This window comes from Serinus canaria, chromosome 2 (assembly GCF_022539315.1).
Source record: "Serinus canaria isolate serCan28SL12 chromosome 2, serCan2020, whole genome shotgun sequence".
Taxonomy (NCBI): Eukaryota; Metazoa; Chordata; class Aves; order Passeriformes; family Fringillidae; genus Serinus; species Serinus canaria.
The window spans coordinates 80,301,644-80,878,359 of NC_066315.1; the positions used below are offsets into that span (position 1 = coordinate 80,301,644).

General features: G+C 37.9%; 1 protein-coding gene, 1 long non-coding RNA gene and 1 other non-coding gene across 8 annotated transcripts; 1 reads left to right on the plus strand and 2 right to left on the minus strand.

The window, feature by feature from the left end:
- Window positions 1-136,046: 136,046 nt before the first annotated feature.
- Window positions 136,047-139,996, minus strand: LOC108962092 (uncharacterized). Its single transcript, XR_001990600.3, has 2 exons — window positions 139,866-139,996; window positions 136,047-136,298 (listed from the first exon to the last, which is right to left on the minus strand). It is a non-coding gene; the product is annotated as an uncharacterized LOC108962092 (long non-coding RNA).
- Window positions 136,390-136,458, minus strand: LOC115485424 (small nucleolar RNA SNORD123). The gene has a single exon (XR_003946178.1). It is a non-coding gene; the product is annotated as a small nucleolar RNA SNORD123 (small nucleolar RNA).
- Window positions 139,997-140,883: 887 nt separating the features above from the next.
- SEMA5A (semaphorin 5A) lies at window positions 140,884-454,964 on the plus strand. Of its 6 annotated transcripts, none has more exons than XM_030230394.2 (24): window positions 140,884-140,960; window positions 158,219-158,294; window positions 221,425-221,514; window positions 238,592-238,790; window positions 256,226-256,325; window positions 268,621-268,666; window positions 310,109-310,171; window positions 315,971-316,069; window positions 317,207-317,420; window positions 330,520-330,805; window positions 334,067-334,202; window positions 337,508-337,712; window positions 360,270-360,477; window positions 371,812-371,929; window positions 377,413-377,594; window positions 379,871-380,014; window positions 387,729-387,876; window positions 420,011-420,236; window positions 429,748-429,966; window positions 438,891-439,061; window positions 444,023-444,178; window positions 446,204-446,251; window positions 448,508-448,719; window positions 450,081-454,964. In XM_030230394.2, exons 4-24 carry the CDS (start codon window positions 238,658-238,660, stop codon window positions 450,198-450,200), a joined length of 3,234 nt encoding a protein of 1,077 aa, XP_030086254.1. In that variant the 5' UTR covers window positions 140,884-140,960; window positions 158,219-158,294; window positions 221,425-221,514; window positions 238,592-238,657; the 3' UTR covers window positions 450,201-454,964. The 6 variants fall into 6 exon arrangements, with proteins under 6 accessions (XP_030086254.1, XP_030086286.1, XP_018762690.1 ...); XM_018907145.3 differs by lacking the exon at window positions 140,884-140,960 and adding an exon at window positions 141,263-141,482; XM_030230415.2 differs by lacking the exon at window positions 140,884-140,960 and adding an exon at window positions 143,177-143,301.
- The last annotated feature ends 121,752 nt before the right edge of the window (window positions 454,965-576,716 follow it).

Below are 576,716 nucleotides of genomic sequence, written 5' to 3' on the forward strand. Positions count from 1 at the left end.
TTGCAAGTCTTTTGTATTTGTGGCAGAGGTTATTTCTTGCCATTTTAATTTACAGCTTTTTAAAATAACTAGTCTGCAGCAGCTGCTGTGTTGTTGATTCTTCAGGTATCATGATAAATTGCATTTTGTGTCTGTAATATTCCTATATCTATTTTTAAAATTCATGCTGTTTCACAGACATTTGTGAAGTTCAGTTTGTTCTGAGGGGTCTTTTAATCGAAGCTAAACACTCATCCCTCTGTCTCCCATTTGCACCCTTGTCTGTTAGCAGGACAGATTTAAACATTACAATGTTCATAGCATAATGTGAAATCCTTTTGCTGTTTTCATTCTTCTCCTTCATATATTGTGGTTTCCTTCCTGAACAAACTTATTTTCCAGAGCTACAAATACTACTTGTATAATGACACAGGGGCCATTCTGTTAGAAAATGCAATCTTTCAGATTGTGGTTTCAGCAAAGAAATGAATTTTACTGGCCACCCAAACGTAATACATCTGTTGTAGTGTGTCTGTCTTTTATTTATCAAGGAGTGTTGGAATGGTTCAGCATTTAGCTGCAGGGCTTTTAGTCTCAGAACAATTTGTGTATGTGAATACAGTGATTAAGTCTAAAGGAGAGCAATGGCAGGGCATGTTGGACACCACAATCACTTAAGCATCAGAAGCCATTGTGTTTTGGGGGAAGAAATGGATCTCACACTTTACTTAGAATGTTGTTGGGAACTAATTTTTATAACAACTGATTAAGAATTCCGTCCTAAATTAACACACTGCAATCAGAACATTAATCTCAGAGTCTTAATGTGCTGCTGTCCATGAGTTAGACCTCAACCAGGCTGAATCAGGGAGAGGAGGTTCTCCAGGTACCAGGCAGAGATTCTCCCACAGCTCTTGGCATAGACCGTGGTGAGGCAGCAGTTCCCCTGCAGGCTGCAGAGTTCCAGAGGGGAGCAGAGATGCACCTGCAGCCCCTGGAGGACTCCACAGCAGAGCAGGTGGATGTTCAAAGGAGGCTGTGGCCCTGTAGGAAGCCCTTGCTGGAGCAGGCTCATGGCAGGACCAGTGGGCCAGTGGAGAGAGGAGCCCATGCTGTAGCAGGTTTGCTGACAGGACTTGTGACCCCAAAGGGAACCCACAGTAGAGCTGCACATTCCTGAAGGACTGTGCTGCATGGAAAGAGACCCACACCTGAGGAGTTGCTCTGCTGTGGAAGGATTGCAGCCTGTGGGAAGGACCCACCCTGGAAATGTTCATGGGGAGCTCTCTTCCAATGGGAGTGACCCCACGCTGGAGCAGGGGAAGAGTGTGAAGAGTCCTCCTGCTGAGGACAAGGGAGTGGCAAAGGCAACGTGTGATGAAGTGACTACTCCCATTCCCTGTCCTGCACTGATGGGTGAGAGGTGATAGAGAATTTGACAGTGATGTTGAGCCTAGGAAGAAGGGAGGAGTGGGCAGGAGAAAGAAGTTTTTAAGATTGGGGGTTTATTCTTGTTATCCTACTCTGATTTAATTGGTGATAAATTGAATAAATTTTCCCAGGCTGCATCTGTTTTGCCTGTAGTGGTACCTGGTGTGTGATTTCTCCTTGTCTTTATCTAGACCCACAAGCCTTTTGGTAAACTTTCTGTCCCCTGCCCAGGTGAGGAGAGGATGACAAAGCAGCTTTTGGTGAGTAATCATCATCCAGTCAGGATCAGTCCACCAAAAATAGGGAGGTGCTTACCATTCTTAGAAGCCAGCAATTGTATTTCTCTCCATGTTTCTACCAAAAAATTATCTTGAATTTATTCAGAATGCTCCTGTGCAATTATATATTCTTTATTTCTGAATTGCAAGAGTAAACACCAGTAAATTTAAAAGTGAAATGAAGCACATACTGTTGAAAATGGGCAGAATACTAGTATATTTTAGCAAAAGATCACAGTATAGAAGTGCAGCATTGTGACTAAAATGTAAATCTACCAATTTTAGTTTTATCTCAAATATATGTTTACTTCACATTGCAGATGCCCAACTTCTTAATTGACTACTGGAAGGAATGGTGTATACAGCATATCAATGTGCTTTGTGTCTTAGAAAAGTGATGCTAGTTCTGTTACTTTACTGAGGTTTAATTAAAACACCAGAAACTAGTATTTTGGAAATTCGAAAATAAAGTTTTTAAAGATATCCACAAATACAAAAGCTACATGATGCAGATATTGAATCAAAGATAGCTTAGAAAAGTTTTAATGGCATATTTTGTACATAACATGGTATTAAATGGTGAACATTTTGCAGGGAAAGTTGATTAATTCCCTGTGGGAGTTTTCTTTTAATTTTAAAGTCTGTAAAATCTCCACCAGTTGTCCTTTTCATTGATTTATTGGACTGCATTGTTGCTATCATTAACAAAAGACTTTTTTTTCTACACAGGCATTAGCAAGCTCAGTTTTTGTACAAAAATGAAACTCTTCAGTTCTTTGTCTTTTTAAAACTTCTTTCCTCAGTTATACCTCCCCCAGCTTTTAGGTGCCATATTGAAATTTGATGTACATATTGTCTTCACAAACTCAATGAAATATTTGATATGATGGAGCTCCACCCCCCTTCCCTCTTACCCTTTTTTGTTTTCAATGTCACATCTGACCTAGCCATACCTTACTGTTGAAAAATGCTATCTGCAGCAGCCATTATATATATGCCCCTTGAAGAGGACAGAGAGCTGCTGCCTCTCAGCATTCAGAGGAAGGAATTGTCTTAACCAATTTTCAGGGCATTGTTTCTGCAGTGTTTCTCACCAGGTGTCTTAGTTTTGCTCTGTTAAGTGGTTTGGGTTTTTTTCTCTTCCCTGTTTTCTTAAGTGTTGTACTATTTCTTTTATCATCCTTTTCTGCCAGAGGCAAAGGGGCACTAAACAGCACGGCTCTGTGGATGAAAGCAGATCTGTGTGCAAAGTGCTTCATGAAGTACTGCTTTTGGCTATATTTTTGGGTTCCACCATGAGCCTGCTTGCTTCTCCTGAGACCTAAATTTGACACTTGCTTCCTGAATATCTGGTTGAGGAAGGTAGCTTTTGAATTTTTTAAAGTCTATCAGTCTATTTTTTAAGTTAATCAGAACAAGTACCTTTGGTTTGTGTCTCAATTTTTGTGCCAGTCTAGTTTAATTTTTTTATTTTTTATTAAAATGCCTTTTGCTGCCTTGCTTGTTAACTTTCAGAGGCAGAAGCATCAAATGAAGTCTGCAACAGAGGCATGCTGAACTCATCCATCTTCCTTCCTCCCCTGTCCCGTGCTCTTATCTGGAGAACAAGCAAAAAGAGCAGAGAGAGCAGAACAATCTGGGGGCCCACTTAGCTGGCAAGTGATGAAGACAAGTTTGCTCTCTTCTTCTTCAACATTTAGTGAAGGCAGGGAGTTGGAGGTTCTGCTAAGACTTTCCATTACCTGGGAGAGCACAGTGAGGAGTCCTTGGAGAAGAACTGAGGCTGAGATTTAGTCAGAACTGTTGAGTTAAAGTCAGGGTTCAAAACACTCGGAGAAGTTTGGGATAGGAACCAGGCAGGTGTGCAAATTAGAGTTTAGAAGGGAAAGTTATATATAAAACCATTTATATTACTTATATATGGAAAAAGTAGGTCTGCTTTGGAGGTTTGGCAGTAAAATAAAATGGTTAGCAGGGAGCTGATGGTATTTTGACACTATTGGCAGTACTGCAGCTGTGTTGGGCAGCCTTGTGAAAAACTCTGTGTGTGCAAAGCTCTGATATACTGGGGCTGGCAGCAGGCCCCCCATGCCCTTGGCTGGGATGAACTAAGCCCAACAGAGCCGGTGTCCCTGCGTGTCTCTGTTTGCTGGGATGAGCTGAGCCAGAGTCCCTGAGTGTCTGCGCTGCCCAGCGCTGTCAGGGAGGCAAGCAGACAAATCCACTCTGCATTTCAGCCCTGGTTCGGTGGTCAGCCTGGTTACCTGTGGTGTGCATTCACACAGCATCCCCACCTGCTGGAGGGGTGCAAGGGGAGGGCTGGCCTCCAGTGGGGAGCCAACCCTTCCCTGCAAAGATGGGTGAAAGGCATCCCTCCCAAAGCCCAGCTGGTGCACAGGCAGGGAACGGGCAGCGTCTCCACCCATGCCAACCACCCTCACCCTCACAGCACCTCCCAGCTTGGCAGTGCCCATACACCTCCACAGGCAGCTGCTCCCAAACTTCCAGAGCCTGCTGGAGCAGCAGGCAGCAACAGGTTCATCCCTCTGGCCCGCTTGTTCCTGCCAGTGCTCAGCAGCCAAAGCCCTTGCGGTCTCCAGTGTGCTGCTTATGCCTCTCCACCGCATTTTGGGACTTTTCCATGCGGACTGGGATGTCACACTAGTACATCCATGCAGCCAGAAACCCCTAGGGTCTGGCCTGCCTCTCTGGTGTTGTCCATAGTTTACAATGCCCATGAAGGGTACAAATGCCCTCTGCATAAGGTTGTGTGGGGAAAACATCTAGGAGACATGAAGAGATTTTAAAAACAAATAAAAAAAAAGAGGAATAACAAGATTTGGAGATTCCATTACTTAACAGATACTTCTGTGACTTAAGTAGCAAAGTTTATTAAGACTGCAGAAATGCAGTCCAAATAAATTGTGTTGATTGCTTCTCAGGCATTTGGTGTTCTTCACTCTGCAAGAGGTTAATAGACTGAAGGATTTTTTTTGAGCTTCATCAGAACTAAGAGATCCTATGGGCCTGTACATGTGAGAAGATTCATATCATAATTATTTTTATATGCCTCTGGGGCTTTTTTTTCCCCCAACATGTTTTTCTTTATGTCTCTGCTCATTTGTAGGGGCAAAGGGGAGACACATTTACGGAAAACCCAATATTTTTCCCCTAACAGTGGTACCCATATAATAGGATTTCTGTTTGTATGCAATATTTTTATGGGTGTGCTGCTCTGAAACACAGCAAAGACCTGACTTGCTGATGATGGATTTTGACTTCTGAAATGTATGTCTTGTATTAGTCCTGCACAGATGTCTTCCTTCAACAATTCTGAATCATATTAATTGTAATCACGTGGGTGCTACAGATAAATTTCAATTAGAGACTATTATTTAGTGTCTACAATAAGGTTCTTATATGGTTTGTAGAGAAAATCTTCATGTGAACTGTGCTTATGATATTGTGTAATTCACTGTTTTCCTAGATGTAATTCTGGTGAAACACCATAAAATATAGTAATTTTTATTATTTAGATTTTATTCTTTTTTAAAATTTATATTAAAGTCTCACCTCAAAATACTTCATAATAATTTAATTGCAGTTATTAAAATGTATTTTGCTAAATATAATTCCTGTGCTTTTGTCATACATATTACCTTTTTTATGTAGTTAGGATTCTCCTAAATTGCATTTTCTCTGTATTTTGTTTAAGAAGCAACCTTACACTCCTCCATAGTAAAGACTATTCTTCCTGTGTTTTCCTGTACCATGAATTCTTGAATCAATCTCTACTTTGAGAAGAACATCAAAAGCTTAGGCCTCACTTAACTGATTCCGAGTCTGTTTCTAAGGAGAAAGAAGTCTCTTTCTGATTTTGGTCATGTTGGTCTGAATAAGGACCTTTTTTATCCCAATCAGAGATGCAACTAAAGGGAAGATGTGCTAAAATAAATGAAAATACTGTCAAACCGTAGGTTTCCTGTCTAGTAGTTATTTTTACCAGGTAAATCCAAGGTTTTTTTCTTGGGACAGTATAATTATTCTATGAATGGATTGCTTGGGGGTTGTATGAAAGGTGTAGTAAAGACAAACTAAAATTAATCAGGTGAAATAAAAAATAGTTTGATTGTCTAAGGCTGACAAAATTATTTACTAGAATTTAAGTAGTATGTTATTAGAGATTTCTGTTGTCTTGTGCTGTTTTGGAGCAGTTGAGGTACAAGATCGACTTTGTGTGGGTTTTTGGCAGTGCTTTGTTGAGAAACAGGGTTCCTGTGTTCCAATGAGACTTTATCTGAGGATTTCAGTGGTTTCATCCAGCCACAGTGCTGACTCTCTCATCAGTCTTTGTACTCCGTGTTACTGTTTGCAGGATTTTGCTGCACCTGGTAATGAACAAGGTCACATACTAACTTGTTTCTTTCTATTATCAAGAAAACAATTCTTAAAGTTATGCAGTGGAACAGGAATTTATTGTCAATAAATTTACAAGATGTTATCAATAGTAATTTAGCAGAGAGAAAGTGGCCATTTTAGAAGGTGTTTATGATTTTTCCTGACAGCATCTTCCCATCCATGATGCAGCTGGAGTACCAGTAAATGGGCTTTACGGAGATCTACAGAGTAAAATGACAGCAGGACAGAGATTTCCTAGATTAAGCAAAGGAAGGCATTCCTGTATGCAACACAACATGGATATTACTCCCTAGAAAACCTGCAGACTTGGAGGTATATCTTGGGAGATGCTGAGGATTCTCTCAGAAGTGCTGTCAAGCTCCTTTCTGCCCTACTAACACTCCTTGGTTTGATCTTTGCCTGTGCTCTAAGCATAGTCAAAGCAAGACTTAAACTTGGTGTGAGAATTCCTTTGTGCAATAGGAAATATTGGGTTGACATGGTGACTTTAGTAAGTCTATTGCCCTATCCTCAAGATATCATCAGATTATGGGTGCCCAGTAGGAACACTGATGTATGAGCTTTGTCCTGGCCATTGAGTTGATATTTTGTTGGACCAATGTGAAAGCCATTTCCTCACATTCACAAAGTCTGATTTAAAGCTTCATTGAAAACTTTGGCTCCATACGGTTTCTTGTGTGCACATTGCAGTGTGTGTACTGTGATGTCACAGAGTGCCTTATGGGCAATAAATGTAGAGCAGGAAACCCTCATTTATGCTTCTCTCTGTGTGTTTTGTTTTTCTCTTCAACGCAGATGATCTCAGTTATTGCTTTCATGTCTTCTGTTGGCTGCCACAGAGGAAATCTGAGTTGTATTTTCTAGGTAGTTACAGTCAGCTCAGAACCTGTCACTTTATGTCAATTCTCTTTGCTTTTTCCATGTACAAAACTTTACATTTATCTTTAATTTCAATTTTAGAAGTGAATGTTGTTTGCTGTGAAACTCTCCAATCTTGTAAGGCAGCTGTGTGAGGACAAAACAATGCTGAACTGTGTGTCCTTTACAGGGCTTATTTGGGGGGCATTTTTTCATATGAAATCTTGCAAGCTGTTTTTTTAGAATTATCCTTCCCCTTCAAAGTTCAAATGCAATTTATTTAAGAGACCCTCTGCCCCATCCCTCTTGAGGCTTGCTCTCCAATTTCCTAACCTCAGTGTTAAATAATTAGTTTTGGAAGGCTGAGCAGGAAATAAAACTAAATTAAAATATGCATTTGAATGGTAGCTTTGTGCAGTTCCTCTTCTGCAATTAGAAAATTGTCTCAAGTGCTGGTCTACCAAAGGTAATTATGTGCAAAAGGTTGAGTTCTCTTTTTTAATGAGTTCTGCCTGATGCTGAGAGGAAAATCTAGTCTGGTGCAGAGTATATTCAATAGTGCTAATTAAACCATTCCTCCCACTTACTTTAAGTCAAATTAGTTTGATCCAATTGAGAAACTAATGTTTCACTAAGGCAGGTCTTTAAGGCTTAATAGAATAGCTCCATGTTACCTTAAATGAGAGGGCTTTTTTTGTGAAGGGACTATGAATTTCCATTGAGTGAAATATAGCTTTTCTTCTTTTTTTTTAATTAGTGTTATAAGTGCTACTCAAGTGTGGTGATGCCAATTGGAATTCTGGGTGTGTTGCATTTCCCCCCCATTTCTGCATAGAATAACTGTTTTTTATTTTATTAGAAGGAAAATGAAAAAAAAGCACTTTTGGTGCTTGTTCCTAACTCTGAGGCATGACTTTTTTAATCTACTTACAGGAAAGTAATAAAACTTTATTATCAGAACTTCAGGAGATGACTTATTGAAGGCATCACCCTGAAAACTCTTCAGGGTGTTAAGGACCAGAAGTTAAAATGCTTAGAAGTGTTGGATTTTTTTTTTTTTTTTTTGAGGCAGTTAAACCCAGTCATGTATTGCTTACTGAATTTCATTGGTTTGATGGGATTATGCACCATGAAGTATTTTTCTGTTATGATTATAAACATATTATCAGGAAGTGGATTGTTCCTATCAGTATCATGGACAAAATTTGCCTTTATTGCTATTCAGACCTGCTCAGGCATATTGGTTTCAGGTAGGGATGCTGCAGTACTTTTTAAGGTACACTGTGTTGATCTGGATGTTCTTCTTTGGGAGGACATGTAATGCTTCTCCTGCTCAAGTTGTATGATTGCATATCCACATGGTTAAAACTACTTCCCCTATGCCAAATATCGCTGGAGAAAAACCCTCTGGTGTGACAGAGGGGGGAATCTTTTACCTCCCTGTTCACCTGTGGGACTGACCCCTGGGTGTGCTCAGTCTTTGGGTACAGTTTGGGCCTGAGGAGGTGCCACTGAGGATCTCTGTCAATGCTGTGGGCGCTTCACGTGACCCCAGCTTCTGTTTCACAAAGGCAGGTTATGAGCTGTTCTCTGTGTGTCCTGTGAGCTCCAACCAGCCTGGACTCCAGGGCTGGCCAGCAGCTGAGAGAAGCCTTTGAAGATCCCTGGCTTCTGAAAGCCGGACTTGGTGGTAAGCCTGTGTTATAGCAGCTGCAGCTGGGGTTAATGAGTTGAGTTCGCTCAAAGCTGCTGAGCTCAGGTACTGTCGATATGACTGCTGCAGCAGGAAAGCCACACGATGGAAACTGGTTACAGACTCTACCCACTTGGGTTGGCTCTGTCTTGCTGTGGCTGCACTGTCAGCAGTACAGTACCCAGGCTCTGCATTTTTGACTTATTGGGAATGTTTTTGTGAGCTGTGGTTGCAGCAGTGAATGCCAGACACACTGCTCCTTGGAGGAGCAGTGTGGTGTTGTAATGAACACGTGCTAAAGAATAAAGAGCACTGGAGAACGAATTCTGGAGTAAGGACAAACTGGTTGCATTGGTGCTACCTGATGCCATCTGTGGCTTTGATATCCATTCTGATTCTGGGCCATTGGAGAGTGTAATGCTGATTCTCGTTTTGAACAGCTTTCTTGAAGAGTCTTGTGCCTATGGTAGAAAATAGAAGGGACCGTGCTGCATTTATGCATTCACAACACACTGTCCCTGACCTCTCTTATCCTGCAGACTGTGCTTAATCTCCCACTGTCTGGGAGAATATTAATTAGCAACTGTTGATGTAGTATACATGTTAGCAATTAAATGTTATGGATGAGTGTAGGCTGGTATTTGAGCCCTTGCCTTGGCTTGAATTCATTGATATAGGCACATGCAGTTAATTCAGTACCTTTTCACAAGTTCTGAGTATTCTCTATGAGTTCCCAGAAATTTTCTATAAAATATTTTATAATTCCACCACAAGTGGGCTTTTTTATTTTGTTTTCTCTCAATATGTTGCTTTGTATACTATTGAAGTCAGCATGACTGAATGGCTGCAGCAGCAGTACTAAGTAGCTCATTAGCTTTATAAACATGAGCGGCTTGATTTAGGTGCAGTGATTAAAAAGAAAACTGTTTTGCCAAAGGAGATAAGGAGGGTCCCACAAATTATGTGGTTTACATACCAATTTATTTGTTAAAAATTATTTGAAAACACTGACCAACAGCAAGAAAAAGCACTTTTACATTTGATGTGATACTGGCATATGCAGATATTAAATAATGTGCATGGTAGGAGGCAGGCTTTTTAGCTGAGAGTTTGCCAGGACAGGCATCATATCCAGGGGTTTCCTTTATAGTCAGGAAGAAGAAACCAAATACTGCAAGTTGATTTGCAGTTTATTTTTACTTAGTTCATTTTTATTTGGTGGCAGACCCTTTTCTGTCTCGTAAAAAAAAAAAAAAAAGAATCTTGCAAGGGAGAGGTGCCAAAAAGCTGACAGATTAATGCTCATGATCCTTTTCTCTGAACAGATATTAGACTCTTTTGGACCGCCTGTGTTGAAGGTGCTGTGACAGTAAAACGAAAAATATGTTAATACATCATAGAAGGGGAATGGCATTCCATGCTGTTCTCTGATTAAAGTCTAGGCCACATTCTGCCGATGGAAAACTGCCTTTCCATGTTGATTGGTAATTCAGTAAATGCTTGCTGTTCCTGAACAGGTGAAGAATTGTCAGATACAACTTTCATTGTAGGTAATATGAAGGGAGATCTTACTATTTTGGGGTAGTCCTTACTCTTACTGGTTGCATTTATTCAAGAAACTTCATGAACAGAGGCCATATTCCATAACTCTTCTAAGCATTACTCTAAAAAGCTAGTTGTACTTGTCAGTGTGACTTCTTTCAAAACTTTTCACAGAATCATTAAAATTTTGTTTGGATTCACAGAATCATTAAAATTTTGTTTGATGGACTTCATGGCCCCTGGAGGCCATGAATGCCATCCTTCTCCTTGAAGCCAGTCTGGTTCTGTTTTGTCTGACAACTTTGGAAACCTCTGAGGCTGGAGATTCCACCTATGTGAATAATATGCTATAGAGCTCATCTTTCTAGTGAAGATTTTTTTCTTAATGTCCTTCAGTCTTCCTAACTGCAACCACTCCCCATTGGCCCTTGTTTTGCCATCAGCCATATCTGATGAGATGTTGTCTCTTTGGTCACTGGAGCTACCTCTCAAGCAGCTGTGGGCTGTTGTTAGCTCTCCCTCTCTGCCAGACTGAACAAGCCCAGCTCTCTCAATCTCTTCTAGGGGGCCAAGTGATGGCCATCTTTGTAGCCTTCTGCTGGACCTTAACCCCTCATGATCCTTCATGAGTGGCAGAGCCCCAGACTGAGCACAGCCTTCCAGACATGGTCTCTTTAGTGCAGGAGCTGCCTTGACCTGCTGGCTGCACCTTCCTCAGTGTGGCTCAGTATTGGCTTTCCAGCTTCCCAGGGAGACTGCACCAAGGCTCATATTCCCATTGGCACCTGCCATGGTCCCTGGTACTCTCAGCAGGGCTGTCAGTCAGGCAGCCCCTTTCCAGCTGTACTTGTGTGTGAGGTTATTCTTCCCCAAGAGCAGAACATTGCAGTTCTGCTTATTAAGTTTTGGGAAATTCCTCTTGCTCTAGTTCACAGGTTTCTCAAACTGCTATGAATTAACACTCTACAACTCAATGTTTCAACTTTTCCTCCCTTTGCTACTGTACTTGCATTTTCTAGTAAGGGCATTCTTCCTTATGACCCAGGTAGCTGATGAAGATGAGGAACAATGTCAGGCCCAGAATAAACTCCCTGATTTTCTTTGTGGTATTGACTGCTGTCTGGACTTTGAGCCATTGATTACTGTGAGCCCACAGTGCTCAGGCAGTTTTCAATGCATCTCACAGTTCACTCAGCTCAGTTTCTCAGCTTTCTGAGCTTCTGTGGAAGACTGTGTCAAAATTCTTATGAAAGCCAAAGTGGATCATATCCAGTGTTCTCCCCTGGTCCAGGGGATGCAGCTCATCATTTCATCATAGAAAGCAATTGGGTTGGTCACGGATGATTTGCACTTGGTAAATCTCTGCTGATTATTCCAGATTAACATTTTGTCCTTCACACACTTGAAAATCTATTTCCTTTTATCTTAATATGAGTTGGTGGAAAAAGCATATCATCTCTTTGAGACAAAGGCACATGAATGCAATGTTCCACTGGCAGCAGCAGAGGTATTTCATGTCCAGAGGAGAGAAGCAGGGATAAGCTGCTTTATTGGTAGAGATAACATTTATTTTAATGAGGAAGAGAGATAACTGCATATATGCCAGAGATTAGTCACCGTTTCGCTAAGGTAAGATTTATCCAGGAATAAAGTGACACCTTAGGAAACTCAGCTTTGAAGAGAGCCCTAGGAGTAGTATAAAGTCTTTATTTATAATTCACTTAGGAAATATTATACTACATGGTAGATACAGAAGAATTCATTGACATCTCAATTATAATTATAGTCCTTGAGTTGTGAAAGCAAAAGAGTAAATCTCCAGATCTTTAATAAGAACAATGATAACTTTCTCTATTTTAGGTGAAATAATGGCTAGAAATCATGAAATTAAAAGTTAATCAGTTGCTAAGTAAATCATTTGGCACTTCAAGTAAAAAAGTATAAATTTTTTTGAGGGAAAAATGTACTGTCTCAAGATATAGAAAGTTGTAATTTTATTCTGCAGTATATTTAAATTTCACCCTCCCAAGTAAATTTAGGGAAACCTTTAAATCCTTGCTCCATATTGTTTAATTAATTGCTTTTTTACTTCCTCCTATGCCTTTATTAAGGTGAGCAGAAACTGTCATTCAGAATGTATGAAGACAAATGGGTATCAAGTCCCGAGTAACACATCAAATTCAAAAAAGTCTTGATCTACTCTGCTATTAGAGCACCTGACAATTCCAGCCTGGGGATCCATAGCATTATTTTCAGTTGCTCTACTCAACACAGCTACAAATGCTGCAGATATGTTTCTATGAGTTGAAAGAAACTAAGCCACTGAAAGTTTGCCTGACACCAGTTCCATTTTCTTTTCCATGTGTCTTTGCTTTAGTCATCTTCTGTCAGACTTTCACAGTCCTGAGACTTCACCAAGTTTGTTAGGAATTCTTAGTGTATTTTTGCTGCTCTTCAGATGAGATGATTGATTGATTTCTGTGTTGGTATTTGCAGGTAAAGAAGTCACTGGATGCTGTGGCATTTTGTTTTGTTTTGTTTTGTTTTGTTTTAAATAAGAGTTTCTGAAGAGGAGAGGAATTCCCTTTAATGGCAGAGTGAGTGAAAAATTTCTCTGTAAATGTTTCCTTTCCTGGGAAGCCTGGTCCTCCTGACCCAACTTGAGCAGAAGGATTTGACCAGACATCTTGAGAGGTCCCTTCTAACCTTAATCTTAACCTTTTGCGATTCTGTGATTTAGCTGTGATTTCCAATTTTGATTCCTCATAGAGGTTGTATGATGTAGCATATAATGATAATATGTGCTTGTATGGAGTCCAAAGCCTTAAGGCAAAGAGATTTTGAGACCTTCTGTTCTGGATAGAAAATATACTCACAGCATCACAGGATAATTGATTTTGGAAGGAACTAAACAGGTGTCTAGTTCAACCTCATGTTCAAAGTAGGATCAGCTATGAGGTCAAACCAGATTACTTGGAATTTTATATACTTTGTATACTTAAAAATCTCCAAGGAGGGAGACTGCACAACTTTTCTGAGTAACCTGTGCCTATGACTCTCTGCCCCTGTGGTGAAAAAAAATTCCCTTCAGCCAGTCTCAGTCTCTCATTTGAAATGCTTGCTGTGTCTCTTCTTCCCATCATGCACCATTTTGCAGAACCTGTCTCCATCATCTCTGTGACCTCTATGTAGATATTAGAAGGCTGCAGCTAGGTTCCTCTGATGCTTTGTCTCCAGGCTGAGCAAGCCAAATTAGCTCAGTTTCTAATAAGAGGGTGAATTCTCCACACCCTTGAGTGTCTCAGGAGCTCTCTGCTGAGCTCTGCTAAACTTGCTCCAGTTCTTCAGTGTCTGTATTGAGGGGGGGATATTGGATATTGGAGTGTTTGAGGTGTGGTCTATGAAGTGCTTTTGTCTGCTAGCTATGATAATACAACCTAGGATGCCAGGGTACACTGCTGGCTATTTGCCCAGGTCCTTTCCAGTACAGCTCTTTCCCAGCCTATCACTCCCTGTCTGCTTTCATGCAGGGGCTCATTTCTTCCCTGGTGCAGGACTTTGAATTTTTCATTCTTGAAATTATAAAGTTCCTGCTAGCCAATTCCTCTAGTCTGTCTAGATGCCTTTTAACAAAGACTTGCTCTTAAGCATATCAGCTATTTCTCCTAATTTGGTGCATGTGCAAACTTGGTCAAAGTGTGTACAACCACTCACCTCCAAGTCACTGATAAGTGTATTAGAAAGGACAGGTCCCAGGATAGACCTCTGTGGTGCTCCAGTTGTTGCTAGCCTCCAGACTCAGTAGGATGGGCCATCTACTGTCTGCTGAGACTGATCCTTCAAGCAGGTTTTCTCATTTCTAATTGCCTACCAATACAGATCATAACATCATAAATTGCACTCAAGATTATTGTGAGAGTCAGGAATATCTCTGAAGATGAAAGTAAATGACATCCACTGCTCTCCCTCCCCCCACCAAATCTAGTAATTTTACCCTAGATGACAATCTGTGTTAAATAGATCATCACCTTATTTACTTCATGTGCCCAGAAACACTCTTGAAAAAGACTTGCTTTGTGATTTTTTTTTTCCAGACATCAAAATGAGACTTCAAGTTCCCTTACCTTTTGACTTTTTTGAAGATTGATACCACATTTGCCCTCCTCCAGTCACGTGGGACCACTTGATCTCTATGAGCTTTCAAGGATGATAGAGAGCAGCCTTGCAAGGATAGAGCCTGTTGGATCCCATGAGCTTGTGTGGGCTGAATTCTCTCAATTAATCCCTGAGTCCTAATGGACTGCTGGTAGATCTCCATGATCCCTTTCACTAATCACAGAGGTATGGTAGACCTTAGTGAGACAGATGGCATTAAATACATCGATGTTATTTGTGCCTGCTCTTGCTAAATCACCTGTCTCCTTCAGCAGCTCACGTATTCCTTGCTCAGCCTTACAGCTATTTTTCTACTTCTAGGCTCCAATGAGACCTTGCCTTTCACTGAAGCCACTGTAATCAAAGCACTTCTTACAGCAGAAAAACAAATAAATGTGAGGACCTGTAACAAGGTGTTACAGGGTTTACAAGTAGCAAGTAAAATTTTATTAGGTACCTGTGAAACCTGGAAAATTTAAACCAAAAACTGCAATGGGCTTCTTGTTTACAGTTCTTGCTGATGGTGCTGTGCAAGTTGTGGTGGCCATGGGGTGCCAGCTGCCTTGACTATCCCTGCCCAGCCCTGCCTCAGCAATGCCCCAGCAGAGTCTGGTCTCCAGCTGAATTCAGCCCTGCCCTGCTGTGCCCAGCCATGGGTCCCACCAAGCTGGGCCCACATCCCAGCTCATCCTGGTCCCATCCCCAGGAAGGTGCCCAATGCCCAGAACTGGGGGTTTCCTGGTGCCCCGTAGCTGCCCTGCTCGTGGCTGGGGTGGTGGGATGGGCACACACAGAGCCATGGGCAGCCACTGCTCTTCTGCTGCTCCCTGCCACAAGTTGTCTTTTTAGAGGAGTCTTTTGGGGATCCACTCCGATTTCCCTCTAAAAGCAATGAATTCAAACTTTTCTGCAAAAACTGTTACCAGGTCCTGCATCTTGTGTCTCAACAGAGTATTTTGAAGACACTGCTGAAAATATCTTTCAGTTTTGTTGGACAGGTACTTCCTCCCACCTGAGGCATATGCTAGCTGTTTGTGTCACGTAGGGAATCTACTGCATTTTGTATTCCTGCTTCTCAGTTTAGCCCTGTGCTGGGAAAGGGACGGAATCTGAACCCAGGAGAACTTGCTGAAAAGCAGCTTTTAATGCCTTCAGATCTTAGTCTCCCTCTTGACTCTTTCACTTTCTTTGGTGATGTCACATGTTTTGCAGTGTTAACTATGATCCTTGTACTGTAAGCAAGGACCTTTCCTTAAACAGGTCAGCTATCATATTGCCTTTTTAGTACTCATCTCAATCATCCAGAGACATCTCAACCTCTGGCAGTAATGATGAAGGCAGATGGGCTGTACAGCCTGGCCTTTTCAGCTTTGGAAATGCTTTGGAAATGTGACCCCTGTGCTATGACTACCATGCATCTCTCCTGCCCTTCTGATGGCAGTGCTTAACAGGAGATGGAATAAGGACAAGCCTTGTAGGATATCTCCATTGCACTGTCCTTGAATGCCAAACACTCCATCTTCATCCAAACTAGATAAAATAAAGGTTTTTTTTTCACTGGGAACCTCTGTTGGGCCTGTTAATTTGCAGCATTAAGTGATGTGTTGCTCATAGAATAACTTTGCCAATCATGGATTTGCTGTCCCTGTACACAAATGGGTTTGTGATCCTTCTGAACTCCATTCGTCTTGAGACAGAGGTTTCCTTCTTTTCTGCTCATCCTGCCCTGGGACTTGGCCTGTTTGGTACAGTGTGCCTGGTTCTGCCCTCTGGAAATGAAACAGATTACACCCACCAGTACAGAAATCTTTTTACACAGCTACAGAATAAGGCTGTCCACCTATGACTAGGCTTCTGAAGAAGATAAGCTGTGTCTCAAAGTCACAATGTCCCTGCAGTTTCTATTGATTTCAGCAGTATTTGTGGGTGCTCAGCAGTTTTGTTCTGCTTGCTGACTGCACATGCATGGGCTAAATCACACTCAGCTGCATAATGAGACAAGCTATAGAGGCAAAAATCCCCAAACCTTTTTGCCTTCATATTCTCTTTCAAATGCAAGTGAAGAAAAGTCTGAATTAATTAGTGGAGAAGCTGCAGAACACCCAAGAGCATGTCTTGATCCATTTGTTTTAGAACTGTTAGATGTAGAACAACTCATGGAGAATGACAGTGAAGTGGGTGGCTTCTAGGGAGCCAATACTAATTTTTCACTAAATGCTCAAAATGATGCACATTAGTAATATCTTTATTACCTGTATGCAATGCAGTGGATCAGAGCCAGGCTTCTATATGAGGATTGCAAAAATATCTCCGGTATTATTTTTATTTGTTGTGAACTGTTAATCTTAGTAAATAATGCAACAGTTTTGGAGTCTCTTCCTTCTTCCTCTTCCCCTGGGCCTCACATGCCTTCTGGACTCCTTCCCCATCCCTTATACATTTAGATATTGAAATGAGGAAGTTCAGAAGCCTGATATCTTCCTCATTATTGAGGCAGAAGTTATTGTGAATATTTCTCTCTGCAAAGTACTGTGAGGTAGGGTCTATGCTCTTTGAATAAATCTTTGAATAAAGATATGTCTGAACATTTGATGCACATGCATTGGCTATGCACAAAGGCCTCAGGCAGTGTATAAATACAAGTCACTGAGTGCTCAACTGCACAGAATCTCATGGTTGTCCCCCAGCATTCCCAACACACAGACACTTAGCCCTGATAGGCCAAGGAAACAAAACACCATCACTTTGGGCAAGCAATCCCCATATTGCATTCTACTTTGGCACAAACACAGGCACAGAAAATGATAAGAATTGTTTTTCCTTTGTCTGAGGTTCAGAGAATGTGAATCCCAGAAATATTCTTGGGAAGAATTGTGCCTTGCTTTTCTCTGTGAGGAGAAATGTGGCTACAGATCTGTTGTTTTATTTGTTCCAAGTTTTTTTTTAATAACAATAAACTGTGAGTAAGTACTTTCTGAGGTGCCACTCGGATTTCTGCTGGCACCAGACTGTTAAGTGTCTTTCAATAGGGAGCAAAACTTTGGCAGCAGAAGTAATAAATATACTGTGGGTATCTAGTATTTATCAGTTAGGTGCTCATGCAACAAAGTTTTCTTCTTAAGGCCCTCCAGCTGTGTCCATAGCTTTTTTCTAAAAAAAGGGATTCTACCACCCAGAAAGAGGAGAGATTTTAACAGAGAATATTTCATGTTGCTCTTATGTTATAGTCATTGACAAGGGTGTTGGCCAACCAAATATCTCCCAATGCTACAGGCACCTCACTGGCCAGGACCTGAAGGGGTGAAGGGACATGGAATTCAAACCAATGAGAACATCCAGACTGGGTCTTTCAAATGTCATATATAAAGGAGGGGTTGGAAAATGAAAGCTCTCTGTGCCACATGAATATCCGGGGTGAGTGGTCTCTGTCTCTCCCAATATGTGACCTAACATTCTTACATGGTTTCCTCTGAGTTTTCTCTTCTTCCTTATCAGTATCCCTATTCAGGGAAGGCTTTTTCCTTTTTTTGAAGGTGTCCATCATACTCTGCACTTAATTCTAGTTTTCTACCTATTACTAATTAATTTTCTTAATGATTAGGGCTGCCTGGGAGCAGATATTGGCTTCTTAAGCCTATATCAGACCTGATGAATTTAATGAATGACACTGAGAATCTCTTTTTTCTTCCTACTTGGCTGCACAGGTTCTCTGCTATTTTCCATCTCAGATAACTTGATCTAGTTCTAGTTTCCAATCTAAAACTGGGGGCCTATAGTCATGTATGTCTGCCTTGATATAAAATGAAGTCTAATTATTAGGTTTATTTTTTTTACGTGGTAGGTTGACCCTATCCAGAGACTGAGCCTCTTAATGAGTCACTTACTCATTAAGCCCAGCTGTGTTGTGGGGACAGAGGGGGAGAATTAGAGGGGCAAAAGTGAGAGAACTCAAGGTAAAGAAAGCTTGATAGGTGAGACAAAACTGCAAGCAGAAGCAACCCAAAATTGCTTCACTCACTACTTCTCATCTAGAGGCAGAGGTTTGGTCACTTCCCAGAAAGCAAAGCTACATCATGCTCAACAATTCTTGGGGATGATAAACTCTCTAGCCCCAGAGAGTCCTCCTTCCTCCTCCTTTTGCTGAGCTTTTACTGGGGGGCACGTGGTTGTCTGGTTTGAAGTTTCTCTCTGGTGGTAACTTTAGGTCACCTGTCTTGGCTGTGCTCACTCCCAGTTTCTTCCACCCCCCCCCAGCCTACTTGTCTGCAAGTGCAGAATGAGAAGAAAAGTTAAAAAAAAAAACAACCACAAAACCCCCTCAATGCTCTACAAGCAGTGCTCAGTGACAGCCAAAACACTGGTGTGTTATCAATGCTGTTTTAGCTTTTAATCACAAATTTCCAGACTAAAAACACACCACCATACAGGCTGCTATGAAGACAATTAAATCCATCCCAACCAGAACCATTAAACTTTTGAGTCAAACAGTATGTGCAGATGGATTTAATTAAGGTAGTTTTGGTTTGATCCATAATCATGAGTAATTTCAATTAAAACTCAGCTTTTTTTATAGGACTTATTTTATTTTGAGCTGGATGGTTGAGAAATGGTATTTTTAATGAGTTTATATTTTAGAACTTCTGGGGGAAAACATCATAAATTTTAGTGTTCCCTTCTTTATTGACTGAGTTCATTAACTCAGAGATGCTGTTAAATAGAAGTGGATCAAAATTCATCTGCAATCATCATTGGTCAGGTCAGCTATATATTTTCAGGCCTTAAAAATGCAAAAATGTCTTTCAATGCTGGACTCTTGGTAAAGAAATCTCTCTGCCAAACTGAAGTAATGCAGACAAGTTCTGCAAAGATCCTCATTTAGTATTTCCTTACTTCAAAAATTCCTCTGCAGGTGAAATAGAGGAAGAGAAGACAGACCAACAGGATTTATCAGGCAAGAGAGTAAAACCTGAGCTTTGGAAGAAAATAAAATACCATAGTTTGAATTAAAGTATTAACTCCAGTGTAATTTGTCCTGCATTTAATTAATGCATCATTCTGACTCTTTTGTGTTCCCTTCATTTAGGGATACATGGTTTACTTCCATGGCTTTTAGATTTTGGAATTAGAAAAATTCATACCCTGAAGCAGTAATAATATTAACTCTAAGGGAATGCCTAGCAGTGCTCCTTGTGAGCAGATGACTTTCAGATGTATTGCTTTCTAGACAACTTTGTGGCTCACAAATTACAGAAACAAAAATGAACTCTTGTATGAACAGATCACCAACAGGCTGGAACACAATTTTTTTTTGATATCTGGAATATGTTGTAAAATCACAATGCCATTTTGCATTTGTAGGTCAGAATATATTACTATTGTGTCTCTGAAGTGGCAAGACAGAGAACTGCCCATCTTTCAGACATTTCTAGAAGGCCACAAGTGTGGGTGTCAGGGAAGGAAAATGCTGTTGCATTCTCTTCAGCTTGATTTCATCAGGTGTTTTATGGTGGATATGAGCATCAGCAGCTGAGCTGCATCAGCAGCTGAGACAAAACAGGTGCTGTGGGGAGAACTAAAATGAGAAAGTCTACATCAGCTGTGAAAGTATCTAACTTGTTTTACTTCTCTGATGGTTTGGCCTGTATTTCTCAGCAAAACATTGAGTAGCTGCTCAAAAAGTTGGAAGTCCTCCACAGCACCAGCACTGAAGGACTATAAGCAGGGCAGGCTCACCAAGGGAGTGGGTATTTGTAAGTATTATGGGCTTATTCACTGGACTTCCACAGATGAGAATTCCTTTTTCTTTCCTTTCTGAGATGATGAACATTTTGCAAATTTTTGCTTTTTTTATCAGGAGTATCCCATTAATATGATCTTAGTTTCAACAATATATGACCGGGATGTTTTTTGATTTGATGATGGTAATTTTTATTTCTGTTTTTAAGAAATTTTTGTCAATTGAACTGAATCTGGGATTTTGGGAATGCAAGTTCTGTACAGTAATTCTTCCTGAAAAGATTGGTTGCTTAATTTGCCAGAATTTGTAGCATTTTGCCTCCTCCTTTTACACTAACTCTTGATGATTAAATGGAAATGTGTATTCCTGTTATGTCCAAACTTTCAGCTTTGAGGTGCTTTTATTGTTATAAAGTGGAACACACCTTCTGAACCTTTTAAAAGTTTTAGAAGAGTTCCTGAAACGGTTTCTGTTTATTTTGACAGAAATGCCCCAAATTTTCATTAGTAATTCACTCTCTAGTTTCAAGTCACTTGTTGCTGAGAACTTGGGAAAGCTCCTAAAGTTTACCTTCTCTAGTAAAAACATCCCAAATTCTCCGTATTTGGTAGTGCCAATAGTGGAGTGTATTGGAGTAAGCCAGAGTATATTGTAAAATTATAACATAAAGCAGAGAAAATTTAAATTATTTTAATACAACAATTAAACCATATAGATAAAAAATGTGTAAATAAAAACTATAAGGTTTGCATCGTAGCAATTGCTTGGCTATGCTGAGTGATTTATATAAAATTGTTGCTATAATATACATGCATACAATTATTTGTAAAGTGTGTTCAGTGTGGTAAATCAATATAGCTCTGGGAACAATAACCTTGTATTATCTTGACTTCTGCATATTGATGTTTGCCTTTACTGTTCCACAAAGTCTGTTATAATTTTTATTTTTATTTAAAAATAAATAAAATAGTGCTGAGGAGGTGGGGCAGGGGTAAGGAGCAGAAAAAACCCAGCTCAGAAGGTGATACAATTATAAACCTCAACAGAAATGAAAGTAAACTAGGCTTTAATGCTGTAGGATTTTGTGTTTTGTGTTGATGTTGATTTCTCACTCAGTAGTTCCCTGATAGGTAAGATCATGTTGCACAGGAAACACACAGGTCAACAAGAAACTTGTGAATTTTTTTTTTTTTAATATGGTGATGGATGTAGTGAATCTCTTGGAATCTCATAATTTTAAACTGTGTCATGACAAATATCCATCATTTTTCAGTGAGACTTAACTAAATTACTGAACTGGATATGGGATGTCTAAAAGTGGATGAAAGCAAAGTGTTAGCAAATTTGCTTTCAGCCTTCTAGCTGTGGTTCACATGGATTTTGGTAGGGTCTACACTTGTATAAACTGCAGAAAATTGTTTTTGTACTACCGTGTACTTAGGTGTCATAGTTTTCCTAATGGTTTATTCCATGACCCTCAGATATGCTGCTTTTACATACTGGATATACCTTGCCATTCACTCAAATGTTTGTGGAATAAAGTATTTTTCAGCCAGAAAAATAGTGTAGAACATTCCCCTAAACTTATCAGTGGGCATTGTTCTTTATGGGTCTCCATTTGCAAGTACAGATCAGAGAACATCTCTTACCTGTATCTTCAGGCACAAGAGCAAAACAGAAATGCTTTGCTGGGTTGGTTTTGGTTTGGGTTTTTGGGGGGGGGGGTTTTTTGGGGGGGGGTTTGGGGGGGTTTTTTTTTGGGGGGGTTTTTTTTGGGGGGGGTTTTTTTGGGGGGGTTTTTTGGGGGGGTTTTTTTTGGGGGGGTTTTTTTGGGGGGGTTTTTTTTTTTTGGGGGGGTTTTTTTGGGGGGGGTTTTTTGGGGGGGTTTTTTGGGGGGGGTTTTTTGGTGGGGTTTTTTTTGGTTTTTTTTTGGGGGGGGTTTTTTGGGGGTTTTTTGGGTTTTTTTTTCTTTTTGATAGAAAAATCCCAGCCTTCAGGGATTTGTCAGCCTGTGTACCTCCCTATATTCTCTCCCTTTTTGCTGTACTTATAAAACAGCCTTTTTTTCACAAATAGAAGAAGCCATCCCAACACAGGGATCAACTATCATGTTGATGACTGCTAAAATAGAGTTCAGTACCTCAGGACTTTAATATAAATAATATTGATGAAATGTAAGCCAGCCCTTCACTTGAGCATTGTCACAGTAATTTAGACCCTTAGAAATGGGCAGCGTGAGTGGACACGTAGGGTAGAAAAGTGACAGAACAGTGATGCTTCAATTTTCAAACATTCAGATGCAGACCACAAATCCTTTCCCACATGTTACCACAGATCCAGAGTTTACAGCAAAATCAGCATTTGTGGTCTCTGACTCATCTTTGCTTTCTGTAACAGAGAATCCTCTCCTGTGACAGACATCCTTTCCTCGGGGGGAGGATCCTAATATGCCATAGATGACCTTAAAGTCAGCTTTCTTCACAAGGACAAGAGAATGTGTCACTTGGACTTACAGTCCCATTTTGAAAAAAATCCACATTGTTAAAGCAGGGAGAAGGGAAATGCTCATGACTGCATAAGAATTCAGATGTCTTAAACCTTTTGATCTGAAGACATATGCTAGTTATTTCACTTTCCATTGAAAGCCAATGACCATTAGTGGGTATTGAGCACAGAGCCAGTTTTGGGGCAGGAGCTGGAAGGAAGCTGTGTTTGCCCTCTTTTGTTGTACACAAACACACCACTGGACACATCATTTTCTTCCATGTTATGTCTTGGCTTCATACTTTAACTGTTTCTTTGCTACCAATAGCCTTTGTTTCACAAAGAAAATATCTGATCTTGCTTTTGAAGCTGCTTTATGCATAGTGACATAGCTCTGTTCTGTGTGGAGGACAGAGATGAGGCTCTAGTTTAACTCAGGACAGGCAGAATATTTTACATGTTCAAAGTCCACCAGTGCCTATTGCATAAACTCCCACAAATTATAAACAAGTTTGTTGTAAGTGATAAGGAAATGCTCAAATGAACTCTTTGGAGAAACCAGCGAGTGAGTGAGGTTGCAGTGATGCACATAAAGCTTTGCAGTGGATGCTCTTGCTTGTGATGAGCTCAAGGGATGGGGGTTGCCCAGTTTATAAACTCTCCAGTAGAGTCATAAACTCTCCTATGGGACAGAGACTGAGCTTTAAGGAAGAAAGGAATGAGTTTGAGGAGCTGTGAGAAGTGGACTGCAAACTCTTCCCTAGAAGGCTGTAGGCAGCATTATGTGCATCAACACTTTGTCCAAGTCAGCTGCTGAAGCAGGGTTTAGGACCCAGTGCAGTGAAGCAAAATGGAAAAAACAAGCACATGAAAAAAAAAAAAATAGAAGCTGACTGGGAAATCAAGGAAATGCTTTGGTGACTGGAAGGATTTTTTGCAACCTTAAACAGACTGTTTATTTTGTTTACTTGTAATAAAAGCAAGGGTAATATAGTTGTCCATGCCACAAACAGGAGGTCAAGGAGAGGCCAGTGGCCTGCAGAGAGGGGCATTAACAGATGTCTGAAACACAGAGTGTCAGTTTGGCCCTCTGACCAGTTGGACTGGTATCCACAATTCCAGGGCTGGGGACATGCTGGGTGTGATGCTCTCTGCATTACACCAGCAATGCATTGCACCAGTAATGCAGTACCCAGGTGCTGCTGGAAGTCACTTTTGCACTGGCTCCCTAAACAGCCAGCACATGTGAGTAGGAAGGACTAATCCCATTGCTTTGGGTTCTTCTGGAAGAATGAGAGATGTAGCAGGCTTCTCTTCAGAGGGTAGAGAAAAGAATCCACACACCTCCTATTAATGATGGAGATAATGGGAATGCTTGTCCTCCTCAGCTACAGCTTGGAATCTTGATGTGGATTTTTCTTATGTGACTTTTATTAGCGTTTTCCCAAATAAAATACTTTGAAAAATTCAGACATTCAGAACATAAAAAAAAAAAAAAAAAAAAAAAAAAAAAGGCTAGAACCCTAAGTAGAGATGGAAAAACCTGTTTTGTTTTTTTTTGTTTGGTTTTTTGGGGGCTTTTTTCTGTGGCTAGCAGTTAAATTCTGTATTTTTATGGGAAGATTTTTTTTGGACAGAAATTCTTTTTTTTATGTAGCCACAGATTTCACTTGAAAAAGTGTTCACATATGGTATGTAGAATGTTTTCAGTGAGATAAAACTCTGATGTACTCTGCTGTTTTCTCAAAAACTGTGTATCTATATTAGTTTTAGTAAAATTTTTCTATCCTTTCTACTAAGGTCTTTGTTTTGCTGCTAGTTTCTGATCAGAAATCCAGATAGCTGAAATAATCCTTTGTGAAACATTTGGAGTTTTTTATGTTTCAACAAGAAGGGAAAATTCGGTGTTTAAATGTTGATAAGAAATGGAGTGCTCCTGCTGGAATATGTGTTATTATTTAGTTTGTGGACCAAATGGTGATTGACATTGTTAGTATGTGTTTGAAGTAGAGCCTAAAACTCTGTGGCAGCTCTTTTGTGATAGCATGTCTTAATAAACAATTTTTGTTTTTTTCTCACACCCTCCAGCATCGTTGATCTCTATTCTGGCTGGGGACTTCAAATAAGAAATAACAAAATACCTTGAGGGAAATATTCTCATGGTGTTAGTTAACTTAGCTGAATTAACTCACCATCACAAAATGTGCTTGAAGAGGAGAGAAATGAAATATTGCTTGACTGCTGCATGCTGAAAACTCTGCTGTTAGTAGCTGAAGGATTTGTAGTGTTCAATAAAGAAGTAACCTCTAGTAGTTATAGTTGTGCATGGCACGATGAATTGTGGTGAAGTGATTGCTCACCTAAGGCTGAAATTGCCAGTGATGCATTTCTTGGGGCAGCTCTACCAGGAGGATAGTTTTTATAGGCACGTAAAAGACACCAGCTCTGGGAATAGCCCCAGAGCAACAACACTGAGAGTGGTGTGCTGTCATAAAATATGTGAAGGAGCAGAGGGAGTGGGACAGAGGTAGAAAAGGACCATCAGTTGTGCTGTACTGTTGGCAGAAGAACTATACTGATGGATGCATATGGCTCTCCTCTGCTCCAATTTGAGGAGCAATCAGCAGAATGCACTTTCTGGAAGTGTCCTTCTGTGGTGATAAGTCTGTTAACTTCAGAAAAAACACCCAAAAGAGAGCTGTGATTCAAAATGCTCTGCAGGTGATGTCCCTTCTGTCCCAGCAGCACCATTTTCAACACTACTGCCTCTGTTCATGAGGCCATTAAACAGAGGAAAAAAATCAATACATAATTTATCTTCCCACATGTGGCAGAGTTCAACAAAGTGGAAGAAGCTGATAGTAACTGAAGAAAAAAGCTGTGGTTTTGGTATTATGCTGGGAAAGTAATTCAGTTTTATAGAAGCAGTTTTAATGTGCTTTTGTACCTGTTGTATAAGTCATTGTCATATGTGAATGTTGCATGCATAGATTTGATAGCTGGCTTTGTGCAGAGGTTTCAGGAAAAAAATCAAGACTGACATGGACTACTAGGAATGGGAGGTGATAAAAGTAACATTATTGTAATCAGGAGTGCAAATCTTTGTTCATGAAAAGGTCAGAGTCAAGTCTTTCTCTGCCTAATGAGGCTTTAAAACTCATGTTTTGCCTTCCAAGAAAAAAAAAGTAATCATCTCCAGAGAGACAGGTTGGTTTCTTTCATCATATATCTTTATAGTCCTGGATTCACCTCCATGAGTGTGATGTGGGGGCTGAGGAACAAGATAACGAGATACAGCTCCATGGGAATTCTGTATGCAGGAGTGTTTCTCTGGGAAAGGAAATAAACTGGAGGATCTCCAGGTGGCTTCCTCAGAGGCTTGTTTGTGGACTCATGAGCTCAGAATTTTGAGAAGCTCCTGAACAACCTATGGAAAGTAGTCAGCTCTCCAGACTTTTAAAAATCCCTGCTGCTGCTAGGAGAAGGGCTTCCTCATAACTGTCTGACAATGGCTGTGCCTAATGAATGAGTAGTCCTGTAATTGTGTCTATTGCAAGTGATCATTTCACTGCCAGCTGTAAAGCATTAGGAATTGTAGTTTGTGCACAGTGTGTGCTCTGCAGCTCTCTGGCTAGAGTCAGAATTAAAATGCTTTGTATTTTGTTCAGCTCATTGTACTTTATGCAGCAGAAATATTTAACAGCATTTAGGCTGTTGTGAAAAATGCTACTGTATTTATTCATCTTTGCATGTCTCTGACTGTTCAGGGGCATGGGAGACATATGTCTGGTGCATCTTGGAGTCTCTCTTCAGTTCTGGGCAGCTGGTGCTGCAAAATTCAGGTCAGTTTTTCTGGCAGTCAGTTGCTATGAAAGTATCACTTTACCTCCAGGATTTCCTCATTTAGGTGTATTGTTTATTGCTTTGTGGGATCTCAAGAGCTCCCTGTAATTGTCTCTCTCCAAATACTTTGACTGTGAATCTTTATCCTTTTCTTGCAAGCACAATATAAAAGCTGAAGTGTAATAGTTCTTTATATGATGTTATCTAATTCCCTTCACTGCTGTTTTGAATTGAGGTAAACAAACTCATTAGACTGGCAAACTGATGTTCTGAAATAGGTCAGGAGTGTGGAATTTATGCCAGACCTTCACTCTTGGCCCTGGCTGTGACCATATTTTAATTTTTCAATTGGAGTTTACTGGTTTGGGCTTTGCAAGTATCTGAGGATATTTTGAGGACAAGATATTCAGGTTTGGAAACTGTTGGAAAATGAACCAGTGCCTATACTTTATCATACAGCTTTAAATGCTTGAAGGAAGAATTTCCTGCATTTCTCATTTAAGGATTTTTCAGATTGAGTGACCTGGTACCAACATTCAACTCATATTTATAGTTCTGCTTTAACAATAGCCTGATCTCAGCTCAGTGAGTGCAGAAGTTTTTATTCTGCATGCTTGAGTGATTTTCAGCCTCACTACTGAAGTAATTTAGACCTTCCAAATAGGCTTTAAATGTTTCCTGAGATAATACCTATATTTACATAATTTAGGGTTGTTTTGGTTGAGTCTACTTAACTGATGTATGAGGAGAGAACTTCTGTATCCAGCCATGAGTAGAAGACAATAGCACTTTCTTTTCCAATTAAGAAACTTATTGCCATGAAGTTATCAAATCGAGGTTAATTGTTTAGGGGCTGCATCAATATGTGCCCCTCCAAGCATTTATATTGGTTTTCCTCTGTGTTTAGGTGTCAGCATTTTAAGCAGACAATAGCTGAACATTGATCGTGCTCTCTGAGGCTGTGTGTACATTAGCAGTCAGTTATCAAGCAGGAAAATACATTTCTGAAGCAACCTTCCTGACTGTCTCCATTCACAATGGTCTTTGTTTTCAGAGTGGTCATGATGCACGTGAGCTAGATCTCTTTCAGAGGAAATTAATCCAGAATAACTCCTCAGGCACTGGAGTCCCTAACCAAGAAATATGCCAGCTCACCATGAAGTACCTAACATAGAGCAAGAGGTCCTTGAACCACTGAGAACTCGTTCAATATGTTGGAGATGTTCTTGTACAGTATCAAGGACTAAATGCCATCTGTATCTGTCCTTCTCCAGCTCTCAGTGCTTTGTTTTGACTGATGCTCCTTCCTCGTTCACCTTTTCCTGGGTAAAACCTTCCCTCCTTTTGCCTGTTTCACCTTCTGCTCCCCTGGTCCTTTGTCAAATCCCTTTTTAATATTCTCACAATTTTTTAAATTATTTTTTTTCTCCCCACCACCCCTCCTGTGTCAAAGTCACATATAGAATCTTTTAGTGGAGACTTACTGTTCAAAAGATGTAATATGTCACAGCCAGGCCCTATGACCTGTAAAATGCAGCAGATGAAAACTGACTCTGCTAGCCTCTTCCACTGGTTTAGGTGGCTATTTTGTCTGGTGTCTGATGCATAATCTCTCTTTTTAAAAATTATTTCCCCCCCAACAGGTTGGAATTATTGTATCACTGAAATGTGTTAGTCACACACCAAAATTCACATTGTTAAATCAATGTGCTGGAATCAGGAGTGTGTTCACATATGCAAAAAATAGAGAGGCTAGGTGCTCTCTGCCCTTTGTTTTATCCTAAGAGGCCATGGTTAGCCTTTTAAAATTGACTGAATAATCACTGGAACTCTGCTATTTATCCAAATCATGGTCTTAGAGAAGATGCAGAAGTAATGTAGCAATGTGCTCCATTCTAAAGAAAGCCCCAACCAGAAAATACTGGCAATTGAATATCTACATAAAACATTTATGCTGTATTTTTGAATCTTCTTGGGCCTGTCAATTAAACCTAAATAATAAATTAATGATGCTATGATGTCTGTAGGTTCTGTGTCTGACATGGTTAAGGTAAAACACCATGACGTCTATTTTCCATGCAGAGGGAAAAATACTGGTTTGTAAGGGCTTTCTCTTTCAACAAAATAGCACAGCCTACTTTAAAAGCAAGTTGCTTGCTTTGAGATATTTTGTATGCCATCTTTGTAGCCCTTTGATTTTATACAATAGCCTGCATCACTCACAGAGGATAACAGAAACTCAGAGAGGCTGGGGAGAGCCAGAGCACAGGCAAAGTTTAATCAGCTCTGCCAAGCCTGTCAAATGTTGTTTGTAGGCATGCACCAGTTTAGTACATGTAAATGAGTTTTGCAACTTTTTGTGTCTCAGACATGTTGATTTAAGGCATGTGTGTTTCATGATGGTGCTGCTGTTCCAAACAGTCTCAAAATATTGTAGGGAAGGATAAATGTGTTCGGTAGAAGAATTTCACAGCCCTTACATTTAGCAAACTGCCCATTTTTTTTTCAATAAAAAAGCTATACTCATCAGAAAATGTTAAGGTGCTTGCCATGCTGCTGAGCTGAAGTGAGCAAAACAGGAGGAATGGAAGAGGAATGGAGTTGCTTGTGAATTGTATCTGTGGCAGTGGAGTCATGATCAAGAATGACTCCACCACTAGTAAATTCTGCTGTGCCAAGCTTTGACATTAAAACGTAGCAAAGGCAATAAAGTTTTCATTTCACTTTCATTCATAAGGCAAAGCAATGCTCATTAATTGTTTGATTATTGTGAGAAAAATAAATAAATAACCCCCTCAGTGAAGGTTTTAAGGTGTTGGAGATTGTAAACTATTATAAAAGATAGTGGTTCTGGAGGCTCTTATGGGCTGTTGAACCTTGTTTTTCCATCAAACCCCAAGTTCTTCTAGTACTTGGCTAAATTTTCTATTTATTCATTGATGTTAAGAGACATTGAGGGACAAACTAACAGAAGATGGCACAGGTGCTCTTTGAGGCACACAGAGGCAGTTTGTGTGTATTGTGGTTATCATGTGCAAGGGAGTTTCAGAATGTGACTAAACAGAGACACTGGCACTATGGATGATAGCAGTGCTCCAGCTTTGACTGATGTTGGATGTACTGTGCTGTGGAGTATTCAAAAGCAACCTCATTGTCTGCTTAGTGCTTGGAGAGAGTTAGAAGCTTTTCATGTTACTTCATTCTCAGCAGCCTTCTCCACCCAAAACATAGGTGCAGGAAATCAGAGATTTTGAACTGCACATCTGCTGCTCTGATAGCTGTCAATTTGTCCTGATTTTTTTTTTTTTTGACAGTCCCTGCCAGTTGCTGACAGTTGTTAGAAGCTGTGATTTGCAAAGTGTTACTGGGTTCTAAGCAGCCATCGTGGGAAAATATGTGATGTTACTGTCTGAGGAGTAGGGCATGGTGCCTCTTTAATAATCTTATATCCTTCTCCTGAATGGTAATTTTAGGTGCACTAGGGCTCTTTATGGAAAAAGATGTTAATAAGAAAAATGGGCAAAACCACTTTTCATATGTAAGCATTAAAAGAGTTGATAGAATATTGATTTAATAAGAAAGTGAAAAATCTTTTATGGCCTTTCTTTTGAAAAACAAGATAAAAATGCATTAATTGATTAGTAATTAGAAATAATTAACACTTAAACATGCAAAACTCATTTATGTACTTAATCCTAATCACACTGCCACAGAGCATGGGATTATATTTTACAACTTCTTACCTAATTATATGGATCCAGAATATAAAATGACAGTGCCTTAATCAGGGTAAATGAAAAGTGCTCACATAACTGACTTTCATATTTTTACTGCCTATAAGATAGTATAATGTTTGGAACTAGAAAGTTTTTCATGGATTGTTTATGCATTATTTATATTCTTTTCTACCAAATGAAGGTGTTGATGACTGTATGAAAGTTTTATTATTCTACTTTGTTAATTTTTAAACTCATAAAAAGCTCCAAAATTATATAAAAATGCTGCATCGTCTTGTCTTTATTGTGTAGACTAACTTCACATTTTCTTGTTAAGTCTGAGCTGCTTCATGGTTTTTCTTTCTATTTTTTACGTTCTTTTTCACTCAGTTCTGTAGTTATTTTACTTTTGCAGATCAAGTGCTGATCCACTCTGTCTCACTTTTTAAAGTGTTATTAACACTTTTTTTGACTTATTGGATAGAATAATGTAAAGCTGTCAGGGAAATTCTCATAATTAGAGTATTTTCATTTTCTCAGTGTGTTTTCGAATTAATTATTAATTAAGGATGGCTTCTACTGCTGGAGCCATGGCCTTTGAAACTTGTATCTAAATTAGTAAGTTGCAAATACTCTATGACAGGTTTTTTTGTTTCTATTTGGTTGTTTTACCAGTATGGAAATCAAGAAATGTACCATGCTTATTCTATTTGCTATCTAACTTTATACAATTTTTACATTTTTGTGTACTCCAGCGAGTGTGATTGTTGGCCTTGAGTTAAACCTGATGAGTGAATGTATATGCAAATCCTGGTTGTTTATGCACAACCACCATGAACAGTTTAATAAGCAATTAATTAGATTTTGTTCTAACCCGGCAGCAGGTCACTAGCAATTTTGCTTACCACTTCTCCAAGTTCTAGTTGAACATGTATCATTACTGTTGTATTGCATCTCATTATAAAGTATAAGCTGTGACTGGGTAAAAACATAAAATGGACTTGAGCTGGGTGTAGTGGTACTTATCCTTATAGATATTTATTTTAACCTTGGGTACAACATGGAGGCAAGGAACTGAATTAATTAAAAGTTTTCTTTTTCTGTACATAAGACTGGAGCTAAGAGAAAGCTTCAGATGCCCTAAAGATGTTGTTGATTCATCATTTAAGCCTATCTTTCCTTCATCTTACTTCTAAATACTTTAAAGAAGCATCCAGAGTTAAGACCTTGAAAATTCTCCTCATACAAAAAACAAGCTCTATTAGACAGATGCAAATCCAATTCCCACTTTCCTAGATTAGTTCGAAAAGCAGTAAGCTTAAATGAGCATTGAGCACTAGGTTTTACTGGTTCCCACAAATACAACTGAAGGAAAGTAGCAACAGTTAGGTTGTGAAAACAAGTTAGCTTTGGAAAAATGAGTAGCTACTTTAGATAAATGGGCTGAGATTTTTACAGTTGCAATACGACATATGAAAGCTGAGAAAAACAGTGGAAACAAATTCTTTCACAAATTTCCCCATTAAAATATAATCTATTGATTTGTCCAATGGGAATAAAGTGAATTGTTTTCAAATGAGGCTTGCTATAAAATCTGGGTCTAATGGCACTTGATGTTAATCAGCATAATCAATCCCTGATCCATGCTGGATGAAGCTCAAACAAATGAGACATTGCTCTCATTTTCGTGGCCCTGAGTTAGGCGTGTCATTTTGCTCCTGGAGGAAAGGTCTGTCCTAAGGCTGGAATTCAGCAAAACTTCCTCATCAGTGCACAGAGGAGCACAGAGAAAAGTGACACAATCTGCTTTAGACTAAGACTGATGTCTCTTCTTCCAGCTAAAGCAGAAACATTATATAAAATAACTTCCTTTGAGTAGGTGTTTGAAATTATCCATAAATATCTCTTGATCTCTGACAGGCTTCAACAGAAAGGACAGTAATTTTAGATCAAGTGTGTTTAGGGCAGTCAAATCTCCAGCTAATAGAAGGGGAATATTTCTGCAAAAATGAATTGCACTTTTTTGCTCTACAATGTGAAGAACATCAACATTGGTTTCTAAAAATATATATAATAATCTTAGAACACTTTATCCTTTGTGCCTATTTGAAGGCCCTTACCCAGAAACCAAATGGTGATTTCAGGACCAAATAAATTTTTTGTAGTGTGTCTGAAAAACTGATTATAATAAATGTGACTGGACTAGATCTGTCAATGCTTACATCATCCAGGAGACACTGCCTGGGATACATTTCAAAATGGAGACACTTTGCTCTTTAGAAGGGACACTTGTTTGGTAACTCATGTATGGTGGCATTAGTGAGGATTCTGTGTCTTAGCCAATGGATATTTTAGTTTTTTACTGCTTGAGTTGTGGGGACTAGGGGCTTACATTACACCCTGGGCCAAAATTCCAGGCAGACATAGGAAGATTTGGCCACCGTTTGTGGACACACAAATTATCTAAGGCAATCTGATTACATGACTAGGTCTTTCCAGGTCCTGCTGCAAGTTTTGTGTCACAAGAAGAGGTCTCCAGGTTAGCTAAGCCAACATTTTTCATTCATACAACCTCACCACTGCACAAAACCATACACTACTGAGCTAGGAATCAGTCACAGAAACAAAATGTCCCTAATATTTCTTGTAGCAAGGCTCTCCTTCAGCATTGTGTTTCCTTCATCAGCAGTAAAAAGGTAGGGCTAGAACACATCCCAGGAGGCCAAATAATTCAAACTCCTTCCATAATAGATTTTCCCCCCTCTAAGTGGATTTCAGCTGTATGTTTTAAGCTAACAGATGATCAGCTGATCTGTTCTAGCTGTCTCCAATACTAGGGATTTTCATGCCCGAATATTCTTATTGTTTTTGTAATACTCAGACTGACCCTTCCTTGCTGTGGTTTCTTATTTTACTGTCTGCTGTGGGCATAGAGAGAAGTTTGTCCTGAGTAATTTTAATACTAAGCTTATCTTTTGCTACATTTGTTTTCCCCTAGAGTATGAACATGCATGCACATGCACATATACATCCGTGTAAATGAACACAATTTAGTCTTTTGTCTTAGTTTTTTTTTTCCCAGGAAGTCTCTTTTTAGTCGAAAAATTGTGGTCAATAATACTGCTCTCTTCCTCCCAGTTCTGGAGAGAAGGCAAAATTTCATTTTTCTTTATAAATATGTCCACACTGGGACTGTATCTATATGTAAGCATTGCAGAAAATCTTTTCTCCTGGGAATACCTGTGGGAAGGATCCCAAGCTCATCTCTCTCCCTGCATGCATAACCCATGAGTCACTTTTGGGAGGGACAAAGTAGATAAAGATCTGCTTAGATAAAAGTGTTCTGAATGTGATTTAAATAAAAATTATCCTCACTGTCCAAGCTGCCAGGTGTTTTTTTCACTTTTTTTTTTCTCACCCTCTATTTTTAAACTTTACATCCAAGATAAAATTTTTCAGATATGAGTTCAAAGTAGAAGCATGTATTTCATTGTAGCCTTGGCTTGGGTGCTTAGCCCAGGGTGCTAGCACTTCTCTGAATTTCACTCTGGGGATGTTTGTTCTCCCTGTGAGATTTTTTTTGTGATCTGTGTCTATTGCATTGCTGGAGTCACTGGGGCCCAGCCCCTCTTTGGTTAATCCCTTCACAGATCTGAGCATTAAGCTCAGTGTAGGCACCCTCCATCTCACAGTGAAGTATTTACAAGGATAACTGCATCTAACTCGTGTCTGAAGGCCTAACATTATAAATCAACAGAAAACTAAATATAAACTGGATTTTATATGTGAAGCATAGGTCTTCTAGCAGATGCACACTGCATCTGAAGAAAGGATAGCAGTGACAGCAGTACACTTACAAGCATCTACAGACTAGAGTGTATGTGGAAATGATGATAAATTATCAGTTTTGCATAAAACAGTGCCTGACAGATATTTTCTCATCTTCTGTCTCATTACTGCTTGCAAGTTGTAATGCTGAAACCTGTCAGAGGATGGGCTCTGAACAGCCATAACTTTATGCCCTTATCCTAATTCTGAACAGGTGGACACGAAAGTGATGAAATATATGTGTGTGCAAACACAGATATATATGTGTCCATTCAGTGTTCAAACTCTATCAGGTAAGTTCTGTGCTGCTCCTTAGTTTGGCTGTAAGTTTTTAGGGAACAAGATGAGTCTATTTTAGAAGACTGTTCTTCAATATGATAAGTAACGTAGCTTCTCCCTTTGTCTTATGAGAAGCACATTAAGTAAACCTTAAAATAGAAAACAAGATACTCTCCTTCAATTTCTTCTATGAGTTTTCTGAGGGTCTGGAAGACTTTTTTTGAGTTTTCTATTTTTTTTAATAGTAGAAATAAATCTGATTTTCAGTCTTATTTCAACATGTTTGTTACTTGTTCCATGTGTTATAAAAGCCTTTTCAAATACATAGGTTTCTCATCCATGTCATTTAATTGCAGTGAATGTTCTCATGCCCTCCAGAAAGTCCTTTATACATGGATAATCACCAACTTTGACATTACTTGTATCATATTATTCCAAAATATGGAATAACATAACTTTCATAACATAACATCCTTTCTTACATGTGCTCATGACCTTTCTTCATTTCCCATATGAGAGCAAGAAACTCAAATCTGTTTGGTTTTTTACATGCTATCTTTTAAATTGGGTGGGCAAAAAAAAATCAATAGGTCCTCTAGTTCCTGCAATCTTCATTCAGCAAGTTCACTTCTTCTCATCAGAAATGAATGCTGGTTGCAATCTAGGAATAAATATGTGTGCAGGACTGGTGTAAGTGAACTTGTTATCAGAATATTGACAGAAAATCCCTGACCTGCTTAACCATTAGGACAAGCAACCTAATTTTAAGGAGTAGTGTCCAAAGAATGGGAGACAAATCCAAATGGGAAGATAAGGGGTACTCTTTTAATGAAGGACAAATGGAAGAGGCATCTTGGCAGCCAATGTTGAAATACTATTTTCCTGCCTAAGCAGAAGTCTTTCCTGTCTAAATGCATGTTAAAGATAGTATTTAATCAGGAGAGGTCCTCACAGCTCCATCTTTTCTGTTTTTATTAATTTTAAAATCCCAATTTGTGCTCTTGAACTTTTTTTTTTTGGTGTTTAATCAAATTTTTTCATTTCAGGCAACATTTGCCTTCTTTAAATGAGTCATATTGGTTTTAGACTGCAGAATAAATAGTACATGATTATAATCTTATTTAATTATCTATCTCACAATATTGTATAGTAGCTTCAAAGACTCCTTCTATCTACAGGAATTTCAGTCAAATCCCTGATTGAAGTTTACTGTTTACTAAAAAATTTCCTGAATAAAGTCTGTAAGTATGCAAGATATGATGAGTTTCTCTTTTTAAGGGCAATATATGACATAGTCTGGAAATTTCTCTTCATATTCTCAGCCACGCCTTAGGAAAACCATAAGACTTCCTCATGAATACCTTTATTTGATTGTATAGCATGGAAATCTAAAATTTTGGGATGGCTTTTGTTTTTTGACTTCAGAGATCCCCAAAACTGCAAGCACATTTGTTTCACTGTGTTTTCATTTGTTTCACTGTGACCTTCATACAAAGGTTTCATTTTGTTCCATTTCTGTCATGCTGCTCAGAGGAGTTGGGGGGGTCACGTTATGATGAATTGTTTTTAGTTGTGAAGAACAGCCATCAAGTAATTGTTGTTAGTACCAGATGGGGGGGGCTGTTTATGGTTGGCATGAAGGAGTGAAAGTCATTGCATTTCAGATCCGTAAGATCACCCCTGGTTTCTGAACCTCCAGCACTCCCCACTCCTCAGAATGTCTGCTTCAGCTGTGTTGCACCTGTGTAACACCTTTGGGCTTCATGCTTCTTGTTGTAAGAGTAGGGTTGGGTAGGCTGACATGACAGGTCTTTTCTTGGTTTGATGCTGCCTTTTCTTCAAATGTCAAATTACTTCTTCAAGATTTTTGTTAAAAGTGATTTATTTTGTGCAACCTTCTATTCACCATTTCTTGGATTATCTTGTGTAGTTTCTCTGTGTTAGCCTTTTCCCTGTGTTAGCCTTTTGAAGTCATCAAAATGATGTCTAAAAGAAACTACAAATGGAAACTATACTGAAAACTTTCTGATGAATGGGTGATATCAGCTAATCCTTTGTCACAAAACAGGTCATTCTGCAGTAAGCCATCGAATGATACATTGCACATCTGTGATAACACCATTTGTTCTTGGGAGTACTTCTGAATGTCTTAATGCGAAGAGCATGTCCTTTATCCTGCTGTAAGTGTGTGTCAGAGAAACTGAAGACTCACAAAAGGAAAAGAATCACATTTTTTGTGTATATTTTATTGCTTTCACAGAGAGGATGTTAAAGATTGTAGCAGTTTAGAAATGTTCTAGGACTTGTTGCTTTGAAGGAAAAAGGCAGAAAAAGGTCAGGTAACAGCTCTAGGTGACGGGGGTGTATAGGGAAAACTCTTTGAAAACAGTAAACTCCCAGCCTGCTGAGTTATGGCACAAACCACAGCAGGACACTCCATTGCATCTCTCTGCAGAGCAGATGTAGACAGTGTTTCTGTTTTGGAACACAAAGTACAAATTGTGATCAATCCCCTAGGTTTGGAGAAAGAATTTTTGAAATTTATGAAGTGTCATCAGCATCACAGTCTTCCAGATGAAAATGATAGTTAACTATTCAAAGAAATAGTTCATATTACCATGTACATTATATTTGCATTCAAGTGGCAGGTGTGACAGGTTGCAGAGCAGAAAAAAAGGTCAGCTCAGATATTTCATGCTTGTACTCATAGACTGAAACATTTGGATGACTTTATGTGAGAAGAACATCTGTCAGACATGTCTGTAAAACAGGTGTCACTTCCCACTATTAAAATGGCATTTCCAGGCCTTCAGTGGACTCTCTTCCTTTTATCTCTTCCACATTTTTGACTAATGTGTTTCCTGTGATGCCCGCTTGTTCAAAAAATGTCATATTCCCTCTTCATTCTGAGTCTTTTCTCCACTCTTCTTCCAGGGTCCCTGATTATTTTGACTTAGTGTTTGTTTGAGATCACTCCTGTAGTCTCTTTTGAAAAGAGGTAGCTGAAAGATCCAATTCTCAGGTAGTTGCGGGGGTTTTTTAATGTGCTTTTTAGTAATTTATTCTCCAAGTTAAATTATTCCTCGTGCAACTGAATGTGCAGGTTTTTTGGAAGTAATCATGGCTGCAATGAGTTCATATAAATCAGCATCTTTATTGGGCCACTATTTATATTTCTGCTTTTGCATTTGAAATACAGCACTTAACATGGCATTTGAAGTCAAGCTCTGATAAAGTTCATAAGTAACTATAGAGTAAATGGCAGTTTAGAAGCATTCATTGAAATGCACAGCTATGAGAACATCACTTTCATCAATTAGTGTTTGTAGATTGGTGAGCAGCCTGAATAAATTCCCTCCTCCTCTCACAGTTTTTAATTTTTTTTTCTCTGATGTTCGGCTTGCCTCTTTCATAATATTTAAAGAATGATAATTCTAAGCTGTAGTTGGAGGCTTCTTAATCTTGGGAGTCTTTTGTTACTTACAAATTAATATTGGCTTAGCTTTGGTGTGGGAAAATCTTTCTTTATTGAAGTCTGATGTTGTAAAGGGAAAAAGTGATATGAGAGTAATTTGAAATACTGTTTTTATTTTTTAGGACAGTTTATTAGGGTTTTTTTAAGGCTTTTATGTCTTAATACCCAGGTTTTGCTGTTTATTTCTTGAATTTTACATCTGTGTTAAGAGGAAAGCAACTTTATTTGTAAGTATTTCCCAATGGCATTGAATTCTGTTTATGTGTTATTTATTCTAATTGTAATAGGTGAACTTTCTGAAGGAAAGTAGTTTTGATAGCAGGACTTGCAGCAGACATCTGTGCATTCCTGTCTCAACTTCAGTGTACTGAAAGCAAATCAATATGTTTCTTCTGTACTGCAATTTTATAACAACTCTCAGTTTACTGTGTGTAAGCTGCAAAATTTATTTTCTAAAACAAGAAGAAAAGCAATTTGAGACACCAAATTCTATAAAAAAAAAAAAAAGGTGTATTTAGGTTACTGACTTAATACTACTACTCTAGTATGCTGTGTTACATGAACAAATTGAATTACAGGACTCAAAATTTTCAATATACAGCTTTTACAATAATTATGGTTTTTTATTCATTTATTTAGCAGATATGTACTTTTAAAAAGTACATATAAGTTCATAAGTTCTCTTTCTTTTCTCTGTTGTCCTAAATGAATCTAAGAGATTCAGAGAAAAGATATTGTAATACAGAGATCCTCTCTGCAATGTAAGAAACAGCAGCCTTTGTCAAACTCTTAAGGCAATTTATCACAAGGGCACTGTTTGACAGAAGTGACAGCAGGAGTTCCTGAACCAAGTCTCTTTTGGACTGGCAAGTTGATCCTTTCTGGGCCATCTGGAAATAAACCTGAGCAATATGTCATCTCTATGAGCCCAGATTTTTTTTTTTTGGAAGATTTTGTTTTTTGATAAGTCTTGCTAAGAAGTGCCAGCATTCTGCCAGTGCTCCCAAGAGATTTATTTGCTCTTCCTTTAAAATACTGATCATATGAAATGGCAGTTTAGGCATTGAGTAATGAAACAGCAGCAGGTTGGCCTGTCAGTAGAAGGGTACTCCTCCTGGTTAATCATAATTTGCATACATGTTCCATTTGCATAAATGGTCCATTTTTCTCAGCTTTTTTGTTCTCTGGACACATCAATCAGGGTTATCAAAAGTGCAAAGGTTTACTTTAGAAGATAAGATTCCTGGCACCTTTTCCTTGACTGATTTCTGTACATTCATATTTTCAGCAAAGCTGCAATGTGAATCTGGAGTAAATTTGGCATAATTTCAATAAATTGGCAGAATTACTGTTGATAAACAGACTGTTAATTTGGTTTGAATTTGTCCCTCCTCTGACTCCATCCCTTGTGGTTCTTTGGAGAGAAGAGATGACTTATGGGGGGTTGTTGTAGAGTTTTGGGGGTTTTTGCTTTTAAGCAGACTGTGATTGACAGGGCTTTACTCACAGGAATACAGCTGATACCTATGCCTTTCCCAAAGCAGTGCATTTGTGAAACACCCAGCTTCAAAGCATTCTGGGTCTGAACATTTCCAACACATCCCTCAAACTGGGTTTTGATAGAGTGTGCCTGTCTTTGCCACTGGGTAGTTATTTGTGAGCATTGTTATGCTGTGCATACAGTCTTGAAGTTGTTCTGAGAATTGTGCTGATGACCTACATTGGAAGGCAACATTTGATTCCAGATTTTTAAATGAGGCATGCAATTTTTTAAAAATTTTGAATAAAATTACATTCTGGATCGATGTGAGCAAGGAGATCAGTAAAGCTCCTATTTATCTCTTCCAACACATCCAAAAAAGAGTGAGAAATAAAGGTTCAAAAGCCTGGGATTTATTATTTTCTGTGCCAATTGAAGGCTCTCTTCATGAGCAGCGCACAAAAGGCCATTGGTTGTTACTGAAATTGCTGACTAAACTGCCCATAGCTGACACATTTGTCAGAAGACTGACGAGCATCTGATTCAATAAAGTTTTCCAGCCTTTTGTTTGACATTTTGGTGATTGGTTAGCATTGTGAAGGGGATTGTTAGTGAATTATTTTCATTCTGTAGTGCATACAGATAAAACTTTTTTATAGCTCTGCCATTGCTATAACCTAAAGTAACATTTTCTTACTCTCTACATGCACTTAGGTGAACTTTGGTTTTAGTACTACCACTGTTTTGAGAGAAAATAATTTAAAATCTGTAAGTTCTCGACACTGCAGGCAGATGATAGCTAAATCTGAGGGTCTTTGCCCAGCATTTCATTTATTTAATATCTTCATGTGACAGTACAGGTACTTCATGGATCCCACAGAATGCCCATGACAACGAAAATGAAGTACAAGCCTCATGCAAATATTATAACTCCTGTGGCAGAAAGTCAATCTTTGAGGTTCAACAGGTATTGACAGATTTTAATATATTAGCTAAGAAAGGATTTGTAAAGGGGTTTAATCCTTGATGCAATACAGCAAGTATGGTGGGGACTGTGATGGGCTTTCTTTGTCTTCTCCTAACAGAACACCAGGTCTGGGTGAAAAGTATTAGTACAAAAGTATGCTAGAGTGTGTTAAATTAAACCAGAACAAAAGAAAACTGTCTTCCTAGGTTCTTGTACTGCACCAGCTATATCAGGTCTCCAGTATCCTATTTGTAGGCAATCTTTCATTGTGCAAAGAATGCAGGAAATGTAGCTTTGGAGGGCATAGGAAGCATCCCTTTCCAATTGTACAGCGTTCTGTGTGTGCGACCTAAGTGACAAAGATGATGGAATCACAGAGGCATAGAATGTAAATGTTGGAAAGAACCTCTAAATTCATTGAGTCCAATGGCTAACCCAGCACTGTCATGCTCAGCACTGAACCTTATCCCTGAGAGCCACATCCATGTGGTTTTTGAATATTTAAGTTTCCTTAAACTAATTCTACAAGGTACTTTATAATTTAGTCACTGCTCTATCTCCACTGTGTTTCAAGATAGGGTGTACATTTATAATGTCTTAGGGTTACTGTGCCTTCAGATTCTTTGATGAATTTGGCTAAGAATCACCCATTCTTCAGACAGGTATCATCTCTATCAAACACACCAGTTCTCACAATGCTGCACTCTGAATTTTTGAGTAGCTCAAGCCAGCTCAGTAAGCATCAGTGCCCTTTTCAGCATCTCCCACAGTCCTGATTTGATGTGCCAGACCCCCACAGACCTTCTGCTTTTGTGATCTGTTTTAGCAGCCAGGAGGATGACATTGGCTCTGAGGGGAATGAAAACCCAACATGAATATGCAATTTCAGAGCCTATAGAACGTTTGGGATCTGCTTCTGAGGTTGTCCTGTTTTATGGTGACAATACTGTTATGTTCAATGCTTAGAAACTGGTACAGGGTTCCTGCTTTTCTTCAGGTGCAGGAGAACATCCTTTGGCAAAATGGGAATCTGAAATGAGTAACCTGGGACAGGGAACCTATCTGATAAATACAAAGAAGAAATGGTTAGAGTTCCAGATTCTTGGATCAGATGGTGTCAGGAGTAATCTCAGATGTATTTCTGACATCAAGCCTGTATCTTTGCTTCTCCTTTGCCTGCTGCCACCTAAAGACAATATTCAAGGCTAAATTTAATTCCTGTGAGAGTGAAGTCACACCTTATGACTTCGGTTTTAAGAGAATTTTTTCTTGTTATGTTTACAATGCTCACTCCTAGACTTGAGAAGTTCTGTTTGTATTAATATCTACAGATCCAAAGGAAAATCCATTTTCACACAGCCAAAGCATTTTGTACCTTGACAAAATGCTGCATTCGAGCTCAAGCTGTGTCTGGAACCTCACTGAAAAATGTCTTCTATTACAGCATTTACTTAGTGCAGCTCTGGAGCTGAATCCCAGTCTTTAAAGGTTTGCATTTTTGCAGAGATGTTCACTGTGGACATGACTTAGGAGGATGATCCTTCAGTTACTGTCTCAATGAAGGACATCAAGATCCTGATAGCTGAGCCTGGAGTTCTTTCAAAGCACCGTTTGTGTGGATGGGCAGCCACTGGAAGAAAGATGGAAATTACATCCTAGTAAGTGCAGTTTGCTGATAAATGGAGCATGTATATGTAAATGTTTTGAAGAATTCCAGTTGCTGATAATAAACTTATTTTATGAAATAAGGACTGGGAAAAAGAATTTGAACAACATAATATGTATATACCTTGACAGGCCTGGAAAAAATCCTAGGGCTAGAACTTCTGGATAGTGCTCAGGAGAAATGTTTTACAATTTTGTCTTTGCTTAAATGCATTCATATGAAGCTCAGGAGTGGGGAGAAGATGAATATGGGCCTCTGATGCTTTCTCATAGGGCACTGATTACATGTCTTTCTCCCACATGTTGGTTTTGTATTTCTAAAAAAGAGTGAGAGAAGTACACGTCCTCCTTTTAGTCCCCATTCCAGACTGGTAGTTTCTCCACTGGTACTCTCTTCCTGGTTGAGTGTCTGGGATGCTTTCTCCATTTCTTCGATAGCCCCATTAGAAGTGACTGGAAAGTTTAAAAAAGTTTGAAAGAAAGGCTGAAAAAATCAAAGTTTTTTTAAGGTTAATAAATAATTTAATTAGGATATCATAAAACAGCATTATAAAGCTTAAATGAATGTAAGTCTTGTTTTTCAATAATTTGCAAAGATTTCTGCTTTTCAGGACTCTGTGATAGGATTTTTATTCCTAATCACTATCTTGCCTCAGCAAACTGTCGTAAAATTTTTATGATTGCATAAAGACATTGAGAAAAATGTCTAGCGACTATAATTTGTGATAGAGTTAGAACTGTTTTATTGTACTGCAGCTTTACTTTAGCTTTTCCACTACTGACCAGACTGCAAAATTAAAGTTTGGACCAGGACTTGTTTTGAATTAAATCTGTATGGTGACCTTTGAGTCCTCTTAAGTCAGGTATGGATGAAACCCTTGGTACATTGTGAACTAAGAATGTATGGGGAAAATGCGTCCTTGGGAAGCTGTCAGGGAGGATGTGACTACTCATTCAATTTCCTCAGGAGCTGTAACAGGTTCCCCAAAACCAGGAAATAATGAGAAAGTAAAGATTTTAATAAAAGCACCGACTTTAATAGGAACCTTTCCTGCTTTAAGAAAGTTTGGCAGGTATTGGCTTTTCTGATTTTAACCTACCACAGATTGATTGCTGTCAAGGGTCATCTTAAGGCAGCACTGATGGGGTAAGACAGCACTGTAGTTGACCTAGAGGTTGTTGAGACTGGAACTTGAGAGATAATCTAAATAAAGTGCTATTTACATGAAACTCCTATTGAACTTGAAACAGTGTTCCTGCTTTGTGATGGAACTCATTTTATACCTGCAGCACCCAAGGGGTCACTTAGCTTTGTCTACCCCCGTATTTGCTGTTATATACAACATTCACCTTTGGGATGTGTGCATGAAAATCTATTTCAAAAAAGGAAAGTCTGAGGCAGATAGTCCTTGCCTTTATGTCCATCTATTCAGCTGACCCAATGCCCTTTAAGAAGTGTGACTTTGCTGCATGTTTCAGAAAGATATTTCCCAGCCAAGACTGACTTAAGAGAAATCTGCAAAACACAAGCAACAGCAGCTTCCAGGAGAACCTTAGTGTGACAGCAGCACCAGACTGGGACCATGACACAGAGAATTGCATCTGCCAGTGGGCTGTGACTGTGCCAAGGATTATCTTTTGGATGTTTCCTTTCTGTGGTCTTCTCTCTGAGCTTGGGGTGGAGTTTGTGATTGGCCTAAGAACAATGAAGACATGGTAAATTTCCTTTGTAGACCCTGAAAATTCTTCTAACAACCATTCCCATTTTTGCAGTTCAGAATGTAGTTTTGCAGCAGGTTCTGTCACACTGAAAAGAGAAGAGCTTCTCTTTTCTTTTAGTTGTGCTTGACAGAGAGAAAGTTGCTTTTGTCTTGGGAATGGTTAGCATCTACCTTAAGCATCTAAGCCTCAAACCAATTTCTTCTTCCATCACTGCTGACTTGGAGCTTTTTTCTCTGTCTGAAGATGATGGACTTACCTTCATCTTGAGTGTTTTCTTTTATTATTGTTTCTTTCTATTTCTGACATAGCGCCCTCTCAGGATGTGTCTTGGAGCTTCATCTGTGGCAAAGAACTTGGGCTCTTGAGGCATCTGACTCTCTCCAGCTGCTAGATTGACAAGTGGTCTTTTTCTGTCTTGAATTAACCTGGATTCTAGTTCCTGCAATTCAAATTCTCTACCGAGAACTTTTTAGTGTCTACCACCGCTTTAATCTCTTGTCTCTGTGGTTGCTGACTGTAAGGAAAACAAACAAACAAACAATGAAAAACCTCCAAACCTTGTAGGCTTGAATCCCATCCTTATATTTCAGGGAATAATCTGCAAAGTTTTAGAAGCTTTGGTTTTTCCAGAACCATGGAAACATTTGGAAGGTTTTATTGATTTGAGTCAAAGATACAAATTTATTCATACTAACATATTTATAGAAAGGTCAAACCCTGAAGTTACATCTTCTCTCTGATGAAGAAATGCAACAGAAGTAGAAGCACTGTGGTCATATGGTAGAATGCCTAGTCTCGTCTTCTCACTGCAATTTCAGTCTGCTGATCTGAATGCTAAGCAGCCAATTAAGTGGTGTCAATCACAATGCTGCCATCCTGCAGTAAGACAAAATGAATTTCTTCCATTTGCTCTGTTGTGTGCTGCATGGTTGGCATCAGTTATTTTCCTTCCTTTCTACGGCATTTTCTGGATTTCTGTGATGTTACAAAAGGCAAATTTGCATAGCTAGTGAACAAAAACATTTGTGGATCGGCCTGTGCTCCACAAAATTAGCGAGAAAATTACTTTTGTACTTATTCTAGAAATGTCTTGCACAGAAAACGGTGCATTGCTGAAATTATCTATGAGTGAATGATAGCTGGGACGTATGTTTACATTGTCTGTTTCTCTCAGCCCTGCTTTCTGTTGTACTTCAGGTAGTAACATGACTGCTGCTGCTATTCTGTTCTGCTAGTTGAACAATTCTCATAGTGTTAAGTCTTGGAATGATTGCACTTTTAGTGACTCCTAGCTAAGAATAAATATTGCTGTGCCTTTTGAATACAAAATGTAAATGACAGCATTCTATTCATATTTTAACTTGACTTTTTATGTAGAATTGCCATGTGAGAATAGTAACATAATTTCTCTTATTTAGGCATTATTTTTAAAAAAGTTTGTATATAAATATTGAAGGATTGCTTTCCTCATAGTAATCAACTTTAAAAGAGATGATAGTAATTTTAATGATCTAATAATTTAAAAAATAGCTTCAGTAATATTGTTGACATTTTCTTTCTCCACGTATGCTAATCAAGGATGTTAGTGGCCCTGATTTTAGTGACTGTGAGTTTCTTACCAACTAGGGTGTGGGGATTTTGTGTGGTATAAGCCTGTACTTATTCACTGACTGAATGCATGGTAACATTGAAGATTTTCTTGGTAGCTCCTTTGCACTTAATTTCTTTTGATTTCTTTGTAACTCTAATGAGTCATAGGTATTTTCTATGGAAGTCATGTAATTTTATGTTGAGGTCTCTCACATTTTCCTACAGATTTATGTCCCATATCTTCATAAAATCAAGTATTTATAGCTTGAAATTGACTTTTATCTGGACTACCATGAGATAAAAAGTCATGTAATAAGCAATCATTAATGAGTATAAAACTGTTGACACTGACATGGAGTTTAATTTAGAAGTATTCATATTCTCCATTTCTACAGGTATAGCTTTGTGGGCAAAATGATTTCAGGTGGGATTTTGTGTAATGATGAACTGTGAGTACAAGACTCCTCATCTAGACATCCTGTGTAGATAGGCATATTATGAAGTTAAATATTTAAGTGTTACTATTGAAAGTGCCTCCATGTAATTGCAGGTACCTGTAACATATGGGTGCAAAAGTAAAGGCAAAGCTTAAAAAAAAAAAATCTGTATTTCTTTTATCTCATAAAAAGCTGGATACCAATGTACTCTTTTTCCTTCTTCTTTTTTTTCCAAAATACATTCTGTGCAAATGCATTTAAATTCTAAGAAACACTTCTCACCACATGAAGATCTAGGCTAATGTCTCAGCAAAATGGATATAGATTTTTTTTCCTGTAATAGTAATAACATTAGCAGAGATGAAATTGTCAGGATAGCTATTAATACCCCAAATTAAGTCTTACTCATAATCTTCAACATGCTGAAGATTATTCTTGATATATCCTTTGGGAAATCCATGCAAAATACTTTGCATTGTTTATGTCTGCTGAGTTGTAACAAACCTGCACACTTCTTACTCTCCCTCCTATTAACTGGTTTTTGGCAGTTGGAAATTTTTGTAGCCCTGTGGAAAAAAAAAATGGAATGCATACCTTAAGCTATGCAATAACATCCCATATTTGGGGTTTATTTATTGGTTATTTATGTGTTAATTAGAAAGGCTCAATTTAGTCCATTTATTTGGGAGCTACTGGAAAGGAGAAGTGGCAGCAGTTGGCAAGTTGAATGTTGGAAAAAGAGAAATGGATGTACTGGGTATATGGGTAGATTAATTTGGGATAGGAAAACCTGAGTTTTGTTTATTTCCCCTATCAGAGTACAGATTTAAAGAGTAGCAAACTAATGTAATTTGTGAGCATAATCAGCAGCACTCATTACTGCTAACTGATCTGAATTTTAACTGATGGAGGCATATGTGTGCAAAGGTTTAGATGTCAGCAAAGCTCAACAATAAAAAAGGATCTATCTAAGATATTTTCAGCATCTACTATTGTTCACTGAGGCACCCTCTGCATATCTCGGTTGAAATTCCTGTGGAAATTTTACCCATCAGCTGCCTTCCCCTTGATGCAAACAATTAAGCAGCTTTAATTTTCAATAGATGTTATCATCTGTCTGTGTCTCACTCTCCTATGAATTAGAGGTGGTCTGGATGGTCCTGATAACATAAGATATGGTTTAAATCTTTACTTGAAGATCAAGTCAAATGTTAATTGGTGCTTGAATAATTTGGATTTAATTATTTGGTCTGCCATATCTCTTTCAAAACAGACGCTGTGCTAAGCAATGCTCTTCTTTTCTGCAGTTTAATTGGGCACATGATAGACTTGAATTTTTAAAGTAAAACCTTTCTTTGGTGGAATTCTCTCTCACTACCTAAGTCTAAATTTTATACACTTCTGAAAAAGCATGAAAACCAAGCAAAAGTTAACAAGTTTGTGTTTTTCTTTAATGCAGTATGGAAGAATAAATGTATGGTGCTTCAAACAGAACAATGCAAATATAATATAATTCAGATTGTGTTAGCACTCATATATCCTGAGTTCTAGAAATGAGTATGTGTGGATTTAGTGGCCTGCCTATGCAGGAAAACTTGCAGAACTAGGTCTTTAAACATTTCAAGGATCTCAAGATATGAGTCAGATAAAACTGTAAGTTTCCAGATAATGTTAATGAAAATGTTAAATAATTCACAAAAATCATTACATAGAAAATACTTAGAATAGGTTTTGTGAAATTTATTTTCAGTTTTGTAATATACCCACTGCCTTTTTTTTGAAAATTGTAATTTAAAATGCATAATTCAGTGATGTTTAGAGGAGTTATTACCCTGAATTAATACTTCAACATTTTAGAATGTTCAGTATAAAACTTTAATGTCTTTGTTTTTATTAAAGTGGTTTCAGAAAAAAACCCATAATTTCCTTCTATTTGAGAGATCTTTATGCCTACTATTCTTAAAGAAATAAATTAGTATGAAAAAATAAGTCAGTATTTAAGCCATGGTCTGGCAATGCCCTATTAACAAGTATCACTAGTTCAAAAAGTCTTTACACTTTCATGACAGGGTTTATTGTGTGGGTCTGCTGTGGTGGGGGATTACTACCAAAGTGCACTGCATTTATTGCTGTCAATGTAATTTCTACTTGGCACCTCTTGGAACTTAACTCTCATTTGCTCTAATGAGAGGGTTTGTAAGGAGTCATTCTACTGGCAGTAGTTTGAAAATATCTTCAGTTTAATTGTTGAAATGCTCTGAAGCTGGTTTGTGTCCACAGAGTAAGAGGTAAAATTGTGCTGGTAAAATCAGCACATCTCTTGGCTGTAAGCAAAGACTCAGGTATAAGTATGTGGAGAAATTGAGCCAGCTCTTCCTGGTTGTATTTAAAACACTGACAATCCCTGTGCAGGATGTTATTTAGTTTTGAATGTCTTATTTTTGGTTGCAGTGAACTAAAGATTTAGAAATGGAATTGAAATCTGATCAGAATAGAAATAAACCTAATTAAAAAAAAAAAAAAACAAAAGGCCAATCAAGTAAAGCACCAAAGACCAGCCACTTCCTGGGATTGTATCAGTATGAATATATCCAGAATGAATATATCATTTCCAGGGAAGTGATCTTTCACCTCTGTGACACTCGTGGGGTCATATCTGGAGTATGGTGTCAATTTTTGGGTTTCCCAACATAAGGTATTGACATATGGAAATGAGTCCACTGAAGGGCCATCAAGATTGCTGGGGAAGTGGAGCGCATGAAATATGAGGAGATGACTTGGTAAGGGAAGTTTTGGGAGAGATCTTCCTGATCCTTCAACTGACTAATTGGAAAATATAGAGAAGGTGGAGCCAGAGTCCTCTTAGTGGTGTGCACTAGTAGGATGATATGCAAAAGCTGAAAAATGGGAAACTATTATCAGACATAGTTTTTTACTATGTTATCAGAAATATTTTTTTTATTTTATAGTTTTTTATAGGTTTTTTATATTTTTTTATAAGTGTTATATACACAGGAACAGGTTGCCTGGAAGACTCTAGAATCTCCACTGATTTCAGGGCTTGATGGGTCGCAGCCCTGAGCAACCTCATCCAATGAGACCTGCTTTGAACAAGTGTTTGGACTAGATAACTCAAGCCTGTATTCTGCATTTGTGTGAAAACCTGCTACTTTGGAAACTGAATGAGCATCCATGCTATGCTTTGCTTTGGCTCACAGAATGATCTTAAAATCATTGGAATTTAATGTATAGTTGGGATCTTCACTAACTCTTTTTTTCCCCCACCAGTTTTTCAAGTCAAAAGATAATAAGAAAGTACTTGTAGGTTACTGAGCAAGAATGGAAAGTTGGAGGGTTTTCTGTCCACATTACACTCTGCCAGTGCTCTTCATTCAGTGGCTGTGATTGCATGAATTTCCCAAACTGACCAAAGCAAGCAGGGATGTGAGCAGTGGAAAAGTAATTTAGGAAAAAATGTATGAAACTTCCAAACCCTATTAACATAGCACGTGTGATTCTTATGAAAAGCTGAATAGGTCCTGAAGACAAAGGGTAAATTGCAGGCATGAGAACTTCTCTTATGTGTGACCCAAACAATGTTGTATCAATGTGAAAAATATTTGACCTCCTTGCAGATGGTGTCAGTCTGGAAGAATTGTGAACAGTAAGAACAGGGGCATAAATTTAGGCAGCCAGCAAAGGGTACTGTCCCGCTTGCTGCATCTGCATTTCATACCTAGGATTGCAATTCTAGGATTAAGGTGATTAAAGCATACTTAGTAAGTAGTTTTGTGTCACTAAAGATAGACTTCTAAAACTGTACAGTGACCCAGGGACCTTTCAGTCTCTCTGGGATCTATAGGAAATCACAATATTCAGACTCAGACTTGTGCTGCCCCATCCTCTGTGGCTTCAGGCTGCGAGGCTGAGGCAAAGATTACCATACCTGGGGGAAATCCTATTCCTCTCTGTGTTTCTGGTGCTGCCAAGAGCGACCCTGACCAAAGCTGTTCCACTGACACTGGCTGAACCCACTCCTAGTCTGTCTTTCACTGGTCCTTGCTGAGGTGGCATTGTCCTCCTGTTCTGCAGTATGGGATCTCATACCACCTCTGCTCCAGTCTGTCATCTGAGTAGCTGGTTCTCCTGTTCTATTTCACACTTTGCCCCCAGTCATTTGATATAGATTCTCCTTGGCAATATTTACATCATTTTCTGTGACTGGTGTGATGCTGTTTACTGAAATGTGTTTTCAGCCTTCAACCAGCTCTAGACCATCCTGCAGTTTCACTATCACAATGAATTATTCTCACTTTCACTCTTTCACTCCCTTTCTCTCTCTCCCCCTTTTTTTTTTTTCCCCTTTTTAGTTTTGACCGTGTTTGAAGGAGAAATCCTCCACTGAAACCGGGAAATTCTCACATCCTACATAGTGCAAGTTAGTTACAGCATTGCTGTCATCTTTATTCAGACACTACCCTGGTCCTGCCCTCAAGGCTCCAGTCAAGTTCCTTGACCTTTGGACTTCTCTTCAAGTGTGCACAGGAATTGCTAGTTTATATTATTTTGTTGGATGAACAACACTTGTTTGAAGATGTATTTTCTGAGAGATTTTAGAGCACTAAAGAAAGTGCCGCAGCCTCATCTGGTGGAAGCAAATACTCACATAGATAGATGTAGCATTTAATAGTGATCTTGAGCCCCTTGCCCATCAATGAGGAATCACTGATCATGCCCAGAGGAAGTTCCTTCATTCAGTTTTCTGAGGTAGACATGAATAAGCATTTTCTCATTTAAGCTGTTAACTGTACACAGATGTACATTTAAATGCCATTTCACTGGTCCTTTTGCAGAGGTGAGATATAGTGACATTATTCAAAGAGATAAATATGTCACATAAAATCATGAAAAAGCTTTGAAAAGATTGGTGTTTCACTTAATTAATAGTTCAATATATTTAATAATCAACTTTTTGGACAGTATTTTGACAATATTTTATGCTGGGTTTGGTCTTATTTTCCTGAGTTCCAGGGCCAACTTGCTTGAGATAAGATGACATTAAAAAATTATCTGTGAGCTTTTTCACTCTTCCAGACTTTTCTGGGAGTTGGTTTCCTGTTTGTTTTCATATCAGGACTGACGTTAGAATTTCTGCTCTAACAAAAAGGATGCTATTATAAAAAAGAAAAGAAAAAACAAATGGGTGGCAATAGAATAAGTTTGAGCCTGTTTATGGCGTAAGTTAAACCTTAATATTGCCGACCTTTATCTCACTGTAACAAAGGCAGAAAGCAGCAGGCACTGTATGACTCATTTCACCTCCCAGAGCTTGACTGTGTTTCTCATCATGCTGGATTTTAGAAGGGAAGAGGGAACATGAGCACTTTGCAGCAGAAGCATTGTGCCCCTAAAGCTGAAGTGATGTTTGAGGAGGGCAGGCTCTGTCTTGCAACAAATGTCACTTCACACAGGTCATGTTCAGTGCATTGCTTATGTGACTAATTGTTGTGGTTTAGGAATGGCATTCTCCAGTTTAGTGCTTCCACTAAGACTCTAAATCACCATCACTCACTCCCTGTGGTGGGATGGAGTGGAGAACTGGAGGCACAAAAGGCAAAGGTCTTGTTGAGATAAGAACAATTTACTGGAAACAGCAATGAGATAAGAAAACATGAAAATATGAATATGAAACCAGCAAAAATATGAATAACAAAAGTGTGCATGAGAGAGGTGAGTGATTCACATTCAAAATGCTCAGGATTGGGTCTACCCCACTTCTCCCTCCATCACGCTTACGTGACCAGAAGGAACTCCTCCTCCCCAGAGGAGACTCTCTTCTCCATGCCCTCAGCAATGACATGATGTAGTACAAAATAACCTGAGGGTGGTGGCTATGGCCCCTCCTGCCTACTGCAAGAACTAAACACATGTCTTGGTCAGAAGCAGGACTCTAATTTAACAGTTAGTTTTGATAAGAGCAGGAAAAATTGCTGCTGGCAACAATGAGCTTGAAAGATCACAGGCAATTTTTCCATGAGTTTCTTCCTGTACCCAAGATTTTAGCAGCAGAAAAGAGATGCTTAGTCATATGTCAGAGGGTGTTGTATTTTAAAATCAGTCCCTGATTGCTCCTTTCTTTTTTCTTTTTTTCTTTTTGTTGCAGAAATCCATAATAATGAAGGAAATGATAGAATTTATCTTTCTGTAATCAGCATCTTTATTCATGTACTCCTGAAATAGGCTTTAAGTTTTCTTCAAGCTTAGGTTTGAATTATTTCACCAGCAGTGCGTCAAAGCACCACCAGTAAGAGATGTGAAGCTAAAAACCCAAGGCAGTGAAAGCTTAAAGAAGGAAAGGCAATGCCAGTAATTTTGTTGGCAATGTCTGGAAATTTCTTCTTTCCCTTTCCTCTGCAAAATTCAGAGAAATACTCCTGAAACTGAGTGCTTCACACAATGTGTCCTACTGCTATTGGAAGAGATTTACATTTTTTAACTGACCAGAACAACTGCAGTTACTTTGTTATATGCATTTGTCTTCAACTTAAATAATGAAAGATTCAAACTTCATGTTGTCAGTTTTATCCTAATAATTTTTTTTCTTTGTTTGTTCCCTACAGGTTTTTCCCTTAAAGAATTTTATAGAACTTTTGTTTGTCTATTTTATTTTGTTTTTATTTACTTTTCCTCTGCAAGATGAAGATGACTAGTGAGTTAGGAGTACAGATTCTACTGAATTTTGACTACTGAGTCAAAGGCTCCTTCTTGCAGGCTTTAGACTAAAGCCCAACCATAATCTAATCACAGCCCAGGTCTTGAATCAGGTTATTGAACCTGACTCTGTGACATTGTCATGTTTAAGCTGATTTACCCAGAGCTGTGGCTGCATCCAGATCTGTATTGCTGCAATATTTCTAGGTGAAATTTATTATTCCAATACCTAATATAAAAGTGCTTGAGGTTTAAATAAACTTATGAGCTACCCTCATTTTGTTTTTTTTTTTTTTTAAGAATTTAATACTTTCTTGGAAGTTTTTAAGCATTTAAGAGTTAAACAAGTTTGATGTTAGGTATCTGTCAGGGATATTGAAGCTGTGATTGCCCTTAAGTTGTAGCATTTTGTTATTGTTGAACTTCTTTTTCTTTCTTAAAAATTGCCCTCAGGCATTTTTACCAAAATACATAATTAATTGATGCTTACTTTGTGTTATTCCATTTCACTAAACAGAATGTAGAAAATATTTGCCAGTTTAGGAATTCCATGAGGTAATACAGCTTTCAAAGGTCCATCTGGACCTTTAAAGTTATGGAAGAATGCTTCTCTCCCCTTCCCACCATGAAGTTACTTTACTGTGGAGGTACAAGTGTCTGTATTACAAAGGGAAATGGGAACAGTATCAACAGTATCAGAGATGGAATCTCAGTGTGAAAATGCCTGCGATTTTCTCTCTTCTGGTATTCTCAAAACTCTTCATTTCATGATGAAGGAAATTACTGAATGTGAAAATTGGAAGGGTTGCGGTAAGGGATCTCAGCTTCAGAGGCAAATAATATTATTTTATCCTATTTCTTAATCACTAGTAGTTTATTACCATTATGGATAACTTTATGGATAAGTTTAGTTACTTCAATTGAGTTCTGCTAACACTATGAGGTGTACTGAAAAGAGAAAAAATATTTATGCCTAGATATGTGTAAAAGTAGATTCAAATTAATGCCATATAACTATAATTGAAAGTGTATATGTTGAATAAATTAATGCTTCATAATTATAACTGAAAGTTGTATATGTTGATTAGGTGGTACTGCTATTGTATAATCCTTCCAATATTTATCCACATTTACTTTCTTCTAGTTTTGTTTTACCTACTCATTCTTAAAGCAGAGCACCTTTAGGAAAACAATCACCAAGGTATGTATCAAAAGGTCTGGTTACTTCAGGTGGCTATTTTGTATTACAGCAGGTATGGAATGCTAAATTAAAAAAAATTGGGCAAGTAAGGAATAACATATTATTGTAGATATTGGTCATTAGGTAGAGAAACCTATTTTTCAATTTCCATTTTGTGCTTTGAAAGAGGGGACAATTGATGGTGAGCAGTTTTGGACTGCATGCATATGCAAATTTATTCTTCTCTCTTCTGTCTGACTAGTATCTGGAGAACTGTTATGTGGCCTCCATTTTCCTGGGAGTCTTGGAATCTTTTTTATGCTTTAGTCTTTGAGAAGACTTAATTTTGTATGTGGAGCAATTTCAGGATTACTTCAAGTTCCTCTAGTGCATTCTTTGAAAACTAGGTATGATAATTCCTCCAAAGCAAGAAAGTAATACAATATTGGTGAGAATTTTAAAATAAACTAATTCTTCATGGGAGTATATGTTGTGCTTCAGGGCTCTTTGGGATGATATTAACAACACGACCCTAAAGCCCAAATTTTAACCCAAAGGAGAGCTCTTTATTTCTGCCACTGTGCCAAGGACATGAGTGATAATGCCCTGGGAAATTATAAGTCCAGTACCTATGCTTTCCAGAGATCATACATTGTAATAATGTGTCTCTGTTTATCTTCAGAAAAGAGGGGAAGAAACCATTTATTTGTCCTTTAGGACCGTTTTCTCCAGGCACTCAAAATCATGCCTTTTTCATGTATTCTGCCAACATAGCACATTAGCAGTATCTGGTGGCACAACTAGATTTTTCTTTCCCTAAGTGCAGAAAGTATTGATGTTGGGGGTTTACCTGATCTTCAGAAATTCATGCCTCTGAGAAGAATGGGCCACTGTGAGGAAAAAAAAAAATCATGCATTTTTTAAACAAAATGTACTATTTTTGAACATTTGAAATGTTTGAAAATAGTATAGATTGTTAGAAAAATGCATGAAAAAATCAAAGAGAAGTCATCTGAAAGTAATGTCTCCCATGAAGATCAAAACCTCTACTGTCAAACAGGATATATACAGTAGTCAGAGCTGGAGCTATGGCCTCAGTATTGCACAGCCCCATGTTCTCATTCTCAGAAACCCACTCCTGGATATTTCAAGGGCTACTGTTCTGTGCTCTGCTTGCTGTCCTATAACTTACTATGCTGTTGTATGGATGGTCTGTATGGTTAAGTTCATAATCCTTTACAAAGTCACTCAGTTTGCTTTTACAATCAAGTAAAAAATGGTAAAGCTTCACTTGTAACTCTGTATTTCATGCAAATTTCAATAATCCTTTTTACCAAAGTTTTATTTGTTACATTTACAGCCACAGTTGTCCTCAGTTCTTCAGCACATGAATGAAATAGGAGAAAAGATGATGTGGTATGTTTTGTTTTGTCTCCAAAATCACTCTTGTGGATTTTTGAGGTCTTGAAGTCAATGAGAATTGGAAGTAGCTGTTGTATGGAATTAAAGGGATATGTATAAAACTACCCCTGAAATACAGAGTGTTGTCTTGTCTCACCTACAAATCAGGAGTATTGGTGAAAAGCATCCACTCATATTCCCCAAACCTCCTACTCTCCTACTTGGAAGAGCTAGCTCAGTTTCCCCCTGAGTACACAGCGTTGAGCAGTATTTGAAAGCTGCACTCAAAAGTGGGTATCACTAACAAATGGGCACAACATGAGAAGATACCTTTCTGAAGAACAGGTGGCAGCTGTTTTATTCTGATCACTCTAAGGTGCTGTTGATTTTTATTACCCATTTTAGTGGTTAAATATAAATTTTTATAAATTGGTGACAATAATCATCCAACGGTTTGTCTCTACTGAAAATGTATGTTAGAGAAGAACTTGGGAAGAAGACTCCTCTTTTTGAGTTCTCTGTACAATGCTGAGCATCACACCTGATGTTTATTCATGCCCAAAACCTGTGTGAGGGAAATTTCAGTGCTACTGAAATCAAAGGCAAGGCTAATCTTGGTGGAAGAGTTTGAGCCATGACAATGTTGCCCTCTCCCAAACCATCTGATAGACAAGTAAACTGTGGCAGAAGGGGATCAAACAGGGAATTTCATCCAAAAGTAGCACAAAAATCCATGTCTGTGATTGCAGAAACCACAGAAAGCTCAGAGAGCCAGGATGTAAGCTGTCTGCTTTGGAAAAAAAATGAGCTCAGAGTTATTAAGGCACATTTATGACTCTGCGTGACCTGCTTCCACCTAACTGGCAACATAAATCTGGTCTGAAAACAGCAGCCTGGGGTCTTCATTTGTTTTGTAGTAACCTAGATTAAAAAAAAAAAACAAAAAAAACAACAAACCCAGAACTGTGTCACCACTCTGATGTTCTTATGACAACATGGATGATTCAGAGCTTCTGCCTAAATACTGAGGACAAGATTCTCTCCTCTTTAACTTCAGGTGTCTAATTTTGCAGTCTTCTGCACTTGTGTAACTTCAGAGCTAGCTGTGCAATCTGCCTTGTGATTCATGGAGAGAAGAGTCCAGCACTAGGGTATGACTCACGGTCAGGTGTGTATCCTAGGATGAGATAAACTCCACTTTGATGTGCCTGTGTCTGCTTATTGGCTATAAAGGTGCCCTAGGCAGCTGTCTCAGATGTGATTTTGTGTTCAGTAGACTTCCAAAGGCGAACAAGAATAAGTTGTATCCTTACGCCTGACTTAAATCCATTTCTAAGTGCTTGCTGTGACCTTGTATTTCTGTTTTATCGTCATTTTTCGTTGATTAGACCAGTATATTAGATCAGAGCATGAGAGCTTTACCTAGTAACTTTGGAAACAGCCTGAAATGCAACATAAATCTTGTGGTTTTTTGTGTTGTTGTACTTTCCTCCTGCCAGTGCAGTTTGTATGAAACAGAAACGAACATGACTTTAAATATGTCAGTTTCCTCTTAACACTCTTGTAACACTCTAAATACTTCCAACATTAGCATGGTAAGGATGCTTATACTGAGGTTTGCCATCCCAGTAATTGCACTGTACCAGTGGATATTAATCACTACTGGATAGACATATCTTAAGAGCCTTCTGAATCCATTCATTCCTACAAACCCAGCTTGCTGACGTCTTTGAATTTAGTAACAATAGACTTTCTCTTGCATTATTTAGATGATTAATGAAAATCTCCAACAATACTGTGCAGACAAATGTGGAGTCTTGTTAACCATGTAGCAGCACTGTGACTATCAGTTTCACACCCTTTGCAGATTTTTGATCTTTGTTGCCTCATATCCTTGTGAAAATTTCACATGAGATCCTGCCAAAATCTTTATAATTTATAATTTCCATTTCCTTTCCACTATTCACAGGGCATAACATTCTGCTAAAGATGCACATTACTTTGATTTCATGTGACTTATGCATAGAAGGAAACTGTCCTAGCTATGATTTATTTTTTGTGCTATTTTTGCACTTACGATATTTTTTATCCTAACTCTTCTCTAGGAATTTATCTTAATTCAAAGTTCCCCCAATCTTTCCTTACATCCTTTGTAAAGATATGTGCTGTGGAGTTTTTTTCCTAGATATTTTGTTTTTCCATGAGCTCCTAGAGATAGTAATTTAATTGTTGTACTTCAGCCAGATTTTTCAGTATTTTTACATGAAATTTATCCAAACTGAACAGCCGGAGAATATTTAATTTAGCTGAGCTGTTTCATCGCTCTTTAATGCTGAATTTTTATGCTACTAATATAGCCTCTTATAAAGCTGAACAGTTATCATGGATAATACCTTTTTTTCTTTATGTTTTATTAAAATATTCTCCTTTCTGGTGCCATATGTCAGTTATTTCCTGTCTTGAATAATGAACTCATGATATAACTCTTTTTTTTTCTATTTTATTAATAATGAAGAAGGGAATGAACTGTTTACTGTATCTGGAAAAGGTACAAATGGGCCTAAATTTCAGTAAGGAAAATTCAGATTAAATGTTAGTAAATTTTTTTTAATGATAAAGGCACTGAAAAAGATTGTCAAGAAAAGACATAGAAAAGATTGTCTAGTGAGGCTCTGGAGTTACCTCTCACTATGTATCTGAAAACAGGCTGGTCTAATTCTCTTCTGGTTTTTTCTTGTTGGTTTGCTTGGGGATTTTTTGTTCTTTTAGGATTTTTGTTTTAGTTTGTTTTTGCAATGGCAGAGGAATGGACTATTTACTGAAGTTCTTTTTCTGGGGCTCTATGAAAGCTAATCTAATTTTTCTGGTGAAAAATCAGACTGCAGATATTGTGAATAAAAACTGGGAGCTGTAGGTTGTATTTGCTGCTTTGTATTCTTCAGGCAACTCTGCAAAAATGAGCCAGTTTGTCCATCTGCCTCTTGTGTGACACTCTGGCTGCTGAAGGCAATGTCAGGCTACATAACGGAGACTTCTGCTGGGGTGACCCATATATCCTAGAACAGACACTCTGAATCTACAGAGGAGTTGAGATCTGAGAAAGGAGAAGAGAGTGAAGCTCACAAGAAAAGTGCAGACACCTGTAAAATGTTTATATCTATGACCGTGACAGATTTGCTTTGGTTTCCACAAACCTCTTACATGAGACCTCCTTTTCAGATCTCTTGAGTAGGGGGCAATGTAAAGGTCACATTAGTCCCCTTTCAACCTTCCTTGTGCTATGAGCTAATAATGAAATTATGTTTTCCAGACATTTTAATTCAAATCTGCATGTTATCTGCAACACTTTTAATCTTGGCTAAGACTTCTGCAGCTATTGCTGCATGAAGCATTTGATTTTGGTAACACCTTCATTCTACAGTTTGATTATGTATGGAGATACAAACCAACTCCCTAGTTCTGCCATGTTTGAATTGGCTTGGCTGTAGAGAACAGCTTTTTATTTTTTAAACCTTTTTTTGGTCATGGTATGTGAGACTGAAACAGAGCTCTTTCTTATGGACATGCGCAGGGAAAGGAGGATGGAGGGGGCTTCCTTTCACTCTTTCAGAGGTTAGGCTTAATTACAGCCTTTCCAATAGGACACAGGGAAAAGGGCAATCAGGGCTGTGGCTATGCTAAGCTGAGCTGGCCAGTAGGACATGCTGCTCACTTGAAAACATGGTGACAGTATTCTTCCCCATTCCACCTTTGCCACGGAACTTGGTATCTCAGTTTCATGTTCAGCAGAGAACTGTGGCTCAACACTCCTCCATTAACTTTCTTAAAGTTCAGGTTATCACATTAACCAGGCTTGATCAATCCTGAATGGGTTGGGATTCATTTTGAAATATCTTCTATGCTTTTTCTGACTGACATTGTTGCAGTAGGAACTAGCCCAATGCATCTTCAATTATCATTTAAAAATCTGGCATGCTTTTGTGTGTTTCAAATAGCAGAACTCCATAAGGAAAATTAAAACAAAGAAGAAAAAACTGGCATATGGGAGGCCTGTCTCTCCTGTAAAACACTGAATTGTCATGAAAAAACAACTATTTTTGTGTTATTTTGTATGAATTCTCATCATCTCTTGGAATAGTTTTTCCCAGACTTTAATATTTTAGAAATTCAGTTAAATTCCTCTCATAATTAACTATCAATCAATCAATCATATAAAGTATCACAAAATTTATTTTTTATGTTAAACCTATTTTGAAAAAAAGTGAAAATTTGGGTGCATGAGAGCACTAGGATTTATAATCTTTAAATATCATCATAATATGTATTTAAAAGATCTAAGTGGCCTTTTGATGGGACACACATAAAACATTTAAGTAAAGTCTGGATTGAGTAGAAGATTGGCCAAGTAAACATGTATCACCTTAAAAACTGTTCTTACAGTACAAATCTCACTTATTTCAGAGGTATCCACCATTATCATAACAATAGCTCACCATTCTGGGCTCTCAAGTATGATGTGATTATTTACTGCTTGAGTATTCAGAAACCACAGAGGCTCTTTCTGCCTTTCAGACATTCATATCTTTATAACTTTCTGGGTCAGAGGGAAGAGTGAATAGAAGTATTCATTTTTGTAAGTCATCTGCAAACTCTGTCATGTAAATAAAATCTAGGACTCTTGAATTTTTTGAATGGTTATTTATCGGTGGCTTAATGGTGGCAGGACATGCCACCCCTTTTGCAATCTTTTCAATGTGCAGAGTGGCTGTTTTGCCTAACAATGTAATTTATTTGTTTATTTTTCAGTTATTTTTGATCTCTGTCATTGTAATGCTGCTTTGTATTTATGTTTTTATTCCTGTAAATACACTCTGCATTTTTCCATAGCAAAAGTATGTATATCAATAAAGACACTATCTTAACCCTGTATAGTTTGTAATCTAAACATGTCTCTGGCTCCTTTTGAGAGCCAACTCAGATTTGTTGATTTTCCTCAGTTATCCAAGAGCTCAGTCCACTTTGTATATCTGTGCCACATGCACTGGTGGAACAGTAGTTGTACAAGAAGATAAGTAGCAGAACCTATAAATTAGAAGAGTTAAGAAGCTGAGGGGAGAATGTCTCCAGGTATTGTGGTCACTCTCTTACAGTCAAGCAAAAAAGGATTCAGCCACAGTCCATGGATCACTTCACAGCCCTCCCACCACTCCTGTGGGACCCCCAGAACATCCTGCAGGGGACTGTGGCTAGAGTGCAGGGGGCAGCTTGCAGCCTGTGTGCCCTCTTCAGTACCCTCTGCACCCAAACTAATCCCTGCTTCTTCAGCTCATTTTGGGCGAGGTCATGGGGATTTTAAGTTGCCTGTAGCCAACATTTGCTGCCTTCCCAATGCCCAACCCAGTGGATATTAGCTGCTCAGCAGAAATTACTTAACAGCCCTCGGTGGCAGTCCTAGATGGGGCCACCCTCTGCCATGCAGCTGCTCAGTGGCCCCATGCTCCAGGAGCCTGATGTCCTGTTCAGTGCTTCAGAGCAGCTTTCTGGGACTGCATTCATGCAACTGTGTCTCAGGCTGTCTTCCTGGAGCTCTAGCAAGGGAGGCACTTGGCTGCTGGCAGCATTCGTGAAGCTGGATGTGGAACCTGCATCTCTGTAATTGCTGGAAATTGTTGCTTTGCTCCACAAGCCCCTATGTTTTTCACTTTGATGCCGGATTCCTTGCTCAGCTTGATAATATCATTATCTATATGAAGGTAATTTCTTGTTCCCCAAAAGTGGTCTGGGTTGTTTCTCAACAGTGGGACATTTGCTTTAAAGGTTAAGCTGTGAAGCAGAAAGATAATTGTCTTTACATCTCTTCACTCATGGTTGAGTTTATTCATAAACCTTTGTGACTTCTGTTCATAATGTGCTCATTCCTGGCATGAAATAAAACTGTTTACTTTAGAAATTGTGTACTATGGATAAAGCTGTCCAGCCATTAAGTTACTCAGAAAAAACTGGCTTTCAACACAGCAAAAAAAGACTCTGGAACTGTTATTACTTGACCAGACAGGAATATCTTAATTTTTAAGATATCCACTAATTTACGGGAGCATTTGTTCAATGTCTTTCCATTCTTAAAAAAATCTTTACAGGTTCGTGTCTTGACTTATTTATGGATTAATTTCACCAATGCTGTCTCTGTTTCTTTGAACTTTCTTCCTAAAGAGGAAAAGTAAGTTCCTTCTAGTACCATACAGAATTTGAAAATAAGTGGCACAAGTTGAATTTATTAACTTTGGGAGCAATAGTAGTGCTTTGCAAGCTGATGTTCTAGGCAGGCTTCCTTGGCATTTCCAAGAAATTAATAGCTGAAGACTAAGCTAGGATCAGCTTCTCTTGTGTTGTCATGGGACATTTTTTTACTTTTTTTAGCCCAACATGAAAATATGAACATCTATTATTCAGCTGAGTCTGGGAGGGCCACTGAATGTGACATTGCATTGTTCGTGAGGCTGATCAGTAATTATGGTTCACAATGAAGTGTTTCAAATTAAAAAGATACTGGTTCATCATTTTTATACTGCAGTTCTGTGTAGTGATCAAGTTTATTAATACTTGGAAAAGATAGATTTAGACTGTGATTTTATTCCTATAAAAATGAAAGTTAACATTCCTCCACAAGTTCATTCTGCCCCAGTAAAGGGGTATGTGGGAGGATTCTTCATCACTTGTTTATGCAAAGCTGTGTAGTGTGATGTATTCTTAGGTAATCCGTGCATAAAGCAAGGGAATAACAGTACATAAAAAACTGTGTTATATTTTGTAAATATTAATAAGTTTAACTTAGTCTGTGTTTCAGAATTGCAGTCCAGTAACTGATTTTGTAAATGTCAAGTAGTGCATTCTGTGACTAATGCTGACTGTGGGTAGGGTTGGGCTTTTTTGCTTGTTTGAATTCTAGCAGTAACTCCTTATTTCTCCTGGAGAATTCTTGTTTCTCTATGTTTTTCTCTCTGGGTAATGAAGGAGTTTGCCACCCTCAGGACAGAGATTGAATATCTGCAATGAGGAGGAAGGAACTTTCTATGTGTACATTATTGTTCTGCATTTGGAAAGGCACCAATCACCTAAAACATGCACTAGAAAGTTACAAAAAGCATTGTTTATAGGTGACAGGACTGAAATCTGATTTGTTACATGAAACAATACACTCTTCTGTTTTGATGATGGCCCTTAATGATATCCCTTTAAGTTTGGGTAGTCCCTGTCTCAAATCACCCTCTGTTGCATGGCAGATGTCATACAAATGTTGTATTCTATGTCTTTAGTATCAGGACAAAGACCTAATTTTTTTTTTTTTTTTTAATCTAAAATATTCTAAAAAAGTTTGAAGATATGGATCACTGCCTTTCTATAACAAACTTGTGTTGAGAAAGACCAGAAAAGCCTTTTTGTTCGCTATCTGTCCTATTTTTCTCTTTCACCAGGATTTAAGGGCAATGCATACAATTGAAAAGGTAACAATGTTGTCTGCAAGAAGGCTGATGACTTTGTCCATTAATAGCAAAGGCTGGAACAGGAACTTCCCACCTGAGTTGCAAAACAGTTTGCCATTCTGTGCCATGAGCATTCTGCATTGGGCTCTCACTTTCTGGAGAACGTTGATTGTCTGGTACAATGTGCTTTAACTCTGCCCATGTTACCAGGTACAGGTAAAGGTTCTGGGAGTCTCCAGAAGTGGTGACTATTTGTGGACTAAATTCTCTTCTGCCAGGATTGGGGTGTGAAGCTCACCAGGTGGGTATCATTCACCCTTGCCAGCTCACCTCAGATAGATTGTTCCTTGGCATCTCTTAACTCTTGCAGCCTTACACTATAAATTCTGTGCCAGTTCCTGTCTGTTTCCTTTCCTCCCAGCCTCTTGTCAAACTGTTCTATAAAAGGTTGTGGACTTTTGCTAATGGTCTGGCAATTCTTTCTCTAAGGCATTGTCTTTTAAGTCAGCAGTTTTAAATGCCAGCTTGTGGTTGCAGTGGACTCTCTGGCTTCTCATCCTTCAAGCAATTATCTCCTTCCCCTCACCTTTCTGCAACCTCTTTCTACAGCTGGTTGATGACAGATCCTTCATGTTTACCAGTCTGGATTACTCTTCCAGTTTTCCAGACACTATGTTTCTCCCATAATGCATCCAGAAAATTGTTGTTATTAATTAACTAATAATACCAACATGACTGGCTCATTCTGAAACTTCTGACAGCATTTATTGTTGAAAGTTCTCTATCCAGGACAGAACATCAGGTTTTATTTTATACAGAAAAAAGTAAATATTGATATAATACATACTATATAAAGTATAAATATAGATAAATAGATAAAAGCCATGTCTATAACTCAGCTCTATCTTCCTCATTCAAAATAACTTGTACAGCTCCTCCAAAAGTCAGCATTTCTGTCTGAACTGTGAGAGTCCTCTATAGACATGGTATCAACTAAACCTCTGTGTTGTCTTCTTCTTTACCTTAGAAATAATCATGGAACCACTTTATGCTTTCTTTGTGGGAAGACTGTGTAGAAGTGTGTGAAACAGCTTCTCCCAGAACTGTTTTTGCTCAGTGTTACTGTCTATACTCTTAGTTATCTTTCCTTCAGGATTTTATTTTTCAGATCAAAGTGAGAGCTGATTCAGGTCCAGCCACCTCTTTTTGCCAAATAACCTCTAGAGATGTTCATGCTGGACAAGTACAGGGCACTTCTCAACTGTTCTATCAGTGAATTCAAGAGCAGGATGCCTAGGATTTCAGTTTTGTCTTCATCCCTGAACTGAAATGAATTAAACAACTGATGTGCATTTTCTTAACAAAGAAGTGGGGATACTTTTTCAGAATAAGGAAAACTTGTGGTGTGGCTACATTACTTGTTGAAAGGGATCATAACTTTATTTCTTGTCTGATATTGATGTGCACTTGTTACCACACAAGTCTTGGATAAGAAACTTCTTCCCTCCAGCTGCATGTCTACCATTGTACAACAAGGAAGGTGACCTTTTCTGGATGTGAGTGAGTGAATCCAGGGACAATTAATCTACAGCAGATTACCTAGGAAAGGTAGGGGTTTAGGTGCCAGCTTGTGGGTGTTAATTCCAGGCTGGTGTTGAAACTCTGCCACAGTCAGTGATGGGGTGAGCAGTGATTCATTTGCCTGACATGTCTGCTGTAGGATGAGTGGGTTGCTGTCTGGAACCCCCTGGCTGTGCCCCTGCCTGACTGCAGAGGAGCCCAGACATCTGCCTTAGGAGGTGAATTCCATGCTTGCAGTTCAGCTGGGAATGCATGGCCTTTCTGTCCTTGCTTCCAGGTCAATTTCTGTATTTTCTCTGAGGCCTGCTTAACACAAAAATCAATATAAAAATCCTCAAGCCAGGCAGAGAGCTGCAGTTGCATTCTCAGAGTTGTGGTTGTTTTACCATACTCTGAGACAGTAATCATGCTATTGCTTAGCAAACTGGAGTGGTGCAGAACTCCCACTTTCTGAACTTGTTCAAGCTGTGGCATGAATGATGTACCAACAAGAGAGCTGGTGTGGAAAAGGCTGATGCACAGACCTGGGACACCTCTGGACATGCAGTTACTCTTCCTGGATTTGAGATCAGAGACTGAACTGCACGTAGTGTTTAGATGCCTTGGAGATTAGGTGTCAGCTGAGTGCAAAGCAGAGAAGGCACAATTCTGGATTCTAGTTGCTTTCAGTTTTGCTTTAGTCCCATTTTATGTGCCTCCAGAAGTACAAATCTGCAGTGAGTAGATTTGTTATTAAGCATTTCAGTACCAATACCTTTCTGAAATGTGCTCAATTTTTTTCCACTGTGAAAGCTCTATAAATTTTTTAAAGTTATGTTACACAGTTACTTCAGAAAGTATTTCTTCAGCCTGTGTTAATTTAAGACAATAGTGAAAAACAAGGGATCTTTAAATTGTCTTATTTCATCTCAATTTTATAGTGAGTAAAATTGTGCACTCATAGTGCACTTTCTCTTTCAATTCTCCTGTTCTCACTGCTGCCCTTCATGGGCTTTTTCCTTTCTTGTGATGCTGTCACATGTCATATTCTCTATTTATTTATTTATAGTTTTTTTTATAATTTGGCTAATATTTGCCTTTCAAACTTTTAATTAAGGTTCCACTTGTATGCTGCACTTACAACTTTTTTTTTTTTTCCCTGGAGGGAACTATAGCTCATTTATTGTCATTTTCTTACTATTTTTTTTCAGAAGGTTTTTTCTCAAAAAAACCCCAAAGACATGTGTTTGCCTATATTGTTATATTGCTATTGACATTATTCAATCTAGTGGGCATTATTATTGTCAACTATTGATTAAATCCTCTTTGTAAATGGTTCTTCTGGATATATATTTGGCATGGTACTATACTGTCTAACTGGGATGCAGATTTTGATCCTTAATACTGCTTGCTCTGTTCAGATGACTTAAATCATCATAATTTTTTAAGTGATTAATTGAATTAAATAATTTACAATTGTATGCCATCAGCAATTTTTTTCTGCCTTGCTGTTGGCCTCTTTTTTGCTGTGTATTATAGCTGTAATCACCAAAACACCTACTGAGATGATAGATGGGCACAAGACCTGAGTCACCCTAGGGAAAATAATTATTGGATATCTTTTTATTCTGGATTTCTTTTTGTGTTGGGTTTGGGTTTTGTTTGTACATTTTGTTTTCTTTTTGTCCTGGTGGATATAACTGGTTATGCAAGCTGGGCAGAATCTTGCCCAAGGCTGATTTATGTTTGGGAATGGGATTACTGCATGTTTCTGGGCAGAAGAGCTTCTGCTTGACACTAGCTGATGTCCTGGTAGTAAATTCCAGCTCCCTTCTACAGACAACCTTTATGTGGAAAAGAGGCCATTGTAGTTTTGAGTGTATGACTTCTCTCATAAACACACATTTAGTTTAGCTTTACAAAAATACACTTGGATATGTAAATTAAGGCAGCTTGGAGCCAAGTTGAAGCTGCTTTCTGGATGTTATGCAAGGTTTATGCAGTGATTACTGAGCATTTCCACAGAAGGGGAGCAATTACCACTGCAACCCCTGCATTAGATGACACATACACAAATAGTGGAATACTGGAAGAGAAAAATAAACCTAGTCTGAACAATACCCACAGATTAAAACTACTATGAGTAATGCATAATGAGGGGATCAGTGAAAATGAAGTGCTAAACTTTTAACCTAAAGGATGAGTAGAGGACAGCTGTGGAAAGGAGAGGGATATCTGCAAGTTTAGGGTGCAAAAGCAAAACATGCCTCACCTGATGGCAGATCTTTCCTCCTGGGTGCTCCTCTGTGAAGTCTGTGTGCATTTCCTTTCCTCTGGCTGTGCACCTCTTGTAGGAGAAGTCCACTTCTGATCCTATTGACAGATGAAAAATGACAGAATGGATAGGACTGGGAACTGTTGGAAGCAGTCCATCACCTACACCCATGTGTTTCCCTAAAATTCTTAACCTTAATAAAATAAGATTGAGAAGGAAGGGAATGGGACACACAAGGACACCACAAACTGAGCTAGGTTAGCTAGATCTGGAGCCCATCTCCTTGAGAAATGTGAAGGTATCTATGGGTCTGTGCTAGCAGACTTCTGAGGATGGGCTTAGGAAAGGTCTGAGCTGGAGACAGGAGGGTTCTTTGATCCAAGTGAGTAAGCTGGCTGCAAAACCAGCGTCTTCCCTTCATGAGCACCTGAGTTTTTATTACTGTGTTTTAGGCACTAGCTGTGCTTTTGTTCAGCACGTGAAAAAAGATGTTTTACTCCTCTTAGTGGTTGATAATTGACTTTTTTTCCAGATGTCTACTTGAACTTCACCGCTCTTCCTTTCCAGACTTGTAAATACACTTCAGGGAAGCTATTCTTTTCTGGTGACATTAGGGACAGGAAGGCAGAAGAAAATGTGGATGTTCCCAGTTATCCCTTGCTCCCCCTTTTTAGTGTCTTTTTGCCTTTTTTTGTTTAAAGCTATAATTTAATGACAAACAGGTTTTGATCTGGGAGCAGATGCAGACCTTTCAGCTTTCAGTAGCACTGGGCACAAAACTGTGTGTGCAAGAGAAGTGAAAAGGGAAACAGAGAGGGTAGGACTGGAAAGATACTCTGCAGCTGAGAGATACTGGTACAACTACACCAACTCTAAAGATTTCACCCCTTCTCTGCTGCCTTTTCTGGCTGAGTGTTCATGCCATGAGAGATACAGAGAAAGAAGGGAATTACAAGGCATGCTGAATTCTACTTTGATTCTAAACACAAAATGTGTTTTACTTCAAATATTTGGTCTACCAATTTCATCACTACTTTTTTTCCCTTTTCTTTATATCTGTATTAATGCAGAGTAGTTTACCTTCTTACAGTTGTAGTTTTTGTATCTACTGTTTCTTGGGAGAATAGGGAAAAATCTTCACCTAGGTTTTGCCTGGTAAATTCAATGAATTTTACATAGCTTATATAAACCTACATAGTATATTTTATCAGTGATTTTGTGTGCTATCAGCATTATTATGTATAAGATTTTGTGCGTTATAAGTGAACTGTTATTTTACTGAATGCATGAGTAGCAGTCGTTTAGGATACTACTTAGAGACTTTGACAATTCAGCATTGCAGAGGAATAAATAAAAATGAAGGAGATTAGCTGGGATTGAGCAAGACTGACAGCAGAATGATATTCATTATTTGAACACTAAACAAATTCTAGTCACACGAGGTTTTAAATTTACTTTCTTCCTCTTACAGAAAATTGGTTAAAACCACTTTTTATCTACATCCAACGAGTTATATTGAGGAAGGATGAACTGCCATGGAGCTTGCTAAGGCCTTTTACATTTTAATTTGAATTTTCCAACTAATTCTTTTGTAGCTCAATGGATTTTTCACCTGAAAATAAGTTTGGATTTTTGACTAAGTTAATGCATTTCAGTATCTCTGCTTCTAAACGTAATTCCATGTATGAGTATAGATGTGAAAAATAGAAATAAAAAAAAAATTATTTTCTTAATTTTTTCTCAGATATTTTTTAAACAGAATTCTCTATTTAGAGACTGAATTTGAAAGCAAGCAGAACCTATCTCTGCTAACTACTGGTTATCTTTTCAATTTTTCTGGGGACATTTATGGGAAATTGGGGAGAAATTAATCAGAAAGTGTTAGAATAGACTTGAAATATTCATCCTTCAGTCATAACATGCACTTAGAAATTATGAAAAATGGAGGCACTCTAGATGTGACAGTAGGAAACAGGACATAGAAATTTAAGCAGTAACTAGTTTTCTGATTTCCCTCTCAGAAAAATCTATTTCTGAACTATTTACAATGACTAATTTATAGATGTATTTTTAATGATTTTTTATCAACTAGTGAAAGCCTTGGGAGTTCTGACTTGTGCTTAGCCTTTTGCAGGAGATACCAACCAGCCCAGTGAGCCAGCTGAAATAAAGGGATGAACAGCACATATGGCCAGTTAGGAAACTGGACAATGCAAGTGTTGCCAGCTCATCTCAGAGGTGTTCCCATCTGGCTGAGGGGTCCTGCTCTCCTTTGCTGAGTGGATAAAGATGCTGTTGTATCTAGTTTGCCATCCCAGAATTTGCCATCACCTCTCCAGACTTGGTGAAACCTGTGTGCCCAGCATTTTTAGGTTCAGTTCATGGTCTGATGTCTTAGGACAAACCACACCTTCATTAGTGCTTTAAGCTGATATTCTGCACTGTGAACTGGAATAATTGAGTCATGCATTTCTGTCTGTTAGTGTGCTAATCTCAGTAGAAAAATGACATGGGGAGTTAGGAATGGTGATAGATTAAAACTTCTAGATTTGTCAAAGTTCATCTGTCAGAACTCCAATTCATGAGTCACTCTAAATCACTCTACTCTTAAACCCCACTCCCCAACAACCAAAAAACCACCAGGAAACAAAAATCCCACAAAGTATCACCCAACCCCCTCCATGTGTCTGCTCAATTAATTAAATATAATGTTTTTTCAAATGGAGCTTGATATTACATGTTTATATGATGTGGCACCAGCACAAAGCAGAGTGCAGCCTGGAGAGGAGAAAGTTCCTGGGTCACCCTTTAGCACCTTCCAACACCTAAAGAGGACCTACATGAAAGCTGGAGAGAGATTTTTAAAAGGATATGTAGTGATAGAACAAGAGGGAATGGCTTCAAACTGAATTAGATTAGATGTTGGGATGAAATTCTTTACTGTGAGGGTGGTGAGGTACTGGCACAAGTTATCCAAGGCAGCTGTGGCTGCCCTGTCCCTGAAGGTGTCCAAGGTGGGGTTGGATGGGGCTCTCAACCTCCTAGTGAGGGTGTCCCTGCCCGTGGCAGGGACTTAGAACTGGATGATCTTTATGGCCCCTTCCAACCCAGGCCATTTTATGATTTTTTGATTCTGTGGTTTTATGATTAGTCCTGATGACCAGAAAATGCTCCTAAGGATGTTTTAGAGAGTCAATGCCAGTTGTGTAATCAGTTTTTCTGTTTCATTTATACATTCTGGTTACTTGTGTGAATGTTTATCTGTGGGCCTTGTGTGTGGTTTTCCCCCTTCAAGTGTCAGGTTGCTAGAATTAACGCCATGCACAGTTTTCACTTCTGTTTTGTAAGATTTGTTTTCCAGATGCTTTTTAAGGTTCCTGAGCTACCATTTGCACAGTTGTACTCCAGATTTACTTTCACGTGTCACAAATCTTTCTTCAGCAGGTCCTTTTCACTTCTACTGACAAGTGCAGTCAGAAAAATTAGATGGTTCCCAGATGGCTTTTTTTATAGCCCAGCAAAAAGATAAGCCCCCTAACTATGGTAGCTCTAGAAAGGGTGCATCAAGAAACTTGTATTTGCAGCTCTGCACCAGAGAGGGAGAGAGAGAAATTTGAAGTACTGGGTTGTTGGCCAGAACTCCCTGTAACCCTCAGCCTGGGTGCAGTTGGACCAGCTGCTTATTTTAGGTTTCTCCAAGAGTAGCCTCTGCCTGGCTATTTTGCACAACGCAGCATGTTGGACCTTTCATGAGAAATGTAAGCCAAATCCTAGGCTGAAATGGCAAAGCATCCTTGAGTGTCTGCAGTGGCTGAGTAGATGCCCCACTCTCTCCCTCTGCCCCAGTGGAGCCTGAGCATCCATTTGTTTTCATGTTCTGCTGAAACAGGGGAACTGAAGCTGCCAAATGCTGCCAGGAGAAAATCCTTGGGAAAATGGATGCTCAGCTGGATGGGAATCTGTACAACAGGCAGGGAAAGAAGGTATAAAGCAAAGGTAGGAGGGAGGAAGGAGGAACAAAATATAAGTCATGTTTCAAACAATTCTTTTGGGAAGCTGCTGATTTTGGTAGCTTCTGAAAGCATTTAGAGCAGCAAAGTGCTTTGCAGTTTATTTCAAGATGTGAACTCAACTAAATGACCAGCCTATTCATGGGGACCTGCTTTAACCACATCTAACTGATATTTTCTGGGGATCTTTTGTATTCTTTCTGTGGAAAGATTTTTTATTGACTAACTTTCCACAATACTCCCTTGTAATGACAAAGATGTCTGTTCCTCCTGTTTCATAAAGCGAACAACATTCATTTCTTTCTCACTTGTGCCTGTGAATCTAATATTTAAAATGGTCTAATTCTCCTCACAGCAAGACAAATAGGCTCCAGGAAATGGGTAAAAATGACTAAACCTCCTAATCTTGCAAAGTAGTTCTATTTTTCTTCAAAAACTTCTGCCAACAAAAGCTAAACCCAAAATGTCTGTAGTGACTTACCCATTTCTTAAAATTGGGAACCATAACTTTACTTTGTATGAATGGTGATTAATTCATAAGATGTACTGGATGGTTTGAAGCACAGGTGGCATGGGTTAAAAAAGCTGGAAACCATTCTTTATTGCAGGATATTCCAAAAAGGAGTGCATGAATAAATTTATTGTAGATATGGAAGTACCTTGGCTGGAAAAAAGTCTTTACAGCTGTGTTTAGGTAGACTTAAAATAATACTGCCCATTTGTGCTGTACTTTAATGTAATTTGACCAGTTAGTAAAACTGAAAGTACATTATTAGAAATATATCCCTTCTACTGTACAACTTTTCCAGAAATAACCACTACTGCTTATGCTGATAAGATATTGCATTAAAAATTCTCCATTAGACTAAAAAACAATCTCCCTCGTTGTCTCAGCCTCCTTCATAGAATAAGATAGATCTGTAACTTTTAGCTGGATGTGGATACCTCTTTCCTCCTCTTTTTTTTTTTTCCATTTTCCTTTTACTTGCTGGTAAACTTGGTGGGTAAGCATGAAAATATTTAGCCCCTCCCAAAAAGCTTCCTTTCCTACCTCATTTTGGAAAATGAAGAATTGTTTTAAATGAGTTCATGGCAGAGCACCATTTTTTTGTGGTCCTGTTGTAGATGCTTGAGGTGGGCATCAAAATCAAGCAGGTTTTGAAAGATGCTTTTCCTTCTCTTCCCTCTCAGCTGCTCTGTTCTGAGAGAGTAAAGCTATTGTGCTGTTGTCAGGCTTTGAGAAAATGGTTGAATCACTAGTAGAGACTTATGAAAATTAAGTCTGAACATGTGTGGAAAATGAGGATGTACGTATGCATGCAGTGTTTATGTGTGGTGGTTTTCTGTTGGGACATTTTGTTGTTGGTTTGGTAGAACAGCCATAGGTAAATAGGTATGTAGTGAGCATTTTAAACAACAGTTATGAGCTGAGTCTATTCATACAATTTCATAAATTCATAAAAATTCCAACATATAACAAGGGAAGAAAAAGAAAATAGTGCTTCTGTCTTGACCAGCTAAGGCACAATTGTAAATTCAGCTAGTACTGCAGTGTGTGAGAATATTGAGGGTCAGCATTGATCAGCTTTTCTTATAAAACAAGATTTTTTTTAAAGAACTCCATTGAAACTAGAAATTGATAATGGTCCCCTTGATTATTTTTATTAAAACTTAAAATCCAGCCTCAAGCCTAAGAACTACTGTCACAGAGGCCATTGGGGGAAGATACTGCTTGAGGCATACTTGGCAAAAGCCTACATTTTTTACAGAAGATTTTACTGGAATTTCACAAAAGCAGAAAGAACTTGAAAGTTTTAAATTCTTTTATTCTTTTCTGTCTGCTGTAGCTGGGGAATCAAAATCAATCATGCTCTTATTTTTAACTCTGATACAGTTGCTGTTCTTCCAATTGTTGTAACTTATTGTAATGCTATTTTATGTAACTAGACAAAAGGTATCTCTTCATCATCTCACAGATGTGTCCTCACCAGGTTGCCCCTGTTGTCTTAGGAAATATTTTCTTTCTGCAAAAACTTTCTACTTCTTTTTTTTCCTTCCTTGATTTGTCACTTGCAGCTTATCTCTTTTCAAAGACACGTTCTGTAACAGAATAAAGCCAATTTCTGATGATCTTTTAGGAAATGGAAAAATAAAGGTAGATCAAGTTGAAATGTAGAGCTTTGAGAAATTATATAAAAACACGCAAAAGTCACAAGCATCAGAAACGCTATTTCCCTCTCTTCCCCAAGAGAATCTTGCCTAAAAAAAAATAAGAAAAAAAATCTTACATTTATATTGCTTTTTAACTTGGTCTAAGCCAAGAAGAACTGTTATATTTTCAGTTTACCATTAGAGAGCAAAGATACTAATCTATGTTTAGATCCATGGTTTGAATTCATGTTAATTTATGACTCTGGAATAGGCTCACAAGATAACAACTTTTTGAGCTGACATCCAGCTGTGGGATCTTGGCAGGTATCAGGAGAACACGACCAGATTTTCTGGCTTCCACCAATTCTTATGGTTTTTACTTCAAAATAACTTAAATTCCATTATTATATCCTGTGTAAGGCTGCAGCAAGTGTAGTGTGGGGTCAGGAGTTGGTAACACCCTGCCTGTGTTATTTCTTGTGTGTTTCCTATCCTCAGGTGTTTCCAAGGGAGATGTGACTGCAGGGAAAGTTATTTTCAGTATCAGGGTTATTCCTAAGTACACTGATAGCTTTTTGTAATCTGCTCACTGTGGAACATACCCTCTGTGTCCCTGAGCCACTCTTCTGTGCTTGGTGAAATCACCCAAGGATCATGATGAATTTCAATAGACTTGTTGTTTTTTAATGAACATTCAAATGCATGAGTAAGGATTGCATTTTCAGGGCTTTAGATTTGTGCAATTTCTATCCACATTAACCTGGTTCCTCCTATTAGCAATTTGAAAAAGTGAAGGATGCAAAAAACTGGAGATTATTAACAGGAAAGATGTTTTGAACAGAAGTAAAAAAGTCACACATTTTCACTAGCAGTAATTACTAGTAAAATATTGCTAGAGATAAAGTCTAATTTTAAATTCTGTGAGCAGAATTATTGTCTTGTTGTTTTAGGGAAAAAGAGACAAAGTGCATCTATAAAATCCAACAGCAAATGTTTTCCTGTGCTGCCTCATTGATTCACAATGTCTTGCTGGGCATCCTTTATGATTAGGGATTTACCAACTGTGTGGGTCACAGCATTATTCTCAGCTTTGGTTAATTCCTCTCTGCTGAGGGCACTGGGTGTGCTGTACAGCAAATATCCTTGGGCTCTTCAACTCAGAGATTTCTACAACAACTTCTCATGTTTGCATTATAGTCTTCAGCAAAACACCATCAACATATCTGCTGGGGAATTCAGCTTTACTTTTTTGTGTGATTCCACTATGTCTTGAAATTTTTGACTGTGCCATAAAAATATTGGGTGAAAGGTAGCTGAAGACATTGGCAGCTGCTTGTGTTTCTGTTGGATCTTTTCTCTCAGAGAAGTTCTAGATGGAGTTAACTTTAGACTGTGTAGTGAGCTCACTGGTAGAATGCTACTGCTAAAATCATCAGCAATGAAGAGGCCAAATTCACAAACCCCATATTGTTAACAGGCCATTAAAGCTGACAGGAGCCATATTTATCTTTTCTGCCCCTGCTGTTTCAGACTCTCTACAAGTGAATGACACCCTGAGTTGATTTAGGCTGCTGTTGTACAAATCTAATTTAATTTTAGCCTTTCATTTTCCAGGTCCCTTTCTCTTCCCACTCCTGCTGTTACCTAGACTATTGCCACCATGATGGAATACAGTTGCTCTGTCAATTATGTAGTTTGGGGTTTGGGGTTTTTGGTGTTGGGGTTTTTTTGGTGGGTTTTTGTTTGTTTGTTTGTTTTTATTTTTTGTTTGGTTTTTTTTTTTTTTTTTGTGACACCTGTCTAAACTCTTCCATGAAAATTGTCTGGTTTAGAAATAAGCAATCAATCACTCTCCCTTCTTTGGGACAGACTATGCATTCTGTGCTTCTTTTTTTTCTGAAGGCATAATGGCAGTTCCTTCCTTTTCTGTTTTTGAGTGCAAAAGATTCTTGCTAAAGCATGGTGCAGATGGGGATTATAAAATGTGACTTGTTCTGTTATGTTCAACAACTCTTGTCGTGGGGCACACATGCGCTCAAGGCTGATGCTGTTCTCCATCAGGGATTTATGTAGTACTGAAAATTATCATTATGGATTCTCTGGTATTCTAGTTAATTTTCCTAAAGGCAGAAGTTAAATGCCTATTTATCATTTAGCTTGAAATATCAGATCAGTGTCAGTCAGTTGGAGCAGTGTTAGTACAGTATCACTAACACAGATCATCCCAGTTATTGGTTTGCCAAAAAGAAGAGGAAAGCTGTTACAGTTCTATAACTTCTCTCTTTTCCCACTTACATTGCATCATCTGGTGCCAGTCACCTCTCCTCGCATGGGGTTGCTGCCTACATACATAAAGATCTAATTTAATAGTCTCATTGAAATTATCAAGGGCATAATAAGAATTTGAAAATATAAGTCTATATCAACTAAATACTTTGATAGTAGCTTTACAGAAAAAAAAGTTCCTTCACTGACAAAAAGACCTGATTTTCATTGAGATTGCAGAAGGTTACTGGTACTGGTTTATGGTGTGTAAAATGTTTAGAAACAATGTGTTTTTATCAGATAGAGGAGGAAAACAAAGATATCAACAACAACCACAAAAAAAGTAAAAATAAATTTAAAAAAACCCAAAAAAAACAAACCAAAAAAGCTTCATACTTGCAACAAAACTTTTATACTTACAACAAATGGCAAAGAAATGCTCTTCTCAAGGAAAAGTTATGACACTTGTTGTTCATGTTGTCCAGCCTACTAAAAGTGCAGGCTTCATTTTAGAGCTGTATTTGACTTTAACACTGAAGATAATTCTCTTATTAATTAAAATTCTATCTTCTGTTGGCTAAATGATTACCTTGCTTCTTATGCTAGGTAATCTGTATTCTCAGTGTTTCTCTTCTTCTGAGTGGCTGCGTTTCTTGGGTTGGTGGTCTGTGAGTTGGTGGCTGCTGCAATCTGCCCCTCCAGAATTACCCTTTACCAGACAGAGCTGATTTCAGTACAGCTGGTGAGTTACTGTTAGTTACTTCATTGTCTTGGGAGCTCTGGCAGATGACCCTGTGGTCTGCAAATTCTGCATTCTGTGTGTCCACTGTTAGTGGTACATCCACCTCCCCAGGCTTTGTCAGTCTCCCCCTAGGTCTGAGATCACTGAAGCGTGTCCAGCCCTAAATCTTAACAAGAGAATTCTACTGACATGTTGTTTATCTCTCTAACACCTGGACATTGAATCCCTGCTGAGTCTGGGACAGAGTGGGAAGGGGAGGATGCTGCCCCTCCTGAAGATCTTCCAGCACAGCCACATCCCTCCCCATGGGCTGAGGGCTGCTGTCCCAGCCCCTGTTGGGGTTTTGCTGCTGCTGGAGATGAGCTCTGACCAGTTTGCTGACAAAGCTCCCAGTGCAAGGCTGCTCAGTGGCAAATGTGGGACAATGCCCCTCTTTCTTCCTACTCTTAATCCAATCTTCCAAAGGTGACTGCCCATGACTGCTCTGCAAATTGATGCGATTGTGTTTGGCAAGCATTTATTTTGTGAAGTAAATAGAAGTTATTTTACGCTTTTTTTTGTTTTATTCTGCTGTACTGATCTGTAGGGGACTAGTCCCATTACTAACTAGAAAATTTTATCTTAGAGCATCTTTAAACTAGAGTAGAGGGGCTGTTGGCAACTCCAGCTGAGGCTGCATCTGGTCCAGGCTTCTCTCCTGCCATGAAGCAATTTAAGTGCCTTCCTGTGAGTCATTACCCGAGGTGAATCGATGTGTACTTCTGTGAGTGTTAGAATTAATGAAGATTGGTCTCTGAAGGATTTGTGTCTTATGACTACAACCTCTGATGTCTACTGGAGTACAAACACCAGATGAAACTTCTTGTGCAATTGAGATCCTGAAAGCCTCTTTCTGTGCAGAATTTTTTCTAAGGATCACTGCGTGTTTTAGCTTGTCCTTTAGTGGAGGCCTCTTTTTCTTTCCAGTTTTCTGGTTCCATGATACTTAAGGATACAATGGCTTGAGATTTTTATTCTCCTGTTTAATGTGTTTGAAATTGGCTAGTACATAGAAAGGTAACTGGGGAATGGAATTACAAATTCTCACATGCATACATAGTGTAATTGAATGAGATTTCCTCCTTCAAGAAGCCAGGTTAAGAAGAGGTGAGACAGGCAATCCTGCAGAAAGATTGCCTAGACTGTGAGGACCAGAGGGCTGGGGTACAAGGCTGTCTGTAAATAGAAGATAAGCTCAAATAAACAAGTGTACTTTAACTCTGCACAGCCCAACATTTCGTTGACAGAGCAGGTTTGGAAAGGCAGGGGCTTATTACTAAATCTTTACTGATGAGGTTGGGACACTCTGAAAATAATATTTAATGTACTCATAACTGGCAGTTGCAGCTCAGGAAGGGGCACTTGGAGTTTTTATGACTGCTTTCACAGTTCTCTGAAATCCATTAGCTCATTTTGAAGCAGAAGCCAAAACCAGGTTTTTAAAAATACAAAGATCTTGGCCATGATCAAGAAGGATTTTAAAGATAGAATGGACTGCATGATTTTGCTGCTGTGTAAGATCATCATGCACTTGCATCTTGAGAACTGTGCAGTTTTGGCATCCTGACCCAAAAGAAGATAAAGTACCACTTCAGAAAGAACAGAGGGAAGGGCAACTAAAATGATAAAGTGGATGAAACAGACTGAGGAGGGACTTACAAAGATCCAGGTTTCTTCAGTTTGGAGTGAAGGTTGAGGCGTGAGGTCTCCAAACAATACACCATCACAAAGGCAGCACACAGGAGTTATTGGAAGTGTCATTCATCAATTTCAAATGGCAAGAATTGAAGGACACTAGACAAAACCAGCAGAAAATAAATTTCAAGCACTCAAAAGAAAGTATTTTGCACTGAAGGTTGCAAACTCTTCGCATTTACTAGTAGAGGAAACAGTGGAGGTGGATGGTATTAGCAGGTTCAAAAAAGTTGCTTGAATTTATGAGCAGCAGCTCCATAGATGGATAGTACACAGGGGAGGTTAGTCCTGTCCACCATTTCTAATTAATGGAGTTTGGAGATGGAAGATGGAATAGATTGTATAAAAAGCGTCTCTTACTGCTCTGTTGCAGAGGTAATACTGGGCTTGATGAACCATTGCTCTGAACTGTTGGGACATTCCTTAAATTCCTGTAGTGTCCTGAACTGACTACAAGGCAAAAACTAGACTGTAGATTTGAAGTGATGGTGTGTGAAACAACAATTAAATTCCCTAGTTTTATCTGGTCTGTGTCAAAGGCAATAATATTCTGACCCTAAATGTCAGTCTGGGGTGATCATAAAGCCAGGAGGGAACAAGTGAAACTGTGTTAGCATTATTGCTGGAAGAGTAGATTAAAGATTTTTCTCAGTCTGCTTTTGCATATTTTTCAGAGCTGCATGTTGAATTGTGGTTGATGATGGAACTAAGTGCAGAAGACAGAGGTTGGTGACAATTTCCTTTTACAGTGAAACCTGTGAATTTGCTTAAACATACACTGTTAACTGATTTTCCTCTTTGACAATGAAACCCCCCCATTTCATCACTGTAATATAGCATTATTTAGTTAAATGATGAAGTATATAGAGTACAGTGAGTAATTTGAGAGAGACGAGGCCATTGTATTCGTCCTCTGGTAAGCAAAATTAGCACAATGCATTTTGTGTGTGTAATCATAACACTTTGACCTCAAAGTAAAAATGCCTGATAGTTTGGGGGTGGCAACTGTTTCTGAAGCAAGCCTTGAAATATTTACTATGTGGTATTACTCAAGAAATAGCAACAAAAAAAGAATTAATTTCTAATCCAAGTGATGAAATGAAATAACAAAATAAATTTTAAAAAAATCTGTTTTCTTACATTATGGCTCTCAATGTTTTATTTTATCAAAGACAAGAAAGAAAAACAACAGAAAAAAACCTTCTTTTTTGTATGTTGTACATTACAAGGTGTTGCTTTCCCTGTCCTACATCGTGCTAATTATTTTATGTGGTTTTTTTATATAAAATGAGTTTTTCATCATCTTCAATGGCCACTGTAGGGTGCATTTAAAATAACATGAAAGACTGAAATACTTTGGAAATGTCAGCGGGTACAAGTCTCTAATTATTTATTGGTTGATACTTTGAACATTCTTTGGGCTCAAGAAATTCTTTCACCTGCTTATTTTAGGTACTTTACACATGTTGAGCATTTTTTTCACTACTCAGTGAAACTTTACATGGAGTAAAATAAGTCTTGGAGAAATATGTTCTTTCACAAGCAGCTGTTCTCTCTGCAAATGTTAGTCTTCCAACTGTTTTTTGCTATCTATCAGTCCATTTTAGGGCCAAACTAGGCTGGCTTTACACTGACTGGTTCTTAATGCTGTGAGTCATTCACTATAATGGGATGTTGCTAAGGTGAATAAGGATACAGATCAGAAGGGAAGCATATGGTTATTGCTCTCTTTTTGTTTTTTTAATGTATGTGTCTCCTGGAAGAAGTAAAGTAAAGAATATGAACAAATAAAGAGAGACTGAGACATGGAAAACGAGAAAAATGTGTATAAAGGATGCTTCAGAAAATAATTGGAAGGGAGCAAGGGGAGAGAAATAATTTAACTATAACAAGGGATTTAAAAATATTTCTGTTGTAAGAACCTGCAAATCTAGCAGTGTCACGAAGAGTAAGTGGTTAACCTTGTCTCTGAGATGGCATACAAGAGAATGGGACAAAAAGAGAGCACTAACAGGCAGAGGGAAAAGAATGATGTCTGGGAGCTGAGAGGACTTCAGCTCTGGAGGGGGACTGTGCCAAGCACTAGTTCTTACTGCTAGACCAGCCTGAAAGTCTGCAAAGAGCAGCAAGTTCCTTACTTTCCTTGAGATACCAGGGTCATACCGGATCCTGGCATGCCTGTTGCCATCATGATTTTCCTTAAATTCAGGTGTTCTGCATCAGATGTAGCCAGTAGATCTGGTCCAAAGTGTGCAGAGATGGCTAATGTGGTGGTAGAGGCTGGGCAGTCTGCCCCTGGCTTGGCAGTAGTGCTGTTAGGGGGAAGCTGAGCTGCCCCAACAGGGCAAGTCAGGAAAAAAGAATTAGTTAAATACATTTTCTTTCTACCAAAAGAAACATTTTTACTGTCAAGGCCAAACTTCTTTTGCTCCTGATATTTACATCAGCAGTGAGGATAAATTTTCTTTACTGAGTCCTTGTGTGAATAGTGCAGGGGCTGTCCCTCTGTCCTTCTCTTGCTGTGGGTGTAGCAGGGTGGGTGAGCAAGCACAGCAGGGGACTTGAATGGTCCATCTTAAATGTGCCCCAAAGTTTTCAGAAGTCTGTCCTTGCGTTGAGGGGTGTGGGGAGTGATGGCCAGGCCCAGGGATGTTGATGGTGGGGATTTCAATGAGAAGTGTGTGTGCTCCAGGCTGGTTCTATGGGGCTGTTGTGCTGTCTTGTGAAGGCCTGGGAGGTGTCCTCTGCGGGACACCAAATCCCAAGGGTTTCCTCCTTGGTGAGTTATTCAGGAATGTGCCCTGCTTTTGCCAGGCTGGCAAGCTCTGCAACACAGAGGACGGGATAGATTTTGATGAAGAAGGATTGCAGCAGGGAAAGAAAGTGATGTTCTCTGCCTGTGGATGACTTTTTGTAGAGTTTCTGGTCTCACAGAAACTACTGCTGGCAGGCAGAAAGCAGAGCTTTAGTTTGGGTCCCTTAGGATGTGATGAGCGGGGAGTAGGGAAAGCAACTGCAGAAACAGCAGGCACTAAAGTAAATGAAGAGCCATGCTGGGACATTGCTCTTGCAGTTTATGGAAAATAGCAGGAAAATACATACAGTCAGTAACCACAAAAGGATTTTCAATAGATGACGACTGAACACAGATAAGGTGGCTTAAAAACATTAGATACAATTTTGGTTGAGTGACTTGACTGTACTACATTTTAGATTACTCAGCTGATAACTAATAAGAAGCAGAAAAACAGATTTTGAAAGTATAAAAATGGTGAAAGGAAGCATGACTAGAGGTGGGGTTAATAGGGGCAGAATTAAGAACAGTACAGCATGCTCCCAAAAGGAATAAGGAAAAGAAATGGAAGAGGATGAGACAGTAAGAACAGTGAGAGTGAGAAAACAAGAACAATAATTTAGTAGCTTGATGCTAAAAAGCCGATTGAAGATATGAAGTGGATTAGAATTAGTAGTGTTATAATTGATGAAGCCTTGTTCAGTAAGAAAAGCTCCTAATTCAAACTTCCAATAGCATTAACAATGTATTTTTCTATCATGGTATTTTTAGTAAGTATTTAGTTTGTATTTACTGCACCATTAATGTAGGGCAAGCATCTGAAAAAGCAAGACACTGTCTGTCTGGAAGTTAAAGAGATTTTTGTGTTTCTCCTTTGATTGCTGTTTGCCTTCTCTCTTCAGTCTTAAAAGCCTTAAAACATCTGATTAGATGTATCCTTCATGGCTTGAAGGTGGCTGCACTCTGCCATATCTACTTTTTACAGAGAATAATCCTCTGTCTCCACATGTTCCCATGTTCCTGTCAAAAGGGAAAATTCAGGCATGCTAAGCATGACTTTACAGTTTCCCATGGGGGCATAGTATCTCTAGGTAAGAAGGGATTTTATCACAGAAGCAATAGAAATTACAACATGGGGTGTTTACATTACATGTAAGACAGTTGAATTATTTATTCATTTAATTGTACCGATGCAGTTAAAAGGCAAAGTTCTTTCTTCCTTTACTCATTACAGAGTAAGAATCAATTTCTCTGTGCATCAGTGCATCCAGGCATCTAGAAGAGCTAAAGTTATAATCCAAACCCCATAAAATCTACAGGTTCCTGAATCCTATTGAATTCAATTCTATAAAGTATAAACTGGAAGGATAAAGTTCTGAAATCATTTCTCTTCATGATAAATTTGCTGCTGAATGTCAATCATAGTGTTGTGTTGCTTAGACGTGGCATTGGTATGCATGTTGTGGGGCAGACATGAAAAATTTTATCAGTGTTTGTTGGAATTGGTTTCTTGGCTACCACCAAAACTTGACCAAATTATCCATTTTTCTGTCATCAATTTTTAAGGCTGTGAAGCCAGCCTGAGTCCTGATCTTTTGTGTAGTATGAATCTGCACTTTGCAGAACTCTGGCACGACTGATGTGTGTCTGTTCCCTCGCAGTTACCTCGGCATTGTAATGAGATGAAGGTTTTGTGTACATGGAAATACATACAGGTGGAGTCTTTGTTGCAAAAAGCAGCGATGGGTGTCAGGCAGGCCAGTGAAACAGAACCATTGCCAGAACATATTCCCATGTGAGTCTTAAAGCAACTGATGTGGGCAATGTCTATCATTGTGTCCCATGTAGCATGAACATACTGCTGATATTTATTAAAGAGGTATCTGAAAAAATAATCATTTTTGTTCTGCTTTTGGGTGAAATTCAAATGCAGAACACAAAAAATGATGAAATCATTTTATTCAGCTGTTATTCAGATTCGACAAGTTTAAAGAATGTCTAGTGCTTTGGAGGTTTGAGAGAAATTTTATCTGAGCTCTCTTTGCTCATGTAATCAGTTCAGGATTGGGGGAGAAATAGAAAAGGATGGGAAAGTGAAATATGATGTATATATCCAAGTTAATACTGACTGTTGAAATGCTCTTTACCCATGTTATTCTTCTGGGGCTTGAACTTTAAGTCTCAAAGTAAAATCAGCATGTATTTCAGTCTTAAAATTTGCTGAGAACATGGAATGTAAAACACAGAAAGAAGGCCATGAGCTGTATGCATTTTCCTGTGGAAGAAACCACCAAGGAGAAAAGCCAAATAGAGAATGCACAGACTGGACATGCAATAACCCTGATCCAGGTATCTTCCCCATTCACTTCCCTGTCGAGTGACAGCAGAAAGAAAAGCTTCCATGAATTCTGCTGCCACTGCTCAGAAGTGGCCCTCAGAAAGATGTTAGGAACAGGACTCTGCTCTGTGTATCCACACTGGGAACTGCTGTGTGTGTTACTTCACCTCCTCTTTCCCCAGTCTTTGCTCAGCCAACAGGAGAATTCTCAAGATGCTGTGAATTGAGTGCCCAGCAGCAAGCAGGCCACTTACTGTGCTGCAAAATGGAGCTTCAGGAAGGGAAGGGTGCTGACAGTAGACATCACCAAAATGAAGGCAAAGAGATAAAATCCAGGAAAGATGATAGTGTATTTCTAGAGTTGCATGTAAAACAGGTAGTACATTTATCTAACTATGAGATGCATTCAGTGGATGCTGTTTTAGGGGCTGATTAATGAAGCACATAACGTTGGAAGGACTATTATGGATCTCTTGTCACTGTAGTGCTGTGACATGTTGTATTGGCTTTCTGTAAGTGGCAATAAAAATAGGGAAAAAATTCCCTCTGTAAAGGAAGGAGATGTCTTGCACTAATCCTCACTGCTTTTGAAATGGTATTTGGTAAGCCTAGGAAGTCAGAAGCATACCTAAATAGTCTGTCAGAAGAAACAAACTTGTGGGCTTCGATAAAATTTCTTAAGAGCCTCCATAAGTTATATAGGAGTTCATAACTTATATTTCTAAAGTTACTTTACCAGTAGATTTTCAGCACTTCTTTGTCTGAGAAACAACAGATAGTATTGTAGTGGTTTAAGCTTAAGAAGAAATGTTTTTGTTAAGATATCTGGGCTCAACTGACCTCCACAAGACGAAAACATACTATGGTGTAATGAAATGTTTAAATTTCATTAATTTAAATTCTTACTGTCTGAATTCTCTAGGCCAGAAGCAGAGTATTTTATGTGTCTCTGGAAGAGTGCTTCTATTTATGTTGATAATTATTTTCTAGAAATATAATTTCCTTTAACCAGAACTACTTCAAATTCTATCTGAAATAAAAAAAAAGAAAATTAATGGAAAGCCTAGGAGACTTCTAGATTGCAAAACCTGAAAGGAAAGATTATATTCCTCTATCCTCCTTTTACTCAGTGATTAGCTCAACCACCTGGGGTATGGAAAGACTGCCTGAGGTGATCTGCAGTTATATTAGAGTGCAGCAGTTGGTTTCAGCAATTTCCCTTGGTTAAATAAGCTAAAATTGGTGTTTTAAGTGCATCTGTTGAAGAGCCAGGGGCATATTTTGTAGCTCAGCAGAAGTAAGGAGCCCAAGGTACAGGTTGTAAGGTACGTGAAGGCACTCTGAAATCTGTGCTTAGTGGAGACTAGGAAAGAGCAGTCCCATTCCTCATTTGGGGTCTCCTGGTCAGAGGCAGTGGCACCAACCTGGTGGATCCAGTGCCCTTAGAGCTGAGCCTGATTTAGTTTACGGATTGCTCTGGGTGAAATGAAACAGTTCCTTGTTATTATTGTCAGGGTTTGTCAAGGAAATAATTTAGATTTACAGTTTGGACCTAGCTGAACTGAGGTGTGTGTAACTTCTGTGCAGGCTGGTGCTTGTTGACACACCCGATGGATCAGTTCAGTCACCGAGTCCCACAGGTGAGTCTTGTGTCTCTGGCTCCAAGCTGGTTTTTGGTGCTTGCTGGTGAGCCACCCCTCGCAGCCCTGCACTGCCAGGATCAACATCCAGCCCCTCATCCTTGACTTTGTAGTTCCCACACATTCTGGAACTGAGCTGGCCATTGTTATAAAGGTTTAAGTTCTAAGCTAGGTGCTGTTTGAAACAATTTATAAACAATGAACTTCTTAGTCCTAGTCACTCTTTGGTAACTGATTGACAATATATTTATCACTACACTTATGCCTGATGACTATTTAGAATAACAAAGCAGTATTAGCATTGCTTCATGGTTTTGTAGCCAGGTTCAGGTTTTATGGTATTACAGAAAGAATGTAAACAAAGCCCGACCTTAAACTTGTGACTTTTCTGTTTGGGTGTGAGTGAGAGGAACCTTGGGAAAATTGGTATTGGCACAGGTATCTTAATTTAGAAGTCTAAAGCCTGCAAGGTATGAAACTGATACATTTTTCCTCTGCGATTAATTTTGGTCCCAAACCTGTGAATTTTCCCATTAAACTCTGTAAATAACTGAGCCAAGTAATATACAAAATTGAGTAAGTTCATTTCTCTATGATGACATTGATTTCAGCAGCTTTTTGACATTAAGAAGCTGCATGAATTAAAACCAAAGGGCCTTGCAATTGATTTTCTCTACTTTCTTGCCAAATTTCTGTGTGGTTTTTAAGTGAAACAAATGAACTTGTAATTTGCCTGAAAAATATACAAAAAGTATATGTAATTTGAGAAGAAATAATAATAAAAAAGTCCCTGCTTTGGAGCAATAATACATAACATGATTGAAAGCCATGGACATTAAAGGAAAGACTTTCACAGATTTTTCAGGCTTTTGGTGAGACCCTTGTGTTGATAGTTAATCTGTGCAGAAATGCAAAGGGTAAAATAATTCTTTCCTCAACATGCACAAAATGAGGAATGAATATTAGAATGCATGGTGTCACCTCAGTAACTCTGTTCTCAGGTGTCACGTACAGTTCCTTGTCAATAAGGAGATGTGGCACACAGCACAACATTTAAATGGTGCTATGCAACCTTAAGCAGCACCAGAACTGCATTTCCTGTCCCTCATTATATTTTAATTAAATATTGATGGACAGTTTGTTTACATCAGGATTTTATTCTGTTAAAAGTAATGACAGCTTAGGACTATTGTTAGTGAAATAGCTGGAGCAGCAAGTTGGTGATTAGTGTCAATTTCTCTATTGACCCAAGAAACATGATATAAATAAATTAATTTGTACTTGTCAGTTGAGCTGCTTTGCTGGGCTGGAATAGATTAGGTTTAGCTAAGGCCAGTTGAATAACCCTAAAACATTTTGCTGTATGTACCTTATGTACTTAAAAAGCTTATGTGTGTTGTAATGACTTGTGTGAACTGTGCTATATAGACAGTGCATAACAGAAAAACAAAATTGCAAACATTATGCAATGCATAGTTTTAGGTACAAGTCTGAGCCCAGGAACACTGCTTTTGATGTTCTTAATTGCTCTCCTGTCTACTGGTTACACTGCATGTTTTGGTTTTTCTCTGACGACCTAATGCATTCCTTACTTTCACGAGATTTGTATCTCGCTTCTTAAATTACTAAATGAAATGAAAATAAAAAAAACCACCTAAAATATATTACAGAAAATACAATTCTACTAACAGTTGGAACTGTCTATCCTATATTTTTTCTCATATCTAATTCTTGTCATAATTTTGCAGGAAATAAATCCTGATCTCAATATGTTGATTTTAGCAGCAACCCAGAAGAATTTGAAGTGCATGATAAAGAGAGAAATCCAAAGCAGACCAAAAGAAACCCTTAAAACACAAAGTTACTAATAAAAAAAGAGGCATTTGTCCTGGGCAGATGAAAGTAGTGCGGTAACTGAGAGTAATTTGTAATACAGAATATCATTCATCTTGCTCTGCAATGACATTGCAGGCATTGCTGTACATGGAAATATTTGTACTGATTGTGTACTGGGCTAATTAAATATCTTGTTCCATGTTACAAAATGCACAGTAAATAGTGATGAAAGAAAGATGAAGTTTTGAAGCAGAAACCCCACTTTCAGTTTGTTGAAGAATTATTTTCTCAGCTAGCAAGGGAAACACTGTACATCAACCATAATTCTCATAATCATCAGTGAAGTTACTTAAGAAACAATTACCTGTCCTTCTTAAAATACCTTCCAAATGATAGAAGAACAGCTTCTAACAAGCTAAGTCACCTTTACAGTTTAGTCTTGGCTCTTAAGTCATGTAATCCTTTTGAGGTGGCTAGATGCTAATGGCTTCCTTAGCTGTCAGAGATGTGCTGTTAGTTGGCACGCCAGGGTGCGCAGCCAAGGAGATTGCAAAGAACTTCTCTGATACAAGAAGGTGCTTTGATACTTCATGTAAGAAGCAAAAGAAAAAATGAAAATGTGGGAGAGATTTTATGAGGTTTTGGTTTTTTTAGTGTTTTGGTGGTGGTGGTGGTTGGCTGGGTTTTGGGGTTATTTTAAGCAAAGTAAGTAAATGGAAGTAGAAAAAACATTTATTTGAAATCAAGGTTGTATTCTAGAGAATTTGAAAGAAGCGTATTAATGGTTTGCTGTTATTATCAAACACTGATATTGCTTGGAAATGACCTATGAAGATCCTATTTGAGGGTCCAATCCTCAAAGAAAGAAGGAAAATCTAAGGTGAGGTTGCTTATAATAGCTTTGTCTAGCTGAGGTTTCAGTATCTTTAGGGATGGATATTTCACAGCATCTCTGGGCAACTGTGCCAGTGTGTAACTAACTTCATGGTTAGATAAAATGCTTGTTAATGCTTGTTGCATTAACAGCAAATGCTTTAATGCTTGTTGTCTTGTCTCTGGCTCTTCTTGGATGCCATGTGTTCCAGCTGCCCACTCATCTTAGTGACCATTTATCAGGCTAACTTCAACATGTCAATGGCTTTCTTGTCCTGGGGATGCCAAAACTGAATGTGGGACTCCTGGTGCAGTCTCAGGGGGGTTGACTAGAAGGGAATAACCCCTTCTCTTGCCATTTAGTTGCTAATGCAGCCTTGTCCATATTTAGCCCTCTTCAGCACAAGGGCATGTTGCTAACTCAGCTTTAAGTTGTGAACTTTACCTTTTTGCAGAGCACTTCCTTAGCCAGCAGGTGCCCAGGCTGAGGGTTTTTCTCTCTTGGCTGCAGGATTTTTACTTTCCCATTGGTGTACTGCTGCTGAGCTTTTTGAGGCTAATGTCAGCCTTATGTCCAGCCTTGAGGTGTGACAAAAGACCAGCACTGCCCTCAAGGTTGTTGATCACTCCCTTGAGCTTAGTATCTTCTGATGGACATACCCATTGACACATATGGTTGATGGCTCATGCTTACCTGGATGCTCAGTTATTTCTCCTGTCTTGGCCTTTGAGCTGTGTATTAAAAATGTTACTCTGTGTGACGAACAAAAAAAACCAAAAACAAAACCCAAAGCCCCCACTACCTTGTTCTTAATGTTCTTCATTAAGCTTTGTCTGTGAAAATCTACAGTGACTTTCTTTAGGTGTCTCTTTTACTTCCCACCAGAGTAGAGATGCAAGGCTTAGGAGAAATAGTTGTTATTCAGATAACTGGTTTTCAAGTGATGGCCAGGCAAGCATGATAAAGTTGTGCAGGATTTTGAACTGAAAAGAGGAAAAAATCTGAAACTTTTTGTTCTGGGATTCTCTATATGCTTTTCAATGGCATCTCACCTATGGTTTCAGAACAGGGAAACCAGTAGGTGGGATACTGAGCCCTGCCTGCTATACATGCCTTTCGTGCACATGAGCCATCACTTGGAATAAATCTTGTGAGATGAGTTCAGTCAGGGTTTGTTTGGGTTTGGTTTGCTTTTTTCTTTCGTCAGTGAGCTCTCAATAAATACAAAAAGTTATTTTCACCCTTTTCTAATTGAAGTATTGGGTTTGCTTTGGTGGGCTTATACAGCATGCTGCCCTTAGGGGACTGGCAGTGGGACTCTGGCTGTGCTGGCCTCTGCCAGTTTTTTTGGTTTGTTTAGGAGAGAAGGAACAAGAGTCATTTGCTTGTAGCAAAATTTACAGTTTTTATTATCTGAAACTGGTTTTCTTTCCCTTTTGGGACAACCACTTCAAGCAAACTAAACTAGGCTATCTCCCACCTCTTTTTTAAGCTGCTCATGCTAGTATGCCTGACTGGTTAGGAGATGCCCACAGGAACCTCGCTGCTGGCAGTGGCATGGTGTGGCTGGCACAGACCTCGATGTCATGGCCAACTGTGTCTGCTGCCAGCCACCAGCACGTGCTCACTTCACCTTCAGGTCCATCACTGCAGTGGGTGCAGTCCTTACACCAGTGGTAACTACGCCTCTCTGCTGAAGCTGTTGGTATGTGAGCTAGTGAAATTAAATCAGGTGTGGCAGCATGGGCTTCACTGTTGGTTTTTACTGCTGGACAGGTGCTCCCTCCAGGTAGTGCATGCACCTTCTGATTTAAGCCCAAAACAACCTGGTTTGTAGATGGGGCCTTTCTCACAGCTTGATAAGAAGAGGTATCTTTTCAACCAGCCTTCTCACTCTCCCTTTTGAACCCTATGGCAGCTGCCCCTGAGGGGACTGCTGTAGATTTGTGTTGGCTATTGCACATTTGCCTCTAAATTTTTATTAGGTTTTTTTTTTTTGGTGTCACATTTATATATTGACCATGATGTCAAATGATCTGGAACATCCCTTTGGGTCATTTGGGGTCACCTGTCCTGCCTGTGTTTCCTCCCAGCCTCCCAAGCTTCCTCACCATTGTGGAAATGAGAGAAGCAGAAAAGTGCTTGGCTCTGAGCAAGCCCTGCTCAGCAATAACAAAAACAGCTCCATATTTTCAACCCTGTGTTCTACACAAATCCAAAACCACAGCCCCCTACCAGCTGCTGTGAAGAAAATTAGCTACCCCAGTCAAAATCAGCACACACCTTTACTGCTCTTGCTAATGTTACAACATTTTCAAAGTATTTAAATGCATTGACTTTTATGGGGGATGTTTTTGTTACCTGCATTGTCACTTACCATGCACCACCTGTTTGTTCTTGCCCAGACTTGTACATTGGTAAGCTCTGATCATTCCAGGGTCAGCTCTTTCCACTTTAGGTTTTTATGCCCTTTTTTCTGATCAACACATTTGTAACAATAGGACTACTAGGAGAGAAAAAGAACATGATATTAAGTATTCTATGCAAACACAGTTTAAATCTATAATTAATTCTTTTTTTCTAATTAACATTTAACTTATGCTTTTGGAATAATATGAAGTTTGGTCATGCTTTTCAAGATGAGTTCTAAAAAAACACCCTTAAAAACATTAGTGAGTGTAATTGAAAATTATATGTAAATTGCCTAAAATCACTTGGAGCAAAAATAAGAGATAACTGTGGCCAGCTGGTGTTTTAAAAGAAAAAAAGTTTAAATTAAGGGCCTCAAAAAATAAAAATAAAAGTTAAGAATCAGAAAGCAGACCTCTTAGGTTTGCTTTAGGTTTTCATAACTTCTTTCATAAAGTGTTTTTGCTTCTTGTCATTTGACCTGTGAGAGGATATGTGTACTGATGCATATGTTTATAACCTAAAAAAAATGGAAAAACAGATTAGAAATTCAGTGTTGGCCTTTCATTCTCTTTATATTTGAATTACCTTAATAAAGTCATACCAAGCTGAGGTGCAGCACTGTGTTTTCAGCACTGTTGAAAAAAGCTCCACATTGAAAACTGAAGTGGATAGCAAGCAATATTTTTCTTAAAACTACTGCGTTTTCAATGTCAATGGAATCTTAAGGTAAATAAGTTTTGATTTGAAGGTCTAGCTTAGATTTGGGCAACTGAGCCTTTGCACTGCCAGTATGGATATCAGGGAAGGATGGTTGTTAATTTGCTTTAGAAGTAACTCCCTTCCTTTCTCTTTTTCCTCCTCCTTAATGCCCTTCATGACATCACTGCCAGTTTCAAATGGGCCCTTGTCATGTGCAGCTGAACTCACCAGAGCATCTCATACAGTAACACCCACAGTGAAACTTTAATTCAGTCTTTGGCATTCAACCTGTCATTCCTTGTAAGGTAAATTTGTTCCTTTTTGAGGGCAATCTGGAGTGTTTATTCCACATATACAGTTGCTGAGATCTGTCATTAATTTGAATTTACTGTTCAAGCTGACTCTGTATTTTCATTTGCCACATTCTCTATGATACATAAACGTAAATTCTCTACCACACAGGTATTGTCCTGACACAGCATGTTAACACTTCATATTTTCTACTTGTGAGACAAAGGGATAAGAGACAGCTTAAGATATATAAACACACTTATTTTGATAATATTTGAACTATGTCAAGTTGACTATTTCAGACTGGTATATTTCTATATCTAAAAAGTGATCTTTTATCTTGATAGGTGTGTGTATATCAGGACTTTGATATATTTTGTTCTATCCTTATATCTAAGGATCCATAAACCAATCCTCGGTATGCTGCATTTTTTTCAAAATACATGTCTCTTCCTGGTTTTGTATTTTCCTGAAGGTTTGAGCAATGAGCCTTGAGGTGGTATCCGACTGTAATCTAGATTTTGTAACATGTTTGTTTCATTGTAACATGATTCTGCCAGTGTCCTGCAGGCTGAAAGTACACACAGCTCACGGGATCTGTGGGTAAATACATGATTCAAAACCCAATATACTCAACTGAAATCAGCCCCTAACAGGTCCCAACAAAGTAAGGTTGCATGACCTCACTGGTTAAGTTTTTTAGAGTACGGGAAAAGAATAAGTTATTCCTTAGAAAGCTCAGTCATGCTATACAGGAGTATATGAAGGCAGTATTAACTCTGATTTATGTATATGGGGAATAGACAGTGAGGAAATCTAGAGGGACTTGGTGTAATGTTGCTGGGGTTTAATCCCAGTAAGAACTAAGCCCCACACAGCTGCTCCTCCCCTCCCAACATCTGCTCCCAGAGGGATGGGGAGAGAGCTGGAAGGGTAAAAGTGAGAAAACCCGTGGGCTGGGGTAAAGACAGTTTAAGAGGTAAGCATGCAAGAAAAGCAAGACAAGGAGCTCATTCACCTCTTCCCACGGGCAGGCAGGTGTTCAGGCTTTCCCAGGGAAGCAGGGCTCCATCACTTCTAACAGTGACTTGGGAAGAAAATGTTATTGCTCCGTTTACCTTCTTCTTCTTCCTACAGCTTTATGTACTGAACAAGATGCCATATGGCATGTGATGTCCCTTGGATCAGTTGGGGCCAGCTGTCCTGGCTGTGTCCCCTCTTGTGCACCCTTCCTTGTGCACCCCCAGCCTCCTTGCTGGTGGGCTGAGGAGAGGAGTAGAAAATGCCTTGGCTCTGTGTAAAAACTGCACAGCAATGGCTAAAACATTTCTGAGTTATCAGACCTGTTTCCAGCACAAATCCCAAACATAGCCCCATATTAGCTGTTAAGAAGAAATTTAACTTTTTTTTTTTCCAGCTAAAATCAGCACATATGTCAGCTCAGTATCAGGAAGGCGACCCTGTTCTCCACCAGCAGTGTCATATTTTTCAAGCAAAATTAGAACTCTTGAGTCTCAATAAGATCTCAGCTGACAGAAAAGCAGACTCTTATTTTTTTAAACTAGGGAAAAAAACCTATCAAAAGTATATTTTTGCATACAAATGGACCTAAAATATTGCATTTAGTAGCTAATAAAATTTTCCTTGAATTGGCTAGTTGCTTGGTGAGGGACAAAACCCTGTTATTAGTAATAGGAAGTTAAATCTTGACACGTATTCTCAAGGCCTTACTTGAATAAATAAGACATTTCTTATGTAGCATTAAAGTACCTAACACTGGAACAGTACTTTGAGCAAGTTGCCACCATCCTAAGAAAACATGGGCAATAAGACTTCTGATGGAAATATAACCAGACTGTCAACAGAGACCAATCTCCTTCCCCTTCCCATTTTTCAAAAAAGAAAAAAAAAAAAAGAGAATGTGTATTGAGCTGTAAGTCATTAAAAGCTCATAAAATGATCTTATAGAAATCTTGCAAAGAGGGTCATCAGGAAAACACAGAGACACTTCTGTAAGAGACACCTTTTAGAACTGTTCTAATAATTCTGTTTTAATTTCTGCTACCTTACTCAAATTATTCCATCATTGTCTCAAAATAGGGCTGCTCTGTCAGGTTCATTTTTATAGGCTGACAATCAGAAAAGAAGTATTTAATTCATAGATTTCAATACAGTCTCTGCTTTTTGTAAAATATTTTATCTCTGTTTTTTAAGTGAGATAACTAAAGCAAGAAGCATGCAAGGGAGTTTTGCAGTAATCAGCAGCAGAGCTAAAAAGGGGAGGATGAAGTTTTCTTGATTTTCAAAATAATGCCCTGGCTACTAAGCTGTGAATTAATTTCTGCTGAGACTGTGTCCCATGCAAAATTTCTATGAACTGTAAAGTAAAAGGGTTTTGTAATATCCCAGAATTTCCTCCTGACTCTGCTTCAAATTGTTGTACTCTCGCTCTGTGTGAATTGTTGTCCTGATGAGATTTTTCAGATTCCCTGCTGTTTATTTCAGTTGTGGAGCAAAAGTAATGTAATTTTAAATATAAGACCAGTTCTGCACTTTGATTTTTAAATTCAGAGTATTGTATGCTTCTAGATATAATCCTGTTGGATTCCTGCAAATTTACAAAGCTAAGTTTGCACTAGATTTGAATACTCATTCATAGTAATTGCACTACAGTTTCCCTCAAACTGCTGTAAGGATTTCTTGAGCCAGTGTTCATAGCATGTTATGTTTTACTGTTCCAGATTAATTTATCTTCCATTGGTTTGTCTAATACTTTTTTTTTTTTTAAATAATTTTTAGTATTCTAGAAAATCCTAATACAACCAGGCTGCTTGATTGTGCTCCGTGAAAAGAATAATTAGGTGTATTTGGTTTGAGCTTAATGACTGACATTTTTCATCAGGTACCACAGCACTTAAATTACCATCAGCTAGTGAGTAGCTACTCCCTATTCATTGCTGCATGCTGCTCTTCATTTTACAGATTTCTGTTGTGTCCCTTTTATCATTCCTTCTCCTCTTGGCATCATCTAATTGTGTTCCATTGTTTTTTTTTGTTGTTGTTTTTTACTCAGAGGTGTTACCACATTTTTTTCTTTCTGTAGTAATAGTCTTTTTGTTGAATGCAGAGGAGCAGATAATTGTGGATTTGAGCACATTACTGATATATGCCATGGCATAGCAGTCTTGGTTTTGTGCTCTACTTATTTCCTGATGTTCTGTTGTCTTTCTGGTCACCAGTGAGCATTTCACCATTTGTTTTCACAGAGCTATCTGCAGGGAATAGGAGACCTCCTGCTTGAGAACATGAACCTCATTTGTTACTGCGTGTGCAGGCAGGCTTGCCCATTACATGTATTTATTGAGGCTGAGTTTCAGCTGCTCTTCTATTGCCCAGTTGCTCATCATCATGAGATCCTTCTGCAACAGCTGGCAAATTCACCAGTGTTTAGAGCACCAAGGAAATGTCAGATGCAGATAAACTCACTGCTTGCTTAAATAGAAGAATTAGACACACAGTAATGTGTGTTCTTTCATGTCAGGTTTCTCATGAAACTTTCTGGGTATGGACAGAGTTCTTCTTTAGCTCCTGCTGCTGCTGAACAAGGCACTAATTTTAATTTAGTTCTACTCTACTGTAACTACATCTTTTTCTGAACTTCTCTGTCCATCACAGAGAGCCTTGAGGGTATGATGGGAGAAACTTTGATAAACATGGTTTATGTATTGGCCAGGAGGCAGGATATTTTGTAGCCTCTGAGGAGCTTTGGGAAGCATTAGATCAATGTGCAAATTGCTGTAGTCAGGGCTGTGCATCTCACTGGCTCCCACCTGCCTTAAGAATGGAGCTGTTTTCAGTCAGGCACTGAAATTGAAGGAGAAATACATCATGACAGCGAGGGAAAAAGCAAAACATGGTGCATGAAGTACGCTTCAGTAAGTTGAAGGGTAATGTGTCCATGATTGCTTTGGGGGGACAGATGGTCAGATAGTGCCAAACAATTGCCATGTCTCACAAGTTCTCTTCACTGACACCATACACTGACCACACTATTGACTAGACTAATGTCAGATTTTAGGGAACAGGAGTGAGAGATGCTTTCAAGATCATCCCGAGTTTTATCATGGTTCTTGAAGACTGTGCATGTAATGTTTTTTCCAGTGGCTGCTGACTGGGGATCCTCCTAAGTCTGGGGATCCAGACTTAGGAGTTTTGGGCAATTTTGGGGTCTTCTGATCTACTTAGTTCCAGCCACCAGACCACAGGGTCTCCTGGAGAGCCTGTGTTACTTTTGCCTTCTTCCTTTTTGAAACAATGTTTCCTTCCTAGCATGTGAATGACTATGGAGACTGAATAGTTATAGCCAATTCTATTGCACAGAATGCTTAAAAAGAGCTTAGCACAGTAACAGCAAAGCACAATTCAGGGAAAACCTTTAATGCAGGGAAACACTTGTGTATCAAAGTGGATATTTAATTTATATGAAGCAGAATATATTGGGTAAGAAATATGAAATTTAGTTACTGTGATCATTTTCCTCAAAAGATATCTTATGACATTATTCTTGGGTAATTTTCCTCCCCTGTGCTCCCCAAATCTTCAGCTCCAGTGAACAGTATTTCCCTCTTTAACAGGAAGAAGAAAAATACTCCCCTTATTCTGGGCAGGAACTGACTGGAAATTAATTTACCCACTGGAAATGCTTGTATAATTCTTCTGAATTTTCATAGTGACTGTTCTCCTCTGTGCATCATACCACATTTTTCTACAACAGTTGTAACAAAAAACCCTTTCAGATTTATTTTCATCTTTGTGCAAGTTCATTAAAAACATGGCTTTGAAGATTGTAATGTCTTGTTATTCAAAACAGTGGGAAAAAGACTCCATTTATGATTTATGATGACTCCATTTCCAGTCAAAGAAAAAATCTTCATTTCTCATATAAGATTTCAGAAGGCAGAGTTGATTTGTTTTTTTGGTTTAGATGTTATGGTTTGTTTTTCTTTTTCCAAGAATTTTTGGGGGTAGGGTTTTTTTGGGTTTTTTTTTTTTTTTTTTTTCTTTTTTTGGTAACAATCTGAGCTATAGCCTTTTGTAAAGGCTATAACTCAGACTATTACATTTCAGTGGTTCATCAGAAGGCTTTGCTTCTAAACTTTTTAGCTACACCAGACACAAAATGAATTCCATGTTGGAATTTATTGGATGCAGTGTGTTCCATTGCTTACTGTTAATAAACAAAAAGGTATTGCCAGAAAAAGATATTGTGACTGAGATTACCTTCACAGTCAGCAACTTCAGCTGTGACAGGGTATGTTTTGCAAAGACAGAAGCTGTCACACAACCATCTTTTTGGTTTGTTTTGTGTTTGTTTGCTTTACTCGGTCTCTGCGCAGCACAAATCACTTTACATTTTACAGAATGGTTTCTGTAAAATCAAGTAACAAAAAGAACCTGGGTGATACCTGCTCAAATCCTAGAGATAACTTAGCTTGCAAGGAATGGGGAAAGAAGGGATTGCAGAAAGAAAACAGTTACAATGCTCTGTGACAGAAACTGGTTGTAGGGTAGGTAGCTGGGCTCCATTTAAGTTCATTCCTTGTCCAAGTCTTTATGCATCTCCTGAGCACAGCATTAGTTTGCATTTTATAGAGACTTCCTTCAAGAAAATTGAGAATTTTAGTAAATGGTTTGCAGCTTGTTGAAAGTTAAGTTTCAAATCCGACCTTCTTCCCCCACTGTGAGAGCCCAGAGAATTAGGCATGAACTACCAGAGAGATTGTACAGAAAAAAAGCTGGAGTGCTGAGAGATTTGAGTTCCCAACAAATCAGTCACAAAGTTAAAATTAGAGCCTGTTATTTCCAACTTGTTTGTTCAATTTATGGTAAGTTTAAGACTGGCATTAAGAGTAGAGAATAATAACAATTGTGTTGTGCAAGTCTCTATTCTCTCTCTCTCTGTATTCTCTACACTTGTATTGAGGGCACCCCAGTGCCTTCATTTACTCCTGTTGATAAATATCTTTGAAAATATAATTTTAGGTTGTTCAGTTGTTCTGTCCTTGTGTCTTTTAACTCTGAAGCTTCTCAGCACAGGGACAGAAGAAAAGAAATGGTTTTACCACTGTCTCAGGAGGCAAGTTCTGACAGGTGTCTGTCTTTAAATTGGTGACTTGGGAGCAGAAGCACAGCTGGAGTAGGGAGCCATTCTGAAGTAAGAGTGGCAACCGTCATAACTTTATGTCAGCAGTGAAATTAATGAGTGTATTCTCATTTCATAGCCCGTGGAGGGAGCATTATGTACAATTACTTGCCTTTGCAGCTAACAACAAAATATGACAGGGAAAACATTAAATTGGAGCCACATAAAATTCTGTTTCGAGAACCTCTGACATATCTGCTGAAAGGATCTTTTTTTCCCAAAGTATTTAGAAATTGCTACTGAGAAGAATTATAAGACAGGCTGGAATACCTAGGAATAAACTTTGAAAAAATTGGTAGCTTTTGATCCCTCTAACCAGCTAATAACTTCTCTGCATATATTCTCTGAAAAACATTATAAGTAATTATATTTGTTAAATAATGTAATAAACTTATTTTATATCAGGATTATTTTTGAAAGAAAGTTTTATTTGGCAAATCAAAGAGTATTTTACTTTAGTCTTCACCTGTAGACCAAGCTAAAAAATAAGCATTAAGCTGTATAGTGTATAAAATAGCTTAAATTAATGACAAAAAATATAAAATTTCTTATACTCCTTCTGAGATCTTATCTTAGGGGTCTTTCCCAGCTGAATGCTTCTTTTTTTTCTCACTCAGCCTCTTTGAGGAGTAGAAGATAAACATTCTTAAGCAGAGAGAGGGCAGTTTTCAAAGTGGGATGTTATACCCACTGTCTAGGTGGAACATCATACTTAAAAACTGCGCTCTCTCTGCAGAGGAGCCATCTATCACCAGCCTCTGAACTGGTGCCTGGAAAAAGACTTTTTATTCTTAAAGTGTGCCCAGGTCCAAAGCCTTAGAGATATTCTGAGCTAGATCATTGATAGCTCAATCACTAGAAAAAGGAAATTAAATTTTACCTCAAAGTGCTGACAGGTCAGGTTCTTCAAATCATAACTCTGAAAAATGTTGCATCCTGTGTAATCTCTTCTGAGTGACATTGCATCAAAGACACTGCACTAAGTTACAAGCCCTTTCTGGAAGTCAGTTCCCTTCTTCCTTGATAGTTTTGCTTTGACTTTTGTACTTTTGAGGCACTACTTCCTTGCCAAACACTTCGTGGCTGTATTATGTTGGGGTTTGTTGTGTGCCATTCAGCCTGGAAGAGGAGATTAATGTATTGTTCCTAAATTCCATCTCCTTGGAGGTAGGGCTCTCAGTCTTTCTGCTGGCAGTAAGAAAATGGACCAGACTCCTTCAAACTGGGCACAACAGCATGAAGGCAAAGCTTCTGATGCTATGGCAGGCCACTCCAGTTCATCCAGTTCTTCTCCCCATTTTCTACAAAGCAAAAGAGGATGTGATTTCAGAACTAAGGCAACCTGGAAAGAGTAGAAAGCTTATAGTCCCTGGAGCTCTCAAGGCACCCATTCTATGCTATGCTCTTTGACAGGTCTAATATTCTAAATCACCACTGCCATGAAGTTGGTCTTTATTCATCCCTGGATACAAGAGTTTAGAGCAGCCTTCTCCTGTTAGCAGAAAAATGGCCAGAGCGTGGCATTAGACTTCAGAGGTTTATAACTTGACTTTCCTCAGACAAAAAGTTACAACAGTACCAGCAGTACCAGGGCTGGTAACAGAGGAGGGAGTTGGTTGTGGGCCACAAGAAGGTCTGCACTGGGAATGGTTTTGCTTCATGATGGGCTAATGCACTTATGATGTTTCTACCTTTCCATGTCTCTGTGGTCCTTGGATTTTCTCATAGATCTGGGCATCAGAGAGCACATCTGCAGAAAGGATGTTATTTCACTCCTGCAAATAGTCAGTTCTTTCATGTTTTATTACATTTTGTTGTTGCTTGGTTTGTGGCGGGGGGGGGGGGGTTATGCATGTTCCTATTCCTTTCTTTTTTAAAACCTGTTGAGTACCCCCTTTACTTCCCAGCTGAGTTAAGACAGCTATACTTGACATTTTCAAATATGACATGCAATGCTGATCTCAAATCTAGATAGCAAGTGTAAGAAAAGTCCTATTTGTGTCATGGACCAGGTACAGGTACCACTCAACTATCTATTCTATGAATGCACAACAGTAAACATAAAATATGAAAAAATTTTGCATGTTGTGAAGTTCTGCTGACACTGGCCTGATGAACATCAACACCCACCTGCACAGAATGCAGTGAGGAATAAACTGTCTCACCAGCCTTTATTTTATTTGCTCCTTGGGAAAGAGCTTGGAGTTGGAAGAGACCCACAAAAAATTGTATGAAAATTTCTTCAGAAATGAGGTTCATGTTTGGAACTCTATTGACTCCTTTTGTTGACAATTTGGAGAATTTGGTGTTGTGTAGGCTGGAGATTCAAGCAAGCTGTTCAATCAAGGGTGAGAGTTTGGCCTCCAGCTGCAGAACAGTATAGTCTAGTCGTTAAAAACCCACAAAATAATAACAAAAAACCATTCCAATTGCAAGTGAGTAGTATTTTAAATCACCATCTGATATTTGCTCCAGTTTTGTGATTGTTTTCATAAAAAGACTGCACTGTCAAAATCTGGCATTTTCAATGAAATTTGAAGAGAGCCCAGTATTTTCCAGATTTGAGACTTGAGAGTTAATATTAAATTATTAGTATTAGTTGGTAGTTTTATTTAACTACTGTATCTTGAACTGTTTAATTTTGAACTGCAAACAAGTATTGTGCTGGGGTAACTTAAATATTTTAGGGATCATATCTCTTGTCACCATATCAATTACTGGAAGATCATTAGATGTTTTGTGTCCTCTTGCTTTGGGAATGTTTAATGACACCAAACTACGAAGTCCCAAGGCATTGTTGAATGTTCTCACTCTGTCAGAGTCAGGAAATGCTGGTGCTCTGTCAGTACTTCTATTACAGTACTTTCTTTCCTTTTTTGGTGGTGTAAAATATATTCTAAGTTTTATTTCCCTTAAAAAAACATTTCACTTGCATATTTCTCTGGTGAACATCTGGTCTGTAGTCCTGTTGCTTGTGTTCTCTCATTCTTCCAAGTGGTGACAAATGATCTTTGGCACCACTTCCATAAAGAGCTAAATCTTGCGTGCAGGTGATTCCCTTAGCCTCAATGTACTTATTTACTTAGTCAAAACTAGACTCTGTAAATTTTTGTTTATTTGTTGGGTTTTCTTTGTAAAAGTTGTAAAAGGAGCAGTTGAAGTCAATCATCACAAAACCATGTTAAATAAGGACCGTGAGCTTGGGCTTTAAAAAATAAGTGCCTTTCCCTCCTAATTTTGATGGAAGATGTATTTTGAAAGAAATTTTCATTGAAGATGGAGATACTTAATAGCAACATATAGTGATATTATCTTATTATTTTCTATTAAAGAATTTAAAACTTTTGAAAAATGTTAGCCTTATATTCTTTAGGTTATAAAAGCAATTGTGTTCTCATGAAAGCAGTGAATTATTGTCATTTCTTTGGACAAACTACAGAAAAATAATAAATAACAAATAAAACCCAGATATTTTTTCTTGAATTTTAATTTAGGGGAAATAATGCTGCTCTTATTAAAATGTCTGGTAGTGTTTTTGTTTCTGTGGGTCCTAGCTCTAGAGCTGTGTCCTTGAAGTCAGATCTTGAAGGCTGCAGGTGGGTCAGTCCGTGTCTCTCCAGAGGAGCACTCTGGCAGTGCATCCATGAGGGCAGGCTTTCCCACATGCATTGTTTCCCACTTCACATCAGGGATGCTTCTGCCTTTCTGCCATAATCTCCTTTGTGCACTGCTCAATCTGCCTACCCAGCTTTTTTTGGCAACCTGCACTGTCCTTTGCCCTAAGGCAGCTCTGCTCAGAGCTGTGCTGGGGTGTGTGCAATCAGCACTTTTTGAATCGGAGCTGCTTCTGTCCACCTTGGCAAGATTGCCAGAAAATCTTACAGACAGCCCAGCTGTTTTTAGTGTGCAAGGCCTGAGACTCAACTTTAGCTATTCAAGGCTCTGTTGGGAGTGGATTAGAATTCAAAATTTGGGGTGTGAACATTATTCATGTTTAGTTTTAATCACATTTACACTGCTCTTTTCATAACTCTTCTAGATTAATTGCAATGAGGTCAGTCAGCAGCAGGGAATTTGTTCTGAACAAGGTAAAACTTCACACCTTCCTGCCTGGAAAAGGGCAGAGTATCACAGAGAGCCATAAAATCAGGACCAGCATGAAAAATGGGAATGTGGAATAATTTAATCACTGTTTCTCAAAATACAGGGACTCAAGTCAGTCAATGGAACTATTTGATTTAAAAATAAATTAAGTATACTTTTTCACACAATGTACCATTATGTTGTGAATTCATTCCCAGTGCAATCTTGAGAGGGCTAAAAGCATAAATAGGTTTCTAAAACAAAATGTGAATTCATAAAGAATAACTCAGTTGGTTACTAGAAGAAAATCTGCTCTAGATGCAGACTCAGAAGGCACGTGTCTGGCTACTATGTAGATATATATAGACTTTATTTTTATAGCAATCTCCAGACATTTTCAGCTGACCACTTTCAGAGGAGAGGATCCAGGTTCAGCAGACCAGTGTTGTGTTCTTGTTCTTCCTGAGTCCCCATCTGCTCTGCCACCTGACAGCACAGTCCCTGAATGTGGGTGTGTGTGTCTGCTTGCTGCTGGAAGGGACCCAGATGAGCACCCCACAGCAGAGAGAGTGATGTAGGGCTAGACCTGCCTGCCAGGTTTCGAGGGGTGCAGTAAAAACACAACCTGGGTGACAATCCAGCTTTTTAGGCTTTTCAGATGAACCTTCAGAGAGTGGTTTTGTTGAGCTGTAAAGTGAGATGGGTGATGTGGAAGCTGGCACTTGATTTGACCCTCAAATGCAGGTGGTTTCATTTATATGCTGGTAACCAGGCATGTTGCTGTCTTATGCTAGACTGGGAAATCATGAGGAACTTTCTTTTGGAAATGGAACTCTACAAAACAATGTAGCTGCCACAGGCTTCGTACCTGCTAGACTTGACTATGACCACTGCATGGCTGGATAAATAAATTCTCTGTGTATAATGTGTATTCCAGCTGCCTTTATCCTTCTAAATGTACAGTTTGTGCATTTGATGTTTGTAGAATAGAGCTTGGAGAAAGAAAAGGTAAACATTAGGAACAAAGCATAGGGGTATACTGGGAGACATGGACTCAGAATTATTTTTCTTAAGGCTTCTGGGGAGGAACTGGGATTGCTCTCAAACATTAACATAATCAAGAAAAAGTCATTACTTGCCACCAGCTTTGTTTCATCTCTCCCAACCTACACTACTAGGCTTAAAAATTGGTAGTGTTGAATGACTTACCAATAGCAGTTATAATTTCTATATTCAAGGTATATATATTCAAAACTAGTGTATTCAAAATATAACTCACCTTGATTTCAAAGCATGCTTAGGTGCCCTTGAAATCCTCAGTAGCACATTCATTAGGAAAAATGGGGCCATGACACAATGGAAAGTGAAGGTTTCTTTGTGGGAGTTTATTTTCTTTACTGTGCATAATTTCTTTTATATTTCATAAAATTTTAGAGTGTCTAGAATTATGCTGTGTACATTATGAAACAAAATACTAGCTCTGTGAGGTTATTTGTCTGTTAATAGGAAAGACTTAAGGGAGGATCTAGGTGAGCCAGGGATGTTGGAGTTCACCACTGTGATCTGGAAAACTCTGCTTGTGTTAAGGTAATCCTAGAACTGTCTCAGATAAGTGTCTCTGAAGTAGTGGCTTGTTCTGCTGATGGGAGCAATGGGTGTCAGTCTCACAGCCAGAAGTGCCTCCCTGCCTTGGTTGGACTGCAATAGAGCAATGTCTGTCCTGGTGTAATTCCTGAGCTTGCTGATTGCACAGTCAGCACTGTCCTGGTCTGTGTCAGTGCTCAGCCCCTACCCAGAGCTTACTGGCAGCAGGAGCTTTCCTGGTTACAGCACCTAACGAGGAAAGAGGGGCCATGGGATCTGCTTTTCTCTTTATCCTGAGGGTACTCCCCCACTGTCAGGGCCTGCCCTGCATGTTAGGCTGCCACCTGCACTGAATGCAAGCATTTTCCACTTCTCCTGACAAGCTGGACCACTGGAGAAGGAGGGAATTAAAAAATTCCTCTAATTATACCAGCAGGCATAGGAGGATATAGTATTTCAGGTAGGTGATTGAACAGTGTGGATCTTTGGACTCCAATCGCTGTTCACAAGATCCTCAGTTTTCTATTTCTGGACTCTTTATGTATTTTGTTTTAAAATAGTCACTGGGTAAAATCCTTTCAAAGTTCTTTAAACATTTGCCTTTCATGCAAGCATGAAAGAGAATTTGTAAATATATGTAAAAAATAATTAGGGTTATTCTCTGTAATGACCAGTACTTAAAAACTATGTGAAGTTCTTAGTCTCACTGTCAAAACCAAAATTTGCTGCAAAAAAAATATGTTTCTAATCGATTTTCTTTTTTATTAATCCTTAACTAGCTGTTAAGTGGTAGTGTGTAGTGCTTACAGTAAAGAGTGGAGCCATATTTCTTTTGATACAAAATCTCCAGTCCTCAGTTTGCTCTGTGTGTGTCCTTGTTCCGCAATGGACACAGAGACTATGCTAGTTGGAGAGTGTGATGGCAGAAACACATAGAAAATCTGCTGTCTCAATGCACATATTTCTAGCCATGGCTAGGGCAATAAAGTATTCCCTGGCCTCCGTGGAATGAAGATAAATGCATGCCTTTCCTTAGGATTTCAAGAAAACTGGAGTTTATCTTCATTCTGGCCTCAGCCTTTCCAGTTGTTGGCCACTTGAATGTAAAACCACATGACTGTGTTTGAAATTGCATATACTTACATATTTGTGTAAGAACATGTTATGCATATATAAAGATGTGCTAGATCTAGTCTAGTCTATGACTAGTTATCTGGAATGTTTATTTATCTTTTCCAGAGAAAAATCAGAGTGTAATTCAAACACACAGAGTGAAGCTTCTGAACTTTTTTTGCCTATAATAACAGAGGGTTGGACAATTGTTGGATGAATAGTGTGAAAGAATGAAAGGTGAACTTACAGAGAAAAGGTCTGAGACATCAAAAGACACACTTGTAAGCAATAAAGGATACTGTAAAAGGGAAAATTATATTACATTCAGAAAGATCAGACACCTTTGAGAGAAAGAAAAAGTGAATAGTATCGAAGACAATGAACTAAAAATAGAAGAAAATTAAAGGGAAAGATGTACGTACTAAAGGGAGCAAAGAAAATACTTATTGTACACCTTTTACTTTTTTCCCCTTTAACACTATTTAGGCAAATTAAAGGAGTTCAGACACCAAAGCTGAGATAGGTTTCACACTATCCTTTTGGAAAAGATAATGGGAGTGAAGATGAGTTTGAAGACCAAAGAAAGAGTACTGAGAGAGGCTAAGAGAACATACATAAAATGGAGTATTATGAAAAGGGTTGTTTGGGTTTTTTTTTCTTTGATATTTGAGAAGAGTATTTAGGATTTTTAAATAGTCTGTCTGACTAGCAGTAGTGAGCCTCAGTAACTGAGCTTCTCCATTTTCTTGTTTTGAAAGGACATTAGAAGCAATCCAGTTCCCCTACTCACTACTTCGGTACATGATAAATCTAGACACAGAAATACAGGCAAGGCCTACAGAAGACCGCTTGTTCATCAAATGGGGACAGAAAAAGACTGGTTCAACATTCAGGTTATGGCATCAAAGAGAGACTCCATATATTAGCTCTCCCCAGAAGAGCAGTTTCAGAGTGGTTTTATGGTCCCTCTGTGTTCTCTGTTGCCCTGTCACAGAACATTGCAGCACAGGGAGTCTACATGCTTTTCAGAAGGTTCTCATGAAAATAGAAATGGTGAAAAGCTGAACTGGCACCATTCACTGTTCAAAGGCTTCCTGTCAGGCTGTTCCTGAGTGAATGCTTAATTTCAAGTATGCTTAGAGCTTAAATATAGGGTAGAAAATTTAGAAAATAAAGCAAGTGATTACTGGGAAAGCAGACAGATCACAGGAGAGCAAGGAGAAGGAAGCTGTCACATGGCACTTTTGGGAGCTGTTGGAACCAAAGGATAAATGCAAAACATAGAGTAGCCTTAAATAATTATTCATCAAACATAAAAGAAGACAACAACTTTTTCTTCCTGACTTTTCCTTCCTTAAAAATAGAATTTTCATTTATTTGAAGAGATTGGAGGTTTTTTTACTGAGGTACATGCTGTGAGAACTAGAGGCAGTGCTTATTTAATGAAATGGGACTGTCTGACTGGATATAAGGTTGGTTTGTGGTTTGTTTTCTTTTGTGGGGATTGCCAGGTACTTTAACAGGTTGTGCAGAGGGGCTGTGGAGTCTGTGACCCTGGAAGCTTTGAAAACCCTGAGATTCTGAAGGGAATTCCGTGTTAGCTTTGATTTTTGGAGGAAGCTGGACCTCCAGAGGTTTCTTCGGACTTCAGTTATTCTGTGAGTCTACTGATTACACCTCTGTCCTCTCTATCATGCAGGAAAAAAGTGGGATGTGGGGCCACATGGTTGTGTCCACACTGCATCTTGCATATGGAGCTTTACATGCTTTCTTGCACATGGAACTTTACATGCTTTCAAAAACAAACAAACAAAAGTGACATTCCTTTTCCCATAAGTTATGATTGTCCTTGGTTCTCATATGTGAAATAAATGCAGAATTAGAGAGTATTTGTTTGTTTATTTTTATTTATTTGTTTGTTTTTTTATCCTAAATCCACTGCAGACCTCAGAAGCTTTCCTTTGGAGAGCTTCTCTGTAAAGGCCTGTTACAGCAGCCTAGCAAAATCAAAGGATAACAATTATGGAAAGCTTCAATAGCACATTTGTAGCAGTGTTGGATACACCTCTGGCTGACAATGGCACTGCTGGTGTGAATTGTCCCATCTGCCCACTTACTCTGCTTGCATGAGATATCAACAATGCTGTGCTGTACAACAGAACCTGGCAGGCAAAAATGCAATTGAAAAGGTGTTGAAGGGTGATAATAGGGTAGATTATCTTATCAGAGCCATCTGATTATGTGGAATATCATAGATATAGGGACCCTGATTTAAAAGGATACTCTGGTAGTGCATGTCCTTGATAAGTATTGCCTGATGGCATGTCTCTGGAGGAACAAGCAGAAGAAAATATTAAAATTTACTAAAAAAAACCCCAAAACCCTCAGGAAAGAGATTAATGGAAAATAATGTATGTGTTCCTTGCTGTGTCATTTATAAGGATTTAGACTGGATAAGTAGTCAGAGACTGTCACATGTGAAATGTCACAGCTGGTAAAACCTGAAGCTGATCTTTCTAAAGAGCTGAGTAATTCACTGGGTGCTTTCCATTTCAGATTGTGGGTTAGTGAAATCACACACTCTTTGGCATTAGTTCCCAGTGCATGAAAAGCTTCTGCTCTTTATGGCACATTAACATACATGAACAACTGGGCTGAGAAAGAGGATTAAGTGTAGGGTTTTGTAAATTTTATTACAAATATAGCACCTAGGCCATTTTACTGACAGACTCTTTGCACCAGGAGTCCTGCACAATTGCATGAGGGGTTTTGTCAAGGTCTGGTCCAGAAATACCCCTACATTTTTCCTAAAACAGTTTCAAAAGCTTTTCCTCCCCTTTTCATCAATTCTCTGAAAAAGAATCTCCACAGTTTGAGGTTGCTCTTTTGTAGAATTACCTCACTTTTACTTCCCTCACAAAGCCACCTCTTTGTTTTTACTGTTTTTAGTGAAATCATTGCTGTATTTTTCAGTTGGAACCTAGAGGATAACTTACTGAAAATCCCATTTTTCTGGTAGAATATATTTCGATGAAAAATCATTGATCAACTTTAGTTTTTATGTCTTTCTTTAAAGCATCCAGTATTGACTGGCTACTCATGCATACATCATGTTGGCTCAGTAGAAAAATAGCTATAACAAAAACATATGTTCCTTCATAATGGAAAGGTTGGCTATATACTAGTCAAATTTCAGATGAAAATTTTTAAATATCTTTTTCAAAATAAGAGTTTGATTATGGGTCAGAGGCAGAAAGTTAGAATGGCCAGCTCAAACAACAGCTGTCTTATCAAGGAAGAGGGTAAGTCACCCTCAGTCTTACTAGAACTACAGTTCTTTCTTCTTCCCTTGGTCAAATATTCCCTTGGTCCTGATGGTTAATATTCTTCTTTCCTTGGTCCTGATAGTTAATCCAGGATCACTGTACATCTGTGAAAAACTACATCCACTGTATAGAAGATCTTTTACCAGGGGTGCTTTTGGATTTGATAAGGCTGAAGTTACTTAGAGATGAGAGAGTTGAGGGAACGATTATCAAAAAGGAACTGCAAGCAGTTCAGCATTTCTCATCTTGCTTTTTTTTTCACTCTTCTAGGAAATACAGTTGTAGCAACAGATATTGATCTAGCTTGTGACACCAGTTCTACTTTGTTGCTAGAGTGAATGTTGTGAGTTTCTTAATACTTAGTGGTGTTTATGTTTCCACAATAAGGTTCAGTTTCATTTGGCAAAAGGTAGCACTTCAACTAGGCTGAACTTTGGGATGTGTCAAAATGTAAAGCCTGAGGGCCTTTTGCATGTTTATGTTGCTTTTGCAAACATGCTCAATGCCAGCTGTGCAAAATGTCCCTTCTGCCTGAGGCTGGACAGGAAACTGCTCCCTGCCTTCCTACGCTTGGCTATGCTCATCCACGTTTGTGATTGCCAAGTGTGATTACTGCAACGTGTTGCACTGAAAAATCAAACTGCTAGCCAAGTCAATAGATCTAAAGGGAGAAATGGAAGTTTACAGAGACGTCCCTGGTCTTATTGAAATACCACCAAGGAGTGCTAGGTTGAATGTTAACAAGAGACATGTCTATCCCATAGCAACCTCCTGGCTTCTGCATGAGCAGCCTTCACAAATCTTAAAAACACACTAAAACAAAAATCAAACCAAAACCTCTAGTTCTGTTAAAAAAAATTCCTATATCACAAATTAGCAGAGAAGTCTTAGGTGATTTCATGCTGTGTAAAATCCAGCAAGGAAATGTGTCCTTCTCTGCAGCTGCTTTGCAGTTCTGTTACTCATGGAAGCCTGTAAATATTCTTCCTACACTTGATAAAGCTGGCTGGAACTCTGTAAAGCTAAGCCGTGTTTCTTGGTTGGTGGACTCAGCAGCTGAACAATGTAGGTGAAACCAGAGGTGCTAATACATTTTTACTCTTTTACATTTCATGCATGATGCATTTTCTTTTTGACTCACCCTGGCAGACTGTTGCAGCCCCCAGCCCTTCTTGTGTTCAAGAAGAGTAGGCAAGAGTAAGCCACGTCTTCCTCACAGCCTTGCCTTTAGAGCCATAACTTGCTATGTGCAATATTTTTACCTATCTGAAGCTTTTTTTATTAACATAATGATATAAATCCTGGACTGTCTTGTTACTGCTGGTGAATAGATTAATTATTTTTACATATGTCTATTACAAAATCTTCTTTCTTGAGAAAATTTTGAGTGAACAAGCCTGCAAATAATCTTCCCAGTGTGAAATAAAATGCCATGAATGAACACTTACAAACAGTTGAAATGTTCTCTTGACCATCTGAAATTTTGCATGTCACCATTGTATTTGTGACCTTTGCTCTTCTTTTTCTTTTATGTTCTGTGAATGATTCATATTTTTCTTGTTGCTGCCAAAAACTCAGTTCCCAGTGCCAGTTCCAAAGCTGTCATCCAGTTTCAAGTACTTTTGCTCATATATAAAATAAGCTCGAACTATTGAATATCCCTGTTTAATTTCTCACTCAGGGAAGTGGGTTAAAAATAGCTAACAGGTCTCATGCAGCTCCTAAGGAAGCAGGTTGGGACTTTGAAACTGTAATCAGTTTAAATTGCTACTTTTTCATATTTTAACCTCTTTCTTTTTCATATTTTAACCTCTTACTCCCTGCTTGTCTTTGCCTCCTGTTCCCTCCAGGATACTTTATTCTTTAATTGTTTTTAAGTGTTTGCTTTCCTTCACAATCAGCTATGGAAGGGGAATGTGCATAGACACTGACAAGATATATTTGTTGGTGACACATGATATAAAATATGCTGTCCACCTTTTAATATCCTATTTTTGTGGACGTATTGTCTCAGGAGCAACTGGTGAAAAATGACCCTGGCTGGCTGAGAACCAGGATTGTATTGTGTAATAATTGGGCAGTCATTTCTCTTGGAAGTTATTAATTTTGCCTATGTATACAGAAACTTTGGGGGTTTTAACCTAGGGTGCATTTCACTTGAAATATCTTAGAATCTGAACAAAAACAGAAGGGCAGATACTGGAAACAAACATGACAAGCAAGCATGAAGAAGTTTATAGAGTTGAAACATCAAAATACAGTACATTTTCAGTTTGATTCGTGTCCAGCATTTTTTTTTATTTTCTTTGGTAAACAATTTGAAAGATTATCACATGGTCTTTCTGCCTAGTAAAATTATGGAGTAATACCTATCAAAGAATTGCTATGGAAGTATGTTTCAAGAAATGTATATTTCCAATAGAACTGCAAAATTAAATGAATCCCAGCATTACTTTCTTTTGTCTAGGGGCTGTTCTTAAAGTACTGTCTATTTTGCCTTTTTTTCCCCTGTGAATGCTCATGGCAGATGGCTGGAAATGTGTATTTTGTTTGATCAGAGTAATGCCATAGCTACTATCACACATTTTGAACATTCAATTGGAAGTCTTGTGCCATGTGTACAGTTTACATGTGCACACAATTCCAGATTCCCGTGTTATGCGATTGATATCTGAGGTATGGTACTTTAAGAAGTTAAACGCAGAAGGAAGATGGAACAGGAACACCAAGGTGTGAATTATTGATAGTTTTTTCTCTCTTTGGGGTTTTGGTGTTCTAATAAAAACTAATAAAAAGCACTGTTTAATTCCTTTATGTCATATTTTTTTTGTTAAAAAAAGTCTTAGTTTTAAGTGTTCTAGTTATCTTGCCTTGAGATGAACCACAAGATCTCTTATTTTTCATATTCAAACAAAACCATGCAAAATGAATACAAATCCTCAAGTTGTATGTGAATGTCAGTGTTGCAGAATGCCAGAAGTCTGTTGGCAATTTGTGTGAAAATGTCCCAGCTGTGAGCTTGCTGGCTCAGGTGCTTCCAGCTGTGCTGCTGCTGCTGCTGTGGCATGAAGTGCAGTGCAAGCTGCGAGCTCTCCAGATCTGTGTGAATACTTAACTCAAAGCTGCACTGTGCCTTGGCTGTGTCTGTATGGTTGCCACCCAGTGCAGACAGTGAAGAGCTGGTTTTCCAGTTTCTACATTAGTTATAGTCATCCTTTTTTTTCAGTAGTCATACTTTTTATTACTGTGTAGACCTATTACTGTAAGGCTTTGTACCCTACATGTAGTCAGGGCAAGCTAAAACAGGGAACCTCAATTATTGCTCATTATATCTGTTGGTTTGGGTTTGCTTTTACATGTGTTTTACACATCTAATTCCATATAAAATAAGATGCTGTGGCAGGTTCTCTCTGTTTTACAAGGTTAAAGTTAAAAATAGTCATAATGACATAACTGAAATGAGGTCATTCAAACATGAAAATAAAAAGTGTTTATTAAGATCCACTTCTCTGAAACTATGGTGCCTTGGTACCACTTTGCCACTAGTTTCTCCTCACCAGTGGTGAAGGATCAGAACATCACTGTGGGAAAGGATCATCTATTTCTGTAACATACATTTTTCCCCCCTACCTTTGATCACTTAGTTTTTTTCTCAATACCTGTTATTAAAACAAAAACCCAGGAAAGATTGAGATGATTCAGTCACTGTGCATTCCTGCTAAACCTTACTTGGTGGAGATGACTGTCTTTTACTGGGTTCTGGGGTTCTGTGAAACACTGATTTTTAAATGGCATGGATAAAATGAACAATTTCTGTTTTGTCAAAACCTTTGCTGTCTTTAGACCTGCTAATTAGTGTTTTGTTTATTTTTATTTTTTCCTCTTTGGACTTCAATATAGAGATTACTAGGAATGCAGGTAAAAGGAAAAACCTCTACTAGCCATCAGTCACTGCTGTTTGTCCTCTGTTCTTTAGGTTTCCATTTCAAAATCCACATTATTAATTCCCATCTGGCTGGTCTTTGGTCAGCTCCTTTTTTCTTTCTGCACCTTCCATGCTTGTGTTGAAAAATGCCACTGATGCTGTTATGAGACATTTTCTTTCTGCAGACTTTGTCCCATCCTCTTCAAAAAAAAATAAATGTTGGTCCATTGTAAGTCCCCAGTGACATTCTCTGGCCTCCCCAAATATCCTGTCTTTTAGCACGGTTATTCAGAATAAACCTCTCCTTGTGCAATGTAAGAAAAACCATTTCTGCTTACAAAGTTCAGATGGAAAGGCTATTTAGGGTATGGTGGGTCATTCTCTTAAAGACTTTTTAATCCTCTACATAATTCAACTCCACCATGCATTGCCATCACCCGGGGTTACTTTCTCCATCACAACAATTATGTCCTTCCTATTTGCTTCCTTCAAACTGACAGACAGTTTTCCAAGTCTCTGAACTTGAAAATGAGACCAATATTTCCAATTCAGTTTTCCCTGTTCTTTTAGAAACATCTCTATAAGTGATTTCACCACAAGGAACAAATGGAATTTCTTGTAAACAGTGGCACAGAGTCACAGTACATGAACGCCTTCACCATATGGGGTCTGATTTTTAACCCATAGTGCATCATACTAAAGCACCCCTAAAGAAACTTGGTTCAGTGTTTTCAGTCATTAATTTTGACAGCCTGCTCTAGAAAGTTGGATTTTATAAATCAAATCTCTCAATTGTGTTTCTTTGACTGCGTTTAGTAGCCTATATTTAGAGAAGATTTTTAGCAACCTTTTTGGCAGCCAAGGAAATGAGACTGGAGAGAGAGAGACTCTGAAGAGCAGCATGGAGCTGTCATTGGGAGGAGGTGGCTGGGTCTTCTGATCTGTGGCTACTCTTCAGGGGAGCTCTCTGTGTTGGTCTGAGCATCTGTTTCAGTATTGATTTTTATTGAGTGTTTTTTCTCTAACCTGTTATTACTTCTCCATTAAGCATGCTAACAAAGCTCCCAGTTACACAGCGAGAGCAAAGTTAAATCCTAAATTAAATAATTAAATTATTAAATGCAGTTTGATGGTCAGGATATTGTCTTGAAAGCTTTGGTTGGAAGATCTTCTTTCCTCTCCAGGAAGATATATTGCACTTCTCACTGTTATCTCCAGAGTAATATAATTATCTATTTATTACTTAGGTGAGAAAATTGGCTCTTCAGACATAATGGTCACTCACATCTGTGAGCACCAGTGAAATGGACTTGTGACTGTCAACCTGCTCTAATTATGTGCTGCTGATAGTGAAACACATCATGATTTAGTTAGATGTAGCAAATTAGAAACCCAAAGTAGGTAAAAAATGACAGATACAGTTATGAACTTTTTAATTCAGAGTCTCTTTCTCATCCTATTTCCCAGCTTTTAGGGGGGAAAAAAATTGCAATGACTGCCACCAAACAAATCCAAAAAAAACCCACAAAAACCCTCACACCTCAAAAACACAGAGACTGCAGGATTTGAAAATATTAAAAAGGACGTACTTTGCATGTGTCTCAAATTTTTGTGACTGAGAGAATGTAGATCCATAAAAAGGCCTTTGCATTTACATCTCACTAAATTTGTTATCAAAAGTGGTTATATACCTGTTCTTAATTATATTTGAATACCCACACATATGTATGTTAGCAGTGCTAAAGAGATTTCTAAGATCTAACGGTGTCTGTGGGGATGCATTGTGCTGAGTGTTCAGAGAGCCCAATCCAACAAGACATACTTGGATTATCATGTGAAATGCTGCTGACAAAGGGGAAAGATGGAGAAAGTATCCTCTATTTTAAATAAGGTGGGATAATTTGGAGAGATATCGGCTGTGTTGGAAACTCTGGTTCCTTTTCCTCTTCATCCTCTGTAGAGGTTTAAAGCCACAGGTCCCATAAATATTTTAGTTACTGAGTTCTAGGGATTGCATTTGTCCTAGCTGGGCTTTGCAAGGAGCTGTGGTTCCTTCAGTCACTGTTTATGATTTATAGGAAACGGTTGGGAACTTAGCTCTTGAAAAAATAAGGACACTTCATTAAAAGTAGGTGCTTTCTTATTTTAAGGAATTAGATACCAAAGACTCTGAAAGAAGGCATGCTAACTCATAAGCTTCATGTTTGCTAATTTCCCTGTCTCTGCACATGTTGCTTTCTGTGGACCTTCTTCTGTTCAGTCCCTGTTTTGCAGCATGGCTGCAGCTTCCACCAGACAGAAGTTACCTAGGTCCCTGATAGCATAATGCTTAGTATGACTGCAATTTTCTGTGTAAAAGTCTTCATCATTGAGCAGCTACTGCTCGTGACAATTCTTCTCTTTTTAGAAGGGCCACCTATGAAAGTTCTTCTCTTTTGAAAATGCCTACCACTTCTGACCTCTTGAATCCATTTTAAATATGCCCATTGTATGTCATATCTGACCATTTAAGTGAGACATATTGAAGGCTTTGCAATAGCATTTAGAAAGACCTCAGGCTCACCAGCACTTCCATCTGGAAAACATCTTTCAGGCCCTGGGGTATAAACTGCCATGGTACCTCAAGGGTTTAGAATACTCTCTGGCAGTGTAGACTGCAGAATTTGAACTGAAGAAGTTTAGATCGTTCTGTCTGACCAGAATCTGGGCACTTGTAATCAACCCCAACAGTGTTATGCACTAGAGGCAGACAACTGAAATGTGTTAAAATATTGTTGAAATAAAAATGTGTCAGAAATGAACACTGAAATGAATATTTAAGGCACTGTAACTGTAAATTCTGATATATTTCTTCCTGATGGGCCATTCAGGTACAGCTTTTTATTGTTCTTTGTAGAAAGTTCATTTTGACTTTGTCACATTTTCTGCTCATTTAATGTGTCCCTTTTGAATTTTATTTTGTTTAAATTAGTGCCTGTAGTGTGTCTGTTGATCATTCTCTTACTCTAGTTCATAGGTAGAGACTTTAAGTAACTTCAGCTGTCTTTGAGTTTTTCAGGTGCTTTCCTAATTCAGCAGACAAAGAAATAGTGTAATTTCTCAGTTTCTTCCAACTCCAGCTTCACTCAGACGACGAGGATAGAAAGCAGCAAAGTTTTCCTGGTGTGAAAGCATGTTCATTAAATTGCATTACACTTCTAAGTTATATTACCACTTTCAGTAGTACTGCATGAATGATTGTGATTGTGGGATCAAAGGCTCAAAGCTTTATGCATTTGGAAACCATGATTATGTTTATGTCCTAGAACACCATAAAAATCTTAACATAAGATTCAGTGGCTGATGGAAAAATGACTGCATGGATTTAATGTGAATTGATCTTAACAACAGGCAGAGATTATGTTTATTTTTCTGTGCAAGAAGCTGGGTAGAAATCTGAGTGACATTGATCATAGTATTCAAGAGAAACATAATTTTCCATAGAGTGTTAAGGGAAAGTGACTTATTTTGTGTTCCATATACAGTGAAAATCTTTTACATGAGACACCAATAGGCACAAAAGGAGAATAAAACAACACTACCAAGACTTGTTTTGCTTAACTGGAGCAGGAAAGACTATCAGGAACATCCTTTGATTCTCTTTGAGGCAATCATATTTCTGCATAGAAGAAAACATAAGTGAACAATTATTTGCCCAAATCAAGAAACCTGGATTAGGAAAATTAACAGTTTAACCTAGCATATCGAAAATACTGGAACAAATTATATATACTACAGGAACAAGCAGCATAAACTAGCAACTGAGTAAATTTTATGGGGTAAGGCTCTGGGGCACTGCATGCTGGCAAAACTAACTCAGCTAATCACTGGGAACCCCAAATGTGTTATGTTTTGACTTGAAAGGCTTGATTGAGGAGTTAAACCTGAGTAACATTTCAAATATTTGAGTTGTCATTACCCTACCCTAAATAGGTTCATAGATCTCAACTGTGGCAGTAAACAATTTGCCATAGTTCAGGCTATATTTATCATAGACCCATAGAATTTAATGACAGAAGGAAGCACTGGATCACACTGGCTGATCCTATCACCCAGGTCTGTGAGTCTGTGTTGCCCGTGGTATAGATGCTTTTGCATGCACAGAAATCCATGCCACTGGTCTCACCTTCAATTTTGTCAGACTTACTGAAATCAGGTGCTGGAGCCCTTTTTGCAGTGTGGTCCCCATGAGCCCACGCTGTAAAATGACCCTTTGGTGCATCCCATTCTGTTTTGTTACCTACTGTCTCTCTTGATCTGAATATTCTGTGTCTGAGGAAATTTACACTTGACTAGTATATGGTTTTCCAAAGAGGACACATTAGGCAAAAGCTGTGTCTAATTTCTATTATATTTTTTTATTCTGATATCAGATTCTGAATGCTAGTATACTTTTTTTCCTTTCCTTTCAGTGTCAGAGCTGCATTAGTATTCACTAATTTTTCCACAATAAAGACAGCTGTACTGCATGCACGTTACCTTTATTTCTCACCTGTGATGAAGTGACAGTTTGAATTATTTAAAGCCCTTTTTTCTCAGACTACAGACTGATTTTGTGGCTCTTGATCATCTTCAATTCTCAAAGCTCTTTTTAAAAAGCACAAATATTGACAGTGGTTGTGTAATCTGAATTAGTTTACTGCTAGTATCACTAAAGTCACAGTCAGGTATAATTTCAGCTTGCTGCTGGTGATCACAGCTTTCCTCTTTATCTGTCCTTATGGCATAGCATGGCACTGGGAGTTACTGCTGGGCCTTTTGTGCTCTCCCACGAGGGCTGTCTGATGTTTCGTGCTAGCCAGATGACTTAGGTGAAAATGTGTCTTGTTTGAATGGCCTGCTCTGATGTGGGGCTGTTTGCTCTGTGTGATGGACCCCTCTTTGTTTTGTGCTCCCTTACATGGAAAGAGCAGCTTTCCCAGCCAACACCACAAGCCAGCTCCCATCCAATGAACACCCCTACACTCTGCTGGTCTGGTCAGGTGAAGTATGGGCAAAGGGACCTCCCAGACAATAGCAACCATGCCCTCACCTACCTGTCCTATACCACACAGACATACCTGTTGTCATTTGTCCTTTTGCTGGTTTTTGTTTCCTCTGAATTTATTACTGCACTCCTGGTTCTCACTGAAAATTAATAGTGTGAAGCAAGGTCATTTTGCAGTCTTTTCCTGTCAATTCTCTTGAGGAAAGAAAGTCCCCTACTAGTCTACGAGATTTCTATAAATCTCTGTCTCTTGTTAGGTATTTCTCAGTCAGCTTTCTTATTTTTCCTGATAAACTATGCATAAAATTATACTGTGTAGCACTGGCTGTTTGATTAGTATGTCAAAGGACACTAAATAAAATACCTTGCAGAGTTCTGTGTTTATGAGCTCTCCACTCCCCAAATTTTTATCTCCTAAAAGTATGAAATGAGACCTGGGAAGGACAATATTCATTTGAAAAAAACATAACTCTTGTTTTTCAAGACTCAACAGTGTCCTCTCCTTTCTTGCTTTGGCATCAATGTCACATTCAATGGCCCATTGAAGTATAACTCATTCTGTCTTTTCTGACTTTAACTATGCAGAGAGCAAATTTATTTTTCCTCCGTATCTGTGGAGTGATGGATGGGCCCTTTTGTGTGAATATTTTCTGAAAATTTCTTTTATTTTGCTGCGAAATGAATAAAAGCAATACAGAGACAGGAGATGGGATAAGAAATGTACCCTCCTGCCAGGAAGCTTGAACTCCTTTTGTACATGTCACTGGAGAATTGCTGCAGCTGGTTTGCTGTGGGTGAGCAGTGTAGCAAGCACCGTAATGTTTCAGAAATATCCTGTGCTCATTTCGGCTGCTTGATGTGCAATGGGCAGCTTTTAGGAGAATCAGTGCAGAAACTATTTTCAGGTGCATGAGAGGGCAGTGTTTATCTCATCCTGCTGTGAAATGTTATGATGTAAAATCAATGTAGCTTGCCATGGAGTAGTCCCATAACAATTATTGGCTTCATAACATATTTTTCTCTGCAGTGTCTGAGACATATGTTACATTACAGGCAAGTGGCCATTTCCATAGGCAGATCAGTATCCAATCAGAGCAAAAGGTACCCTCCTTGAAGCAGACAAGTAGCTTCTTCCCACAGGAAGGCTGGCAGGAAACAGCTTCACAGCCTGCAGCTGTTCAGAGTATCAGCAGTAGAATGTTCAAATGACAAAAGGGCACATGATGATCTTTACCTCAGTGGGATCCTCTGTAGTTCCTACTACAAAGGCTTTTTCATCATGTGATCTCTGCCACATTTGGATAGTGCATGAAAAACTGGGTGAGTACATGGCTTACTTTTTGTCTATTTTTCTAGTCAGGAGAAGCTGAATAAATTTGAATGTAGTTGAGAATCTTTATAGAAAATCCCCTCTGGGAAGGGCAATTCTGCACCAATACCTCCGTTAAAGATCTCTGTCAGCTAATTCTTAATCAATAGTGTGTGCATAAAGGGAGATTTGGCCTTTATAAAAACACACTAAATTTGCATTTGAAGTAAGTGCAATACATCAAGCATCTTCTTTTGCCACCTTTTCCCACTAGGATCATGGTATTGTACCACGAAGTAAAAGGAGATAAAACGTTTCTTTTGAACACTGGTTTGGAAGGAACCCTTGTGTTTGAGCTCCAGATTAATATGTGGCCTGTCTTGTTAAAAAGTAAGGGAGCTGTAAAGCAACTGTGGTAAGATCAGCATCAGGGAAAAGTCACAACAGGACTGAGAGAGAGATATGGCTCATTATCCCAGCACAGCAAAAAAATCCCTTCTCCAGCCTTGCTGGGGCAGAAAGGGAAGGGAAAGTGATGATCCCTCTGGAATCTGGCTATTAACACCTATCTGAACTGTATGAGCTCCTTTAAAGAGAAGAACTTTCCTCAGAGGAACTTGCTCCCCAGGAGTCAGATGATGATGAAATGCACTGAAGCTCTTTGGAAAAGTCTTTTTGCATAAGGTCTCATTTACACAACAGAATCTGGAGCTGATCAAGGGTCAGCAACACACTGGTGAGCCATGCTGGATGCTGTCTGGCTGCATCTGCAGGCACAAGCCATCTCCCACTACTGCTGCATCAGAAGAGACACCTGAGACTCATTGCTGAAGGGTGACAACCAGATGCTGGCCAGGGCTTGGGCCTTTCAGTCTTTATCTAGTACACATTGTTGTTGGCATAAGTTGCTAGCCACATGTCACACTTTTGTAAGCTTTGTTAAGAAGGAAAACAATTTTTAATGCATTTATCAGGTCTGATTCCATTGTGCATGAACAGGTGAAAGGATAAAAATATTTACATGAAGGAATTAATGTATTTTCCCTTCATAAAGAAAAGGCATAAAGCCTGTTCCACTGTCTGTGTAGGAATAAAATATGCAATAAATTTACAGCAAAATAAACCAGTCCTATGATCTTGAATCAAAAAACCCCAATAGTTCAATGTAAGTTGATTTTGTGATCAAATAAATTTTGAACCTTGCTAATTTTGCACACTTATGAAAAATACCTCTTCTGATATTAGGCAATCATAGCTATGAATTGAGGTCTCTGTTGTCTGTGTACATGGTTGCTATTTCTTGTTTTGGCAAGAGAGATGGAGGTGGTCCAAGGACTGGGATATATGCTCTGGATCATTGAGTACATTTCAGAGAAGTTTGGCCAGAACTAAATATTGTGCTTGACTTCCTTACTTACAGAAAAATGAGAAATGTTTCTCCTCTGGGACCATCTCCCTCCACTCACTCAAATGTGACTTTGTTAGAGATAGTGGTCCTATGTCTTGTGCATGAAACAGAGTAGCACAAGAGTGTCTGCTCCTCAGTCCTCATCCAGCGGCAATTGGAAATGGTGGAGTGGGACAAAGAATGTGGAGTTTGTGCTCTGGCCATACCAAGCACTGGTTTTTAGTTGGAGGACTAGGCATTAGGAAGTTAAACATATCTTTCAGGTATATCATAGTTTTTTGTAACTATCACAACACCCTTCTTTTCCTAATGTGGTGTAATTCTGATGTAAATAGTTAAAACTGTCCAAGGCATCCTGTCCAATTCTGTGTGATTTGTGCAGCCTACACCACCAACAGAGGGGTGGCTAAAACTTTTGTAGGCGATGGTGAGAAGAGGCTGAGACAAGAACCTCTCCTACAAGCACCTTGATTTAGAAGGGGATGATTATCCACTAAGACTAGCATAGGACTTGTGTCACAGGCTCAACTTTTCCTTTCTTAGGAATTATTCATTTCTTAGAATAATTCTTGGGGATTATTCATTTCTTTCTGATTCTTCTACCACGTAGCCTATGATGGTGTTTAATTGTCCTTTCTGTGTAATCTGAAATATAAATTTTGCAAGTAGGGTATGCATAATCACTAGAAAGTGCATTCTCTGTGCTGCTATGCTGCACCAGATCATTTGAGTGTTATGGTTACCTTCCAAAACTGCAAGTTGTCATCATTTAGGAATAGTACTCTCCATTCCATGTCCTCACTGGGACTCTCCCAAACCAGATGCCGCTTACTTACTCCCTGCCCCTTCCTCTCCCCTTTCCCACTCTGGGGATGGAGTTGAGAGCTGGAGGCATGAAAGATAAAATTGTGTGTTGAGATAAGAGCAATTTACTGGAAACAGCCATGGAATAAGAAAACTGACAGTAACAGCAACAATTTTAATAACGAAAGGTATAAGACAAAAAAATTATTTACATGGAAAGTAAAACAGTACAGGATCATTTTGCCCACCATGATTTTTCCTCCAACAAAAAACAAGAGAGAGAATCCCTTACTCCTGCTCCTGGCAAGAAACCTGACAAAAGTGACTGAATAACACAAGGGTCTGGCCACATTCCCCTCCTGCATAGTGTAAAAAACTAATCCTGTCCTGGCTGAATCCAGGACAGTAGTGAAATCTGAGCTCATCAGAAATATAATTCAGCTCTCCTTTATCCTATCTATGGAATGTTCTCTAGGACATACCTGCCAGAAATCAGAGTCTTTACAAATTTCTATATAATTCTGGAAAAATTACAAGAAAATTGATCATACATAGATCTTTGATCTTTGTATGAAGGCACTTTAGATTTTTTCATTTGGAACAACAAGCATTTGTCATATTAAAATAAACTAACAAAGCAAAACCAAAAACCAACCCAAACCAAAGCCCAGCAATCTGTCCAAAGTCAATATCATAAGAAAAATTGGCTTGAGGAGCTAAGCTGTCAGTGCTGAGCTCAGTGATACAGAAAAAGTGTCTATTTAAACCTCCTGCTCTCTGAACAGATGCTATTTACTTCGCAGGAGGACCTTTTTCAACCTTTGTTTTTAAGTCTCAAACTCTTTGGTCCTTCAATAAGAGCTCATCTGTTTAGAAACCACTCTAGCTATAGTTCAGTGAATACTACACTGAAGCCTTCAAACAGTACTGTTGTTTGGCCCAAATGTATGATCAGTAATTCTTTCAGCTCTTCATCCAGTGAGGTCATAAAAGAAAGAATGACAGGAGTTCCAGAACTCCCTCATACTGCCCCTGAATGTCTATTCATCTGTCATTCATTCTGCAACCTGCTGTCTTCAAGCCAACAGGCATTAATTCCTTGCAAAATCTGCCAATTGTAATTCTGATTTTTAAATTTTTTTGTAAAGAAAATATTTTCCAGCATATTTGGCATCACAGTGGTTTCAGAAGTTGGATTCAAAACATGAGGGACTTGTGCCTCTCCAGAGAGGCAAAGCTTCTGTCTACATTGTTTTAAGAAAAACACTCAGCTGCTTCATCTGTCAGTCATTCTTTCCAGGAGAATAAAATACAGGCACTAACAACAAAATGAGATTGCTCTCTGAAAGCAAAAAGTAAAAACTTAAAGCTTTTTTATCTTTTTCTATGATCTTCCATTATCTGTGTCTTGCTGTCAGTAAGGATATAGTTCTAAAAGCAGGGAATTGGATGAGCTTGGCTTTTTGTGCCAAACTTCCACTGCTGATGCAGAGAAAGTACAGAGGTGTAAAAACAGAAAAAAAGAAAACAGAAGAAAGGAAGATCATATATGCCTATATTTCCTGATTGAGAGCAGAGCTCAAAGTACCATTTTGGTAGCAGCACCACTGAGGAGTGTTCCCCAACCAGCTCAGCTTTTAAGGGTACTCTAGTCTATTAATAACCAGAATTCTGCAAAGAATAAAACAAAACAAAACATTTAATACAATTTCTTCATTTCTAAAGATAATTGCAACACTGACACAGGCTCTACATTATCATCTTAAACTTAAATCATCATTCTAAAGATGACTATAGTAATTTATTGCTGGTGCAAATTATTTCCTCTTCAGTACTTTCCATAGTAAATATACTGCTGAGTTTATTAAAGCTTAGAAGCAAATTTTCTTCCCATGTATCTGCTGTGTACTGCTAATTAGAATGGCCTAATACTCCTGGGTCCTCAGGTTTCAAGTACTCTCAGACAAGTTTTTAGGGACAGAGATGATGAACACCTAGTAAGCAAAGAAGACAGAGAACTTGAATCATGAGGACATACCCTGCAGCTTCTCCCAAGAACCCTTCATCTTTATCATCATGACACGAGTACACACTGTTCTGCTCTTACATTGCTCCCAATTGATCTCAAAGCTTTGCAAGAGGTGCCATCCATAGCTGGTACTACCCTGAAGACTGAAAAATCAATGATCAGAGGAAAAAGGGCCATCAATTACCAACCCATTTAGATCCTGGAGACAAGTTAGTGGTGTTGTTTTAGAGAAGACATCTTGAAGTCATTTTAAAATGACACCAGGTACCATCATTCCAGATGCTAAGAAAACTAAACAGCTTTCTCTAATGACAGCTATTCCCAGGGACAAATAACTCCAAAGGCCAGACTAAAATAAGTAAAATACTCCTCTATTTCACTCCAACTGTGCCTACCAAAATAACATTATGTAAATACTGCTTACTGACAGAACAAAGCATCTGCCTTTGTGAACAGATTTCACTCTCAAGCTAAATAATACAAGGCTTCGTTTGCTGAAGGTTGTTTACATTTCCATGAGTAACACTGGAAGTTGAGTCCTCACAATTACTTATTTTCCATATAATTTGCCATAATGATTGTGATGATAAAGGGTTCTTCAAAAATTCTGAAGAGAACTCAGTGCAGTTTTTTCTCTTTTGAAGGCAGAAGTCTTTTAAGTGGCTTAACATATAGAATGCAAAGTCCTAAGAAAAATATCTGCCCAAATGTATCTTGGTCTTTTGGTGGAGGCCATTTAAATATCAGGGCCAGACAGCTACAGAGTACGGACATGTTTGCAGTAAAAACCAAGTGTTAATGTTTTAAGAAAATAGTTTTCATTTTAAAAAGCTGCCATCATTTACAAATGCAACCAATCTGTGAGATAACCAAGATAGCCCAAGTTGATATCTGGAAGAACAGTGACAGTTTTTTCCAAACAGTGTCTTCAAATTTCATCTTTACCTTTGTTTAAGGTTTGAGATAGAATAATCTTTAGCCAAGCCCTAGAATTCATCCCTTTTGGGCTTCCTCATCAATTACAGATTCTTTTTGTGTCTTTTTTCATCTTTTTCATGAATGTCTTTCATGAATAGCATATGAAAAAATATAACCTTGCTTTATTGGATACCTGATTGGTAGGCAATTGGTGTTTTGTAAATCAAGGGGAAAAGTCTACTGGTAACAATTAATTTCTCCAAAATAGAAATACAAATATTTATTTCTATCTTTGGCTTGAGGAAACTGGACTGCCTCAGTCTCAAGATCGTTTTCTTCTTTCTCTTTTTATAATGCTGAGGACACTTTTTAGCTCCCTTCCAGATGCATGCTTCCATACTGTGACCTCTCTCTTTGCCATAAAATATCTGTGATTCACAGCAAAGTAACAGTCAGGCTCTCCCTGGTGCTAAGGATTTTTATAGAAAGTGTTCATCAACTCATTGTGCTCATGGAGTTAATGCAGTTAAGTCTGTTCAATTGCTTACTCAAAGCCACAGATTTCTGGGCAGCGCTACAAACCTTGAACTTCAGTTTTGTTGCAAACAGCTGAATCAGAGGAGAAACCGAAGCAAATTGTCACTCACTGGAGTTCAAATGGACTACAAATAGCAATTGTATACCTTCCAGAGGAGAGATTTCCAGTCCATCTGGACAGTCATCTGTAACCTCAAGATAAATCTGTCAGAGACAGATTTCAGACTGTTTCAGACTGTTACACCACATGTCAGCTTGCACTCATGCAATGCCTGAAGCCAGACCTCACCCTTCCTCCTCTGCAGAGCTGGCAGAGGTTGGTATATCAAGCTGTGGAATGTCAAACAGCTTTATAAGTCTCCTGTCTCGGCTTAAACTGACAAGGTTTGTAAAGATGCATCTTTCTCATAAAACCCCTGTTGCTGGCTTACAGAAAGGGCTGCTCACTGGGACCATTGGATGGTCCCTGCTACATGATCCCTGTATGTGCACCCAGATGGAGACAATACATGAACATTGTAAGCAAGGAAATCAGTGGAAAACATTCAGTCTTCTTTTAAAGGTTTCCACAGATCAGATGTTACCAGAAAACACCTCACTAAGTGATTGTATGCACAAGTATGAAAGAGCCCATTAGTGTTGGTTTTCTTTTTTTCCCAAAGCAATGGCTGGCAACTATTTACATGTTCTTTTCCTTTCAGGATGCAATCTCTTGTCAGTTTGTGCATGATTTGTCCTTGGATCAATGTCTTAACCGTAAGTCCAGCTAAAGACCTATTCACTATCAAAAATACCTCAAGTGTTTTGTTTTGTTGTGTTTCTGCAGAAAGACTCTGATCTCAGAATGCTTGCAAATACAAGGAATAAGGAATTGTGCATGAGTTTCCTCTGATCCCCCACCAGAGTATAAGAAAAAGGAGAAGGAAGGAATTTAACTATGTTTATCCTAATAGGTTCTAAGTGTCCAGGACAGTTTTACGGAATGGATTTCTTGCAATTCATCCCAGCCTCTATAAACAAATGAGAGGAATATTTTCTATGTAGTTTGAGATTAAATAGGCATAACCCTGAGCCTTCATTGCCTGAGAAAGCCTAATCAATGTGAATCAGGCCATGGCACTGACCACTTAATCAGGAATTATCTATCAGAAGAAACAGTACCAAGGCATATGAGAGAGGCTTTTGCCTCCCTCCTTATGACTGAATTCTTTCTTAATGCTCTACCAGTAAATTTTCTGGAGGTGTGTGTTTATTTAAGGTGGAAAACCCATGTTTCTTAACTCCAGCTTATTTTTACTGTCTTCTATTCCTAATTACTAGTATTCCTCTTTGAGATGCAGAATACCCAATATACATTTCCTTTTTTTGCTAAAGAATATGCTTGCTTCTAGGAAATACTATCCTTAAAAAAATAAGTTTCAGGACTACATCACTATATGAAGTTATGTCACCATATGTAAGGGGATCTGCAAGTGTATAGAAGTAAGTATTACAGTCTGGGGAATAATAAAAAAAGCATAGGTAATGGAAGTTATATGAGAATGGGAACAGAAAAGCTGGATTTCATGGCAGAGATCAAGAGTAAGATAAAGAGAGATGATGCAAAAGCCTGAACCTGCAATATGTGCCCACTAGATCCAGGCTACTGCTGTTCCTCCAAAAGAAAGCTTATGGGCAGCATGGAAAATTGGGAGTACTAAGATTAAAAAAACCAAAAAGAACAAACAAACAAAAAAAAAAAAAAAAAAAAACCCAAACCAAAAAAACTCAAAAAACCAAAAACCACTATGCAAATAGAAATAGGCTTCTATTCAGTGGCACAGACTTCTTTAATTACTTCTTGTTCAAGACACATCACACTCATAGGCGCACTGGAATGAACATTGTGGAAGTAGACTTAGTCCCTTAAGTTTTGGAAACAGGAACAAAATGACAAATGAATTAAAATATTAGTAAGTTAAGGAAATATACAGCATCTGATACAAGGCAGTTCAGCTGAATTGCCTAGATAGTCTGAGTGATTGGAAACTTAATTAAAAACTTAGGTACTATCTCTGTTCAATACTAGAAGATGGTCCTTTCAGACAAAACAGAGAAACACACTTCACTAAAAAGAATTTCACATTTATTTGCAAACTGATGGTGCAAAACCTGCTGAGGATATGGAGAACAGGAAACATCTGGTTCTGACCTTCTGACACATTTTGTGAAGTCTGCCAGCATCATTTATATGTAATTATACTAGTTTTAGCAGGACTACTGCCTCTGCAACTCTAATGAGAACAAATATATTGCAATGTTGGCAGATGTTTGTGCTTTTCTAAACTTTCTGAACTACAATGCTTGTGCAAGATCCTATCTTAGGAATTTATTTGCTGGGTTGCATCATTCAATTTCTGTGTGAGATAATATAAGTACTAATTTTGTTATCATTATTTTTCTTAGGACACCCAAGCCCAGATCAGGCACTCGCTACATAACAGAGCCTATTGTCCATCTAAAATAAAGGGTGAGAAACTGAAGACAAACCAATGTTCCAGGAGATTAGGAGACAATGTCAATTAAATGTGCTTGTCTTTGACACAATACCAGATTAAAAATTATCAGTTGTTTTTTTGGGGGGGAGAATTATTAGGCACTACAACAAAGATGTGTGCATGAAGGGACCAGGGAAGTGAAAAGCCTAAAGTTGTGTATATTTATAGGTAGCTCCATATAGGCTTTTTGAACAAATAAGCAGATGGGGCAATAGGTGGACTAATTAAAGATTGAACCTCATTCCTAGATAATAAATGAAAAATTATTCATAGAATGAAAATAGCTGTTGATTTCCTTAAAAATGATTTTTTTTTTGTTTGTTGTGATGGCTACTGTTGACCTTGCAAAGAGCTGCATGAGCAAATCAAACTGGTGGGTTTTGAAGACAGTCTTGGCAGCAGTGTATAAATAGATGTGCCCAAGACAAAAATGCCTTTTCTGGGGCCAAGATGTTACAGTAAGTAAGCTGTAAATTAACTGAGTCCTTAATGAGAACTTTAACAACATGAGTGGATGAAAAAGGCCAAGTTTTAGAGATGGTTCTGCAGGCATAGCAAAGAGTCTAAATTAAACCTGGCATCCAAGTTATGGTGTTTTTAGCAGGACAGGAAGAGTCCTTTCAGAATCTGGAGAAGAGGCAGGGAAGAGATACCTTGAAGAAGAGAGACAGCACTCTGTTTTAGATGTACTGAACTTGAGATGACAGCCAAGGGCAGATCAGCAAGGCATGCCTTCATCTTACCCTATGAAGGTAATATTTTGGGGAAGAGAAGTCTGGAATGCAGCAGAAACTTAGGTAGTCAGGTTAAGATGATAATGGAGTTTGTAGGTGAGATGAAACCAGGAGGGAATCAGAAAGAAAGGGACAAGAACTATTGGAAGTGCAGAAAATTTGAACTATGAGAAAATGATGAAGGAATAAAGATGTTTTTTCCTTAAAAAGAAAGCACTGTCTACATAAGCATTAAAGGTAACTGGACAATGGAGAAAATAAATTGCTCTCCATCTCAATTGGGAAAAGAAAGTGTCAGTTTAAGGTAAAGGAGCACAAAAAACATTTGCAATAATATGGGTAGAAATCCAAGAAGACTGTGATGTCTTCCTTAGCTGGATGCTTTTAAAAACAGATAGATGTCTACCAAGAAAAGCAGGTACCAAAGCTAGCTACAGCTGAATTTACCAAGGTAAGATGGTTCTAATGGTTTCTTGCAGGCTCTTCCAAGTCTGACAAAATTGAAGGCCCATGAAAAGTGCAAAAATGGGAAACCTTTCATGTATTCTTCACCCTTTGAAATGTTCATATGCATCCAATATTATATGTGTGGGTTTCACTGACATTTAGGACTTTTCCCCATCTAATGTTATTTGAAAGTCTAGGTGATACTTATGAACTTCTGTAGTCATTAACCAGTAAATATGGGTTTTTTTCACCCATAGCAGAAGGTCACAGGCCTGGTGGGCACCTGGGAACGTGGGGGCTTAGGACATGTCTGGCTCTGCCCTGGTGGGAGCTGGTCTTAGCTGTGGTAGAAATTGCCTGGTGGACCCTTGCCTGACGCTTGTCTACTTTGGTTTCACTTTGGGAATGCCCCGGGCTGGGGGTGTAGTCACTTAGATTTTTCTGTATATTTTCTGATTTTTATAGTCATCATCATCATCATCATCATCATCATCATTGTTACTACTATAAATTTTAGTAATATTTTTACTAGATGATTTAGATAGCAGGCTCATCATAAATGACTTGTTGCATGTGTGTGGTATATTGCCTCTTGCATGTAAGCATAATCTTTTCATATAAGAGTCCGATGCCTTCTTCTGATTTAGAATTGCTCTATGTATTCAATGCATCATTGTTTTAATTTTGATCAGATACCTGATCAAAATTTGATGGATAAGATAGAGAGTTTTAGTGCCATATTTCTAAGATCGAATGTAAAAATTTTTTAAATATTGAAGAACTGGGACATGGATATGTGTATATGGATATGGGTATTTTCTGTGGCCCTCCTATTTATTAATAAAAAAAAGAAATTAGCCTAAAATAGTGGTGTTAGAAGCCTGTTACATCATGACTGATGTATAAATAATTGGAGCCTTTACAGTATGAAGAGCCACAACTCTTCTGCAGAGGCCACAATTAATTAAACTGATAAAAAGTAACAACTTCTCTTAAAAGCCCAGCCTTGTCCTCTGGCTACTTGCTAAAAATAGAATTTGACTCCCAAGTAACTACCTGTACAGATTTTTTCTTAAATCTCTGAATAATGGGGAAGGAAATGCAGACAGCTGTGAACCCACTGTGTCTACTGGAAACAATGACCCAGTCACACTTTCATACTCATTAACTGAATCCCTGAAAATGGAATAATCAGAAGATAATATGGCCTTGAAGGAATATTAATCCTTTTTTTTTTTTCTGTTTGTTTTTATCAATATATTTTTCCTCTAATTTTTACAACTTTTTATGCTTCTTCTTTTGTTTATAAAGATTTATGCCAAATTTTTTCAATGTGTTCAAAAGCCAGAGAGGCTTATTACACAAGGAATTTAATTAAGCTGTTCCAGAAAAACAGTTATTTTTTTCATCCAGTATTTTTTTCATCATGACCTCTTCAATTAGTTTTCTTTATTTACCTCAGATTGTAGAGAGGGGACTTTGGAAATTGTATTTTTATATAAATTAACTTACTCATATTTGCTTTGTTAAAATGAAGAAAAAAATGGGGAAGTGCCAACCTATTATCTATGAGGTAAGGGTGTCTGAAATTTTAACATTCAACAGACATTGACCAAAAGCATTATATTATGTATTCCTTACTTGTTTTAAATTGTGGCCAGTTAGAGCTGTAACCAGAAGCTGAAATGAGCTGCAAGCTGTGAGCTGGTTTGGCACTGTGCATTCACACTTAATTGTGTTCTCTGGTGCAGTTCTGTCATTGTACTGCTTTCAGTTCCTCAGTAACCTCAGCAGAACTCTAGAAATAACAAGGCTCACTGACTGACTATTGTTGAAAACACTTGAATGCCAGTTGTACTTCTGGCTTGTATTTCTTTGACAAAACATCAAACTCAAAAAGGTCTTGTCAGTCATCAGATCCTATCAAAAGGTCTTATTCACCATCAGATCCCAAACTTATGGCTCAAAATGGTCACTTCAAACTGAATTGGCAATAGTATCTTCCATTCTGATACTGCTGATCAAAGAAATAATCCAATCTGTAGAAAATTGTTTGGAAACCAAAACTCCAAAACTCTCCTGTGTAAAGGTGGTAATCATGACAAGTTTTATAGATTTTCCCCCACTCCCCCAAAGATCAGCGGAATGCTGTTTTCATTTGTGGCCATAGCATTTTGTTACATTGCTCTCAAGTGCTTGTAATGCTAATTTTAGCTTTTCTGTTTAATAAAAACTGATGAAAATTGTTCTGTTATTCTTCATGTACAGCAAGAGGTACTGAAGCACATGCAGATGATGTAGAGTTATTTTGGGTAGCAAAGATAAAGACCAGCTACAAATTCTGCAGAAAGACCTCAGAATTTGGAGTGAATGGATGATATGAGAGAAGGTGAAATTCCATGTGTGCAACCATAATGGTACACACAGAGAAGGAAGGGATCCTAACTTCACAAGTGATGGATTCTGAACTTGCTGTTGACACTCAGAAGCAAGATGCTGGAATTGCAATAACTACTTTTGTGAAAACATCAGGCCAGCTCTCTGTGGTGGTCAAAATAAGTACTGAATGTTAGGAATTAGTAGAAAAGCATAGAGAGAAACCAAGATAACCTCCTATTGCTTCTCTCTGAGGTTTAGTACTATGCAATTCCATAGCATGCCTAAGCCTAAAAGGCTGCTTACACTCTTGATTCTTTCTTTTTCAGGACAGACATAAAATCTGGATTCAGAGAAGTGGATGTGGTCTGGAGAGGACAAACAGGTAATGACTAATCACTTTGCCTTATGATAAAATGATGAGGGAAACTAGGTGGGAAGCTGTTCAAAACAAATGGGAGTGCACCCTTTCAAAGCACACCTCAGCTGGGGCATTCCTCAGCCTAAGAGGCTGTAGGTGCATCAGTGATGGAAGAAATTTTGGAAACATAGGTCTATGAAGGACTGTATAGATGTACTGAGATCTTGCACTACTGGATGTCTGTAAGCCACTAACTGATGGGCAGCTGTATGCCTGCCTTGCTGAACTCCTTCTTAAGAATCTCATATGGTGACCATCAGAGACAGGTTAATTAGGCTAGTTGGACCACTATTCCATCTCCTACACTAAAGAATTTGAGTGCTCTGGGTGGAGGGACTATCTGAATATTGTTTGGCAAAGGGTGGGTGGATTTCAGGTGTAGTACTGAGGAAACATTTTATTATTTGGTTGACACAATGAAGGACAACATAATTTTTCCTTTTCTTTTTTTCCTTACCCTTCATTTTGTTTTTATCTTTCTGCTTTTCCTTATCTGCTTGCTTTTCATCTCTGCTTCTCTTTAAATAATTTTGCCTTTGTACCAAACAATCCTCCAGCCCTAAAGAAAAACAGGGCTAAAAAAAGTAAGCACCCACACTGGTGAATAAACTCTGTGAAGCATTTCCAGCTTTCTTTCTTTGTTCTTGGCTCTCTACTGTGGAGCTGAGCTCAGAGTTTTTGTTCACCCAGCTATCAGACAGAATCAGGAGATGCCATAGGGTGAGATTTGAAGGTAGTTATGATTCTTGTTTAATGTTGTTCTCTTTTATTACTATCTACTGAAGAACTTCCAGTTTGTTGTATGCTTGTTCATCAGCTGTTCAGAGATCAGGTTAAAAAGTGGTTCCAGAGCAACAGCACTGTCTGAGCTCCTGGTCCAGCATTGGTGGGATGCTGGTGGCATCAGCCTTTTTTGAGCTGGGTCTGTTGTGCTTTCCCTGTGTTTTCAGTGTTAAGATAGCAATAACAAACATTTGGAGGGATAAAAGTGTTTCTGTTTCGATCCAGACAGTGGTGCAAGACTCTTGGTTTTTCCCAAGATGAAAGTTTTCTGATCAGGTCACCTTGAATTGAACTCATATAAACAAGTGGGACATTGATGAATTTTTGGAAGTGCTGTACTGCTTCCTTCAAGTGGGTGGAATTGAATTTGTCCCATGACAAGCTCCATTGAAAATTCAGAATTTCTTGTTATGCTCTTACTAATCTTTTTAGAAAGTGCTTTAAGTGATATATACATATCACAACATTTTCCTCCTTCTCTATTCTAAAATAATCAAAAGGACTTTGGTAAAAGACAGGGAATGTGTTTGAAATGAGATATGAGATGTTAATTTGGCCTCTACTCTGCCTTGGCATTGGAATAGCAATTCATTGGCAAGTTAAAACATTCCCTTTTAGCTCCTGATGACCCAAACCAGTTTGAGCCCCCAAGCTTTCAGTCTTTCTTCATTGAGCCTTCCTTCCTTGAGGCCATTGCTACTGGTTTTATAACAAATAGGGTCTGGTATCATCAAACCCAGCTGTACACATGCTGAGTGATTGCTGTGACATAACAAATTACATTTCCACAGGCTTTAGTAAAATGCATTTTCATTTATAATGTTACCAGAAAAAAACCCCAAATCTCAAAACAATCAGCATGACTTGTTCTTCAGCACTTCACTTGCAAAGAAGGGAGTTAAAAAGAATAAATACCTAGGAAAGATGTATGTTTGTTAGATAATTAATTTCTGAGAAAGCAAATATACCCTTAAAGATATTTTAATCAGACATAGTTAGACACTCCATTCCTAGGTCTTGGCAGTGTTAAGGGATTCTCAGATCTTTCTATCTGATTATAGTAGCTGAACATCTTTGGCTTTTTTCCCCATCAGATTTGTAGAGTTTATCTGTAGCAGCCTCCAGAGAAAATCACAGTGTGTAACTTTCTATCAAACAGAAGGACTGTCATTGATTTTTTTTTTTTTTTTTTGCTATAACATTAATGCTGTTGGTAGATCCAAATGAAACCAGTCCTGCTGTGCTAACCACTGAGTAAAAACACAGAATAGAAACTCATCTGTGGTTTCCTCAGGTATGGTATTTGTAGATGACAACACATTATCAGCAGTAACTGGTATTGTTGTGCTCTTAAGTAGATGAAAACCCCCAGTACTCCTGATGCTGAACAGTCAGGCAACATAGGATATAAGTTAGTTATCTGTATTTTTGCATGAGTGATTTGAATTTGAGAACTGAAAGGAAAATTATAATTTAAAATGAAAAGACTCAATTTTGGTTTTCTTTCATGATCTCAGCTAACAAATCCAAGTAGTATTTTGGAACACTTCAAGATCTTTCCTGCTGGTTTTTCAGCTGTATTTGGTATACAGAATATACATTTGAATTTTGTTTTGTGTGATTCTTCATAGAGAGTTCCAAACAGAATGTAATTGATTCAGGTTTAAAGGACACTTCTCATGCCGTGTCACTTTTAAGACTTGTGGTGTACTGCAAGATGCCACTAAATACAGCAGGAACTTTGAGCTTTATTTATTTTTACTATTTATTAGTTTTCCTCTAATTGCAAATCCCACTGGTGTGAAAGAAAATTGCAAGCACTTAATTTCCTTAAAAGGGTCTTGGTTGTATCAACACAGAAATGCTACAATCCATTCTTGCTCCCACTCAAGTCAGAATAAAAAAAATCTTTCCCAAGTATTTGCTACTGAACAAAACTCCTAAATACTTACAGGTGTTCATCCTGCATCTAATGAAGACCTATCCTGTTAAATTGGGAGGCTTTGCCTGAAAATCTGCTGTAAGGAATATCTAAGGCATTCCTGATGGCAGGTCCATGTCTGCTGATCTGGGAACATTAACCATTAAATGTTGAGTAGAAGTGTTTGGGAACTAATTTCCTCAAACATTGTGAAATAAAAATTTAAACCAGCAGTATTTTGTCCATTCACAATGCTTTGGATCACAGCAGCAGAATGAAAGCGTTTATGACCATACAGAAATTTTCCAGTTCATCCAATTTTCCTCTCAAGTAATAGAGCATCTCTCCAATTCGCTCCCTTAAACAAAAGAAGTAAATATGTGAGTAGTCTAGAAAACTTTAGACAAAACCTGAGGTCCTTTACTGAACAACCTGAACAAGTAAAAAGGCAATAAAATCAATCATACCATATGCCTAGTGGAGCTGATCTGGGCTTATCTTCTCCAAAGATGCCGGGGGATGTGGTGGAAGCAGCATGATGAGGAGGGATGGAGGAACATAGTTCACACCTCTTCCAGGGAATGGAAAGCAGGGGGAGCTGAGGGTGTCACCATTCAGACATAGGAGACAGCCTAGGGAAAACAGTCTTCACTTATCTTTCCATGGAGCTTCTTGCTTCCATGTGCAGCTGCTGTGACTTTGCATTTGCTTTTGTCTCATGGAGAAGTTACTATGCAAAACTCTATGCTAATGAATATGTGTCAGACTGGTTATTGTTTTTGGTTACATGATTTACCATGCTATAACTGGAAACTCCCAGTTGTCTACCATGTTGAATGACTGCTTGCTATTGTCCCATGCACACACACTTTGGAATGAATGTGTCTCTTCCTTTGTGCTAGTTATCCACTTTCACTCAAAATGAACAGCTTTGGGGAGACTTTCTCTCAGAAAAGCCCTTAACTTGTGAATTAGCTTTTATCTTCTGGTCCAAGTTGCTGTGTCTTTGGGACATAATACATAGCCTATTTTTGTGAAAAGTCAAGGATGTTGGCAGGCATGGCAGCTTTGGGTTGCAGCTGGATGACTGTTATGTTTTTCTTGGGATAATTCCAGAATTTTTTCCATTTTTCAACTGAGTTCTATTATCAATGCTTTCATTTTGATAGTACAAGGAAGTGATTATTACAAAAAAGAAGAAAGCATTACACATGTAGCTCCTGTGTATTTCTTCCTTTACTTGCTCTCGTCTTTTTAATTAGAATCTCTATCCCCTGCTGACAAACCCAATTGAATTCTGATATTTTAATGCAAATTCTTTCATTAATTTCTTCTTCTATTTATTTCTATCGCACTACAACTATTTTTAAAATTATAGCCTTTGAATTCTTTGTAAACATATGCCTGATGGAAGAACAAATGGTGAATGGCCCTATTTTGTTTACACAGCAGCATCAGTGCGCACACCAATCCCCCAGCCCTCAGCTTCTGGATTGAGAATGTCCACTAGAGACAAGAGGTACTCCAAGGTGTGTAGATATTAGCCCTTGGTCTCCTTTTGTCATCTTCTGGTACTTTTTAAAGTATGACAGTGGACTTAGAAGGCTAACATGGGTTTTGGTCTCCTTCATGTCAACTTGTGTCTTTAATGAACCCCCAAGTCTGAATAAGTAGTAAAACCACTTAATAATTGAATTAGATCTTGGCATAACTGAAAAAAATAATGGCTTTTTTTTCTTCAATAGCTTGTCTGCACATCCCTCCTCCTGCTTGAGTGTTCTGCAATGAGGCTTATTTATGAAACTTCAAGTTTTACAAGTCAAATTCTGGCTTCCTAGAGCAGACTTAGACTAGGTGTCCTCTTCTGAAGCAAAACCTCTTACAAGTTTTCAGTGTGTCCAATCAAAAAATTATTATGCAATATTTTTAACAAAGCAGTTTTTATTATGCAAAATGAAAAGAAAAAATATTTTGAACATGGTACTTCTGATTTAAATAATTTCAATAACTACAATGTTTTCAGGCTATGGAGAGGAATAAGAGTGATACATATATAATAACTGAACTTATACTATACAGAATACTAATTATTGTTGAGGGCAATAAGTGAACCACTCAAATGTTAAGTAGTAATAGTTGGTGATTTGACTCTAGCTGGACACTGGGTAAGCACCAAAGCCACTCTGCCACTCCTCTCCTCAGGTGGGCAGGAGAGAAAAAATATAATGAAGGGCTCATGGGTTGGGATGAGGTTAGGGAGAGATCACTTGTTGCTATCACAGGCAAAACACAGACAACACAGCTTTGGGAAATTACCTGAACTCATTATTTATTACTTATTGCTGCCAAGCAAAATAGGAGTAGGGTAACAAGAAGTACAATAAAAACACCTTCCAGCCATCACTCCTTCCTTCCTGGACTTAACTTTATTACTGGTTTTATACTGCAGCCCCAGCAGTGCAGGAAGATGGGAAAAGTTCTCCGTGGACTTGTCAAACATGAGCCCATCCCACAGGCTGCAGTTCTTCTCAGACTGCTCCAGTGTGAGTCCCTTCCATGCAATGCAGCCCTGCAGGAGCAGGCTGCTCCAGTGGGACCCCTGTGGGCTCACACATCCTGTCAAACACCTGTTCCAGCTTGGGCCTCATTCTCTATGGGCCACAGGTCCTGCCATGAGCCTGCTCCAGCCTGGGCTTCTCATTGACAGCCCCATTTGGACATCCCCCTGCTCTGGGATGGGGCCCTCCAGGGGATCTCTGCTCCCCTGTGAACCTCTGTGGGCTGCAGGTGGATCTCTGCTCCCCCTGGACCTCCACTGCCTGCAGGGGAAACTCAGCTCCAGCACCTGGAGCACCTCCTCCCTCTCCTTCCTCACTCACCTTGGTGTCTGCAGGGCTGCTGCTCTCGTGTATTCTCACTCCTCTCTTCTCTGGCCACAACTACTTTTGTGCAATGACTTTTTTTCTAGTTTGACAGCAGAGAGTTCAGCCCAACACAGATTCTTAGCAGATTTTTGGTATTGCTTATAAGCAACTTTTGAAACACACAAAAAAATAAAAAAAATACACTAAATTCTCAAGTGATACCAAGATGCACAAAAACTTTGTAAAACAGTGGGCTGGGCTTCCTTTCAAGCTAAGAAAGACATAGGTACCTCCTTATACTCTCATTGCTCTAGTCTGGCCTGAGTTCAACTAGCAACAAAACAGCAGACCAGACTGTGAGGAGGGTGCTTTAGTGTCTGAGTAAAATCACCAAAGTAACTAAGTTCAGTCAGGTTTGCAGTGTGTGCCTTGGTGTATGTGTGTGTCGGTTACTTGTTTCTATTTCTCAGTAACAAACACTCACGCATTTAATCAATTTTCTCTTTTGTCTTTGCCTACTACTGCTTCTATAGCCACTTTTAAGTTGTTAAGCATTTTGCTCTGTAACAATTCCAAATTACAAAGACTGGATTCAAACAACTCCATCTAGTTCTTTCCTAACAGGCCTCTGCATACAGTGTAGGAACAACTGAGGAAAATACCACTTCAACTGGACTTGTAACTTTTATTGCTGCTATCAAATGATCTGACAGCAAGTGCATGGCTGGGAAAATGCTTACAATATGTCAGGCAGCTTGTTAAGATGCTGACTCTCTTCCCTCCTACAAAACCCCCCTTGACAAGTACATCTACCTTACTGTGTTCACTGTCAGTCTTAGAGAGTGAAAAGGCAGAGAGCAAGTGAGATCTCATATGGTCACATAAATATGCTGTCTGTGCCTACCTAAAGGGGTAAATGAACTCTCATTAAAGACAGTCAAACACTTTATAAGAAAACCCATTACTGATCAGTCTTTTTTTTTTTTTTTTGTTGATGTCTATTTAATTTATGTGCATTTTTTAGTGGATTTAAGATATGCTCAAATCAAAACAATAAGGTTCACACAGGGGTTTGCAGTAATTTAGATAAATCACTTTTTAAAAGTGACTTTGATGCTGGCCTACTTCAGGAATTTACTATTAAAGAAAATTAAATAGCACGGACAATTCCACCACCACTTGGTAAGCTTCTTATAGGGCTCCTAGTGCTAGATCAGTGCCACTGAAATGTTGTCTGAGTTATGAGGACTTCACAGCTCGTTAAAACTCCTTTTAGAAACTGCAAAACTCTAATTCTATGACAGCAGGAGTTATGCCAAGTATCCTTTCTATCCACTCATCCCCCAAAAAAGGCCAGCACAAAACTGAAGTCTACATGAGCTCTATGTCCTGTGTTTTAATTTCTTTGCAGTGATAGTCTCTCTTTTTTTCTCTCTCTCTCTATATATATACATATAAATATATATATATCTGTTTGTATGTGTGTTGTGATGTGTTTGTGCTCTTCCAAATTCCACTTGTACTGCTGGGTGATGTAGTAACACAGGAATTCAATATTAATGATTAGGGACAAGCAGACAGAGAGGAGCAACTAATGGATTGCTAATATATACCCTGGCTTAGCTTGAAGAGGTGTCTTGGGGCTAATATAAATAAAAATGAAAACTTAAATTAGTCTATATAAGAAAGTTGTATAAGGCAGCAGAATATATATTACCATCCAAAGGTAGAAGGGAAAAAAGCAAGTATTTTTATTATGCATTGATTTAAAAATCTGTGAATCTTGATTCAAATTTAATAGCCCTTATGTCTCAGGTTTGTAACTTTACATCATTTCAGTCTAAATTCTGACCTATGTAAGAGACCAGAGTTATTAATATTTCCTCTCCTCAAACTTTATGACTGGATTTCTCCAAGGCATTCTTCATTCCCACTCTTATCTTCCTCTTCATTTTGAAAGTATCAGTTCAGGGAATTGGCTGAAAGATAGAAAAACAGACACATAAAAATTGTTTGACTGACGGTATTCATTGTAAAATACTTTTTTTTTTTTCCTGGAGGAGATATGAAGGTGAATCAGGAAATGGATGGCATTTTCAGATCACATGAATCAGTACCCAAAAATTCATCATTTTCACCAAATATTTAACTACTTTTAGGGACTTGAAGTTAGATGGTCCTTATTTAGAATTCATAGAATAGCTTCTTTAACTGTCTTATCAGTCAGAGACTTTAATGGAAAGAAAGCAGCAATTACTAAAAAATCAGGTTAGAGATTTATAAATGTAAGTGCACATTTATTTATATAGCTGTGTTGAAAATATCTTATGCATTCACAAAAACAAACCATTTTGTTTATAAAGAGCTTTAATAATAGAAATGCTATAAGAAATATTATTTTGCTTTTTGACCACAGTGGTAAACATAAACTGATCAGAAGAATGTATAGTTCTCAAAAGCTAGGTTTTAGACTCTCACCTAGCTTTTCCTATTTCATAGATATTATGGAGACCAGTCAGCTTAACCTTTAAATACAGAACATAACATCAGACTGTAACTTAATGGAAAACAACAAAGTTTGTAACTATTGACATTTACTTCCCTATTATTTCAAGGAAGAATTGCAATGGTGTCTTTTGCCAGGTCAATTGAAATGATGCTCATTCTGACCTTGCCCTGTGTCTCCTACTGGCCATACACAGCTACAGCCTTTCCTGGCCTTCTTTTTAACAGTGTACTTCCCTACCAGACCCATCTGAGGATGTAGATGGCAAACTTAAATCCTCTGGGTCATCTGCTTTCCTGGGATGAAGATGTCATTCCTATTTTTACACACAACAGCAGCACAAGTCCCTGGTATTTAAATATCTTGTGATGACTTGTGATGATCCAGCCTTGCAAGGTGTTGCTCAGTGCAGGTGGGAATGCTAAGGGCTCACTCAACTCAAATGCAGCAGGGCAAATACTTTCCTGAATCTCAGTGGGAAAGAAGAAACAAACAGTAATGTAGAGCTGATGATTGGGTATTTCAACAAGGTTGTGTAAGTCAGGTAAATTCAAGACACCAGACTGCACAAACTCTCTGTTCTTAAGCACTGATTCAGGAAAGGGTGCTTGTTTGTATGTGACATTCTTCTGCCTGGTCTGCTCTGGAAAGGCTCTGGTCACCAGTAGAGTTTCTCCTCAGTAATAAATGATGTGGTTAGAAAACACAAAAGTAGGCAATTAACTGTGAGACTTCAAAGTTTTCCTCTGCTTGTTTTTCATGAATTAAACAAAAATGACTAATGTTTTCAATGGTCTGGAAAAAGTAACATGCAGTTGTAATAAAGACTTTGGACTCTGTGATCATGAAGCAAGCAAAGTCCTTTTCCTATGATGAAAGTATAACTCAAGGTTCAGTTTTACTGAAGCTAACACCTTCTTCTTTTTCTATTTTTTTTCCTTTTAACCTGACAAACTTTCAATTTACTTATCTGACTGTTTTTCTAAATGGTGAAAGAGATGCTTACTATCCAAGGTGCTTTTGATGGGTAATGTGAAGACAGGCCTTCCCTTATACTGCGACTTTCCCACCTAAACAGATGGGAATCCACCCCCTTCCCTGCTTTCTAACACTCTTTATATCCTGCCACCACAGGAATGAGCTGAAATCTGGCTTCCCACCAAACTGGCCAAAAGCCTGAAGGTGCTGTGCAGCTTTTCCTCTTCCAACTGCAGTACCATGACTGCTTCCACATGCTGCCATCCCTTAATATGCTGGGTCTGTTTTGTTGGAAGGAGAGATTAAAAACTAACAGTGAGAAATATACGTCAGGAAAATACGAGGCAGAAGAGAAAGATGAGACTCCATACTGGAAGAAAAGCTGGATGCAATGGACTTGGCCTTTTTTTTTCCTCCTTCCTTAAATCAGATAGCAGAGCTTCTCCTGCTGCTTTCTTCCCTGCCCTTTGCATAATATTCCTAGATTATATTAGAATATCTTTATTTATTTTGGATATAGTAACACAATGAGGCTTAGACTAGGATTGAGACACTGTGCAATTTATGAAGAAACAAAAACCATCAGCACCTACTAGCAAGGGTACATCTGGGGATTGCATCACCTAAAATTGCTGGGCTCACTCACTCAACTCATCTGGTTTAACTCTGTAACTTAGACATAGCAGTGTTACATGTAATATTAAAAATGTTACAGTTTTTAGACTTAATTTCAAACATGATTAATCTCACAGGCAGTTTCAGACATTTTTGCCCTTGAGCTTTTAAAATAAAATTAAATAAAATTAAGCATTGACATCATGACTATTCTTCCGTGAAACTGGTACAGAACTATAAAGCGCATGACTAAATCTCTGTGGGTGATATAGAGTCAATATGATTCCAGTGGAATTTTTCTCAGAATGCACTGTATGTCATTAACACAGTATGATATAAAGATATAAATGTGGTGAGTTTTGGGATTTTGGATTGGTTTTTCTTTTTTTTTTACTTATGTGCCTATTGTTTCATAGCCAAACTGCAGAGGAATTTTTAGAGGCTAAAATGTACATCACTCAGGTGGCTAGACTTTTGATAGGTTTTTTTGCTGGCAGTTGGTTTTGGATACAGGGTGCTTACTTTCCAGATAAAGTAGGGATGTTTTATTTTTTTTACACAGCAGTTGGAAAAACAAATATATCTCCTCTTTAAAAAGAAAGTCTAAATGTATTGTAATAGGTGGAGGTACATAAGAAGTGTAGGACTTGCTGATCTGAAGATGTCTTAATAACACTCCAAAGAAGTTACAGTGTGGGTATGTGAATCATCTTATATCTGCACTTACTTTGATGGCAATTTTTAGATGTAAAATGAATTCTTATATTTTCTGTACAAGTATTTTCTGGATCAGAAGGAAATCACATGAGAAAGTGACCCCAGATATTACAGTAATCACTTCTTAAACACTATTGTTATAAATAAGGAAATATCCTTGAGTGTCAGGGTTACATGAGTTTATGAAAAAAAAAAAGTTTGGCCTTTAGTATTTGGGTTGGGTTTTTTTAATATCAAAAATAATCAGAAAGAATGTTCCAAATTCCAGGACTTCATTTTAATGATAATTTCCAACTTCTGTTAATGTTTCTACTTGAACAAGTTTCTTTTATATCCTAGCCAAAGTAAAATTGAGCTCGAAGTTTAAGGCAATTTGGATTTGGAACATTTGGCATACTGATAAGTTTTGATGCTGGTTGTTTTAATTAGCTAATTTTTATAAGATTACTCTAGCATGGATGAATTCCATGGTTTTGTTTGTTTTAATAAACTCTTACTGCTTTTAGTCTTCTAAATTGCTTGGTCTTGCTGTGAACGACAAAAGTCCCTTTCTACTGCAGTTTGTAGTAGAAATGAGCAAATGCTGTCATAAAAAAAAAAAAAAAACTACTCTGGAATTAATTACAATGCACACATGAACAGAAATAACCTAGTTTAATGCAGGTGAGCTGACAAAACAGAAAGGCATGCGCCGAAAACCCGGTGAGCGCGAAAATGCGAACGCACGTACCTGGGGAGATGCCTGTGCGCCCCGGCTGCAGCCCCGCAGTGCCACGTCTCACTGTCCCACGCACGCCCCGGGACCTTTATAGGGGACTCTCCCAGGGCCTGGAAATGAACTTTTGGGGCTGACACGTCGATCGGGCCATGGGGGGGAGGGAGGGGACTGGAGGGGGCGGGAGGGACTCTCCGGAGGCTCTTACGTGGCGGCAGAAATGTCAGTACCCCACTCCCCCTCGCAGCGGGGCCGGGGCGGCTGCTGCGGGTCTCCTGTTGCCTACGCGGTTGCTCGCCGGACCCCGGAGGCCCGGGGCCGGGACACTGGGGCTGGCTGGCCGGCTGTGGCATGGCAGGAGAGGGGTGCGGAGAGCCGGCCGGCCGCTTGGGAGCTCCCGGGGCGCTCCCGTGCCCTTTCCGTCCCGGGGCAGCCGCTGGCGCCCAGCCCTCCTTCGCCTCCTCTATCTGCTGCTCCCCGGTTTTGGTACATTGCCCGACACCGGAGCCCTGGGCAGCGGTCGGGAGCCCCTGCGGACCTGGCACCGGCGGCGCTGCCCGTGTACCACCGCCTCCCCTCCCTCTTGCCGCCGCTCGCTGCAGCTCGCCAGGATTTGTTGTGCTTAGTTGTACTGGCGCTGAGGCGCCCCTGCTCAGATCTGATGGAAGAGGAGCAGCCTCAGGTCATGTTTTTGTGAGCTGAGGTGATTAAGGAATAAAAGGAAATAAAAATAAAAAACCCAAACCCCAAGGACAAATATCTCAACCAGTTGCAACTTCTCAGCTGGCCCGGAGGGGGGAGCGCGGGGGAGGGCAAGGAGTAATACGAGATCGCCCCAGCCCGGGGCAGCGCCGGCTGCGGGACGAGCCGAGCCGCTCACCGCACCGCATCGCCGGGGCCGGGCGGCCGTGGCTGCTCCGCCCCCGCGGCGGGGCGCTGGGTCCGGCCGCCGGGCGAGGCGCAGCTGCCGCGCCGCAAACTTGGTGAGAGCGAGCGGAGCACGGGCGGCTCGGCGGGGCTGCGGCCATGGCGGCGTGAGGCGGGGAGCGGGCATCAGCGCGGCGGCGGAGCCCCCGCCCGCCCGCGGCGAGCAGCCCACGGCGCCTCCAGGTAACCCTGCCGCCCCTATCCTTTCCTCTCCGCAGCGGCGCTTTGGGAACGCCGCGGGCGTTGCGCGTTCCCGGCCGCCCTGTCCGTGACCGGGGCCGCCTCCCCGGTCCTCCACCGGCTGCGCCCCCGTGTCCGCCGGGCGCCCCGGGGGGCTCGGAGGCCGGGCGGGCTGGGGTCCGGGCGGGAGCGGCGCAGGGTGCCGGCAGGGGGAGCCGGCAGCGAGGCGGAGCACCGCTGCCGCTGGGCTCCGGTGCCGGGGAGCGCTGCCGGCGCTCGGAGCCCGTCTCGGGCATTGCCCGGCCCCACCCCCGAAAGTCCACCGAGCCTTTCAGAACGGGCGGGCGTCCTCGCCGTAGACGGTGCTGTCCGCTCGGGACCAGAAAAAAAACCAGACGGACAGGGAGCCGCATTTGCAGAGGGGTCGGAACCCGGACCGCGGGTACCCCGCGCTGCGGGACCCCCGCGCCGCTCTTGCCCTCGGGGTCGCGCCCGCGGGAGCGCGTTCTCGCCCAGGAGAGTGAGGTGCGTTGCTGTCGCTGAGCCCTGGCTGCGGAGAGGCAGCCGCTGGCTCGGGAGCGTTTCGGAGGGTTTTGTCACACTTCAGCAAGTGAAGTTTGCTGAGGCTCATCTTCTGGTGAGAGAAGTGGCGTGAAAGGCACCGTCAATTGTCTGAGAAACGTGGGTCTTCAGCGGGATGTTCGTGTGCTTTTATTGTCGCTGTTTTATTTAACTGCACTGTCTTCGGTCTGTGGCGTGACTGTATTTTGGCACTTTCTGAATTGGGGAGTTAGAGTTTACCATTCCACAACGATGCAGATGGAAACACCTCAGTCAATTGTATACATATATCGTTCTGTGAGGATTGCTTACCAGATAAATGACAACTATTAGGGTTTGTTGTATCATTCCAGATGCTGAGTCTGCATTGTAGATTGACACAACGATAATCTGCCCGGGATTATTCCTGGGGGGCAGCTGGAGTGGGGGGAGCTGTCAGTGCATCTGCTACTCCGGCAAACCGGACTATTGGCAGGAGAGGTCTGTGCACACAGGAACGTGCAGCCTTGTGAAGATGGTTAGAATTTGCAAGATTATAGCTGCGACAAACAAAACTAAAACGAGGTGTTAAAGTTATAGTGATAGCATGTTCCGGGAGCCCTAAGGAAGTGCATCTGGAGGTCTTACTTTCTGAAAGCTGAGTAACCACTCTTGGTTTGAATTCTGGTGTAAAAGCCTGATGTGGTGCTAGCCCAGCTAGAGTGATCTGCATCACTCTACATCACTAGATTTTTTTTTTTCATAGTGGAAATTGCACTCAAATCTTATTTCTAGGAGTTTGAGCATCTCCTGGTTGTTATATAAGGCTGACTCAGTTCAGTAAAGTTTGACTTATAATTGTTGAACTTGCTGATATCATATATGTAACACATAGTCAATCAAAAGTGTATTGCTGCCTTGAAAGGCTGAGGTATGGCCTTGGCTACTTTGCTTAGTAGAGTGAAAGGTGTTGGTAAATTTCTGGATTTTGTGCTGTGTTCCCACCTTCCTCTCCAGCAGGTACCAATAATATAACTTTATTACATTTACTAATGAATTAATCTCATTTTCTTATTTTAATGCTGAACAGCTGTGAGGAGTCCTGCTGAGAGCTAAGGTTTTGCCCTGGAGTGTGGCAGTTTACTTCTCTGTTCAAGAGGTTCTTTTGAACTAAGTAGTGTAAACACTGGCTTCTGAGTTGTACTGCTTATTCCTTGGGATGTTGTTACAGATTTGTTTTGGTTGACAAAGCTGAAGGCATTAATATCTGAAGTGTCTAATTTCTTTTAATCTTTAACCAGTGCTGTTTTCATAAAATACTTACAGGTAGTAGGAGTGCCTGTGCACTTTGTAATGATCCATAAACATGGTTGTAGCACATTTGTTGTACTCATTTCCTGCTGGGCAGAGATGCAGAGGGTGGTAACTGTATTGCTCCTGTTTTCAGAAGAAAGAGTTGTGTGGTCGTTTGTTTTTCACTTTCTTTTCCCCCCAGCTACTTAGTGAAACCACGTGGATTCTGACTTCTGTTGATATAGTCTTGTACAAACACAGGATTTTCAATGAATGAAGTTCATTACTTTTCAGGGAGTAGCTGTACACTACAATCTGTGAACTGCAGAAATACAACATAATTCTTCTGCAAATTTTGGCTCTTATGTTAGAGGTTGCATGCAGGAATTCAGCCAAGGGAGCAGCTGAGCTCCTGGGGTGAGCAGGAGCAGAGAGACCCGTTTCTGCCCTCTGGTCTGCAGCAGCTTTATCAGCAGTGTTGGCTGGGTCTGATTTCTGTGCTGTGGGACACGTAAGTGGATTGCTGATACTGCTATCAGTTGATAGTAGGTGTGTACTACCAGTACTATCTGTTGATAGTGGGGAGGAGGGTGTGTGAAATCTGATACTGTGCTACTTCATGTAAAGCAGTATCTAGTAATTGGTTAGTGTGTTGTGATGATGGACTTCTGAATAGCAGTGAAATATGATTCAACTTTAGATTTAACATCTGGTTTATAAAATTCTGATATGCTTTTGATGTTTGGTAATGTATGTTCTGAAGTTACTATGGCTCCTGAGATGAATTGCTATTGCTGTGGCCATAATTATAGGAAGCAGCATGAGGAGCTTCTTTTCTGTAACATCATTTTATGGAAATGTTTAATGGGCATTCTTGTCAATGCAGACTTCTCCAAATTATTGTTAATCAGTCTGTTTCTCTTTATTATCATCCTTTTATCCTCTCTGGCATGTGCATGCATTCCGATTTGGAAACGGTGTTAAGTTACAGCCCATGTGTTCGTTCTGTCATAACGTGTTTTGCAAAGCTGTAGCTGCTTCCAAAGAACGAGTTCTTGGGGTTTTTTGTTTTTTTTTTTTATTTTGTTCTGATTTGTCAAGCACTATAAACATTTTTCAAACTGACCCTTTTGAGGTATGTTTGCCAACTATTGGCGGTAGTCTGGATTTATTTCCAGGCTGCAGCATTGCAGCTGTGACCCGTGAAAGGCAGGTGGCACTCTGCTATCTGCAGTTCTTACAGACACCTGGGGAATGCCACGGCCCGAGCTGTGCACTTCAGGTATGGTTTGCTGTGAAATCTGCTGTTGCTAAAATGGCAAATCTTTTAAAAAAAAAAAAAAAAGGTTAAGTCTTTTATTTTAGTTTTCTATATAAATATGTCCTCTGATTTATTTAGGAAATTTGCCAGTTTGCATCTAAATATAGCAGAATTGCTTAACATTTGTCAGGAAGGTAGCAAATGTAACCCAAGTTAATGATCCCCAAACTGCAGTCTAATTAGTGTCCTCTTGTTTTTTTGCTGGAATGTGTATTCCAAAGTATGAAACACTCAAATCTTTTGTCATTTAGTGGATTTGTTCATGCATCTGTTCTCAAATTTGTCTTTTCCCACAGATACTTTGATGTAATCCAGTTGTCTGCTGTGTAGTATCAGCTCTACATAATAAATATATTAATAAAATTCATCTCTGGGGAGACTGATTTTGGAAGAAATTTCCTGGTGTCCCATTATATATTAGAGAACCAGGCAACTCACAGTAAAGCTGATGTTTGTTAATGATAGTAACAGGAGTCTGGGGTTGATACTTAGTCTGCACTGAGGCCTTTGCAATGAAACTCTTGAGTTTAACTCAACTGTTGAAACTTATCTTTTCAAATATTATCATTTCTTTGCCAAGAGTTTGAATGGCTTGTTCAGAAAGTTTAAATGCAGTGTAGCACGTTAGCTGTGCTATCATTTCCAGACTTATCTTCAATTAGCTTATCTGTTATGAAATTTCTTGCATGATAGCCATATAATACAGCTTTAAAATCCTTTTCCATTGTTTCTTTTTAAAATCAGGATATATCCTTGAGCTCCAGCATACCTTAGAATTGTTGGATCTTAATTTCTGACAGAACTTGTCAATCTTTTCATGATTACCAATGTCAGTAGTGGAGATTAGTTTCATTTAGGGGATGTTGATTGAGCAGCTCTGAATCTTTGGCATATAATATTCTGATTCTTTAATCCCTTGCTAGATTAATAGCAACACCCATCCATTTTGCAGTTTTTGTTTAGTTTAGAAGAAGCTCAGAGAAATTATAACTTTGAAAGTATTGAAATGTAGCTTTTTACTTTCCTCTCTCTGTAATACTGGGATACATTCTTAGGCATTACTAAATATATGTGATGAACAAATTAGAGCACATGTGATGGCTGCAGGATTGGCTTATAATGTGAATTGGGTGGGCTGAAGAAATGAGCTATATTGTGAATTGTGTTGTTTTCCCACTTCTTTTCCCCACCTCTCTCCAAATTTCAAAATTGAGCTGCTGTCTTTTGTGCTATTGTCCTTCTCTGAATTTCTTATAAAAGCACATATTGAAATGTGCTTTCTTGTTGGACTTAGGTTTAACTGGGAATCAGGAATGCTTAAAGTGAAGTTAACTATAAGGCCTCTGTAGCTAAGGAGAGAATATTTTAATAATTTGGGTCCCTGTTCTTCTGACCCACAGTAATCTTATTGCAGAATCAGTCATTTCTGTTAGTGGTGAACTTTACAGACAAAGGCATGAGGATAATTGTTTGTTTGTAGTTTTAAAAGTTGTTAAGCAGTTGTTCTCCACTGTGTTTTCTTCAGCATACAGTCTCTTCAGAAGTTCCCGTTGCCTTTTTCTGTCATTCCTTATGTATGTTTTTTCACTGTGTCATTTTAGTGACCTGCTTTCACTGGAAACCCACAAACATTTGCATTGGCGAATGTTTTGAAGGGCTCCCTGGGAGCATGGCTGAAATGACCTTCTTGTGGGAGAAAATGTATGGGATGAAACAATTTCTGTTGACCTTGTCTGACAGTGAAATGGCCAAGTACCTGAGGAAAAACTCCTGGCTCTGCCAATATTAGGAATATGGGTTATGTGTATTGCTTTGTCTCTCTCAATGTCTGGCACAGTTTTAGGGTTTCTTCACTGAGTAGTAGTCAAAGCTGAAGACTAGAAAGAAATTATCCACAGTCGTTGGGCTGTTACATTACTTGACATGAGTTCAGTTGCTAATGGTCTCTTCTCTTAATGGTCTTGCTTGCTTTCTCATTCTGCACTCGCAATAGGGATATATGGTTGTTGTCTTAGTTTTTGTCATATAAACTGTGTGTGTGTAGTCCAAATTTTAGCTCCTTCTCATGCTCCATTGCATGCTTTTCCTTGTTGCTTTTTAAATCTAAGCAATGAGACAGTATGTACACAAAGTTGTTACTAGTGTCACATGTTACATTACCCAGTGCTGCAAAAAGGGACTCCTAGCTTAGCCAAAAGATGGGACCTCAGCTTTGGATAGTTTTCTGATAGTGCTCTTCAAGGTGTGTCAGCCTGGGGTAGCCAAGAGCCTGCTGACTCCAGCGATACTCATCAGTAGCTGATGCGAAGGTTGCTAAAGATGATGTTGGTACTGTTGTTGTCTGTGTGCTTGTTTTCTGACCCTGTAAATCCATGTCCTAGCTTTCACTTGATAAAATACTTCAGAAAAACCCAGCCAAGCAGAGAACCCCCCTTGATTCCTGTCCACTGTTAACAACTTCTCTTTGTGCCCTGAGCACCATGGTATGCTGTGATTTCTGAAGGCAGGCAGATATGGATGGAGGATGCTGTGCCATCAGAGTCAGAGAGTGCTGTTGTTTGCTGTCCTCCTTGGAAATTTTGGGACTGTGTCAAACCATTGCCTGGTGTGTCCTTTCAGTTGTGCCAGTGTACCTATTTATGTGGAGCCAGAGTGTAAACAAAATTAGGGAACTGATCATCTTAACACTTTACCCATGGCCACCAATCCCAGTAAAATCCCACAGGCTCTGGTCTCAGTGTAACTGCAGGTGTGCAGTCGCCATTGTCAGGTGAGGAAGGAGAGGAGGATTGTGTGTGCAGAATAAAATTCTGATAGCAATGAAATGTGGAGGATTTTGCCTCGGTGTTTTAGAGTGTATCCAGCCAGCTTTATTTAATGCCAGCATTATAGCAGGCAGCAAGCTCCTTGAGGAGGCTGCAGATGAACTGAGGCACAGCTGTGTGCCTGTCTTCAGCAGCAGTCTAAACTCGCCTCCTGGGGGGTGAGGTACCTGAGCGGCAACGCCTCATTGCACTGCCCTTCAGTGTGTCAGAAGTGGGGAAATTCAGGGTAATAACCTGTTAAACACTGAAGTTCAGTCTTCCAGAGCTTATCTGCCAGACCTTATTCTGCTGAAGAATGGTAATGGGTTTGGATACATGCTGTTGGACTTGATAGTAGAAAGCCACAAAACCCTTCTACATTTATGTGCCAGGAGCATGAGTTCATGCGTACAGTTCTAGAGACATGCAAGAGGTTAAGTTGGTGTTTGTGGGAAGAAAAACTTCTCTTGGTGCATATGGGTAGAAGTCTGAAAATGCTGCTACCCTGGCCTCTGGAGACTTGTCTAACTGATGAATTTTGAAGAAAATTAATCTTGAACTAGAGGTAAACACTTAATTCTGATATTTAGCTTGAGTCATTATATTTTTCTCTCGAACCCACAATCATAAAGTGCTCTTAAAATAACTTGAGCAAGCATGTTATTTTTCTTAGAGTATCCCTGTGAACTCATTGCTGGCAATGGCTCTCTGCCTCTTGGGAAAAGGACACGTTAGGCTTTTTATAGGATGGCTGTTGACAAAGCTTGTCCTTCAGCTTCACATGTAGAGCTGCTGTGTTGTAATTGTTTTTTTACCAAAAGGCTAAAAAAAGAACTAGTTTGCTGTGGTGGCATATCACTAATATTTTAATAAGAGGAAATATGGGGAACTCCATTTGTTTGTTTGTGAGGAACAGTTCATGTGCTTAACTTACCTTTCAGATTTACTGTGAATTCTGTATAAACTAGACCTGATTTATAACTGCATGTGTTTGGGTTTTTTTGGGGGGGGGATTTAGCATTTCCCTTAAAAAAGTAATTTAAATAAGAGGTTTGGGGTTTTTTTTCCTGGTATCTCATCAACCTTGATCTTTTTTATAAACTCCAAATTTCTAACTGTGCCAACACTGAAAATTTTGGAAATGGCATGCAAAATAAGTGGAGCAGTGGACACCAGGTCTGTTCCCAGCTCTGTGCACACACTGACACCTTCAAATATTTATCTGTAGCTGTAGAGCTAGTCCAGACAACCTGGTTACAGATGAAACCTGTGGATCCAGAGATTTCTGGTTTTAACTACCAGCTTTAGTTTGTGTCTTGCTAAGTTGGTTGCTTGTCTTCCCTTGCTCCTTTCTAAGTTGTGAAAAGTGTTGCTTTATGATGTCTGATACCTTGTCTCCTTCTTGAGTATTTGGGGACTAAAACAACTTTCTAAGCCTTAGAAGAAATTTTGCACACGTTGAATGTTTTTGCTTCTACATAAAAACTTATTTTCTACAAATCAATCTTCATCTGAAGAATAGTGTTTCTGTGTTTGTATTAATATCTACAGATAGTTGATAACTGGAATGATCAGTCTTTGACAAAAATTGTCGGTTCCTGAATATCATTCATGTTGCCTGTTAGGTACTTTAATGCCAACCTTTCATCCCAAAATATTAACAAGAGAAAAAAACCACAACCTTTGGCTTAATAGTAGCATCTGCTTTTACTTCCATAATTGTCGTAGTTGTCCTAAAATAATTAGGGTTGTGTGAACTGGAGTGCTCATAGGAGCCTTACTTTTGTGACTGAATGGTGAGGGTTTGAGTTAACAGGACAGTATTATATTGTTCAGATTTACATGTTATGTTGTGACTGAAATGAGTTTGGAATTGCTCTGCCAGGCAGCTGACTAGGGAGAAAGTGAGGAGCAGAAGATAATCTCTTCAGCTTTAGCAATGGCAACTGGTATATAAACTAGTGGTTTCTTCTTCTGAAATGTTTCATTTGACTTCTTTTTGCCACAGTAGTTCCCAAGATTCACCATTTAAACAGCATTCGGGCTTATAACTGTAGTCTTTATTTTGCAACATGTGGAATATGTAAAATTTTCTTGAGAAAGAAATTGATTGTCCTTGATGTTTCATCTTTCTATAGTTTTAAGCCTAATCAACAAGAAGGGAGATGTAATCCATGAAAGAGCTAACATGTAAGTGATGTCCAGGTGTTAGAAGAACAAATTACTTGTTGGTAGAATTGCCTTGTTAAGATTTAGGGCTGGGCAGGCTGCAGTGATCTCAGGCCGAGGGGGAGGTTAACAAAGCTTGGGAAGAAGGATGTACCACTGATAGTGAACACACAGAATGCAGAATTTAAGGGCCATGAAGGCATCTGGCAGAACTCCCAAGACAATGAAGAAACTATTAAACAACTATGCTTTGTTAATCAGCTCTGTCTGGGTAAAGGGTAATTCTGGCAGGGGCAGAATTCAGCTCTGTCTGGGTAAAGGGTAATTCTGGCAGGGGCAGATTGTGGCCACCAACTCACAGACTGCTGACCCAAGAAACCCTGTGACTCAGAAGAAGAGAAGCACTGAGCACAGGACTAATTAGCATGGGAAACAAGAGAATAATTTACCAATAGACAGAATACTAATTAATAAGAGAACTATGTAGCTTGTAGCCAATGAACACTAATTTCTTTGTTTGCTAAAATGTATAAATAATAAAAAGTTTCGATGGTTGGCATGCTTGATTTGAGCAGTATCTCTGAGCACCCAGGCTTGTGCAACTCTGATATAAATAAGCAATATCTCCCTTGAGTGTGTAATTATTGGCTTGTTGCACACTGGGTAATGAATCCAATTTTTCTGGACAACGGTTGCATGTTGGTCCCAGGAACTCATCAACAGAGAAAGTTGTTGCATCAATTTTCCATAATCCAGTTTTTCTAGGGGGTATACCCAGGTGTTCAAAAGTGAATGGAAGTATAGCATCCTTGCCCCCAGGCATCTGTGGATGGAGTCGGTTTGGTCTGGCAAGATCACTCCCAGTGCATTCCACTGTAGCACAGCATGGGAAGTGAAGGATGCAAGTCAGTATTCAGACTCATTGAAATGGTAAGATACTTCTCATACTTCTGGCAGTAATATTTTCATGCCTGCAGTCCTATAGAAAAGATTTTGTAGACTGTATTTAAATATCATCTGTGAACTATGTTTTCTTTAAACCTTCTTTACTCAAAGTTCTACTTCAGTAACTCCTGAAAGATTTACTGCTAACTCTTGCCAAGTTTCTAATATTTCCAGACCTGTTGGAATGAGTCCAGAGGAGAGCAGAGCTGGAGCACCTCTCCTGTGAGGGCTGACTAAGAGAGTTGGAGCTGTTCAGCCTGGAGAGGAGAGGGCTCTGGGGAGACCTTGTGGCACCTCACAGTACCTAAAAGGGGCCTGCAAGAAAGCTGGAGTGGGACTCTTTGCAAGGACATGTAGTGACTAAACAAGAGGGAAGACTGAACCTGTAGGTCACATGTTCCATTCGTTCAAGGTTCTGACCCATCAAGGGAAAATGAGGTATAACACATATCTGAAGTAAAACTAGAGTGCTGATAGTTACTTTAGTAATGTGTGACAAATCTTTATGAATTAAATGAACAATGTGCTAGACAGAACTCATCTGAGCAATAATTTCTGTGTCGAAATTGCTGGATGGGGCTCAGTGACCAAAATAATTCTAGCTAGATAACTGGTTCAGAGTAATGTTCCTTCTTTACAGTAAAACTTATCTATAATTTAAAAGATTCATATTAATAGTAAAATGTATCTATGCCACTAGTAATTTTCTAAAGAACTCCTTGCAAACACAGTTTATAAATGCTTCCTGGTTTTCTCTATGAGTGTTCAAAATTAACCTCACCTTACAGTTCTTCCACATATTTGTAGGGGTGCTTGCTTGGGGTGCTTCCTTTCCCCTCTCTGCATACAAGCATTCACCTCAGTTTTGCAGTCTATTCTAGTTTGTCAGGCAGTGGCACGGGCTAGATAATAGATGGTAATCTCTTCATTTTTATAGTCAGATTGCTGCTGTAGTATCCCACAAAGTAATTGTGGAAGGACAGAGAGGCCTTTCTGCTGGGAAGAGCTTATCAGCTTCAGTCCAGTGGTTAGTGTGCAAGATTGTTCTGAAGACAAAGTGAATTGAAACAGAGATCAGGACACTGTTCTGATAGTTCTATTTTGAGCTCTGAAGAGCTCATCTTTTTGAAGAAAAAAGAAATATTGGTATCAAATATTGATTGTGTAATATCCAAAATTCATAAACTTCTTAATTTTATTCTGGCAAGCTGGACTGCAGGGATAAATGCAGCAACATTTGCTGGAGAATGAAAACAAGTTAATAAAAGAAATACCATTTGAATTAATCTTTCATTATTAGTGGGATCTTTTAAAGGCAGATGTGATTAAATGATTTAACTGGATTTAGAAAATATAATTGAATCAGAAGAATTTTTGTCAATTATGAAGTTACGTTAATTTAGATGATCCAGAAGCATGGATAGGCCAATTGGACTATGCTAATGTACACATATACTGTTTTGAAAGCTGATGAACACTTGGTAAGTGCAAATCTTTCTCCATACTTTGATTTGATGGTATGTCTTGCCATGCTCTTACTATAGGCTGTGATTAAGTGTCTGTGTTCTGTAAGATTTAAGTGCAGTTGTTATGTTTTACTTTCTAAATTCTTCAGGTTCTGCTGCTTCAAACTGCAGCTGTAGTTCTGAAAGTGGCATCAGTAGGTCCTTGTATGGTAATTCAGATAATGTGCAGTAATATGTTGCTTTTGTAGGGCTCTTAATTAAACGTTAGGTTGCTTAATGTTAATGAAGAAGGGTGGAATATTTATGGTTGACATTTAGCAGTACTTCATTAAAAGAAAAATTGGAAATAAAAGTTCTACACTGTTTGTTATCTTCATTTTAGATTAGCATGGTAATAAAATGAGCTCTTATGCTCTGTTGAGTTCCTTTATGCTGTGTGTACATTTTAATGCAAAGCCAAATCAGAATATCCCTTGCTTTACTGTTTAGTAATTTGGCTCAGTTCTTCTGGATCTGTCCTGTGCAGGATAATGCCTAAGGTGTAAGGCAGGTTGGGGCACTCCTGCATTCTGCTTCTGGGTTAAATGTGTGTAACTGTATTGAGGAACAAATAGTTCCCTTGCACTATTCATGCTGGTGTAGCTAGCTGATCCCTCTCTGCTTAATCCATCAGTAGTAAGAACCTGTTGTGAATTTTGTAGGTGGAATTACTCTTCTCTGCTTTCACTCTGCAGTGAGTCAGCCAAGATGGTGTCCCAGCAGGGGAAATTGTGTCTGTGAGCAAGCTGAAGGTTGCCATCAGGAGGTTGCCAAACGTCCTGTTAGTGCTATCACATCCAAGATGTGCAGGTCACCTTTTCTGCATTCCCAAAGCCCAGGCTGAGTGTATTGCTGTCACTGAACTCTGAGCAAGCAGGGGGCTTGGGCTGGCAGGAACCTGCTGGCACTCACAGAGCTGTCAGGTTTTTTTCTGCTGCTTTGTGTCCTGAAGCTCAGGACAGAGAAGGGCAGCTGCTGGTGTGTAGGTGGGTGAGGTCTTTTCGAGGAGCAAAGATAATGATGTAGGTGGTGGGCAAGAGGGGAGAAACAGCTGGTAGAAATAGCAGGTGGGATAGGATGTTTTGGGTGAGTGGGAATAGAAGGCTTCAGAAGAAACCAGAGCTATGTGCCATTGGAGAGCAATGTGGTGGGAGCTAGTAGATGGGCAACTGCAAAATTGTGAAAGCCTTTTTCTCCAGCTCTACACACCTGGCACCTCACTGGGGGCACGGTGTCACCCTCTTAGTCCCACCCTGACTGCTCCAGCATCAGACTCCTTTTGGATTAGATCAAAAACCAAGGTGCCAGCTAACCATTTCCACTGCTGCTGCACTGCTTTTCTGAAGTGCTTAGAGGTATACAATTAGCTAATGAATGCTAACACAGAGTTTCACACAGCTGCATGAAACTTGATGGCTGTGTTAATGTCAATAATTGGCAGGCAGGAGGAGTTGCTATATAATAGGAACTACAGAAACCAAATTCCAAGTTGGAAAACTGGGTCAGGCTAATTGAAGTAATGTCAGCAGCTCTGAGGGTGGACAGTGTTCTCCTTTGCATGTTGAAGGTCTTTGGATCTACAGGGCTTTCGGCTGTTCTCCAGGTATGAACTTCCATGTACCTTGTTTTGAATTTGTGTTGTGTTTCTTTTGTGAATTAATATCTGCTTTGCAGTTGAAGTCTAACGTGGATGATATGATCCTATGGATGTGTTATGGAAATAAGTTAATTTTTCAAAATTATAAAATGCATCCTGGGTTGTGGAACCCAAAAGAGATCATCAAAACCATCCCATAAATTAAAGCATGCACTCAGTGTGAAATAACAACAACTTTGTTTTATATCTTGGATCTTGGACAGAGATCTTTGGTTTAGTATGGCTGCTTCATAACCCAGACTCTTTACTCTCCACCTTTTATTTCTGGAAAAATAAAAATGTAATGTCTTTTGCCAAAGCAATCAAAAAGACAATATTTTCATTTGTCTGAGAACTTGTGATCATCAGAAGACTTATGAAGTATTAATGCTTAGTTTGGTGTGGGAACACAGTTGAAATAGGTTGGAAAATCATGGTGGACTTCTGCCTGAGACCTATTTATTGTGGAGAATACAGAACACAAAATATTTGCTTAAATTATCTGTAATACAAAGTGTACTCGGAGATAAAAAATTCAATTCAGCTTCTTTATTCCACTGTCAGCACATCCAGACTTTCCTTTTTCCCCCCGTGTCTTTAAATATCTTCTTGAAAACCTTTCAAAGGTAGTTTTATTAACCTAACATAGTGCAGATGTTGCTAGCTTGAGAAATAAGTCACAATGACTTGTAGTGTTGTGTCAAAAATATCATTTCGAGGTTTAGAAGGAGGGTAGCAATTAATGAAGAGTCTTCACTACAAACAAATGTCAGAGACTCCTCCAGGGCTAAGCTGCTTCTGTGCCATATGCATTAATTGCTCTTTTGAGGAAAGTTGGTGTTGATGAGTGGGTTTAATTAAGTATACCTGAGAAAATCCACAATACCAGATCAGAAGTATTAGAATGAAAGATTTGCATTTGATTTAATAAATAAAGACCTTTTCATTCTCAGGGGGTTTTATGCTTCATGTAACTGTTTCTGGCTGACATTTCTCTCTGACTGCTGTGTTGTCCTCACTGGAGAGTGGCAGACTTGTCTTATGGTTTGCTTCAGGATGCATGCCAAATACCATGCCCATATTTAAGTCTCTATTATTAAATATGTATTAAATCTGTCATAATGGAAGATATCTCTCAGAACACTCTCACTCTACCTGTTGAAAAATGGCAGGAGAGGGAAGAAGCACATGTGAGTAGAAAGATAGAAATCTTAAACTGCTAAAACTCAGTCCAAACTTGCTAACCCTATAACCTCGCTAAAAATACCTCCTTGGGAAAAATCTCTGTATTCATATGTTAAAAAAAAATCATATGTAAAGCTGGATTTTTTCAATGTTCTTTGTGGTTTATAGGTCTAAATTGAAACTTGATGAGTGGTGGCCCCCAAAATCCATGTTATTATGTGAAATACAGTAATACATGTATCAGCATGGGATTTTTTGTTACATTTTTGTTCTATTTTGACACGTGGAGAGTCTGCCTAGAAGGAGAAGGCTACTTTTGTATCTTTTTTCTGTGCAAATACTATTATAAAAAAATACTATTATTTTGTGTTTTGATGAGAGGTTTCAGGGGGAGGTGGACCTTTTTTAGTTATACTGATTTGAGGTATTTGTTTTGGTTTTATTTGTACGTTCTATTGTGTGAAGTCAATCAGAATGTGAAGAGCACTTTGGTGAAAGTACTTGTAATTTGCAGTTTTGAGCCAAGTGGTAACTGGAAGCTTTAATAGCCTTTCAGTCTCACTTCAGAAATGGAGATGTGCTATTGGACAGACATGTCAGAACTTAGTAAAAATAGCATATCCTGCAGTGGGCATTCATCCAGAAATCTAAATTTAGCATTGTATCCTGGATATTGTACTGCAGGTGGTCACAAGCACTAAATTGTATTCAGCACCCTCTGTTATTCAAGCAGGTCTCAACATACTTATTTTAAACATTTTATGGTTTTATGCAAGGCTACCTTACTGTTATTACTGTGGTTCTTTATATGGCATCAAAATGTGAGACGTGTTTCGTAGGAATTAAAACAAAGCCTTAGCCAGAGATGTTTAGTGTCATGGTTCTGCGTGAATGGAAGTCAGTGGCACAATTCCAGCTGACTTCAGCTGGGAGTATTAGTAGATCCTGACTTCTTTCTGATAATACATATAAACACACAGCCAGTTGGCAGGTTTGAGTGTGATTTATTTCACTTTATTCTCTTTTGCTTGTAGCATTCCAGTAGAGTTTGGCCAAATAAGCTTGAAAGAAAGTTCTATCCGTGCATCAGGGGAATGTAAAGTTTGAGGAGAAACAGAGCTCGGGTATTATGGTTTGATTAATTACTTGAATATTTATGCAAATTACAGTAGGTTCTGATGAGTTTTATATGGGGAAAGTCTGTACTGACCTTTTCTTTCCATTATTCTACCTTCTTCCTGTTTCTGGAGCAATAGCAGGACACAGGATTTTTCATAGCTGTGGGCAGCAGGTTTCTTTGAAACCCATTGGAATGACTTGTAGAAATAAGACAGAATTTTCTTATGGCATAATTACTGAGTACAGGTGTTGGTTATTGTGTTTGTTTTCAGATAGGGAAACAAGAGCATATGTTTCTCACTCTCTCTGTGGAAGACTGTGTGTGTGTGGGCAGGGTGTGGGAGAGAGACGACAGAACTCTGTGTCTATGTAAATATCCTCCTAGAGGACAAACACCTAGGAAAAAGATGGTTTCCTTTATTTATTTGTATTTTAACAATATGTGATCATAATTTTTTATTCAGAGAGAATTACTTAATGTTTTGGAGATTATAAATAGACTTCTGACTTTTTAACATGATCTGTAAGGTGAGAGACTGCTGCTTCACATTTTCAGATTCATCTGCAGATCATTATTGCTTTGGTCACAGTTTTGTTTATTTTTACAGCAATTCCTTGTCATATTGAATACTTGAGAGTATTTCAACAGTTTCTTGGGTGATAAATAAATTATTCATTCTTAATTTGGATGATGTCTGAAATTTTCATTACTTGTAAGAGTTTAGGTAATGCTGGGATGAAGAGGCTGGATTTTTAGGTTTCATTTTCATGACTAGAGTGAAGAGAAAGCCATTCATGTGTACTGAAGGGGACACAACGAGTACAGTGGGTAAGATAGAAGTGTGATTTCTCCAAAGATTTATAGCAGAAGCTTATTCTGTTAATTTGCCATAGTAGACTAGTGGCAGGCTTCAGAGCAGTGGTAAGATTGAGTAGTACTTGTGCTTTAAAAAAGCTGTCAAGGAAAACCCCGCACACGTAAAATGTTTAATAAAGGTAATTTTAAGTGATTGCGAATGCATCATGTCTTTATGAAAATGGAAGTGCTCAGTAAACCTAAACCCAGTGGCCTAAGCAAGTTTGCTTTTTTAATTATAATTATTTGCTATGGTAGGAACAATAAATAAAAAAAAAAAAAAATCAGGAAGAAAAGCTTTTGCCCTGCATTACAAACCTGGCATTAACGGGTCTGTAGTGTGGTGTGGTATCACAAGGATCTCTGCTTCTCATTTGCATCTTGGAGGAGCAAATGTTACAGCCATGAAAGTGAATGGTGTTACAAGGGCAGCAGCCACAGTGAAACTTGGTGCATTAGCCAGAAGCAGAAATGAGTTCTGCGCATCTGGTTTACTTTCCAAGTGAAATTGATGAATGTGGGTAAATGCAAGCCCCCAAAATTGACCTTCTAAGAAAGTATTCTGTACAGGATGAATTTTGGGAAAGCTGAATGATGTGTCATGAGATCAATGAAGTTGTAGTTATTGTCTTAGCATGACACCTATTATAAAGGCACAAAAAGAAAAGATTAAGAAAAATATGGGCCTATAATGCCTTTCTCCTGTCTAAGGGAGAAAACAGTATGTACAAGCCTGTGAAACCTTTTGTAAACTGCTGTGGTGGAAGGTGCTGTATGGGTAAATAGGTCAATAATATCCAAATTCAGTGAATTTATTTAAAAAATAATTTAAAAAATTGAGCACTAATAAGCTTCTAATACTCTGATAAAGAAAAAAACCCATGCTGTTCTAGTCTTAGCTTGGACAGCAACATGAACAGTTGAAAAATGAATTTAAGATAGCCAGAATTTTATAAAAAGAAAGACTGGAGATACTAAAATGGTTCTAAATTCTTCTATGTTCTAAGATTTAGGGGGAAAAAAAAGGCAACAGCACCTTTATTTCAATTACAACAGTTGTGCTTGCCTAGATGGGGTCTAGAGAAAAGAAAACTCCTGAAGGCTGAGCTTATTCATGGACTCCTCTTTCCCCTCAGCTTCTGTGCTTCTCAGTAAAGGCACCCTGTGCGGGCAAAGCATTTTTGATTCATCTCTCTGAACAACCACATCTGTGGCTTGGATGCTTCATCTCTTTTTATAAAAAGGATTTAAGCTTTACAGAAATAAATTATTCCCATATTGTTGTGAGTTTTGCGCTAATTTTAGACAAAGATGCTTTAGATGTGGGCAAGAAAGTTCTCTGTCTTGTTTAGGTGACAACTGGAGACTTGCATGAGAAGCAGAAAATATGACTAGCTCTTTATGATATGACATTTTAGGACAGATTGACAAACAGCTTGAATGACATTTGAAATGTGAGATGTTGTAAGAACTCACTGCCTTTGCTTTATGTAAACACTGCTGTGAGAAAAACAAGCTTTTATTTAAAAAAGAAAAACGATGAGGGAGAGAAGTGCAAGTTATGCCTTGAGCTATTTCCTTGTATGATTAACACCTGGACTGTCTTCAGAAAATGGCATGTCTTTCTGATTTTATAATTTCAGAGTGGTTATTGACTGAGCAGTAGGGGCCTTTTTTTCTTTATCTGGTGCCTTACTGAGTTCCTTGCTGCCTCCTGACTCTGTTAGGAAGCCAAAATTGCAATTTTAGCTATCAGGCATAGAAATCATTAACAACATTTATTGACTTCTAAACACTCTTCTGTTATCTTGATGCTGTCAGATCACCTTTGCCCACTTTCTACAAAACATAATTGAAAACAATGAAATTTCTCAACTTTTGTGGACAGGTTACAGACTGGAGAAGATTTTTATCTGGGAAGACATCATTCAAGATGAAGCTATAAGAAGCGGCATGTGCTAGTGGTAAGGACAGCTTTAACAAAGAAATTGTGACAAAAAACCCCATGTGCCTTGTCTGCTTTTTCCTTTGCAATAAACTAAGGGATGTTTTGCAGAGGTCAAATGAAAAAGTTGTAGTGGAAATGACACTGAAATCCATTCATGCTGACTTGAGTTTTCTAGGTTTCAGTATCTGTAGCTTCCTTGCATAGCTCAGTTCAGTTTTACAGTCACAATTTATGCTCTGGTTTTGATTCTTTAGGTTTGAGTTATGTATGAAGCTCCTCTGAAAGAATGGGATAGATAGCTTTGCAACTGCTTCAGGTGAGGAAATGAGTTAGAATAATTAAACGCAGCTTTAAAGTAGTCTTATGTATCGAAGAGCATTCTCCATGAGGAGTAATAATATCCTGTCAACTAAGAAATGAAGAAAGGGTAAAGAGAAGATAATTTAAATTAAAAAGCTAAGAAATCTTTTAATAGACCAGAAAGTAGGACACAAAGCTTAAAAGCTAAAAAGGAAGCGTACTGTAAAATGTAAACTCTTTTTTAATACATTAGCAAGTCAACATATTCTCTTGTATTTCACTTTGTATTTGGAACTAAAGCTACACACAGATACATCTTGCTGGAAATATATGATTATTTTTAATTAGAACCTTGCAAGTTTCTTTGCATATTAAGTACAACAGAGGAGTTAGTAAATTGATATATGAGAATGTTAGAAATAAGGTAAAAAGTAACCTAGATGGTTATGGTTGTTACATACTGACTTTGACAGTCTGGGTACTGTAAGTTCTCCCATGTTTTGGAGTACTTGTGAAAATTAGGAGTGGTGACAAAAAATCTGCTTTCCAATGCTGTATAATAATATCAGTTGGAGCCAGCCTTTGGCCTTCTTGATATGGAATATATCTGTTCTGAGGATGACATGGCTGGAACTGTCTCCCAGCCTCCCCCCCAAATTATGTGTTGATAAAGAAAATAAAATACTACCCCTGTTTGCTAAGTTTTGTTTCTTTTTGTCATTTTTGTGTGCTTTTTGTTTCATAGATTGTCCCTCCTCTGTAAATGTACCAGACAGTAACATCTTCTACATAGAAGTCCTGTACCATGAGACACTGGGAGCTAAAAATACTCATCAGATATATGTATTATTTGAGCTGTATTATTTGTCTGGATCTGGAATCTGTCTTTATTATTATACTTTTTGAATGATGAATGTGTCATCAAAGGAAAATAATTCTCCCTGCCATCCATTGTGTTTGGTTCAATTTAAGCAGGTTTTACCAAGTTCCTATTAGGTTGCGGTGCAGCGGCTTTGTGTAGATTAAGTACTAAAAGTTCTGTGAGAAGGATAAAAGAAAGGTTGAGAGAAGTGGTCAGGAAGTAGCAGGGTGTTAGGAGATGGGTTTGGAGTGAGTTCAGAGTGAAGAGGCTGATCAGGATGTGTGGGAAACGGATCCGTTGTTCTCAGACATGAGATGCGGAAGGCTGGTATCAATTTGTTGGGAGGAATGTGATGAAAAATGAGACTCTGATAACTGTTTGAAGGTTTGAAAGCAATCTTTGATGTATTGTGAAATACGTGTCCAGTGACATTTTCTAAAACCAAGGGTGGCAATGCTGTCAGCTCCACTTCAGATGAGGTCTTGTAATTTTTTGATGTTGCTACTCTGTGAATAACCTAAAGTAACACCTCTGCTAAGCAGTAGAATTGTTCAGGCTGTGGGCTGCACAGGGAAGGTGCTTGAGCCGTGCTGTAAAGTGTCGTACCTGAGGCTGTGGTGTGGCACAGGAAGCCACCTCACAGCCACTGCTGCAGCCAGCTGTCAGGGGCCAGGACCGGTGGGGGACTTCACGCAGAGCTGGTGGCGTTAGCACCGTAAATAGCTCTGGGGCACCGTCCTGTGGCATCACCTCAAAAAGAGCTGAAGTGGTCATCAGGCCATGCCCACAGTGGGTACTCCCTCCAGTTCTCCTTGGGCAGAGGTTTGCCTTCAGCTTTGCTGAAGTGCCTGGGTTCTCCCTCTGATTCCTGAGGTAGTTCTCTGTCACAGAACGTGCATAGAGCACAAAGGCAGCCATACACTCACAGGTACTGTGAACTCAAATTTACTGCCAGAACAGTGAATTCCAATCACAATGGGGCACCTGACATTTAAATAAAGAAAAAAAATGCTTCAGCTTTGATAATTCAACTTGCTGCATTCATATTCATCATTTTGGTTGTGCAAGGGAGGGAAGGAAAACTTGCCCTGACATGAAGTGCCAAGCTCAACTGGACATCAAACTGCAGCAGGTGTTCTCAAGGGATGAAGGACCTGCAATTTGCAGGAAGCCTGCTTGGGAGGAGTAGAGGGCTGTCTGCTTTTGAACAGCAAATTTGCAGCTACTTGCTGAAACTTTTGCCTGGTGACTGTAGTTGCTGTTGGCCTCTTTGAAACATACAGAAGCTTGCTTGCTGTACCGTGGTGTTTAGAAAATATTAATTTTGTTACACACAAAAATCCATAATGAAAGTCCCTAATGAAAGGTTGACCATTTTCTGCTACTGTTAATTTCTAAGCTTTTTTTTTTGCAAATGTAATTGCTGCTGTGATTACAGAATGCCAAATTGAGTTTGGGGACATATGCAATATTCTTTTACCACTAGTCTAGTCAAATAATTTTAAATGATACAAAGAGCTCATTGAACACCCAAATTGGTTTGTTTACTTCAGTAGCTTAACTGCATTAAAATCAAAGAGCTTTCATGGGCAGGGGGTAATCTGTGTCATTGCTGGACACCATTAATCACTCCCTCGACTGAATACAACACTTTTGAAAAGTGACTTACAGATGATTGAATAACTTTACTCTCTACACCATTAATGGCTCCCAGCAGGCTGCTAGTGTGCAATCACAAACATCTGTGCATTTGAAAGTTTCCACTTCCCCAAACAGAGACATATTTTACAAAGAAAAAAAGAAAAGGGAAGAAATAGGAGAATTTGTTTTTGCGCGACTGGCCTTTTGGAAAAAGGGCTAGTGGAAAATGTTCATGCTGTAATTCTTGTACATTATGGTATCAACTGAGTTTACCTTGAGATCTTCATGCTCTTAATGGCATTAGAAGAATTTTTAGGTTTTAATTTGTTTTTGTTGTTTTTACTCCATAGGATCTTTCTGACATTTGATATCCAGTAGTGAAAGAAAGTGTATCCTGCTTGCCTAGTAACTCAAGGATGTTTTTGTTTTAACTGTGTTTAAAGTAAGTGTAGCCACTTACCCCTAGACACTGCAGAATTGCATTACTTATTCAAAGCTGATTTCTCTTTTGGAAACCAGCTTAACAGAACAGAGAGCAAGAATCCTTTCTCCAGGCACTCTGCTACTTCTGAAGTGGTCTTTTAGACAAGCATTTAATTATTCAGGGAAAGAGTGCTGGGCATTGGCTGTGTTTCCTCTCTACGCAGTGTCGCTGTAGTTCCTCACCACAACTGACCCAGGTGGGCCCTGCATAGCTGTTGTGACCATCACAGAATCACTGACTGAAGGTTGCTTGGGACTGGAACAGATCCTCCAATCAACCACCCATGTTCAAACTGTGTTTGTTTTCATTTAACCTCTTCTAAGACATTTTGCAGGCTATCTCAGCTTTTTACTTTTGAGGACTTCAAGTACTTTTATATGTATCCTGTAGAGTATTAATCCAAGACTAACAAATTAAAAGCATGAGATTGATGGTGCTGTTTCACAGTGCACTTTTCACTGTTCTTGCAGTGAAAAGACCTCACCTAAAAGGACTTGATAGGTAGAAAAAAAAAGAAGGATGACCCAAAGGAAATAAGAAGAAGGAAGGATGCCTCCTTTATCGGTCAAAGATAATTGGTTCTGTACTGAAGACGTGTTTTAAGTTATCTATGGGTAAGAATATGACAGGAATAATCAGTTTCATGAAGCAGTGAAAATTTACTGTGTAATTGAAAGGTGAAAGGTTTGCATCCGTTAATCAGATTGGCACTGGGGTAAGATAAAGATAGCCTTGAGTTAGAAGTCTAACAATTAATAATGAAAAGGAAAGTGAGATGAATTGTGTGTGTTCCCTAACAGCTATGCAGAATGGGACTCCTAGGTAAGTGTCTGTTACCCCAGAGCATGTTATAAACAAAAGCTGATGTATAGTGGGAGGATAGGACACCTGAAGCTTCTGTTAAGAACCTCTTTGACAAAGCTAACTATGATTTTAGAAGACTGGGTATCTTTGCCTATTCCAGGATTGCTACTACGAGTGAGAAATATTAGATGGGTCCACAGTTCCCACTTTGCTATCAGGTGGGGAGGCAAATTTTTTGTGCTGTCTCAATTAACTTGTCCAGCTACTTAGACTATGCACCCTGTAAGTTGCAACCTAGTGGGTCTTGTGTCCCTGAAAATTCTTCCTATCAGATTATTTTATTTTTATGTGAGCTTCTAATCTGTTTAACTTCTGTGGCCTGTAGTTTAAATGTACTCATCACTGTTTTTCTGGACTGAACACCCAAGGGGTGAGGTCCAATTCTGAGAAGAAGATATGACTTTTGAGCTTCCTGAATGTATTCTGGCTTGTCATCTGACCGGGTGATTCCTACTCACGGTAAGAAAATGGTAGGAAAAAAGCGTGGCTGACAGAGTGATTATATTGAGCAATTTTTTTGTCCGCTACACTCGAGTATTTTCTTTGTACATGTGTTGCACTACCTGTTTCCTTTTTTTTTTTTTTTTAGTTTCAGAAAATTACCTGATTATTAAAAGCAAATCCACAGTAAGATGGAACTATCCCATGGACAAATACTTCCCTGTAGAATTCCTGTAGCCAGAGGAATTAAGCAGCTACAGTAGTAGTGAAGTGGCAAGGATTGGTCACAAAACTTCTTTGCCAAAAGGGGTTTTGTTTGGCCTGATGTCTGGCCATACTGCTGGTCCTGATCTTGTTAAATGCTTTCCACTACCCAAATTATTTTGTATGTATATATTTGAAATATACAAGAGAGCGGCTTTGTGTGTCAAGAGCAGGAAAATGAGTTTTCATTCCAGCAAGGCAGAATCGATAAGAGGAGGATCATTAGCTACTGGCACTTGTCCTGGAACATAAACTACAATTGCTATTAAAAGAAGGTGGCTGGAGATTAAACCTGTCTCTAGCATGAGCATCCAATAGAACATCATGAGTAAAGCGCATAAATCATAATAACATTTTAAAATCCGTTTCCTTTATAAATTAAAGGAAATTAAGAAACCTTACTTGTTCTGTGTGATTTTTTTCTTTCTTCCCTCCCACCTCCCCTAGTGTTTGTAGGTAGTGTTGGATTATTCAGCTGCAAATAGTTTGTTGCAAATTTATCCCTAATATTCAAACTTTCATTTATTCTTTTTTTTTTTTCATTGTTAGTGACTGAAACTTGGTTACTTAACTGCTCTTTGTATTCTTGGCTGCAATTGTCAATGCTGGTGCCCAATTCTGCTGATGGATTTCGTGGTACAAAGCTGGGGTAGTGTTGGATTATTCAGCTGCAGGTAGGTAGTGCTTGTAGGTAGTGTTGGATTATTCAGCTGCAAATAGTTTGTTGCAAATTTATCCCTAATATTCAAACTTTCATTTATTTTTTTTTTTCATTGTTAGTGACTGAAACTTGGTTACTTAACTGCTCTTTGTATTTTTGGCTGCAATTGTCAGTGCTGGTGCCCAATTCTGCTGATGGATTTCGTGGTACAAAGCTGGGCTCCGATCACCAGTGTTTTCTGTAGGCAGTGGGCAAATGGTGATAGCCAAGATCCATGAGGAGCTGAGGCTGGATCCGTGCAGGCACTGGTAGGCACTGGCTGTGGATGCCACATTCACTCTTCCCTTGTGAGTTGGAGTTGCTGGTTTATGTCAGCTCTGAGCTTGTCCAGGGAAATTTTTTTGTAACAGCTTCTGAGCAGCCGTGCTCTCTAGCGGGTGGGGAGGTCTCCCTGTGCCAGCCCCAGTGCTCTGGCTGTGCCTCCCGTGATGTCTCCATACAAGTGAGACCCTGTGGCTTAGCTGCAGGAAACTCTGGGATAGTGGCAGAAATGGGAGATTGCAGTAAGTGAAATGTGCTCCACACGGTTCTACAAGTCCTCTAATTAGGAGCCTGTGTGTTTACAGACCATGATAACTGAAGCTAAAGAAAGCCAAGCAGCCTTTAAGAGATGTAATAAAAACAAACAGGCGTGTACATCTCTTCCTAGGTGCCTTCATTACGGCAATGGCTTGGAAGTGAGGCTGTAATTAATCCTCCAAAGTGTCAGCCTCCATTATTTATCTGATTGATGGAGTCCCACCCTCTCTCATGCTTCCAGCAAAGTTGATTTGGGTTTTATTCCCCTGTCGTCTAAGTCAGTAATAAAATGTACAATCATACGTTGTGCTCTTGACTAAGTTTCTTCTGTGTCTATCTTTGTTGACATCAAACATTAATAACAAAATTTTTTCTCCTGTTTTTGTAGAGAATTGTCTAACTGAAAACTGAACTGTGTAGGAGCAGGGGGAAAAATACCATGTGTGAGCAAAACCAAGCCTACATATTTAAAAAAATTCCAAAACCTATTAGTAATTAACTAATTATAATCAATCTGAGCTATACATAGAAGGAGGTCTTGTATTTTGTGACAACATGCTTATAGTGTTCTGAACCCTTTGTCTTTGGTTATTGTCTGGCCTAGGTGTGGCAGCAAAAGCTGTTTGCTGTCTTGTGCTTGGCATGGCAGCGGCCAACGGGTTGCAAACCAACAGGTTTTATGTATCGCTGCTGAATACCACACTACAGCGTTACTTTTAAAACAGTAGGTTTGTGCTGATACATGAGTCAGCTTCGGGTAAAGCAAGGGCCTGGAAGAAAGATTTTTTTTTTTTTTTTTTTGAAACAGTACTTGTAAAGGACTGATTGAGGAGTAAGGTACTAGTTAGGGCTTTTTAAAAATAATAAGAGTTGCCTTTTAATAAGATATGATCAACTCTGTAAGATACATTTGTGATATAGCTCTGAAGTGTATATGTTCCTAAATCATTACTATTTTATTATTTTCATCCTCGGATGTGAAGTTTAAGTACAAACATCTGTATTTAATACTCAGCACTAAAAGTAAAGTGTATGTTTGGTCAATAAATTAAGGAATTATGGAAGGAATTTTGGATAGTCTGAGTTCACATGTCATACAAAGCCAACATGACCAATTTTGTATGAAAAAAATTGATCTTTTTGTCTACCAGAGGAAAAAGAGTAACTTCTAATCAAAACTACAATGGGGTAGTAACAAGAAATAAATTGGAAAGACTTATTTTACTATGGGTCAATTATGCCACATTAAAAAAAAGTACAACTTCCCTAGGTGTATTAATATAATACAACACTGGGGTTGTCACCAGTGTTCACTTTCACACTTAATTACACCAGTTTTTCCTGGAAACTATTCAGTAATCACAGAATCAGAGACTGTCCTAAGCTGCAAGGGACCCACAGGCATCCTCAAGTCCAAATCCTAATAATAATGGCATCCAGGTTTTGAGGTTTTTTCTCTCTCTCTTTTTTTTTCTTAATCACAAGGATTATTCAACAGGGAAGAGTAAAATTGTTCTGAAAGCTAAATATTCTGGTTCAGAAAATTTAGCACTTTTTATGTCGTGGTAAGTGCAGGGAAGTCCTTCTTACACCGTGGATAAGTGTCCAGGGAAGTCTGGCCTGGCTGCAGTGTGAGCCAGGGATGCAGAGTGATCTGCACTTGTACTGCAAAGTGTTGTCCAGAGGAGCCCAGTGTTGCAGCCACCATGGGTTGTGTAGCAAAGGAGCTGGGAGCCCTTTTCCAGTGGCAGCTGGAGTCCTGCCTCTTGGGCTTATGCATGGAGATGCCAGTGAGAGTTTCCTGGCACAGGAGTTTCTTTCTGCCAACATTTTAAGCACTTTTTGTTTTCAGTCATGTAAATAGTGTGTGAGCTACAGAACAAGATCAACTATGGTATAAAAATGGGAAAAGATATTAATATTTTCTGCTTTGCTAAAGAACAGGTGGTGGAAATGACACACCTAGCTAGTGTGCTAGTCAGAATTGGGCTGTTGTCATCTGGTTTGCATTAGAAACTGTGAATGATACTGGAAAAATAAGTGAATAGAAGAAACTGGAATCAAAGCTACCTACTTTCCCATATCTTAAGGTAAAAATTAAAAACTGACTTTTTTGTTTTATGCTTGCAAGCATAATTACAGCTTGACTAGTATCCTTATAGAAAACAGATTTTCGGCATTGGGTTACTTATTCTGGAAGATAGGCGTCCAGAATAAAAACAACATGCTCAGGCATTTTAAAAAGTTCATTTTTTTTTTAAGAATATGCAATAATGATTTCTTAGCTTCAAGGCTTTAGGATAAAAATAGATAAAATTGTGAGTTGAAAAAGTCTTTTGTGTCCTGGCTAATGGGTTATTGTCTGCTCTATATATTTAGCTGTATACAAACAGAGATACAACGATAAACCTTCCTCCTTTGCTCCCCCCAAAAAATTTTGAAGGGTGCCATTCTTTGTTTCTGAGTGAGCTAGAAAAAAGAGTATTGCTCAGCTTCAAGTCTTGGCTGTCATCTCTTTTGGCATTTGTGGAAATACTCCCCAGCTTCCAGGAACAGACCTGTGAAATCTGTGAGATGAAGGCTGTTTTTTAACAAATGTAGTCCTGGCATTGGTTTGTGTACTTACTAAGTTACATTTTGACTATAAATTCTTATTTTGCAAAGTGCAGAACATAATTTGTTGCTAAACAAATTATAAGCTAATGTAGGCTCTTTTTTTTTTGCAACAAGTAATTTTTGATGCTCTTATTTATTTACTTTTATATCAAATACCATCTGTGTTCTTTATTATAATACTGTAGTTTTAGCAATTAGCACTACATTGCTAGTGCTGTACCACATATGTTAATAATTTCTTTCCTAGTTGGCATTGATCTTTTGTTCCATGCTGTTAGTTCTGAAATCTGGAACTCTGTTGCTTACCTCTAAATTACTGATCCTTGAGCCATGAAGTATGTTTCAGGTTGTTTTGATATTACGTACATTAAGTTTAGAATATTTTAAACTCCACAGTGCTGTGTGTGTTGATTTATTTATTATTTAAATACAACACAACTTACCTGAGGTAGTGCAGTTTTTTTCAAATGCAGAGGAATTTGTAGTGTCTCCTGCCCTGTCTGGGAGTGACTGCTCCTTGGATAATTAGTGTGGATTCATTCACTGTAATCCTTATGCAAGTAACTTCTGGATGAATTGGTGTGTTTTATAGTCAGACCTCTGCAGGAAATTATCTGATTTCCTCATTCCCACTTCTGTAACACTGAAGATGATGGCTAGCTAAGGGCACTTCCAGAACATGGAAATACCATTTCCATGTTGAACTCAGCTGTGTTGAATGCATCCTGGTATTAAACAAAAAAACAGAACAGCTTTGTATGATCAGAAGCACAGAGGTATGACTTCTTTCTTGGTGTCCTCTCATGCCTCTTGCTATCATGTTCTGAATGTGCCCACACAACACTTAAAGGCAGAAGGAAGCTTGTTCTGTTTATGGTTCACGCTGGCTGGCAGGGAGCCAGCTCCCATCTGAAGGCTGCGCAAACTTTTCAGTTCATTGCAGTGTCAGACTTAAGTTAACACAATTCTGCTGTGTCTACAAGTCTTATTTTTTCCCCTGGGTTTGTTGGGCAGCTTGGAGCCCCTGAGGTATGACCTTTTCTTCAATACATGACATAACTGTACTCTTTATCACATATACCTTTTTTTCCTTTGGCAGGCGATGAATTGCGATTCTGCTCAGAAACTTTAAGACTCTTCACTTTTTCTGCTCTACCTACATGCCCAAACCCATTTGCTGTTTGGAACTTTTAACAACAACAGTTCATGGTTTTGGCTTTTTTTTTTTTTGTGTTCAGTAGCTCTGTTACTGCAACACTTGAAAAATGGGGTATGGAAAAAAAACCAAAGTAAAGAATTTGCAATTTAGAAAATTTGTAGCTAGCTTTAAAATTGGAAAATCTAACCCAGAGGTTTTATATTTGTGTCATGACTGTTTAATTCTCATTCCACCTTGCAAGCTGGGCACTCAGAAAACAAGGGTGGGAAGTTATGTATGTGACTTGCTAATCATGGTGGAGTAAAGGGGTAGTACTGTCCCCAAACTTTGGTTGGAAACCTCAACTCCATTGTTCTCTCCTCTATAACCCTTGGTGTTACTAAAGTGAGAATCTGCCTGTAAATGGCTTCTCCCTCCTCCAGCCTCTTCAGCTATAAACAGGTGTGTAATGAACGTGCAGGACTGAAAATGAGAGGTGTTGGAAAAGGACAGAGCTTCAAAAACAGTCTGGGGAGTGAAACTGTGCAACTCAAGCAGCTTCCAGCACTGGCTGATGAGCTCGTGCATGTGCAACCAAGACCAAGCATCAAGTGACAGACCAGTGATGGCTGAGAAACAGGGAGTGGAAGCAAGAATTTGAAGTACCTGTTGTTAGCTTGAGATTTGCAAGGGCCATCATTCAAAAATGATTTTCTGCTCTACATGAAAATTTTGGGTCTATGGACTGGCTGCACTCTTTTCATATTTGTCAGGAAAGACCACTAGTTGAAAGAACTGAGTTGATGGCAGGCCACCTAATTCCTTTGGCCCTTCAACTGGAATAGCAAAAGAAGCCAAAGTCACATTTTGCTTACTTTTTTATTGCCTCTCTTTAAAGCAGTCGTGATATTCTTAAGACTACAAACAGAATTAATTTTCATCATCAACACTAACTTTAAGCTGGTTTCAGAAGCTTGGAAGTGATCTTTATCAGAAACTGGAGGCTGATCCTTTTCAAAAAAGGAGTGATGAAGTCACAAGGGTACAGGCATTTATCAGATCTGCTTGCTGTCAAGCAGGTTCTGTGTTCCCTGGATAATTGGAAACCTTGGACGCTGCTTTGTCTCTCTGCAAGGCTAGCTATGCTTTTACAACTAGAGAAGAGAGAAACTACTTTTGTCTTTTCTCAAGGTAGTCTAGATAGCTCTGGTGCTTTCTACACATCTGTTAGCTGAGGCTGAAAGTCATTCATTAATTAGCAATGTTCTCTGTAGCAAGGAAATATTATCCCAGTTGTAAGATTAAAGTATGACCTGCTCCTTTTTAGCACCAGATCTATATTTCAATATTTGTAGTAATTTGTTTGAAGGGCTTAGCCTGGACACCCATTAAAATGCATTTTTTTTAACACTTGCTCCAAAACCTTATTACAGTTTCTTTTTTAAAATGTGCAAGGCTGTGATTTACAGCCCCTGCTCTCCAGCTCTGTTGGCGCTGTCAAGACCTATGGTTGCTTCAGCTCGTGGGTGGGTTGGCAGGTGTGATAGCAGTGCCTGGACTGTGTCTTTTGATTCCACAACAGTTTCTTGACAATCAAAGGTGGTGTTAACCATGAATTTCATTATAAAAAGTGTTTTGTGTGTGTGTGTTGGTTCAATTTTAACACTTTTAACTTTGGATTCTGAAAAGTGTGTTGTTGTTGTGACTTATTTTAAGGAAATCTGCTTGAGATGAGAGGGTGTTAAGTAGCCACTCTTTTAATTGATTGCCTATTTTTAGTTTCTGTTGTTGTGGTTGGAGGAATAGAGTTGATATGCATGCAACATCAGCCTTTTGCTTGTCTTTGGTTCCTGTGTGCATAAGAACTCAGGGGAGTTGCAGATTTAGTGGTTTGTTCTCCCTGGTTGAAAGGTCTAATGTTAAGCATGAGAGATATAAATATAACCTCTGCCTGCTCTCCACATCAAGGAAGAAGATAAGCTATGGATTTTGGTTCTTTGGCTTCAACTGGGGCTGGATTAGAGAACATGGAAATAGAAGATAACCGTGTTCTTCACTATTGTTTTTCTTTCACTTGTCTTTGTGATTGTTTCTAACAATCTTTGTGATTGTTTCTATGTGTGGAAGTCCCAAGACCAAGTCTTCAGTGATCTTGACTTTTCAGCTGTTGTATGACTGAAGTTCAAAAGTTTTTGATTCAAACTCCTTTAAAAATTCTTATGGGTGGAGGAGGTATTAATCATATCATTCAGAATTTGGTATTTGGTTTTGTAGCTTACTTGTAATGAGTGTTGCCATCTCTTGCAGAATTTAGTATGCCTCTTTTACTGGAGATTATGGAATGCATGTTATGGTTGGGGAGGAGGAAGCTGCAGGGGAGTGCATTTAATTTTTTCTGCCACCAAGTCAGAGGAGCTCATTTCCCAGACACAAGGCTCTATTACCATTCTTCATCTCCTGTTTTTTATAATTGCACGGCTACCACCTCAGTTTGATTTGGAAGACTTCACCAGAAATTGGCAGTCACAGGAGGGAAGCTCCTTCCTGTCTGTCTGCTGAGGGCTTGTCCTCACATGTACCTCTGGCATACTGTGTGCCAGGCTTGATGCTGGATTGGAAAGGACCTTGCTTCTGTGAACTGGATGTGCTCTGTCTGTCTGTCTGGGGCATTTCAAATTTGTATTCAAAGTCACCCAGTCACTGGCAGATGTTGATCAAAAAACAATCTGAATTCTTTTTCAAGACATGTAGCCTACATTTATGCAGCCTTTAGCCTCTTCTCTAAACCTTATAAAAAGCTTAAAAATGTGGGAATTTCCTTAGATGATGATGATATTATTAATTATTACTATTATTAGTTTTTTGTGGTGTGTTGTACTAAATTTTAAGCGCTGCAGAGTAAAGGAAAAGATAGATGTGACAGAAAATGAACGGGATATGATCAGACAAAGTATATGCTGTTGATGATTGTGTGACGGCTAAATGAAAACAAAGCAAAATAGGAGAAGAAGAGTAGGTAAATAAGGATTGTTTTATAGAACACTGACAGGAACCTAACTTATCAGGATGGAAAATCATACATAACTTTAGAGAATCTTTCAAGGAGGTTTTTGGAGTATCTGCAGGATGAACATAAATAGGTATTCTGTGCCAGAGGAATGTTTTCCTGGTGCCAGGTAATATTTTTGTTGTCCTGACTTTTTTTTTTTTTTAATACTTCTAATCTAAATGAGATTTTAAAAAGCCACAAAACCCTCTTGACCACATTGTTTTCAATATGTTTTTTTTCTAGTTCTGTCTATTGACATCCCTTTGTTATTGTGGTTCTGAAACTCTGATGTTATCTAGTCATGTCATTGAACTAAACTATATATTGAGGCTTGCTGTAAGGTTTAGAATTAAAGGAGACATTTACCAGAGGCCAGTTTTCCAGTGCTACAGGTGATTCTTATACTTGTGAAAATATTATTTTCTTCACTTTTCTGTGTCTCTCTTTGCTCCAATAAAGTGTATATATCCTACCTTTATTATATCTGTTTTTTTTCTTCCTTTTTAATCCAGCATGTCTGCCCTGAACATCAGGAGAAAGGCATCATGTGTTTGTTAAAAAGTGTGTGATATGGATCATTATCAGTGGTGAATCTGTCATTCAGGCCACCCTTCCATGAGTTATTGGAGGATATTATAAGAAATTAATTTGCTGCTCTGTGAAGCAAATTATAAGAAATTAATTTGCTGCTCTGGTCTGTCAGCTTTGGGATAGACCAGAACACAGCCACTGAATTTCAGGATTGTTTGCTAAGGGGACACAGGGGTGGAGGTTGGAAGTCACTATAGAGTCATAAGTGGTAGAGTTAGAAGGAACCTTTGAAGATCATCTCTTCCAATCCCACTGCTGTGGACAGGAGCAACTTCTACTAGACCAGGTTGCTCAAACCCATCCAGCCTGACCTTGATAACTTCCAGTCATGGAGCACCCAGAACTTCTCTGGGCAGCCTGTTCCAGTGTTTCACTGCCCTCGTGATTACAAATTTGTTCTTTATGTCCAGTCTAAATCTTCCAATTAAAAAATATTGCCTCCTGCCCGGTCATGGAGATCTTGGCAAGAAGTCTCCAGCTGTCTTTATTTCAGCCCTCTTTGTATACTGAAAGGCCAAAATTTTGGTTTCCTTTGCAGCTTCTGTATGGAATTTGCTGTCTGGGTCACCAGTTATTGTTTTGTTTGTTGCCAACACAGCCCTGTAAATATATACTATCTCTACTGTTTCTTTAACTTGTCCTCACTTTTGTGCTGTTTCTGCTCCCCTAACCATCCTGTCTTGCCTCTGCAGGCTTTCTGTGCAGGTCTGCTTTGTGTTGTTCAGTCCTGACCTGACCTCCTGAAGCCTTGCTGTCCTGTCTCCTCATAGTCCTTCCTTCCCTTCTGTTCCTGTTAAACCTAACTTCATTACCCTTGTTAATCTGGTTTTTATTCTTTTTCTTCCTTCAGTAATGCAATGTCCTTAAGTTGTTTTTTACAGGCCAGCCTTTGGATTTCTTTTCTGTGTGACTTCTGGTTTCTCATCAAAATTGTTTTCTTCCTCCTTCCCTTCCTTTTATCTCAGGTCTAATAGACTGGCAGATCTGATTACATTTTTCCCTCCCTTATGCTTTTCTTCCTGGGCCTTATGAGGCTGTGATGGTCTCTTTAAACAGCCAAAAGAATCTGAGTTTTAAATGAACCCATCTTGTGGGGATATTTAGTTCTCTGCTTAGAGCTTTTTTTTTTTTTTTTCAAGAGCTGCTGCCTCAACTAAACCATTTGGTCCCTCTGCATATCTTCCTATCCCTCTTTTCTTCCTTTTTCCCCAAGCAGCTTCTTTCTCTCCTTGGGCGCCACAAGAAAGAGTCGCTGCTAATGCAGGAAAGCCCCTGCCTCCCATTCTCAGTCCTTTCTTGTTTTCATCCTTGGTGCAGCTGGATCTACGGGCTGACTTCACTGGTTATGGCCTGAGGGAGTGTGCTCTGCAGCATCCACATGTCAGCGAGCTGGCCAACTGTTGCTGCTGAAAGATGTGATTTATAAGAGATATATTTGTCTCATAGCGTTTGACTTGGGCCTGAAGAGAGAGCTAAGTGGAGGAAGGATAGACCTTAGCTGAGATATAATGTGCAGCTGTTCTCCAAACATACTGTGTTTATGACCCAGGATAATTCAGCTAAAACGATCTGGAAACCTTCAGAGATAAAATGCGTCATTTGATGGTTATACTTCTTCCTTTGTGAAGCAGCAGTAAGCTTGCACTCTTTCACTTTCTGATAGGTGAACCAGCTGGAACTTAAGAGTCTTGGAAAGGCTGGTTTGTAAGAAGAAAAGATCTCAGTTAATTTGGACAGGCTATGTTTGCTCCAAGAGCTGGGCCATATACCTGGTGGATGGCAACTTTTCCAAAGGAGCCAGAGTATGGCTGGAAAAAACTTCATTCCACCCTGTCAAGTAATAGTGTTGTCCTGACAGAGGGGAAAAAAGATCAGTGTGATAAATACCACTCAAGATCACTCTGGACATTTTTGTTTTCACCAGCATGTGAGGAAGAATCAGCTCATAGTGCAAGGACTGGAATGTGGCCAGGACCATGGAGATGGCTCGACAAGTTACTTATGTGCCTGGGATGCTTGTCCTGAGCCTGATGTTGCTTTTTTCCCCCCTCTGTAACCTCTACAGAGTGGAACTGACACGCTTCTTATTAATAGTGCACTGTAACAGTGGTATGGAAAGGAGGTAAATAACATTTGTTCTCCCATCCCTTAACACACATATTCAATACAAATGCCAAAATATGTGACTAATAAACAGTGCAAAGTTTCTGTGAAGAATGCTTAATAGGTTTTCTGTGTTCTCACTTCCACTTGAAAGTTACTTCTAATACTCCAAACAGACACCGCTGTGCAGGGCAGTAATTTTCTGTGTGTTTACGAGAAAACCTCAGTGTAGTATCTGTTTATAACCTCTCTGTCAGCTTCAATCTGAAGCTGAATTTTAAGCCTAGAACACTTTGACTCATGAGGAAGATTATGATCTCTGGCCTGTGCTCCAGAACAGAGGGAAATTTAAATGGTGGACTGTCACGATAAGGCACGAAATGATGACACAGACACTGCTGCTCTCGAGGGGAACAAAAAAGAGCACCTTTATTTTCTGACTCCAACATTTATAGTTTTCCAAAGGTGACAGTGGATTGGAGGGTGACAGTGCCACCTCTCCAATGCCACTGGACAGACCAAGGGTCCATCAATTCTCTCCACCTCCATGAAAGAATGCAAAACATAGGTTATTTACAGAATGGTGTGTGAGAAAGTTTGTTGAGAGAATATAAACATCAGAAGGCTTACAAAGTTTTACAAAATCAGGGCGACAGTGGACTTGTAAAAATATTATGTCAGCCAATATTTGTCTTTACACAAACATACTGAGGTTGGAGGGGTTTGTAGGTGTTCAGCTCTAGGAGGTGTCTAATAATTATGTGGCAGTAGATTTTGCTTTTCCTTCTCCAGCTTGGCTCAAGGTGCTGCCTAGAGAGATTATCTGTGTGCCTGCTGCCACTAGCAGGGCAGTCCTTGTTCTGGCTGTGTGCTGGGTCTTCCTCTGCTGAAGGTGACCTGATTCACCCCAAAATGAGAAGTTTTCTGTTGCTCAGAGGAGTGAACTGGCTTGCAAAGCATCCCAGTGAGCTCCAAGGAATGGACAAAGAAGGGTGAGAGTGGAGTCGATCCATCTACTTGCTCTACAGCAGTAGACTCTGCTTAGCTCAGCCTCTTTGGTTGACACAGCAAATTTAGGTGAAATTCAGAGCAGCAATAGGAAGATGCTGGGTGCCCTATCCTTCCCCTGTTGCCAGAGGCAATGGTGTTTCTCAGAAAATTGTCTAGAGTAGTCTTTACAATGGTGCAGCGTGAGCAAGACCCTGTATCTGCCATGACCTTGGTCCAGGCAGTGACTGAACTGTTCAGCTGCAAGTTCCCTCCACTGTTCAGTCTGCACTTGCCATAGGAGGCTGCATTTCAAGTGGGTGAAAACAGAACCTGATCGTGTGAGGTGTCAGACAGCCCTAACAGTTGGCAGGGCCATCCCACCGGATCCAGCAGCTCTGCTGGTGCACAGTGCAGGCAGGAAGGAGCTGGGCCTTAGGGGAATGGGGGGAGAAGTGAGGAGAGGAAAGGATAGAGTGAAACATGGTAGGGGAAGAAGTAAAAACAAATGGTGAAACAGAAAAATGGAGTAGAAAAAAAAGCTCTTGCATGAGTTTTATGTTGCCTTATGATTTTGTAAAGGACAATGTAGTAAAAAAATTATGAGAAAAGGTAATTTCTCAGATTCTCAGAACTCTGGTCTGATTGCCCTGCACTGCAGTCCTTGATAGATTCTCCTTTATATTTCACTGAATATGTTTTGAATGGTCAGCTGGTTTTGGTGTGAGGTGGTAGGTAGGGTCACACTGTCTGTGTGACAGCTGGCAAGAGCACTCCCACTGTCACTCCTCCAGCCCAGCCTTAGGTAGGAGACAATACCAGAGTTATGCCTGGCCTTTTTGCTTGCTTGTTCTGTGTGTCTCTGTAGGAGCTGGGCACTTGGGATTGGTTGTCTTTGTCATTCTGGGGTTGGTTTGTTTATCCACTGGCTGTAGCAGGGATCAAGGAGAAGGGTGGATATTTTTAAACATGGTAGAATGGATGTGTGGTGAGAGGAATTGTTATGTACCAGTCTGACCCGAACAAAGATTTGAGGTCCAGCAGTTGGCTTTGGGGGAGCCATTTTTCATGGAAGTTTTCTGGGAAGGCTTGCACCTAGATTGCTGTTCTAGTCCCTGGCTGCTTAGCTGAAGCAAACCTCTTACTACAGTTTTAACTTGCATTTTTAATCACAGATCTTGAATCACAGACACTGGATTCCTCACCAATAAAACTAAACAAAAAACATGCTCTTTATCTACTAATGAATGTTCACACCATGAGAACAGACTAGAAATAGAATGAAGTGAAGCAACCCAAAATGTATATGGTATGCTTGTGGACATTGTGTTTTTATTGTGGGGGAAAAACTTTAATACAGAAAAATAGCCTCTGTATATTTCTTCACCAATTTTCAGTGTCTCAATGTCCTTCTCATTTCAAGGGTATGCATCTATAGTTACAGGTGGTGAAACCTAGACTGGGGAACAGCCTGTGGATGAAGGGCTGGTGGTAGAGGAGGTCTATTTTGTGTGAAATGCCAATTCACAAGTGGATCCACAGATTTCTACGGACTGAACTACGTGATACCTGTGCCAGACAGCGAGAGTGTTGCCGTGTTAATGTCTCTTTATACCAGCATTCCACTTTTGACTTTGTTATTTATAATTTGACTGGATTTCTATAATTATTACTCACTCTTAGGCCAATAGCTATTGCACCAGATGGCAAAAGTGATCACGCTATGACTCTGCTTTTCCTTGTTTAAGAGTTCTCAGCATCCAACTGTGCCTGCAGAAAAATGTAATCCACTTACTACTGAGAATTTCTGGAGGTTTGACTGCTTTATTGAGGTAGTTTGATAAGAATAAAGTTGCAAAAATCTAACTAGATTTTTTTAATCTGCATGTACTATGCCATATGAATTTAGTAGTTTGCATATTCCATGCAGTGCATCCAAGCTTGATCTCTAGATGGATTGTGGAAAGTCGTGTCAGCTATTCTGGGCGTATGCACACTCACACAAGATCCAGCCTGAAGAAATTTTGTTCCTGCTGTGGAAATGGATGAATTGCAAAAAGGTTAATTTGATTCCAGTGCTGGGAATATTCATTGGTACTGTTTAATCAGCTTGTGCAGATATAATGTTGGGGGCTTCTACTAGATCACACACAACTAGATAAAAATGTTGGAACAAATGATAATTGTGTTCCAATGGTGATAAAATTGCAAGTGGTACTGATGATGCTTTCATGTAATAAGGTACAACTTATTAATTGGGCCTCATGCCAACCTATGGCAGTCTGATTTTAGGTTCATTTTTAATAGATTGATACATGCAGTAGGTTGGTTTGGAGTACACATATGTGGCATTTGTGCTCTGTAAAATCTTGTAATGGAAATGGGTTCAAGGTGTGACTGAATTCTGTGTCAAAGGTTAGAGGTGTCTCTAAACAAAACCAGCTGTATCCCCTAGCTAGATCCCCATAATTCTAAATAAGCAGCTAGGGAGTATATACCAGGTATTTAGACAAGCTAAATCTTCTGGATATATTTCACAGGATTAATCTATTTGTGTGAAAATTAAACTTCATGTTATTTTTATTCTTTGTTGAAGCACATGAAAATTCTTGATCAAATTTAGATGTATCAACTTGGTTGTGGTAGGTGGAGCTTTGTGGACAATGTGTTATTTGGAGCTGTCACATTCGGAGCTGCAGGGAGGCTGGCCTGGGTTATAAATTTGTGCATGAGGACTCTGCTAGGCTTTCTCTTAACCTGGCAAGAAGGGGGTGAAGAAGCTTTGGGTGCCAGCATCTTATGGGGAACAGAGCTCATTGTAGGTTTTGGAGGGAGATGCTGGAGATGTCCCTTAGCAGGGGGGTTGATGTAAAGGAAGAATGGGGTGGAGGAGGTCACTTCCTTACAGCAGCAGGAGCAGATGTCAGAAGAGAGGTGTAGTCTATCACTGTATTTAGATGAGCACAGCTTTTACCAAACTGGCTATGCCCTCTGCTATCTGTATGTGTTGTTGTTTTTTTTTAAACAGGGAGAAGAAATTACAATGCTCTTAGTTGTACTCTGAGACTGTGATTCCCTTTTCAGACTGTTTTCAGAGCTGCTTTGAAGCAGTTTCCAAAACAGTATTTAAAGAAAAATTTGATTAAGGTTTCTGTTAAAAAAGTGTAACAAATTTCTCTGCTTTATTTAATAAAATTCAAGCAGGTATGCATTTGAACCAGTGAAATATTAGATTGAATTTTTATATCTGTGCTGAGTCTGTCTGAAGGGCAGACGTGGGAACAGAATACTGTCACTAAGTTCTGCCTTCAGGGACTACAGTTGCACATTTCAGAGCTGTCTCCAGGCCACCATTGCAATCAATATTTGCTGTAATCACAAATGAAATGAGGGAGTCTTAAAGTGGTGGGTGCATTTAATAAGATGTTATAATAACACAGCTATGAATTGAGGATCAATTGAAACTTTTTAAACTGGTGCTGAATTGATTTAGTGATTTGCATTTGGCTTAGTACTGTATGAGTGTTGACAATAATTTATTAAAAAAATTGCATTGCAATTTCCTCTTAATTGCACATGGTATGCTTCAGGGTGGCAGGGAAGATATTAAAATATGAGTAACAGATGTGATGTTTGCTAATGGAGCATCACATCCTGTATATCTTCCTCATCCTGTTATTTATTTATCTTTTAGAAAGAAAAAATTCACTTCTTCCTATGAAGTATCTGTTTTGGTTTTTTTTTTTTTTTTCCAGAGGGCTGAACTAGTCATTGTTTCTCATAAATCAGTAAGTGGAGAACAGCCAAGTATAGCAGTTATGTACCATAACATTATTATTACTGTAGGGTTATTAAGTCTCAATTTGGCCTTCAGAATTTTAGATAATGTTTGGGATCTGAGCTAAACATGCCTGGATAGAATTAAAACTTCTGCATTCATGTCTGTGAACTCTCTAAGGAATCCTTTATAGATGTATTCTGCCAGATGTGCTCTGTTCCAGATGTGACCAGGTAGACTTGCTCTTGTCCTAGGGTAGCTCTAGGGAAATTCTGTTTGCAAGGGCACTGTTGTTATATAGACCAGCTCTGACAACGTGTGCAGATCTATATGTTCTGTGTCCTGTTGCTGCTGACACTCTTGCTCTTCCTTCTCAGTGCAGACACTGTCTCTCTTTTGTGCCATGGGATCACACAGCACCTGAAGGAAGCCACAATTCTTGTTGTTTTTTTTTTTTTAAAGCAGATACAGTTTTGGAGATCTGGTGATGGGAAGGTACTAACCATGGTTCCCAGGCTCTTCTCTTGCAGCCTCTTACCCTTTCCCTCGATGACAGCAGTGTCTTGGTTAAAGACTTGAAGTAAATTCTTACTTTAACTCATTGTTGATTCAACTTGGATTGTACTTATTCTAAGATAAGTTGTATGTCTTTGCCTGAAAGTATGGCAAACTTGAGATTTTCAAAGACTTTTTCTCCCCCTTATTTAAGAAAAAGGAGAAAAACCCAATGCCCAGCATGCCTCATGCCTCCCAACCAACCATTAATAATTATTGGTTATTACCAGCAAATGTTTTCTGTACATTTACTTCTTTCCTCAAATATCATAAAGCTTGAAAGAAAACTGTTTAATAAAACTTGGATATGAGAGAAAATGACTTTTCTGAAAACATAGGAACTTTTTAGCTATTTTGGTTTTGGGTTCCTTTTAGTTTTCTCTGAAGATCTACTGAGAAGGAAAATGCCCTCTAAGACAGAGTGCTAGTTGTGTTGTGATGAAATAATATCCATCCTTTAAAGTCTTTTTTGTATTCTAATATAAGAGTTGTCTTTACTACCTCTGCTGATACTTAGAACTTTAGCCGAGTGTCTTCTGCTGGTGGGAACCTGGTGTTCCTATTTTGTGAAAAGTAATCTGAGTCTGTTGCAGTTCATCTTCACGGTCCATGTAACTTCTTGCTAAGAACACATATTTTAAATACTTTTAATAGTTTCTGTTAGCTATTCCTGTGTGTTTCCATGGAGACAAAATGGTGCTTTTGAAATAGTATTTTTCATGGAGGAATGCTGCAGTTTTGTGCTCTCTTTTGTTAATAATTCTGATTAATTCCTGGTAATTTCTATGACATCATATGAGTTTTCTCATTTGTCTCCTCCCAAGTTGTACCATTCAAATGATCATAACACAATTTCTTTACTATTCCTTAATGGCCTTATAGGACCACACAATGCATACTGCAGGAAGTAAAGGTAGACCAGCAGGTACTAGAAAAGTGGCATTAGGCAATAGATGTCAGGAAAACCTTCACCCAAAGATAGTTGCTACTCCTGCAAATGGAAAATAACAAGGCACTACTTCTTCATTGCAGTGATCATCTGTATAATCCTAGGTGAGCTGAGTAGGACCACTCTGTGCTGAGATGAATATCCTGTATTAGAATAGTCCTAATGTAATCACAAATTTATCATTGGAGAATCCTTCTCACCTGTTGTAGATGGAATTAGTGTGATAGTTGCCAGTGATGAGCAGCTATGTAGGAATAGTATTCCACTCATGGGCTTTCCACTCTTTAGGGCAGTGCAGGCTCGGTGCCTGGGTATCCATGTGGATGATGTCATTGCTTGATGGTGGAGCAAATTGATATTTGCCATCACCTTTATCTACCTGCACGACCTCTGTGTAGCACAGGAGTGATTTAGTTGAGCAGAAAGATGGAAAGGTGTGCTGTGTTACCACTACATTTTTGCTAGGAACAGCCTTTAGAACATTAAAGTGGATCCTAAACTGGCTTTCTGTGGTTTGTATTACAGCTTTGCTGTATTGATACAGAGTGTAACACAGAGTATAAGATCCCAGGGGTGGCTGTGGAGTCTCCATCCTTGGAGTTACTCAAAAGCTGCTTGGACCCTGTCATGGCTCAACTTATACAGGGTTTTGGACCAGATGACCTCTAGAGGTCCCTGGCAACTTCAGCCTTTCAGTGATTCTGTGATATTTTTGCCAGTGTAGCTGCCTCTTGAATGAAAGAGTAAAGTGGCTAAATTGGTAAGGTGCTCCTAATGTAGACCTCACCTGGAATAATTTTGTGCATGGTTTGCTATACTGTACCTTTTTTGTCTGTGTGGCATTGCAGTAACTGCTTTGTTTCATCAAGAATTTAGGCACAGAATGAGGGTACTGTATACTAAGCTGCATTTTGGTTGTCTGTGCATTCTCTGGTCTGAAATTTAACAGACCTTCTTGTTCTGACATCTGGAGTTTTTGTGACCACCGACATCCAAGAGAGCTTAAAAACTGAAAAACATAAAAGTGCCTATAGGTAAAAAACACAGAGGAATTTTTATACTGTGTTGTACTTCTGCTGGTGAAAAAAGTATTTCTGGAAATTGTTTCTGGCAGGTGTGTGGCAAGAGAAATCCATTAATGTGAAAACCAGTAGCATTTTTATATAGCTGATAACAGCATTCCAAAACCAAGATTGCTAGCTTCTGATAAAATAAAATACAGAAATACCGGTTTACCACTTTCCATTTTGGCAAATGGACAAATTTGACTTCATTTAAGTGAAGTGCTCCTCAACCCTACCCTCCTGTGTTGATAAACTTCAGTAGTTGAGCCTTGCCAAGATGAACTTTTGTAGTGTTCTTAAGGTCCTTAGTAAAGTTGTTCCTAAATTGACCAGCTTTTTTTGGAAATGAACAATAAAAATAACTTTGGACAGGTAGTAGTTAGATGAGACCTTAAAACAGAGTTTATTGTAGGAGCAAACTGTCCTTGACAGTCCAGCTGCTTTTCTCATAAAAAACTTCTGCAGACTTTCCTGGGTGTGGACAGTGAACAAGTTGTGAATCTTTGATGTTTGTGGCCTTGATGCCTGGCTGGGTGAAAAGCTGTCTGGAAGAGAAATGAGAGGAGCTACAGTTCTCCTACCCAGATCCTGACCCCTCTTTAACCTGCCAGCGGGGGGACTCGCTGCATCTGCAAGCTGGTAAACAACTGCAGGGTAGATGGCAGAGAGGTTCAAAGGAGGGACCTCTCTGCAGGCACTTCCTAGGTGATTTTTCCTTGATGCCTATCACTTTGTTATTAAAATCTGTCTGCTTTGTGCTGCATAAAACATTCGTGTGTGTGTTCTAGGGACTGCTATGTTCAGTGCAGTCTCGTGTACGGTAAGCGCAGAGCTCGTTGTTGAGCAAGGCACTTGTGTAGCTGTTCAAAACAGCCCATGCAATACACACAGAGACAGGAGAAAAGTATATTTTGTCTTAGGACATCCAGGAATCGCTTGTCTAGCTGACTCCAAGGAAAATAATTTTCTGCTGGAAACAGTTCATATTATCGTGTATTTCTGAATTTCATGACAATTTGTAGGGTTTTTGTAACTCTCCTGCTGTGAAACTGGGCTCTGAATTGCATCATGCACTTCAGTGCTACTGTGAGTGGCACTTGTTGTGTTTTTATATTTACAAAATAAGACACCTGAATTAACTGTTAACACCTGATCTGGAACAAGTCTTGGTTACAGAATGCTGGGTGAGCCACCCAGTCATTTCACTCTCCCAAGAACCAATACTGGTTGTCTTTTGTTAGAATTTTTTTTTTGTACTTGGATAACAATTTATTTTTTGTGTTTTTATCTTAAAATACCTACAAGTTTAAACAATCCTTCCGCAACTGGATAGTCAAGATAGGATTTTATTTAGACATTTTCAAATAGAAGGTTTCAAATATAAGTCTTTGATACTTTCTTTTATAAAACAAAAGCATGTTGAAATGAATAAAGTGATTTTTGGGGGAAATCAGGGTAAAAGAAAAGTTTTCAAGCCTCCAAATCTGTTTATATAAAAATCATTTTCATTGACTCTTTTGTAATGCCATGTGTCAAAAATAGCCATTTAGCAAAAAAGTAATCTGATTTTATGGCCTTCAAGGAAAAAGCTATTTGTAATTGTGAAATTTTAAAAAATTAGTAGAGCTTGGGAATATGTGTGGGACAATATAGTAGTGTATTGAGGTAAAATTTTGCTGATGCAGTGAATGAATAAATACTTGATTAGATAATGGCTGATTAACATGTTCTGGCATATCTAGAAGTGTGTACTTGAACCAGAAGGATTGTGAGGGTTTACTCTGCTTTGTACTTCATAGAGAAGGTATTTTAACCCTCCAATGTGCAAAATATCCCAGAGTGAAAATTATTTCATTTTAAGTTCAAAGTAGCAACTTGTACATTCTTCCTGAATTTATAGGGCAAAAAGGTAGAAAAGGTTGGGATCAAGATTTTTGCAAAGCTTTTTAATGAAACAGGAAAGAATCAGTAATTTGGAAGTAACCAAAATGACCCTCCTAGTATAAAGGCTTGTAGTTTTTTTCTGCACACATGTTTATTACTTACTATTAATCATTACCTTAAAAGTCTGCCTGTGCTTTCAAAGTGTGTCTTGAAGGTTTGTGCACAAAGGAATACAAACACAGTGTTTCCAAAATGAAAAATAATTAAGATAAATGTTGAGAGAGGAGCCAAGTATTCGAATTTGGCTTCGGTTGAATTACTGCTGTCTCAGGACCTGTGGCGCGGTTCCTTTGTGTAATAAATTATTCTGCCTAATGTGTTTAATTTTCATAGAATCATACAATATTCTGAGTTTGAAAGGACCCACTAATCATAATATTTGAGGACTAGTCTTTAAGCACTCATTAATAAAATGAAAATAGTTATAAAGATGGCCCTCAGTAATAGATTAAGTAGCAATTCATTAATAGTGGGTCTTGCTGAGTTGCCAAATCTGACTTCTCCAGGTACCAAGCTGTGGGTACTGGGGAAGTGTGATTGACATGCACACACATATTCCCAGGCTGGTTTTCCCATATCTATTTCAGGGACTGATGGGTTGGAAACATTGGTGACTTGAGCTTCACCCCTAGTGTAGATTTGCTGGGATGTGATCAGATTCATGCCTGTCCTGCTATTGATACCTATGCTAACCAACATTAAACTCAATTGATATGTCTGCAGCATAGATAAACTCTGAAAAGAAAGTGGTGAAATGCTGCCCTAAGCAAATTGACCAAGCCTTTCCACTGGGAAATAGCTTGCAGCAGCAAGTGAGGAGAAAGGAGCATTTTTGTCTGGTCTATTTACAAGAAGTTCCACCATAACCATAGCCACAGAACTGTGTGGGCATTTCCTTGGGTAAACAAGCCCTGCCCTGTGTTTCAAGAGGATAAGTGTGCAGTCTTTTGCTATGTAAGTGAGACTTTGGCCGTAGAATGTTGCAGATAAGGAAGTATGTTTACTCTATATCTTAGATTTGCCTTGTGAATTCTGAGTCACAGCTCAGTTTATGGGTATTTAGTGAGTGAGGAATAGCAGTATTTGGTTTATAATTCAAACTGAAATGATTTCTTTACTGCTTGTTAATTGTGTGTGTTCACGTAAAGAGACTGGAAAAGTGATGTTGACAGAAGCTTGGAGTAACTCTGCCTGGAGTCATAGGTGTTAAATGTACAAATTTGATTAGAAGAACTGAGTCACTGGTTAAAGGAAAAAAACCCCAAAACTAAAACCTTAAAAACCAAAATTAAAAAATTAAGGTGATTCTCTTATAGATTGAGGTTAAACATTTGGATTTCTAGCTGATGACATTTTTGGGTCCAAAATACTATTCTGTTTCACAGAACATAAACATTTATTATCTTTCTGGTGCACAAAACACCTCTGTGCCCATTCTGTGGTTCATGGGAAAATTATTTGACCAGGAACTAGTTTTTTGGCCAATACTTGTCTGTACAACATAGAACATCTTGCAACAGTACTCATTTTTAGGAAATTTAGTGAGAAAACTAGGAAAATATTTCTAAAATTTTGTATTTAAAGTCATGTGGAACATCCCATATGAAGTAAATCTACTGTAGATTTGGCACACACAGACATGAATATTTTAAGTTTTTGTTTCTATTCTACTTAAAGTGCACTTCCCAACTGCCAAAGTATTTTTTGCTTTCCAGTTTCCTTTAAGGGCATGAGTGTTCTTTTAATCTCGAGCTGGCTGCTCACAGCCTTCTTTAAAACACTTGCTCAGCTGCTTCCTAACTCAGGATCAATAACTTCATAGATAATTAAACTAACCATCTCTTAAAAATAGATGCCATCTTCCATATCCCCTGTACCCCCAACCTCCCACTTATCCTGTCTGACAGTCTCTGCCTATGCTGGTTTGCCAAGCTGGGTATTAATACACCAGTGCCAGAATGCCTGGCTCGAGCCAGCGAGGGATCCTGTGCAGACAGCTGCACTGCAGGCATTGTAACTTCATAGCTTGAAATGCAGGCACTTATTTATTTATCCTATATATAACTAACAGCAGTAGAAATACATTTTTAAAAAATGCACTTAATTATCAGCCCAGCTGTTGCTGTTATGAGCATTTTCTCAGAAATACTGTTTCAGAAGTTCTGATTTAGTTTTTTTTTTCCTTTAAAAGTAAAACTAGTATACACTAACAATATTTTTGAACCTTTAGACACAATATTGAATTTGTGATTTCTATCAAAACACAACTAGATGACTGTCACAAATGTATAACCTTGAATAGCTAAATTGACCTGAAATTTATAATTATTGTTATGAAACATGACACTGTTCTGCCACAAAAGACATTAAGCTGGTGTAATAAATGCAGTCTTCATTTATCATTCATACTGAGTTGTGTTATCAGCTTTCCTGGAATAAATCATACCTTCTCTATCGATATTTTCAATTGGAAGACAAGCAAGTATATTACTTAAGGTAATTCCTGTGCTCTTAGAATTTTTACTTTCCAAAGTTTAACATTGTCCACTCAAATTGCCTCAAAGAAGTATGGAATTGAAATCCAGACTTTGTCTGTTAAAGATTGAGAGATGTTGATGATGGGGATTAGACAAAATCTCTCAAGAGGTTGTCTATAAAGGGAAGATTATAGGACTTTTGGTGGTGTTTTGTAAGAGTATAGATATTCACTTTTTCTTCTGTGAAATGTTATAAACAAACTTTTTACACAATCAAAAAAACATTTTACAAAGAAAGTTCTAGGCGCAAAGCAGAGTGGTGTAATTTTGTACAGGAGGAAAAAAACATTTTTGGGTTTCAGTTTGAAAACTCTTCTTTCAGTCAGTGATTGCTCATCAGTGCCATTTTACTGTTGTGTGACTTGCTGTGATGCCTAAGATTTCTGGGGGAAATATTGCATAAGAGTGAGATTATTCTTAAAAGACATTTAAAATTTTTTATTCTGACATACAGAAGACTGTTGCTCCTAAAGTACCTTGAAATGTAGAGGTTTTTGTCAGTGAAGCTCCAAGTTTGCATCGTGTAATTTAAAGGGTTTTTTATTGTTTGCAAGATTTGGATGAATAGTAGAATAGTATGTTCAAAAGTCAGTATCACTCTTACAGGAAACCCTACTTGGTTTCTCTGTAAAAACTCTGATAAAACAAATTAGAGTGGCTCGTATGTGGGCCATGATGAAAGACCTGGTAGCATTTGAGTTGTTGTCTTAAGTACTTAAAATTACCAATGACATTGAGAAATTATGACTCAGAGAATAGTAGGAACATGGGTTTTATAAAGTCACTGTGTATTTTGATATGTGTAGATAAGTTAATGGTTTTTTGTTTATATACAGTTGTCTCAAAAAGCATTTAGGAACAAATTGCCAAATGTAAAGGAAATATGTGTTTAATATGTTAAAGAAATGCATCTTTTTTGTTAGTGGAACCTTTTTTAATATTCCAAAATACTGAAGCTGATACAAAACTAATTTGTATAAATTGTTCCATGAATACATATTAGAACATTCAGATGTAGTGTGAACATTCTTAAATTACAATTGCATGGTTGGGGTGAACACTTTTATTTTACTTAATTAAATTTAAATCTTAATATGGTCATTTGGACCTAAGCTAGGGAGGGAGGTGGGGTGAAGGGAATCAGTTTTCTCTGTAACAAAATGAACTTGTTTTTCTGCCCCTCTCAGCTTCCTTGCAGATTAAATTTTAATAAAATGTTAGTAACATAAGAACTTTTTAGACATCTTGTTTTTTAAAGAACTTAACTGTTAGCACTATTCCAGTTGACTTTAAAGAAACAGTTGAAGAATTTCTAATTAGTAAGTAACTTCAACTCAAGTGGTGACAGGTTTTTAATGAGCTTTTAAATAATATGCAGTGAAATATTTTTTGTTCCCAATATAAAATACATTAGAGGAAAACTATATTAAATAAAATTTAAATTAATGCCTTAAAAATCTTATCTATTGGACTAGTAAAGTTAATAAATATCTACTGATGGCTTATGTTATGTTCTGATATGACTGCCAATACTCAGTTGTTGCAGATGATGGAGTTGTTTTCTGAGATGGTTGTGTTTGTAAATGAGAGTGCAACATTTTTCAAACTGCATTGGCAGTTACTCAATACATTTCTCCATGAAGTCTCTTTTACTAATGGAAATACTTGTTAGTGGAAAGGATAAATTATTGTTTGCTCAGATGTTTAGGGTTCAGGCTAATAAAAGTAAATTAGTTTAAAAAGTAGTGGAAATGCCTGGCCTGGGATACACACAGGACTAAACCCCACTGCTCTTTCTTGTGGGAGAAGTTTTTCTTACCCTCTTGTGTCAGGAGTGTTTGGTGGGTCTCAGCAATTCCAATCTCCTCCCTCCCTGCATGAGCAGCAGATATTCCTGCACTGAAGAGACTCAATGGCATGTTAACAACTCCCAAAATATTTTTGGCAGCTAAGTACTATCATACTGGGTGACTTGAGGAGGACTCTAGGAGCATTGTAGGAGTAGCTTACTAGTTTGGCTGGGAATTCATTTGGGATAGCAAATTAGTCAGAGGGCACAAGCACCTGTAATACAGATGAGAGTAATATTCTCTTGAAATCAAAGCCTTATTTCATTTGAAATTAATGGTATTTATGATACTGGATGATGGACTTTGGTAGGGATAGGCTGAAGAAATAGGGAAGGGGAGAAGGAAAAAATCAGGGCTGTTATTTTAAAAAAACCCACAAATCAACAAAATACTTTTCAATAAGAGATACTTGGGAAAATGTGGAAGGTGGGCTGCAAACAAAGGGCTTATTTGTTTGAGATCTAATGAATCTGATTTGGTTGCAGAGGTTATATGTGGCCTTGAGTCTCTGGTTAATTTTTGTACCTTTATAGCCACAGTATTTCTAATGAGAGCAAGGAATTCTAATTAATCTCTAAATTTGTAAAACTGGGATATGTCCTTTAAAAGCCAGCACTGTTTGCCACACCATTTGCCAAAACTGGTGGCTTAACACAGAAACCTGAAATGATCTTCTTGTTTTATAATTTGATGCTGCACCTGTGTCTGCCTTTGAGTATGTGTGGATGATGACCCCAAGGGTGAAAGCAACATTTGAGTGTGGTGTAGTGCTTTCAGCATTGCTCTCAGCTAATCTAGGGGCGTTCACCACAGCTGTGTGATGGGTTGACCATGCCAGCTGCCCATCCAGCTGCTCCTGGGGTCTCCAAGTCCCTGCTATGTCCCGATGGGGGTCTCTGTGTCCCCAGGCAGCGTTTTGCCCTCCCTTGCCCAGGCTTTTCCCGGGGCTGAGGGGCTCAGCCGTGCCCTGTGCTGGGGCTGCTGCAGCTGTGTCAGTGTGGGAGCTCCAGACAGATGCTCCACTTGTGGAATGCCCTGCAGGTGAAAAAAGCAGCAGGGAGGAGCAGTTGTTCTGCAAGCTGTGTCCCCCCAGGTTGTACTTGCCAAGCAGCAGTGGTCTGCACAAATGCCAGTAGATGCTGTCCCTGGTGGCCTTTTTGTTCATCTCTAGGAACAGGGAAGAGCAGGAGCAGAAATAGGCTAGTTTTCTGTTTAGTACCTGGTCTCCCTGATTTCATGGCTTTGCCAGTGATGGTGCCTGCCCTGCCCTGGTAGCTCAGGATCAGAGGGTTCCTGCGAGTTTCAAGGGCTTCTTTTGGCAAGCCTTACCCAGGGCAGAAGGTGGCTGGCCTCCCAGAGGCACTGCACCCTCCATCTCTGCATCTAAGGTGTCCCTTCTCCAGTTAGAACATTTTACATCTCAAGGACCTAAGTGGATAAATTTTGCATCTTGTTCTACTTGCTTTGCTTGATTTTTGTACAGTGTTTTTCTTGCATGATGGAACTGAGCAGCTTCTTAAGGTGATGGGTACAAAAGTAGAATGTTTCCCCACTAAATCCTGATTTTGAATTTCTAAGTATACATTCTGGAAGACAGAAGAATTCACAAATGTTAAAAGAGTTAAAAGAGATGATCCTGTTTTTCTTGCAGAGATACTGCTGGGTTAGGACTTCAAAGAATGCTTGTCACTATCAGACTGTTCTTGGGTAGATACCATCTTTTGTTTGTGTGTGTTTGGCCTGAAAGTGTATCCCAGAGTTCACTCTCACTATGGTATGTTACTCTGTTACAAGCACATAATTATTTTAGAACTAAATACAAAGTTCTCATTGCATTTTAGTCAAAGGGACCTGCGAGTATTTCCTTATGGCTGCAGTGTGAAATATTCTCAGCACCCAGCTTTTCTTCTTTCTACATCCATGCATCTAGATTGCCAGTGAACAGAAGCTCAGCTGAGATCTGCTTTGGAGTGGGCTCACTTTTGGAAGGAGGGCAGAAAGCTGCAGTCTTTTCTTTCTTTTCCCACTGGCCAGGTTGTTCTTATATTTCCTCACTGGATCGTGGTGTTGGGGACATAAAAATTGCCTGGAGTAAGAGTCACTGTTCTTATTTCATATAAAATGGTACACAGGTATTGAAATTGTGGAGTAGTAGTTCTGGCAATACAGACCTCTGAAAATGATTTGGTTTTAATGTACTCAAAGAATGCTGTATGTTTAAATAGTTAGACTCTAGTTTAAGAAAAATAACAGAAAAAATAGTACTTACTTTTCAAAAAACAGTATTTGCAGTCTGATGGTGTTTTTTTATGTCAACACTTTTGAGACCAAGATTGTGATTTGTTTGAAGTTTATTGGTCAGTGTGAAAATTTACTGTGAAAACTGTCTGTGTTTGTCAAGTTAATTTTTCAGGGGTATGAAATTCAAACTTTGCAAGTTTAAATATTTAGCCTAGAGACTGGAAGCTAGTGCAGTTCCCATCAAAAATGTTGTAACTCAAATTGTAAGCATAGTGAATTATCCCAGCATTCGTATGGGTAATTTTTATTCTGTTTATGTGATTAATTAACGCTTGTTATGATCCAATGAACTGCAGGATGCTAAAATAAAGAAAAAATATTATAGGTATTGATTTAAACTGATTATTTAAATGTATTCCATTAATTGAATTAAGAAATTACTTGGATATCTTGAAAGCAATTTTAATCCATTTTAGTCCATCACATTTTTTATCTATTAGCCTTCAGAATATGTTTGCATGTTTGTTAAATTGTTAATGGCTTGTTCAGATGTCCCCATGCTTTGACATTCTTTGGAATACTGAAATGGCTGCATGTTAAAATGGGATAACAAAGCTCTCCAGAGCTTGTCAAATATGAAAGAAGAGTTATAAATTGGAACTGCTTAATGATTTATGCACACACAACTCACCAGAAGTTTTGGGAAAAATTTTAAATTTTATGGACTCTTGTGAATGATTACTTAAAAGTTAATTTGAAAATACTTCTGCAGCTGAGAAATCTGACTCTGACTGGAACTGCAAGGTGTTGCAGTCACAGGAAGTGATAATATGGTAACTTGGCTTCATTTCTCTAATTTGTGGTCCACAAAATCCCAGTACTGTAAAAGTGGAAAAATCAGTTTCAGAGTGCCTGTTGATTTGTGTAAAGTTTTTGATTTATTCATTATACTGTATCTTTGTGTTTTGGTTAGCTTTTGTATTCAAATAGCTCTTTTGAAACTAAATGTGTTCTTTGTTCTCTTAGCCAGCCTGTTTTTACAAATGTGAAATAGTTTTCATTAAATAGTTTATAGTTGTAGTTCAGGGTATCAGTTTTGCATCTGGGAGTATCTGGATGAATATACAGATCAGTATAATTGTGAGGACAAGAATCATAATGCAACTAAGATGGCTTAGAGTCAATTGATCTGGGGGTGGGTTGAGAGAACTCTAAACACAGCAGCTGTGTGCCCTGACAATGTTCTTGGTCACATCAGTGGGAGTAGAGGCAGTAGGTGAAGTGATTATTCCCCATTATTCGACACCTATTAGACCATGTGTGGAGTCCTGTGTCAGGTTTTGGCTCTCCTGGTACAAGAATGCTGATAAGCTTGGGTGAATCTCACAGCCAGTGAGACTATCAGAGGCCTGGAGCATGGAAGAGAGGGAGGAGACTGGGTCAGTTCTGCTTGAGTGGTGCAGACTGCAGAGGAGGTGATGTGAGGAGGCCTTGTACATGCAGACATATATGCAGAAGAAGTGAGAGGTAAGTCCTAAATTGAAGCATGGAGCTTCCAGTTCTGAGTGGAGAACAAAATCACTATGAAGATATTTAAGGACTGGAACCTGCTGCTGAGAGACAGTGTGAGGTCTCCACACTGGGACACTGTCAGGACCATGCTGGATGAAGCCCTGAGCAGCCTGGACTAAATTCACTGTTGTCCCTGCTTCGAGCAGAACATTGAACTAGGTCATCCTACATTTCCAAGCTGGATGGTGTTGTGATTTTATGGAATGCAAAGTGACGAGTGCAGGGCAGGACACGCTGTAGCTATTGTGCAAGGGCTGTAAACTGCTGAGAAGAGTTTGGTGCAGAGCTGCAAAAACTTGTTAGAGCAGATCTGCAGGTAGAATTCCTGTTGTGAGGCTTCACAGTTTGCAACTGTAGAAATCTGAAGGAAAAGTTCATATTATTCAGAATAGATTTTGCATCTAATAGATAAAGCTATGTGATTACTGAAAGGTTTTATAGAAATTACCTGCAAATTCTGCTCCATACTAAAGAGTTTCTTGCCTTCTTTTCTCTAAGGCAAGGAATGTATTTTTCTTTAAATGTCATACACATGCACATTTGAATGGATTTGGTTTATTCTCATTTGTGTCCTTTTTAGGTTTCTATTCCACTTCTGGTTCTTAACCATCTTCCATCTTGAAAGAAAGTAGCTCCCTGGATGCCTGACTGCTTTTGATTTTGGAATACTTCACTTTTTTTCTCTCCTGCCTGGCTTGAGATAGGTGGTGGTTTTTTGTTTCTCATTCACCATTTTTTTCCACTTAAGTATTTGTGTTTGTCTTGATAGATTGGTTGTTAAAACTCCTTGCTGTCACACCAGTGACTTCCTGGGCCAATTCTGTCAGAATTCTGGGGTGCAAGCTACCATATTTCTTCAGCTAAAACTAATTTTGTTGTTAAAGGTTTGTTTCCTACATGGACAGTTACTGCTTCCTTGAAGTAATTTTCTTTTTTTCTGATAATAAGAAAAAGAAACATCTTCAAATCACATCCAGATTAATCAGTGTTACTACAAGTAATCGTTATCATTATTATTATTATTATTATTATTATTATTATTATTATTATTATTATTATTATTATTATTATTATTTATTATTATTATTATTATTATTATTATTATTAATTTCATGTTTCCCTTCTATTGAAGGCTAAAGGAGAGAAGGAAGAAAACCCTCTATGTCTGTTCCACTTATGACATATAATAGGATCCCTGCAGAATAAGAATTGTTGGGTGGTGAGGAGAAACAGGAGAAAAACAGGAATGGGAAGGGAGGTATTTTGGATGTGGAAAGGGGGAAAATCTGCTGGTTGACACATGGTGTTGGTGACTTGAAAGCTTTGAGGTATGCACACTTAGTTTGGGCATCAGTGAGAAACAGGACAGAATGAATCATGGTCCTTTAGCAGAACAGATGCTGAAGATCAGTTCTGGAATCAGCACCACATTGACTTCATCATGAGAGTTGAAGAGAGCAATTTAAAAAGCCAAAGGTATCTCCTAAAACACCTGTGTACTTTGGTGGCTTGAAAGACTATGCAAGTATATTGTCACCATGGTGCTATTTATTCAGCTCTTTGCTTTTTGTATTTTCCTTTTTGTCTTAGTTCAAGCTTCTGTCTTCTGTTGTGGTCCTAGGTTTTGAATGGGAACCATATAACATACTTTCTAGATGCCTGAACAATAAGTAATAATAGGAATATTATTTCTGTGACCTGTTAAATGTTTGCTACATTTACACCTCTGCTGAGATGTCCGGGTTGTGGAATTGCAGGTGTGTTGTGCTCCTGCTCTGGGTTTACTGATATGAATCTGTTCATTTTTTTCATGCTCCTTGCTCAGAACTCACACTTACTCTCTCTATCTTCTAAAATCCTTCTTAGAGAAGAGAAATTTTTGGTGTAGAATATGTATGGGTCTCTTGTTCTAGGATGCAGTTTCAAAAAGTACCAAGTCCTTCTTTTATACATTTGAGATTTGAAGCATTTCCTGCCTCTTCTTGCACAGGGGATTAATTAAAAACCCAAAAAGCCAACCAAAACTCACAACTGTTAGTTCTGTGAAGTAATACCAAATTTTTAAACTGAGGGCTGATTGAATAGTAATGAGAAAAGCAGATTAATTTTAAATAAGAAGATAATTTTTAAAAAATGAGATGTTCATTAATTGGGGGATGCATTTCATTCCCTAAAGCTGTCTCCCTCTGCATATAGAAGTAAATGTCTAGAAGTTTGGATGTTTTCAGTTGCAGAGACCAAAAAGTCCCCTGTTCATGCTAGTTGCTCAGATGTTTCCCCTCAAAAAACTGGGATGTATGGATAGGTGATTAGATATGGATGTGATATAAGCATATCTTATTGAAAGTGCTGATTTAGAAGGTGACAGTGTTGAAATACTTAATGTTTACTTCAAAAGAACAAAAAAATCTGGCCTGAACCTGTTAAGCCCCCAAAATGCTAGAGAAATGAGATACTGACAGTTAAAATGAACTTAATGCCCCATCTCCTGAACCAGAATTAGGAATCTTACTGGACTGAAATAACACACAATAGTTTTGTGGTCTAATTTTAGTTTACTCTGAAAAAAAAAAAAAAAGGAAAACAATGTAGATATCTTTGGTGGTTTTTGTTGTGGGTGTCTTTTTTCTTTCTTTTAGTTTACTCTTATTCTTCAGGTCTATATATAAGATCTACTTTGAGTTAGCATTCATTGATTTCTCTCAAAAGCAAGTTTGACACATCTTAGTCTGTTTAATGAAATTGTGAAATTTTCTTTTGAAAATAATCATTATAAAGATTGGTTTTCAACTTGTGAAGCATTACTTCTGGGATGACCTCTGTTTTTTTTTTTATGAAATCCCAGTTTAAATGTCAGAAGACTGAATTATAAGAACACAACTTCATTATGAGATGTGGAAGAGATGGACATGTTTTATATTTTTCTTTCATTCATTTGCTAAAGCCACTTTAGGTATCAGATAGAAGCAGATTTTTAGATTTTTTTGGGGTTTTTGTCTGAAAAAGCAAAGACAATCTGAATCTCAAGATATATCTGATATTATATCTGGAAGATATAAAATTGAGCATTTGGCTTGTAACTCCAGTTGAGGGTGCACTCTGGAGAGTTTGGCTTGGTGAAAAAAGGGGCCCCAAACAGGGATTTTGAATTGGACAGTATTTTAAGGAATTTAGAATTTATAGTAGAGAATTAAGAGTTTATGTGGACTGTGAAAAATGCACTGATTCCCTGTAGAAACATCAAAACCTAAGCATTCAAAACACTGAACCCCTGGCCCTTGACTTTAGACTGCCAGGGTGGTAATGGTTTGTCACAGGGAGGTTTCTGAATAAAATAAAGCTGTTAATAAATGACATCCATGGTAATTCAGTGTAGTGTTCTGGTTAAACATTTGCATCTTTCTGCCACTCTCAAAAATTAGAGGGGACTGTTGAAGATTAGTGGTAACAAGATGCACCTCATATGCATGCTAATGGATTATAACTTTTTATAGGTGCAATTTGTACCTGTCTCTCAGTGGACTGGGAAAGTGGTGCATGAGGAACAGATCGTTAAGCATCAGTAGCCAAGCTTTGCTAATTAGCACATCTTCCAGTGCCAACTCTCTTTGTCCACAGAGAATGTAAATTATTCTTATTTTCTCCCTCAGTCTTTTGGGCTTCTTAAGCAATGTGTCTCTTCGACTGGGAGATAGAGACTGCAGATTTGTAGTTTTCAATTCTCATGATTAATTGAAGAACGTGCATGATTTATTCAAAAGCAGGGATGCTGCCAAAAATGATCTAATTGGTTAAATAAATAATCCTAAGCTTTTATTACTCAATGTGTTTTTCATTGAATTATTAATGCTATATCACCCTCCAAATCAGCAAGAGTTAATGACTGATTTGCCTGAGGCTATTAATATTTTTCCAATCAGTGGTAAACTGCTATGACGACTTCTTTTGCTGACTTGTATCTCACTGTATTTGTTCATTTGGTAAAATGGTGTTGATCACAAGAGAAAGGATTGAAAAACAGCATCTCAATTTCAGCTTTAGTTGTTTTATTTTTTGGGGGGCCTGATGAAATACGTAAGTAATTCTGTTCATAAAATAGATTATGAAGTATGTTCTAGGATAGGGGAAACAAAAAAGAGGAAACATTTTTTGAGAACCATTGTGTGAGGGATTCAAAGAAATAGAAGCATAATGCATTTATTTAGCACCTTTGCTGTGAAAAAGAAGGAGGAATTTGAGCATTATATGATTTTGTATTGTTAAATAATATTCCCATATATGAACAGGGGTGTGCTCAAAGAGGTGCTTCAATGTAGTATGGAATGGTCCTGAGCAAGTGCCCAGAAAAAAAAAGATGAAATAAAAGATGAAATAGGCTCTGACTTTAGCAAGGCACTAAAGATATTGAAAATTAAGCTTGAATCCTGTTTCATTGTATCTGTTTAGTTCTGAAACAGAACACCATCACTAACTGTTTCTAAATACAGAAATAAGATAAGTAATCATCTAGTTAACTGTATCAGATGGCCATTATGAATGTGTATGAATATGTGGGTGTATCTCTGAAAACTAATTAAATAAAACTGTTTTAAAACCAGAAAAATGCTTCATGTTATTGACTACTAGTGGATGATATTACCCTGTGTTTATCCAAGCTAGTGTTGCTTAGACCTTTTTGTTTCAAATGTTAGCTTTTGTCCAACACATCAGGTGCAATTCAGGTGGCTGAGAAATGCACTTTTTTCATATCAGATGTTCAAATGTTTTTTCCTTTTGAAACTTTTCCAAGTGGGTTACATTGCAGAAAATGACTGAGCCTTTTCCCTTTTCTCAAACCTTTATTTGAGAGTAGGGTTGGATGAGTAGTCACTAAGAGATGGATAAATAGAGTACGAGGAAGGAATAAAGCCATGAACTCTTCAAGATGGAGAGGAACAGACTGTGTGTGGGGAAGACAGCTGAGTTTTAGGAAATCACAATATGGCATTTGGGAACTGTCATTTGTTAATTCCTGCAATAGAAGAAGAGAGAGAAACTTGAAGCACAATGATATCCAGGCAGCAGTGAACTCCTGGCACTTGCTACGGCATGAGGTAGTGGAGGCTAATGGTGACAGATCAGATCAGGAAGGGAGTCTGTCTAATTCACAGGCAACAGCTCAGTAAGGAGCCATCAAAAATATTGCCATCCAACATCTCTGGTTCAAGAGCTACAGAAATTGGCAAGCCTGTGGTATTCCTGAGGCTCACCTCTAACTGCTCTTGGAGATGCAGCTCTGCACTAGACACACCTTGCCAGCTACTTAGGGGCAGTAGCATTGATGCGTGGAACCCATTTGTGCAAAGAGAATTTGGACTTCCCTCAGCTGCTGGCCAATTAAATTTTGGATGCCACTGTAGCTTCTAACCTGAATTTGGGATTGTCTTTGAGAGGAAAGAGTGTAAAAGTGCTTCAGCATTCTGGTAGTCTATTAGCTTCCAATGCAGCTTCTTGGGGTCATTGAAAAGGTGAATATACCATAGAGTAACTTTGAGCATGCAGAGTCAGAAAATACCCGAAGGCTGGGAGGGGGAAACTCACCTGGTCACATTTGTCTTTGTCTTCCATTCTTGTCTTTTCTATGTTTATAGGATAATACTGTTGCCACCAGAGGGTATTGGAGTCTGAATAACTACTTAGAGACTAAAGGAGAAACAGTAAATTAGATTAGAGTTCCTATGGCAGATTTGTGCATTTGCATTTTTCATGCAGTCCCTATAAACTATTTTTTTTTTCTATTTCTTGTTGCTAGGTGAAAGACCCAGGGGGAAAAAAAAGATGGTGCCTGCCCTCTCAAATTGTTATGCTCAAGAAACAGTAGTTTGGTGTGTGGAGGGAAAACTTGGAGTGGTCTAATATTTTTTTTACCAATGGCCTGGGTTTATTTATAATAACAACAACTAAGTCGTATTTTTAGAAATAAATACTTTAAATTGCTTACTGTATTAAACTGTTTCATTAATAACCTGGTATAAGAAGTCTATTGTTTGCATTAAGAATCAGGCTTGGTTTTGTCACAGAGACCTAGTGAGGTTGAAAAATAAACAGTATTTTATTCAGTGCAATAGAGGGAGTTGTTTTCTTGGCTTTTATAGTTAGCTTTTGCACAGACTTTTATGAAGTTCACATGCATAAGCCAATCTAATCAGAAATGTTCCACATTAGAAAAATATTGCAGTGGCCCTCAGAGAATCCAGAGGTGAGGTTTAATGACTTGATGCGTCTTTTGCATTTTCAGTTTAATATTTATGGTTTTGTGAGGTAGTTTTGCTACTGGAAGAAATTGAAAAGTGTGTGTACAGAGAAAGAGACAAAGGTAGGGCATGCTGTATTCTTTTTAAAATACTAGTAGTTCTTTGCTAAATGCATTCTTTCGGTTGCTACCTGGATTTTGGTTTTTTTTTTTTTTTTTTTTTTTTTTTTTTTTTTTTTTTTTGATAGTGCAAAGGTAAGTGGATTTTTGCATACTTAGTTTCCTGTATAATGGGGTCTTAAATCCTTTTCATCTTATAAAGAAACTTAGCGAATGACACTCATGTTTCTTTAAAATAAAGGGTTGATTTTGAGTTAGAAGACCACTGTCATCATAGCAGTTGATTTGCTGGGTGATCTGCCGGTGCCTTTGGGATGGAGCCACTTAGAATGCAGCACTCTACAAGTGTTTTAAACTCTTGCAATGGATATTATTGCAATGGTTTTAATTTTAAGATTTTGGCTATTACAAGAATACATCTACCTGAAAACATAATTTCTAGGCTGTTGTAATCAGGAATTTGAGTTTTTCGCAGTTCTGCTCAAAGATGTTCTGATCCTAAAAAAAAATCCTTTTTCAAAAAAAATGCAGTGATATGGTCATGTCTGTGAAGGTTTTTTTCCAAGTCACATCTGGGTTGTCCATGTGTAGAAACTCTCTCTAACTCCCCACGGAACAGACTTCATCATCATGAGGAATTGGATTGTGGATCAAACCTGTAGAGAGAGAGGAATGTGTACCAATATTTGCATTGCTGAGCTTTTACATCAAGGTTATTGTCTGAAGGGACATACCTCTCCTGAGGAGCTACAAAATATCCAATGTCTGGAGCTGGCACCTAGAATAGGAAAAAAACCTCAAAAAATAAAACAAGAAAATAAAAAAACCCAAACCAAACAGAAAAAAAAAAAACAAACCCAAAAACCAAAACCCATCAACCAAAAAAAGCCTCAAACTTTGTTGCAACTTGCTTTTATTAAAGAAGATAGTGGGAACTTTCTTGAAACAAATAATGAGAATGAACTAGTTGATGACACAATGGATTAGTCATAGCAGCAATACCACTGAGACTTCTGAATCTGAAAGCCTTGAATTCAAACAATGGAAAATGGCATGCTGCCCGCCCATATTTGCCCTGTAAACATCACGATCTGTCATCTTTGTATGGCTCTGCAGCTGATAAGGGTTTAAATCTCCATTTTTTTATTGTTTGGCTTTACATTTTGGGGAATAATCCTAATAAACATATTTCTTATCAGACAAAAATTTGCCTATGTATTTTATTATATTCTCTCTATTTTTACTTCGTGGTATTTATTTGCCCACCCTAAACACATAGTATAATTTTTTTCCCCATATAATAATACAACCTGAAGGTTCTTTTGTTTTTAGCCACGTTTGTGCAGATAGAGAAGGTTCATAAAGCCAGTAAGTTATTTTGCACGGAATTTTGTTCAGTACTTTAAAAGGAGTTTTTTACAGCTATATCAAAATTCTAGTAATAGCTGGTCTGGTCACTTCCCTTGTTTCTGTGTAGCCCTTTGACAAGTCAGAGTAAGAACTTTAAGTGAGGATTTCCTTTCTGTGACCAGTGACTTGCCACAGAACCACTGGGTCCATCACACAGTTGATTTTCAACTGTTCTTGATCAGCTGACACTTGGCCATGCCCTCCTGGCTGCTCCTGTGAGACAGTCCAAGTAGGACACCTTAGTGTATGTTTTGCTATGGGATTTAATTTTTTTTTTCTTACAAAATGGGGGAAAAGGCTTTTCTATCCCTTGCTCACCTCCCTCCTCTCATTATCTGACAAATCACATTAATGCTATTGACCTACACTTTAAAGAGCAGTTTTCCAGTGCTTGAAGGCTGATTGTTTTCATGCATATGAAATGGAGGTAATGCAAAAATCTGCCTCATGTGCCTCGTGTGAATGAGTTTATGTGAGTGTAGGCACTTTTCCACTCACTGTTTTACTGACTATATCAAAGGATATGCCACAGAAAGCTTTTAATATTTCATTCTCAGTTAGTAGGAAATAATGGAGGAAATTTGTGCCAGGCTGTAGTTGCTGTCTAAATCAATGGCCTCTCTGCTTACCTGGAAATTTTTCTTTTCTTCCTTTTCCCCCAGGTGTCCTTGCAGCTTGTGCTGCTGAGGACCCCACAAGAGAGAAACCATATCTGGTGTATGCAGACATAACAGTGTCAGTGAAATGGACTTGTTTTTTTTCTCTTGCATTTTAACAAAAGCCATATCTCACTTTTAATCTTTCCCTCTGATTTCTTCTTGTTAGTTTTGGACTTTGTTTTTTTTTCTGTACGTGCATGTGCCCCCTTCTGATTAGAGTACTGCTGACTAAGGGTACTGAATGCAAAACAAATCTATTAACTTAGTTCAGTGATGTGCAAATGCTTTTGCTCTTATTCTGCTGGACACAAGCTATCTGTAAGTATGACCATTTGGAGTGTATTTTCAGTGCTCTGGACTTTGGAGAAATTGATTGGATCAACTCTGATGCCAAGCCAGCATAGGTGGTTTTTTGGAAGTGTTTGGATTTTTGCTGGAACTATCAAAAAAAAAAAAAAACTCAAAAAGCTTTTGTGTTTAAGAACACTGAGAAATGTGAAAAGAGAAACCTGGAGATTAGAGCTACCTGCCAGTTAAGAGCTAAAATCTGATTTGAAACTTCAAATACTAACTTGGATTAAGCAGTTTTAAAATACTACTTTTTCTTTTTTTTTAAAGCAAGTTTGCTTTGACTTTCAAAACCAGTGAGGTTGCTGAATTCTACTCTGGTCAAAACTGGATGAGGTATTTAGTCAGAACTTCTATTTCAGTATACTGGCAGTAGTTCAGGTGTTGGCATGTGCTCTACTGTCCCTGCTTGAACTGTGACCCTACCAGGAACTGCATCTCAGCATGGGCTGCATCAAACTTTGTGCCTTCCTCTGAGTTGCTGGTCTGGCTATTCTAAATATAAAAGTGAAACCTGTATTGGTAACTTCCCTAATTAATTTTAGGTAGGTGAAAGCTGTTATGAGTAAATCAATTTAGTGGTATTTTTTTCTCTTTTTTAAATTTTTCCCTCTGGGATGATATATTTACATAGTTTTTTTTTGTTTTTTGTTTTTTTTTATGAGTAACTGCTTCCAAAATGCAAAAAGTGAAAAGATGAACATCTACCTTTAATAATTGGCTGGTTACCTTATTTTTTAGATTCTCATCAGGATTTTAAGTATTGACAAATAGTAACTATTGCATAATTTTTTTTTTTTAAAGTACAAAAATGAGTTTGGGAACGGTGACTTTTAACCTTGTTATTTTACAAACAAGCAACTCTTTCCATTGTTAGAGATGTATTTTGGATACTCTGACACCAGCTTTAGTCAGGAGCAAATATGCAGCTGAGTGTGTTTAGGCCTAATACAGGGTGTTGTTAGCACATCCTGAATGCTTTGGCACTTTCCCAAATTTTTCAGCTGGAAATCATGAGACAAATGAAAATAGTTCATTACTACTCTGTGGTAATTGTGTCTTCCATCCCTCCTTCTTGATTTCCAGCTTCAAAAGAATGCAGTTGATGGTCTGTACATGCATTTTTTGGGTTGCACTTGCTTCTTCCTCAGTCATGTGCATTGGTTAGACTACTTATATCTATGTTTTACTGAAATATCTGCATGAAAGAGAGATGTTTGCTCTGATATAGAGGGGATAAGATAGCAGAGTCCAATTACAGGGACTTATGGTTTGTACATTTTAGGCTAATTATGCAGTGGTTTCATGGCAGTAAACTGGTTGACTCAAGAGGAATAATGCTGTAAAGCTGATTATCATAAAAACATGGAGTTTAATATAGAAGTTTGGAAGATAAGAAAAAGTGGAGCCTGTGTAATCTCTTGTCCTTTGATTGTTATCCTTGCTTTTCAATGCAAAGTCGGAAGTGGCAAGTGTTATGTTTACAGTGAATTTTTGAACAGCTTGAACTGACTGGATTTTATTTTGTTCTATATAAGAGCTTGCTCCCATCTAGACTAAAGGAAGCAGAAAGCACTGTATGGGTCCTCAGAAGGGCATCAGCCTGTCCATTGTGTGCATGTGTCTGTAGGCTTGGTGTGTGAAATGTTTGCACTGCAGGGATGTCAGGAGATGTGAACACAAGTTGAGCCACCTTTGTCTAGAGTCTGTGGTGACTCAGGAGATCAAGATGTTGGAGGTGCAGGGGGTGCAAGATGACAGAAATCTTATGACTGAGGATTAAAACTCAGCAAAAAGGTGAAGCCTCTGAGATTCCTAAAGTATCTTTGATCTGTTCAATATATGCAGCTGGAGAAAAATTAAACTAGGAAGGGTTTTATGAGCTTTAGTCTCAATAAAAATAATTTTTAAAAAAAGAACATTAAAAAAGAAAGAAAAGGAAACAGGATGTGGGGAAAAAGCTATGAGATAACCAAGATAGTCAAGTTGGAATAATTTGTGAGTCTAGAATAAATCTAGATAATATTAGTGCAGAACCCAGTAAGGTCATTGCACATGCACCACAGATAAATTTATATTGTTAATAAATGTTAGTTTCCAAGGCACTCTTGAGAAGTTTTAGTCTAGAGTTTAATTTCTGTTGTCCGAGATGAAATTTCTGTGGTCATAATAGATGCCAAATCCTCCATTAAAGAATCAGAACACACACCTCCCCCCCCACTCCCTGCCCTTAACCCCTAAAAAAGCAAATGTACTTTGGTTGTTATTGTTTGGGAAGTGAAGATATAAATGTCAGTGAGCTGCTCTATCAATATTGCTGGAAATGGAAATGATAGGGTGTGATTTGCTATATGAGGAATAACTGATCTTGTCTTTCCCACAAACAGTATGTGGGCTTTGGAAGTGGCCTTTTTGAAGGGCTAGTTCTTTCCCTGGTTTCACTCACATCACAGGAACACATTTTTCTAGAATCTGGTGTTGAGTTGATGTGGTGTGGTATTGCAGACTTATATGTGTGTTCTGAAGATGGTTGTATTATTTCACTGCTCTTTACATTTCTCAAGTCTCCTCTGACTATTAGAAGACCTGGAATTGCTGTTTGTTTTGACTGGTAGTTGTATTAACAGGCTGATGCTGTTACAGATATTTAATGAGGAATATTTTAATGGTTGATAACATTACAATCAATGCTTTGAATTTTATAAGCATTAAGTAAATATTCACTGTTCAGTGCTAAATGTTAAGGGGAAAATATGAAGGCTTGTGTTTTAAAAGAACTTCTCAATGAGGAGAAAATTTCTGTAGGTACTCTTTCAATTGCTTGGTGATAATAAATGCTGAACGACATTTGCTTCTTTTTACCCCCAGTATCAGTTGCTTTATGCATATATTTTAAAAAATACCTGCATATAGATAATTAAGAGTACATTGTATTTGCCCTGAGTTAGCTATGGAATGTTCTTTCTATTAGAAACTATTAGATGCTGAGCTAGTCTCATAAAATCAAATACTGTTGGTATGTAGTTACTTATGGTGAGACAGATTTTTAAAAATGGAAATAGAATTAAGTTTAGTTTTCATATTACATGCATCTCAGCAAATTTGTGTTTTCTGTAATTATATAAATTGTTAGGTATTACTCATTTTTGGCTGTGTGCCTCATAAAAGCGTGCCTGTTCCTGTTTTTCATAATGCAAGCCAAGATGGCCAGTTTAGCAGGCAATCTCTAAGCTGACAATGCCAGCTTCATAAAGAAAAACACTTCAAATGCATCAGTGATGAGCAGAACACTTTTTTATTAAGCCGGGTGAGTTCAATGAATAGAAAATGCAAGTTAGAGACAACTGAGTAACATCTTCTTTGTAACCTTTAAAGCAGCCATCACACTGAAAACTCTGTTACTGTGCAGAGAAACAGCCCTGGTGTGGCTTTTTTTTTCACCTGCTGTATGCTTAAGAGTAGCAAGCCATCTGTGGCTTTTCATGGTAGGTGTTTGCACTGTTTTAGAAGGTACAGAGGAAATTTGTGCAGCTCTGTCTCAGGTTAAAAGCACAAAGATGGTAAGTCATGAGGTTGCTGTCTTTTTAAATAGAAAAATCCCATTTAAACTGGAAATACTGTGAGCTGTCTTCTCCTACAGGCACTTCTAATAAATAGGTAATATTTATATTTCTTTGAGTTGCTTAATGACAGAGAAGAATATTTTTTTGATAAACTAAAATGGTTAATTTTATTTTAATGGTTTTAGGTTGGTTTTTTTTTTGTGTAGCTGTCAAAGTTTTGTATATGCATGTTTTTAATATATAACACATATACAGTAAGTGAGTAGACATTGTTTTATGTAGGAAAAAAGTACTACAGAAACAGAGTTATAAGATAAATTCTAGTGAAGATAAGTGGTGAGCTGGTAGAATTTTACATTGCTTACTTGGTTCTTGATGAGAAAGATAAAAGAGGAAGGAAAAATGCAAGTCCTTTGTTTCTGCTTTGGCCAAATAAAAAAGAATTGTAGTGTTGTACAGAGATATCAGATCATATTTTTATGTAAAAAATTATTTCCTGGAGACAGTCTTATAAATCTCAAAGTCTTGTAGTATTGTTTTGTTTCTTTGCTCTAGGGTACACAGAGAAGTTGTGTTGTGTGGCTTTCCTGGTGTGTCCTTTTGGATGTGCCTGGCCTTGTGGCTTTGAGAGCAGCTGCCATCCATCCAATCTTGCTTGATGCCATTGCTTCCACAGCAGCCAGGTCTCAGCCTCTCTGTCTTTTTAACTTCTCTTGGGAGTGATCCTCTGTGACCCACCCAGACACATAATTTATTAGTTTATGAACTGTAAAAGTTAATTATCTGTGGTTTATAGGAGGTCATCCTCTCTGAAGCATTGCTTATTTCTGAATTACAGCTGGTCATTTCTAATTGCACAGGCCTGTTGTACTGATCAGTGTGACTCCAGTTTCACAGGATGACCATGCCTTTTCCTAATATAAATCAGCTACATTAAATAGAATATTTTACTGAGCTTCTTGGAATCAGTGAAATGACTGAAATGCTTAGCACTGAATACAGAGTTGCTTTTCTTTCTGATGTTCTTGTGATGTTGTAGAATGCTTTTCATTGAGATAGGGATGAAATTGTCTCTCTCTAATGAGTACTTAATTAATATGAAACCACTTCATCTTCATTGTTGTTGAGACTTTCTTTAATCATTGTGGTATAACAGTAGAATAAATAGGAAATAATAAGTCTCATTTCTTGCTTAAAGGGATTTTGGATTTAAATTGAAAAAAGAATTATAGTCTTTATATGAAGAATCTCTTGCTTGTTGTTGTTGTTCCTCTTTTAGGGATTTGGACTTATTTACTAGGAATTTTAATGTAGGAAGGCAGGGTCTGGCAAGTTTATAAAGCATGATATTTCTTTTTATTCTGATGATTTTATTGTTGTGTTTTCTTGCCATGTGGAGCTTCAGTTTTATTTTCATGATACATCTTTTCATCCACAATCCAACCATGTATTTATGGTGTTCTGCTTTCATAAAAAGTGAACCTTTTCATCTTATATGATTGTATCTCTTTAAAGATCTTATCTTCTGACAGAAACAAATAAAATAGATTGCCAGTATTTCCTGGGTTCCACACTTCTGATGGGAACTGAAATCAGTCTGCTGTTTTCCTGTGATTTCCCTTCTGACATATATTGCTTACGTTGGGTTACCTGCACTTACTGGATTTCTCACCTCACACTCAATTGCATTGACATATATCCATGGAAACTATTTTCTCCATGGGCATGCTCACTATAATATTGTATGCAGATTTTTATGAAGAATATTTTATTATTTAATATTTTATTTTATGGCAATTCCCATAAGAATTGGTTTCTGTCACGTTTGTGCCCTCAAGCAGGGGAAGAAAGGGAGATGTTTAATAATGAAGAGCTGTGATAACCATAGAGGAAGCCTGGAACGAGGCAAAATGTTTCTACCTTAAAACAAAATGATGGATGGTGACTTGAAGGGAGTACCCAGGAAAAGTGAAACAAGTCTGACTTAGTTGTAAGCAACTGTGCTCTTGCAAGTTTGTTTTTAAGGCATCAGCAAATTAGAGTAGGAAGGGACAGGAGAACAGGGAATGGATTTGCAGATGCTGATGTGCAGCTTCTCTGAAGAGAGATGGAGTGGGAGGAAGGCCTGGTGATAAATTAGCAGCAGGGGCTGGTTGAAAAGGCAGGTTAGAGGTAAAACTGGCAGTAGGTTTGGGAAAAAGACCCAAAATGCTAGGAAAATGCTTTTTTACAGTCATGTACCTGAATGTGTTAGAAGAGGCCACAACTGCATTTCCCAGCTGTAAAAGATGTTGCAATAATTTCACTTTGCATTTCACCTCTCAAGCCTATTTGGTATGGATATCAAGGATCAGGCTTTAGAAAATGTGTGTACTTTAGATAAAAGGCCTTCAGTGCTTTGAGTACTTCAGCATGAGAGAATTGCCTGCATGCAATGTTGCTGACCCTGATGTCTGTCATGTTTGAACTCTGAAAAAGTCTCCAGCACATCGAAATATCAAGTGGCTTTGGCAACTGCCTTATTTGTGAAAAGCACATGTTGCACTTTTTGCTCACCTGCTGTGTAGAGGTAGTGGAGATGAGAGGGGAGAGGGTGCTTTAGAAAAGAGGCTGCTGAGGTAAGAAGTTACTCAGAACTGCATCCTGAAAGAGGAACACCCTTGCCCATTGGAAAAAACCCCAAACTTACAAAATATTTTGAAAGTTTAAAGAATTCTAGTGCATTTGGACAATAATGCCTTTGGCACTTACAGTCCTCTGGGAATTTTTTGATTTCTTTGGGAATTTTCCTACAAGGTAATTAGGTAATTGTTTCACAAAACATGCTTAGATAAACTTTTCAATGCTTTCAGTGTGGATTCAGCTATAGGCTTTTGTGGTTTAGGAGTATTCACATTTATGCACCTTTTTCACTTTGCTTTTAAAAGCCTTTTCTGCTGTTGTATGCAAGAAACAAACATAAAAATGTGTAAGCCGGAAATTCCGTATATAGAAGCTGTATGAAGAAAATGATAAAGCTTTTTAAACCAGTAGGGTTTTTTTTAGAGTAAAAAATTATTGAGTTGTAAGCCTGTGTGCTTTTGTTATTACAGCTGGGTTAGTTTAAGCTTGTTTTTGACCTTAGGTTCTCTTGTTCCCTATAAACTTTTTGAGGCCTCAGAGCTCTCTCAGTTCATGGGAAGTCTGGCAGAGAGGAGGAGGACACTGGCAGTGTTTGGACAGGCTCTCTGAGTATTTCTAGATACCCAGCTGTCAAAAATTGTTCTTCTTTGTATACTTAGGAGGAGAAAAGCTCCAGTATTTTTTGCTAAATGTTTTATTTCCCTTCCCTTTTTTTCAGTTTTTACCTTTTTAACAGGAAGTAAATTGTGAAGTTGTGTTTTGCTTCAAGTACCCTTCTGCTGGTCCTGCTTCACCTGGTGAAGTGCTGGACTATTGATGACTGTGAGCAGTGCTTAGAAAAAGTTTTAAACAATGAAGCAGCTGCTCTTTCCAGCCATTTTGCTGGAGTTTAAGTTTTTCAAAATCCATCTTGAAAAGCTCATGTTCGTGTCAGGAAAAGAGCAGCTTCTTCTACAGCCTCTGTATAGTATGCCAAGAGCTGCCACTGATTTAAAACAAAGGTTCATAAAGTCCAACAAGGTCTATTCTAAATAGGCTCTAGGTGTAGGCTCTGTGCTCTTCAGGCACATCAGAGGTGAAGATTCTGTCCCATCATCATGTGTCTAGAAGTTGAGGGAGTTGCAACTAGTGATCAGGCCTTCTGCAAAAGAGAGTGCAAAGCAGTCATTGCTGGTGTTTTTCCTTGTGTTCAGGATGGCATTTTTGCACTGCATTTACAGTCTGAGGACTGCTAGCAGGGAAAATAACAGATCAAACAGAGAGCATACAGTAGTCCATGTCCTCAGGCCATTGTTTCTTCATGGGTTTGTAATTTATGACTGCTGCTTTGCAAGTGAAATACTATAAACATCTTGATGGTCATGTGTGTGATTAATTTCTGTGGTCCCTCCATTCTTATCTTCAGTTTCCAGATTGTTCTGAATCATGGCTGTGACTTTCATATTTTTCACCTTTCTCTGAATGTGTGCTCTTTATTGACAGCAGTTTTAATTGTGGGGTCCATAGTGTTCAGTTCTTCACAAGGAAGGGACAGGAACAGAAGGCAATTGTCCTGCGGAGTGACTTTGTTCCTTGACTCTAAATGCATCTCAGATTCTGAACTTCAGTATCCTGGTAGCATCCTAGGCAAGGATGAAGTAGTGTCTCTGGAGATGCCTTCTATTTTAGAAGCCAAAAAGAAACTGCAGTGTGTGTATGCTTGGATATCAGAAAACTGAAGTTCTCTAAAATATTGCCTTGGGACTTCGGCTGTTGTCTTTCTTTTATATGTATGCTGCAGCATTTTATTTTTAAATGAAAAATGTTTCTTGATGAGAGTTCTCAACTAAACTATATGTGATGCTTATGACTAGGGATAAAAGTTAAAGCAGTTTTCTGCAGCTGATTTTTCCCCACTGCTTGATAATAAAATATTTAAAGATCTGTAATTGTTTGAATGACCATGATAAGTGATTCTGTTATTGCTCTGTGTTTTATATATGTACATGTGTGTGTTATGAATACTTCAATTTTAAGGGTGATGGGAGATAAAGTTGGAAATAGTACCTACAAATTTCTTCTGTTTAACTGTAGATAACCTGTTCAAGCATGCACAATAAAGTACAATTAAATGGTTGTCTGTGTTTAGGATTGGTGGTGATGGTTTTACTTGTGCTTTCTTTTATTTATCTATTCCTTAGTATTAATGTTGATGTTCTAGGAAAGGGAAATAAAGTGTAACAAAAAGGGAATTAGCATCCAGAGAAATAATTGTAAATATTGTCTCCTTTTGTAGCTGGACGTGACCAGGTTTTCTTAGGACTTTAGTGAGAGTTTATTAGAAATAAATGCTGGATTGGATTAAGGGATGATTTTTATCAAGTTTCATATTTATGTTGTATTTTGGTTTTGGTTCAATTTAATAATCTATGACGTAGAATTTCTTAGAGCTGTTTTGTAGGACTAAGTTATGGGGTTTCTTTTAATGAAAAACCATGAGGGCACTCAAAGCTTGTCATCTGCAGAGTGAGGTACTAGCATTTTAAATTAGGTTTTAATTTGAGTGTGTGCTGGATCAACCTCTTTCAAAAAATGGCAGATGATGTTTTTAAAAAGAATTTCAGAAGAGTTTGAAGTCTAATTTGGCCAGCCTTGCTATTCAGAAAAGCGTTTGAGAACTCCATGAGACTACTTTGTTTTTGTTGCTCTTTGAAATGAGAAGCTAACAGGATAATGCAAGATAAGTAATGAAGAATTACATTGTAAAATTAGATAATTAAAAGAAGGCAATAAAACCCTGAAAAACTTTGAAGCATGGGCCATTTGCTACTTTTACCACATGTCTGAAGTTCTAGTAGACCAAAGCCTACAGTTAATATCAAAACAGAATCAATGTCTTTAAGCAGAAGTATTAGTTCTGTGGAGATGGAAGAACATCCAGTATTCAGTAATCTAAAGAATTTATATTCAAATCCATCCGGAGGCGTTGTGTCATAGTTCTCCCTTCTCCATGTATCAGGTCTACCTTGATTCAGAGGACTTTAATGCATTTTGTAATATATGTATATATAAATAGAACCCTTTTGTGATACAGTTGATTTAAAATAGAACTGTCCAGGAAGAAAGGCAGAGCAGATGAATGCTCTTCTGCTGTAGGATGAAATGATTGGAAATGTTAGATCCATTAAAAATTTAGTTCCCTCACTAGCTCTCTCAGTATTTTAAGGGTGAGCTTCATCCTGCACTGTCAGTATTTCTTATGAGATGGACTATTCCTCATTAGTCCTTTGGGAATATTTATAGGTATTCAAAGGCTGAAATTGGAATTGAATCACTTCCAGTCCTGTTTATTTGGTGTTTTGTGGATACCAGTGGAAATGCTTACAGTAATCTGAATGAAATTTTTACCATGGATCCTACTCTCCAGCTCTCCACGTTCATTTGCCATCAAGGGGACATCTCTGGCATCCTTATGGAATCTTTTTTCCTTAAAGAAGTGGATCACACATCACAAGTAATATGTCTGTAAAAACAAATTGAAAGAAAGTAAAAGCTGCTCCCCTTGGTTGTGCTGTTGCAAATGAAAGTGATTCTTCTGAGGCAATTTTTTAGAGTACATCCTAAAAAACGGGTGCTAAACTTACATTGTTTTTCTGACTTTTTCCATTTTTTTCTGCCTTTGACTCTTTTACATGGAGGCAAATAAAAGAGCAAAATATGCTTGACAGTAAACTAATGCAGAATGGGAGAAAATACCTGAAGAAATTGTGTTCCTGTGCAGCATATAGCATGCACAGTTAGCAGGACTGGGTGGGCAACTAATGAGGTTTTAGACAGGTTTCCTCCCATGATTTCCACTCTGCAGTTTGGGAAGACAGAATTTAAGTGCTCTTGAGCAGCTTTTCTTGATGTTGCATCCCATTGTACTGATAAGATGCCTTGAAAATGAGCTTTGCTAATTTTGCCATATTGCTGTCAAAAGACATTGACATTTCTAAAGGTGTCACTGAATAGTATATTGGGAAGATATTATGATAACTGTAATTTTCTCCTTGACCTTCCCCTTATTAATTTTAGCTTTTATTTAGAAAACTGATTTTAACTTGTAAACCACAAGCTCAGAACCTGAAAAAAACCCAACAGAAATCTTAAATTCTGGTCATATATCTTCTCTAAAAATTGAAGGAAATTTTACTGTATCAAAAAAAAAAAAAAAAAAAAAAAAAGGAAAGCACACTGAACATAGGCTACCCACCCAGTACTACTTTCTGTAGTGACTTTTCTGACTTAGAGATGTTTCAAGACCTGCAGAAATGGGGCATGAATTGGAACATTGTCAGGAAACGTCACATAGCACTGCCTCCCGTGGTGGTTTTAAGCATGTAAGAATGTATAAACAAGAATGAGATTCATGGTGCTGAGTTTATAATCCTCCCACTTGATGATTTGTCTTATCCTTTCCATTCCAGTATTAGTTTTTATTTCCTACAGTTACTGAATCCTGATTTCCCCCTCTTCTCTCCCTTAATTCTTGCCTCTCAAGTGGGCTCTGCTTTTGTGCTTACAGACTATGCATTTCTTTCCCACTAATGCTCTATAAATGAAAATGAGGTGTTTTCTTGACTACCTGATGAAAAAGAAGGTGATTTTAAAACTTTGTGAAATAGGAAGGCAGCCTGTAACCTAAAACCAGTTTTCAAGAGATGTTTATTGGAGTCTTTCATTCTTGGTATTTTTCTGTGCTGTCCTTCAGTGGATAGGAGGACAAGGAATTACTGAGCTACAGGAAGGTACTGATTTGTGTTTTGTGCCTGTAAGCTGCATTCTAACAGCTGCATATCACCAGCCTGCCATAACAAGATGTGTGAAATAAAGTTAAAGCAGAGTGCTCATCTTTTATTTTTTCCCTGAGGTTTGGTCTCTGCCTTGAGATCTGCCCTGTGCTTCATCCCCAACCACTCTGTCTGATTCGCTTTACAAACTTTGAGACTTTAGCCATGAAGTACAAGGCCGATAGGTGTTCTGACAAACAGCATGTTCCAACAAGGAAATAGAAAAACCTTTCCCATTTTTTCCCAGTATTACCCAGTAGTAGCACACAAAGCAGTGTGAAAGATCTGTTCCTGGGTAGAGAAAATTTTCTTCAAATGCTGCATCTGAACCGTGACCTTCAGAGAATTTTTTGGGTAAGAGGAGGGACTGTAACGTAGGTTAAACCTGTATAAAGAATAATGTTTTTCTGAATTAGGAGCCTAATTTTGGGCAGCTGGGGAGGTGTATTTGATCTCTCAAAGAGCAAGTTCTCCAGATGTAACACAGTTGAATCTTAATAGAGGAGATATTTGAAGAAATCTCTTTGCATAGAAATGTGTGGATGCAAACAAAAGCAAAGGGCATCTTTTAGCTTTAGTTTTGACTGGCAGTGGAGGGTAACAATAAACTGGTTTTTTGTTTCTTTTCCATCACCAAAGGAGAAGGGGTATGAGAAATTAACAGAACTGAAGGTGGAGGTATTGCTTTTTTTTTTTTTTCCTAATAGATTGATTTTGGTAAAGAAAAGACTTCTATTAACAGTAAAATGTAATCCTCAAACCAGTTCAAACAGTTGTATTATTTTAAGTTGATTAAGGCAGAGCAGAACAAAGAAGCTTCTACCAGAGTATCTGCTGATTGCCCTGCTAGGATGCTCACACTTTCAGTAAATCAAGGTTGCGTATTTGAAAAGAAACATTCCCTTTGCATTAAGTCCTTTTTCCTGTGGCTAAAAGGAAGATGAAGTTTAAGCTGGAATTTTGTTTAACTGGGGCCTTTACCATTGCTCAGAGTTTCTGAGTGAGAGAACCAGTGAGGCCTCCTGATTTGCAAAATGATGTGCATTTCTGAGCCAGCACTGACTGTGTGGTGTCACGATGGCAGAATGTCTCACCATGCTAACACATTTTTGTTCAATTTTGTCTTATCTGTGGTGATGGTAAGGTAATACAATTTTTTTCAAAGTGCTATGCATTTTTTCAAATCCTATTACTTTAATTTTATACTGTTTAAATCCCATTTTATCATTGTGTTTATATGGGAAAATGTAGTATTACCTTCTGTGTGGTCTAATTTTCGTTTGTGATCTTTGTGTATCCAGCACAGTGTAATGTGAGAGCCAAATTAATTTGTTTTGGAGAAATTCAGACCTTGGGGTAGAAAGTGAGAAAATAAGTTGTGGGTAAAAGCCCTGACAATTGCAGCCTGGGCACCAGCTATATGTATTTAGTCTGTGGTAGAGTTTGAAGATTATCTTAGACAAAGTGTGATTATCTCTCAAATTTATCTGTGGTGCAGCTTCTCTTGGCTTTGTTGCATTGTTTCAAGTTATTTTACCTTTGAAAGATGATGAGAACTTTGGAATATGGCAGCTTTTCCAGAAGTATTGTTTGTATTTCTGGAGGGAGTACCAGTCTTAAAATCAGGATTTCCATATGAAATTTGGGTGTGTCTTTGATGTTTCTTCTGCTTGTTTGCACTATTTATTTCCTGCAGTCGTTCTAGGAAAATTTTAGTGGCTTGCTCTGATGCAGGTGTTCTAAACCAAATATCTCTTTCTTCATATATAATTACATGAGATCAGAAATAACAGAATAATACAAATCCTTGCAGATAAATTCAAACACAATGTGCATCTGTACTAGTAAGCAAAATCTTTGTTTCATGATTCAAATTCCTGGACATTCCTAATGGTATTTTAATAGGAGTTTCCTGTTAATTGGTGAGTTTACTGCAGTTAGTTGTGTGTGTATTACTGATTCATACAATTACATTGTGAATTAACATCAGAATTGTGAGTGTTGCTTGGTGAATTGTCAAAGACAATGACAGCCAATACCTGGTACTGAAGTTAACACTGCATTTTAATAAACGTGCCTCAGGACAAGGTGCCTGTGCCTCTGTTTACTTCCAGTATAAGTTCTCCCAAAGCCTGAGTACCAAAACTCCAGATGAACCCCAGCTGCAGCTACCAAAATCTCCTGCTGTCTTTTGTGTTCTGTTTTTGTGTGAAAATGGAATCTCAAACAAACTTGAAATACAGTAACCAAAATCAGATCCAGGTGTTCTTTCTCAGCTGCCTGAGGTGAATGCGGAATTCTGTACTTCATGCTCTACTTAGTGTGGATGTACTAAGTTAATTGAAGTAAGTGTAGATTCTGTGGATTGGAGATACAGGAGGAAGGCAAGCTGTGAAAGGAAGTTCACTGTGGGCACAGTGCTGGGCAGTTCTGGGATCTGCTGCCTGCTGTTTTAATTCCAGTGCACAGCAAAGCATTGAAGGAGTTTGTTTTCAGCGATGGCTTATGATGAACTAGGCATTGTAATCAAAGTCTTGACAGGGATCCTACTTGGATTAAAACTCCTCTTCCTTAATCTTGTTAGTACCAAACACAAGAAAAAAAATCTGCTGAGGAGCTTGGAAATTATTGTGTGTGTCCTCCCTGGGATGGTGCCCAGGACTGAAGTGTTTACCTCTTTCTATTTGCTTAGCCTGAGGCATTTGTGATTGCTTCAGCACGGTGAGCAGCCAGGGAGATGGGAGTTTGCAAGCATGTTGTGTGGCAAAGTGAGGGATAGGCTGCTAGAAGAATGCCAAAGCATTGCATGCTTTCATTGTTGATGGGGAAAACATTTGGCCCTGGGTAAGATTATTTCAGACAAGGCTTAGAATATGTTCACATCACAACAACCATATTTTTGCTATCTCTACAGTCACCTAAAATAATGAACCCTGAACTCCACAGTGTTCAACTTCATGCTGAAGAGAGAGAGGAAGAGCTAAGAATCTTGCTGGGGGAAGCAGGGAGCATCTATCACTTTGGGATTTATGGTACCAGATGGAGTGTGCTGTGTGTTCTGGCTCCAGTGATGGATATGTTAAGTTTTGTCTTTCTCTCATGCATGCTGAGATGGAAGAAGGGAACGCATCCATCACTGAAGGAGAACAATCAAAGCCAGAAAAAAAAAAAAAATAGCACAGAATATGAAAGCACTGTAGACAAAGAAACTGTTGTTACTTCTCTCTCTCGTGTCATAAATGATTTCAGTGCATTTGGGCTAGGAACCTAAATGTTATAAACTTTGTTGATGAGTTGTGCCAACCAATGTACACATACACTCCCCTCCCCTCCCCAGCCCCCCTTCCCGTAAGGTTTAAGAAGTCTCCCCCCATTTGGAAAAGCAGATTACAAGTAAAATTTTTCCCTGATATATAACAAAAAAAAATTTATAGACTTACCTAGGATTTAATATGATCTCCTGTACTTAAAATGGAATGGATATGATTTCTTTAAATAATTTTGGAACACTTAGACTGACAAAGTGGATAAGCCAGCTTTTGGAATAAACTGGCGTGTAAAAACTGGCAGAGTTTTTAAACACTGTACATTGTAATTGCATTTTGTTGGGATAATATTACTTCAGCTGCACAATTATGGGAGTCTGCTGCATATTAGCAGACACTTTTTCCAATAACCTCAGGCTATATGCACTGAGTTGGATTTTCCTCTTCAGACTATCATCTTGGATTCTCCCAGACTACATACCACTGCTTTTTTTTTTTTTTTCTTTTTTTTTTTTTCTTTCTGTGTAGCAATGCATGCTGTAAGCAATGGTGAGTGTAATACTTTCTGCATTGTTAGGCAGTGAACATTATCAGCAGCTGCAATATTCAGGATTAGCCTTTTTGTTATTATTTGGCACCTGCAGTACCTACATGAATCTGTTCAGTCCTGTTTCTCCAGGAGGCAGCTGGGCTCTCTGACTGAGAGAACACAACCATAAAGGTTTCCTGTAATTGTCACTATCCTCAGGAGTTCAGTCTTAATTGGAGCTGCGGTGTTTCCAGTGCAGTTCACTTAGATGTATAAAAACTTGCATTTTATTTAAAAATATGGATTATATAAAAAGATGCCTTCACATTTTATAATGGTGAAATAAGGTCAGATCAAGGTTCTCAAAGATACACCACAAATCAGTTCCTGAGTGAGAACTATAATCCAGGTCTCATAACCCCAGCTTCATCCTTGGTCTGCTACCAAGCAGATGTCTCTGAATTAATTATGCTGCAGAAAACATATCAGCTGGTATCCTGAAGTTCAGCAAATGTATTTCAGAATAGTAAATAAAATCTAGGACTTCCCTGGGGCTTGTGAATTTTTTTTTTTCTCTTGGAGGTGGCTGTCATCTAAGCTTCATTGGAATTTTTTAAAACTGAAATGAAAAGCCTCACTGGCTTTTGCCAAAGGTCAGAGAAAACATTATTTCTATAGTTATGTATTTAAAGATGCATTTGCTAAGGACTGATCTTTCATGATACCCATAGTTTTGGTTTTATCTTTCTTAGCTTACTTGTTGCCTTTGAAAATAAAGGAGCCATGTACTGGTTAATGAAAGAAAGAAGCAGCTATTTCGTCCAGGCTAAATTACATGGAATTCAGTTTTGACTTTTTTCATAAATTTTCATAGGTTTTGGAAAACATGATCAATGAAATTTAAGATTTATGTGCTAGCATCAGCTACCAGCATGTCACTTAAATCAGAGAATAGGTTAAGACATGAAATTACTTGGAAGAATTCCAGAAAAGGAATGATGTTTTATTCCAAGAATAGTTGTGCTCCTGTCAGGGTGGGTGGAGTGATGCTGAGACTATTTATCTTACAGGTGAGAATGGTAGAAGAGGTAGAAGCTGTACAGTGTTACATATTGGGGAAGAAAGGAGATTTCTTAAGGACACCATTGCATGGTTTCCTTCAGCAATATTAAAATGAATATGCACACAGACACACAAAACCAAACCAAAATGAACAAAAAACCCTCCAAACCAAGCACAATACATCTACTGAGTTTTAGCTTAAGGACACCCAAAAATGCTAGAAACATTGATTTTTTTTCTAAGTCTTGTAGAGATACACACAGAAACAAATTTTGTATACATATGCTAAAGTGTTCAGTAATTCTTTTCTTTGACTTGCATAATGGAGTTGATTTCTCTGGTCATGACACTCTTGTCCTTTTGTGTCCTCAGTACTAAGACTGTTTGGCTGAAAGTTACTAAAAAGTGTTATTCTTGTCAGTATCCTGGAACTGGAAAGGTCTGCCTGGATCATCAAACCAGTGAAATTCAGGTTCAGAAAATCATGTAAAAGTTTGGAGACATGTAGGCAACAAATACCAGTGGCAACAGAGCACTATAGACTTCAGTAAAAGACCTGAGAAGCACAAGGATAAATGGCATCACGCTCAAGAATAAAGATTTTCAGAGGTTTTGCTGTCAAACTCAAGGAGATCAGAGTTGGATCAGAAGTGATTTATTTTAAATAAAATTACTCAGTTGTGTAATTTGCAGAAAGTTGGATAAAGGCCATGTTTTCCCTACTCTTTGAAGTCTTCATGAAAAACATGACTTCAGTGGGAGCAAGACCACAATAATTTCTCTTTTATTACTGTTTTTCTCCATCTCTTCCATTTTAAACAAGGTAATACTGTTTGTTCTGTCAGAAGTCTTAATAATGTATTATACTTTTCAAATGACTGTTTTGGGATCACGGTGGGGTTTTTGGAAGACCAAAGTGCTGCTGCTCTTGGACTATAAATCTGTGGTGGTTGGTTAAAAGGCTAAATGAACATTAACAGGCCCAGTCACTTTGACCTCGATGGAGTTAAAACAAGTAGCAGGGCAAGTTCAGTGGCTTTAAAGGAGTTATTATTAGTCAAATCCCTGCTAAACCAGATAAATGTTGTGTCATTCTGTTTTGTAATTTTTATCCATGGAACTCTGGCTGACTGGTGACTTCACATATTCTGGTCTGTGCTTTCCTGCTAGCAATATATTTCCTGTCCTGGCACTCCAGTCTCTGCATTTCTTCTATTTTGGCCTAAAGGAGTCTGTTCTGGTTATTTTGACTTAACCATGCCTATGGAGTCAGCCTGACAAAGTCAGGATGAGCCACATGTACTGCGCACGTGATTTGCATGCACCCGTGTGTGTGTGCACCTTTCCACAACGAGTTTGTGCCTGGGAGTTTGTGCTCAGCAAGGTGAGAGCAAAGCTGGAATTTAAGAGAGTCCAGGTACTGCTCCTGTTTTGATTGGATGTAATTTCTGAGTTGAACCAGAAGACATGTGTCAGGACCTGGAGGTTTCCCAGCCCCGCACGTGAAGCAGGAACAGGCATAGCACTCTGAACACCGAGCTCCTGCTCTGCAGTGTTTGATTGCAGGTGTCTGTCAGTTTGGGATGCATTTGTATGGGCTGGTTCTGTGATCTCAAGCAGTGGTGGCTGGGACATGTTCAAGGATGTTTTTGATTTTTCCTTTGTTCCGCTTTTCCCCCCCTAAAAATACCTACAGTTATTTTAGTTTGGTTTTATTCTGCCCAATATTGTTATTTGGAAAGCATATAAACAAAATGCAGATTTATAAGAAGGCTATTCCTATTTCTTTCATGTTTCTTATGCCTAGATTCTGCTCAATAATTGCCATCTTTCGATGTGCATTCTTTAGTCAAGCAAATAAGCTGGATTTAATGAGATCTTTCTCCTTATGCAAGGAACTCTTCAGCATAAACAGAGAAAGATAAGTAGTAATATTTGATAGCATATATCATAAGGAGTAATGTTAGTATTTGTAGAAGGAACACAAGGTAGTGGCTTGCAACCATTCATCCTTCATTGATTCCTGAAAGTAAGATATGTTTGCATAACGCAGGCATGCTTTGGAGGAGGGAGAAAGGAAGGAGAATATTTTTATCTTTTTATTCTTACTCCTGTTTTCCTTTCCCTTTCTTAGTTTTGACACATTTTCAGTTTTGAAAAAATTTTCTTTCTTGCCAAATAGCAACAAAAGCAAAGAATGTGTTCAGTAGTATTTTAATTAGTAAGTGAAGTTTAGTTATATTTGTTTAGTTCTCTTGTGCATAGATGGTGAGAACACTGAAGTCTGGAAAAGCCCCATCTACCTGATGTCCCTGACACTTGTACTTTAGCTTCACTGACATCATCCAGGGTCACTTGGAGCACCTTCTTTAACTCAGGTTGCCAACTTTGTGGAGTAAAAGCCAAGACTGGCTGGTGAAATGATGTGGGGCTGGCTTGTTCTTATCCCACTCAGTGTCCTTTTTTGTCTTGTGAGGTGAGCAGGGGTTGTCATTAGGTGTTGTGTGAAGATCCTGAGTGCCTGGGCAAACTCCCAGGTGTCTGGGTGAGGCGAGGTTCTGCTGTGGCGCCCTGCCTGAGCAGTGCCGTGCAGCTGCAGCAGAAGTGGGAAGCCTCGACATGCAGATGAGCCACAGTGTCTAGACATGATTGTTTCTTTGCTCAGTTCCTTGTGGAGCCAAATATCTTTCCAGGTGTAGCAGACAGAGGTGAGCGCAGTGCCCGCACCCACGCAGCAGCAAAGGCGGTAACTGCGTGTGTGCTCTCCGTGGTGCCCCCACCACATTCAATCACACTGCTTGCTCCTAACACTGACTTTTGTACCGTGTCCTATCAGCAGCTGGAGCCAGCGCTCCCACGTGCTTTGCTTTAAATCTTGTGATGATGTCTTGGAACCTTCCACTAGTGTACACCTGTGTCTATTTTTATCCGTTTGCAGAAGTCCCGTCGCTGCCCCGTTCTTTTAAATTAGTTGGCTTCTGGGAAATAAAATGTACCACAGCTGAATTCCCCTCTTGTGTACCTGTCATTGAGAGTAGGTGTGACAGCTTTTGGGGAGGTGAGTTTGTCTGTTGCTTTTCCTGACCATTTTCACAGAAGTTTTTGTGTTAGACTGAAATTGATCATCCATTCCAGAAGTCAGTTTGAAAGGAAAGAGTGGGAGACAGAGGCATGAAGCAAAGCCACTCTAGCCTTTTTACTTTAGCAACTGATGCTAAACCAAAGCAAAAGCAAACTAAAACATGACTGCATACCTTCCAGTAAAATAATTGATGGGGGTTTTTTTTGCAGTTAGACTTCTAATTTTGGTGGCTTTATTTACAGTTTCTGTGAGACTGGTTTGGTGTGGGCTGTGTAGTCTGCGTTAGCCTAATTTTAGCTTAAATAAGTGAATACTCATGGTGGTTTCTGGTGTTATCCTACCCACAGCATGTACTATATTGTGCTTGATGAGGGTGCTTCCGCAGTCACAGGAGCTGCAGAGTTCCCATATGAAGAAGTGTAAGGGAAGAAAGACATGAATCTGTAGAAATCTAAGTTTCCTGTATTAGTTTTTGTGTGTGTTCATGTTTTCCCTAAATCAATAAGATGGATTCATACCCTGCTCTCCAGTTTTGTTCAGGTAATTAAGATTAGAATAAAATAACCTTGTTCAAGCCTTTATTTTGGTCTAATAAAATCTGATACGTTTATGTAGGAATAAGAATCATGAAGTGAGCAGGTTCAGGTGCTTATAGAAAGCACTATCAGTGTTAGGCTTGTTTAGAAAAATTGAGGTATACAGCCTTCTTTGTAATGCTTCAAAGTCTAATAATTCAGCTGCTCATTCTGGTGTAGTGAGTGCATACATAAATCACTAGCACACTGCATCTTGGAGATGGGTTGCTTGTAGTTGTCTGTAGAGCTCACTGCACAGTAACAGTTATAATTAATTACTTGACAGACTGAATATCTCAGAGTAGTTTGTCATCAACACGCACTGGTGACGGGTGGTTTGAGTGCTGAGGTGTTTGAGTATTCTCTGGGACACAGTAGTATAAAAAGCAGAATTTGGTCCTCTTCCAAGTTTTAAATTTGTCCTTGCTTCTGAAAAGTGGGAGGCAAAGAAAAGGTGATGCAACGTCTTGCTGAAAATATAAGCTTCTCCTACCACCTTGGACTATGAAATTGAAAGTGACTTTCTATACTTCAGCTTCTCTTGATCCCTTGGTGCCTTGGAGAATGCCATCTAAATCTGCTTTTGGCAACTTCTACAGCAGAGTTTGACATCACTGAATTTCACAGAGGGGTTTGTATATGTGCACATATGATATAAACAATATGATATAAATTCTTAATTTAGGATAAAATATGTAAATTGTAATCTGAGGTACTTGATGATAGGGAGAATGGGATTCTTGAGAAATTTTGATGTGATAAACATAAATCTGAATCTTTGTTGGCCAGTCTGGAGAGTTCTTCTTGTTCATATGATGCTTCCAAACATTTCTATGGTTATACATTTGGCAGACTTCCTGAGACTTTCATAGGTCAGGAAAGCATTGGGAAAAAATCACAAACACTTCCAGTCATCTAGTGCAGTCATTTCACATAAGTGAGTAAACAGAGTGGAACAATGACTCCTTTTTTGCCTCACGTCTCTGTTTAGGTTCAAGGGTGAGCTGTTGATTGCTGGTGTATTTGTTCTGTTCTGTTGACGTTCTCAACCTAGGAGACGAACGCTTTAATTGGACAGAGTACTACTGTTTTTTCTTGTGAAGTGCCTTTTTCTTGCAGTGCTGAGAGCAGGAAACTTCTGTGTGATTCCTGTCTTGCTGTTTCAAGTAGAGATAGCACTTGATTGATTAGCAGTACTTTCTTTGGTTCAATAAATAAAAAAGAAAGATAATTTTTTGAATATTTATCTTGTATCTGTCATTCCTACAAGATGGGTTAATGTCTTGAAATGTCCTTAATGATGCATCACTCTCTCGAAAATGCCTTTTTGTATTGTTTTGAGATGTTAAAGAGTAACTATGTTTTTCTTTTGAACTTTATCTATTATGGAAAGGTGGAAGAATACTGAAGTTATACCCACCTGAATTTTGTTATGGATTTTACTCAGGGACAAATTTAAGTCCATGTGTTAGACATGTTTAATTTCAGTGGCATTAAGGCACCAAGGCAAAGTTTTATAGTAAGGATTTTTCTAAAATTCATGTCTCATGTATTTTGAGAATTCTGTGGCAAGTATTCCTCTTCTGATTCTCATCCCAAGCTGCCAGGTATTTTAAAAAATGATTTTTTTTCTTTCCATTTGGTTCTTGTTCACACTGTGTAGTTAAGGTGCCTTACATTTCTAATTTATTGACTTGAGAGACATATTTTATGTCTACAGTAAATGTCTGAGAGTTGCTGATGAGCTGCCTCCTCAATACCTGTTATCTCTCTTCTGTGTTTTTCATTAACATCTAGGAGCCTCCAAGGAAGACCCAGGACCCCACTGACTCTGCACAAAGGCTGAACAGAGGCACTACATGATTACAGAGGGATGGTGACTAAAAGGTGGGTGAGAGACTGTATTTTGTTAGGTCAGTAGATGATAATTTCATGGAGAGATGATGTCTGGAAAAAGACTTGTGATGTGGCTTTATAACCATACAGTTCTGCCTTTCTCTTTTCCCTGAGCTAGGGAAGTCCAACAAATGGAAATGGGAGGAATGAAAGAAAAAGAACCTGCAATTCTCCTTTCTTCTTACCTCTCTTGAATTATGCTCAACCTCAAAAAGGGAAACTATGTAAAAATAGGGATGTTTGTTTACAGTGACACTGAAAGAGTAGTGTGTTTGAAGGTCACTGTTTCAAGATGCTGTTCTGGAGGCTCCACACAAACACTTACCATCAGTCTAAAAATGTCTTAGGAAAAGGAAACTGTATAGCTAAATGACCAGGTAGAGGAGACTATTAAAAGCAAGAGGACATCTTAAAAAAAGCTGTGTCTATGTTCAAAGAAGGAAATAAAACCAAAACATTCCCCTATCAGGCTAAACAGAAAGTTAATGAATGCTTTTTTCAACCACACCAAGAGCAGGAGGCCAGCTGGAGACTCTGTGTGGCCTGTGTGTGTAATGACTCTATGACAGGAACAATCCAAGATAAAGCCATGGCAGAAAACTGAGTAATTCTTGTGCAAATGTGCTCACCACTGAAAAGTGTGGGGTGGTTCCTGTTTTGGAAACCTTCTTAGGTTAGGAGAAATCTTCTTAGATTTAGGAGGTTGTCTTTCTGGAACTAATTTAATGTTCTCAATTTAGCAGGTCCAGATGTATTTTATCCTGTTAAGACCAGCTACTTACTGTGGCATGCAGCCCATTGTTTTTAAGTGTCTCACCAGCTGAATACTTGAAGATGTCTAATTTCATACCACATTTCAGAAAGCATTCATGTGGACTCAGGGAGTCTAAAAACCAGTGGGTCACTTGTTTAAACTGAGTGGATTAATTAAAAAATTAGATTAGTATCTCTGTTTCAGAAAGAACATTGAGTATTACAGTGGAGATACTGAGAAAGGATTGATTTCTCTGAATAAAAGCCTGATTAAGAGGATGTTTAAGACCTGGTGAACTGGTTAATATTAGCCTTCAACTACTTGAAGGATGTTTACAAAGCTGATGGAGCCAGTGTTCCTAGTTGTGGCAAACCAATAGCAGGAGGTTAACATACACAGATTGCAAATTGAAATACTCTGATTGGACATTGTAGGTAACCTTTTTCTGTAGGAGTGTAGTGCAGCACTGAAAAAAACACGGGTTTGTGGTGGGGGTGGCACCTCTCCCAGTGGAGCTTTCAAGTCTTAGTTGTGCAGTGCTATGGCTGACTTGATCTTCTGTGGCTTTTAATGGCTAGCCAAACTGTCTGATCTCTGGAGGACTCCCAGAGATCTTCTGTAGCTGGCATTTTTGTGATTTGAAGTCAAATCACAGAAATAGCCTGTGGTCTTTGAAGGAGACAACTGGTATGCAGGTGAAAGACAGCATTGGATGCATTGTTTTACTTAAATTATGAAAATTTACTTCATATTGAAAGTTCTCTTGAATTTTTTTTAAAGGAACTAAACAGGCACATGTTAAGGAGTTAACTTATAAACTGTTTTAAAAATTGTTTAAATAGTAAAGGAAAAAACTTCAGGGGAGAAGTGTGTTGGAAATCACCAGTGGATTCCCATAGATAGCTCTGTGAGTGCCCAGGGGTATTTTCATATTTACAAGTGACTTGGGACAAAAGTGTGGTGACAAGGTTTATTTCTGAAACTAAGTTTTATAGGACAAAAGAGGTAAACAAAAAGGGGGCAGACTGAAACAAACACAAAAGAACGAGTGAAAACCAAATGGCCATTACAATGGTGGGAGAAATTCAGGATCAGTAATGTTAAAGTATTTTAAGTAAGCTTGAGGTCTTGGGACTATAAGCAGCAATTTATTGAAAAAAATCAGCTCTATATTTTAGTAGCAATCAGGAAGCAAATTTATATCAGTAATTGTTCTGAAAGGAGAGAAATATGAGACCACTTTCTAAATCTTGGAAATGTTTGTGTCTTAAAGATGGTGTGCTGTCCTGGTCTCCTTATCTCAGAACAAGTGGAGTAGAACAGGAAAAGTTTCAGAGAAAGGCAACAAAAACGAAGAAGGGCAGCAAAATGCAGAAGACATCCATGGGCAGCATCCATAGAAGAACAACTAATTAGATGAGAGTTTCCAGACTGGAAAAGAGAGAATGGCCAGGTGCTAATGCTAGGTGTTTATAAAATTATGGGAACTGTGAGGTGTGTGGATGGAAAATGAATACTCAGTGCCCCCTAATTTTGTATTAGAAGAGACGTGAGGTGAAACAGGCAAGGAACAGTTTTAAAGCTAAGAAAAGACGTGTTTTGTTTTGGGATTTTTTTGTTTTTCATAGTTTGTAAGTTCTGAAATTCCTTGCCACAAGATGCTGTGTTTGCTGCATGGGTATAAAGAGCTTCTGAACAAAGATGGAAAAGGAGGTGGAAGAAAATAAAAAAAGAGTTGATACACAAAAGTACTATCCCTAGGTAAGAAAGTTACTCAGCTGCAAATTATGGAAAGTATGAAGTGTTTTGGGGAGAGTGGAAGAGAATTTTTGTATGTGGCTACTCGAAACATCTGCTCTTAGCTGCTTCTGAAGACAGAGTAGTGGGTCAGGCTGGATGTTTTGTCATTTCAGTTGGGCTAAACAGCCAGCCTGACCCACTGTGGTGGTTCTTCAATGCTATTTTATGAACAGAAAGGGTGCAGGGTGCAGTCCCAGAAGAGAAATCTGTTACTGACACTATTTTAAAAAATGCTAAGCTGTTATGTAATTTGAGGTCTCCCACAGAGCTTGAAGCCTTTTCCCTCATTTTAAGATAAATGCTTTTAATCTTGTTTTGGCACTTGATAAATGACAATTAAATTTGTTTTAATATGTTCAAGCTGTTTCTTTGAGAGTTCAATTCTTAGTCCCCAAAATCTTCGTTTTCTGTTTACCCTGTTCTCTGTACAGTCTGTAGCTCCTGTCAGGGAGTGAGGAGTTACCAGAACACCTTTTCTCAATCTGTGAGTTCTAGTGACACCCATCTTGGGGTAGAGACAGTAAACTTCAAGGGGAGAGATAAGCAGGATGAAATGGCAAAGCCTAAAGGAAGTGCAAAGAGAATGAGAAAACACTGATAAATTTGGAGATACTTTTGTGCTTGAGAGTTAGCTTGAGAAGCAAAGTGTTGGAGTTATATTATCGTGATCAAAGGGGAAAGGCTTAGAGTGACAGCATTTCATAATGGTAGCAGTTTAAATGGCTGGAACAGATAAGGGTACTGGAAGGAAGATGGTCATGGGAGAAAATTAGGGGAAAGTAGGTAAGTTGATCTTAAGGAATTGAATGAAAAGATGTAAAGAAAGTTGGGGAACTATTGGATAGAGTTCTGAAGAGTTAACAGAATTTTAGGAGCTTAGAGAGGAGTGGATACTGGGAATGAAAGCAGCAGTATGCTTGGTTTTTCCATCAGTGGTTTACACATGTGAGATAGATGGATCCATGCAAGTTTTAAAGAGTATTCCAACTTCCTGTACCAGTATATGCACTTCCTCTGGGAAGTTTTCCAAGGGGACTTGAAATAAAAAAATTCTGAAGGGGAAATTTTTTTTTTTTCATTAGGTCAGAGAGGTTAGTTGCTCTTGGCAAAAATAAATTTTGTTTAAACTGTAGCAAAAATGAATATAAAGAAGATGAAATGAAGACTGAGAATTTCTAAGTAAGATGGCCAAGATTTGCAAGGACAGAAATGATACAAAAATTTCAAATAGTAATATACAGTCCTGAGGAAAGGGTATTTTTCTAGCAGGAAGAGGGAATACAAAGGTGTGGATTTAGATAAGGGTGGATGAGAATTGCAGAATAAGAGCAGTTAAGAGGTAAAGAAGAGGAATTATATAACATAAGTCATTACCAAGCTAAAGTAATGCTTAGGTCAGCCGTGTCTCCACCCACCTGATTCTTTGACCTCATCCATTTAAGAAAAAAAGTTCTTCTTGGGCTTCTGGCTCTTCTGTTGTCTTCCTTGTGGCACTGTGTGTGTAGTGGTGAGGATTTCCCTTTGTGCAGGACCTGTGGAATTTTAACAAATGGAGCATAACAATGAACAGCTCATTAGTAGTAGTTGTTCTTTGTTACAAGAAACCTGCATTGCTTCAAAGCAGCAGTAGCAATTTCAGAGTAGAAGGAGTTTCATTCTCTTTCAGAAACTTTGTGCCTGGTGTGTACCATAACTGCAGATCACTGAGCTGCAAACAGCTTTGTACTGAAGTGATGGATTGTGCTGTGCTTGAATCTGCATACGAGGTGAAGAAGGATCAGGGAGGGATGGATGAGGTCATTGTGCCTAATGGAAAACTCTTTGTTTCTTGCTGCAGAGGATGAGTCTCTTCCCATTAAAGCCAGTTAAATCTCTGAGATTAATGGCATCCAGAAGCAAGGTTTTAACACCTGGTGTGAAGCTTAATAGTCTTTGATTTATAATTTTAATCTCTCTGTTTTTTTCTTATGCTTAAAATTCTAGTTAGGGGTAAGGTTCAGCTTCCCCCCCACTGGCAAAACTGCCCTCCTTCAGGTCACACTCCTTGCAAGATGTGAGTGAAATGCTACCTTTAGTTATTCCAGATATCTCTCATTTGTCTAAAATCTCATGGGATGCTTTCTTTTGTTGTGATGATTAAAAATGTCATAAGAATTTGTAGAAAAGGGCACTGTTTTGAGACCTTTTGAGCTCTGTTGATCCAGGTTTGGTGGAATTTTTTTTTTCACATGACAGATTTTTATACTTGCAGTCTGTGCATTAAAATATGTATAATCTGTTTGCTCTGGAAGCCCTTTTGGCAACACCGCTGAAGCAGTTTGAATTATTTTTCACTCGGATTCAGATTGTATCTTTATAAAATGTGGTGAAATCCAGTGCTGGAAAACATGCAAGATTGACAGCCCTGGAAATTGAAATCCCTGTTAATCCATGTACTAGCTAGCACAGCCTAGCTGGAGCAGACTCTCTATCTTGGCAGCACGGCTCATGGTTAACCTGATGAGATGACCTCTGTTTCAGTTATTTATTGTTTACAGAGCACTGAAGGTTTGCAAAGATTTTTCACAGTAAAAGCAAAGTGTTTCGATTTCTGTTTTCAACATCTTTCTACGTGATGTGTTTATTACAGTATAAATACAGGTTTGTGTCTTTTAAAAAAGCAGAGCTATGAACTCTGCCCCGAATTTCTTCTGTAAAAGTGGTGTTTGTGTATGGCTGTATTATCGGTTGTAGAAATTGGTAGGGCTGTAGTGAAAGAAACAGAATGCATCATGGTGACATGAGCAATTTGGGATTTCTGCTAGATCGTTCTGCAACTGCCTCATCAGCATCATAGTGAAAGGAGAAAGAGTTGGCCACAGATGAAAAGTTGGGTGGAATTTGTTCCTGTATCCAAAGTGTGCACCTCAGAGAGAGTGCCGTCCTCTCTCTGGGGGGAAGCATGCAGGGGTAGAGCATAGCAACCACATCATGCTAGGAAGTTTGGTATTACTCTTTGGTAAGTTGAGTGTCATTCTCGTGTTAAATGTCTGTCTTCTCAAGTGACACATTCCCTAACACTGCCAGAAATTGCCAGTTTTTACTTGGCCAGATGTGTACAATATATGCAAGTTGCCTTGTTTGGGGTGGTGGGGTTTTTTGTGTGTCCAGTCCCTTTTCTTTTTGAACCTCTCTATATCAAATCCTGCATTTTATTATTGTATAAAGTACCCAGTGGAAAGGCATTTCATCATCAGCATTTTTCTTTCTGAGCACTTTATTTTGAATTCCAACAATAGATTCTGTAGACCCTTCTTTTACCTGTGATACTTGTAGCTATTTGCTCCACTGCTGCATAAAATGACACTTTTCTGCTCTGACTTTTCAACACCACACCCACAGCCAAAGGGAAGGTTTTACTTGTAAAATATTTTATTGTACTTGTGTTTTGCCTTGTGTCATTAGTAGACACCATTTCCAAGGATTCCTTTTCATTTGTTTGGTTAGGTTTTTATTGTTTTGGTGTTCCTTCTAAGGCTTTGATCTTGGACTGTTGTCCTGGAAGTAGATTTAACAACATGTCTTTCTGTAGCAATATGTAATTGACATCAATGCAGAGATTTAGTAAATAAAGGAGAAAGACTATAACTGCAAAAGGCTTACAGTAGAAGAGATGGAGACGGTGAGATTTCAATATAGTGAGAGCATTTTCAGTACCACTGTCAGGTGAAGAACAGAAATAAAAGCAAATGCAGGAAAGGAAAGGTAGTGTTGTAGCATTTTATTGGTGCTTACATGAATACCCTCTTCTGCTGAGGACAACATGTTTTGGTTACCTTAAAAAGGAGAGGAACTGAGGTCTAAAGAGTCTAGGAGGATGAGGATGGATGAACGTAGGGGAGCACAAAAATGGGTACAGGCCCTTCTGTATACGTTTTGGTGGTGTGTATACATAATATGTATTTTTTATAGTCTTGGGCAGCTCTAAGGATCTTGGACTGCACATCATCCAGCCTTGGCATAAAATGAAGGGATGGTCGGGAAATTTCCCTTGAAGCAGCTGTGTGGGTTCTAGAAAAATTGGATACAAACTAACCAGCCCAAGAAAGCTGAATCTGTGCCTTTACTGTTAGTAAAATCTAAGCAAAGATGCAATCATCCTATGTGTTTCTATTTAAGGGCTGAAGGTGACCTTGACACATTTGGTCTCTGAAGTGTAGATTCCTCAAAAGGAGCAGTCAGAGCTATGTTTCAGTGTATGCAATCTGTGCATACATACTGTAGGCTCATAAGATTCCAAAGTGATAAATGAAAAATGATGGCTACAAAGCTACCAAAGTGATTTTGTATATGATGGAGACATCAGTGACACTTCATGTAATTTAGTCTTTGACTGATGAAAGCTGTCAGCCACTGAGAAACCATTGGGATAGATGTCACTAAAGAAATTGAATTTTCACGACATTGTTAGTTTTTTGGGTTTTTTTAATGGAATAGATTTTTTTTTCCTTGTAAATGCAAAAGCTTGTAAATGCAAATCATTAAAAAGAGCATCATCATTAAGAATTAGATAAACCATGCAAATCAAAATAATCGAAGTAAAATAAAAGGATTTTTCCGGCTGGGAAAAAATAGAGTCTATTCACTTTATTATTTTTGATACCCAAATGCACAGAGCAGGACAGTGCTCTGAAGAAAACCCAAAAGAGGCTCTCCTTTATTGAAACAAGTAAGTCAAGAGCCATTCATTCCTCATTTAGCTTTAGGCTATTTGACATTTCCTTATTTGTTGTTTCACATTGAGAGCATAACACCAGATAGTATATGATTTCTGTTGTGTTAAGTTTTACTACTTTTAAACAGACTTAAAAGTAGAACTTAAATTCTCAGCCATTGTGTTGGAGGAAGAAAAGAAAGTTATGATTTATTCTCTTTAGAAGAACTTTTTCTTTCTCTCCCTTTTTTTTTGTTACTTTTTTTTTTTTTGGTGCGATATATTTTAGGATCTAGTAAAAAATAAGCAAGTTTTTTAACAAGTGCAGGGATGTTCCTCATATGTGTAAAACCTCTGTATGTGACTACATGGGGTCTTGAGTATAAGCATTGTAGTAATAAAGAATTTGACCTTTTGTATTTGCAAACTGATGGTTTGGATATTTTAGCTGTAGAATGGTCTTTGAAAATCTTTGTGCCTTCCATTGTTTTTAATTTTAGGTGGTTTATTTCAGGAAAAGATTTATTAACTTGATATTTCACAGAAACTTTAAAATACCTGTATCTTACTTCAGGATTTAGTGAGTAACTAAAAATGTGGATGAACTTTTAGAAATATCTAATAGAAACAATTTTTTTTTTCCTTCTGGCTTCTCACTACAGGATTCTGATAGCTGTGTCAGGTTTCCTATGTTTCTGATTAACATCTTCATAAGACAGAACTGATGCAGAGGGGAGCTGTCTGATTTTTCTTTTGCAGTTCTAACTGAATCAGAGATGTGTATCCAAGATCTGATAGAGAAGAGTCATTTGGATTCATGGAACACCCTTTGCTTATAGTCATGGGAGTTAATTGTGGGATTAGAGGAAACATTAAACAGTGCTTTCATGTGTGGGTTCAATCTTTGTAAGTGTGTGGTAAAAATCTTGTTGGTGTAGAAATTAGAGAAATCATCATCTTTGCACGATAGTGTTAAAGGGCAACAAATTGAAGTAGCAGCCGACTTGCCCCTTATGCAATCTGCCCTGGTGGGAGGTGCCTTTGCCTATGGGATGCCATGACCAGGGTTGGAGCTAGATGATCTTTTAGGTCACTTTTAACCAAAACCATTCTGTCATTGCCTGATACTGATTGTATGTTATCTGTACTAATTTGCATAATCAGTGCAGACTGAACTCTTGGATGGTTCAGGCCACCTATCCCATTGGATGCTCTGTTGCTTATCCAAGAATTGGGAAAAGAATCCAGAAGCTTGGTGAGATGCCTGTGTGTTTTGAATGCTTACCTTGATAGAAAAGCTGCACATAAATGAATAAGTGGGGAACAGAAGTGTTCTGTAGCAGAGATGTGGGATGGGAGCTCTGACCTGCCTAACTTCTCCTTGTCCTTCATATCAGTCTGCTAAGCCTTGCTGTCACTTAAACTGTTGCTATGAAAGCAGAATATATTGGTTATTGATGGAAAGAAACAAATCAAAAGCCGGTAATTAGATGGGAGTTGAGAGGAGTTGGGTGTCTGAAGGGCATTTGCAGATGGGGCTGAGTGGATTTGCCATAAAAGTTGTGCTCTCCTCCAATGTATTTTGGTTATCTTAGTTGTGACCACCCTACATTTGCTGAGAAGAGTTTATTTAATACCCAATGCCCATTAAAACTCTACCAAAGAACTTCAGGACTGAACCCACTGCATAAGATGAATTGCCTGTATTATCTAACTGAAGCAGACTGTCACAATAGTCATTTCATGACACTTTGGAGCTCATCCAGCAGTTCTTTAAGGTAGTAACTGCTTTAATATAATCTTTATTTTGGATGTTTGCCTAGTATTAATGTGCAGAATACCCACTAATAGTTTTGTTTTAACAGTAAAATTTTGTCTTTTAGGTTGCTGATTCACATTTAAAATGTGTTATATTAAGTTTCTATGAAAGCTAAATACCAGGTACTGTCAAGTACTTTTATACAGTGATACACTAAATGACAGAGAACTGTTTTAAGTTGAATTTAATTTTTTTAAAAAAAACCCACAGCTATTTGAAATTGCTGTATCACTGCCTTCCTTCTGGTTTCTCTTTACATTCATGTACAAATTTTGGCACATTTTTTAGTACAGTTTACAAATATAAAAAAGTATGTCCAGATGGCTACAGCAATAATCTGTGATGTGATTATCTTCTTTTTTAATTATTCAACGCACGTGACTCCAATCTCTGTGTTGCCTTTTCCCAATTTATATAGAATGCAACAGCTAAGCTTGCATTACTTACTTATTGCCTCTTTTTTACCTGCTTCAATTAGCTTTGCCTTTGCTTGAAACTACTTTTGTACATCTTCCAGATTTGACCTTCTCCCAGTCCTGAACTTGTGCTTTTAGTTCAATCAAGCCATGTTTCTAAACGGGTTTTTTGGTGCTTTTTTTTTAGGGTTTTTTTGACAGCTTTCAGAATACAAGCTTTTGTAATTTAAGAGTATTTTATTTATAATGAAGTTTCAGCACAATGTTAATGAAAATTAAGTCACAGCTTTACTTGTAGTTGGTTCCACATAGATTCTTAATTCTCATTGGTGAAATTTCACTTTTTCTGTGACTGAAAAGCTTGCAGTATGAGACTCAGACCTTAGCAGAAAATGGAAACATGTCTGTGCTTGGTCAGAGGGGCATCCAGCCCAGCATCTGCTCTTAGTCAGGAGCAGACAGCACATGGCTCAGGGAAGAGGGTAAAACCACAGCAAGCAGCTAGTGGGATTTTTCCAGAACATTGTTTCAGTTTTGGGCTCAGGAAGTTCCTGAATTTCACGCTGCAGAATGGGAGTTTCTAGATATTTTATAGCTAGCAGCGGGTCCATTTTCTGAAAGTCTTCCTGACCCCATTTTGAAACTCTGTAATTTTTTAAAATGAACAGGACCCTGTTGTATGGGCTCTGTTCTGAACTCCTATTACTCTCAGCACTTGAAACTGTATTTCTGCAGAACAGCTTGTGTTCTGTGTCGTTGATGGTGTTGACAATCTGTTGGGCCAGAAGAAAATGTGTTTGGTTTGCCAATAATAGTACCAACTGGAAAAGGAGCAGGCAAGTGTTGTGTAGAGAGAAAAGAGAAGATGAAATGCAAGGCTATATGCGTTGATCCCTTATTTGCTACAGTTTTTCCTTCTCCATTTCCTTTTCCTGCTCTAGCTGACACTTTTGGCTTTTCCTGGATCATTTTCTTTCACTTCATGTCTTTCCCTTGTTAAACCTATTCTGTTTCTTCATTCACTTTTCAGACTTTTATTTGTAAAATTTATTATCATTTCATTTTTTACATTATTTTGTAAAAGAAAACTTTGCTGGGTTTGTAGTTTGTTTGAGCTGGAGAATCCTTCCTTTTATTGCCTCGTTTCTGATGGCTAGTCTAAGGATCCAAGTTCAGTGGATGTTCCAAGCGTGGCATGGGGAAAGGCTCTCTCAATGACTGGAACAGGGCACTAGATATGAGTGGAAGAAAACTTTAGGAATCTGTGTCTTGGGAGGATAGCAAAAAGGCTGAGGAGTTAATGGATAGCTAAGAAAAAAAGGGATTTCAAAAGAGATTTTGTTGGAACTTGGGCTTAGTCTGTGCTGATTTGACTTTATTCTTACCCCTGAATTGCCTGTGGTTCTTGCCTGCATGGTCCTGCTGGGTTGACCTGTGCTTGCTCAGGGAGCTGAAGTCCCCTGGCTCTACACCCCACTGATGAGGCAGAGAAGCCCACAATGTAATAATTGAGTTTCAAGGCGTTACAAACTCCTGGCTTCACTCAGGCCAGCCAGTGTTCTTGAAGCAGAGCTTCCTTTGCTGAAATCACAAATATCAGCTCTGTGAGAAGTGCTGGGGAAATAGTTTGATGGCAGATTCTTGTTTTATGACTTGTCACCCCTAGCTACAGTTATTAGCTGTCTTTTGGCAGAATGTCACTATGAATTCAAGGACTGATTTTTGACTGTGCTAGTCAATGACAGCTGATGGCTGTCTGCCTCTTGCAGAACTTAAAATTCATGCCACTGCAGAAGTGAGTGACAGTACTAAAAAAAAGTTGAAGGTACTCAGTAATCATTTTTTTAGTTGAAGCTGACTCTCACTTTATGCAAATACAAATTAGAATATGCTACTCTGCTGCATAGTAAACAGTCTGCATGGCTGGGTCCAGTGATGACACGTGATGGTGTATGGCTGGATTATTTCACTGAAGAAGATCTGTAGCTTCCAGTCTCACCTCAATGTTTAGTCAGGGGATCTTTGAGCTATTGCTCTAATCTAATTGTGTATCTGACTGATATGCAAATTGTTTTTCTAAAGGTATACTGAGTAATTTCAAAGTAATAATTATAATTTCTAAGTAATTATACTATAAAGAGATATAGATTTGGGGGTTTTGGGCATTTGACAGAAAATAGTATGTGCTACACTAAAAACAACTGCTTGGGGGACTTTTTTGGCTTTTTTGTTTCTTTTTTTTTGAGAGAGCCCTCTTGGTGCCTGCTTCTGGCCTGATCCCTTTTTTCTTTTGAGCTCCAGGACTTGTCACTACTGGTGAATTTGAAGCAGACATATTGCCTTAGAATTTAGCTAATTTTTTTGGTAGGTGTGGTGACAGAGTCTTTTTTTATGTATTCTTTTCTCTAACTATCTTCCTCTCAAATGTTTTGCATTAGTTTAAGGAGTTTGGCTTTAAAAAATCAAGAATTACAGAAAGAGGCACTGAGCTACATTACAGGATTACACATGATGCCTTCTTTCCTGATTTGTCTACATGCTTACTAGTGATGCACAACAGTGTGGCCTTTTTTTTTGGTGAAGAGGAAACAACAGTTCTCCCCATTTTCTTGTCACTTGCAGCAGCAAGGAAGTGTTCTCTTCTTTTAATGAATGGTAAAAAAGGTACCACTAGCAATACAGTAGACAAACTAGGTATTTTTCATAAAATTGTCATGACCAAAGATGAAATAGTCACTACTGTTTTAAAGTGTATGCAGTAGCAACATGGAGCAACATTTTTCTTTGTACTCATAATTCTGTTCTAATGAACCCAGAGAATGTGCAGTTTGTTTCATTAGTTAAATACTTTTTTCCCCAGGCTTGTGCTAGTGCAAAAAGGTCATTTGGAGTTGTTACTTCACATGAGCAATTTTTTTTCCAAGTCTTCCCTGTTTTGCAAAGATGTGGAGCAAAGTGCCCAGGGAAAGTGGAATGGGTCTCCTGCAACAAATTACATGAGCAGCATCTGCAAGAGGAACCCTTAAAGAAAGCCCAGACTGGCTCGTGAATGCCTGTACCCAGAACCAGTCCTGAAACTGGCATCTTTAAAACATGCAAAACCCTGCTGTTTGTACACTTTATATAGACATAGGCTCACTTGATATTTTACTCAAAGTGTAGTTTAAATCTGTCACTTATAGAATCAGCAAAGATAATTATTTGAAAGCATCTTTGCTTTGGAGCAGCTGCAGCTAGTGTGGCAGCTTTTGCATACAGTGGCTTATTTTGATTGAACAAAGGAAGATGGAGTTTATAATTCAGAGGTAAATTGTACTTTCAACACAGTGTACATTAAGTGATCTAGAAATATTGACATCCTGATTATTTGACTTTACATATATGGCTTCAGGGCCTGGAGGGAATAGTCTTTAAATGAATCTGCTTGGATCTAGCAGTAGCAGTTACATGCTTAGCTGTACATGCTTTTTGTCTTTAGCAAGAGGTGTCTTTTTTTGGTTCATTTGAAACAGAAAATCTTGAATTGCTGGGTTTTTTCTTCATCAATTATTGTTGTTTGAGAAACCAAAGGCTCCATTTGTAAAATATAGTACCTTTGCCTAATGGGCCTCATTCATCTTTATATTTCTTCTAGGCAAACTGGATCAAAAGAAAGGGAATGAAAGATAGAGTACAAGACCCTTTACATACAGGAATAAAATAATATATTGAAATAAATTGCATCTTATAGCACTGCTTATTCTGCTTTCTTTTTCATTTTGCACCTCCAGATTGTTTTACAAACTTGTAAAATGCAATTTGTTGAAAGTTTGAATAAAGGTCTCTGATAGAAAAGTTATGCAAATAACAGGTCAATGTGCAAATATTTAGCAATGGTTAAAAAGCTGGTCACTGTCACTATTTGGATATATGTTTGAAAGAGTTTTGACTGACCATTATTGTCATTGTTGAGAGAGATTTACGTATGGAAATTATAGAGAAATCAAGGAAACTGGCCGAATCTTTTCATGTTTAGGTTTTTCTTGGCTTTGTCTTGTCTTGTCATATTGCTTCAGGCTAGCTATCCCTTCTTGGCATGAAAGCTGCACTTTCAGTAAGGAGAGGGGGTGATTTCAGGAGAGATTACTTTGTCTGCTTCAGGCCTTCTGACTTGTTGCAGTGTTTCAGGTCTGTGTAGGATGCTTCCACGAGCTCACTCTTACAGCTGCTGTCTCGGGCAGCCATGGAGCTGCTGCAGTGGTCCTTGCTCAAGCAGGTACAGAAGGGAGCAATCTAGCCTGTACCAGTTATGTGGAAAAAGATTCAGTTTTGAAGCCTTTTCTAAGGTGTCCGTCACTTTATGCTGTGGGTATATGTTGAAGGTGTGTTCCTTTGGAGGAGGTTTAATTGTATTTTTTGTAGGGGTTGGGGTTGTATGGGTTTTTTGGTTCCTGGGGGAAGAGTTTTGTTTGATTGGTTTTCCTTGTTTTGTTTGTGGATCTTTAAAAAATACATTTTTTATTTTTTACTCTAGCAGTGAATTAGATGCAGCCTCCAGACTCCTTTCTCCTTCCATGCATAAACAAGTCTAGTGAAATGGGGAGAAACTTGGATAACTTGTGATAAGGTTTCTATCTACTGCCTTGATTTACTGTTCTTCTGTCAGTTAGGGCCTCTGAAGATTCTCCTCTAAGTTGTTGCAAGTAAGCCTCTCCTCATAGTTCCCTACAATAATGTGTTTAAATTAATACATTAGTCTATGAATGATCAAAAATCATAGACTTAAATTAATAAAATTGTGAAATACACATAAATAGCTAGAGGTTGAGGTAGAGAGTAGTTTAGGCTGTTACTGTTTTTTTCTGAGATATATGGTCAGAAGTGTATTTACACCTTTCTTTTTTCCTCCTCCTTTCTTCTTGTTTTTGGATATTCTAAATGAGAGAGTGTTTCCTGTCTCAGTTCTTGCCATGTGAGATACATGCAGTGAAGATACATGCAGGAAGAGTTCAGCTAGTAAGGAAAAAACTCCTTGGCCCCAAAATTCTTCCACAGCATGACTATAACATGTGTCAGAGACCACCTATGGCATGTAAGTAGTTTGTCATGAAAGAGAATGCTGCTTGGATTTAGAGGCCAAGGAAAAGTGGTGGTGTGAAGGAACCTTTGCTTCTGCTACTGAGTTTTGTTCACAGGGGACAGATGGGAGGAGTCCTCTTGATACCTACAGGGTGCAAGATATCAGACGTGTTAACATTTACATCTTAGTCCTTACTAATACCACTATTAGTCCCATGAAATGAATTATCCTTCTTGTAATGGAAACCAAGCCATCCATACCTATGTGTGTATTTAATATTTGGGTGAAGGGTGGTGGTCCTTTTCTTTCTTTCTGGAGAAACAACAGGATTATCTTTTTGCTGTGTTTGCTGAGTAGAGCTGGTTTTTTTGAAACTTGGCTGGGATATGGAAGCTTGGTACCATAAAGGCCATGAGCTTCATTTACAGCCCTAGAGACAAAGAAGGCTGTGATTTCAGTGCAAATGTTTCATTTTAGCCTTGTTTAATTATTTTCCATTATATTCACACATCTATGAGTATTTATGAGACTTTCAAAATGAAAAGAAATAAAGATTTTTTGCTGTTTTTTTTTGTTTTTGTTTTGTTTTGTTTAGCATGGAATTACTGTATTCCTAGGTCTTGGGATACTTGCTGATGTACTGTGTGCAAGAAAAACATTTTTTTTGAGACCTTATGATGGCATCAGGTCTTCATTTTGCTTCCTAAATGCACAAACACAATCTTACAGAAATGTGAATTAGAAGTAGCCGTTAGTAGTGTATTTGTATGACCTTTAAGTTAGGAATAGGAACACTACAACCACATAAACTACTTGAATTTGTGTAAGAATAGTGCATCGTACGTATAAAGGTCAATCTTACAGGTAATGGACTATAAAACATTGGAACCAAGTGCTTTATGCACTACATGCATTAGTATCCAGAATTTCTATGACCAGATACTGCCTGTTGTGAGCCACCAGCAATTTGTAGGGCCAGATTCTTATTGGTAAATGACATCATAAGACACTACTTAGGAAGGTAAGGATATGAATCTAACTACCTCAAAGCTTCTCCTTTTTTTTTGCAGTAACTTAAGAAAATATGGCAAAGAAGCTAAAATTGCCTATTAAATTTACTGCTCAGATGTATTATGCCTTTGATCTATTTATTTTAGTTTAAATGAATGAGGATTAGAGGTGTCCACATCTAGGCTGGAAGACTACCAAAGGCAGCAAAATAAGGTGATAAGAGAAGAGCAGTTAGTCTTATGAAATCTGGTGCTAGTGATGCTAGGGACCAGAGTTTACTATCCATTCTGCCTTCTGCATGTAGCTTTTAGAACACACTGCTGTTATTGTGGAGTGTCTTTTCATTAACAGCCCTTTGTTTTGTGCATTTAGGATGTTTATTTTATGCAAATAGAAAGTTTCCACCTTATTAAACAGCACACTACAATTCAGTGAGATCAAGCATATTAGAACTCAAAATTGCTGATTTTCTTTTCCTGAATGTCTCCATTAATTAGCAGAGTGACATTTCTGCCTTTATGGAGCTGTCTTAAATCTCTGGTCTTCCTCCATGAAAGGCAGTGATGTCTCATTTCTGCATGTCATCAGCATGCAAGCCTGTGTGACTCACTAAAGCTGCTAGTGGTGAAGGTTTCTTTTGGGTTGTATGATTAGGTTGTAACTGCTTGGCACATTTTTAGTGAGGAAACTAAACGAACTCAGTTGGATCTAAAATTATATTGACAGTGTACATATTCTATTACTTATAAAAGGGTCTGGGTATTGGATATTTCAAGAAATCAGGGAGTTGAACTTCAACTTTTTTCTGATTCAGAATAAAAACCATTGCAATGTTCATTGGTATCTAAATTTTATTAGAAAGGGGTCTTCATCATTTGAGTCTGCAATTCACAGCCTTGTCATCAGTCCGGAAATGGATGGGGACTAAGCCAGTGTTAGAACCAGTGACCCTCACTGCTGTAAAGCAAAAGTGTGTGTCAGAGCATTGAGGTGAATCTTGTCCTACCCCTTTCTGTGCTGTTCCATGCAAACTCTACTCTAGATAGGCAAAAAATAAATGCTCTAGGGCTGTTGTTCTCGCAAAGTAGTCACTCACATGAGGGAGCAATTCTTCTTCTACCTTGTACTTGCAAGAATTCAAAGCACTCCTTCGTTTCTGAGGAAAGCAAGGCAGTGGATCAAAGTGAACAGGGAAGATCAATTTAAATATATTTGCTCTATTTAAGAGGATAAAATAAAAAATGTTGGAGAACATTCTTTTCCCCTCATGTCACAAAATAAAGGAGGGGGGTAATGAATATCATTTTTTTAATCCTGCTGGGTGATCCATTTTCCTAAATTGGGTAACTGATGATAGGTTTGTGAAGTAATTAGAGGAGCAGCTGACAGCATAATTTTGAGTAGTCAGATGCTAAACAAAAAGGAAGCAATGTTGTTTTGTTTTAAACTTCAAGAATTATCTATTATTTTCTATGAATTGCTCTCATTCTTAAATAAATTTCCTTGAATTCTCCAGGTGCTTTGCCCACATGAATGCAAGAAGAGCAGACAGTTAAAAGAAGTGACTGCTGTGGAGGACAGCATGACCACCATGAAAGGTAGCTGCTTCCTCACACTGCTCTTGGCAGGCCTCGGAGTGTTAGGAATACTGGAGTCAACAACAACAGAAGATACCCACTGCCACAGAGCTGAGCACCCAATTATTGCATACAAAGGTAAGATGTAAATTCCAAAAGTCTTTTCCAGTAGTAGCTAAGTATTGTGTAATCACTTCATGGAAACCTCTGCTTTTAATGTAGAATGACATGGGGAAGAAAGGTGCATTCAGTGCTATTATATAAAAATCTGGGCTGTATTCTATGCAAATTAGATGCAATTAGGCTTTCGAATTTTGTTCAGCATTTGTAGCTGAATGTATCATTTAAAGGTAGGTGACTCATCTTCCTTTGTGATTTAGACCAGCCTGTACTGTTGCATGAAGTTATTCCTTTCCAAGTGCACAATTTTCCGTGTGTGCACCTAATTTCATGAAGATGCTCTTCCTTCACTCCAAGCAGGTGTCTCTGGGTGGCAGCCCCACCCTCCAGCTTAACACCAAATCCAGAGAACCAGTTGATATCTACAAACTTCACAGACTCTGTTCTATTGCCTCCCATTCCTTATTAAGGCGTTAAACAGGATGGGTCCAAGGATCAACCCTTGTGTTATTCCACTTGTTGGTGGCTCAGATGGAGTAAGGGGTATCAAACATTTAGTCTCCAAATGGTAGTTCTTGAATACCTTCTGCTAAACAGCAGATGCCTTCTTTGGTACCTTAGTGGTGGTATAGAGTCCCTCAGCATCATCCATTTCTCCTGCCAGTAGGTCGGATCTGCCCAAGTTGGATGTTTTCCCTGTTCAACCTTTCATCCTTGTTCAAACTTCCATTACTGCTGGAGTAGTTGAAGCTGTTCCTGTTTTCCTTGACATTTCATGCAAATAGAAACTCCCACTGAACTTTGTTTAACCTGACATAATCCTAGCATGCCCATATGGTCTTTCTAAATTCCTCCTTGTCCCTGCTTATGCCTGATACATCCCTTTTTGGATTGGAGCTGCACAAGTTCCTTCTTTCACCAGGACAGTCTCTTCATACATGTGGTTGTCATCTTGAGTATTGGGGTGGAATGCTGAGGAACAGTTGGAACAAAGCAAAGAATACTTGGAGGATGTTTTCTGTAAAAACCTGAGGCATTAATAACTTATCTGCCTTTTTTTTGTTTATTTGAATTGAGAATTTTCCATTACTGTCACAACTTAGAGGGAGTTCCAAATAGTTTCTAGTTATGAGGATGTAGGGATTAAGATGTATTATATTACACACTGCATTCCTCCTGTTTCTCTAAGAAAGCACATGTGTAAGTTTTTTATTTCAATGAGTTAGAATTTATTGAATTTTAATTGGAAAAAGATTTGTTTCCATTCTTTTCATAAACTTTGAGAAAATAATGCTGTGTTTTTTCCAGAACCTATTTTGTTCTTGCACTTAATGGTTTAATAATAGCAATGGTACCAGCTGTCCTGTTCTTCAGTACACTGGAGAATGAACTCTGTACCTCAGAACAGCAAACCACCAGTGTATTGTGAAGGAGGGACCTTAATCACTCCCTTATTGATGGGCTAAATAGTGTGAGTTATTCTGATGAAATACCTGGTTTCCTTAGCATTCGTATTGTGGTATGATTTAGTTTAAAGTACTATTTTTTTATCAGAACACGCATACACAATACTCTAAATTAAAGTAATTAAAGTAGAACGGTTAAAATTCTGGTACTTCTTAATTTCACAAATCAAGAGATCACTGCATGTACTTTTTGGTTTTGTATATGCAACTGCAAAAGAAAATAATTGAGACTCATTAGCAGTGCTATGATCCAAGAGTTGATTAAAAATGTGTCATTTTATGAATCTAATTCAGCAAATATTTAGGAGGCTTTTGTGAATTTAGACTGATCCTGCCTTCTAGACCTCTCTTGTTCTCTGTCATATTTTATTTCTTGTGATGTCCTTCCAGTTCTAAGTCACTATGCTAACGCCTTTTGGGAGTAGAGGCCATATTGTTCCAGTTGCATTTTTTGATATAGCCAAAGATAGTGTCACAGTTTGAGTTTACTGAAAAAAAACCAATTTATTTTTACTGTAAATATATTCAGGAAACATATTATATAGGAACATTAATGCTCAGATCTTTAGTATAAGATCTAGTAAGATTTTGAATACCAGAGTCCCTCTTGACCTTTATGGTAAAAATACCATTAACTTGTACATATCCATGACATGCCTTAGACTTTATGAACTGACATCTCTTGAAAAATATTCTGACAAGCTGTAGTTCATACTTCACACAATGATCCTTTATGGTCCTTAATAACTCTTGAAAAGTACAGGTAGAAACACATTTGCAGTGCAGTATACAGCGTGGGATAGTTGGGTAACCTAGTTGGTGTGGGCACACAGCATTTAACTTGTAGCTGCATGACCACAAGTTAATGGAAAACAGAAGTTTTGAGACCCCAGGATAAAGTGCCTGAGAGATTTATCTTTGAATCTGTATGATAGGAATTGATTAATTGGGGTATCAAATATAAGAAGAGAGATGTGTGTGAGAAACCACTCTCTGAATGAGTCATGCAATAGGAGTTGGCAGGTTTCAACCAGCCACCTTATTGATATCCATATCCTTCCTGAGACATTTGCTGATTTCATGAATGCCTATAGGAAAATGCTCTCTGTATCTATTGATGTCGTTAGTACTGCTAGACCAGTGTTGAGTTGAGAAATCAATTTGTAAAGTTAAAATCCCTTTGAGTGCTGCATTAATGCCCTGGTCTGTAAAGTCATCTTGTAGCAGTGTTAGATCCACCAGAGCTAAATACTGTGTGGCAGGCTGAACATCAACCAAGGCTGAGTGCTATTGAGTGGTAGGTGCTTTAGAGCTTGTAAACTCAGTACTCACTTTACAGAGATATCAACACTTTTATTTTACTTATAACTGATCAAAGCCCTCTTTTTTGTACTTTCTGGTATGCCAAAGTAGCAATGTACTTATTTGATTTGTCTTCCTTTGAGAGGTAAGGTAGATGAAGTATAAACTATTAAATAAAACTAATGGAGTGAGAGTCTGGTGTAGTGTATGGGTGAACAGCTAAAAAAAAAAAACCTAATAAAAAGACAAAATAGTCCCCAGGAGTTGTCACAGTGAAATATGAAATGGGAGTATATCTCCTGAAAGAGCTTGCTTTCTTTCCCACTGCTCATCAAAAATTGCTCACTTAGGTGATGATTCTGTCAGGGTACCTTGTGTAGAGATGCATATACTATTTCTAGCTCTGATTTTTCCAGCTAAATAGTTTTAGTTGAAGACTGTGATGTATCTCCTGATAGGAAATGGCAAGAATTTCACCCACCTGTTGAGAACTTTTACTCAAGTACTTTGTTAGCTGGTGAAAGAGGAAAAAGAAGATGCAGTAGCAGGAAATGCACACACTTTGAAAGGATACTTGACATGATCTCAAAGATTTCATTTAATGTCTCTCATACACAGTTTTATTAACCATTTTGTAACAACCATGTTGTTTTTCTGCATAAATAATATTTGGACTGTAAAATGCACATTTTTGCTTCCCCAGAATCTATAAGTAAGAAAGTCTGCTATAGAAAATGTTGGCAGCTCTAAAATTTCTTATCATAGAGCTTCCTTAAACTAGAATAAGGTGCTTTGTGTCTTCCTTGGAAGCTGAGAATTTCCTTTTCTCATTATTTCAAGTTGTTAGGAATTATCACAGAAAACAGATTTATATAAAATAGACCTCTAAGTATTGGGTTGACAGGATCAGCCCAGGAGTGAGCTGTTGAGTGTTTCATGTGGTGAAACTGACTGATGGTTCGTGGTCCCTCTTTGAAGTTCCTTTCTCTCTCTCTCTCTCTAAGGAGGAGTCTGCATCTAGAAGTGCAAAAAATGTGCTAATCTGTTGAAATGCAGGCTTAAAGAAAAAGTAAATTAAAAAAAAAAAAAAGATAAAAAATCTGTCTTCATATGCTAAGAATTCATCAGCTATACTAACTAATTCCAATAGTTGGAGTCAAGAGCTTATAAATCAAATATAACTTAGAACTGGGTGAAAGAGGGTGCAGATCATGGAATGGATACACAGAGACTCACTGTGAAAATCCTTGATCTTTGCACAGTTTTCCAAATGCTTACAATGCAAAAAAAAAAAAAAAGGAAATTATGCTTGAGGCAGCTCAAGATTTAGGACAGAAAAAGGGCTTAAATAAGCTGCTCATTAAAGATAGTCTTACAAATTTTATCTGTATTAAATTTCATTTTATTTGGATATATTTCTTTGCATGCAGAAATTAAATGTTAGCTCTGTAGGTGTATTAGGGTTTACTGATGGTCAGCTACTTGGAAAAAAAACACTCTCCTAGTACAGTGAAGGAACTATAGTATTTAACTTGAGAAGTTAGAAAAGGCTGTAAAAACCACATTTGCTCTACGGGAAACAACGACGCTTTATAAAGGTTGAACTATTCTTAAGCAAAAAACCTAAAGCAAAACAGTTTAGTGGTGTTATGTTTGTCTAAATATTTCCAGTATTTCATAGTCCACCTGCTCTACAGAACCTTTGTGGTAGCTCTCTGTGGACCTGACCTTTTATTAGATCATAAAAAACCCAACAAAACCAAACCAAAAATGAAAACAATCAACAAAAAGGATAGAAGTAGTTACAGTAGCAGCTTGTTTCCCCAGACACACACTTTCACTGAACTTTGAAACACCAGACCTTTCAAAACTCAGCTGAAGGCTCGTTCTGTAGACAGACCCTATCCATGAGGTAGAAGTAAAGGGGCCATCACAACTGCTTAGCAGCGTGTGAGTGAGCTGGAAAAAAAGTTGACACAAATACAGCTTCAGGTGTGAAATTTTAGGTCTGACCTGCAGTTTACCTGCATAAAGGTGAATTTCTTAGGTTTTTCTATAAGAAATAAAGTGCAGTTGTGAACTTGACTTAATTGAAACTGGGAGAACAGAGGAGATCATTTGCTCTGGGGCAAGTCTCATTCTTCTAGGCTCTCATGAAATAATCAGAATTTAAAGTTTGCTGTCTCAACAAAAAAGCATCAATTTACATAATTTTAGAAGCTATATTTAGGAATAATTTAAATACATACTATGCTGTAACAAAGTTATCTGTTGAATAAACATGCTCAAAAATAGCATGTCTCAATCCATACAAGAAATGAACTTAAACCCTTCATTTCAACTTGAGGTTAACCAGAAAAGAAAAATAGCATAGTTATTTTTGATTCCTTGGTTAGAGAATCCTAAGAAATATATTTTCTTAACCTTATTGTCTGACCACCACAAAACTCCCTTAGTTGATGTTTGTCTAAGTAATATAGACTCAGTACATTGCCCTGCTCATTTTATCCTGTGGTTTTGTATGGAGTGCATGCACTTAACATGTGCCAAGAGGAAATAATGTGTGGGCTGAATGAAGGAGGATAAATGGCATATGAACTTGGTTTTGTTTGTACTCTTCTCTTTCTCCTAATCTTGTTGGAAGTTTCCTTTTAAACTAACAGTGGTCTAGTAAGCTGCTTAGTTTTTTCTTTTTTTTTCTAATTTTTCATAAATACATTTCAGAGATGATCTGCCAGAATCTGCAATGGATTAACGTGTATTGCTTTCCATTCTGTATCATCTTTTGGGTTTTTCTTTAAATGAAGATGATTCATCAGTGAAGAAACATGGATTGCTCGATGTTGCAGCTTTGGTTTGTTTAGATGATAGGACTACGAGATTGTTTGCACTACTTTGCCAAGAACCAGCCCCTCTTAAAGAAGGAAATAATTCCTTTACCAGTTCTATACTATTTTGTATTGAATCAGGTTTGCTTTTACTTTTGTATAGGTGATTAGGCTTCTGGTAGGGAACAGCAACCTTCAACTCTTTACTGTTAATTAAAAAAATATCTTTGGAGACTGAAGGTTACTCTCCTCCTATTATTCCCTGAATCACCCAGTGTCATTGGTGCCCATTCCCATAAAAATGAAAGAATGTCAGGAGATGAATTCTCTAAGCAAAGGACTTGCATACAGCTACTTTTTTTCCCCCTCTGAAAATGATCATTTTTAAAGCAAGCATCAATTCACAATTATTTTGGCATCCCAGTCAAGTTCTGGACCTCCATGGAATGCTAATAATTTTCATAGATTTTGGTAATATAAAATTATCAGGGGCCGCAATGGCCAGTGAGCTGTGCAGACATGTCCTGTGAGCCTTTCCATGGCTGATTTGTTCCTTATTGCCCTAATGTGGCTCTTTAGGGCATGTGCAGTTCTGTGGTTGTTAACAAAGAGCAAAATGAGTGAGAGGCTCCTGTTGTGTTCTACTATCTTTACAAAGTGGTCAGATGGACTTAAAATCTGGAATTTTTGTTCTTTTTCTTTTTTTCTTCTTCTTCAAAAGACCTGTGTTTTTGATAAAATGTTGTAAATCATCCAGAGTGGGATATGTTAAATAAACAGATCAGCAATCAAGAAATGTAGCTCATATGCAGATGAAGTTCTGTCAATTTTTTTTTGTATGTTGCTTAGAGCAAGAGGGAGCACAATATTGCTCTCATTTTTTCTTTTGTTTCATTTTTTCCCCACCAGATAGATTTTCAATTCTTTTCATAAGAAAAGACTGTAGAAAAGGGGGCTCAGGGGTGACCTTATCATGCCCTACAACTGTCTGACAGGAGGCTGTAGCAGGGTGAAGGTTGGTCTCTTCTCCAAAGACACAAGTGGTGGGACAGGAGGAAGCAGCCTCAAGTTGTGTCAGGGAAGACTTATATTAGATATTAGGGAGAGCTTTTTCATTGAAAGCACTGTTGTGCATTGAGCCAGGCTGCCCAGGGAGTCACCATATCTGGATGTATTCAGTGGAGAAGTGGTGCCTGGGGAATTGGTTTAGTGGTGAACTTGGCAGTGCTGGGTTAACAGTTGGACTCGATGATCTTAGCGATTTTTTCCAACCCAAACCATTCTATAATTCTAAGCAACTCAGCCTGCTAGGTCAGAAAAGATGTTAACAATGGCTGTTACTGACCATCTGATCCTGGGCAGCTTTGTTTTCATACTTTGTAATGACACAGTTACTGGAATGACTCATCCCAGTGGTCTTCCCTTCCAGATCCTGTCCAGTGTTTATGGAGCCTATATTGCTGTCACTTGATGGCACCTGCTGCCCTTACTGCCTGTCACCAAATGTCACCTTCTGCTGCCTGTCACTTTGGATGAAGGACTGGGGAAACCCTGGCCCATCCTTTGGCCTTGCTTCAAGTTCTAAAGTTTGAAGAATTTTAAGAGGTTGGGAGGAAAATCATTACTTAAATTTTGGTTTTCTTCCTAATTTCTTAAACAGCTAGAGCCTTGCCAATAACCTTACCAAGATATATTCTGTTTTTTAGATAGCTTGGGTGGAAATAGAGAACCACAGTCAGTGTTTCTTCAAAGTGTTGTTTGGTTTTTATTCACATGCTTTCTTCCCTGTCTTCCTTCTGTGGCAGTGCTTGTCTGCTGTTGACAAGACTTCAGAACACTGGGTAGCAGCTGATTTTGTGTGGCTGAGTGTGGTAGATACTTACTTGTTACATGACAATTTGTCATTTTCAGGTTGGACCAAACCTTGACTTGTCATAAGCTTGTCTTTCCATTTCCAGTGCTCACTTCAGATTTTGTTTTGATGGATTTATAGCTATTTTCTACCATTTCTGAGAATTAGGACCTGACTGTTTTACAGCCAGCTCTACAATAAACCTACTATAGGAGTTGTTAATAGTGACAAACCCTGGAGTTTAGCAGTGTCTTTTAGAATAAAACTAAGTTCTATAAAGAGAAGTGTTGATTGCAGTGTTGTGCTTCTTTCTTTTTTTTCTTGCATGTTGCTTTCTTTTTTTGGCTTTGGGGCATCCTTTTATTTTTGTGGTGGGGGAGTGGAGGAGGTGGGGAATATATTCCTCTTTGAAGTCCTGTCTCGAAACTCTTAAAAAGATGAGTGTCAGGCTTTGTTCTCTATACCCTTTGTCTTTACAATATGTCTTATTTTGTTGGGTTTTGTATTTCTTCATGAAATATTATCTGACCTTTATTTTGTGAGCTACAGTCTTGGGCAGAATTGATAGATCAAGAAATTTTATTTTGCTGAAACAGTGTAAATAAAAAGGTTTATTATGTTCAAATACCAACACAAGTAAGAATGCATCATTGCAGAATGGTCAGTTCTAGCAAAAAAAGCAAAAATTGAAGTATAGATATTTCAAACAAAAGTAACAGTGCATGCTGTCTATGGGCAGTCTGTATTCTGTTTCTGCTCCCAACAGTACATGTATTAAAATTGAGCAGATTTCTTTAGAAAACTCTGTCTTGAGACTAAATAATGATTTCCCATCACTATACAACACGATTTCCTTCAACATGAATTCTTTGGCTGGCTGCCAAAGTCAGCATGTAAGTGTTAAAATGCAAAAGATTTTATAAAATCCTTTGGATGCACCCATCTGAAGAGAGTGCATGACTGAGGATGGCAAATGCTTTTCATGGTGAGTCTGTCCCTCTGTTACATTCAGAAAGATTGGCAGCAGCAGCAGCACAGGGACCAGAGGTGGTAACTGTAAGGAGTAGCTGCTCTCCCTGGGAAGAGCATTAGGGCTCTGTGCTGGATGAGGTGTGAACTTGGTGTTTTTTGATTGTGCTGGAAGCACTGAAACCACTTTCATCTAGGTGGGGGTTCAGTCTTTTTTGCCTTACACTTTCTTGTATTTGTATGCAATATGTGTGTTTGAACAATGAAGCATAAACAATTCCAAACCCTTGTTCAGAAAAATAAGAAATAAGTAGGCATTGCAGCAGATGTTCCTGTCTCTTCCCTGAGGGCGCAGACAGTCAGAACCCAAATTCCCTTTAATTATCCCAGTAATAGACATATGCACACACATAAGAATGCAGCAATATGTACTTCTAGCTGGGAAGCTCTGGCAGGGCAGAGAAAACAGGAATGCAGGCTAGATTTTAGATCTTGAAGGTTAGAGTGCATTGCTCAAGCAGGTGAGGGAGCTGGGGCAGGGCAACTGCTGTGGCTGCATCTGCCCTGCCTGGAGAGCAGTGGACAGGTGGCCAGGGCAGCCACTTTGTGCCTTCTGGGAAAATCAATGAGAGATGAGAGTAGTTGGGTAAAAGGAAGCAAGTGTACCATAGGCTTAAGAAAGAAGTTCAAGCTTTCATGTATTCAAAGTCAAGAAACATATACTGTAGCAAGTATGTTCGTTTTCTCTTTTCCCCATTAATAATAAATTACTTACAGCCCTGGCTCATTACCTCCAAAATTGTTCTGAAGCTGTAATAGCTGTTCATAAAATGAATGCGCAGTAAACAGGTGGTGAACTTTCTGGAGAATATCAAGAGGTTTATGGTCTTGGGATTTGTTTTATTACAAATGATTTCAAGTGGAGAGGAGCACGAGAAGCTAGCAGAGCTTATAGGCAAGGCTAGATATAGATATTTGTTTCTTGGCTTCTGCAGTTCTCTTTGTATGGAAAAGCAAGCTTCAGGACTGTATTAAGCTTTAATGCTTAGTAGAAGGAAGGCAGCTGGTTTGTTTATGGGATCTAGAGACCTCCAGAATACTGCATCTTGAAAGGGATCTGTAGTTTTGAGGTTGCTTTGTCTTTTTGTTGGTTCTTTTTTTTCTTTCATTTTTTTCTTCCCCCACCCTATAAGCAAAGATGAGCTATGAACTGCAGATGGAGATCTGACATGTTTTCATGTTTCCAAAGGAGAACCAAATGTAGTGTGGTTAGACTTAAAAGAGGAATCTTTTAGTTTGTGGTTGCTGATTTAATTATTTTGGGCAACTTTGTAACTTCATCTTTTCCTTCATAGAGGACTGGATTGCATTAAATAACCCTGCCTAGACAAAATTTTTTTTTTTTTTTTTTCTTGGAAGGAAGAAGTGATATGTTTTGTTTTCTTATATCTTCCTAGACACCGTTTTGGAAGCTGTAGAGTTCCTGCTGTCTAATCACTAATTACCAGAATGCCTATATTTTTCAGTGTTACTCAGATTAAAACATATTCATAATTTCTATAGGAAACATTTTGAATTTTCAATTTTATTAAAAAAGGGTTTACTAAACCTATAAACATATATTCTCTCATGTCCCAGTTATGATTTCCATCCAAATACTCCTAATTCTGTACACAGCCCTGTTATAAATAAGTTCTGTATTGCAAATGAAATGTCCTTTTCATTAAAATGCAGTACTGCGTACTGTAACAGATCCATCTGTCCTAATCCTTCCATTTTACAGAAAAGCATTAAATGGTGTTGGACATTAAATGCTGTCGTGTTGTTGTTGAACTACCGCTCTTCTCCTCATATGTTGTGTCCAGCCTGCTTCTGATGTACTCCATTTAGATTGTTAGAGCCTTCTGCAGCACAGAGCATTAGATTTACTTACATCTTGTGGCCCTCCCTAGGCCTGACATATGAATATTTGTACCTTATCTATGAAAAAGTGGGCAGGCCAACTACATTCTAGTAACAGGTGGAGCAGGAATTTTGCAGGAGCATTGAGCTGGGATTGTCTTTTCAATTTGTATTTTTTCTTCCAGAAAACATTTGTCTCTTTCTGTGAGGTTTAAATGTTAGAGAGTTGCTTACTCCTTGTTTATTTAGTTGGCTAAGGTTCTCAATGCAGTAGTTTTTCCTTCTTGTGTATGAAAAATTACAGAAAAAGCCCCTTCCTGGTGCCTTCTAATTTATCCTGGTGGTGTACATAAGTACGTGATGTTGTGTTACTTGGGCATTTTCTTTCTCCTACTTAAGTTCAACTCTGGAACCAAAACTGAAGTGTTGGTCCTACCTTTAAGCTCTACTGTTGTAGGATGCATTAATAATTATTTTGCCTGCTCCTGCAGTGCATGCTAAAGGAGGACAGCAATAGGAGCAAGGAAGGGTTAATGGATACCCAGACTGTTGCCCCAGGGATGTAATTGTATTTGCTTTGCATCCCACAGCACCTCTGGATGTACAACTTAAGCAAGGGGCACTCTACAGAGTCTCCCTGTGGGATTTTCTCCAGACCTGTGGAATAAGGCTCCATAGCATGGGCAAGGCACTCACCTTGGGGTTACAATTCTGTAATAAGCAATTAGGATCATAAAGCTGAGGAGATGTATGGTCCTGGAAGCAGGTCTGCCAACGTAACACTGGATATAGAAAGCATATGTCTGGAATGAAAGGAAAAGCAGCCTGCAATGGGCAGGCCTTCTCTGCTTGGCAGTGAGCTGCTGTCTTCCAAGTGCTTGGCTTCTACCATGGGCCTTATGGAAGAAGAGCAGGGCAGATGTTTGTGCTTAGATTTTGTAATGAATATGGTTTAGCATATTGATTTTGCTGGAGTACTGTAACCCATAGAATGAATCTTTTCTGTAAGAGAAATCAAAAAATATTTGCTGTGTTAATAATAGTTGTTTGATGAGGGATTTCTGGTTTATGATTCTTTTATCGTATTTTGATTTTCTTTCTCAAAAGAAAAGGCACTTTTTTATTGATTTCATGGTTAATGCATCCAACAGAAATTAACTAATTGGGAAAAGTCTACTCTGCCTGTTTTGCAACTGTTAAGCTAAGGTTAGAGTAGGAATTTGCTTCAAAGCAAGTAAAAATAAAGCATGACTTTACAAGTCTAAAAAGAGTAAGTTCCATTTGTATGGATTTAAACACTTTGTACCAGCAATAGAACCACCACAGTTGTGGTGGAGCTTCATGGTACTGCAGCCTGGGGAGTGCACAAAGTAGTTTGTTCAGGTGCAGCAATGGGTTTCTTTCCATTGCAATGACAACCAGACAAGCCCTGATGCCTAATCCAGAGGTTTGTTTGCAGCTGTATTTTCAGAAGGTCACGTGAGGAAAAAACCCCCTGTATATGATATCTTATATTGTCAGTTACGTGTTTGTAACTATAGCTGCTCTCTACCCAGTATTTCCTTTCTTTTTTAAACTTAATGATGAAAATTATTTAAAACATAGGAGTCATCGCACGCAAATGCTGAGAAACACATGCCTTGAACAAATTCTAAAAAATGAGTTATATTTTTGACAAAATTGGCCTCAGCTCCTTTCTGGTAAGCAGGGGTGTGAATAGTGATTGGTTTCAGAAGTGATAAATGCTTTTGCTGAACTTTCTTGATGGAGTCCTCCTTTTAGTTCAAACCTGTGGAACAGTGTTGGCATGTATTTTCTTTCTTCACTGGAGCTGTGGCGCCTTTTTTCCTTTCATCTGCAGTGAGTCAATGACTTACCAGCAAGGGTGTGTTCAATGTATCTCTGTGAGGAGAGAATACAGTGTGAAAGAGGTAGGAAAACTGGTCATTGGAAGCGTAAGAAAAAAGCATAGGTGAAAGTGAATTGTAAAATATTCCGCTACAGTCTCTGTCTATGCCATTTTTCTTGCCAGTTTTCCCAACACGGAGCAATGCTTGTTAACCTAAAGTTGTTCTGAGTGAATTTACTATTCACAGATATATTTATAACATAACATTATTTTAAGATGAGAACTGTCACACTGAACCAATACCAATGGTACACAGAAATTGCTGAAGAAAATCTTGTTTTTGTCAGTTCTGGTTTTAACATAGAGACTGCGGAGTCCTGAAGCAGCACAGCAGAGTGTTTACAAGCGCTCCTAGCTGTGTCCTTCAAGCACCAATGTTGTAAAGAAATCCCATGCAGGACATGCTGAATGAATGAACAGGTGGATTTCCTCTTGCCAGCCCTGACACCTTGCTTAATAGATTCCCCTGGGGTTAATGGGACTGTCACCAGGGCACTGGGGGTGATGTGATGGAGTCAGCGTGGCACATCCCTGGGGAGACTTGTGGCGTGAATCGCTGCCTTTGAAGAGGATAGTGGTGTAACTTGAGTGTCACAGGAAGAGATCTAAGGCTAAAATTATTACACAGCTTCAGGAAGATGGAGTTATTGCATCATCCTTAGATTAGATACATTGAATTGTAAAATAGCTTTAGCATGCAGAAATATATTTTTATTTTTTTCTGATAAGATTAGTGAGTTTGTTGTACTGATGCCACCCAGAGACTTCTGTTAATATTGCAAATCTGCTCGTTTCCAACTATAGTGTTATTGTTGCTGCTGTTATTGGGGTGCTCTTGTTGTTGTGGTATTAATATTATTATTGCTTTTGTTGTTATTTTGCTAACACAGTTTCTTCAAGAAGGTGATGCTGTGCCTATGTTTAACTTTGTGCTCACTATTTTCAAAAAAGACACCGTGGCTCAAGGTGTCACATACACCATAAACCATACTGAAACTTTTAATCTCTATGTTAATTTATTAAATGAAATCGGGAGGTCGTCATTGTCTTTTGACTTTGTTATTTGCCAAGTTGAATTGGGTTCTAAACATACCATTCTATTCCTTGAAAGTAATTTCTCAATTTATTTTGCTGTGTACTGTAGCTCCACTTTGAAGTAATGAAGAATGAAACTTAGGTTAGAGGCAACTTTACAATTTCATTTGCAAAGAACTGTAGAGCTCAACCCTTGGGGAGTCCTTGGAACAATGTAAACCAAGCAAGTCATGGCCTGTTGGGCAGATACTAAATTTAAAGTAAAACAGAGACAGGTTTCTGGTCTTTCATTTTTTATAATATGAGTATCTAATGTCCTTCTGCACAGCTTTGATTGGTAACCTCCTTTGTCTTAAAAGCTCTTTAAGAGAATTCCTTGACCTTTCCTCTGAGCTGGGTGGAATCCTGTGTTTGCCTTGCTGTTGATTTATGGACCATGACAAACTTTGTTTTATATTAAATCGAAGCTATTAACCCTCCCTCCCAAAACCCAAACCCCCCAGGAAACCCACAACATCCGATTCCCAGCATGTGAAAGACAGCTGTAGCCTTCTGAGGAAGATTTTTTTTTCCAACATCCATCTTTTAGTTCCATCAGAAAGTATTTTTCTTGGGAACATTTTTGAGTTATAAGGCCTGCAGATTTCAGTCCTATAAGAGCAATGAAAAATTTTTTTTGAATGTTGTTGCTAAGGGTAAGTATGTCTTGGATGTACCAAAAGGACACAGTGAGTATTGGCAATCACCTGCTGTCATGACTGTCTGTGTGCCATGACAGTTTTCCCTGGACAGCTTTGAGTCCTAGACCGATGTCTGCAGAATGGCAAACACACCCACTTAGTTTTAAGGGAAAAACAAATTCAGGCTGAAGGTGTGTTTCAGTTATTGTTCTCAGTATCAGGAGTAAGAAGAGAGAAGTCAATAAAGGGCTTGGTGTTTTACTGTAATTCACATGGAGTGAGGGCAGAGAACAGGAGGGAAATGTCAGAAAGGGGATGGTTAGGATTGGAAAGTGTAGGGATGTTGCTGTTTGTCACCTGTGACAGCAAGCAATACTATTAGGTTACATGTTGGCAGGGCAGCTTAATTGCCTCACACATTTATTTATGCTACTGTTGTAGTACACAAAATGTACTGCTATGTTATTGTGTAAAGCTTGTCATGCTGCATCTGCATGAAAACCATGAAGAAATTTAAATTATTACTTTTTACTACTTTACTATTATAGTTTTAATTGGAAGAAAAACAATGTGTAGGCCTTTAGTAGCTAACTATGAATTTTTGACTCTAAGGAGATATTTCAAAGCAAAACAAAAAAAGTCTTGTTTCACCTATGGGTTTTCAGCAAGATTTCACTATTTTGGTGAAAAGAAACTTAATTATTCTGTTAATTAGTTACATAACCTTTTTTTTTTTTTTTTCAGTGTACATGGGGTTGGATTGCCTTTTTAAAATTTTTTTTGCAGGCACTGTTTTTGTTCATTTTCCCTTGCAAAAGTGTCATGAAGTTGTAGCTTTATCTCATAAATACTGATTTCTGTGTGACACATGCTGCCACTGTGACACACAAGAGATAACAGTTTCAGAGTGTTTTCTGAAAAAGAAGAGCTCTAGCAGCCATTTGCTCTTCCTGACCTTATTCCCTCAAGCAAGAGCACTGCTGAATGCAACAAAGACAGGATAAAAAAACTCATATTTTGAAGGGGATTCAGATTTCATAGAGATTTCTTAGCAGGTCCTCATTCTTGTTCTCTAGCCTGGGCTTGCCTTCCTGGCCCCTGCTCCCTTGCTCCAAACCTGGAAGTGGTCTCAATCACCTGCCTGCTGTACCTTGAAGCTTTATTGTGTCTTGCTGAGACAGCAGGAAAAGTGGAAGAGAATTGAGTCTTTGAATTTCAGTCTTCCCTACAGATAACTTCTGGCACTGCAGGACTTCTGTGTACTGAGCTGTCCCTGGCCTCTCATGCTGCGGGGAGACACTCCTCTCCTCTTCTTTCAGAAGACCAAGGATCTCACTTGTCCTGCCAATATAGAGCTGGGATAATTCCATTCTCAGCTGCTTACCTTGTCACTCTTTCAGAGACTGATGTTTCCACAGTGGGTCTGGCTGTTTTTTTGTTTTGTTCTCTTTTTTTTTTTTCCCCCTTCTTTTACCAGTAAGTGAGATTCTTGGTGATTTACTTCTGGATTTCCTCATCTTCATGTCCTACCTAATTTCTTAATGTTTTAGAACTTGATTGTTTCATATGAAATGCATGATTGAAAAGTTAAGGTGGCAAAATCAAGTGCAAAACATTTAGGAAACACCTCTTTTATGCTTGCCTGTTTAGCCATATATATATTTAAATAAAAATAGATAAGTAAGTATGAATAAGGCTATATATGCAGGTCTGTAAAGTATATCAGTGTTTTTCCTCTCTCAGAATCCTGCTGGTTCTCTGCACAGCATCTGAAGTAAGGGTTGATGGCAGCTGTAATCACAGTTATCTAATATGTGGCCATATCTCCTTTCCACCCCAGTGCTTGAATCCTGGTTTGAGCACCCATCCAATGCAGATGGAAAGCAACAGTGAATTTAGCTACAAGTCCTGCAGATCATGTACAAACTGGCATCGCGAGCCTGAAATTGCCCAGATGCAAATGGGCTGACATTAAAAATGCAGAAGTCACTTTTCTGACACCCAAGTGATTCTATTTCACAGTTCCATCTGTTTTTCCAAAGTATATGATGATACAGCTTCTGCACACTGCATTTAATGGTTGTCTGCAATGGCTGAACACGTTCTGACACAGAATAACATTTTTCTCCTGGGCCCATTCCTTAGGAATGGATAGCCCACTTGTGCTAAAACTTTAAATTAGGAACAAATCATCCTGAAACAGGCACCAGACATGGATTATTTCGACTGAGACATTTGCAGAAGCAAAAATATGCTTGTGAGGAAAGAAGAGAGCTGAGTGTTTTTAACCTGAGCTGCAACTAATGATACCATTGTCAAAAATTGCACTTCTGCAGCACCTTCAGGGGGTTGGGTTGGTTTTGACTCCATGTTCTAAATGATCATGACCGTGGGCTTCCCTTTGATCTTTCAAGGGGCTGCTTCACACCTGTAATCTTCAAACAAGGCCACAGCCCGTACATACTCAGCCCTCTTCACCTTTCCTGTAAGCTCCAGCCCACTGCTTTGTGACTACATTAAAAAAAAAACAAAACCAAAAACCAACCAAACAAAAAAGCTTCAATCAATGTCTTGACAATTGCAGAATTCTAGAAAATGAGATTTTTGTACAACTGGACTTTTTTTTTAGTGAGCCATTTCTACCATTTCTATTTTTACAGAAATTTTATATGTTCTATATGGCTATTTTAAAAAAGTAAAAATAAAGGATAATTATGCTCTGCTCCCACAAATTTTGTGGATTTGTTTAGCCAAGCTGTTTAGTGCCCAGTTAGTTATATGAATGAAAAAATTATCTACTAGTAATGAAAATATTTGAGGATTTGATTTGCAACTATTTATGTGTGCTTAAGTTTGAAAGTAGGAACAAGTTTGTATTCTGAATACAAGTAATGCCCCTTGCTGATTTTCAGTAATTCACATGCTTGTCTGCCCTGCTTAATGTAGCACTAAATTGGTCTGAGAAAGGAAAGTAAAAAAAAAAAACCAAAAACAAGGAATGTCAAACAATTTTCCTTTTTCATCCCTCATTTCTCAACCTTTTTATTGTGAAAAATGATGAAAAGTCAAACCTGCTTGTTTTCCTCATTGCTTTTCACTTAATCAGATCCTTTTGTAAAGAAAATAAATAACTAAGTAGCAAACTAAAAAAAAACCTCTAGTCCTCAGCTGGTTTTGATGCATGGAAATTTAATTTAGCTTTACTTGAGTATGTCCCAGTGAATTGCAGCTGTACTGTGGTGTTTTCTGCTTTACCCAAGGAGAAAAAAAAATCAGAACAAAATATGGATACTTGATTCAAATGTGTATCAGGTGGCTGCCCTAAATATTTTACAGGCCTGTATTATAAATTAAATGGCATGGTGGTGAAAGTCTCCTGTGTTTCCTTAGAAGGCCATAAGGAGAAAACTTGCAGACCCACATGAAATATCTGCAGATTTAATGGTGGCTACTTGATGTACTAGACCTATAACATTTATAGTAAAAGTTGTATTTCTTGATTTTTTTTAGAAATTGCCCCTTGGCTACACGTATTCAAAGCAGATGATGCTGTGGACTTCTCACAGTTAACATTTGACCCAGGACAAAAAGAGCTTATTGCTGGAGCAAGGTGAGAAATCTGTTTTCTTTTTTATGTTGCACCAGACTGGATTTTGTTCTTTGTTAATAAGCAATATTTAGCCAATATCAGTGTGATCTTGTGTGACTCCTCTGCTTTCTAGAGCCACTAAACTGAATGTTATGTATGTTTATTTCTCTAATCCCTGAGAACCAGAGTTAAAGATGGACTGCCTGCCTGGCTGCAAAGTTTAAAATAGCTCACACTGTCCTAATTTTTAGGAGGACTGTCCTGGAGTGCACAATCTTTGTGTGCATATGGCAGAACAAACAGGTGCTGTATGGCAATGTGACAAAAGTTGCCATTGCATGAGGCTTAGAATGATACCAAACTTGGCTAGACAATGTGGCTCTTTGTGTTGGGATGTCTCTAATTATCATTCTCTACATGCTAGGAGCGATCTGTTAAAGAGTGCAGAATTAGTGGTAAAGTTGGTGATAGTCACTGTTTGCACAGTAGGAGAGCACTCTGCAAGCTGTGATCAACAGTGACACTGTCTTAGATGTCAACATTGCAGCAGTGACAGTCCTTAAATACTATTTTTTTTCCCCTCTTAGCATATGAGGCGTAGTAAAACATCTTGGTTGTCCAAAAAAATGTAACCATCTAAACCTATTATTCACACCCACCTTCTGAATATATTTTACTTTTGAATTAACAAAGTTCTAGTCACTTCTCTTATCTGCTAGGTTTAGCATTGGAATATATTTCTGTTTCCCAGTTTGCTTCTTAGATGGAAATGAGGTTCAAAATGCAGAGTCATGAAAGGCACTGCAAGAAAACTGTTTTCCATGGACTGGTGGAAGTTGCTTATCTACAGGGGAAAACTTTCTGAGTGTGGAAATAGGCATGTGTGTGTGTATATATATTCATATATCTTTGGTCCACATGAAGTGGGGTCTTCAGTGCCTTGATGATGATTTTTCAATTCTATAAGCTACCCAATGAAACAAGGTGTGAGGTTATCAACTGCTGCAACTCAGTAAGGACTGCATCATAAGTTGTCTGAGCCTCTCCCCAGACCCATGGAAATGTGTGTTGGATTACTGCACTCTGTATAGATATTCCAATAACTGTTAAAAAAAAAGAAAAAGAAAGAAGAATACTTTTCCCTCCTTGGTCTCTAATTTTATTCTTTAAACTGTTTATCTGGAGTCCAAATCTGAGCAAAAAATAAGCTCATTTGAACCAGTGCTTTTGATGAAGCTTTTTAAATCACTATGGGATAAGCTTGGGATGATTTTGTTGAATAAGCAGTGACTACAAAAAAAAAAATCAGTGGTTAATTCTGCTTTTTGCTAAAGATCCCATATATCAAAATATGTATTTTTCCTAAAAGTTAATGATGCTTCAGAGCTTTATATCTCTTGTTCTGACTAAAATTTAAAAAAAATAAATTCAAGGTTATTAAAATTATAACAGAAATTTTGTTTCATGCTGTTCAGTGTAGTTGGCTGTTACTTGTTCATAGAAGGCATTGATTTTCCCTGTCCTTATTCTGCATTTCCATTCTAAATTTTAACCTTTCTGGTGTTGTGTTTGGCCATGGAGATCTTCCTTTAGAATACCTAAATTTGCCTGCAGTTTTCTCTAATTACATGTAATATTGATATCAGTACATCCTTTTCACTACACACCTTTCTGGTCTTTAGGCATTGTGCCCCACGAGTCATTGTACATCTTGGGGTCCTACATTCAGAGACTGGCAGCCAATTGTCAGGGTGCTGTAGTCCCAACACTGCAAGTGTTGATCACCCTGATAATCTTACTGATTACACGCCTTCTGCATGTAGTCTCCGCTGCAGGTAGACCAATCTATTCATTGTGAATCACAGAATTCACAGAGCAACTAGGTTGGAGGAGACCTTCAAGATCATCGAGTCCAACCCATGCCCTAACACCTTAACTAAACCATGGCACCGAGTGCCACATCCAGTCTTTTATTAAACACATCCAGGGATGGTGACTCCATGACCTCCCCAGGCAGACAACTGCAGTACTTTATCACCCTGTCCGTGAAAAACTTTCCTAATACCCAACCTATATTTCCCTTGGTGCAGCTTGAGACTGTGTCCTCCAGTTCTGTCAGTTGTTGCTTGGAGGAAGAGACCAACCCCCACCTGACTACAGCCACCTTTCAGGAAGTTGTAGAGAGTGATAAGGTCACCCAAGTCTCCTTTTCTCCGGGCTAAACACCCCCAGCTCCCACAGGGAGCAGCCCCTAACCAGCCTTGTTGCCCTCCTCTGGATGTGCCCAAGTGTCTCAATGTCCTTCCCAAACTGAGGGGCCCAGAAATGGACACATCTCTCAAGGTGTGACCTCACCAGTGCTGAGTACAGGGGAAGGATGACCTCCCTGGTGCTGCTGGCCACAATTCCTGATACAGGCCAGGATGCCACTGGCCTTCTTGGCCACCAGGGCTCACTGCTGGCTCCTGTTCAGCCGGCTGTTGACCAGCACCTCCAGGTCCCTTTCTGCCTGGGCGCTATCCAGCCACACTGTCCCCAGCCTATAAATCAGGTCTACTCTGATCTTGATTGGTAATACATTCAGTTAATTTTCTTAAGTTGGTTCTATTTGCCCATTAAGGCAATCAGTGAATTATGTCTCCCTGTCCTTAACTCATGCAGCTTTTGTTTCATTTTCTTTTCCTGCTCGGTTGAGGAAGGGAGTGATAGAGCAGTTTTGATGAGAACCTGGTCTTCAACCAGTTCAGCCCACTCCATCTTCGCACCTTCAGAATTCTGCTTTAGTAATTTGGTGGTATTCTAAACTAGAGGAATGATTTTTCACAGCCAGAAGCTGTGTTTTGGCTCATCATATGTCCATAATTAACTTTTTCCACCTTAATGGATTTAATAGTCGCAAATTCCTCTGCCTTAGAAATCAAACAAAATACTATTGTGAAAGTTTGATACTACTGGAAATTTTTTAAATCCCTTTTCCATTATTGATATTCATGTCAGGTTACTCTTTTTCATTTATGAATTTCTACAGCCTCTAAAGATATTTATGATTTGTCTTATTGAGAATGGTAGCAAAGATCCCAACGGGGATCCAGACTGCATTCCTGTTGGGAGTTGCCAATGTCATGCAGTTATGTGGAAAGACAGATATGGTCCTATGATACCCCAAAAGGTGTCTCCCAGAGTAATTGAGAACTTCTGATCTCTTTGCACAAGGTTCTTTGGAGACTTTAAATTGTGCTAGTGTGCACTCTTTATATATGCTTGAACAAGGTTTAATGAAATAAGTTACATATGTAAAGAAGAGGCAGATGAGAAGAGGGTTGGAAATGTGGTGCAGGATAACAAGGCCTGAGCATGTGCCCAGCACCTGCCCATAAATCCATCAGCAGGTGAAAAGGATGTAGCAGTATAAATGGAACAGTAGTGTTGACAGAAAACCAGATAGTTTGAGTTGGCCATGAGTAATTTAGTCAAGAAGCAATGAGTTCTGTCACATTTTGCAAAATTTGGCAAACAGAATTAGAACAGAAATAATTTTGATATAGACATCTTCAAAAGTATAGAAGGGACTTTATTCTATAGCATTCACCATAGCAGGCAAGAAGTGGGAAGTTCATCCTATATTGCTGAAATTAGTCTTGCTTGTCCTCTTTGGGAGATAAAGGTGGTCTTCTGATGTCTGTGGGCATTCTGTTGTGGTGCAAAAATAGATGGTTTACAATAATATTAGTCTGCCTATCCCCACCCTCAGCTTATGCAGGTTGTCTTCCACTCCTTGAGAGAACGTTTTGACTGGTAGATAATTATTTTTTGTTCTGCAAAACATCCAGCTCTCCTATAGATGTTGAGTTGATTAAGCTGGAGTCTTGTAGCCTTGTTGCCGTTTCCTTGCACCATCAGCAGCAGTCAGTGAACGGTACCACTCCAACACCAGTATGTGCCTTCACATTAATCATGCAATCCATGCTCCCATGAAACTCTATCTTTAAAATGTGCCCCAGGCATTGTTCTTAATATTGTATGTGACCTGGCAGATAAAAATAAATGAATTCTATTGCAATTTGAAACCTTCTCGGGAGTTCATTTGTTTTCTTAGAAAAAAGCCAACCCATATGGCAGGGCAGAATTTACTTTTATAATTAAGTGGCACCAGCAAAGGATTACTCTCAGGGCATTAGCTCCTCTGTAAGCTCAAGGAAATGAGAAACTGCTTGTTTATCTTATTCTGATAAATTCCAATAAAATATTCAGACGAAGTATTTCTCTGTGTGTTACTTGGTGGACTGATTTAGCATGTAATAAAATTTTATTGTGATTTCTGTATTTTGAAATAGCAGTAGGCCTAAAGATTCATGGATTTCTCAAAGAACACCCTTGTCTTCTTTGCTGTGTGAAAGTGCTTTGCCATATGTTTCTTTGGGAAGGTCAGCTGAAGGGGGAAACACCAGATTAGGGGAAGGATACAACAGTCTGTGAGGTGCCCAAACAAAGTGTGCATTGCGTTTTTTCCTCCTCATCTCCTGGCAATGTACATAACACACAGCAGCTCTAGTTTTGATAAACCAAAAAATTGCTAAAAGTGTTTCATCCATTTTGGCTAAATAAGAGTCAACAAAAAGCATGTCTGAAATCCAGTAGTTTAGGGCAATTTTTAAATTTTTCTTCTTTTTTGGTGACTTTTTATTTTGTTTTCTCAGTGGTTTTATTCAAGCCATATGAGAAGAATTATGTCTATTTTTAAAGAGGAAATGAAGTTATCCTCTTTTCCCAAGCCTCCTATGATTGAAATTTTGAACTGGTAGCAGCCTGGATTGAGTTCATTCTTAAAATGTGGATTTTTTTTTTTTTTTTTTAATTCAAGATGGGCTAGCTTAGCTATACTTTTAAATGATATAGTTAATATCAGAAATAGGTGTCAAAGCTATTCAACTTTCTTTTTAATTGCCTAATACATAGTTAGATATATCTATATCTTAATTTTTTTTTTTTTTTTTTTTTTTTTTACATAGAGCATCCTAATCGTGGTGGCTTTCTCCTGTATGTTTTCCTTCAAGTTAATTAAACTTGGTTTTTAGGATTATGTCTTGCTTTGAGGTGGCTTATTGCCTCAGTCACTCCTTATCTCACTGATGAAGGACTGCAACAGTATGGCTTCTCCCTTAATTAGATGTGTGTTTGGGAACATTAATTTGAACCATTACCACTACTTGCCATAATAACAGAAAGCCAAATTAAAGGATTCATTAACAGTGGCTTAAGGATCGCTAAAAAAGGAATAAATAACTTTACAGGTTTGCTTTTTACTGTTGTCTGCTCCCAGCTGGAGAATCTGAGAGCTTCGTGTTAATAGGGTGCTCTGAAGGCTACATGTACAGGGAGAATATACAGGCAGAGGGAATTGGTGCTTTATTCTTTCAACATCCATCTGGTTATCACTGCTCATTTGACACTTGGCTCAGGGTAATCAGTGTCTGTCCTTCCACTGACTGAACTGGGCTAATCTAACCCAATCTAATCTAATGTATGGTTTAATGCTAAATCTCTGAGAAATTATCATCTTACTGCTGCAAAAAGAAGGAGGTCTTTTCCCCCCTGCTGCTTGTCTTTCCTACCTTGCTAACAGGCTCCTGAATGCAGAGTGACACTAGGCAATGCACTAACTCCACAAAAGTCCTTCCTGTTTTTGTTCTGATTTAATGTCTTGACATTTTAATTAGAATAGCTGATGTTGTGCATCATTACAGAAGCCCTGGAGTTGACTCAGAGTAAGAACAAAAGAGAAATGACCCCTTTATTAGGGATAAATGGAACTTTTGTCATTGTCATTTCAGTTTATTAAAAAAAAAAAAAAGAAAATATTCAGCCTTTGGACACTTTAGACTCTTTACCTTCTCCCACTGACCTTTCTTGCAGCCCACCTCCAACAACTCAAGCAAACTTTATGTGCCCAAGTTGATTACTCTAGTAGGAGACCACAAGAAGTTCAAACTGTCTAAAAGTTCTGGTTTTAAGCTCATTTCCATTTTTGGAGGTCATTTGGAAGAGATGTAACAGCAACATTCAAATATAATTTCAAATTAATCTTGAAAAGAGACAGAAGATTTATATATTGAACAATGAAATGGTAACAAGACCACACAGAACTTGCATGGCTCTTAATGTGAGGGAATACTGTGCAGTATTTGTAATATCTGCCAAAATATGAAAACTGGGGGCATGTACTTTGACATACCTGTTGCAGCAATAAAAAGAGTATTAAAGATTTGGTCAGCTGCAGTTATGAAATACGGGATTAATATTTTGGTTGAGCTGGTATTTCAGGATAAATTTGTATCCAGCGACAGCTTACTAAATAAATAGCTCAGTAACCTCACCAACTCACCTGGACTAAAACATAATACCCAGAAACATCCTTGACCTGCATGCATTGGAGGCAGACAGGTCTCAAATGTTGCAAGGCCATTGCCAGCTGGGGGAACCTGAGTGCTGTGTGTGAGAAGTCAAGGCCAACAGAGACAGATGTTAGTGGAAGTTTGAGGTGACGTGGCATGACTTCAGGAGGAGGGTGACCTCCAGAGCTGCAAGGGCACCTGGTACTTTTCTGCTTTTTCTGGAGAAGCCCATGGCAAGAAATATGTGGAAGTGAAATCTGGCTGTTGTTGAACATCTGTACAGGAGTGCTGTATTCTAGGATCTCTAGCTTTGCCGAGGCTGTATGAGGAACCACAGGGATCCAAAGTAAGATTTACTAATCCAGAGGAGAAAGCATCAGAGAAGGAAATTAGGTTTCACAAGACCTTTGAGTGGATAAATTCAATTTTTTTGGGGACTCTATAATGATTGCCTCCCATAGTGATTTTCTTATTCTGTTTGACAAGCTCATTGTTTCACTGGTCAGCTTATTATTGTGTGTCTTCCTTTTGCCATTTTGAATATTAATAAAATGTGGTTCTTCATTCCGCAAGAAAGCCTGTAATTTTAGAAATTATTTTAAAAGTGCAATAAGAACAATAAAAATCACTTTTCCATAATTTTTAGGATGGATCAACAAGACCTACTTGTCAGAAGATATTTATCTCTGTGTACATGCTGTTTTCACATCTTTAGCATTTATCAGTAAGCCTCTCATTTAATTATTCTCATTTGCTGTGGCTTCTATTTCATGCAGAATGAAGATAATATATAACTTTTGGCCATTCTGCTTTTTGTTATTGTAATTTGACCATTTTCATAAATGGTTCAACTAGAACACTTGTATTAGGTTTCTTTTATTTCCAGTGTATCATCCTTGGCTTTTTGAGATATTTTTCTTACAGACTTATGGTTTAACCAAATACATTTTGTGCATTATAGTTGTATTTATATTGATTATTTTGCCCTGTTAAGGGCAAAAGGAGATAATCAATAAATAATCAAATAAATTAAAAAATAAAATAAAATTAATAAATAATCAAATTATTTAAAAAATCAAATAAATTTTCTTTCCACTTGCTGACTTTACTGTACTGCAAAACTAGAATTGCCTTTCATACAGAACTTTACCATCTCAATTGTGGAATTGTGAAATTTTGCATAATAGTTGACTCCTGCAGAGTTTATACTTTACATTTCAGTCTTACTATTTTTTTTCTCCCAGTGAATTGAATAAAATTTTCTTCTTTCATGTGAGTTACTTTCTTGAAAGAAGTGAACAGGAAGTAATCTTTTGGTAGTTTATTCCCAGGAGATTTGGCAGCATGTCTGGTCATACCTTGAGTGTCTGAGTTTGCTGAAACCCCTATTTCTTGATTCAGGCTTTCAATTGCAAATGCATGTGGGTGCTTCGGATGGGTTATGGAGACTTTCTGCGATATTATTGTATTTTGCCATCTCTTTTTAAAAGGCCTAATCCTCAATCCTTGTCTCCCTGAAATGTGTGTGCCATCTTAATGTTCTTCTAATTAATGTCTGTCTCTGTTGCAAAAGTATTTATTGTTGTTCCATTCAGCTTTTAAAGCTTGAAGTTTCACAAAGAAAAGGGTAAAATGCTGGATTTAGCAACCATTACTAACATGATATACTTTTGAATCTTTATGAATTTTTCATTGTTTTTTTCTTGGATTGTTCAGGAACATACAGAAAATTAGTTTTATTCTTTTAGCTGTAATCATACTGAACATATTCACTGCAATAGATTGAAATATATTGTTGTGAAGGAAGTGACTGGATCATGCTTTTTGTGTGCTTTCATTCAGTTCCCACTGATACCAGTGGAAATGTTTACCCTTGGGTTTGAGCAGGCTCTTGACTAATGGGTTTTAATTATAACAGCTGAGCTAGAAGAGTTGTTCAGTGCTGTGAATATAAAGCAAAATGCTTACTGCCTGCTGGATCTCCAAAGGAGTAAAGGATGTTGCTTTATCTCAGTGTTAGTTGTGTTTTCTTCTCATTAAGTGTCCTTCTGTTTGCAGATTTATGTAACATATTTGCTTTCCTCATTCATTAAGCACCAAATGGAAACAAATTTGCCAATTACCGCCAGTGTCAAATCAGTTTAGTTCCAGCGTGCAAAATTTGTCTTGCTCGCTGCCACCATATTTGGAAAAGAAGCAGGGCTGTGGGCTAAGAGGTAGTATCTGTACTTCAGAATTGTAATTTCATTTTTCTTTCTCATTCTTTGTTGCCTTCCAAGCATAAATGCACTGGAATAAAGCTGAACCGAGGTTGAAAAATGGCAGTCCAGGGCATAATCTCAATAACAATTTGAAGAAATGTTGTTACCTGTCTTATGAGGAGCATAATGGCTCTGCACATGTTGTGAAAATTGGCAATGACTTTTTCTTTGGACTGCCAGATTTATCAATACTACATTTCCTATGTGTTTTTTTACTGTCATGCTCATTTCTTTAATCTTATTTTAGCTATTTTCTCGTATATGTGCTTTCTGAACTAGTTCTCACATGCTGGTGATGCATGCTTTAAAATGTTAAACTGTTGGATTTGTAAACCTAAATGTAATCCTGCAAGTTTTACTGAAGTGGGCACATCTAGGTAGGCATAGCTCTGATTGCTCTCTGAGTGCTAGTTTGACACTTAGCCCAGGATTATTTATGTAGTCACAGTCAATCTGTGCTGTCCATTTGCCCAGTTTATGTTGCTAAGGTGTTTTGACTGTCTCTTGCACATTGCTTTTCTTGTTCAATTTTCCTTCTGCTGGCTTTATAAAGATAAAAATATTTTAATTGGTTATTGGCAGCCACAGGAAATTGAAAAATGTACACTTATTAGCTCTGCCTCTTGATCATTCACATGAATGTAGACGTTTTAGTCTCCCTAACACTTCTAGGGTCAATTTTTCTAATTTCACACTGAATATATTAATGTGTAGAAGTGTTGTGCTCTACTCAATAGGATAAAAATCTCATTTTTTAGGGAAAAAAAAGACAAGAAAAATGTTGAGTGTCTTTTTTACTTCAGGCTGGCGCTGTGTTTGTGCATTTATTTCTTTAGAATCTTTGGGACAATAGCTTACTTTTTAACAGGCTGAAATGATGTCAGAGTAGAAGATGAGAAAAAGAAATTATTAATTTGATAATCTGTCCTTAAAAGGCCTCATCAGGCATAAATTTTCAGCAGATATCTAAAGATGAAGTACACATAGCAATTGAAGTCTGTATGATGTATGGTCCCGAAAACTAAACACGTGAGACCCAACTGCTCACATATTCTGCAACAGAGACTGCATTTATTTGTAGAGTGAGATGGGACATTTATGTGCCATTCCTGTGAGTCTGATACTACTGAGTTAAGAGAGCAATTTATGCCTGCTGAGGATTCAGTTCAGTTTCACTGGAAGAAAGAAAAGGTTGTTTTGCACCAGCAGTGAAGTTGGTTTCTTTGATATCGGAGTGAAAAAAGTACAGTGATGGGTGATGGAAGTTTAAATGCACCAAGATGAGGAGCAGGGCAGTTATTTATGCTCCCTGCTGAATACTTCTGGGGAAGACATTCTGTGAAAGTGAAGGTATCTTTTGTCCTTACAGAGGGAGCGTAGAAGTGTTAGACTATAATGCATTTGTTCCTGGTGTTTTGGTGAAAGTCTTTCAAGTCCACTTGCACGTAACTTGTTGGTGAAGCTTTGTGTGTACACATTGTTCTGCAAAGTACTGTTTTCTTTGCTTATCCACTCCAGGTCTCTTTAGGATGCAAACTCAAGTATTATAGCTATTTCTTTGTGCTGATTTAACAGTATAATAATAAATATTCTCTTTATTTCATTTTCACTTGGTGTTGATTGCTCTTGAGCTAGAGGTGACTACTGGGGATATTTCTCCTCAGAGACACCTTCGGCTCGCAGGCAGTTACTATTAAGCACTCGGAATAGGCCCATGCAAAGCAGAAACTCAGTTTACCTCTAGCAGAAAAAGTCCAAGGGATAGTGAAGAGAAAGAGAGTGTGTTCTGCCGGAGGGTTAAATCCAGAGTTTATTCCAAGGTATTACAGTTCCGAATCTCAGTACTGCTCTGAACAGACCCCGACCGCATGGCTCCAACGCCTTTTAATCTCACAGGAAGGTGGGAGGGAGGACAGGTGAGCCACCAACCAGGTGGGAGGGGCAGGGTCTCAGGGAACAATGACACCTGGACAGGCCAATGACTACAGACCTGAAGGGCATCTTTTGAACTTCTGTCAATCACACGATACCCTTGCTCGAATGTGGATCTTGGCACAGTAATCAGGAATAGGGCAGGGGACAGGCAAGGAGGAAGTAGTCACAGCTGAGGGGCAGAACCTAGCTTTACACCACAACAACTTGGATTCTTGCTCTTAATAACCCGCCTCCTGCATTTTGAATAATTCTCTTTAGCAATACTCCCAGGAAAGACTAGTGACATGGTTCCTGTACAGCTACAATTTAAGTAGACCATACATGTACCAGAGTCAATAAATAAATACTCATAGCTGTTTCTGAGAGTCCATAAATAAAAATAGCCTTGATGGCCATGGTGGTTGTCTTTCTGAGCTAGATGCAATTTCGTTTTTCTTCTCTCCCCTACCCTGCTGTCTCATTAAAAAAAAAAAAAAAAAAAAAAGATGTAAACTACAGGTTCTGACCATCTGTGCCCATTCACAATACCTCATACCTCTTTTGAAAGAATTAGAATTATTATCTCAAAAAATTTGGCCTGATTTTAATTTTGATTACACACCTATAAGTTACATGGATTTGATATTGCAGATAATTAATTAATATTGCAAATATTTAAAGTTCAAGTTTAAATTCACTCATCTCTGTCTCATCTGGGGGTTTTTTAAGTGAATTTTTAAAAATCTTATCAATTGGTGTTACATATTTTGTTATGAACAAGTTAGGATGGAAGTAATTTATATTATTATTTAAAAATCCTTTTTATTTTCATCTCTAAAACATTATCACTCTGTATTAGCATTGGAAAATCATAATTCTTTTAAATAAGGTAACAGGCAAAAGAGGACTATGGGGTGTTACTTCTGTGAAGATGCAGTGGAGAAAATGAATAATGAAAAAAGAAGAAGAGGTGTGATAAGAACTAAGAAAGAAAGAAAATAATGTCAGAGGAGGAATATTTCTTGCTTGTGGTTTGCCTGGACCCCTCCCAAGGTCTGTAGGTGCAGTGATGCTGCTGTAGAGGCAGAGTGAGAAATATTTTTGCAATAGATGTGCAGGCTTCTGAAATCTGTGCTTGGTTGGTTTGTGTGTAGCTCCTGCTGTCTGTGGGAAAACGTTTTTAGGCTTTGGAGAAATTAGGCCACATAGGGCAAGACTTTGCTCCAAATTGTGAAAATTCAGGGGCTTGTACAGATTTGCCATCATACTGGGATCCTGTGCTTCAAACTTTACATCCATGTGGCTGAGCTAATTGCATGGGACTCCCATCTTTGTGGGGAGAAATGGAGAGCTTTAATCTGCCTGTCCATGTGTTCTGATGGAGCCATCCAGCACTGGTGACATGGATCTGCCAAACCTCTGAGAATTTCTTCCCATTGATGCTAAAGGAAGACAGGAGCAATGAATCAGATGTACATGCATGCAGTGTAAATATCTATGTCATTCATGCTCAGCCAGACTTTCAGACTGAAAATCTGTTTTAGAAATTAACTTAATCCTTATCCCAAAGGGCTGCATATTAAGACAGCCTCTGAAAGAATTCGAAGCCCTGAATACCTGTCACTTCAAAAATTTTTTCTGCCCTTATAGTAATTAATTATGTTTTTTATTTAAACAGTGGTATCATTTGGGTTTTTCACTGAAATATTAGTAACAACTCATTTTTATCTGCTATTTTTTTAACCCCAGAAACTACCTCTTCAGACTGAAGCTTGAGGATCTCTCTCTAATACAGGTATGTTTTATTTCTGTTTCCTTAATTCCTCTGCAAGATGAAGGTAACCAGATGTTTTAAGGCAGATAATCAAGATATTCATAAGCTTCATTGCTGCACATAAATATGTATCTGTTTTTGTCCTTTTTCTGGCCCCTTATTATATAAGTCATATTATCCCTTTTAATTCCAGATTAGCCTTTGTCCCAGGCCATACAGATCTGATGTTGCCTTATTCTGCTGTGATTTTGTTAGAGTGGATTTTCATATTATTCATTAATGCAATTTAAAATTAACTACCTTTAGGTTCAGTACTGTCCCTATTAATTCATGAAGTAATACTATACAGCTGAATATAGAAAAGTAAAATGCTTTCAGGTAAGCCTGTCCTTGTGATTTGTAAAACAACTTGTGTACGTTTTAATTAGACTTTCAGATTTTATTTGCCTTTATAGCAACAAGATCTGATGTCAGCTTATTTTTATTTAAAATTGCAATATTAATAAATATTCAGTTTTGTTGCTGGTGTTTAAAGCTGTGACACACCAAGCACTTTTAATATACAGAATTTGGGCTGTCTGCTTTCATCTTCTGTGCCATGTTCAATATTCTGACCAATAATTTAAGTCTTAAAGATTCTTGTTCAGAGGCTGCACTAAGAGGTGCTGTTGTAGTTTATGCTGCTAATTCATAGATTGAAGTTCATGGCTTTCCCTTGTTAGAACATATATCAGTAGGCTAAATTCACTAATGAGGGAGAAATCTGTAAATTACAGAGGTTTATAATTGTGCTGATTCAACCAGACCCCTTCTGACTCCAATCAGAAAAAAATTACAAACTGAGCACGGAAATCGTACTGCTGATGTTATAGCAGGTTACTGGGTTTCAGTGTTATGCCTTTAAAAAGTCTTCTCAAGTTGACTAATGATAAAGTTTCCTATTTTATCTTCAATATTGTAGCACCACTTGTTTGCCTCACTATCTTCTAACATTCTTCAACAAATTTTTAGAAAACTTGTGTTTCTAAATCAAAAGTGCTCTTTTTTTTATTTTTTTATCTCTCACCAGCATATCTTTACTATCCCAACCCTATACCTAGTATTCAATTTTTCCCCTTATTTTCAAGCCTCCCACTATTACTCCTTCATATTTTTTCTCCCCAGTTCTTAACTTCCTTTTCTTTCCTTCTACTTCATTTCAAATTCTGTTAGAGTGCCTCAGGACAGCCATTATCCAAAAGATGTGTTTCCTTGGATATGCCAGTTTTGGCAGCTCCAAATCAACTGTGATGTGACTGAAACCTTTGTTTTAATTTTTAGGGTGAATTATTTTGGATTTCCAAACTAGCTGAACAACACATTCAGGTCTTGTCTGGTTATCTGGTATTATGGTTAAAATAGGCAGGAACAAAAGTGGGAAGCTATGCAAAAGCTGTATGAAATCCTAGCAGAACAGAATGATGGAATTTCAGTGGAAAAATAAAGCTTGTTGTGGTTTAACTTGTTGGTACTTTATGTGCTAGTTAGCATTTGTTTGGCAAGGGATGGAGCACTTCAGCATTTCATGTACCAACAGAAGAAATTTTCTTTTAATATTTATTTTTCTTCACACAGTTTTTGTCATAGTAATAATGTAAAAAAGTCTCATTTAATCCTACTTATGTTGCTTGCTTGTTTTTTTTCTTGTTTTTTTTCTTTTTTTCACATGAGGAAGCTTTTGTAAAAGCATGCAGATGTTTCACAACCTAATAAGCCACGTTTTCACATCTGGAAAAAGGGCGCACAGTGAAGTGCTAGCTATGAGAGGATTTCAGCATAGCTCAATAACGAGACAAAAAAAGCTAGAAACAAGACAATCCATATACCTGTTGTTTAATTACCTTAGAAAATTGCTCAAGCTCTTGTTTTGCAATTGTGTTTGGGAATCAGGAGAAAAATTACTGACTTTTTCTCTTGCACAGCAAATACTTCCAACATGGAAGCAAATTGGAACAATTTGCATCCTACTTATCTACAGTTTTCAATTAGACCTTTATAACTTTATTTCCTTAGCATTGCCACTTTGGTTTTGTTGGTTTTTTTTTGTTTGTTTTTTTTTTTTATAATAGCTGATTCATCAGTTGACTCTTTCCTATTATACTTTTCTCTGTGGAAAACAAAGGGGATGCCTCAAACTAAATTTTGAACATTGACACACGTCAGTTATTTTTGTCCAAGTTCATTTCCTCATCTGTCATGCCTGTCTGTTGGAATAGATTAGTTTGTGCACACAACTGCCACTGGGAAGACAATTAGCTTTATATTACATGTAATAAAGTGCAAAAGTAATAATCTCATATTCAGAGCAAAAGCATATTTGAAAATATTTTGTTTACAAATTAGGCATTTTATAAATAAAGTGTTCTTTTGGAGCAGCATCAGACTTTTCAAGATTACCAGATATTGTTTTGTAGTAGGAAAGCTTTCTAAAAGGGAATACATTAAATAATGACTTCTTGTTTACAAAATTTTTCAAAAATTTCTTTGGGCCAAAATATGTGTATGTCCTGTCTTTACAAGTGTATGCCTGGAAAATAGTTTGTAAACACAAGATAATATTCCTTGGAAAAAAACAAAAACCCAAACCAAAACCAGACATCTATTTGAAATTCAAATTATCACAAAGAAAGGCAGAACATCTATTTAAAGGGTCCTGTTTCCACCAGTTGAGTGGAAGTTAATCCCTTGTAAAAGTGGGGTTAGTGTGCTTCCAGAGTGCATCAGACAGGATGTGCGTTTAATCATGAGCTGGCGCTGTGTGCTGAGACATCGCCACCCATTGTGGGTGCATCAAAGTTGTCATCCCACATGTCATGGTTCTGTGCTCTGTGCTTTATAGGAAGAGCATGCTGTTTGAATAAGCAAGTTTCATATGATAATATCTTTAGCAAACCAGTATTTGATGTATCTCAGCAATTTTCTTTGTGTAGAAGAATAAAGAAATATAGAGCAAGTGAAAGCCTTTTAAGCTCTTGACGGAGAAGCCTAAGAGTCAAATTGTTCAAAGCTGCCTGTTGGAACAATGCATGCATAATGATTATGGATTAGGGAAGAAGCACTCTTTGGGGTTGTAGAAGGGCAAATATTTTATCTCTCTGCAGCAGTAGCAGGCTCACAGACAGAGAAGGCCTGACTCTGCATGGATTTGTTTTGTGAGCTTTGCCCTGTTATTGCTCACCTCAAGTAACAGAATGATCTGTAAAAACATTGGCCAAGATGAAAACTAGATTTCCTGAAAACTCCGTTATATTTCTTAAAACATAAAAGCAGAAATCTGATTAGTAGTTTTTAAATGAGTAAATTTATTTTCAAAAATGTACTTTAAAAACCATGACATCTAGGAAAGGTCAGAATTAATAGTTGGGCTTTGACATTATGTGATGGGTGTCTGTCACACTTGTGTCTGTTCTCACCTTTTCTTTTTCCCTATTTTTTGAAATGAGAGCCTCAAAATTCAAACAATTATTTGTGTCTACCTACATGACAAATTTTCTGATGTGCCTGTAAAGAGTAAAAAGCTAATACATGCTGGTTTATAAAAGTCTTTATGCTACAGTTTCCACAAACAGTATAAGCCAGCCTGCATAATCTTTTCACAAACATACAAAGTGTGCATCTTTTCTTCTTCCATAAGGTGAACTTCCTTAGAAACTCAGGTCATTAAGGCATTTATAGGGCACGTGCTTGAGTTTGCCTTTCTCATTTAAATGCTCCATCTGTGAAGTCTATTTGCTATTTGAGATGCCCAGAAGCTTGAATATGAGCCTGCTCCACCTGCTTCTGTATTAACATAGCTCACCACAGGTCTTACTCTCATTCAGAACCTTCACACTTTCAGTTAAAAAACACACACCTCAGACTCCACTTTTAAAGGCAATTGTAGCCCATTTTTGCTGAAAGATTCAAACTAAATTCTTTATACAGGCTGAGAAGATCATAGTTTCATTTTTTATGTGTGTTATTCAACTTTAAACTCTGGAATCTTGAGGATTTTGATTTATAAATGTGTTTGTGCTTATGTGTTTTTACATGCACATGTATTACCAATACATTCAAGGAATTAAAGGCAAGATTGGAACTTTGAATTTTATGAAAAAAGAGCTACTTTGGAGACCAAATTTTAGCTAAGGGAACTCTTGCTATTGTTTGCATGTATCAAGAGTATCTGAAATACATGTTACATGTGATTGTTCACTTTGATAAGAGACAATAATGGTTAGATGGTAGGCTAAAAATGAGTTAAGTAAATTATGCTATTCTTTGAGTGTATATTTTGTGTGTACCTATGAGAAATAAAGAGGCAATTTGTTTCCGTGATTGAATATTTAAAAAAAAAACAAATATATAATCTGAAATGTTTTTTCAGACTTTACCTGAATTTTAATACAGAGTATAATTTTTTAAAAAAATAATTAATTCAAAATATTTTTTATATAAATCAAATCCTCACCAGGGTTGTAATTCCATTTTGAAAATAACAATTGTTTGCTATTGTTATAAAAAGGGGTTACTATATCTTTTGTGAGAAGCCTTCGTAACCTTAGTTTGTCTTTGGTTTAGGTGGTACTTAGCCAAGGCTATAAAAAATGGAGTCACTCAAACTCTCCTTACAGTTAATTTTTGGGTCAGTGCTCTTGAGTTCCCTTTGCTATCAACAAAATGAAAAGTTGTAAGTAGTTATGTAGGATCAAATCTTTACTTTATGCTGATGACAAACACTTGTAGTTATAATCAACAAAATTAGAGGTAATGGGAATGAAGCTTTAATATTTTAACCTCAAGTTTTCCAAGCCACTAAATAAATAGAATCCTTAAAAGGCCGCTTAATTATTTTTCTAAAAATTTTGTTTAATGTATTTCAATCCATTTATTTTGTGTTGTATTTTGCTTACAGTCACTATTTGTGTAACTGACACGTGATTTGTGAAATACATGAAGGAAACCTGAGGAATCATCATCTTATTTTAGGGTGAAGCAAGTGTGCTGAAAAGGAAATGCAAGAAATATTTTCTCTGATATCACACTTTAGGGCATAAGGCACCTCAAGTAAGGATGTCCTTAACTGATGACAATCATACTTTGGCAATATTGAAATGCCAAGAAGACTGAGATTTAAGATTCTATTTGAGTGTCTAACAGGGGAAAAACAGACAAAACAAATGAAAAAAACCCTCTTGGGTTCTCCTGTGCCTGGTATCTATTTAAGGGTGAGAGGAATAGAGAGCATTCCTCCCTATTACAGGAGCTTTTTTCTCTTTTTTATGTGAAGGTAGCAACAGTCACCAAAATACTGTTTCTTCTTAGGCCCTTTACATTTGTGTCTAGGACACACAATGGATAAGCAGCATGCATAGGTTAGTGTCACTTTCGATGCTCTTCTAAGTTACTCAAAATGTTGGAAGTGAAGAAAGCAACTTGTGCTTATAAAACTTTCCAAAGAACACTGAGGTGGCCAAATCACAGAGTGACCAAAAAATAATAGAGCTGGTGCAAATGTCTGTTTTGGTGCTAGGGATGAGCAAAAAGTGCAGAGGTATTTGGACTGTTACCTTTTGTCTAAATTGGTGCTGAGAGCTGAGTTTAAAAAAGAAAAAAATTAAGAAAAGGCAAAGGGTGGTACATCTACATATCACAGTACCACTGCTGTCAAGTACCTCTTCCTCTTGTTGGTGCCTTTCTGGTGGCAGATTGTTGGATTTGATTGTACAATAATTGTACAATACTATAATTAAATTAGAGTATTGGAAATTTAAAGAAGATTTATAAGTAATTGTGAAGCCAGAGCTAGTCCTTTGTAGCAGGTATAGATGGACTTGATGGCTAGTGTATTCCAGTTTTTTCTATGTGTTCCCAATAGTATTTTCAGTATCTTGTTTTCTGCTTGCATAACAATAGTTACTGACCAAATGTAAAACTTCATCGAAGCCAGAAAAAGGATGAATTCAGCTAGCAGTGGGTAATTTCACATTTTTAATCTTTACCCAAATGACCTCTTTTATGTGCAGCTGAAAGCTAGATAAAGCATGTTAGATCCTAAACCTAGATAAATCGTGTTAGATCACACAAATCCTGATATTCCCTTTACAGCATATTTGTGCAGAAATCAGTTACCAGCCGGCAGTGCTTCATTTCTGTTAAAAAAAATTCTGGAAACAGTTATTGAAACAGCTGGTGCTCTTAGCTTCACCTATATGTTAGTCAGAGGATGGCTACTGTTCCAAAACCATTGAGGTTGTATTTGGCTAAGTACTGATTCACTCTGCATTCTGAATTTTCTTTCCATGTGTGGGATTTTTCATCTGCAGAGGTGTGGTTACAATATCAGCTAATTGTTGAAGGGTTTTTTCCTCTGTGTGATGTTTTAAGCTTGTATGCAGACCTGCACTAAAAAACTACAGAGAGGGCATGCAGGGCAGCCAACTGGATGTGTTACTCTTCTGCTCATTTCTGCTTGTTATTCATTTACACTTGGCTTCTATGAAATTGGAGGGTTTTAGTCTCCAGAATTTGTGATTTCCTACACTTCAGTAGAGTTGAAATTTGTCATGTAAATTTAAAAAGCATCTAACTGAAGAAAAAGAGTGCTGGCAAATTGGCAGGGCTTTGCTGCTGCTCTGGCTTATCTGTATGTGTTAGTATTTTCAGAGATGGAGGAAAAGAGCAGAGAAAGAACCAGGCAGAAATGTAATTCTTCATTTATTTGCTATATCTGTCATTGTTTTGTGCCAGTACTAAAATACATGTGCAAGTGTATTCCTATACAAATGAGTCCATTTAGCCAAGGCGCTCAGCTTTTTTTATTCCCTTTTTTTTTTTTCCCCTCCTTACTTCTGGTTGTTAGGCTGCATTTTTTGTATGTTTACAGTAATCTTCTGTTCTGGTTTTGTGGTAAAGAAGCAAAATAGGTACTCAAAATTTTCCCCTTGCACTGGAGTAAAGCTTCTATTTTCTTTAGGTATTAAAAATTTCTTGGTTTGTCTTTGTGTATTTTTTCTTTCCTTTGTTTGGTTTTTTAAAAGAGAAAGGGGAAGCCTGGATCTCCTGATGATATAATATGAGGACATTCGTACTCATGACAAATAGAGGTGATATCAAAAAGTATGTGTATGCATTTTACAGCTTATACTCCTGAAACAGCTGATTTGGATTTAATAGTGGCATAATTTCACCCTTCCTGATACTTTTCCCTGGTATTATCTATGGTGGTCAGCCACACTGCATTACATGCACAAAAGGTAATTGTGGAAATGGCTTTTCTCAGAAGGTGACACTCATTCATGTTTTCACTAAAACTATAAATCTTTACAATCACACAAGAGTAATCACCAAGTAGAATCTGTTTGAAAATAAATCAGGCTGCTGCTTTCCAAATCTTTGGACTGTATACAACCCTGGCATACTTCAACTAATTCTGGACTCAAACAGCATCCTGTGACAACAGGGTGATATTTATGGAGGGACACAAACTCTCGTTGACTATCAGCCTCTTTCAGTGTCACCTCCATGCTGAGAAAGTTCAGAAATGTTAGGAAACTGTAGAAAATGAGAGCAGAAAAACTAATATAGAGACTGAAGGCAGATTGTCTTAATTCTTACATTATCTTGTCAGGTGGAGAATTTGCCATAAGCAATTGCTGATGGAGTGTTCCAGGTCTTTGGCAACTGGATACTGCAGTGCTGAGCAATTTAGAAAAGAAATGGCATATGCAGTATGCTCTGGAAGACATGATATCTGTACCAGAGTGTCTGCAAGCATGTTTAGTGATTTTTGCTTACAGACCATGATAGTTCCTGCTATGGAACTTCATTGCGTGTTCTGGCCTGTAACAATTAGAGTTCCAACCACAGTTTGTATGCCATGCATATTCAAAGAGCAGGCTCAAAGACACATTTTTCAGCCACAGAGGAATTGTCTTTTGCAGTACTGTGGAGATCCATTCAACAGTTCTGCAAGGTCAGGAGGGATAGGGCATAGATGCTTTTGGGTGATGCTACAGAGAGGAGATGAGTTCATCTTACCCCTGCGTGTTAGTGATCATTAGTACATGGCCTAAAGGCATTGTTTGGTGTGTGGTGTCCCCTGCAATTGGTTGTTGAAATAAAAAAATAAAAAATAAAATTAAGAAGACCAGTGTTTAAACCTTGAGTAACAGAAATATGGTGGAACAGCCTCATGTTCCCTCGCCACAGGGCAGAAGTATTTAAGATACACATCTTGACCCTCATCTCTAAGGAGCCTTTCACTTTAAAGGATGCACCCAACTGCTGAACTATGGGAAAAACCGGCTGTTTCCATAAGGCAAAAGGTTCTGTTCCCTTTATTCCCCATGAAGAGGTGTAAATATTTTCAAGGTTAGGAGACAAATTTTTTCTGCTACAGTTAAGGAGAACTCAGGATTTTTAAACTTTTAAAAACAAAGCAGCCATGCTGAGGCTAAGAGAAATGGATACTTGTTGCTATTACCTAGGTAGAAGGAGGGATTTGAGGAACTTGCAACAAGAATGTGGGCTGGTGAGGATTCCATGCAGGAATGTGTGGGAGGGAGGGGCCTACTCTCCTAAATGGCTCAGGGCACAAAGATTGAGGGCTGCTTCCAGTGTCTTGCTTGCCTGGCCAACACTACTCAGCCCAATTTATGAGGTGGGCTGTTGTTCCTAAATGTTTGAGAGAGACACTGCTTGGTTGTGCCATAGGAAGCTAGACCTGTTCTGAATTGAGATTGAAAGTTGTTTTACTCTGATAGGCTTATCCAATATTTTGGGACATCTTTTACCTTCATTTTGCCTAATCCTTATTTTTCTGCTGCCTTTTCCTTACCCCTATTTTAGTTCTCTTCTGTTTTGGCATGTATTGTTTTACCCATCCCAGATGGTACCTCAATATGATGCTTCTGCTGTCAAGTCTGGGAGTGATAAATCATGTCAAACTATGGAAATCAATCAATTTATTAAAATTGAAAGCTAAATGTCCTTTGAAATATCTGGGTTAAGACACATATGTGTGATTTTTGTATTAAATTTTTTGTTTATCTGTAATTTTGAATTTATTTGAAGGCAGGCAAATCTAGACCCCCACAGTCCGCAAGCAACTCCCAAATGCTCAGTGGAACGAATTGCCTTCTAAAGGACATAATCTTACCCATAAAGCAATTCAAAGAAATAATGTCATTGTTTATGATGTCAGTATTTTACTTAAAGTTTGCCTGCCTTCAAATCACGGTGCTTTTAGGTGTTTGCCCTCAAAATGGAGCTAGGAGTCTGAGCTTAGATGTTTAGACTCTGTCTGGTGGATGAGGATAGCTCTACACCCAAGCACGGGATCCACTGATGTCTGAGTTCTGAACTTTCTGATGCTCTTGAGGAAGAATGTTGAGTGCACAGGGAAGAGTAAATGAATAAATGCCACTTTTTTTTTTTTTTTTTTTTTTTTTTTTTTTGTTAAGCATCCCTATTGAATTTGACAATAAGATTTTTTTCTAGATAATTCAGAGTTTAGTTAATTGTAGGTTTATATCCTGTATGTTTGATTTTTTTCTCTCTTTTATTTTTCTTCCTTGATTTCAATACTATCTTCTTCAGTCAGTACTTCTGAATTTTGTATGTTTGTTCTTGTGCCTGGGAAAAATTTATTTGCTTCTCCAAATCAGGGATGTAATGGTGGTTGGTACACTGCTTTTCCAAACAAATAATCAAAATACCAAAAGAAAAGAACAGACCATTACAAAGTTATGGAAAAATGAGAAATTACAGGGTCTGTACTTCGGCCTGTTCATATATATTGAGATATTTATAACAATTCAGATTTATATAAGTAATGAAAACTAAATAGTTCAAAGGAGGAAAATTAAAAATTGAGTTTTACTAGAGGTTAATATTTATACCTACAGTTATGTCTATATTCAATTTTGAAAATTACCTCCTTGATGAAAACGCAGGTTTTTTTTCCCAGGGTATAGCTACCGTTTTAGTAGTCAGAAATAGTCAGCCACAAAACTGTTCATATTTTGGTTTAGGTTTTAAACTCTCTGATTCAGTTAGGTTTATTAAAAATCAAATGAAAGACCTGAGAAAATCTCAGAATTTCATATATATGTGGGTACCCGGGATAAAGTAACCTCATGGAAATCGCTTCTAGGAGAAACCAGTAACTGCGTCAGAAGCAAAACAAATTTCTGTTAATTATTAGTTAAATAACAACTTCATAGTGGCATTGACCATTTTTATGTGCTATGTGATTCGGTTTCTTAATACTTTAGTTTCTAAATGAAAACTAAGGTGAGCATGAGTTTTCAGAATTTTGAAATCACCTTGGAGATAATTTGATAAATTAGTAAATATTTCTAGAGGTAGGATGGAGATTAATTTAAAGGTTTTGCATTGTTTTGGAAAAAACCCCACCAGATTTATACTTTTATATTTTTATTACTTTCTGAGCCTTTGAATTGAGCATTTTAAATTAAATACAGTATCTGGTACATCTATGTCACACTGGTTTCTGTTAATTCAATTTAAATATGAATGACAGAATGCATTTGTTCTGAAGCCACACTGAGTGGAAAATGCAGTAGCTGCCCAGTGCTTCTACACAGCATTGCTTCTAGGGTATCTGTCAGGGTAATAGCTCATAAGCTCCAAGTCTTTGCCTTTGATATTTGGGCAATTCTGAGAGTGATTCTCTGCCTCCTTCCACTTATCTCAGGGACCTGAAATGATGAGAGATCAAACTCTTCTTACTTTTTTCCCCACTTTGTTACTATGAGAACTGTGAAATCAGGAGGAGAAACTTTGAGGGAAGTGGAACAGTGGAAGCTCATCTGCATGAATGCTCAGACTTCTGCAGACATTTTACTTTCCGTTGTTGAGATGAAACCTTTCTCAGGGAAACTCTGTGGCTGCAGCTCTCTGGCCACAGAGAGCAGGCACAGACTTTCCCAGAAAAATCCTGGGAAGCTGTGTAGAAGCTGTGGGAAACTTAGAGGAAAAGAATTCAAACAATTATTATCTTTCTTTTTCAGCAACCACTGTTTATAGATATGGCTCTCTAGAGTGTGTTGTTGATAGCCACCAATATTGTGTGAGAGGTTTTCACTTTGTGACCAATCAGGTCTTAGGTCCAGCATTGTTTCTATAAGAACTGTAGATTTCCAATAATAAAGTGTCTTTCATGCCTTCTGGATCATGGAGTCAATGCTAATAATTACCTGGCTGGGGGCCTCCTACCACAAAACTCTTTCTGACTCCTAGGTGCATGGTTATTTTTGTTTAGAATTATGCATACTCTTTTTTTCTGAATAGCTAGGCAATAAAAATGTCTGAATTAAGTTCTATACTGTCAAATTCACACAAAACCTTTCACAGTGGCATTTTTTCTTACTTTAATTAGGCTAGGATTTATTAATGAAGCTTTTACAATATGCCAGGACAGGTCTGAAGAAACAATAATTCTGTATGTTCATAGAAGATCAAAAATATGCCATCATATATTTATGAAGACTGCTCTAGGCATAGTTCCACAGTCTTTTCTCACACATATGACAGTGGTGTTACTTATAGAATATTGTGCTATTCAGCATGAGAAAATAAAGTTGAATGAGTTGTACTCGACAAAACTCTGCATATGCATTGACAAATTAAAGCTGAGTGGAGAATTTCACATGCTAATGTATATGTAGACAAAATCCTTTGTAAACTGATTTTTTAAATTTTTTGACATAACATGGTCCATACTGAAAACAGCAAGGGTGTCAGGAGACCAGCATGGATGCACAATGAGTTTCCAACTAAGCTTAAGCAATAAAGAAATATTCTAGTGGTGGAAGGGACTGGTGACTGGAGAGGAATACAGAAATCCCTGTCCAAGCAGCCTTAGGTGGGATGAGGAAATCCAAAGCCCATGTGCAGTTGAATCCCATGAGGGATGGGAAGAGCAACAAGAACTTTATATAAAAAAAAATAGATAAGAATCAGCTGCTTTTGTGTTTCCTCTTGGAGTTGTATTTAGATTATTATACTCTAGCTATCCCATAAAGAAGGCTGAGGAATAAATCTGAAATATGGGAACTGATGCATGGAAAATCATGTGCAAAAAAATCTACAAAAGCAGGCTTACTGTGTAAGCCAAGTATATTTTTTCACTAAAATTTGTAGTTTCATTGATTTTTCTGCTATATGGCCAGCTACAACAAACAAAAGGAAGAATTGCTTTCATTTTGTCAAGGAAGAAATAAGTTCAGTCATTTTTAGTTCTATAAAATTACATACAAAATGTAAGAAGGTATTATTCATTGTACAATTGCACTTTATTAGTTGACCTTAAAGAATGATAAATCTACCCAGGCAAATGTTGAAAAAATAATTTTATGTCCCTCACCAAAATTGCTGAAACTTCTGTCATGAAGTAACAGGTAGCATGATGAAATGCTGGTTTCTAGTAGTTACATTCTCTCTGGGACTTGCAAGTTGCAGAGAAGAGTAGCTGGACAGGCTGGAACACAGGTAAAAATATATTCCTGTAAATGAATCCAATCAGACTAAAGCTCTATAAATGCATTTTAGAGTTGGTGCAACATAGAAAACTCACTCATAATGCTATGGAAGGCCTGTCTCTGCTAATCACCTGCATGAACTGGGAAAGAAAATATATCCTGCAGCCTGAGAAATCATACTAGGGCAAACACATCTTGCAAATGGAGTTAGGGAGTTTCCAAGAGGGAAAGTTCAATGTTTACTGCAAGAAGAAGGTAAAAATGTGTTGTTTTTATCTGTGAAGAATAAGTAATATTTGTCAGACTTTTTCAGAACAGCAGGTATATGGGTAAAGCAGAACATAACAGAAAGGATCATGATGTCCGTGCTGGGAGAACCAGCCATGCATAAACTCCCTGCTGATTCTAAACAGCCAGTTGAAGAAAAAGTGCCAGGAAACTGGAGATTACCTCTTCAGAAGAAAAAAATAAATCAAAAAACCCCCCAAAAAACTAAAACACAGATTGAATCTGGTTTGTGTAGAAAATCAGAGCCAAATAGATGAAAGAGCTTTAGTCAGTGTAGCACAGAAAATGGAGTCCTGAAAGATAAAATCTGAGGAGAAAAGAGGATTAAAACTAGTAATTTCTTCAAGAAGAACATCTGGTCTGGCTAAATACACTGCATGAAAAGCAGCCCTTTAAAAATGGCCACAAAATGGTCACAAATCTAGAGTACCTCTGGAAGCCAGCCAACAAGAAAAAACCTTCAGCAAAAAACACACGTGATTACCATGGCAGAGAAAACTCACTGAGCTCTGGAGCAAGGTGGAGGCAGTGCAAATGTGTGATTAACAGATTGGAGGAGGAAGACCAATGCTGTTTACCAAGCTGTTACACGTAGTTTTCAGCCAGCATTTTTGCAGAACAGGTGATTGAGGCTCTCCAGATGCACATGTGCAAATGGCTTTGTGGACCCTGGGTGTAGTCATTGAAGTTTCTTGGCTGAAACATAATCTGTGAAGACTTGAATAAGGCCCAGGGAGTATCTGAAGTCATCCAAACTCCTAAATCTTCAGTCAGGGCAGCATCTTGGTGCTGAGTCTCTGGGATCACACAGCCCAACACAGCCCCTCTGCTGCCTGTATCTGGCCTCTGAAATGATGCTGATGCAGACAGTGAAATGGAGTGGCTAAATAAAAATATTTTTTTGTCTCAAAAGAAGGAAAGGGAAAAATGAAACAAAGAGCCTCTAAATCAAGTGGTTTTCAAATTGCTCCTCCTGTAGGAAAAACCTGATTTTCTAATGTATAATGGACTTAGTACAGCTGATAGGCTGATGTGCTCCTCTCATGCAGGGCAGGGTGTAGCGTGCAAATATCAAACTTCATTTTTAGAAGTGTTACATCTGTCTGAATGGAAACCCATTTTGGGGCCACCACAGCCCCAAACCATAATGTAACTAGAATAAAACTAAATAATTTAATTGGAAAACTGAATTTATCAGTCAATCCTGTTCCTAAAAATTCCCTTGATTCTGAGATAAAACAGGATGGAGGCCTTCTAGGGAGATAATAAAAACTGGCTTGGATGTGATCCTGCACACCCTGCTTTAGGAGAATCTGCTTTAACAGGGGAGTTGGACTAGATGATCTCCAGAGTCCCTTCCAGCTATTCTTGAGAGATGGCCACTGAAAACATGTAATGGATTGGAATAATGGAAGAGATGGACTACTTTTCTGTCTCATTCAGAAGACAGTTTTTCATATTCCTAATAAATATTTTATATTTTCTGTTTGAAGTAGAAAATCTCAAAGAGGCAGTGAGAGCTGGAAAGTGAAATAGAATTACCAGTCCAACAGCTAGCATACTGCTTTTGAGTGTAAGACTTACTCATGTCTTTGTTATCTGATTCACAGCATGGATTTGGATCTCTCTTTCCTGTAGCTTGAGTTTCCTAAACAGTAGGACTCAGAAGACTTTTTGGTTTTTCTCATTTTGCAGATATTAAAATCAAGCTCTGAAAAGATTTTTTAGTAAATTTGTAATGGAACTTGGAAAAGCTTTTGGGAATGATTCAACACTTTCCATAGTCATCATTGTTACTATTGTTGGAAAAATCCCTTTCCAGATTTGATGCCTTTGTGTAATACAGGCTTATGGTTTTGAGAGAAAGGAAGCCCACAGGACTTCTCAAATGTGACTGTGGCATGTTTCTGGGGTGACAGGGTGAAGTTCTGTTAGAGCCAGCTAGTGTTGCTTTTGCTGACACTTATGTGGTGTAGCTGAATTTTTGAAACTCTTCAGGTCTGTCATTTTGAATCACTGATAGAAGAATGAGTGTGTGGGTTTGGATAGTGCTGCTCTGCTACCCTTGCAGCCCAATGTGGGTCTGGCTGGAAGTGCTGTAGTGTCTGTGCATATGAGTGGTGTACCAGAGGGGCATTAATCTCGCTAGCATGGGCATTTATGGCAACCTCAGCTGTAGGAGCAGGGACTTCTATGCAGACTGTGCACCAGACTTCTTAATATCATGGCACTGGAGTAGCAGATGTTTGTGTTAATTGAAGAGTGTGGAGATATCCTTTATTTGTCTGTGGTATACACATTGCTTTAAAATGCCTGTTGAACAGACAGTGTAATTTCTGGGGGGAAGTTTATAAATACTGATGTTACACTTTTGTAACAGCCACGGGAATATTGGTTGAGGCTCTTTTCCTACTGGAGTTTGTTTTCTCTCCTGTTTTGTTTTTAGAAGGGGAACACAAAAGCAAATTCTGCAAGTCTTCAGACCAGCCAGAGCATATTTGGTATAAGTCACATTAAAAAAAGGTTATCTAAATCTATGGGTTTTTTGTCTTGAAAGTAAATAGACTATAACAAGTACCTACAGCAATTTTTAGAGAAGTGGAATAAATTTTTTTGTATTTGTCACCTCCTTGATTAGTAGAGACATCCATAACGTGCTTGAGATCATGAAGAGGGTTTAATTCTTCTGGACAGTGGAAAGCAAGGTCCTCAAAGGGAGAATGTTTAGTTTCTTATGTAAGTTCTGCTGTTGCTTCTGTCATGAATGCTAGGACAGCTGGTCTGCTAAAGTCAGCTTCTTCTTGAAGAAATGACTCAGAGAGCAGAAATGTGTCCCTTTTGTCATCTGAGTATGCATTATGCAGTGCAACCTCTCTGCAAAACTCTTGTAAAGGAAAGCAAACAAAAATGCCACCCTTACAGAGTTTATCTAGGATATATTCTTCCCTTCTCATGCCTTATTTCTATACCAACAAGCTATCACATTGAATTATTTGCTTGGTAATACTCAGAGAATCCTGAAAATAGCTTATAAAAATGAGCTGACTGATTGGAAATCTGATGAATAATCCTGTTGGTAGACAAAGCATATCTGAGGTTGCTCTTTCATTGAAGAACAGATGGGGATCTTATTACACAGAAGTAATTGATTTGTAAATTGATTAATGCTTGGAGTAGGCTTCTGCTATTAATAGGCATAGCTATTTATATCTTGATATGCATCAGTATCTACCTAATGACAAGAAATTTTTCAGCACTTTTTCTTCTTTCAAGAGGCTCTTAGCATTTTTTGGTAGGAGCTGAGGATCAATACTTCTTTGAACAGAAGCTTTTCAGCAGTCCCCATGGATAGCAATTACATTTTAGGAAAAAAGTCATATAGCATTGCATGTTCATATGGATTCATCCTCCTCACATAAATCAGTGGCAAGCCTAAATGCTTACTTGTCTCTAGAAATGTTTTCTATTGTAAGTTCTTATTTTTCCAGGTGTAAAGTCCGAATCCTCTAATGCCATTTCTGGAATGCTTGTCATTCTTGCTAGCACAGGCCTTTTTGATATCACAGTCAATTTTAATATAGTCTTATACAAGTAATGGTAACAATAGTGCTTTCTCAACTTTGTAAACTTAATAATTATAAGGATAATAGTGATGATGATGATAATAATTACTGTTACTTAAAGTTTAAAATATGCAACAACCTCTTTTCTTGAATTTCTCTGCAGAATGATTCTTGGCTTCCATGTGTTCTTGTGTTATAAGACTGAACTATTCATCTAGGTCTGCTTTTGCCATTTTAAATTCTAAAACCATAGTCAGGACTTCAATCAAGCACAGAGGACATTTTTTCTGGGCTTAGGAAACAAACACAGGTCTCAGGAGCTTAACTCTTAAATAGATGAAGGAAAATGTAACACTGAGAAGATGATAATGTTACTTGCTGTACTGGTTCTAGATGAGACTCTGTAATAAGTTTTCTTTTTTGACAAACTGAGAGCCATGTTGTTGTGAACAGATGTCATAAAATGGAGCAGAGAAGAGCAGCAAGTGTATTTTAAACAGGCAGGAGACAAGTTTTAAAAATATTGAAGAAGAGGAGAGCAGACAGTTTGCAGTAAAACAAGGTGGCCAGAAACTACTGTGAAAGTTCAGTGTCTAGACTGCAGTTTTTTATCAAATTATTTATGTTAAAAACAAGTTGTGAAAATAAAATATTGCTTTGCCTACAGAGCTTCCTACCATGTACATTTAAAAACCATTATTGGCATTATTTAATGAGAAGCTGCCTAGTGTCCTTAGGATTTGTATTTGTGTGGGGGGAAGTGCAAGCACAACGAACAGAGAGAAGAGTTGATCAGAGTAATGATTTTACCAACAAGGTGATAATGTCAGAAGTCCATTCAGCACAGACCAGAAGCTGCATAAAATCTGTGACCTTTTGCTACTTTTGCTTGTAGGGGAGACAGAGAATTAGAGGGGAAATATACAAAATTTCTATACAATATGTATGCCTCGATTTAGATTCAAATTTATTAATTCAAATTGCAAACTTGACATTTAAAACCTGTTATTTTTTTGAAAAAGTGACATCAGATGCTGAAACTAATCTTGCAGGGTTTCTCAACACAGATTTACACGTAAACTTAAAATAATGAAGCAGCATAGGTGATATTTATCTATTTCTAACATTCTTTTTTGTGTGTTTCAAGGCTTATTATTTCTGTTCAAATAGTAAACATTTTTAATGTCTAAAATGAGAAAAGAAAATTTCATTAGAGAAACCTTTTTTACGTTGCAGTAACACCTTTCCAGTGTTTGAAAGTGTGGCAAAGTTGAAACCATTAATGAGAAGGAGAATTCACAGATCACCAAGTCCAAACCTTAACAAAAATAGTGAAATTAGTGTGAGTGCCCTGCAGTGGATACTAATAGGAGCAAGCTTTCCATAGAAATCTGTAGATTTATTTGTTAGTGGTTTTGCTGTAGGTCTGTCCTTCTCACTTGTTCAACTTCCCCTGTGTGCTAGGAGGCTGTGGAGGGGCACCCATTATTGCTTCAAGGTTGCTAATGAAATCTTCCTGCTCAGGGTCTAGACCATTTATTTAATGGAATGATGGCATACAGGTACATCAAGCTGAATTATCAGCTGCACCTCTTATAACAAGGTCTTTATGATACAGTGTTCAGACAGCTTGGTTTCAAGTTTAAATTCTGAAGGTTTGAATAAAAAAATGTGATGTCCCATATACCTTTTTAACTTCAATAAATGGGGAATTTATGGCTCCCTAGATATTGTAGCCCAGAGACAATTTCTCTGTTCTCCTATCTAACAACTATAATACCCTGACAGTGTGCGTGGCAAAGATTAGAGGAATGATGATGATAGTGCTCAAATGTTAGACTTTTTATTCAACAGCTGGATGGCCTTTCAGGAGCTGCCACATGCCACTGCTTTCTCTCCTTTCCAGTGTTCGCTCAAAAAACTTGCAAATATGAAAGGTTAACTTGAGGATAAAAAAGTGTACTGATCTTGTTCACAAACTTCAGTCTTTCATGATATACTAAAGGTTTGAGCATGTAATCCTGACTTGGGCAAAATTCACATTTGTGTCAAAAGGGGCTTTATAGCTGCAGGATCCAGAAGTCTGGATATTCTGCTGCCAGAGTGGCATACAAAGAACTGCCTTATGTTGGATTCCTTTGACTTATCATTTGGCATTTTCAGATTCATAGACAAAATCCTAAATCTGGTGTTAGATAGTGGACAAGTAGTGCTCCAAATGCTGAGTCCCGTTATGTTTTGTTGAGGCTGCATCCCTCCAAACATGATTTTCCTAATTTTGAGTGCCTGAGCCTCATATTTTCCTCAGGTTCCTCAGGAACCTTCTTTAAAAGATCACCAAATATTTTCCAAAAAATTAGGAAATAAAATTTCTCATGGGTAGAGAGTGATAGTAGTGTTACTCTGACAGATCCCCAATGGGCCAAGATGCTCATATTGGCAACATGATCTGGTTTAATTGTCAGCGTTCCTACAAATATTCACGTTCCATTTGTGGCTGAACATTGCCTTCCTCTCCCACTCCCAACTCTTACCTTTCTGGTCTTCAAGGAAAAAATGAAGGTTTTTTAGGCCATTTTAAGTGATGTAAGCAGGTACCCTGCAGATGTGATGGCACAGAGGAGGAGCCAGAAATTGGTGAGCAAGCAAGAATATTTTGGGCTTAAGTGGAGCACTGAAGGACAGAACTGAGAATAGAGAGGGGAACCCACCTTTCAACTTACACCTTATTACTAGACATGAACTCAGCCTCATAGCCAGAACAAAGAAAACCACCTGTTTTGACTAATCTACCTAAAAGGTAAAAAAGTAAAGGTGAAAAACGCAAAGAAAGTAAAGGTAAAAAAGGTTAGAAAAAAAGTCTGTTTGTTTCTATTTATTGAAAAAAGAAAGTGGAAAGAGCTGTGATTTATTTATGTGTCGTAGGTAAAATGCACATGCTGGTAAAGAAAACCAATCAAACAAAAACTTCAGAAGAATCTAAAGCTTCTTAAGAACACTTACTCTTTTAAAATTAAATCTAGGAACACAATCTGAATTTCTGAGCTGCAACTAGTAGGGATGGGGCCATTTTGGAAAGTAGTGGTCTTGTAGAAGTCCTGTGCCTTTCAGCTGCTCTTTTACAGTGCTGTTGCTGGAGATCACAGCACAGCCTGAAAGGCCAAAGGCTATGACAGTTTAGAGCTCTGGGGAGAATAAATAGCATTGTTTTTTTTTCTTTACTGTAAGACTCCAAACTCATACTATCACTTTTCCTCTTAAATCTTATCTCCTTGAAGGCATTTTTGCCTCTGCCATTTTGTCTAATCTATGTCACTGAATGCAGCTAGAGTGAAAAATATTATTAAAACAGAAGTTTCTTTTCAGAGTTACTTCAGTTGAAAATGTATGTTCCCAGTTTATAAATCTGTTTTCTCTACATCTTAGTTCAAACTGAAGTTGATAAACTACCCTTGGAAATTTCAGCATTAAAACTTGGAAATTTACATTCTCAAGAATGTAGAAGTGGGGTAAGGAAATATAAAAGAATAATTAGAAATTAAACCAAATAAAGCTTCTGGGCCCAACAGAGAAAAAGATTCTCTTCATAGAGAGATTGACAATGCTGGGTTGTTATGCAGTGGAGTGCTGATGTTGACTCAGGGCTGTTATTCTGTTCTGTTAACTCTGCCAAATCTCACTGTTAAATTAAGAAATGTTCTATGCAGGACACTTTTCATCATGTGAGTTGTATTCTATGGAGTTGTGTGAACTTGGAGATTCTCAAAATAGCATGTACCTATTATGCTAATGAACTGTTATGCCACTGATAGTGAGAGATTTTAGAAATACACAGCTGTGGGAAGATCAAATCATGGTTTTGAATGTGCTAAAGAAAAATAAATGAGGAAAGTTACTTTATTTACACTTATTTATATTTATTTTTCACTATATCACACTTATTTTGAAAATAGGTCTGTAATTTCCACCTGGTGTCCTGCTGGGTTTTTTTTGATTGATTCCCATCTGCTCCCCATGCTGCAATATTTAAGCAATGTCTTTCAGGCTGTTCAAATTGCATTTTCGTACACTAGCCATTAGATAAGGTGCTGTTTTATGTCTGAAGTTACACCATGCCTCAATATTTTATGTTGAACACCTAGCACAGGGGCTGGATAAACACCTGGGAAAATAGTTTTATACTTAAAAAAAAACAGTTGCAGCTGGTCCTCTGTTATTTTTATTGGCAGAACTTGAAACTGTGTGTGTCTTCTTCCTGTGCCTAGAAGTTTGACTGGAGCTCTGACTGCCACTAACCTCATTTAAGCCCTGCTACTTTCCTTTCAAAGATCTATCTGGCAGATTTTTGTCCAATAATAAATTAGTCTGGAGTGATCTTGTGCGAAACACTGGCTTGATCATAGCAGCATATTTCTCTCTTTACATCTGCATACTGGCTTTCAGAATTACAAGATCTCAATTGGAAAGCAAATAGTAACTTGGCTAATACCAAAAGCCAGCATAAAAAAAAAAAAATTTAAAAAAAAAAAAAATTCAAAACCAAAATGTCATATTACATAGTTTGTGACTAAATTTTAATAACCTGGCGATATTTTAGAATTGCCACTGTTTCTTGAGCAGCTCAGCTGGAAGCCTGGAACTATTGCAGTATAAAACAGTGCTCATATGAGACCCAGAGCATTTCAATAATGCATCACTGTATCAGATGTGCAGAGCTACTGATGAGCAGAAAAGAAAGATAGGTTTTTTTATTTACATATGCTTATTCATATGGGAAAAACTCATCAAGTGTAGTTTTTCCAGCTGAGATATTTAGCCATGCAGTGGGGTTTTTTGATATTTACTTCAGCAAGTAGTTATTTGTCTAATTTTAGGTAAACTTTGTTGTCCTGTTTTAGACTGATATTGTTAACAATGCCACACAATGTGATTTGGGGTAGTGTTGTTAAAGGAAGAAAATGGGAAACACCTGCCTAAGTAATCTTGTTCCAACCAGTCTAATTAATGCAGGACAAAATTGTGATTAATATTTTATAGGCTTCTTCAGAGTCTCTCTCCCTCAGCTTTCCCTCGGTGACAGTAGCAGCATTTCTTCCTGGCATCCTGGTGACCAAACACTGGAGTTTGCTCTTTGGGCCAATGAGAAATCCTACCTCTGTTTGGTATTATGGAATCTTTATTGGGAGTGGAAGACTAACAAGATGGGTGAATCTATTCAGAAACAGCAAAATGAAATGCTTATTTAACCCTATTCCTAAACCTACAAGCCAGAGTAAAGGCTTAAAAGAGTAAAAAGGGATTTATTCATTAGCCAATTCTAATTGTAACCTCGGTTTTTTCTCAGTAATTATTTGTTTTTTTCTTTTTCTCCAGCTAATTTCCAGTTGTGAATTATCTGGATTCCTATGGGGTCTCCTAATCTATATGTCTCCTTTCTTGCCTGAAAGTACTTGCTGACTCTGAGCTGTCTGCAGTTTCCCAATTGTCTGTCTGGCTTTAGACTAGCAGATCTTCAATATTTTCAGAAGGGTTTCCGTTCTGGGGCTTAGCCATGAAAAGGATAAATCATTCCCTGCTTTACTGGAGATTGATAAGGGACACTTGCCAGTAATCATCCCCTTTATTTTTAGTCTGGAATAGGTCTATGACTTCTGTTTCTTGCTCTTTGGTTTTTCACTTCTTTTGTCATGGGCATACATTCTGTATTGATAAAAAGAAACCTTCTGAAAATTGCGGAGTTCATCTTAAACATGATGGTCACAGGACCTTCAGGGTAGGGACGAGACTATTAGAAGGCTGGGAGAAATCGTTGAAAGACAATTATAGGAAGGTTCAAAACTAGCTGGAGACAACAGCCTGCTAATTTTTTAGGCTAGATGAGAATTTTGATGATGAGAAAAAGGTGAATTCTATATCTAAGTAAGCTGTAGTAAGCAATCTAAGGGAATCTGGGATTATTTCATAAAATCTCAGCATATTTTAATTTTTTTGAATAAAGTATGGATTTTTTCCTTCTAGAATAATTTACGTTTTGGTTTTCAAAATGTACCTCAGAAACAAATCTGTTTCCTTTTTTATTTGGAGGGCGCTTCAAAATATAAGTTGTTAATTTCATTATTCCTTGTGATAAATTGAAAGTTCTGACTTTGGGATCAATTTCACACAAATAAAGTCCCTGCTACAGGTAGAATGATGTATCTGTTTGACAGGTCCATAGCTAGTTCCTTGAGTCAGTGAACCTGTTTATTGCCTGGGATGAGGACAAGGCACAGCAAAGGCTTAAACAGAAACAACAGAGCAATGTGAGTCCTGGACTGGTGCTGTGGAAGTGGAGGCAGTGCAATCAGTGGAGTGCTAAGTTACTTGAGCACCAGAAAGTGAATACTGAAACCCAAAGCCCTCATTACTAATTTGGAATAGCTTTTTTATTCTTCCCTGCTGATGTCATGGTTTAGGAATGGTACTTCCCAATTCAGTGCCCCCACTGAGAGTCCCCAAACCATGCGCCACTCTTGCCTCCCAGTTTTCTCCTCCACCCTCCCACTGTGGCAGGGCGAAGTTGAGAATTGGAGGTACAAAAGCAAAGATCACAGGTTGAAGTAACATTTTACTGGACAGAGCAATGAGATAAGAAACCAAACTGTAACAGCAACAATAGTCATGACAGAGGGTAAAAGAAAAGAACCAACTCACACAAGTAAACCCCCCAAAACTGGACAATACCAGATGGCTCCCTTCACCACATTTTCTTGACCATGAGGACTCCCTTCTTTCTGGAAGAGAGTGTCTGTCCCCTGTCCCTGATTATGACTGATGTGGTATGAAATGACCTCCATGTCCCTTCCCAGCTATAGTGAAAATTACCCCTGTCCTGGGTTAATCCCCAAAGCTAGTTTACCTGGATCACTGCAATAAATCAACTGAAAATGGCAAGTATAAATGGATGTGCATGGAAGACCATGAAAGGAGCAAGCTGCTCCTAACTGAACTCAAAATACATAAAAATGAATTCTAAAAAAGATGAAGGATGGGGCCGGTGACCCAGAAGTGTGGAGTAGTTGTCTGATCTTTCCCAGATAGACTCAGGAGAGCTCAGATTGACCTTGAGTTACATCTGGGAAGGGATGTTAAGAGCAACAAAGGATTCTACAAGCACCTCAACAGCAAAATGGAGACAGGGGCAAATGTGGTCCCACTGCTGAATGGGCACAGGGAACTGGTAAAAAATGACATGGAAAAGGCCAAGGCATTCAGTGCTACCTTTACCTCAGGTTTTGCTAGTCAGACCAGACTTCATGAATCTCTGGCCCCCGAGACCCATGGGAAAGTCTAATCTCTTCTTTTACTCCTGTCTTTACTTTTGTCCTTAGGGGCAGCATCCAGCATGTCTCTCCCTCAGCCTTTCTTCCTCCCTGGGTTGCAAACAACAGTCTGTTCCAAGCAGATCTAAATGTCAGCAGTGGATGTGTATTACATTTCCCTGACTTCTCCTAGCAGGAGTGGCAAGCTAAAAAAGGCCAATGTTGATAGCAAGAATGTGTTTGTTACACTGGCACCATCATGGACACAGAGCGTAGCCAGGCAACCGGAAAACGGGGCTTTCATTTATCAGGCAGGACACAGAACAATCTCTAGATGTTCTTCCCTCTGCTTTGAATCAGGGAAAGCAATTTGCAAAAGAGTATGTGCAGAACATGCAAAATCTTGCACAAGGGAAATTTCTGTAGCAAGAAATATTCAGAAGTGGGGGTAGCATTGGTAGAAACACATACTCAGGTTCAGGTAACAAGATTGTGAATGCTGACTTGCAACCTGCCTAGAACAGAACAGATCATAAGTCACTGGAAAAGTGCTTTCAGTGTAAAATAAATAACACATGAGTGAAGAAAAGGCAGTGTGTGCTGCTTGAACCCGGATGTTATCATAAAAACAGAATGCATTTTGGATAGAGTCCAGGCTTAAGACAGGATTTTGAGTCTTGATTTTTATTATTTTACTTTGAAAAAAACCCCAAACTTGGTCCATATTTTATAAGCATTTCATATAATTTCATATAACTATAGTGATATTAATTATAAATTATGCTAGATTTTCTTTCATTTTTGCATAAATTCTTTTTAAAGAGCATAAAAATATATAATTTTAATGAATGATTATTGCTAATTTTTAATAAATTAGGATAAACAGTGTGTGATGTCTCTCTATTTGGAGTTACAATTAGAAGGCTGTATCAGTACTGGGTCAGACCATACCTGCTGTACTGTCTTGTCTCCATCCTGCAGCAGGTGCCTGTGAAATGCCTTAGCTTGTAATGGTAATTCCTTCAAAAATTTTCTCAGTCATTGGAATCCAGGAGCTTCCTGAGGTGAAGATAGGGTCCTGGGTGGGTTTTTATCCAGCCAGCTCTTAAACTGTCACAGATGATTTGCAAAGTGGGGTAACCACAGGAACAAAATCACGCCATTCAGTGACAGAAATTTTAATAATAATTAAACAATTTCCTCTGTTTGATTAGGTTTTATAGCACAAAATAGAATAATGTGTTGCCAGCAGGGCAGATTTAATCAAGACCTCACTTCCCCGAGGGATATTTTCATATCAATTTCACCCTGTGACATTTAACTAATTTTTTGTATCTTTGTTGTTTTATGGAAGAGAGTTCTGCAGCTCATCATGGGAATGAAGAACTTCTGGGGTTTAAATCCTTAAATATTCTTTATAATTCAAAGAACAGTGAATATACTTTAAATTCACTGTTCAAAATCAGTGAACAATATTCTCTGTGCACCTTTTATAATTCTATAACTGTCTATTATCTCTCTCCTCAGATACCTTTTTTCCTAGCCTAAGGAATCAGTCTATTTAATCCTACTCTGTAAAGAAAACACAAAAAGCTGGAAGGCTTTTGTCCCCTTTCAATGCAACTTTCCTAGTTTCACTTTCAAATTTGAAATTATGGGTTGGGACTGAAATGCAAAAAAATGTTCAAAACAAGGGAGTAAATGGATTTTGTTCCATGGTACAAGGATGTTCTCTACTGTTCAGTAATTCTTATAATTTATTCTTTATTTTTTTAAATTATTGTAACTCAAGATCTAATTTTTGAATAGTAATGTTAAGTTCAGAGCTCATCAGTGAATATACATGAAAATAAATAACGTATTTATTTTAGATTTTTTTCCTAGTGTTTTATTAAAACTGCAAATTAAATTCAATATGGAAAACTAGCCATTCAGATTTATAAGGGTTTCCTAAAACTTTGTGCAGTCAGTTCTTTGCTAATCTCAATAGCTTAGTGACTTTAGCCAGTATTGTCACATAACTGTTCATTCCCCTAAGGATATGTTCAGCATTCATGAGTTCTGCTGTAGATTACTGTGTATCTCAACTACTCACAACCTCCCCCCTGAAAATGGACCATATACCTACCCACTTACTTTTTAACCTCTTTATCCATTGAAGAACCTTCCCTTGTGCCCTGACTTTCTTGAAGAAGTTCTTAAAGGTCCTTTGGTGAGAGAACTCGTCCAATACATATTGCAAATCCAAACAGAATGTATCTTCTGGATATCCTTTGGTCATACTTTTTCCATATCTCTTTTTCTAGTAATTTTCTTAGGATTTTATTTCATTCCAGATGGAAGACTTGGTCTTTTTTGTTCTTAATGTGGCTCTTGTCAGCATATTTTTCTGGTCTGAAAAAACAGAGCATTTTGGGCTCACCAGAATTTTGATCTCCCATATTCTCTGACTATTCTGTAATTTATGTAGCTGCTGAGTGTGGTGTGTCCCATTGCCTGGGTTATTAATAAAGCCATTAAATGGTATTGGCCCAAATATCAGTCTTCAACTGACTGGTCACTGGTGACCAGTTGGACTCTGTGCTACTGAATACAACCCTTTAAGCCTTGTGGCTCAGACAGCTTTTCACTTTTGTTATCAACTGGTAATCCAGTCAGTATCTCAATGGCTGGGCTCTGAGGATACTACAGGAAACACTGGCAAAGGCGTTGCTAAAGGTAAGGTGAAACAGTGAGCACTGCTCTCATCAGAGAAGGCAATCATGTTGGTAAGAGGTGATTTTTCCTTGTCTGATCCATGCTGGTTGCTTCCTTGCAAATTTGCTAGAGAAGGATTTTGCAGTGTTCTGAGTTCACTTCTTCAGTGCACTAAGGTGCTGCTCTGGTCCCATGGACTTGTACAGTTAGTTTAGTTATATTCAGTTTAGGTGTCTCCTAACTCTGATCTTCCTCTACATAGAGTAATGCTTTGCTTCTCCAGGCTTTGCCAGTAGGCTCAGAAATACTGCTCTGGACAGTTTACAGCCAGCAGTCAGGGTGGTTGAATTCACACACCAGACCTTACATCTTTGTTCCCTCTTTATTATTTATGATACAATTTTTGATTATTTACTTGATAGAGACATCAGCACTGATGGTTTCTTGGATCTTCCTGGAGCCCATTTTAGAAACTGTTTTAATAATTTTAGTATTATTTTGCTGTTTTCCAGACCTCAAGTACCAAAGCATTTGCAAGCTGAATGTCATACACTGTTTAGTACTTCAGCACTTTCCTCTCTGAATTACTTTTAATATTCTTGAACAACAAATCATGCTGAAAATGTGTTGCTTTTCATTTTGTCTGTATTCTATAACTTCTTGTAACAACACTATAGTTTAAGATGAGAGTTTTTCATCAGCAGCCCTGCATATTCTGGGATGAGAACTTCCTTGAGCTTCCCTCATGCTGAACTTGGGCAGGGGGAGAAATATGTTGGGTTTTTTTTTTTTTTTTTTTGTGTGCCTTTATCTTAATCACTTCTTTGATCTTTTATTGCTTCTTTGAACTGTCAAGACTCCTGCTTTTAATGTGTTTGAAGGACTTACTCGTAATATTTATGACTTTTTAAAATTATTCTTCAGTGCTTTGTTTTCTTTATGTTGACACTGCTTTAGTTTTTAGAAAGACGCTTACTTCCTTTTGTTAACTACTCCTCTCCTGTTGTTAATCTGTCCCAAGTTGCCCTTTGCCTCAGGTTTGTTTTGTTGTGTTTTTTTTTTTTTTTTAATTTTTGCAAGGTAGTGTTTATGTGTCTCCAGCAAGGTCCCTTAAATGCTGCCAGCAAAAAATTTAACTCTCAGCTGCCTGACCTAACTCTTTCTTATCATACTGCTTCCTCCTGAAGTTCCCTTTCATGAAGCAAACATGCTGCAGTACCCACGTACATATTGGTTGCTGCTACAGTGCTATTCCTGCATGCTGCTCAGAACAAAGTTAAGAGCTGCTTTTTCACTCTTCAGCCTTCTGTTAAGTTGCTTCATAAAAACCGTGATTTTTGTTTAAATATTTACTCTTGCTGCCAGGCTATATTGTTAGGGCTGTCCAGATTTTACGAGGATAGCTGAAGCCTGCCATTCCTACTGTACTCTCTGGCCTCAAAGGATTCCTTACAATATGTCTTTGGGGAAACTACCTTTTGCTCTGGAGAAGATGCTTCTCTATGTTCCAAGTCTCTTCCCAGCAGACCACTGGAGAGAGGTTTTCCATTTTATCTTTCTACTTCTATCCTTATTGTATTTCAAGAATTAACTTTGAAGATGATGTATAGCATGGATCCCTCTAAAAGTGTCTCAGCTTCTTTTGTGAAACACATGATGATCAAATCTCTACCTAACTTCACTTTGTTGGCATATTTGCTCCCATACACGTAAGTGTAAGTAGAGAGAGCCCAACATTAGATAATTTTCCTCTCCTGCTCACTCACCTGCTATGATATCACTGGATGATCTTTCTTGGGCATGGCACTGTACTGGAGTATTCCTGAAGGTCATCTCAACATATTCCTATATATCTTTATTTAGTTCTTCAACAGTTTAGTGCTCTCCCTGTCCCTCTGTAGGTGTTTAGAGTGAACCCAACTGCACCGTGTGATTTTCTCAGGAAAGACCAAAGGATGCATTTCTGCCTGTTCACTAGGGCACATATTCATGTGTGGTAATGAGATTCTTTGCCTAAATATAGCATATTTACTCTGGCTGCCACTAATATTAGCTAGTGCCCTCTCTTCATCCACTCTTCTTCCACTTGTGGTGTTTGGATTGAGGACCACGTGTGAAACCTGAAATGTGAGAAAATAAATTAAAAACTGTGGTAACTTCTTTTGCTAAGATGCAAAAGAAATTCCCTCTGTACTCCCTGTGCAGCAAACAACATTTGCCCTTTGTTTGCAGAAAGAAGTCAACCTGTTGATATTTTGGGTTTGTTCTGTGTTGTTTTGATTTATACAAGTGCATGTTGCAGTCTGGAATTGAATCAGATTAGCGTTTGTGGAGAACTGACCTCCTCAAATAGACAAAACTTTGATAAAAGATGTTATTGTGGTGGCAACAGTGGGAGGGATTTCCAAGCATGCATTTTAAGTATGTTTAGGCTGTTACCAAATCAGAATTGCTATCTGTTCTCTGCCTTGCATCACATCTGCATTAACCACCCTCCCCCCCACCCAGGATTCTTAAGATACCAATCTCTCTTCATTAAACCAAGAACAAGAGCCAAATGATTGAGATTCCTGCTTGGCTTATCAGATTTGGAAAACTGGCATCCTTCTGGCAGTAAGACATAACAAGCTACATCTATACCAGAAAAATAATGTGTGTTAGAAAATAACTTTCAGTTAGCATAACATCAAACATGATTTCATATTTAGATTGAGATTAAAACACGTATTGCAAATGCATTACCCCATTTTTTGAGACAAGTTTGTGGCTTTTTATGCTAGGATTACTGTATACTAGAAGTTGTTCCTATGAATATTAGGAAGCCTTTGTGGAGTTATGGACTGGCTAGGTCAAATGTGGTAATTTTATTAAAAAATTTGGTGAGTTAGTTGCACTATAGAGGAATTCACGGGTATGTATAGAAGGAAGGAATTTAGTGTATGAGTAAAACATTAATTCCCAACTGCCATTAATCCAATGCAGCACTTTGTTGCCAGTGGGTTTGTGACAGTGGAGTAAGAGAAGATGAAAACTAGCAAAGAAATGCGTATGTCTTCCTCTTGCTCTTCCTTTTTTTCCATACTGGTGTGATAGCTTTTATTTTGCATTACTTTTAATTTAGGTGCTTTCATATTCTGTAATGGAGCTGTTTAGTTTCAGCTGTAAGGGGGGCAGTTCCTGCTCTACAATGAGGCATACAGCCATCTCATTTTGTGGTACACCTTTTTTCTTGTATCATTGACTCATGTGCTTCAATATTGCTGTTACTGGTTTTACTGTTACTGCTGTTACTAGTTCTAGCAGTTCATTTTTAGGGAATACCTAATATTCTTGCCAAAGGCATTTTTTTTAATGTGCAGAAGAATTTATTTTGAACAATTGAGTTTTCTTGCCTGAGGACATCAGCCATCCCAACAAAATTATTGAGATGTCATTTAATTATCCCAGAAAAATGAGCAAAAAAATACAAGATCCAGCTCAGGTACGTTCAAAATTTTTATTCTGTCGTGCTACTCTATCTAATAACTTTGTAAAATCAGACGTTTTTAACAGTTGTGCACAGAATACAACTTCTCAAAAAGCTGCCTACCATGTTATCTTATTTTCACCCCAATCACTTTGTGATTGTATGTGTGGAATTTAGGAAGAGCAATTTTTTGCAAATAAAACAATTGAAAAATTTCATTTTTCACTACTGTCATTTTTACAAAAAAAAAAAAAAAATTTTTGCTCGTATTTCCCTCTCTAGCAGAGGAAGATTTCAATCTGAATGGAGAAGGTTTCAAAAAGTTGGAAAGTATCAAGAAGAGTAAGAAACAGATTATTTTACTGAAGATGCATTGATTAGTTATAAAAATATGAAATGTTTTAATGGATATTCTCCATTTTCACTCTGCTCCAGTCTGTTGTGTAAGAATAGGAACAGGCATATATTTTTGGAAGAGTGATTGAAATTGAAAGAAGGGATAAAGTGTCCATCAGAATCAATACTTTTAAGAGCTACTGTATCTGTGAGAGCATTTTTTTTCCCCTCAAACTGATTTCTGACAAATGGAGAGCATTGTGAATGAAGATATTCACAGTGAATTTTAGGTGATTTGAAGACAGCACACAAACTATTACCAAAAAAGTGCAAAATGGAAGAAAAATGGAAAAATACATATATAATAATTTTGGTTTTAAATTATATCATTTTATATATATATACATGTATGTAAGGTATTTCTGTAATCTACACAACCATATAAGAATTTCAGTTTGGAATGATATGACATTCAAATGTTTAGAGTGTTTTGTTTCTTCCGTTTCTCAGTGGAGTTGACTGGTCCTTGCTTGCACTCAACTCATATTGGAATTTATTTGCCACATCTCAATGTAGCACAGATTCTGTGGGATTATTGGGAAGTGTTTCCTAACAGAACTGCAACTTTTGAAACCTCTTTGGCTTAAAAGAAAAAGAGTCTTTAGCTATGAATATCATATGGAGTAGGAAAAATTGTGGGGAGGGCAGAGTGACAAGTTATGGCTCCCCATTCCCTAAATCCCTGCACTGCTGGTGAGGAGGAGGCAGAGTCCAGATTGAAGGGATGACTTTGTTCCTGTGAAAAGCTGGTCATAGTTGTGGTGGGAAAGTGTTTTAGCTATGTCTGTTTCTGACCATCAGACTCTGTTCTTAATTGTCAATAAAATGAATTCATGAGAAAGAAGCTGGGTGGGCACCTGGCAGCCAGCCAAGCTGCCTACATTCTGGCCTGCTTGCTAAATGTACACACTTTCCAGTTTCTGTCCTGTCTTCCCTCTGCTTTTTTCAGAAACTGACAGATTAATACTGAACATATCCAAATTCAAAGCACCACATTTAACACAGAATACTGGTAGTCTGGATTAATATAGACAAAAATTGTGCTATTTCTAGGAACATGGGTAGAAAGGAATGCATTGTTTTCATCCAGTCTTAATCTTAGTCTTAAAATTAAGGTGTTGCTGATGGGAAATTTCTATTGCACTTGAGGAAAGGGCTGTGTAGGTTCCCAAGTCACAGTTAACATCCAGGCCAAAAAGATGTCTCTGCTCAGGCTTTACTCGCCATACAGAGTAAGCAAGGTTTTTGTTTTGGTTTTGACCTGTTTGTTTTTTTTTTTTAATTTAATTTGTAGGTTGTTGTTGTGTTTGTGTTTTTTTTTTTTATTTTTTTTTTGTTGTTGTCGTTGTTTGGGAGGGGCATTTGTTTGTTTTTTTTAAATTATTTTTGTTTTATTTTTTTTACTTTCATTGTTGTTTGGTTTTGCTTGGGTTTTTTCAGCAGAAATAAAGATTGTCTTTTATTTTTCTCCCCTAAGAATACTGAGATGTGTTCATTTTTATATACCTTGAACTTATAATAGAAAATTAATTTTGATTATTTGAATTTTTTGACTTTGCAGTTTTGTAGAGATGATCTCAGAACAGCCTGATCTAAGTTTCAGTAAAAGCTAAAGTGAATGAACTTTAGTTTAATTCTTAAGTTCTTCAGTGTTTCAGACATATGCTTAGGGGATTTCCTATTTCTAAACTACTGTGTGGCTGCCCCTTTTCTGTAGTGGATATTAAGAATGTTTACAATTTCTTGCCTTTCTTCTGTTTTTCTTAGACAAAACTTGCTTTGATTTTGGAGAGCTTTGCTCTAGTAAAAGCTCTGGGATTTGTTGCACTGACTTCAAAAGATTTTCAGCAGAAAAAGCACAGGAGAATTTGTAAGAAATAATTCCTAGTAATAGATTTTGTAACTTTCTGTTTATAATTATGAACTAGCTTCCAGTATAAACCACTGTTAAAGAGATAAGAGCTATAACATACCTATCAGGGGACCAGTTGTTAATAAGGTGTAATTTGAAAGGGGAAAGCTGATGATATCTGCAAAAGGAAATAAGAGCCCCAAGGCTGCACAGAAGTGCCTCATTACCAGTTGCACTGGGCATTCTGTTGAGTGAGTTTTATTTATCTTGTTTTTATAGTTACTTGTGCTGAGCTTTCAGAGACATAGGAAGAAAAATACCCAAGTACAATATTGTTCTTCTAATGCAGCAATCAAAGAGTTTCTAAATCAAGAAATATGGAAAAGAGGCTACAGGAGTAGAAGAATATTACACAGCTGTTTCAGGAATAAATTTTTCTGTCGGCCTCCCTGTGTGAGATATGACTAAAATTTCTGTGTGTCACTGAAATTTAGGAGATCCTTTTCTCAGCACTTGAAAGGATCTGAATCTAAAAGTTGTGTAGTTTCCTACAAACCTACAAAGTCAGCAGGGAGGGAAATAGGAGGGGAAAAGTTGCAGATGAATTATTAATATATGATTGTTTTAGTGACTGCTTTCCTAAGATTCCTTGTCAATGCTGAATGAGATAAACACCTTCATATGTAACAGGGGTATGTTTTCCCTTGAAGCAGCTGTTCCATTGTCCCTGCAAAAGTGGCCAATTTGGATCTGAATGTTTGTCTTTTAAAAACTGGATAGAAATCACCCACCCATTTAATGTTGCTGCTACGAGGTTGCTAGATGTCCCTGACCTCCGCTAATTAATAACTTGGATGATGTTCAACACAGAACCTAGGGGTGCAAAGTTCTGTGTGCCACTGACATTGCTCCAGACCATTCACTTGTCCCAAAACAAGAGAGAAGGGCTCTTAGATTCAGGCTTCTTCACAGCCTCACTCTTATCTCACATCTCCACCATGAAGTTGTGATTTAAAGCTGGATTCCAGGCTCCCTGGTTCCCGCTGCTCCTTCCATTCCAGTTGGAGTACACAGTGTTCCCATGAAGACATTTTCATATTCTGAGCAGATATCCCCCTTAGTCCTGAGGCTCCTGTTTGTCTCTCTCACCCTTGATTTCTGTATAATTTAGCAGTGCAGTTACACTCCAATGATTTTCCTATTAGCTATAGGTTCAAGATTTCTGATTTTAATAAGCATCTTTTGCATTTTATGTCTAATGAGAATTTTTCTCAGCCTGCTGGGGTTCTTTTGTCCAACTCCACAGCTCATGATATTATCTACATCTTGATAACACTCACTTATGTGCCTCTACTTTTTATTCTTCTCCATATTCTTGCTATTTTGTTTCTCATGTTATTTAGCATTTTTCAAATTAAAGCAAATTATTTTAAAGTAAACATAACAAAAATTGAAATTTCCTTATTCCATCTTTCCCTTGGTGAATTTTCAATTGTGCTGTCATCAACTGTATTGCCAAATCTTTGGAAAATTTTTTTTTTTTTTTCCTTACTCTGTTCAATTATGCTCAGTCCACTTTCTAGATATCTTATATATTTATGTGTTATCCTTAAATGGGAAAAAGAAAACTTAATCTTGATTTTCACAATCACATTTCTGGGCAATTAACTTAACCAGAAGGATGTAGAATTTGGGTCTCTTCGCTGTTGAAACATGTATTTTTTTTCACTAACTTTTCACTGGGCAATCTACATGAGTTGGTGGCTTTTACATTTCTTCAAAGAATAGCATTCTACTTTCTCTGTGCTTTCATCTATCTAAAATCTTCTTATCTAATTTTTTGCATATTTAACAGAAAAAATATGCATTTTGAAGTTTCTTCAACAGATTTTGTCTCTTTGCTGTCTTGTGAGATACCACTTTTAAGTTAACTTTAAAAAATATTTTTATTATTGCAGATAACAGTTGTTGTAAAGCATAGTATTTTCTCTAGAACTGTAGATTGATATTACTGTTGACAGAATCAAGCCTGTCATCCCTAAAGCCTAATGACAAGGCTGTTTAAACAAGTGAAAACAACAAGTGGAAATTGTGATGAAGTTCTTCTTTTTCTAATGTACGTTTATGCAGACATGAAGAAATACTTTTTTTTTTGTAATTTCAGTTATTCAGTATTACTTAGAAGATGTTAATAAATTTCATCCTCCAGTGTATGTCTCAGGTTCAACTGAGGTTTTTTCAGCTCATGCCTGGAAGCTGTAATGCAGCTGTCTTTGACATCCCAGGGGAAAGATACAGCATGTTGGCCACATATTTCAGGAAGGTTTTTGATTTGTAGGAAGCAATCTGAAATGCTACAGCTTCCTTGGCTGCCTGTGACTGAAAACTGAGGGCTGGTGATTGCTGGGCACCCTGCATCAGCTTGGCTGTCTTCATCAGCCTGTGAGCATCGGGCAGGATTGCCCACATTCCAGTGCTGTCTCTTCCTTTAAATTTCCATGCAACTTATTAGCAATGAGCAGGTGTACAGGAAAAAAAACAAAAAAACAAACAAGCAACTTCTGCTTGCCTGTGCTCAACATTTTATGGCAGTCCAGTACCAGAGGACTCTTCTTACCACTTACTTTGAAAACTTAGGGGCTTGAGAAATATGAAATTATATTGAAATTCCTTTCATTTCATTGGAATAAAGAGAATCCTGACATATCAAGACCTAAAAGTTTAAAACACTATCAGTAAAAAAAGTAACATAACTCAAAATGTTGCTTTCAAAAGGTCTTGGAGCCTACTAAAGTCAATCTTATTTGAAAAAAAAAAACAAACCAGGAAGCATGTCAAAACTCAATGCGGTAACACAGATGTTAAATCTTAAAGGATTCATATGTAATTTATTCAAAACATTAAATTTACTATATGTAGTATAATTTCAGAATGTGCATTAAAGATGTGTTGTGAAATCTCATTCCTACCTGCTGAATGGCTGCCAAGTTTGGTAGAGCAAGAACATTTTGTTGTTTTATCCCTGCAGCACAATCCTGCCTTCAATTTTTAAATGTCCATAAAAACTGTAAAAGCCTCCAAATGCCAGATTGGAACAATAAAACTTTGAAAGTCACAGTGCAACAGTTTTGGGTTTTTTAATAACTCTCTGGGAGCAGGATTGAGAATCCTAGTTCCAAACATACTCAAGTTCTGAGTTTCTAGCTTCTAGGTTTGGAATTTCATTTTCCTCTCAAACTGTGTCTGTTAAGTGTAAAGCAAGTGGATATTTTGGGACATTTTGAAATCCTTTCAGAAGACAAAGAGGGTGGATAGGTAGCTGGCATTTGTGATAGCTCGGTCTTGAGCAGAGTCCTGTGACATTTTAGCCAATGGAGTGGCCCAACCCTGAAGGTTTGTGAAAGTCTTAATAACTCTGAATTCTTCTCTAATATGGTTATTTTTTTTCTTTTATCATATTAGCTCTGAAATTTTTTCAACAACTGTTTATTTGCATAATCAGTAAATCAGATGATTAAAATTTTGGCTGCTTCATGAATTGGCAGGGTATGTACTTCTCATTTTTTAATATACTTCAGGCTAGTATATTTGGAATAAAATTAAGTTGACATCAGCTCCTTGTAGCCATATAAAGCTTTAGATATTACTTGGTTTAAGTACAGAATTATATATCTATCAGGGGATCCCAGTTCTAACTGAATTCCTAAGCCTGGAAATTTCAAGCCTGATTTTATGTTTATTTCCATACATTTCACAGTGCTTACTTTATAAGAAACTGTAATTTTTTAACTGTGGATGAACAGTAAAAGCTGATTCTGAACAAATGAAAACACACATGATGTTATTCCCAGGAAAATTGGCTGTTACATGTGGCAAAAAAAAAACCAAAACTTGGAGACAAAATAATGCAGTGACTGTAGCCAATTAGTAAAGTTGTCCATATGGTGCTGGACTTCTTGTTTGAGCTGCTGGCCTATCATTTGATGTGAAAGCCTAACCAGGATGCCTTAAGTCCTCAGAAACCAGCTTTTCCTCTTTTCTTGTGAGCCAAAAGGGGAAGCTATATTAATAGGAAGCCCTTTTTTAATAATTTGCTCTTGTTTTTAATTTAGAGAACGATATTTTCAAAGATATTTGTCAGAAGCCTATTGGCAAGACAGGCAGCTCCAGCAGTAATGGCTGCAAGGATGAGGGGTCATGACTCTGTGGAAAGCAAGGAAAATGGCTCCTGTGTAGTAGAGACAGGTATAAATCTTCCCTAAGTGGCTTTGCCTATTTGCTGGAAGCAAGGATGTCATTATCCCTAAGCATGACTTTAAACTTCTGGTAACCATCAAAACCACCACTAACTCTGCAGCTGCTAATTTGCTGCTAATGTCTTGCTGGTGTTCTGCTCCGTGGCTGCATTCTTTCTTTGGGTTTATGATCCTGACACTTTCTTTATGGTCTCTTTAAATTCAGCTTTTGGAATCCAGCATCCAGAGCTAATTAGGCAGGCTGTAAGACACCCTCGCCAAGCAAGTCAAAACATTTTGAAGCCATTCCATGGCTGGACTTGATGTGAACAGTAAGGAGATATTGCTCATGTTTGTTGACATATATTATTATGGTTATTGCCATTATACCCCACATCCCCAGAGTATTGTTTAAATACATGAAACAAGAGATGAAAGCAAGCAGATAGTGAAAAAAGAAAAAAAATCCCAGGAAATATCATGTACTTGTTAGTTTTTGGCATTGTGTAATTAAACCATCTCCTTTAATGTTATTTTTGCCAGTATCTAATTAGCAGAGCCATCTGCCTAAGAAGTGCTGGACCATCTGTCTGGAATACTATTCTGTTCATTTCTTGGTTCTTGACTAATTAACTTCTTTCTCTATGAAATGTAATAGTACATTCTGTTTCTTCATTTCCAAGTTCCTATATAAATATATATATGAATGCATACTTTCTACCTGTGTATGTTTTGAATATCTGTGTAGCTACAGGAACACAATTCTCCCAGGGGGTCTGATTGTACTCAGTTATGTGTGCAGATTTTACTGTTGGTGAAAGCCACACTTTTTTTGTTTCCCTGTTGGTAAAACAAATGCATCTCTCAATCAGATAATTATAATTGGCCAGTCCTTTATTGACTATGTTCAAATCTCAAAATTCCTGTCTACGTTTACAATTAAAGTTAGAATTATAGAAAGGGGCCACGTAAAGTTAAGTATGTAGGGCTCTGATTTTTTTTTTCCTGTTATAGTTTGTATTTTTCTGGAAAATTATGTGATAATTTAGGTTGGAAGGGACCTCCAGATGTCTTGCCTGGGGACTTCCTTTGTTGCTGCATGTTGGGCAACAGAGAATCCCTTGTAAGATAATCCCTTGACAGTTACTGCTATGAACATTATTTACTTTTTCTACACTTTCCATGTTCCTCTTTTAGTATTCTTCAAAGGTATTTGGAGAAATCACTTTAAATTAAAGATTGGCTTTCAGTTTTAGTTGGAATTAATGTCTTTGCAATTATTTGTTTTAATTTGCTGAAGATAAAATAGTATAACTTCTAAGAGGGACTCTTACTGTTCATCCAGGGAGGTTACTAAAATATATCTCTTCTTCCAAAGAACATTATTAATTTCAAGAATGTAATTTTTAACTTTGCATATATATGGCTGTGGAATGCACATTTTTTTTTTTTTGTTCTGAAGATAATAGTTTCATTACATATTCTCGAGTTGGAATTTTCTTTCTTTGCTGGCTGGAATTTCTCTCCTCCTACTACCCCTTGAAAATGCCAGGAGAGATTTCATCTGAAGTTTTGAAATTGTTTATAAACATCAATGTTTAAAACACTTATACAGTTATTTACAGCTGAGGTTTTTCAGAAAGCTACTTGCCATCAGTTTGAAACTTGAGTTCAAGCTTAGAGTGTGCACCAAAGCCTTGGTTTTGTTCAGTCTGATTTTATGTCAAATTTGTATGGACCTTTGTGGTTCATGCATTTTTTTAACCTAAGAAAATAATATGTGTTCAAAAGTGAGCTGTGACAGCCTCGTCAGAGCACACTGGGTTAAGTTCAAGTTTTATCTTTCAAGTGCAATATTTAGAATTTCCCACTTTGACTTTCACGGCGTTAAAAATCCCACTACATTACATAATTAAGGTTTATTTATGTGTAAGAGAATGTATTTACGAAGAAGACTGGGAAATTAGGAGCATGCTAAGTCATGTCATTACATTTATAGAGGTGCTTGAAAGACCACATTGATCACAGGATTCAGAAAAACCATATCATTGAAAATATTGTCAGCTTGCTATCAGAACCAGACTGGTGTGCCACCTTAACCCTCCACCTTAACCTATGCAGCTGTGTTCTCTGTAGAGATGTGTAGTAGTAGCTGTGTATGACCTGTCCTTATTTTCTCTGACACTGGCTTTCAAATCCCTGTTTACTCTTTCCCCAGAGAGAACAAACCTAAGTGTCTGTAATTTGGTTGAATGAACTTTGTTGCCAGCTTAAGTAGAATTATAACATTAATTAAAACCAGCACACTGAATGCTGCAGGTTATAATTTGAATGTAAAAAATGAAGGTTCTCATTAAGAAAAGTAGAAAAAAAAGTATCCTAATAGGATAAACCTTAGCTGTATAAATCTTTGTAGTGAATCAAATATCCAACATGGTTTGCATGTCATATCTGTACACCTCCTCTGAACTTCATGGAAATGTCATCAATCAGTATTAAGAAGGAGAATATGTCAATTGAAGGGAAGCAGTGGATAACAGTAATATCTGTAAACATAGTTTTGCACTTGCTTTCTAGAATAATGCAATCCTTATGTGTACATTTGGTCTTTCAGAATGATAATCTTCAAGTCATAATCTTCCAATGGCAAAACTCACGTTGTTATTATTCATTTGGGACATTTTGTTTTCTCTGTGTGTGCTGAAGATTCAGGACACATTTTTCCCAGGTTCTTTTCCCACACCGAAATGACATTTATCTTAAAGAGTTTTCTACCTGTCTTCCTCCTGTACAGAAGCATTACACTGTGTTGAATATCCAAATTTTTATTTTGTGGGAAACTCCCCAGAATTTCCTTAAGATTAGAAGGTAAAAAGAAAGGAAGGTCTAGGAATAAATGTTTGCCTGCATTACTGAGCTATGTGGGAGCCTTAGGGACCAAAGTACAACAGACTGAACTACTCAGCTCTCTCCAGATGCCAAATGTTTTATTTGCAGCCTCCTCTATTATTATCTCCTCTAGCAGTGGAACCAAGGGCTATAGGACTATGAGTACACTTGGTTTCAAAGAGGGGAATTTGTCACCAGTGTGTCTGCATTTATTTCTTGGGCACATAGTATTACTCCTTTCAAGAAAATGTTTTCATGAATAGGGCTTTCCCAGAGAGTTGGCCATTTGGTTAACTTGCAAACAAATATATCTAGTTGTTGCAGTTTATTCTGTTTAGGTTCTTGAATGTGCTGTTAGCTATGATATCCAGAAATATTACATTATGTTTTAATATTTCACATCCTTCTCCTTCAAATTACATTTACTGCTGACTTAGAGCCAATTGAAAGCTGGGTATTTTGTCACTGAAAATTGATTTATGATAAAAATTTTGTATTTAATGCAATCTTTTTTCCTTCTGTTTGTGCCTAACATGTTTTTCTCAGTTCAGTTTTGGCAAGAACTTTTCATTCAAACCTCCCTTTAAAGTCCCCATATTTCACTCTCTTTCTACTCTGACCTCCTCCTGGTAACTAACTCTTGTGTTTCTCCAGGCATTTGAAACTTTTTGTGTTGTTCAGAGATAACATATTCAGCACTAGTGCCTTATGACATGGAGGTTCAGTGTGTCCTAATGGATTGATTAGGAATTCAGTTGGTCATCCTACGATCTCTATTACAGCTGTGAATTGCTTTTTGCATTACCGAGTCAAAAGAGTGAGGTCATTGCTGCTTCTTTATCTGACTCAGTATGAGATTTCTTTCATGCTGCTAGATATGGTTTGTTATAAATTCTAGGGTCATTCACCAGTGGATTCTTCCAGAAGTTTTCAATGTATTCCTCTGTACACCATACTCATTTAGCATTGCAAAAGCAAATGCTGTAAGTAGGAAAGTTTACGATGGAGGAAGAGAAATAATTACATTAGTTTTCACAAGAAGGTTTTTTTTTCCATGAAGTGAAAAACACTCATTCTTGGACTTGTTGAAACACAAGTACTCTGAAGGCATTTTCCCCCTTAATTTAAACAGGCTTTCACCCTATTATTAAATGGACAGTCTGCTTGCTATTAATGCAGTCTCCATTAAAAGACAGGTCAAAAATATTTTCTATATTAAATCTGGATAAATGGTCTTTCATTATTTCCTTGTAAATAAAAATGAAAAGGCTGTGGTTTCAGTAATTAGGCAGCAGTGGTTGCTTCAGAAATCTCAATTCTTCTTGATAAAATGTGCTTTGTGGCATTTTTATCTGAGGAACATATGGATGTGCACCATTTAAGGTGAAAGAATGCAGCCTGATTTAAAATGCACTTTGACTACACAGGCATATACAGGCATTCAAATATGTACATGTATTGGCACATTAACACCAAGCCTGCAACCTGCTCCACTGAACAGCAAAGTTTGTAAGCCGTAGCTGCTGAATGTTAGATATGGAAATAACTGGAATTAACTCATACAGTGAAACTGTAGTAATGCAGACTAGGCTTTACAGTCCTGGCATAAATCTGTTGAAGCAGCGAGACAGCTCAAAAAATGAGGATAAATTGCTTCTGCTCTGCAGTGCTCTGTTTCACTGTTGTCTTGTATGTCTCTTCCCATGGCTTCTTTCTCTGAATGGATGTTTTAGTGCTTCTGATTAGTGCTGCAGTCATACCTTTAGAGGCTAAAATCTCCATTTGATGCTTGAGATAAATACTTCAAAAAGTGCAATAGGGCACACTTTCCCATCAAGCAAGGTTTCTCAGCAGAGCTGACCTCAGATGCTGTGGTGATGCAGCCTAACTCCGTTGGAGAAAGAGGTTCAGCCTTTCTGTGTGTTTCTCTATCTACCTACCCTCATAAAACTCACAATAACAACGAAAAAAGGCTAAATAGGATGCACGTAACTGTGGTTGTTTCTGCTGTTGTGATTGGTACAGTGAATCATGACATTGGCCAGCTTCCTTTTGGATTAAAATAATGAAAAATCTTCACCAGCAAAGCTACATTTCTAGGGAGAAAACTCTTAAGAGGCATTTATGGATAGGATCATCCACAGCTAATCATCAGTATCTCTGAAGCACATAACACAAACATGAGCTTAGAGGGCTCAGAGGTTTACATTTCTGGGTTTCCTGCATTTCTAACAAATTCCTTTTGGTTGCAGGCAGTGGAGTGGCAATGTGATGAAGCTACTAAAAGAGCCTGTTACAGTAAAGGCAAATCAAAGGTAAGCACGAGACAGGTGTTCTGCTTTAATAAAAATACTATGTCAATAGCAGATGTAATTCAGTGTATCAATCCCTACCTTATGCATTTTTGCTGTCTGCCTTTCTGAAGAGAGATGTAGGAGATAAGTCTGCCGCTGATGTGTAAGCAAAGAAATAAAGAGGAATATAGGGAGCCCGGGGTGAGAGATAGAGTCATGTGATTCCTGTCTGAAATGGCCATGAACTTCAGCTTCCAACAATTTACTGTTTTGACACCAAGGTTAAACATATGCATGTCATATGTAGTGAACTCTATTCTCACTTCGTTTTATGTGCTGTAAATCCTGAATAACTGTGTAATTACTTTGTAAAATTCTCAGTTTATATCCCTGTTTTTAAGATGCAATTTTATTAACTTTTTTATTTCCCATCTACTGGTACTATGAAGAAAATAATATTAAGTGCACTAACTTCTCAGACATTGAACTTGATGTATTTTTGAACTTAAAACCAATCCTTTATCTGGCCAACTGCAATTTCTATTATTCAGAACAGGAAAATGTAGTGCTAAGATGGAATCTTTGGCTTTGCCAACCTGAAGCTGGTTATCAAATTAATTATAAAAGCAATTAGAATTGCATGCATTCTATGTTTTTAATTTTATACTGTTTAGTGATTAAAGTTAATTCAACTATAACATAAAGGGAGAACACATCAAAAGTGATGAGTGCAAAAGAGCACACTTTTACTCAGTAGAATGTGTTGCATACATTATTGTTGAGCAAAACTCAAGAAATCCCAAGCTTCAAAAACATATTAGAACAGCTCTATCATCTAGTAGAGGAGGAATCTCTTCTGCATAGTTAACTAATCACTGACTTTACATTTCTTCCATTAAACAGTGAATTTCCAGCTCCTTTTTTGCTGGAAAATAAAATTGCAGGATATGATTGTGCTTCTGAGATAAACTTCTGAGGAAGAATGGCCTCACTTCTGAAGCAGGGCCATGTTACATTGTGAGGTATAGAAAAGAAAGGACTTTTGGAACCTTGTATTTTAAGGAAATGTTTAATTTTCTAGGTTGTTATTTTTCCCTAGAAAATTTATGCTTCAATATAACCCTCAAGCCTTTATCCTTAGCTTTCATATGACAACACTTGGAAGTAAGGGAATATGGTCAAGTGTCCGTAGAGAATGACACAATGCATTGATCAAGGGGCATATACAGTAGAAACTATTCTGGTAGGAATGCTATGTGTAACTAAACATATATATAAGGCTTCATTTCACAGTGATTTTCCAAGTTTAAGGCTGTGAGCACAGCATTCAGCTTGTGTGAAAGTCATAGTGCAGTGACTGTGATCTAACATGATGGATGGAAGTAATTATAAATTCGAGGCTATAGGAGTGTACTTTGGAATAATATGTTGACAACACTGTTACCACACATTTGATTCAACAGTGTAAGGCATCTGTTGCTACTAAATAATTTTGTTAGGAGAAATGCACAACACTGGTGATACACATTTAAAAATGGCCCTTAGTGTAGTTTTTCATTCATGCAGAGTTTCATTTATGCTCATCATACCCTTTTGAAGAGATGATGATTGGAAGTTAAGCTGTTGCTGTAAAATGGTATATGTGCAATTCAAATAATGACCTCTGCAATTGTTTCTTGGTATTGTTATTATTTGTGTAAAGATTTCATTTGTACCCATAGCCATGTTCTTCATTCCCAATCTAGAAGAGGGGTTTAGTCTTCATTACGTTCAAAATGCTGGAAGTAAATAATTCTCTTCTTATTGTTACCATTTGGGTTGGTTTTTTTTGTTTGTTTGTTTGTTGTTTTGGTTTTTTTTTGTTTTTTTGGTTTTTTTTTTTTTTTTTGTGTGCAAGCTTTGTGGCCTGAAAGCTTCATACGGGAGTTGCTGGAGAATGCAGAGATACTGCCTGAGAAAACTTACCCAGCTGGAACTACAACTGTCTTTTTGAACTTTTCATGCCTCTTCTGATTTCACTGATGTGGTCAAGGTTAAAATCAAAGATAAATTTATGACCAGAGAAAGAATAGAAAAATTATGTTTGTCTTTTATTGCCTCTTTTCCAAGACTAAAGCAAGGTCACTCTGTAGAAGGAGATGCATTCAGAGCCTTCCCTTGGAAAAACTGGGACTTATCAGATCAGGAAGAATTCATTCCAGTCCTGCATTGTGCCTCTTTATAGGAAATATCTGTAAACACAGTTCCAGTTACTGTTATCAGAAAAACTTGATTGCTTACCTGTTGTATAAATAAATGCAGCCCAAATTGATGAATTGCTGGGGGTTGCATTTCTGTAACATTTTTCAGGTGAATTCAGATTTCAGGGCAGACACCTGTAACTGTAGGAAGACAGGAAAGACTGGAGTCAAAATGCTAAGGCCAGCCTAGACTGTGGCAAAGGAGAGATGAGGATTGCAGGGATAGCTGTGGGTAGGTTATTCATTCAGATCCTGACTTCTGCAGAAGCTCTGCTGACCACAGAGCAGCACGAGGGCAATAAGTTCAGGTGGCAAAACCTGAACTCATTGCTTGAAAGTCACTTTAACTGATGGAGTGAATGCCCTGAAACCAGAAGGTGGCTTTGAACCCTGAAGCAACTCAAGTAGTTTTGAGATAATGGTCAGTGAAACAGGACTCTTTTTTTGTTCTTGAGAAAGAAGCTGCATGGAATTTTTGCCAGTGGCTGTTATCAGTTGTTCTGAGGTTTATGCTTCAGAAGCCAAGGAGGGAAAAGAGCTGAAGGCGAAAATATACAGGGACATCTGTCACATTTGACAGTGTAATGTGCACTTGACTTTTTGAAGGCTGATGTTTGTTACTCAGACTTCAGACATTCATCTACCAATTTAGACTTTTGCCTGAATAGCTAGTGGCTCCAAGAGTGAGCCATGCAAAATTGTGTCCTTCTGGCCAGCATGCGTTAGCATGTAGAAATCTGAAACACCAGAAAAAATTAAGAGAACAATTTTTTCTATTCATACTGACACTTTTGGTAGGGAATGTTAGAAAGAAAATATATAAATGCACTTGTTGAGAATGCCAAACCAATGAGAGGTTAAAAATAATAATGCTAATTGAAATTGTCTCATCTCTTGCTTATTTAAGATTCTAATGGCTGTGTGTGTTACTATCTGAACTTCCAATAAAACTATTTAAAAATTAAATGCAGGTATGTTTAAAATGTTATCCTATGCAAGAAATATTGCTGCAAGAGGATTATTATCTTGCAGTCAGATTGACCTTGGAGTGTCAAGGTTGTCTTAAGTAACTTCCCAGACTGCTTGGCTGCTGAGTTGTTTCTAATAGTCATATTTTGTGTCAGATATGCTGATAAACAAAAGTAGAAAGTACTTTCTAAATGTATTTCTTTATTTCAGATATATTTTTATAGACAAATAGGAAAGTATACGACATAGAGGTTGAGATGAACTGGAGCATAAGACTACATAAAAGATGGCTACCAAACCTAACACCACCCCTGACATAAAATATCCTTGGGTTTCAAGTCCTTTGCGACTTCTACAACAGGCATCTCATTTTTGCATGTGTCAGAAGTGAACCAGTACTGACAAATTTGACTTCAGAGCTAGAAAAGTACCTCTGAACAATTCTAATTACTAAATAGTGGAGTCCTTTTTCAGTATGTTTTGGGTGGTGATAATTTTATTCACGACCAATTTTTTAAAATTTTCCTTTGCATTAATGTGGATTTTTTTTTTTCAAATTAACAAAGTAGCCAATTAAGAAAGTTATTATTTAATTTTCCATTTTTTGCACTGTGATCCCAACAGGAATTCCATTTGAGATGTCTTATTTGCCCAGTTGCAATATGGATTGTTGTCTAGTTGGCACAGGACTTGGGAACATTAAAGAAAGAATCTTGTGATTCCCAAGAATGTCAGAGTTTAAGAAATTAGCATTATTTTTGAACCAAATGAGTGGGTGATCAGTGTGCAAGTAATTTGGAAAAGACACTATTTCAGGGAGATCTGGAACATGAAGAGGAGATGTTGGATGGGTTGTAATGTCAGAACCCACTTATTTTTCCTACACGTACATTCCATGCCTTGTTGCAAAGGGCAGTATGGAAATAGACCAGTGAATAAATTACTGTTTTACATTCTGAGAACTTCCTTGAGCAACCTTCCAATAAAAAAAACAAAAAACAACCCCCCACCAATAAATTACCTTCTAGTGCTTTTGTGTTCTTTTGGATTTTATTCCCTTTGAGTTAAAGCAGTCTGATAAGGAAACTGCCAAAACTACCAACACTGCCTAGTTGTGAAATAACTACTTTTTTAATAGCCTGTTGCATTGCCCAACTCAGTTATGTGGTTGTGTATTAGCTTATTGTGGCTTAAAGAATATTAATATGACAGTTTTATAAAGTTCAAAATAAAAGCTTCATATTTTTTACCCAATAGGAATCAAATCTTACTTCTAAGCTATTTGTACCTTGCCCTTAAACACTCAAAGAAAAGCATTTAGAAGCTACTTTTTTACAAGAAACTAATGCAGATGTGGATTTGTGAGGTATTTTTTCCAAGAGGCAATTTCTTTCCTGAGATTTTACAGGATTTTTTTGAATTTATTTTTAACTTGACTTTTATGAGGAAAGGTATAGAAGATAAATTGCAAAGATTTCTCAGAAACCTTTAAAGTATTTTCCCCATCTTCTTTTGCAGTCTATTTTGTGCCTGCTCAATTTATTTAGGATTATATTTGTTGTCTTCCAGGATGAGAGTCTATGTTAAAGATAAACAAGCAATCCATTTAATAAAACTGTAGGCCAGATAATGGGACTTCTATGCTATTACTCTTGTATGGATTTACTTACATGATTTCACTTAATATCGGCTAGAATTGCATAGCTGTATTTTCACAAGGTTTTTTTCAGACTTTTTATGAGACTATCTTGTGGTGAATGCTAGAGAGCATTCAAATGTAAGTTTTCAGGAGACTTTGTTTTCTCCAAACATATTGTTGATCATTTTATTGGATGCAGATATTCATTTTTCTCAAGAGGAGTGTTTGAATTTTTTCTTATAAAGTTCTGGGAGATTTTTGGTATGGCAGGACAAAGCTTTTTGTTTGAATTAACAGTAGAAATTGCTGTTGATTTCTAACTCCTCAAATGAGAGAGATGAACATCACAAAACCTTCACCCATCCTAATGGGGTAAAAAAATGTCAAAATATTCCTCAGGGTGAGCATCTTTGTATTCTGGTAATGAATTTTTTTGACAAACTCTGACTATACAGGAAATGAGATGCTTCTAATAAAACAGGGGACATTATGAAATAATGGTAACAAATCCACATCAGAACATCTCAAGAATTTTATTTTTACTAGTCTTACTATAGTTTCGTTACTGACAACCTTTGCTTTCCCCTTTTTCTCACAACTTCCTTTCTTGGCCTAATCTGTCTTTGAAATCAACATCTGATCTCCTGAGACAGTACTGTATTATTTAAGTCAGCATTTATCAGATCATCTATCTGAACTACCAGTTCAAAATTTAGCTAAGTCTTTGAAATATATCCTGAGAGGAAATCTTCAGTACTAGAGAGGTTTATTTTTATCCTATTAAGAACTTTTCAGAAAGTTGTATGTGAATAAGAAATCTGTGCATATTGTAATTGCTAACTCAGGTGTGCTTAAGCCTTGTTTACCTAAAACTTTTTTTTTTTAATAAATGACCACGGAAAGCAAAGTGTTATAAGTCTCCTCTGTACTCTGCAGTATGCCTGAATATATTCTTTGTTTTCTGTGTGGCAGGAGGAATGCCAGAACTATATTCGAGTGCTTCTTGTTGGAGGCAACCATCTCTTTACCTGTGGAACCAACGCATTCACTCCAATCTGCACCAATCGCACAGTAAGAGCTAAAATATTTTACCCCACAAGCTGGAGTCCCTGCTCTGAGCCAGCAGATTAAAAGGCAGAGCATGTTGGGGCTGGGAGATGGCTGTTTGGGTATTGATGGGTGAGCTGATGTGTAAAAGGCTGATTTAGGTGGTGGCAAGCCAAAAAGGAGAGCTAACCAATCTCTCTTTTGCACTCTTTTCCTCAGCTGTGGCACGAATAGTAGCTCCTCCTACATGCCAATTTTTATGAACCCTGTGTGTTTATAAGACTTCTGCCTCTGTCAGGTTTGATTGACATCAATAGGTTTAGTTATCAAATGTGGTTGGGTAGCTGCATTCTGTGTATGTGTAGTTCTGGAGAAAGGAGAGTACCTGTATTAGTGATTTCTGACTGGTGAGAATGAGAAATCTTTGCTGAGATCTGTCATTCTATGTTCAAAAAAAGCCTAATTGTAGCATCAGTAATAGTCATAATAAGTATAAAAATGTCACTGTTTGGACTCGGCTGCCTATTTGTTTCAGGAGGGGAGAATCACTTAAATACAAAGAACAGCTGTATTACTAAAAAACTCATTGGCAGATTTATTATATTAAAACCCATTGCACCTTTATTTTCAAATAGCATATTAGCATCATGCTGTGGTTTGTGGCTGAAAGTATTTGGGCAACTAAATCAGAGATGGTTCTGCTGAGTTGGAAAGCTCCTTTTCTTACTCTCATTTTTCATGTGAGATTTTTTTCCTAAAACACACAACAAAACAAATAATAGATTCTTGTTGTTGTTGTTGTTGTTGTCTGCTGTTGTGGATGCTGTATTGATTCTGCTATCAGGTTTGGTTTTATTTTTCATAATAGCAGTCTTTACAGAGGTAACTAATTTTTGAGCCCCTTCTAATAGAAAACATTTAGGCATGGTGGATAATGACTGACATGTATGCCTTACATCTCAAAATGGCAAAAGTGAGATCTGACAACAGCACAATAAGACTTTCTATAAGAGATAATTTCAGATTGATGTAGAGGTTGGCTACACACAAAAATAAAGTAGATAACAGGTGTTTATCATAGGATTTTGCTTGGATGGATGCAGCTTGGCTGAAATGATAATTTTCAGGTAATTTTAATCCCTTTTTCTAATTCTTTTACAGTTAAGCAACTTGACAGAGATACATGACCAAATCAGTGGCATGGCTCGTTGTCCCTACAGTCCCCAGCACAATTCCACTGCTCTTCTCACTTCCAGTGGAGAATTATATGCTGCTACAGCCATGGATTTTCCAGGAAGGGATCCTGCTATTTATCGAAGTCTGGGGGCCCTTCCTCCTCTCCGAACTGCCCAGTACAACTCCAAGTGGCTGAATGGTGAGTGCTGATGGACTGTGAGATTCATCTTTTTAATTCATGTTCATCATACTCATGGTATTGAAATTCCATTCTGAGAATCTGAATGTTTTTGGAGTATTGCTTATTTAACTTTAAAGTTATTTTGCTTTTTTATATATTATTTTACAAGTATGAGTACTATGGAATTTAGTTAATATAGCTGAAGATTGTAGATGTGCTCTTAAATACATGTCATTTTTGCAGGCACAGGGATGAGATGCACATACAGTGCTCTTACATGGCAAAGCTGAGTCAGCTTTGAGCAGCAGCTTGCACTGAGCATTCTTTCTGAGTCTCTCAAAAACCTAAGGCAGAAAAGAAACAGTTTAGAATGGACTGAATTCTCCTGGCTTTCCCTGCAGGTTCAGCCTTGACAAGAGGAAAAAGTTTGTCTTTCAAGCTGCTTAGGTGGCAGACTGACATTTTTGACACTTATTATAGCTAAAGGATAGGGAATAGTTTACAAAACATGCCACAAAATTGTGTTTACCAGTCAATTTGCTTCATGGATGTTAATCACATGATGAGAGTTTCTAGCTGGGAGAAGCTGCAAACAGGCAGGGATTCCTGAGATGTGCCAGACTGAGTTGCCATTTTGTTTATAACAAAATAAAGGAAGCAGATTCTTCCAAAATGAAAAATATTATTAAACATAAAGTTTGAAATTATGTATATTATAGTTTGCCCATGCCTGTTCCAGAAGAAAAAAAAATAAAAACTCATAATGCATGTTATGTGGCACAACAGTCACTATTCCTACAGTACATTTCATGTAATGATGGGATTTGTCTCATGTTGGAATTTAAATATAAATATAAATCCTTCTAGCTTCAGAACATTTGGTCAGCTGCAAGTAACAGATTTTATTTTGAAAATATCCATTCTCATATAATGTACATGCTGAATTGTGGTTATATGACTGGTTTATTTTATTTGAACAATGTACCCATCAGAGGTAGCTCACAGAAATTTGTGACCATTTCTAAAGGCTGAATGATTTTAGAATATTAATTATCAACAGCAAAAAAAGTCCTAAATTTTGTGCAACATAACAATTATAGCAGTGCAAAGGAAGTGAGGGGAAAGATGAAGTCATTGTATGTATATCCCTGGTCAGGCACCCTTGGTCCACACAGCTTGGTATTGGAACTAATTGCTGTGCCCCACCTGCGTGCTTTTATCAAAGGTAAAAACGTCTTCACACAGAATTTGCAGTTTAACTGGATATTTTTATGCCAAAGGCACGCTAAAATCCCCTCTAGGTTTCTCTAATTAATCATATTCACTGTATTCACATTTTGTCTATTAAAAGCTTCAGATGTACTCACACATTCTTTGTTAGAGTTCATTCTTGTGACTCAAAACTGTTTATAATTAAGTTACCAGGAAACTGTAGCTTTTATCTTTGGGGAGGAAGAACAAGATGAGTTTTGTAATTGGAGCCAGATAAAGTAAGTCCAATAAAAGACTGAAAGCAGCCCAGTCAACTATATTAAAGGGAGGGGTTATTATTTTCTGGGGTAGCTAGGAGTGAGGGATTCATCTGCTTGACTTGGGGATTCATCTGCTTTTATGTCAATTTGCGTGCTTTTATGATTCAGTGCCAAGAAGCTGCATTAGTTTGTCAGTGCTTGGATTGAAGGGAAGATTTTGCTGCTTTCACTGAGAAAGTAACACAGATCGATAATCCTGCAAGAAAAGTAAGGCATCAACTGGAATGGAAGCTCCCTAGTCAATATCTGTAATGCATCAGTAGCTCACAGTTACTGTAATTCAGCCTCATTTGAGGTGCTCATGTGCATGCATCTGTCAGTGTTTCCAATTCTTAAGTTTTCCTTGGAAGCACCCTGTTTTTTCTCACTTAGATTTTCTGCTCTGTGAATCATGTTGGACCAAATCAAATCATCTCTGGGGGTGATGGTTGTACTCTGAAACACAGCTGATTATCTTGTTCTGTGCTTTATTGCTATGCAGTAAAGACATTGTTGATTTTAGTGGCTAGCACAGCAAATTTGGAGATCTTCAATCCCATCAGTCAGGCAAAAAGGACATGCCTGTATGCTGAGGCAGTCTGCTCTTGTTGTTCACTGTACCTTTTGGTGCAGGATCTTGGCTTGAAAAGCTCTGAATCTTCATCACAGGAGAAAACTTGTTCCTAATCTTGTCAGAAGGTCTGTAATCACAGGAACAATGATATACAGTGTTGGGGGGGGAAATGGAGCTGATGTGTCAGGTGGCTTGTGTGAGATCTCATATTACCATGATGTGATTTCTGCTTCTGGAGTCACAGATTTCACCAATAAAATACATTTACATTGCTGACCCGAGTTCCCCATTTGTTCTGATTCAGCCAGAGTCACTTGTTTATTGTCGGGTCCTGCCTTCTACTGAGGGCTTGAGAGGCCTGGAAGCAATCCACATTAACCAAGTGCATAAGTCAGCAGCTATTCATTGAGAATCATTATGATCAGTTGCTTAATATTAGAAGGTTATGGAGAAATCAGGGAACTTTCATTTCTGAATTGTCATTTTCTTGATGCACTCAAGACTCAGTTATCTGGGGGGACACAGAGTTGTCAGTTAGAAGTGTTAATTACTCAGCGTATTTGTTAAATTAAGCTACAGAAGTATGCTGAGAGAAGATAACTGGAGGGAGAAAGGTAATTAATGTGAAGCACAAAGATTTTGAACAGGCACAAATCCAAAAAGTTAGATGGACAGCACAGCAACACTGCCAACACAGAAACCCTGTTTTTGACTGAATCTAGTTATTGTGGGATCATCTTTGAGGCTCTCTGAATGTACCGTTTGTTCACCTGCTAGACAACATGCTTCAAGATTTAACTCCCTGAATTTTGTCTGGTTTGGAAATTTTTATTTGCAAAAATGACTGTTCACCAAATGTTACAGATATCTGCACACTTCCCTAAATTTTTTCCTGTTTTGAAAAATCTTAGAGTGTGCTTGGTCATGTTGTCTTCATAGATGGAGGAAAGAAGCATCTGGTGGCATCTTGAGATATCTTGAATATCTCTGAATAAGATCAACCATTCCCTTTTATTTTTTTTTTTTTTTTCACTTCAGAACTTCCCTCTGCTTCTAGGAAAAGAAATTGTTCTGTTTACCAATGCTATTTCTGTCTTCCTGGTGCTCCTATAGAGAACACCAAATGCAGCTGGCCCAAAGGCAATGAGCAGTTTTTTGACCACAGTTGTAACCATGCAGGAATTCAGCTTGTCTCCGTGATGAGATGCCACTGAAGCACCAGGCTACTGTAGTAGCACTCACCTTAGTTCAGCAGGGGCTGGGCTGCCACAAGGAATTTATCAAGTGACCAAGCAGGGAGAGACAGCCTCTGTGTGATCCTCTTGCCAACCCTGTCAGCACTTTGCACCTACGTCACTGCTCTCAAAGGGAGCAGGATCACCCAGAGGAGTTAAAGGGAGCTGCAAACCAGCTCTCTCCCCATCCAACAGCCCTGCTGGCTGCAGGAGACTAAGCCTGCAAATGTGAAATACAGAACCAAACTCTCCTTCCCATGATGTCATATTTTGGCCATGTCTTTTCCCATGTAAAGGAAAATGTAGTGCCTGAAGTTACTCCTGTGAATATGGATATATGCACAAACAGATGAAGAAAGTGGAAGGACTGCTTACCAGTAATGTATTCTGTAACTTGTCCTGTTCTGCTGCCTACCCTCTCTTTCTCTCTGAATCCGTGTTCAAGTGTTTCTGTGCTCAAGAGAAACAATTTGAGGTGGTAGAGCACACACTGAGGGTTATGTCTAAAGCAGACATCTCTCCCACTGATTTCTTCTCCTGACCAAAGCAGTCAGCAAGACCCTGAGCTTCAGCCTGCTGCTCAGGTCAGTAAAGGGCAACATGTTGCTGGAATGTTTTAAAATTTCCCTTGTAGTGTTTCGTAAGAAGAATAGCCTGCCTTAGCTATAATTCCTGCCTTACCAGTCTGCTTTAGACATTATTAAATGATAAAAAATAAATTATTCTTTCATTAAACTGGCATGCTGTGTGTTTCAGTGTCTTTAAGCTGTCAGTGTAACAATGTTTGGATCATATCTGGAGTTGATATAGCACGCTTCTAATTAGACTTTACTGTAAGTGCAGCAGGGGCAGAACTTGTCACAGTTTTCTCTAAAGAGCAGAAGTAAATGTAATAGTTATATTTGCAGTCCACAGTTGCAGTGCATCCAGATTGGCAATGAAAAGCCTTCAGTGTTTAAACTTAGAAACCTTTTCTGTAGTCCAACATTTACAGTTAGTAAAGGTATTTCTCCATTCAATTCACCTCTTTAAATCACTAAATGTTATCTGATACCTCAGTGTGAAAGTTGGCCTTAGTCTGTTTGCTTCCCTCAGCCAATAAAAGGGCAAAACATTAAATTAAAAAAAAAAAGAAAGAAAAAGAAAAGGAAATCACTGTCAGTTTCATCACACGAAGAAACACTACAACATTTGGTTTCATAGTTTGTCAAATGCCTTTCCTTACAATTGCATGGGTCTCCAACTATCCTGAAATTATTTCAGCTGTTTTCTTTACCCTAGACATGCAAGGGTAGATGCTATTGGAAAATATTAAATAAACAAAATCTGTGTTCTAAATGTCATAACATTTCATCAGTGGGCAGATGATAAACAATTAAAATTTAATCCTGGATCAGATGTAGCTTTAAAATAAAATAAAATAAATAAAATAAAATAAAATAAAATAAACAAAATAAAATAAAATAAAATAAAATAAAATAAAATAAATAAAATAAAATAAAATAAAATAAAATAAAATAAAATAAAATAAAATAAAATAAAATAATAAAATAAAATAAATCTCTTCCAAATGAGAAGCCTTTCCATCTGAGGAGATGAATGTTTGGCTTGTTCTACTTTACTGGTAGACATGATATTACTATTTTTCCTTTTTCTGTCCAAAGCATTTGGTTATTAGATACTCTTACTAAAGTGGTTCTTCTGAGATCACTTTCTTAAAAACACTAATAAAAAGATTATTAATCCAGAGCAGATACTTTTAGTCTTCACAAGCAATAGTAAGAGTAAAATTCTTACAAAGGTGGTTTAGCTAGTGGGATTTAATACAGCTCTGAATCAATGCCTATTATTGTTTGCTAGCAGATTTTTATAATAACTTTTGTTACTAGTGGGATGTGTAGAGAGAATTTATGATCTAAGAATAAAAATTAATTCTTTCAATTTTGTTTTTAAGGATTAATGGAAATGGCTATAATATTTCAGTGTTATCCTTTCATTTTTCTGGGTTTTAATGAAAAGCCTTGTAATTACCTAGTGCAAGCTTTTCTTTTTTATGTAATATTTCATGTAAATCAAAACCAGTGGGTGCTTGAATGTGCAATGTACTCTTTCAGATAAGAGTCCTGACTGAAAATATGCAAAGCATATTCTGCCAGTTTTGCTTATTTTGCAAGAAGATAAATAATTACATTTCTTTGGTCCTGCCACAGATTAAATTTGTTTTTTTCTTTTGTGTATGTCATAATTTTTGCCAGTATCCTAAAATAGGAGAAAAAATGCCTGCTGGTTTTGAAACCTGTCCTTAGGCTTCTTCACTGGAGCAGTTACCAGAGGAAAAATTTGAGAAGTTAAGCTGTGTTTTTCCTTTCAAATTCGTACATCTTCTCCCTGATGGCAGTGGCAGTGTAGGAGAGCAGTAAGTTGGTGTGAAGTGGAGATGCCTCCCCTAAAATTTCCTTTTTCCTGTGCCAGACTAAGTTATTACAAAACACCTTTATGGCATTTCCTTACCAGTTTGAAATGGTAGAAAACGAGCACTACCCATGGAGTTAGGGTATTTTTAGTTCTTTCCTACCCTAGGTAAAACAGCAAGGCCCACCTACCATTTATTAAAAACACAACGAGGCTATTGAGGACAGAGCTTATTTTTTTGTATCTCATCTAGCCTGCTTGTGTCAGGTGCCAGTCAGAGAGGCTGAATGAGGAAGGAGGACACTGCTGCAAGCAGATCATCTATTCCCAACTGCAGAGAGGCACAACAGGAGTGTGATCCTCATTAATGCACACAGCTGTGGTACACAGTGACCCAGAGAGAATGAAAGAACTTAGCACTGAAATGCATCTCAGTCAGGGGAAGGTGGAAAATTTCAAATTTCAGGGAACATGAACACATGAAAACCAGCATTTATCAAAGAAAGGAGGGGACTGAAAGGTTACCTGAATATGAGGAATAATGTCTTTACTGTGAGAGTAACTGTGCTCTGGAACACACGACCCAGAGAGGTTGTGGAGTTTGATTCACTGGGGATATTCAAGAACAGCCCAGTCAGAATCATGACCAATGTACTTTAGGATGACCTGACTTGAGCAGGGAGGCTGAGTGAGATGACCCTTCTAACCTGACTCATTCTCTGATTCTGTGACAGAAAAATTGGAGGTAGAGATGGAATTTCAACAGCAGATATAGGAAGCCTTAAGGTGAAGGGGGAAGAGGATGATTATGAAATTGATTTCCTTTTTATTATGAGAAAAAAGAGGAGAAAAAGTAAAAGAGGAGCATGTTGTAATGGATTGATGCTGTCTCTATTCCAGGCATTCACCAACAAAGCCTCTCTCACTCCACAGCTGGATGGGGAGAGAAAATATAACAAAGGGTTCATGAGTTAAGGATGGGGAGAGATCACTCACCAAATATCATCATGGGCTAAACAGGCTCAAATTAAAGACATGAATTAAATTTATTGCTAACAAAATCAGAGCAGGATAATAAAAGTAAAATAAAACCTTAAAACCCTCCACCTTCCCTCCCATGCCTCCCTCCTTCCCAGCTCTACCTCCTACCCCAGTGGCACAGGGAGACAGGGAATGGGGGTTACGGCCAGTTCATCACCTGCGGCTTCTCCCTCTACTGAGGGTGAGGGGTCATTTCCTTGCTGCACTGTGGAGTCCCTCCCATGGGAGACAGTTCTCCATGAACTTCTCCAGTGTGAGCCCACCCCTCAAGCAACAGTCCTCCCCAAACTGCTGCAGTGTGGGTCACTCTTCCACAGGGTGCAGTCCTTCAAGGACCTGCTGCTCCAGTCTGGGCTGTGCTTTCCATGGGCCTTCCATGGGGTCACAGCCTCCTCTCAGGTATCCACCTGCTCCAGCATGGAGCTCTCCACAGGCTGCAGGTGGATTTCTGCATCCCTGTGGAGCTCCATGGGCACAGCTGCTTCAGCATGGTCTTCACCTCCAGCTGGAGGGGAATCTCAGCTCTGGCCCCTGTAGCACCTCCTGCCCCCCCTTCCCCCCTCCACTGACCTTGGTGTCCACAGGGCTGCTTCTCTCACCTTCTTTGACTCCTCTCTTCGGTGGCCACAACTACAACTGCACAATAACTCTTCTCTCATCTGTTATCACAGAGGCATTACCACCATTTCTAATTGGCCTTGGCCAGTGGCATGTCCATCTGTTGGAGCTGCCAGGGATTGGCAGAGCTGGACTTGGGGAAAGCTTCTGGCAGCTTCTCATGGAGGCCAGCCCTGTAGTCCCCCCCCACCAAAGCTTGGCCATGCAAACCAAATGAACAAGTCTGCAGGGAAAGTCATTTACTTGTCTCCTTCCCTGCAAAACTAGAACAGTTTTGCAGGGAAGAAGAGAAAAGAAAAAGAATTGTCAGTGAAAATATCTGGGGAGAAATGGGTAAGTCATCATAATTGGGTTTTCTTTCCATACCATAACATCTGGTTGGCAAAATCTCCTTAAAGAACACTAGATTCCTCTGTGTCTGGAATTTTGGATTCAATTTTAAGTAACTATCCAAACTTCTGGATCTTTTGATAGATCCCCATACTCCAAATTTCTGCAGGTTTAGAGTGAATTAAAGAAATCCCTATGTATTTTTCACACTTACCCCCCTGCCCTTCCAAATACGGCTTTGCAAGGTGTCTTTCCACTGAATGTAGGTGACAAAATCCATGGAACTCCAGGTGTGACTTTCAAGGGCTTCACTAAGTACTAGAGTAAAAAATGACTGCTGTGACTAAGTTTGCCACTGGCAAATTTGCATCAGCAAAATGATATAATAAATTGCAAAGTATTATACATGTAAGAACACTTTACCTTGAAAATGAAGGAGATTTATTTAAAATAAACAACAGGAAATAAAACAAGGAATTTTGTAATACCATATTTGAAAACAATTTTTCAGAAAAGAAATAATTTCATTTCAGAATTTATTAGAGTACATCAGTAAAAAAAGTAATGAGTGAGCATCCACTTTTATGATTATGCTGAATTGTATTATAAAATCTATCAGCAATATAAGAGAAGATTGGAAAAAAATGTCTGGGATACACAGTTTTAGTGTATTTTGCTGTCCTTGCTATTCCATACCTATAAAATTTTCAATTTAGCAAAAGGAAAAGAATGTAAATGAAATCATGCAGAGCTAAGGCACTGCAAAGGAAATAGTCAAAATAGATTGGTAGCCAGTTACTCTCTTGCAGATTGGCATTTTTAGCACGCATCTTAGGTAATTGTGAAACAGAGGAAAAATACCTATTAATAAACCATTTCCAGCAGTTTCATACAGGACTTAACATTTTACAGTTCAGCTCCTGAGGATGGATATAGCTGTGATGACCACAAGGTTTTTATTTCTTTTGAGACATATAATGCTTTAGGAAAATTTTACTCTGCGAATAAAAGTCGTCCCTAAACCTTCAGGGGCAGTGATGCCTGGACCAGCCTAATGCAAGGTCTGTACTTTTTTTTCCAGCAGCTTCAAAGGGCCACAACTAAATGAATATACTTAATAAATATCCAGAGATGACAGAATGCAACTGCAACTGGACTTTTTTGATTATGTTAATAAGATGAAAGGAAATAATAAAGACTGGCACATCTGAAGCTTAAATTCTTTCCATTGTTTTAAGTGTCCCATTTGAAGAGCATTTCTAGGTGAAATGTAAAGTTTATTCAAAAAGCCTCAAATGCATCTTTCTAGAGTTTAAATGCTATTAAGCATTTAGCTGAATACAATTATTTGGAAGAAATAGGTCTTTAAAGATCAACAGTGTGGTGTGAAACATTGATCTAGTGAGGTCAGTGAACAAGTTCCAGAGAGATGTCATTCAACATTAGAGCAGAATCTAGACTACTAAGATCCTGGATATATTAAGTATTCATATATCTTTGTGTGTACGTCTTATATTGTGTGCATATATACATATATAATCTATCTGATCTGTGTCTAAATCAGAAAAAATAATATTTCAGCTTTCTTTCAACATTTCTGGGGTTAATTTCACTTTTTATTAGGTCTTCAAATGTGAGTGGTCACATCTCACAGGGACAGTCAGTGGAAGTGGCATCTCTTACTTGCTTAGAGTAGGCTTTGGACCTTTAAATCCTTAAGGTTAATCCTTTAGGAAAGTATTTTCTATTTCCTGTCATTTGGTTAACTCTGGAAGCAATAGCATCCACTAACTATGTAAATTAAGCCATGTTAGATTGCTTCAGAAGTGAAGTTATATGGATTGAGGAGCACAAGTGTACTTTCTTGCTCCTAAGTTCAAATAGCAAGAAGAGGCCAAGACTATCTCAGATGCTCTCAGGGAGCTCTTTTATGTTCCTCTTTGCCATTTCTATCCACAGAAAAATTTCTGTACAGTTCCTCTCATCCTTTTACCCCTCAGAGTGTATCCACACCACTAAATGAAAAAGGCTCAGGAAATAAGCTTATGCATGACACCTTTGGTGGGTGGAAAGGGAGAATAATCTAAATAATCATTGTGTTTTCCTGTTAAATACTTTCACATTAAGAACAGAGACTGTGATCCCCAGAAAATGTGGGTTTGTCTCCAGCCTTCAGAAAAGCAATATTATTATTTCTGGTTGAAGCACTATCTTGGCTTGATATGGTTGAGTTGTCTTTTTTGCAGTAACTTAGAAGAGTCTGTGGGGAAGCATCCTTGTTGGGCAGTGCTCACACTGCTTTCTGAAGGAAATTGTAGAAATTCCCAGGATTTGTGCTGAGTTAGCAAACAGAGTAGTGTGTTTGCCCAGGGGCAGCACTAAGTAGCCACCCAGTGCTTTCAGGGCTTGGGCTGGTGCTCTGCGTAGCACCGCTCCGTGATGTACGCTGGAGATATGTTTTGGGTCACATTGACACTCATTTTCTTGCTTTCCTGATTACACTGGTTCCATTTAATTTGGGAAAGTCTAGTCAGCCTGACACATCCATAAATTGAGTATATAAAAACCCTTTAGAGGTTGTATATTATATTCGTGACATTATTACAGGTTGACATTCTCTTACTAGCTGTATTGTGCCACATCTTTGAATCCTTGCACTTGTAGTGGTGATCTGATAAATCAGAAATGAGATGTGTTTGCCCTTCCAAGAGCTATTTGCAAAGTCAGCATGAAACAAGAGAGTCACTTCATTTGCTGCATTAAAAACTTACATGGTAAATCTTCCATGTCAACTAATAGCAGTTCACAGCACAATAGTTGGGCACATAAGCCCTGATTTTTCCTAGTTGAGATGCTACTTTTTCCTTTGAAGTTTTGAAGTGACCCTGTTCATTTTTTCTCAAAGAGAGGATGAAATAAATCTGACGTGATAATCTTTTCATGTCCACTGAATTCCCTAAGTAACACTGAGATTATTACATTTAATGCAAACAAAAGCAGTTTTCACAAGTTTCAACAGCAGGTCACAATGTCATTGGTTCATAATCAATAAAGGATAGGTTTTTGCAGTTGTATATATTGTTTTTCAGTTTTGAAGCCATGAAAAATGAGCGCTAGGTATTTTTTATTCATCTATTATGATTATCAATTCAACTTTAAAATACTGTCTTTTGAAAGGTTGACATGGATTTTCAAGAGCCCTGAATACATTCTGAAGGCATTCCATATTATTTTTGCTCCTATATTTTGTGAAGTTTGTTTTTGTAATTCATCATTCCTTATGCTGAGTGATTTCAATAGTGTTTTTTAAACTCTGCAGTGAGATTCTGTGCTGCCAATGTAGATACCTTTTTATATCAGTGGGCCTCCAGTGAGAAGTATCTTCAGGCCTGATGGCAAGGCAGGGCCTCCTTTTTTTAATGTTTGTACAAAATGTTTTGTGTGGGTGGATCAAATTGATTTTGAGTATTTGCACAGTAGTTTTTTGAAGCCTTTGAAGCAAAAATCTCTATTGTAATGAAAGTTTTACACAGATGTGGAATGAAGATTTAAGGTTCTGGTAGGGTTAACATTACTAATAGTTTAGTTCAATTCTTTGTATATTGTCAGTGTAATTTTATTTCTTATTATGTAAGTCCTGTTCAACTATTTTGCCTTTTTTATTCCTTTTTTTTAAAGGATACAAATGCACTGATAGTACGCAACTTATGAAGGCTCAAGACACCAACATCTTAAAATTGTTGGGTTGTTATCTGCCAGCAAAATACCTGTGCAGCTCTGAATGTGGAAAAAAAGTGGTGTGTTCCAGACTGCTCTCAAGGAAGCACTTCATAAAATAGAGGGTGAAAGTTACAGGGAGGAGTGAGAGCACGTTTGGATCTGCTCAGCTTTATACATCTGAGGCAGCTCATAATCACTGCTGCCAAAAACCTGCCCTGGGAACTCTCAGCTCAGCAGAGAGAGATGGAAGCAGCACAAGAGGCCACATTAGCTGGGATCTGGTCTGTCTTTGAAAAAGAGTTTTCTGACAGTTTGGACTGCTGTGAGGCAGTGCTGGCTTGCTTGCCTTTCTAGTGCCCCTCCAAAGTTCTGATAGGTTTGAGATACTCCTGTAAAATGCTTACATCAAATTACAGCAGCCTTTTTTTATACAATAATGCTGTCAAAAAATATTCATCTATTAATTTTATTTGAAGTAATTCCTCACAACAAATGCTTTTAAAACAGTTTTTAAATTTGTTTTTACATTTCAGTATAAAATTTGTAAAGTAGAAACGAAAGTTTCCTTGTTTTTCAGAGGTATCAGTGTTCTAAAATGGTTTCTTGTACAAATGGGGCTCTTCTTCACAAATCTGTATATCAAATTTATCTTTCCTTTAGGAACTTGTCAAGTTTTCAACCTCTTCTAAGGTCACGGACTTCCCTCAGTTCTAGTAATACTTTCAGGAAATAGACCACATGTTTATTGTCTTTGGTATCCACTGTTCCTTTTTTTCCTTCCCTTTCAAGAAGTATTGCCATCTGTTGCTTTACAGATTTTTTTTTTTTTACATATTCTCTAATTTCTCCTTCATTACCATCGGGTTTTTGATCTTTTTTTGGTGAGTTTTTTGATTAGTTTTCAATAATTGTTTAAATGAGAAGAAAGAAATCTATAATGCCCTCAAAAGCATTAAGCAAGATAGGGTTGAAATGCAGTTATCTTACCATCAATTATTCTTGTGTAGTTCTCTTTTCTTTTAATTACAGCCTCTGAGCACATTTTTACTCACCATCAATTACCACCCGTTATCCTGCTCATCTGGAGTAATGGCATGGTGGCAAAGCAGAAACAGAGTTAAAAGATAAAGCAATTACATTGTAAGAATTCACTGTGCCCTTATGTGAAGAATGAAAACTCCAAGACACTTTTGAGGGTTGAATACAGTGAGCTGAGCCAAGGTTGCCCAGCACAGTCTTGTTCTAGAAACACCTGGAGCAAAACCTGTCAGGCCACGTGCCGTGGTTTGACCCCAGATGCCAGCTCAGCTGGCTTTTGTGCTGGTGGAGAAGGAAAAGGCCTTGGCTCTGTGTAAGTGCTGCTCAACAGTGACAAAAACATCCCTGAATTACCAGCATTGTTTCCAGCATAAATCCAAAACACAGTGCCATGTTAGCTACTATGAAAAAAATTAAAAATTAACCCAGCCAACCCCAGCGCATCATGTTCATGTATCTCATAATCCCAGCTGGATGTGAGCTGGTCTATTCAGATGTCATGGTGCCATATCCCTAAAGGATATCAAAAAGTGTGTTTATCTAAATATAATGCTTAAAGACAAACCCAACTTCCACGTTAGTATGAGTGCATATATCACAAGAAGGCAATAAATGATCTTTCCTTCTGTTCTTTTCAGAACCAAATTTTGTGTCATCTTATGATATTGGGAACTTTACCTACTTCTTCTTCCGGGAAAACGCAGTGGAACATGACTGTGGGAAAACAGTTTTCTCTCGTGCTGCTCGGGTGTGCAAAAATGATATTGGTGGCAAGTTTGTGCTGGAGGATACCTGGACTACCTTCATGAAAGCTCGTCTGAACTGCTCTCGCCCTGGGGAAATTCCATTTTACTACAATGAACTTCAGAGTACTTTCTTCCTGCCAGAACTGGACTTGATCTATGGCATTTTTACCACTAATGTGTAAGTAGACTGAATGATACATTTAATTTTCTTGCTGTTTGTGATAGCAAAACCTAGAACTTCTGAGCTACTCTTTTCTGCATATGCCAAGTAAACATCATAAATTTAAACTGTTGTTTTGCCCAATCCACTGTTTTCTGTGAACAAGTATCAGTTCCAAATGTTTCCCACATGAATTGTTGAAAATATGAGAGAAGGAATAAATTCTTATTATTTCCTTACTGCAGGGAGCCAGTTGTGTTTAAGACTATTCTGTCATATTCTTCAGTTATTGTTAGGAAGTAATTAACTTTTATTTTTACTTTTGTAATACTCAAATGCATTATGTATTTATGAAATGAATTGTAATTGCAATGTGACACAATCATGAATTTGACATGATGGAATTTGTCCAGGTCATAGAGAACTCATCCTAAACAGCACAAGAGGTGCTCTTAGGTATTTTAATATAGTTCTGACATGTCCTCATGTGAATTTGAAGGTCAAACCAAGAATTTAACCTAATTTTAAGTGAACCTGTTATATCAATAAGGTAAAATTAAGGAAAAAAATTACAATTTGGTCTTAAAAATTCAAATTTGTTAAATATTAAAAAGTTGGATAGACATAGAAAAAACATACATTTATCTCAGAAATGTCCTTTTTAAATTTAAACATGATGACTGGTGTTCAAATGCTGCTCAGTGAGAGCAGCCTCTGAGTTACGGCTATACAGCCCAATGCTCAGACCACTGGAATAATTTCTGATTTTGAGTTCTGATTCTCCAACCTTCTTGTACTGTCTTGCTCTGTAAATCAGTTTTGTCTAGGTTTTTAAAGGTCCTTGAGCACCTAAACCATAGGTAAGGCACCCTTGAACACAGGAATGCCTGCCTTTTATAATATTCATTGACCAGGTGGAAGCATTCACAAGTTAATGCCAACAAATTATGATCTCTATGCATTCTAGACAGTGAGCATGAATTTGAGCTTGTTTAGGCATCTTCCAGACTGAGGCTCACCCCTGAGCTGGCAGCTCGGGTTGTGAGCAAGACTAGTGATGAGATGCTTGCATGAGACTGGGGCAATTCCTAAGTCTTGATGTTGGATGGTGAGCTCAGCCGGTTTCTGCAATGGATTAATGTAGGAAATCTAAACACTGTTATGGAAAGAGAAGAGCAGAGACTTTGAGATTACTGAGGATAAGAAAATTTGCTGTTGTTTCAATCAGTATTTTAATCTTGTTTTTCTGCTTTCCTAGCTAGTTCATATACTAAAAGACAGGTATTTGTCAGGTGGCATCCACATACACTCTTCAGCAGGATCTTTCTTGAAAAGTCAAAGTAGCCTAGACATGTTCCTGCCATGAAAAGCCTGAGCGGAGGAATTCCGCTCTAGAAAATCCACGTGACTTTGGCCATGGAATGGGAATGATGTTCTTGATGCTTCCTGGCTCTCCTGAAAATGGACTTGCTATTGTTAAGACTACCTTTGCCACGTGAAAGTAGACAGTATTTTAACCCTTGCCTCTTCTTTCCTCTTCCCCTGTGGCCCAATGTTCTGACTGTCCAAGAGAGAGGAACTGTCCAAAGAAGAACCAATTAGTTATAACTGTTGGAGGGTCGGGTTTTTCAGTTGCTCTGTTTAAATGCCTGCCATCAAATGTTGTAGCTAAATTTTTTAGAAATTTTTGAAATATTTTGGAGCTAGGATTACTTCCCCATGCTGACTCCTGTTCATAGGTAGTTTGTAGAACTCATATGATCCACCTTTCTGGCCTGCAAGTGACGGTGGAGAAATGCAAGGGTTTCCTATGACAGGGAACAACATATTCCTTTCTGTTCATGAAACATCATCAGATAAAACCTTATGGCATTCATAATTCTTCAGTCTCAATATCTTCATAATTAAAATTAATTTGTTGTACCTTAATGCTTTTTTAATATAGTTTAATATACCTGTGGAGGGAAAAAATGGAAACATTTCTCTGACACCCAAACACGGACCTTTTATACATCATTGACTATAAAGTCCACTATAGCCACTGCTTCATAAAAAAGCTGATTATGTTTCTTTCAAACTATCCAAAAAGTCTATAAACATGAGTCTCGTGTTTATAGAAACATGAGTTCTCATGGGACTTCATGAAATTCAAGAAAAAATTGGTACAGTTAATAATATTAGTGAGATGCGTTTAGTGATATAAACAGGGATTTTTCAGCTCCAATAATGATTGATTCTGCAGAAGTTGTAAACATGAAACTTCAAGTTTTGGGCTTTCTTTTGGCTTCCTTTGAAATAAAAAAGACAAGCACAAGAAAGCAAGTTGCTCTTTTGTCCTGGTATTTAATTTGTATGTCCTAACTCTTTTTTCAGTTCTTAGAGGGTTTTTTTTTCCATCATTATGGAGTTTCTACAGTAGGTTTTCTTAAGCCTTGTGTAAATTCCAGGGTAAGCTTAAAACAAAATAGTGGGGAAAATAGAAACAAACAGAGAAGAATGCTGTGTGGATCAGTTGCCAGCAGTTTAAGCTGCAACAGGAAAGCAATTGACACCTTCATTATCTATTCCATTATCTCAAAACGAGGAAAAGAACAATGCAGCTTTTCATATTCACAGCTTTCATAGCTTTAAGATTATATTCTTTACACTATGCAGAACTATTTCATTGCCTTGTACATCACATTTTCAGGGCAAACCCAGGAAATTGTGTGTTTTGTCCAGCTGCCATTGATTGATGTTTATTTTTTTAACATGATATCTTGTAAGCAGTTGTTTTCTCTTGATGGGTTTCTGCAACTTGCATTCTTATTGCTGTACAACATCTCTTGGAACACAGGATTTTGGTGGATGTGTCTTGTCCAGGGATTCCATAGGATCTAGAGTCATACCACACATTGAAAAACCTTACTTATGTTACGTATACCCTGAGAATAATATCATTCTGAACTTTGCACTAGAAAAGGGGTGTCTCAGGGTATTAGAAGTATAGTACAGTATTAGAGAAGCAGCACAAAGTAGGAAGTTCCAAGTTTTTCCCCACACAAGCTTCTTGGTAAGGCTGACAAATATTTTAAATGCCTATGCTAAATCAAATATTTTAAATGCCTGTGCTAAATCAGTTAATCATTTATCATTATCTTGAGATATCATCTCCTGGCTGATCATATCTGCTTCATTAATTACTTGAAGGATTGAAGAGTTATTGCCTTTTTATTTCTTTTTCAGCAATTTGACTTCATAGTGTTATTACATAGGTTAATGTATTTATTTCTTTTGCAGGAACAGCATAGCAGCCTCAGCAGTTTGTGTTTTCAATCTGAGTGCCATAACTCAGGCCTTTAATGGACCCTTCAAATACCAGGAGAACTCTCGCTCTGCTTGGCTTCCATATCCCAATCCTAACCCTAATTTTCAGGTATGGAAATGTGGGAGAAGGACAATATTTTATGTGAGCTTTCCTCAAAGTACTGCATGGTTCATAAATTATAAATCCAGTTTTTCACTATATTGTAGCCTAAGACATTAAAAAAAGCCTAAATTTTAAAAAGTGCTTAGGAGAGCCCCTTATTTCAACAAATTTAATTTTAATTTTATCCTTCCACAAAAATATTAGGATTGAAAAACAGATGTACTTTGAAGGGTAGGAGAAAAAAGGCTTGACTTTAATCTTCTGTCAAAATAAAACACTGTGGTTATCTGTCAAGGTGACATTAACTCCTGTCTGAAGTATGATCAAACTACTATTCTCTTTTACATTGCGTTTATGCCATTAGGACTTAAAGAAAGGAGCAGTGTCTGGCAGAAAAAAGAAAGTGAGAGGAGGTGGTAAAGGAGGAGTGGTCAGAATTTTATATATTTTTGTGTGCAAGGTGGTTCACACTCCCTGAAGAGTCAGATTAAAAGAATTTGTGACATGTTCTTCCCCTCATTTGAACTTGTTGGCCTCAGAGGGGAAGGAATCTGCATCTGTCTGACAGTGTAAAACCAGTTAGTCCAGGGTGGGTCATTTAGAAGAACTCTGCAAAAAGAAAGGGGTATTTCAGTAAGCACATATGCATTGTTTTCATCTTTTTCATCGTCACCACTCCTACCAAAAAATTTTAATGAGTGTGTTTCTTGCAAGGGATATGGAAGGAAAAGCAGCATTAATGTTGTGATTAACAACAATAGCTTTTGACCAAGGTATTTAAGTGTAGTCACCTCTATCCACCTTTCACCCTCACTTAATCTCAATGCAATTTCACAAGTTCAATTCTGCTCCTGGAACAGCCTTGCCTAGCTTGTAAGAGTCATAAGGTCTTTGCTAGCATGAAAAAGAATCACCCATTTGGGATGGTAGGTAGTTTTATTACTTCCTGATCTATGGAAATGAAGGAAAATAAGGCACAGGTTACAGGCTAGAGCCGTGTTACCTTTCCAAAGTAGTTTGTTTGTCATCAGCTAAAACTCTAAGTATGCCAGAAGCCTGCACAAGCAGGCTGTATTTGTATGCAGCTTTTCAGCTGTTGTAGAAATACTTGTATTGTCAAAGTAGTGATAGGGAGAGGGTCTAAGAGAGGCTAAATTTTTGAAGGAGAAAGCCTGAAAAAAGGCTTGTATATAAAAATCCTATCACCTTTCTGACTAGGTAAGCACATCCAATAAAACTTATTAAACTCTCCCTACAAACTTTGCATTAATGTGGTGTTAATTATTGTGAGAGCAGCCCACTCTGAATGGTACTTACAAAGAAAGATGACAGCCTGATGGCTGTGTAAAAACAGTTTAGGTCTCTGCTGAACTGTTAGTTCATGTCTCCAAGTCCCAGTCAAGACAGGTGTTGAAATTTATTTCTTAGATGGCCTGGCTGATTTTAATGCAGCTTGTGCTTCATCCAATTTACAAGAACAGTGACAACAGTTGTATCATATCTCACTGAGCCACAAACAGTTTTGAAGGCAGAGCTAGTGTTCAGAGCTGTTATGTGGCCTTTTACAATACAATATTGAAGGAAATGGATGTCAACTGGTCTCTAGGTATCTCTAATGTCCAACTTCTCTTCTTTTGCTGATGCTGCTTTTTATTCCCTTGAATAACTTTCTGCTACATTTCTGGCTCCATAACTGCAGCAGTGATGCATACTAGAAGTTAGTCTAATGCTTAGAGGTTTAACCATTTTTTTTGTGGCTTGACTTTGTGACTTTAGAGTACACACCTCACATGGATGAAATATATTCATTGACTGAGTCATTGGTTTCCTTCTGAGAAAAGACTTTGGCAGAGTAGTTTTGACAAAGAATCAGAAGTTCTGTTTGTGTAGTCCCAGAAGTAGATTTATCCTCTGAGTATTCACCTACTCAGTAGCAAAAGAGAGAAATCTGCCATTTGAAGGAAGACTACTGCTATGTAGATATAGTAACATCGGACATTGTATTTCCAAGGTTGGTTTATATTCATGAATTATTTTCCATTTTTGAGTACTATTGGAGTCCCAGTTTTGAGGAACATTGTTTTCTTCAGAGATCATTGCTTTTCTCTTTGGACAGGGTAATGTCTTATCATAAGTCCAAGGACCATTTACATTTCAGAGTACTATGGCTATTCAGTTGGAATTTTTCCTGCTTGGTAGATCAGAGAACTTCTTTGGTGTGGTTTATTTTTTTCACTGGTCTGACATACAGAGCAAGTTTCCTGCCAGTTGCTAATTTATCATTCTTCTTCATCTGATCTCCCATTATGAAATATTTGTTTGACTTTTTTTAACATTTGTGGATTTCGAACAATCACTCAATTTTGGATTGAAATTATGGTAATGATAATAATTAAAAAAACTGGTATGGTTTGGCACAATATTTTGCTCATGCTGTAATTCATGCCATACTTTATGACATAGTAAAGCAGAATAAAAACGGTGACTTAGTTATGCCTTTCACATCACTCAAATATTTGATAAATATTATGAAGTAGTGCTTTACTTCTCTGATGCATTTATGCCTGAGTAAACATGTAAATGTTTATATATTCCCATGCATTAAGAAGCTTTCTCTTTTGTGTCCTTGGTTGAACACAAATATGTTATAATTATCTCCCCGTTATTTTGCTTCGTTTATTTGTGTTTGAAACTTGTCCATGCAGCTAGTGGATGTTTTCCTTTAAGAAAAGAGCACAGTTTTATTGTTTAAAATATGGTCAGTTTTAATGCAAAGAAGTCTTTGCTGTGGATAATATTTCATAGAGCTCTGCACTGTCAATTTTTGCTACTTAGGACAGAGTTCTAAGAGTCTTCTAGAGCTATATCTTCTACTTACACCTGGTATTCCTGCCAGACCCCTGGCATGGGGTTTCCTTGTAAAATTTGTTATGTCTTTAGAACTCAGGTCTGTGAAAATTGTACGAAAACTAGACAGAAAATCATTTGGCTTTTTGAATGGCAGTTTTTCTCCTTCCTGCCCTATGAGCATGGGATATAGCAAAATATCTCCATAATCCACTTGTGCTGGTCAATCTGGTGCTCTTCCATATTGTTTAGAATTAGGGAGCCTCCATAGTACTGCCTCAGGAAAACTGAGCTCCCTGAGTCCTTGGGCAGTCTGGTTAGCACCAAAATGGAACCTGAAAGTCAAAATCCACATTGTCATTACAAGATATGCTCTTGCTTTTATTTTCTTGTGCTGTAAATCAGAGAGTAAATCTATTGTTATTGTTGACACATACAGTCATGCTATTTTTCTGTCTTTACAGTGTGGCACCATGGACCAGGGTTTGTACGTAAATCTGACTGAGAGAAATCTTCAAGATGCACAAAAATTCTTCTTAATGCATGAGGTTGTTCAACCAGTTATTCCAATTCCTTACTTCATGGAAGACAACAGCCGATTTTCCCACGTGGTTGTGGATGTTGTGCAGGGCAAGGACATGCTTTTCCATATCATCTATCTTGCCACAGGTATGAATCTTCCTTGCTGGAATACCTGCAAAAGTTCACGATGTCTTTGGGTCTTAATGTTCTGTTAATTACTTATGAAATACGTGTACAGCATCTTGATCATCAGCTTTTCCTCTTTGACACAATCACCTGTCTATCTTCTACCTTTTGTAAATAGATAATTTAGCCACTACAATGTCTTTTATGTTATTTTGTGAGCTCTGATTTTGGTCTCTGTTTCCTGTTCTCTTTGAAGCTGTGAAGCTTGTAAATCAAATCAAGCACTGGAAATTCTACAAACAGGACTTCCAAAGTGTCACGATCTTTTGTTTCACTTAGTTAAAGGTACAAAGTTAAGGGCCCAAGACAAGATGGTTTAGGACTCTCTGATAAAGAAGTAACTTTGTAAATATCAAATAGAACTACTTTTTCTGTTTCTGAATTTTTTCTCAAATATATTTTATTAACTTTGCTTTTCATCTCATTTTTAAGATATTCATTATGCAGTTTTATGCCCTGCCTCATTGCTTGCCCATTTATATGTAAGCTTAGCATGAAAAGAAAAACAACCCTCCACCTTGTATTGTCTTCATTAGAGCTCTTGCCTTCTTGGTTCAAAATTTCAAACTTAAAAATAATGAGGGTTTTGGAGAACTGTTTTGCAGAACAAAGGTGTCCCCAGCTAAGATTGAAATACTAAATTGGACTAATATGTTTAAAGACTCAAGGCATAAAACTTAGGATAGTTTCTAAGTACCTGGGCTTGTGCACATTAGTAGGGAATAGTTCATCGAAGCAATGGTTTGTTAATGTTGAGTTTGTCTCATTGTGCTCTTTGGAAGCTGGGCAGTAACAGAAAAGCTTTTGATAGGTTAAAATATGCTTGGATTTGACCAGTTCTGCTCAAAACAGCTTGTTGGTTGGTAAATCAGAGCATTTTAAGTGAAATCATGCCAATGCTAAGTGGTGTTTGTATTGTAGAGACCTGCTGACCAAACCTGAATTACAGATACATTCACTGAATTGGTTTTATGTGTAGAGACTATCACTACATTGAGGGATATTTACATTATTTACAGTCTTGGAAGCACCAAGAAGAATAACTTTTGTCATAATTCTGATTGTCTTTAGCTTTCAGTTTCCCTTGGTGTGTAACCATTTACATTTGAGTCAGCAAGTGAGGATCTAAAATTTTACGCTTCATGGTTCATTAATAAATTGTGCTCAGGAGTGATTCTGTGTTCTTTTTGTTCTGCTAAAAACCTATGTTCCTTGTGATGTATGCTTGCCTTTCACTTTCATTCTTCTCTGTATGTCTGGTTTTGATCATTCATGGAAGCAAGGTACTTATCTTAGCTGGATCTTTAGTCTAAACTCTGCACATGCTTTCCTGTAAGTGGACAGTGTATCTTTTATAAGTGTGAGAAAGCATATAATAAAACCCCATTCTATTCTTGCAGTTTTCTTGATGTAGTCCATTCTATTTCACATGTATTTCACTGAATCACAGTGGATCTTGTTAACATTTCTTTTACCCCAATGGAGTTTAGGTGTTCGGACTTATTTTCTAAGAAATATTAATATTCACTTTAGGTAAAATTTGTAATTACCACATGTTTATATACAAATACCACAGGTACAGTGGATAAGTGTACTTTAAAAATCCCAAGATGTACGAAATTACACAGTATCATTTATTTATATGTTAAGATTGTAAAAGTAAGGTGGTACTTTGCCTACTTCTGGGGTACAGATTATAATTTTAATTTTGTTAATTTTGCAGCATCCGATTTCTCCTGAGCCCTGCCTTTGCTTATGTAGAAACTGTGGAGTAGTTAGCATTGAGTTTTTATCATAAACTGAATATGGTAAAAGATTACTGAGAAATTACCACTACTTCTGTAAACACGAGAAAGCAAAAGGCAGTGGCCTTAACTTTGAAAATGAACAATAATTTTGGAAATAACCCAAGTTTAAGGATTTTGAATTTCCCCAGTGTCCAGCTTTACTCCCACATAAAATGTCCTCTACCCTAAGCTCCTAAAATCATAGAGCATGTGTATATTTGGGAGAGGTGAAAGACTGGGGTGACAGTTACTACTAGTCTGTGAATTTTTGTCATTATAATTTCCTGGTTAAATTTATTTGAATTATTAAAAGTATTGGTAAATTAAACTTGGAATTAAATTTTTGCCACAATGCTGCATCTTCAAAAAAGAGACAAAGTAATAAAAGATGACAAGCAGAAAAGTCCCTGGGAGTGCTGGTCAACAGCCATGAAACATGATCCAGGTGTGCCCAGGTGGCCAAGAAGGCCAAGGCATCCTAACCTGTATCAGCAACCATGTGGTGAGCAGGACCAGGCTGTGACCTTCCTCCTGTACTCAACCATTGGTGTGGCTGCCCCTTGAAACCTGTGTTCAGGCCCTCCACTGTAAAAAGGACATTGAGGGGCTGGAGGGTGTCCAGCAAAGGGCAGCAGAACTGGTGAAGGGTCTGGAGCACAAGTGTGGTGAGGAGTGCCTGAGGGGGCTGGGGGTGTTTAGCCTGGAGAAAAGGAGGCTCAGGGGGAAATTATCCTCTCTACAGTTGTCTGAGAAGAGGTTGTAGCCAGGTTGGGGTGAGTCTCTTCTCATAAGTAACAAGCAATAGGACCAGAGGAAACCTCGTCCGGTTTTGCCAGAGGAGATTTAGATTGGATATTAGGAAAAATTTCTTCCTTGAAACAGTATTCAGGCATTAGAACAGGCTGCTCAGGGATGTGGTGGACTCACCATCCCTGGAGATGCTTGAAAGACCTGTAGATGAGGGGCTTAGGAACATAGTTTGGTGGTGGATTGGTCAGTGCTGGGTTAACAATCAGACTGGATGATCTTAAAGGTCTTTTCCAAGCTAATCAGTTCTATGACTCCATGACCTGGGAAGCAAGAGTCTAGTGGGCATTCTGTCGCTAGAAAAGTCAAGGAGGACACCTCCTTGGAGCACACTTCTCTTGGCACATGATGGAGAAAAAGGTGATTTGGAACATTCAACATGGATTACTCGAGGGTTAAGCTCATCTGAAAATCTGATTACTTTCTGTCGTAAAATGTCTGGATTTGTGCATGAGGAGAAAGTAGTACCTCAACTTTAGCAAGACTTTTGACGCTGTCTCCCATGATATTCATATATCCAAATCAGGATATAGGGTCCATATGTGTGGGCAGCTGGATCTATAAAACCTGCTAGGATGTCAAGCTCAGAGGGTAGTTTTAATGTGATGTGTAGAAGTGATAAGGAGCCGAGTATTGTCCTATTGACATTTTTAATCAGTGACCTGGAAGAGGACAAGGAGTGCACTCTGTCATGTGTGCAGGTGGCACCCCACTAGGGTACCAGTAACTGCACTGGAGGATGTGCCTTCCAAAGGACTTAGGCATGCTGAAGGGATGCCATCACTGCAAAGACAGCCAATAGCATCTTGGGCTGTATTATCAGGAGCACAGCCAGGATATCAAGGGAGGAGGTTGTTCCCCAGTTTTGGCCTCCCCCAGTTCAAGGAGGACATGGATAAAATGGAGCAAATTCACTGGAGAGCTGCCTTCTGTTGGAGGCTGGAGCACCATGCCCTAGGAAAAGAAGTGAAGGGAGCTGGCCTTGTTCATCCTTGAGGAGAAAAGGCATTGTGGGGAGCCTACAGGGAGTTTACATGGAGAATGGTGACATGATCTTCACACTGGTGCATGGTGGAAAGACAAGAGACAACAGGCAGAGAATTTCAGACTGGATATAAAGAAAAATTTTCTCATTTCTAGGAAAGTCAAGCAACAGGTTGTGCAGTCTTCATTCTTGGGGGTTTTTGAGACCAGACAGCAACACAGTCTCTTATACCTAGCTGTCTTGTGAGCAGAAGGTTGGACTTGAGACCTTCTGATCTCCTTTCCAACCTAAATTATCCTGTGGTTATACTATGCCAGTATCATGTCAAATTGGTTGGGCTAAATTGCATTTTTATTCAAGGCTGTTATAATAGATGCCATTGTACTTTCTGCTGCCTCTAAGGAAGTGCATTCAACTCTGATGTAAGTTCTGCCAGAATGCAATTTGCACTTAGCAGTGTAAAGCAGGATGGATCCAAACCATGCTGTGAGAGATGTACACTACATAGCTTTTGTAGTTATAATTCATTCCAATGCTCTCTTTGTGCATTTTAAAATGCACAAAGTTTCAGTGGAAAAGGAGGCATACAGATTGGATTTAATAGAAATGAATGTTCTACTGTCTTTGTTGTTCAAAGCAAAAATCCTGTTTTTTGAAACAGATGGCCAATAGTTAAGAGAATGCTCTTTTTCTCACCTACCCACCCTGTTGTTAGAATACAAATATTACAGGGGAGAATGACCCAGGGAATATAAAAGTATAATCTAATTTGATTAAACCTTCAATAGATGCAGTATTACTGATGTAGTATTACTTTAGGAGAGACTGGGAGTAAATAAACAAATGCATTAATCTGCCGAGTCAACAGTCTTCATTTCCAAAACCTTTCCCAAATCATCATTCTGCTAGGAGATTCTGGTGCGCTAGGGCTTAACAGCTACTGCTTATATAAAAAATATGCTTTGGTACTTTGGAGAAACATCCTAATCTTTCACTGTACTGACTTCTAACACAGAATGTAGGGATATATCAATTCCTGCACATTTTGTGCTGCTGGCTTTAGGCAAGAAGAAATCCCTGGAACCATTTTCCATGATTTAAAAAGGAAGATCAAGGAAAGCATGCACAGATGAACTAAAACATTCATGATGTTCTGAGCTAAAAAACATCTATAACAATACATGAAATGTAGAGCAAGCTATATAAACACTAAATAGCCTTAAAACTGTCTAAGTTTGAAAGGCCTCTTTCTTCATAAAAAAAAAAAAAAAATCCAATCCATATATCATAGTTTGTTTCTCTCTCTTTTGTCACTTCTCCCTGTCTTTCCTCCATTTTATTTCTTCCCTACACTATAAGTGCCTAGGTGTCCCATGGTTAAAAATGTTGCTTATAGGTTTTTTCAAAATAGGATGCTGCAGCAAGAACAGGTAGCCCTTATTCAAAGGACTTTTTTCAAAATGTATTTATTTACTCAAATGAATAAGAAAATTATTAAATATGGTGTCTAGTATGAGGGTATTATGAACATATAATAAACTTGGGAGTTCAGAAAAAGTAATACTTGCACTGTCTGGTGAAAGACTTTATAAGCCATCCTTAAAAACTGCTTGGTGAAAAAAACTCCCATGTTTTTTTCTGTTCTTCAATCCCACTGCACAGAAAATGTCCCCTCTCTATCCTGAGTAGAAGTGGTATATGCCCAGTGGTAGATCTCAGTTATTGGGATTTATAGTACAGCATTGATGAAATTGGGGTAGGACTGACCTAGAAAGAGAGTATGAAACCTGAAGCAAGATTTATTGTTGGCTACATTGCATGTATCTAAAGAGTGAATTGTTCACTGAAGTGAGCCACAATTTTTATGCCAAAAATCCAGGTTTTATCTGAGGCTTAAAGGTCACTGGAGAATGTTACAACAGGTTTCCAAGAGGTTCTAAAAATTGCAGGTAGCAATGCTGAGAATAATGACAAAAATAATTCTGATGAAACACATACAGCAATTATGAACAAGTGGAAAGATTTCATGAAGAAACTTGAAAAGATATTTTTGGAAAATGCAGATAGAATTTTCATACATTTGCCTTTAGAAGCGTTGAAACAAGTAGTAAATATCCACAAATGTAACATTTTTTTCTTATGAACCCCTGAAACTGTAGATTATACAAAAACTAGTCCAAATCTAATAAAGATATTTGGAAGTTTGCTTGAAACTCAGTTTGGGAATGCCATCATAACAGTTTGTATGTCTTCCGTTCGTCTTACTAGATGGGAGCAAACTGATGCAAAGTACTCCCTCACATGATTCCTTTGTGATTTTTGTTACAGTTCCATCTTGTAAATTTTCATTTGTAATCAGAACACTTCATTTTTTTCTAGGAAGCAACCCAAGGTCTTAGCAAGATAAAAAGTTGTGTGTGCTCTTACATAAAAGTCTCTGATGAAATATTGTCATTTTCCTGGCAGACTACAGCCTCTGATGCAAGTGTGTAGCTTTCACAGTTCAATACTCATGGTATCAGAATATATGTAATATCTGTGCAGTTGCCATCCTGAAAGTTATAAGCAAAAATATGTGTTTATATATGTTTCATGCATGGTGAAGAGAGCAACAAAGCTTAAGCTGGCTGCATTTTTTCCAATTTGGTGCTATTTCTGACTGCATTATCTTAAGTGAATTGAGGTTCTTTGAAGTAACCTGTAGGTAATTTCTGTAGAAAGGAGATACAGCCTTTTCATCTCAGTTAAGAATCACTTTCTTCGTCTAGAAATTAGAATATGAATGCAATAACAATAAGGACCAAAGTAGTTGTAATTCAAGTCAGAAGTCAACTGTGAAAGTAATAGTCTATTTGTATGGATTTATCCTTTCTTGCTCAAAACCAGAAACAGTGAAATCAGAGTACAAGATGGATAATGGGGTATATACACTGTGGCACACAGTTGTCACTTTTTAAAAACCATTTTTCTTTTGTTGTTACAGAAAATACAGTTGTTTTGTTTTTTATGCCTTTGCTTGACAAAGGTAAAGTGAGCTTTTACAGAGTTGTAAAGCACGCTTGCAGCAGCTTTAAAACCATTTCCCTGTAAGTTGTTGCCTTCTGGCCTTATGCAATGCCATTCCAAGTACCTTGAAGGAAGGATACTCATCAGTTACTTTGATTGGGAAAGGTGATGCATGTTGGAAGACACTAGTGCTGATAGCAATGTGATGATCTTGAACATTTGTTTCAAAAAGTCAAACAGGGAGCCATAAAATTAATAACCTTACTCTCTTCAGCTTTTGCAGTGACACCTATTTCTGATAAAGGAAAACCCTATCTGAATTCACAGTTTGTTTATATTGCTAATCTTTTCAGAAAAAAAAATCTTTGCAAAGTTTGAAAAAAAAAAGTAAAAGATTGTATTGTTTTGTCTTGAACAGTCTAATGATCACTCTGGGATTTATCCTAGCTTTTCTAAGAAGGCTTGCTGTATATTTCTGCTAGCATATTTATGTTATTTTCCATGTAGAATATCTCTAAAGGCAAAGAAGGATAATGCAAAACTTTGTTTTTTTTCTATGTAATTTAACAAAAGAAATGTTGATTTTTCTCTGTCTTATGTATTGTGTCATCCGTACTGGGCTAAGTGGTTTTAAAACGGTACTAAATGAGAGTGGCTACATCTAAAATCAGGGCTACAGAGTTATGTATTATACTGTGTGGCTCCAGTAGATCAAACTGGGCATTTAAAATGTCCAGCAGTACTGATTTCCCTTGGCTTTATCACTGTGTATAGAGATGAATCATTCTGCCAGATCCAGTTGGTGAGCTTTCTTAATAAATAGATGGCTCCAACTAGACCTAGTTAAATTATTCATTGACAGCAATTTATATGTGAGAATTGCAGCCCTTTATTTGATTCACAAATTACCCAGCACTTATTTGTAGTCATTTTTTGTTATTATAATCAACCCATAAATAGGTCATGATTTTGATTAGTTTGTTGCTGCTATTTGCTCATAGAGTTTGTTCATATTTTAGTTATCAGGTTCATGAATTGTCTGCTGCAAGTAGATGGTGTTCTGTTTTCTCGAGGGACACATTCAAGTAGGAGCAGCCCTTTTTTTCTGTTCACAAATTATCATTATGTCTTTATAATTGCCCAGCTCTGTCAGATAAAGGCTATAAATAAATGTCCGAGGAACATACGGCGTCTGCACTTCTGTGCTGCCACTGGAAATCAGAATTGCTACAAGAGGAAGCTACTGGCTGAAGAACAGCTAGCTCTCCTTGCATAGGAGTGAGATTAATGTGTGGGCCAGGGAGGGAAACGGATTGTAAAGAGCTGGAGACAAAGTCTCAACCTTCCATTAAAAAAGAACAGCTCCTCTTTGTCATAGTGATGCTGAGCTTTCAAATCCTGTTTGACTACTTTATAAACTTAGAATGGCCAAGTAGTCTTTCTTTCTTCCTTTTTTTTTTTTTTTTGATATATCACTTCTTCTTTCTGAAGAAGAAGCTAGACTTGACAAACCCTATGTTCATTTATTATTAGGTAATTCTAATGCAAAAAAAATGACGCAGTGAGCAAGAGAGGTATCTTACATGGTGCTCAGTGTTGTCCCACTGTCTTCAAAGCTAAGATATATAGTGATCTACACCTACCTTCAAAACTCTGATTTTGCCCCAGTTGGTGCACTGCCAGTCAACAGGCTTGGTCTTAATTTTGGAAACAGTGTTGGACTTCACCTAATTTTGGGGTGAAATTTGATCTTTGTTCCAACTGTGTAGCCCTTCTGTGAGTACACAGTACTCAGGACTCTTCCTGAGAGATGTGGAGAAGAAGCTTTCCCTTTGAAGGGATTTGACTTTGTCTCATGTTGCTGAATCTTCTTTAGAATATTCCACAGGGCCTTTTACTTAAAAAAAAAAAAAATTCTTTTAAGGTAGACATGCATGGGAATGATTCAATAAACCCATGCCAAGCAAAGAAGAAAGTGAAATCGTTAGGTCATGGGGAGAAATAAAAGTTTGAACCTTGCATGAAACTCAGCTTCAACCCTAAAAATCCCAAAGTTGGATCACAAGTATTTTTCCATGATACATACAAGATTTAGTGTGAGCTGTCAGGAAAACAGTCATTAAGTGGGATATTCTACTGAGCTCCTGGCTTTGTTGATGCTTACAAGCTTCTTCATTCTGCATAATTTTTCCTGGTAAACCGCAATAAATCCAGAGATTTACAACTAAGCATTTACAAGCAGTGGCACTAATAATCATTGGCATTTTTTTTCCCTGGCTCTGGTCGTAGGACATGGCAAATCTTAACAAGCTAAAGAATTTCTCAATAAAGATATGCCTTACTTACTTTGTTATGTATCTTTTAAGTCATCAAAATGTGAAGATGCTTGATTATATTATTTTGTGATATTTGTGTAGGAATCCTGTAACCTGCAGGTTATATCACTAAAGATGAATTATGTTCCATGCATTTTATTTTAATCAAGTCCCCATGTATAAGTCATAATATCTGAAGCAAAGAGTTACTTCTTTACAGATTAATTCTTCTAATTTTTAGGGTTTTTTTATTTTTATTCCTTATCCCATAAACCTTGGAAATTTTGTTCTATGGCTCCACACCTTTATGAGGAATAGTGGTTACATCACTTTCCTAGGAAATAGACAAAGATTTTCAACTAACAAGCTCTGTGAGACTTTCTGGTTACTGCCAGATATCCTGGCTCCTAGACCATTATATAAAGAATATAGTGTAATATGATTGTATGTGTTGTATACTATCACCATGTACTGTGGCTATGACCACTTTATTGTAGTAGGGAGAGTAATGAGATGAACAACTTCTCGTGAGAGGTTCTGAGATTCTTTTTTCTAATTCCAGCTTTGTTTCTGTTTCTTGTCCAATTAATTTCTTATTTATTACTATTAGAGAAAAAAAAAAGCCTCATTCTTTCCTCCTCTATTTCTCAGCAAAGGCTGTGTTTTACCCTGAAATTGCTGCTGAGGTTCTATTTGGATGTATGTACTGGGTTTGACTCATCTAGGGACTGAGGCACAGCAGCATGTGCTATGCAAACTACAAATGAGTTTGAGTAGAGAACAGTTCCTGAAACTTTCTCTTCAGTCAAGTTGGTGATGCTTCTGGATCCACACGGTAGTCAATTGTCTTTCTGACACTTCCAATAAAAATAACCATATATGACTTGGTTAAGAAATCAGGCAAGATATGCTGTGGGTTATTATCTGACAAATAGTGTTCTTTACTTGTGCATCTAAATGCTTCTTTGATCTGGGCACCGAAAAATTTATTCAGTAGGAAAGCACTTTCATATTCATAGCATGTGTTGGGTCCTACAAGGTATTTATTGTTTTGGTGGTACAAAGTAAGGCAATAAAAAGTAATAGGAGTGGTAAGCACTCCCTGTCCAGTCAGATCCAATCAGAGTTTATATATCTCAACTTTGGAAGACTGGCAGGGATCCAGTGCTTCTATTGAATAGTAATTTTTTTCCTCTGAGCACAGTGTGGCATTCTTCACTGCTGCTCTGTGTCAGATATCAAGTCTTAAATCCCACAAATCACTTCATCTTGCAATTAATATCTATATTTATTACCTACTCTACTTTAGTTAGATGTTATACAACTCTTGAGACGTGCTCATCTCAATTATCTGAGAAGCCCAGTCCTAGACATTGATTAAACATTTTAGAAGATCTCTTCAAAATTTGACTGTTTTCTCTTAATGAGATTTTTATGGGAAGTTAATATAGACTTCTTTGTTTGTTTCGTAGTCAATTTCAGCATCCAGTAGCAACCTTATAGTTTTAATTCTTTGTCTTAGAATCCAGGATATTGAAATTGCACATCTCTTGACAAAAGTAATGTTTCCATTTAGAACCATAAGAACTCTTGTGTCTTCTTTGCCTCAGGGCTTCATGTTTTGTGTGTGTGTGTGTGTCATTTTTAGTGCAATAAAAGCTAGATTTTGCCAAAACAAAAAAAGGGACTGTAATTTCAGTATATTGCCAAATGGGCATTCTCTGGGATAGGTGTTATTCACATCTAGCTCTTGATATTGGATCTGTTTAGTTATCATCTAACTGTATGTAGGGAGTAAAAATTTGGAAATAAAAGCTTGTTGTCACAGTCACAGTCTTCTCAGCTAGTTGTATCTGAACTGCTGCCTAGCTTGTCCTAGTTTGTCTGGAAGTACAAACTAGGTAACCCACTGTCTACTAAGTACAACCTTAAGCACAGCCTTAAGCAGCCCTTTCATAGTCATTTCTTCTGATAGTGTTGTTTTGAAAGAAGGATTCATGTCCAACAGACCAAAACATTGGAGACTTCTGAAGACATCTGATGGAAATCTTGGTACTGATAGTCTCACAGCACATGCTCACAGGTCAGTGTTCATATTGGCAGCATCTGTTTGATTCAGATGTACTAATAAATGTACAAGCAACACTGATAAATATGAACATTTTGTTTTTTCCATAGGTTTGGTGCCCAAAAATGATCTTGGTATTCTGTGTAATGTTGAATCTGACATTGTTGAAATCCATTCCTTTTCTAAGCTGGAAGAATGTGTCTTTTTATATGCCAAGTTATTTTAGTGTGATCCAGGACAAAAAAAAGTTTCTCTGGCCTTCTTTGAGAATGCTTACATCATTTTTCATGATCCTTGTGTTTATTTTTATTACTGAGTACTTTTGTAGACAGAACTTGAGTAATTTAAATAAGAATTCAAAATGAGAATATTGTTTAGTAAAATCAAGAAATGTTTGCTCGATGTTGTTACAAATCATGCCTTGATCTACCTAGCCAACTTGATATTTCCTGACACCTCCCCAAGGAAAAAAAGGAAAGAGTGTAAGGTACTAGAGCCAAGCTTGAAATTCTTGTCCATCATCTCTTTGCCAAGTCCCGAGAAACAGCTTTTTTTCCCCCAACTCATTAAAGCCTCATCTGAAGATTTTATGCTGTAGTTTTATCCATATCCTCTCTGCTTAAATTGCATTTCTTAAACCAGTGGCAATAATTATTGTTCTTCACATTTTAATGTAGATTCCTGAAGGGGTGAGAAATGGTGATACCCGGTATAGGGACACGATCAAGTAGCTATGCATTGAGAAAATGATACATTTCTCAGGGATTATTCTCCGTAATAAACACATCAGCACAAGAGAGGAGGGTCAGTCTGCTGCTGGCATCATCTGGATGGCAGCAACATTTGTGGGGGGTATGTAGAGCTGAGGTTTAATTCCTCATAATATTCAGAGTTTAAAGCCATTCCTTGCATCTCCTTGTTGAATGGTTGATCCAGGAGAGAAGGGGCTGTTGTGGATGGGGAGGAGCCCTCCCAAATCCACTCACTGGCACTGTTTTAATGTGCATGCAGAGCACACAGCTCCTGTGGCCATGCAGGTGTCAAACCAAGGAGGTAGAGAATTCTGCTAAAGAGATTACACCTTGTTCCCTGCTCCAAGGACTATTTTTTTTTTCAATGTCTTTTTTAATTAAGCAGTAACTTCCCAAAAAAATCCCTAGGGACATGGAAGACACATATTTCTTGCAGGGCATAAAAAAAAAAATATTCCTAATTTTTCTTGGCTGCAACTGAGACTTTTCTGTCTTTGATCCAACCATCTCCTAAACACTGAAGGAGAATAAAGTACCTGCAACTGCTTTTGAATTTGTCATAGAATCAAATCAGTGGCCAAGCAAACAGCCTAACAAGAGATGTTTCAGTAGGGAAATGTAGTGGTTTAAATATTTGTGAATAGGTATTGTTATAGTTAAATGAAACAGGAAGTGAAGTTTCAAGTTTTAATTTTTTTCATTTAGGTGGTGTTTTTGTTCAGAATACTGTTCTTTCATAGTTTCACACATGAAACCTAGAGAAAAAAGTTGACAATTGAATCTAGATTTCACAAGTCCCCAAATTTCTTAATAGAAAAAGTTTCTTTATTATATATTATGCTTTATTTATTCTTTACTGAAACTTTTATAATTGAAAAATATTTAGATGAGATTGAAAATAAAATATAGATAAGATACTCCTTCAAAAAGTCTTAAAAATAGATAATGATTTACCTCAGCAAGTAAAAGGAATGTATCACAGAATGAAACATTAATAAATGTTTTCTTATCAATTATAGTCTGTTAAGAAACTGTAGCTGCCACAGCATTTTCTCATAGGTATTTTACAGACACATGTTACTTCTGAGTGGAGTGCATGAACTGTTATGGGTACATCAATCTTCAACACAGACAAAATGTTATGAATTTCTGTCTCAGCTCTACGGCACATCTTTGTCAAGCTGAAAAATCTCTATAAGATTGGAAATAGACGTAACAGCTAAAGATGGGTCAATGAGTGTGATTCATAAAAAATATATATATTTTGAGATGGTTGAAATGACTTTTTGATTAGGCAGGAAAAAACATCTGGTCCAAATCTAGGAAGGGTAAAACTTTGCCATTAGAGTATATGATAATCCATCTAATAATCTGAGATAGCTTCATTTTCTTTGTGAAACAAACAGACTTACTTGATGTGGTGGCTGAGACATGTAATTCAGCATGTACTTGTTATTTAGTATAGGCTCTTGATTGGTCTTTTCCAGAAGATTGAGGAGTTAGAAGCTCTAGTTTGAGGACTTAGAAGCCTCAACTGTGTAGAAATAGTCTTCCAAAACAAGGCACACTTGTTGCTTTAGCTGCCAGTTGCTTTGCATCTTAGTCTCAAGTAGATAGGGATTTCTGTTAAGAGCTAGAATTCTTTATTTGAAAGATTTATGAATGAGTCTGATTGGAGTTGGATTTAAATTCCAATTTGAGGCGAGAAATGGCTGCTGAGAAATGGTACACAAATTGACCTATTTCCTAAACTTTTTGATTGATTGGAAATCCTACTAGTGGAAAGGTTATTTGTATTAATTCATAATGTTTTACTTAATGGAGGCGTGGATAGTGTCTCTGCTAAAAGCAGGTATTTAACTCTTTGCATGGTAGCTACTGGAAGCTTTGCTAATTCAACTGCTAACTGACTAAATCCTTGATGCTTTTGAGACACTATAACACATGGAAATTTAATCTACAGGGGATGGAAGTATTCTAAAAATTGTTGAATGTTTACAAAATTTTTCTCTGGAGAATACTTTCCTAAAGAGAGGATTGACATGGTGATTCTCTGGATTTCCATTGATAGATACATTCCAAAATCGTTCTATTTTCAAATAGAAACAATTTTTTTAGAATTGTATTAAAATTTTTTTTAGAGAGGGAATTTGTTCTGCAGTCATTATTGGATGGCATATGTTATTAATTTGTATGTTCTTTCTCTCCTCCCAGACAAATGGTTTTGAAGAAAGGTGTTTATTTATTAATAACTAGTACCTAGATCAACAGTTTTTTATTCAAAATGTTCTTAAAGTCAATAGTTCAAATTTCTGTTAGAAAGGATAGCCCAAAATATTCCCTTCATAAAATAAATATATAATAAATTTTGACATACAACCATGAGAGGTATGACTGATTTTCTCTTGGAATAGCCACTGGGGCATTAAGAAGTTGCTAATAATTTTAGAAGGTCTGCAAAGAGTTTTTGGTTAAATTTGCACCTTTCAGATTCTTAGTAGTGGATAAATGACTTAAATTCTCTCCCCTGCATGGAAGTCTGGGGATGTGTAATAGACCATCAGACCTCCTTTGTTGACAAGCATTATCAAAAATGTATCTCTTTTCAGTGTTGATTTAAAATAATTTCCAATACTATAAGGAAGAACATCAATATTTACTTGAAATATAATAGGAAAGAGGGAATATGAAGGAGTCAGAGCCAAAGATAAAGAACATAAATCTAAAATATTATGTGTGCTTGCTTTTTATAGAATATCATTCAAAACTGCTGTCATTGCATCCAAGAATTGAAAAACAAAACTGCACCAGATTGCAGAAATTCTCGGGGTCTTACCCAGATAAGAATAATTTAATATAGATTTTTTCTGTGGTTTTCTTCTACTGCTGCCATAGCTCTCTACTGAGAAAGAGTCAAACCTTTCCTATTTCCTAAGTTAAGCAGCAATTTGGTGTTTGAAACATTAATACACTAAGCACTGTGTGGTATAGCTGTTTGTGTATAATTTAGAATTAGCTTTTAATAAATATTTTAAATTATGCATGTACCTTTTTAATGCTTCTTTTTAGTTTTTTTCCCTTCTAATTGCCAAGACACTGGACAACTTAATATCCCATTTTAAGATTGCTATGTATTGCATATAGTTTGACACAAAACAGGAAATTTTATTTCATAAGTAGTTGCTTTTTCTTAAATATAAAGTCTTAGGTTCCCTGCTAATTTTGTTTACTTCTCTATCTAATAATATACCAGCAGAGCAGCAATGACCATGGACTTTCCTAGAAGCTTTTAAGCTGTAAAATTCAATGCTGTTATATGGCCAAAGATCCTTAGATTTCTGTTGTTCTCCAGCAATAGCAGTACTATGTAAACAACCACTGAAATGCAAAGCCCTTTGCTATTGAGCATGGGGAAAGAATGATTGGGTTTAAATTCTGGAATGATAAAAAGACAACACACCCCGTTTTTCTTCCTGTAACACACTGAGAACAAAGATGTTTTTATTCTTGTATTTTACTTCACAGGGGGGACAAAAACTCCAAGACCAAAAATATTCATGATTTTGTACTAAGGTCTCACATGAACAAAGAGCAAGATTTTTCAAGTCCCAGAATATAGTTTTTTGGTTTTTTTTTTTTAATGCATCAGTTAATTTAATTTACTGAAATTTAATTAGATGTCAATGAGCAATGATTTATGAGTTTTTCAGGTCACTGGCATACTTTTTTTCCTTCAAGTATCCTGTAGTGGAGTAAGAAAAACTAAGAGACCCAAATAATGGAAAGCTTAAGCTTTTCTCCTTCCTTCAAGTGATGGTACAGAGGGTAACCAAAATTTTGTTTAGCCATTTTGGTGTTTAAAAATAAATCTTGATATCAACCAGGCAGAACAATTTGCAACATTTCACTGGGAAATGCAACAAAAGGATTTTTTTCTATTTCCAGCTACAGTATTTCATAGACGGTTTTGTTATACAGTTACATAATTGCTTTTTTGATCTAATAAATGCCTTTATATCTCAATTTCTTTTAATATCTACCCTTGACTTGTTTTCATCACAATGATAATGACTTGTAATAGTAAGAAAATCACAATGGCTTATTGTTTAAATGATTAATAAGCTTATCACATTTCATTCTCTGTTAAGCCCACAAAACAGAACATTCAGATTTTTAACCTCCATTTTTGTCTGATACTTGTAGTAAAATCACATCTATATATTTTATTACAGAATCAAAATATATTAAAAGAAGAAAAAAATAATAAATTAACTATCACATTAATCAGATGGTTCAAACAGGTTTCAGATGGAGAGACAAACATAAAACAGCTCTAAAAATACAGAGAAATTAGAAAAAAAATTAAAATCTGCATCTTGATGAAGCATCACAACTACAAATTCATTTTGAGAGTCACTCTTTTCCCTAAAGAATTATTGAATATACATATAAAAATATTTTTAAAAAATTAAAATAAAGTTGTAAATTAAGGTCAGAATCTTAAAATCAAACTCTATTATTTTTATTTTCTGAATCATTGTAGAAGTACTATGCTTACCCATAGTATATATTTCATTTTTAAAGAAGAGTTGAGGCTCTATCTATCACTTATCCTTCAGACTGGAGCATAATTAAAAAATGCATTCTTGTATTTCAGGTATAAGTTTGTATCCCAGAAACCTGCAGGTAAAAACAAATGAAGTTATAGAGCATGGTTATATTGTCTTGTCTTCTAAACACACCCTTGCTTTAAACCTAACTGTACCCCACCCCCATGTGCTTAAACAGATTATAGCCAAAGCTTTAATTATCTGTATTCTACTGATGATTTAACTAATTTTAAAGTTATTTTTAGAAAGGGTGGAGAAGAGTAGGATTTAAACCCCACCACATTCTTTGTACCATATGTATCTTTTTTGATGTTACACAGATTGATAAATCTTAAGTCCTGGGCTTCCCCTTTTTTAGGCTGAACCAGCTGCTGCATTTGCTGTTCCTGCATCTTTTTTTCTGTGTCGAGCACACTAAAGCCCTTATGCAACTTAATACTTTCTGTTCATTGGAATGATTTTCTGCTGTTAGCCAAATGCACATTCTACATCACAGTACGGCTTTTTCCAGTTCCTCTGGTGGAGGAAAGCAAATATTGATGATACATTTTTTCATGATGGCTGAATGGTCATCAATCACCTTCCACATTCTTTCATTTTTTACTATTACACATTCAGTTAATCAGTTTTATATTTGGTATTTCAATTTATTATTCTGAAAGACCTCTGCCTTGAAGATTACCCTAGTGCCCTATTTTTTTTTTGTTGTTTCTATGATGTTTAATACAAATGTTATATGATTATTATAACCACTGTTTATATGTACATATGGATATTATTTACAAGATGTTTAGCATTAACAGATTTTTTTCATTTAATTTCCGCAATCTTAATATTGTTTTAATGATTTCATTTTCCAATGGGAAAAATTATTTGTATACAACTAATAATATGTAATGAATATAATTTTCCAAAGTCTATTTCAAATTAGACTTCTTGAAAGTATAAATAATTCATATTTGTTTCAGCTACACTTTAAAATGTATTCCCTCAAGTCTCCATCTATTAAACTCCCTGGTCATTGTGCTGCCAGATTGTTAAGTTTATCAATGAGTCTGTTTTCACATGCTATGACATACAGAGTAGAGTATTTTTTGCACAGGTGGTATTCTTATTCAGGTTTACTCGCAAGCATCTCCTGAAGTTGCAAATGTTGCTTCAGCGTCTGTGTGTTGTGTTGACTGCCCCTTTCCATCACACTGACCCCATCCTTTCCATCTGATTAAGACATATTATCATTCTGAAGAATGTTTTGTGGGAATTTTGTAAAACAGACCCATAGTGACATCAACAGTTTATAATGTAAAGTAGGTTTTGCTGTTTCTTTAGATTTTTCTTGGTATATATAAGGAGATTTTTCAGATTTGTGAAGGCACCTTGTTGTGCTCAGAAACTGCAGGAATGTTTGTTAAGTCTTAAATATAGGCAGACAGCTGTCCTGAAGAGGTATTAGTTTATACCTTCAAAATATTAGTTTATTTTGCTTACAACTCATATAGTTAAGAAGACAGCAGTGATTTTAGCTACAGCACTGAAAGACAATACTGTAGGCTTCACTTCTGAAAACCATTGGTTTGGATTCTGTCTCCTGGTGCTGGTTCAGTTGCTTTCTGGAGACCAACCCACTCTCCAAGGAGCTATAGCAAGAGTTAAGTTTGAAAGTGCTTCCCTCTCAAAAAGGAAAGGGGGAGATTTTTTCTCTTCTTTTGAAGAAGTGAAATGCACTTTCTTCTCTACTGCCTCATGATGATTTGTTGGCTTGAAGAAAGCAGCAATATTTTGTAAACATAACAGCTCATGTAAATATTTATTCTTCTCTATAGCAAAAATTTGCTAAAGCTTCCTTGAGTGGTTTTATTTCTGTTGGGAAACTCAGGGAATTACGAGTTTATTAGTTTGTTGCATCTGCTGTTTGTTTTGTATGTTCATTTTCTGTTTCATTGCCGGTCCCACCAAAGATGTTATAATGATTCCAGCTGCACTCTTGCAGCATTTTCCATTGCTGGCTATGATTTACACCTCTTACATTTTAAACTTTATTTTTCACTTTTACAAATAATTCTTTCATTTTGTCCAATTATAATTTTTTTTCTTTACAGACTTTGTTGCCTTCAAGCATGTTCTCTAAAACTCTGTCTCAGGTTCTCCATACAGTTCTTCATAGTCTCCTACACTTTACATAGCAATATTTCAACAAGAATTTTTCTCTTCATTCACAGTGATTAGGTTTTTAATGTTCAGTTGCTGGTTTTGCAAGTCTCTTTAAAACTACTGCAGTACAAGCTAACAAAGCATATTATTTACTCATTCTGGCCAATAGCATTATCTTTTACAGCTTCTCTATATAGTTGGCCATCCTTAAAAAAAGTCTGTCAGGTGTCTGGATCTATCCCAGTGTGTCTTGCTTACAGTCAGGATGCAAAGATGCCATTCATTTGAATTCTTAAATGGCTGTTAGGCTCAGGCTTGACATTTGTGATGAAACTGCAGCTTTCCCTGTGTCTGTGGCAATCAAGTTGCATCCATTAAGTTGCTCTGTGGTTACTAACCTTCTCAGCTGTTTCTTGGCAGAAGGTTTAGTTTGATTATATAACTAAATATTTACTTGAAAGATTATGACAGGTCTGAAAACCTCCATGTCCTAGAGCCATGTTCCAGACTTATTTTTCCCTACTTTTTTTTACACCCTGTTTTGCTTTGCAACTGTGGTGTGAAAGTGGCCAGACAGACAACACTTTGGAAGATGGGACTTTACAAGTTCTTTAGGAATCTGCACTTTTTCTTGGAGGCCATGCATAATGTTGCAAACATTGTAGTAGATTTGGAAACACTGGAGCAAAACACCTGGCTTTTGAAAGCAGTGGAATCATGGGCTATGATTTTCCACTGTAAGGAAATCTGATATAGCCATGTTGCATGCTAGTATATTTTGAGGACGTTGATATCTACACACCTTAGCTATGTATCATAGACTGGTGAAAAAACACAAATTCAATCTTTGCTTGTCTCAAAGTTGTGGAGTGAAACAGATCCTCACCCTAGTTTGGCTTCCCAGGTGGTCCTTGCAAAATCAGTCATACACAGTAGGAATTTAAGGCAGAGAAGATAGGTTGCAGAAGTCAGAAGCAGGGGAGTTCATTGAGGCAGATCTCAGGTAACATTCTATTCCTTTTTGTTGAGTTTGCATATGACCCACATTGCTCCTGAGAAGAGTAGTGTTTCTTCCTCATCATCTGTGGGATCTCAGGCACTGTTTCTTCAACTGAAGCTCAGTCAGTTGTGACTTTGAACATTTCTGAGTGCTGATCCTCTTAGACAACAAACGAAAAAGGAATGGTTTGGGAGATGCTGAAAGAGAGCAAAAGGAAATATGAGGAATGAAGAATGTATGCCAAGATAAGAAGGAAGAACAAGAACAATGACAGATGTCTTGGGGAAGGCATTAGTGCTGCAGTTCTCAGAGTGAGAATATTTTATTTCTTTCTGGGGTGGTATGCTGCTGTAACCATGATCTCCAGGTCATACACTTGAATAAAAAGAACTGTAAGTTTGCCATCTACAATAAAAGAGCCACAAGAAACACAAAGTATTTTTCTTTGATCATATTCTCCTGTCCAAAGCTGTATTTGTAAATTGAATGTGTATGTAGGCATAGGGAAGGGAGGCCTGCAGTCTTTTTTGTGTTTTTTCTTCTCTTGGGGACGATGACAGCAAATGATTCAGTCTGCAGATGCCAGACCCAGTACAGTGGTAGGAAAAAATATTAGTCTGTAGAAGAAGCACATGCTGAATGCATGGGGTACCTGATTTTTCTCTCATGCAGGAAAACTGTGACAAGCCAAATACAATGTGGTATAAATCACACTGAATCTGCTGTCTGAATCTGAATCCAGTTAGGCATACGATATAGAGTTGCACTGACTGATCTATAAAGCAATACAAATTAATTTACATCTGTAAAATTATCTCACTGCTGCTTCTTCTTCTTCTTAGTACATTTTTCCAACTTCTATGCTCAAAAGAAAACCATTCCTCTTTCACTCAGTAATTAACACCGTGTTATGATTTAACCCCAGCCAGCCTCCATGTGTACCACACAGCCCCTCACTCACCCACCTCCCCTTCCCTCATCACAAACCCAAAACACAGCCCCATAGCAGCCAAAGTGAGGAAAATTAATTCTGCCTCAGCCAAAACAGGGACATACAGGCACTGAAATTTTGGGACAAGTCTCAGACCATATTTTGACCATGAAACTTGCAGAAATTATAGTCAAGATTTTGCATCCAGTAATCATCAGTGGAAACACTGCTTGTGATGTTGTTGAGCTGAGCTTCTTATTGCTTAATTGTGGGGCAAAACTGACTGTTGGCAGCAATTTAATTCAGTTTTGAATATAAGTCTGTTTTAGGTTGTTTGGGGAAAAAAGTGATCATCAAATTAGATATTTTAATATAAAAAGGTTAATAAAAATTAAATTGTAGTTTACTGGAAACTTTTTTCATAAAAAATAGTCAAGCATGTTTATATCAAAAAAGGAGAAAAATGTAAACAGGTGCATGAAGTGATTATATTAAAACCTGAGAGGCTAGGCAGAAGATTTTAACATGTATACATGATTTGGTGTGACCAAAATTTTTCTATGGACTAAGAGGAATATGTTTTATACACTGAGCTAATAATTTATGGTTTATCAAATTCATTTTGACTGTTAAGAGAATTAAATAATATTATGTAATGTTTGTTACATCTTATGCATAAACTTATTAACTTTCCCTGCTATTTGGTGTACACTCTCCTTTCCAGCACTACTCCTGGTCTTAGGATTGACTGCGCAGTCTTTCTCAGGAAAATGAGGAGCTTTTAACAATCATCTTGGTTCTCCCTCCTCTTTCATTTTGGAGTCTATTTGAGGCTGCTTTTTTGTATTTTCTTACAGCTGCTTACTTGGTGTTCCTCACCACTTCCCAAGCAAAGTTTGGGAATGTCGTGTTGCCCTCCCTCAGCCCAGTTACCCTGGGGGGTGCAGTGGCTGTGTAGGGGTGCCAGCCCCTGGCCTCAGGTGCTCCCAGGGTGCAGCTGGTGCAGGGGGACACGGATGTGCGGCCACCAGGTGTTCCCTGCCATGGATAAAACCAGTGCTTGCCAAGCCAGGGCCAGATACATCCTGAGAGCCTGCACTGCCAACTCTGAGCCAATCCTCTGGCCTTGTGCTAGGGATGGCAAACCCCCCGTTTTCTGGACTGCAGAATAGGCCTTCCCAAACATTCCCCTTGCCATTATTACTAACTCAAAAGGGAAGTCTTTCAAGACTTCAGGGCTTATCTCTGTGTGTGTTTGCAGTATTGGATCTTTAATCCTTCCTATTGCTGCCACTTAAAAGACTGCATAATGCTGCAGCTCCCTAAAATATTTATCAGCGTGAGAATGTGATCCTTTGTGTTCAGAACAAATGTACTTTGATATTTTTAAATTATTTTAAAACTTTGCAAGAATGAGTCATAAATGTTATCATATATTCTGACACTGGTTTTCAATGCATTGCTGCCTTTCCTAAGAAATCACATTAAGAATAGAAGTGAAGAGTGAACGCTAAAAGCTATGATTTTGCAGAGGTTAAAATCAGGATATGTAAGAAGAAGGGCTTCAGCCTCAGTCATTCATATTCACCTAGACTCAAGACCTGCACATACTCATACACGTGCTTTATTAAATGAATGGGATGCATATATAAATTCCATAATTTTTAACAAAAGAATACTAAAACAAACTGGGGAAATTATGGAATTTGATGCTTTTTAAACTGCTTTCAATATAGTAAAGTGTAGGACAATCCTGTAGACTGAAGTCAGTTACCCTTGGCATGAATGTGCATTTATCAAGCCAGATTTTGAAATCTTGTTTTCCTTTGACTACTGCTGTGAAGGCCGTTCTGCACTAAAAACTTTTTAACTTTTTTCCTTTTTTTTTCTTTTTTTAATGTGTTGCATCATGTGAAAACAGACTTTAAAGCTTTCTAAGTTCTTTTAACTGTACTATAATACTTAAGGAAACTTCAGTCAAAATAATCCTGCATTCTGAGGCTTCATTGAAAACATCCAACACAAAGAATTTTTCACTGAATGACACCAAACAGGTAGAATTGCTAGAGTGATTTTTAGTAACTCATTTTCCTCTTGCCTTTTCAGACTATGGCACTATTAAGAAAGTACTTGCCCCAGTGAACCAGACTTCAAGCAGCTGCCTGCTTGAGGAAATTGAACTCTTGCCGAAAAGTCAGCGAGAGCCCATCAGGAGCCTTCAGATCCTGCACAGCCAGAGTGTCCTTTTTGTGGGCCTTCAGGAACACGTGATTAAGGTCCCCCTGAAGAGATGTCTCTTTTACAAAACATACAGGTATGAAGAATCAACTAGTTTTATTTGACTGGAAAAAAATACGTGCAGGGGGTTGGAGAAAAAAGGAAGGGTAAATGGCTGCAAGTAGAAATCCAAATTAATTGTCTCTCTCAACAATGACTTCCTGTGTACCCTGTTTATCAAAAGTGGCTCTGACTATTTGTACCAACTTTTTAGGACTAGATGAGGCTCTTGAGAAATTGAAGTGTCATTATGTAGATTTTAAATTATGAAGTGAAACAGCAAGAAATGTTTTATATAGAAAACTATTATCTGGTAAAGTGCCATAGAGCTGCTGGTTTAATATATTTAAAGCCTGGGACTTGAACAAATTTTGGTGTTTTTTTAAAGCTGTTTTATAACTGAATAAACAATATCTCTGTGAATTCAGAAACAAATTGGGTTGCATGAACTAAGAACCAAGAGTACTTGGAAATGTGGTATTTAAAGGTAGTGTTGGTCAGCAAATTGTAATGCAAAAATGTTAATATTCTACTAGGTAAAAGGGCTATGCAGGCAACAGTTGTTCTATCAAAGACACAGGATAACTTACAAATGATCACTTGGTTGTAGACTGTATTATGATAGTTAAGGGACTTAAAGTTAGGCACACAACTTTTTCAAAAGGCTATCTGAAAATACATCAGGGTTGCAAACCATGAAATTAGGGATTGTTAATTCCATCTAGTTAGTTGTACCTTCCCTTTGGTATGTGTGGTCCTGGTAATTCAGTGAGATTGTTTTTTGTGTTATGTCAGACATTCATGAACCAGTCATGAGGTTTAGAGAACTGTGACAGAGGCATATGGTTGTTTTTTTAACTTGTTTTAGCTTCATCTTGTTTAACATCCAGGCTCACAGAGACAGTATTTGTGCAGCAGAGATATTACACCTCCCCTGAAAGGCAGCGTGACCATTCACAGGTAGAGACATTTCTGCCCAGCACAGGGGCCACACAGTTGGTCCCAGCAGGGAAGTGACCACGGGACACAGGTGTAGTAAAGCTGTGGCTTGGTGGCAGTGAAAGGACATTTCCAAGGGGACCTGGCTCACCATGGGGATTTGTACCACGCAGGAAGCCAGTAAAAGGCTACTGGATTGAAAACAAGACTGAAGGTCAAGGTGTGCCCTAGAAAACAAGTTGACAAGGGAAGGGAAGAATTCTACCTTTCAGTTTTTTGCCAGCCCCTTTTTTGTTTATGCTATCTTTTGTAGCATATTTTTGGCATTTTCTATTGAAATAGAAGAACACTTGAAGCTCCATTGGGAGTCCTGCAAAGCTTACTTCAGGGAAAAGTTTTATAGGGGCAAGTCTCTGCTTCAAGCATTTTGTTGGTTTAGTGGCCTACATAGGATCAAGTTTCAGTTTCCATGGAAATTTCATCTTTCCTTGCTTCAGAGAGTTGAAAAAGGATGTGTGGTGGTGAGTATTTACAGCAAGCCTGTAGTCCACTTTGGATATTTCAAGGCTGGTGCCTCACTTCGTTTTTAATGAGGAGTGAATGCCCAAGGTCCCTGGTACCTCTGCTTCTCTCAGGACAATTCCCAAGGCGTGTCAGTTGTATTCCAGCTGCAAAGCCCAAACATGCTTCCGCCCTTACAGGGTAGGACTGCTGTTTCAAATCCCCGACCCCGTGCATGGCTGCAGGCTATTCATTCCTCTCCCTGTTTGACCACTGGGCTCTAATTGTCTGATTTTTAAAATTTTTCTTAAAACAAGAGAAAACAAAACAAAAAGAAGTGGTGCCTTTCCCATTTTACTGAGAACAGTAGTTAAATGCTTCCAATACTGCTCAAATGATAATCTATTCCTCTGCCCAGAGGTATATAAAATCTCATCTTCCAGTGGAATGACTTATTTAAAAGGAGATAAAATGATTCCTTGTGGGGTTTTTCAATAATTTCTTTTGTAGTTGTATGATTCTCTTGTAGTAATTAAATAGTCATTACACCAAAAGACTCGCCATCCTTGCTTTCTTCTTGGTTAAAGAGTTCACCATCAATTCCAGCTCTGTTTTGTGAAAAAAGTGAGGATTTACAGATGTGATCCAGACCAAAAAAAGGAATTTTTCATCTATCATTAGGGACTCAAGTTATTTGAAGAATGCAGATGTAATCTTTCTCTCACCTATACTTTACTTTTGGTTTGACTACTTTTTTCCTGGCTTATGCTAGATTTCTTTTTTTATTTTTGTTTTTATATGTGGACAGTGTACAAGTACATTACTTGGGGCTAAACATTTCTCCAGGCATTGAAACATCTAAAACTTGCTCACTGCATTTCTGGATGCTTTAATACTGACATTCTTCTATTATGTTGCTAACTATTACTTCTATACTGTAGCAATGAGTAAACAGAATAATGGGTAAACCTTACCTAAGTTAATGCCTTGGAGCATAGTGGGATTTGGGGGTTTTTTGTATTATTTTAATTTACGTATTCACATTTATCATACTTAGGGCTGTAGAACTGTGCCAAAGCTACATTCTGAAATTCCATCAGTGATAACTAGAGTCTCTTCCCCAGATCAAGGACATGTACTCTTCAGGATCCACTTCACATAGTTATTGAGGAATAGGGCATGCTTGTGTGTGAATAACAGCCTTAAAAAGTCAAAATGTTGAAGAGGTGCTACCTCACCTGCTCCTTTTGTGTAAAAGGCAGAGTGCTCAGTGCCTAATCTTATCTAATCTCTTTGTTTAGGCTTCTTGAGCTTTCAGGCAATACAATTTCAGTCCCTCTGTTGAGCAGACTCTTTCATGAGCTAATATCTCAATGTCAAGATAATTTTCTTGAGATTGTGCGTTTTCCATAATTGTTTCTCATTATTCCTTGTTTCATCTTCCCACAGCAGCCTCTAAAGCATGTGGTTGTTGCTTTTATTTGTAATTTAGTATGTCTCCTTAATAATCACTCTAATATGCTCTGCACATCATAAGTCTGTTCCTCCAGCACTTTTCAGTGGTGGAAGAACCCTGTAACCTGCTGCTGCTCTGACAGATATTCCATCTGCTTCAGCACACTCCAGTCATGATTCTACTCCTACAAACACTGTTAACAAAGGCTCCTGAAAATATATTTGAAGGCAAATGTTTTGGGTTTTTTTTGTTTGGTTTAGTTTTTTTGGGGGGGTGGGGGTTTTTTGTGTGTTTGTTTGTTTTTGGTTTTTTTTTTTGGTGTGTGTGTGTTTTAAGTGCAGTTCACTGCACTTTATTACTGTGGCAGCAGACCTAACCATGGGCAAAAGCTGTTGTCACACCCATAGTTTAGGTTGCTCAACTTTCCATTATGCCCGATGTTTCCATCATTCATGAGTTTCCCATGCCAGTTATTTGGATTGCCAGTTTCCATGGGGAGCAGGTGGAGGGTATCTCATGCAGACTTCTGCCAATGCCTGAATAGTTTTGAACATCCTTTCATAATTGTGCTGGTTTTGAGAGTCAGCTAGAGAAAAGTAATTTGGGATGTGCCAGTACTTTGGAGAATGAGTTCTCAAAGAAACCCTGCCATCTTCAAGGTGCAGGAAGCAGCAGAGCAGTTACCTAAATTTACCTAAACTCCTTAGGGAAAATCCTTAAGGTTTGACCAGATTATTTTCACCTGGGTATTGCAGTTCACATGTTTATCAAACTTTTACAGAAGTCCATCAATGATATTCACTGGAGCTATTTTCACAGATGAATTCTCCATCTCTCTCTACTTCTTCAGATTTGAGTAGGCCGAGCATGAAGCACAACTGACCTTTAAATATCTGCTAACTATAATGTGAGATAAACAGAATAATTATTGTGAGACGATAACTTAAACTCTCTAAAATTTCAGTTTCTGTTTTTCACTTTGAAGGTTCTATGCATCCATAATAAGGAATAAGATCTGTAGTATGGGGGTAGAGACTCTGTACCCTGAAACAAAAACACAGTCAGCTTTCTTTGGTTGGCAGCTGTAGCCTTCAAAAGCATCCCCAAGTGGCAGTGATTTTTTTCTGAGGCAAATTTATCAAGTTATACTTTGAACTGGCATTTTCAATGCATTAGTTCTGAAAGGACAACAAAAGTCTGTATCAGCCCAGTGTTCTTTAAAATCTTACCAAGCAAGGGTCAAGGATTGGTATTTCTGACAGAAGATAGTTTTCACACACTTGAAAGGCTTGAAAACTAATCTTACTATGATGTTATGTCTAAGTAAATAAATAGTGACATCTGCTAAAAGCTGTACAAATAATGATTTCTCTGACACAAAAAAAACCTGCCAATTACTGGAAATTTTTTTTTTTTTTTTTTTTTTTTACAATATATGCCTAAAATACTACTGGGTCACAAGCTTGTCTTGCTAAGTAATGTTATCATAGCTATTCTACTATAACTAACCTTTTGCTCTTTTCCTTTATTCTTGTTCTGGTGTCTTTAAGCAATCTGTACATACACAAGAAAACTCTATCAACAAAATATCAAAAAGAGTATGAATTAACTAACAGGAAAAAGCAATATACTTTATTTCATTCCTAGAAGTCCAGTAAGATAATTGATATAAGTATTTCAGCCACTTTTGCATTCCTTCATTTTGCCCTAGCTGTAGATTTTTCATCCTCAGAAGTACCCTCACACTCAGTAGGAACCTGTTTTCCTGGTAATAAATACTCTATAACAATAAGTAGTAAAAATCATTATTCCTATATACTGATACTATAAAGCTAATAACAAGTATATAGTCTAAACCATTACTAGGTGCTCATGTGTCCAGAAGAGCTTGCCAACAAATGGAATTGAAATTTCTGTTTGGAAATAATCATTCCAAAGTATTTATTTTTGGATATTCAGGTGGATTCCCTGATTTCAAAATATGCAGGCCTTATTCCAGTTTAAATATGAGAAATCTGCTGCTGCATTATAATGTCAGAACCACATGAGGACTGATCTGAATTAGTGATTCCAGAGTAATATTCCAGAATCAGAGTCCTCATAAGTTTCCCAGACTGGGATGAACCATACTCCTATCTGCAAGTCTATATTATGAGCACATATAAAAAATGGCAATTCTTTCTTTGGTTATTAGATACACTGAAAAGTCATCTTCAGTAGATGTCAGCTTATGGACACTATTAAAGTCAGCAGAATTATGAAATAAGCACAGTTTAAAGTTTTTGCTCTCAAAAGTAGTAGAATAATAGTCCCAAACTGAAGAGGGAATAGCTTGACCCTTTCTGCCTCTGTGAAGATGAAAGCTTTCGCAGAAAGTTTCTGTCTGTCTGTTCTGAAAAATGCATCAGAGACATTTGTTCATTTACATTTTGTTGCAACAACAATATTTAGTGACAACCCTTCAAAGTGTGATCTATGTATGTATGTATGTATGTATGTTTGTATTGTGTTGTAAGCAGATATTTTTGTCAAACAAGAATTTTACAGCCTACTCCAAATTTATTTCTTGAAGGGAAAGAAAAATGAGGGAAAGAAAAATGTCTTTTATTTTGCATTTATTTTGCAAAGATGTAAGTAAACCAGATAGACTTTAATTCAGATTTTATAAGTAGGATATTGTTTTAAACAAAAAAGTGACCCAAGAAAAATTTAAAACAGTCCTGTGGTTTTCATATATTGTGATGTAATTAATTTTGTGGCTTTAAAGTATCACAAGATTCAGGAATTTTAACTTTTTACTCTTGGTAACTGTAGGTGCTTACGGGCAAGTTTAGGAAGTGGGGGTTGGACCAGTGGACAGTGAGGTGGATTGGGAAATGGCTGAATGCCAGCTCTCAGAGGATTGTGATCAGTGGCACAGTCTAGTTGGAGGCCTTCTGGTGTCACCTAAGGGTCGATACTGGGCCCAGCACTGTTTAACTTTTCCTCAGTGGCTTGGCTGAAGGGGCAGATGTCTCCCCAGCAAGTTCTCTGATGACACAAAGCTGGAGGAGTGGCCAATACTCCAGAAGTCTGTGCAGCCCCTCAGAGGGACCTTGACAGGCTGGAGAGGTGGCTGTCAGAAGGTTCCTGGAGAAGAACCTTCTGAAATTCAACAGAGGCACGTGCAGGGTTCTGCACCTGGGGAAGAATCATCCCAGGCACCAGCACAGACTGCAGGTGACCTGCTGGGAGGCAGCTCTGCGGAGAAGGACCTGGGGGCTCTTGATAGAGAGGTTATCCATGAGCCAGCTGTGTGCTCTGGGGGCCAGGAAGGCCAATGGAATCCTGGGGTGCACTGGGAAGAGCACTGCCAGCAGGTCGAGGGAGGTGATCCTGCCCCTGTAGTTTGGTGATGCCACATCTGGAGTGCTGTGTGCAGTTCTGGACTCCTCAGGACAAGAAAGACATGGACCTCCTGGAGAACGTGCAGTGGAGGGAAGCAAAGATGAGTAGGGTCTGAAGTATCTCTTCTGTGAGGTACTGATGAGACTGAGGGAGTTGGACTTGTTCAGCCTTGAGAGGAGGACACTGGGAGGAGATTTATCAATGGGTATAAATATCTGAAGGGAGGGTGTCGAGAAGACAACTCTGAAAGTTGTCTTTCACATTTCATCCATATATAGTCACTTGGAAGCATCAACATTCAGTGAATTGTTTAATATAAACAACTTTGATACATAAATTTCTGATTCTGGATTTGATGGAAGGACCTTGTGGGTTTAAGGCCGGTATTTGCAAGATTGAATTGTATCTAAAATATTTGGAGTATGCTACAAAAATTAAAATAAGAGGAAGCAATGGTAGTCTGCTCAGAGTGTCTGAGATGATTAAAGGATTTGATTTTCCTACCAGTTCAGGTGAGACTTAAGCAGTATTCTGAATATTTGACATTCATCTTAGCTTGAGCTACTTAGGATTTTATAAGTTGTGTCCCTACCATTTATCTTCTTCTGGATCATTCATCTGTGTCTTTTGATGCCTGTTTTTCATTGCACACATGTATTTATGTATATAACTGCAAAACCAGTAGTAATGAAAACACTGATAGGTACCTTTGGCTGGTATCACATTAATGTATTCATTCAGCAATGGATAGACCTGTGCATCTGGAACATGAGACAGGCTTATAGCTTTGGTTTTCTGTTTGAATTTGCAGTGATGAACCTGTCTTCTGCAAAATAAGGTAGTGACCCTGGTTCAGTTCTAGATATACAAAGTGTCAGGTCACATTTGGTGGTCATTGCCACTGTGTAGGTGTGGATATGTCAGTAGAAATTACTGAAAGGGACAGGAGACTCAGTTTTTGAAATGCTGTGTATAGTAAAGACAGAAAAGTGTTTCTTGAGCAGTCTTAGAAGATGCACCTCTTGCCTTTATATATATTACATGAATAAAATATTACAGCTCAAGAGGATAGCTGATTAGCACTTTCATATTCATGTGGGAATATATTCTTGCCCTCAAAGGAAATTTAAAATCTTTTTGAAATTAATAATATTATGATACAGCTTTTAAACTTAAGGGGTTTTTTTTGTTCTTTGGAACACTCATAAATTCTTTTTAGTCTAAAAGTCTGAGGGATTTTTAACATATTTTGCTCTGAATTGTGTTTAATCCTGCCTTATTTTCTGACTCAATAAATAATTTCAAATATAACTGAAGTAGGACAATTTTTCTGGCCTACTTGATGATAATTATAAAATAGCTGAAGAAATAACCTGACTTTTACTGACTTGCTTTAGAGTGAGGTGGCTTATGGTTTTGTTAGTAGTCAGTCAAAACCCATTGCTAAAGTGCAGCATCACTGCCAAATGTGTGCCTTGCAGGAGACATACTCTGCTACCTATCATTTACATTTGGTAAAATATGTGAAGTGACAACACAGAGCAAAATTAGAATCAGTCAGGAGAAGCCAGAAGCTGTGGAATGTTTTTGCAGAGAGTGCTGGCTCGATAGGGTGAGTGGCATCAAGATCAAGAGTCTTCAAATGAACCAGTTTAATTTAATTCCTGAATTTCCTTCCTGGACAGAAGTGCCAGTTTTAGCAGTGCTGGGACAATTCATGTGAAGTCTTAGAGATGTGAGCTGGTGCCTACTTGGATGAACAGACAAAACATTCATTCTCTGCTGAAATTGAGATGTAAGAGACAAGATGACAAAATATATTATCCAGCTCTGCTATTTGCTATGTGACAGTCTGAAAGGGCCCTGTCAAATGAAATACCTAATACATACTTTAAAATTTATGTAATTTTTCAGTAGTGACATGTAAAATGACTTTAATTTAGACAGAGATTTGGGAGGAAAAGGAGATAAAGATGTGTAGAGATATCTGTTTTTTGACGTTCCTTAGTTACATAAAATTGACATAAATTTGACAGCCATGTTGTATAGTTTCTTTTGTTATTTCATGTACACATTGAAGCTGTTCCTCCTGCTGCTGTCTCTTGGGAGCGACATTCATGAAAAAAGACTTGAAACAGTTTCAATTTTCCTAAAGACACATAACTGCGAATTAAGTCCCTTTAAATTTCCCATTTCCGATGGAAATTCTGACATTTTTATACTTACAAGCTTTATTCTATCTGATTTTTCGTCTGTTAACTTATTTTGTTATGTTTCTCTGTTTTATCTAGGCATAGTAGATAAAAATAATTAGGTGCTTTTACTCACACATTAAATCAAAGGAATCATCCCTCAAAGGAAAGAAAATGGTTTTAAAAGGTGACATAATTAGGCAGTAAGGATAAAAACTTACCCTCATATTACCTCCCTCTTTGAAATTTTAAAGAAACTATGTCCACTTTTCAGAGATATAGGTGATCTGAAAAAAAAAAAAATAAGAAAACTCTCTGAGATGTGAGGCAGGGTGAAGAACAGAAAAGAATTGTTGTGCCAGTACCTGAGAACAGGGCAGCTATTTAAGTCAGGTCCTGCCACATCTCCTGAATATGTCTGACACAGTGAGCTGAAGGAGGTTGATGATACTGAATTACACTTTTTTAGGGTTTTTTTTCCTGTCTGGATATAATATTTTAAAAAATCAAACTTTTTACGATATGAGACTTAAATATAATAATGTCTGGGACAAATAATTAGCACATTAGTGAAAAAAATCTCAGCAAAACTAGAGTTTCTCATGTGAGGAATATTTCTCTGAAAAAAATTTCTTGTTGCTCTATTTGAAATAGTTTGTATGTTTAGAGGATTAATTTCTGTATTGTAGTGTAAAGAAAACCATTATTGAAGAATGGTAATGCCTCTAATTTGTGGAGGAAGTTATCCTCTTGTCATCTGCATGAGGTTAGCTGAGTTATTAACTTCTTAAAATGATAATTTTCATGTGCTGATAATTTTCATGTGCTCAGTGGATCTTTTTAACTAAATTCTGAAAAGATTCACCTCATTTTACCTTGCTGCAGAGCCCTCCAAACCTGGTCAGTTACTGAGAAAACCCCACTCAGTGTTCAGAGAGTGATCAAACATTCTTTGTCATAGCAGTACAAGAACTTTCTTTTCTTCCGTGGAACTAGGATCTGTTCTGGTACCAGAAAATTGTAAGGACATTCAAAATATGTTTCTAGCACCTTTCTTAAAACTTCTGAGTGACTTATAAAGAAAGGTGCAAGTCTTTTTGATTTGCTTGAATCAGAGTAAAGTGAAAACAAAAGCAAAAGAGGAAATGGGGTCTAAGACCAGAGTGGGAGAAAGATCGGCTTATTCCCACTAAAAAGGGAGTATGGTTCTAAGTGAAAGTATACTGCAAAAGACTTTGAAATATTTTTGTTTTTAATAAAAAGTTTCTAAAGCATAATAACTTAGTTTACAAATATGAACTTTTAAGTTAGAAAATTGAGCACTTTGAGGCACACATTGTCATTTAAGTGTTACCATCGCTAACGCTAACAGTTGTGCATTGTCAGCCTTTAATTTGTTTTTGTATTCTTTTCTCATCAAACACATGCTTTTTCAGAGATACTCAGAAGGACAACACTGGACATCATGTCTTGCAAGCTCTGAAAGACCAAGACACTTAAAACTTTCCATAATTTGCATTAATGTTCATTCTCACTTTCTAGGTAGTTAAATGGAAACATGTGTTGCCTGAGTTACAAAAATGCTAAGCCCTCACAGCTGCAGGAACCAACAGTGGGAACTCTCTTCTGAACAGCAAATTCCCTAAACAAGAAGCTTTATCTTTGGGCTGGAATCCTGATTATTACCCATACCCATTTTGACTGTTATGCCTCTTACACTGTGTCCTTTTGCAGATGAGAACTATACTCCCACATGGTACTGGTAATCCACATTGCCAAGTGGAACGTGGAAGTGAATTGTTTGAAATTTCTAATTATGGTATTTTGGAATAACACTCCAGGGAATTAGTAATCTGCATTTGGTCAAGTGTTAACATGGAAGTACATGAGGAGTGCCACAGATAAATAGAAATATCAATAAAACATATAAATTAGTTAGGACAGAATCACAGAACCCTTGAGGTTTTCAGGGATCTCTGATGGTCATCTGGTCCAGTTCTTGCTGGGCCTCCTAGAACCAGTTGTCCAGGGACGTGTCTGGGTGGCTTTTTAATATCTCCAGGGAAGGAGATTCCAGAAGCTCGCTGGACTATCTGTGCCAATGCTCAGTCACTCTTTCTGCAACAGTGTCTCTTGATGTTGAAGCCTCCTGTGTTTCAGTTGGTGCCTATTGTCTGTGGTCCTGTCACTGGGTACCACTGAAGACCCTGGATCCTCTTCTTTGCATACTCCCTGTAGGGTTTTGTACTATTTATGAGATCTCTCCTTCTCCTTCTCCTTCTCCTTCTCCTTCTCCTTCTCCTTCTCCTTCTCCTTCTCCTTCTCCTTCTCCTTCTCCTTCTCCTTCTCCTTCTCCTTCTCCTTCTCCTTCTCCTTCTCCTCTCCTTCTCCTTCTCCTTCTCCTTCTCCTTCTCCTTCTCCTTCTCCTTCTCCTTCTCCTTCTCCTTCTCCTTCTCCTTCTCCTTCTCCTTCTCCTTCTCCTTCTCCTTCTCCTCCTTCTCCTTCTCCTTCTCCTTCTCCTTCTCCTTCTCCTTCTCCTTCTCCTTCTCCTTCTCCATCTCCCTTGAAATTTTTACTTGGAGCAGACAATATACCCTTTTTATGAATTTCTGTAATTCTCTAATAATGAAGTACAACAATCAGTCAAGACAGCATACCATGCATGCAGACAGAAATTCAGCTTTGCACTTTAAAGAAATCCTAGCTTTGTATAGGCATTCAAATTAATTAATTTTTCCTCTGGTTTTGGTCATTTTGTCTGTGCCATACCCCAACAGGGATCAATTTCACTATCTGCCTATGAAATACCAAGAGATGCTACACAGTTATTTAGAAATCTTTGGTCGGTACAAATGAAGATAAATGTCCCAGTTATCTGATTGTTTTTCATCCACAGTGCATGCATTGGATCCCAAGACCCTTATTGTGGCTGGGACATGGTGATGAAGAAATGCACAACGCTGGAAGAAAGTCTGAGCATGAGTCAGTGGGAGCAAAGCATTACTGTGTGTCCAGTAAGTCCAAATGCATTCATTTGTCTCTTGAAACCTTTGATTCCCTGTGAATTTCATGAAAATGAGCTGGCATTGATTTTTCAAGCTCAGAAAACTGCATTTAATATAATTTTCCTTAGGTTTTCCCATCAGATTTTAGCACAATGCCTAGTTTCTTTTCTATTTCTTATTAAACTACTTCTATGAAAGTTATTTAGAGTAATTTCAAAGGGTGGTTGTCTGACATCTGTAATGTCTATTTTCCCACCTTGAAAACAAATCCTTTCTAAGATTAGTGATTTGACATATTTTTCCCTGCAGAATTTTCCTCCATTATGTGCTTTGAAAATATTTAATCACTAATGGTATTATATTTTCTTTTAGGATTATTATTGGTAATATAAAAAGCCAAATAACATCTTCTAAATTCCATTGATTGGAAGGCTGAATTCCATGAGTTAAGGCTCACACACATTAACAACAGAGGTGATAATTACTATAAATGCAAGGTTTATATTTGCAATGGCTTACCACTTTTCTTTAAAAAATTATTTTTAATAAATTCAATATAATATAAAAAAGCACCAACAAACTTGATATGTATATCTCATTTTTAATTTCAATCTGGTTGTTTAAATATTCATTCTTTTCCCTCGCTCAAGAGCATGCAAAAAGAGGGTTAAGAAGGATTGATCTTTCTTGTGCTATTAAGGTGTTTTGTTTGTTGGTGTTTGTTTTTTGTGAGTTTTTTTTTTTTTTTTTGAGATTCTTGCTGCTTTGTCCTTCTGCCCATGAGGAGGGAGCCATTCCAACTCAATTCTACTTTTATTCCTAGTAAGGACATTTTGATCTTGTTCCCACCTACCAGTGAAGCATATGTATCTGTAAACTTATGCTCACATGGTATTTGTGTTCTTATCTCCATGTGTTTACAAGCTCCCTTTAAAATCTTGATGACACTTCTCTGTCCTAAGCTGGGCTTTGACAGTGAACTAGAGATGTGCAAAATCAACATAAATTTATTATATTATACATATATTTATTTATTATATTATCTATATCTATTATATAATAGATATAGATAATATAATAAATAAATATATGTATAATATAATAATATATTAATAATTAATATTCAATATTAATTAATATCTAATATTAATATTAACAATCTATATCTAATATCTATTTATATTATTTACAACATATATTTATCTGACTTGTGCTCTCTACATGTGTTGCAGCAGCCTCATAGATAAAAACTCTACACCGATTCTGAGGGCCTTGAGAATGTGCACCTGTGTTCTGACTATGTTTGATGTTAAATAGTAATTTTTAAAACATCTTTTCAAATTTTTAAGACTTAAAAAATGTTTATGTTGTGTCCTGTCCTTTGCTTCCATCTTCTCACATAGAGGACTAATAAAATGGACATGTGTTGGATTCCTGCATTAGCATTTGAGCTGAAATCAGGAGCAACTTTGGGGAAAATACTATGATTACTGAAATGCCTTATTTTGTTTGTATTTGCATGGGCAGTCAGCCAGCTCATGTGCTCAATCTTTGAATTGTGGCACTAGGCCTTATTTTCTTTTGTAGATACTGAATACAAGGCCAAGATGGGGTGGAGGGAGGAATAATTTGGAAAGCATAATTCCATTCTGTTCCATTCAACTGGAAAACCAATTATTTAGAATCTGTTATATGACATGTGCACAGGATATGGCAGTCTAGTCAAAGCAGGGGAGCACCTAAGTCTTGCTTAGAAATTTATCCATAGCTGTGAGACTTATCCTGCTGATCCGAGATTCAAAGATCTGGTGAAACTCCAAACAAATTTTGTCCTTGAGCAGATTGAACTTGCATAATATAAGGAAGAGTTTAGAATTATCTAAACTGAAAAGTGTGGGTTCGCACCTTTACAGTTTTAATGCCTTATACACTAAGTAACACATAATTGAACAGTTTGGAAAACTTCACAGAAGCTTTCCTCTGAAGTAATACAGTATTCTGGCAAACTGCAATCAATTACAGTTTTGCTTAGCGAGGTTTTCAAATATTTGTTTTTATAGCATTTTTTCGTGCTGTGCTCACAGGATATAAAGGCCAAGATGTAATTAATTTAATTCTGTAGGCAACTGAGCTATGTGCACCCTTAACATGTGCTAGATATATTCAAGACAGTGTTGCAAGCAGAATGTAACAGAATATTCAAAACCTACTCTCCCTCTTTTGGTCCCAACTGCTTCCAATATCTTATTTGTTAGTAAAATTACTCAGATCTTTTAAACATTGTAAAATTTTTTTTTTCAGATTAATGAACTACCAGTTTCTTCTAAAATTGGATCAGAGAGAGGCCTGTTCATACAATAGTTTAGTCCAGAATAAAAAGTTTGACCAGTTTCCTTTGATAAATTAGTTCTTACAGAATTATTCCTATGGCTGAGTACTTATAGGCATGTCATGTTAGAGGAGAGAGGTAAAAGGGAGAGACAGATGAGTGTTTGTGCTATCATCTCTGGACTTTGAAGATCAGTTTTGAAAAATGGGGTTATTTTGGTTATCTTGCTCTGATTTGATTCTCAATTTGATTTTTAGGTTGTTGTTTCAGTTGGCATGAGTACAGCAATTGTGCATAAATATGGACACTAATTATTGCTATGGCACACTTGATCTTTTTCCAGTTGGTCATGTCTCCCTATTATTTATTCAATTTTTTTATTGACAATGAATGTTCATTATTTTTAATTAAATATTTTCCAGTGGGACAACTTGCAATCCATCACTTAAAAATATCCAGGAGCTTTTATAAGGAAAGTGAAAAAAAAAATTAAAAAATGTTTTTCAGGATTTTGGTTTTGGTTTTGGTTGTGCTTTTGGTTTTGTTTGTTTGTTAAACAGAGGCATGCAACATGAAATGGCTTTATTTTTACAGTTATTCCTAGAGAAAGTTTAGTATGGGATCTGAATTCATTAGAAGCTTCAGGAAACTCTACAGTCTTACTAAATTTTACCAAAGGTAATCTCAAACCAAAGATCTCTTGACAGAGTAAAAAATTGTGACCTCTACTCAGAGTGCAGAGGCACAAAGCAGGAAGATGAGGTGTGTGCAGAGAGACTTGAGACAAAGGCTGATTATTTGGAGGACTTGAAGAAGGAAGAAAGGTCTAAAGTTATCTGCAGAAGAGAAAGGGTGACAAAACCAAGGTGGTAGAGAGGGAAAGCAGAGTGTAGCCATGCCAAGGTGTGATTGTCATTGACTGTGATTTTGCCCTTGAGGTGTCAGATGGTGAAAGGTTAATGGGCATGGATTCTGGTGAGGCTGCAAAGGCCCCTCATGGGTACATTTTGCTTTCCTGCAGCTGTATGATGAGATTATTTGATATCACTTCTGAAAGGGAAATATTCACAGAGAGACAGAGCAGGTGAGTCATGGGGAACAACAGAGACCCCAGTGGGATGATCTTTGCACAAGCAAGGAAAAATAATGAAGAAAGAGAATATGTCATCAGTTTTTCTTTCTGAGTTCAAGCTTTCAGCTATGTTTAAAGTATACTTCCCTGCCACTTAATATGTATTCTGGTAAACGTAGGCAGCTGTTAGCTTGTGTAACCACAGACCAGCTTTAGTTTAAAACTGTAGGTGCAACAATAAAGGTGTTTTGATGCAGGACAGAAACAGAAAGCAGTAAAGGCATTTTCACATCTCTGACATAATTAGATTGGAGACATGGAATTGTTAGTTTATGGACTATAAATATTTGTTAGACCAGCAGTCTAACAAATAAGAGGAATGCATCTGCTTGTCACTTAAAAGGAAATATTATTTCTTGTTGTCTTACAAAACCCATCAGTGTAAACTCTACATGAGCAAAGGTTGATGAATTATTTTCAATAAACAGCTGTCAACAGATTTTGAAATTAATAAGTATGTTTATGTTGGTTGTAGCTGACAGAATATACACATAGCTGTTCTTGCACAAGTGACTATTGTGAAAAATAAACTGTGGGAATTGTAATTAGTAGTGAAATTATGGTATCTTTGCCATGGTGGAAAGAAGCAGCCAATATCCAGTGTCAGTGGAAACATGCCTTATGTTCTAATTTAGTATCTTGTATCTTCAAAGTGTTTGTGCAATGTACACTTCTCTCACCACTGCTAAAATACTAAAAACAGTAAAGGAAGATACCATTTCAGATCAAATATGACAATCTACAACTGTAATTCCTGTTTCAATATGTAAGCAAATATTAAAGTGTTATGTTCTCACACATTGGATGAAAAATGCATGACTACAAGTGATTCATATTTAGTCTAAGAGTGAATTTAAATGCTACTTGCACTTGTTGGTGCTGTTGCCTTGACTCAAAGTTAACATGAAGCAAACAAAAGGCAAATTCCTTAATATTTAAGTTAAAGTGGCCATAATTTCCATTTAGAATCACAGATTTGTCAAGATTAACACCTTGCTAAAAGAATTGTATGGAAAATTGCCTTGTCTGGGAGCTGAATTTACCACATCCTGCCCCATTTTCTTTAGAAAAAACTCATTTTCTAGATAATTTTTTTCATCTGGGAAATGAAGATTTCATATTGAATGTGTTACAGCTGCTTGTTGGAAACATTCCAGTCAAGATGAGAATGGTCTGAACCTTCCAGCCAAAGGGTTTGAGAATTGAATTCTGTGGGAGCAAGCTGTTTCATCATGTAGGGTTAGGTGCTGCTTTTTGGAGATGTTTCTAGGATTCATACATAGAATTTCATATAATATTTAGAGACTGTCATATTTAAAACCACTTTTCATCCTTACGAAAAGAATGGGAAAAAAAAATTGTTTTCAAAGAAAAGACACTCATCATGGAGATTTGAGTTTGATCAGCCTAGTTTTGTTACCCTTCAGCATCTGTGTTTAGAAATGTTTCACTGGAAGGAAACTGAAAGATCATTTAGGTTGAATTCCATCTGCCAAGGGTAGGAACACCTTCCACTAGACCATGTTGCTCAAAGCCCCATCCAGCCTGGCCTTAAACACTTCCATGGATTGGGCATCCACAATTTCTCATGGGAAACCTGTTCCAGCATCTCATCATCCTTATGGAGAATTAATTCTTCATTTCTCCTTATCCTCTGCTGGCTCTTCCTTTTGATCTTGGTTTTTACAGTCAGTCTCCAGGTTCCATTTTCACTGGAAAATTTCAGGAAGTAGGGGATTACCAAAGGCAATCAAGAGGTAGGCAAGCATGGTCGTGAAAGGTAACAGTTTGTGGTGATTTCTGTAATTGCTATGGTGGTGGCATCCAGTGGTTCAGATTGGTCAGAAGTTGTGGAAATTATGCAGGTACAGGAATTATGAGGGGAGATTGCTGTTTGAAAGGTGTATCTCTCCAGTGGAGACTGCTGTGGTTGGTGGCTGAAGGCTAAACCTTCATGCACAGCAGAATAAAGAGGTTGTGTGAAGGTACTGCCAATCCTCGGGTAAGCTTTTCTGTTGTGTTTGTTTCTAGATGAGGAATCTGACAGTGGATGGACATTTTGGGACATGGTCACAGTGGAAACCTTGCACCCACACCGACGGGGCCAGTGTTGGCTCCTGCCTCTGTAGGACGCGCGTGTGTGACAGTCCTGCTCCTCAGTGTGGAGGATGGCTGTGTGAAGGGCCAACCATGGAGATTGCCAACTGCTCCAGGTATGCCAGACAATTTCAGGTTCGGTCATTTGTGGTTTAAAAATTTTCAACTTAATCAGAATAAAGCCCACCCTTTGAAATCTCCCCTTAAATCTACGGATCCTGTTCTGCGCATGAAAGGGCAAATGGGACATCTGAGAGTTTCTCTCAGACATTGTAGGAGAGAGAGTGAGTCAGAGAGCACAGAGTCATTTCAAATGCCGTGTACCAAATAACGTTGTCCTCAGGTAATTTTAACAAAAGCTCTGAAAGAAAAAAAGAAATCTGTGTTAGATAATATCCAAAGTATGATACTTTTTCTCAGTTCTGTAATTCATACAACTTTGTTTTCTGGAAGTTAGAATTGCCTTACTTTTTTGGAGGTCTCATATTACCATTGTAGTCCCCCATTCTGCCCGGAAAAATATTTTCATTGTTTTCATTTATCTTTCATTTGCATTACGATAGAAAGTTCTATTTTCAGAACTCTTTAGCCACTATTTGTCTTCTTCAGGAACTTGACCACTCCCAGAGCAAATCAGTGAGAGCAGGTCATTTCAAAGAGACTCAGAACATGATGTATTTGGAACTGCATCAGAAGTTCATGTTTAAAATATTTTACACATATCTTATACATATTTTAATTGCAAGATGAAACATATCCTGGTGCATTCTGCTTATTTTCAGTGATTTTTTTCTGTTTTTTTTTCTTTTTTTCAACATCACAATCACTTCATGATAGTGAATAAAACTGATTACATTTCTGCACAAGGTAACTGCAAGCTGTGTAAGTGAAAATAGTCTATTTTAGGAGAATACTAAAAATCTAATAATATATAGCATCAGGTCAGGAGAATGTTAGAAAAGATAAACATGCTGTGAGATACTGAACAATGAAATAGCAGCTGTCAGGTTTAGAAGGGAATTTGGAATGTGATTTGGGACTGGATTTGCATTCTACCTTTGGCATTATTACACTACTGTTTTAATGTCTTACTTCTGTTAACACTGCTATATTAGTAAGGCAATGTTTGAAATTTTGCTTTTATGATGAAACATCAAAAGATCAATATAGTTTAGTTTTATTTTTCCTTTTTTCTGTTTGTGTTCTACCAGTACAAAAAACTGCAATGTAGCCATTTAAAGCTTTGGATAACAGCTGAAGTGATTTTTTTTTTTTTTTTTTTTTTTTTTTTTTTTTTTTTTTTCACTAGTAGAGAATATGGAAGATATGGAATTCCTTTTCAGATTTTTTGTCTGTAATATTTTTTCCTAGGGTGTTCTTTTGGAGGGGGGGAAAGGGGGAGGAGGCATGTGGGAGTCCTTAAGTTCTTTCCGAAATTTCACATATGCAAGGTGCATACAAGTGTGTGAACTCTCTTAGTTTTTTTATAAATTGCAGGCAAGGTATTGGCATCAGAATAACCTGAAATTGAAATTGAGAACGAACTGAAAATTAGAACTAATTGAAATTGAGAACTAATACATTTTAATGGTTTTTGCATTTAATGTCATAGAGTCATTTAGGCTGGAAGAGACACTTCAGATCAAGTCTAACCATGAATAAGCACTGCCTAGTCCACCACTAAACCATATCCCCAAGTACAACATTTGCAAGTCTTTTAATACCTCCAGGGATGGTGACTCCACCACCTCCCTGGACAGTGTGCTCCAAGGCTTGACAGCCCTATTAGTGGAGGAATTTTTCCTAATATTCAATCTAAATCTTTCCTGACACAAAGTGATGCCATTTCCTCTCATTCTGTCCCTTTAAAATCAAGAGTTCAATGCCTAGGAGAAGAAACCAACTCCCATCTCATTACAGTCTCCTTCCAGGTAGCTGTAGAGAGCAATATGGTGTCCTTTGAGTCTCATTTTCCTCCAGGGTTTAATCACTTTCCTTTCAGGCAAGGCAGCAAAATTTGACATTTTAATCTCCCTGAAAGTGATGTGTAATTTAAAGTTAGCTTCAGAACATTGATCCAGGAGTTTGCATATGTAGTTTACCCAGAACAAAGTGACCAAAAGCAACTAAATATCTTCATGTCTTGGCAATTCTTGTTAAGGAGGTAATTTTAGCAGTTGCTAAAAGCAAAAGCAAATTCATTGCAAAACATGGAATATGGAGTATCATAGCACCTTTACTTTGGTTCAGTATTCTTGAAGAAAAGGAACACGATGCAGTATTAATGACTTCTACAGAAATATTAGTCGGCCAGATTCTGCTGTCAGTCGCACCTAATCAGCCATTCGCTATGTATAACAGATGACAGAGCCTGAGCTTTTTATTCTACCAGAAATGGAGGCTGGACACCATGGACTTCTTGGTCACCTTGTAGCACTACTTGTGGAATAGGCTTTCAAGTCCGTCAGCGATCCTGCAGCAATCCAACCCCTCGACATGGAGGACGCGTCTGTGTGGGACAGAATCGTGAGGAGAGGTGAGTTATCTCTTTTCTATTGTCTGTTTTAATTTCTTCTGTGTAGTTGCTATCCACAGGACATTTTCTCCTTTATTTGCCTTGGTTTTCCCTTCCCTTCCCTTTCACTCTCTCTTTACCTTCACTGCTGTACAGTGCAATATTCCCATTAACAAGGCTGTGGGTCTGCAGCAGATCTTTCATCTTTTGCTTCGCTTCATTCCTCCCGAGCCACCTGAGAGCTCCTGGTAGTGCCAGACAATTGGGCTGAAGCAACGTGCTGCTGTCCCTTGAGACCCTGAAAATTGATTCTCCTTGAAAATTGATTGCACTGTGTTTGAATTGTAACTTACCCAGCCTCAAGACCCGGAATTCAGAACAAAATATAATAAGGTCGCAGCACTATGTTACTGATGCTGTGAGCTCATTTTTTCTTTTGTAAGTAAATTAAGCATTTCTATAACATAGAAGGAGGTTTCAAGGGCTTTGTTTTCTGTTCAATAAATATAATACACCCTGAACTCAAATATCTTTAGTAAGGTTTCAAGCTTGGTGGGTTTTTTTAATTGTTTGTATATGTTTTTTAACCCCTGAGCAGATCAAGTTAGCTCAGATTTTGATTTCACCATGTAAGTATTTTGTCACTAGCTCAGAATGTCAGGTTCAGGCCTTTCATTCTATTTTACATGCACCATAAGTACATTTTTAATTTATGTGGGCCCTACATGCAGCCCTAATTTTCGTGTTTGCAGTTTAACAGGAATTAAATATTTCTTTAAATCATCTAAATATATTCACATAGAATAGAATATATTCAGATAAACTGCAACTCTTGCATTGTGTTGTTTCCAGAGGCATACCAGAAAGCTAGATAGCAGAAGACTAGGTTTGGTGTGAAAATTTGGAGTCCTGTAGCCATCCATTCCAAGCGGTGTATGCGGATATGTTTCCCTCCAATGTGCACTTACAGCTTTCTTCAGTGTTTCTTTATGGATGATGTAGTATCCTATATTGCTGTTGGATGTAAACTAAAGTCAGTAACCTTTATGAAGAGTTTCAGTGAGGCATTTAATTAAACACCAACTCTAGCATTTCTTCAGATTAAGAGATTCATTGAAGCAAGGTTGCATCACACATTTACCTATTAATGGATCACCAGGGACATGGTCTTTCTAACTCCTAGATGTAAAGGATCAGTATCACAGAATGTGTGAATGTTTCTCGCTGTTTCAAGGCCATGAATATTTACCATTTCATTCTGAAGGAGAGGATTTCGTTCTTTTGTAAATTGCTTTCTGAAAATAGGTTGCCCAACCAGAAAGCCATCACCATCAAACACAGATTGTATCTGCTGTTATTTAGCTCTGTCCCAGCATGAATAACAGTTATTGATTTTCCTGAACTGAGAGGTCAGTCCAGGGCAGGACACAACAAGGCAAAACAGAAAAAAAATAGTTCAGTTTGGAGAGACTTTGGGGTGATGCACTATAGATGGCAATAGTAATTGTTTATTTTAGTTTAACATGGAAAAAAGTTTGATAAGAAGTTTCACAGCACAACAGAAAACCATGAGAAATACTCTCTTAATTATACAAGCATTAAGACAATGGGTGCACTGTAAAAGCAGTTGCAAACTGGAAAATGACTTATGATGAGTTGAAATAATAACAGTCCAGAAGGATTGAATTTTGGTATGCAACAGTTCTAAAGGAACAATAAGCTTATGTTGCTTTGCTTTTGTAGCCTGCAGCTTATTTGTCCTTTCTGTCTCTGTCCAGTTCCGCAGCAACCTGGGATGAATGTGCCTGTGAGTTTACTGCAGGATGCCTTTTTCTCTCAGAGCTCTTCTGTCACTGTTTCCTGTCTCTTTGAAAGACCCTTCACTCCCAATAGCTCTTCACCTTTCTCACTCATAGCTTGCTCACATTTAACCTTCCTGCCTCTTCCTTGGTTTTGTTTGTTATCCGTGTTATGTCCTGATACTTTTAATTATTTTTTTAAGGGTCTTTAATTTTTTTTTCCAGAGGGTGTGGTAAGTTAGGAAATTTTGTCAAGTAATTTGTAAAGCAGCTAGAGGAATGAGACATCAGTTATTTGCCAGGATTTTTGTCAGTGTTAAGCCAAGTACTTGGATAACTCTTTTCAGAGCTGTAAAAAAGCAGAAGGTCCTGGGATATTTGCCAGCCAGGGCCCATCCCATCACCCACAGGAGGGGAGCAGGGCAAGCCTGGAGATTGTGACCAGACACAACCAGGAGTCTAGATCCTAGTGACATCATGACAGTGAGAGAAGTCTGAAGTCCAGGTAGGAAGCTAAACCACAGGCCAGGGTTAGGATCAGGTTAAACAGAGCTCCTTGGCCCATTGGTGTGGGTGGAGGACCCAGGGGAAGCTGGGGCTGTTAGAGTTTTATGAGTGTCCTCATGGCTCTGCCAGCTTGTGGGGACTTTTGAGCTGTGAGGGCAATGGAGTACCAGCATTTACAGTAGTATTATTTCACTGTTTGGCTCTCATTGAGTTACATCAGAACCAAATGGGAGCAATTCCTTTGAGCCCATAACATTTAGGCAGCCTGAACAAACATTACATGTGCAGCAACTCCTGAGAAACATTTACTATTTTTGTATCCAAAGTGCCAAGAAGTACCTTCTCAGATTTTCTTATTTAAATCAACCACTGTTTATAAATAGCCTAACAGTTTACTTTTTTGATGACCCAGCTCATATGTAAAATGAAAATATATTTTGTATTAGCAAAAATTTGAATTAGTTGTTTTACATATTGAGTGCATTTGACTTTGTAAGTGTGTGTACTCTAATCACCTTCACATGTTCAGGGGTATAAATATAGGATTCAATTTCCACAGCCATCTATGTGCCAAACTTTGAAACAGCTTTTCCACAAACAGTGATTTCAGTGGAAATCCAATACATAACTCCATAGAAAGCAAACACAAAAAAGGCAACATATATCTGAGGTAAATTTACTTTCAGATGTAGATCCATATTCAGCTTGAGCGTATTTGTTCATGCGTTAAGAGCTAAATGTTTGTCTAGGATATATTTGTTTAACCTCATGAAAGCCATGATCCTATCATGGCTAATGTGTCAGGCAGCTCTGTGCTCACTGGCCATTCCCTTGAAATCAATGGCAATATTTGCCAGTTTAAAGCGTTGAAGATAGGTTAAACTGTTTCATGCTCTGCTGCTAAAGGGCTGCATGGGAAGGGGGGGAAAGCAGTTGAGAGATAACAGCAAATACTTGTATTACAAAGCAAATTCCCCTTGTAGAAGTAGGTCAAAAGTGCAGCCGATGTGCACGTAGACAGAATATGGAGAGGGAGTAAAAATAACATTCTAACAAAATTTGCTAATAAAAGAATAATTTTATAGTTAAGACTCCAGATGGGAGACATCTTGATCAGTTCCTTAGGGGCTTAATTTTTCTGATTTTTCCTGTATAAAAGATATTCACTGAAGCTGCTGGAAATTCTCTAGATCTTAGTTTATAGAGTCTGTAGTATCCTGTCTGGAATTATCATGGGGTGAGAATGTTTGTCCTTTCCGTGGAAGATGCTGGAGATATGGCCTGATTAAGTCCACTGGTCCCCCTCCTCTCTGTGCAGAAATGAGGGACATTAAAATGTGAATTACTTGCTTTCAGTGGATGCACTTATCTTTTATGACACAGGAAAGAATAGGAAAAAACCATGCCAATTAAAAAAGTAAATTGGCTGCAGACAAGGAGTAAATGTTTGAAAGCCCTGGATATTTTGGCGTGAATAAAACACTTAGAAGCAGGACATAATCTTGCATTATTTTGTACAGGGTTCTCAGCAAACATTCGGCTTTTGGGCTTGTTTCCATGAGAAAGAGGAGCTGCTGAGAGTCAAGTGCCTGCTCTGTGTAGCGCTGCTTGTTTCTGAGCAGTGTGAACAAGCCCAGTCCACTTCAGCAGAGCAGCTTAAACTCCACAAGGCTCTAGGCTTGCTTGCACTCCCATGGATGTCTTGTCTTCCGGGAAGTGTCTGTTCCCACCCTCCTAGCTGTCTCTGCTCCCTCTCTTCCACAGAAGCCCCTGGGACCACATGCCACCTTCCACAGTCTCTTGGATGGGTACTTCTGTCAGTGCAACAATCTCAATCCAGCAGGGCATGTGAATGTCATGTGCCTGCCTGCCTGCAGTTAAAGGAATCTGGCATTCCCATCAGCCTCAGTATAGTCTGTGCATCCCAGTAAATCACCAGCTGGTAATCACAACTACCCACCACAGAACAGTACATTGCACAGGAAAGGGCACACAGGGATGAAGCTTAGTTTGTTTTTCTTAAACACGTTAGTAGTATAACATAGTTCAAAATTACAAAGTATTTGTTTAAATAACATCTCTCTGTGGAATAAAAAGGGCATACTTGTAACTGTCATGCAGTTAGCCCATAATACTCAGTGCTGGATAGCAGCACTGAAATAATTGAATAAATTGATATCTTACTAAAGGTTGAGATCTTTATAGAAACAAGAATAGTAATGCTAGTTGCAATGAAATTGTAGTTGTAGAATTTGATGTAGGCACTAATAGCTGTGGACACAACTGTACAGAGGATGTTCACCCTTCCCCCAGCATGACAATTCCTTTATTAGGGCATTTGAACTTGGGCTCACTTCAAGGGAAATGTGAAGGGTCACTGTACAAAACCCACATTTCTCTAGGCTGTTCTCCATTCTGACCTCCCTGCAGTTAGGTTAGGGGAGAGGGTAGTGCTTTCACAGATTCAAGTTTCTTGCATTGCATGTTTTGTTGAATTACTCTAAAACGTTAGCCCTGTGGGTCCTGAGAACAAAATTAAGAGGGGAAGAAAGAGCAAAAGGGAAAAAGGGTTGCTGAGTGACTTGAAATGCAGCCAAGAACAGATATAATGAAACTTGGCTCAAAGCCCCATGCTGAAGCACAGTTCTCAAAGATCAATTGCAGGGATGTCTCTAGCTGTGAAAACATACCTGATATTTTCAGAGGCTGGCTGGCTGAAATGAAAATAAGATTCTATTTGTATGCTGTGTTAGTTTTTGGTTTGTTCCCTTTTTTTTTTTCCCTGAAAAAAAAGAAAAAAATGATGTTGGTGACTATTAAAAAAAAAGCAAGACAACAAAACTGTTTCCTAAATTGAAGTAGTTTGCATAGAGATTTTAGGGCTTTTTTTCAGCTGCATCTTTAATTAGCATTGGAAAACAGAATTGCCAGCCCTTTGAAGTGCTTACTGTGAAGGGTCACTGCTATTAGGTTTCTTTTCTGTCTCCTGCTGAAGTGGGAGAGTGGGAGGTCAGGCACATAGACACTAAAAGAGCCACTGCATAGTGGCATGACTGTCCTCGAAGTGAGATCTGTCACACCTAACTTCAGGGGGTCACGAGAGTGAATGTTTATGTGTGAGTCAGGTGTCTGAACTTCCACTGTAGTATGTAGAAATTTAGTCGATGCAGGCTGTGGAGAGCAGTAATTTGTGTCCTTCTGCTCTATATTCCTTAACTTCTTCAAATCAATCATTCTAGTCTCCCTAGTTTGTATTGACAAGATTTCCATTGCCTTTAATGGCTGCTTAGATGTCTGTCTCCCATGCAGCATTTATAGTCCAAGAAAATCAATCTGTACATTGAGGTCTATTTAAATGGCCTCTGCTTAAGGGTGACATAAATCATATTTTTAACTGGGCTGTTTCTTTCCATGAGCTGTTGCTCAAGTTAGCTAGCTTCTTCATTTTTAGATAGCTAAACTGTAGATGCCTTTATTTTAAGGCAAGGCAAGTTCCTTAATTTTACTTCTTCATGGCTGAATACAGGTATTTTTCAACTTCATGGCAGATTTACTTCAGCCTCAGTGTGTCTCCCAAATTAACTTGACACATCTTCATTAAGAACTGAAATGATGCAAAGTTTGTAGTAATTTGACTAAATAAATGCTGATGTTACGTCTCTATTATATTTACCATACATTCTCAACAAATAATCTAGAAGAAGCTATCACACACATTCCCCTAAATGAATGCATGTGACAAAGAAAGTGTGCAGTTGGCATTCTAAGGGAAGAATATTCAGGCACAGAACATTTCTATGTATCTTTAATATAATGTGAACTGTAATGTGTTTACCCAAATCATGCACTGAAGAATTCTGACACCAGATTCATAAATATTGAGGGTTTGGCATTTTTTTCCTCAGTTTCCAGAGGAAAGGTCAATACAAGCTGTGAATAGTTTTCTTAACTCTACAGAAGCAGAAAACTAAATGTCACTCTCCTATTAACCTCACTCCCAATCTTTGATTTTTATGGAGTTGCCCAGACCTAGGGACAAAGTTTGAATTTTAGGCTCCAGCATATGCAATAAATCTATTTTTGTATGTTATTTACACCACCAACATTATTTTTTGCCCTCCACTGAGTTCCAAATGTTTAAATTTTTTATAATGAGGGATAATGAAGAATTAGAGCTTGAAGATATTTGGGCTTTCTTAATACAAGCAAAAAACCTGTTGTGGTTATTCTTGTTGAAAATAACTGTTCATACTGTCATTTCTCTTTTTTGTAGAAAATGAATAACTGGAGTATTAGAGTCAGTTTTCACAGCAGAAGAGTGCCAAGAGATGAAAACTTGTTAGAAGGGCAGGAAGACATTGGATTTTAGATGAATGGTGTAAAAACTGAGGAAATACTGTATCAGATTGATTTGTTCATTCAGGACAGTCAGTATTGTAACAAGAGCTACCCAGATGTATCCATAAAATATCAGAGAATTTCTTTAGAGTTGTCTGTTTCCTGACTATGCTGTGTGTTTGCTTTATCTAAGTAAAAGCTTGGTCTCTCAGAGAGCCCTAGTCCCACTGGCTGATGGCCCAAGTCCCTTGGACCTGTGTAGAGCTTCCTTAAAAAGCAGCATAAGCTATGGCTAGAATTATTGGATGGCACACTCAAAAAATCTAGTATCTAAGGCTTCTACAAAAATTGAAAAAACTCAGCTGAAGCTGGGACCTTCCCACATTCCTTCTGAATGTATTGTTACAAAAATGACAACTCAATAGTTCTTCCCTCAAGAACCTACTTGGCCTCTGAATCAGTTTGCAGCCTACAGGAATATCTTTCAAAGATTACAATAGCTAAAAACACCCCTTAAAAGATAAAGTAGTAACATTATAAACAAGTACAGTTCTTTATGCCTAGAATCAATGTTTTAGCTTTTATATTGTCCATGGAAGCAGAAATGCTATGAAAAGCCAGTGCAGCTCTCTGAAGATGAGAGAGATAGATCCTAATCAATTCTTAGCTGGAGACTGATAAAAGACTGCCTGCATGAATGTTTGCCTTCGGTTTGGTTGACTGCCACAGAGGCAGAGCCACAACTGGTTTTAATAAAACAGTTTGCAGCCTTGCTTACGTGACCACAGTGCAATCGCGTGGCTGCATCGCACGGAATGTATAAAAGTCACTGCATGTATAAAGTCACTGAATAAAGCAAACAAGTGCTCCACCCACACAACTGCAACCTAAAAAAACCCACTTGAATGTTTAGACACACTGTGCAGTGTAACAACTGTTAGTGAGGTGCTTATTGAATAGGGAGAGGCCCTTTGTGTAAAACATTTCCCTGTACAAATATCTATCTAAATTATGTAAATGAGGGAGGTTTTGAGGGAGGTCTTTTCTTGATACTAAATAGATTCTTTGCCTCCATATTTCTCTTCCCACAGGTACTGCAATGAGCACTTGTTGTGCCCCCCTCATGTGTTTTGGACAGGCTGGGGGCCATGGGAGCGCTGCACGGCTCAGTGTGGAGGAGGGATCCAGGCACGGCGCAGGACATGTGAGAATGGCCCCGACTGTCCTGGCTGCAGCGTGGTAAGCAATTTTCAGCTTTATGGCCATATGCCACAGGTGTCTCTATGTCATAGAATCATAAATTCATTTAAGTTTAAAGGACCTGTAAGGTTATCAGGTCCAACCATTAACCCAGCTCTGACAGTTTCTCCACTGAACCATATTCCCCGGTGCCTCATCTATGTGTGTTTTAAATGCCTGCAGGGATGGTGACTCTGGCACTTCTCTGGGCAGTCTGTTCCAGTGCCTGATAACCCTTTCAGTGCAGACATTTTCCTAATATCCAATCTAAACCTCCTCTGGCAAAACTTGAAGCTATTTCCACCTGTCCTAACACTAGTGCTCAATGCCCATAAAGCATCTGTGTATGGCTATAAGCTCTACCCCAACATGAGACATGTTAGGGGTAGAGTTAACATGACTGTTTTTGTCTCTGTGTTGCTTGTGTGTGCTGAAATACACACAATTTATCAATCAGAAATATATAGAATTCTGCTTGTTCACAGTATCATCTAGAATTAAAGCTTCTTGTGGCAAGGTTGGTGAAGATATGTCATTGCAGGTGTATATGGGTTTTTTATTTTTATCATCAGAGTGCATAGGAACCCTAGCTATGAGCCCAGGACTCCAGTGTACCATGTTCTGTACAGCAGAGAAAAAGCTAAGTTTCACATCTAAATACATAAGGAGCCAATCAGTGAATGCATGGAAGCACCAGGAAAGTGCTGAGGTGAGATTGGATAGCAGTGACCTTGGCACAGCAGCAGCCTAGCAGCTGGCAGGCTTTGAATTTACAGTGGGATGATTTGAATGAGTGGAAGTGTTTTATTGATACCCAGTTTATTAGGAGAAATGCATGGAAAATCATGTAGGGGATTTTTCTTATGTTTGAACAGATAGAGGTGGGTAGGTAAAGAGGTAGAAGAATTTTTTTTTCTTTTTACTATTAAACCAATTTTTACATGACTTAATTTCAGAGAGGCCTAATTCTGAGGTTTGTCATAATCTGTGGTCTGTTTGTTAGACTGGCAGTAATTCAATGCTAAAGAAAGGATAATTTATTACCTTTGTCTAATTTGAAGGTTTTGTGCATTTTCCCAGGATTTGTTCTCTTTTTAAAATTTATTCTGATGATAGAATTGCATTTTGAGTAGATTAAAAACATCCAAGAGGCTTGTTCTTTTATTCCAGTTAAACTTTAAGAATTAACCCAATAAATTAGAATTCCATCAAGTTTTCCAAAATATTTGTCTCTTCTGATGGTACACCAAAAAAGCAGACTTATGGTTTAGATTTGGTGTTAAACCTTCCTGACTCTCACTGAAAAGAGCACAATATGATGGTTTTCTCCCTCACTTGTTCCTATTTATCCTATAATAATGTTTGTGAAACATAGAGGCATTTTATTTTGCAGAGAGTCTTCCCATGGTCTTAAATCAAAAATCTGTGGCTCTAATTTGCTTGGAAAGCTCTTTGAGGAAAGTAGGAAAACCTTTCGTGTAAAAATTTCCTATTATAACTAATTTGAGATTAATGGTACTGGGGTTTGTAATTTATTAACAGTCTTAGTACATACTCTGCTGCACCACAGAATAGTTACCAGTTCAGCTGTGGAAATGTGGAAATGTTCTGGAGATTTTTTATTAATTAGAGAAGTATTGCATTGATGGTTTCAAGCTCTGGAGTACATAGTTGTCTTGCTAAGACTTGCCACCAATGGAAACCCATCCAGTGTAGAAATCCTCTATGAACTCTGGTGTTCTTGCAAGACAAAGGACTGTGGTGTAAAGTCTGTGTTCTTTTTAAGTTTCACTGTATTTGAACCTTTGAGTTACTTGTCTTGACTCAGAGGCTTGGCAGCCATAGCAGGGCATAGTCGCTGAGGGAAGCTGGAGAAAAAATACTTTATTTCTTCTCAGAGTTTGTTTCATTATTCTAAGAAAGTAAAATCAGAAATATTTATGCCTTCTTTTAATTGTTGAATGGTTTAAATATTTATATTAATAAAGTCTTATGAACGAGGAGCACAAATGTGAAAATTGTTGGATGTTCTTCTGCTTCAACCAATTTTTTTGTTTTATTGTAGTAGTTAAGTATTTTTCCAAACAGTTAGAATTATGAATTTTTATCATTTTGAATAAAGGAGAAGTTAATGTGACTTCTTACTACTTTTACATTCTTTACTGGTTATAGTGATACTCAGCTTAAGTTTTGCAAGATATTTAATGAATTTAGTTTCGTTCAAAAAACTTTTATCCTGAATATCTCTGAGTACTTGAGACTCTAAAAAGTCTTGGGAAGTGTTGTAGTGAAAGTGGTAGTAATCTGTACTATCTACTGTTTGTTTTGTCTGGAGTAGAAGATGTTATGAGCAGAACATTTACCACATGAATTAAAGGCATAGTTGGGAGTAGACTCAGGGACCCAGAGGGCCTGGCTCTCTTGACCATTAAATGATAGCTTTAAACTATAATTTAAAGAGACTCTCCAGGTTTCTGGTTTACCTGCTTCAGTGAGGATGAACTCTGTGAAACCTTCACAACATTTGAGGAGCATGAGTTGCAGCTGAATTGTTCAGTGTCTGTGGCCTGTGCAGAGGAGAAGAAAAAGGGTAGAGGACTGGAGAACTTTTCTTTAAGAAGAGATAGTAGCTATGTTAGGCTTCATTTCTTCTTGAAATGAAAAGAAAGTTTTGATGCATCAGAGGTGTAGGATGGATGAAATGCTGTCTTGGGACGCCTTTCAACTCTGCTAGTTCTTTGTTTTTAGAACTTCATTTTTAGGGAATCGTGGGGAAAAAAACAACAACAGCATCTGTTTTTATAAGTCTTAAGAAAGAGAGTCTTACAGTATGCTTGCCAGCAGTATCAGGGGACCAGATTTATTTTCTTAGGAGAACCTGCCTCTTCTGTTTTCCAATCTGCAGCCTGGCTGTGAGACTGCAGTATAACCAATCCTAATCTATTTTTCTGTCCTTATTTTGCAGCTTTTACCAAATAATGGCTACTGTCTGTGTCCACCTAATGATTCATACCACACAATTTTTAATGAACAGCGCTTCTTCCTTTTAGTTTGATTGTATTTCTCCTAAGCTGCAATATCACAGCAGGCAGCTACTGCCTGTGCTTGTCTTTTTGAATGTTCCTCATCAGTTGGTTCCTTGACTTTATCTGCCTCAACAGCCAAGCCACTTGAATATTTTTTATCAGAACTCAGTAGAGTTCCCTACAGGTATTTCCAAATTATTCTATAAAATAATAATGATAAATCTTTTGATGCATATAAATATTCCACAGAGAGAAAACCATAATGGTATCTTAAAGATGCATCTGTTGCTTAAATGCACTCAATACAAGAAAATGGATGGTCAGAGACTTAGGACTGAAGGTGTTTTCACTGAACATAGAAAACCATAAATCAATATGATACACTTGAATTAGACCACAGAGACTCATAAAGGTCAAAAAGATGAAGTTCGAAATCAAAATCTGGAGTCATAAGGACCTGTCAATGTCTTTAAGTTAATCAAAGCTACTAAAGAGTGCTTAAAAATGCCTAATAAGAGACAGAACCATCACAGCCAAATTTAAGAGCAGCTAAAATCCTGTAATAGAAAGCTTAAGCGTATCACAAAACAGGTATTAATCTCGTGTATGCAGGTGATACAGGCACTAGAGGAGGAACTGTGGAATTCTCTGGACTGTGCTAATGTGACTCAGAGGACAAACATCTTCATGTTTTACAGCATACTCAGAAAAGCTGTATGTTTCCTTCAGAAAATGCTTCTTTTCCCTTGAGAAACATAATCTCACTTGGATTTGTCTCCAGCCAGTAATAAAAGAATAACTTTTTAAAAGAATTATTAATAGAATGAGGAATTTAGTTTGAGGCTCAAGTTGGGTGACATGCTTTATGTGTATATTTGTCTGTGTTTTCATTTCAGTTATACTAACATATACATTAATCTTCATTTTTGTACTGGGAGACTGGTAAATGCTATATACTTTCCACATACCAGAACAAAGCATGCTGTGTTTTTGTTGTGGAATAAAAAAACAAAAAACAAAACTAAACAAACAAAAAAACCAAAACCAAAAAACTACAAAAAAACCACAAAAAAAAGGAACATTTTTTTCTGTTTCTTAGAAAATAATAGCTATTTGGGGAATTTTTTTGTTTTGTGGGTTTTTTTTTTTGTTGTTGTTGTTTGGGCTTTTTTTAATTATTACTATTATTATTTTAGTGTTCAGGAATTTTTCTGAACACAAAACTTTTTTTCAGTAAGTGCATTTGTATTCTAGAGTTTTTCTAATGAAAGACAATGAAAAAAAAAGAAAAAATAAGTCAGAATTTTTTTCTTTCATCAATTTTTTAAAGAGAAATTGAGGATGGAATGTTTTCAGAAGTACTTTGTCCATTGGACAGTATTACAGTAGTACAGTAGTACTTTGTACATTGCGTTTTTTTACTTGCCATCTCGCAAAATAAGGTTGAAATTTATAGTCCAGAAAAGTGACCAGAAAATAAAATTGTTATTATACTTTTTTAAATAGTTCTTCTTTAAGTTTCCATTTGACTTAAGAAAAATAATCTATTGCATAACAGAAAACAATCTCACAAGCATGATGGATAAGAAATTATGCTATTTATATGATTGCCTATTTTATGCTCATTTCCTTTTTCAATTCTTTTTCTTCTGTAATGCAAACTTTATTGGGTATTAACTTTTTAGTTTTAAAAGTTTAACAAAGTAGAACCCTTCTTCTTTTGATGCTACACATTCTATTGCAATTTTAAGTAATAAGTTACTTAAAGAGGGTAAAACAAAAAAACCCCAAAAGCATAAGAAATAGTTTCAGAAAAAGCTTAAACATCTTGATCAATGGTACATATCTGCTTAACTTGGTCAGTAAAGTGAGTTACCAACTTGGCATTCATGGTCAAGGTAAATGTGAAATATGAACTGGTTGAATTGATGTGCATATACATCCAAATGTGAGCTGTTTAAGGTCATATTTGGGCACACCCAGAATCATTTTGCTGTTTCATTAATTTAATTTTGAAAAAGAGGCTAAACTGTAAGGTGTTTGCTTTCTTGCTGAGAATACTGTGAAGCATCCCGTTTTTGAGAAATGTAATTTTTAAAGTAACTTTAAGCTGTGAAATACATTTTTAACTGCTAGGAAACTGTCGCTACTCTACTTCAAACTATTCAGTTCAACTTGTGACAGCTGACACTGACTGCAGTCCTGTTCTGAGATTCCTGTAGGAAGCTCTTTCAGGGACTTCCAGGTCATGTAAAATAACTTTTTTCATGGACCAATGCCACCTGATTTGTGATCTCTTTCAAATCTAATTATAAGGGTTTGCCGAAGTGAACGCATTCAAGAACTTTGTATTGGGTGGATGCGTATCTGTCATATAGATGATGAATGTTTGATTTAGAAGTCCAAATCTTATTCTAAAAAAAATAGTAAATAGTAATATAGTAAATAAAAATAGTAAATAGTAAATAAACGTTAGTGTAACAGGGTCAAGTGACAGCCACGTGCCTCTATCTAGTTAGGGAATTGTACTGATCAGAGACAGGAGACCAGATTTCCTTCAGCCAGAATTTGTTTCCTAGAACACCAGGCACACTGGAGTGTGTCCTATCTCAGGTCTCACCATTTGTTGCAGTTTTCAGTGGTTCCTGTGCTGTAGTTTGCTTTGTTGTTCTTTAGATGGAATACTGTCCCCCCAGCTCTGTGAGGCCCTGTGTTTGAGTTGTGCTCGTTGCTGCCTCTGATAGCCACAGAAAAAGTCCCTGAAACCCCCTCCAGTCTGCACCCAGCAGTGCTGGGCTCGAGGACTCACTGTTAAGAGATGTGAACTTCTACTTTTCTTTGACTGGATCGGTTTTGGATGTGAATGAAAAAGGAGATAAATAGGAAGAAAGAAGCTTGGGTACCAAGTTTTGTGCTACACTAATTTTAAATTGAAATAATGAGCGAAACTGAAACGTGAGGATATTTCCTAATGGCTTGAGTTTCTTTCATTGCTGTGGACCTAGAACATTCAGTTTTCTCTGGAAAGTAATCTGTAACTGTCACTGAAGACTAAAAACCAGATCAAAAAAGTAGATGGCGTTGTTTTAGCTTAGTTTTATCAAGTAATAGAGCTCACAGGATGATGATGATGTGGTCTGTCAGGTATTCTTACTCTTCTGCTCATAAATAAGGCACCCAATCCCCCATTACAAATACATTTGATGGGAGAGTGGTCTTAGATGATAACAAGGAACTGGGACAAGTTGCATGAAAAACAGGGGCCCAGTAGAGGGAAAAAAACCTAAATTCATTTCTACATTGAGAGAGAGATTTGCAGCTGAGTCCTTTGCTTGGTCCAAGTGGTATCAGGTGCTGGTCAATGAGTGTACATATCAGTCTTTTTTGGTGGTAGAAACACATATCTTAATTTTTAGCAGTTGGACTGCAAAATCCTACAGGCAGGTGTGTGGGAAGGGGAAATGTGAGAGGATTAAATGGATCAACTTAAAAGACTTGAAATATAAACTTATAGGAAATCAGGTTTCATTATTTCCAGTGCTTGTGGATCTAGGATTTTTTTGTATGGTTTGTGTAGCTTTATTTGGTACACAAGTAGTATTTCCATGTCAATCAGAATTTACATAAAAAGGGAGTGCTGTTAAAGAAAAAAAAAGAAAAAAAAAGTCTGTGCTGGAGTATCCTGGACTTCTTGGAACAACTAAAATTGCACTTAATATAAGATGTTTTGTTTTTAAAAAGAAAAAAAAAGACAGTAAACCTCTAATCCAAATTTATGGAAAACAAAAAATCAGTGGAGGTTCAGACAGGCTGCTTCACCTGATCTCTGATTTTCAAATTGCTAAACAACTCCAGGGTAAAACATAATTCTGATGTAAATGGAAAGTGCAGTGCAGTCTCTTAGGATATTACTAATGGAGACCACTTCATATCTTTCTGACATTGTTCTTCAAGAAGATAAAAAGGCTTTCTGACAATCAAAATGGAGCAACTTCAACGTAAATGATATTAAGTTCATGATAGAGGGCTTAAATACAGTTATTATTAGTTATACCTGTCTATATATCTCTGTTACATCAATATTAGCTTTATCCATTTTTGTCCACTGGACATTCTCCTAGAAGGAGAAACATCAGGTTATTGGAATGTTACTCTAGATCTCCTAAAGGAATGTGTTTAGGCAGATTTTACTTATAAGTGTTTTTAGTCATTTTGGAGGAAAAATTTGGATTATGTTTTCTGGTGACCTGAAATTTTGGGGCATCATTGACACAAAAGTTGATTTTCATGTCATATATGAGGCACTTGATGTCTCTGAGGGCTGAAGTAATAGACATCAAGAGTATTGTATCATAATTGCAGTCATGAACTCAACAGAAGTGCCTGCTTTCACCTTGAGGCACAGTGAGGAACAAGACAGGAGAATGACCCTGGTGTGTGAATTGTTTATGATTCTAGCTATAAGAATGTTTGTGCAGTGGTGAAAAAAAATTAAATTCAGTTATAGCTTTAGGAAGTTTCAGCAAGATATTCCCAAGGAAGACAAAAAAAGGTGCTCTAGGGATTCATATATGAACTAATCTCAGAAGGGATGATTGCAGCAGTCTGGACTGAAGCTGGATAAAATCAGAGTTTTTGTTTTGCGTATTGCAATAATGTGATTTCTCCAGCACTGCTGTTATCTTCAAAGCTGAGCTTATTTTGAAGCTGAATTTATCTGACAGCTTTGTGTCAATGACTGAAGTCATGAAAGGTCATTATGATTTCATCCACAAATTTCAAAGTCTCTTCCATTACAAAGATAAGTCTTTTTCTGGAGAAAACCTTAATTTTACTGTAGTCAGCTCAGTAGCAACCTTCATTGTACAACTGTAATCAAAATGGGAAAAAAGAGCGCATGAAGCATAACATTGAAAATTACCTCCGAGTCCTGAGAGAGCAGTTACATAAGTTTCTTCTTTGCCTTGCTTACTGATCTTAGAGGATATGGCTCATGGTGGAAGTGGGCTGAGCTCAGGAAAGTGTTCCAAAGGAAGGGAAAAGATTGAGATTCTCATAAATCAGAGTACACAGGGTTCTGGTGTATGGAGGACTAATACATAAATTAATGGCAGGTTTAGAGAAAGAACACTGGGGTTTCTGTGTACTCTGTGCTGCAGTATACTGAGTTTTAAGGAAATATGAAGCTAGTGAAGGGAATTCATTTCTGTCCAGAGCATTGTTAAGTGATGTAATTTGTTGCGAGAAATTGTTGAGGCTTAAATCTTAAGAACCAATAAAACTCCACACAACTAAAATTGTGCAGGATATCAGGATGAAGTAGAATTATAATAGACAAAAAATTAGATTTTTGTTAGCATAGTAAATAAAATTGTAATGTTTTAAATCTTTTTCCTGAATATTAGCAATGAGATTTAGAGCTGTGCTTTTTACATTCTGCTTATTTCTGTGCTGCCATTTGACAATAACCAGGGAAGGCATACCTGATCTAGAATGACATTTCCAATGTTCCTCTTTTTAAGGGAGTGTTGAGTCAGTTTGCTACAAATTGTACCTCTGATTTATTTTGTTCTCTTTAGGTTTGGTCACCTGTACTTAAAATGGCACAGTGCAAATACAGTAATTGTGTTTACACATTTTATATAGAAAAGTCTGCTCACATGTAGAGCTTAACACAAAACAGAGTTTTGTTCCAGTATTCTTCATTTTAACCTCAGTAAATTGAGGGATGGATGAAGCCTGAATAAGTGATATGCACTGTTGCCATTTATAGCTTCCCTAATGCAGCAAATCTTGAAGAGTGTTAGAGTGATTTGTTAGCAGAGCTGACTGACAGCAGTCCTTAGCCATCTGAGTGCAATTAAACGGAACTCCATCCAAATTAATTCTATTTATGTGCCAGCTTTTATTTTTACTTAGTCTCAGGACATCATAGTAATTTTTAGTTTTATTTGGCTGAGGTAGGATTTCAATTTTCATTGAAAATAGTGTCAGGCAACTCTGTTCTTAAGCAAGTTATAGGAGGTCAAGAAGTAATTTAGAAAACCTTTCAATATTTCTTGATGGAGTTATCAAAACTTTGTTTTATTTTTCCTCCTTGGTTCATCCCATTCTCCCTTTCACACTAAATTGTTGACTGAGAATACTTCTGCACTATTACTGCAGCCACCAAATACAAGGCATTTAGTTATTCAAAGCCTCTGAAGTTCATCTTGAACAAATATGTTCACAAGGCTTAAAAAAGGCAAACATACTTATTTATAACTTTTTTTTGTATCTTCAGGGTGATGTGACTCAGTCTATTGCAGCATTCTGAAATAATAATATTTAGATCTGAATGCTCCAGTAGATGGGATTGTATTCTTCTTGCCTGAGAATATAAACTCATGCAAACACTGAGCTCATTTACCAGAATGCACAGTGATTTTTCCTTGCAGGTTGAAGGGCAGGATGAAGTGTCACAGTCACCCTATCAAGATTCCTTTTCTTACTTGAAAGCAGAATCATGCTGCATATTTCATCTGCATAATGCAGATGAAAATAAAAGTATTAATCCTTCCAGAACAGAGTTTTTCTAATTCAACAGTACTTGTTATTTCATCTGAAGCATCAGAAAGCTGAAATTATAAAAGCAGGCCTTTCAGTTCATGTTATCAAAATCTCCAACCTCGTTATTTATAACAGTGTCTAGTATGAGAGATCAGTGAAACATGTTACCACCTTGTAAAGATACAGGTGTTCATTTATCTATGGTTTGAATTTTGTGATGGCCCTACACAGACTGGGACTGGTCCAGAAACAGGTCAGCCCCAAAATGCAGGTTTTTGCTTTGCCTTGTCAGAGAGGGACCAGATGTAGAAAAGCAACTGCAGACTATACCTGTATTTTTTCAGCTATCTGATTCAGAGGAAGGACAGATTTCCTTCAATCTCTTTGTAATTTAATTTGATCTCCAAAAGGAAAAGTGGAAAAGCCCCCCACCCACAACAGCAGAGCTGACCTATGATATTCCAGATGCTTTGCCAGTTACACAGGCTGGACTGCCAGGCACCAGGTCAGATACGAGGCTGTTACTCAGCCAACATCTGTGCAGTGCTCAGCACAACAATCTTCTGTCTTATTGCTCTGTTGCTCAAAAGCAGCAACAGAGCAATAGTGCATGAAGATTATTTCTGGAGGTAGTGGCAGATTCCAGGATGCTTTGTAAAAGACCTTTTCCATGTTGGTGCTTATGAGGACACTGTATGTGGCTTTGTCAATTTACTCTTCTGGTAATGTCATACTACTGTGTGATATACCACTTATTAGAATTTTTTTTTTTTTTTACAGCTGAGTTTATTCTGCTCCCATCCCCTCAGTATAAATTCTATGAAAAACATGAGAGTTAGTCAATAGACCCACATCTCTTGGCATTGCCTGACTTAGCTAAGTATTTTCACAGCCTTGGATGACATTAGCAAGCAGAAATTCAGAAAGTATATGTGGCTGTTACTCTACCTAGAAAACTTATAATTCTGCTTTAAGCTGAAATGAAATATGCTCACTATATTCAAAGCATGAGAAGAGATTCATTCAGAAGTTTCTGAAATTTTCAGGCAGTTGTTCACAAAACTAGAAATATACTGGATGTTTTCACATAGGAACACATAAACCTCCTTGCAAAGGAACTAAGCTTCCTATTAAAAATAGTTAATTTATGTATCCTATCCCTTACTGAAAAGCTGATCCAGAATCCCAGTGCACATATTGAGGCATTTGTGTGAGATAGCTTGGCAGAATGAATATTTTGTTAAAGAGTTTTAAAGTACTTAGAAAAAGAAGTAATAGCAGTGAGTATTATCTTCTTCTGAAATGTAGGGCTAAAGGGAATATTAAACATATAGTGAAATCTATCATCAGCAATTTTGTATGAAGTATAAAAATGATCCAGTACAAAGAATGCAAGGAGAAAAGCAACTGGTGGATTATAGGAATTAATCCATCAAAAATCTTGCTGGGAGTCATATGAATGTAATTAAAAAAAAAAAAACAAAAAAAAACCAAAGTTAGAAATGCAGTGTTGTTTGGTATCTCTAGTTAGGGAAATGTTTTCACCTCTTTTGTTTTCGGAATGACTGGTGTTTTATTTGCTGGTTAGTTTTCTAAGTAAAACTGAAGTATAATAATATGAGATCCTCTATCTGTAAATCAAAATCTGACTTTCCATTATAGTCCCAAGAAAACTAACTAACGTTGCCATAGGAAGAAAAAATATGTATGAACAGAATTTCCTGTGTTGTGAGAGGCAGGTAGCATGGAATGTGGAAAAGAAATGAAAACCTAGATAACAAGAGTGCAAGATTTTACAAAAGCATTTGTCCTTTCTAAAGCTACAGAAGAGCTTTGCTTAATATAGTCAGACAAATAGAGATGAACATGAACTAATAATCTTTTGCCTTTTGTGAGGTAGGTACCTTTGATTATTTGGGGAAATTTATTGATCAGTTTAGTTCTTAGAACTGCATTCTTCCTGCAGTCCCAGCCTGATAAAGAGCATGTGCTATTTTAACTTATTACCCACCCTTTCCTTTCTTCCCTCGGCAGCACACCCTCCAAAACCAAGACTTTTTTTGGTTTTTTTAGGTGCCATCTTATGTACAGTACTTTCCCTGCTGTTGAATCAGTTTAGCCACACAGGTTTACAGCACAGATGGTGTTGAACACCTTTCATTGTGAAAAACTGACCATTTATTCCTCTCTTCCATTTACCATCTTTTAAGCAGTTAATTATCTGTGAAAGCACAATAGATTTTTGTTTAGCTTGTGGCTGCAGGTCTCCTAAGAGGGAATAATTCCTTTCAGATACATTGTGAAATGTCTTTCTGAATCCAAAGTAAACTGTATCAGCTTACCGCCTGTATCCATAAGTTTGTTGGCTCCTTCAGAGGCTCTGATAGGTTTGTAGCTTCCTTTTAAAGAAAAGCAGAGCATATAATTTTGTTCTCCAGCAGATCATATTTTATATCCCACTAATTTCATGCTTTATTATGATTTCCCTGATTTGCCCAATTCAGATGTCATGCTCTTTTTTTTCAGTTTCCTGAACTTGCTGAAGTATCTTTTAAAAGCAATGTCACATTTAGCATCTTCCAGGCTTCAGATAGGAAGGTAAATTTAGGCAGGAAGCTGTGTATTAGTTTTCTTATTTCTGCTTCTGTAGTTACATTCTTTGGTGATTTTTTTTTTCTCTTTTTATCTGTTTGTGCTGTCATGTCTTCAATTAGCCCAGCCTGCTGTGGTCTTGCCATAAATAAATACCCCTTGTATGCCTTCACTGTGCACTGGGCCATTGCTACCTCGTAGCAATCTTCCTGTGCCTAATGTCCTTGTAGAAGGACTGCCCCTCAGCCTTTAGACCTCACAGGGTACCTCCTTGAATTCTTTTCTGGCCTCTCTCATTATGTTTTCACATTTATTATGCTAGATTCATTATCATTTCCCTTCATTCTTGATCTGTACCCAGCTTGACCTTTTTGCAGGTTAGTGTTATCTCCCCACTATTTAGTTCTGATTTCTTTTTGCCTTTCCTCATATTTCTTGATTGGCAGCAAGCATTTGATCTCTGCCTCTAAAGCACTACCCCTGGCAGGCTTCCCTCCTGTAGGGCTCTGCTGGGTCACATCCCTCTGCAGATCCCTCATTAATGGTTGTACTGAGCCCAGCTCTCTTCTTTGCTCATTTGTACTGTAGAGGAGGGGTCAGGGACTAGCCCCCTAATACTTTTCTCTCAAGTAGAGTCACTTCTCAAAGCAGCAGAATCAGCAAAGAAAATTCTTTTTAAGCTTTTCTTGGAAAAAAAATAAACAAACAAACCAAAACTGTTGGCCAAAATATATGTATTTTTCTCATTTTATTCATATTTCTTTACCTTGGGCAGTTAAACCAGTAGCCTAGTCGGCTTCGTCAAGGGTACAAGCTTTGTTCCTGCAGGGGATTTTTGCAACTACTGAGCAGTTTTATTACATTTAAAACCTCCAGGTTTTACCCCTTCTCCCCCACTTACACCCTGATAGCTCCACACTTCCACCCTAAGGGTGGAAAGGCGGTGAAGTAGATTTAGTCTTCCTCTGATCTCAGGGATAACTGAGTCAGCCTCAGACTTTTTGTCATTCTGACTGCTTTTTAAAACAGATAAGTACTTGCTCATAAATGGATTCCCAACAGTTAAAGAATAGTTTAACAGTGCCATCAGAGATATTTATTATGAATTGAATGCAAGGGGGTCTTGTTTGTTGGCTGGATAATTGTAATTTTAAGCATCTTTTTCTTTGGTTCAATGAGTGTAAACAGATATTTTTTAATCTAGCTTTTTTTTTTTTTAAATTGTCACTTATCAAATCCAGTAAAAAAATAAGTCCTTTGAAGTTTCAAATTTGACATGTTCTCTTGGGAAAATGACTTTAAAGGCTGTGGAAGTATGAGAAATCCCTGATGAATTAACTTCTCAACTCTGTAAATGCACAGAACCAAGTACTTACTCACTGGAATAAGGAACGTGATTAAGAAAGCAAAAAGCTCTAAACCCCACAGCTGGAGCACAGATGCCAACAAACATAACTTTGATGCTTCACAGATGATTTTGAACACAAAGCTGTTCCAATTGATTCCTTCCCTGCATTTTCCTTGGAGAAACATTAAGTGCTCTCTGGTTTGTTTGTTGGTGTTCTTAAGTGGTGAAGGGATAATGCAAGTTCATAAAGAAAGGTTTTTTTCCTAAATGGATGCGTGCTTGCTCAATTCTATTAATTAAAGTTAACAAACCATATGTCCATAGATTTTTAAGTGTACAGTACAAACAGTGCAATTTTTCAGTGCTTTTCTGGATGTGAGTTTTTAAAAGTAAATGAGGATGGGATACACTTATTCTGTGATAGGAAACTTGAAGGTTTAATGCTAGAGAGTTTGTACCATCTCAGAAGACCTTTTGTTAACTTCAGAAAAGCAGACAAGCCCTTAAAGTCCACCTCTAACACTTGCCAATTTAAATCCTGCAGTGGAGTCTAACTTGCAGTTAGGTATCCATATACATATGGGCACATCTGAGGCATATTCTGGGTTGTAAACCCGTAGTTCTGTAGGTGTGTAGGTGCTGAAGTGCATGGTAGCTGAGCATATTGTAAAGTTTTAGTAAGGATCAGTGGCACAGCTATATTGGGAGTGTAAAACAGGGAGCAGACACCTGTGTGGTAGGGAGCAGCTTCATCCAGGTTTGTCTGAGTGACTGCCTAAGGAAAAGGATACAGAAGGTAAAGGGGACTGATTAAAAATGTCTAAAAGGATTTTTGAGCTCTAACTTGACTGAATCACTATTGGTCCTGCTGGGATCCTGCTCTTCTTTGGAGAAGTCATGCTCATCTAGATTTCCTGAAAGCCTTTTGGTTGTGAAATGATCATGAAGGTAAAGAATGATTTTACATGTTTCGGTTAGTGGTTTAATTCAATTCTCATACTTTGAATAATACCAATCATTGCATGAACCTGGGTTTGTTTCATTCATCAAAAACACTAAAGCATGAATGGCTTCTCTGAATTACTGCAAGTAAAATTTGTACCTCAGTCACCATAACTCCTGCACAGTCCCAACTGTAATTAAAAACAGGACTTCTGAATCATATTGGCAGTATTCCAGGTCACACAGATTGAACAAAAAAAAAAAAAAAAAACCACCAAAGAAACCCCCACAACACATTAGAAAACACAAATATTTATCTTAAAGAGCTTGTTTAAAAACACTGCTGTTGTTTTCAGATCAGGAACCAGACAGCAGTAACTGCAATGCCTGTTGCGTGGAAGAGCATCTTCCTGAATTTTTGAATTTTTATTATGTCTCTATTTTCTTACACTTACATTGTGTCTAGGACAGATAGTACTCATATAAGGATTTAAATTACTGTAATTAGTGAACACATATTGCAAATTTTGAGGAAAGAATTCTCAACACTTTTTTTTTAAATTCAACTCATCCTTTAAATGGTTTCAAAATTACAAATAAATCTTGAAAATATGTATTGGTGAGGGAGAAATAAGTGAAAAAAATGATAGTGTATGATGAATGCAGTGTAAATATTAACACATCCTGCAAATTCACAATTCACCACTTGCCTATGTCACAGTAAAGTCCTGAACTAAGGAAATCAGAGCTGAATTGTGCCAGAACCTTTATTACTGTTCTCCTCTTCCCACTACCTAGAATTCTTAAATCTGTGGGCAGTTTTTTTGGTTGCTAAAAACTATTACATGCTAGATCTTAACAATGTAGCAAATGAAGTAAATAATTTCACTCCTTTCAGAAGAGAAGAAAAATAAAAAAGAAAGGGGAAACTATTTTTTTACTCACTACCTCCTAAGCCTTTGATGGGATTTGAAATGTTGGAGAAAAACTTTCCCTCCCACCTCTGCTGATCTAAGGGCTGGCTGCCCTGCATATGAGAGAGTAGCTGTACCTGATTAAGGCTTCATGCTCAGAACTTCATTTTGATTTACAATATTCTCTGTGACTTGATGCTGATGAGATTCGTTTCTGTCACTTTTTTCCCGCTCCAACATTGAAGTATCATGCTATCAATGAGAAGTCTGATTCTTTTTTGAAAAGGGTATGAAAATGGAAGTTTGAAGTTCTATGGAAAAAAATTACAGCACATAAAACAGAAATTTTGAATTTCAGTTTCTGCCTCAAACAATTCCTACGCTGTTGCGAAAGCATCCATATACTCAGAAGCAAGTTTTAAACCTTTTCAGTAGTTCTCATGATTTTCCTGAGGCTCCATTCTAAAGAGATTTCCATTTTACAGTCCTATTTGCACCCTCTATATCAGATGAGTATAATTACTGTATAATCACAATCAGGCCCTGGCATTCATAGATCTTTGCTGATATCACTTGATTACAAAGACAGCTTAGATATAGAACTTCTGGGTTTTTGTTTCACATTTTCTTGTCTTGAAGTTTTGAATTCAAAGATACCAGTGGTAAATAAGTTTCATATATGTTGGTTGGTATTGGTAAAGACTTCATCACAATTACATCTAAGAAACATGATTGATTTATTTGTTTACATTTAAGGAAATTATGAAGTTGTAAACTCAATCATTTCAATACAGGATCTAGGAACAATAACAGAGTTATAGTTGCACATGAATATTTGAAAATATTCTTAACTGAGAAGTATAAGAAATTGGTTGCAGTAAAGAACAGATTGCTTGGACTCCCACCTATTTACTAGCACTTAAAATGTTGTTAGAGGCAAAAAAGAATACAGCATTTATGTGAAGCCAATAATTTAACCTTAGTCTGATTACAGTCCTAATGTTTCTTACATTTATAACAGCCTTATCAAGTAGTTTAAATTATGTCCTGGTGACATAAATACACAGACTTTTTAGTCTCTGCTTTTCTGTGGTGCTAGGCTGGCCCTCCCACTGGCCCTTGATGTGGGGGTTGTTGGTTTCAGTCTGGGAGTGGATTTACAGCAACTGGACAGCATACTGAGCCCTTGGCCAGAAGTATGACATTGATATTTATGATTTCTTTTTTCTCCGTTTAGGATGTGGTTGGGAACTTTTTTGTGTTTGTTAAGAGGCTTCACGGCTTGCTTATTAGTTGTTGATTTGCAAGTCCATATTGCAGCTGAATTTGCTGTGTAACGTGTGTCTTACATATGCTGGGTGCTTGCTCTTTGTTCTCTCTGCTTCCCCAAGGCTTGAGAAGAATGGCCTGACTGACTGATGTTTATAGCCCTTGGGCTCCAGGTGTTGCTCCTTGCCAGTTCTTTCAAAGCTTCCTCTGTGCTGTGTTTTATCCAGGGGGTCTAATGGGTCACTCGGCTCTCAGTAACTACGTGTTACAAATGCCCATTAGTTACAAAATATATATGGGTGTGGACATTACATGTCACAATTATAACAGAGCTGATGAAAAGTTAAAACAGAGGAGGTAATAGAGATCTGGTAATTAGACAATAGCTGTTGCTTGCAAAAACAAATCTTCAGGCAAACCAGCAGAAGCTCAGGCACAGCCCAGCAGGTCCTTTAGCCTGTCTTGTTAGCTCGATGCACAGCCAGTGCCTGGTACAACCAGCACTTAGTCCCTATTTACTGAGCCACAAAGCCAGGAGGCAAGTTAGTGGGTTACTTATGCTTAGGTTTCAGGTTTTTAGGTGGACCATTCATGCTGGAATGCAAGAGGGGCTCCTCAAACAATTTAATGGCACTTCCCATACCCATGAAAAAAACCCAAAACATTGGATTTTCAAACCCAAATCCCTTCATAACGACATCAATGTTTCAGAAACACCATTTCAGCTAAGGATTGGGATAGCTGTCCCTGGATTTTATGCAGGAGACTTCACATCCACTGGAATAAATCACTTATGTCATGAGCTTTTGATTCTTATTGCTAGGCTAGTAGCCTTATCCTGTGGGCTAATAAAGATGCATCTGGGGTTTTTGATCCTGCTAACAAACATTGGGCATTTTCATTTAACTGCTGATTAGTAGGAGACTCCCTTGATCAAATGCAACTGTTTCATGCTCGTATCTCACTGGGTGTGATGCCAGGGAGGCCCACGTTTGTTTTCACTTTGCCAGAAAGAAGATGATACAGTGTACTGATAAAACTACATAATCTTAACTAAACTACATGTTGCTATTCTGATCAAAAGCTCCTCTGAGCCAGATGCTACTGTTTATTACTCAATTAAAGTAGATATAAAATACACAGATCTCCTTCTCATTGCTTTTCTTAAGCTCCTGTGCCTAAAATGATTTTTTTTTAATTAATATTCTTCAGTGTATGAAAGGGGCTCGTGGGACCTCATTAAAGGAGTCTCAAGGAAATCTGAAGTTGGCATAATATAAATCCATGTGACTCTCTACCAAGGAATTGCTTTGCTTGTTAGAAAGGCAAGCAATCTCTGCACCCACTTGTCCTTCCTGCTAGAAGAAAGGATCTCTTCAGAAAAAATCCTAACCTTAGGGTGTAATAATCACATTTAGTACTATTGAAGCAGAAGATGTTGTTCTTGTATCTCACTGTTTCCTCCCGTGCTAAGAATTGTTTTCTGAGGCTAAATTGATAGGAGTGATGGGCATGTAAAGTATTTGAGGATGCTATTTTCATTTGACTTGAAATACTGAATGATTTAAATTTTCTTAGGGTTTAATGTCATTTAATCTCACAAAAAGAAAATTGCATTTTCTGTAATGTTTTGTGTCTTTGAGAGATGTGACCAGCCATGTTTGCAGGTCCTGTGTTCAAGTGCTAGCTAAATGCTCTTTGGAGCATTCACACATACAAAATGAAATGTCTTTTTGCTCCTGAGTGGGAAAGGACCCTGACACATTGGACTGATTCTATCTGGCATCTTTGTTTAAAACCAAAAAATTAACCTGTTGCACCTGCTGTAGTTTCTTTCAAAGGACACAGATAGAGAACTTTCTAATTTGTGAAATCAGATAGTTTCTTTGTCATCCTGCAAAGTTATCACATGAACTTTTTTTCTTTGTCATGAGATTTTAAAAATATATCCAAAATTTAAGAAGTTGTTTCTAAGTTATATCTACTAGAGTTCAAGGAACAAACTTCAAAGTTGTGACTTCTCACAGACTTGTCTAAACATAGAGAGACAGAGAGGCAATCTTAGGTGGCAAAAAGGCTACAATAATATGTTTTGCTTGTATGAAATATAAAAGAAAGAAAAAGGAAAAGTAAAAAAGCTCTGTTCCAAAAAAAGCATCTGTCGAAACAATTTGTCCGAGCAAACCTTGACGTTAAGAGTAAGAAAGCTGGGTGATGATGCATGATTTGGTATACCTTAAACGAATCCTTAGTAAATTTACATGTACAGCTCCTGCCTCCTGAAATCCTTTGAGGCATCTCTCTCATGCCTCTCTCTGGTACAAAAGTACCTGGGTTGAATGGCTTGGGTTTCATAGAGGGCTGGGATCCCTTAAGACAGAGAGTTCACGTGTCATTCAGTGTCTGCAGAGTGATTACTTTTGTACCTCATCATCACTGATACTAAAATATTTACTAAAACAGCCACATCTTGATAAGAAACCGCTGTTTGAAGATGTACTGGAATCTGTGACCAAAACTTAAGTCCCGTATAAACACATTTATGAATTATACCATTTCTTGTGCTGTTTTAAAATTGCAACAGTATAAGTAGGTGAATTAGCATTTAGAAAGCCGCATTCAAGCCTCCCCTTTGAGGATTTGTGAGAATTTTATCTGCATGAAGATTATTGAAAATTCTATTCTGTCATCTTCTTTCCCTCTCCTTTGGGAACCCAGGCACTCCTTGCATTCCTCACACTTTCATCCCCAAATTCCTACCAAATACCTGCATTTTCTTATCAATGGCACTTACTTAGCTGTAACTGCTTTTATTTTATGTAGTCATATTAAGAACTTCTTGTGGGTATGCAAATATCTCAGTGTCATTACCTTTATTGCTTTTCTTTTTTTTCTTTTTTTTTCCCCTTTAAGGATCTTTTCCTAGGCTTCTTAAGGAAAAATAAGAAACAAAACAGACTGCCTGTCCTGCCTATTTTGGCCCATTTTCTGCCTTTTCTGGTCTTACTGGTGTTGCCTTGTCTTTGAGCATCTAGAAGAAAGACTTCTTCCCCTGTGAATTTCTGTATTTTGGTGACAAATTCCTGAGTATCAGAGAAGGCTGTCAGAGAGAAAGAAGGATGCTTTACTGACTTGTCCAATTGGGGAAAAAAACCCTCAACACAAAAATCTTTAGCTATAATTTTTTCTTTGCTTATGTACAACTTCAGGCTACCTTTGCACCCCTGTCATGTCTTGCATTGAGGCTTGCTGGATGCCAAGGCTGCTCTGTTGCTCTCCTCCTCATCCTGGCAGGCAAGAGAAAATATAATAAGAGGCTCTTGGGCTAAGGTCAGAACAGGGAGAGATCTCTTACTAGGTTGCCTGTCATGGGCAAAACAGACTTGACTGGGGAAATCAGTTTATTTTATTTTATTACCAGTCAAATCAGAGTAAGGTAATGAGATTTAAAACCAAATCATAAAAGAACCTTTCCCACACTTCTCTCTTGTTTCCAGGCTAAACTTTGTAAGCCTGGAGGCTGAGGGTCATCACACATCATCTCTGCTGCTCCTTCCTCCACAGGGGTAAAACTCCTGAGTCCTCCCCTGCTCCTGCATGGGGTCCCTCCCACATGAGACTGTTCTTCATTAACTCAGTCAGCTCCAGTCCTTCCCACAAGCTGCAGTTCTTAAAGCTCTGCTCCACCATGGGTCCCTTCCAGAGAGTGCAGTCCTTTGGGGATAGACTGCTCCAGCAGCATAGTTCTCATCAAACTTACCTTGAAAGTTTTATTTGGTAGGCCAGAATGTTTATTAATGGCCAGACATTTCAAATTTAAAATCGCAGTATGAATACAAAATACACAGAGCAAGTTGCCTTTTTTAGGAAATATACCACTAACACTTTTATTTTCCAGCTGTTAATGTCATTGTCCTGAAAATGACAAAGAGTTGACGGTATGCTTACAGACCTGTCAAAATGAAGCCTGTGTTATACAGCCTACTGTGTAAATGCAGGGCACCCATCCTGACCTTGAGCTAATAATCTGTCACATGAGTTTCACTTGTGTATTCCAGCCATAGTTACAGGCAGTAAGTCCTCTCCACATTGCTAGGAATATTAGAAATACAACATCATGTATTACCCATCCCTCTTTTCCAATAAGTTAGTGTGGGTTTGTTTGCATATTGCTTTGATAAGCAAGCACAGCATTCCTAACTACCCAACAGCAGTCTGCAGCCTCAGCATCCCAGAGGCATATGCCACAGTCAAATTTTCCAATCTCTGGCATGTAACTCAACTCTTGTCGTTTTTAGCTATTTATGTCCTTTTTCTGGTATGTTGAAGTGAAAAATTTTAGTGGATATTTTGTCATTTTCACTGACAAACTGGGAGTTTTTTCTGCCCAATTTGATCACTGCAGTGTGAATCAATCCTTTCTCATCTCCTTTTTTTCTTCCTCTCATAAATGGGTTTATGTGAATGTTATGTCAAGAAATGGGACAGAGCTGGCATGCAGAAATTTGATTTGCAACAAGACTTGAGATGAGCGTAGCTGTGTATAAAGTGAATCCTAAGGATCCTGTGTGTACAATAAGTAGCAAAGTCCTTCTTTAAGAGCCTTTATGAGTATTGTGTTAAGAAAATATATATTGTTATATCTCCAACTTGTTGAAACTCATATAATACTCCCTTTGAACTGTGCTTTGATTTAATTTTATCAGGAAACCAGACTCTGTTCCTGGTCAGTTTATTTTCATTACCTCAGCATTTTCTTCCCTATGATTTTTTTGCAGTCTGTAATCTCCTCCTTTTGTTTTCTTCATTAACTTTCTGGCTTCAGTGTCTTTAGCAGTACCACCTTGCCCCTATACAGTGCTTAGCCTTTCTGCTGAGACATCAAGCAAGGTGTAAAATGAAAGAGCTTTAATCCTAAGGAATTTCCCCAGAGCAGCAGAGCATAGTGTTCAGAAATCCTGAGCTGAAGCACACAGGCTATTGTCAAATAAAACCTGATCTGGTTTATGCCAGGGTCGTGCCATCTACACAACAGCTCCTATTTGAGGAGGTGCAAAGGAAGCCCACAGTTATTTTTGCTGTATCTTCCTCATAGTGGAAACAGAGCATAATATAAAGTCAGCATACGAGTAGTGCATTTTTTCCCCCCCCAGAAACATCTGTCTTACCAGGAATTGGCTGAAGATCAAAAAGTGTTTTCTTTGCAGACACAGAGCTTCAAAAATAAAGCATAGACAAATTAAAAGCTTTGTAAATAAACTTTATATAAAACCAAGAGCGTTAAAATGTCTAAAAAGAAAGAGTGTTGCATGAGAGAAATTGATTTATAGGGAGGTGTTTCGATTGACACAAATTAAATTGAAAATGTGAAACAGGAGGTTCAGTTCTGATGTGATTCTGACAAATGACAGGCACCACTGGTGGATACAAAGGCAGGATGCAGATTTGCCTAAACAGAGCCATGTGTGTCTTCTGGGAAGCTATAGGGGGTGTGAACTTCTGGGTGAAAGTTGCAGTGAAGATACGTCAGAGGCCATGTGAGAGACCCATATGCTTTTAGAAAAATTTGGGAGCTAGGTGAGATAAACCATGGCATTTCAAATGGCAACAGAGCCATACATTTGGGAAACTGAATCCAGTGTTAAATGGACATGATTTGAGAAATTAATACCCACTCATGAGAAAATGAGAGACAATTGTCTTTGCAGTTTCACTTCCTGAGCATGTTAGGCACAAATGTGAAAATTTGGATGTAATTTGAATTTACATTTATTATCACAACTAGAGGCATAGTTTTCAAATATCTGTTTCTATGTTTCTGCTTTTCAAGCAGCAACTTGTAAAATTTTATGCTATTATTTTGATTGTCCTTTACTTTTTGTGGTGTTTTTTTTTCCCCCACATATCCAGGGGCCCTAACACATGAGTTAAACTGATGTTTGCTACTGCAATTTAACTAGCTCAGGTGTCCCCTTTTAGTAAAGGTCATGTTTTCCCATTGCAGAGCTGGCAGAAACAAATATGTTGGCTTTTTGGTTGCAGGGCTTCCTTGTCCAAGTGATTACAAGCTATAACTGAAGATGATTTTATGTTTATCTACTTGACTGTAACAGCAGTGATTGAGGTGTGGGCACACAGTCACATCTGTCAGCTCAGCTGTAACTTCTGCCCTGGGGAAAGGCAGATGTTTGTGCTATGATAACGCATTAAATTGTGCTTAATTCCTTTTTTTTGGTTAAGTTTGCTTCCACAGGCCTTGGTCAAGGCCTGAAAAAGATGTTTATAGCATAATGGATTTTTTAAAATCTGCCTTCCATACCTATTTGCCATAGGTGGTGCCCAGTCTCAACATTGCTTTAAAGGATGTGGGGAATGGGAGATGTGCTTGTTTCTCTCCTTTCAGTCATACACAGAGGAGTGGCCTTTGAGCTGTGAAGATATGGATTTTTACATGCACATTAACTTTCCATCTTTGAATTTCCTCTGAGTAGATGATTGGAACTTTCTGGTATTTGGCATTTTTGAAGATGAGATAAAAACCATCTGGGGCTGGATGGATCTGGCAGGTGTATTTTGCAATATTCACTGGGCTTCCAAGTCCATACTCAGATCCCTTACTAAGTGACTTCATATTCAGAAGTGCAGATCACAGCCTTTCTGCCACCTCATCAGAAAGTGCAGTGATCAAAATCTCTGAACCGGTGTCTTTGTGTGTCTAAATCAATTTCCAATGGGTTTAAATACTTTCACAGTTTAACACATTTCAGCAAGCAGTTCTGCTTTTCACTGCAGCTCCTAGGTTTGGAGTGGCAGCTCTGAACTAAAGTTCGTGGCTCCTCATCTGTTCACTTTCTATCATTTCCATCACTTACACTTTTGTTTTTTAGTAACTGCTCTATCATTTTTAACTGTTATCTCAGGAGAGACATTATTGGATTTCTCCCTCCAGTGATTGGTCTGTCATTTAAGCCATCCTTTAAGTGAAAAATATAGTAAGAATATTACAATAATCATCTTTTCAGAGCAAAACCAGGCTGCAGCTCTTCCCAGAATTAGTTTTCTCAAATTTGGCTTCCAGTTTTTATAAAACACAATTTATTAATCTTTATAACTAATGTGGGAAAACCCCCAAAAAACAGTAAATGAGCTGCAATTGAATGCTTGTTGTCTAAAGGATTGCATAAGCAGCTAATACTTTCACACTGTCAGGTCAGTTTTGATGATTGTCTCGTAGAAAACAAGATCCATGGTGAACTGTAGGCTGGCAAAAGCATTACTTTTAATATAAGGCTGCACTGATTATATAATGAATGATTGAGGATAAATTAGTAAGTATCTGAAAGAGGGATCTCTGGATGGATATAAAATCATAATGACTGTTCTAATTTTCTGCATTACTTGGCAGCAAGATTTTCACACAGTTGATTTTTCACATTTAAAAATTATGGAAGTAAATGTGTCCTCAGTATGTACCTTTCAAGAGCTACCTTATGGCTGTGCCTAATTTGAAACTGCCTTGTTAAAAAAGGAGCCATGTTGCCACGTTGACTAATATTGAAGCTAGCATTGGGTCAATCTAAGCATCAGGTACCTAAGAACCAAACTTTTTCCAGGTCACAAAGTAGCCAAGTAACTCTGGTGTTGCCTGTGGAAACTGAAATTCCAAATTTTCTTCCACTTTTGGTGTTTAAAAATGTGTCGTTAGGGATATCCTTTTGCAAGAAGAACATAGCTCTCTTTGTCCTTCTAGAAACCTACATGAAGGAAAACATGAGATGAAGGTAATTTATTGGTGCTAACAGATTTGTAGTGATTATGAAACAGCACTCTCTAAAACTGATGAGTTGATAGCCTTTTTATGTCTTTTTGACTACTGGATTAGCTCCTAAAAGTCTTACTCTCAGTTGATAAGTACTTGGATAGTCATGATTTCCAGCAGTTTAAAAAATATATTTTTAGTTAATAATAAGTGCTTAGCAATTTAGAAGATTTGTGTCAGGAATTATAGGGCCTACATTAAAAATGTTAAGCTTCTCAGTAAGAGTATTTTGAAACTAATTGCAAACAATTGAGTTATTATAGCAAAAGAAGCCACCCATTTTCCATCTGAATTAATCCTCCTTCTTTTGCATTTGCATTTGTAACGAATGAAGCCACATGCACAGATTGTTAGCATGGCCCAGCTGAGCAGTAACTCCTTGAGCTGCAGGAACTCACTTTTTCCCCATGCACTGATCATACCTCCCAAAATGGAATTTTAAACAACCTCTTTTTCCCCACTTCTGAAGTACTGAGGGATCAGGGAAGCTACATCCCTTTTCCTGGTCTTTTCAAATGGCACATTCCTAATTTTAAAGGTAAAATTGAATTCTCTCTCTTTATAATCAAATTTATAAAGATGTATTTCAAGGCTGCTATTTACATGCTGATTTTAAAAGATGAAAAGTTCAATTTTGATTCATTTACAAGTAACACATCATTTACCTTTAATGATATTTATATTTCACCATCTACTTCTCATGATGTTGCTCAGTCATTTTTAGGAGGACAATCACTTCAACCTTACAGCCATGATTATTTATGGTCCTGTGTGTTCTGTTTTCATCCAGTCAGAAATATCTTCTACTTCTTTTCTTTGCACCAGTCTAAAGTAGCAATTTTTCGGTAGTAGCAATTTCCTTCAGAAAAGTTTGATGTGTTTCACATAAAGTGTAGCTTTCAAGTGGGGAGTTACAAAAATGGCTGGTAGAAAAAGGAAAGTGGTGGCTTTTTTCACTCCAAAACCTGATGGGTTTATGAAGAGGTGATGAAAGTAAGAACTTCCCTTATCGAAGTAAAATGAGTGATATTGAATACAGGAAGGATTTGAGTCCTGAACTGTCCTAATCCCCTGACCTGCCCACAGGGCCTTGAACTCCTCCAGGGAAAAGGGATCCAAATGCAGCCTTTAATTCCTTTTAAATTGCCCTTTACACCAATGGGGATTTTTCAAATTATTTTCTTTAAAGTACACAAAATGGAAACAAAAAGTTGTGTGTAGTCAGCATTTGCAGCCAAAACCCACTTCTTTTTGATTCAGAAGAAACTTATTTCCCTTCCTCCATCAAAATATTTTTAAAATCCATTCTGGACACCACCTGCTACCCTTACTTCACATTGCTGCAGGATTGCATCTGCAGTGAGCAATGGTCTCTGCAGTCCTGGTTCCACTGGAACCAGTAGAACTCCTCCTATGGATGTCAACTGAAGCTAAAACACTGCCTACAAACTCCCTAAGGATGTCTAAGTGGGGTTAAAACACAATAGGGATCTCAGAAATTCTTTTAGGGTTTGTTTTCCAAGTATAGCAGTGAAATTTGCAGGGTAGAAGATGTTTTGTTTAGTGGATTGAAATTAATGGAGTTTGAGTTTTCTTTCGTGTCGTGCTTTTGGAGTAGTATTATAGCAGCACAGTTACACTCAACTAAGGTATATCTACTGCTACTTGGTTGAAGAACCTGACTTTTTAAACTGTTAAATAAGTAGAAATATTGTCTTTTGTTTGTTTCAGCTTAAAAAATGCCTCTTTAAATAGACAAGACTTTACATTTCTGTAGTAAAAATAAATGAACGATTTCTTTTTTAAAGTTCAGTTAAGTGATTTTTTTGTGGGTGTTTTTTAATCACGGGAAGATAAATTTTATGTATCTTTTGGTTCCTGGGGAGAGAGAGGGTGTGTTAGCTCTTCAGGGAACTTACATTTTGACATGTAAACAAGGCCCCCTCTATGTGGGCACTGTTTTTCTCTGGAGTTTTACAGCCCTGTTGCATTCAGTTTGGCCTTTGTTTTGCTTGCATGTGAGAGCTATCCTTTCTTTTAACTATGTATTGCTGTGGCAAACTCAGGGACTGAGGGGTGGCTGAGAGACTGAGGTTCTCATACCTTGCAACCCTGTCTTGTCTCAGGTGACAGACATTCTACACCATTTGATTTTTGGACCTGGAACACTCTTTTCTACCAGTGTCTTTATACCTGAAGAATGACTTTGGGCTAGCTGAATTGAATTTTATCCTGATGGAACAAAAAGCAGAAATTTCTAACTATTTTTTAACCAATGGAATGTTTGATGATTCAAAAAATATTTCAGAACTAATAAAATATATTGAAAGAAAAATAATAAAAGATAACTCTTGGACTGAAAATATTTAAATGCACTGTCAGTGTTGATTTAGCTGCTTTGTCTGTCACACTTACAGGTGAGAAACAAAAACAGACATGAGTGCTACAGAAGCGCATTCCACATAGACATACTACATGCATCAAAGAAATAAGAACTTGTTAGGAGAAATCCCTCCATAATAGGAACATATAAATGGGAATAGAGCTCTCTATCTGAATTCTGGTTCTAATGAAAAAAAAGAATTTACTTCAAATGTAGATATTATTTTGGTCTAGTTTTTTTAAGGAGATATCAGAGTATCATGCTTTTTGGTTAATTAAAATCAAACTGAAACTAGGAGTAAAAGTCTCAGAGATTCTCAAAATCTTTAGGAATTTGACTGAAGTAGCCATGCAAAGGCATAAAAAAATTAGTCAGTTACATGTCCTCCAGGAGAAAACAGGGAGTTTTGTTGTTTTGTTCAGTGTTATTTAACAATAGTCTCCTCTAGTTTGAAATTACATTTTATTTGTCCTTTTCAAAATAATATAACGAAATAATGCTAAATAAATCTTGGTTAAAAACATGGTATTAATATTTTTTTCCATTTTGCAAAAATACTAGGGAATGCTATTTAAGGACAGGAGCAAGGTAGCTGCTTAATAGCATAATCATTAGCAATGATTCCAAATATATTATGATTCCAAATAATCATTTTAATTTATGATGCCTTTTCTCATATTGCCACCAGTATTCTTCATGATAATTTTTTATTTAAATATATAATTTTCACAGACATGTATTTTGTGAGGCATGTATTTATTTGAGTATTTCATGTAAAATTTCCAGTGATCTCCAAAAACCTGCAAATTGAGTTGCACCCTAAAATTTAGTCTTACAACTCTTACCACACCTTTTCCAGGTATAGCCATACCTAAATTCATCTGTCTCCGCTGGCTAAATCCAATCTAAACTAAAAGCCACAATATGGTGAATTAGACCACAAGTTTTAGAACAATTTGCAAAGAGAACTTTGAGAATGTGGTTAAGCTTCAACTATTGCAATGATATTTTTGGAGCCTGTAAATGGTCTCAAGTAATTATTGCTCTGAGTCCACAAGCGTACCCTAAGGACTAATGTGCATAATCCATCACTTGAGCCCCTGAAGTGTTTCTCTGAGTACCTAGAGAATCCCCCAGGAGTGCTTGACCCCATCTCTCCCTTCAGTCCATGTGGAATGTCAGAGGTGGAGTTTGGCAGCTGCTGTCTCAGTTCCTCTCCGCAGCACTATTGAAGCAAAGTGCCTCACTGCTTTTCTAGCTCTGTCTTACCACTGAGATGAGACCTCAGTTTCATCTGAGACTTTTATTTATCTGAGACTTACATATGGTTGATTAATGTGCCCATGTTTCTAGCTGGTAAAATTGCTTTGGAGAGGGCCACATTCTAGAAATCCCTCTTGGGTAAATCACTCAAGCATTGGGCAAGGTGATAAGAGGAGGATAAACCAAGAAGAGGTATCAGTTTCCATATTCCCTCTCTCTTCCCTCTCAAATCTTTCCTGTTAGACTATGTCTTCATGCTAGCAGCACTTAATATATCCATGTGTAATCTGAACTATGGCTTTTCTCTCCCCCTTTTCCTCACTTCCACATCTGAGGCAATTCAGAGCAAGTTCATTTTTCTGTTTTTACCAGAGTTTTCAGCATCAGATCACATCGATGCTCTCAACGAGCACCGTGTAGTTTTTGATTCCTCCGTGGCAGACGTGGTAGTCAGCAGAGCAGTGCAGCACTCGCTGTCTGTGAGAGAAGCCAGGGGGCTCTGCCAGGTCATTATCAGTGCCAGAACTCCAAGGAGTCATCCATTCTGGCAATAGTCCTCTGAATTTTCTCTTGGAGAGATTATTTACTGCTGTAAATATTCTCCAGTTAAAGTACATGTACTTTTGTTTCCTCAGATTTCTGAGCCTGTCGTGGTTATTATCCAGTGGTTGAATAGATAAGCATGACAGCACTCAAACTTTCATGGAAGCTATGTAGCAAGCAAGAGGAAAGGAAAAACTAACAAATGGTCTTCACAGACACTCTTCAGGAACATCTTTTTTTCTATGCTGGTAACAGCATAGGAGAATGCTTTCTGTCAGGGTGTGTGAAGGGGCTGCACGTCCTGAAGCATAGTGAACACTGGCAGTCTGTCTTTCTAGGAGCGAGGGAGCTGATGTGTTCATCTCAGAAGTGAGTTAGCAAAACAACCTTCAATATATTGCCACTAAATTACCTTCTTCCTCTAGTAGCTATATTTATTTGACAAAGGGCTCATTACATACCTCACATATTCTGCTTTACATGACCCTTACGTTTCCATGCCATGTCTAAGAAAGAAAACCCTCATATTTCTAGCAGCTTTTGGTTTTGACTGAAAAATATCAGTAAAAAAAAATCAATAGCAAATAAGGAACTGAAACTTTTAGACTATTGTGACTGTATTGAAATAAACAGAGTAGTAGCTACTATACTGGTTGATTTTTTCCTGCTTACTTACTAATAAAGAAGAGTTTGAGATTCAAAATGTTTGAAAGTAATATAGCACATCTCCTCTTCCAAGACATTTACCTTTGCAGCAGAAAATAATTTGATTTAGAAAACTGAAATATGTGACAAATGTTAAATGGATTAAAAGCTGGTTCATTGACAAATTGAAAAATGTGGTGTCAATGGGCAGATATAAATTACTGTGTCTAGCAGAGTCTGCCTGAAATCAGTTATTGGGTCAATAGCACTTAACATTTTTATCAACAGTCTAGACAGTGATATAAGACATTTTCAGTACAGCTTGAGCAGGACAGAGATTGGTGAGGTAGTAAATAATATGTTAGATAATTGCAGAAGCTAATAAAGCATATTTTAATATTGCCAAATACTACCAGACTCTTGTGAAGGATAAAAATCTATAGGTAGTTGTTAAGCTGTGATTTAGAAAAGGACAGGTTATCAAAGATAATTGGGTCTACTTAGACTCTTTCTACTATCTTGTGGAAGGAAAAAGCTCTAATGCAATAATGTGCATATTAAAGTCAGACTGTCAGGCGAATGGGGTGATGATTGCTTTTGCATGCTGTATTGATAAGATTGCTTCTAGAATGCCAAGTCCAATTTTGGTGTCCAGTCTTAAGGAAAATGACGAAATAGGACAAATAGAAGACATTGGGGTGCACAGGACCTGGAGATCAGGTTTTAAATCCTGTGTAGGTTTAACAAGTTGAGCTTAGTTTATCATTACGTATGGGTACCAGGGCATGAACATTTTTTTGTAGGTTTGGGACAAGAAACACTCTCAGCATCATTGATAAAGGCACGGCAAAATTCAGTGACTGGAAAATTAAATTAAGGGGAAAATGCAGCCTCGTATTAACTTGCAATTTGTTAGCTTTGCAGATTACTAAATAGCAGAACAGCTCATCCGGGGAGGTGATAGACTCATCACTGCTAGACATCTTAAAAAAAAAATAAAAGAAAAAAGGAGAGGGAATGGCAGATTTAGTTATTTCTTTATTTACAGTTCATGTGCTGCAAGGGGGACAGTCATGCTTGTTCTGTCCTAAGTCTAAAACATACCTGATTTAAAGAGTTGACTCCTGAGGAGGCATGGAGAAATTACTTCCCCTGTTGTACCTGGAAGAAGATAATTTGCTTGTTCTTTGCTGTCTTCTGAATCAGAAACCAGACCAGGCTGACACTTGGATTGATCATCTTCCCTAAATGGTGCCTGAGTATGATTTGTAGTCTCCATAGAAGTGATCAAAAGGTTTTAAGGTAGGAAAGGACTTTGCACAACCCTCAGGAGGGAACAAGAGTAGTCCAGCTGAAGCCTTTGGTCCAAGAGATCTTTATATATGAAGTAACACAAAACTGTGGAAGCACAAGGTTGTCACAGATCCCTGTGGCCTCAGAACTTGAGAATCCTGAACATAATGGTGGATTCACTCATGTACCGCTGTGTTACTAGGACAAGGATTTCTGGGGATTTTTTTTTCCAACTCTAACAGATAGAAAAATTAGGAAGGCTTTCAGACAATAGGCTTCTTTTAGATTTGAAATGGCAACACAGGCTTTACATGGGTTGAAAGTGATTGGTCTAAACCTAATTGGATATCTTCATAAGTAAGACTATCTTTGAGAAGAGGTAGTGGACTGAGGGAAGTATGAGATAAAAAGGACATTATCACCATGGGAAAGAGAGCAGTAGGTAATCTATTGCTTGTTGGAACTTGGTGGTATCAGCTGGGGTAGAGGTTATGGAAGAAGGAAGTTGTACTATATGATAAACTCATTTTTTCTATTATTTCCTTATTTTTTATTATTTAGTGAAATTACAAATTTTAGTAGGCTCCTTTTCAGAAGGAGCTCAGTTTCTCTCTCTCTCTAACAGACAAGAGGTAGAGAGAAAATTAAAAGCTTTCACACTGATGCCTACTTTTTTTCATCTTTAATAATTTGTCAGTGTGAATTTAATCTGGTATTCAGTGGTTGTTTAATTTTATCCATAGATTTTACAGACAATTTGCATCAGATGAAGTATATTTTGTTCTGGAAAATGAATAGGCAGGACCTACAGACCTTGATGATCATCATCAGAAAACGTAGATTGTGGGGTTTGAGAATACTGACAAGTCTGCATTTGTGAGAATACTGGCAGTTCTGCATTGGTTTCCTAAATGTCATCTGTTCTGTTTAGTGAATATCACTCCACAGGGAATTTGCTTCTGAAGAGAGGTTTAGCAATTCTGGAGCTATGAATAACATGCACCTCAGTGAGCCAGAATCTGTAATATAAAACATATTTTATCTGTTGTCCCTTTTGAAGTATGTAAGCAATATACAAAATGGGCAGTAGTTTGCTTTTTCATATGCCACTAGATGTTACCAAGGAATCATTTGCCAGTTTGTGACATGTACTTGCAGTTTATTAGAATTCTTCTTATCTAAAAGCTTTAGCATATTTAGCTTCACCTTACTTGGGGCTATTAATTTATAAAGGATATGCTTGATTATGGTACTTAGAGTGTTTGATTTACTGTTTTTATGGATGTGATATATCTAATTTGTACTGGTGTATTACTGCTTTTAGCAGAGTGATACTTTGCTTGCATAGAAGCTGAAAAAACCACTTTCAGCTTGAGACTGGTATTAAAAGTTCATTGATGATCAGTGAACTTTTGGAAGTTGCTATTGGAAATGTTGAAAAAGTATCCAAAGATGTTTTTAAAAGAGTTGTCTTTTTGTCTACGTGTTTCTTGGGTGTTTTTAAGGTCATATTTGATGATTGTGTTTATGATGACCTATTTCTTTCAGGAATATCAGCCTTGTAACACCAACGCCTGCCCAGAGTTAAAGAAGACAACTCCTTGGACCCCCTGGACGCCGGTGAACATCTCAGACAATGGAGGTCACTACGAGCAGCGTTTCCGATACACCTGCAAGGCGCGCCTGCCCGACCCCAACCTGCTGGAGGTGGGGCGGCAGCGCATCGAGATGCGCTACTGCTCCAGCGACGGCTCCAGCGGGTGCTCCACAGACGGTGAGCAAAGCCAGGCGGGCTCTCCCTGCCCCCTGCTCGTAACATGCCTGCAGTCCCATTCTCAGCACAGAGTGGAGGTTTCTGCTTGCTGGTGTTGTGTGTAACAGAACTGATCATGAAAAGGAGGGCAGAGGGATCCCAGCAGGGAGCCTAGCCTGTATTTCCTCTGGATGTAGCGTCATCATTCAGACTAAGCAAGCGTCTTCCATCACCAGTTATGAGATTTACCAGGTTAATTTAATTCTCTTCACAGTAATCCTAATCTTGTAAGATTCTGTTACCCCTTATACTCCTCTGAGCTTTTAATAGGGGTGAATTTGTGCAACATTGACATATTTCCAGAATATGGAATGTTCTAAGAAGAAATTCTGCTCAGTAGTTTGAAATTGACAACTGTAAAATTCATACGGGTGTTTAAATAAATAAGGAGTTTATGAACTGGATAATTTCTCTTATAAAAATTTATGTTGTGCTTTTGCTGGTAATTGAAAGTTCTGTTTATTTCTGAGACTGAAAACCAAACTCCTTCAAAATCTTTTCAAATTTAGATGACTTCAAATTGGAATTACTTTGTTTCAGAATTTTCTTCTTTTCCTATCAGTAATACATAGTTTTTTATAAAAAAATTAGAACTAGGAGAAATTGTGACAGTCATTCTAATTTTATTAATGAATTTCATTGATTATCTAATTTTAATTGTATATCAGTGAATCTTTTAAAGTATTATATTTTAGTAATACAATTAAAAATATTGTGTTTGTATTATTATATTTCTAGGCCTGTTTTCCACTTACATAGCCTTTTGTATCTTCACAAGACCCAGGTTAGCTAAAAAAAAGAAGGATAACTGAAGGCATTTGGCTTATCTAAGACCACAAAGAGAGAACAGTTTCTGAGTCCCTGAACTTTCTAATTCTCAGTATTCTTCAGACAGAGCAAGTATTGTGAAAGTCAGTTTAATCTCCTGCCTGTACTAAGTTTACATGTCAAGGTTTTGGTAGCGGGGGAGGCTGCAGAGTTGGCTTCTGTAATAAAATGCTAGAAAGTTCCATTCTCTCCCCCCTTCACCCCCCCACCCTCCCCCACCCCCGCCCATCTTCCCGTACAAAACCTTTATTGCTTCGTTTGGCATCTGTGTCTTTTTGGAGGGGGCAGGATGTTAGCAATTTTTGAAGAAATATACAGTAGTGAAGTGTGTGAAATCATAAAACAAAACCAACGGTATTCCAGATAAGACTTAGTTTTGTGCTCTATGTCATCCACATTTCAGATCATCTACAGTGTCAAATGTTGAGGTTTCACTTAGGTCTGGATAGCAAGGCAGATTTTGGCATGGAACAACTCTTGTCACAAGTGTTTCTTCTATTCTGTTTTCATCCAAACTAAATTTCAGACTTTTTTGAGCAAAGATTTTTCACTGCTAGGACTGGTGTATGACCTGTCTTGTCTTTAATGAGACTTCAAGTGGTGCTGCTGCTTTTTGCTGTCTTCTAGCACTTAGACATGGATGATACATGTTTAAAATTTCACGAGATTAAATGAGAAAGAATATTTTTCTCATCAAATAGTGCAGACTTGGGAAAGTTATCACAAGTAGAAGTAAAGCTACAGGAGAATCTAGGCATAATCTGGTCTGGCAGCTGAAATGGCAGCATGTAAGAAAGGAGTATCCAAAAGCCAAGGCATGACAAGAGAGGAGGTCAGTAGGGCAAACCAGAGAAGAGCCAGTTTGTTATAGATCACACTGCTGCAAGAAATTCAAACTTGGCATGACAAACTTGGAGACACCTCTCTCAGCTCTGAAGTCATAATCATAAAAACCTCTCCTGGAGATGGATGCATAATCTGACTCCTGCAGAATATAGGCAGAAGTAACAAAACCTACAATTTGTTAAATAAAAGCATTTTTTCAGTGTGCAAGGGATGGGGGCGGGGATGGTGGTTCAGGTGTATTTTTTGCCTGATTAGCATAAAGATTTCTTTCTTTTTTTTTTTTTTTTTTCTTTCTGAACATAATACTCCTGAATTTCCTGGCATTGTACTTTTTTGTTGCATCTTGCTGAAGCTGCTGCTTTGATTCATTTGGAAATAATTCATCACTGGAGAAATGTATGTGCATGACCCCAACCCTGTTGCATAGTAATAGAAATGTTCATCTGGGTGAAGGATTTTTGCTGACTAATTCCAAAACTACTGAATATTTAAGTACTCTTTATTGAGTACTTGACAAGGCAGAAACTATTATACATCTGTCTGTTCTTTCTAGTGAGTGCCCTTATGGCTTTGCCATTAATTTGCACTCATTCTTTGATTCATTTTGGCCAGTGAGTCTTTAATTATTCTGTAATGAAAGGTGAAACTCGATCGGTGTTCGAAGTGGCTGCATTAACCAATACACTTCTGGTGAAAATAGCGCATTTTATTTTGAGACTGTTTGCTTAGTCATTTTCTGATTATGGATGTCAGAACAGTATGGAGTGGAACATTTATTGAGGGAGGGGTGAGGAGGCACCATTTTGATTTTCTTATGAGATGAAACTTGCTGACTGCCTCTAAACTGCAACATTCAGGAGCTGAAAGCATTCAGGAGCACTTCCCTGCTCCCAGGTTTAGATGTGGGCCAACACAACACCATTCTATTGCTCCTTGATTTCACTGGAAGAAAATACATGCCTAAGAGTCATGTAGAGTAGCTGTAGCTTTTGGGACAGAGGGAAGTCATGAGAGTGGGAAACCACGGATTATGGCAGACAACTTCACCATTCACCTCAATAGCAAGAAAACATCATAACTTACTTCCACCTGACCAGAGCCTGGATGCTGTGAAACATTATTTTCATTTTCTCCATGTTGAATTGTAGCCATTTTCTGGCTTTTACAGAAAGATTAATTCTGGTACAGAGTGCCTGGCATACCTCATTACCAAAGATGTGTTCTGCAGAGATCAGTTCTCTGTTCCTTGCAGATAGGAGCCATTTGTTAGAAATTTTCTCATTGCCTATAATCTCCCACTGTGCAACTATAGTCACGCCGTGTAAAACAGAATCATGTTTCACTGTCAGATGCTAGCAAAGCAAACTTTCTTTGCAGTCTGACCTTAGAGATAGAACTTCTTGCCAGAAACCCACTAGACTCCTCCTGAGTGTGGTAAGATTTCTATCTCAATCAAGTAAGCAGTAGCATTTGCAGACTGTATTCATGCTTTTCTGATTTGAAGTTTGATTAGGTGGAAAGAAAAATAAATCTTGTTCCCTGCCTCTGGGTTTTCATGTAGTGCTCAGATAGGAGAGAGACAGCTATTTCAAATAAACTGAAAGAGATTCTGTGCATTGTTGTACGTCTTAATGCACTGTCTGTACAATCCAGCATTCAGAGTATAGACATTACTTTACCCTAGGCTTCAATGTGTGCTCATGAAACATATTAAATGTCTACAGTAAACATGCTGGCTCTCTGTAAGATTATCTGATATATAAACAGTAATAATTTTATTGAAAACATGATGTTTTAACCCAGTGATAAATATTTCACAAGGTATGATGCTGCCTGATACTTCTAGGTTGAATTTATCCTACCAAAGTCTAGACGCAATAGTAGTCTACAAAGAGAACTTCAGCTCCCTTAGAAAAGAGGGATCCATTAAAGCATCTGATATAATGGGTGCATTTCACCTTCTGGAGATAGATACTGCATTCTTTCCATGGTGTGCAATGCAGACAGCAATGGTGGGCTTAGACAAGACACTTGACTTTGACATGGCCAAAGTGAGACCAGGTTAACTTCCAGAATACCTTCTGAAGGCAATTAACAAAGGCAATACTTCTATTTTCACTCATTTTTGTCTTAAATAGTCTTTTGTTTGCTTTTTTTTTCCCCCCCCAGGCACCTGGAAATCTTCACCTAGATTCCTAGCTGTTGCTGCTTCCTCTATCTCAAATCTCATAACAATAGTTATTTGTGAAGCAAAATGTGATTTTGTCTGAATTACTCTCCTAGTGGCTGTGATCTCTTGTGAAAAGTTTGATTAAATCTTTCCTTGTGTTACCCACAGGAAATCTATAGTACATTCAGAATTTTTTACAGAACAGAACATGTGCTGATAATCAGGAATGTCCTGTACTCAGGAGGAGTACGATTTGAGATGTTTTCTCTTATACTGTCATACTGAAGCTAAGCCGTGGTATTCTGAGTAAGAACAAAATGAATTCTGGAAGTTAGAACTGAATTTGATGACAAATTCAAGTTTGATTGACAAAGCCCAACTCAGTGGAATTTTGGTATTAAATAATTAAAAACAGAAAAGCTAGGTACAAGAAATAAAGTTATGCTAACGTGACATCCTCCACCTGTATACTCTGGGTTTTTAAAATATGTGGTCTTTGCATTGCATTAATGTTTGCCATTACATTTTACTATTTCAATTTTAATATGTTTTGAAGGTTTATAAAGTTTTTTATAAGTTATAGGTATTTAGGCCTGAAGCTATATAAGTTTTATGCTTCAATAATATTGTCAAATGACTTGAAGACTATCTTCAGAAAGGGACAACACTGAAACAGTCTTTGCTTATCCTTGTTACCTCTGCACTTCAAGCAGTGCTTCATGCTGTCACTTAGAAATGATTCAGGATACCTGAATTTTGGCTTCAGATCATCTTTTCCTTAAGTCATGAACCTAGACTGCTTGGATAATTGAATTTTCTTTGTTAGGTCGGAACTGGAGGACATAAGTCATAAATCAGTCAAGTAATATAATTTATCAGGTGTCACAGCTACTTCTCTTTTACTTAGGGCTGTATTACTTAGCTACAGGCTAGACTAGGGAATTATTATTAAACTATGTGCTTTAATGGAGCCTCACTTTTAAGGCAAATTAATTGAACTTGGCTGAGAGTGTTGCAGTTTTCAAGCAGAATCAGGCCGACCAAAGTCTCATAACAAGCTTTTGCAAAGGCTGATTTTTTCTCCTGTGCTAGTCAGGGCAGGTGACTTTCATGTTAACGTGTCTTCAGACAGAATTAATTTCTTGTGTATTTATGAAGCTATTTCAATTCAACCAAAAAGTTTTAAAAATGTGCTTATAAATCATCTAATCATATTGATTTATATCAGAATGATGTAAATTAATTAGGCAATTGTTTTCAGTTATATTTGCATTATGGAATAGGTAAATCATCAGCAGGGCAGTACTAATTTCTCTATAATTTTACTGATATTGAACAAAGCAGAAGTGCTTTAAATGAGAGAAAATTCTTTTGTTTAGATGTTAGTTCATATCTTTTGTCTTCCATGATCTTAGAAGTTAATGGTTATTTTTGTCCACGATATCATTGTCATGGCTTTTACTGAAGTTTTTGCAGTACTTGCTGTTACTTGTGGAACTTTTCGCCTTAGAGAAGCACAGTTGCTTTATAAAATTGTACTGGGATCAAATAGTTAAATGCCCTTTTCTAGCCAGTTTGCAGCAGTTTGTTACTGGAGTATGAGTTCTGAACAATTGAAAATAAGCTTCTTGGTAAGCTGTAAGCAGAATTTTTGCTTCTATTTGCTCGTAGGGCTCTTAGTCAGTCCTAGGCTTTCTGAGAACAATTTAGTTTAAAACATTTGAATGATGAAACTGTCATAAAGATTGGATCGGAATTTGACTCACAGATGTTCTGTCTGTCTTGGGAAAGCTATTCATTAGTTTATTGACGATGCTATGACTGATCATTTTCTTTGCAGATTTTACAAGTATTTCTGTAGATGGGCTTTAATTAAGGGGGGCTAAGATTTTGTTTTGGCAACTAGACTTTTGCTGCTACCACGCCAAGGGCATTGGCCGTTGCATCCTGGCCACTATATATATTTATCTTGGGAGCAGTAAGCTGAAAAAAGCAGCTTAATGTTGGATTTGGTTGGGTAGCATAATCTGGTTTCTGTCTCTGGAGTTGGATGTAGAGCAATCTGAAAGTGGCCCAAACTGCAAACAGAAGCAGCAAGCAAGAAAACCACAGTTTAATGAGACAATTTGGAGTTTGGAGTTTACAGTTTTGTGCCACTTGCTCTGAAATATTATAATGCTTTTCTATTTATGCCTTCTCCTGTCAAATTTGATGTAAATATGATAAGGCTAGGACTTGGTGCTATATATATACTTACTTTCTGAATAATTTTTGCTTGAACAAATTCTAGAATGTAATCTTTTGTTTAATTTTATATTGCCCTCCAACCCCTCTACCACCTCAGTTAATAAACAGGACTTCTCAGCTGAAGGACACAGGAACTGGGTCCAGAGCCCCAGATGGGCTCTCTACCAGTGCAGAGTGGAGGGGAGGGATCCTTCTTTGACCTACTGGAAAAACTCTTCCCGATGAAACCCAAGCTCCTTCTTTTCCCCAAGGGCACATTGCTCGCTCATATTCATCTTTCTGTCCTCCAGAACCCCAAGATCCTTCTTTGCAGAGCTGCTTTCTAGGTGGTTGGCCTCAAAGTGTGGTTGCATGGGGTGGTTCCTGTGCAGATCCAAGACTTTGCATTTTCCCCAGCTGAACTGCATGAGGTTCCTCTCTGCCTTGTCGAAGGGTGACACGACCCTTGGGTGTATCAGCCAGTCTTCACAGTCAAGGCAAACTTGTCCAGGTCATTAGTGATGTTAAGCAGGATTGAAATTTGTGACTTTTCTGGCCTCTTAATGGCTGATCACTGTCCTCTGGCCTGGCTGCTCAGCCGGTTTTCAACACATTGCACTGTCCACTTATCTAGCTCATACTTTGCTGACTTGTTTGGCAGGAAGTTATGGGAATCAGTGTTAAAACCAATACTAAAGTTGAGATAAGTAATATCCACTGTTCTCTCCTCATCTGTGCACCTTGTCCCTTCATTGTAAAAGTCTATAATGTTAAGGAATATAAAGAACAGTATTTCCAGAATACTGATCTTGTCACTTTTCCTGCTGTCAATGGCATAATGTTAATTTTTTATTGTGTAGTTTCTGTCTAAAGATAAAATTCTAAAAACCTTTTATGAACATTTTATTAACTACTGTAAAACTGTGAAAATACTGGTCCTTAAAATAAATTTTTTAATGCTTTAAAAAGAAGAAAACTCAGGGGAACACTTGCTGCAGGCAAAACTTCTGCATGAAAAGATTCTTTGGAGAATTTTTCTGTTTCAGAGCTAAACTACCTTAGAGCTTTCCCTTAGAAGATTCTATTCCCCAGTCCCCAGTTTAAATCCCAAGAAATCGAATACCATAATGCCGGATAAGGTCTCACATTTTTCTTAGGACTTAAAAAGCTATACATATCCTGCAAAAATATCTTCAAAATATCCTAGTATTCTTATGAAATGTGTGATGGGTTGACCAACACAAAGTGATACACCCTGCGGTGATTTATGAATGGAAAGACTGGCAGTCTGGTCTGATTAACACTTTTTCCATTGTTTGCATTGCTCTTAATTTTATAACTTAAAAACCTCCTCGATTTAGAATTCTGGTACTAAATATATTATTAGTTTGTTCTCAGACCTCACTGTGTACATAAGCTGAGAATTTCCATGACCAGAGTGATACAAAATTGCATAAAAAGGGTCTCACAGAGCAGGAAAGTGGACCTGTATTCATGATTCACATTCTGTTTCTCCGTATTTGCTTCCCTTTTTGCATTTGAATGTATGTCATGTTTTTTGAAATGCTGCTTTTAATATCTATGTAATAGAATCTGGCTCAGCAGGAGAGAAATAGTTACCCTCTATAATTCCTGAAAGGTTTTATCCATTTTTAGTCATTTTTATACTGCAGTTCTGCTGTTTTCCTATTAATTTCAGCAGTTTCTTATTACCAGTATTTCTATGTCAGTGCATCATCATTCCAATATTGCACTTTATCAAGGATTGAATAAAAACATGCAAACCCTCATCTACTTTGGGATGATTGTGAACGTATTTCTTGGGGAAGAAGTTAAGCAGTGTTACTAATGCCATAAGCATGGGTAGAAATGGGGTGGACACTGCAAATAAGAGGCTCCTCCATCACAGCTATGCAGAAGGCTGATTCTGCTCAGTGCAAGAGTCTGCTGTTGGGCAGACTCCTCACGGTGTTATTTCTGTCTGTTTTCATGGCATCATTCAGTAAATCTTCTGATTCTTTATTTCATACTTCCACAGTGCATATGCCTGTGGGTAGGGCACAAAACAAGTTCTTAAGAATAGACATTTGTGCTGCAGTTAGAGCTTCTAACAATCCCCCTGCATTTCTCCACTGTGGACACAATTCATCTGTTGACTTATATTGTCAATACTGAAGCTCCAGAATTGAGAGCCAGCCACATCCTCTGCTGGCTGAAGTACCATTCACTGGACCTTCCCTCATCACAGCTGCTTAAATAAGTACTTGTAATAAAAGCTGCAGTTATTGGTCCATCAATCTCAAAATTTCCACTGGATAAGGTGAACTGCTTTGGTAACAGTAGTGTTGGTGAGATGCTTAGTAATGATGCTTAGAGGTAAAGCTGCAACTCAAGAGTGATGAGTGCAACTCAGTGTTGTGCTTAGTACAGTTGAGGGAGTCTTTTCACCTGCAGGATCAAGTCCCAGTGTGACAGAGATACTCAAATGAACTGCAGATTATTAGAACTTCACCCAGGGCTACATCCAGGTCTATTGGTTGGATGCTGTGTGTCCTTTCTCACTGATAAATAGCAGACTTCATCCATTGCTGCTTAATCAGATGCCTTTTCTCTGTACTAAACTTAGAAAATATGTCTTCCACTTGCCAGATTATTATTTTCAGAAGGAAATTTCTGTAGGTGTGTTTGTCTACAAAAGGCTGATTTCCATAGCTTTTATGGAAATAATGGCTTAGAACATTTTAATTCAGTGGAAAATAAACTATATTTTAAATTGGCCAAACATTGCTTTTCACAAAAGGGTAGTTCTGCTAGATTTGTAGAATTATTAGTGGACACTATCTAAAGTCTGAATATGGCTAGGATAAGCACAGTGCATGGGATACCCATGAGCCTCTGTGCACAGCCAGCAGCAGTGAAGGCTGGGTGGATTAAGTAACCAGAGCCCTGCAGGAGGACCAGGGGAGCTGGCTCGATGAGTGGTCACAGGAAGCTCAATCCTGTCTCCTTTGTCCCCTTCTTCCTGTAAAGCAGAGGCAATTATATTTATGTAATATATCTGGAGATTTTTTTCACAGTAATTCCTGTGCAAGAGTCAGATAATTTTGTCATTCTTGGGTGGCGTAAATTATCTAGTTCAGTCATTGCAGCCATAAAACTTTACCTGAAGTGTTGGATCCAGCTCTTCACTGTAGTTCTGTGTAAGTGATTGTGAAATTTCGGTTGAAGAAGAGATTCTTGAGATGAAACTAAGGTTTGGATTGTGAGGCTAAAAGACAGGACCCTTCTGTTCATATTATTTTACTATTAGAAGCCTAGGAGTAAACTTGAAGAGGAAAAAGTTGTTTTGGGCTGAGACACCATTTTAATTCAGTATTACATTTTTGGTCCTTTTTTTATTAGGATTGTCAGGGGACTTCCTGCGTTCTGGAAGATACTCTGCCCATACCATCAATGGTGCCTGGTCACCCTGGTCTCCGTGGTCTCAGTGCAGTCGTGACTGCAGTAGAGGTATCCGGAATCGCAAAAGGGTCTGCAGCAATCCTGAGCCCAAGTATGGGGGCCTTCCTTGCCTTGGCCCATCTCTAGAGTACCAGGAATGCAACATTTTGCCTTGCCCAGGTAAGTTTCAAATTAAATGAAAGAAGTTAAAACCAAATAGCTCATCCTCAAATTAATATCTTCCATATTTGGGTTGGGTTTTTTGTTTTCCTATTTTAGTTGGTGAGGTTTGGGTTTGTTTTGGTTCTTGAATCAATTACATCTCAAATGCACCTTTATAATGTGAGTGTATTTGGGTAATATTCCTATGTGATGTCGATAAATTTGTCCTCAAGAGTATTAACAGCTATATCTTTTCTCACTTGTGAAACTGACTCTAAAAATATAATTTTGGTATGTAAATTTATGGGGAAAAAAAGACATAAGAATTCTGGCAATACATGAAATCTGGCCTAGTCTTTATTTAAAATCAAAATATTATTTTCATCACAGTGGTTGCTGGCGTTAAATCTATGTTAGCTTTTAAGTGTAGAGTTGCCAGAAAATAAGGTTCACAACTGATCACCAAATTAGATGGTTATTCAAGAAGTCCATAAAGACTGTTCTTGGAATCTTGAGTTTCTCCTTAATTTAAAGTTGTTTTATTATTCTATGAAAGGGATTGCAAGTGGAATATATTTATACAAGAAACTACTTTGGATTAAAAATCGTTGTTGTATCTCTGACCTAGGGGGAAAAAAATCTTTGTTTCAGTCACTTCTCACCCTTCATAAAAAAACCATACAAACTGAAAGTCTTTTGAGCTTTGCAGAGAATATGTGAGAAAAGAAAGGGGAAGGATATAGGAGAACACATGAAGAAAAGAAGGTGCTATTTAGGTTTAGGAAGACACAGTACAAGGTAAGAAACAACATAGAGGAAGAAGGAAGAAGAGTGAATGACTCAGTTCTTTCCAGCAGCAAAAAAACAAAATTTGGAAATAAGCTTTCATACATCTTTAATTACATTAATTGTGTATAGCAGTGCTTCATATTTTCTTGTTGAAAACTTGAAGATTTTGTCATTTGTTCAAGTGCAGACCTGAAGAAATTCTATGGCAATACACATACTACATATATGTACCAGTATTTTAAAGCATATATGTGTATTAATGTAACATATATGGTTTCAAATTGAAACTGTATTCCTGAAGTCACGGCTACATTGGTTACATTTTTTTTTTTTTTTTTTTTTTGTAATATGAGTATGTTTTCCAGTCTTTTTTCAGTGCTTTCCCTGCTTTAAAGCCCTATAACAGTCATTGTCCATTCCTTGCATCAAAATTTAAGCAAAAGATCTGTGCACAAAACACTTCCCTCTCGGGAGGAGACAGTTTCTTGAAAAACATTTCCATCTTGAATTGAACCTGAGCAATATGTTTTGGGACACAGCCTAAAACCCAGCAGCTCTGTGAATATTCTGGCTGTTCACTGAAAGTAAATTTCTCTGCAGTTTTATTGCTAACAGGAACGGTGGGATTGTTGGAAAACTTGAATGCCCTGAGGCACTCAAGCCCCCAGCTCTCCTTCTGGTGGGGCAGATCCATGGGGAATTTCTGTTAAGGATTCCTGTTTTGATCTGGGGAAACACCCATGGAGCCACTGAAGTTCTAAAAGAGGCACTTGAGCACAACCAGCTTTCTGCTGAAATTTTCTTGCTGTATCCAAGAAGGAATGTACCTTCAGTTGCTCATTTTGTAGTTTCTCTGTCTGGGAGTGTAAAGAGATCAAGGGTAGAGGTGAAGCTTCTTTATGAGCATAGAGGCATGCCCAGTGAAGGGTATCCATGTTCTCTACACTAAGCACTATTGGAGAGAAGTGGAAGGGAACCAACAGAGAGCCAACATTTTTCAGAGAATTAGGAAACTGTGGTCCAAGTCTTCTCCATGTAGGTACAGCCCTAGTGCATGATCTGATTCATTAATTCCCAGACTGGAATCATAAGGCCTTGCTTTTCTGGAGTAATAAAATGATAAATGATTCTGTTTCATGTAACTGCACTGTTCAAGTAGTTTGGCTGTAATTTATTAAATCAAAGATTTAGAAGACCATTGTACCAACCTGTTCAAACCTCCCCAGGAATGTATGCAGTAGGTGAAGCAACCTAAAACATAGCAGCTCCTCACTGGCTCCTGCTTCCCTTGCAAAGGGAATCTCTCCATAGGACACTGCCCTCAGCCTCCTTTGAAGCACGTGAGTGGTGTGGTGTAAGGTACCAGCTCTGCTCACAAGCTCTGAGATACCTGATTGAATCACCATATTTCAGTTACTGTAGTAACTGAAATACATTCATTAAATGGACACAGATTGTCTATAATGCTGGGATAGATTTGTTGTTCAGCCCTTGCTGTTGATTTTCAAATTAAGTGCTGTCTTGAATTTTTTTGGGAGTTTAAATTTTAAATTAGTCAAAAGTTTTGAGAAGTGGTATTTTTATTAAGCTCTGCAGCTTACTGTTACATTTTTTAAAAGAAATTGTTTCAGCCAGTAATACACACCTATAAGTTTGTTGTAGTAAGTTGTTTATGAGATAGACAATACCCCAGACTAAAAAACATAATTTTAAAGCAGAAGTTAAAACTGCTCTTTGAATTTGAAAATATTTTAAAAGATCAGTTGATTTAAAGTGTGGTGGGCCTTTCTGAATCAAGAAGCGGTGCCCTAATCTATCTAATAATTTTATTTAGAGACAAGTCTTATTTTTCTTTTCAGTGCAAAGAAAATTTGAATAAAGATGTAGAGAATGAATGAATGAAGTATTTAGGTGTATCAAAGCCTGCAACAAGGAATCACAAAGTTCCTGAGCTACAGAATTACTGTTTGCCAGTAATTAAGAAAAAAACATAGGAGACTAAATCAGATCTCAGATAAATCTGAAGGGAAAACTTTGCAAGCAGTTGATGTAATTGATTTTTTGAGACATGGGAGAGTAAAATATGATTGCAGAATAAGGTTTACCCATAAATTAGACATTGTAGGGAGGAAATAAATTCTTACTGGAGAAGCACACCAATAAATTTGAATTCTCTTAATTTTTAATGAAAGAGACAGAAAAGCTGATGATTTTGAGGGCATTTTGTTCTGACCTTGACCTGAAAGTATTTTCCATGGTACTAGAATTAAAATTGCAATAAAGAATTTGATGCTAAGGTTTTCCTGAGCTCTTCCAGGGCAAGGACAGCTTCACCTGCTCCCTTCTGGCACAGAACTCTTTAGTAATAGTCCAGCCCAGTCATTACATTCCCAGAAATATTCTGGTTGGCTGGCAGAGGTGTGATGGAAGCCATAGAAGACCCTTCCTGCCACTGCAAGCTCAGTTCTGCTTTGCTTCCTCTTCTGATTATTGCAGGCAGGAATCAACCTCTCATGTAAACTGCTGACAGAGGGGAGTGATAGAGAAATATACTGAGCAGTATTTAAGTCATGCTGAAAGTCAGTAGGACTTAATGCTTCTCAATGAATTAATCTGGGCTCAGTGTCATCCTGGAAGATATTAAGTGCTCTGAAGGAATAACACAATGAAAAAGCCCATGGAGCAATAAAGTGTACAAGGCTGTCTTGTCTGGTTACCTGTCTTGCAACCCTTGCAGCATCTTAAAATATACTTATTATTATATTAATAAACAGAAATTGATAGTTAAATGCAGGATCCCTGAACTTCAAAAAATTTCTGAAGTCATCTAGACTCTGCCTTCAGCAAGGTCTATGAAACCTTTTGTAAGCCTGCAGGGGAGAAACTGAATTTTTTTCTGAAGTAGTAAATGGTCCACTGATGGGCAGATTGGTAGCAGTCACTGGGCTTATTGCTCATAGTATTTGAAGGCTGAATATATAACAGTAAATTGAACAGTGCCAGGAAATTGCCAGAAATTGTACCCAGGTCCTGGAAGATGACTTGTCCATATTGTTCAAGTTTTAAAATGATCCCTCATATAATTTTGCCTTCAACTAACTATCACTCTCCCAAATCAGCAGCAGAAATAGTTTATGAGCCACAGTAGTGTAAAGGCATGTTCATAAAGTACTGTTTCCATCTGGGTAAGCCACCTTGAGGGGCAGGAGAATTTGAGCAATTGTTTTGCACTAGTGAATTATGCTTTGAACCTGTGCCTCAGCTCTTTTTTTATGTCTCAGAGATGTGAATAGCATTAAGCTGGCAAGAACTGAACTGAACAGCCCCAATAACTGTGAATGCTCACTGACATTTCTGTTTTCTTAGAGTTACTAATCTGCAGTCAATAATGAATATAAAATCAGTCATATCAGGGGTTTGTTATCCTTAGGGGATTTGCAAGATATTTACATTATGAAGAGAAATAGATGATGAAGAAAAGTGTTGTGTTAATGATAAATTCTGCAACTCTACAAAAATTACAGGAATTTGCTGACTATAAGATCTGTTTGCCTGACAATAATACAGCCTAAAAAACCTAAAGAACACTGTCCTAGTTCACAGTATTGCACACCTCTTCAGTTATCTCTGTAGAAAAAGACAACTTTTCTTCACTTGTGTTATGTTTTGTTTCTTATTGCCTTCTCTTATATTCCTTTGCATAGGGACATGGGGATGTGCTTTAATGGGACATTTAAAGCAGAGCTGTGTGAGCACCACTGAGTAGCATGAGCTACAGGAGTTCCTGTTCTGTCTTCTCCTCAGGGCATGGTGGAGGATCAGAGAGAAAGGACAGTTGCCATCTCTTAGATTTGAAATTCTTATACTTCGTGAAAAGATTTTGGGATTTTACTAATTTCAGATTTTTATTACAGTAGTTCTAGTTTAGTTTAGTGGTGACATTTTAGCTGAGAAGATCTGAATAAATTCATATGTCACTAAACTTGCTAATAACAATAATGAGTTTCAGATATACAAAGATGAAAGTCTATTTAAGTTATTTATGCATCCCCTAAAGCCAGTTGCTTTTTTTTGTTTTTTTTCTTCTTCTCTTTTGTTTTCATTTCTTCCTATTATTTTTTCTTTGAACTCCTACTTGAACTCCACAAGAAAAGAAGAATGTATTTAAAAAAATAAAATTTATCCTGCAGTAGCTTCATAAATCAGAAGGAAAAAAAAATTACTCCCATAAATGGAGGCTGAAGCCCCTCTCATATTGTGCACTGATCTCTCTAGGCTGCTTCTGTAGCCAGCAAGAAGAGGGATCAACTGCTCTTTGAAGCAACTGTTGGTTTTCTGACTTAAAAGCCTCAGTTACAGATTTAAATCCAAGTGGACCCTTAGATTTTGTTATTATTCCTTTCTTAGAACCATTTGTTTGCCTTGTGTTTCTGCATGCCGCTATTTTGACTGTTTCATCCAGCATTGTTTTCATGAATAAAAGCTATCACAGAAATAGAGACTTTGCCTTTGTAAACCATGACATAAAAATTGCTCCTTTCCCACCCTGAAGCATGCAGCACTACCCCACAGGATTGGGAAAAAGCAGTAGACTAAGTGATGTGGAATGGGATCATCCTCAGGTGTCTGGAAGGGAGCAGTAGGCTGCCCAGCATGCAGACAGCTTATAAAGGAGCCTGCAATTCTATCTGTGTTGTCATGAAAGCAGGTGAGGTCAGTTTGTCTGCCCACACTTCCTTGTAAAACCCAAAGTTTTACAAGTTTATCCAGTTTACTTTATTGTCTCTTGGAAATTCTCCAGTTGTGTGGATGTTTTGTCGTGTCCTCAGGAGATCCCATTTCTGTACACTGTTTCTTCCTGGGAAATCCTCTTCCCTATGGTGTGGTTTTTTTTTTCATTACAGTGAAGAAATACTTATTAACCTCAGCAACAGCCAGCAGGCAAAAAGTTGTTTGCTTTACTCTAAAGGAAAGAGCACTGTTTGATAGCATACTCCTAGCTAAAAAGTGACTTCTTCCTAAAGGGACCAACCTCAGCAATTGTCAGAAAATGTAAAGACTCTTTAAATCTTTCATTGTGGAACTACTTTAATGACTTTCTTTTGTCCAACATCTCTACAAAATGGTTATGTAAAGAAACTGTAGTGACTGGAACTTTCCTTGCTGCTGTGTATTTTTCCTCCTATAAGAGGCAGAAATAACATTAAGGGCTCCGTGACAAAAGGAAAAAAAGAAAAAAAAACCCAGATGGTGCGGTGTTGCTAAGCAACTTAAAGAAAGATGAAAGAAACCACAGAGCTCTATTTAGGTCTTGTAAAAACTCAAGCAGTAAATACCCACTCCTTTGATCTTATTTAACCATGATGATGCCTTATTATCCTCTGTTGCTGAAAAGAAAAAGTTCTGGGGACAGATAAAAGAGGTAGTTACAATAGTCCTTGAAAGGTCAGAGGCAGCCTGTCAGTAAATAGTTACAGAAGAAAAAACAAAACCAGTCAGAATTGCACTGTCCAGCTCAACTAGGATCAAATCTAACATTGTCTATTATATTTGTCCTATCCCACCTTCCCCAGACCCACTTCTCCCTGTACATCTGGAGCCACATGGCACAGCCATGGTCACTGCAGCTGTGGAACATGGTGACATTCCTGGGTGTCACATCGGTCTCTGTGTTCTCGGCCACCTGTAGATCAATGGCAATTTCAAATGCAGGTGCATTTGTAATTCTCACTCTGGTCCATTGAAAAATAAGTAGGGAAGTGTTGGGGGTCACTGTCTCCATTCCAGTGAACAATGCACAGGCAAGGTTTGCCAACAATTTATGTTCTGTGTAGTTAATCTCAGGCAGAGTCAATTCTGTTTCATGAAGGTCTTTATGCTGCAGCAGACATGCCTCTGGTCATTCATTTGAGCTGCTCAAAGATCACATTAAAGAAAAAAAAATAAAAAGGGAGTATCTGGAAAAGTAAAAACCTTAATATAGTTTGAAATAAATAGCTTGGGTAACAGCTTCTGCTTTTATTTGGGATAATTTAAAAAAAATCAGAAAAAAGAGGCAAGTTCTGAATAAAAGATGCTGTGTCTTGAAATTTTTATAAAATTGAACAGAATATTTCATCTGCACTGAAGACAAATAACCTATGGCTTTCTTTGATATGAGTTTGCATAATACTGCATTATAGAGTTATCTCAGGCAAAAAGACATATTTGTTTTCCAGTGAAAAGTATGAATAAGAAAAATATGAGTAAGAAAATAAGTCAGATACTCTACCAAGATACAGTATTTATTTATGATAGGTGGTATAAAACTCTTCATGCATGATGATTTTTTGTATGATGCAGCAATCATTGATTTCCTTAATAATGGAAATAATTTATTTAAATTGCATACTTGGAATCTAGGACCAGAATATGGAAATCCTGTCTGTCAAATCAGGCTTCACAGTCCAGATAAACTACTTGCAAGACTTTTCACAACTACAGATCTTAGCAAGGAAGTGCCAAGTCCATGCCTTCTTGATGTTTAGGATGGTGTTGCAAATAAACAATGCAGGGAATAAAATGCAGTATATTCAACACCTTCTGTTACAGGATTAGTAAATAGTCTTTTGTATGCAATAAGGAATTATCTGTTTGATTAGCAGTTGAGAACCTGAAGCTATACTGCATCTGAAATGACATTAAAATGCATGTATAGCTTTTAATATCAAGATTCTCCTAACTCATTTTCTCACTGTTGAAGATTACAGAGAAATCATTCTACTCAACTCACCAAGTGCGTTTGTGATATGCAGTCCTGCGAAGCCAAAAGGAATATTTTTTTTAATGTTCTATATCTCCATCTATGAGAGAATTTAAATGCAAATACCACATAGATATTTTCATTGTCAGCCAGTTTTTTAAGATCTGTAACCTTTTTTTTATGGTTAGAGATAATGGTGGAATAGCATTTCAGTAAACCAGTAGAAACTATCCCTTGAAAGGCTGTTTCATTAATTGAACAGAGAAGACCAGAAAGACATGGTAAATGATTTACTTCCGTAAGAATTCAAGTGATAATGCTTTACATATAGGTTTGAAAAGAACTTTTTTTAGTAGGATATGAAAATTTTTAAAGTTTAGGGGTTTGCCTCTTTTCTTAAAGAAAAGAAAAAAAATTAAAAAGAAGATGAATTAAGAAAATATTACTTCCCTGGAGAGGTACATCTGACTTTATCATGTGGCTACACGTACAAAGTCTTTGGCAGATGGGCTGCAATGTGACTCTAGAAACCAGAAACACATCCTGAAGCAGTAGCTTTAAGAACAGGGGCTCAAAGGAGCCAGACTGGTGCAGGCAATGAGGTGAACTTTCATTTAAATCTTGTCTAGTGGCCATGTGTGTTATAAACCATATGACAAGTGGGTCTCCCATGAAATCCAGCCTACATTTCAGAAGCATATTGTGAAAACTCTGGCTGGAGAATATTTTGACATACTTGGATTAGTAAATGCAAAAGAGAGTAGGGAGGAGAAGGCAAATAATAACATTTATTCTTCAAAAATTTGTTTTATAAACTTTAAGTGGCAACTCCTTCTTGTCAGTAGGTGTTGCTTTCTTAAGCTTCTGCCATTGTTCTGCTTCTGACATCTATGGTATAGCTGTGTTAAGAGTGTAATGTTATATTGGCCCATCAAATCCTACAACTGTGTTAGATCATTTGAAATGGGTTGTAGGGTTAGGGCAATCCACCTGTGCTGAGAAACAAATTCTGGATTCCTCCATCCTTCTGTTGCTATTATTTGTCTAGGTTTTATTTATACCAATAAAAAACTACTCTGAGCTTACGATATTTCTGCTAAACAGGCTTTGGTATTTTGTTTCCTCAAAACTGAGGAAAGGAAAAAGAAAAGATTTTTGCCCTTAAAGATATTATGATACCCCCTAAAATTGTCTTTAATTTATGAGTAATTTTGTTAGACTTTTCCAGCATACCAGGGCCTGTTTAAATTAAATTGCATCGTGATTAAATTTGTGGGAACTATGTTCAGTGACAGCTAAAAATATCCAATAAGTTCAGTAGGCCATGAATTAGATCCACAGAATATGAGAAAGATGATTATGTCATGTCTCACATCAGCTTGGAAAAACACAGTATTCTTTGTCTTTGCAGTGGATGGAGGCTGGTCTTGTTGGTCATCCTGGTCAAAGTGCTCAGCAACGTGTGGAGGGGGGCATTACATGAGAACGCGCTCCTGCACAAACCCAGCCCCAGCCTACGGAGGGGATATCTGCCTTGGCCTGCACACGGAGGAAGCACTCTGCAACACACAGCCATGTCCAGGTACCCATCCATCTTGCTCTTTATGTGCCTCAGAGTAAGCCATTCCCAGTTAGCCAACATAATGCCCTTGATCTATTATTCAGAAGCAAATAATTTCTCTCCCTTATTAAGTGCACAATCAGCCCTTACATGCTACAATGCTACAGTAAATCAAGTACTAGCAGAATGTGTTCTACAGGAGACTACCTCCTTCCTCCCTCTTTAAAAATTAAAATCTAAGTTGCTATATCTGAATCTAGATTAAGCAAAGTTGTGTAATATTTGAAGTGGACCATGCAAATGGTTTATGAGATTTTACTAAAAATATCACAAAGAAGTGCTTTTGTTACAACACCAAACATTCACAGCAAGCAAATTGCTGAGGTTAATATTCAACATGTGTTATCACATCAGGTGATATCAAATCCTTCAAGTAGATAATATTTGGCCTGTTTTAATATAAAACACAAAGAAAATTTTCATGGTCTTTATAAAACTCCTCCTTCAACTTTGAATGTTAAGGAACAAAGACCTGATCTTTTTAAATGTCTGTGGAGTGCTAAGTAGATTAAATGTCTCAGCACTCCTGCTAGTTGTATGATATTATGGATCATGTCTATTTCTGTAACTTTGACTCTGCCTTTTGACTCATATTAAAGGAAAGTAATTTTTTTAAAATGAAATTTATGTGAGAAATTGAGATTAAAACCACATAAACTTTCATTTATTGCTGATTAGTGGATTACAGGCAACAGCAAAAGGAAAGAAGGAGCTCTGGGGCCTTATGGTATTATTTGTTTCACTTAGAGGTCCTAGACCTCATAACAAAAGTTTTCTGCTCATATGATGAGGCTATGCATGCAAGGGCAAAAGCCACTGTATGACAGACTTGAATAGATCATATTACTTGTTATGATTCTTTCCTTCTCTGTGCACTACATATCTTCCAGCAGAATAAAAGTACCTACTTTGTCAAAATTAAAGCAGATTGCGTTTAAAAAAACTCAAATTGGGTTTAAAAAAAAAAAAAGCCAAGCATAGAAATAATTTGATTTTTTGAGACAAATATTGTACATTTGTATGCAGAAGTCACATAGCTGCCTTGAAATCCTTTAAGGCATCTTTGAAAGGTCAGAGCTGGAGTGTTCATTGTGCTGGTATTGTAGCCATTTTTCTTTCTGTGCATTTATTTTCTACCACCATTTTCCTATAAATGACAGTTTGCAAACATTCATAAATAATGTCTTCATCTTATTTTGACCTGCTTGTGACCCAAATTTTGGAGCAGATGCAGATTGGAGGAGGAGGTTGATTTCATTCATTTTGGTTCAAGAAATTGGAAACCCTTATAAAACAAAAACATTTCAGAGGCTTAAGATGTATTTTTCACATTCTGTAATATTTTATTGATATTTCAATCTCACTGAAAATTTGCTGTAGGTTTTTGAAACAGCAATCATCCACTAGCTGTCAGAATGGCCCTTGCCTCATGTTTACAATATAGATTTCAAAACTGCTTTTTACTGCTCTTATTTCACATGGGTATGGGTCAAAAATAACCCCAGTGCTTCATAGATCAAGTTGGACAGATACCTGAACACCTGCAGAGCCATTTTCTTGGAATAAGGACCAGGGGAAGAGGGTTAGTCCTTGTGCAGATCTGAAAGCACCATTGCTGACATTCTCTGCTTGAGTGACGTGCTCAGTGTAAGAGAATAGTAATGACACTTGGAATCTAAGAGCAACCTTCCAGCACAGAAATGAATATGCAAAAAATGGAAATGATTTATAACATTTCCTAAGTTGTGACAAGAGCAAAGATTTCTTGGCATTTTAAATACTCCTTTTTTTCTTTTTCCAAACAAAACTAGCAGCAAGTGAAAGTTTCTGGAATCCTGATACTAAGGATTTGTTGAGGATATAGAGATTTAATGGAAAATCCAACTGAAAGTATTCAAGTATGCACTTAAAAGAAAGTCACAGGCTTGTGTCTGCAAAACACATCAATTTTTCATCTTTCGTTTTAAAAGCTCTGCCATTGAGTTTGTAGTTTTTATTTAAATTTACTCAAATGCAATCACAGCAATATGAAAGGAAGCACTGCAGTAATGATCAGTAGTAGCTTATTATTATTTAGTGTAACCAGTTGCAGTATGTCTGCAATATGTTGCATAAAACAGTATTTTATACCTTAAGTATTTGCTGCTTTTCTAAGAGGTGAAAATACATTCTGTCCTTGGATTGGCAACATGCACATACAAATAATGGACAAAGCAGCTGAGCATTTAGAAATGGTGGTGTAATACTGCAGGAAAGAGATTTAAATGTTACATTGATTGATCTGATCTTTCTGCAGTGCTGCTTTCACCAAGGAGTCTTTTAGGAACTGCTGTATCTTAACCTGGCACCAAAGGCCAGCCAAGGGTCTGCAGGAAGAAGATGTGACATGTCATGATTAAGCCTTGCCATGTTAGAGTGAAAAGCAATTCAGCAGGTTAAACACCTCTCTAGTCGACCCTCTCTTTTACATTCTCATGACTTGTGCACAGAACTGAGGAGCAAGTTCAGGAGCCTGGCTGAGGAGCAAGGGAGCCTCAGATACTTTGAAGATACAGAAATCAAAGGAATGAGGCAAGATAGCTGAGTCAATACAAAAACATGCAAAAGCTGTGGGATCACCTTTCCAGGGATGGCACATCGGACAATTTGAAGTTATGCATCTGTTAGTCTTGGGTGCCTTGCTTCCCTGCAGCTCTCTGAGCTCCCAGCTACCTCCTCAAACCACAGGTTTGGTGTGAGGACACACCATTGCAGATCTGACCCTCTGTTTCATGCTTGCCCTGGTGTGCCCCTCTCCTCCTCTGTGATTCTGTGTGCCAGATGAAGCTGATCAGCTCAGCACCAGACCCAGACTACCTGTCCTGTAGTGTCTGGTGCACTGCAGGACTCACACAGTTCCTTTATGGGTCCCCTAAGGAGCAGGACAAAGCAGTAACCTTGCCCAGTCACTCATATAGGACTTAGCATGATCCCTGTGTACTCTGAAGTTCCTATTTCATCATGGAGTGCAGCTCCTTCAGCAAAGAGTCTGGCAGGTCAAAAGCACGTTGGACAAGTTGGGGCTGCAGAGTGCACCAGCCACAAGATGCATTTAGGATACCCACAAGTTTTTGGCACCTGCTGCATATATTCCAATTATACCAGGACTGGACAAGAATCTTGGCTCTGGCTTAAGTATGTTCTCTGTCACCAGTGAGAACTGGGCCAAGACTTGTAATGGGCAACATTCCTTTAAGCTTGAATGAACAGGGCTTTATTGTTACTGAATATTTAGGGTAAAGATCCATATACTTATTTTACTTAGATCCAGCAGCTGACACCGGAGGTGATAACAGCAGCTCCTGGATGTGCCACACTAAGTAAGCAGGAAGAAGCCTGTCCATTTGCTTGACCCCTACCTCAGCTCTCCTAGCCCCCTGAATTAGCATTGAACTACATTTTGGCATCTGCCTCTGTGCTCCTAGTACCCACTCTGCAAATGAGCCCCTCCCAGGACCTTTCCTAAGAAACAGGAAAGCCAAAGGGCAGACCTGACTATTTCTGCTACTCACAATGACAAGAACTTACTAGCTGACTGAATCAAGGTATTTTTCCTGTTGTTCAAAGAAGGCCTCATCAAGACAGTTACCGATTGTTCATTAAATATCAATATCCTAGTTCTTACCTGACCTGATGGGTAAATCTGTTTAATAAACAACAGATATTGCTTGGCATTTTTCAAGACTGCAGTCTCAGATATTTCTCCTGCAGTCTGTTATACTTTAGATGACTGAGAGTTTTAACCTCTCTCCCCTGTGAACAAGGGGAAAGTAATGAGTAAATGTGAACCTTGTATTCTGGAATTATAAAAGATATTGGAAGGGGCCCCAAAGACTGTAAAACTTCCTTGGCTTTCCACCTGACTAATAGTGTATAAAAGCTTCACTAATTCACTAATTGTAATGTTCTTCAATCTAACTTGAATCAAAATTAGAAAATACAGTTTTTATTTGAGCCAAAATGAGATTTTGTAAATTTGCTTCATATTGGCATAAAATCACTTAAAATTTTGAAGTAGAAATAAGTTTGGTTTGGAATAGTAGGACACTATTTATTCCATGTCAAAACCATAAAGCTTATCTCTGTGGGCAAGCTGACAGAAGAAAGGAAGTTTACCTGAGCTCTGTCTTTCCTATATTTGCCAAACTCAGAGGAGTCCTGTGAAGGCAAGAATTGGCCTTGAGTTGTAAGAATGCTGAGTGCAGTGAACTCACACCACCTCATGGGAATGAGATCAATTCACTTCATTTAAGGAAAGTATCTGAGGTCACACAGGCATGAAATAAAAATATCTTAATCAAAGGTACATAAGGAGAGGAAGAAATATAGAAAAGAAATAGAAGGTGACAAACTGAATGGGGAAGAGAAGATGAGAATCTACAGCCAAGAAATGAACCTGAAATAGGAAAAGCTAAAAAAGAAAACTTTAAAAAAATCTTCAAGATGCTTCTGTTTTGGGGTTAAATACACATCCTGTTTCAGAATGGAATACTCATAGTTCTCATTGCTACTGGTCAAGTACATAAAAAATGCAGTGTGCTTGTCCACCTAGACTGACCTAGACTGGAATTAATTCCACAGCTGTCACTCTTTCAGTCACCCCCACAATATCCTCCAGTTTCTCATGTCCATACACAAAGGCCATGGCAGAAGCCAAAACCATGAGATGTCAGTGGCAAATTTACCATCACACTCTCATTTTGGCCAAAGCCAAACTGCCTTTGTTTGATCGGACTGAAGGGGCTGCCCTCTGCTAGATGAGGGTATCTGGGGAGGAGGATTTCTGTCCTAACTCAGACATACAAGCTATTTCTCTCTCACTCAGTGGTCGTGCACTCCTCAATCACAGTATCTGTGTGTGTGTCCCTCTCTGCCTGTTGCAGACAGCTGGTCCGAGTGGTCCGAGTGGTCCGACTGCGACTCGTCCGGCTTCCAGACCCGCGCACGGCAGTGCATCCTTTTGTTTCCTGTGGGCAGCCAGTGCACGGGCAACACCACGGAGAGCCGAGCCTGTGCTGCAGACTCCAACTTCATACCAGGTGAGATCAGATCAGCCAGCTCCTTGAAGGATTAGTGAAATCTCTCCATGTTTCAGGGCTGAGGCACAGCGCTGTTCCAGGCTGCACTGTGCAGATCCATGAGCTGGAGCAGAACTTGCCTTTAGTCAGCACAAGGATGTTGGTCCACTGTGTAGAGACAATGTGTCTGTGCAGGTCTGGTGTCTACACAAAAATCTGTATCATGGCACCCAGAGCCACTGCCTTGGTATGTCACAGCATTTTGCAGGTCTCTCCCATTCTACTTGGTAGCAGGGGATGAGTACAGATAGCAAAGAGAAATAGTTTGGTTTTTATTTTAAGTTGTTTTGGGACTCGGATTATTAAAGAAACGTTGCTGTAAGTTTTGTGGTTTGCAGGTACAAAATGGGTGCTGTGGTTGTAAATCTGGAAATAATTTCAGACAGTCCCTTCCGTTGATAATTGCTCAGACAGGTAAATACTATTAGCTTTGCTTCCAGTCCTTATCTCTCATGACTGCTAAGTACCTGATGAATAGTCACACTGTGTATTATTCTATAGTATTAGTTGAAACTCATGACTCTACTTTTGTTTTCAAATCACAGGAGTCATTTAAATCCACACAACAGTATGGATGGTCACAATGCACTGCTGTTAACAGTCGACTTTCTCTCTGTGTACATTAAAAATAGCCAGGGGTCTTTTCACAGACAGAAAAATTTACATTTTAATGTATCATTTGAAATGTAGCTGTGTTTATTCAGTGCTGCAACCTTTTCTTTGAGTGACTATGCAGTAAACCATAGTACAATGTAACAAAGACATCAGCAAAGTTTGTTTTTATGGATGGTGCATAATGCTTTAACTCCGAAATAGTATTTTCTTCTAAAACCAATGTGAAAAATATCAGTATGAAAGCAAAACCGCCCACATTGTATTTTCCCTTTCCTAAGGCTTTTGAAGGTCTATTAATATCCATATTCTGTGAATCTGCAGCTTAATCCAATGTAAGCTCTACATCTCATTTTGGAAGGTAGGCATTTTCAGAATCTGAAACAAGCCACCATGTCTCTTGCCCTTCTGGTTTGCTGCTCCTTCTCACATTTCCAGTAACACAGCAGATAAGGTCATGCCATTACTCCCACCTTAGTGAATCGAGCTTGCTTTCTCTGGCTCACTTGGCTTGCTTTTCTCATCCAGGTCCTCTAACTGAGGGGTTTCTACCTAGCTCTTGGCTGAAATGACCAATCCCTGCAGAAGTGGCAGCCTTCCTCTGTTGTAAGAACTGGGCACATAGTAGTAGCCCATTTCTGTATCTTCTCCCTCACTTCATTTTTTTCTTGGAAAAACATTATAAAATTCTGCTTTTTTGAAGTCAGGGTATACTGTGTCAGCTACCCTGCTTGTATACAAATTATCCTTAACCTTTTCAGAGAGGTTCGAGAGACTGATTTGTAAGGCAGAACTTCCCTTCATAGAATCCATGGTCTGGAAGTAAGGAGTGGAAAAGCTTGTTTGCCTACAGATTTTATTCTATATTTTCAAAGTAAAAATGATAAGGATACAGGATGGAATTGCATTTTATTAGTTTACTACTGAGACCTACTAAATTAGCAGTTGCCTTTTTTGAAGATGTATAAATTCCCACTTTTCGCATTAGCGCTAGATGCGACTTCTAGAAGTAATGAGCACATTTGAATGCAAGGTAATTAAACTGTAGTTTAATTTTACTTCAGTAAATCAACTCTTTCTCCACAAGCTTAAACTCCACAAAGAATGTTTCCATCTACATTTCATCTTTTTTATTCCAGAGATGTTTTAAGGCAAGAATTAAAAATAAGTTGTTGCTTTTGCTTGGGAAACTAAAGAGCCTGAAGATGTCATAGGTCCTTTCCATTCATTCTACCACATAGTAAAAATATTTTTTACTTTGAATTGAAGTAGATGTAATAGAATGATTTTTTAAATCTTTTCTGTGTTAATCTAACTAGAAGTTCTCTGTAATATTTTTTCTCCTTGGCCTAAGTGGTTTATTTATTTTTCTAGAAATATCTGTGGCACGATCCAGCAGCATAGAAGAGAAACGATGTGGCGGTAAGCTTTTCAGCTTGGGATGTCTTTTAAATGCTGAAATGTCCATTCTCCATTTTTTGCTTTTGTTTCACCTTTTGCACTCCCTTATTAGTATTATTCTACCTTCTAAATGCTGCATTCTCATTATTTACACTTGTACAGAAAAAAAGTAGTTATTTGTACTGAAAAATGTAGTTACTACAGGATTTCTCATTAAATATCCATCTGTCATTGGTGACCTTTGAGAGTAGAACATGCATTATTAGATGTTTTTATTTTCTTCTTTGTCAATGTGGCAGTCACCCTTGTACTCAAAAAGAAATATCTATAATAATCTAGTTACCAGAAGGTCAAAATTTGTAAATTTGTTGCTCCGCCTTTTTCAGGATAACAAGTGCACAAACCTCTTTTAGACTCCAAATAAACAGCAGAAAACCAGCCTGCTAACGAATTTCATAGCCCAGACTCGATCTGGGACTCATTTTCAGCTTTGTTGCCAGACACAGAACTGAAAAGTAAATCAAAGGTTCCATTCTGGAGAGTCGTGATGCTAGAAAAATAGATATTGAAAGGAAAAACTTTTAAAACCACTAAACAATAAGAAGAATAAGAAGAAAGAAGAAGGAAAATGAACTTCTTTTTTTTTTTTTTGTGCTGAGCTATCACGCTTAGTCTGTGTCGTCATGGTAATAGCTCTGGCCAGTCCTAGTATTCTTCCAAGCACAGATAAGCTGCATTTTTAACCTAATAAAGGGCAATGACAAAACAGAGGTTATGAAAGGGTACTTGTGCATATGGTAACTTGTTATGAGAGCCAAGATAACGTCTTTTGATTTTTTTCTAATTAGCAGTGGTGCTCTGAAAACATTTTGCCAAGTTCTACAACACTGGGAAACCCTCAAAAAGGTGTAGAAGGATATTTTAGTGATAGATTGGTACATTGACACAGTCAACTGAGTCACCTAAATATTAGTTTGTGTTTCTAAGTACCCAGTAGGCATGTAAAGGTTTTGTAAACCTTAGGTTTAACAAAAAATGAGCCCCATGTACTGGCTCATTTTTCTGTATCACAGTGAAAAAGATCTTAGAGATGTTTTAAAGACTAGCACCAGTATATCAGTTTAAAATCCTTCATTTGTACATTTAGGCAATAACAAATTTCAGTCATGCTATGCTGGAATTTCCAACATGAGCTTCTCAGTGATGCTTCTCCCCTAAAATAAATCAAAAAGCACAGCTTCAGTTCGAAATAACAATGGAAAGCAGTCCAGTTTGTTTATTTTGAGCAAATCCTACTGGTTCCATATCTGATCTGGTATCTCTGTTCAGTAACATCAGGGGATGATTGCGTTTCAAGTTCCCTCCTACAGTTTCATGCAGCAATGGGCTTCCTCTTGGTTTTAATCCTTGCGTAGGAGGAGAGGGTTTCCCATGGTCTGATGCCATTGTGCCTGTGAAGAGCAGAGCAGATAGAGGGTGCTGGGCTCTGAGGTGTTGACTTTGCATTCTCTGGCTGCCCTGCTTAAAGGTGTATCGAGATTCAAAGAGTCTGTCTCTGACCACTTCCCATTTCCCCCTAGAATGCGACCATTTCTTCCTTACTCTCTCTTAAATAAAGAAAAAGTTCCAAGAGCTGGAGAAGGAAACAAACTGGACAAGATACAAAATGAATGATGACCAGCAAGAATTAAAGCAGGGATGGAAAAAACATCTGCTGCTGCTTCTGGGATATGCATCCAGTAAAAGGGATTTGGAAAATGTTTTTAGAATGCAGGAACAGGGTTCTATGATATCAGGATTTCTTCAGTTCTGCCACGAGTCACTATGTATAAGAGAAAAAACTGTAATAGCAGCAGAGGAGGTGATACTGTAGTTCACTGAAAGAAAAAAGCTATTTATGTATTCTATATACATAATTTATACATAACAAGACTCTGTTATACAGTCTGAAAAAAAAAACCCCTTGAACTATTCAAACATATGGAATGCAATTATTTTTCCTTTTATTTGCATTCTGAACTTATTTAAGCGTCTTTCAATGATCTCTACTTAAAGAGATGTATGGGTATCTAGGATTCTTATAATGGTCCCTTCAGGGAGGTAAAATGAATTTACTACTCTAAGGATAAACCATCACAATTGAGATGTTTCAGGGAAACACATGAAAATTCCCTTATCCTTATTTGAATCAAACACTTGTCTACATTTTTCCCTGAGCTGAAGCTTTTACTGCTACTGCCTCAAAATTAAGATTGCCTTCTTCTCTCTGCTCTGCAGAGTTCAACATGTTCCACATGATCGCCGTGGGATTGAGTAGCTCAATCCTCGGTTGCCTTCTCACCCTGCTTGTTTACACGTACTGCCAGCGGTACCAGCAGCAGTCCCACGACGCCACTGTCATCCACCCGGTGTCCCCCGCTCCACTCAACACCAGCATCACCAACCACATCAACAAACTGGACAAATATGACTCTGTAGAGGCCATCAAGGTGAGCAGAGAGCTGGCAGCTACTCAATGCACCTAGACGACATTTCTCCCCTGTCAAAAGAATTCTCCTGGCTTCTTTTCCGCAGTTGCATTTGGGCTCAACTTTTGCTGATTGTTAATGACAAAAGTAGATTTCACTTGAGGTATTGTAATTGCAGATCCTTTCAATTGTCAATCCCTATTAGGCAGGAAGCTGGATTTTGCATGTGTGTATAATTTATATAGCAGGTTCTGCTGGGAAAAAAAGCAAATCACTCAAGTTGTTTTGTGGGATTTTTTTCCTAATTGTGTTCCCCAGTGGTTTGTTCAAGAGGTAAATAGAGCTATTTACCATGGCATCTACTGAAGAAATTCCTTTGGCTCTGATGATGCAGTTTCAAGGGCACTGTTCATCTTCCTGCACTATGTCTCTGTATGGGAGATGTACCTGGTACCTGATATATTCGGGGCCAGACTCTCAGCTACTGTTTATAGCCAAAGTACACTGTGAAAAAGCAGTACAGATATACTGAGAGTCTATAATGATATCCATACTATTTCATCATTATTCCCAAATTGCTTTTCTCTTTTTGTGACCTTTTAAAATAACACTGCTTTTCAGATCCACTAGATAAAGGAAGGATGTGCATTTTGAAAATACCTAGTTCAGTATCTTCAGATTACAAAGTTTATTCATGCAGCTGCAAAGCTTTTTTGTAAATGAGGATTTTTCTTAAATCCTAGCTGGATAATCCAGTTCTTAATTTCTGCATTTTTCTTTCTAATTAAAGACATTTTAATGAAAATTATTAAAAGCATCAAGAAAAGTGTGGGTCTCCTAGACAGTGGAATATGTACCTAATTTAAAGCTTTTTGAAATTCCATATCATCTTTCTAGATAGCTACAGAAACAAGAAAAAACCCTGTTCTTTGAAAATTCGTATTTTAAATACCCATAATACTTTTTTTAAAAACAGGTTTTATGCTTTTAAGGCCTTCAGACATTTCTGCCACTTGAAAATCAGGGAATTAAGACAGTAAAGAGAAAATAATACTTATTTAGTAAAAAGATAGTGACTCATTCTAATAGGAAGGACTGCATGTATATGACTAAAAATATTCACAGAATCAGAAAATTAGTTTTGTAATATCATAGGGGAAAATGCCTGGCTTTATTAAGTAGAATTACTTTCTCTAGGAATGTTATTGCGTGAGAAGATACTTCTTGCAAATGCAAGTTTCTGTATCTCTCAATGCATTTTTGACTGGCTTATATACACAGATATGTGCCACAAAAACTGCCTTGGTGAAAGAGCACTTGGTGGTTACCTTTCCTATGTCCTTTTCATTTTCTGATTTCTTTTTTTCTCTTTCTCTTCCCAGGCATTTAACAAAAACAACCTGATTCTAGAGGAGAGAAACAAATACTTCAATCCACATCTTACTGCAAAGACTTATTCTAATACCTATTTTACAGATTTCAATAATTATGATGAGTACTAATGGGCTTGTGTATTTTCTGGCCTCCTGTAACTCCCCAGTCCCAAGGCCTGTGCTACTCAAGTGCTCATGTGATTGAGGCTTCAGAGATGAAGTTCAGAGACATTTCAAGCACGATCCAAGCCATCAATGTCCCATTGCTGCCAAAAGCCCAAACCGCCTGTTTGTGACATGATGTTTTCTTTGCAGAATGCAAGGTTGGCCTTCAGTGTCAGGGGCAGCTGTAGCCCCTCAGTGTTGCTGGACCACTCATGAGGATTGCATTGCTTCGCTCAGTTTCGTAAATTTCCACTCATATTTCTCTAACAAGTGACTAAGTCATTCCGGAGTTTTAAAAAGAAATGATAAGGTTGCCCCTTAAATCTGTCCCAGGAGTACAAATCTAATTCTCTTTTTAGGCATCTTTTTTTTCCTTGGGGTTTAAAAAGGGAGCTTTGCTGTTAGCCCTCTGTGCAGCCTCCTGAAGCTCACACTGCCAGAAAGAGCTCACAAGGTGCTGGGGATGACGAGAAGTAACGTGGCGGTTTAGCGATCCTCTGCAGCAGCTCTGGGCTCTGTAGGCTGCTCTTCCTGGGCTGTAAATCACTCTGACTGCAGTTCAGCTGCTCAGAGTGCAGAGAAGTACTAAGGCTGTACCAAGGGATACAATCTTGTAATTAACCCGGACACCTCCGGGGTCAGTGGTTTCCAGTTGCAAGCCGAGCCCAGTCACACAAAGCCTTCACCTTGCTCAGTTTAATTTTTGCGAGGCTGTGGAAGGGCATGTCCCGCAGGGAGGCTGAGGGAGGAGGGCAGATGGGAGAGGCACACTGAGAGGTTTTTCTCTGTGTCTTTAACAAGCCAGCCTCGCTGCAGCGCCCGGGTTCGTTGTGGCATTCCACAGGCTTCCTCTCCCTGGTGTGTGCCCATGGCATACACCTTGTCTCTGATGGCTGTGGCCACCAGGCTGGCCACAGGGCAGTACAACTGCACCGTGTATTGTGTGCCATCTCTGGCTCTTGGGGGTATGTAGGCATAATCATAGATCTGCTTTTTTCTTTTCAACTTTTACTTTATATGCATGTGTCCAACAAAAAAAGCTGGCTCAGAGTATACAGAAACATTTGCAAAGGGCTGTCTCATCTTGCTGCCATGTCTGACCTGCATCAGTCAGCCCCTAGAGGAACATTCTTACGGTGTTTCAAGTGATGATCTTGTTGGACTTCATTGATGTACATATTTAAGTTTTAATTTATCAGTTTTAATTCCTATTGTAGTGGTAGATGAGGAAACACAAAGTTTTATACCATTTTTCTTTGTCTTTTCTGTTTTCACCCACATTCATGACATTTTTATTTTTGTATCTGAAATTCTATATGTATAACTAAAAAGAAAATTGCAGGGATTTGAGTCAGATTTTAGAGAGTATATAGTAGCAAGGAAGCGTTTTGCTATTCTCAGAAGCTAGTGAGAAGAAATTAAGTGAATATTAAGGATTAAAAATCTGGGCTTTCATTTTCTTTCTAAAAGCAAAGACCATTGCACTAGAATACTAGGGAGGTATGCAAGGAGAAGCAGAGTGGAAATGTTGCCATTCTGTTTAGAGCCCTTGCTAATTAGGTTATGGTATAATAGACAAGTAGAGAAAAATATGTACATATTATAATGATTCACAACAAAAATCAAAAAGTATCAACACTTCCATAGCAATGGTAAATACTGTATCTACTCATGGCAGTGAGCTACATTTTTGAATGGGGATAGATCTGAATGTAGCACTATGCTTCCAATCTGTCCTACAGAAAAATGAAAAAATTCAAAGTGGTCTTTAAAGTGCTATGCAGTAAAATGAACACACATTTACCATCTATGAAAGTAATTAGGATCAGCCACCTATTTTTTTTCCAGCCGAATAGTTGTCCCTGTTACTAACTCACCCAAATGAAAGCACTTGCCTTCACACCAGCTCATCTCCAGAAAGTATAATAATGCTGGGTCTCTATAATTTGTGATTTTTTTACTGTTCATTAGATTTGGTTTCCCAGGAATAAGTTAGCTGATTGCCCTGGGTAAGAGAAAATTTTCTTTGCAAGAAATAGAGGGAAGAAAAAGTCTCCATGTCATAAGCAGTATGGTATTTGAATTACTCTGTTCATGCCAAAAGATAAATTTTATATTTAAATAAGATGAAACCTATATTGTTGCTACTGCCAAGAAAAAGCAGCACATGTACATACACACTTATGAGCGACAGATTTCCTTTCTGCCCCTGTACTAAGAGCACATTAGTCCAGCTTCTGGATTTTATATTTAGACTAATAGTTTTGAGACCAATACCTTTAAAAGATTTGAGCTATGTATTTTTATTTTACCATTTTTAATTAAAATTACTGAAATTATCTTCTTTTTCCTAACTCTTTAGTATTTTGAAGTGCACCTATCTTTCTAGTGATCTATTTTTCATTCTTTTCGTGGATAAATACATATGTTAGATATGTGTTATATAGGTGTTAATAATACCCTTGGTTAAGTCTGCATGATCATAGGTAGAAGTCCATTTAGCAGATGCTCAGTCTGCTCACACTTCCCTCTCCTGAAGGGGTATTTCAGGTGTTCCAGATCTTTGAGCAGCTTCCATGCCAACATGTCAGGAAAGTAATTATTTTAATTATTTTTCTTTATGATTTAGCTTCCTAAATTTAGTTGTTCTATATCACAAGTAGAAATATATTCAAAACTCTATCTGAAGGAGCAGGGTAAACATGAAAATTTCACAGCACTTAAATGAGAAAAACTAGATGGCAAGATCTCCTTGTCAAGATAGCTTGTGAGACAACAGGTTTTATAGCCTTTAGATATTTAAAGGACCCCAGATGCACTGCCTGTATCAGTATTTTCACCTTCTGAATTCTGTGTAGCTACCCAGGTAGTTGAGTACAGCTTTTTCTAGTACATGGAGCAAAGCAAAATGCAGTCTCCATTAATTTTCAACTGACTTTATTTAGTATTTTTTCTAAAATAGGCTATAAAGCTGAAAAAGCAGATTTCATAGAATGGTTTAGGTTGGATGATGTCCAAGATCAAGTCCAACAATTAACCTAGCACTGCCAAATACCCTCTTAAAAGATGTCAATTTCTTCTTGAAAGCTCTTATTTTTCTGTCAAAAATAAAACAAGTGGGCATTTCCTGCAAACCTTGTTTAAGCCAATAGGGCTCTCTGATTTTCTCAAGGATAAAATTTAGTTATGAAAGCATTAATCTTTTCTTTGAAAGTGAAAATCGAGTCCCTTGCTCATCAAAAGCCACGCTTAGAGATCCTCCATCTTTCACTTGGAAAAAGTGATCTATTTTGAATAAATAATAATATTACCTCTGACGCTATTAGTTAATATTAGTAACCATGCTTACAGTGATTGCATAAATTTAAAAATGCTTCTCTATTTTGAATGCAAACAGTGTGGTAGATAAATGAAAATAAGTAAAGGTGTTTCCATGTAGCCTTGCTGCATGGAGTGAGGAGGAAGCAAGGCTGCCAGTCCCATCCTGCACGGTATAGAGCAGACACTCATTGGCCAACTCAAATACTGCTATGCCTGAGTGCACATTTTGTGCTTATTTTCTATGTCAGAACCATAGCATACGTTCCTTGGTTGCTTAGAAAATTGACTCCCATGCTTGGAGATGTATCTTGGACATTGGTTTGAGATTGATGATCTTTATGGCCTTTTAAGTTACTCTATGTAGAAGCTTTTCCAGCCGTTTGCAGTCACCTGATGTTGAAGCAGTGTGGTTTGGCTAAAACTAATAGAGAGATTTTTTACTAGGATTAGGAATTTCATAAGAGAACGGAAGAAAGAATGGGGTTTAAATGGCTTTGATTTCCAGGCTATTAAGCAGTACTGATTAAAGTCTCACATTGGTGTAGGGTACTGTGCATTTAGTTAGTTCTACCAGAGATCCACACCACACTCTGGGAAAATACCACTCCAGCATACAAATTAAGAGCTACTGAAGCACTTACGTGAGTGAAGAGATTTCTCAGAGCATCAGACCATATGGCTGTTCAAACCAGAAAAGAATGTAAGAGGTCCCAGATGTAAGTAAAATGTTAATAGGATTTAATGCTTCAGTATTTTTTTCCTCATAAGTATAGAATAAATATATTCACTTCTTTAAATGTGGGACCAGTTTTAATAAAATCGGTGCAACATGAGCACATTCCTAATGTTGACTGTATGCATAATGGCTTTGCTGTATGAGATCAATTCTGTAAACAGTTTGGTCCAAGTTTATCTTGCTCTACTTGAGGCGTCTGGCCAATTTTAACTGTAGCTGCCACCAGCATCGTCTATGTCTCGTCTAGGAAAACATACTTAGATGGGCAGAGTTACATCCTGATGAGGGCTTGTGTCTCTCCACCAACACTGCAGTGAGCCTAGTGAGAGATGCTTCTAATTTTCAGTGTAATTTCCATGCCTAGGTTGGCATAATCTAGGCTCTTGAATATAATTTTATTCATCACATAAGTAACCCCACCAAGATCAATGGTATATATATATGTAACAAGTTACTTATTTTAATGTGTTTACAGAATTGAGCCCAAAATGTATTGCTTCTGCACAAATCCATGCACAGTACAAGATGACTTCAATAGTAAAGAACCAGATTCATTTAAAATTGTTCACAAGCGAATCTGCATCTTGATATCAGGGAATAATATGTGTTCATTGTGTGGGGTATTTGAATTCATTCCTTTCTTTGCTAAATAAATGAATGATAAAACAAGATACTGCTTGACTTCATTTAAAAGCCATTCTTCCAAATAAAGGAAGATCGTGGGATCTGTGGACATTTTCCCTTTTTTTGTCTACTCTTCTCCACAAAAATGAACCCGTTTGTGGCTGAAATAACCTTTAGCTGGACTGTTCTGTCTCACTAAATGAAGGCTTTGCATTGTGTTGCCATGCGACAACATTCTCTAACTGGGATGGTACAAAGAGGGAAATACGCAAACCTGGGAGGTTTGGCAGGAATTTCAGCCCCAGCAGAAGCAAGGGTAGGCAGAAGTGAAAACAAAACCATAGAAGAACGTGACTGGAGGCTTGGCAAACTTGTCAATAAACTCAAAGGAACGTAGAGGCTTTTTGGGAACTGCAAAGGGTGAGGCTATCCAGACTGTAAGCTCCTGGATAATCAAGTCAGCTAGTAGCTCAAGAAAAAGCAGTCTGATTGCAGCAGGTATTTGTGCAAAGTTGCCTGGTGACATTGGTGACACTGTCATCATCAGGTTAACCAGAGGGGGTGGAAATGCCCTCACAAGCAGGGAGCCCCACCATACAGGTGGCATTTTGACAATACCAAATATCCTTGTTAGCAGGCAGGATAGGGCAAGAGGAGCAGGTCTGTAGAGCTGGTGCTGAACTTGTGGATTTTGGACTAGCTCCAGGCTAGTCTCACAGCCTGTGCACCCACTACCCCTTCAGTTTCCCCATTTATGAAAGAAAAGAAAATGCACCATAGAGATGGCGTGCTCTTAGGCTACTTCATGTGGCAAATTAAAGCACAATGGGAGGTGCACTGGGAACTGATAAACCATTTTTCTCCTGTTGACTTTTTGGATCCAGGTTGGATACTTTCTCACATACTTTTCCCCTTGCCTTCTCTGCTTCTGGGAAATTGATCACAGCTTCTACCTTGCTGAGTATTTATTAATTTGAAGAAGAGATTCTTTGCCAGTAGTGAGATCTGCTAAAAATTTTTACCTTTAAACTGATATCAAGGGCTGCATGAAAACTGTTCTAGTGAAAACAAGTCTGCCTGTAATTGGTTTTAAACTGAAGGTACTATAGCAATTCCTCAACTGAAATGCTCATCTGAGGTGAGATGGTAATTTTCAAAGAAAGATTCAGTGTAACTTTCAGCACTCGATAATCCAGTCCTAGAGGCTGAGAATGCAGAAGGGAGGTGTTATTTTCACTTGGGTTTTGTTTTTTTTTTTTTCCCAAGTAGTCATCCACAAACCTCATCCAGCAGTAGAATTGGATTTGAAAAAATCATGGAGTGTACTTAACAATAACAAAGTAGTTTTGTTCACTGCAATATAAGAAAGATATTAAACTATCAGAGAGCATCCAAAGGAGGGCAACAGAGATGGTGAAGGGCCTTGAAGGGAAGCTGAATGGAGTGGCTGAGGGCACTTTGTTCAGCATGGAGAAGAGGAGGCTGAGGGGAGATCTCATTGCAGTCACAACTCCCTCGTGAGGGGGAGAGGAGGGGCAGACACCAATCTCTTCTCTGTGGTAACCAGGATCCAAGAAATGGTCTGAAGTTTTGTCAAGGGAGGTTTAGGCTGGATATCAGGAAAAAATTTTTTCACCCAGAGGTTGAGCACTGGAGCAGATTCCCTAGGGAAGTGGTCCTAGTGCCAAGACTGACAGAGTTGAAGAAGCTTTTGGGCAACGCCCTCAGGGACATGGTGTGACTCCTGGGGTGTCCTGCACAGGGCCAGGATTTGGACTTTGAGAATCTTTATGAATCCCTTCCACCTAAGCATATTCTGTGTTTCTGTGTGATTCTCTAATATATTCAAAGATTCAGCAAATATATTTCCTAATGGAAATATAATTTGAATGAATTCTCACTTTTGAATGAATTCTCACTTTCGTTAACTACAGCAGTAGATATTGACTGAAAGTGAAAGAAATATAAAATTTCAAATAGATAGGAAATTTTAAGTCCCCAACTTTTAAATAAAACTTTGATGACAGGAAAGCTGCAGAAGAAATTGCTTTTATATTCTTTTGCTCAAAATTGCTTTCTTTTGTCATGGCCCTGTGAAATAATCTGTACAATGGCAAAATTGTATATAATAGTGATGCATCCAAGATAAAATAATTGATATAGAGCTTGGAGATTTTTAGCAAGAGTAAACATTTTGGTTTGGTATCATGACAATGCTGTTGCCTATTGCAATAATGGGAGTAAATGATCCCTATACAAATCTTCATAGGGAATCATTTTTCCTTTCCATTAACTTCTTCAAAAACAGCTTTGTTAGCAAAACTTCTCATCAGAGCTGCCAAAGATACTCACATTTAAGAGGAAGCATTGTTGTGGTGGCTCGAGCATAGAAACACAGGTGCAGGGATATAAGCCAGTTAAAACTGCAGCCTTGTTCCATTGGTGTTGAGCTCAGTTTGCATGTACACCTATTCAGACAGCTTATCAAATTTTTCCCAGCTTGTCAAATTTATCAGCCTGTTCATTGACTCTTTTAGTTATCCACAGGTAATGTAAGATGCTTTACTGACCATCTGAGACACAAAATAGAAGCTCAGATGATGGGTGGTGATTGTTTTTCCACCTTACATCCCATCACATATTATCATCTCCAGTGATGATTTTCAATATTTTAAATCATTTAATTTGATGAATTATCTTTTATCAAATTGGATTCTAAGTTGGAGAGAGTAGGGAGTATATCACTTTTCTGATCTTCATTACTCGGATTTTTATTATTTGACTGCCTTTTTTTTTCTTGATTTTGTGTCTTTTTTCAAACTTTGGTAATAAGGCTTTTTCTACCCCATTTAGGTATTTAATGTCAGCATGACCTGAACTTCATCTTTTTGTGCTCATCTAACAGTTTTCTCCAAATCAGAACACTTAAAATCAGATCTCAGTCACACATCTGTGGTCTTCTCAGCCGTCCTTTTTGTTTGCCTGGTTCTTGTACTAGTGGAAGCAGCACTAACCTGGAAGGGAACACCAAGTTCTGCAGTGATAAATTTGGAGTCTGTTCAGAAGAAAAGAAAAATAAACTTACTTAATGTTTTATATTCCCTTTGAAGCTTCCTTCATTATAATTTTCAGGTGCCATAGTGTACAAGTATATTTCTCTCCCAGAGCTCTTCAAGTCAATGATTACAGTAAACACCATGTTTATGGGATTTCTTGATCCCATGAAATGTGTCTGGTACTAAAACAGACGTAAAACTTGCCATCAACATACCACAGAGATGGGTAAAAATGTTTTCAAATCTCATGATTGGGCCTTAAATATGGATTTCCTAGAAATATTCATAACTTCTCAAGAATGTTCTTAGGTAATTTTTTTGAATCCTTGTCAATTACTTGTCCATGCCCACAATAACCCCACCTTCGCCTGTGTTTTCCCATGAAATCTGAGTTAGGATTTCTCCTAAGGTACAGATTAGAGTAGAAGATACTTTATAGTGGTAAAATGTTGCTCTTAATATACACAGTGTTGAAGAAGGGCACAAGTTGAAGAGGAAATTCTACTATTCCCACTTACATAAAACAAGAAACTAAAGGAAAGTTAGCAGTTTGGCTTGCTGGAAGTGGTTTTGGATATGAATTCCTTACTTAAAATACAGCAATTAACATACCATAATTAAAAGCCATCATGTAAGGTAATACCAGAAGTGTCTTCCTTCAAGCCTCTTCCCTGGGAGCAAATGGGTGCATCTATGTCTGTAATTATTTCCTTGGTATGGAATCAAATATTTCTTCTTTTTTTTTTTTTTTTTTTTTGTCTTCACAGGAACTGTCCAAGTTGTAATGAGATTATTTTCTGCATAGCAATCCTCCTCTCCACCATAACTGAAAAAGCTGATTTCTGGTCAAAAGCTGGTTTCTGGTTATGAATTTTAAACCTGATACCTGTGTACTCTCTGGTCATCTGTGACTGGGTTCCTTCAGACTTCTCCTGACAAGTCATCTGAGTTCCTCAATAAAAACGTGATTATAGCAGGCTCATGTGTGTACTTAAGGACAGACAACGTTATCGGAATGTTGGTAATTTTTCAGATTAAGGTAAACATTTTTCTGAGAAAAAACACAGTAGGTAAGTGAGCACAGTCCTCCATGTTAGCAATCATTTATGACAGGCAAATATGTGAATCAGATCTCAAAATCTTACCCAGCCTTTATGGTTAAAATTCATAGGAGAGCTTGTTAAAACAAAATCAGAAAGCAGCAAACCCCTAAATCTTCAGTAAACACATAGAAATTTCAGGAAAGGAAAGTTCATCCACCATATCTCTTCAGCAAATGCACTTAATCTAGAGCTCAATATCAATTAAAAATTTGCACTCCATTTTTAAATGCTCACATACACAAAGCAAATAACTGAACAATCAAAAAGTGTCCTCAGAGGAGCTGCACTCTTGTCCTTTTTCAAGAATTCTGTGATGACATCAGCCAGTTATCAACCTGGAAAACTTACAGATAATAACATTTAAATATTATATGGCTGTTTTAACCAACACCAGGAGCCTTCCCCAAAGCTTTCTTAGAAAAGCAGGAAGGCTTGTGCTGCTGAACAGGTCAGGATTTGATTTGTTTCATCTCCACATTTTCTAACACCAATAACAGGTGGGATTCAAGGCTGTTGTTTTTTAATAAGTTTTGTGTGTGTGTGTGTGTCTGGGAATGAAAAGTCCCTGCTGAAAAGACAAACTGCTGTACCACTGCCTTCTGGCTTCCTACCTGCTGTTTGTATCCTGGTTTTGAACAAAATGTGTATGTTCTTGTGTTTCTGGGCTCACATGCTCTCTCTGCTGTGCACATGTGCGCAAGCACATACCTATCCATCACAACTAGCAGAGACTGGGACAAGGATTGCTGAAGTCACTGTCAGATCACAGTTTTAGCTTTTTGTGCGTGTGATGATATTTTTATCACCCTGTTCCCTGTGATCATGTTTCTTACTGATGCCTGAGAGCTCACACACCAACTGGGACCTGGTACATAAACACAAAACAGCAAATCAGGTTTCTGTGTGGGAGTTCTTAATGTGAGTTACCTCAATACTTGAGGAGTAGTTGCTGACAGCCTTTGGCTTAAATAATGTATTGCTATCTACAAAAAAAAGCATCTAGAGGGTTACTCAGACAGTCAATACAAAATCAGTTTAATATCCTCTTGATTTCCTCATTAATGAAAACAGTACCAGGGGAGCAGGGGCCCAATAGTGATCATTAGCAGGGGTACCAGTGCCTTGCTAGCAAGCTGGTCTGCCATCCTGCTCCAAAACACTGTACTATGAAGAGCCAGTGAGGGCCAAAAGGGATGATACCAAAAACCAAAGCACGATACATACAAAGTATGCCCTCTCACAGGTGGGTTCTTTTCCTAAGCACCTCAAGTCTCTGCTAAGCATGGAATCTAAGTAAAACTAGTGTTTCATGAAGAAAAAAAAACATGCTGACCAGCAGTAATAAAGCACCCCTAGGCCAGGAGACTTGCAAGTTTATGTCTAATGAAATGTGCCCAGTGTAGTGACCTCAGAGCTATCCTTAAAAGCTGGGCAATTGCCAGCAGTGAAGCACCACGGGTTCCCTCTAAAAGCAGACTCAGAAATGTGCATCAGAAATGGCAACTGCACCTGGAGGTTCTGTTTATTAGAGCCCTGTGTCCAGATGGTAGGCTTCAGTCTGCTTTGTCTGCATGACAATAAACTCCTGTTTTCTTCTCTGCAACAAATAACATTTCTACAAGAATATTAGCCACTTTAGCCAGTTAGTAATTTAAATTAACTTCAGCAGTAGCCCCATTACCAGCCTATAATGACCTTTTCCTCACCAAAGCCTACATTACTGAAAAATAAAGACAAGTATTATTTCACAGTCTGGCTTCTATGTACATTACAAGTATTAAAGTTAAAATTTTCTTTTTCAGTACTTTTGTCATGCTTCAGCCAAATAAAATAGATGATTGCCAAGAATTTTTATCTTTGTGAAGGCATGTGAAATGGCATTTATCTTACCTAACCCTGAGCAAGTGTTAAATTTTGAAGGCCTGTTTAAAGACAATAAATGTAGTTGCAAAATAATTTCAGTCTAAGAAGACTGAAGCAGAGGTTAAAATATTGATGATAAATATGAATAGAAGTCCTAGGGTGAGTATTAAAACAAAGAAATAAAACAATGAGTAATGTCTACAAAGGTCAAAAGGAAACATGCCATGTAATAGGCAGGAATACCTGTGGGTCTTTCTTAACAGTGCCAGTAGGTGATATGGGTAAGTGACCTTTTTTCTCTTTCATAGTTGGAAGGGTTGAAATTATTTATAAGTCTGAATCTCACCCAGATCATGAACCAAGTCTACAATTTGTTGTGTGGGACAATTTTTGTTCCAGAGAAGCTGTAGGCAGCTGGCAGAAGAAGAAACACTTCCTTCACAAGAATAGATTTAAGGTGGCACCTTGGTTTTGAAACGAACTCTGCAGTCCTTTGTAGGGCATATTTAAGGGAGATGCCCTTACAGCACTTCAACTCTTTTCAGCAGCCAGAAGCCCACCTGTTCTGGCTGGTTAACTGAGGCTCCCAGCTGCTGAGAGATGCTGAATAAGGTCTGACAGGTGGGATGAGCTGGTCCCAGAACTTTCTTTCTGTAATTTGTCTTTGCTGGGTTGTGCTGGTTGCCCACACTAAGGCACCAGTGGATGTATTCACCCTCTGGTCAGCCCAACCACACCTGATCCTCCCTCTGATGGCATGCAGCACCTGGGAGCATCACAACATCTCCCCTACCAGTTGTTTGAGCATCAGTAGCCAGGATGAACAAGAGATGGTACAATCCCTTTTTATTGATGGGGGCATAGTGGCATGGCAAGATTAAGGAGCAGTTTTATCAAGGCACAGGGCTGAATGGTTCTCACTGAAGGGAGAGTGAGCTCTAAATCTGTAAATTCTCTGAGATAGAAAACTTGGCTTGTGGCAAAGGCGGGCATCAAACCATACCATTTGACCTAGAGATTTATTCAAAGATAGTATTTTATCTCACAGAGACAGTTTTGAGTTTAAGATGTCACAAGGGCCTACATCTCACCTATAACATCCCTAGAAAAGGGTGGGGTCTCATTTTTGCCTGCATGGTCTGTTATCAGAGAAAGATCTGACACAGGTCCAAGCAAACTCTGAAATTTGGATGAAAGCATATCACATTTTAGTGTTCTCTATATTTTTGCCAGGCTGTAGCTCATCAACAGTTTTGGCAAAACTCACAGATTTTTCAAGCCTTTTTTCCATAATGTAGTGCAGAAATATGCATTGGCATTATCCACTTCAGCAGTAGGAAATGTGAGAATACTTGAGCAAATATAACAGCCCATCATCTCCCTCAAGCTTTTATAAATTTACCTGTGGAGCTGGGATGCCATAAATCTGCACATAATTAGGAAAATTCTAACATAATCTGAACTATGGTGTGATCCTTGAGAAAGGAATAACCATTAACCTCTAGGAACTTGGATACACTTAGTGTGCTGTTATTCCCCTCTCACATTCCATGGGCTATCACTTAAAAATTTCACTCAAAGATAAAACAATACCACTGGAATGAAACACATTAACACTGACTAATTATAAGGTCACTAGAAAAGAATTTTCTCTGGATGGAAAGAGTGTTTTTAATAGGCTTCCACAGAAACTTATTTTCACCCCCTTGCTGGTTTGTGCTTTTTGTGTTAGTCAGGATGAAAGAAAAAAACATATTGAGGTTGTGGACACAGAAATACAGAATTAATAACTAAAGACAAGGAAAAGTTACAAAACCAGAACATTGTGCAAACAAACAGACCATACAAACTGTTTGCAGAGTCTTGTGTAACATTTCTTGGACCCATGCTTTCCTACCTGAAGGTAGAGCTTGATTTCTGCACTAGCTGTGAAGCTGGATGTCCTTGGAAAGCTAAGACCAGTTACCATTCTCTTTCTCACATCCAGGCACCACCTGTTGTCTGTGGAGTGGCTGTGTATCCCACAGAAGGGGATAATCAGTATCAAGTAAGAGTATGGGGAAAAATGAGGAAATTAATATTTTTTAATAGGGTTATTCATGGTTTTAATAGAGCAGAGGCATCTAAAAGAAGATAGACAATGTTTCTCTGATGTTTTATTTGTTTTCCCTTGCAATTACCCTGTTCCAAGCTGAATGGCTGGATCATTTATTCCATAAAGTGTATTTCAACCTTGGAGCTCTTTATAAACTCTGCTTGTGTTCCTCTTGAGTCTTCTTTCTTTTTCTTTTTTTTCTTCTTTGTAATAGCAATTACATAACTCACAGATTATTTTGGTTTGTTAGGCAGATAACATTGGATATTTAAAGATTAAGCTGAGACATCATTCAGATTTCCAATGGGCAGCCCATTTTGAGAGCTCACCAAGGAGTGATGCTGCCACATAAAATGTAGTCACTAAAAGAATGTAATTTTAACTTCAATTTTAGCTTTATTTAATGGATGTTTTCTAATGGTGTGGAGCGTGTCCTTAATTTGCCTCTCTGTAATGTGGGATCCTTGAATAAGGAATTCAGAGACAAGGTTTTTAATTTTTTTTTTTTCCCAGAAGCATTCTTTATTATGGAGTCAATCAGTATTAAAAGCAAGACCATAAAACACACCAATTTTTTTTGGATCTCTTTAGTGGTAAGAGGTCAGTTTGGAATGCACGTGCTTTCTAGTGAATGCCCCATAAAAAGGTCTACACACAAAATTAATAACTGTGTTAGAGACGGGGCAAAGGGCAGCCAGAGCTCTGAATTGAGATTTGTAAGTTATAGAGAAAAGGTGGAAATTAATATGCTTTTAGTGTAAACAGAGAGAAAGGATGACAAATGAAACTGAGGGCAGAGCCAGTGGGACAGTGGTCTTTGCCCAAATCAATACAGCTCCCATCAGGGAGCCCTCCTGAGATGTGCAGCCCTCTGGAACAAGCCAATCAAGTGCTCCTATGGAAGCCTGAGGTGCCCACACACCTGTAAATGTAAAGTACGGGCATGGAAATAGTATGAGTGGCCATGATTTCTTTCCTCTGCCAGGAGCCATCCAACAGACCTGCCTAAGCCCCTGAAGGATGTCAGTGGGTGGATTTTCCAAGGGTGGGTGTGAAGTGCTGCTGTAGAATACAATCTGGCAGGTTGCAGTCAGTCCATGCAACTGTCAAAGGCAATGAACAGCAGAAGTTACCAGCAGCACTATTTTCTACAGGCAGAAACAGACTGACAAATGAAAGGCAACACCAGGATCGACTGAAGATTTCAAGCACAGCCATTGGAGGCAGCCTGATACTGGGAACATAAGGGAACGAAGGCTTTGCCCTCAGCTGCCCTGTCCTGGCTCCCCAAACTGAGGAAGTGTTTCTCATTCTGACAAGCAGGTGGGGTTTTCAGACACAGAGCAAGACTGGCTGCAGTGTAAAGCTGGTGGAGGTTGTGTGAGGTAGCTCTTAACAGGGGGCCGATGCTTGGGGATAGGAAAATAGTTTACCAGCCAGTTTCATGTACTCTGGTTTACAGAGCTGCCAGATTTCATGCTGAGAATGTGACAGCTCCTCTCCACCTCCCTACAGCCCAGCCTGACCCTCTGTTCTTCTGGCTGTGCAGTACCACTGTGCTGCACTGGCTTTAGTCAGCTGCCAAGGACCCCTGTGTTGTTGGCTCTGCCGAGTCCCACAGCCTGAGAGCTCCCTCCCTCCTTGATCCTGCAGCCCTCTCACAGCTCCACTGCAGAATAAATAACAGCAGTCCTGAGGGAGAAAGATGGGAACTGTCAGAGTATGATGAGAGAAGGGACCAAACACAGGAGGGTGGAGAGGAGCGCAGGAGCAGTCAGGGATCTCACGGTTGATGCACAGGGAGTGGTGATGAATTGCAGCCCCTGGACTGTGAGATGTCTAATCACACATAGTTCTTGAGGCTGGTGAAAGGTGCCCCCAGCACCTCATGTGGACTAATCTGTGCTTTGGGTGTGCCTGGATTGACCGAGGAGTCTGTTTGTTCTCATCTGGGAAAGGCTCGGGGTGTGTGCTGTGCTCAGACCTTCTGACAAAAGCAAGAGAGCAGTGTAAGGAACAGCCAAGCTTTAAAGACTAAAGGTCCAGGTCAGAGTTGTGACTGCACATTCAGGTTCTCCTCTGAGAGCAGGGGATGGCACATTTCCAAAGCTCAGCCTGCAAAAGTTATGTTGATTGTCAGCTGTTGGCAACTCAGTAAGAAATCATTCTCTTAAAACTAGAAAAGAGTGGAGACAGTATGGGCTGGCTTTCTTCTTCACCCTTTCTCTCAAGAATGTGATGTGTAACCAGGCTGTGTGTAAAAGCTGATTAAGTATATTGTAATTATGTTGTACCTGCTTGACATTTTCCACGTTACTTTTGTATGTGACAGCTTGTGACGGCAAGAATTGGACTAAATGTGAATTCTGTTTCCAGCAGCTCCCATATTAATACTTAGATGGACATACGTGTGTCAGGTAAACATGGCAATTAATTTTTACTAAAAAACTATAAAAACAGTTCTGGGATAAAAGCTGTAAGGCTTCTCAGTAATGCCTGGATTGCTGAATAGTGGGGTATGGTGAATAGCGGGGTGGCATATCCTTCATAGGGGATTTTTGTCTCAGCCTGCAGCAGTAGGATAAATTCTCATTTGCAGAAAATGATTTTTTCTGCATGCCTTTGGTCTCTATCATTCTTGCTTTATTCTGGAAAAGAGCTAATCTCAAATCCCCAAAATTAGAATAATAGACTCCCCTGCTGTTCTTTCATAAAATTCAATAGACTTTCATCCAGGCAAAGGCTGAATAATTGACCTTTGAAGTCTCCCTCCTCACCCACCCAAAACACAAGAAACCCCTGGAATACTTCTCCAATTTTATAATGGGTGTGAAAGTTAAAAAAATATTTGCTCCCTATCCCAACCTTTCTGATGGAATCTTCTAGTTCCCAGCAATGCTGCCAGAAGAAGACAGCACCATGCAAGCAGTCAGGAGAAATCCCTTCACTTGCAAGCCTCTGTATGGGCCAATGGGGCTGTGAGGGAGGGGGTGGTGTGGCAAGATGATATTGCTGTCCTGATGGATTAGAAGATGCTGGTGATCAGTGCTGGTTCACACTGAAAGGAGCAAGGCCAAGGACAGCTGGGGATAGGGTCATCCAGCCACCCAACTATCCACACTCTGAGGGTAGACTGAAAAGAGAAATTAGTGGAATATGGGACATTTAGGAGGGAGCCCAATGACTTTGTCAGATGTCCTCGTGATAGCAGTGTCTGCCAAACCCACAGGAGGGATTTCTGGGCACAGCTGAGCTGCAGCCTCACAGCTGAGAAGCCATAGGAGCATGTATCCAAGCAGGTCCATGGGGAAGCTTTTCCAGACTTGCATCAATAAAGGGAGCAATGGAGCAGTGCACTGCCGATCCTAGAGCAGTGGCACTGCAATATGTTTTCCCTGGGAGCAGTTGCAGCAGCGTGGAGGCAGAACAGCTGCACATTTCTGAGGGAACAGAAAAAATCAAAATCTTTTGTAAGAAAATGCCACTTTTAAGAAATCATTTGACATGGGAAAATCATGGAAGTTTTGAAGTAGAGCAACAATTCTGTGTTGACTCAGGCTGATTTTATTGCACTTTCTGTTTTCTCAAACTATTTCAAATCTGATTCCATTCTGCATTCTTTCCTCCTGTAATTGCTCTTCAGCTAGGCAGTGGCATTTAAGCCTGCATAGAAATAGTTTTGTTTCAGCAGGACTGGTTGATCTTTTGGGGGTTTACCTGTATTTCCATTCCAAGGGACATGCAGTTTTCAGATTTACACATTTTACAAGAGGCCACTGTGGTGGGCTGGCAGCTGTCACTTAGGCTGGACTCAGTCTTTGAAATCAGATCTCTGGATCTGAATGTGTGGCAACTGGAGTTGCAATTGCCAGTTTCTGTGGCTGACTCTCAGATGTGGATGCGAAACAGCGAGTACTAATTTATTTTGGGATATAGATTCTATCTTCTTTTCCTAAAGGGATGTAGAATGAAATTCAAGTACTAGGAGTTATCTGATTTCCTAGGCAAATCTCAGTCTCACCTTACAATGGGTACTGCTGAAGTGCTGTATTAATTGGGAAGATGACAACCCAGCTCAAAACCAGTATTGTTCCATGTAAAAGTTTCAGAAAAGAAGGAGAATATACAGCTGGAGGGTCTTGACCTTTCTCATTATGTGTTTGTTGCCGAGTGCATTTTACAAACCACCTTTGTGGCAATCCACAGGTGAGATGAGGTGGCACAGCCCTCACACTGCAGATGAGCAATATTCACTGCACTGAGCAGATGTTGAAGAGCAACATCTGCTCAGTGGAAGAGCAACTGTGGAGACTCAGCATTGAAGGAGTGGAGGAGAATCATGCCAGGATTCAGTCAGCATTCCTGGAATCATTTTCTGCATCATAGCCAATGGCTGATCATAAAAATGAGTAAACAGTAGTGTTTTTCTAGTAAGTGTTAGGAACTGTCCAAGACTATCTGCCGCAGGTACTTCTAAAATATTTCTCTACTTCTTTTTAGGATAGAACTTAGTGAAAGCTGTTGGTATTTGTCATAATGCAAAGTTAAAAAGAAAAGACACTGTATATTTTTGAGAGGTGTTAATGAATGAAATGCATATTCTTTCCTTTCTTCACTCTGACATCTGTTTATCTTTAAAAAAGAAACTAAAAAATAGAGGAAAAAAATGAAAGATATGCAAAAAGTAGCATGCAGATGAATCCTACAGTTTAAGATGATAACAAGGCACTTTCTGTTCCCACCTGCATTTGTTTTGGGAAAGGTTTCACGGGACAAGGTGTAATAGTTGGAGTAAGACTGGATTCTCAGAGGGACCTTCTCTTGTATGGTCTGCTTTGACAGGAAAGCTGGACTAGATGAGCTCCAGAGATCCCTTCTAACCCTAACAATTCTGTGATTATGTGATTTTCTAATACTATAACTTATATAATATACTTTGCAATACAATATTAAACATAGAATTTTGTATTTTCTCATATACAATTGCATGTTATGTATTTATCTGTGATGTAACATATTACAACTTCCTAATGTATGACTATAAAATTACATAGAAAACAATAATTTATTTTTATAAATCACAATTTTTTTTTAGTTTTCCCTACATCAACCTGCCTTTGTCCAACACATTTGACACATTTAGTCATGGCATCAACAGATACTGAAATGTCATTATCTACTCAAATCTACTTCATGGGAGGGTGTAAGGAGTACAGAATGTATGCTGTACAGAATAACACAGTGGCCTGACTTGGGTGAGTTAAAGGTGGGGTTGCTCTGCCTGCAAGGACTAAGAAGGGATATAGATACAGATATATAGATATAGCAGGAACCAGAATATCAAACCTCAGCCACTTTTTTCATGCTAGATATCTTAGTTAATGCATTACCCACATTTAACATGACCCCTTCCAAATTCTTCCTAAATGTTTGGATGAGAGCAAATAATTCATAATGCTGCTGCCTGCCTTATATCTAACCAATGCCCACAAGCAACCTGTAGCACTGCACTCCTGACTTCTGCAGCAAGTGGTCTCTGCAGCCCCTTTGTGCTGGCAGCCCACTGACAGCCCTGCTGCCCTCTGCCCATCCTGCCTCAGGCACCGAGCTTCAGCCAGTCAGGAGCACCAGCTGATGCTGTCCATCCTCTGACAGCCCTGCACTCACTGGCATGGGTCTGCCTCACCCCCGATGGCACAACCCTGCTTCTCTGAGATTGTCCTGCAAAAGGGATCCTCCTTGAGGCTTCTAAGCCCCTTCTGCAGCATGCAGATGTCTTGTCAAAGGATCACACCGGGCTCTTGGCTGGGGATAAAAAGGAAAAGGGGGATAAAAAGGAAAGGGCACTGTGGGGGCTATGGAAGGAGAGGGACAAGTAGACATGCTGGCTGGTGTGCAGGACATGCTTCTGCAGCCCACCTGCCTGTCCTGGGACACTAACATTTACTCCCTGGCACAGCTCCAGGAAGCAGCCTTAGGGAGCCCACTGTCAGCTTGTGATAGCCATGAGCAGTCACAGAGTTCCCTGTCAGCCCTTCATGACTACACTCAACTGTCTGCCTCTTCTCAGGGGTGGAAAAAATGCATGAAAGCTTACACAAAACTTTGTTAGGGGATATTTTTCTTGAAATTAAACAGCTAGATATCTTGATTTCAAATATTGATGATTTGCAATGAAAAGGAGCAGTTGGGACATTGCTGGTGCCTTTCAGCAGTCAGCTATCCTTGTTCCCACCAGGTAGCACAGCTTTTGTCCCTCTCATCCAAGAAAACTACAAATCACTGCCCATTTGATCACATCCTTCTCATAAAAACAAACAAAATCAAAAAAGTTCACATTTCTACATGCTGCTCATTCAGTTTCATGATAGTTTCATTTGGCACCTACTTCTTTTAGCTCACCAGGAGGGCTGCATACTCTCTTTTACTGCAATCTCAGTGCATTTCATTCTGCATGCTGTCCCTGTTTGATTATGGAAGATGGAAAAATGCTCCAACAATTTTTTCATGGAATGTGTCCTGAGCTAAGTTGCTTTCCCAGGTGCAATTCTCCAGGCTGCTGTTCACTGTAGACCTAAAGAGCAAAAAGACTGGACAGTGTATCTTGGACAAGGATAGGAGGGAGCTTGTGTTAATAACCAGCACTTCCTTAAGGGTGAAGAAGTGAGGTTTTGAGGCTATCATCAACATCCACAGCGCAATCAATGTGCCTGGAATTCCCAAAGCAGTATGAAAACGGCTTCAACTTTAACTGATTTCCCCCAGACAATGTTTTGTGTAAGTCTCCATCCAGTTTTTAATTCTCATTTTTTTCTAGAATGTTGAGTGCAGAAAATGAAAAATAATTGCCAAAAAACATGTAAGTATATGTTTGCCTCTCATAAAATGTGATGTGGTTGGATATGAGTTCAAGCAGAATTTAAAATAATTTTCTAATATCAGGGTCTGTCCAGGCCTGCTCCATATATCAGACCTATTGATTAAGACTGGGACTCCTTAAGAGAAACCCTGAACCTGGGTCATGTTTAAGCACAGATTATGCAATGAAAACAAACCTCCCTAGAAATATATAGCCAGCTAAGGATAAAAGGGACTCAGGCAAAACTTACCAGCTTGAAATCAGGTTCATTTTAGGGTTTATTCAATATAGAAAGAGAGAATAGCTACCATGGCTGCTGAAAAGCTGGTTTTAATCTGGAAAAGAAGCTAAAAGGAATTTTCAGTGAAATTTCAGCTATTTCTTTGCCAGCTCTCTGCTCTCTCTGATACCTCCTCCCCCTAAGCAAAACCAAACAAACAACCAAAAATTAAACCACCCCCCAAAAAACCAAACCAAACCAAAACCCCAAACATCAAAACACCAATATGCCAACAGTAGAAGTATTTATATTGGAAAATTTTGTCTGGCAAAGTTGGCTACATGTTTATTGAAGTTTTACACCTGGTGCTTTGTGTCCACATTCTCCTCTGTTGATGTATTGTACACCTTTATACCATGAATCCAGGGATATTACACAGTCTTCCTCTTCCCCAGGAATCATGGTGTTACTGCTAATGGAGACCTGAGGCAGTTAAACTCTAATTCCCAAGAAATACTTTGCAGCAGTTCTGAGAAGACTTTTTTTCCCCCTGAGATATTCAGGTATTCACATTTTCTGACAAAAGAAATATTTAATCTCTTGCTGAAAAGTGGGCTGCTATGACACCAAACCCCAAATTTCTGCTAAAAGCAGTTCTGGAGGAAAACTTCAAATACCCTGACAGAACACCACAAAATGGGGCAAAAAAAAAAAAAAAAAAAAAAGAGTGTTAAGAGCTGTAATCTGATGCACAACATGTCATAGAGTATAATAATATAAAGTTTTCCATTTAAATCCATTCAGGATTTGTAACAGGCTGAAATCCACTCACTGTAGGCTGCTACAGCTGGTTTTTCTCAATGCTATAATCATTTGTGTTTTGGTCTAATTTTAAGTGTATCCATACCTAGAAATGCTGGCATTTGTTTCTGTGCTCTCTGTTGTTGAAGATGAGCAATATTTAATTTTAAGCTCCAAAGACAGTTCCCGTGTCAACAGATAACTCCCAAACCCCCATATCTATTTGAAGCAGAATTCTTAGTGTGGCAGTGCTTAGGGAAATTAGCAGGGAATGTGGCATGCTCTGTACTTTTGAAAACAAGTTTTATTTAGATATTTCAAAATGGATTAAGCTGCCTATTACAAAGTTTCTATCTTTTAAAACCTGATGCTTAGTTCATAAAAGAGAGTTTTGTACTTGGCTCATTCTTTCTCCATAATGTATTCAACCAAAGCATTGAACTTTCTTGGCTCCTTCAAAATAATTTTTTAATGATGCAGACCCTGTTTTGAAAAACATTTTCAACTATTAATACAGGCTAAGGAATAATGGCAACATCATCTGCAACAAAACCCTCCTGTGTCTGTAATTTTACCTGTAAATCAGACACATTTGGTCAGATATCCTTGTGGATGCTCAATTAAATCCATGCATTTAAAACTTGTGTATTAGTTAGCGGTTTTAGTTAATTATAAATATTTGTAAATTTTAAAAGCTGAATTTCATAGCTGTCTCATGTCCCAGAGCAGGACATGAGCTTGACTAGACAAGTTCATTTCTCTCCTGGCAGCACTGGAATATAGATTGTGTTTACTTAGTTTTGATGCTGTCTTTCAAAAACGTTTAGAATATTAATTTTACATTGAATTAAAATACAAAAGACTATGAAAACATTAGCTTCTTGAATTCCCTTTCAAAAAATAATTACATATTCCCTTGCTTCACCCCTTTCTGAACATCTGTAGCAATTTTTCCAGGAGTGTGTTGAGAGCAATAATAGCTTTTACAAGATTTAGAAATGTTACTAATAAAAGCCAGATCATGTCCCACCCATAAAATTTAAATTTCACATTTTGATGCAACATGAGATTATATCCCTTCTGGTGCAACCTGTAATCTTTTTTACTTAATGGATTATGTGTTATTAAAGGGAGAAAGGAAGAAAACAAGGCAGATGAATGTTCAGGACCTGCTTTCAGAAAGGTGTTTTCCTTGGTGTAGCACCTCTCAGACCAGCTGTTTGCTTTCCTGCCCCACTGTGAGGAAGATAGCTTCACTTGCAGGCTTGGACCTCCATATGGACACTGGAGCTCAGGGCAGCAAGCTGGGCTTAAATGGCAGCTGCCAGTGCTGTGGGAGCTGGTGCCCAGACACAGCCAAATGCTCTGGGTTCCTTCCCACTGGCTGCCAGCAAGGGCATCCCATTGCTGTCCTGGCTGCTTTGGCTGGCCACTGTCAGGTGGTTCCACTGCTGCAGCTCTGCAACAAGCACAGAGATGATGTTAAAGACTGACATCACTCTCTTATGTGCAGAACACTTGCAAGCAGATCCCCTTGCTTCACACCTTTCAGCAGAGTCCCAGAAAAATTTCCTTTCCTTACTCTTTTTCCCTACAAGAACCCATGTGGAAGCTGCTGCCAAACATCAGTGTGACTGCTCTTCCTGCCTCATGTGCACAGCTGGCAGGGCCAGGCCCTGGTGTGCTGCTGCACATCACAAGCAATTCCCTCTTTAGGGCAGGCTTCCTGTTTTGAAATAAATGTTTTTCTAGCATAATAAAATTTTGTAAGGCTCAGGCCCAGGCATTCAGCCATTAGTCCCTTTCTGTTCTTTTTTGTTTACCATCATCTGTTATAAAAGCTTCCTTTTTTGGTTTTCTTTTCTGAGAAATCTTTGGGTAGATGGAAGGAAAAAATCTTTTAGGTCTCCATTACCCTGTTTACAATTAATGTCTTATGCTTAAATAATAGATCAATTCCACCATTTATTACAGAAGTCAAAAGGAACAGCATTTTTTACTTTCAATCACAGACTTATTACTGGGAAAGACACAAATGGGGAATGACTAGACTTTGCTTCTGTGGATAATGAGGGCAGGGCAGCTCTCCTCTGGGAAATGCAGATTGTGAAGAAAAGTTGTTCTTCTTGAAGGGAAAATGTTTCTGTATAGAAAATATTTGAAGGCCACATCAATTTTGGCCACTTACTCTTCCTGGTTTTTTTTTTTTTTTCCAGTAGTTTACAACTAGCTGAGACTACTCCTCATGCACTGGGCAATGAGATTGATTTGGTTATAGTAGGAAGTAAAATGAGAACAAAAGGGAAGCATAAGCTTTTGATCTCTCTTGCACTCAAAAAAATTTAATCTTTCTCCAAGCAGCATGAAGAGTTTCTACAGCTTCCATGAACCCTAGCACACCTGATGGGAACCTCTCGATACTTTGCTCTTGAAAAAGCTCAGCACTTATGAAGCGAGGTGGCAGAATGTGTACTGTAAATTTTTGCCTTTTGAAGGCAGCTGGACATGACATTCAGTCTGACTGTGAAAATTTATTCCTTTCTTTACTCCCCTGGATAAAAAGAAATTGTTGACAGCTACTGGGGGTGGGATGTGGAAAGAGAAATTGGAGTAGAGGAAAGGAAAGGCAAAGCCTGAGAGCAAAGGCTTTAATTAAGAGACACATCCAGGCTTTTTTGACTGAGTAAGTTCCTGGAAGTTATGCAGATTCTGTATAGGAAAACAGCAACCTACTTTAGGACTGAAGGAGGTCCAAAGGGGAGTTTTAACTAGTTGAAACAGTTTTCAGCTTCTCTGAGAGGACGAATTATGAAAAAATCAATGAACAGTACAGAGAGTAAAGCAGCTTTGGCCAGTGTGACATTGACAACGCACCTTAATAAAAGAAGAAATGACTTATTTGTCAAAATTAAGCACTGCATCTCCATAAAACCACTCTCATATTTCAGCTGTCTGAGACTTCACTTGCTGAATGTGCCTCTGTGTATGAAGAACTGCAGCTGAGCAATTTTAGGAAGTTTTTCTTTGCCAGCCAAATTTGTAGGCAGGTGGTAGTGATTGGCCTGGAAATTATATTCTCCTTATTTCTCAGTGTTTCAATCTGTATGAAAACAAATCCATTTTCTTTTCTTCATGCTGGTCTACAACTAGCCTTTTCTCAGCCACACAAGTAATCATATCATTTTGATACAATTTGATTGTAAAAGTATTTGATAAAGTAGCTAAAAACAGAATCAGCATGTGTTATGAAAAGCTTTGAGGAAAAAAAATAGCAACAGTTTAAAAAACCGAATTCTGTTATTTCTGAAACAACAAACACTGTCTAAAACAAAAGAAGAGTGGGTGACATCTACTTTGTTCATGCTAACACAGTTTTCTTCAGTCAGTCAGTGTGAGACATTATACAACCAATAATGTGTAAGGAAAACTATTTGAGCTTTTTTAAAAAAAAAATAAATTTCAACACTTTTAATGCACTTAAAAAAAAAATTGTCTTATCTTGACAAAGTTAGAAAGTATAAAAGCAATCATAAGCTAATGGAGATTTATGGTTGACAAATTCCCATGATATAGATAATCATGAACATACTACTTTTTCTTTTCTCTGTCTCTGTCTCCTCCCTTTCTTTGTCCCTCTGATATCTCCCATCTCCAATAATCTACTTTTTTGCTGCTAAGAGCCTCTCCCAAATTCCTTGTTTGTTTCTCTGGGGTTTTTTCTCTTTCCATAAATTCTCCTCCCACTTACTGAGTTTTCGTCTGTTCTTTCCAACCAATTTCCTCCTCCTCAGGCTGAATTACCACTAAAAAAAAAAGCATAACATGAGAAGAAGAAGAAAAGACGTGTACTGTACCCTGAAAGATTCTGTAAGCTTCTAAAGCTATGTTTGAAAGAGTTCAGTTGCAGTTGTTCATGTTCCATCTACCTTTGAACTAGCTTAGCTGCTCAGGATAATCTCTAGGCTTGTCATTTTAATCCTTGTTATTCTTTCTCCCCCTCAGAACCTTTCAGTACCTTTTGCATGTTCTTACACTCCATTTTATCCCTTTGGAATGCTTTTAATTAAATGGGCCATCATAAGATTTCCTCCCTGAAGCTGATGCCAGGAGGCATGAGTGGGCAGTACTAGTGGGGATGTACCAGTAAGAGATGGTATAATCAGATTATTGCTGCATTTTGTCATCAGATTTCTGACCAGTGCAGAGTGCTACACCAAATACAGAGAGGCCTGTGTGAGAGAGCCATGCATGTGGTGAGAGAAAACAATGTTTTTTACAGGCATCTTTGAATCCTTGTAACTGAGTTTAAGACACATGCAGCTGAAATTGCCTCAATATGTGCTGCGTTCATGACATCCGTACTCCCAGAAAAACTACCTGAGTTTATTTAGGAATCAGTTTAGGGGTAATTAGGCTTTTTGCTCCTGATTAGATATTTAGTGTGACCCAGTTAGTAGAACTATTATATTGTGTTCAGAGAAAAAAAAAAGCATCTATACATATAAATATAAAATTTTTAAAATTGTATTCATTTAGGATTTCTCGTTTCAGATGCCTTTGAAGAATTCAATTCTAAATGTGAATGAATACTTTTCTTTAAAGAAATCCTGTGATTCTGACTGTGTATCATGCTCATTTAAAGTTTTATCCTTCTGTTTAAGATGAATTTAGTTAAATTTGTGTTCTGGAGTTGGCCAAGCAATTGCATAAACCTGACCAATGCTTAATGTTTTGCTTTTCCAGTATGGAGCTAGTGTCACTGGGCAACTGTGTGTTTTTGTTTGCAACAGAGTACACAGAATTCTTTTGTGAGTTCAGACAACCTGGAAAAATAACTTCTATTCTTACAGGTTTTCTGATGTTCAGCAGTTTGATAGCAAATTCCATGCACCAATACACACCCTTTAATTGAGAAAGGCAGAATATGTCCCCAGACTATCTGCAGTGTTTTACTATACTCTTTTTCTGCAATCTCTTGTCTTGCTAGATTTGTCATATTTCACCCTCATTTGGTTGACTGGATGTTCATATTCCAAGGCTCTCCTTATATTTTATATAACACTGTGGTTATTTCTTGTTTTCCTTTTGCACTCCAGATACACAACTGTGCTGTGACTTCACAGTGAAGAAAACAATTTTGGTTTACTTTGCATCTTTTAGTTTAAAGACTTTTGCTGTTTTTGTCTTCATGGTGAATTTAAAGCATAGAATTTTTAATACATTTAAAAAAAAGAAATTGAGGTAAAAAAGTCCAGGGAAAAATAAGTAGTAAGAGATTGCTCAGAAAAAAAGGTAATGGAATTTGTATTTTTTTAATGGAAATATTCTATTTTATCCCTTCTCAAAATAGCATTTATTTTGAATATATAAGCAACTTTTGGAGAAAATGCAAATAAGCTCACTTGTTTAATTGCAAATAACTTAAAACACCTTTAAAATTTATTAATTGTGTATTTTTTTTTGCCCTGAATCAATGTAATAGAATAGCAAAGACATTTGAAATAACAAATAAAATGATCATTAATATATGCTGTAAGTTTGAAACTAAGATAAATTTATATAGTCATACCTAGGGAGCTACAATGATAAACAGTAAATAGATGTTCAACTTTTCTCCTTTTTGGGCTCCATAAAAATATTTCCACTACATCCTGGTGAAGTATTAAGGTTTATTTGTAACTTGACATATTTCAGGCTACTAGCAACAGACTGGTGGAGCTTGTGATGAGGAGGATTTTTAGTTATTGTTTGCAGAGTACTTATAAGAAAGGCCAGAGGCTCCAGTGGTCCACAGATCACAATTTTTAGAACCACAGATACTCAGCTATAAGCTTGGCTAGGGCAAAACTCAGGTGTATTTTGAACAGGCTGTTTGTGCCATCATCATCAAGGCATTTGGTTACCCTTAATTTGCAATGAAGCTCTCTCAGTGACAGTACCACAGTCAGATGATGAGGGTTGGCCACATGCACCAGAAGTTCTGGGAAATCGCTTCCTCCAGCAATCCCAAATATTTAAAGACTGCATTTGAATATTTGCCACTCCTTCCACAGCTCTCCAAGCCAGGAACTTAAACCAAAGTGCAGGTCTTGGCTGCCTGCTTTGTGTAGCTCTGCCAAGGTTTGCAGATTACTTCTGTGCCTGTCCCCATGGTGCTAAGGTGAAGCCAGGATGTGAGTGCCATCCCATATGGAAGAGGTGCGCAGGCAGGAAAGGAGGGAGAGAACTGGAAGCAGCTGCTTCAGGGTGTGGAAGGCCTGTTCCAGGACTCAGCTTTCTGCTTCCTCCCAGTTCTGCCAAAGTCATCACATTCTTGCAGGCTCTGCAGTGCACTGCTGCTGTGGAAAATCCAGCATTGGGTGTTTGATCCATCAACATAATTGAAACTAAAAGTAGCAACCTTAGCATCATTCTTTCATTGTCAGACTAGAAATACACTTCAGTAGTGTTTGAATTTCTTTTTCAGTATTAAGGAATAACATATGGTAATTTCTTTTCCTCTGATGAAGAAATGCTAAGAAAAAAAAAAAGGCAGATAAAATGAAGCAAGTATTTGTGTAGGCATGAGGAAGTATCTATGTGTTAGAAATTTTTTTAAATCAGTGCTTTAAATCCAGAGAAATCTGAATTTAGGTTTTGCTACAGCAAATCTTCTTATGTTAAGATGAATAGCACACACAAAACCTTTCTTCTGGCTTATACTGCCATCCTGAGTGGGGGTTGCTGGGGGAGGAAAAATACAAAAGCCAATCTTGAGACTTTAAAAGTCTAATTTAATACTGTGAGCAATTCCTTAATCACAGTTATACATGGATCATAACCCATAAAATTATTATGGGGTGAGTGCATCGCTGCTCCAAACTGCTGTCAGAGTGATTACAGGATTCTGTCAAACTAGAGGGCATATCAAGGAGGGGCCCACAAGCCTCTCTTCTTGACTCAGTAATAGGCAGTACCAGCATTAAAATTTCGGATGAATGACAATAATCTTCTTCAAAAATCTACAGGTGACACCAAAGGGGAAAAACCCTGCAAACACTTTTTAAAAAGTGTCCAATTCAAAGTGATCTTGATAACTTGGAGAAATAGCCCCAAACCACTGAGGTGATATTCAGTAAAGCTGAGTACAAAGTACTGCATTTAAAAAGAATGACAGAAGTAAAAAATAGAGGAAAAAATGGTCAGGCTGCTGGAAGTGTGGAAGGGATGAGTGTTTCTTGTGGACTAGAGATTAAATACAATTTGGATCACGCAATCCGTATGCAGAAATTGGAAACTCATTTTATATTCTCAGCATTAGTGATTTCTCAGATGGAATACTGACATCCAACTGCTCAGAGAAAAGCTAGACAAATTCACAGAGAATAATGTTTCTAAGAAAAGACAAAGAACAAAAACTTTTAAAAAGAAAAGTTGGTAAATTATCTGATTTTTATCTCCTAAAGCATCAAGAATAAAGCATGACCTATAGGGAAACTTGAAAGAAACAGTTTTACTAAGTGTTATAAAAAGGAAAAAAAATCGTGACTGGGAGTGTGTTTGACAATATTTTAGTATATAAAAGACTCCTATGCAGGAGGTAGGCTCAGATGAACCTTATGTCCATACAGAGTAAAACAAGAGATAGTAGGCCATCTCACTGGCTAGCAAGAAACAGAGATCTGTGTTTGAGGGATCATGAAAGGAAACTGGAGATACATAAGAAGGACGTACAAAATATCCCTGAACCTGTCTCAGAGCAGAAGAATGCTCTGAATGGTATCTTAATATCTCAGAGTTCTTGTGGTGTTCTGTGCAGGGTTTTTCCCCCTAATGACTCCATAAAGATTTTAACCCAAAGATCTCTAAACCTGAGTGTACCTCAGAGAAATCACAGATTCTACATATCTATTTCACATTTGTAGCTTCAATACAACCTACAAATCAAATTTTTTGTTTCCATCAAATTGTTGGCAGGCTAGCTCCCTTCTGTAAATGATTCCTATAAATGTTTCTTCTTGGTATGTGAGGATTGGGCCCAGACATTAATTTTCCTTCTTGAAAGTTTGCCTGAGGTTTTGGTAGAGAAGATGTATGGAAGCAGGAACCACCTGGCCAAATCAAGGAGTAAATGCAGGTCCCAGCTCCTTTCCCTAATGCATCCTTGCACTCACCTGTAGTAATTCTTTGGCAGAGATTTGCATTCGAAGAATCTTTGGGGGATTTTGTGCTTGCACATGGCTACAAGTCTTTTTTTCATTATTAGTGGACTGATTACTCCTAAATACTGTTACACAAAGCTATGTGGCCCAACTAATTTTCAAGAGACAAGTCACTAAATGTTTGAGTGTGAGATATCAAAATGAAAACATTTTCTTCCAGAGAACAGTATCAATGCAGCCAATCACAAACCACTGGTGGTTCATGTCTATGGTAATCAATGCTACAGTGATTTCTTGCTACTCTCAAAGTTCAAATGACCTAAGCATAACAAAATTTAAAAGGTACTTTCTAAACAATTTGATGATGGAAAAAAAATCCATTATTGAAAAAGTTTGCCCATGTACAATTGTGCATCACCAGCTGTTTCCTTTCATTTGTATTCAAAGGGCCTGCAGCCCTGCTGTTTAAATTACTCATGGTATTGGCTAAATGGATGGAGTGGGACATGTTATTTGCATATTGATTTGTTTTGTATGGAAATAATTTTGATGAGTTTTGCCTTATTAGATTGTGCATTGTCATAGTGTGTATATGAATACAACAATCTCAGAGTGGGGAGCAGTTTTGAAAAATGGAAATGCAAACACATATAATTTTTATTTAATTAAAAACATTTAATATTTAAGTAACAAACTCTCATGAATTTAGGGACTAGAAATTAGAAAAACACAAGATTTAAGAACTTGTAGGTATGAGGTGTGAGCCTGTGTTGTCGATGTGGAATCATCAGCTATCCTCAGCTTAGCTCAAAGACACAGGCTGAGGTGTTTTGGGCTGCTGGCAAAGGGTTTTGCAGGCTGGGTGCATTGTTCTCACCCAGCATGCTCTGTATTCCTGCTCATTAAAATTTTAAACTTTCACTTAGAGAAGTAAGCACCACACAGGGTCTTCCATAAGTGACTCCGGAAGTCTGTGAAGGACAGAGTATTGGTAGTAATACCTGGGGATCAGATTTGACCAACAAGTTGTTCTCCTGCTTTCCTGCATGCAAATAAAAATATTAGCAGCATTTTAATCTCAAAAGTAATTCATTACCTAATGCATTTAACTATATATCCCACTTTTGGCATTCCAGAGGTAGATGCATTAGTGACTCTTTAGCTACAAAAGTCTTTCCACACAAAGCCAATGAGTGCTTGCTTCAATGAGCACTGACTCAAGGCTCCTGGGGATTTAAGGACCATACCCTCAGCTGTTTCTGTCCTTAGTCACAGTTGTCAGGGGGACCATCTAATGGTGTCATGTCCAAGGCACAGCCATTCTGGCTAATTAGCTATTAGTCTGGCAGAAATCCCTCCTCAATGAAGTTTCAGTACAGTTTGTCTTACTTTCAAGAAGCAAGTCTGTTACAATTTCACCAGCAGTGACCATTTGCTTGTTTGCAGGGCATTGTAAGAGCCTTATTTCTTGCTTTATAATGCTTTTGTGAGACTCTAAGGGTAACTGACCAATTGCATTTAACTGTTTTGTAGAGGTGCACCTCAGAAAAACATCAGAAGATGGAAACTCCAGTCACACATTGTAGAAAAAAAAGAGTGTTTATTTCTACTAAATGGATGCTTCCATTCTCTAGGCTTCCTAATTTTGCTGTTAATGTGAAGCCTAAGCATTTATCAGCAGAACCTCTGCATGTCAATTGTTCTGTTTTTTAACATGTTAACTAATCATGTAACTGCTGCAGAGTTCAGAAATACATATTTTGTATAATTTGAAAAGCGATTCTGAAGATCAACAAACTGCAAAGCTCAGAAATCTGCCAGATGGTCCAAGCAGAGGAAGTACACTACTCCTGCACTTTTTGCAATTACAATTAAAATAGTGGGATTTGGAATTGATCTCTTGGGTTCCAAATCTTACACAGAAAAAAAGCCTAGATTCATTGTTAATAAATCAGCATTGCTGTTGTATTCCATAGCAACATACACTTTTAGCACTGGAGATTTTTGAGAGAGAAAATAGAGCTTGAAATTATATATTGCAGACTGTCCTGCTCAAAATCCCAGGACCCATGCTCTTAGCCTGTTAGAAATCCATTTCAGAACCTCACAGTCTGCCCCTGCAGAAACTTATGGAATTGTTCTTATTCCTCTTGAGGAGGACTCTGGTACTCATTTCTGATGACGGGAGAAACAAGAAGGGTGTGTAGTGGGTTGATGCTGGCTGGATGCCAGGCACCCACCACAGCCTCTCTATCACTCATCTTCACAGCTGGACAGAGAGAGAAAATATGGAGGTTCCTGGATTGAGATAAGGACTGGGGGAGCTCACTCACTAAATACCATCACCAGAAAAACAGACTCAAATTTGGGATATTAATTGAATGCATTACTAACAAAATAAGAAGGATAACAAGAAGTAAAATAAATCTTCACTCCTCCATCCTACCCGGGCTCTACCTTCTTCCCTGTAGTGTGTCAGGGAGATGTGGAATGGGGCTCATTGTCAGTTCATCAAATGCTATTCCTGCCTCTGCTCAGGGAGAAGAGTCCTTTCACTGCTCCAGCACAGTGTCTCTCCCATGGGAGACAGTCCATGAACTTCTCTGGTGTGAGTCCATCCCATGGGCAGCAGTTCTCCATGAACTGCTGCAATGTGGATCACTGTTCCATGGGGTCAGTATTTCAAGGAAGGCTGCCTCAGCATGGGTCCTCCACAGGGTCACAATTCCTGCCTGGAAATCTGCTCCACTGTGGGCTCCTCTCTCCATAGGTAGACAGGTCCGTGCCAGGACTTTGCTCCAGCACGGACCTACCATGGGGTCACAGCCTCCTCCTAGGTGTTCACCTGCTCCAGCACGGGGCTCCTCAGTGGGCTGTGAGTGGATCTCTGCATCCCTGTGGTCCTCCATGGGCTGCAGGGACACAGCTGCTTGCTTCACCATGGTCTGCACCACGGGCTGCAGGGGAACCTCACCTCCAATGCCTGGAGCACCTCCTGCCTCTCCTTCTGTGCTGACCTTGGTGTCCAAAGGGTTGCTCTTCTCACATACTCTCACTCTTCTCTGGCCACAATTACATCTGTGCAATAACTTTTTTTCCTTCTTAAATATGTTATCACAAAGATGTTACCACCATTGCTGCTGGGCTCAGCCTTGGCCAGTGGCACATTCTTCTTGGAGCCACTCAACATTGGCTCTGTCAGACATAGAGGAAGCTTCCAGCAGGTTCCCAGAGAAGGAGAAGCTTCCCTGTATCCCCATCCGACCAAAGTGTGGCCATGCAAACCCAATATAGGGAGGAAACATGGGATGAACAGCAGGTTTCTCTTCCCAAAGGTTTCAGTGTTGGTGTTCTTTACACATGAAGGCACGTGCAAGGGTTTGGAAAATGTTCAGGAATGGCATAAAGACTTTTGGTGTCTACAAAATAAATAGAGCTTTGTCCAGGGATTTCAAAGAGTTTTAAATTATCGCTCTAAGTTAGTTTAGTAATGGAAGCTATCTGTATTTTTAAAAGTCCAGGGATTTGTGCCAGTTCATCAGATGAGTTCTGGAGATATGGTCCAGTTGTTAATGGTTGTAACCTGCTTTTGGAACACTGTTTGGGAATTTATAGAAAATCACCTCATAATAAAGAAAAGAAATTTACAATGGCGTGAAGTGCAGAAATGGCTAATATAAAGAAGCAGTTTTTTCTCTGTTTACCTTGAAAAGGCATTTCAGAATGTATTTTTAGTTTCAAATTAAAATATCCTGTACTAGAAAGCAACCTGAGGTAGCCTGAAGCTAACAGAAAAATACTGAAATTTAATTGGATCTTCAGTGCTGCCATAATGTCATTTCAAGGACATACCTGCATGATCAAAAACTAGTGAAATGAAAAATTGCCAAAAAGCTCTTAATAAATCAATGAATGAGGAGTCCAACTCTTCAATTCTAAATAACTGCACAATGATAGTGATCAATAATACAGATAATTCACTGTGCAGGACAATCTGACTTTTGAAGCCTATGTTTATATATGGAAAACAAATTAGAACTAATGACTACTGTGAAGATCTGTACATAACCTAGGACAGCAGCATGACTTATCTCTACTTATCTGTACCTAGTCTCAATGTATGCTCAGTCATTTAGAAAATAAATGAACCAGGCTCACCCCAAACTGCTCCTATCCTGGTCAGACCAGTGTGCTGCAGCCTGCACTGGAGGCAAGCTATTATTTATTTCTCCTAAGCAGTTTCCTCTTTTAATTTAAAACCCAAACCAAACCATGGCAATATTTCTATGCTAATATCTGCTGAGGAGTATGTGTGCCATGCCCCTGTTCCTCATGTCATTCTTGTTTTCCAGCTCTTGTGGGGCAGTGTCATTGACCATGTGCCTGATTCAGTCCAATCTTCAGCATTTCATTCAGTAGAAATATTTGGCAACATAGTCTATATCATCTAATATATTGGAGCTTTAAAGCATTATTGAGAAATAGGTCTTAGAGTTTTGCTGGCAAAAAGCCTCTAAGGCAGTTGATGAACTGCATATTCCAGGTCTAAGAATTCAAAATGTCAGTAAATAGAGATAGAGAATTTAACTTCTTAATGATTTGAGCACTATGCAATTTTGCTTTCATATGTATTGCAAGCATTAAGTGGTGCCAATTTGAAATGAAATAGCATTATACATTACACAGAAGTACATAAGCACTCACCAGCAAATGAGGCTGATGTACTAGATGGCACAGGGTGGGGAGCTCATAAGGTAAGCAAAAGCATGAGCTGCAGCACACCCATGGCTCAGATCATGGAGGAGATATGACCTATGGCACTCACCTTGGGAGCCACCAGGTCACCCAATGCCCAGTGCAGGCACTCACCTTGCTTTGTGCAAAGGACCCAGAACAGTAGAATTTGTCCAGGTGTCCAGTTGAAGTGATAGTCCCTTCTATTTTTGAAGTGAGTGCCCTGTTTATCAGGTTGCTTGAAAGGTGTTGATTTTAGTTCTCTTTCAACCCATCTTCTGGAGGAGCTGAGTGAGGCAGACTGGCTTTTTGAAACAAAATCTATTCACTTGAAGATTCAGATCTGAGCTGAGCAAACAAATAAATTTTAAAAATTCTCTACTAGTGTTTCTGGTACAGTGGCCTCATGGTTAAATCCTTTAGTACTGCTGCTCAACCAGTGGAAGGCATGGACTCCTCATCCTCCCTTTTTGTTGTGATGTTATTGTCCTCCCTTTTTGGTAAAAGCAACATCATTTATTGAGGCAGAAGGGCTACCTCCTTCTCTTCCTTCCCCATCCCCCCCCCAGCGTCTCCAATGAAACTTTGTAGGATTTGGGGCTCTTCTTTTCAGTCTTGAATCTGTAGGATCTGTTTCTTTGACACCTTTAGAAGAACGAAAAATGCAGTTAGCGCATTCTACTTTGTGCTTCTGTGTGGTAATGCTAATTACCTACTGTTTCAGTGCTACCCTCCAGTACCCAGTCACAAAAAGGGAGTAGATGCAAAGAAATAATTTTGCCTTCCTTGCTGGAAATTGCTGCCAACATTTTGCTCTTTTTTGTAACATTATCATACTTGTTGCTTTCTAGCCAAGCAATATGATTCTACTGAGCTGTACACATGAATGCATGTGCACATTGTAACTTTTTATTAGTATCACAAGAGCAGGTCTCCAAGTTGATACAGTCTGATGAGAGTCACAGATCAATTTTTTCCACCTTTGCATCAGGAGTTGTACACGAGGAGTTGCAAGAATCAGCAGGGAAATACAGGACCATTAATCACAAGGAGCAGGCAGACTGGTGGCTGTACAGTGTCCTCATTCTCACACCTGTACCCAGAAGTCAAGCAAAATCATTTGGCTGAATTAAACAGTGATATCAACACATCTGTCATCTCTGTATCAATATGATTTCATATCATAGGTACTTCTTCATATCATAGGCTACTTTTTAGTGTGCAGATTTCTGTTCTAAATTACAAACATAAAACACTATTGAAATTAAAGGAAAATCCTTTAAGTCTGAATTTCATGCTCCTGATGGAAGACCACCATACTAATGGTCTCAAGTTAGGTTTTTGGTTTGTTTTTTTTCTTTCGGGGTTTTTTTGGGTTTTTTTTGGTTTTTTTTTTTTTTTTGTTTTGTTTTTTTGTTTTTTTGTTTTTTTTTTTTTTTGTCCTTTACTCTGCATTTTCCCACTCTGATAGGATTGGAATCCTAGAATTAATCTTCAGAAAAACTGAACTCTTTAAAAGCAGTTGCAAATCAGTATTCAGGATCTTGGCTGGAAACAAGGTAAGAAATCTATTAGTTTCTTACTCTGGGCTTAGATACTGCTGACATAGTAGTACCAAGTTCTACCAAGACAGAAGATGAAATTTCTTTGTGTGATAGAGGCAATATCAAATTGGTTGAAATAATCTGACAAATTTCAACAAAGAACTATATTCTTATAGCATCACTGTGAAGAGCAGAGCTTGTGCAGGCACAATTTCACAGAGGACTTCAGGTATGAAGATACAGGAACTACTGGGAATCTGAAGAATACTCAGACTTGATCTAAGAGAACAGCACTGTTTATCATCCATAATATATTAAGGTGAAAAATATTTTGCCATGCTTTGTGATTTTTCCCAAATAGTTTGTTTTATTTTTATATTCATCTTCTCAAATTATTATTTATTAGGCAGCTTTCATATGTGTTTTTGATCCATATTCACATACTTTCCATCACAGAAAGTTTCCTATGGGAATTGGAAGGTCTTTTTTTTTTTTTTTTTTTTTAGTTATCCAGTTTGCTACTTGGAATTAGTGATTGAGCCCCTTCGCTTCAATTCATCCCATCTAATATCAGCCACGCTTCAAGACGCAGGATTCTTTAGAGTGTGGCTCAGCTCACTTGAGGTCTGCAGCTTTCCCTGCCCATGCAGGACTCCCAGGGAAGTACTGAAGCATACAAGTTAGACTGGTGTTATAAATCTGGAACCTGGTGGTACTTTGGCTCTCTGGATGGTGTTATCACCATCAAAGGCTTTACTGAAGCTCTTTCTTCTGTTTGTCTGAAGAAACACTCTGTTGTTGGTTCTATTAAACACACATATTACTAGGGGCTTAAAAGTCCCTACTAAACAAAGCTTCATACTAAGCAAAATTTTGTCTTAGTACCTGACCTTGCTGTAAATTTGAAAAAGAACATGACAGTGATGGCAGTGTACGTAAAAGAAGGGCCTGACAAAAAAATATAATACTGATCATTGAGGAGTTTAATTATTCTGACATTTCTTCTGAGACCCCTAATGGGAATAGTAATGCACAATATATATTTTTCCATAGCTGATAAAACAAAACAATTAGATAACATAGAATCATCAGTGGTGAGCATTAGGGGACCTTTTTATTACAATGAATGAAGAGTGAAATGCTCGCATCTCTCTAACAGAAGAGGTAGATACTACATCTATTATCCCTTTTGCACATCATCCCAGAATGATGTACCCCTAGATGTTTTGTTCTGCCTGATTTTCATTTAAGTAGTTTCTGGAAATTGTGGTATAATTTCAAAATGACCTTCATAACTCCCTTGGGAACAATTATTTTAACACGGCACAAAAATTACATCCTGTAATGTCCTATGCTTCATATTTGAATAAAAGAATGCATCCTCATCAATTTGAGTAATATAACCTGTATAAAATCAAAGGCATCAGAGACTCAAGTGATTTTTTTCTACCTAGATATTTGTAGTAGAAATTTAAATTTTCAAAGAACCAGAATCATCATATCCTAACCTCATAAATCTTCTCTGAATAATTTTCAGATGTTTAGTTCCCATGGATCTTAGAGTACCTGCTAGGATAATTCTTCCATCTATGTGGCCTTGTAAAATTATTTATATGGTGGAAATATCAATATTTTACTTTATCTTATCTATCAAAATGCCTTCACTTTGACATCCACAGATTACCTTTAATTTAGACCTGATAGCAACATAGATTCAAGCATTTTCTGCATGAAAGTACATTTTGCACAGGCAGCCTAAAGAGCCATTTTACTTAGCATTTGCTATTCTTGTCATTATTTATTCTAAATGTGCTTTACATTGTTTTTCTTAAACCATTAGACACTGTCTTGCTAATTGTTGTGCAGACTGTCTTTCCCTTAAGTTTTTCATAAATCAGCCCCTAACATCTTGCCAATCCCTTTCATTACTCCTTTCCATGCTCCCAACACTGAGAGTGCATTTCTAGAACATTACACTCTGAGCTGTGCACACCATCCCAGGGCAGGAGCGTGTCAGGTCTTGGTTCTGCAACACTGCTTAGACAAGCTGGAAACAGCCTGTACAAGTCTGGCAGAGTTTGTGAGGCATCATGATAACCTGGGTGGCATTACTTTGTTATAATACGTTTAATTATGTATAATAATACAACAATTTACAAAGACAATGATATATTTTTTTAAAACTACATTACAATAATTTCCATACTTCAGGCAATATTGCATTTTCAGAGGAAGCCTGCAAAGTGTCTCGTCAATTGGCATGCTGAAGACAGCAAATGAGGAGGAAAGGTGAGCCCCTGGAAATATTCAGTGGAGCCATGGCTTTAGACTCCTCTCTGACTGTCAACGCTACACAGAACTGTTTGTTGGCAGCAGCTGGTACTTTTTGCAAGGAATATGTTCAGCTTTTAGTTCTGTTCATCTCTCCAGACCAAAGCAATCAATATGCTGCTCAGAGAACTGTCTTGCAGGCAGCAGTGAGTGTAGCAGGGAAAAGCACATGACCACAATGTAGATGGAGAAATTGTTGGCCTAAGCCCCATCTCTATTAAGTAGAAGAAATGTAAGATCTTTGATGGGAGAGGGAGGAGGTGACAATGGAGTTTAAATAATCATAATTCTTGAAAGGGATAAAATAGGACAAGGCATAAAAATGGGCACTTTACACCATGGTTAGGAAAGAGAAAATAAAAAAGGAGTCATGTGATACAGGCTGCACAAATAGAGGAACATCTGAGCAGTGAGTGAGTGAGAGGTGGGAACAGTGCATCCTCTGCTTGGAGCAGCACAGAGAGGAGGTGGTAACAAAGCATTCCAGGTACATCCTCAGGAGATGGAGCTGGAGAAAAGGTACAGCACTCAAGGAGGAAAGTGAGTTTGGGAGGGAATTTGTGGGATGAACCACAGAGTCCTTGAAGACAGTAGTGTTCTTAACCACTGGAAACTCGGTGTGCAGCCATCTTTTTATTCTGTCTCACTGCTCTCATATGTGTCTCAGTCATGACAAGACATCCTGGTCCTGGTCTAGGAAAGAGTCTAAAAGGTAGTTTAGCTCAAAATGTAAATGTTCACTATTTTCTAGCTCTTTACTGAATTAGCTGTCATCTGCACACCCATTCCTTTGATGAATTTGTTTCCTAAATCACAGAGCTGAATTGATGAAATTTTTGGAGTAGAAGCAGTTTGAGTTGAACTATGATTCATTTATTCCTCATAAAAGCTCATTATAGGCTGATAATTGACCCAATACTTTCCATCAAATTTAAATTAAATCACACTGGGAGTCAGTTACCCAAAATCACAAAGGTATTTTTACTTTGTAGGAAAATAAAAATGAAAATAGATTGCTCAAAGAAAAATGCTTTAATTTGACATTTGTGAAAAGTGTAGGTTTCTCCACTTTGTTCTTCTCCACCTGAGTGTTTGGAGAAAATAATGAATGCAAGTATTTCACTATTTTGCTTTGAATTATGAAACAAAAAATTTGTTTACAGCTTTCTAAATTATGGAAATCCTGTGGAACCATGGAAGTGCAGGGGAAGAGATTAAAAAATGCAAATTTCTGTTTCAGTTGTCAGCTCTGTTGTTTTGAGCGTGCCCTCAGTTAAATTAACAGAAGTCATGGATCATCCAGATGCTGAACAGCCTTTGAGTGCAAAAGTTCCGGAGGGCTGGACGTAGTGATGGTTGTCTACTTCCACTCTGATCCTGCTGGGATTTGGAACCCAGCCTCAAGCATCATCACGTCATAACAGAGGATATCTTGAAAGGAAACTGAGTGGGGACTTGGACCACTATGGCCTCTCCTGTGTGATGCAGCTCTCTTCCCAACATGAGACAAAGTTTTTCCTCACCCTTCTTTGATCCACAAACTCACTCTGAGCTCATGTCAGAGGGGTGATAAAGGAGCATGGTACAAGAACCATGGAAAACAGATGCTGATCTCCCCATTTTTCAAGTGCAGAGGAAATTTTATTTTCTCCTGCTAGTTATACTGGTTCTGCAGTAAACAAGAAAGCATCCAGGTTGATTGCTTAAAGCCAAAGTCTTCCCATCTCAACACATGCAGTTCCACAAACACAACTTGACCGCTGCTGTGAAAAGAAATATTGTACTTGAGGGAAATAGCTCATGTTCAGCTGGCTGTAAATCTGTTCCAAGGGTTACACTGTTCACTCTTCCTTGTCAGTTTTCAGTTGAAACATTTTGATTGGTGGGAAGAAATATTTGTTTTAGTTGAGTTTAAGCTCAAGAAAGCATCCACCTGAACTTCAAATGAAAACTTAGGGTCAGACCAAGAAAAAATGACAGATTTTTTTTTAGTTAGGGAGAGTTCAGTTCAGCACCTGTCTTTCCTTCTGCAGAATGATACACTTTTCTCCAGATTTCTCTCTCTTTGACTGAGTTTCAGCGAATTTCTCATTGTATTACTTCACAGGTTTTCTATTTGTATCTTTTTGTATCTTTGAACATTTGGGATATCTCTAGTTCCCAGTGTACTATTCCTCTGCCCTCAGAGGTATTTGCAGGTTCTGCACATTTGTTTCTAGTGAATTTCATTAAGGTTTTTATTTGACCTATTGACTAAATCACTAAGGGTTACTTGCTATATTCCCAATGCATACTTTTCCCTGCATTACTTTCCTGCCTGAGAAGCCCCTTTGCATCACAGGTTTTCAGTTATTTGCTGGAGATGTAACAAAGATTGGATATGAATTAATTTTCAGATGTGTTTTAAATGATAACAAAACCAAAGAATTTTCATATCCCCTTTCATCTTTGCCATCAATTCTTAAAAAAAATTTAAAAATCAAGTTTAGCTGAAGACATTTCTTCTTTTCAAAGTTTTCTGTTTCCACCTAAACATTCCATTCCAACATTCCAACTCCATTCATTCTTAGACTTGCCTTTTGGTCGGTCACTGGAGACCCTGAAAGTGAAGACTATGGCACAGTTGTTTAATTCTTAATCTCTTTTTTAATTAAACCAGTATTCTCTCTCTCTCTCTCTCTCTCTCTGTGTGTATGTGCATGTTTATTTCCCTGAATCCATGATTCTCTCCTGTGCTGTCTCCTGCAGATGGTGATGGCCAATAGCAGGTACCTTGGATAGAGCACAAGGGCAAGGCCAAAAAATAAAGTTCCTTTCCCATCACACCCTCTCAGCCTCCAGCAAGAGGGGCTTCCTGGGAGAGAGATGTCTTTAAATTGAAAAGTCTCAGTAGGACTCTTCTCTCAGAGCTCTGTCCATTGGCTTTTTCAACTCATGCATTCACAAAATTCTGTAGCAAGCAGTTTGAAAAAATCAGGTATGTATTACATGATGGATATTTCATCCCAATTATCTTGGATAGAAGTATACCCAGCTACTCAATTAAACTGACAAGTCTTTTCCTCTCATTTCTTGTCTGTTTTCCCTGTTTCTTGGCCTTTTTCCCCCCTTAAAATAACTTGTTTTAAAACTATTTCAAGGAGGTAAAAGCCCTGAGGAGAACCCAGCTGAGAAAAGCAATTTAGTCAGTTTATGAAGCTGAGGGTCTTAAAAAAAGTAACCCAGACAAGAGAATCTATACTTTTGCTCTATAATGTAGTCAAACAAACATACTATTGAAGAATAGATTAAGATATGAAATACAGTTAAACTGCAATGAAATATTTACATTAGTTTTCGCCAGAATATATTTGATTTACTTCTCCTAAATGGACGTTTAATAGACACAGCACTCAATCAATGACAAGCCATAAATTACCCATCCCAGGAGGGGCACCACACTGGGCCAGGTTTGGAGACAGCCTGCCAGCCACAGATCTACCTCCTGTCTCCTCCTGAGTTTGGTGGAAGCAGAGGATACTTAGAAAGATAAAAATATATTCTTGCCTCTCCCAGTGAATCAAAATAAGTCATAAACACCACATGATGCTTCTTCACTTCCCACCTTTTCTGGTACACCCATGTCCTGATCAAACTGGTGTTCTGGCCAGCTCTTATAGGAGTTCTCCTTTTTGCTTGCTAATCCTTGTGTGCTTGAGCTACTACTGTTTCCACCAGCTTTTGGAATCACAGTAAGCTCCCCATTTAAACCTCAAGAGTTTTAACACCAAACACTCTCTCCTCATGTAACATTAGCTAGGACTTGTTCATATACCGAGTTTTCATCTTGTCTGCAAAGAATGATTAATCAGTTCACAGAAAACTATGCCTGTTTGGAGAGTGAAATCTTTGCCCTATATTTATGCAAATGATGAAATATTTTCCCATTGCTAGACTTGAGTTATTTATGGGTAGGTGGCAAAAGGAAGGGTGAAATTATATGAGCAGTATAAAATATATTTTAAATGGGTTAGGAAATAAAAACAAATGAAGCTTTATCTATAATATTTGAGTTTCTTCTAAAAAAGAAGAAACTGTCTCTCTGTAATTTCTAGTTTTACTGGTTACAGGGATTTCAATCTACTCCATTTACTGTAGCCTTTTAGAAAAGATTACAGCAGCCTTGGGGTAATTAGGAAGTGATGAAAGAGACTCTGCAGAATCTTCCATTCAAATATTGAGTACACATGGTCCAATCAGTTTAGCTTTAAAGCAAACCTCCAATGCTGTATCTTTTACAGCTTTTATTATCCACCTCAGCATGCAGATCTTCTTAAAGAGAGAATAAGTTTCCTTTTGTCTGAGTACAAAACCTTTTCTGGTAATGAATGATGCCATACAGTTAGTAACATAAGTCCTTTATATGCTCTTTAAATCATTGCACAACATAAGAATCAGATCCTACATCAGCTTCTTTTGCTTGCATAACATAACCAAATTTTTGATTGCTATATGCATTCATTATGCTCTCCAGATATACTGTTTTGTAAGAGTCTAACCAGAGACAGAGAGTACAGCATATTCTGAAATAGATTAACAAGAGGAGAGAACTGAGCCTGCACAATGAAAGCCAATGATACTTTCCTAAGGAAAAATTGCCATAGCAATAAGGAACTAGAAAGCACCCATTATTCTGGTGTGTGCAGATATGGGAGACAAAGACTAATAAAACTACTGATTTTATTACTGTTATGATGTTTCCAAGGATTTAGAAATAGTAAACATCTATTATATTTTTTTTTCCAGCAAAAGATGAGGGCAGAAATTTCATAAATCAGTGACTAGACTTCCAAGGACAGTAGATGAAGAACATGATCTGTAAAATGAGTGAATGATAGACATTAGAAACCACTTAAATTGATGGACCACTTTATCTAGAAAGTATATGGTGCAGCAAGAAGTACTCAGAAGTGAATACGAAAAAAACCCCAAATGTATTGCTTATGCAAACATTTATTCAGTTCATGGGAACCATCAAGGATAAGAAGATGGCTGAAGTATTACATGCCACCATTATTTCAGAAAGCCTTGGGATATACCATAAAACTGTAAACAAGATATATGAGAAGCTACACTTATTTTTGGAAAGTCTTGCCTTTGAAGCAGCTGAACTCTAGGTAAGGAACTGCAGCAATATATTAGCACTCACTTAGTGTCCAGTGCGTAAATTAAGTGGAAATTGAAACACATTCTGTATGGTACAGTAGTTACATAAAGAAAAGGAATCCACTAAACAGGCTTGTGCCTTCAACAAGACATTAAGACCAAGAATTAGTCATCTTACACTGTAAGTTATATAAAGGGGCTGCTCTGCTTTCTGGGGTCCAGCTGATCCTTTCTGGTGTGAATATTACCTCTTCTCATTCTTGCTCCATACCTATAGAGGGATATCAGCTCAGGAAAGGCTTACAGGAGTGAAAGGGCAAGAGGAGGGTACAAAATGACAATTTTCTTTTTACCATGAGGAATAGTGTAAGATAAGAGAAGTCATGGTTTAATAATTTAATTTTTGAATTTCCAGATTCTATCTCCAGTATGTCTATCAGCATCACCCTGTACCATACATTTGCTAATGGCTTATGAACACAACTCTCCCACTGCAGTTAAATTACTTGTAATATATCAAGGTAGAAATACGTTTTCAGGAAGCTCTGAGAAGTGGGAACAGAGAGCACGATAAAAAGGTAGTGTACATTTTGCTAGGAGCACTGGATGGCTCTGAAATTACCTTCCAATTTAGTTGCTCATACATTTTTATATACAAGCTGAAAAGTTCATACAGAATCTGATTCAGAGAAGACAACCTTGGGACACTTGGAACTCAGGCCAGAGGAAAAAAATCCCTGGGTAATGAATAATCAATATGGGTTTTTTTGTCATATTCCAGTGACTCTAATTTTTGGAGTAAGGGATAGAAATATTGTTTGGAGGAGCATCAACTTTTTATGAGGGGTGTGCTATTTTTTTGCCCACCAAATCTGACAATGTGGAGGGAACCATGAGCACTCAGGGCAGGACAAAATACTCAGCTAGTGTTGTGGAAAAGACAAAAAACCTGTGACGGAGACCCCGATGAAATGGGAATGGCTGTGCCATCAAACCAGAATCAGAATGACAAGTCTGAGCTGTGCAGGTTGGCAGTGAACTGGAATGAGGTCTCAAGGACTTGGGTCTGGAGCATTCCTCATTTATATTTTTATGGCTGGCTGAGCCCACTTCAATTGGCACTCATCCACACCTAACTCTGTCTTGCTTTAAAAACTCAGACCGTGGGTCTTAAAGACCCAGCTTTCTAATGATTTTCCATCTGCTTTTCAGCAGTTTTATCTAAACTATGATTCCTTGGCTCATTGAGGACAACATCCTTGTACATGACCAACATAAGACGAATCAGAATTCTATGATTACATTTCTACTTTTTGCATGGATTCCAGTCTCTCTTTGCACAGCAAATTCTGCTTTTGGGATGAATTAGCAGTGTGTGATGAAACAGGCCTATTTTTTTGAAGGATCCTTGCTTCAGTTGTAGCAAATGCTAAAAGCTGTGTAGAGAATTGAAAAGAAATTGGGGGAAGAGAATGAATAATGATCTGCTGGCTGGGGATGTTGAATTCCATCCAAGAGACTGGATTGTAAATATACATCTGCCAAAAATTTCTCAGTGTGATCCTGGGCAGGTCATTCACCCAAACTCCTCACAGGTGTTCTGTGGTTGTGTTTTTTACCCACTGCTAGGTATCAGTATGGCTGGGCTCATGCTGTTTTGTTGCAGAAGTGCCAAGTAGGAACAAGTCAGACTGCAAGAAGTTTTATCATTTAAAGAACTCAAAGATTTTAAAAACCAGACTTCTTCCAAATCAATGTATATTCTTTAAATTAGGTAATTTCTGGTGGGTCAATTTTTATTGAACAAGTGATTTCACATTGTTTAAATAGAGTAGTTAATTATGAGGTTGTACTATCACACAAGAAGTCTATCAGCTTTTTAAATGTTTGAAGCAACATAAAAAAAGAATCAAACCTCAATTTAGGCATTGGATATTCTCAACATTCAATGTTCCTGCCAAGAAGGAATTTTAGTATGTATTGAAAAGAACCATGTTTGCAAAATCCTGCTTTCAAGATAAATATTTATTCTAGATGACAAGATTTCATTTGTTTCCATCACTGGTACTCTTCACAATGATAAGCCAATGGTGGGGGATGCCAAAGACACATTGCTTTAGAGTCTTGGTGTTCTGAAAATTTAGGGCCCTCAAGTCTCAAACTGGCCACTTTAAATTAATGGGGTTTATTACCTTAATGGATCTGTGCCTCGGCTTTCCAGCCTAAAAGTGAGGATAGTAAACTCTCAGGATTTTTCTGTGAATATTCAGAGATAACAGTAACAACTGCAATGGAAAAGCCTTAGAAGATATTATTTCTATCTTTTAGCAGGATTTGGATGTTGTGCAGTAAATAAGACCTGGGGCCATACTCTGTAAATCTGAAAGGGCCAAGTGTCTCATCAGTAATTAGGTATCAGTTATTTTGTGCCCTGATGCAGCTGAAATGGCACAGACAATGCAGAGTATGGTCACGCACTAGAACAGTATCATAAACATTAACCCCAAAGAACCTAGCTGAGGTTCCAAATACAAGAACCAAATTCTGCTCTCTGCTCTGTGAGAGTTCACAAATTAGGAGAGATTGCAAATTATTAAGCCTAATATTGCTGCCTGAAGAATAATTGCAAAAATCATTTCAATTAAGTTCAGGTTGCCACAGACTCTCCTACACTTTTATTAAATGTAAAGCAATATAAATCTATAAATTATATATAGAGAGAAAACTTTATATATTTATTTATAGTATGCTTGCTTTTTGAACCAAATTTTTCAGGCTAATTAATGAAACCTGTAGAAAACATGTACTCAACTAATGGTTTCCAATGCCAGCAGATTTCAGGAGAAGTCTTTTCTGTCTGCAAATCCTTATTTATTGATTAATTTAATTTAATTTATTTCTTTCTAAATAAATTTATTTAATTTGTTAATTTTATTTAATTTATTTATTTCTAGGTCCTGCTGTAGGCAATGGAAAGCAGTTAGAGAATTTGTTATATGGTATAATAGCCAAAAAAATTTCATCATATTGAAAGAAAGCAGTGAATTCTGTTTATAACAAATCCTCAAAATGAAAGTTCTACAAGGCTTTTAAGCTGTAAGTTGAGTATAACTGCTGAAGAACTCTTGTGAACAGGCAAAATCTCAAATTAAATTTAATGGAAGATACTCCTCTGAAAAGACTCCCTGCCTTCTTAATGAATAAAAAAGATGTAATTTTCTGGGAATTTCAAAAGGCCAGCACTCAGATTTTCATTGCCATCCAAACCTAAGAGGGAAAGATCTTTTTTTTCCACTCTCCCATGTCTCTCTGAAACAACAGGAAAATTCCATTTGAGCCTTATATAAGAGTTAAGAATACTCTCAAAAGATAATGTTTATTTTCACAAGCATAATGAAGATTCAAGGAAAATTTTAAAAGAAACTATATCCATATTTTAAAAAAAAAATTAACTATCAAAAATTTATTAATATAATTTTCGTAGTCGAGAGTGTTCATATTGCATTATTATTTTCAAATTTGTTAAATGAAAACCTGCTTTAACAGAGAATATTTTTATTCACTTAGGATTAGCTGGCTATAAAGCATTATTTATGCAGCAGACCTTCAAAAATATGTTAGACAATACTCTCCTCTTTTGAATTTTTAAGAACTGTATATGTATGTCTGTCGGGACTGTCTATGTGAAAGAATTGCTTTAAGAACTGTAAAAAAGAAAAATCAAAAACTTAATTTGGAATTACTTATTTATAAAAACATGCATGTTTTTATAAACTAACTTGAAACAGAACCTAAACTTGTGTCAAAAATTAATGGAGCTAAATAAATACCTGAGAAAAAGCAATGAATACAGGAAAGACCTGAAATTTGAAAGTATCCTGACATGAGGCACCTGTATCCCCCTGCAAGAACATGAACTGAAGAAGCCAACACTGGACAAACCAAGGACAACAGCAGTTCACATGAAAATCTTGGAGAGTCCTGGATGTTCTCTCTTTTCTGAAATTATGGAACCAGGAAGTAAATTATCTTCAAATGGAACAAGGAAAGCTAAACACAATTCTTATGTTTCACCTTCAGTTCTTTTGCAATCTAAGCCTCCGCCCCAAATTTTTCAAGTAAACAATCAAGAAAAACAAGGAAGGATCTGACTGACAGCATCACAAAATGTTATCTGCAGTTTTGTTGTAAATTCTGCAGTATAGGAGTTTTACCTTAACACCACCACCAAAGTAAAAAGAGACAGAGAAAAATCATGAAAACCTACTGATTGCATTTATCTCCTTTGTCTAATGATCTAAGAAATAATAAAAAACATTCATTTTGTTTTGAACACCAGCAATAATTCCTGCTGAACAGCAATATAACCCAGACTGTAACCTGTAGTAGATGTTACAATAAATTGATTTTCTTCATATAAGATTTCCTGACTTAAGGTAGTTACTCGGACAACTGATGAACTAAACTTACATATTCCTTTTGACTTTCTCTGTCTTATCTAGGATCCTTCCATGTGAGCTTTATACATAATGTCTGAGAGGGACTGACTGACCCTAAATGGGCTACACTTGGTTGACTGCAAACTGTGCTGCTACACCACAAAACAGAAGCCAGGTCACAATTTGAGTGAAATATGTTTCATTGACTTAGATGGAAAAGACTTTCCCCTCTCAGAGGTCACATCAGTCTCCAAATTGTGTCTTTTATTATAGTGGGGAACTCAGCAGCAAATGCTTTGTCTCTTCTCTAATGATTAAAAAACTGTTGGTACACCTTACTGTTTTTTTTTACTCTTTCACTTACAATTTCACCCAAATATGGGAGAGAAGTTAATTAACTAGTGAGTCACACTTCTGAGTGGCTTTTCTGAAAAGTAGTGCTTAAGTCTGACACTTTCTGTTTCTCCACATGGTTAGGGAACTTCTTGGTATACTGCTAGGTTAAAGCTACACTTTGTGCTCTGCCAAGGCTGTTTTAATGGGATATTGTCCATATGTACCATACATGGGGGCTAACAGAAGGGCTCAGAGCAGCCTGGCTTACTTTTTACTTTATATGATTAACATTTCAAGCAGATTTAGTGCTGCTAGGTTCTGTGGGAAAAATCCCATTGCACTCTGACAAGTGTTTCATAGCTGTTTGTGCTGACATCCAGCACTAATTGGTTTTTGGCACTTTGGAGGACATTTGAATTCAACCATCCACTCTGTAGATTTGTCTGGGAGAGTACTCTGGGGCACCATGCAGCCTACACACAGATAGCCCCTAATTAGCCTCTCTGGAGGTACTTTCCCACTGGTACCAGCTGAGCATGATGCTGTCTGTGTAAGCAGGAAGCCTCAGGCTGATTTAAAGTGCTTTTTCTCAATACAGAGAGTATCTCAGAACTTACTTTTGCTTCAGAGCCGGACTTCTGCTAATGAATACATGAAAAAAAACCACAACTTTATTTGTTAGAGAAAAGTCTACCTAAAATCTTGGTGCTTTATAGGCAGGATTTTTCAGGTTTTCTTCAGATCACCTAAACCTGCCAGGTAAGTAATATTCTATGTCTTTACTCAATGCCACAGAAGGAGACTGAGAATGTCACTTAAAGGACAAGACAATGGTGTGGCTATGCGCATGTGGGAGGTGTCATTCATGATGAACACCAGAGGAATTTTACATTTAACTTCCAATATTAGAGTACTGCTTTTGAGATTCATCTGCCCAAGTCTAGAGCCATAAAGAGCTTACAGATACCAGAGGGGGCTGTTCAGGGCACCTACAAGAAGTTCCTCCACTCACCTGCCTTTTAGCTTGTCATATTGCATGCTGCATGCTGGCATCCTGGGAAGACTATTCTCCAAAGGCTGGTCTCCACTGGTCTTATATGAACCAATGTAAAGATTTATTTCTCAACTCTTCCACCCCTGTGTCAATGCCAAGACAAAGAATTCAAGGTAATGAACATGACTTTGCAGTTCCTAGAGATTATTCATAGAACAGGAAGAGCTAAGAGCTCTGGGATTAAATCTGTGCCTTCTGGCTGATGTGCCATATCAAGGGAGATAGCAGAAGCAGGAAGCAAAGCTGAGGGTAAATGAGGGGGCTAATGTTCTCATGTCACCAGTCTGCCTACTGAAAAGTGAAGTCTCACCTTTGATTAGTTGATGGTGGCTGCTCAAGGTGGTTTGGGTCAGCTGTGCTCCACATACTTGGCTCCAGGACAAATCAGGGCACAGATGGGAGCAAAACCTTTGCCTGCAAAATGTTCCACTTGTAACTAAGCCAACTTGGACTGCTTTTCACTGGGAAAGAGGCAGAGTGTTTATAGGGTAGCCAAGAGTGGAGGCCAGAAACTTCAGCATTGTCCTGCTGACTGTCCAGATTTTCAGTGATGTAATGGCACAAATCTTCTCTTAGGAATTAGCTCTTTTGCTGCCTGATCTTCTATTTCCATCCTATGTGTAGCATGAAGCATATGTTGTGGGAATAGAAACAAGAAGCAAGTCTGTTTTCTTCATTTTAGATGCTATTTCCGGTTGTCTTCAGGGGAATGCAGCTGCAGATGTAGGTACACTCAGTAAGGGGTGTGAAGAAATGGAAGTTTCCCATGTTGCAAGTGATGGAGAGTTCTTGTTTCCCCCAAACTCTGTAGATAATGAAGCAACAGCTGTATGAGGAACAAAAAAAGAGTTTCTGCTTTGTTTGGTTTAGCTAGAAGATTGTGTCAGCAAAATCAGTCTGCCGCTACTACTCACAAGAACTCACTAAGGCCAGAGCCTAAAGAAGTGCAAACCATCAGGGAAAAAAAGCAATGAAGTAGGTGAAAAAGTAAAGTAGATGATAATTATTCAAGTTGTTTTAGGAACACACCAAAAAAATTGGGGAAAAAGGGCCTTTGTTAATAAATATTTTCCTTTTTTTAACTTCAGAAAGGCTACTGGAGAACCTTCAGCAGACTAAATAAATATGCCAGGAAAACCAGCTGAACAAAGTATTTTCATTCCATATGTGTGAATCTACTTCAACTCTTCAGAGAAAACATAAATCTTAATGAAAACAAAGTATAAGTATGGAAAATTCTAATTCAGACTTAAATTGTGCTGCATTTGCAACAGCTGTAATGTGGCTACCACAGAAAATTATCTGCTTCCACTCTCTGAGCTGAACTTCTTTTCCATTCTCAATTTTGCCCTAAAGAATATGGATGTAATTTTCTTATTCTGAATTCAGATATTGCCGCTGAAGTACCTCCAAATTCACTCAGTTCACTGGGCACTGGAACAGCTGTTTACAAGTAGTCTGTGTCATCCAAAAACTCACAAGACAAGCAGGAAATTTGGTTTTTATTCACAGCTGGAAAAAAATCATGGTTGCAAAATGTGGGAAAAAATGCCTTTAATATAAACTATTTCTTCTCAGAACAATTTGACTTTGTTCAGAGTTAGTTGTTTCAAAGGAAAACTAACCCTGGTATAGTTACTAGTGGATGGTACATTTTGCCCTTCTTTCCTGTTCAAGGTTTGTGGAGGACAAAGTCTCCTCTTCCCAAGTGGGAAGGATGACTCAGAAGGAAGGGTGTCCACTTGGGATCTGACACATCTGGGTCATGTTCCTTGCTGTGCTGTGGATTTATTGCAGGGGTTTGCATAGGGCATCCAGACCCAACTTGAAACTAATGTCAAAATGCAGCCCTGAGGCATCACTAACATTGATAAAGTCCTTGCAGAGATTTAAGCTCTAGTAACTTTTGCCTGTGCATAGGTGATATTTTCAAGTGGTGATTGGCATGTTGAAAGGATATGTTACCTACAGAAGAAAGCATCTGCAGAACACAAATTTCTGGGATGGCTCTGTGTTTTTTAAATGTAATAAGACAACGTTTACAGTATCATTCTGGGCTTAGATCATCACTGTGCCTTCTTAAAAGTGAAAAATTTGACCTATAGCTCCCATAAATTGAGAGATGAACGCCAGGCTCTTGAATGTCTTGCAGTGGGTTGCTAACAGTACATTATTGGAGCTGTTCTATTTGTTCATTTTTTCTCTAAACAATCAAAATATTAATTATGTCTAAGAATGAAGAAAGAAATCAAGAAGCTGAGTCCTAAGCCACCTGGCAGGCAAGAGAATTGAAATGAAAGTCTCATTTTGTTCTGTGTACTTTCCAGCTGGTTGTTCTATACACCTTCACAGAATTACAGGATTATTGAGGTTGGGAAGGACCTCTGGAGAGGAGTAACACAGAGGTTCTTCGAAACAATAGATTTTCCTCGCAGGCTATACCTAAACTGCAGGAAATGCAGACCTCCCAGCTCCTGTACCCTTTTGTGCAATCTACCTGCATTCTGATTCAATGTTAGTGTGAGCTTTAGGTGGGTACTTCTTTTGTCTTCACTTCCCCTTCCCTGCTGTCATTTACATAGGATGAACCCCTCAGAATAACACAGGCTGAAATGACCCTGGGTCCTCATTTGTGAAGTGAGGAAAGTGCAACACTACCAAACAGCAACATTTAATGTGTTTTCCTAGGATTTATCCCTTATGAAGGTGTCAGGGGAGCAATCATTTCTGCTCAATTCATTTCTTTCACTTTGTAGTAAGTAGTACACAACAAACTAATCTTTGAGCCTCCCACCTTTCATACCATGGAGGTTTTCTGCAAGTCTGGCTCCTATGTGTTCTGCTTTTCATCTCATTTCCACACTTTGGTGCCACTGTATGTGTAATCACCAGGAAATGAGGGAGAGCTGCAAGGGAGCATTTGTTCTCATCCTATTGTTGAGGAGGGTTTCCTGTGAGACTGCAATCTGCAGCACAGGCACAGCCCTTCCCATAGCAAGGAGAGTTGCCATGACCCTGCCTCTCCCAGCATCACTGGAACACAAACAGGACCAAGCTTCCTTCTTCCAAGGATAACCTCTTTTCTTCCAAATACAGGCTGATGATAACTTCATATACAATACATTGTAAATCTACACATCACCGGCCAGAATGAAGTCCCAGAAGGGAATTCATTTTGTGGGAAAAGAGTGAGAGAGCTGTGCTCTTTCTCAGGGGAGAGGAAAAAATTTCATGCTGAGCTAAAATCTTGCACTTGTTATTTTTAGTCGAACTAATAAATGTTTTGTATTGGCAAAGATAAAAGCAAGGACATGAGAAAAGAAATACATGAACAAAAAACCATGGCATGTTAAGGGAACAAATAGGTAGAGTATAGAGAGGCCCTAGGGGAGTAAAAAAACAAGCACTTTCTTATGTTTTATGGGAATATTCTTTTTGTTGATTTTATTCCAGTACTGAGAAAAACTGAAAATAAGCCACTATTTGTTTATGAGAGATGGCTAGCACTTCTTCCAGGTCTGCTAGACAGCACATTTTCTGTCTGCAGTTACAAGATTCAGACCAAATTTGGTTTTGATTTAAACAAATAGTGATGGAAGTGGGAAGAAGGACCACCAGTAATATTTGCTGCACTAATAGTGCAGTGAAAGGGAGGGTGCCAAGAGATTTAGCAAATCTTGATGTCCAAAGAAATCATAAGGAAGTGCTGCAGAGGAAAAGCCATCTGCCAGGAAGGCTGATGGGAAAACTTCTACCACAGCATAAGGTGCATGGAGAAAAAGTGTTTGCTTGCTGAATGAGTACAGTGAGGAAAATCAAAAGGTGAATATATGCCTAGAGGAGGGAAAGGAGCTTTGCTTTGTGGTCACTGGGAAAACAAATGTTTTGTCAGGTATGCATGCCAGAAAAACCTGAAGGCTTGTCCAGTGAGGCAGCTCTAATGAGATCACCTGATACATTTCACAAATTACATCTAAGAAATGGCTAAATTTTAGAGTCAGTCTCTGAAAAAAACATATGAAAGATTGATTCAGTCAAAATTAATTCCTTAAAGTGGGCAGTCTATAGTGTGTGAGGACATTCCATGAGTGGAGATAGTCTTCAACAGAACAATTGATTGCTCAAGTAAATTTCTGGTCTTCAGGGTTAAAAACTTACAAGGACACTTAAGTCCTTTCTTTGATAAAGAAAAATAATATCCTTAGTGAATTATAAAATGGAGGAATTATATAAAACTTTATAATTTTAATTTATAACAATAACAAAACTATGCTTACTAATGTAAGCAAGCCATTTTTTTGCTGTTTCACAAAGTCAAACACTTGAAAATTGAAAGTTTACAAGCCAGAAGAATATGAAATTGTTTGAAAAAAAATCTTAAAGACCAAAGAGTAAAAGTCATATTTCAGAAGTTTTCTTAAGTGCCATTCTAGGTTCAGAACTATTCAGACTTTTCCATATTGCAATCTACATTGACCTCAGGGGATAATTATGGGGAGACTTTCCAAAGTTGAAAAGATTACTAATGCTTGGAAAGATAGAAATAAATCAAATAATTAGGATGATACTCAACAAAAATAAACATTACTTCTCCAAACAGGATATATAGCAATTGCAAATGAAATTATTTCATCAATCAGATACTTCCTGTTGCACCACTGGCTAGAATTGCTTATGAACATAACAATTTATTTGAGTAAGAAGTTGTGATTGCAAATGCATAACATATGATGACCTAGTGCTTGTAATCTTATTCCAGGAAAAATTCACACAATAATTTAATCATGCAAATTAGGTTTGTGAAAGAACTGACTCTGCAGTCCAGATTATGAATATTCTTTTTATTACCAGGTGATAGAAAAGGAGCTAAAATTATAACAGGAGGAAAAACTTCTTGAAAAATCCAACATCCATACAATCTAATGAGTGGAATGTGACAGGCCAAAGAAAGCATATATGATGGGAAGAGTAGGGATTTCTTCATGGTTTTTCATGAGTTGCACCATTTTATTTGTCTAGTTTGCAAAGAACAGAACCATGCAAAATTGAGAGCATTGCTTCTGATTTGAATTTAATCAGTAAAATACTGTAATTCATAATCATGTCTTGCATCCCACCTGTCCCCCAAGCATTCATTTAATTAAATCTTGTTGAAAGTTGAGTGGAATTTCACCCTACTTCACTCTAAAAAAAGATCTGACCCCAGGTTGGAGATACCATAAACTAGAGAGCGAACTGTTGTAAAGGTAATTAATATTTGTCAAAGGCAAAGACCATAAAATATTTATTACTTGGATGTCACTTGTTTTCTTCCTCCAGCAGTTCAGAGCCCATGTAGTTAAGCACCAGCAGAATGATGGATACACGTGCCACTCTCAGCATTTACAGCCAGGCAGTGATTGATTAGGCATGAGAAAGGAAAGGAGCAGATGAGTCTCACACCCAGACAAAGCCATTCAATTTAGTAAGGAAGCAATGAGAGCAAGAAGAAATTCAGTGGGTCAAAGTGGGTTTTTGATTAAATTCACAAAACCAAAGCATCGTCAGTCTATGTTTGAGTTAAAGAGCAAAGTCCACAGTTTTTCTAAAAAGTTCAGAATTGGAGGAAAGGTTTCTTTATGCTGAGGATGGTGGGAAGAATTAGTAAATGAATTGCTTCTTGAAGACAATCAGATATGAAAAAAAAAAGAAAAAAGGGAAAGTTTATGTAACTTTTTATTTATATGATGAAATTATAAAAATTATTTTTTGTATGCTATAAAGACATTCTTTAGAATATTCTTTTTTCCCCCTCTTATTCACTCTGAATTCAGCATGAGCAACTGGAGAACTAATAAATTTATGACATCAGATGAAATGCAGGTGTTTCCTTGAGGGAGAAACAATTATTAAACTACTGCCTAGTTTTTAATATGCTAGGGACTAGAAAAAAATAACAGTATTAAAAACTTTGTTTTCTATTTTTTTAACACTTTAATGAATTGCAATTAATTCTAATACCTGGAATAGCAGCTGTGAGGAAAAAAAATAGTGTCTATTAGGGACTCAAACTGTCTGCTCTGTTTATGAAAAGCCTGAGATAGGTCCCCAGCCAGTTCTTAGTTAACCACAGAAACTCTTCTAACTGAGCCAGGAATTACTAAACTTGACACTAAAGATATATAAAGTGTATAGTAAAATAGTATAATCCTTTTACCACCCAGAAACTGCACTTAAAATAATTAATAGTTTACTTTGGAAGGGTCCTCCAGAGGCCATCTGATCCAAACTACACTCAAAGCTAGACTAGCTTTGAAGGGTAGTCCAAATTTAAATTCAGATTAGGTTACTTGGAACCTTGGCTGTTGATTCCAATTCTGGTTTATTCATTCCAAAAAGCACAACACCCATCATTAATAACCTGAAGAAGAGTTAATACATATTTATGGTCTCTTAAGTGTTACTTTTAACTCTATCCTTCAGATACCACAAAATTATGGAAGATCAGGAGGGAACAAATCTGTTGCTGAGATAATCACCAACAACTAGTCAGCTTAAATCCTGCACTCATGCAGGATTTAAGTGGGAGTTGGGTCCATCCTGGTGGAGGACACATCGCAGCAATACCGTGTAGCCTAGCTGCTCTAAGGAGGATTGTGATCTGCATATCCCCATCCTCTCCTCTAAAATCCTGTTTAAACTAGCTGCACCCTTGTCACCTCCTGTAGGCCAGCTGCAGTCTCCCTTCAGCATGCTCCTGACCGTGCAGGGAGAGGCTGTTGCTGTGCTCACAGCACTCCATGTGTTTTTCCCCCAGAGATGCTGACATGCCTTCCTGGAGTGGGATGGCCAGTCTTTACTCTAGAAATTGCTTCTTTTAGAGCATTTATCAAAATTTTACTTTAGGCAAAGAGCATTGACTATTTCCTTGATCTTCTGTGCCTATCCATGGAGTAGATTTTGCATCTCAGCCCTATTGCCAGTAGTTAGCTCCCTTTAGATATGACTAATTGCATTGCTCTAAAATCCCTCTGTAACATATCCTGTGTCATTTGAATGGAATCTACCTCCTTATTAATTGAAATTACTCCTCTCATTTGAAATTACTGGACCAATATTTAGATTCCTTTATAGTTTTCAAGCAACAGTATAAGGTTGTTATCTTTAAAAGGGTCCAAAAGCCAGTGTGCACATATTTCTGTATGCTGCAATCCAAACAAGCTGTCTGCTCCCACCGAGGATTCATAAAACAGGAGCTAAGCAGTAGTGCTGTCTCAGCTAATCTAAGGAGATCCAACAAACCTTTGCTATAGCTGTGAGACAGCCCCTGGTTTGTTCTTTACTAATTGTCCTTTCCTAAGTACTGCTTATGTTTTCAATTTCGGATGCTATTGATTTTTATCTGATATCTAAGAGGGTACAAAGCCCAGTACCTCTCAGATTGTATCTTCAGCTCTTAGCTGGTTGTATTGTCTGATTTGTATTGATTTGAAGGAAAAAAAGGTAACAGCAGATTGTTTTTAAATCAAAAATAGTATGTATCCTAAAATTCTATTCAATTTCGTGGAAAAAAAATGTGATCTGAAAATTTATTTATTTATTTATTCATATTCTACAGGAGTCTTGGGGAAAAACCAAGTCAAACTGCATTCTGTGAGATGATGAACAGCAATAGCTCACAGTCCAGTCATCTCCAATAATTTACACCTATGGAACAGGACAAGTACTGATGGTTTCACAGGAAAGTACACTCTTCATGGACAAAGCTCTTGATGAATACAGTATTTTGTTACATGCAAACTTCCATACTACTTCAGAGAATTAGTAGTGTTCTGGAAATGGGTGAAATTGTAATTAGACAGAAATAAATGATGCTGAGACTTTAGTTATTGGAATAGCAATTTATGTTCTTTGTTCAAGCCTTATCACACCTTAACACTACTGGACCAAATATATAATATATAATTATAATATATATAATACTGCTGATCTCAGATGGTGCAAAGTACTTCATAGTGGCATTGCTACCATCTTGTAGGGAATTCTGGAGGAAAAGTGTGAATGAGTGATGCAGCTGTATTTTGCATTGATATCCAAAGCAGAGTGGCACAGAACCACCAGAAAGAACAGAAAAGTAATTTACAGCCTCTGACTATAGATGTACTATGTAGAAATGAAAAAGCCTGTAATAGAAAACAGTTTTCAAAGCACTGATGCAAATAAGGTAAGAGTTCAAAGAGAAAGAAACAGTCTAGACCACGTTACTGGTGCCTGTTTTGCTAGAAATATCCAGCCTCACATTGTGAGCTGGGCTGCTTTCTGTCGCAGGATTTAGCTAGAACCATCTTGTAGGCAACATCAGCTTCTGAGCTGGAAGTTCAGCCTACTGCTGGAAAAAGACCTCAGCCAGGCCTTGTACAACTGGCAGCTCTGGCACAAAGTGTTGTCTGCTTCCAACCTACTGCCACTTCTGCCTGAGCCCAGCAGTGCCTTCAGCCCAGGCTGGAGTCAAGGCTGGGTGGGAAGGACACTCCTGAGGATGGAGCAGAGGAGCAGTGCCATGTAAAGCCCAGCTCTCTGCCCAACAATCACAACATTTTTTAGAGAAGAAGAAGCTGAGGCAATTCAGGAAGCATTGTAATATTCCTGATGATTTTTACATTCCCTGGAGGATGAAGTGCTCATGAAAAGAGAAGACATTAGTGTTCACACAGCTCTGGAGGAGTTGGGAATATTTCAACTGTTCAGACAGGATCTCTAAACACATTTGGTTCTGAATATTCAAATTTCTTTAGCAGTGTTTTTGAATGTATTAATTAATTCTCACACAAATACTTATAAAAGAATAAATTAACCACGTGAAATTATTTGTAAATATCTTTTTCATAGTTTCCTTGGCTATATCATATCCATATTAATATCCACAATTTTCATCTGCAATGCCAGTTGCTTTTGCTGTTTCTGCATCAAATAGTTTGTCTTTCTCTTTCTATCACATAAACTACATGAGCATTTTTGAAATTGCTGTCCCATTTATTCCTTGATGGGCTATAATAGTCCTAATCAATATTGTGTTGGAGTCCATTTGGCCCACAGTGCTGACATTTTTGCAGCAAATGGGAGTCATTTGCTGTCTTGCTGTCTCATACAAAAATAAAAGAGATTTATACTTTTTTATACTTGCAGTTAACTCTGCTTGTTCTTTGTGCAGAAAGAAAATAAGAAAAAGCGGGTTGTTTTTTTTAACTTTTTTTCCTTCCTAGAAATCAGGAATATGTTTTCTGCAAATATGTTGAATGGGAAGAGAAAAGCAGAAAAGCTTAAAAAAAACCTGTCACTGACCATCTTCCATCATTTAAGGGTTAGTGCTCATAGCTGTGAGAGTCTTTTCTGCTGTGTTCATTTTACACCCTTGGAATATCATGCTGGGCTTCACATAAATTTGCCTGGATCTCAGCTGAACTATCAATTGATTTGTTATAGACACACCAGCTAAAAGGCAGAAAAGCACTTCCTATACTTTTTTAGTGTTTCCATTTTCTATGTTATTTCATACCAATGCAAACAACCAAAAATTTTGCTTTTTAAAAATAAAAACTATGAACGCTAAAATAAACTTTCCCAGAACCATTCCATATTCACCTGAACACTCATGGCATACCTCTGGATTGAGTGTCAGATGGAGAGAAGGATGTTCAGAAAGCTAGGTTTTTGCAGATTTTTTTCTGAACACCTGTATTTAAAGACAAAAACAGAAAGGAGGGAATCTTAAGCTAGAGCCTCCAGCTCTGCCTTCTTTCTTCTGTTTCTCTTTCTTCATCACTCTGAAATATTCCTTCAGCTTGAGTGTTCTCAAGGGTGTTGAGTCCCAGCTTCTGCAGAATCACAGGCACCTGTCCATTCTGAGCTTCTTAATTTTGCAATTACAATGGAATACTGTCTGGTAAAAAGCATGTCTATCTTTTCCTCTCTTCTTCTTATATCAAAATTTTCTGTGTGGCTCTATGGTGCCTGTGAATCTTTTCAAGGCTTTTTCTGTGGTTTGTAAGACTTAAGGACTTTTCCACTCCCTGCACTCTTCTCCCTCTGCAGAAAGCCTTCATTAAATGTCTACCAGCTCAATTGGTCACCTTTGCAAACTTGTGTGTACAGACAAACAGATTAACTGTGGCCCAGTTTTCCCCAGTGCACCAGAAACATGAAAGGTTTCTTCACCACAATCCTGTATTCTGCCTCCTTACAAACGATATCATACTATTCACTTTCTAACCTTAAGTAGCTACTCTCAGAGTTCTCAGTCACTACAATGCCCTCAGTATTTAAGTATCTCTGCTTTTCATTAAGTTCCTCTTCTGGTTAGGACAGATCTGTATTCCATCTTACAAATTATTTCCTTTCCTCTTTTCCTTTCTCGGCCTTTCTCTACTTTGGTATGTCATATAATCTTTATCAAAATTAATCTCCACAGAAAGCAAAGACATTTAAAAGACAACTTGAAATGTTGTAAAATATGTAGCCAAACCACATGATAAAGTAAGTCTTTCTGGAGTCAAATTACAAAAATTGGTTGTTAATTTTCTGCTTCTCGCTCCTTCCTTAGTGTTCAGTGAGATTTTTAGTGATTACATAACAGTGTCTCAAAAGACACATTTCACATTCTTTGTTACATGTCTTTAAACCTCATACATGTCTTAGATTTTTCTCATATCCCCACTGAAAAACAAATTATGTTAAATGCAAAGCTTTTTTTTTTCCTGTGATCTACAAATTTCTGGTGACTCCAGTATGCAGGACAGCAGGCATTCTCTCAGTTGATTAGTTTTTATTTATTGTTTTGAAGCTTTTGCTTACCAGTAGGAACACAGTACTTCAGTGCACAGTCATCCAGAGGAAGGCAAAGTTACCCTTCATGTCCATAGGAAGGACTCCTCCATCAGCTGATAAGGATGATCTTTTGGTTAAGGCTGTTATTGAAATCTGCTTATATTAGAACTTGGGATTGCACTCTTTTCCTTTTTTTTTTTTTTTTTGGCTAGCAACAGTATTGTGCCCCATTGAGAAGTGGTGTTAGGTTAACCTATCTGGCATAAAGATGAAATTGTTAGGGGAAAATTCTTGGAGGGGGAGAACTACTGAGGGAGGCAGCAGAATCACAGCACGCCATGGGTGCTTGCAGTTCATACCAAGAGAGAACATAAAAGCAATAGGGAGCTTGCATTTGTTTCTTCCTTAGTAGCACTTTTTTTTCAATTCCACATTTTAAGTAATGGGTTTGATTCTACAGTTGCTCCTTCTTTTTACCCTCAAACCCACATTTCAGTGTGTCTGCACTCTGCAGCCTAGTAAGCAAGTAGAACACCCTAAAAATGATGTTTGTTCATTTTTAAAGAAGCTTCCAGTTCGCCATAACCATATGGTCATGAGCTGCACAAATGTGTATTCTGATCTGAAATCTTAACTCTCAGCAGAAAATTGCTTTAAAAATACTTAACTGGGACAGAAATTAGTGAGTCTTGAGGACTGATAAGATCTGTTCCTGTGGATAATGCCCCTTTTACTCACAGGAATTTTGGCCTAGAAGCATTCCAGTATATTGGAAGTTTTGTGTGTGTTGTGACATCTACTTCTACATCTTTCATCTGCTTTATATTTTCAAAGGTTCCTGCTTCACACTGGCAAAAGGAGCCATTTTCACAAACCTTTTGACACAAGACTGACATGAAAGTCAAGGAGAACTAGGTAAGCCAGGTCTTGGCTCATGTTTAATAGTTTTAAGATCAGAAGGAGCTTGGCCTTTACAAACCTCATTTCAGAGTGATTCATTATTTTTCTTCCTGCTTCTGCAAATAGCTAATGTCAATCAGTCAAATGCACAACTAAATGTGCAGCTAAGCCATGAAAAATATATCTGTCAAAAGAGAGACTGAATATTAGGATTCTGTCTATTTGTCTTTGAATACCAGTGTTGATGCAGGAGTCTTTCTTCAAATATTCTTCTGAAATGAAGCTTTTATCTTGTCTTTTTGGACAGCCAATGCTATTTTTTCCATTGAACAGAAACAGGGTAAACCAAGACTGTACTGAAAGTTCCTTAGAGTTGGATGTCAGCTGTTTAAAATAATTCTTTGGAATATATTCGGGTTTTTTGAGGGGCATTTCATGGACCATAAAGGTTATTGTTTCTGACTAAAAAAGGGAGAGATTTAGTGAAGGAAAGAATGGGAAAAATACATATTAAGACCATCAGAGTAGAAGTCATAGTACTGTCAAATAAGGGAATTGGGAATTTTGAGAGATTTTTTGAGAGAGATTCCAAGAAGAGCTTCAACTAATTTATTTTTAGAGGAACCCATAGCAAAAATCCCTAGATACTTTTGTACCCAATCCTTTCCTGAAAGAAAGATTTTCATAGCACAAATTTTCAAGAAAGATTTTCAATCATTTACCCATAGCTGTTACACTTGCAGGCTAGCTTTGTGCCCAAACATTTTCTGTACAATCTTTAGATGAACAAGAAAACATCACTCAGAGATAAATTGGAGAAAATTGTTTTTCCATTAACTGATAATGTTGAACTGACAATTTTGATGGCTAAAGGATAAAACTAGGAATGAAAACAAGGGCTTCATGCTATAGCAAAGAGCAAGTGAAAAGAAAGTGTCACTCTTCATTTGTTGAAAATCACCCATTTCTAACAAGACTGGATTTGCAAACTCCAAGGATGTCAGTAGCTGAAGATTGAACACTTCTATGCTTTACCATCAGACCATTTTTTCATTGATGGAGTTGGATAGGAGTAAAAGAATGACAGCAAGGACTAATGTAAGATAAAAAAAGCTTTTTGAAGCTGCTCAGATGTTTTAAGTCTTCAAAAAAATCCTGCTAGACTGAGCTCATGTGCAGAAAGCTGGCCAACAGCAGAATTCATTCTAAAATTCTGCCAGTGTGCAATACAGAAATAATGTGACTTTGTTATAGCTTCCCATAACACCTGCAGTGAAGATTATCTGCCCCTTTCTACATCAGAGACCCTCTTCATTATTTAAAATACTATCACCATTTTAACCTTTCATAATAAAGTATCTCTCATGTGGTGCCTGACATTATTTTTTCTAAGTTTGAATGAAAATATGACAGCTGTTTTAAATGACTAATGGCATAATATTTTATCATTACCATACATTACAAGATTTTATTTTATGGTGTTCTATTTCATCAGTTAAAGAAAACATATGAAATTAATCACAGGCAGATACCAAAGTTTACATCAAGTTTGGGTATAAATATGGGAAGGAGAGCAATTTCAAATGCTAAATATTAAGAGTATGAAAAAACATTTATATGCTTTCACACTTTAATTTTGTCATATATTTCTGTGCTTTTTTAGAGCACACTGTGTGCAAGCAAAAACAATGAGCAGAAATTCACTGTTTGAATCTTATGGTTATACATTAATACAATGAAAAATTATTGTTTCCTTCACTTTAAATTACAGTTCTCTGACAACTAGTAATTTTGTCCTGTTTTGTCAGGTTTTCCCAATAGTACTTCTCTTTGTTACTGTATTAACATAAATTTTTGACTGATGTTTCCTCCCATTACTACCTAACTACTGACAAAGCTCAATCAGAAAGTGTCAAACATAATGCAATATTATTACCTACAAACAAATTGACTAGCACCACTTTCTCCAAGACTCTTCTTTGGAATTTATCAAGGCTGTTCTTGTCCATCAGACTCAGAAAAAGAATATTGCGTTCTCATTTATATTCTATATGCACTGTGGAGTTTGGCATCATAAATGAAAACTTCTCGAAGCATATTTAAATCAAAGGTAGCTTTCTACCATTGCTGTAGTTAAATTCCACTCATTCCTTCTTTTTTCTTGACAGCCTAGGAATGCCCAGAAATTACATTACTTTCCTTCAAACTATTAAAAAGCAATTTGCCGGATATCAAGTTTTATAATACCCAATGCAATCTGTATTATTTCATTGTCAGAAAAGAAGGCATTTAAAGCACAGGCCTTCAAACAACCAAGTCCAATGGGCCAAAGGGGAAAGAGAATTAAGTAGAAAGGGAACATAATTTGATATTTGAAATACTGACTGTGCATAAAATGGTGGATAACTCCTGTCACATTCTCTGTGTTCCACTTGCTTTCCAGCAGCCTGAGTTTTATGCTATAAATAAAAAAAAAGAGAAAACCAATATTTTCAGATTATGAATATTTCTGAAGTATTTCAAACAAGTCAGACAGAAAATGAAACATAAGGTGAAAAATATACTGGAAATGAGAGGTGATTAGAGAGCAGTATTTTTCACAGGGAAGAATTATAAGCTTTAGGGAAGGGAGAAAGTTCGCTCATGACAGTCCTGTGTTTGAGGGGGTCTACAGGATTAATTAATATCTGTTGGTCACATAGTCATGAAAGCTTTGATGTGGGAAGTGATGTCTGGAGGTCAGCTGATCCAACCCCCTATTCAAGTAGGACTACCCAGAGCTGGTTGCCCAAGACCATGTTGAGTCAGATGGCTTTTGAGTATCTCCAGAGAGGGAGGTGCTAAGTGCCCCATTTCCTCTGGTTCTGTCTCTGGGCACCACTGAAAAGAGCCTGGTTTCTTCTTATCGACCTTCCTTCAAGTGTTTATACACAGGTATTTATATGCATTTATAAGAACTCACCTTTGATGTCAGATAATACTCTATCACTCATCCTATTTTCCTGTAAAGCAGACAGCAAAGAAAGTAACCTCCTTTACAATAAGTATTTAACATGGTAAATAAAAGAGTTTTCAGGTAAGGATCCATGAAAAATACAAAAGCAAAAGTTTTGGAACAGCTACTGAAGAAATTTAAATGCAAACACAAAAGCAAAATATAAAAAATTGGGGTCAAATGATACATATTTGGAAAGAATGGCAATTATCAGTGGTTCACAGTAAATAATTAGCAGTAGTCAGACTACAATCAGAAAATGGCAGGAACAGAGAATAATTGTTAAAAACAAAGTAGGAGCTAATTTTCTGATCTCTAATATTGTCCATCAATTGCTTAAACAAAGAAAAGTTTTTGAATTAAATAGCAGACGCTTAATAGCCATGATATAAAGAGATGATTTTTGGCAACAAATCAAAGGAGATGGAAAATGAGAGTAGTAAAGGTAAACTGATAAATCCAGGTTATAGTAAACTTGATCAGGTTAAATGCCATAGCACTTAACCTGAATTTGCATAGTCATCTCTCTCATAGGGAGAGAGATGACTATGCAAATTCAGCAAATAGAATGAATAAGGTAGCTATGTGAATAAATGTGGATCTAAAGTAATCAAAGCTGTGGTCTTAGAAATATTTTTTCTGTGCTGCCTAGCACTTTTCTAGTGAAGATGTTGATCTAAAATAAATTTAAGTCTATACATATTTAACATTAATTTTTGTATGACTACAAATCTACAGATTAGATTGAAAATTACTATTCTGAGGAAGGACTGGAAAGCTAAAATTGCAATTTTAAATTCCTTAGTTTTAGTTTTAAATGAAAAAATGTGCAATGCTTGAGACCAGCTATTGACCAGTGACAGCAGTGCTGACATAAAAAAAGTAAAAGCAGTTTCTGGTGTTGAAGAAGTAAATGTGAAATAAATCAAAACAAGAGACAAAAAAATGCAAAGGGAAAACTGAGCCCAATGTCATAAAGCCTATTCTCATAGAAACAGTTTTTACAATTCTCTGCCCTTGTTCAAATAACTCTTTGGACATGAGCCATGGAAGGATGCTAGCCTGTTTCAATGATGTGTCTAATTCAAATCCATTTTCTGTCCACAGGCAACAGTGGAGACAAATTTGTCAGCTGTGAGAATTCCTTGATTTCCTCTGTAGACTGGGTCTAAATATAAGGATAGAGAAAAAGAAAGCTGTTTGAAGAAATTGAGTAATTCTAGCTGGTGGATTCTCAAACTCTTACTTTAAGTTCCTGTATTTCCTTCTTTAAACTTCCTGTGCCACAACCTTTCATAAAATATTAAACATTTTCTTTTTAATATTTAGCTTACAAATCAGTCCCTGAAACTGACGAAGAAGAAACAAAATCGTAAGATAAAACCACTGAGAAAATGTTACTTGGATGGGGGATATTTCCCACCTTATAAAATAAAACTTAGGTATCTGGTGTTGGGTTACTTGGGGAAAGAAATGATTGACTTCAACTGAAGAGTAGCATGTAACCAAAGCAACAAATGCCAGCTTGTTTAAACTTTATTTTTGAATTTGAGAATCCTTTTCTGAACAGTGCAATACTTGGATCTTAAAAGAACTAAGGATTTTGCTGTACTTTTTTGAAGATTTAAGTGTAGACTGAATGCTGCAGAAATAGACAGTTCAAACTCTTGCAGTTCATGGAGGTTATGTTCCGAAAAACACAACATTTGAAACTTTGCTGTTGATTCTATCTATTGTAAAGAAATATAAATAGTTATCTATGTATATATTAAAATGGCATAAACTGAAGAAAGTGTGTCCATAATTCTGAAGTGAGCTGTGGTCACCAACTTTGTCACTGACAGGAGCAACACGTCACCCATGCAGGAAACACACCTCACACAGGGGCAGACTGGACCCTGAGTAATGTAAAACAGACTTTCACAGATTTTACAAACTTATATCAGGGAAAAATATTTTTTTTAATTTGTTCTTTCTCCAAAGAAGTTCAGAATAGTTTGTATGTGTCTAATTAAATAATATGAGAAGAAAGATGTTCCACTGTACTCATCCTTCCCTATGGGAGAGACATTGAAGAAACAAACACATGGCACATGTTAAGCACATTCCTTCACACTTTATTTCGGAAGTGCTTTAATGAGATGAATCTGACATAAAAACTTATGGAATAGAATATGTTTGATGGAAGGATTAGTGTGTAGAAACCACAATTTATGCTTAAAATGTTCTTAAAATTCCTTATAAGTTAGATAACACACTGCTATTAAAAAATAATAATTTCAAACACATGAGGAGTTGAAGAGACTAAAATATGAAACAAATCTTGAGAGAAAGCATGTCTTACCATTCATTCTTAGCATTTTCAAAGTCTCTGTGATGATCATTTAGCCTAAGTGATCATCACAAAACAATCTAAATATGGATAATGGAATGAAAATAAAGTATTTTAAAACATTGGTTTGAAAGCCTACAGTAGACATTTCTGTAAGTTAGAAGGATCTTCCAGGATACTGTCTTGAGTGGGCCTAAAAAAGGGTGGCATGCCCAGAAGACAGTTTTGGTATTTCAGATTCAGGGTTTGGCTAAACATTGCTTGGGAAAGTCCCTTGGAGTCTTAGCAACTTGTGTCCAATAGAACAATCACGATAGGCTGGGCTAACTCCAGGGCTGATGGAAACTGCAATTGCGTGTAATAGTGTATTACTGCAGAGTCAAGTGCCCTGCATAATGGGTGTATGTTACAGACATTACAAACTTGCTTCTTTAGAATCCTGCAGCAGCATAACACAAATATCTAAAGGTAAATCAGATTCCCAAGGAAAAATAAAAATTAAGTAACAAATTTCCATAAGATAAAACAACCAAATTTAACCAATATTTAATTGCCCTTCTTTGGTTGTTGTGATTTTAAATGTCCCTTTTAAAGGGACAAGACTATAAGATGTGCACCATTTAAGAAAGACAATGTTATCAAGCAGATTATAATAATAATTTTGTGCATGCTGGCATAAATATTTTTAAATTACCTGGTCCAATTTTCTGTGTGTAGCTCCCATGAATGGGAGAAAGTTTTCTGGAAGAATTAGGATTTTTGCTTCATATTTCTAATCTGCTAGTGGCTCAACTCCTTCCCATGGAATCAAAACAGCAACCAAACAACAACCCAACTACCTCTCAAAAAAATAAACCAAAAAAACTCCACAAGAAAGGAAAATCTTCAGAAGGGTACAGGTATTGTGATCTGGTTAAAATTTAGGGATCATATTTATGTGTCTGCATCTGGGTGAGTGCACAAAAATAAGCAGTGTACTCAGATAAAAAGCTAGAGTAGTCATTGCTAAATGTGGGGTCTTTGGTCTCTTCCACTCTCAGGAGGAAGTCTCCCTTTCTGTCTGTAAAATGCAAGGTATGTGAGGGGGAAATGCCCTTTTATGCAGTCAACCAGTGGAGCAGAAGAGAGTGAAATACCTTTTACCTTTTTTTTTGCTGGGCAGTGACCTAAGGTTGCATCACAGACTCTCTTGGGAACAAACCTGAATCCCAAAGGTGTGGACAAAGCTAGGACAGAATTTCTTGGTTGAGGTGAGTCAATAGAGGCTTAAGGAGACAAAGGCAGCACAAAAGTCAGCAGACAAATGATTGAGCTAGAACATAATTTACCTGAGGATAGTCTTACCAGGGATGGTAAAAGCCCACCCCCACAGGAAGAGTTGTGGACACATTGGGCCATATTGTTGCTTTGGTGGCAGCTCTGAATACAGCTGACAATGCTCAGGGCTCATTTTCTCACAAGAGGAAAACAGATGCTGATGCCAAAAGCTGAGATGTTCAAGAAATTTAGGAACATTAAAATGTCACCTCTGACATATGAATGCCAGTCTGATATGGACCTATGCCCATGCTCAGCCAGAGTCTCTCTCAGACTGGGTTACATGGAAGGCATCCTGATGCAAGTCCCAGCCTGCCACAGAAGCAAGATACTGATATTCAGCTGATTTGCAGTACCTCACAGCTCTGAAAGACAGATATTGGATGCAATAACTGCAGACATGTTTGCCTTTCTGCTGGCTATGACACAATGGGCATAGAAGGAAAGAATGTCTGTGATTTATTTAAGGAGTCAGTTGCCATCATTCTAGAGTTCTCTGACTAACACAATGGTCTTACACTGAAGATTTCTAGCAAAATTGTTGTTGCTACCATACCACAGCACAATAAAAAAAGGCCAGATTTATAAGTAAGAAGGCAAGAAAAAATTATTAATTACAGGATCACTAGTATATTTCCAACAGGAATAAAAGCCAGATTTTGAAGTAAAAATAAGTGAAGCCATGGAAGTAAAGCAAAAATGGAAATAGACTTTTTGCCAAAGCTACACTATACCACATAACCCAACATCTTCTTATCTTACTATTATTGTTTTCCAGACTAAGAAAAATAAATTTAAATCAAATGACAATACTGAAACCAAACAAGTAGATAAATGGCCATTATTAAATTATACCCAGAAACTGTATGACATTTTCTTTTGCTAAGTTTCCTAACAAAGTTCAGGACTGAAATTTTTATTTAGGACTTTAAACTTCTCCTTGTTTTTCCTGTGGTGGTCCTCAAATATTTCTTACATGGCTATTTCAATTGGCAAACCTAATTGACAATTAAGAATGTGAGCATCAAGTAGAATTTCAGAAGCTCCTTCATCACTTGAAAAAAAATGGGCAATTTAAATCAGGAAACTTAAGGTTGCAGCCTAAATTTTCTGTGAACTTTTAACACCCTAAATAATTAAGACACCAAGTATTAAATAATTAAGATGACCAAGTGGTAGCATTAGATTATTAAGTGAAAATGCAATTTTGCAGATAGATCCCTCAGTTTATCGAAAGATTTTGAATAAATGTGGTTTTCTACAAGCAATGGTAAAATTCCCATACATTCTTGTTGTCTCATTAGTGAGTTATTAAGCTGCAGAGATGGAATTTAGCAGCTAACATAGATACTACAGCCCATGTGCTACCTCAGGTTTTTTGAGGAACCAGGAGAGAGAGAAGAGGGAAAACTGGTTTTCGGTTTCTCTTGGAAATTCTTGCTAAATTTGTTTCTAAGTTCACTCTTAAAATTATAGAGATCCATCAGTCACAGTTATTTCTGGGGGCTAGACCCTTTCACACTTCGTCAGTCTTAAACATCTCAAAGAAGAAAATATAAAGAGATCAGCAAGGTGATTAAACAAACAGGCAAGCAGACAATATGTACTGGGAACAAATCACCACTCTAGGTACATAAACTCCACTAAAAGAAGGCTGTTATCTCATTTAAGCTATTAGACCACTTTTTATGAATTGCTTTTTTCCTTCATCAAATACTAATGTGTTAAAGAAAAATGTTACTGAACTATCTTGGAAGTAATTAAAAGATATCATTAGCTGTGCATTGTATTACTGATAAAAATCAGGCTCATCCTTGCAGAGATGCTGTAAAGAAGGATTATTAAAATACCCATTTTGCAAGATTACAGAACTGTGGCATTATTAATGAGGAAGAGGCAACATGAATTTACAGAGCAAACAAATCATAGGCAGTCACAAAATGAACCTCTTCCCCACTTTGCACTGTAGATTATGTCACATTCAAGCACTTATTAAGTATCTGAGCCCCAGTCTGCATGCCCACTACACGAACATACAGTCTGAGATGAATTGCTTGAGTCAGAAGAAATATCCCCACTGAGATCAACAGGCAGAGATGCAGCACTTGTTGTGTGACCAACATAAATGTATACACACACTCTCTTGTTCCCTGTCAGTGAGTCTGTCAGGCATGCCCCAGAGGCACACGGATTGCTCACTACTGTCACAGTACATGAAACAAGTCTGAGCATCCATGTTTCCCACCTTGTACTGTTCCTTCTAGGACACTCTACTATTAGTACCTCGTTGGAGGTCTGCAGGCCTGCCTCTCTGACAGGGTTGGAGTGGAAAATACTTGGATTCTCAAGTGTCTTGTTGTGAGACTGCTTTAGAACTGCCATAGGATTTCCAGGCTATCCCAGCTGTTCTTGTGCATTAGAATTCCTGTAGATGTTTCTGATGGATGTCCTCCCAGGCACAGTCCATGAACTCTTGCTGCAGCAGCACAATCAGTAACAGGCCCTAAAGATTTACAGAGAACAGTTGAGACTGCTGCTGTGAGTCACTCACTACACATCTACCAACATTATCATTATATGGACAGAAATAAACAGCTCAGATTCTGTGTTATTATACTATTACTAAATTTAATATTAATTACACTTGTCAGGTGAAGAGGTCATCCCCAGCACGCTCCTTGGGACAAATGAAGTTAAAAACAGCATTCAAACATTCTGCAAACTTTAGCTTACTGTTGCAAAATAAATCACTGTGACAAGGTAATAAAAACTCTGTCTTACCTTGGTGAGAGAAGTTAGAAGTCCCAACAGAGAAAGGCTTTGTTGTCTGGTTGGTTGTTTCTTTTCTCTTTCCCTTCACTACCGAGGCTTTATTTATTTGAACTACACCTAACCACACACATAACTGATCATTTTATCTTGTCCTTCATTCTTCTAGGAGCATCTTTCCTATCTTCCATTTAGTCCCAGTAAATTACTAGTGTCCTGTGTATTTTAGAAGGACTGAATCCATGCAGCAAGAAATCATAAACTGTCATAGCACAGCAAAATATAGAATCCCATACAAATGGGTATCAAAACATGAAAGCTCTGACAAAGAATTTTAGATCATAAGGTTTGGCTCATTAACTGTTTATTCAGGCTAGAAGGCCACTCTGCAATTGTCATATTGACAGATAAATAAACAGAATAGCATCTGATAAATTTTAAATGCAGAGAGAATTGAAATGTTCTGATCTTATTTTCATTTTCCATCATATTATTCATCATTTGGTGGTGCCAGTATTCTTGATTGTAACGACCCTAACTAGTATTGCAAAAAAAAATGCAGTGTCTCTCAAAAGGAACTTTCATCCCATATAGCTATCTTAATTACTAAATTGAGCTTCAAATGCTAGATGTTAAGTTTTCCTAAATAGGTTTAAATCATCAGCTGAGCAGATTCTTTTCTTTCCCCTGCTTCCAAGAAACTTCCTTCCTCCACAAACCATTCTCCATAAGAATCACAGGGATTGTAGCCCTGAAAAAAAATACTGTTCTCTTTTGAAACAAAGAAGTTTCTGGTGAGAATAAAAGTGCAAGTTAACCAAGAGAAGAATTAACATGATAGATACATGTATGGGTATGTTCTCTTCCCCATGGAAAAGAGTCAACAGTATATCTACAAAGCAAAGTCCTCCCTCTTAAACCCATTAGAGTTCTCTGAAGGGATTAAAAGCAAATTGATAAAATCCAGTTGCTGTAATGTAAACTAAGCAGTGCAATGCTGTGTAAGCCAGGAGGTAAGGCCCTTACTTGCATACAAGTCTGGAAATACACAATGTGAGGGACAAGCCTGCTCTTGCAAGGAAGGAAAGAATGACAGCTTTGGGATCTGTGCTCCTCCTCATATTCATAAACAGCCTGAAAAAGAATACAAGATAAGAGGTGGCTAAATACATTATTGATACTAAATTATTTGGAGCAGCAAAAAGCAGGCAGATTTTAAAGAGGCCTTCAGAGAATAAATGATATGATAATAATTTGTATTTGAATTTCACTGTAGATAAGCTTAAAATGATACAGAGAATATAATGTGATCTCATATATAAAAAGATGATAATCTTTAAATTGCTGGTATCGGTCAAAACAATAAGAATCTTACAATTAAAATGTTTATTCAGTAGCTCTATGGTCTTTTTTGTATTTCTTCCCACTTATTTTTGAATGGTGCCTATGCGTGACATAGTTCACCAAGAGCTTGAATTCTGATTCTTTCATCTCCATAAGGATATTAGCAAAGTTCAGAGAAGGATGATAAATTACACAGACACAGAAAGAAGAGCAGGTCAGCTAAGTGGAACTGATCAATTTGGACAGGAGGTAACTGAAGACAAATACGGCACATGTCAGCAAAACCAGCAGTGTCACACAGCAGCTGGGTTCCAATTCAAGATCCAGGAGGCAGAAAATAAAAAAAGTATGAGAAACTTTACACCAAGCATAAAGAGAAAGTTCTTCCCACAAGTGAAGATAGATCTGCAGTAGTTGCTGACAGTGGATGTTGTTGGTGCTCTAGTTTTCCTTGGATTCCAAGAGACATCTTGACAAGTCCATAGAAGAGCAATCTGTCTGGTGGCGTTAAACAGAAAAAAAGTTTCTCTTGGAAAAATACTTTAGAAAGATATTAGGGATAAATATAGTTCTTCTATTCCTTAGCAATGTCTTGTGGCAGTTGTTGAAGGCAAAAAATAGATCTTGGTGTGCCATTTTTGGTTAACACAAAGAATGGGTCACTGGCAACAAGTGTTTCCATCAGTGCCAGGTCTGTATTTGAATGTCCAGTCAACCTGGAAGAGGCCTCCATACCTTCAGCTGTTGTGGATTGAAGGAGTGGTGATAATATTTTCAGATTGATAATTCCTTCTGCACACCAGATGAATTTAACAGATCTCCATATAATTGACCTAGTAACCTACTATAATCCTGAATTTCATTCTAGAATTCATTTATCCCTAGGAGTTGGCTGGTTCATGAATCACCAAGAAATACATTGTCACTCTGAGCAATGAGCATCCATTCCCTGCATTTTCACAGCCTTCTAACAGGCTGCAAATTTTGGATTTGCATATGTGTGTGACTTGAATCACTGTGATAAAAATTAATGCAATTAATTATTGCAATTATTGTAATTAATGTAAAGGGGAGTGTCTTCAAAGACCAAGTACTCAACATTGAAAACATTATTTTCAATAGTTTTAAAACCTCTCACTTTTTACAAACACTTTTGACGTTAAAGTTTTTTCCTTCCCAAATATCTAGCTTGTTTGGTATTATGAAAGAAATAATTCAAACCTAATAAGTCTTATCCAAAAATGTAATGATATTATGATGGTTGTATATGTGTGCTCCAAGCCAGATATTTTATCATTGGATTTCAAATATTTTCCTTTAATGACTTTTGCTTTATTTCAGAAAATGCATAATGTTATTAATTCAGTTTCCTACCTCAAAAAGATACTGTGTAAAAAGTCTACTTTTTAAAAAGAAAGAATCTGGTATGAATACTGATGATTTTTAAAGCTAGAATAAAGACATTTTGTTCACAAAGATCCTATGGGGGGGGGAAAGCATATTCTATAAAACAACATTATAAGGAATATCATTCAAATGAGTTCCAGTATTCATTAGTAGTGAACAGTGCAAAGATGTTTTCCATTTGGTTATATCAGGCTTGATGAATAGATGAGGTACTAAACTGTTTGAATGGAAAGAGTTTTTTTTTCCCATTGATCTGCTCTTCTGCTTGCCTCTGCCTGAACACAGCACATCAGAAAGCAGCCCTAAGTTTGACAATCTAGACTGAAATGTTGAGTATTTTCAGATCAGGATATAATTATTTAGAAATTATTCAAGACTTTGGTACCTACTCTGAAGTCAGGAAGAGAAATTTGGAGTAAGATTGTGAGAAAGAAAAGATTAGATCTTTTCTTTGGTCACTCTTTTTTGGGGTCTTTCTTTAAACAAGTACATCACGTAAAAGAAAATTTACATACTACACCTCTATCCTTCTAAATTAAAGAGTTGTTCACAAAACCTTTTTAAACATAAATAAATCTAAAGCCACCAAAAACCAAAACCAAACCAAACCAAACAAAAACAAAAGAAACACAAAATCAAAACAAAATGAAAAAAACAATTGGAGACACAAACAGTTCTGAAAAAAATTGAAAAATCATTTTCCAAGAGTTCATGTTTTACATACCAGTGTGTCAAAAGGGCAATAATTTTTGTTCTGAAAGACTAAATAAGAAAAAATTAAGATTAATATATTTAGAAAAACTATTATGAAATTTCTATTTTCTGTCTTATTATAGCTGGAAAATCCAGCTACTTGAGTTAGAATAGATTAAAAATTACTACTCTACCTAAAAACTAGAGTCAGTGGAAACAGCAGAAGGTATCTGGGACATTTCATTAATTATTTTTTCAGCAGTTATCTTCAGCTTAATGTAGAAAGACATTGTCAAAGGTTGTGAGCCAAAATATGATTTATTTCTGTTCTGCTTCCAATCAAATAGATGTTTGGTTCCTTTTTCTCTTTTCTTGTTTCACACTGACGCTTCTCATTAGGTGTTAGCCTTGATCTGTGTATGTCATCTGGTGAACATGCTCTGCCATGTAGATGAGGAACTCCTCTGTAATTTACCATGGTTAGTCATAATGTAGAACACAACAAGTGGAAATAGCTTCCATTTGGCAAGGCACATTCTTCAGCAGTTAAAGCATTTGGGAATTGTTACCAGAAATGCTTATACCATTCCTCCAGAAAAATAACTTCCGTTATCTGTGTAATATTTTGGCTTGTATTTGAAATTCTTCTGTATGTTGAAGGTGACATACTATCATGACATATTCTGCTTTTGTTTTTTAAGAGCTAAGCTATTTTTTCACCTTGTTCTAATTCTGGGTTATACATTTGTTGCTTTGCAGGACATGGAAATGCTGTGTAAGAGCCTGCACAGATCTGAACAGTCAAGAGATAAACCACACTAGAACATGGAATTCCGCCTCTGGACTTCAGTAGAAAAATTAACTGCAAACATTGTAATGTAATAGTTTTATTTTTCCAGTATTGTCTATTATTATTTCTTTTCTTTTTTTTTTTTTAGTGGGGGGTGTCTTTTTTGTATTTAGTAAGGCATGTCTTTTCAGAAGTTTTTTGGGTTTTTTTTAATAGCATAGTCTCAGAAGAGCAAGGAAATGCAGTTTGACAGCTGGGATGTAATGCTTTCATCTTTGAAACCTGTTTCAAAAGTGTAGTTTTATTCAGACATCTACTGATGTTGATCTACTGATCAACAAGCCACTGCTTAACAACAGAGTTAAAATACCAAGTCTTAGTTTGTTTTCTTTTTCTATAAATCATGAAACTGGAGGAAGGAAACAGGATAATCAAAAGAACATTTCCAAAGCATGTGAGATAAATATTGCTCTAAAGATATACTACTTTTAGCATATTTATCTTCTGATTTGAAAATCAACAGCGAAGCTGATATTTTATCAGACATTGGGTCTTGGAGGATGAGACCAAGAAAGCTGCAGCTTCTTCCTTTAGATAAAGCATCAAGGTCACTTCAAGACAAGAGAAGAAATGAGACAGACTGAATGGCCTTGATCTGACCATCAGACATCTGCAAATCAGACCAGCCAGGAGCTTTAATTGTGAGGTTACTAGAGACAAACCAGTTTTATTGATCAGTAGCTACTCAGAAAGAGTGGAGTCATGAATGTAAAACCATAATCCTGATGGCCACACCTCTGCAGAGAGTTCATTTCAAGTGGTTCAAATTGTGATTGAAGAGAGAGAGTTAACAGGTTTTTTTTTTTCACTTTGCCCTCAGTTCACAAGGCAAGGTATAAATCAAATTGAATATCTTCCTTGTATTTAAAAAGACAAGGTGGCTGTTGATCCTCCAGTTCTGAAATTTCTCAGTGTTCTACATCTGTACATGCCTAGAATTGTAAGAAGAGGAAAGGGGAATCTCAAATCTAGCTTATCTTCCTTTATGTTTCAAAATCTCTGAAGTTCAAATGTGCCTGGATCATGTTCTTGTTTTGATTTATAACAGTGTAGGTGGGAAGGCACAGCTGCTCTGAAATTCCATTGATGATTCTGGCTTAAATTTACGCTTTCTGAAATAAAAAGATTTAGAATCAGGCCAATTTCTAGCTGGTGATTTTCAACAGCTGTGAAAATAGAACAACTTTAAGACAATAAGAGACAGATGACAAGGAGGACTCAGGGCTGCCTTGTAGCTATGACCAAACTGGAATGAGAATAGCTGAATATCAACAAATACCAGTCAAAGATCACTGTCCAGTGGAAAAGAAAATCGGCCTCATTTTGATGAAGGGATAGGAGTACCCTGAAGCCAAATATAGAGATAGCTGGGCTATGAAAACACACAGATTCCATCACTTATTTTAATGTTTTTAATTCTGATCAGGTTGAGTAATTTCTCTGCAAGACAATACAGTCCATGGGAATTTAAGTACCGGTTGCAAAGTAAAGGGTTGTTCAGGCTGAGGAAGGGAAAATATTTGTTTCCAAAATATTTGTTTCCAAGCTTATCCATTCCCTTATTTTTCAGCATGAGTCACTGCTATTCATACCAAAAAACCCACCCAAAATCCTTTGCTATCACAATTCAGTAACCCTTACATTCATATGTAAACATAAAGGAATTTCTTAATTCCTTATTCAAGGACTGCAGTATTTAAATTCTGCAGGTATCAGGAAAGATGTTCTTTTCCTCTGGTGCTAACTTACCAGTTGAACAGTGGGATTTTTCCCTAGTTTCCTCTGAACACTGACCTCCAACTACGTGATGAGAATGCTTCCTCTCAGCCACAGGACCCACAGAGCTGGTTGTGGAGCAGCCATGTCTTTTGATGCCCAAGTTACCAACAGACCTGTGGGGTTTTTTCAGATATCTGGGATACAGAATTAGAATGGCAGAACACATGGCAAAGGTCATGCCAAACTAGGCTCTGGGACAGGATCTCTCATCACAAGATCAACAGCAAGCCAGGTGTTCCAGCATCCCAGTTCTCAGCTCTTTCAGCCAGCTTGACTTCACCAGGGAGCTGATGTGGCACAATGAGTGCACACACTAGAACAGCAACTTTTGTTTCAGCATTTGTCCCCTTAGTGCATACACCTGAAGGTTAAAGCAGAATATTGCACATGGTGAGCTGTTAACCTGTGGGAAAGGACAGAGTTTTCCCTTTGAGCTGAAAAAGGAAACCCTGAGTGACCTAGCAAATCTGAGACATGATCAAGTTCCTGATCACTTGGATACACTTGGATGGTGCTTGAAAGTTATTGCTGGACAGAGGTTATGCCACAGCTCTAGGAGAGGCAGAAAAGTCAGCCTTGGAGGATATTCTGTCTGCCATATGAGCCATCACTTACAGGTCTATAGTTCAAGGGGATTTAGCAAGTGATGGCTAGTCTTCTCACAGTCGCTTGAAGTGAATGAACAGGAAATTTCTGTGGTTTCAATAGCAACTGCTGTGTGGTGTGAATGGCTGGGTATTTCAAAACATTTTCATTCAGGCCCCTCAGGTGTTCAAAAATTTTATTTATGAGGATTAAAGCCATAGAAACATAGAATATGCTGAGTTGGAAGGGACCCATGAGGATCATTGAGTCCAACTCCTGGCCTACACAGGAGTGTCACAAGTATCACACTACGTGGCTGAGCACATTGTCCAATCCTTTTTTCAATTCTGTCAGGCTTGGTGTTGTGGCCACTTCCTTGGGGTACCCGTTCCAGTGCCCAAACACCCTTTGTGTGAAGAGTGTTTTTAATATCCAACCTAAACCTTCAATGATATAACTTCATGCTGTTTTTTCCAAGTCCTGTCACTGGAGACAAGAGTGAAGAAATCAGTGTCTGCCCCTCCTCTTCCCCCGCAAGGAATTTGTAGACTGTGATGAGGTCTCTTAGTCTCCTCCAGGATGAGCAGACCAAGTGATCTCAGCCACTCCTCATACAGCTTCCCCTTAAGGTCTTTCTCCATCCTTATTGCCCTCCTTTGGACCCTCTCTAATAGTTTAATGGCTTTTTATATTTTGGCACCAAAACTGTGCATGGGACTCGAGGTGAGGCTGCCCCAGTGCAGAGCACAGCAGGACAATCCCCTCCCTTGCCCAGCTGGCCATGCTGTGCCTGATGCACTCCAGGACAGGGTTGGCCCTCCTGGCTCCCAACCAGAGCACTGCTGGCTCATGTTCAACTTGCCATTGACCAGGACCTCCAGGTTGTTTTCTGTGGCACTGTTTTCCAACATCTCATTCCCCAGTCTGTCTGTACATTCAGGGTTGCCCTACCCAGGCACAGAACCCAACACTTTTCCTTGTTGAACTTCATAGGGTTGGTGATTGCCAATGTGTGATTTGTCAAGTTCTCTCTTCAGGACCTCTCTGCTCTCAAGGGAGTCAACAGGCCCTCCCAATTTAAGGCTCCCTGCAAATTCATTTCATATTTTTTCCAGTCCTGTGTTCAGATCATTAAAGAAGTTGTTGAAGAGCACAGAGCCAAGGATGAGGCCATGCAGAACCCCACTAGTGACAGGTCATCAGTCTGATGTCACCACATTCACTGTAACTTTGTGCCCAGCCCATGAGCCAGTTGCTCACCCATTGGTTATCTGGCCGAGTGCTGACAATACACAAGAGCTCTGACTGTTATAACTGTTTTTTTTATTCTTGGAATCAAGAACTAGAAGAAAGATGAATGTAACAGTGTTGCTCATCTCTGATTTTACTAATTGGAATATTAATTCCCATTAGTAACTTGGAAATTTAAAAATACCTTAGGTAAAAGTAGTATTTGTATAAGAACAATGGCAGTAACAATCACTGCAGATAAACACAACATAAAGATATATTTTTTATTAGATATCCATTTTTTAAGTATCTGAATATCCATACCTACATATCTCTTAAATATCTAAATATACATAATAAGTACTTCTATTACATCTTCTAAGACAATCTAACACAGTTAGATGGAGACAACCAAACCTCATAATTTCTTTTAAGAAAACCAAGTAAAACTAATGCACAAAAACATAATTCTTGCATCAGGTAAATCCATCAAAATCTTGGGAAACCCATTTCTGGCAGAATGCAGGAGTTTACCAGTCTGAATTCTTGAATGAGATATCATTCTCTACAACAGAGTAGAAGTACTCTGCAGTAATTGAGTATCATTATATAAAACATGCTGAGTTGCTCCAAGTTGTAATAACTGCTTAATGGACCAATTTACATTACTTGCTAGTTTAATCTGAGTGTCAAATATATTTTCATCATCTTTCTTCCAGTTGAACTGTCTTTCTAACTTCTCTTTTCCCAGTGAAAGTCCATTATCCACTAAGAAGACTACCTAAATCCATTTTTTCCTCTGGTTTGAAAAAAAAAGCTCATAAGGATACAGCTAATCAAAGTCTACTGGCATAATGAAAGTGCATTTTACTGTCTTTTATCTTGGGAAGTTTTATGGTAAGCTTTTTCTTTTGCCAGACGTTTTCTTTGCTGAGGTCTTTTGTTCTAAATTTGACTTAAGCACCAAAAATTCAAGCAAAGCATGATGGTTGTTCTCCATTTCTTCTTTGTCCAGCTCTCTTCTCCATTATGGACACTGCCTATTCTGGGCAGGTTATAGAGGAATATCACACTCATTTCAGATTTGGTGTGCTGGTTGGAGAAATGGAGTCAGAACCTGTGTTTTCTCCACTGTTCTGCACTCCTGTTATCATGCAGAAAACCAGAGAAGCTGCAGGGTCCTGTTACCTAGTACTAGACTGTAAAACACAAATACATAGTTACTAATTCCTTTTAATGCTCAAACTACTGTTTACACAATATCCTGTGTAGTTTGCTTCTCCATGCTTCCTAAACTAAAATTAAGATTTAATTGTATCACGTATGTCCAAAGTGAGTCTCAATAAAGCGATCTCCATTAAATCGTAACATACCTTGATGTATTTCATGACAAGAACTGGAAAGGTCATGGCCTATCACTGCCTAGAGCACGACATACAGCTCACATCCCAAGGGAAAATAAATTTGGATTACTGTGTTTCAGTGCATATTCTGGATTTAAATGTTACAGGATCTGACTTCTTTCCTTTGTCTTGTCGAAATTTGCCATGAGTTGACTGGAAACATCAAGAAAATCCATGTAGATGAGTGCAAGTCTCTTCCTTTGGTCACTGAGTCAGAATTCCCATGGAGCTTAGCTCAGCCCTATTCAGCACAGTCTCCCATAACCTTTACATTTCAGAGGATGACTCACAGTTTAGCTAGCAGAAAGATAATCTGGTAGGTGAGTCTTTTTGCTGTAATGATAAGAAATCTCCAGACTCGCCAGAAAGACTTACGAATCAGATTATACCAGAAAGATTCACAGGCTCCAGCAAGTTCACAGCCCCAAGGCAATAACCATTTTTTTTCATCTGCTTGTTGAAGAAATAAAGAACTGACCGATAACTGCCCTTGATGGTCAGTTTCAGTGACAAACTTCAAGGAACAAATGCATTTCAATTACTAATCATGTTCTTCATGCACTCCTAGAATATCTGAAATCCAGAAAGGGGCATAAGCACACTGTACATAAGAGAAAACCAAAAACTCCACTAGAATCCATATAAAAGTCACAATCAGACTTTAAATTCCAAGATCAATGATTTATAATGATTTTTTTTTTTTCAGTTAGTTCTCAAATATTTTAAAACATCATCTGTACGTACGATTTTAGCATGGTTGTGTGTATTGCATTTGAAATTAAATGGTTACTGTAGGGAAAATTAATGAGCTGTAAACTGCATGGGCATTTTATCTCTTATTCTTATTGACCACTTTTGGAATTCATTATGGCGTTTTCCATATATTTTCATGCTCTTCAACCTATTCAATTCCCTGTGTGAACAGCTCCTTGATGTTTGTACCCAACTCCACCCCATGGCACAAGAAGGTTTCTTCCAACACTTTTGGAAATAATATTGTAGCTCAAGAAATTTCTTAAACAACACCTAAGTTAGTTGGTAATAGAAATCTTTTAAAATAAATATTAGCTATTCCTTTCAGTCTAACACTGTGATTTAAATCTCATCTATTTCTCATTCTGAAGATTTATGGAATCTGGATTGTGCTGGAACAGTTTAATGGTCAGATACTTGTGTCCTAGACTGTGAAGAGACAGTGCTAATGGTTGTTTCAGAAGGGCTGGAAGTTCACAGGTATTCAAAAGCACATTTTCAACTCATATATTCTTCTAATAGCAATTGCAGATGACTGCAAGGATTCACATCTTTAAAATACATCAACTGAATCTATGGCAAATGTTATTTAAATTGAACAAGGATCATGGCTCTGATGTCAACTGGCAAGACTGCAACAAACCCAGCCAAGCTGATTGAGAGGTGACCAACAAAAAAGTATAGTTTGAAATGGAAACTATGTCACTGGAGAGGCAAAAGACTGAATGATAATTGTGTTTTCCATTAAGAATGTCTTTGAACAGAGCAGGTGGAATTCAAATTCTGGAAGAGAGAGCAATTTTTGGTACGCAGATCTATGTATCTTCCAAGGACTTCAGCTGTTATGAAATGTCACAGGATTGGAAAGAAACTATTACAGTGTGTTGCACTCACTGTGCTCCCCAGCTCATTTACATTCTTGGAAAGAAAAACAATTTAGTCGTTCAGACAGAAACATGACAGAGTAAAGAATAAGACAATATTTTTGGGCAACAGAATAAGAGATGGAAAAATGGGTATAAAATAAGTATGAATCCCAACTCTATTCTGTCTTACTGAGACTCTCTTAGGGGATATTGGATCATACTCGTTCTATCAGTGTCAGCTTTACAGTTAAGATAGCTTCACAACTGGCATCACATCATACTGTTCAAATGTACTGTAGGGCTTTGTGGTCAATCCTGAAGAGATTTTCCTTAAAGCTGCTTCTGCAGTCAGGTTTGTTATCAGTGCACTGATTTCACAAAGTTTATTGTTGTAATCCTGCAGACACATAGGAAATATTTCACCTCCTCTGTCCCAAATGTGTGATCCCCTTCTCAGAGGTAGCAGGGCCAGGAGAAAAATAGATTCTATGCATCTGACTGAGAACCATGGTTCAGAAGTTCTACTAACCTTCTTCTAGAATAAAATCTTGTATCACCCCACAGCATCAGCAACCGCAGTGGCATCAGCACCTGTTTCCCGTACATTTGCAAATCCGAGTTTGCAAATCTCCAAGATTGTACATTGCCTTTTCTAGCTTGGCTGGTTAATTAAAGTAGGAGTTATTTTTACAAGCTAAAGCCTTTGAAGTGCTAAGAAAAAGAGGCTCATCTCTTGTCATGCCTTCTGGTCTTCAACACATACTTGGCCTTCACATCATGCAGACTTAATAGGGCATAATCTCTTCATATCTATCTCTTGAGATGTTATTCTAACTCACAGACTTCTTCCTTCTGACTGGTAGTTAATCACAGATTGATTTAATCTTAAATTAGATCATTTAGTTCCAAACCCCTGCCATAGGCAGGGGCATTTTCCATTAGACCAGGTTGCTCAAAGCCACACTCAACCTAACTTTAATTTTTATCAGCTTAAGGGCTTCACTTGTCTTTCAGACACTCATTCAAACTTCCATTGACATTTTCTGGTATTTCCAAATGGACATCTGGTTGAATACCTCTAAATACAAGTCACTTACTAGAAGGCTTGCTACAGGCTGAAGAATTGTCAGAATCTAAAATTTTAACATGTATATCTGTATCACATTTGGAGTTAAATGGTAACTGCAGGGAAACAGAATGACCTGCAAACTGCATAGACATAGTCTGTGTTTTCTATTTCTTGTCTTTACAGACAACCTTTGGAATGAATTGGGATTTTTTTCATATGCTTTTGGACTCTTCAGCCTATTAAATTCCCTGTATGAGCAGTACCTTGGTATGCAAATTTAACTTCATCCTATGGCACACAGCAAGATTTCTTCCAACACATTTGGAAACAAACCTGTTGGTCTAGAAATTCTGTGAGCAATGTCCGTCTTATAAATATGAATTATAAAAGAAATCCTAATTATTGCTTTCAGTCTAAAACTGTAATCTAAATCTCATGTGCTTCTTATTTTGAAGATTTCTGTAATCTAGATTATGTTGGAGCTGGTCAATAGTCGTGTCCTAGACTGTGAAGGTATAGTGGTACTGGTATTTCAAAAGGGCTGGAGGTTCACTGTTATGGGAAAGCACATTCACAAAGAGATGGAAAGGCCTTTAAATTGAGCTAAGCTATTCTAAATCCTATATTCTGCTAACAGCAACTGCGGATAATAGTTTTAGAGTCAGGTAGGACTTGAGGCAGCATGGGGTAAAGATGTTAGAACTGTAACAGCTGGCAGGTTTGGTTGGAAGTGCCTTGAGAATAACTAACACAAGTTTTGGTAACCCTTTTTTTGGTTTGCCACTTCTTTCTTATTGCCACTTGGCAGTAAGCAATGGAGAGGCATAATGAAAATCAGGAAGCAGTGGAGAAATAAAATCTGTCCAGCAAAATACCCCAAAATCTCTATTTGTGATTCATGTCCACCACAATGGCTGAACTCGATTGTCCTGGTTTTCACAGGAATAGAGTTCATAATTTTTTCTGTAGCTGGTCCAGCGCTGAAGTTTGGATTCAATATGAGATGCTGAATATTCAGTCATTGCTGAGCAGTGCTTACCCTAAATCAAGGACTTTTCTGTTTCCCACACTGCCAATGAGGAGGTGCACAAGAAACTGAGATGGAGCATAGTCAATACAGCTGATCCAAACTGGAAAAATGCATATTCCACATACGAGAATGTCATGCCCAGTATATAAACTGTGTGAGTGAGCTGGAAGAGGGAATTGATTTCAATTCAGGGATGAAATTTTGGCATCCCTGAGAGGGTGGTGAGCAATTGTATTGTGCATTCCTTTTTTTTAACCTTCAAGTTTGTTTTATTTTTAGATTGCCAGAAGTGAGCAAATGGCTGTGTGGTGCTTAGTTGCTTACTGGGGTTAAACCATGACATATTTGAATTTCCAAAGGCAATTTGGCCATTTTATTTTATCTAGTTTGGAAAGTTATTCCTTACTCTCTCCTGATACAAATGCTTTCTTGCAGAATGCCCTTCTGAAATAATTTAACTGAAATTTTGATTTGTTTTAATTGGTAGAAAATTATAGCTACATAAAATAATTCTAAATAAATTATTTTCAAATAGAGGATTTGTTGATGACCCACAACTCAAACAAATAAAACAAATCACATTGTCAGATTTCACATCTGAAAGCAACTGTCTAAAGATTGAACTTACATGAAGATCTGCTCTTAGACAATTCAAATATGCCTGAGATGTTAATAGACCTTGGTATTTTGTTGATTCATCAGGCTGGTTTTGATCTTAAACTGTGACCTTCTCATTTTATACACAGGATGATGAGTTGACCAGTTTTTTAACTAGCCCATGGAATAGATTTATTTTCTGCAGTAGATTTTGTTGAGGATATTAAGATACTGAATTGTCATGGTAACAAGAAGCAAGTAGTAGCTGATGTAATAGAGACAGGCTTGTATTAACCTTGATATCAATATATACAAATGCATTCGATTTTGAATATTTTTGGTTCCTTTTATGAATAATGTTTTGAGGTAGTTTATGTTACACAGTAAATTTACAGTCCACGCATTAAAAGGGGTAGTAAATTTCAGAGGAACAAGTGGGTTTTTTAATATGTGGAGAATAATGCAATTGTGTGTGAATAATAGTGTGTTTGACCAGCTAGAATGGCAGACTTTGTCTGACATTGAATTAAAGTGTGTGACTTTAGGAGAAGGAGGAACAAGATTTCATGATCTCTACTTGGTGATACAATGTATTGCAGGTGTGTGAATGGATGCATAGAGGTTACCAGGACAACCATCAAACCACAGCCAAAATGCAAAGAGTAGATTTATCTCATTACCTTGCTAAAACCATGGGGTGGCTGAGACACTCAGGACATGGGCTCTGTTTGGTTTAGTTCATCCCATCAAACAGAGACACTCAGGGACACCGGGTCTGTTCAGCCTAGTTCATCCTAGGGGAGGGATGTTTCCTGCTTCACTGGAACAAAAAGCTTCAGACTGTCTGAGAGCCTCTTATCTCTCTACAGGAATTCTTCTTCTCAAAACAGGCAGAGGATGCACAGCACTTGGCATCAGGAATGGCATTTTCCCACGCTGGCTTTTTTAGCATTTCCAGATACAAGGTCACTTTGAAGCTATTCCCTTGTCCTTGCCAAATCTTCTGGTTTTAAGCCTTTCCTCCCAACAGCAAGTTTATTTTTCTGGTCACTGACATGGTTAACAACTCGTGTACCTGCTGGTTAAAGTCTTCTTGGCTTCTTTCTCTCCACTGCATAAAAGCCAGAAAATTTCTTCCTATCTTTTCTTTTCTGGATACAGAAAAATAAAGTCTGCTTTCAACAGCTGTTCAAGATGCCTTGTGCTTTTGGAAATAATGGTTGATAACACCCATGCCTGTGGTATGGTAAATTTGGGGTGATAAACTTGTTAATTCAAGCCAGAACGCATATGCAAGTTGTGTATAACCTGGTGGTTTATTTGTGTTTGATGATATGCCTGCTCAGAATATTTGGAATAGGAATCCTTAACCTGATCCCCAAAACACTCCTGGTTTTGCTCATCCAAAGCCATCATCAAACACAGGAAATTTGCCTTTACAATTGATTTGTAAAGCAAACATTCATGTCTAAGGTAGAGAGAAAACAAATTAGAAATACATTAAAACTATGAACACTTCACACAGAAGCTGTAAAAAAAAAGATTCCACACAACATATGTAAGAAAATGCACATAGCTTTATGCTACTTTTCTGAGTTTACAATCCTGCATGGCTCTAGAGGGAACGTTTTCTAGGAGAGTCGCTGCCCAAAATATTTTCTTTGTTGCCCTGTCAACTCTTGAGATGAGGACTCCCTGCTCTGTCCTAGCTTCTTGATAAAACACAGTCTTGCACTCATCTCTTGGACTGCCAGAGCTAGAATTCCTAAAAGACCATCCTTATGGCAACATTTTGCCTCCTGAGGAAAGGCTGGAGTAGGATTGAGAGTATTAAAATACAGGATTTCTCTTTTAGTGTCTTGTACTGTCTAAGCAAACAGCAGTGTCTTTACTCTGCTGAACAATACTCATTTGTGCTACTGAGGGTAATGGATTACTTTTATATAAGTAGTGCTCCTTCTCTTACAAGCACCTATGAACATCTATCGATATACCATAAAATAATCTAACCCATCCTGTAATTTTTCTTAAAATTAGTGTTGCAAGTTCTTTTCCCTGCTATCCTCTACCAAATTTGAATTCTAAGAATCCTATAGAAAAATGCTTTCTACTAGTTATGTAAAATTCTTCGCAGAATCATGCAATCATAGAATATGCTGAGTTGGAAGAGACCAGCAAGACAGTTGAGTCCAAATCCTGGCCCTGTGTGGGACATTCAAGGAGTCACACCATGTCCCTGAGAGCATTGTCCAAAAGCTTCTTTATCTCTGTCAGTCTTGGTGCTATGACCACTTCCCTGGGGAACCTGCTCCAGTGCCTGATGTCTGGGTGAAAAACTTTTTCCTGATATCCGGCCTAAACCTCCCCTGACACAACATTGGACCATTCCCTCAGATCCTGTCACTGGTCACCACAGAGAAGAGATCAGTGTCTGTTGCTCCTCTTCCCCTCCTAAGGGAGTTGTGACTGCAATGAGATCTCCCCTCTGCCTGCTCCAGGCTGAACAGACCAAGTGATCTCAGCCACTCCTCATACGGCTTTCCCAAAAGTCCTTTCACCATACTTGTGGCCCTCTTTGGGATACTCTCTAGTAGTTTAATGGGATTTTTAATATTGTGGCACCCAAAGCGGCCCCCAGCACTGGAGGTGAGGCTGCCCCAGTGCAGAGCAGTGCAGGACAATCCCCTCCCTTGCCCAGCTGGTGATGCTGTGCCTGATGCACCCCAGGACAGGGTTGGCCCTCCTGGCTGCCAACCAGAGCACTGCTGGCTCATGTTCAACTTTCTGTTGACCAGGATCCCCAGCTCCCTTTCCACAGCAAATGTCCCTTTCTCCAGCCTCTTGTTCATGTCTATACACTTGACCAGGGTTGACCTGTCCCAGGTGTAGAGTTCTGTGTGGGGGGAAAATGCCACTGAAATTTATCTTAAATATAAACACTATCTATGAAGGGTCATGAGAACAAATAAAATTAAACTAAAAGATATGAGATAAAAAAGTTACCCTTCTTGAAGGGTATTTGCACAGAGCAGAATGTGAGCACAAACAGTTTAGAGATCTCAGGAAGCATGGCAATAGACAACAAACTGAAAATCTGAGGACAGGTTATGTCCTTCATCGTCTGAAAATTTTTTACCCAAATTTTCATGTGCACACTCATTTCCAGCTCTACATTTTATTTTAAAGAGAGTCTTGCATTGTAGCCATTTGAACAAAATTTCATTGTGTCTAGAATTCACAGCTTCTGCATGTGCAAAGATGAACTCTGCAGGACTGACACAGAAAATCCAGAATCCAGAATCCACCAGACCTGCTACTATGATGGGTATTTAGTTATCAGCTCTGCACTGCTATGGGTACATTGCATTGACAGCATGTGAATAGACTGATAACATAGGACATGCACAGCAGAAATTGATGTAAAACATGCTATTACCCACCATCTTCAGGAGCAATTACACACTTTTCTGCTTGGAAACCAAAAGCAGAAATACAGCAACATCACTTCAGCTACCTGGAAAAATTAATATCTAGTCTTCCTCATTTGTTTCCAGATGATACCTCCTGCTTCTCATCACCCATCTTGACTTTTTTCTTCTTTATCAGCTATAACTGCTCATAACTACCATAGGTTGCTTTGTACAGGATTTTCTCTTATATTACAATTTCTGCAGTACCTAGAATAACATAGATCAATATATCTGAGACATTTATATACAAATACAAGCCACTCTGTAAAATAAAAATGATGCTTTTTGTCATTTCTCCCTTTCCAAATCTAAGTTTCAGAAATGGTGATGATGACGATGATTATTATTATAATTATAATTTTTATTTTTTGCAGCTAAAAGTATTATTTATGTCAGCATGGGCACATTTCAGTACTTTTTCAGTTGAAGTGCCCAGGAGCATTTAGCAATTAGCAATTGCTGATTTGTCATTTCTTCAGTATTATTAGGAAACAGCAAGAAGTTTTATCAATACAAAAGGCTGTTGAGTGAAATATCTAAAGCCTCATAAATTAGTTCATAGCAAATTGGGTCTGATCTTTAGTGGATTCAATTCCCACTTCATTAATTGTTAATTGTCTTGACAATATAAATATCAGTTCAAATAACAAGAAGTGAATTACAATAACTGCTCAAATGCCTGTTCAGATAAGCATGAAAAAACATAAGTAACTTACCATGAAAATTAATGTAAAAATCCATTCAAAATCCATTGGTATATGTACTAAATTAGAACTGGCTTTCTTCATGTCAAAGAAAATTATACTCCACAGAATATGCCTACAAGTGGAAAAAAAGATATTTTTGCTAATAGCACAGTAAAAAAAAAGTGTGATCATCATTCTAACAGTTTTGAATATTTCACCTAATTTTCTACTGTCATAGTAATAAATATGCAATTGTGTGGAAGGAAAGAAAAAATAGAAATTAATTAGATTTGCAGCATACAGGCACTTTCTGCTGTTTTCTAATTTTTGCTGTCTAAAGCAGGTCATGAAATTTTACAGCACATTTGAGTTTGATGCTTTAGTGAAATGATGTTTCCAATCCCTATCTAAATGCGAAAGTCTGTATGAATGCCACAGTTGGAGCTAGGATTTACTCAGTGAGAACTTCAGCATGTTTAATGTTATATTCACATAATAATACTTCTCTTATACACTATGTTAAACTACTAATAATTCTTTGAATTCCAGTAAGGAGATACCTTTTCAAATTGAACTGAAAGTTCACCTGTCCAACAAAGATACTGAGACCTTGGAGAGACATTAAACCTCCACTGGAGTCATCATTTACAGCTGCTGGATGTAAAACCCTTTTTTCTAGTGTGGCAGGATTGTTAGTCTAGTCCAGTTAGTGCAGTGTGAAAGCTTTCATGATGAATTCACAGTGAAAAGTTTATCTCATCTCCTCTTCTCAACTGTGACTTCTTAAAAAATAGGTGTCCATTTCAAATTACATTGAATGTGTGGTGGCTTATGGCTCCTGCAGTGGAAGATACTTCCTAAGAGAATAAAAATCTATTACAGAACTTGTCTCAGAAGCCAGTCTTGAAACAGTCTTAAACTTTCTAGCTTGTCTAGAAATTCAATACAAAGGTTGTCCCATTCATCTCCATTCTTATTTTCCTTCTAAAAGCAAAGCCATCGCTTCAGCATAGTAAACACCAGCCTGTGACTCACACATTTGAATATCTTTGCCATTATAACTCAGATTTTCAGGTTTTCAGACTCATGAATAAACTGTAGCTGCAGCTGCAGCGTGTGAAGTTCCAGAAGAAAAGTTTTTAAGTAATTATTTTCATGCCACTTCAATTCTCAATCGTACATAATCATTAGCTCCAGAAAAACATTTTGGCATCATTTTCTGCTCAAACATCAGGTTACATTTGGAACAGAGCCCAGCATTTTCATATCTCAGCATACTTCCTGGGCAGTACTCAGACACACAGATTGAAAAAGGCAAACTATTAGGCATTGTTTGTATTTCACAAATATTAATTATTCCCTTTTACTCTTCATTTAAGAATGTGTCTTCATTGGACAGTGTTACTCTCCTTCTGACTATGCCCTATGGGCAGATTTTAATTCCAAACCTAAATGCAAAAATAGATGTAAAAAGAATGCATTTATTTCTTCCTCTGGGGTCATGCAGTCCAATATCCCACTGGGAGGCAGACAATCACTACTTCAGTCATGCTGACCATGGCTATATCTGGATGTCTTCTAAACCCCCAAAGAGAGAGATAGAGGAGCTCCATTTTTGAGCCATCACCAGTTCCAGAGTTGTATCACACTCCTTATGAAATGATGAGAGGTCATCAGACATCTTGCAGGAGGTTTCAGGGTCAGAAGACCCAAACAGATGACTTCAAAGAGCAGCTTTTGCTGCCAGTTATGATTTGTCCAAAAAGTGCATTTCTAAAGCTGCAACTGCAATCTAAAATGGAGGAGAACGAAGATTTGAATGCTATGCCTAAGGAAAACATACAATTTCAGGTGTAGAGAAGCAAAAAGTGTTTTGTTGCTTCTCTATACCTGAATGAAAAAAGTTTTAAAATTTTCATTTTCTTCTGTAGCAGATTTTCTTTCCATCGTACAGTCAGATAGGTCAGGCATCTGCATCCACAGTAGTACAGACATTGCTGTATCATTGATATGGCAAACAATTATTTCAGTGCAAGTCAAGAATAGCATTTATTTTGTTGGGTTTTTTTCTACTGTCATTCATAGTGAAAAGATTGTATATGGACTAAGGGAAGAGCATAATTTATTTCAATGCATTTTTAGCAATATCCTTTTTACTGTGCCATGCATGTAAAAGTTAGTGGAAAATGAGAAAGTCTAGGAAAGAGTGAAATCCACATCTGAAAGATATGCAATCTGAGGTGTCCTATTGAAGGACACCTGTCCTATTCACTTCAGAATATGGGCAATAGGCAGATGATTTTTTTTCCTGTCAGTGGTCCATACAGCACATATGAATGGGGAATTAAAAGAAGTCCCAGTTAACTTTGGAAGCACGACTTCTGGGCTGTGTCAGCATCATCTTGTGTTATCCTTATTCATGTGATGAAGCTCTTTAATTCTGTTCTTTTCCTCAGAGAAATCAATTTCAGTGATATTGCCTGGATGAACTCAGACATTGCACAACAAGCTAGTAAGCACATCTGAATTAATAGCTTATTTGCAAGTGTCAAGCTGCAAACAGCATAGGCATCATCCTTAGCATTGATCATGACTAGACATCATATTTCTAAAGCAAGTTTAATGTGTCTCTGGTAGCTGCTAACTGTGAAAGAGTATTCTAAGCACATGCTAATAAAAATGCATGAACTCGTATGCTTTAAAATAACATCAATTTCCCTAGGCCTAGGGAAGACTAACACGCATAAAGGTTTCATATTTGGGTCCTATCCAGGATTTTTCCTGCCAAATGAAACACCACTACTTAGGTTTTGAACTGTATGGACTTAAATTTTCTCTTAAATGTAAAAATACACTCATGACTGAAATATTTAACAGGTGATTTTTACAATTAACACAACATCCTGGTAACACTCCTCACAGCTGAAATGCTTATCTTCTGCTGGCAGACCTCCAGGCCAGCCCACGCAGCCCATCTCTGCCCTTTCACTGGCATATACATTCTACACTCACTTTCAAAAGTACTGTTGTCTCATCCAGACATATTTTACAGCTACTTTTCCTGTTGTGAGAAACTTTATTTCAATAAAGGATAAGATTGTTAGGTGAGGTGGTTTGGAAGAGTTTTCAGGATCATTCTGATTCTGCAATGATTCCAAAAAGAAGAGGTAATTACTCCTATTAGGAGCTTTTTAGGATGTCTCTCCTACATTAATTTTTCACCTATGAGCATATATGTGCCTTGCCAATGAAGACAGGACAATTTTCCTTCTTTCTGTGGCAATGGAAATCTAGTTGAAATTTAGCCACCACCATTCCGGTTTCTTTTGATTGCCTTGTCAAGCAAAAGTTCCCCACTTCCATGAGTTTCTTCAGCTGCATGGAAAACTTTTCCTGTTAACTTTACTCTGAGAACAAGGTTGCATTACACTTCAGCAGCTAGAAAGACTAATTTCATGATATAACATCAATTGGATGTCAGCTTGGCAGGCTTGCTAAGCTCTTTGAAGTTAAATGAAGAGAAAACAAGCCTCAGTTTGGTGGTCTCTCAGTACCTCATGGGAGCAGACATTCAGCCACAGAATGGGGACAGATACCACCAGTATTGAGAACAAAACTAAGGCTTATGAACTGGAAGCACAGAACTTGAAGAATACTTTTTTGGAAGACATTTCTCATTATGAATAGAGGGAAAGAATCAGGGCTGACCTGGCAGCCTGCTGAGGGCTCAAATTGGCAAGCACTTCTGACAGGCAAGAATTTCACTGAAAAATAATTGTATGGGAAGAGGGTAACCAGTCTCAGTAATTAAGTTTTCTTCTGGGGTTCAACAAGCATTATTTTTTGGCTGCTAAATAAATTTTCTTCAAAGGATTGCAGTTGCAGCTTGCTTTTTCAATAGCTCTGAACTTATAAATAATACCCAGTACTAAAAAAATAATAATGTTCCTTTTTAATTCACAACTTTTCCCTCCAAATCATGGCACTTTCTTCTACTTGGATAAAATCCAAAAGCACAAAATACTTTTCTGTGAAACACCCCTGCTCTTGGAACTCTACCTCTTATAGACCTTCCCTCTAATAAGGCCAATGCAGCTATTTTCTTCCCAAAGTCTAGTTTGTTTCTTTCCAAACTCCTTTGTAGATCTCCAGAGCTATAGACTCTGAATTTAGTAGCAACTTCTAGAAAACCTATTTAATATGTGCTTTTGGGTTTTCATGTATTTTTCTTTTTTTTTTTTTTTTTTGTACATACATTGTAAAAAATTCAAACTGTTCTCTCAATTTCCTGCAGGGACAGATAGAGCAAAACTTTGATACCAAGAATTCCTGTGACAGCAGGACTCACAGCAGAATACAGTTATCTGCTGCTACCTAAGACTTATCTTCATTGCACCTTTTTTATTTCAGCTACAAAAATGAAGTAAATTTTTGAATGTTAAAATTTTTTTGAGGGGGTGAAAAAGAATTTGTATATTTCAGGGAAGAAATGCTTGGCAAAAGGCAGTATCCGAAAACTGACAAAAGTCTTCCAGCTGGCAGAAAAAGCTGCATAACAATATTCAATGATCAATTCCATATTATTGTGAAATTCAACCAGAAAGAATATAAATTACTTCTTATTCTATTTAGAATTTTGTTTGCTCTTTGGATCATGGAGAGCATATTTGATGGTAATGAGTAAGCATTCTGAGTTGTTCAATATTTCTTTTCAAAATTGAAAAAACCCACAGGGCCAGAGGGCCTTAACATCCACTTCTTCAAGTGTTTTGTTTCAGCAGCAAATGAAGTGGATTTTAATTCTTTGGACATTTCCTCCCCATGGGGTACATAGTCATCTATTTTTTGAGTATGCAAAGAAGTGAAATCTTTGACAACTTTGTGTTTTCACACTGATCTGTGAATGGCTGGTTGCTGTTTCCAGAATCCATCATATGAACCTTAGGACCACAACGTGCTCATATGTGAAAATACACGTTTATTTACATCATCATCTTTATCTTGATATTGATATGAATGTACAAACCCAGAAGAAAAAATAGTATTGTCATGCCAAACATCTCCATAAAGTGCAATCTTTTGTTTTATTCAGGCCTTCAGAAATCTTCCAGTCTCATTTTTAAAACATATCCAATAGATGTATACATTTATTAATTCTGTTTGGATTTCTTTTATCAGCATTTAATTTAAGGAAACTCATTAACTCAAGTTTCTTACAGAAGTCTGTGGAAATTAGTTTAGGATCCCTTTTAGAATAGAATGTACTAAAGTAATTATATCTTGGAGGTATTTCCATTTCATTATTTTTCCCTGACTAACATCATGCATATTTGATTAAACATTATTAGGCACTTTTTCTTTCCTCCCATGAGAGGGGAGTAGATATCTAAGTGTGTGAAATCAAACTCATACCACGGTATCTGATGTAAAGTCCTACAGGAGCAGCGTAGGCCTTACATGTTTACTGGCGAGGGAACCCCATCTTGGAACTCATGGAGTTTGAAAAGCATAAATTCTGGCTGCTGATCAAAATCTCAGTGCCCCATGTAGCTCTCTGACCAAAAAAGGATAAGCTAACACTGGTCTATACACACAAAAGGATAATTTATGTGTACACATAAAGTGTGTACACACAAGTATACACACTTGTACACACAAAAGGATAATTTTCCAAAATAAACAGGACTATTTGTCATTTGGCTCTTTTCTGATTTGGATAGATTTCCAGCTATGGTGTCCATAATTCAAGCACTAGAAAATGGGCCTTAAATCAGAAGTGTCTCATTTCCTTGAAATGCTCATGAAAATCACTTTGTGTTTGATGTCTGTATATCAGGGCAGACGGCTAAGAAAGGTGAGGATACTCTTGGCACGGCAGAGCTCACTGCTGAGCTGGGTAAGCAGCCTATGGAACCCAGGGATACCAGCACCTGCTCTTTTTAGGAACTTGCTTGCTTGCTTTCTTTCCACCAAAGACCTAATGTTAGCCAGCATGTTGCCATTTATTCACCTCTGCGAGAGAGGTGCAAACACAATAACTAAACATCTCATAGGTAAGCTAAAATGGGTTATTTCATCAAGGGCTGTGAAACCCCTAACAGGGCATGATGATTTTATACTAGAATGTAATATAACAGTCAAGGCTATGACTTGATCCAGCCACTGGAAGATGAAAGTAAAAACATTCAATGCTGAAAAAAAGTTCTGGTTTCTGTATGTAGCTCAAAAAATATTTAGCATGTATGCTAAAGTGCTAAGTTTGCTGGTGTTGAGATTGTTCCAAAATGGTTTATAGGAAGGTAGAGACTCAAATTCTTCCTACTAGCATAATTCATGATGAAAGTTACGTCACCTCAAACTATGCAAGTAACTCACATTATATAATTAGATAATTAGTGCTGAACTCATCTGATGTCCATGAAGAGCCATAAGTCATAAGAAAAATAAGTTTTTTATATGGATTGTTTACATAATGTGATTAAAAATCTACTGTCCCAGTGGATTCTTACAACTGGAGAAGCCTCTGGCAGCATGGATTGATGCATTATGCTGAATCAAACCAAGAAAGGTTTTTTAACAGAAGCAAAGTATTCTTCCTTCCCTTCTTTTCTGATATGACTTCTGTCATATCAAGGAAAGGGCTTATTCCCGACAATAAACAAAATAAAGATATGTCTCCTTTCATAAAATCTGTATTTGGCTGGATAAGTAAGCAAAAAAGAGGTATCCATGCAGGTAGACAAAGAGCAGCAATGTAGTTCAGAAATTAGGCTGCATCTGCAGTGCCAGCTGTAGTGTAACTACATCTAAGCCAGCTGTTTGGGTTTTTGGTCATGGACATGTATCGACACACCATATCTCTTCTGAATTTGTTTTCATCTTTCAGACATGCTGTATTTGCAATCACAACACAGAAGCTTCTCATGCATGCAGGCCAGAGTCAAGTGAGGGGATTTCAAAGCACTAATAATACTGTTATGCTTATTTATTATTATGCACATGCTCAATTCCAGTCACAGAAGAATGTATTTTTGACTAGAAGTCTTTCTACCCACTTCTAGCAGGAATCCTTTGTGACAATGTTCACTCTGTCTGTCCTTGCTAAGTCTTTTCTATTAAGATTTATAATCCTAATCTTTTGGTATTAAATGCTAATGCACTTTGTAAGTAAGAATGTGAAGTCTGTGTGTGTGTGTATATCAAACACACAAAAAAAGTTGTGCTTGTCAAAACCTGATCATGTGTAAGAGAAAGATTGCCATCAGCAGAATTAAACAGTAATGGGGGAACTTTAGAAACAGAGATTAATTCATCTTGAAAGCAGTATAAAAGAATAATGATAATTCATAGGAGGAATCAGAGACCTTGGAGTAGAAACAGCAGTCACCCAAACTTGGTTCAACACTGCCAGAATTTGGCCCACCATCTCTTTGCTTTGGGCAGAAAGAACAAATTCCCTGTGAGGCACCATGAGCTGCCTGCTGTGCAGCTGATGGGGCAGCAGCTCAGTCAGCAAAAACAGGGACAAACACCTCAGGTTTGTCTGTGCACAAGAGCTCATGAGGTGCTTTCTCACCAGCTGTGGATTTATAGGTTGCAGAGAGCAGCACAGTCACCTATAAGGCTGCAGCATCCATGTCTTACAAGACAAAGGGATAGCAGGGTAACCAGTGCTTTTGAAGGAGCAATGGTGTTGTAAGCCAGAGGATCCTTTGAGGATGCCATGGGTGTGATGGCAGGCCTGTGAATATCTGTCTCTGTGTGCATTTATGATTATAATTTTTGGGGACTGCTTATTAAAAATATTTACACATTTTTAGGTGCTTGATAGATTTTGAAAGTGTCTTGTATTGTGATTTATATGTTGTATTACTGATATTGACCCTGAAAATGAAGATGATTGTAGGTTTTGTTTATGTCATTTATAAATCTATAACTTTTTTCTGTCCTGATTCAGTCTAAACTAAATAAACTGAGAAATTTTTCTCTATGACATAAAATTTAATCAATTTTCCCCTTAACTAGCTCTGAGGACTTTTTCTCTGAGTTTACTGATAATGTAACTCAACTTTATATTGTTATGAATATTAAATCTTTTAATGTTGTGCTACCAGACACCACATTGTTCATATAGGTATGGTCCAGAACACTGTAATTCCAGCATGCAAACTAGGAGTATATGAAAGCAGCAAGACCCTCATTTCTCAGGCCATCTTCTGTCCTTCATCAAAAATATTGGAAGCCTGTCCAATTGAAATTGTAGTTGTAAGCTGATATACCTTTTTTTTGGCTCCTTTTTCAATAATTAGATGAGGAGAATACAGCTGTCAGCAATTAAAGATAGATCAAAAATGGAAACATCTGGGAAAAAAGTAAAAGTCTGCATCATGTTTAAGATTTGGAATGTGGAAATACCATAAGTGATATAGGTGAAATGATTTATTTACATGAATTTCTGAGTACCTAGGGCAATAAGTTACACTGGTTTAGAACTGCAGTTCAGGCCAAACTTTTATTTTTATTTTTAAGAATCCCATCTTAGTTATAAACAGAGTGACTAATGATACAAACCACAATCAGATACACAGATCTTAATGTAAGTGGTAATGCAGGATGAGGAACAGGAACCTCAGAGTATGAAACAAGGAAACATCCAGTATGAGGGAAGTCACTTCAACTTTAAGCATCTGTCATTCCTAGCATATCGTTTTCCGAAGACACAGATGACTCTTTGATGGAAAGATTAGAAACATCTGAAAGTACTGATGAAGTGGCTGGGTATTATGCCTCAGCTGAATGTCATTCCACTAATATTGGGTCTATGCAGCATATCAGTCTAAAGAATAAAAGTTCTGGAGTTCCTGCTGAATAACAATCAGGTGTAAATTCTTTCAGGGACTCCAGATGACGTGCAATTCTGAAGGCTGCTTTGTAATTGGAACAGTTCTTGAACTCCTTTCATTTGTTTAGAGATTCAAATTTCTGTAGGATCCTTTACATTTCAAGCACACATCTTATCCTCATATTTAGCTTGTTCTAGCTTCCAGGTAAATGGCCTGATCTTCCCAGTAGAAACTGGCCCAAATTATCAACCATCAGAAACACCTAAGAAAACATAATTAATAGAATTTATGCATAATATTTTATATATTCTAATGCATTATTCAGCTTGCCACTGGCAATAGCTCTGTGCCTTCATTTCTGTGGTTTATGTCTCACCCTGTCATGTTATCAGATGATAAAAGTCCAAGGAGCAAAACTATAGAATCACTGAAATTTGGAATAATAGGAAAGTCTACAGTGGAAATGATCTTTGGAGTTCATCTGACTGAACTCTAGATTAAATCACCCACTGCTCTGTAAAGCACAATCCTGTATATTTCCAGCAAAGGATATTCCATCACTTCTCTGGGCAAACTATTCCAACATATAATTGTTCTTATGCTGAACAACTTTTTCTTAGTCCATGTGGAATTTGCCTTGAAGTAACTTGTGCCTATTTCCTGTTGTCACTGTGGATCCTTGTGAAGACAGTATTTTCACCTTCTCTATAGCTAGCAGATTCCCTGTCTCCTTTTTTTCCGAGGTTAAAGTTTCTCTGATTGCCGTGGTCTCCAAGACTGTGCTCATTTTGGTGGGCTTCATACAACCATTTCAAGGTTTGCAAGAACTCTTGAAGAGCAGAAATCAACCTGAACTTCTGCTTGTTACCATCCTACCTGTAAAAGCCTTGTTATTCTTGACACCTCTTGCCAGTTTTAGAGACACCTGAGCCCTGCCTTGCCCTTCTGGGCCACCACACTTGCTGAGACCCAGCAGAACAGCAAACAGAAAATAAGTACATGCACATGCTGGTTGTGTGTGGAGTCTCTGCCCCATGGGTCCCTCTGAAGCACATGATGAGCCCTGCCCTGCCCTGTCCCCCAACATTTTCTGTGGGGTTTGCTTAGCTCATGAGCATAGCTGCTACCACACATCCACTCTGCTCTCACTACAAAGTTTAGGCAGAAATCACTGCCTATTTTTTTTCCCCAGCTGATGCTTTTTTATGTGTATGATCCTTCAAACAGTGGAGTAATTCTCAAGCACCAATTTGTTGGAGTGAAAAAACTAGGGAAGGAAAATGCCACATTTGCTGCTTGTAAGCTAATGGAAGCAGAATAGAGACAGGGCAGGAAAGAACATGTATATTCATATGTACCAGACAAGAAAACAACAAAAAGAAATTTGTCTTTCTGTCAAGGAGAGTCAGCTAGAAATGACTAGCTTGCTCTGCTAATGGCAAGTAACACATCACATTTTAGTGGCTGTATAAGCAGAAGGAACACAATTATACTGTGTTCATATACCAAATTGAAGTCTCATATACCAAATTGAAAATATTCCAGACTGGCTTATACACTTTAAACCGTAAATGTGCTAATGTGACATATCCTTTGGCTTTCACTTTTTTGGTCAAGGCATTTGTGCAGATTGCTCTGGCCAACATAACTGTAATAGATGATAAATTAAAGTAGTCACATATGCAAAGGGCATAATTTTTAACCAGTTCTCAAAAGGAATAAACACTATCAACAATAGTAATTATACTATTCTATATGTCATAGAGCATTGCTGGTGGGTCTGAGTTGAGTGTTTACAGATGAGCAATATAAGTGATTATTGTGAATTATTGAAATTCTCTTTAACATCTGCAACACTGAAAAAGTATAATGACAAAGTCTGAAAAAGGGTGCTGGCTCTAGTATGACAAATGAGTTGAAGCAGTTGTGAGTCTGTAAACTAATTCTGCACATGGATTAAACCCTGATTTCAGTAATATATGTACATGCAAATATGCTTGAACAGCAGTGTAATAAAGGATAAACGGTGCATTATGTTCAAGTGAGAAGGATTCTGTCTTCTTATTCCAGTTGCTTGTGTTAAAATGTTGACTAAAAATTAGGCTGTGTACTGTGCATAGAAGCTATACAATCTTTTGCTGTTCAGGCAGCATGTATTGTAGAGTGCTGTAACTTGGACATTTTGGTCATTTTTCTAGAAGAGACAACAATTAGGAAGGGGAAGAATGATTAAATCCACAGTCATTCTTTTAGATTGCAAAGACTTCCTACCTCATCCAAAGTCAACCTCCCAATCTGAGACATTTCATATCAACACAATTGCTAAGTTTGTACATTTGAACTACTCTGTTGTCACTATCTAAAAACACAATACAAGAAGTATTTCAAAAGATTTTTAAAAAGTCAAAAAAGATGAGATTCCATAGACATGTAATCTGAATATGCAGGAAAGGCAGCTAGATCCCTTTATACACTGAAATGAGACTATCCTTTTTGTTATGATATGTAACATCATCATCTCTGGGTGAATCTAAGATGGAATTTCAAATATTATAAACCATTTTAGAGAACGACTAATGTATATCGCTTTGCTGTATCAACCTTTGTTGTTACAAATCATCCCTGGAAATAGAATCTTTGTTACTCAAAGTGAAATAACAGGATGCAAAACCAGCCACATTTTTTTCCATAAGGAGGTGATGGGTGGTAAAATAAAAAAAAAAAAATAAATAAATCTCATTGTCCTGAAAAGAAATTAATTGTGGAATACTCTTTGACATCAGCAGCATTATTTGTTGGTATGATTAACTGTAGTACAAAAATAACAAATATTCCAAATGCAAAAAATGCAGTAAGAATAAATGGTTTTAATATAATGATTATTAGATTTTTTAAATTTTATCTCTCTCCATATTAAATTATATGAAATATAAAATACTAGCTGGTTACAATTTTAAATGTTCTCAAGCCTTTTCTAATAGCCTTGTAAGAATCTAATAAAATAGCAATATTTCATGACAGAATTTCATACCTGGAGTATAACATTATGTTGTACTCAAGCATGAAAACTTTCCTTTAGGTATCTAACATTAATTAAACCAATTTCAAATTATAATTTACACTTTAAGAAGTCTAGTTTTGTTTTTCAAAGTCAAGAAGTTTTTTTGCTATTTTGTAAGAAATTAGATTTATAATTTTGAAAATGTGTCATTCTCATAAATGCAAAATATATTTTTTGTGTGTTCCTTGCTTAGATGGTGGAGCTGCTGAATAAAACTTTGGTGTGTCTTTTTTTTCTAAGTTCTTTGCCAAATTATTGATTTACATGCATAATTACCACAGTCCTCTGCTTAAGGGGTTTATGCAGAAAGTCTTTCTTCCCCAAACACTGCCCCACCATCAAGTGAGGAAATACACAAGTCATTTTTTAGCTTTCACTGGAATAATCCTGGATAGCTGAGTGTGGAGTGGTGTAAGAGATTCCCCTTTCTGCTGCTGTTTAAATTGAAAAGGAAAAAAAAAATCAGCCTTTTCTGCTTAGTCTGTCCTTATCCTTTTTTCTCCTTCCCAACCTCCCAGCATTACCAGATTATTGCATGGTTGCCAGAGGCTCCATGCACTACCAAAAGTAGGAAACTGTATCTTTTCTTTTTATTTCCTCATCCCAGTGTTTTGCCATGTAACACTGTTTCACACACAAATTGGGTTTCTATAGTTTTTTGCTGTGTCATTGGCCAAATTGTCAGTTATTTGATTTAGTGTAATAAAGTTAATTTCCATTAAATCTGTTTTTATTCAATACTTTACATTCAATTAATCAAAATCTATGTCACTATGCCCACTTTGAAATCTTTCAGACAATTAATTTAATTCCAATAATTTTATTATATTTTCACAATAATTCTTTCTCAGAGAACCCTGAAGGTTCCATACAAAGTTCTTTGATTAAACTTAATCTGAAGATAAAGATGGGATACTAAATTTTGGTCTTTTGTTGCAGTAACTGGAAATTCAAGTAGAGATTAAAAACAGTGAGAGAAGTCTTATGTTCCTGTTTTTCCATTTAGCAATGGACAAGGGCATTTTAAACCTAAGAAATCATAAGATAGCCAAATACAGTATTACAATGTACGTGGATAATATATGTTATATAAAGCATATCTCAGTTCTTTATCTTTATTTTTAGCTTATAATTGTTGTATAAAAAGACTTTATTTGTTCAGTGTTGGTTATTTTTATTACCATTTTTTAAATCCAAACAGACCTTTATTTAATGAGTTAGTAGGTTGATGCAAATCCAGTTGCAAAAACAGAACAGTAGATTTAGTTTTTGATGACCTTGTTCTTAGGTAGGCAAACTAGGTATAGAAATATGTATTAGACATTTAAATATGTATTAAACATTAGAATGTTTAAAATAGGTTTAAAAAGCATAAAAAATTGGACTTTTAATACTGCAGAAAATAAGGGTTCTTGTTTTCACGAATAGGATGAGTACACATGCATTGGTCACACGACATGAACTGTGTGAGGAGAAATCTTGTGCATTGCAAATAAACAACATTAAATTATTTCTATTCATTACTTCTATTTAGTTCTTTTAGAAGAATTATTACATATACTATGTGAGTTTAGCAAAGCAACTTTACTTTTTTTAATTTATGCCCTCTCTGGTTTTGCGCACTACTGTTCTGATCACATGAACTTTTTTTAAAAGTTCATCTAAAATATTTGGTAGTCAAGAATTTCACTCTGTTTGAAATTCAGAGATATTTGCATGAATAACACAAAGCAAACTGCCTTTTTATTAAGACTAGGAGTTCAGTAAACCTTTTTTTTTCAGATATAAATGCCTGAAGCCAAAACATTACATTTGAAGTACTCACCAAAATTCCATGCAATTCTGAAAAATGTCAGGATAGGAGGATTAGAGTTATTATATTAAGACTCATGCAGGTTGAAAGATGCCTGTGAAGTTTCTAGGGTATCAGGAGCTGAACATACTAAAATAAGAGCTGGAGTAGCATATTTGCTTAAGAGCTAGATGTTTGCATTGAATAGCAGAGTTTGAACACTGATAAAGGGGAGAAAAGTTTTATTGTTCAACTTAGCAAAATATTAGTAAGAAGTAAGAGCTAAATATTTTTTGGGTCATATTGTCACAGCTCTGAGCTGTGGGAGGATAATTCTGTTCTCAATAGCTCTGTGAGCTATACAAAAGAAAACCCTACAGGAGATGGAGGATTTGAAAGATGAATTTCACTTTCTACCTACACAACAGAGAAATTTATTCCTGCTATAATGTTGCACATGTCAATAGACATTTTTGAACCTAGGAACATCATGATGCAGAAGTCACAATAATGTAGGTGTAGCACTGACATTAACACATTTACTATGCTATTTTTGAATAATAAAAGACCTGTATAAGGTTTTCAAACCACCTACATTCAGCAGTCCAATGCTGCACATCATTAGATGTGAATGTACTTCTTCCTAAAAGTCATTGTTATTGATAAGCCTTTGAATATATCTTCCAGAACCGTGAGGTTTGACCTGAATTTTTAATAGTTTATTTAGCAGTTTGGGAATTCTAATGCCCTGTTTAATAGCACTTCAAAATTTGAAAAAACATCTTTGATGACCTGGTAGTTTCTCCTGCAGAACCTGTAACATGTAAATAATTTGTAATAGACTGTACCATGTGAATAATTTGTAAAAAACTCTAATCTGTATTAAAAAAGCATTAAAATCTTTTCCTGCCCTCTGTGCCTTTACTCTGGAGTAAAATTCTCTATGGATTTTAGTCAGTGTTTGTCTCATGATCTTCCTTATTTGATCTGAAACATTGCTTTGAATCAATTCATTGGCTGATACACTATTAAAACAAAACACTTTAAATCAAGCATGGGATGAAATTAAGCTTTCTTTTCTGCAGTAAGTTCTTATGAGAAGAAGTTCAAGATTTGTTTACTCAGCTTGAAAAAAAGCCCAGAAACTTTTACCATTTATCTTGCCTGTTAAATGTAAATGTGACATACAGATTTTTGAAAACACAGCAGTACGTTAATGGCAGATTTAAAAAGTATTGCAACCATATTAGTGAGGCAAGTATAATGGAGGCAGACCTTTGTCTCCAAAACAGCTTATTTTTTTCCAAAAACATAGAGAATTGTGACATGGTAGAATTTCTTTAGATGAGATGTTGGTGACTGCCCTACCCCTGAAAATTATTGTCTCCATTGATTAAAAGAGAAGTCAATTACCCTAAATCTATAAATATAAACGCATAAGACAAGAATACAAATGCATAGCAAAAAGAACTCTCTTTAATATTTTTCTTTGCTAGAGGTATACTGTGGAATTGCAATACCATGGTGATTGATGAGGACTAGTTACAGAACACAGTTAGACCAAAGAGTTTTGGTTGAATGATTCATTCACAGCCATAAGTAGTAGATTCCAATAAATACAGCTTATTCCTTGAAGATTGTTTGAAGATAGGATTCTTTATATTTCTTAAGATGATGGAGAGCTGAACTTCCAATTAGATCCCCCAAATGGCTTTTAAAATATTTTTTCATGTTAAACACATTGCCTTTTTAGAAGAGCAAGAGATGTGTGTATAGCATCCTTATCTGGACTATAGCTCATGAAACAAAAACAGCCCCTGAGGATAAATAAAACTGGCATCAGCTGATTTTCTTCTCAGCATAGAGCAGAAAACAAGAAAGAGTGGAACATGCTGAATTGCCTTGGGAGAAGTTAGAGCTGCTTTCACATTTGGCTTGCACTGCCCCAAATGTATTTTTATCATAGATCATTTCTCACTTCAGCCTCTAAATCCAGCTCCTCTCCATCGGATCTTAATGTGTTCAGCAGTCCCCAAAGCATATTTAACAAGGCCAAACAGTGCTTGCCCTTGAAGAGCTGCTTTTGGAGCATTCTGGAGCTTGACTATGAACTTGTGGAGATTCAGCCTTCACAATTGTGATGTGTTTGATCCACCACACTCTGTGCTACAGTATAAACATTAAGGAAACAAGAGATAATGGCTCACAATTCACAATAGTGAAGTTGAAACCAGCTTTCCCATCTTCTGGAATCATCATGATCAGCTTAGTTATATGGCAGTGAAATGGGAATGATGAGCAGCTTTCAGCCTTTTGCATGAAGAAAGTTTCAGCTGGAGAAGAAAGTTTCAGCTACAAGCTTCTGAAGAAACCTGCCAACCCATCTGCCCTCACTCCCCTCTGTCCAGGGAGTTACTGCTGGTTGTTACTGAGGTGCTCACCTGCTGCATGGGAAGAACTGGGACCACTGTGCTTTAGGTTTGTATCTTGTTTTCCTTTAGATGTCGACCCTACAGCCAGAACACCTGATCTTAAAACAGAAATTTAACTTCCTATAATAGGTCCTTAACACAAAAGAAAGGATCCAAGAAAGTAAATGTTCACAATTTAATAACTAAGAAGGTTCTATAACTAATCACATGGAAGTGTGAGTTGCAAAGCTGTCACAGGGTTCAGAAGCAGTGTCAGATTTTCCATGTTATTTCCATGGCAGTATTAAATCTCCTATAACTACATATAGAAGGCTTTGTTTTCCAAGTGTACCTGCATGAAAGAATGTCTTAATTTTTGGTCACTGTGAGAGACCAACTGCATCTGTGCATAGACATGCATACAGTCTAGGATTGCCTAGATACTGGCACTTGGGAATTTAAGAAACCTGGAAACCCTGGTTTTGCATCAAATCCTCTAGCTATAGAAAACCATTATTTCAATCCAAATAAAGTGATTTTATTGGTTAAAATTCCAAACTTTCACAGAAATCTACCCAAAGAGAGCAATGCAATAATGCATAATGCAACATATTTAGGAATGGAAAGGCATTTGATTGTTTATAGGGTGCAGCTTGCAGTTGGAAAGGTGTTGGTAGCAGGGGAGGGGGGAGAATCTTGCAGTGGTGGCCCCAAGCCAAGACTCTTTTTGTAGTAACTAGTGAGTGTTTTCCTTATCTTGGTTTTGACCCATGAGTTTCCTCATTCCTATGCTTCCCCTTTTCTCTCCTGTCCCACTCGTTGTGTGGGGATGCAAAGGTGAGCAAGCACCTGGGTGGATCCCACCTGCCAACAACAGCCTGGGCAACAACCCACAGACAGCAATTTTAAATTCACTGGCAATTTAGTCATTGATGTGGAATTTTTGTAGTTGTCAAGTATTTTTTTCCTAATACATACAGTGCATAATGTATTTTCAACTATTAATTTTAAAGGGCCAATCAGCAACCCAAGATAATTTCCCTAACCAATAACTACCACTCTTTTTTTCCCTTTTATCTTTCTGGAGTATAACAAAAATGCAATTTTAAAAATCCATTCTTTCCTGTTTTACATTGAGATTCCTGACTGTGCTGCTTAAGATTGCAGCCTCTTGCTTTAACCTTTGTGCTGGCACATCAGTCAGTTCAATCACAGCTCCAAAAGGTTGGATGATAGCCTTTTTACATGGTAGGTAGTTCCATTTTTTAGCAGATATTTCCCATTTCTCTTTTTCCAAACAGCTTAGCTCAACTCATTCTCTACCAGACTATCAGTATAGCAGCATAAGGCAGTAATGATTCTTAATTAAAATACAGGGCTACCTGCAGTTTCATTTGAGAGAATCCAATTGTGAGAGCAGAACCACACATTTTTTGTATCTCAGAGCCATTAAAGTGAGTTAATGTAATTGTCATTGATATGACATTAAGATGTTTAGGGTTTCCAGAACTTTCCAGAACTGCTGCAACACAGAGGTAAAATATGACTTTAGTTTCCTAATGTGTTGTTGCCAAGTTTTCAGCAATAAATAGAGGAATACAAAGAGCACACATACCAAAAATTATTGTTAACATTTTGCATATGATATTTGCAACCAATCTTGCTTCTAATCAACTGCTCTTCTAAGAATTATATGGAGCAGGTTTATTGATTCAGTGTTTTTTACATTATAAGCATTAAAATGGCACTCCTCTGCTTGTTGGGAAGACAATATTTTGTTCTACTGAAGCAGAAGTTCCTCATAGCTATTTTGACTTATTAGATATATATTTAGATGAGCTTTTTATATGTAATAGAATAGAATAAGATTTTTGTTTGTATTTGCTTGTGATTTGTGTGACTGATCTTAATAAAGAGGTTTAATAAATATCAGAAGCTATAACTTGTAGGAGTATTTTTAAGTCTTACTTTTTACATAACAAAAATGATATCTATTCTAGTTTTGACACATGTGGTCATGATTACATAATCTCATCTGGAACATAAAATTCGGTGTGTCTACTCTAATCCAAATGCTGAAAATAACTATAGATATCCACCATAACCTTAGAGCAAACCTGAGCTAACAAATCTTAGTTATTCACATAGAATTATACTTTACTACAAGCCTTCCTAAACCAATTGTAGTTCACCTTATGGTTCTCATTTTTAATTGATTTATCAATTTTTCTGATTAAACATTCAAAGAACGGGGATTTAAATTTAATGTATAAAATTTTTGAAAATATATGGTGTATAGATCAGATCCCTTGTATGTCTCTTTGCATAGAATGTTATACATACGAAATAACTTTTTCTGCATCTCAGAGAAGAGGCTATAACTCATTTTCACTTTGAAGACTAATCAGAAAAGTTTGCTTTACATCATGTTTTCACATTTAAAAATAAAAACCCATGCACTATTAGTTTTACTGGTAGAAGAGCTGTTACTTAAATACAACATTCATCTTGATTACTTCAGCATAAAGACTTTTAAAGTACAAAATAAACATCCTACAAAGTGTCCTAACCTCCACAGAGTTTGTCCTTTCCAAACATTTCCCCATCATACTGTTTCTCTCACCATCTATCATCAGTACTTTACCATAGCAAAAAACAATCTCAAATGATTAGTGAGAGCCTTTTACCCTTCCCTTCCCTTCCCTTCCTTCCCTTCCCTTCCCTTCCCTTCCCTTCCCTTCCCTTCCCTTCCCTTCCCTTCCTTCCCTTCCCTTCCCTTCCTTCCCTTCCCTTCCCTTCCCTTCCCTTCCCTTCCCTTCCCTTCCCTTCCCTTCCCTTCCCTTCCCTTCCCTTCCCTTCCCTTCCCTTCCCTTCCCTTCCCTTCCCTTCCCTTCCCTTCCCTTCCCTTCCCTTCCCTTCCTTTTTTTCCCTTTGGATTTTTTTTCATGTTACAAATCTCACATCTGTAGTACACTCGATTATTTTAAAGAACAAACCCAAAGAAGTGAGCACTGCACAGTTCACATAACACAGTCACCCAAGGAGCAGCATTCACCATTCTGGTCAAGCTGACAGGCTGATGCAGATGTGCAATGCCCTCTGCCTCCCAGAAAATCAGAGAGGATGCATTTGATAGAGTGGGGAGAGAAAGCCCCCAAAACCTCTGGGATAATGCCCTCCATAAAACTCTGTCTGAAAGAACACCCTTGCACCTACAGACCATGTGACCAGAATTAACTTGCAATGAAACTACTCTGGAATGCCTTTGTTATGCTTTCATACTGCAGTGTTAATTTGGTGTCCTTTTGGATTTTTAAAAATCCAAGGTGCTTTTGCACAGACTTTTGCAGATGTAGGTTTACTGCTTTGTTGTACTTTAAAAGCACATGTGTGGGACCAGATTTTTGTCATCTGCCCTAGTCACTTATTTGTGGTGGTTCCTAAAAGCATGGTGGTGGTTTACTGTAAGCCAGACCACCACTTTAAAACATCCTGAGAGAAACCAAACAGACTTTCTTGAGATTGCCAAATCCATTCAGAATACTTCAAGTAATTGCCAAGAGCTGGGAAGCTGAGAAGGATCAGAAGGGATACAGTTGAATAGCTTTGACCAGACAAGGCATGCCAGAAGGCTGCTCCCTCTGGGTACTGAGCACAGCACAACACAAGAAATTCCAAAGCTGTAGAGCAGGGGTTCTGCGTCATTCTGGGATAGAGGGGAGCCCCTGCTGCAGTCCAAGGCCACCACCTAGCACCTGGGTACCTGCTTCCAGCAGCTTCCTTTCCTGACAGCCTTCTGGCTGACCAGCTTGGAAATGTCTCACCAGTTTGATGGGTCTTAGTTCAGAGCTCTTACTGAACAAAGTCTTATCTCAGCAGGGATTGTGGTACCTTGGTGTTGGGAGCAAGGCAATTTCTTCTGGCTCACATTTCTCACCAAACCTGACAAAAACCTGGCTAATGAATCCAGCTGCTACTGAGCTGGGAATATACTCCCATAAGTCTTCTGCCTCTCCCACTGAGCATTTGCAGAAACTTTTGCTCAAAAATACATTTCTAAGTGCTATAATGTCCTTTTGTGTTCCATGGCAACTCTTTGCATCATTTCTTCTGTGTCTGTGACCAGAATCATCACCATGGCACAGAAATTCTCTTCGGTGTTACATCAGAGATTAATTTGTTTCCTAAAGCCTGTGCCATGATTGAGACATTACTCATTAGGAAGCTGAGGTCTGCATTTTTGTCTCCCCTCTATAGGCACAGAACCAAATTGTTTTCAGAACATTCAGCTGAAATCCGTACTCTTAAATTAGGTCATTGCCCTGATAAATCCTTCCTAACTATATATCCAGAGAGCTGATTAAAATCCAATCTATTTGACATTATAATTAAGCCTCACATCTAGTTTACAGTTTTATAATTACAGCTCTGCATCCTGAGAAAGATCAGAGGTCTCTCTTGTTCAGCCGAGGGATCGGAACAGTTCTGCTGAGAGCATCTGAGGGGAGGCAGGACTGGTCTTTACACATATGTGGGAGACAGATAAATGCTGCTGAAAGAGGCCCTTGCTGATGAGCAGATCTGCCCAGACCTGCAGATGTGTCCTGCAGGAGCCATGTGACATTTGGAATGAGAGAGGGAGACTGATTTTTCAATGCAACTTAGCATGTGAATGTCTGTGACCAGAAACAACACAGGCTGCTTCTTTTATATCAGTGTGGTATGATCCAGCTCTCTACAAAAGTATACTGCTGCCCTTATTTGTCTAATTTTTGTTAAATTTGTTTTCCTAGCCAGTTTTTGCTTTTTCATGTTTCTGAAAAGCAGTGGAGGGCATAGGAACAGGGGAGAGCTGCCTATAACACTTCAAGGTTTTTGTGTCACTCTGAACTTACTTAAAATGTGCCTGGGGGAGATGGAATTTGTTCTTTTTCTTCTTCTGACAGCAGTGAGTCTGAAGTTATTTAGAAAGTAATTAGAGAAAACTGAGAGACAGGGTCACTTCTACTACACATCCCAGCAGAAAAGCACCCATCATCCAGTGGAAGGCACAAAAATCCCTCACGTTTTCCTTGTTAGACTGCCACAGTCACTATGTACAGGTTTCTCCTCTTCATTCAGAAGTTTCCATTTTCAGTCAATGCCACTTCAGCATCTGACATGACCAGATGCTTTCAAGCTCACCCCCTGCAAATATCCCACAACATTTGCCATGAGCTGAAGCATGCCCTCCACCTTCTGCTGAGAGCAGTGAAAACTGGGGCACAAGAACAATCCATGTGTCGCTTCCAATGGAATTTCTTTAAAAGAGTGGCAACATCTGCCCTTACATACTTTAAAGACCATTTACCTAGTTATTTACCTGTTAAACATCTAAATGAAAAACAGTATTACAGTTTTCACCACCGTTGTATTGTTTAGAGCAAGTGTTAACAAGGGTACATGGGCAGGGAAAAAGAAAAAAAAAGCCTGGTATTTATATTGTATCCAATTGAAAACAAAACCTCCATATATCCATTTCAGCTCCTCTGTACTTCAGCTTTCCTTTCATAGGATACCAGGGATGTCCAAATCACCTTTTGCCAAGGGCCTCCTGTACCAGACATATAGTCAAAAATTTCCCACTGATACGTCCTTAAAAGAGAGAAAGGTTTTATCAGATTATTAACTTCAGAAAATTTCTTATCATGGTAGGAATATAATTTTCACAGCTGCTATGCGGCAGACTGACCCATGCCTTGGTTGCATTTTAGGTGTCCCAAGAGCCGGTGGTGATTTGCATTATTGTCTGTTCAATTCAGTTGCCATTACTCAGGTAACAGAGCTTCATTTTGTTAAAAGAACCTTTACCTCTGTATTGCACAGCAGGATGAGGAACATGCACTGATCAAATATTTTCCTGTTCAAACAGATGGTGTGCTACTCTTCGTTACCCTGGGAAGCTTCCTAATTTATCCTAATTTCACTCTTTGCTTTTTAATTAAAAAAATAATAAAAAAAGGAAAGAAAAAAGCAAAGTTAAATAGCATTATAGTTAGTTCTCCAAATAAACCCATTTGTCAGTTTTGGAAATTATATTGTTTTTTGAAAATGTGGTTCTTTCACAGATAGCATTTTTATTTGATTTCTGCTGTACTGTATACATCTTCAAAAAATATCAAAATATTTTCTTGTACTTTTGTGATCAGTTTCTTCATTGCTTCCAGACCTTTTTCTTATGACTGTGAAGAACTTTATAAGCCTATTTTGATATGTACTTGAAAATTTCAAATAAAGCATTTGTTCCTGCTTTAACATGATATTGCTGGCTCTGTTTACCAAAATATTGTGTGTGTTTAGGTGTTGCACTGAGGAGACTGGGAAGTATCCTCTTGTCAGTGCCTTCTCCAGTTGAAACCTCATTTCCTTTTTAGTGCATGCTCCTATACAGTGATGCCCTTTTGTAAATGTATTTCTAAGTATTTGCAATTCTAGAGTTATCTTCCCTTTTTATCAGGCAAATAAATATTTCAACATAAGTTGAAGTATTAAGTACTTCCTTTTCTGGTGGGAATTGGTTGCACAGACATACATATACTTTTTAAATTTGGCTTTATTTCCCGCATGTGGTCTATCACATTCAAATTCTGTTTTACAACACAGACTAACCAGTACATAAAATGAACCTTGAATTACCTCTGTGATCTGCAAAATATTCTGCAGTGAGACAAATAGGGTTTGTTTTTCCCTTCTTTATGTCTTTCCCTTGCCTATTTAGACTGGTAATATGCACCTCTTGCTCCACGAGAATCAACCCCATTTGTTTCTTACAGACTGCTTTATTTTTCTTCAGTCATACAAGTACACAGTCATCAGCTTGTGATTCTTGGGGTGTCCTGCATAGAGCCAGAAGTTGGACTCAGTAATCCTGAAGGCCCTTTCCAATTCAGCATATTCCACAATTCTATGATTCTCTTTACTTACCCAACTTCTGTTTCCCTCTATGAAGCATGAATGAATACAATTCACACGTTCTGTTACCCTCAGAGGCAAAGTTAATGCAATGTCACCTACAAGGACCATTTGTCAAAGCTTGCTGTTTGAGGTCAGTTTCGTTCAAAGCCATCCTTTCCACCTGGGAACCCATGAGCCAGTCAGTGCTGTCCCTCTCAAATCCAGGTCTGCACAGCGAGATGGCAATTAGAGTTAACACAAGGAAGTTTGATCCCCTTGTTACCATTTGCCCTCCATTTACTTAGATCAGGCTGAGCTTCTCTTTTATCCTATTTCCTCTGTGTTTTAGTGCATGTGAAGAAGCTTTGCCCTGCAATCAAGCTTGAAAGAAGTGAGAAAAAGGATATTTAGCTAAGTCAATAATGATTCTTTCCAAACTCTATTCCCTCCATGCAATTAATTTAAATGTAGCCTGCTCTGAGAAGCTCAGACTGAGACAATTCTTCTTACCCATGGTGTTGTGCAGCCAGTAAAACATTTAGAGGTGCTTGTACTGTGTTTGTGTAGGCTCTGGGCTTTTTTTTTTATACCGATACTAACGCTACTGGGAAAAGAGTTAAGCAATTTCTTGCTAGACAAATGTCTAATTCAATGGATCACTAAAATTTTATATATAAAGGTATAGAAATATGAGTGTGTGGAGGGGGGATTATGGCTATTTTAAGGAAATAATTAGACTCACATAACTTGAAGTTCTGTTGTTTGACAGCAACAGATAATCATATTCATGTAAGAGTAGAAACTAGCCACACTTACTAAAATTCTGTCTCTGTTTGGGCAACATGACACCAGTTTCTAAAGTCTGAGTCTCATCTGTATCAAAATTACAGCATCCTTAGGAGAGCAACTGAACCCAATGAATTCAAAAACAGGATTACTTGGAAGAAAAAAACCAGTTGATTATGATTCAGTAATAGTCCCTGCACATTGTCTGCTGAATTGGAATCCACAAAAAATGGGTTATTATGGAAGCACAATGACAACAGGTGCAGTGCCTTCATTTAACAGTCATAATCTTTCCTAAATACTAAAATGCTGCATTTTTAGAGAGAAGATGTAGCAAAAGATGGCAAGAGAATAAGTCTTCAGTGCTAAAGCTTTGTGCACTCTACAATTATTTTAAAGATATTTATTGTCAAATTTCCATGGGAAAAGCAGTTATCTATAAAGCTAGATATGATAGAGAAATAAAATAAGGAAGAATGGAAAGTTAGAACAAAAAAAAAAAAAAAAAACCAAAACAAAACAAAATAGGAAGAAGACGCTAATAAAGAAACTGCTGGTGCTATTTTAAACACCCTATTTATAACTTCTTTGCTATTTATTCACTTTCAGAAGGCAAAATGGTGATCTAATTAGTTTCTCTACTATCTGATAAACATTTTATAATGAAAGACGGGCGCATAGGAGGACTAAAAACATTTTATCTAGCTAATGAAAACAACAAATTAAGCATAACAGCCCAAGTGTAAAATAAATCCAGTCACTAGGGTCAAGTGTTCCCTGCGTGCACAGGATTTTCAAAGGGGTTATTACTAGGTAATTTTTATTATAATGAACATTTTAATGCAAACCTTCTTTTTTTAAATGATATTTCTTAATATTTGTGAATCCAAAGTCTTGTGAAATAGACAACTGTTCAAAGTCAGCATCGTCCTGAGCAAAATGAAGCAGGAAAGAGGAAAGCAGGAGAATGAATAACATGTGAGCAACATCTAGTGGCTAACATCTCCTTATGAAGCCTGGAGGCACTGGGCATTATTTTAAGTCTGTTTTTGACACTGAATGCTTTTTTGAGTAAGCAAAGCATATGAGGAAAAAAGGGGGCACTGCCTGCTGGTGCAACCTCTGAACTAAAAGTTCCCAAGAGCTCCTCTTGACTCTTTCTTCACCTTGTGGCCTCTGGTAATAAACTGCATTTGAAGGATCAGCCAATACCTGCCCATGACTGTACTTTAGGTTCACTGGAAAGGGGATGAGACACACAGCCTTTTTTTGCAGGGTGCACTACAGCACTGCCACTCCATTTCTTCAGTGGGCTGGAACTCGTCCATAACAGCCCTTTCCAGATGTGCCGTGAAAAGAAGTCCCATCCTTGATTTCTGAGAATAATTTTCATTCTGTCTGAGCAGTTGCTGAACTCACATATCAGCCACAGGTTGTACAAATGAGGAAAATGATCTTACTAAAATCCTTTACTACAATCCTACCTCTCATGCCTTCTCTTCATCAAAGACACAAAACTAGTGATATTTAAAAGACATAGACATAGATGATTTAAAGAAATTCCTGAGTACCTCATAATGCCACAGAAACAGGCAATCCAAGTAAAAGAATAACCCATAATCTTGCCACCTCATCCCCCTGGCGAAACAAAGCAGCTGTAGAGAAGGAGAGCTCAGTGTTCTTCTACCTAGCAGGGGTAAAATGTCAGTACAAAATCATGAATATTTTTTACACCTTATAATAGAAAAATTATATACTGCATAACCACACATGTCCATGGACAATCCTTACAAAAGAATACTCTAAATGAATACTGTGAAAAGAATAGTTGCATAGAGCATAATATGCTCTATGCAACTATTCTATGCTAGCTCATGAAAATTTTTCAGATATACTAAATAGCTGATTCTCCATGTGCAGAAAGTAGAAACACAGACATTTCAGCTAATAAAAAATCTTGAAAAAAATTACATTTGTCATTTCATGAATGTACCTTAGGAGGTAACACTGGGTGCATAATTTATTCTGAAGAATTTTGGGTTTTTTTCATCAAGAATGTTAGCTTTTCCTACACTTTTTCACAATCTCATTCACAGTTCCTTCAAGCAATCATTTTCTGTTGCCACTGATCCAAATCCCACTCTTACAGATCTACCTAAATTTTTCTAGCTATATGCCAAAAGTAGATATTAACATCTTCTTTTAGCAAGATTTAGCTAAAATTGTCGTAAAAATCATGTAACTTCCTTATTTAAAATATTTTTTGTTTAAACTGTATCTCCTACTACCACTTTTTGAGACATAATACTGCTGTAGTAGAAATCCATGTTTGAGTACATTTTTCAATGTTCTTACCTTCTTATTTTTTCAGAGGATTACTGTTCACAATCTCCTAGCTGGAGTATTGCCTTCTTCTGCAGTTCGAGAAGATCCCTTTTTCCTTCCCTTTTTCAAATACTCAAAGTCTTATTAGAAGTTGAGAAGCAGCTCTGTGAAGACTGATTTGGAGAGCCAACACACAGTCCTTACTGAGAATCCTGGAGGAACGATAATTCTCTCCCGTGCACTCCAAGCATGCATGGAGACAGAAGGCTGCATGACTTCAATGACCTATTCCATATTATGGAGACCTCCTAAAATAAAGGAATTATAAGAGATGCTGTCAAAGGACCCAACTTGTGCACTGAGATCAGTTCCTGTGCCATGAATCTGGAGTCACAGGTTCATTTTTCTGGGTTCTGATGTACAGAAACAGACCTGTTTGTCTCTGACCTGTAAGACACTCTTACTGAATGTCCAGGTAGCATTTCAGCGTTTGTCAGACTATTTTTCACAGTTCAGTGGGACAGCTGAACACTATTCTGTTCCCTTTGGAAATGCTGAAATCACAAGAGAAACGCAAGCCAATGAGAGAGCAGAGCCAGTTTGGAAGCTCTTTGTGCCACTCATGACTCTTTAGCACAAAGCTGGACAGATTCCCACAGGCCTCGCTCAACCCTCATTAGCTATAGAGATATTAGATTTTGTGGAAATGCACAGTCATTTCAACTGTTTCTTCTCGTTTAAAATGAAAATGTCTCTCCCCATGCTTCTAAGCCCATCACAGTTTGGCAAAAACACACTTTGGAGAATACATTCTTTAATTTTACAATACATTGAACACACCACCTTTTATTCCATCTTACTCTGCTTTTGGGAAAAGTGCTCTTCTTGTCTTCAACTAATAAAAGTAATTGAAAAGTTATTCATAAACTTTCTTTGCTTCTTGTTGTATGTCCTGGCAAGCTTTAAGATGTGACCAGCTGCAGAAGACATTAGCAGGTGACTTTACTAAACAGTTGTCATGCCCATGACAAAAGCTTTCCTGAGAAAAAGAAAAAGGAAAATACTTCTATATTAACTCTGAACTGTGAACTGCTATCTTTTGACATCCCATTGTATCATGGATTTATAACTGGGAATGTGGCAGCTCCATTCTGAATGGGAGTCTGTACAAGATGACTTCCAGACCACCCCTCGATTTCTTTAATTCTGTGAAATAATCCCACACTGAATCTCCAGGCTCATGATTCAGACCAAAACAGAATCTAGCTAGAAGCAAAATTCAGGACCTGAACAGTCTCCCAAAACTGTAGTTTCCTTCATCTCAGACCCTCAGAATACATCATCTAATTGCCTCCTAGCCTCAGGTGTCAATTTTAGTCCTTCATAGAAAAGTTCTGGGTGAACTCAGAAATGGGCTACTCATTTTTCTGCAGGCATCTGTCAGATCTGTAGAGTTTATGCCATTTTGGAAGGCTTTTTTAAAAGGGTCAACAACCTTATCAGGCAGGCAGTGCCAAAGAAATATAATCAAAGACCAACGACACTAAATTGCCATAGATTCTAAATTACATGTTTTGCACTTTCAAAAGGTGATTCACAATTTTCTATCTCCTCAGCTGACATGTTTAAAATTGGTCCTTCAAAATGTCTGCCTTTTAGCACCCAGATGATGACCTTAAACCTGTTATTTGTGCAAAAGGAAAAAAAAGAGAAAAAGCAGGAGGGAAAAAAGAAGTGAGAAAAGACTGTAGTAGAATAGCAGGATAAAGGGAGAAACAGGAAAAAATGTAGAAATGTTTAAAAACAGCACAGGTAAAAAAAAAAGGGGGAAAAGCAATAAAATGGAAAAATAATGATGAAGATGAATGGAAATGCAGCAAAGGTAATGCAAGAAAACATCACTATATTGAAAAACTTTGTTTACTAGAGGAAGTACATTTTTCTCAATGTGTTCATGTTCTGTAGTTAATATCAAGGTGATACTTTGAGACAATATTCAGGCAACAGAAATATGTCTTGGTTCCAGTTTTCAGTCTTAGCTCCCATTATCTCTGTGTGTTCACTGGTCTTTTTTGAGTTTGAATTGTTTGAGATATGATGGAATTCCCAGAATTTTTATTTAGGGAACTTGTTCCTTGGAAATTTTACCATGAAAGAAAACTGGCATACAGCAGGATACCAGGAAGAACCATGATTTTTATATCTAAAAGGTCATGATGTCGTGTACTTCAGGAGAGTCCAAGATTTAAAAAGAAAGGCTTGGGAAGTCTTCCTAATGTGTATGAGTACTTGATGCAAGACAGTAAAGAAGATGGAGACAGACTCTTCTCAGTCATTCCAGTTAAAAGGTGAGAGACAAAATGCATAATTTAAAATGCAGCAAATTCATTTTAGACCTAGGAATTGCCCAGAGGCTGTGGAGTATCCATGGCTGGAGATAATGACAACATGACTGTAAAAGGCCACAGAATAACAAAGACAGGACTAGACACACTCAGTGTCCCTTTGCAACCTCAAGGATTCTGTGATGTTAGGAGCCTGGGATATGGCTCTTGGGAGCATCTTGTTTGGAAGTAGACTGAGTCTAGATTTGGCTGGAAAAGCAGCAGATTAGAAGAGGGAAAAGAAGAAAAGAGTGGGAAAATAGGCCACATGATAAAAGATACTTGAATTTGGATAAATCTTCTGAGCAGTTCTAGGAGGAGATTCAAGTAAAGTGACACTGTTATGAAAACTGAGCATGATTACTCTTGGTGAAAATATCATACCCTAAAAGGCGGTCTCTGGTTTTGTTTCAGGGAATATCAGAGACAGGGTTGTTGCATGAGGGGGGCAGAGCTGGAAAACAAGAATGATCACATGGCCAGAAGGAAACAAATTTGGAGATGAGTAGGGGCAAGTCATTGACATAAGACTAAGGTCTATGTGTGAGCCAGGACTGGAGACAGGTTTCTTACAAAGTCTGTTCAAGGTCCATCAGGAAACAAGACTGGAGACTCCAGGGACTGGAGACAAGTACACTTACAGCATAGCTGGGGGAAATAAGCAAGGCTCAGATGTGAACTTAAATGGACCAACATGCAGAGTAGGTGTGAGTGGACACTCCAGATTGAATCACTGTGTTTCGGTTTTCTTTTAAATCCTTAAAAGAAAACCGAAACACAGTGATTCAATCATGCTGAAATTTACCTTAATCACCACTAGAATCCTTACAATTACTACTATTTGTGTCACTGATGATAGATTTTTTGACACCAATAGAGACAAGAGTCAGTTCATCCACATTCTGTTCTTTGCAGGTGCAAGATATTCAGTTACCTAGTCAGAATAAAGACCTGTGAAGAATTAAAGCATATTCCCTGGAAAAAGAGCAGAAATTTTCCCCACTATACTCTATGCAATATCCACAGGGTGCTCATGAACTGAAAGTATTTTCAAAATTAATTTTGGTTAGTTTTTCACTAGGCCACCAAAAAGTATATCCATGAGCAAAGAAAAAAGTAACTACCCTATTATTTAGTTCCAATATTGGTGTAGTTAATAAAGCACATGTTTCTTATCACCTTATTGTCAGAACTTACTTGCGTGATTCATTTCCAGAATAAAAACAAATCTTCTCTTCAGCCTCAGGCAAAACATCGACACAGAATTTAATTCCCAAAGTTTACACTGATATGGAACTGACCCATAGTAAAGGCTATAATGCAAATTATTTTATAAGATTAAGTAGTGTCAACAACCCCCTTCCCCAAACATTTCAATTTGAACTATGGTTTGAAATCTTGAAGCTTCAATTTATTATCCCATTTCCTGAGCAGAAACATCTTGGGTGCAATAATAAAGTACAGTTTTGCTTATAGAGCACTATGAGAGTCTCAGTATTAACTCTAACACAGGAGCATTTTTCCTGTATTAAATAATACTCATCTTATGCAAATACTTTTGCCACAACTGAATCCTTTTAGAAAAGTACTAAAAAACTTTCAAGTCCAAGTCAGTTCTCAGTCATGTGGTTAAATCTAACTGAATTTGAAAGAATGAGTAAGAGAAAAAAACACAGGGATTTTTTTGAGCTTTTTGCTGTTTTTTCTGCCATGAAAAGATAATACAGATAAAAAGTCATACTGAAAATAAGAGTGAGAGATGTGAAAATTAAGACAAAGGTATATTGGCACATTGCTGTGGTATTTCTGTATGTTCTTATTTTATATTCTGTCTAGAAAATGGTTCCTTTGCTTTTAGAAGGAAATCCTCCCCACACAGTTATTGAAACAGATTATAGAGATTCCTAGGCTAGTGAAGAACTCAACTGGTTATGTGAAGATCTATTACCAATATCATATGTTTTTGAAAGATTAATTTAGTGAAGGATAAAATATTTAACAGCTCTATTTGCCCCAGATGCATCTGAGATATGAAAAAAATTCTAAGAGTTTTATCCCACATAACAGGCAGAGGCTGATGATTTATTTCCTGACACCACTGAAATTAACATTAAAATTTATCATGCAAAAGGTGTAGCTACAAACTTTGGGTTTATTATATATTTAAATTCAATTAAAGTGTCAGCTAATAACTAGAATTAATTATTCTCCAAGCATGCATCCACTCAAAGGTCACATTCAGTGAATCCTTCTGCCATTCTCCATCATTTTATTTTGAGATAAAATACTGTGTGGCTCCATCTGTGATGAATTCAGTACTGTTCTATAATATTTTCTGTATTTAGATCTGATTAGTTGAGAAGTTCATTATTTTAGTTCACTTATTTTATTCAAGCCAACAGATGATTGTTCAGGGCATGGAACAGGAAGGTAGGAGCAGCTCAAACTATGTCCCTCCTCAGTAGCTGCTTGAAAGCAGTGAAGCTACCAGCATTGAATATTTTGCTTCCCTGCTTGCCAGCCTGAAACAGTATTTAAACCATGAACAGAAGAAGCCACAACAAATAACAAAAATCAAAGGAACTATGGTTAATTAATGAGGAAAACTTCAGGCAATAAAATAGGACCAATTCTTTGAAGGAACAAGATTCAAATGTGACCTCTCTCAAAAATATCTCCGGAAGTTTTGATATTTCCCTTCTCATAGGAGACCAGTGTGGAAGACTTTTTAAAAGACATTTCTCTAAGGACTTTCATCTATAAATAAGAAAAACAAACAGAATTTTTGTTTTGAGGAGACTGTTCTATCCATGGATTTCACTTATAAAGGTGCAAGAAACACATTTTGGACCTCCAGGGAGAGAACTGTTCAGACACCAGCTTAGGAACAGAAGTGGCAAAATTCCACCAAGGAACATGAAAAGGCAAAACTTCTGTCATATAGGAGGATGACGTGGAGACAACACCTAAAGGTAAGGCAAATCCTTTCATATGAACTCTTGACATTTCCTGGATAAAGGGTCCAGAATTCTTTAAGTTTGGAGAGCTATGTTTTCATACAAATGAATTATTATTCACACAATGGATCCACACATAGGATTTGACTAGAAGTAATTAATGCCACACATGCTGAGTTCTGAGTTACCATCAGGTAGAAAGCAGCATAAGGAACTAAAAGATAGTATGGTGGCTTAAGCTTTGTTTCATGGTTCTAACATCTATACATGTGCAAAATTTGTCCTTGAAAATTCAGTACTTGTCTGTCTTGTATGGGTCAATCTTGTCATAACCACTCATTCAGAATGAAAACACCCCACACTTGGACAGGGATTAACCCTTCACAGTGATAGCTTCACCCCTTGCTGCAAACAGGACAGTTGTGCCTGAAGAGAGGTACTGGATGTTCCCATAAAGCTACTGACTGCTATCATAAAGCTTCTGTATATCTCCTTTTATGGGGTCTAGATCACTGGGTGACTTACAAATTAAACCTTGAATTCAAGAGTGGGGAAAAACACAGGAAGTTCTCAGCACAAAAGATGCACCCTTTTCTGATATAGAAATAAAATACATTTTCTTCTATTTTTGATGCTAAACCTCAACAATAAATAAAATTATATGCATGAAAATATGTTAAAAGTCACAAGTGTACATTTTACATTTCAGTCTCTCTGGTTTCATGAGGTATTACCCAGTTTTGATGCTGAGTCACTTCTCCCTTTGCTGCTTCTCAGCTGGCTCTGACTTACAGACACATAAGACACAGTTGGCTGGGTTACCCTGTCACTCAGCTGGACCTTTACAATGTTTTCTGTAAATTAATTTGTTCAATTCGGAAGGCTGGCTATATAAAATAAATGTGTACTACATGAAATCACTATTTCTATTAAAGCAAAAAAAGCAATACTGCATATGAAAAATTTTGTTGCAGTTCCAACAGTGTAAATTATCTGAAAGCCATTAGGGCATTTCTCTTTGAAGGTTATTGTACATAAAATGCATTATTAACTTACTAAATGTTATTGAAATGTACAGTTAAAATAATGTGATTAAAAGACAGTGACTCTAAACTCAAATTGTCCTTTCCATTATAGAGTTTTCTTCTTTTTAACAGACTATAGAGGCACTTAGTTTACTAGCAGGAAAAATTTTAATTATAAAAAGAAATTTTCATTATATAAAGATGTTACTTCTCTCTCAGCTGGAATTATTCAGTCATGGTGAAATCTTTCAAGTGTTTAAGGAATAAAGAATAAATTTAAATCAAAGATATTAAAATGCATTTTGACATTTTTAATCTACTGGTGTAGAAGCTGATTAGTGGAAAATCATAGAAACACAGATTCATTTAGGTTGGAACATACCTCTAAGATCATCCAGTCTGACATTAACCCAGCACTGCCAAGTCCAACATTAAACCATGTTCCTCAGTGCCTCATTTACACATCCTTCAAACACCTCCACAGTGACTCCACAGCTTCTTTGGGCTGCTTATTCCAATGCTTGACAACTGCTTTGGTGAAGAAATTTTTCCCGTTATCTAATCTAAATCTTCCCAGGCACATCTTGATGCCATTTCCTCTTACCCTGCCACTTGTTTCTTGGGAGAAGAGACCCACACCCATCTCACAACAACTCCTTTCAGGTAGTTGTAGAGAGAGATGAGGTCCTATGAGCTTGTCACCCCACAGAGGCATCCTCAACACACAAGGAAAGCAATATACCAACAGGGGGTTGGACCTTGCAAAGCTCTTGCTGCATCCTTGTAGGAGAAGATGCTGAAAGCATAAGTGTCACACAGTTTTACAATTGTCTGCTTTCATACCTGCACTGAGCAAGCATCCCTCACAGTTGTGACTGGTGGTACATGTAAGATACTCCAAACACAGAGCCACGCACGTGAATCCTCTCTGTACACCAAAACTATTAGGGGCAGTGTCTTGCAAGCACAGGCTTTTCTGCTTTGCTTTTTTGAGAGAAAGGAATCTGATTGAGTGACAAAAAGGGGGGTTACATTTCCCTAGGTGGGTCCCTTCTCAGGATGGTCAAGGTGTCAGTGATGCAGAAAGTATCATGGCATATACTCTTGATTCAGTCCAGAAGAAGATGCAAAGGTGATCAGTTGTCACAGGTTACCACATTAGGGCACTCTGGCAGGTTTTAGACTTCAGGAAATAAACAGACTTCATGAAAACTTGGTCATGCTTCTTTCCATGTAACCAAATCTTCAAAATCCCCTAACTTCATTTTTCATTTTACTTATCTCCTGCAAATCTTTTGCAAAACCTCTACTTCTTGCAGAAGATCAGCTTTTGGAAAGGATGTTAAATATAGTTTAGCTGCTGACATAAGACCTGAATGTCACTATTGTAATTATTCTGGTTTATGTTTATTTTGGGGTAGTGCTAGAGAGAAACACAGACCTGTCCTCTGCCACATAAGACGAAGCAGTGTCTGACTCAATGACCTTGCAGTATAGCCAATGAATTTCTTCATTTGTAAGTGTGTGTTGTTGAGTGACTCTGAGGAAGACATATAAGTTAATATATAAAGCTGAAGAGGGAAAGCCTGGAATTTCTTGTATATACTTGAATAACTCCAGTAATACAATTTCAGTGATCTATGAAGTATCAATTCACGAGGGCTTTGAAACAAATCATTTCTTTTAGGTCACCAGGGAAAATCCACTAGGTTTTACCCTGTTCCCTGCAGTAAAAGATGAAATTATGGAATGAATTATTTACAGCTTCAGAGGTCTCCATCTGTGCTGTTTTGCAATACTAACATTGTATGCACACTTCTTTATACCTCACTTGATCTGGTATCTGTCCCTATTCTTAATAATTTACTTCCAGCTTCATCATCTGTTAATAAGTAGCCAATTCCCAAACTGATGCCTACAAGAGCTCTTCAGTAGTCTTGCGTATATAAACTGCTGGCTAACCACACAAACGTTACAATCAGATAAGTAAAGCTGTAAATTTCTAGACAGCTTTGAAATCATTAGCCTTATTTGTAACATTGTTGCAACAGCTGTTAGGCATCTGAAACTTGAGAGCTGGTGGTAATTGTATAAAACACTAGTCAAGAACATTTTTTATTAAATCAAAACCAGTTCAAAATATGTATGTATTTTTATATTAAGACTTGGAAAGAAATATAGAAGCTCTTTTGGTTGGTTTTGGTGTTACTAATAGTTAATTAGACACACAAAATATTCAATGGTAATCTCCTCTTATCTTTTTAGCAGCTCTAGTTTTCTCTCTCTTTCCTGACAGTCCACATGCAATATACAATCAAATCAAAAACTAATACGTCTTTCAAGAACAATACATACTATACCTTTCTTGAGCTTATCTGCTTAAGTCAAAGGTGTTCACCAATGACAGAAAGGAAAGCAACCAAAAGATTCTTCATAAAAAATAAGCAATGAGGGATGACAGATTTCAGGTTTTAAGTGGAGAAACATGCAATTTCTTAATGTTTTCAAGACATCAAATGTGGGAGGTCATGTGTCCTGTTCCTTTTACCCTAATCCTAGTCAAACATATGCCAAAAGCCTGAGTTTTGGTAAATGTTCAAGCCATTGTACTTCATCTGAGCCCATTTATTCAAGGAGCAATGAGCAACTGCTAATACTGTTATGGTCTCATGGGTCAGCAGGCCAGCCTTTGTTGTTGCTGCCTTTCATTGTCAGCAAATGGAAAGCAATATCCTCAAGGAAAAAAAGAACTTACATTCTTGGTTTTATTAGGGAATCTTCTAGGGGTTGTGCTGCATGCTGTGTTTCACTGCAGCTGTCCCTGCAGTGTCTTGCATTGATCAATATGTATTTCACAAAGTGCTTGTTCCCAGTACTGCCACATGAACTGGGCAGTTTTAAACCCTGTGTTTATTTACTCCAGAGTTGTGTCTATGCCTTGGCAAGCAATTTAAATTATATCATCTTCTTCTCAGATTCCTGTGCAAGGTTAACTGTTTTAACTGACTCTGAAAAATATCTTTGTGTCTTGGCAGTATCCACATCCTACGTGGGCCAAATTAGACGAGACAGTCATGGCTGTCACTGATATTGAATGTGGGGGTTTTGTTTCAGTTATTTTAGTACTTGCATAGAAAAACCAAATTACTTTCTGTTTATTGCTTTGCTTACATACGATTCACTTTTCACAGTGTGGTAGGGAAAAGGACATAGAAAAATTAAGAATCTTTCAATCATTTAGCCTTTCAACCATTTAGCCCAATGCCACAAATTTCAGACTGGGAATTTTTGGGATAGGTAGGTTCAGAGTTGCAACCTCTTGGACTGAAGTGGATAAATCAGCCCTTCAGATTCAGGCAAATTATTATTTCATTATCATACCTGATTTTTTACTTTTGAACACCTTCATGTATGCTTTTTTCAATGGATAATTGAAAAAAAAAAAAAAGCCCACTATCCAGTGGGCTTTTTTCCCTGTGATCTCTCTTTCTATCTAAATCTTGAGTCTTAGGAAGTCATGTTGTGTATGTTATTATATCAAGAGATATGTTCCAAACCATTGGCAACATGAGAGATGATAACCAAACTTTAATACTTTCCTCTCTATTGTTAAGCATATGTTGACACAAAATTATTCTTTCATATAGCTGGATGAAGGTATTGTTTTACTATGTGACAAATCATATTCCTTCACCTTTATTCCAAATATAACAGAAATATTGATAATACTGCAAGGCTGAATTCATCTCCATGGGAAACTTCTTCCATACTTTATAGAGGATATGCTGTTAATTCTGCATTTTGCATCTTATGAATACCTCCCAATTTCTCTGTTCTATCAGTTAATTTCAGGAAATTTAGAATGAAATGGTCTCTTCTAATTTTATGTCAGAGTCCAGTCTGCTGGAGAGGTACAGTATATTTGTCTAGTCTTTTTTTTTTTATAATTAATTTTTTTTTTCCTTTAGTACTACACAAAGAATAGGAGCAATAGAGAGGTTATTTAAATTTCTAACATTCAATAAAAGTCAGAGTTATAGGTAGCTCCAGTACCAGGTTCTGTCTTTAGTGAATCACAGTGTGGAACTGCATGGGTGCCTTACAGAGAGGTGGAACCAGCAAGCAGCTGGATGGGGATTTTTTAGTTAGCCAAGCTGATCCACCACAAGAACTGGAAAGGATTTATGCATAACAACAGCCTTGAAAGCAGCACTAGTCACAACTGCTACTCACTAGGAAGAAATGTTTGCACATGCATGTAGCCACTCTAGCTTTTTTTAATTGATGCTACATTGCTTCAAGCCAGATATCACATTTTCACAGAGAAACAGACAAACCATTGCATCCTTCATCATCAGTGACCTAAACCACAGGTATATTATGGGTATCTTTATGGACAACTGTACCTTTACGCAGATTTTTCCAAAAGTCTGGTGAAAAGAGTAAAAATATTCTTCATTCCATGTAGGGTGTTATTTGCTGAAGTTGAATACAGTTAGTCTCCCAGTGAATATCAATAAATGCAGAAAAAAGAATCTTCAATACTTTCAATTTTAATTAGTTTACTGATTAAAAGACCTCCCTATCTGTAAACACCATTCATTTGGAAAGAACAAATGAAAACAGGTTTAATAGGACAGATTTAGATAACACACTCATAGCAATTGTAAAGTCAGCTCAAGCTGCTTTGAAAGAGACAGTCACTGTCTCAGTGATGGTGCAAAAAGAAAAGAAATAGAAATAATCACTGACAAAAAGAAAATCATATCTCTGATACATTTATAAATATTGCCTGGTTCCAACATATTTTAGAATAAGAAATTAAAATTTTTGTCTACTATATATTCATAGTTATTCCAAATTAGTTCATAAAATAGACAAAATCAAAACAGACAAATCAAAATATACAAAAGAAAAGTGAAGAGTGAGTAAAACTTTCTAATTTGAGTATGGGGGTTTGCTGATCCATCTTCAATAAGTAAATGCATTTTAATGTTATCTTACTAGTTAGCTATTATTAGAATGTAATTTTTTTAATAACAACTAAATCTAGGAAGTCTAGATGCAATGATGCCCCCTTTTATTAATTGTGAATGAGTCCCCATCAGGCAGTGAATTGAACATGATGTTCATATATTCCTTGAAAAATGGATTTGCATATTTGCAGAGATTTCACAGAGCTGTTTAAAAAATCAACAAAAGCTTGCAGGTTGGCATGAACCTGAATGGTGGATAAATACTGAAAAATTATGATCCTCCTTACATACAGTTAAGAGTAGAAGTTAATTTAACTGAGTAAATTATTTAATCATCTCCAGTCTTACACAGTCTTGCTAAAATGACATTATTTTACACTCTACAAATTTTAAAATTATTAGGTTATTGAAGTTATGTTTCTATTCCCATTATACCTGTAATAAACTTCTCTTACACTCAGCATTTTTATCTGGCCCAATTATTGCTACAGTCTGTAAATACAGCTCTTACATTTTGCCATCAAAAATGACACTGAAACCTGTATGGCTAAAAAATTTATGCATCGTGACTTTACTGAAATGAAACTGCTATGTTAGCATAAATCTTCAGTATTTAAGATGAAAATGTATTCCCATATTATTTACTGATGCTTTCCAAATATTTTTGTCTAAAATGTAAAAGGAACAGAAATCTATGAGCTGATCATTATGCACCTGAGTATTTTTGCAAAGAGAAAATTGTGCAAAATAGATGGTCTGTCTGCAATCATAATTGCTACCTAATAAGATTATTCAGCTGCTAATTAAAAGTACTGAAACCTGGAAATTGTAAAGGATTAAGGATTCTGTAAAATCTACTATTCCTATTAGAAATTGTCATTCAAACTCAGGAATGGGAAGACTCAGAGTATGTGTTGTGAATTACTTTTAAGGGATCAGTCTTGATGGGAAGGTATGCACATTGGAAATTATGAAAACTTAAAAGACTATGAGAAAACTTAGAAACCCTTGAAAGTACAATACATAGTGATACTTAAGCCCAAAATATCTAAAATGACTGAGTGTGTCCACATAACAAAAAATAATAAATATTTGATAACCTATTTTACTTTAGTGGGACTACAAAATATATTGTCTTCTAGGATGTTACAGTGTGTTTTTGAAGACAGAAATTCAGGCAGTGCTTTTCTCTGGTGTAGCATTTTAGTTTGCAAAAAATGTTTTTTACATCTATTTTTCACCATTGAGCAACACAAAATTACTGATTTGTCTTCACAGCACAGGATGCAGCACTTCAGCTGAAATCTCATTTAAAGTAGAGTAGGGGGGCAAAATCCCCTCCCTGGCCCTGCTGGCCACGCTGCTTTGGATGCAGCTCAGGACATGTTTGGTTTCTGGGCTGTGAGTGCCCATGGCTGGGTCACGTCCAGCCTCTCTAGCATCCTCAAGTCCTTCTGGGCAGGGCTGCCCTGATCTGTTCATCCTCCAGCCTGGCTTGATACCAGGGATTGCCCTGACCCAGGAGTAGCACCTTGCACTTGGTCTTGTTAAACCTCAAGAGATTCCCATGCATCCTCTTTCTGAGCTTCTCTGAGTCCCTCTGGATGCCATCCCATCCCTCAGGTGCGTCAACTGCACCACTCAGCTCAGTGTCATCTGCAAGATGGCTGAGGCTTCAGTCAGTCCCTTTTTCTGTGTCATTAATGA

Bases quoted from the DNA above. Each gene is read 5' to 3' on its own strand.
- SEMA5A (XM_030230394.2), top strand. From the start codon at position 238,658: ATGACCACCATGAAAGGTAGCTGCTTCCTCACACTGCTCTTGGCAGGC. The intron at 439,062-444,022 runs GTACCCATCCAT...TGCCTGTTGCAG, and splicing joins CAACACACAGCCATGTCCAG to ACAGCTGGTCCGAGTGGTCC. The intron at 448,720-450,080 runs GTGAGCAGAGAG...TTCTCTTCCCAG, and splicing joins ACTCTGTAGAGGCCATCAAG to GCATTTAACAAAAACAACCT.